A 576716-nucleotide genomic window follows, 5' to 3' on the forward strand; every position below is an offset into this window, starting at 1 on the left:
ATATACAATAAAAGGGGAGTTTAGGGCTTTGCAAGGGGTATGTATTGTGAAGTTGAGTGGCATTTTAAAACTGCATTCAGGCTGCAGTGGCCGGCCAGGGACATGTTTTAAGGGACTACTTTGGGCGTGGCACAATAAGTGCTGCAGGCCCACTAATAGCATTTACTTTACAGGCCCTGTGTATATGGTATACAACATTACTAGGGACTTGTTTGTAAATTAGGTATGTCAATCAGGTGTAAGTCAACTTTTCCATGTTTTAGGAAGTGAGCACACGCACTTTAGTACTGGTTAGCAGTGGTGAAGTGCAGAGTCACAAAGCCATCTAAAATGAATTCAGCAAAATAGGGTGAAGGCAAAATGTCTGGTGGAGGCGACCCTAAAGCTGACAGGTCTAAACATGCCCCCCCAGCTGAAAGTGGGGAATGCTACCCAACCTCCTTGGAGTTCTCGTCACTAAGGCAGAAGAACCTGGACAGACCATCAGCACTGAAGTGGACTGACCAGGTGATGTACCACAGTAAAGTCCAATTCCTGTACAGATATGCATTACCTTATCTTACATCTCATCTGTATGTACCATCAGAAGGGCATGTGGTCTGCCTGAACCTGGAAGTGAGTCTCAAACAGGTATGGTCTCAGCTTCTTCAGTGCCCAGGCCACAGCAATGTCTTCCCTTTCAATAGCATTTTATCTCTGTTCCACTGATGGCTGCATCCTAGAGATTAAAGTTACATGTTGGTCTAAGCCCTCCTCATTTAGCTGTGATGAGACTACCTTTATACCATATCTTGAGGCATCCGTCTGCACAATGGATTCCTGGGAAAAGTCAGGGGACTTGAGTGGAGGGGCTGTACACATTGCCTGTTTAAGGATGTAAAAGGCTTTCTGACATTCCTCTGTCCAGAAAACCTTTTGAGTTGCTTCTTTTAAGCTAGCTCAGTTAAGGGGGCAACAGTGGTGCAATATCCCTTAAGACATTTTCTGTAGCAAACTGTGAGGCCCAGGAAGACCCTCACTTCTGTCTGGGTTTTGGGGTGCTCCCAGGCCAGTAGAGTTTCTATTTTGGCCTGGCATGGCTGCACCTTACCCCCACACCAAGGTATCCCAAGTAGAGCATTGAGCCCTACCCTATCTGGCACTATATAGCCTTGGTAGTCAAGCCTGCCTGCTGCAGGGCCAGAAATACCTCCTGCAGGTGGAACAGGTGCTCTTCCCTGCTGATACTTAAGACAGCTGTGTAAACAAGATGAGCAGTGATGAAGGCCTCCAGCCCAGTTAAGACCTAGTTCACCAACCTCTAGATGGTAGCAGAGACATTCTTCAAAAGAGCATCACTCTAAATCGAAAGTGGCCCTCTGGGGTGGAGAATGCTGACCTCTCTTTAGCCATCTCAGTTAGGGCAATCTGACAGTCCCCTGAAGTAAGGTCTAATATACTCAGGAACTTGGCAGCCCCTAACCGGTCAATGAGCTCATCAGCCCAGGGGATGGGTGAACATCAGTCTTGGTGACTGAGTTGAGCTCTCTATAGTCCACACAGAAAATTAGTTCTGGGGCGCCCCATGAGTTAGCTTTGGGTACCAGCACCACAGAGCTGGGCCAGAGGATACTCGATTCCTCAATCACTGCCAATTGCAGCATCTTGGAGACTTCCTTCTTGACGCAGGTCCTCTATTTTTCCATATATTTTGTTTTTGACAGGCAGGCTATCCCCATTATCAATATAATGGGGGCACAATTTGCTAAGCTCAGGAGTGAGGGAAAACAGTGAGGCAAACTGAACCCACATGCAGCTTGCAACAGTGCCTCTGCTGTTCAGTGGTCAGGGTAGGAGAAAAGATGACACCTTCCAAAGACCAGTCTTTTTCGTTGGATGACAGGAGGACAGGCAGAAGTTTGTTCTCCTCTGCCTCTCCATCATTTGTCACCAACAGCATGGTGAGCTCAGACATCTCAAGGTGGGGTTTGAGGCGATTGATGTGGAGTAAACCTAAGAGGCTTCTGGGAGTCTTGAGGTCTACCAAGTGGGTAGCCTCCACCTTCCTTTCAGTCACGTCATATGTCCCAGTCCAACAGTCTTGTAGGGCCCTGGGCCTCACTGGCTCCACCATGCACACTTTCTGGCCAGATTGAAACTCCCCCAAGTGGCCTTCTGGTTATACCAGAGTTTCATGATTTCCTGGCTAGCCTCCAAGTTATCAGAAGCTTTGGTCCAAAACATGGCTATCTGGTTTCTGTGGGCTAGCATGTAGCTAACCACATCCTGGGGGTTTTCTTGCACACCGACTTCACCAGACTGAAAGGTCTCCTAACAAGATGGCCATATGGAAGTTCAAATGGGCTAAAACCAGCTCTCTTCTGTGGCACCTCCTAATAGGAAAAAAATTAGGCATTTAATTACAGTGCATCATGCTCTGTGCCTGGGCCTACCTTAGGGGTGACTTCTACACAATAAAAGGGGACTTGAGAGGGACACATATAACTAGTGGAAATGTGGTTTCAAAGGGAGATTTTCAATACTTTTGCATGTGACTCGAGAGGGACTCCTACTAACAACTTCTGGGATTGCACCCTCATGAAACAATTTCAATGGTTTTGCATTTGAATTTTGAGGAACACCTAGTAACGACTAGTGGAACGGAAGCTCCATGTAAGAATTACAGTGCTTTTGCATCTGACTAGATGGGGGCACCTAATAATGCGTAGTGGGAATACGGCTTCATGTAAGAATTGCGTAACTGCACTTTGGATAAAAGGAATAAAGTGCTTTTCCATCTGACTTGAGAGGAACTGCAAGCACGTTTTCAACCTTCACAGGAATCAAACGCATCACTAAGGTCAACATACCTTTCGACCCAGAAAGAAGTGTGGTGAACCTTAAACCAAATTTAATACTGCAAACATCTAGACACCATGACCACTGTGGCCATGAAAAGAAATCTCCAAACTGAATAAAGTTTCAAACCTTTATTACAATCACAAAATTGGTGTCATAAAGACAGTGTGCAAAACCATATCGTAAGATATATGATCACCATAGATTGCCCAAAGTGGTGAAATAAATTCAATCGAATTAGCATTAACACAATTAGGCATTGAAGAAGAATCATACATATCATTAATGATATTATTGGGGAGACAGAAACAAATCTATGCCAGATTTTGTCAACTTGATCAAATTCAATTAGGCAGACTATACAAATTTAGTCTGGGCACAGGTTGTCTCTACAGCTTCTCAGGGACGGTGAGGCAGGATGAGGGGGGAGGGATGGGGGTGGAGGTTGAGGGAGTGGTTGTTGGAGGAGTACGTCTGCTGGACTTGGGTGCAAGTGCATGGGTAGTGTGCTGATGTGAGGTGGATGGCTGTTGGGTGTCTGAGTGCCTGCATTTGTGTCCTTTAGGAGGGGGGGGCAGACAGGGTGGGAGAGGACACAGGGGACATGTGGATGGATGTTGTTGAGGTGTCTGCTAGTGAGGTGTGTGTGCTGCTTGGTGTGGCTATGCTGGTGGTGAATGTTGAAGGAGTGAATGCAGGTGTGAGTGTAGACGTGACTGTGAGGGAGGTGAAGGAGGAGGTGGAGACAGTGGAAGCAGTGGATGTGGTTGTGCCTGCAACTGTCTGGTGTTTGTGTGAGTGCTTGTGGGCTGAAGTGTGGTGCCTGTGTTTGACTGTGCCACTCTTGTGTGATGTCTTGTGTACATGCTCATCTGTATGTGTGCATGGGATGGGTTGGTGTTGAGGAGACTGGGACTGGGAAGTGGTAGTTGGAGGGGGGACGGTAGGAACAGGGACAATGGCTGCCATCAGAGAGGAGGCCAGAGCCTGAACCGATCTCTGTTGGGCTGCCAATCCACAGTGGATGCCCTCCAGGAATGCATTGCATTGCTGCATCTGGGATACCAGCCCCTGGATGGCATTCACAATGGTTGACTACCCTACAGCGATGGATTGCAGGTGGTCAATAGCCTTCTCACTCAGGACAGCAGGGCTCACTGGGGCAGGGCCTGAGGTGCCTGGGGCAAAGGAGATGCCCACCCTCCTGGGTGAGCGGGCACAGGCAACACGCTGAAGGGCTACTGGGAGAGGGGTGCTGGTACGGAGGGTGGCGACTGTACCTGCAGCTGGGGTAGTCACAGAGGTGTCCGCCACCACCAGGGAGCTTCCATCGGAGGAGGTATCTGAGTCAGTGTTGTCACCTCCTGTCTCAGCCGTGGTGCTCCCCTCGCCCTCTGTCCCACTGGTTCCCTCAGCATCGGTGGATTCAGCCTCCTGGGTCCTGTGGGATGCAGCTCCATCTGTCGCTGGTGCCCCTGCTCCTCTGCCAGATGATGCTAATGCACACATTGACAGGATGACAGAAGAAAAAAGGGGGAGAGAAAGGGAACACTGGGTCAATTACAGCACCAACACCACAGTTGGCATACACAGCACCGTCACACACAGGGATGAGGATTGAGCACTACGCATTGAACTGGTATTCATTTGGCTAGATGCCACAGCAAGATGAGGGCCAAACACTGCCATCTTCACACCTCCTGGGACCCACATATCCCTGACTGACATGGAATACAAACGAGCTAGGTTACCTGCATTTGCTATACACCCATTACTCTTGAGCTGGATCACGCTGCAATGTCTGGCCTGGCATTAAGGGGCACCCCCTAACTCACACGCACCACCCGTATCCCATGCCACCTACCAATTATTATAGTAATGCCCACTATACTCAACCCCTTGTGGCTGCTGTGATGCCCTCAAGCGCCCATCCAGCTCTGGGTAGGCCACTACCAGTATGCGGGCAATCAGGGGGTTCAGGTTCCGACGGGCACCCCTTCCTCACTGGGAGGCCATCCCCAGCTGGGCCTCCGCGGTCTTCCGTGCCCAGCATCTCAGGTCCTCCCACTGTATCATACAGTGGGTGCTCCACCTGCTGTAGACCCCCAGGGTCTGCACGTCCTCGGCGATTGCATCCACAATCCCTTCTTTTGATGGCCACTGACCTGCAGAGGGAATACAGACAGGAGGACACCATTACGCATACAACCCAGCCTGTCACACATATGGCCCACCAATCCTGTTTCCATCAGCATTGGCACACACATCGTCCGGCGCCCATTATGTACACTACCACCAAACATCCCCCCATGACACGATGCTTGCAAACACATCTCCAGGCATCCTTCCCACATGCATCGTGCCCGAGGTGTACTCACCTGTTGGTCTGGAGCCCCATAAAGAAGTCCATACTGGGGTAGGACCCCATCCACCAGTCGCTCCAACTCCTCCGAAGTGAAGGCAGGGGCCCTTTCCCCGGTCACACAGGGCATGAAAGGTTCCAGACACACGTCAAAGCAGCAGACGCAGTGTAGGTGTCCTGTGAAAAGTCAGGAAACAAGTCAGGATTTAGATAGAAAATGGCGGTCACATCCGCGGCGGTGTACACTTTCACCGCCTGCACTGATCCCCATTGGCCCCTGTACTCCATAGAGCCCCATATTAGCCAATGAGGAATTGCACGGCTGTGACATGAAAAGTCACCTTCTGCTGACATCAGGGGCACTAAAAGCTTTGCTAAAATTTACACTCCAACAGCAACCCCTTTTAAGGACTAGTGGAATTGTGGATTCATGTAAAAATGTCAATGCTTTTGAATTAGACATGAGAAGGACACCTAATAACGACTTGTGAAACTTCCTTCATGAAGGAATATCCATAGTTTTGAAATTGACTTGACAGGGATACCTAGTAATGACTACTAGAACCGTGTTTTCCCTTTAAACATTAAGAGTGAAAGATGCAGATATTTCATAATGATGCAAGTCAATTATAGCTTCACATAAGAATTTCATTGCTTTTGCATCTGACTCGAGAGGGACATTTATTAATGGCACCAGGCTAATACCAATCCTGGAATACTGCATGGGTATTCGTTGCCAAGTAATGCTTTGGCTATCCTTTTTCTCTGACCAATCAATATCAATTGGTGACGACTAGAAGGCACATCTTGGCTAGAGCGTGGGGGGCATTTACCAGTATGCCATGGTTAAATGATTTAGTCCTTTTTACACCTTTGAACATGAATAGAGTAAGATGAAGAATTGCTTAATAATACATCGCAATACCCTTTGGAGCACACCTCTGATCCAGACATTCCCAGACATAAACACACTGGTCCTCATTAACGAAAGTAAATATATATGCTTATATTTACTCACATGTATGTTTACTACTAAACCTACTTGCTACCTACACATACAAACACACTTCCAATACCCAATGATGCCATTAAAGTGTCATTTCTGATGTCATCAGTGATGTTATGAAAGATATCAACATGTCATGAGTGATATAATATATGATGTTGTGATGTTATAAGCAGTGCATGGCAAATGGGAAAGTTATATTTGCTTTTCAAAAACATAACTGCTGAATTTCAAAAAAGAATTCTGAGTTTTAAATGGTATTTTTAGCTGACATTTTCACTTAACTATAATGTCACTTTAACCTTATTTTTTCAGTGAATTTATAAGTTGTCTTTGAATGTAAAGAAAAGTATTGAGATGTTTAACTATAATGTCACTTTAACCTTTGTTAATAGGTTTTTTCGAATGTGGAGTAAGATTTTATTACTGTATCTAACTATTCTAACCCCGTAGTGCATGGCCTACAGCTGTGCACAGGTGAGGGGCTGGGTGCCCAGCCTCCACTCAACCTCCACAGATTCCTAACTTCCTGTATGTCTACGGACAGGCTTGGCATACAATACCCAGTTGGTGGACCAATACCCCATGGGTGACCAACCTCTGCCTCACATATCCTTCAGACCTGTGCAGAGTGTGTTTGGGCACAAGGCCTGGCCTGTGGCCAACCACCTACATGTGGCACACACCCTCCCCACCATAGATGGCCAAATTTCCCTGATCGCTCATCACCCCATGGACCCACCTCACTTTGTTTTTTGGCCCCCAGTAATCTTGCTGTATTTTTGAAAAGTACTGTGAAATTACGTGAAATTACCACAGGTCAACAGCAATTTAAAAAAACATTCTTTGCACTTTGATCCTGGGAGGTGGAAGTCCAACTAGCCCTCTTTGAGCCACAAAGATCAAGGGTTAAAAGTATTCCTACCTGCCCCCTTATATTTTATTTAATTTTCATTTTTACAATACGGGGACCAAGTCCCTGAGCTCTAAAATGCTGGAGCCAACATTTCTCTTCATGTTGTGGCCATCCAATCACAGCGCTATGTCTTGTGGGACTAGCCAATCAGAATGCTTCATTTGTCAGTTTTCACTTTTTACTCCCTGGTAGTTCTGAGTGACTAAATGATTATATATTTTGAACCATGGTTTCTCTCAAATGGCTAAGCAAATTTTCACCAATACACAAAAAGAACACTTTCTGGGTTAAAATCTAGCTTTCTGCCATAATTTGGTGTAATTCTATTCAGCCATTTTGGGTGTAGCATTGTCTAAATTTCCTGTGGACAACTGGACTGGGATTTTTTTTTTAGGGTCCTCCCATTTTCTCTGTTTCAAATTTACAGATCACTCCGAAACTTTCCAGGAAGGAGTTGAGGTGGATGAACCATATTTTGGAATGGTTTTTGAAGATTCATCAAACACCTAAAAAGTTATTAGCAAATCAAAAAAAAAAAATCATGGAAACTCAGCCTTAACTATAAATACACAGTGGCGATTGACACTGTATAATATTTAACATGTATCCACTGAAAAAACAAAGGTTAAAGGGATGTTATATATTAGGTGAAAATGTCAGTTAAAACAAACCGTGTTAAACGAACAACTGAAATTCACTAGTTATAGTTATCTAAATAACTTTAAATCGTTCCCTAACGTAACTATAACCCATGCCCTCAGCATACACTGCTAAGTATCTCCCATATCACATTACTCATGACATGTTCTGTGACATCATTGATAACATAACTGCAACATCTGAAATGGCTTCATAGATGACAACACTGTGCATGGGGTGTCGCATGTTATAGTTACTTTAGGCCACGAGTTATAGTTTCTTGAGATAACTGGTGAATTTCAGTGATTTTGCTTGATTAAAATGGTATGAACCTTTGCCTTTTTACAGTGAATTTCTAAGGTTTTTTAATGGAAATTAAGATATTATTTCAGTACTTAACTATAAAGTCACTTTAACCTTTGTTTTTTTCAGTGGATTTCTAATTTTTTTTTAACATAAAGTAATATTTCATTACAATACATAACGCCAACCCCATGGCCAAAGGCCAAGCGCAGCATGGTGTCTGCTGCTGGGCCTTTTCAATGGCCATTTCCTACTTCCAACACCTCGCGGGCATACAAACCCGCAACGAGCAGGGCCTTCATCCATTAGCGCCATTGAGTTGGTCACAGGGCCTTAGCCAATCCCCTATGGGCACCCTTAACCCTGCTGAATGTGGCATTTGGCTGTACATAGCATAGGGTTAGGTGCTGGGCCTGACATATGGCCAGATGTTGTGCCTAAAAACCTGCAAGGGCCCTACCTCCCACAGTGCACACTCTTTTGGCATGCAAAGCTTGCGGTTGGTCTCGCAGAGCCTAGCCACACTCAGGCAGACTTACTTGACTTTCTTAAAGGGTCACAACACCAAAATATAAAAAGTGAGTCCATTGGCTTTATCAAGGGGTGAGCAAATCAATGTGTATATATACATAAAGCAGATCGCTTATCTTTCTCCAAAAGTCAGCAATATTTTTAAACAAAAGTATATTTCAGTAATTCAAACAATATAATTACTTAAGCTTTTGTTTTATCATAACATTACTGTAACCTTTGTTATATATATATATATACATATATTTATATATACATATATATATGTGTATGTGTGTGTATAAATGTGTATATCACATTAAAAAAACCTCTAAGTAATATGTTACCATTCTCTTCCCCACTGTGGGCAGCTCACAACCATCATGCTCCAATAGGAACTGTCCAGCTGAAATTGCCAGGCCAGGTCCTCCTTGAACCAGTACAAGAAACCCAAGACAGTTTTCATCGTGATTGGGGCCCATCAATTGGACTTTCCTTGCTTCCAGTGGCATAGTGGCCTAGCAGTTCAGGCTGGACTGTTCCTATTGGAGCAGGGTAAAGACTAATTTGTACATGGCTCGCTCCAAATTGAGGTGGCATGGTGGGCAAAGGAACAATGGGATGAAATTCCACCCTGAGTGATTGCCAATGGTTAGACTTTTGAAAATAATCCTCCCATCCACTTTTGTGTGTTTGATGTATCGCCTTAAGTAGCAAGGGTATGCACAGCCGTGGGTTCAGCGCTCACTGTGCCACTAGACCCAAGATATACCCGACTGACAGGCCCCAATCAGGGCAAAACTGGTCCTTGATCCCTTGTGGTCCTGTTCTGGCCAGACCAGGCCTTCCAGTTCATGCTGGACTATTCCACTGGAGCAGGGTTAGGACTGATTTGCATATGCCTGGGTCTAAAATGAGGCGGCATGTTAGGCAAAAGAACGATGGGTTGGAATGCTGCCTTAGCAACTTTCAGTGGTTAGACTTATTGCGAGCATACCTCCCATCACTTTTTGTGTGTTTGGTATTGTGTGTGCAGTCAGCAGATAGCCCCACAGACACCCTAATTTACAAAGTTTTTTTTTTCAATGCAGCAACGCTTGGGTACCTCTGAGAAAATATATAGGGGCTCCACAGAGTGCTGCGATAGTACCATGGTAGCACAGCACCACAAACAAATCTTCTTCATTTGACCCCGGTAGGAAGGTGGTCCCTCTGGGACTGGCTAACAATGGCCACAGGGTCAAGGTACACCTACCCTGTTTTCTTATTCATTATTTTTCCTTATTTTGTATGACACGGGGAACGAGTCCCCGATTTCTATAATCACGGCTGCAACATTCTCTTCATGTTGCAGCCAACAAATGAGATGGAGTGCTTTGAGCTAGAAGTTCTCTGTGGAAGTACCAAATGTAGGGCAATGTAAAATATCTATAAATGTCCAGCCTTAATTTCTCAAACACAAGTGAATAGATTTACACCAAATCACAAAAAGCACGCTTTCTGGATCAAAAGCTAGTTTGCTGCCAGATTTGGTGTAATTCCTTTCAGCTGTTTTGGATGTAGCCCTATACAAAATTCCTATAGTAAATTTCATGTGAAAAACGTGTTTTGAGATCCCCATTTTTTCCCAGGCCCCACTTACTGGATCACTAGGAAGGAGCTGAGGTGGATGAAACTTGTTTTCTGAATGTTTTGCTAAGATTCTTCGAACAGTGCTAAAGTTATTAGGAAACAAAAAATCAATTTCCTATTGAAACCCAGTCCTAACTATAACTACAGAGTGGTGAATGTTGAACTAATTCAATTATTTTAGTATTAGTTCCTATGAGGTGTATTGTGGGTGCTCCACTTACTCCAAGGCTGGCTTTCAGTTTATAGGTTGTACTAACTTTAGAAGTGCATTTTTCATTTTGTGAATTCCAGTTGTCTTACTGTTTTGTGGCTGTGTGTTTTGTATGAGCCTCCTTTCCTCTATAAATTTTGCTGAATGGCTTCCAGTTAATTGCATGCATTCCCCATTTTATAGCCACTTCACCTTGTCGTTCCCACTCCACTACCAAAACGTATACCTATGTGTGCGGAGATCTCCAACCCTATGGAGGAGATCTCCGCAAGAAAAAGATGGGAGGGGCCAAGTCAGGCACAAACTGCTCTTAATTTGAGGCAAGAAGAATGTTCATAAAAAGTGTACAATTTGCTAAGGTAAATTCAGACACATCATTTCTAGTATGTAAAATAGTTCTATGGATGTATACTCCTTTGCTGGTTGTTTTAAAATGGTATAGGGGCAACTAGAATAAAATAATTATGTTGAACCTGCCATTTCATTTGCACACACATTAGAGAGGGTATGGGGATTTGGATAGGTAATAATGCATTTAACAACGAGAAAGCTTTCTGATAATATTCATTGTAGCTGTACGCCATTTGTTGTAGGTTCTATTGACTTAGCAAGATAATTTGGTTTCTCACCTAGGCACTCTAATGATGCATCAAATTTGGTCTTCACATAAAGTATAATGAGTCTATGCATCGATGAGACTTGATTATAGTGAAATTACAGTGGTTACATATGTGATGTGAGCTAGTATATGAGGGTGTAACCAAGGACGTAGCTTGCTCAGTTTGATTGGGAGGTGTGAGCTTCAGATGCCCTAACAATCACGGTGACACATAATGTTAAAATATATTCTGGGCCTGATTATGAGGCTGATGGTCCACATTACAACCCTGGTGGGTGGGCCCGCCTAAAGACTGTCATTCCCGCAAAGAACATGGTTCCCAAAGTGGTGACGGCAGCCTGACTTGTACTCAGCACCGCCTGGCTGATTACAACTCAGCTTTCCGCCAGCCTTTCCATGGTGGGGACCCTGCCATGGAAAGGCTGGCAGAAAGCCAGTGCCATGGTCCATGTGGTGGCCCCTGCACTGCCCATGCCTAGGTCATGGGCAGTGCAGGCCCCCCCCGCCCAGCCCCATCAGAATGCGCAATGTCTCCTTTGCAGACAGTGCACAATTTTAGGGTGCTGAAGTGCTATGATATTGACCTAGCACAGTCCCTGCCAGGCAGCTCAGCGGGAACCACGTGCTACAATGTTTCCGGCAGTCAGCAAAATGCGAACACTATAATACGCTCGGGTGGCACTGCCATGGTGGTGGTGTCCTTTCTGTGAGGTTGGCGGTCCCACGGTGGGACTGCCAAACTCTTAATGAGACCCTGCAGGGGTAAGGGAGAGGACTGCTGATTGGTAGGGGTACCAAGTAAGAGAAAACACATTATTTTGTGAAATAACCAACATTTATTAAGTCTTTCCAAAAGTTGAAAGAGTGTGCTTGCGTTTTTGCCTGTGTGTAAAAGTTCCTGGTGAAATCTGACGGACACCTCAACATACACGATTGAAAGCACTTATACCAAACTTTATCAGTAAATACATTTATTAGGAGGGTGTAACACCCCCAAACACCCTCCTAAAGCTACACCCCTGGGTGTAACCATTATTTGACCTAATGCCTCTTTTATTCTCCACTCTACACTTTCTGTCTTGTCCTCTGTTTTGCGGGTTATTTTTCATACTTGTTTTCTCTATTACTTTTCCTATATTTTTCTTCCTCATTCTCTTCTTCATTGTTTCTCTCTTCTCTGTCTTTTTCTTACTCTGGATTAAAGCTTGAAAAACAAGATTTGGTCCCCAAAAATGAGTCGGTGATGTCCACCACTTGTGCCCACGCGCTGCTGGGCTGATCCATGCAGGCACCGTTCTAAACTATTGGAAAGTGGCAAGAGGGCGGTGGCTTGTTTACAGGCTATTGGAATGTGTCACGTTCCCGGGGCATAACTCTTGAGTATCAGAATGTATCAAGCGCCTGCAGGTATAATACTGGACTCTTGAAGTGTATAAAGTTGACAATTAAAGGTGTTATGAACCAGAAGCATGACTGAACTCTTGAAATGCACCCTTTTTGGGGAGTCTCCTGAAAAAGTGCAGTGCCATAAATCTATCTAAGAAGCAACAGCGTCCTGGGCAGATGGGATGGTGCCCATGCAAAAACAATATTAGTTACATTTTTAGAACAATTAGAGGAACGTCAATAGAGAGCCAGAAAAGGATGGGTACCTCATGGGGTAAAGTCCCGCAATTTTCCACGCGACCACTTTAAGGTCTAAGCATTTTATGGAAATGCCGACAAGAATGGGGTCCCGGGGGGGACCTGCCGAAGAATGAGGTCTCCCCCCCCGGGGTCTTTGGGGTGGGTGGTGCGGTCCGAGGCACCGTGGGCTCTTTTTGGGCTTCTTTTGGGCTTAATAGAAAGGGGATATATATGTGCCCATTTTGTCGCCGGCCACCATTTTGTCATAAGGTGACACAGTGGCCGGCTCGTTTTGGGCAGGGACATTTTTGCCCCTCCCTCCCTCCCTTTCTTTCTTGGCTATTTCCTGGGCTTTTCCTTGGGTTTCCTTTTTCTTCATTTATACCGGGCTTGGTATATGATTTTCAGGTCGTTAGATTCTGAACAGGTGCATAGTGGTGGGTTGCTATGTTATTGGTTCGGCGTCGCTGAGGAACAGGTGCGGGTGGCGGCGAGGAGGGCTTGCAGCCAACGAAACACGTGCGGTTGGGCAGGATGGCAGGGAAATTTTGGATAGTAGGGGGGGTACAGCAGCAGGTAGCGACGGGCAGGAAGGAAGATTGGAAGTGTTCAGGAGGAGAACAAACTAGTAGGATTGGGAAGTAGTTAAACAGGAGTTGAGAGGGGTGGAAGGAGAACTTGACAGGGAGGGGGGAGGTCGGGGTAGGGGAGGGGGAGGATTGTGTGGTTAGGTGGACTTGATGTCTAGTGAGGATTTAGTTTTTTAAGGCAAGAGGTTAAAATGTTGTAAGTGCACCTGTTCCAATAAAGCGGCCTTTTACACACAACATTGGTGTCGAGTTTCCGTGCCTCTGCTCCCCAAAGGGGTTATGTGCAAATGTGAATCTCTTTCCTTAGTTGGCGCTGTCACAGCTCTCTCTGTTTTTTTCTGTCTTTCACCACACCCCCTCTTTGCCGCTCCTTCTTATTACCAACCACTTTCTTATGAGGTGTTCGAACAAACTCATGATGAAAGGCAGTGACCCCCTCAGGTAAACTGGGTCCCTGCAAAAAATGCCCACATTCTCTCAAGTGCATTAGTTCAGAGGGCGAGTACTCTTACAGCGTCAGTCTGGCGAGGTGTGCGGTTTTCAGCGTTAAACAACTGTGTCTACTGAAGCTGTGAGGTGGCTGCTTCAACATGTGGTGAAATTGTGCGTTCTCGAAGAGATAAGTGGGAAGCAGCGCGCACAGGAAGTTATAAATAAGGAAGTTTGGGGGCAAGCGCTTTTTGCAATCGTGCAGGCAGGTCTGTGGTAGTTTGCGGCCTCTCCCCGGCGTGTGTTTTATGAGGTTGCATCAGTCTGCAGCCTCACGCGCACGGCAGTTGTTGCATCTTCGCCTCTCGTTGGTACCTGGCGAGCCTGCCTGCTTTACAATGCAGATTCTGAAGGCGCGTTTGCATTGAGGCGCTTTTTTACGGCAGTGGCTGCCTTTAAATAAGAGCGTTTGCTTCCTGGAACCGAGGGCTGTGTAGACCGGAGTGCAATAGATGGCACCATGTGACAAGCAGAGGAAGGAAAGGCCTGGAGACAGTGAGAGGAGAGTCCGCGTGCCCCTTCGACGCCTTGCGCGCCCCCTGGCACAGCCCGCAGGTACCACTGAAAGGACGGGTGCTCTGGCAGCATGTCTATGCTCACTCCGGTCCTCACTCCCCCTGAGGTGAAGGAGTACCTTTCCAAGGGGGAGCGCTTCATCAAATGGGACGACGTGAGTACACACCTGCAGTTTGGTTGATTGAACACAAACTTCATATGTCTGCTGTTATTCTGCAATATTTTTTGCTTGTGATCATTTGTTAGGAAACGTTCTGCTAAAATGCGTACACTTAGTGTTTCTCGAGCTACATCAATATGTTGTATGAATTAATGATCTGTCCCAGCAAGGACGATACTGAGGGATGTAAGCCCCTGTCTTGTCCAAGGGCTTTGGAAAACACTGGACGAAATGTGTACCTTTCCAGGGTTCAACTAACATGTTTGTGTCAGTTATCAGCGAAAACCTCACACAGACCTGGAAAACATTTCAGTAGTTTTCACCCATCAAGCAAGCATATGGAGCAAGTCAAGTAAGCTCTTGCATGGTCTGAAGCATCTCCCACCCATTCCCTAGGTAGAGTTTTTAAAAACTGGGACCAGACACTTCATTTAACAGCATACTTTCCCAAATATGTTGACTAAACAGACATGTTTTACAGACACTCTTGAGCAGAAACTCATGAAATATTATACTATTTCGCGGACTGGCCCAGTATTAAGGAACATTACTGCTCTGCAGCAGCAAATAATTAATATCCCTGTGAGCAAAATGTATATAATAGTGAATGCTACGTTCAAACCCAGTCCTGAAGACAGACCCCTGTCACAAGCCTACCAATGAATGTCCCAGGTGGCCTGCCATGTTCTACAAAGCACTGACGTTGTACAGTGCAGCCAATAATACACTAAAGGCTTGGCTCCTAACTAGATGCAGGTTGAGCGACATGTTCTCCCAGCCTCCGCCTTCACTCCACAGCTGCAAAATGAGATCATGTCCAGATTGACACGAGGCTCTGGTAAGAGGGATGATGACTGACCGGTGCTCGGCCACGCCACATGTGTCTGTGATCCACCCGTGTTCTTGTGTAATCGGACATATATTAAATTGGACACAGAATTTTATTTGTTTACTAGTTTATCTAACAAAAAGTAACATTTATAAAATAAACGCTGTAAATGATTCCATGAGTGTTTTATGAACAGTCCAGGTAAACATGATAAAAGGTTGTATAAATAGTCTTTGGTGTTTGAGGGCACAGTAATCTGATGTAATACCTAGAGTATATTATTTGTTGTAAAACCTGTCTTCCATCCAGTCCAGAGTTTGTAATGATCTGACTGGGTAGTGGAAATGAGGGACATGGGATCATACAATTAAGTTATAGGGCAACAGGGGTCATTTGCCTATTTTATGGGTAAATTGCCCTCTTTCCCCCTACCTTAATGTTCTCCATGTGTGGGGTAATATTTGACAGAAGTCTTGAAAAGTAGATATTTGCCCCCTCCCCGGGTCCTGGGTGGAAGGGAGCCAAAGGTGTATTGGTATAGGCCACTCTAGTGATTGTTGCTAAAATCAATCTTGCTCATTTGATATATTTTCCTCATTGCTGGGGCATTGGTAGAGCCATTGGACAAGTGGAAAAAGAGTGGGGGTAAATCTTTAGAATGGTTGTGGTGGATAAAGATTACCAGGCACATGCTGGGGTTTAATTGTGTGCCAAGACTTCTAGCTGAAGGTGGTGGAAAGTAGGGGTCAGGGAGGTGCTGGTGCTTTGGGTAAAGGCAAATGGAACATCTAGAGCATGGCAGAGTTCAATATACATGGACAGAAAGCTATGCGTGGTGGCTTGCAGTTAGTAAAACCAAGCCACAAGTCTTGCGGTGGGGGAGAAATAGAGGAAAGAGACAACGATTTGAGAGGCATCAGCATAGAGATGATCTGAGAAGCCAAACAAAGAAATTCATATTTCTTAAGGAGACAGAAAACAGGGCGAAGCAGAAGGGGCACAAGATTAAGTACTTGCAAGTAGGTAAGATGCTGAGAATGCGAGAAACACTAGGAAACAGAGAACTATCTGTCAGAGAGGTAGGAAGGCAGCTTGCTGAGCATCATATCAGTGAAGACAAAGGTAGCACTAACTAGCAGTGTTATATGCTGATGTAAAGTCCAGAAGAATCAAAACAGAGGTTTGGAGTGGCTGCAAGAAAGGGCATGGAAGTGTAGCCATAGTGAAGTCATTAGGAGGATTGTAGACGAGAGAGTGGATGGCATGACAGCATGAATGAGATGAGAAAGTTGATGGCACAAGATAGTGGATTGGGGAGAACAGACATGGGGTGAATATGTAGCTAGGACTAGCATTGAGGATGGGAATGGGGGCTTGTGGATAGATGAAGGCCAGAAAGTCGAAGGAGCAAGAGAGTTGATTCAGCAAGAGGGGTGCATTGGCGAGAGGGTGTGCTGAAAGTATGAGATGATCAGTGAGTTAATAGTTGAAATTCAGTTGAGAAGAGTAGAAATGAACAGAAAAATGAACAAAGGTGTTTTTGTTTTTTATGGCATATAAAATATTTTGCTTATATTATATTCTAATTGCTACTCATCTTATACTAATTACTACTCATCCTAACCTGATCATTTGTAATAAATTTAATTGACTCCTCCTTTATTTTTCTTGGGACATATTGGCTCCTAAAGGAAAAAGTTAGTCTGAAGCCCTTGGACGCGTAGGCTATTATGTATTAAATTCTAGAGATGATTTTGGCAGAAGAGTGTTCAAGAATCAGATGTGTGGGCTGGAGAGAAGTCCATGACATGAGTGTCCAAGATCATTTTCAAAATGTCTACTTTGTCTAAAATAAGGAAAGACTTCTCATCCTGGGGATGTATGTTCCTTGATCATTGGCTTGGAAAAGATTTCTGCTCCAAAAACGAATTCATACAGATTATATCATGTTTCTATGTGCCTGCTCCTGTGGCCCTCAAGCAATCAGTGCCTAGCGGACAGTATCTCTGCTCTTTACTACTGATATAACAAGTTACACCCTTTGAGCACTAAATAAATTAAATTCCTGAAGGAGATTCTCTACGTCTTGATCCAATGGAAGATAATCAATTGGTTAACTATTTGTTTGCTGTCATACATACAGAAGGGGATGAGAGGATTGCCTGCAATTTGTCTAACCACTGGCTATCGCTCCGGATAGCATTCCAACCCATCATTATTTTGCCAACCACGCCACCTCAGTTTTGACCCAGCCATATGCAAATCAGTGTTGACTCTCTTCCAGTAGGACCAAGTCCATCCCAACTGCCAGGCCAGGTTCTTTCTGAACCCTAACAGGCAACCCAAAGCAACCCAAGACAGTTTTTTCCCAGGTTGGGGCTCTTCAGTTGCATGTGGCTTCTGTGGCACAATGAGCACGGAACCCATGTGTGGACATCTGTGCAAAATTTTGTCACTTGGGGTGGTGCATCAAACACACAAAAGATGATGGAAGGAATGCCTGCAATTTGTCTAACCACTCACAGATGCTTGGGGTGGCGTTCCAATATATTGTTTTGTGCCCACCATGACACCCCACTTTTGACCCAGCCATGTGTAAATCAGTCTTTACCCTTCTCCAATAGGAACAGTTCATCCCAACTACTGGGGGAGGTCCTCCCTGAACCAAAACAGTCAATCAAAGCCTGGTTTTATCAGATGGAGCTCTTCAGTCACATTGGCTCTTTTGAGGTTATTGACTGATCAACATAAGAGCGTAGGCCTCAAAATGAAATGTTTTCTGTACACCGTGAGAAAATGAGATTTAAGTAGTAGATGCTTCTAAAACACTAAGCAAATTAAATTTGCAACACATAGTTGCAAGTAGAGGAAAATCACGCTTTCACTTAAGTCTACCAATCTTCATAATCACGTACAACCTTTCACATAACACATCCCATTCCAGCACCTGTCATGTTGCATTCTCCAGCCTATGTCACTTCCCATTTCATCATTAGATTTGAATTATAAAATGGTATAATGGTCCTTTTCTGTTGATGGCTAATGTACTACCCAGCCATGGTTAGGTGCAGCAGCGTCGGAAAAATCGCACCATTACAAGTTGGAAAGTGTGAGTCCTCTACAAAATGGTGAATTAAAAGGAGGCTTGGATTTAATACATCAGATTTCCCCAGTTCTTTCTCATTCTTGGCAGTGTTTTTAACCCACAGGTCGTGGCCTCTTTGAACAACAGAAGTTCCAAGGAGAAACTCTTCTGACTTGTTTGTGTCAGTCTTTCAAAAATAATTTTAATTCAACTCTTAAAGGGAGCCTCATTTTGTTACTATCATAGGTTGAAACCAAAGCAGTGTGCTTCCTCCTCGCTTATTTCATAAGAATTGTACAAAGTGTTAACATTTCCATTATTATATATAAATGAAGCACTCAAAAGCACACGATTTCAACGTCGTTGTATTATTTGTATTATATACTAAGGAGTATGTTCATGAAAATCTCATTCGACGTTAATTTTTGATAACCAGCAATGCATTGAGTTCCGTATTTGGACATGAAAAAGGAGACCGAATATGTCCATGAAAAGGTGAGCTAGTGTCCATCACCTTGTGAGTGATCAGTGTAAATGTAGTAACAAAGCTATTTAAATAAAAGAAAATGATATTTTCTAGTGTGTCCCCTTGTTAGAGGTGTACACACTGAGTTGTGGCAATATGTGTTTGCGCGTGTGTGATTTCACAGATGTACAACTTATGCTTTTGACAATGTCTGCAGATGCATGTGTGTCTGCTGTCCTAACTCTCCAAGCTGTGTTTGCCAACTTAAGTCTCACCATTGGTGCCAACGATGATTTGCATGCTGGGCTCAGCCATTGCACTGTGATGCTGAGCATTTTTAAGCAATGTGAAAGAAAGAAGGTGTTGACACGGATGGCTTTATGTGCTTTGTAAATATACAATACAATACAGGTGCCTCACATGGCCTGGAGTCACTTGACAAATGTGTACATTTATGTCACCACCCGGTGCTCCGCTTATTTCTCATGGGTCTTTGAACACAGCCTTTGACTTGGTAGATATCTTAGGGTGACATGGTAGTGTGCATGATTGCAGCAACTTTGAAAGTTTCTAAGTGAGCCTAGTCCTCCATTTCAGACTAGACCACATGTGATTTCGATGATTATCTTGCAACCTCCTCTCAAATCTTTACTGCTTCATCCTCTGAGTGTGTGAAAATGTCGCTATGTGCGTGTAGGTGAAGCCAGAAGGTGCTGTGTTGTGCTTCCTGCAGCTGGGCCCGTTGCATTGATGATTGACAATAAAAACGGTGACGTTGATGAACTGGCCAGGAGCACGACATGTAAAGGATCATACGAGTTAAAATGGCTAGCCCAGTAATAGATAAGATTTGTAAAGGTGATGAAACATGCTTCTCTCTCTATGTGTATCCTTAGTTAGATGTTGTACAGAGGGAGAACGGAACCTGTTGACTAACTTTGCCATACAAAGAATCTGATTATATTATTAGTGATTCGTTAGCCTTATCGTGTGTGACAACTGCACACACTGCTTCGTAGCGCTTGCAAGATGGCTGGCCAGTTACAGTGGAGGAAAGAAGAGGGAGGCGAGGTAGAAGCACAGAGTAAAACAGAAGTGACAACAAACAGTGAAAGCAGAACTTAGAAGCAGAAAAGTAATTCTAAAACTAGATAGTTTTCAGGCTCTTTTAATTGTAGGAAGTTGGTGGTGGGAGGGTGTCTCACTGTGAAGCTCATTGTCTGGAACCACTGTACACTGGTCTACCTCCATTTTCAATGCCGCTTCCCATTTCTGCTCCTGAAACCACCTCTTTGCCAAGCACATCCATCTTAGCCCAAACTACAAATCATGCCTTTTGCTCTCGCCTACCATCATTGATATAATTATAAAATGATGACAGCATTCTGAAGGAGCCTTAAGAGGACTAATCATTTCACAAATAAATGAGAGCACCTTAACTGTGACATCTGTGTGACTGTTGCAGGTATTGAATCTTTCTACAGCCTAGTGAGTCACCTTGCAAATACACCGAGGGTCTGATGTACCACAGGGGTTTCCATTCTTTTCCCATGGACAGTACACCAGTAAAAATGGGCCTTAAGCCCTTTTTAAGGCTTTCTTAAGGGAGGTTACTTTGCACAAACTGCTCAAATGGGCGACATTAGGCCCGCCCAGGAATGAACTGTACTTCTCCTTATTACGATGACTATCCTCCCCCAAAAGCCAACAGAGAGTTTCCTCCCTGCACTGGAGACTGCACAGGTTCAGCGCCACGAGTCACCGTCAACTGCCTACATCCCTGTTGCAATTTGATTTGAAAATACTTATTCGAGTATATGTTTCCAGAGCAAAATGGTTGCATTTGTTTATGTTGCCTTCTACTTTCACCACACAATTAGAACCGTATTTCATTTCGCAGAAGTCACATCTGATAAACTGTGTATTCGAAAAGAAACTGTAATAAATAATTTCACAGTGACTTAAAAGTGAAATCCGCAGGGGCCCTGTTCACTGACCACGTAAATTGCCCCTGTTCTTTAATTGCCCCATATGCATGAGCCATTTACTTATTTAAATGCGTGTGTGCACGTTTTGGTCAGAGCTTCACACAGTTAAACTCAGAATGAAACTGTGACACCATATCGGGGAAAATCCAGTCCCCACAACGTCGGTTTGCACTGGTTAGTATCATCCAACATATTTATTTATTGAATTATTTTATGCAGCACTGTTTTTCCAAAGCACTTAACAATATTGTAATTGTAATTATATTTATATAGCGCTTCCTACCCCTGACAGGGTGTTTTTCTTGGAGCACACTTATTCCGAACCCAAAAAGGATTTGTGGTGGATTAGGAAATATGAGTTAATTTGAACGGTGTGTGTTAGTTGGATTGTATAGGATAATGGAGGGATAGAAGAAGGAGAAGACTAGAAAGTGTTATTTGAGACATGGTCGGAAGCTGAGTTTTAGGATGAATAAAAGGTGAGATGGAGGAGGGAAGAGTCTCTAGAAATGGATTAGGGAGATCATACCTGTAAAATGAGGTTTGGGATGAGTCAAACGAGGGATACATGAGGGAAGAACTTAGAAAGGGTAGTTTGGGAGATCATAGTAGTTAAATGAGGTTTGGGTGATCCGAGAAGGGCCAAAGGAGGGAAGAGTCTAGAAAGGATTATTTTGGAGCTCGTAGTAGAAAATACCAACACGCAAGAAAACCAGTGAACACCTCAAGTACCACTGGATGAAAAAATACAGTTTTATAGCCGGCACCCAATGAGGAGACTGATTTGATATACACTGATAATTAATTCCATTGCTGGTATGGACAAAGAGAAGGAGGTACACTGAGAAGATACAGTGAAACAGAGAGTAAGGAAAGGAACTGAGTGTTTAGAGAAACAAAAGAACATTAATAAGGCAGATCCAAGAAACTAAGACATTTATAGACAGTAAAAAAGCAACAATTTAGATTGTAGATAGAAGAATAGCCAGTTTAGCTGAATATGGTAAGTACAGCTATGAGCCTGAGGTGGAAGAGAAAAGAGATAATGAATGCAGGCATTTTAGATGGCTTGGAGTGAGTGTAAAGGTAGTTAGAGAAACCCATATTAAATAGTAAAAAGGGTTGTTTTTTTCAAATATTGTTCAGCTTTTTTAGTTTGATTGTAGTTTTGATTTATAAAGCACAAGACTAGAAGCTTTCATTCCTAGATTCAATCAACAGCGTTTAGCTGCTGCAAAAATCTGTGGCTTGAAGCCAAGAGATGAATGAAAGAGAAATCCAAGGTTACGAGCAGAAAAACAGAAGGAAAACTAGGTTGGTGGAAAAAGAAAATATGGAGGCGAGTTATTGAGAAATTAGTAGAGAATAAAAGAATGTCTTCATTTTTTGGGTGGTGTTTGAGGAACTGGAGGTCATCCACCTCTTGAATGCAGAAAGACAGAAGGAGACACACTAATGTATAGATGTGGCAAATGAGAAGAAAGTGAAAAATGTTTGTGAATCATCGGCATGACAGTGAACATCAAATCCAAAGGAGGAAACTACAAAAATGGGAAAATAGTATACAGTGAAAAATGTAAAGGACCTAGGGCAAGACCTTGGGTGACCCTAAAATAAACAGTAAAAGATGCAGAGTAGGTATCCTTCCCATAGACAGGGAAAGTATGCCCAGTGAGATATGGAGAAAGTCAGGTATGAGCAGAACCAAAGATCCCCTGAGTAGAGATAGAAATTAAAAGTATCCCCCTGTGTTGACGCTGCAGTAAGGTCCAATTAAATTTAACCAGAAATATCACATTGTGACAATAATGATGCAGAAAGTTGGCAACATAGAGCAGAGACATTTCAAAGAAATATCATAGCAAAAAACAGATTGAGTGGAATAAAAAAGAATATTCATGTAAAGTATTACAGCAGTCTGTTCAAGAGTTTTAGAAAGAAAAGGGAATACAAAGAAGTTGGAAAGATGATCAGATTTCGGAGAAGGTTTTTTGAGCAAATGATTCACTGAGGCTGATTTCAAGAAGATGGAAAAATTCCAGAAGATAAAGACTGATTAAAAAGAGTGGCTGGAAAGGGGAGAAGGAAAGGAAAGATTGGTTTAACAAGAGATGAGGCAATAGTGTCAGAAGGCTGTGTTCAAGCCCTCTGAACTAGAACTATAAACTCAGCCACAAAGACAGATTGAATGGAAGAAAACGCTAGTGTAAGAAGCTTGGCCACTGGTTGAGGGTGGTGTAACCCTACTCAAGCAGCAACCACAATTCTTGTCAGAGTGGAGACACAAGCAAACCTTAAATCAACCTGTGCTTAACCTTCAGGTAGCTTGGCACAGTGCAATCAGGATTAACTCAGAAATAATCTGCAGCAGTGGCTCGTCCATATTGACTGAGGGGTCACACCCCCACCAGTTTCACAATAAGAAGAGTGTCTGTCATGCTGAACAAAGGTCAGCCTGACAGACACTCTTCTTGTTCAGGTCAGGCAGCCAGGAGCTAGACATGTGCTAAGTAAGCAGACTCCTGGCTGCCTGAACTGAACTTTGCCGGGTTGAGGATTTCACAGCCAGTGAGTTTGACCTCTTCAGCCTGGCAAAAGTGCCTCCAGGCACTTCCCCTTATGACAAAGGGGATGGTCACTGATTGCCTCGGACCTGGGTGCTTCAGTTTTAAGCCCTGAAGTGCCTAGGGCTGAGTGTCAATCAGTGAACCAGTCACTATGTTACATTTGAGGGACTGCTGCCTCCCCTTCAGTCAGCCAGTGAGAGAAGGTAGTGCTCCCAACTCTCCTGGTAGCTCTGAAGCTTTCCTCCTGGAGAGCTGCAGTGTAGGTAAGTTTTGTTTTTTAGTGTTTGGTGTGTGTGTGCATGTATGTATGTATGTGTATTTGAGTGAGTGAGTGTTATGAATAGGCATGTGTATGTGTGTGAATGCATGGGTGTGAGTGAGTGTATATGTGTATATGTGTGCCCCCGCACCCCTTCTTCCTAAAATTACTGGCCATCACTGGCAATGTGTAAAGTATTAATGCTGCACTTTAAACAGTAATACCTTGACAACACAACACCAGAAAGATGACACTCCAACTTAGAAAAATTGAGTATTATTTAATAAATAAAACAACACAAATCCACTCAGTAGAACTAGAGATATGCAGGTTTAAATATTCCATTAAAATACTGCCAAAAAGCACAAAGCGTCAACTGTGGATATGTGGTTGTGCCAGACTGGGGCAAAGTCACAAGTTCAGGCCGACCAGGATGGAGCACAGCCCGACTACCGGGACCCAATTAGGCCCACTGAACCACAGTACCTTAAATCCTGGATAAACATTTTTGCGATGTCCCCTGTCAAGGCTGCACCATGATGGGAGGTCGGGGTCAGAGCACACATCATCGGTTCTGGGGAGCTGTGAGGCTGCGATGCATGGTCTTGCATAATCGTCAAAGAGCTGTCGACAAGGGGGCTTGCGGTGCGCAGTCCTGCACCGAGGATGCGTCACACAACAGCTTGTTCTGAAGCAACAGCAGGGCTTGAGATGCAAAGTTGTGCGTTGTCATCAAGGATGCCATTGATGAAGGGCTTGTGAAGCAAGGATCTGCATTGAGGATGCATCATGCAGCCACCACTTCTATATGGCTGCGATTGGCAATGTGAAGTCTTTGAGATTGGGAAAGTGTGGCAGAAACAGCTAGAGGATTCCCTTTGAAGTGCTCAGGATCTCTGCCCTGTAATTCAAAACCCACCTTTACCATAAAAGAGAATTTTTCTTTACAATTCCAAGGACACCAAACATGAACTGGTTACCTGTTCCCATCTCAAAGAGATCCTTAATAAACGTAATAAGGTAACTCCAATTTTATCCTATGGGAGAGACAGGCCTTGCAGTACTGAAAATGGATTTAGGAATGTTTTTCACTATCAGAACATGTAAAACTTAAATGTACATGTCTTACATTTCAAATACACTGCACCCTGCCCTCTGATCTGTTCAGGGCCTACTCTAGGGGTGACTTATATGTAATAAGAAAGGAAGGTTTAAGCCAGGTAAAAGGTTGATTTTGCAAGGTCAAAATGGCAGCTTAAAACTGCACACACAGGCTGCAGTGACACAACATCTGCTGCGTGCCCACTACTAGAATTTAATTTTCTGGCCCCGGTAATGTGTAGTACAATTTTACTAGGGAAACATAAGTAAAGCAAATATACCTTTTGGGATTAAGCCAATGTTACCATGTGTATAAGGAGTGAGCACATTCACTTTAGCACTGGCTAGCAATGGTAAAGTGTATAGAGTCCTGAAGCCAGCAAAAATGAGATAAAAAAAATATGGCGGAGTAAGGCAAAAAGTCTGGGGGAAGACCACCCTAAGGCTGACAGGTCTAACAGCTAGGCAGGAAGGAAGTCATGATAGTTACTGAGACAGTAACAGTAAAAGGTATTACAGAAGACCACAGATGGTAGAGGATAATTACGATCAAGCACAAATATGGAAGAACTTAGTCATTAAGTATATGGCTAGGTCAATAATCAAATGAGAAGAACATTAACCCCTTAACAGCCAAGGACGTAACTGTTATGTCCTGGTACCAGCTCATAGGGGGAACGCTAGCGCTCCCCCTATGAGCCTCGCCTCAGTGCCTCCACTGCAGGGATGGAAGGTGAATCACTTGCCCTTCCACCCCTGCCCCCTGTGGCATCAGAGGCCTGCCCCTCGGATTGGAAGAGAAATGCTCTTGCATTTCTCCTCCGATCACTGGAGGGGCCGAGAAAGGCACGAAAGGAGAGGAAAGGCCTTTCCTCTCCTTTGATGTCTCTGTCAGCCTTTGTGCTGCCTGATCGCGATGTGATCGGGCAGTAGAAATGCCCACTAGACTCCAGGGAATTTTTGTTGTTGTTGCAGCTGACATGAGGGGAGTGTCCTCTTGGGCAAGGGCCGCTTCCCAGAGGGCCAAATTATTTTTAGGCCATTTCTGCCTGGGGGCAGAAACACCCTAGACACCAGGGGTAATTATTTTTTTATTTTGTTAATTTTTTTTAGGCCAATCTGCCCCCAAGGGGGGCAGAAATTACTAGACACCGGGGAGTTTTATTTTTTTTGCATCAACTTCACGCATGGGGAGCGCCCCCTTAGGCAAGGGTCACTCCCTTAGGGGAGCAAATTTATTTTAGGCCATTTCTGCTCCCCTTGGGAGCAGATCGGCCTTTTTCTATTAGGCCGATCTGCCCCCCGGGGGAGGGGAGAAACCACTTAGGCACCAGGGATTGGTGTGTGTGTATGTGTGTGTTTTGTTTGGGGGGCAGCCCCTTGGGCAAGGGTCGCTCCCTATGGGGGCACATTGATGTTGGCCATATCTGCCGCCCCTTGGGGGCAGATCAGCCTATTTTCTAAAGGCCCATCTGCTCCCAAAGGGGGCAGAAAGCTCGCCAGAGACCAGTGAAGATTTGTTTTTCAAAATAAGAGGGTGGGGGTATGGCCATACCCCCGCCCCAAACAAATGGGGCCAATGTTGTTCTGCCCACCAGTGGGCATATGGGGCAATTACCCCTGTTCCACACTCCGGGGGTGGGGGACAGAAAGTCTACTAGATACCAGGGAATTGAAAAAAACATAAAATACTGGGGTGGTGGCTACCAACCAGTATGGGCCTGGATATGCCCCTACCCCAACTGAAGGGGGTGACAGTCTTTCAGCTCTCCGCCCGCACACTAAAACATCTTATTCCACGGCAAGCAAGAGGGCATTTGATTTTTTGGGGTTTTGGTTTTACATTTGGGCCATCAGAGCTTGGCTAACTCTCAAAATCATACTTGGAATGGTGAGGGCTGCACTTTTTGGACGTTGGGTCCTTGCCATGTAGAAAAATCTACAAGACCCAGACACATCTGAAAACTAAACATCTGGGTGAGTCCAGGGTGGTGTGCTTCACATGCACCCTGCACCATTTTCTTACCCACACTGCCCTGAAAACCTCCAACTTTGCTGGAAATCACACATTATTCCCACATTTTTGTGATGGAACTTTCCGGAATCTGCAGGAATCCACAAAATTCTTACCACCCAGCATTGTCTCATCTATACCAATAATAATTCTGCTGCACTTGTCAGGCTAATATGTGTTTTAGGCTGCCCTTTTGGACCCGCTTTAGTTCACCCTCAATTTTGACATGTTTTTGGCTCTTCATTGTCACAGGTACTTGGCCCACCTACACATGTGAGGTCTAATCTTTACCGAGAGACTGGGAGGAACGTTGGGTGGTAGGAAATTTGTCCTGGTGCGGTGATCCCACACAGAAATGTGGGAAAAATGTGATTTTTTTAGCTAAATTTGAGGTTTGCTGAGGCTTCTGGGTACGAAAACATTGGGGATCCATGCAAGTCACACCTCTCTGGATTCCATCGGGTGTCTAGTTTTCAGAAATGTCTGGGTTTGGTAGGTTTCCATAGATGGCTGCTGAGCCCAGGACCAAAAACGCAGGTGCCCCCTGCAAAAACAGGTAGTTTTGTATTTGATACTTTTGATGTGCCCAGATAGTGTTATGGGGCATATCGGGAGACTTGGGGGAATGCTTGGTGGAAGGAAATTTGTGGCTCCTCTCAGATTCCAGAACTTTCTGTCACCGAAATGTGAGGAAAAAGTGTTTTTTTGGCCAAATTTTGAGGTTTGCAAAGGATTCTGGGTAACAGAACCTGGTGAGAGCCCCACAAATGGCCCCATCTTGAATTCCCCTAGGTGTCCAGTTTTCACAAATGTGTAGGTTTGGTAGGTTAGCCGCTAGGTGCCGGTTGAGCTAGAGGCCAAAATCTACAGCTAGGCACTTTGCAAAAAAACACGTCAGATTTCAATGTAAAAATGTGATGTGTCCATGTTGCGTTTCCTGTCGCGAGCATTAGCCCTATCCACACAAGTGAGGTACCATTTTTATCTGGAGATTTGGGGGAACACAGAATAGCAAAACAAATGTTATTGCCCCTTGTCTTTCTCTACATTTTTTCCTTCCAAATGTAAGACATTGTGTAAAAAAGACGTCTATTTGAGAAATGCCCTGTTATTCACATTCTAGTATGGGCGCCCCGGAATTCAGAGATGTGCAAATAACCACTGCTTCTCAACACCTTATCTTGTGCCCATTTTGGAAATACAAAGGTTTTCTTGATACCTGTTTTTCTCTCTTTATATTTCAGCAAACTATTTGCTGTATACCCAGTATAGAATGAAAACCCATTGCAAGGTGCAGCTCATTTATTGGCTCTGGGTACCTAGGGTTCTTGGTGAACCTACTTATATCCCCACAGAGTCCAGCAGATGTAATGGTATATTGCTTTCAAAAATCTGACATCGCAGGAAAAAGTTACAGAGTAAAACTTTTCAGAAATGTTTAGCTGTCTGGGATCCAGCATTGGTTTTACACCCATTTCTGTCACTAACTGGAAGGAGACTGAAAGCACAAAAATAATAAAAATGGGATATGTCCCAATAAAATGCAAAAATTGTGTTGAAAAATTGGGTTTTCTGATTCAAGTGTGCCTGTTCCTGAAAGGTGGGAAGATGGTGATTTTAGCACCGCACACCCTTTGTTGATGGGATTTTCAGGGAAAAAAACCACAAGCCTTCTTCTTCAGCCCTTTTTTCCAATTTTCCGCTGTATTTTGGCTAATTTCTTGGTCTCCTTCAGGGGAACCCACAAAGTCTAGAATCCCTAGGATGTTGTAAAAAAGGATGCAAATTTGGTGTGGGTAGCTTATGTGGACAAAAGGTTATGAGGGCCTAAGCGCGAACTGCCTCAAACAGCCAAAAAAAGGCTTGGCAACTGAGGGGGAAATGGACTGGCAGCGAAGGGGTTAAGGAAGATCAGGGAGATGGACAGATTAAATGATTGAAAGTCTGGACATGTTGACAAGGCTGTTGGGCCTAATCTAGAACAATATGTTGGAAGAAGGCCTCTTTAATACGTTTAAGTTGAGAGCTATAGATCTTGTGACATAGGTGTGAAATTTGCATGATTTTGCCTAATTATGAGCAATGTCTGGATAATTATGTGTAAATACGCAAGATGTAAATCCATCAATTTACACCAATAGTTTAGTCTGAAATGTGTCCTCGTGTCAATTTCTGAGGTAAGTATGTATTTAGCATTAACAAATAGTATGAAAAACACAAGTACAATGAACAACAGCCTCATGCATTCTCGTTGATTGCGTTGTTTATGCACTCCGGTGATATAATTTTACAGTGAAATGTAGCGTAAGTGAGCAACGTGGTATAACACCACAATTTCGGGAATTTTGCATAAAAAGCTTATTGTGAAATTCCCAAAATTATGTGAGTTATGCTTGTGTAATTTAAATTTCATACCGGCCTGTTACATAAAACAGAACTCTTCTTTCACCAGATATATTTGAACCGATGCTTAGACGTATGAAGACAGACCAGCTTGGTGTTAATCCAAAGTTGAGGGGGTCTGCCAGTAGGTTTGAAACATTTCAGTGGAGCAACAGAGTTAGGAAAAGCAGATAATATATTAGGAAAAAAGTTCAGAGTTCAGATCTGGATGAAGATATGAAAAAAGTCCTGACCTGATAAGCAGTACAAGATTGGTGATACAAGAAAGACAGAAGAAAACATTCTCAAATTACATTTATAGAAAATTATATGAGAAGGGGGACACAGAATGTATGGGAATGCAATTGACTCCTAAAATAAGTGTAGGTTTGTTTTCAAACAATGAGGCCCAAGTATGCTTGTTTTTTCCTCCTGTCATAGGAGATTCCATGAACATGCATTTCTTTATAGATTTGCATTTTCCTGAGATGTGTGAGAGATTTCAAATATATTTTTAATGAAGTTGGACTGTTTTTGCAATGTTGTTCCATCTTTACTTCATAGAACAATACAGGCTTAGAAAAAGTACAGTCTCCTCTAGAAAATACCAATAGGTGATTTTTTAGAAAAAAAGATTTGTTAAACTTTTGGTAGATATAGTAAAGGTAAATGTGATCATTTTTATGTCGTATATTTTACAATTGTGTGATTTCAGAGAAACATTTCAATAAATGAAGAATGACATGGTTTTAATATGTGACTGGTAGAATAATAGATCTTGATAGTACATGTTCTAAGGGCTATGCACCATGAACAATGACCCCAGAATATCGAAGGGGAACAATATTGAGGACAACATATAAAACACCTAACTCCACATATATGTACCTAAAAGATACATTTACCTTCAAGCATGGTCAGACTGGCCTATAGGGCAATCAGGCAGTGCCCAATGAGCTGGTCTAAGACCAGTGTGTGGGCTGATATTATAACAGTTGTGTGCCAGTTTTATGACCAAGTGGACCGGTTTGTATAGGTAATGTCCCCCATATTACCATCTTTTACTGTATGCTTCACTAAAAGGGGGTCACTTTTATTTTGGTGCCAAGTCCTATTTTTTGTCCCAATCTGACGTCTTCAACGTACATAGGTGTGAGATAAGAGTAGCAAATTTATAATTCTCTATATGCACTTACCTTTCAATATTTTGTCCCTCAATATTCTGTCCTCAATATTTTTGTACCACAATATTCTGGGTGTTGATACTCAGTAGTACGATCATTCTAAGGCTCTAAGAGTGGAGAAACATTTAGTGGTGTGATTTTTTACTGCAAGTATTCAGATATCTTATCAAGCACCATCTTGTATTTATTAGATGGTGCCTTGCATATAATTTGAGGACCAGTTAGCTGATGCTATTTTGTTCAGTCTGGAGTTGTGCATACTTCCTTTTTAAAATGCTTGCTGTGCTACTATGACACTTTCAAAGTCAATCCGATTTTTTACCCATCTGGGTAGTAAGGGGTCAAGGATGCATGAATCTCAATCCTAAAAAAAGAATTAGCTACTTAATCATCGTGATCCTCCCCAAAAAACAAGGAGTCCTGTTTGATCACTAAGGTTTTATCTTTTTCAGTGAACGGACATTATAGGCCTCGATGGACAGTTTGTCCAAACTATGAAAACAAGTTGCGACCTTTTCTTTGAATTTGATGATCTCTTTAGAAGCTATGATGTGTTCCTTTTTTGTTGTTTGAAAATTTTCAACCGACTTAAAAGGTTAGAACATCTTTAACAATAGCATAATATTGTGTCTGCCAGTTCAGCATGCTCTCATTCTGCATTAGGTAGCAAGTCACACATCGAGAAAGAACAGACCATATATGCAGGACAGCGAAGTCCAGTCAATTTGGAAGCAACCAGAAACATCCATGTGAAACATTTGAGACAAGATTGTCTGGATAATATTTTACTAAAATCAAGAGAATTCTTGGAGCCATCTGGGTATGAACCATCAACATGCATGTCAATAAAATTATTTTGCTTGTTCTTTCTCTTTCATTATTTTATTTCCCCCTCCTTCTATATTTATCCTTTCTCTATTTATTTTTCCCTTTTCTCCTCTTTCTTCATTTTTCTTTTGTCTCTACTTCCTTTCTTTTGTCCTATTCATTTTCCTGTTCCTTTATATGTTTTTCCCTTTGTCTTTGGTTCCTTTCTTTCAGTCTTACCATCTTTCTGTCATCATCTTCATTAGCATGCCATAAAGCTAAAAGACCTATCATCTAGGATCGTGAGTAAGTATCATCTGAGTCAGCAGTTTAAACTCTAATTGTTTAGAGTTTAATTGTTAGACCAGATATAACGAATAGCATGACCTCAAGGTTTGTCTCATTCTAAAATATGCAAATTATTCAAGTGGCGTAGCGACTGCACCCTCTCTATATTTCCCCACAACCAGGAAGATTTTCACTCTACAGAACTGTCACACTTAAGTCAATTCTTTCCTGACCAGTTTATCCCTAATATAATTTATCAGTTGTGAATGATGAGGGAGAATAGAAGATTGTACCAGAGGATAACGCATCAAAGTTCTGTGTCCAGCAAGTTTGCTCACCTCACACCAGACCCAATTGGTGCATTGAACCTTTTGTATAAGTGAAGTCAATTTATGCAATTAGGCGGGCCAGAGTGATCAGCATTACACCTATCTTGGCCTACTTTTTCCTAACTAGGACCAAATATAGCATTTAAGGCAGAGGTTGAAACCAAACTAGAGCAAAACAGGGATAAGCTCCGATATACCATTTCTCAAATTCTAGAACTGTGTACTGTCCTTTATCATAAAACACTATAGACTTTTCTAAGGTGGTGTCCTGGTCCAAATCTGTGTAGATAAAACAGAGCCTGATTGGATAAAAAGACAATATATAGACGTTTAATAGGAACAACCATTTTAATTATAGCCACTCAGCCTGTCAAGGACAATGGGTGTTAATCATTTTTCTGCTTGAGGAATCAGGCTTTCCATTGCAAACCCTATAATTACCTTCAATTAGATTTTCTTGATTCCTATAAATCGTAATGCTCAGAAAATATTCTGAGTCTGTGTGTCATTATAAGGGATATTATGTATCGACTCACTTCCTGACCAAAGTAAGTAGGCATATCTCAGATTCCTCTCAGGTGATGATGGTGTCAGATAAATGCCCAACTCTGATAATTTCTCAAATGATAGGTGAGAAATTAACCTCAAAGTGTTTACCAAATTGAAGAATCTCATTTGAATCCAGTGAAATAAGACGTCCTATAGCAGTGAAGGCAATCTCCCTCTGAGCATGATATTTGTTAGATTCACCATCGCAGGTGCTCGGGGTAAGCCCTCTTGCCACTTGTTTACACAATGTTAGGACAGCCACGCTGTGTCTTCTATCTCCCAAGAAGTGACCACAAGCGGATTGCTTCTCCCTTTATTTAGGCCCTCAGGCAGCGCCCGGCCTTAGGAATGAAAGGTGGAACATAAAGTAGAGGCCAAATGGCATTCTACATCCCTTCCATCATTTATGAGCTGAAAATACCCCAGCTGTTACTCAGTGCACATGTAATCTCTAATCTCTAAGTCTCTGACTTGGCGGCGGTTTAGGGCTATGATCTTCTTCCTCTCGCCTTCCAGCCAATGGGGTGACAAAACAGAATTGTCCTTTGCACCCCTCTGACAGGTACAATAACCCACCAGGCATGGGAGTGACCTCCCTGTGACTTCCGGGTGGTGGCAAAGCACTGTTGCATCATGGGTGAGCACTTCATCGACTTTTTCCTGGTCCTCTCCCAGCTTCCCATCCAGGGACTTCACTCATTTGAACAAGGACACGTTGTGGGAAGTGGTTTGTTGGCCCCATGGACAGTGACAATAGTCCCCTGAACTCTCCAAACCTCTTTCTCAAACAGTGTGCGGAATTTCCATCCAGGGTGGCAGCCCTGCATTAAGACTAGGTCCCTCAGTGACAGATCAGGGACTGTTGCTTGTGGAGCTATTCAACTTTGTTGTTTGTACTCTTTCTTTTCTCCTCAGTGGCCTGTACATCCAACATTGCAGGTTGCCACTGAGTCCCTGCCGGTATACTGTCTCTGGTGGCCCTTCGCATCGACAAGTCCATTGGTGCACAGCTTGTATTACTATGCAGAATTTGCTGGTAGGCTCACAGGAATCTATCGAGGCAACACTCCATATCTTCACCGTTGTTCACACCTGTGCAGAACACTCTATTGAGTTTACACATGACATGAAGCACTCCACCTCCCCTTTGAACTAGGGCCACTGAGGGGTCACCTTCTGGTGTCTGATGTTTAGTGATCACAAATACTCTTTGACCTCCTGCCCCTGGAATAGGAGTCAGTTGTCTGTCTTCACTTCATCCGGGAGCCCCAACATGGCAAACACCTCTAAAGCAGGCTTTACCTTGAAAAAAGCAGTAGACTGTACTATTTTGACCACCAGATACTTGGTATGGCTGTTTATGATTACTGTTGTGAGCCAGCATCAAGTAAGCTCCCAAAGTTCATGCTGATGTGGGACCAGGGTCTCAAACGTGGTTCTTGCGTGATTATTGGTTCTGGGTTTAGGCCCCCGCTACTGATTGCACATGAATAGCAACCCCGCACCTTTTCATCCATCAAAGTGTCCATGCTGGAGAACCAAACCTCTCTCAATCCTGCCTTAGTTTTTACCACACCTTGGTGGCCCTGATGAGCCAGATTGACAACCCTGGCCCGGCGACTCTGGGGAATGAAAATTTGTCTTCCCCTGAAGCCTTCACTGCTGGTGCTGGTTCATCTCTGACTCTCCAGCGCTGGCTCATTATCCTTTGCTCTGTAGCTTCCTGCAATGTGGAACAGTCCAAGAAGCTGCAGCATTATTTCCTCAGTAGTGCTTCCTTGGCTTTTGACAGGCTTGCTTTGGAAAGGGTCGCTTGCATGACTTCCATAATTGACAACGCCCTTGGACACTCATCTTGCACCACCATCTTCACAGAGTCTTCAGCCCCTTCATCTTCATCTGCCACTTCTGGTCCTGGTTCTACTTGTGAATGTCAAGACCTGTAATCAGCCAGGCTGTTGACCTCCTACCCACCGATCAATGCGAGGTGGGCATGTAAAGACATTCCTGCAAATAGTGCGACTAATGGTTTGTGGTCATGATAACTCAGAACTATTGCCAACAGAGGTAGAAGTGAACATGACAGCTGACACATCTAATGGCCAACGTCTCACGCTCGATTTGCTCATACCTTGTCTCCATATCTGATAATGTTCTGCTGCTGTACACAATAGGAGCCCAGGACACCTTGCTCTTCTCCTGTAACAGAATTGCTCCTAAACATACTGGGTTTGCTTCGGCCACAGTTCTGTCCAGTGCTTTGAGTTGAAGTAGGCCATGGTGAATTCCACCACAAGCACCTCTTTCACCTTCACAGTGCATCAGTTTCTTGCTAAGATCTTCAGCGGCTCAGACGTAGTAGCTAGGTTCAGAATGAATCTGCTACAGTTTGTGGCCATGCCAAGGAAAATGTTCGTATTACTTCCACTTTCTGTGGGTCAACCCACAGCCCTTCTCTTGAGAAGATATACCCAAAGAACTCTATCGGGTTTTCATAGAATGAACACTTTTGGCAATAGAGCATCAACCCACAGTCCGCCAGTCGCTGAAGTGTGGCTCTGCGACTCACATGGTGTTCCTCTAGGGTGTCAGAGAATAACAAAATATCACTGCTAATATTCAGGACACCAACCAAACCAAAGAGGATTTCGAGGATGTTGTTCTAAAAAAACCTCTGCTGCTGATGATATCTCAAAGTTCAACCTCCGATACCTACGGGCACCTATGTGGGTTGAAAAGGTTGTGATGTATTGACTAGCCAGTTCTAGTTCTAGCTGATGGTGGCCAGTGTTTAGGTCCAATTCGTGAACCACTGGGCTTCGCTCAGGCCTGCCACGATGTTGTCCACCATGAGGGTGATGTATTGCGAATGGCTTTATTTGGGAGACGCATGTCCACGCACAGTTGGATTCCCCCTAGGCCCCCCCCCCCCTGTGCTTGGGTTTTGCAGCAATCACAAGGGAATAGACCTAAGGGTTTTGGCCAGTGACTTTCTCAATTTCTCGTTGTTGTTCTAGGTTATACAGTTCTTTTTCAACCAGCAGCTGCAGGTGGAACAGGAGCTTCGGAGCTGAAGTACTTTGGGTATCACTATCTCATCAACATGTTGTCGAAACTTGGTGCCTTTCAGCAACCCGAGTCCTTCGAACATCTGAGGAAACTCAAATATGATTGTGGCGACATGGGACTCGTAAACCTGCCTTGCAAAGAAGACGAGCACCAGGTCTTCCGCTATGTGGCACCTGTCGGGTTTGAGTTGGTCTTCCTTCGTTTATCAAAACAACCTCCATGGCTCCCATCAGAGACAATGGCTCTGTGCCACCATATGTCTATATTCTCGCTATTGTCTGTGCCAGCCTGGGGGAGGTGGTAGTCTGTTCAATTGAGTTGAGTCCATTACAATGATAGAGACCCTGGTGTCAATCAGCGCCCTCATGAATGTGTGTTGGTGGTAGTCTTTTTCGGTTGGTCTCTTTCCCGGCAAACAAGATGGTGAATGCCTCATTGTCGTCTTTGTCGTCACCTGGGTAGGTCTTCTGACTGCCTATTGTTGGTGGCCCCTCAGCTTCATCCCCCTTGATCGATAGCTGCCATAACGCAGCTCTCACCTTGCATTTGCACCCTGATCGTGGGCCTTGTCCCTTGCTCTGACATACTTTAGAGAAGTGGTTCATGCATCTGCACTTGGAGATTGACTGGCCTCAGGCAGGGAATGTATTCATGTTCAATGCTCTAGGCCGCAGTTGACACAATGTCCCTCTTGCAGCTTCTCTCCACTGGTGACATGGGGTAGAGCATGTGATCTCTGCATGCCATCCACTTGTTCCTCCTTCACCTTAACAGTGCAGGCTGCCCCAGCATGGACTGCCCAATTCACCAGGGCCATCTCCATGTCATTGGCCCGGCTGTCTCCTAATTCATGCGATTGCACCAAGACCAGAATGGGCTTCCAAAGTGATTCCAGGTTGACACAGTATGAGCCGCTGGAGGACTTCTGATCTGCGGCCTTGTATCATCTGGGCCCTAATTTCATCCGGCTGGTTGATGTTGACGCACGTGCTCACCAGCTTCCATAGCCTTGCATTGCATATATCTGATTCATACTCCTGCTGCCTGGCCTGTTCAGCTTGGACCTCGCATAATCGGGGTTGAGCTCAGGGTTAAAGTGTCTGTTCAGGGCTTCCACCCCAACGTCAAAATCATTGTCATCTCCTGTGTTGCTCAGAATCTCAAACAGGCTGAATAGCTCTACCATCCGAAATGAAGCAACAGCGACCTCCTGACGATGCCATCTGTTTCTTGGAAGTAGTGCTGTAGGCATCTGACCCATGATCATCAGCACAGCGGCGCAGTTGCTGGATCAGCCAACTGGCTGAATGGCAGCGGCACCATGACTGACGAGTGAGTGTGGGTGGCTGGCGGAGGAGGTGCCTGGCATTGCTGTTGTATGGATCTAGTGGAGGTGGTGTCCAGGTCAAGGTATGCTTTGGTGGCACGCTAGTCAAAGGGGGTACAGACTTGCCTATGCTGGACACCCCCATTTCAGTTCATCCCATTATGCTCCTCTTTTACAGTGCCCCTGACTTCTCCCCTTCTCTCTTACTTTTTTTTCCTTATTTGATTTACCTTTGTGTTGTATGTCCCAGTAGCAGACCTCACCTGCAGTTCTCCTTGGATAGGCCCATGCCCAGCCCCTCCTGCAACTGGCACAGCGGCCTGTTCTGGTCAGCGCTGGTGCTCTCAGGGCAAGGTGCCCATGTGGGGAGAGATTATCAGGGCCAGGATGCTCTCTCTCCTCCCACTGAGGAAAACGCTTCTGGTCATGTCGTGTGGTGCTCTGTGTCTGCCAGAAGGTGGTGATGCACTCATACATATGCTTTTGCAGGGAGGCTGCTGGTCCGCTACTTAGTGCCACGACCTTGCACCAAGCTGGCTCCCCCTCACCTGCAAGAGACTCCGGGGGGTCTCTTCGACCGGCCGGAGTGGCGCATGTGTCATAGGGCCCGGGACCTGCTACCACAAGATGCTGTGCACAGCAAGTTGAGCCTCTGGCCCCAATGTAAGTGCTGCGGGCAGGGCCGCTCTCCAACAGCCGCAGGGATCACAACCATCCTTGTCTCTAGTGTTAGATGGGTGGTTGCAGGTGATTGTGATAGGCCACACATGCGCATTGCTTGCGTACTAACAGGACAGCCACACTGAGTCTATTATCTTCCAGGAAATGACCATGAGTGGTCACTCCTCCTTTTATTTAATCCCTCAGGCCTCGCCCGGCCATCGCCCAGCCATCAGGATGAAAGATCCAAACTTTTATAGTAAAGGCTAGGTGGCACGCTACAAAATTCTCTCAGCAAATAGGCCAACAATTTCATTGCAATAGTGAAGAGCAATGGGGGATGCGGCAGCCCTGCAGCGTACACTTGCTTGTCAAAAAAGGCCTGTACTGACAACTGTTGAGTGGGAATGAAGAAACTGTACTAGACCAGGCAACTAGTTGCGCAAGCCCAGCCTTTGAAGCACCATCCCCAAGAAGGGCCATTCTAACTAATTAAAAGGTTTTATATTGTTGAAAAACACAGAGTCTGCCTTCAACTGTGGTCTAAGATGATGTGCCATGGCACATAATGTGTGCAACCTATGTGACGTTGATTGTACTGGGATGAAGCCCATTTTGTCCAGAAAGACCAGTTTATACATCAAAGGATGAAGGAGCTGATTTAATCTTTGGTGGTCTTCACTTTGTCCGTCAGGGTGGCAGAGGACATTATGCCGACCATCCTGAAGGACAGAAGACTAATATATTTTGAGTTTGTTAAGCAGCTTGATATTTGCCCTGGAAGGTTTTCTGAAATCAAATGCAATTCTTTGCACATGACAATGCAGTCTGCAAGCAGAGGTAGCCTCTATGAATAATTGAGGCTGGCCAGCCAGCAGGGTCAAGGTGCATGTGACAGATCTCAGTAACATATTGACATCAGAGCCACATCCCTCTCGGGCTGACTATCAGTGGTATTACAGTGGCATAACAAGTAGAGTAGAACAGCATGGTACAATACAGGCTCCCTGGATCAGGCCCATTTGTAGTAAGTACACTTAGCACCTAACTACAGGAGAAAGTCCAGAAGGACGACAACAGTGTTAAGCAGTATAATGTGACCCATCATTCAGTCTCAACTAATATGAAAAGGAGACAACCCTGGAATACTGGATTTATAGATACCCAGAAATACATCCGAAAAAACCTGTTGTCACTATGGAGCATGTAGCATCTTGCCCATTGATCATGCTGCTAAAAGAGTCATTCAATATTTAGAAGTTCACAAGCTGTGGTAGTGGGTCCATTAACAATGGAGCAGTCACAGAATCTAAGTAAAGGGCAAGGCAACAGAAAATGCCCCATCTGAGTAGGATGCAAAGCAGATTTCATAAGATCCACAATGCCACAGCATCGCCATTAATGGGGCCTGCTGAGGCACTAAGATATTTCATCTAGATGGCTGGTAGGACTAAAACAGCATGGCTTTAGCCACCCAACTCCACCACCCTGCATCCATGAACTGAGTGGTTGTTGTAAAATTGCAGTGATCACTGCTTAGCAAGGGTCCATTGTCAGCCCATCTTACGTGGCAAATAGTGCATAGATATGACTTCAGATTCTCTAGCGGACCCTGACACCACTGCAGGCCACACAAGCAGCGATCACCTACAGGAAGCCTCTGAGCAAGTAAAAGCTGCAGAACAGGGCACTCAGCACCCCAGGACGCGGAATGAACCCATTTGCCCCACCTCAGTCACAAATGCACTAGGCAAGTAAGATTCAGAGTGGAAATGTGGCTGCAGGCATGGGCCACTGTGCTCAGGTAGCCATACTGGATCACAGTGGACTATGCCCCTCGGCCCTGCCTTTCAGGAGGGGAAGGAGCAACGTTATATTTTCAAAGTTCTGCAGGTAGGCACGGGCACTTGCTGGTTAGAGTATCTTTTAGGTCTGTGCAGTGACCATCTCCCACAACTTACATCAACATATATACAGCAGCTATAGACCACTCCTTCTTAGCCACTGGGTGATCAGCCCACATTACAGCTATTGGTTGTTTAAACTGTCATGTATGACGTGGAGCATTTCCTGCACACTGCCATATGTCTGTTCCATTTATACATGAGGGATATGAGTGAACATAGGATCGGACAGGTATACTTTCATTTATCTTTGAGGATTGTCACTTTTCTTGTGAGGCTCCATGGTTTGGGACTGGGGTCTATACTGCCGAGGTCCATATTTTTCTCTGGGCTCTCGGAGGAAACGGATGTATGCCCCAGGTCACTGAGGGTCGGCGAAGTGAGCCACCTGCATCTGAGCCGTTCCTGCAACCTCTGCTCTGCTGAGTACTTTCAAAAGGAAAGGGATTCCGCAGGTGGCAGGCCCGTGAGTCTTGTCTCGTGCATCAGCGAGTTCCGGTGCAGACAGTAGTGAACCAAAGCATAGATGTGTTGCGCATGTTGCATTGGGTAGCCATCCCAACATGTCAAACACACTTCATGGGAGATCCTCACGAGATTATGGAGAGCAGGGTCAGAGCTCAAGCGCTCAGATGCTGGTAACAAAACACAATGGAGAGGTAATAATAATATAGTACTGGGTGATAATCATTTCTACCCAGCCTGCACTGCAGCACGAGGAAACGGCCCCAATCTTCCCTTGTCGGTAGGAGGGTTAGCTCATGTTTACTGCTAGGGCCACTTTTGGGTGCCAAGACGCAGGGCTTCTGTGCACCTTTTACTGTGTACGCACACTCGAAGTATGACCTAGTGCACCAATGGCAACACAGCTCCATGGAAATAATGTGCAGGCTAATGCATGTTGCATCCTCCAAGCCTGACTGCGCTGACAGTGGCCACCATCGTTGACGCCCTGACACAAGCAGTGAAAGTTTTCAGTGGAAGCTGTTTGCCTTGTGTGACAGGCTGGTGTGGTTGCCAGTAAGCCTGCTTTTCTGAAAAGTGAGGTAGGCAAGATTCCTAATAAGTGAAGCCCCCTACTGTCAATAAAAGAAAAGTAGTTGTTGCGTGGAGGAGCAGAGGCGCATGCGTTGTTGCATATGCTTTGTGTGTGTGTGTGTGTGTGTGTGTGTGTGTGTATGGTATGTGTGTTTGGTTGTGTGTGTGTGCAAATGTGAAAAAGTTACACACACACAGAGGGAGAAGGTATGAGTGTGACTTCTGTCTATAACAGCCAGCCTGACAGTGTCTCCCTCTGGTGCCACTGATCAGATCCCTCCCTATATTGGTCACTTCTGTCATCTGGCTACTCAATCAGCAAAGAAAGCAAGGAAAGCACGAGTCACTAGCATGGCGGGTGGCTCACTGTATGGAATGATGTAAACAGAATCATATTGGTGGCCCGGGGTGACAAAGTTGGACATTTGTCAAGGACGCCTCGGTTAAATGATTATGGTGGTTATATCTCAAAACCACAAGTGCTTCAAGCACCCTTGTCTCAACAACGAGTTCGGAACAACAAACTCGTTGGTATCACTAATGCCTTTACCACGAATGCCTTTACAACGATTTTTTGTTGTAAAGGCATTCCTGGTAAAGGCATTAGTGATCAGCATGCACGGTTCCAGCATGCTTCCCCCCTAGCCCCCCACCCCTAATACCTAAACCCTGACGCCCTTTCCCCCCCAAACCCTAATCACCCCTAGCCCCCCACCCCCAAAAAAACACCCCCAGTCCCAGCCCAACTTACCTCCTCCTTCACCGCGTCGACTCCCTTCTTCTGTGCCTTAACCATGCATGTACGTGGTTCACACATGCATGGTTAAGGCATGAAAATCAGGAAGTCGTGGAAAACGAAACAGTTGTTTTGCTTTCGTTTTACACGACTTCGTGGTTAAGGAGTCATTGTTCCGGGTGTTTCCCGATTATGGTGGAATATGATTGTGGAGAATGTAATAGTTTGTGTCAAAGGGGAAAGGATGAGACAATTTAACAAAGGTGCCATATTGAAGAAAGGACCGCTTTGGCGCAGCTGACGTTTGTGCCTGTTTTTCATCATGTGGACTTTGGGTTTAAAGAAAAGGCCCAAAACATTTGCAGCCTCTTCTGTAACAAGAATCACTTAGTACAGTTCCAAGAGGATCCCCTTCAAATGACTGAACACCTTTGTCTCCTGCATCCATGCAGTATTGCAGACACAGGTGCAGGGATAAGCATGCTATTGACAGGCACACTGATTGTGCGCTACATATGAAGTGGGGAACAATCAGTGTGCCCCAAAATGCTGAATCTTGGGTGGAACCCTTCATGCAGGCTTGGGCAGTCAGACATAATGGTGGATCCTCTCCCACCCATCAACATGCTGCAGGTCCTGCTACATTGAAAGTAGGACCATCAATTCCAATCATGTGGTGTTTGTTTCACTTCTATGCTGTCTCCAGCTCATCTGTAAGTTCCCCACGTTTCGAGAACAGCTCGTTGCAAAATCATATTTTTTTATGTAATATGATGTACTATTCTTGTCTGCCCGGGTGCACCCTATTGAGACCCCGCCTGGCGCAGCGAAGGGGTAGGTTGCAGTTTTACATATTACAGCCCCTTGCGTTCAACTATCTTGTCGAAAAGGGGAGATGGCAAAAGGGACAGTAGTTTTACTAAGAAGAGGAATAAGTAGTTAAATTCTTAAAAGAGAGAGTAGTGGAAGTGTATAAAGAAGAAAAGAGAGAGTAGTGGAAGAGAATACAGAAGAAAATAGAGAGTAGCCGAAGAGTATAAAGAAGAAAAGAGAGTAGTGGATGAGTATAAAGAACGAAAGAGAGAGTCGCGCAGTATTATGAAGAAGAAAAGAGAGAGTAGCGGAGGATTATGAAGAAGAAAAGAGAGAGTAGTGGAAGAGTATAAAGAAGAAAAGAGAGAGTAGTGGAAGAGTATAAAGAAGGAAAGAGAGAGTAGCGCAGGATTATGAAGAAGAAAAGAGAGAGTAGCGGAGGATTATGAAGAAGAAAAGAGAGAGTAGTGGAAGAGTATAAAGAAGAAAAGAGAGTAGTGGAAGAGTATAAAGAAGAAAAGAGAGAGTAATGGAAGAGAATAAAGAAGAAAAGAGAGAGTAGCGGAGGAGTATAAAGAAGAAAAGAGAGAGTAGTGGAAGAGAATAAAGAAGAAAAGAGAGAGTAGCGGAGGAGTATAAAGAAGGAAAGAGAGTAGCAGAGGAGTATAAAGAAGGAAAGAGAGAGTAGTGGAAGAGTACATAGTTGAAAAGACGGAGCAGTGGAATAGTACATAGATGAAAGGAGGGAGTATTGAAAGTATATTCATGAAAGGAGGGAGCAACGGAGGAGTATATATATGAAAACGTTGAGTAGTGTAAGAGCATCTAGATGAAGAGAGGGATTAGTGAAAGTGTACAGACATGAAATGAGAGAGTAGTGGAAGAGTATATTGAGAAACAATGGAGTAGTGGAAGAGTATATTGAGAAACGATGGAGTAGTGGAAGAGTATGTGGGTGAAAAGAGGCAGTAGTTGGAGAGCATATAGATGAAAAGAGAGAGTAGTGGTAGAGCATATAAATGAAAGGAGGGTACTGGAAGAGTATATAGAAGAAAAGAGTGAATACTGGAAGAATATATTGATGAAAGAGGGAGTAGTAAAAGAGTATATAGCTTAAAAGAAGGAGTACTGAAGAGTATATAGATAAAAGAGAGAGCAGTGGAAGTGCATATAGAGTACTGATAGTATTCTGGAAGAGAGTCCATGACTTGATGATTTGTGTCTGATGGGAGAAAGTTTTTTTTTGTTCCAAACAGAGTCTGAGAGTGCACTCAGCAGGGGATATGGAGCAGAACGAGTCGTGATAAATAGGCAATATAGATGACTCCTCCATATGCATAACATAGACATAGCATAAACTTCAGTTATGACATTTTACAATTGTTAGTATCGCAAAAGGAAAGCATTTTATTTAATCGGGCCAGTAATATACAATATGGTCACCTAACATGCGTTATTTTTTGACCTATGTAATTGTCTAACTTAATAATGCTTGCTCTATATGTAGTATATGTTTGAGATTACGTTCACTTGGGAAATCACATGCAGATACCAGTATTCACTTTAATTCTGGTAAAGGGCAAAGCGTCCTGCCCGTTGTGGACAATATAAGTATGAATTTGCATAGGCAAATGCCAATGTCTCAGGTGACTTTGGATTGTTCTCCTTAAAAGAAAAAAGCATCTGCCTTTCTTTGCACCCAGTGCAAATGGGTTTGTTCGTACACTTACCAAAAGAGGAGCAGATACCTTAATGTCATCCAGTGGCATGGCAAAAGATACATTCATTGCTGATCAGCTTCTGGCAGCTCATCAAGATCCCATCAGAGCAGCCAATCCATATTAGGTCTTCCGTCCACCTTCCGGATGTTCTCTTTTATGTTTTTATGTAGCGCCCAATACCAGTGATAACTCGATTTTGTAGCGCTTGAGGCTAAAGCACTAGTTTCACACAAAGGGGGTTGCTTATGATGTTTACTTCACGAATAGGGTGCTCCTAACTCTACAATTATTTTACATGTGTGTGTAATGTTTGCTTTGCTTGTTACATATGAGTTAGCTTTGCTTTTTGACTGCAAATAGCCTCCTAGGTTGGGTTTTTTTTCTTAAACTTTAATGATAAACAAGGCATTAGCTGCCAGCTGGTTGCCTTTGTCGATGTTTGATTTGTCATGGTTTTTGCAAACCTTGATTGTTAGGGAAGATGGGGGGCCCTCCTAAATCCCCCTTACAAAATTGGATGAAAACAAAAATACATTTTTGGTCTCAAAATTGTACATTGCCTTGGTAGTCCCTGGCACTGAATGGAACTACTTTGTGTGTAGCAGTGCTCCTTGTAAAAGGCTGATTGCTGTCAGCCATTCACAGCTAATTTAGCCAATGGATGGCATGGGCTGACCCACTGCCCAATCTGTATGCTGCAGTGGGTGGAAGAAAAATGTGAACGACACAATGACTGACCAGTGGATGAAGAGGGATGTTTAGAAGCACCTATAAGTAGGTACATTATACAAATAATTTTAGTAAAATTAAAGGTTTTAGCTACTGCCAAACCAAACAAGCTTTTATGTTCCAAGGGCATAATCTGGGGGTGTCAGGGTGGGACTAGTCAATCTTTAATTCTGGCCTGATCCATTAGGCTGGAGGTGAGAAGGGACCTCAAAGTGCAATGTTCTTTTATATCTTAACCATGAAAGACACCATGACCCATTCTGGGTGCAGATTCCTGCAGCGTGGAGCTTGCTGTACATTTTTGCTGGTTTTCGGTTCCAGTTCAGTTGTATCTAAAGTTGTGTACATACTGCATAGAACTATGTTGAAAAATAATTGGGAGCCGGTCGAGATTTGCTATGATTTAAGTAATTTAAGTAGTCATCCATTTTCTGTCTTCCCGTGTCAAACGTGCTTTTGCGTTTTTTAGCGCCTAAAACCAGCACATTTCTAGGAAAAACAAATTTTCATTGTTCTTCTTTATTGCTTGATACAAGCACTTAGCCCACTTCCTCGTGCTCTCAATTGTATCAGATAAGTCACACGAGGCCATGGAGATACAGTGTTTTTGGCACGTCTGAGAAGTTCCCCCACCCCTGAGACTTTCTGACTTTGCTCGTTTTCAGGAAGGTTTTAATCAGAATAAGGACAATCCACCCTTTGTGAGAGAAGAGTACAGGTTTCCTTCAGATTTGTAGATTAGAACCTATGAGCCTGTACAGATACTGACCAGTAAAATCGTATTACTTTTGCTTTTGTCAAATTTTGTAATGACTGTGTTAAGACTGAGTTATTCTCTTTCTGTTTAGACCCCAGCGTATGTGCATGTCTGGATATGTGATTGTGTGTGTGTCTTTCTGCACACATAGATGCAGAGCTTCTCTATCCGCGCTTTTCCCATTTCCTCTTTCTTGCACTGTGCTATGGTAAACACATGGAGGCAATAACTTGCAGTCATCTTCCTGTCTCTGTTTAGCTAAAGTGGTCACAGATCCTTCCTCCTTCCCCTTTCACTATTTCTTTTCTATAAGTCATTCAGAAACTTTGAATTGGAAGAAACAAGATGAGAATACCCTGATGTTTCATAATGCACCATTTTACAATAGCCTAGATCTAAGAAAACAAAGTAAATCAGCTGGGAAGTTACACTGGAAAATTATATTCTGCAAAGTAAGGCCGGGATCATGGAACCCCAAAATCATAACATACAAACAGATTAATGCAGTTTCCCAATGCATGTGAATCCTAAGCAAAATAAGTGCACATTTTTGGTCTTTCCTCGCGGGTCACTCTTAGGATGATAGAGTATTTCGAGGCACCTCTGCCAAAGTTCAGCTTGCAGAAGGAGATTTTTACCTGGCCTACACCTGTGCCGTGGTATGTTTTGTCATTTATGTTATAGATGTTGTTATGTCACGTTATGTCATGTCACGTCATGTCATGTTGTGTTAAATTATAATGAAAACACTATGGGGTAACTAAAGCAGATGTGCCTGGTGCTATGGAGCTTTCTTATTACACCATAAGCATTCTGTGGTGCTATTACTATAACATTACATCACAAACTTGTGGAGGCATCACTAAGAAAAATCAATAATTGTCCTTGAACTGTTTTTATTGTTGATTTATATTTTTCAAGAAAACGGGTTCATAGACTCTTCACAATCAATATTCTTTCAACAGAGGAAATATAGATTCCTCATACTCACAATATTTCATGGCATCAACACATTCCAAACTTAAATATGGACATCCCAATCAGATTTTGCAAAATCATAGATAATAGCCCTGTGAAGGTACACATTGCATGAGGAATTGTCAAATCAGTAAGAGTTTACTAGATTGTCACTTAATTTTGACTAAGATTTCATTATCATTGTCCTGATACTTGTTACAGTACAATTTTAAGATCTAGCCACCTAAGAATCAGAGTTATAAAAAAACAGAAACATCATTGATACTCAGAATGTCATTGAGGCTATTAGACTCCAGAATCTTTGAATTCTCGCTTTAAAAACTATTGATTATGAAGAGACAATGAACCTTTTTCTATGAAGAAAATAAAGTAACAAATAAGAAACCTGAATAATTTTTCCAAAGTGATTTCTGAGTGATGCCTCAAAAACCTTGTGAATTTAAATTACATTATGTGATGTTAGCAACATTGGGCATTTATAATTTGAGAGCAGTTTTTGAAAAAAAAAATCTTTGAGGACCATGTTGTAATAAAATAAACCTATCAAAATGAACACAGAAATCAACTGGTGAACACCGCCACCCACATCGCCGGATACACGCTTGACCCCATCTTCTCCGCCAGCAAACACGTCTTCTTCAGCCACGCCTCCGCCCTACACTGGACCGACCACAGCTGCGTCCACTTCACATTCCGACGCGAGACCCGCCACCTCCGCACCCAACCCATCCCTCGTCGACAGTGGAACAATATCCCCGAAGAGCAACTCTTCTCCGCACTCGCCGCCAACCAACCCACCCTCACCACCGACCCCAACAACGCAGCCCTCAACCTCACAAACTGGATCTCCAACTGCGCAGACATCCTTGCTCCCCTCAAACGCACACATCGACAGACCAACACCAAAAAACCTCTCTGGTTCTCTGACACCCTCAAAGAATCAAAGAAAACTTGTCGCGCCCTTGAGAAGGCCTGGCGCAAGGACCACACCGCTGACAACATGACCGCCCTCAAGAACGCTACCCGCGAACACCACCACCTGATCCGCGCCGCCAAAAGGAACTTTTTCACCGACAGACTGGACAAAAACAGACACAACAGCAGAGAACTCTTCAGCATCGTCAAGGAGTTCTCCAACCCCAGCGCCAACGCCAACGCCGTCACACCCTCACAGGATCTGTGCGAATCCCTCGCCACTTTCTTCCATCGCAAGATTAGCGACCTCCACGACAGCTTCGGACACCAGACCCAACCAAACACCACCGAACCGGCATCCATGGCCATCACCCTCAACAACTGGTCCCACATCAACACGGAAGAAACCAAATCCATCATGAACTCTATCCACTCCGGTGCCCCTTCGGACCCCTGCCCGCACTTCATCTTTAACAAAGCCGACGACATCATCGCCCGCACCTCCAGACCGTCATCAACTCTTCTTTTTCTTCTGCTACCTTCCTCGAATGCTGGAAACATGCCGAAGTCAACGCCCTACTAAAGAAACCTACGGCTGACCCGAGCGACCTGAAAAACTTCCGCCCCATCTCTCTTCTGCCTTTCCCAGCCAAAGTAATAGAGAAGACCGTCAACAAACAGCTGACCACCTTCCTGGAAGACAACAACCTGCTCGACCCCTCACAAACCGGATTCCGAACCAACCACAGCACTGAAACCGCCCTAATCGCAGTCACTGATGACATCAGAACCCTGATGGACAACGGTGAAACAGTCGCCCTCATTCTGCTCGACCTCTCGGCTGCCTTTGACACCGTCTGTCACGGAACCCTAATCACCCGCCTCCGCTCCACTGGAATCCAAGGCCAGGCCCTGGACTGGATCGCCTCCTTCCTCTCAAACCGTTCCCAAAGAGTTTACCTCCCTCTGTTTCGCTCAGAACCCACCGAGATCATCTGTGGCGTACCCCAAGGCTCATCACTCAGCCCGACACTCTTCAATGTCTACATGAGCCCCCTCGCCAACATCGTACGCAAGCACGACATCATCATCACCTCCTACGCCGACGACACGCAACTTATACTCTCCCTCACCAAGGACCCCGCCAGCGCCAAGACCAACCTACAAGAGGGTATGAAGGACGTCGCAGATTGGATGAGGCTCAGCCGCCTAAAGCTGAACTCTGAAAAAACGGAAGTCCTCATCCTCGGCAACACCCCGTCCGCCTGGGACGACTCCTGGTGGCCCACAGCCCTCGGCACCGCACCGACCCCCACAGACCACGCCCGCAACCTCGGCTTCATCTTGGACCCTCTTCTCACCATGACCAAGCAAGTCAACGCCGTGTCCTCCGCCTGCTTCCTCACCCTCCGCATGCTCCGCAAGATCTTCCGCTGGATCCCCGCCGACACCAGAAAAACCGTGACCCACGCCCTCGTCACGAGCCGCCTGGACTACGGCAACACCCTCTACGCCGGGACCACAGCCAAACTCCAAAATCGCCTGCAACGCATTCAAAACGCCTCGGCCCGCCTCATCCTCGACATACCCCGCAGCAGCCACATCTCCGCACACCTGAGACACCTGCACTGGCTCCCAGTCAGCAAAAGGATCACCTTCCGACTTCTCACCCACGCACACTAAGCCCTCCACGACAAGGGACCGGAATACCTCAACAGACGCCTCAGCTTCTACGTCCCCACCCGCCTCCTCCGCTCCTCTGGCCTCGCACTCGCTGCTGTCCCTCGCATCCGCCGCTCCACGGCGGGTGGGAGATCTTTCTCCTTCCTGGCGGCCAAGACCTGGAACTCCCTCCCCACCAGCCTCAGGACCACCCAGGACCACTCCGCTTTCCGGAGACTCCTAAAGACCTGGCTGTTCGAGCAGCGATAACCCCCCCTATTTTCCCCTAGCGCCTTGAGACCCGCACGGGTGAGTAGCGCGCTTTATAAATGTTAATGATTTGATTTGATTTGATTTGAATACATAGAGTTACAAAAACAAATTTCCCTCTTTAAATTATCTGCTTTAGTTAATCTAAAATGTCAGATGGTAAAGACCTGCATTTCATACATTAAACAAACAGCTAAGGACAGATGTCAAACTCCTACATGTGCTTGATTTAAGGTCTAATTCATAGTCTATAATCTCAATAAAAATAGAAGGCCTGAAGTCAAATAACATTCTCAATAGTAATGCTTCCAAGACATAAAAACATGATGAGTATTGCGAAACACAACTCCACTTATGGATTTCATTCTGCCAAATTGCTGATGCTAATTTTTAGCCAAATCCCTGGTACTAATTTGTGAACTTCGGGAGAATGAAAGGCTGAGTGAAATTGCCTAGATTTGACCCTATACACATGAGGTCAAACACCCATTACCGGGAGTGGATGTGTCACTCTACAGAGCAATTCACCCACCCACCTTCAATGGTGGAGTTTACAAATTATTTCAAATTAGTTCGGTAAAAAACAAGAGAGTTACAACTTTCACCTCAAATCCTGTCTTCACGGAAACGTTTGGTAGCCCTGAAGAAGTATGATTCAGACTCTGGAAGGCATCTCTTGAAAAATGCACCCATTTGCTCTTATTTATGAGGAGAAACGCCCACATTGTGTCATCTCCAATATGTGATGCAAATATTTATACTCCATTACTTCATTTTTTGCAGTGTTTCTCAAACACCAATCTTTATGGTGTTTAGATTTGGCAGAAATGGCTCCTTCAGGTTCGAATAAATTAAATGTAAGATCTTTGATGATTGCAAATGAGATATAGCATTTAGACCTGAAGAATGCATTGAAATAATGTACTTCAATACCTAAATCACTCAAAAAACGACTGAATAATGCAGGAGATAATGCACACCCTTATTTCACTTCTATCTCACACTTCGTCCTTAAGGTGTATCCACCACCTTAACAGAAACTCACTCATTCAGGTCAGTTTACACAATTCACTAATAATAACTGCAATGCACCAAATGAAAAGGGTCTTCAGTAATGTATGTTACAATAAAATGTAATATGTTTATGGGATGCAGTGGTGAGGTTATGGGGGACACAGTACAACGATCGATACTCCCCCGTAGAGAGATAGATCTGCTTTAAAGAAGGCTGTTACCTTCAACACTGTAATTCAAGACTGCCTTTTGCCAAACGCTGATTGTTCCTGTCTTATACTGTGACAATATTATTCTTAAACAAAGCATTTGCAATGCCAGTAGGTTAGCTCATGAATAAAAGTTTCTCTTATGCTACTGATGTGTTTAGGCACTCAACTGGTAACCATACATGTATTTTGTCAATCATTTTTGCACTTATACATCCATTCATCCATCCACTGACTCATTCTTGCATTCACCCTCTGACACAATGTCATTAAAGCACACCACACAAGTTCAACAGCATAACAACATATGCTCAATAAATTAAAAGAATATAAGTAGAAAAAAGAAAACTGCTGTCTAAACATGATGAGCATACACTTGCAATAACGAAACTAAAAATAGCAGTTGGTGGCCCTCTGTTGGAGGTATTGTAAACAGTCTATGCTTGCTTACAAATTCCAGCATAGCTGCAACATTTAGAATCAAGGTCTTGAGCATCTTGGAATGGAAAACCATGATGCACTGTGGACAATAGCATTCCATAACAATCTCCTGGTTCAGAGGAAGTGGCCACATGGGCTGCAGTGCACCGCAGATTCAATGAGAGGCAAGCAAGTGACCCCTTAGCACTGTCCGGAGGGCTGTAATATTGTCTTAAGAAATATTAAAAGAGAAAGAGAAGAAGCAATGAAATGAAAGGGCAACTATAAAGGGAAAATAACTGAATACTGAAGGAAAGGCCAACCAGTCCTGATAATGAAGCCCACGCATTGTCAGGTGGACGTACACATGATCAGAAAATGGTGTCATTCACAGTGCAGGGAAGCCAGTTATTTATGTGAGCTGAACCACTACCTCATGAATGGAAGCAGAGTTTAAATGACACTCAGATAAAACAGATCATTGGCAGAACAGAGCTGATCCAAATGACTTCTAAGTATCTATATGGTTATATATGTGTGTATATATATATACTGATTTATGTTTCATTTAATGATTTTCTTTGCTACAAGATCCTGTCAGACTGCTAACATACTTGTCATAACCTTTTATAATAAGCATATCAGATCTATGGCATCAGAGCAATTTTTTTCCTAGTGAACCAGTCAGGTATCCAGCTGTTGTCACTGGCTTGTCGTCGTAGCCTACTCAGACCTACTATGGCAACCATCAAGTATATTCCAGTAAAATTAGAAAAATGTACAAAACACAGTTGTCAAAACAATACATAATCTCTACAATAGAGCCTAATAAGGATTAGCATAGTGCAAATAGTCTGTCACCATGGTTTGTTCGGGTGGGTCACATACGCCAAAAACCCTTGCCTAATAAGCCCTTGCATACTAAGTTAATCTGCGAACAGAGTATCGGCCTCCAGGCTTTAGCACAGTGTAATATGAATTCACTGTTAAAGGCATGTTGCCTTTAACACATGCGCTTCACAATAAGTATGTACGCCATAATTCCTTTGTTATAACGTTTCCTCATAAACAGATCACACCTAAGGAATCCAACCAATATTTTCCCTTTGAACCATAAGGCTTCTAGCTTTACCAGTGGCTTGATACTACATACAACACAGGCCTACTGAAGTGTGAATAAGCTTGCAACCATCATGTATACAGTTGCAAAATTAGAAATACGAGCAAAACAATATACAACCCCACTCAATAGGGCTAAGAAGTATCAGCACAGTTTAATGCTGTTCCCTCGGTTTTTCAGAGTGGGTGATCAATACCAAAACCCTTGCCTACTATGGTAAGGGTATGGTATGTGTGATTACCTGTAACCAAATATCTTTCTATGGACTGTAACATATTGTTACAAAAATCTATTGTTAGATGTCAATTGGATTTAGCATATGTTTTTCAGTATAAAAACCCAGGCCTACTGCCTTTGTAATATATTTTCACAATACACAGGCCAGACCAATGGCATCTAGCATAACATTTCCCTACATACCAATTAAGCCTATTTCTGTTATCATTGTCTTGTCACCATAACCAAGCCAGTCCTGCAGTACTAAGTGTAAGCATTCCCAAAAAGCAACCATAAAGCATGCAGTCATAAAATTTAAAATGTTTACAAAATCACAGCAAAATACTATCTTTGCCAATAGGGCTAAACGAGGATTCTCGCAGTGCAAATTTTTTATACCCATAGTTTTTCAGAGGGGGTAACCAACACCAAACCCATTGCCTACCATGGTAATCTGTGAGATTCCATGTAACAAAAACCTATCTATAGGCTTTAATTCAGAGTAACAATTATCCACATTTACATACCTATCAACTATAACATATGCTTTTTACAGTCAGTACACCAACCCTTTACTCCAGGCGGTCCGACCACCAAGTTATGACTCTCACGGTTGGACTGCCAGAGGACCGCTGCCACCGCCAGGAACATGGTTCCAGGCAGGGTGGCGGCAATTGGAGTTGTGGTCAGCCACGGCGGCACTGAGTTCAGTACTGTGCTGTGCTGATCAGGAGGCCAGTTTTCACCAGCCTTTTGTTGATGGACAGTGTGTATTCCAAGGGTGCTGGGAGCACCCTCTGTGCCACGGCATTAGCCTTGGCTCCATGAGGAGACAAGGTCAATGCTGCCATATTGTTTCTACTAGGCTGAGCGGTGGAAACCTCTGGTTTCAGAGGTTTCTGCCGGTCATCCCAGTGGAAACCTTGTAATCGACCTGGGGGGTAAGACCACCAGCTCTGCGGTGGTCTCCCCTCCACGGGGCTGGTGGGCTGACGGTCGTCCCACCAACCTTGTACTGAGGCTCAAAGTTAGCGTGCATCCTGTACCCCCGGGCACTTTCCCAACCCATATTCACTCTTCATTTGTGCATATATCTTTTACAACAACTGGACCACTACCTGCCAATCCTGTGAATCTGAGAACAGCTCCACCCTAATCGTGCAGCTGCAGTTGCTACCCCAATCTGGAAAGAATGAGTCCCAAAACAAGCAGGGTTCCATCCCAACTTCTGTAAGGCCATACGAAGCACTGCCAACAGCTGGAAAGCCATAACTCACCCCCCCCCTTTGTGCCAAACAAATTGCATCCTGTCTATGACCTGGCCATTTTTTAAAGCTGCGCCATTCCCTCACTGAGCATGCCTCATCACTCCCTCCTTCCCTTAACCATACCTATATGCCCCTCCCTGTCCGGTCTGTCTTGGACTTCTGCAACCAGATACTCAGCTGTCCCCTTTCCAAACATATCTTCTTAGTAACACCCCTGATTCACATCCTGGCACCAAAAGCTCAGACATCTAAAGGCTCCAAAGGACATCCATCTCAAGCATAACTAAAACAGAGCCACCTTAAACTTATCATAACAACACTAGGACAAAACTCACAGAATTTCTAGTAGCAATTAAAATGTGATAGCTTTATGCAATTCTTTACCCCTTACCATTCTTTCCTTACTCCCCCTTTCAAATTCTCTCCAAACATGTCTGCGCTGCCTCAAAACTCTAATACAATTTTCCGTAAAAGGATAGACCTGCCAACTTACCCGCTATTGTTGTGGGTTGCAAATCTTTCTCAATTAAAAACATAACAAAACATATGACCCTTTTTTCCTGTTCAGCATGATCCTGACTCACAGGCCTCCCCGTGTGCCTCTTAAAGGTCTCAAATTCACTCCACGCCAGCCGATAGCTCCTCTTGGTAGATTTAGCTAAAGACTTCTCAACCAGCCTAATCACTTTCATGCCCCCACTCCCAAATCTCTGCAGGAACGGCATCTTTATTTCTTCTGCTCCTGGTGCCAGGTTGAGAAATCATTGCCCTGTGAACTAGATGATCAATCTGCTATAGAGTTGTTGGCACCAGGTACATGTTTAGACTTGAAAACTATATTGTACTTCAAACATAATAGCAAGAAGTGTTGATATAGTGGCAAAATCCTTAAATCCTGAGCCTTCTGCTTATTAACCAACTCCACCACTTTCATATTGTCACATTAAACATCACTGTCCTGTTTCCCAAATCACTGCCCCACCCAGCTAATGCCACCAGAAATGGGAAGAATTTAAAAAATGATAATGCTTCACCTTTGTTTCAACCGTTGCTGCGGACACCCTTCCACACACCACCATCTGCATAGAGTGTAAGTAAGCTTTACCATAAGCCAAAAAGTGTAATTCAAGCAGTCTTTCAGTGAAGCACAGACATTTGACCAAATCAAAACCTGTACTCAGGGGCACCAAAGTGTGGATGGAGCCAAAGCCCCTCTAGTACTCTGAAAGTTATTTTCTGTTGACCACATACGTTCAGCTGACAGTTGCACTGTCAAGCCAGGCCTAAAAATCCATATACATTATTGTAGCCCTGGTTATGCCATACTGCTCTCGAACACAAACCTGACCTCTGAAGTCTAAAGTTAATAATGAAAGAGGAATGTGCTACGACTGAATTAAATTCTTCTTGGCTGCCCTTTTCCCATCTGTTCTGCATCAGAGAAAGACAAACACCATAACTTATCAAGTTATCCAAGACACTTTTGCAGCATTGCTATGTAGTGTGTGCCTTGGAATGTTCAAGCTCAGGTAACAGGATAAATAAACAAAAAGATCACAGCTGCTGTAGGGCAAACACCTTTTGTGGAAGCTCACTACTTACACTCAATCAAAATGTGCGTTTGCCTCCCAACATTTTGGGTCAAAGCCCCTCCCTAGTGATCCTCACATAATTGTCTGGTGACAGCTATGCTGTCAGGCCAGACCCTAACGAGTGGTACTTTTAGCAAAACATCAAAGTTGTCTTTGCTATATCTGTTCCACTACTGTATCAGAAGCAAAAGATTTATGTTCATTATTTGTTATTTTGTGAATCAGAAACTGCAGCGGTTTATCTGACCATCGCTGGGTGCATTTTCAATATACAATTGCGCTCTGGAGATACCTAAATACTGTATATTTTGTGTAGCACAAACATAGCTCAAAAGCAATAGAGTCATGCACACAATGGGTGGCTGGAGCTACAATTTTCATTTGAGTGGAGGTATAGGGGAACTCTCAAGTAACGTCAAATGATGTGTATGTAGGAGCTTTTATTTCCAACAACCCTCATCCATGTCATGCCCAAAGGACAGTCTCATATACTCCTGAGGGTGTGTTGAGTGGGCCCCAGGAAAACTGTTCACTGATTTCATATAAGGATGTTTCTCCAGTTTGGTCTGGAGTCCTCAAGTTTGGCTTTTGCTGTCTCAGCCAATGAAATGAGAATAACACTAAGGTAATATTTTCACTCCTTGGATCTGAGAAGTTTCCTACGGGTATCCACCTACTGTCTGAGGTTTGTCCACATACTTTAATTTAGTCCTCTTTTGACTACAGTCACACTTTCCGTACTTCTCTAAGGAGCTCCAAAGAGAGCCTGCAATGAGTAACTGGTTGTCACCACAGTGAGGAGGAGCCCGATGATAAAGCATGTTACCTCAATAAGTGAGGGACTTCATCTATTTTCTTGAAGACTCTTAAACATTGAAGCTTTTTTACAGGTTCAGAACCCCTAAATAATAAATGTGCCAGTATCCATCATTCTGTGACAGGTATTGTGGAGCTATGAAGTGTTAAGGGAGGTATGTTGTGCCACACTGTCGCAGTTTCCTTTCCTTTCTTCTTGTTTTTTTAACTGATGTAGTTCACTGTAATTATTTTTGTTCTTGGTCAACCTCTGTAAAAGCTTGCCTTCTTTAACATACTGTAAATGTCCCTTCTGCTGGTATTCTTTTTAACCATGCTTCATTGAACACTGTTTTCCAGGTCTCACCAATACAAAGCTTTATCTGCCTGTTGTGGAAGACCTGTTGAAACAAATAGAATACACAGAGTGGGCTTTAAGTCATCCCCTTGCTTATGTGTGGATGGATTTATAGCCTGCCTCAGATCTATGATATTGATTTGATGGCTTACTGTTAGAAATTGGGTTTTTGGTTGGCAGTCAGGTTACCCTCTGTCCAAGCAAGAACCCTCACTCTAGTCAGGGTAAGTCACACACAATCCAAAATTAGCCTGTGCCCACCCTCTGGTAGCTTGGCGCGAGCAGTCAGGCTTAACTTAGAAGGCAATGTGTAAAGCATTTGTGCAATAAATCATACAATACCATAATATAACACCACAAAAATACACCACACAGTGTTTAGAAAAATATATAATATTTATCTGGGTATTTGCAGGTCAAAACGATCAAAGATGCAATATGAATTTGTAAAGATATCACTGAAAAGTGGTATAAAGTGTCTTAAGTCTTTAAAAAGCAAACAAAGTCTCTTTCAAGCACAAAGTACCTGGTTTCTGGTGGAAAACCTCCGCAAAGGGTCGCAGAAGAAGTGATATGTGGAAAAATGGTGTGTGCGTCGATTTCTCCCCAGCACACACGGACTTGCCGCGTTATTTTTCACGCGGGGAAGTCGTGCGTCGTTTTCCGGCACGCTGACAGTCTCTTGCTGTGGATCGCGGGGATTACCAGATGTCCAGGGTCTGTGCGTGGATTCTCCTGCTTGTTTTCCAGGTGGGCGTCATTCCACGGGGCTGTGCGTCGAAATTTCGCTCTCACGGCAGGCGTTGCGTATATTTCTCCTTGGAAGTCGGGCGGCGTTGTCCCTGCGAGGCCGTGCATCAAAGTTTCGGTCGTCCCGAAGGCGTTGCGTCGATCAGCATCGGTGTGCGGCGTTTTTCTCGCCGCGGAACAAGCTGTGCGTCGAAAATTTCGGCGCACGAAGCGTCCAAGTGAAAAAGAGAAGTCGTTTTGGTCCTGAGACTTCAGGGAACAGGAGGCAAGCTCTATCCAAGCCCTTGGAGAGCACTTTTACAGCCAGACAAGAGTTCAGCAAGGCAGTAGGCCAACAGCAAGGCAGCAGTCCTTCGTAGAAAAGCAGACAGGTGAGTCCTTTAAGCAGCCAGGCAGTTCAGCAAGGCAGCAGGACAACAGCAAGGCAGCAGTCCTTTGTAGAAAAGCAGACAGGTGAGTCCTTTGAGCAGCCAGGCAGTTCTTCTTGGCAGGATGTAGTTTCTGGTTCAGGTTTCTTCACAGCAAGTGTCTGATGAGGTAGGGCAGAGGCCCTGTTTTATACTAAGTTGTGCCTTTGAAGTGGGGGTGACTTCAAAGAGTGTCTAAGAAATGCACCAAGCCCCCTTTCAGTTCAATCCTGTCTGCCAGAGTCCCAGTATGGGGTGTGGCAGTCCTTTGTGTGAGGGCAGGCCCTCCACCCTCCCAGCCCAGGAAGACCCATTCAAAATGCAGATGTATGCAAGTGAGGCTGAGTACCCTGTGTTTGGGGTGTGTCTGAGTGAATGCACAAGGAGCTGTCAACTAAACCTAGCCAGACGTGGATTGAAGGGCACAACAAGATTTTAGTGCAAAGAAATGCTCACTTTCTAAAAGTGGCATTTCTAGAATAGTAATATTAAATCCGACTTCACCAGTCAGCAGGACTTTATATTACCATTCTGGCCATACTAAATATGACCTTCCTGCTCCTTTCAGATTCGCAGCTGCCACTTCAACAGTGTATGAGGGCAGCCCCAATGTTAGCCAATGAAGGGAGCAGGCCTCACAGTTGTGTAAAAACGAATTTAGGAGTTTTACACTACCAGGACATATACCTGCCTTTTCCCCACACAGCACCCTGCTCTAGGGGTTACCTAGGGCACACATTAGGGATGACTTATATGTAGAAAAAGGGGAGTTCTAGGCTTGGCAAGTACTTTTAAATGCCAAGTCGAAGTGGCAGTGAAACTGCACACACAGGCCTTGCAATGGCAGGCCTGAGACAAGGTTAAGGGGCTACTGAAGTGGGTGGCACAACCAGTGCTGCAGGCCCACTAGTAGCATTTAATCTACAGGCCCTAGGCACATATAGTGCACTCTACTAGGGACTTATAAGTAAATTAAATAGCCAATCATGGATAAACCAATCAATAGTACAATTTACACAGAGAGCATATGCACTTTAGCAATGGTTAGCAGTGGTAAAGTGCCCAGAGGTCAAAAGCCAACAACAACAGGTCAGAAAAAATAGGAGGAAGGAGGCAAAATGTTTGGGGATGACCCTGTCAAAAACCAGGTACAACATGACCCCCTACCAGCCTAAAGCCAGGGGAGAACAATCACGATCCTGATGTACTTCCCTGTTTGAGGCGACAGAACAAAGACCCAGGCCCACAACAGCAGGGGCATGCTCCAGTTCTTCGCCTTCCTGACTCCAATTGGATCCCTCTGTCCATACTCTCAGGGCCCACTAAGCCAACCCATGGTGAACCTTTCTCCTTACCTGCGGATCCCATCAGTGCAGCACCTAACCTTACTTTGCTCACAGATGTATCCCAGGAGCAGGATAGTACCACCAGGACCAACACAGTGGTGTTGCCCACTCTACCCCCGGGGTGTGACACTTGACCCCTCCCCAGGGATAACTCTGTCCACCCGGACAGCAAGCCACAGTGGTTACTGACAGCTGCCAGGGATGAGAGCCAGGCCCCAGGCCTCTCAACGCTCTCCCACCGCTGTGGCTGTGGAGAGTGGGGGGCGGTAGCCCCAGGTGCTGGGCACCCTTTAACCACTCTCCCTTCCACCAGGTCAGGGCTGACAGCCTTAACCTGGTCCTCCCCTCTGGGGCTCTGTACCCTCCCTCCTGGAGCGGTACCCCCAGAGTCCAATATGGTCAGGGTGCTTATAGAAGTCACCCTGTACCATGCCTCCACCAGTGCAGGCCTGTTAACCTGCAACTGGCCCTCCAACCTGGGGTCTGTACCTTCAGGTTGGACTAGGGCCCGGAGTGAGGCTTCCCTCCCCTTGCCCTCCCTTCTGGGGTCCAGCACCCTCCAACTAGAAGTGGCTTCCTCAGAAGACAACATGGTAGGGGCACTGTTATCAGTAGCCCCTCCCTCCTGGTCCGGGGGGACACCCTGAACCTGGCCTTCCAGCCCAGGGTCTGTACCCTCAGACTGGATCACTGCCTGGCAAACCAGGACTTTCTGGGTGGCACTCCTACCCCCCACCAGGTCTGAGTTTAACCTCTGCACTTGACCATCCAACCCAGAGTCACCACCCTGAGGTTGAACAATTGCCTGGCACACCAGGACTTCCTGGGGGGCACACCTACCCCCCACCGGGTCAGAGTTTAACCTCTGAACCTGGTTCTCCAACCCAGGGTCACCACCCTGAGGTTGGGCAATTGCCTGGCACACCAGGGCTTTCTGGGGGGCACACCTACCCCCCACCAGGTCAGAGTTTAACCTCTGAACCTGGCCATCCAACCCAGAGTCAACACCCTGAGATTGGACAATTGCCTGGCACAGCAGGACTTCCTGGGAGGCACACCTACCTCCCACCAGGTCAGAGTTTAACCTCTGAACCTGGGTATCCAACCCAGAGTCACCACCCTGAGGTTGAACCATTGCCTGGCAGGCCAGGACTTCCTGGGAGGCACACCTACCTCCCACCAGGTCAGAGTTTAACCTCTGAACCTGGTTATCCAACCCAGAGTCACCAACCTGAGTTCGAATCTTTGCCTGGCATGCCAGGACTTCCTGGGGGGCACTCTCACCCCCCACAAGGGACACACCGTCCCCAAGGGCCACACAAGAGTCTGGTTGGCGCAGGTCTCCTGACCTCTGCCCATCCGGCAGAGTCTGGGTCTCCCCCAAACCAGAAACGGTTTCACCTGGGTCATTCCTGGGGGCTCTGCTCTCAGAGCTGACCCCTGACTCTCCAGGTCCTCCACTGGGGTCCGCAACCCCCTCTCAACCCTATGTCTGGACTTCTGCACCCCCTCACTAGGAGTGGTACTGCCAGACACCAGAACTGTTGGGATGCTGGCTACAGTCACCCCACAAGTTCTTCTGACACTGCGGGGCTTCCCTCAACAGGTGGCCCTACAGTACAGGCTAGGCTTCCCTCCTGGTGTTCCCTCATGGAACCCTCTAGGACCTGGGACCTACCTGGGACACTACAATCCTCTCCCACCTCACTTGGTTGTGAACCACCTAGACCACTCCCTTCAGGAGCACCCCCAAATGCCTCTTCAGACTCTCTGGTACTCACCCAGAAGTCTGCCTACATTGTAAGTTCCCTGGGGTCAGAGAACTCACACTCCACCTGGTGTTGGCGTAGCTCTGGAAAATAAGGACCAGACATATGCTCTCCAGCAATTACATCACTCTGCCCTTCACATGTATTAACCACAGTACCCTTCACCCAACCATCCAGTAACTCAGCCTTGGAAAAGCACTCTACGTCACCCTCTTGAGACTGGTGAGACAGTATCTGACTGTCCCTGACACTCAACCCATACTCTTCTGGGATGTCGCTACACTCTATATCCAGGACGTCCACCAGGAGGGAACCCTTTTCTCTGTCACTCTCAGCTAGAGCCTGTAAAGTGTCCCTCCCCCCAGTAGGAATATGACTCCCTGTGCCAGTTCCCCCATCCTTCTCAGGGACCCTGTGCATAACAGGAACTACCTCATACCCTTGAACCACCTGGGGTGTGTCAACCCCCTTCTTCAAGTTGGGCACCACATCTCTGGGCTTGTGCCCTTCTTCAGCAGTACTGGATGCAAGATTTTTGCTGCCACCATCTGAACTGGATTCAGCCCTTCCGGCCTCCAGTTTCAGCTCTTCACAGCTCAGCTCTTGAGCTGCAGTCCTTTCTTCTTCTAGGGCTAAGAGTCTTGCTGCCTCAGCCCTTTCAAGAAACTCATCTAGCTCTTCCATCCACCGCTCTCGAGCTAGGAGCCATTCATCTCTAACTGGTTCTCTTTCCTCATCTGAGTAGTCTTCCTCCTCATTTGAGCAGTCCTCCTCCTCATCTGAGGGGTACTTAGTCATTTGGTTTTTTGCTGCCTCTCTCTCTGCCCATCTTTCTTCCCCCCAGACTATGTAGGCATGTAGCATTTCCATCTTAGTAGATCTCCTTGATACAGGAAGGCCCCATTTTCTACAAAGCCTCCTTAGGTCAGCCTTAGTGAGGTGGTCAGTAGGTACAAAGAATGAGTAGGTACACAATCTCATTCTGATAAGATCTTACCGGCAAAAACCAAAATCCCAAGTCCAAAATATCAATAGTATATCCAGGAGGACATCAGAGAACCAAAAGCAAAAAGATGAAAAAATCAAGTTGACCTTCAACTGTGGGTAGGTAGTGAAATACTTAGCTACTGTATGTCACTGCACAAACACAAGTCCTATCCTCACCGCTGATCACCAATGTTAGAAATGGGGTTTTTGGTTGGCAGTCAGGTTACCCTCTGTCCAAGCAAGAACCCTCACTCTAGTCAGGGTAAGTCACACACAATCCAAAATTAGCCTGTGCCCACCCTCTGGTAGCTTGGCACGAGCAGTCAGGCTTAACTTAGAATGCAATGTGTAAAGCATTTGTGCAATAAATCATACAATACTATAATATAACACCACAAAAATACACCATACAGTGTTTAGAAAAATATCTAATATTTATCTGGGTATTTGCAGGTCAAAACGATCAAAGATGCAATATGAATTTGTAAAGATATCACTGAAAAGTGATATAAAGTGTCTTAAGTCTTTAAAAAGCAAACAAAGTCTCTTTCAAGCACAAAGTACCTGGTTTCTGGTGGAAAACCTCCGCAAAGGGTCGCGGAAGAAGTGATACGTGGAAAAATGGTGTGTGCGTTGATTTCTCCCCAGCACACACGGACTTGCGTCGTTATTTTTCACGTGGGGAAGTCGTGCGTCGTTTTCCGGCGCGCGGACAGTCTCTTTCTGTGGATCGCGGGGATTACCAGATGTCCCGGGTCTGTGCGTGGATTCTCCTGCTTGTTTTCCGGCTGCGCGTCGTTCCGCTGGACTGTGCGTCTAAATTTCGCTCTCACGGCAGGCGTCGCGCCGATTTCTCCTTGGAAGTCGGGCGGCGCTGTCCCTGCGAGGCCGTGCGTCAAAGTTTCGGTCGTCCCGAAGGCGTCGCGTCGATCAGCGTCGGTGTGCAGTGTTTTTCTCGCCGCGGAACAAGCTGTGTGTCGAAAATGTTGGCGCACGAAGCGTCCAAGTGAAAAAGAGAAGTCTTTTTGGTCCTGAGACTTCAGGGAACAGGAGGCAAGCTCTATCCAAGCCCTTGGACAGCACTTTTACAGCCAGACAAGAGTTCAGCAAGGCAGCAGGCCAACAGCAAGGCAGCAGTCCTTCGTAGAAAAGCAGACAGGTGAGTCCTTTAGGCAGCCAGGCAGTTCAGCAAGGCAGCAGGCCAACAGCAAGGCAGCAGTTCTTTGTAGAAAAGCAGACAGGTGAGTCCTTTGAGCAGCCAGGCAGTTCTTCTTGGCAGGATGTAGTTTCTGGTTCAGGTTTCTTCTCCAGCAAGTGTCTGATGAGGTAGGGCAGAGGCCCTGTTTTATACTAAGTTGTGCCTTTGAAGTGGGGGTGACTTCAAAGAGTGTCTAAGAAATGCACCAGGCCCCCTTTCAGTTCAATCCTGTCTGCCAGAGTCCCAGTAGGGGATGGGGCAGTCCTTTGTGTGCGGGCAGGCCCTCCACCCTCCCAGCCCAGGAAGACCCATTCAAAATGCAGATGTATGCAAGTGAGGCTGAGTACCCTGTGTTTGGGGTGTGTCTGAGTGAATGCACAAGGAGCTGTCAACTAAACCTAGCCAGACGTGGATTGAAGGGCACAACAAGATTTAAGTGCAAAGAAATGCTCACTTTGTAAAAGTGGCATTTCTAGAATAGTAATATTAAATCTGACTTCACCAGTCAGCAGGACTTTATATAACCATTCTGGCCATACTAAATATGACCTTCCTGCTCCTTTCAGATCTGCAGCTACCACTTCAACAGTGTATGAGGGCAGCCCCAATGTTAGCCTACGAAGGGAGCAGGCCTCACAGTAGTGTAAAAACGAATTTAGGAGTTTTACACTACCAGGACATATAACTACACAAGTACATGTCCTGCCTTTTACCCACACAGCACCCTGCTCTAGGGGTTACTTAGGGCACACATTAGGGATGACTTATATGTAGAAAAAGGGGAGTTCTAGGCTTGGCAAGTACTTTTAAATGCCAAGTCGAAGTGGCAGTGAAACTGCACACACAGGCCTTGCAATGGCAGGCCTGAGACAAGGTTAAGGGGCTACTGAAGTGGGTGGCACAACCAGTGCTGCAGGCCCACTAGTAGCATTTAATCTACAGGCCCTAGGCACATATAGTGCACTCTACTAGGGACTTATAAGTAAATTAAATAGCCAATTATGGATAAACCAATCAATAGTACAATTTACACAGAGAGCATATGCACTTTAGCACTGGTTAGCAGTGGTAAAGTGCCCAGAGGTCAAAAGCCAACAACAACAGGTCAGAAAAAATAGGAGAAAGGAGGCAAAAAGTTTGGGGATGACCCTGTCAAAAAGCCAAGTACAACACTTACCTTCCTATTCTGCTTTTTGTCCTGCCTGAAGCATTTCCTCCGTACCATCCTTTTGATTGGATGACTTGAAAAGTTTCCACTGCTAACATCAGGGAATTACTTTTTTATTCTCAATTTACCACTCCAGGAGACCACAAGTCTTGTCTTTGCTTGCTCTCTACCCTTTCCACTCAGTCCCTCTATGACATTTTTCCTCCTCAGCCCTTCCTGTTAATTCTAAATGTTTTGGATTATTTTCCAGCTTTGCTTTTTTTTTATTCGGGGGAAGGCCAGAAGCTGCATGCTGCAACCTCACTGTTGCTCCCCCGCTGCAACTCTCACCGTCCGCCTACCTTTACTTTTCTTTGCAAGGGACCAGCAGTAGCACACAGACGCCAGGCTGTTCACTCATTATTGTTGCTTCCCTGCTTCTCCGCTCCATGGTAATATTATTCTTTTAAATGCCCGCAGCGTCACGCTGCTGTCGAGCTGCTCTCTTTTGTGCTGTCCCGCTCAACTTCCTAAGTAGTTAGTTAGTTAGTTAGTTAGTTAGTAGTTAGTTATTTTTCACGGGCCTAGCCCTTGTGCTCTTTTCTTTGACCATTGGCTCTTTTATTTTGCACTCTCACTCTACACTTTTGGCAATTCAATTTACCAATTAAAAATGAGTGTAAGCCATCTTCAAGTGATAAATTAAAGTTAAAATAAACAGCAAACTAAGTGCTAGTGTATCGCAGCACATGCACCATATGCCTTTTTTTTTATTTATTTTTGGGGAGAAAACAACTATCCAAGATGGCCACAGTATCATGTGCATGTGTCACGCACCGACATTACAGCGTCCATTTTGGAATTATGTTTTCTGAAAGAAGATGTATTCCAAGAAGTCACCATGGCCTCTGCATGTGTTGTGATACCTACAAACACACTGGCAACTAGTTTTAGATTTGTCATTTATGGATTGATTTAAGCACCCCAGAACTCTTGGAGATCAATATACCATGTATGTTGGCCTCAAGGGCCTCCCAGTGTGTGGCATTATCTTGGACAGTCTTATCATTCAGCTCACAATATTCAGCAATGGCCGACATCGAAGACTGCATCCTACAGTTCTTGGCCATAAAGCCTCCGTGTGTAAAACTGCAGTTCAGGGTGGCTCGGCATGGAGACAAGTCAACTGGTGAGTGGTCTGACACAATGCAAGGTAGGATTTCTATACTTCTCACACTATACATGGAGGTACTCAAGAGTACATGTCTAGCCGAGATAGCGTTTCATGTAGCGGTGAGTCGAAAGTGTGTTTGGCTGTACCGGGATGAAACACCCTCCATGCGTCTGCCAGGTTATAGAACTGAATATTATTGGGTGAGGGCTATACTGGCTTGCGAAGGTGGGCGGAGAACCTCTGACAATCAATCACATACTTTAGGAAAGGTTAAAGTGCTCCTCCAAACTGTAGATCAATCATAATACTTAGAGCAAAAAAGCATAACCTCATAAAAAAAACCAGTAACATCGACTTTTGGGCCGCAGACATTAATTATTAGTAAACAATTCCAATATAACCTACCTGCGATAGCAACCAGCCTGCTTACTGGGTCGGTGATATGTTCCATTACAGAGAAATATACTGACTTTCTAATCCAGGAGGCCACCCCTCAAGTAAATGGAATAGGAAGAGAAGTATTGATGCATGCCCTATGAAGAGGCAAACACAGGTGTGCCAAGAGGGGAGCATTGGGTCTCCTGTACCAAAGCATCAAAGCAATATCAATATGGTGCTGATCCAGGTAAGCCAGTACCTGCCTGGCTGTGCGAGGACTGTTAATACCCCTCACATTCCATGTCAAAAAGTCAACCACTGGGAAGCATGATGCACAAAGTCTCATTGTGCGGCGCTTGTGTCGTGCCCCGTGAAAGCCCATGTATCATGTGAGTCATAGATTATGCAGATAAATGTGCAAGCTTAACTGCAAAAATACAAAAACAAAACAAACGCAACCCAGAGCAAGCAACATTCCATGCCCCCAACCCCTGCCAACGCCAGTTATCCAGCCAGATTACTCGGCAGCCATCAACAAGGCCCCACGTTAGCTATATCTAACTACATGTGTAATTATGCTAATAAACTGGGAGAAGGGGGGGCAACATAGAACCTAAAGTTGTCACAATGGGTAAGCACTAGGATTCAGTTTGGGACAGGTTGCCGAGCTCTGGCTTAGGAACAGTGGAAGATCACAGGTACAGAGAAATAGGGCAGTTAACAGAGGCCAGCCATTATGTGACCAGAGGCCGGTTGAAAGCTACCCCAGACCGGGGTCAGCATAAAGTTTGATGAGGAGCCTTACATGCACAACATAGAAGAAATCTGCAGGCCAGGAGGATATGTGATGTCGGGACTCAGAAGGGCCCCAAATGTTGTCCTCCAAGGGTGGGGGCAGACAATGTGGAATCCCACCACAGACACTGAGGGAGAGGCAGGGCAGCTGGCTGCTCCAGGTTTAGCAGGTCATGTGTGAAGCGGAAGAGGGCTGTCCCAATATGTCTCAGGCTGCGCAGGGGGGAAGCAAGCCACGAATCTATAGGCCCCCTGGGCCTCCAGCATGGAACAGATGACCAGGCGCACGACAACAGTGTATGGCCCCGATGGGCCTTGGCTCCAGACTCAAGTCGATGACCTCAGCAAACCCCTGAGGTAAACTACAGTTTGGACTAAGGAGAGGTGTAGGGGGCAGGGAGTCACAGTGCGCCAATCGATCAGTCACACAGCATCGGTCCCCGGCAGGCCCTGGTCAGATCCGGAGCTACCAGATTGGATGAGCCACGGGGCGGTGGCCCAGGCCTCATGGGATCAGCAGTTGCCAGTGAGCTGTGAGTAGTTCACTTGGCGGCCATCGGCAAGGCCCCCCATGATAGTTGTATCTGACTCTATGTGTAATCACGCAAATAAACACTTGCAAACATCACTAAAAGTGTTTATTGCTAACCAAAGGAACAGATATTAACAACCTTAGAATATCAAAATATTGTGTAAAAACTTGCCAGGTTCTAAACGTGCGCTAGTTGGTTGCATGCAGCTCTAATTTTTTTTTTTTTTAATATCTTTATTTAGAATTATGTCAATCCGCATTATACAAATCCTTTCACAGTGATAAGCCTCTATGGCAGACAGTGAAGATATGAAATTGCTTCCTAATTCTTAATTACAGTACACAATTATGCATCACATAACAAACAATGGATACATCAACATGGAGTCGTCCCAGAAGGAAGCATTAACACGCACTGAAAAGTGAATGGTGGAAATGGTTTATCCCAGTCTGTAGTTGTGCATATCTATCCTGGGGAAAAGCAAGAGTGCATAAATCCTAAACTAAAATGAGAACTATGACAACAGTTCGGCTGGCTAAATAGAGGTAGGAGTTCGTCTATGGTGGGGGGGGGGGATGAGCATTCTGAGCAGTTATTGTCCTTCTTGTGATTGCCATGTGGTAATAGGGGCAGGGAACAACCCGGCCCGGATGCACCCCACCAAGGAGGGGTGGAGAGGCGGATGCTCTGGGGAGGTGCGAAGTAAGTAGAGGGTAAGTCAGAATGCCCACCCACAGCCCCCAGGACGTCGCCGGCACGCGGCGTGGGTGGTTGTAGTCTGTCATATAATCTAAGGGTGTAGGTGTACCATATAGTAGTGTTGACAGTGCCTCTCTAGGTCCTGCAGTCTTTGGCTAATGCACCCGCTTCCGCAAGAGCCCACTTATACGTCACTTTCAGCCAACTATCTATTGACGGAGGCTGAGAGGCCTTCCAGACCATATGTATACGTCTCTTGAACAGGGTCTGAGCTAGAGCCACAAATCTTAAATAGTGCTTTGTGCGTTTAGTACGTTTTGGATTCCCACTAAACGGTAGAGCGGATCGCAGGCTAAGGGAGCATCAGTAATGACTGAGCGATGTTCCTACACCTGTTCCCAGGTACACTGCAGAGGCAGGCACTCCCATACCATGTGGAGAAATGTGCCATCTACATAGCCACAGCAGGGGCACATTGGCGAGGATGTCGGCAACATCATATGTAGTCCATGAGGTTTAAGGTAAGTTTGATGTAGAAAGTTAAATTGGGTGAACTTTAGGCGAGCATTTCCCGAGATCTTTTGCACGCGCTCCAGTGCCATGGACCATTGTTTGCTGGTCAATTCTATGTTTAGACCTACATCCCACTTCTTGTTGCAGGGGTCTGAATAATGTCGGGCATTTTCCTGCAACACCTCATGCAGGACTAAGACCGCATGGTGGCCCGTCCCGTGGGACAGGAAGCACTGCAATCCCAGGTGTATTTGCGGCTCGCACTGTCCCAAGGCCCACAGCTCCCCTGTCACAGTTTTAAGCACCATATATGTCAAAAAGGGGCCAGCCCCGACCCCATATGTCTCTCGCAGGCCCTGGAAAGACGTCAATGTCCCTTCATTATATAAGGCTCCCCAATACTCAAGCCCAGCATCTCGCAATGGGAATGGGACATTAGCCGCCTGAAGATTTTGTAGGGCTGTTAAGCACCATATTGGTAGCTGCAGGGCATAAGGTACCAGTGTGCATGGGTGTTGAACATAGCGATTCCAGACCATCTGGTAATCCTTCCCAGAGTCTCGGCTGGCCGGACGGATGAGAGCAGCCAATCCGGGATATTAATATCACGTAAGTCTGTATTAATCATGTCACCCTCCATTGTCCCATCATCCAAAAGCCGCCCGGTAGGATCTGCAACTGAGCCGCCACGAGGTACAATCCTGGGTCAGGGATTGCTAAACCTCTCTCCAAAGTAGATCGACATAGTAGATCGAGTGCCACTCACTTTCTAGCGGGACCCAGATTAGGTCCAATTCCAGGCATCTCAGGCTTCGATAAAAGGATCTAAGAGGGATCACCAGCAGGGCAGTGATGCAACTCTAAGATGTGGGTGCAACACCCATTGAGCTATATTAATAGGATTGCAACTTGTGACTTGGGGGTAAAATAAGTATTTCAGTGAGAAAATTATTAAGCCGCTGAGCAACTTTATTAAAAATGCAAAGCTGTGACTTCCACATTAGACACTGTGCTTGGCTGCATGCACATTACCTCGATGTTACTTTATGAAGAGTCAAATTTGTGACCAGATTGCACACTGATCTCTCCAGACCACTGTCATTCTATGAAATTTGCATGATTTTTAACACTGCAAGAGACCTTAAAAATACAGACTGTGAGCAGTGTAGTGGGCTAAGGCAGGTTTAAATCTGTCCGAGGTGACCAATGTATTTAGGGGTATAGTTTTTTCAAACAAATCTATGTGACTGTTATCAAGCCAGCTACCCATAATGCAGTTGTTCAGGTCCAGCTGCTTATGACCCCGCCCCCTCCCGGCGCCACCACTTGACCCCCAAATTATGGAATCTGAGAATAATCTTATTCTGTGTCCAGCACACATATCTGATGCTCTTTCAGCTCAGGTTTTTGCCTTCAATGTACAGTGACTTGTTTAAGACATTCTTGAATTTCGGCCCCGCCTCAGCACCCTGTGCTTAAGGGCAGTGCTTTATTGGTCAATAAAAAGGTGCCGGTGCCCAAAGCCCCCCTCAAACACGCGGTTGCTGCAATTAAATGTGTGAACACTGAATACTCAGGAAGCGTAATCCTGAAGCCATCTGGGGCCTCTTCAATCCATATAAAGCCACACCCTGCCCCTTCAGATCACTCTTGCAGCTTTCTGCTTTCTCTCTTTGTGAGGTTTTTTCCTTCATTCCTTCATCCGTCTTTCCCATATGTGTCTTTTACCCGCAGCAAATGCTTGAGGCAGAAGAATAAGCGCCGGCCCTCAAAAATAAGTGCCTGTGCTCAGCACCGGAAACAACAAGCACAGATTAAGCACTGTTTAAGGGTAAATCACTTCATCTCGGTTGCCTTAAAATAAATCAATAACGTCTGGGTGTGTTATAAAGCGCTGTAATGCCATTGAGCTAAGTTTGCGCTTTACAAAAAAGCGTAAAGGCAAAATTCATGTTTCAATTGTATCCCCTGCAAGTAAATTTGGAAGCACTCGAGCCACCCCGTGTGTCTCCAGTCTCTCAAGTCCTTTGACAAAAGTCAGAAGGAGACTTTAACAATATAAGGCCAAGGAGGGGGTCCTTTCTTATTGAGATCTAATCGAATAAAAGGCAGAGATTCGTGTAAATGACCTGATTGAACGCTACACCTGGACTCGGAAGATCAGAGGACTTTTGGTTCTAGTGTCATTTTATATTAAATTATCACATCCAAATGAAAAGTTTCGAAGGGGTCTTGTAAAAGGCAAGCTCGTAGGTGTTGATATCTGGAAGGAGAAACAGACATACTGCAGTTTAAGACCAGGATATCCACTTCGGATAAATGTACGTGCAATAAATAAAACAGGTATCATCGACATGAAAGTAATCCTGAAAATCTAGCATGGATCAGTCCTTGCGGATGGCCACCCTTGCTTTAGACGGCAGCAGATGTGGCTACAGTGAATGCACAAGTGGACGAATGGCAGTCCTTGTTTTCCTAGCACCAAGAAAGACTTTTTAAAAAGTAATAGCCCAATTTTGAAGGCCAGGAATCTTAGGCCTAGCTATGAACCTGTTCTCATTTTGCAATGTTTATTGCCAGGATACTAGTGAGAATCTAAGGCGCATTGGCAGAAATAGAAACCTCAAATATATGCAAGTAAATATTACTTACAAGTACAAATGTTATCATATAAATCCCAGGCAAAACAGTAGAAGTAATAACATGTCGAGTTTAATAGGTTTACTCTCTGTATCGTTTGTGAAGCAGCAGCGTTATTTCGCAATATCATAGCGATAAAGGGGTTGAGTGTACATCCTTTTATTCCAGATGACGTAACAGGAAGTGGTATCACATGACACAGCTAGTGTGTCATTGGCCCTAGTCACAGAAGGAAATGACTCCCGTGGCAGCCGTTTGAACTGAGAAACACTGTAATAACAATCAGGGTTCAATGGGCCACGTGGGGCTCTGGGCCCAGTGTCACTGCACCTGATGCACCAGCTCCACCCCTGTCACGTGATCTCCTGCTAACCCATTGGCACTGATCCACTGTACCTTCTTTTTAAGAAACCTTATACGGAACCGGAGGTTCTTTCACGATTGTAAACAAGCACAGCCAGTGCTTTAATTTAGCAAAAACCAATGATGCACCTATGTTCAACGTATCAATTGGTCAAATGACACGTTGTAAGAATACAACGAATGCAAACAGCGCCATAATAACAGGAAGTGCGGCAAGTAATCTCGGATTGCATTTAAAGGACGTATTTAAACAAGCTCTTGAAAATCCAATAGGTCTCTGCTTTTAAGAATGCGTGGTGAACTATTTGCCAATGCTTGTCCACTACAAAGCCCCTGAGAGGTGTGTGCGGGTACGATTATGTCTTCTAGCCATTTCAACCATAGGGCAGATCTGCAACAATGGCAATATGGAGACTCACAGCTCTCTTTATTAAGATATGGGCTGGAATGAAAATGTCTGATGACAGTGAACTTTAACTGTCACGCATTATTCTGCCAAAGGTTCTTTCAGGGAACGATTTCGTTGCCTCAGTATAGGTACAGTTTAAATGGTGTGCTTATTGATACACATGGCACCGCATTTTAATGTAGTTATTTTTAGTCATCTACATCTGCATTTATTCTTCCTACTTCTGTGTTATGTTTGCAGCATTTATTCACTTTTATGTTTTTTGGTACATAAAAAATATATATTTTCGGCATTGTTGATGTGAAACTCTGTATATTTTTGCACTGTAATGCGTAACTATGCAGAGTACAACTCTATGGCAGAGGACGTCAGTAACCCGGAATTGCAAATCACAAATTGAAATTCTAGTAGGGACAGCTTATCCTTTCATTCCTCTTAGGTCGATACAGTGAGTACCACTGAAGTGAGGATTTGTAGCACCTATTATTATTATTTAGGCATACATAAACAATTCAAACTGCAGTATACAATGTAGAAATAATCATTATAGATTTTTTTTTGCTCCTATCAGCAGGCAGGATTCAACTTTTTCTACAAATTGCCTAATATTTATAAGTGACAATTTAGTTATATTCACTTATATTTTGCTTAATGCTTGTGTGTAGCCAATATACTTAAGCAACCATATGGCATGAAATTAACCAATATGCTGGAAAGTGGATTTGTTTGCTGAGGATCACACAACTTGTGCAAGCTGAGCAGCCAAGAAACATTTGTTTTGATTTGCTATGTGCAAAAATGAAGCTGCCTGCCTCAAAACTAGTGTTTTTAAATTGATGATATCATGTTTTTGCACAAATCACGTATGGCTCTTCCTGATAGCACATTAAAATTATATGCGCTATTCACGCAACCACTGGATCACATCACCTTACTCTTTGGTTAATTCTGTTCTGTGATCTCTGCATATCCAGAGGCAATGGGTCCTTGGGTGACTGCTATACTCACTCACATTGGCCAACCAAGAACAATGTGAAGCCTTCTGCAAGATGGAAAGTACAAATGGTGAAAGCACCATTGTTCATCGTATGCCCTTTTTGAGTAGGTAAGATGATGTTAACGACGGTAGTGCTATGAAGTACTCCAAAGTAGTGTAACATGGCGCCTTGACTAGCAGGAGGTGTGCTTCTTTGCCGGAGGGGTGCACCCAACCAATCCCAGACATTGTGGTAAAAAAGCCTGCAACACCATGGTCATGAGCCCGCTCAAGCAAAGATCCCATGTGAACACGAGGGAAGCGCTCACTTGTAACCTGGGTCAAGTCAATGAGTGCCACCTTGTGCAACATAAAATAGCTTGTGAATTGGTTTAATTCACAAGTAAGGGCTCTGTGGCCCATCAGCACATTACTCAATACTGACACTCGGTTTAGATGCCACTGCAAAACGAGAAAACCACAGACCAACTGTTTATTGTGCCACTAACATGGTTTATAGAGAATACCTACTTAAAAGTGTCTTATCAAGTAGTGCATTCCAAGTAATGAGGATTCAAGGACAGTGCAAGTGCAATGCCGTTAAGAATCCTGTTTTACAGAAAGCGACAGTAAAGGCACTGTGCTCCCTTGCCCCATCACATACCTGTGCGAAGCGCAATTCACTTTACCCTGTAGAAAGAAACGGGACATCAGTCAGAGTAGCCACAAGGGGTGCAATGTAAGAGCTTTTAGACAACCTGTGACAGTGTGTAGCCAGGGTCAGGTCATGGCTAGAGTTGCCACCTGCTCGGTTTTCAACCTGCACCACTGGTATTATGTTATCCCAGCGGGTACAAAGATAAGCAAAGTCAACTAAAGCCGGTATTTTTATCCCTAATCTGTACATGCTTGAAACAGCAAATATGAACAGAAAGCACTTTTAAATGTGTTAATGATCTATGGCTAATGATTAAAGTAAACAAAGGCTGAAATCGTCATTTACCAATCCATACATATATTCAATCAATACATACAACCCCGGCCGGGCCTTCGTAGCCGGTATTTTTCACTTAGAAATGTGGCAACCCCAGTGGTGAAGTGCACTGATGGGTCTTTTTTATTTACTATATGAAATTGTGTAACAAAACGTGTGCCGTGCGTCATGCAATGTAAATTAAAGGGGCCCAGCTAGTATGTGTTCTGAACTAGTGCACAAATAAACATGGTTTCGCCCATTTATTGTATAGTACAGAAGTTAAATCCCATGTTTTCGCCATAGGACATTCAAAGCAATGCAATAAATAAAACGATGCAGAGAGCGGCAAGTTTTAACACACTTTGCAGTACAAGAGATGCGGAGTGACTTAGTACGGATTATTGGAATAATATCTGCCACGTTTTCCAAGAGAGAAGAGGCACAGGCCCCATACTTGGTAATCATTATCTCAAGAAACAAATGGAAAAAGTCACCATGGCATAGAGGTGGTGAGACAAACTGGCAAGGGGAAAGCCCATCGTGAGGTGTACAGAACGGGGCCGTCGCCTCTCAGAGCCTGCAGATATCTATTGTGAGCAGTGTGTCATCTGCTCACGCGGTGTTGCAGGTTGTGAGGTCTCAAGCTGAAACTTTTTTTCTAACAACTCTTGACTGAGGAGGACAGTAGGAAGTGGCAAGCAACAGAGTGCTGAAACGGCAAGCAAAAAGGACGAGGGCGGACAGGTAGGAGCAAGCACATGGGGAGGGAGGGTGGCATGAAGACGAAGGGGGGAGGAGTACACGAGGTAGCCAGCTGAGAAAACAAGCCGTGGTCAGGCACCAAGACAAGCTTTCTTTGCAGTAGTGAAAAAGCAACCAAATCTCAAAGCACAATTGCGGTGCACTAGGAAACATTCTAAAAAATACACAGTTACGCTGCAGGATGTATTAGAGCTTTAATAAAAGAAAAATCAACCTGTCTCACACTGCCTGTATAAGAAACGTGAGTAAGATGCGCTCACGAACACTTCCTCAAACACAAGAAAAAAGTAGTGCCCATAAAAAAAGTGGAAGGTCACAGTAATCGTGCCATGTTACATGGGAGGGAACAACACAAGAAAAGGAGGGCTATCTAATAGACGATTACCACATAAAAGCTAGCATTTCAAACTGGCATTCAGCACAATACATAAGAAGCAATGGGAGGCTGTAAGCCCACTAACTGTATATAAAATGTCTCAATAGAGACAGCACATGCGCTGTCTACGTGAGACCTAACAAAGGACATCACACCATCCACCCTTAACAGGGTTTAGCTGCTGCTCTGTAAGAACTACTTTTGTGCTATGCTGACCTGTTACCTGCTGTCCTCCTTGCCTGGGTGAGAAAGACTGGACATACATCACTTGAACCCAGAACCAGAGTGACTCAAAGGACTTGCTGGCTTGCCTTCTGTTTTCCGAAGTCTCAGGGGCACAAAAGACTTCCAACTCATCACCTACAGAATGGTGAGTCTTGCCCTGCCAGGTGGTGCCAGTTCAGTCTGAGCCCTTGGAAGTGAGTATAAAGGGCTGCTACAGTCCGAATCGCGTGATTGTTCCGCTTAGAACCAGTGCATCTCCATTGACTCTGACGTATTACAACTACCGGGAGGGAGGATCAGGAACATTGCATTGCCGACTGCACAGCATATCGTCTCCATTTCTGACTCATCTCCTTCTTTGTGTGGCTCGGTGCCGACGTATCACCTCCATACCAAGGATCGACAACGCATTGCTTCCTCTGGTTTTTACATCCTCCGTGACGTTGACGCAAACAAGGTACTGTTTCAGTAGGCTAAGTCTGGTCCCTGTATCTGACCCACGCTCCCAGCCCGACTTTTCAGATGTGACCTGATCATGTGCAACCAATTAGCCCAGGTTGGTGTTCATGCTTTGAAGCACTATATTTCAGTTTATTATTTAAAAAATAATATTAAATTACTCTCAATTTTCATTTTCTAAACAGGAGTGGTATGGTTTTGTGTGGTGTTTTCACTGCTTCACTGTTTGAGGTGTTGCAGAAATACTTACAACATTGTTTCATAAATTAAGCCTTGCTGCTCTGTGCTAGGCTATCAGGGGGTGAATACACGTTAATTGAGGGTGTGTGGGTAACTAAGATTGTGGGTCCTGCTTGGACAGGTTGCATATCTCTGCCAATCAGAACCCCACTTTCGAACACAACCCATATGCTTACCCCCAGCTTTGGAAAAAAGACCATTGTAATGTTTATTGAATTTATGAGGTGCTTAAAAACATCTTAAAGTGATTGCTCCTGTGAAAGTTGTCACCTTATGAGCACAGGAATTTCACGCACTGCCACCAGTAAACAGAGTACCTACTTATTGAGGTTAAATGGTTAAGCTGATCATGTTCAGAACCCATTGAGCAGTTCAGTCACCAACAATATAACAAACAAAACAATCATGGAGATTAAATGTTTTTGTTTGACAAACAGTACTCAATAGACCCCATTTACATGCACACATATAAGCAATTGCTGGTCAGGCAATGTCTAGGTTAACTTTTCTGCTCACCCGTAGGGTGAATGTAGTGAAGCATGGAATGGCTGCCCAGCCGGGCTACATGCGAGGGCATTCACTCATTTGTACATTTCTTATTTTGTGAATCTGCAGAACCACTGAAGCTGAAGGCTTAGTGCTACTCAGGGTAACTAATCTGTTGTGACAAAGAAAGTATTGTTTGGCACATGTATAAGGTTAGGGGATGATCTAGCAACGTAATGTGCTGTGTATGCATAGGCTGAGTGAACATGCTGTAGAAATTTTAGTGGTTCGAGAGTCTTGTGTGAAGACCCTGCCCTCCATCTACATCACTGTAATCGGAGGACAGAGTCTTCATAAAAGAATGTGGGCCCACAGACTACTTCATGATCACAGAGCCTCTCTCCATTACTAGACAGGCCTCCTCCTCTGTCAGGACCAGCTGCCAACTCCGGCTAGCTGGGCCGGATTTCCAACAGGCACATTAACTCTCTGACTGCTATGATGAATCAAAACTGCAACTAGACAAAATTCCAATCTTTCACCAGCAGGAACATTAATCACCCGAGTTATTTTGACATTTTTATTGTTGCCTGAACACAGCTGGACGCTCAAGGAAGTTCACTTGCTTTTAAACCCGTAAGTTATTTTTAAACACATCGCTCCCCTCCAAAGTCAGTGCCAGGTGTGGTTGCACAAGTCACACCACCCTATAGCTGGTCCTGGCGGTAGAGCGCTGCTGCATGTCCATGCAGGGTCTTTTAACATCTTGTAACCAAAATATTGCAGGAAATCGGACTCTTTTTTGTAACAAACCTTTACCATATATTTACAGTGGGCTTTGGTTTGTCCCTTGCTCATGCTTGGGTGACATTTTGATCTATTTCATTTCTTGTTTCCTGATTTGATGATTTTCCTACTATTCTTTTCTTGTCCCAGCTTGTAGTATTTTGTTCTTAAAATGTTTTTTCATTGGATGAGTTGTATTCTTCCACTTCGGAGAAAAGGGAACTATTTTTCTGTTGCTTATTTCCGTAGCATTAGACTCCCAGCACTTATTGACAGCGCATGCCCTTCCTCGCCCTGATCGCTTGCTACTCTGCCCAAGTATCATTCGGGATTCGTCCCTGCCCAGTTTCTCTCTCCAAGGTCATCGCGCATCCTGTTCTCTGCCCATGCTCTCCCACCCCATCATCATCCCACAAATCACACTGCCTCAAGCTTGGTGTCTCTCTCACTCCCCCACGCTGCCTTGTGCATGATGTCTCTCTATTTCCCTCCACTTTACACACTTCCAGGAGGCGCTGCATGCCGCAGAGCCCCTCCTCCCCTTCCAATACCTTCTCTCAGCTTCATTTCATTGCCTCACACTGTTCTCACTACAGTGTTAATTTAGCACATACCACTGTTTTCAGTATCCAATGCTGAGCCTAGACGGGGAGATCGAGGCCACAGACCAGCGCGTTCACAGGCAATTTAGGAAACAGACAGGCGCGGCCTGTCCTTTAGGGTGGAGGGGCCAACCCCCCCCCACCTTTTGCCCCTCATGAAGAGTGCCGGTCAGGCTGAACAAAGGTCAGCCTGACAGACACTCTTCAAGTTCAGGTCAGGCAGACAGGAGCGAGACATGCACGATTTGCGCAAACTCCTGACTGCCTAAGCTGAACTTTGCTGGGGTGAAGAGGTCACAGCTCCTGTGGCCGTGACCTCCTCGGCTCAGCAAAGGTGCCTCGAGGCCCTCCCACGGGTGACGAGGGATGCGCCACCCATTGACTTCGACCTGGGTGCTTCAGGATTAAGCCCTGAAGTGCCCAGGGCGAGTGTCAATCAGTGACACCTCGTCACAGAGTGGGATGGGGTCAGCAGTCTCACTGACCCCATCCCACTCTGTGATGAAGTTGGGACTGCTGCCTTTCCTCCCTGGCTGACCTATGGTCAGCCAGGGAGGAAAGGCAGCAGTCCCAGCCCTCCTGGGACCTCCCAGGGTCAAGGTAAGTGTGATTAAATAAATTTGTGTGTGTATATTTGAATGTTGATGAGTGTTGTTGATAGATGTGCGTGCGTGCGTGTGTGTGAAACAATGAGTGTGACTGTTCTCCCACCCGCCCCCCTCCCTCCTAAAACTGCCGCCCGCCACTGGAAACAGCTGAACAACTGTTCCTAAAAATAATTCAGTTTGTCTTCGCTTGTGCATATAAGTAACTGGTATCATCAAGCTGATGCTCCCTGGACTATGGGCACTTCCGTTGTCTGGCACAGGTTTGTTATATCCAGCAGGCAGCACAGACTGTTGTGCTCCAGTTCCAGCTCAGGTCACTCCTAGCTACATAAGAATGTAAGTGAAATAAGTGACCACTTGGTGCTCAAGTCCCTTCTCACTGAGTTATTGTACCGCATTCCTAATGCATTTTTGTAGCACATGTTGCTTCACAGAGCTATAGCTGACAACTGATAGGGCAAGTCAATCCATCTGAGTGTATTGATCCCAGATAGATAAAAGAGTGAGCTTTTATTTGTTGTGTCAAATTTGCCTCATGCGGCTTTCACATGCATCATGTGCATGCACCTAACCACATCCTCTAATAGACATTGAGTGATGACCGTGAATGGCTAAATTTTTTGGCAGAGATAGGTTGACTTTAGAAGACTGTGAGAAATTATGTTTATGGCTGTGGGGAGTCTAAGCCTTTGTCAAGCAACAGCCACAATCCTTGTCAGGGTGAACTACAAATGTCACTTAATTAAGATATGCTTAACCATCTGGTAGCTTGGCACAAAAGCAGTCAGGCTTAACTTAGAGGCAATGTGAAAATAATTTATGCAGTGTTCAAAAGGTAATAAAGTGAAAACACAACACGAAAAATTTTAGAAAAAAGTGTAAAATGTAATAAATTACTTGACACCAAAACAACAAAAATCCACAATTTCAATGATGTGGGGTAAGTTTTGTGCCTAAAAGCAAAAGAGTTCCATTCACAGTGGAGGAGGCCACAAAGAGGATTGAGAGTCTTGTGGATGATTGTCACTGTAGTGTAAAGAACAGGCTGGGCGTCGCAGACGGTCATCGCTATAGCGTGAAGATCCTATTAGGCTTTGCGGAAGGTCGTTGTCGGATATTCATGTTACATTACAGGGTCATACACACTCACCCACATGTCTTTTAATTATTATTTTTTATCTTTTGATATGAAGATTAATGTAAAACATACCCTGCATATCTTACACTACACAATTTAATGTCAACTGACACCCCCCCGGTGAAGCATGATCTTTCCTTTAATATGTACCTTCCTATCATGTGTTGGACTACATAATACACGTTTTCTAATTGGTAGAGGCTCCCTTTGGACCATAGTCCACCGTTAGGAGTGGAATCGAGGATAAAGCATGCCAGCTAATGTGGGTGAGAGCCCAGCATCCATGGAAAGGGTTTTAACTGCCTCATGAGGCAGAGGGTGCAACTCCCAAGCAGATACATCCTAAACAAGGTGAACTGTATTTGAGCAAGAATTGTTGGCCCTCTAATGGCTGCGACACTCTAGGTGTAAGTGTCTTCAGAATCAGGAAGATGCACCCCTGGCGTCATTCCCTCTTTTCGGCATTGACCCTTCTCTTAGACTTTCAATGATAACCCAAGCTTGGGAATAATGTAAACCATCAACCACACTACTACTTCCACTTGCATAGGCAGCAGAACATGACTGCACTTTAAAGGATAAAAAATAAACTAACATTATTGTGGTATATTTCAAAAGAAGTGGCACTCAATTCCAAGTGCATTTAAAGTAAAATGGAGCCTCTTTTCAGATAGTTTGTGTTTGTAAGTCCAAGTGCTGTGCCCAGCCCCCCTTCCTCTCATCCTGCTCTTTCTTGCTCTCAACTTCTCACAATGCATTTTGTCCTCATGGGTCATATAAATATATTGCCATGGGCATCAATTGTGTCCTGGACATGATTAATCTAAATGGAAAGCAATGCCATCACACATCCTTTGGCCTCAGATAAAATAACAGTCCTGATCCTGAATCTCACCCTTTTCTTTTCAGCAGATTCATATTTGTTGTTGAGATGCTTGGCACGTGCACAGAGCAAAAACTGGAAAGCAAACCGGGTTTCCGAGACCGCTTTTATTTGTTTGTCTGTGGCTACCTTTATGATACCTGAGAATGGAAGCAAGAGCAGTGCCATGAGTAACAAGGAGTAAGCCTGGGAATTGACTGCTATGGATGCTGTATGAATGTGAGAATGGTAGGCATGGCCTGTAGGGCATTGTGTTTAGTATAGGGAGGCAGCAGCTGGTAAGCATACTTACTTTGGTCTAATGTGCTATTATTACTGTGCCCCAGGAATTTGTGCTCAATTCCCGCATTAATTGAAAACTTCATATGTGCAGGAAAACCTACTAGTTGATTTACCAAACTATTTGTGTTTGACCCAAAGCAGATGTAGCCTGTTACCACCAAGCAGTACAACATCAATACTCTGTATAGTGGGCCAGAGGGGAATCTGGCAAGCAGTGGTGCTCTGTAGACCACACAATTACAGGCAGCCTGCTTGTGATCGTCTTGTGGTTACTGAAAGCGGTCTATGCCATTACCTGGCCCGATAGCTAGGATAATGATGGCTGTTCGGCACTATGTCAATAGTGTCAGGGACTTCCATTCATTTATTCCTTGTTTCCGATAATTGGGAGTAACCTGGATTTCATCCCTGCCAGAGCAAAAAGGGTTCTGAAAATGTAGGCGAAGTAGACACAAAAGGAAGGGATTTGTTTAAAGATGGAGTTATTAAATACTTTGATCAGATCAAAAAGTATTTTGGCCTCTCCAAATCACTCGATTTTGATATCCACAGGGGTAAGTCTTGTAGTCAGGCAGTACCTAATTTGAGCGGGGTTTTGCTGGTGGAAGGCACCGGCACTGATTTTTGGGGACCAGCACACATTTTTCCACATCAGATATTTACCGAGCATTTAAGGAATGGAAGAGTAGGAAAATACACAGATCTGAAAGATGGAGGAAGAAAAAGATATGAAAACCGTCACAGAGGTAGAAAGCAGGAGCCTGCAACAGTGAGACAAAGGGGCAGGGAGAGTCTGGTAGCTAATTAAGGAAGCACAAGGTAGTTTTAAGATTACCAGCCTTGGTATTTAGCGTGCCAAGGGCTTCTGAGTAGAGCTTTGGGAATCGGCACACTTTCTTTATTAAATTATGCACTGTAGTCAGGTAACCCAGCAGGCCCTTAGGCCTCTTACGGATGGATAGGTTGCGATGGGAACTCCAAGCAGAACTGACTGACAAGCAGTGAAGTACCATGCTGGTCACCGTGATGAAAATGTCGAGAAGTGTTGTACGTAAGGAAGTGCAGTATAAACTTCTTTATTGTTGGGCTGATGTCTTAGTTAGACTGCAAAAATGGCAAGTAGACTTATCTGAATGATGTTGGTGCTGGTGTGGTGGGGACAGCCTTTCCTGTACATCTTTTGGAGCAGCCCCGAGTTGACCAGGTGTTGGTAATGCATTGCATTACTCCAGATTTTTGAAAGCTATTCAAAGTCTTGCAAAGTGGCTTTGTATGGCTTTAAAAATCTGCTTAGAGGCTTGCATCACGCATGCAAAACGTTGCATCATGCTCTCGTAAGTATGCCCCTGCATCATTGACATAATGACTTGCCTGCAAAAAAAAGAGACCTTGCAAAACCCAGTAAGGGATTTGTTGGACTTCTAGCACCACCAATGGTGGGAAGTGAGTGAGAAAGAATGCAGGAGGGTCACTAAGCTTTCCTTAGACTGAAGATGAGTTGAACTGTCAGACATGGTGCGGGGGGGATTTAAGGTTTATAGATTTACATGGTTATACGTTACTTCCTGTGGAATTTCCAATAAACAACTTTAAACTCAAAAGTAAAATTGAAGAATGGGCAAGCCATCTAAAGATGTTCTGATGCTGCTCGGTGTGCAGAACAGGAGACCCACTCCTCATTCAGGTGTACTTTTATTAAATAAGGCTGACACAGATCTGATGCCTTCTTTTTTTTTAGTTTTAGCAAATGAAAGAGGGGCTTTGCAGTGACCACCGCCATACTCCTCTACCACTTAAGTCTGTCTTAATCTTTGGACTACCATGGTAAAAGATACTTTTTATAGTCTGAATGTCCACCCCTCTGGGGAGGCTGGTTACCCTGAGCAGGAAAGAGGAGGTGCCCACATTTCCCTTCTCATAGCAAAGCCATTAAAGCAGTCTAACCTACTAATTTGTTTAGCAGAGACCAGCCCATCCGAACATGAGGGTAATAAGTCAGAGATCCATTTTAGACATAGTTCTCCACATGCTATTATTATTAATATAAAAACCAAATGAGCTTGGGTACTTCCCCATTTTTGCATGGACCCTCCACCCTCTGAGATCACAAAGATAACCAAGGGGAGTCTTACCTCTATTTCTAGCCCTGGTATTTCTGTGATCGCCTTACCCACTTCCTGCCAGAAGAGGTGGATACCTGGACACTGCTGCAGAAGATGTACTTCATCTGTGTTTTCCAGGGCACATTTTGGGCAGCATCTCTCCTTCATGTACCTAACTTCGCAAGCTTCTTAGGCGACCAATATGCTCTGTACATAGTAAAAAGGTGGTTTCTCCTTAAAGTTGCAGATCTCACCGTACTCCATAATGTAGCCATAGACACTTGCAACAAATTAAGAATCTCTGACGTTGGCAGGTCCATCTTCCATACCTCCTCTGGAAATGTGAAAGGGCCATCTTCACTTTGAACCAAAGCCCAGTACCACTTGGACACTTGCTTCCTGTATGTTTGACCATTCTGTAGTTCTTCCTTCCTTTCTGTTCTACTCCCAATATTTAGTTGACCTTGAGACCAACTTACAAGTTGGTAGTATTTGAATCTAGAGAGTTTGTTATTTGTACCTTCTGATACACAATCCCAAGAGATCAGCGATCCCTCTTGAAATTGCTGACCCCATCTTACTATGCCAGCAGACTGCAATGGAATGTCTTGGGCATCTTGTAAGTATTGGGGGGGGGGTTGTCCCTGGAGACTGCCATATCGGAGTCAGACTGCTATAATATGGGATTCCCAACACTCTACGAACTTGAGTCCATACTTTACATGCTGTCATTAATTAAAACTCTAAATGTAATTTTCTTAAAGTATTTAGGATGTCCGAACCTGAACAGAAACTGACTACCTTCTTCTGGAAGATCCTTCATTGATGCCATATATCTCAGAGATGACTGTGACTGTTGGAAACTATTAGTTAATAGGAGTTTTATATTCTTCAGGAAGAAGGCCCAATAGTACAGTTGAAAATCTGGGAATGGTATCCCTTCCTTTATCTTCTTTTTGGAAAGTTTTTTTCCAGGGTATATTTTCCCTTTTATACATCCACATAAAACTGCTTAGTTGTCAATATAATTTTTTAAACCACTCTGTTTTAAAATGTAAGAGACGTGCATTAAAAAGGAAAGTACATTTTGGAAGAATCATCATAGATATAAATGGGACGATATGCCCACAATTGCAACAACTTCTTAGTTTCCAGCATGAGTCTGCTAAAATTAACGTGTGCCACTCTCTCTAAGACTCTTACCACATGTACTCCTAAGTATCTAATTCCTGGCTTTTCTAATGGGCTATTCAATGACCCATTTCAAGACCTGACCTCTGTTTTCTCCTTATTCACCAGGTAGCCTGAAACTTTCCTGAAATCATTTAAAAGGTCGATTATTATGGGATAAGAGAAATCGAAGTCTTGAGTGTACATTACTAAGTCATCTACATAAAGAGCTACTTTTTTAATCCAGTAGAGATACTGAAAGGAGATAATCGTGTGTTCACCCCTAATTCTTCTGGCCGGTGGCTCTATATAGACGTTAAATAATACCAGGGACAATGGGCACCCTTGTTGGGTGCCTCTTCCTATTTGAAATTTTGGCATGAGAAGACCGTTGACCAATATCCTGGCTGTTGGAGTGTGATAAATAAATCTTATTGCTTTCAAGAAATTTTACCCTAGACCGTAATGAGAAATCACTTCATATAGGAAGGGCCAACTACCTCTATCAAAGGCCTTGGCCGTGTCTACCATTATAACAGACAAAGGGGCTTTACTCATAGTGGCTACATAAGTTGCAGTCACCAAATCATTCGTCAACTCATAGAGCTGTCTATTTTTAATAAAGCCCGTTTGGTTTTTGTGCACAATGTCTCCTAAAACGTTGTCTAATCTGTTGGCTAGTATATGGATGTATACCTTGTAATCGTTATGAAGCAAGGATGTTGGTCTGTACAATTCACACTTCTTAGGGTCTTTATTGGATTTTAAGATCAATGTAATTAATGCTTCATTCCATGACTTTGGAAGTGGCAGATGACTTATGTAAATAGTATTCATAAAGCAGGATAGAACATGCGTAAATTCTTCCCTTAAGATCTTATACAACTCATTTGGAATGCCATCAGGAGCTGGCACCTTCCCCTTACGTAACCCTCCTAATACTCTGTCTACTTCATATACAGTAATTTCTTGATTAACTGAGAGTTGTTTATCCTGACTGATCCTAGGGAGGCTATCGTGCTTTAACCAGTCCTCGCCCTCTGCCTAGACTGCATTTGTGTCATCAGTATACAGGTCATGAAAGAAACCCCTTAAGACCCTCCCAAAGTCATGGTCCTCAACACAGGGTTCTTTAATGGAGTCAGCCTCTATTTCCTTAATGATATTCCGAACACCACCCTGCCTTGTTTACCAGGCCAGAAGTATCCCTCACCCTTCGCCATACTCATAATGTGCCCACTTGCTGGCCATCCACCTACTCTGCACCCTTCCCTCCAAGTAGTCTGCTAACTGTCCCTTGGTCTCCTTTAATTTGCTTTGAAGCCCTGACTGTACAGAGAGATGAGCACAGTCTGCCAGCCCTCTCTAACTTGCCTCTATTCTCCGTTCATAATCATTAAGCTTGCTCGTATTTTCTCTCTTTTTGTGTGCAGTGTAGTTAATCAATCTGCCCCTAAAAAAAACTTTAAATGCATCCCATATAATATACCAGGGAGCAGAGTCCTTATATAAATCAACTCTACCATGTCTTTTTTTCAATGCGCTTATGATTTCTTGCTCCATTAATAGACTTCTGCCTAAAGTCCATCTAAATAGTAGTTGGGAGCACTTCAGCAAGAGCTCCAGTTTTACAGCAGCATTATCCGAAAGGTGCTCTAGTTGATGTACTATCCTGCTTATGCTATTCCCTAACTTTGCGTCTATTAAAAAAAAGTATATTCTATAGGCATTAGCGTATTTGTTGTTATGGTACGTATACACTTTCCTCAAGCCTGGCATTTGTCTTCAAATGTCAGTCAGCCCCAGATTCCCCATCAGCCGGTGTATACCCTCTCTCATTCTTGTTGCATTCACCATTGGTCTAATAGAGGATTTATCTTGAACTGGGTCTAATAACACATTGAAATCTCCACCCATAATTATGTGACCCCTGGTATCAAGCAAATGCTTATGTCGTTGCCTAAGTGGAGGCGGGTCATCTGTGTTGGGGCCATAATATCCTACAACTGAGAAGGCAATATTAAGTATTTTAACATTGACAATAAGCCACCCACCACCTGGATCTGCCACAAAGCTCTCTATCTTTGCTTGTATGGAGTTTTTAAAAAGGGTCAATACCCCCTTTATATTATAGGGTTGATTCGTAAAAGTTACTTGGCTTATTTATTTATGCTTTTTTAAAACCTCCCTCCGTTCTTCTAGTCTGAGATGTGTCTCCTGCAATATTAGAATGTTAGTATCGGAGAGTTTCAGCAATTACAAAATCTTTGCTGTTCTTTTATTTACTCTCAGACCATTAATGTTCCAGGTTAACACCCTTTTATTGTTGATCTTCTTTACCTCATCCTCCATTTTTTTTGCTGTCTCAAGACTAACCACCCCCGTCCAAGCAAAACTTCTCGTAAGAAAAGAGAACCATTATTATTTTTTTCATTTTCTCCCTCATGTTCCCCACCCTGTGCTCAATATATCTGAAAACAAAAGTAAACGTATCTGAACCCCCCCAAACTTCCCTCCCTCACCCTCCCTAAGGAATCCTCCCTGGATCTGCTTGGAGTAGAACATTATACCCCTTGAGCTCCTGCTCCCTGGTTAAATTCCTAAAAACATTTCTGTGCCTTTATCTGATTGATCAAGCCACAACCTCAGTTACTTCTTTCATATTATACATTTTATTGTTCCACGTAACTCGTAATGTTGCTGGAAATTTTAATTGAGCAGGGGCCTCCAAAGATTTAAGTTCTTGAATATGTCTGCCCAGCTCCCATTGCTGATTTTGAGTTGTTTTTGCAATATCTGACCTTATTGTAAAGGACCAATCATTTTTCCTGAAGTACTTTACCTTCAGAGTCTCTGTGAGAATTACTTTTTTTATGGTATAAGTATGGAAATATATTAACACTTTCCTGGGTTTCTCTTTTTTTGGGGCTCTTTTTAAATGGGTCTCGATGCACCCTTTGTATGTCCTGTACAAGGTCAAACCAAATGGTTGCCAGGATGTACTATTTAATCAGATCAACAATAAACCCTTTCAAATTTTCACATTCTGCTCCATCCGGTACGTTAAGAACCCTTAGGTTATTTATCCTGGAGTTATTTTGAAGCATTTCTAATTTACCTCTAAGGTCTTTCTCTGCAGCTTTTAGCCTTTGAATCTCTTTGTGATTTGTCTTAACTTCCTACCTTTGTCCTCCAAGGGAAGCTGCCATGTTATATAGTATCTGTGTGATATCTAACATTTTGGCCTCAAGGTTTCCGCAGGCCTCCTGTATTTTGGCTTGATTACTACCTGAGATGGCAAACTTTGCTTTATTCTCTTTCGATAAAGTAAGTAGTAGTGAGCTAGTATCTAGTGACTATCTGCGCATTGAATTTATCGCGTCGTCTTCACAAGCTGGTTGTGTTTCCTGCTCCAGATTCCCCCATAGATGATCGTGTGGTAAAGTTGAGAACCGATTTGTAAGAGAGAGACTGGGCTCTCCTGCCCTTGCTGACTGAATAGTAGGGACTGAATTACCTCAATCCATGCTCACAATGAGCTCAGAGAAAGTCAGCCTGGAAGTTGTTGCTTGATATGTTCAAAATGTTTATTTATTTGATTTTTTTTTTAAATGTTCTTTAATTTTGGAATTTTTTATTCTTACACTCACTCAGAATCAATGTGCAAAGAGTTTATTCAGTATAACATCAATAATTTTACTGCAAATGTTACAGTGATATTATCAATGATGTCATAGAAGATGTCATGAGTGATGTAATATCTGGGGTAATTAGCAGTGCATGGTGAGGGTGCAAGTTATAGTTACCTTAGGGCAGGAGTTATAGTTACTTGAAATACCTCTAACTAAACCTGAATTTCTATGGTTTTGTGCGTGTAAAATCTGAACCTAACTATAATGTCCATGTAACCATTGTTTTTTAGTAAATTTCTATGTTTTTTAATTCTAATTCCAGACTATAACATCCCTATAACCTTTGTTTTTTTCAGTGAGTTTCTAGTTTTTTTTATTGTTAAGTAAGATGGCCATCACAATGCATGGTCGGGGGGGGTCTGGGTGCAGGGCCTGGCCTGTCATTGTGCTGCTTCTCCCCCAAGCTTGCTGCTTCTGCCTCTTCCTCCTACTTGCTATCCATTGTCCAGGTCCATGCCCTTGTTCCCTCATTACAGCCCTGTATGGTTGTTGTTCTGCCACTGCCCTTCCCGTCTGCCCTGAACAGTTAGCTTCCTGCTCCATCCACCTCCTCCCTATCATCTGTCTATGCACCAGCCCCCTCCCTCCTGCCCTGCATGGTCTGATGTGCTGCTACTGCCCTTCATTCAGCTTTAAGTCCCTGCCCACTCATCTTGCCCTCCATTGCCCAGTTATGTGGCCCATCATTGCACTCCTGCTTAGCTCTGTGCCTAGCTTGCTTAAACTACCCTCCTTCCCCCAGCCCTCCGATGTTTGTGTGCATGCGCCTGCTCCCTCCTTTTTGCCTGCCACTGCCCACCCTTTCTACTCTGAGTGTTCTGTTGAACTGCCACTGCCCTCCCGCCTGTTTAGCATTATCAGATGGCTGCAACCTGTCCCTGCCACCTCCACGCTGCCTGCCCGAGTTCCATGCCCTAACTCCTCCCTCCTGTCCTCCATGGTCCATTTTGCTACCACTCCCTTTTGGCCTCCATGCTCTGTTGTGCTACAACTGCTCCTCCTGCCTACCCTGAGTTGGCTATTGTGCAGCCCCTTCCCCTTCTCTCTCTTGTCTGTGTCAAGCCCCTACCCCTCCCTTCTGTCCTCCATGGTCTTTTATGCATGCCCCTGCTCCCTCTCTCTTGCCCACCATGGCCGTTGTGCTGCCACTAACTCTGCCGCTTGCCACACATAGTCTTTTGTGCTGCCACAGCCCCCCCACCTGCCTGGTGTGCTCAGCTTGCCGCCCATGACCCCCTCCCACCTTCCCTCCGTTCTCAATGTGTATGCCATTATAGTCTCACTCCTGCCCTCCATGGTGTGTTGTGCTTCCAATACTCATCCTGCCTGCTCCCCCCATGATCAGCTTGCTTCTCCTGACCTGCCCTGTTGCCCCTGCCCTCCATTTTCCATGTGAAGGTCCCTATCCCCTCCCTCCTGCCTTGTCTGGTCTGTTGTCATGCCCCTGCCACCTCCCTCCCGCCCTTCATGGTCTGCTCTGCTGCAGCTGTCCCTCCTGTCTGTCCAATATGGTCAGCTTGCTGCCCTTGCCTCTTCCCCTCTGCTCTCTGTTGTCCATGTTCATGGCCCTGTCCCCTCCCTATTACTCCGTTGTGCTGCACTGTCTGCCCGCTTCCTTTGTGTAGTGATTGTGCTGCTGCAAACCCTGATGCCTGCCCTGTAAGGTCAGTTTGGTGCACCAGCCCTTCTCCTTCCTGCCCTCTGTTTCCAAGTCCATGCCCCTAACCCATTCCTCCTGCCCTCCGTGATCCAATGTACCATATTTGCCAACATTTTGAACTTGTAAGAGGAGATTAAAAAAAAAAACCTAGGTATTGATTTTCCGTATTGACTTACAATACAAAAGAGGAGATTTTAGGCAGGAGATAGAAAAAGGCCTTTTGGGCTTACAACATCGGTAGTCTGCCTGAGCAGGTTCTGTAGGTATGTGTGGTTGTACTGTCACTGCCTCTTCCTTCTGCTCTCAATGGTCTGTTATATTGCCACAGCCTCTCTTGTCTGTCCTGCATGTTTGGTTTGTTGTCCCTGCCCCCTTTCCCTTGCCTCCCATAGTTCATTGTGCTACCACTGCCCCTCCCATCTGGCAAGCGTGGTAAACTTGTTCCCTCTGCACCCTCCTCCCTGCCCTCAATTATTCGAGTCCTTGCTCCTGACATCTGCCTCCCCACAGTATTCTGGTGAACAACTAGATTACTAACATGCTGCATTTATTACAAAACTGCGGATTGCCTGATGTCATCTTGATATATTCAAAACTGTAATACCTAAAGTATTTCCTTTTGAAATTATAACAATGAGATTGTCGTACTTCCATAGAAATTATGGTTAGTGCTAAAAAACTAAAATAAGAACATATTTTCTGAGTTGTCCACTAGGGACAAAGCACTTTTAAATTATTTGGTATCTTTATATTTTTTTATCCAGTTGATCACTTCAAGATAAGTTATACTTCGGAAGAGAATGTGGTGTTTGGGCTAGAGCTGCAGACTTTGCAACTGGGGAACCAGGTTCGAGTTTTGGTGTCAGCTTGATCCTGTGATTCTGGGAAAATCACTGAGGGCCTGATTTAGAGTTTGGCGTAGGGATATGAATCCCATATTATATAATGGGATTTAGATTGTGGAGGACGGAATGTTCATCACCTTTGTGATGGAGTAACCCCTCCACCAAACTCTAAATCAGGCCCTAAATTTTACCATGCCTAAAACCAAAATGAATGTGTCATTATGTAATGTCACTGATGCTCATGTAAAACACTCCAATACCTTTGTGTCAAGTCTGTGCTATATAAAACTGAAAAAAACAACAACAAAAAAAGTGTTTTCCACACTTCTTTCATTGGGCTATACTTGGGCTACATTTGGGTGATAATTGTGTCACATTTGTTTTCTCTGGTGGCCATCTTGGGAGACTCATTTGTCACGAAGCTTTCTAATTTTCTCTTTTGCTACAGTATCCTTATTAGAAAATGCTTTCAGTTTTCCACTTCGATTCCATCAAGATGGCAATCAGATGAGCATTTGGCATATTCACAATGTTAGCACTCTAGTTGCTCAATTAGAACACTGTGGTAAATTGATTACCAGGGATTTAACTGGCAGTCTGCCGCTATTTTTGAAAATGCATGTTTCAGTCTGCATGTCAGAATGATATTTGAGAACTCACTTAAAAGGTGCCCTATTTTTTCTTTCTACAGCACTAACGATAATTTCTATGACAAAATGAACCCCCTCATTTTGTTCCTTTCTTAATTTTATTTTTTTCGGTTTTACCAGTTTGATTCAATCATGATGGCTTCAGGAGTGCCATACTTTTTTCATAAGTAAGGCTGTTAGCACTCTAGTTGCTCTTTAGAACACCCTAGGAGGCTGCGGTAGAACACATGGGAATCAACAGACAAGCTGCTCCTGTTGGAAGTACATTTATACTGAGAATGTCAGACTTCAGTCTCATATGGCTGAGAACGATAGTGTGAATTAAAAGAAAATATGCTCTCATTTTAGCTTCTGGAACACCTTCCATAATCCTATGGGAAAATCATGAGAAAACAGCTATCTCTCAAGCATGATTCATGAAATCCCAGCAGAAGGCTTTTTCACAGGGTAAAATTGCCTTACAACACACCACAATTCCTAAAATTAGTATGGTATCATCAAAAAATGATTTATATTGTAACTAAAACCTGTTATCACCCTTTATATGTTCTCCTTTTTGTGACCCTCAAAACCTGCCATTCACTACAATGCATTTTTAATGGGCACCATGCCTCAGAGTTGTGTAAGTGTTTCCACAGCATGTAGTCCATGTCGTAGCCGGACAATAAGGGGGGGGCATTTGGGGCCCCCATATATGCCCTTTGTGATCTGGGTGTGCTCATCCTGCCTTTTCATCAACATACCTTTAGGGTAAACAGACAGCTACGGCTACTACAGCGCTCCCAGGCCTCACAGTACTCCACAGGCATGGTGGGAGCAGGCAATACAGAATGCTTTCTTTATGGGGCTATAAAATTAAAGAGAGTCAGCTAAGGGAATATTCTCTTAGGCTAGCCAAGTCCTAACATTCCATTCTAATACATGTTATAGGTGACCTCTAGTTCCTCTGTTTAGGTAAAGAGTGATCAAAGCTGGATACATTAAGGATAAAAAGATACATAGATTAATGAGTGAAAAGAAAACCTTTCACCCACTATCCCATGCTCAAGCTGTACACGACTAAATGAGAGAGACCCAGTGAAAGACATTTTAGTGAACTTTATTCTTCCATAGTCTTTGCGCCTACCTGCTAACTTTTACACAATTGAGAAACACTTTGTCCAAGGAGAACTTGACCCTATATACCTGACATTCCCACCCCTATACCTAGGCTAGCATCACTTGCTTACAGATGTTAAGCTATACTGTACCATTAACACTTCCTGGATCATCATGTTGCACTAATTTGTGCCCATTTAATGTTTTAAGGATGCCCCCTAACCCCTAAATCAGTGGTTCTCAACCTTTTAACATCTGTGGACCCCTACTTTATCATTAAGGGAACCTGAGGACCCCCACTGAATCATTATTGGAATCCAGGGACTCCCCACTGAGTCATTACTAAAAGCTGGGTACCCCTGCCTACACATTTGAACAGCAAAACAGTACACCAAAAATACAGAACCACGTATTCCTTCAAACACAAATGGTAACACATTTTATTTAATTTGCAAACAAATCTAAAAAAAAATAATAATACACAGGTTGGAGCTTTTCTAAATTCAGTTGAAGACACACATTGTCCATACTATATTCTGTTTGATGCACCTGCACTGCTCCCACAAATCAATCTGAGGATACTCAATTGTACATTTATCCACCTTATTTATATACACTTTATTAATATCTTAGTAATACATTTTCTGAGCAGTCACGGACCCCCGAGGAGGCTTTGTGGACCCCCAGGGGTCCCCGGTACAAAGATTAGGAACCACTGCCCTAAATGGGATGTTTACTTGTTGGTCTGGATAACAAATCTCCTTTATTGTGTCACAACTTCATGACTCACAGCGCCACAGATTGCAGCAATCCCCTGTCAGGTTTTGAATGTCTTGCAAACGGAGGGAAGCATGCAAATGCCCTCTCTAGAAGGATCCAGTGACAAAGTACTCTGTAAGGTGCATCTCAAAACTACACACAATCTTCGAATAAAGCTGAGGCAAGCTGCGTCAAGTTCACCATTACTTTGAACCATACCTGGAACCATTTAGTGACTGGAACCACTTCGGATAGGAATAACAAAGACTGCACTGACAGGAAAGTAAACACAAAACAGAAGAGCAGCAAAGAGACAGCAAAAGACACATTATTAAAATGTGATAGTCATGCTGGGGAGCTCTTACTAAGTGAACGTTTACACTGTAGTAGGCAGACTGGGAGAGATTAAAATTCCTTAAGTTTCCTAAAGTTTGGATGAGTGCCAGGATTACTTGAACCTCTTCGAGGTAGCATTTGAATGTCAGCTATCTGTCAGCTGTACTAGCTGGATCATGTAAACTGTTCTGTGTTGTTCACATTAGAAGTTGGCAATGGCTATTGGCAGATCACATAGGCAATTCTGCAACGATGGAATGTGAATTTGTTGGCAGTATAAATTGTCAGACTTTTGAATCTGTCCGATGGAAATTGTTGATTGTTGATTGTTTCACGCTAGCACATATTATGTATGGTTCTATAATGCCATGTACGACAATTGTAAGCTGCTGCTAATCTTCTGGAGTGAATTAATTGTCTCTTCTGATACTTATGTGTATGTTGTGTTGTTTAGGTGTGTATACTGCCTCTGGATATTATTTGAATGAGAGTGTTTCATTTATAAAATGGGTGCAGGAGTTGTGCATGTAATGTGTTTTTATTTTATTAAACTGTTCATGGGTGTTCAGTAGGATGGCAGGGCATTAGAACAAGCAAAGAAGCCTAGAGCATAGATTCATGTTCAGTGTCAAATCATAGACATTCTACATTCCATTTAGGAAAACAACAACGCAGCCATGCAATAAACACCATTTTAAAACAACGAACTCTTTGAAATGCATTTATGTTTTTGAAAGCACATTCAACATATACAATTTAAAATCATGTTGCCACTTGACATGGTGATTTGTCCTCACAATTAAAAATAAGCAAAGGAAAGCATTGCAGTGAGTGGACAAATTCTGGATCATTCCAAAATGGATGGCAAATTGCTTCTAAATATAGTGGTCTTCCTGGAATTATGAAGTTTGCATAATCGAAAAAAAAGATGGCTGACCCATTTTGAATCAGTGGTTGTGTGTGAGTGGCGCCCTGCACATGATATGAGGCAGAGCCCAGCAAGCACGTGTCTCAGTTCTTCTGACTTTGGAGCTGGTCGACTCTCTTAAAAAATAAAGAAAATATGAAAGAAAGGGAACTGCCAAAAGATAATTGATTGTCCCTTCAGCCCTAGAACTTATATACACTCATATTTTACATAGGATGTGCACCTGAAACATGAAAAAGCTGATACTCAGCGTGCAAAGATCCAGTGGATGAAGTGGGCTACACATTGCCCATTACTCTATACTGTTATGGGTGGAAGTAAAACGTGAATGACACTGTTGACAGAAACAAAGGATGAAGGGTGAAAAATGCTGTCTTAAAGTCCTAAAAACTATGTAGATATATGTCTGAACCCAATATGTTTGGAACGTAGGGGAACATTAGGGGAACAGCTATAGGAAAAGCCATTGGACAAGTACACAGGGGAGAATTGAAGGCTTCCAGCATTGAAGTTTAGTATCTCTCCGGTCAGCTGCAGTGGCTCATGAGGTGGATGGAACATTGCTGGTGTCCGGGAAGAGCAGTTGTAAGACCCTGTGTATGTGGTGTCAGTATACCAGAGGCAATAGTAGGAGTCATGAGACTGACAAAATCTCACTCTAGAGTGTTGCACACGTCTAAATACTACTGGCCATTGTTAGCACGCCTGGTCCTTAGTAAGTAAACTTACAAGGGGACGCGTATAGGTTGATGAACCTTTTGATTCGCATGGAGTATCCTAGTTACACGGTAACTAATGTATATCAATAATCAATACCTCAATCAATAACCATTTAGGGAAAATCATTAACTATTAGGAAAGCATGCCAACATTTCATGAATAACCGCAACCCAATATGAGTTTTAGTAATTTTTATTTCCCCATTGGTTACAATCTAAGTCATAGGATTAATTTAAACTGTATTCAAATCAACTCTTAATCAATTCTTTAGTAACCACCAATAACATAATCTAATCAATAATTGAGAAAAACTTAGATTCTAAAGCTTCAGCATAACCAAATTGCTAATCAAAGATGAATACATCAACTATTAATAGCAGAGTTCAGCAAATCAGTCCGTCAATCATTTGTCACGGTATACGTCAATGCCTCTGTATAGGAAACCCTCACCTCACCCAGATTAGCATTAGCATGTGGGTCTTTATGCAAAAAAACACTTTAGAACATGAATTTTGGAAAACATCTAAGAGAAAAACTATAAAAACGTATCAGCGCAGTTGGTACCTAGAAAGGAAAGGCACAAAAGTTACTCAGTCACATCGTCATAGCTACCTATCCACTATATGAATCAGCAACAAAGTCTTCATCTTCAGGTCATCAATCGATCAGCATAGCATCACACTCTCAAGGCTTGAGCCCATTGACAGAATAGTCTCCTGACATCATCAATTCTCCTCTCGCATCTGTTCCCCCTGACATCAGAAGTTTTAGCCCCTTGTCATGACTTTTTATTGGCTTTTTCCCCAGTCCATCCCCTAGTTGCTAAATGGTTCACTGTATACGTCAATGTCTCTGTAGAGGAAACCCTCACCTAACCCAGATTAGCATTAACATGTGGGTTTTCATGCAAAAAAGCACTTTAGAACATGAATTTTGGAAAACATCTAACTAAGAGAAAAACTATAAAAACGTATCAGCGCAGTTGGTACCTAGAAAGGAAAGGCACAAAAGTTACTCAGTCACATTGTCATAGCTACGTATCCACTACATGGATCAGCAACAAAGTCAGTCTTCATCTTCAGGTCATCAATCGATCAGCATAGCATCAGGCTGTCAAGGCTTGAGCCCAATGACCGAATAGTCTCCTGACATCATCAATTCTCCTCTCGCATCTGCATCTGTTCCCCCTGACATCTGAAGTTTTAGCCTCTTTTCATGACTTTTTATTGGCTTTTTCCCCAGTCCATCCCCTAGTTCCTAATTGATTCACTAATCAGCAGTTTGACCCCTCACCAATAATGTTTTTTTTACAAATCTATAAGTTCTAATTTTCCTCTTTTCCCATCGTCTCGATTGGTTCACTGTACGATGTCTTCATCATCTGGCTCGTCAGGTATAGAAAATGTTGCATCTTCCCCTTCAATCGGAGCTCTCATTGTTCATGTCCCGGGAAAGTACACTTAGCCTACTCTAAACATAATTGTATCAAATTGACTTCATCCTCTCTTGTCCATCGGTACACTGCAGAAAATTCTAGCTAAGCACACAGTTCACGGTCAGGGTAGAAGCTTCTAACAACTCTGACATCGTGCGTTTTTTAATCCTGCTTCTGCATGAGGCCTGGCGAAACTAGGCCATAACTTTAGCTAAATTAATTCTAAAAAGATAATGCAAAACATAGGTTATACATTCAAATATGACATATTATTACATTTTTATACTTAATTTTCATCATTTCATACATTTGAGTCCTTTTTTTAGTATAATTTGTGAACTTTGGCGGCCACTCTCTGTGGTCACGTTTTCAAACGTGCACATTAATTTTCTCTACGTTATATTTCCTAATATTCAAAACTATATAAACATTTGTTAATATTTCGAATTAACACATCTGCGTCAGCACCATGATATCTGAAATGAACGCGTACAGCAGTAAAACAATACAATCCCTTTTTGGTGTCTACCATGATTTCATAAAGTGGAAAAAACGCTAGCCTTGATTCAAAGCAGGAACTGACAAGGAAGGAGGTTTGTACACAAATGGATTGCTCCACATGTTGCAATCAACCAGAGGAATGTACCGAGGGTGTTGGTCAGTTCACAACTTATAATGCGCTGAGAAGAGCGGCAAAACTAATGTGAGGAGGACAAGGAAACACCCAATTCAGAGACAATGTCAAAGGTACCACATGGAATAAATACAAATGCAGGGACTGCATCACACAATGCATTTGTACCCATATTCTAAGCTGCTGCCACACTGAAGGTAAAGTAGATAGGAAACTAAGCGAGAAATAATGGCATTACAGGCTGGAAAACAAAATGAAGGTAACAATAAATTCAAGATTTAAGTCCACTCATTTCAACTACCTACTCCAGACGTATCTTTCCCCACCTACCCCGGTGCACTGGATGTTCGCCCTGGATGGCACAAAGTGAAAGCAGATTTCTTTCACGTGGCAGGAGTGTGTCCTAAGCAGACAATTCTCGTCTGACATGCTTGAGAACATCACAGAATTAGCATGCAAAAGGGTTGATCCCAACACAGGTTTGTTGGGACAGATGCCCAGGTCAAAGAAGACAAAAACAAACACACTGATTTGTGGATATGCTTTACTGTTAATGCAAAGAAGATAGCCATGAAGTGGAAAGACAGTATAACTACAAGGGTTAAAATGTGGTTATTTGATGTAAACAAGCATTTGCAATGCAATGTGTCTCGCATTTGCTCGAGTTAGAGCTATTAGCATTGTAAATTCTTAACAGGACTTTTCTTGCCACATATATTGAAAATGAAAAGTAAAATAGTTGACATAAGTGAGCGGATTCAAAGCCCCATAGTGCAAAGGAGAGACACAAAAAGGAAAAGACGTTTGCGCGCGGTCAAACGTATCGGCAATCGTGCAATTATCCATGTAACAAGGGCAGTCTGCAAGGTGGTAACAAAACTGCCCCAAGGAGGGACAAACGTAAAGCATTTACTAATGATGATAACGGATTTTTGAAAGGCAAGCCTGCGAACGAGTGAAAGTGATTGGCATGTGGTGGGCGTGGTTAAAAGCCCACAATACTTACAACAGGTCAAAGCGCTTCGGCGCTCGACCTAAAAATGGATCACAACTGAAGTCGCAGCTGTTGCAGTGTAACAAAGAATACATGTTGGGGGACCTAGACACAATGAGTGGTCCATCATTTTGTTAGCCACAGAGTACAAAAGGGATGACCCTATGGGTGTTGATTTCACCATGATAAGACATTCTAGGCGTCTGAAAAACTCAACTCAGCACACCAAACCATTGCACTCTCCCCTTTAGGACAAGTCATGCCAGTGCTGAAGCGCCAAGAAATCCTAGCTATTACTTCAAACGAAACAGTGGATTTCGCGCTTTAGGGCCAATGGATCGACACAAAATAGATTTGAGGGGATGTCAATGATGAATGTCATAATAAACACCAACAAATACGTAATCAATATTCTGATCACCACACAATACCCACACCAGTTTATTAAGAATGATTATACATTTATTTCTCTATATTAACAATGCTTTAGTCACAAAAATAACTCTTAAACATAAATGATAAGCATATAGAATCAATAGTGGCTGATTAGAACGTCTTATATATATCTGAGTTTCATCAAAGTAAGTAAGCAAATTATCTCAAGTATCACAACACTAATTAATAACATCAATATTTCCAACAGAGAAAATATATACATTTGAGCAAAAGATCAAAGATTGCCAATATAAATCATAAGCATGTAAAGTCATATTCCCTCACTAACCACTAATTAGCATTAACATGTTTGGCTTTATGTAAAAACAATTTAGAAAACACAAATTTAGAAAACCATACTAGCTCGGGTTATTGTAAAATTTACTATCATTATGCAGCAATTAATTTATAAGTTGCAGCTGGTACCTGTAAAACAAGAGACACATAGAACATTGCAATTTCATAAATTACCCATAGAACAACAACATGCAGTCTACTTCAGCAAGGGGGCACCATCTGGAAAGTTTCATAGGGCCTGGTCTACATCGGCAGCCACTTCGCTAATATTTTTCGAACCTCCACTAAGAACTCCCTCAATCCGAAACTCCGACAGAAGTACCCAGAATAGGAACATGGGAAGATTGCAATATTCAAGAATAGGTGACAGAACATTATATTAATTCTTGAAAAGCTCGCGATTGGTCAGTACATAGGGTGTTGTATGATTCAGCCAATAAAATTACTGTTAGATAACTAAAAGTTCACGGACGACATTATTAACTAAACACCATAATAACAATTTCTTCTTCTCTTCCGTCTCGTCTGTGGATCCATTGTTCCATCTCATTAAAACTTCACTTCTCAGGAAGAAACGTCTCACTATGTAACTTCTACTTCCATCCTCGAGGAAGAAGCCACATGTTAGTGACCATTTTAAGCAATGGAACAGTCAAACTCGAGCAATGACCCAATAAATCTGACCCTGTAAGACATAACGCAAAGACACACTAGCGGTAGCTGTCTACACATCTATAAGCTATTAATCACACTCTTTTAAGGTAAGCATTGAGCAATGGAAAATAACTGCGATTTTAGCTGAAGTTTGAACAAAAATGAAGTTTGATGACCATTTACAAAAGCCACCCGTTTTTCACCATATTAGTTCATCAATGGTCAGTACATTATTGATTAATAAAAATCATTGTCAAAAAATGTCCACTACTTCACCAGCCCCATGCTGAGAGGGAAAGGGATGTGAAATAAACATGAATCTTTGAGGACTGCATGAGAGGCGTTTCTAAGCATGAAAACATGGCTGAATGGGTTATAGTTATGTTAATGAAAACAACGATATAGCGTGAAATTACATGTGCAATAAAAAGCTGTTTATCCTGTTAAAAATATTCTCACAACAAACGTGGAGTACATCACGATGTGGTTTCAATAGTATTACAGGTCAGGCCAGTGTGCTAAATTTCCCTGGTGTAGATTCACTTCTGAAGAATAAAAGGAGCAGAAAAATAATAGGTTGTTGTTTGAAAGTCCAAACATGATTTAAATGATATGTAATTATCGGAAAAATACTCTAAGCACAGACTGTTTTAAGGACAAAAAAATATAAGCTTCTGTTCCAAATACCACCACTGCATTGCTTGGCACAAACCTAAATACACCAACGAGGTAAAAACCAACACAGAATGAAAAGGTGAAGCCAGTAACGCTAAAGAAAGAGTCCTTAAAACCATATTTATTGCCTGTGCTCAAATAACACTCACCCAGCGCTTGTTAGCCAGTAAGGACCATGACCCCACGAAACAGTTTACAACTGACCATATTTTTATTAGATATTGTACCCATGGCAGCAAGAAAATATACATTATCGGACTTAATGTATGCTAGCAAATAACTTCGCATCTCACAATAAATCGCTGACACCGAACCTGGACGTGTGTTTCTAAAAATAACCTACCGCGTAAGAAAAAAGAAACTAAAAACATAAAAAACATCCTTTTGACTTATTCTGTACTCATCAAGAATTCTCACTGTACATGTTTAATTGTACTGCTTCAGTGCATTTATATCAAGAAATCTTTATTCTCAAATGTGATAATACTTTTCTCTGGAGAAAATACACTTCCTTAACCACCTTCACTTTCCCGCCTATGCATTTATTTATGCCTTTGGCACAAGTTAATTTAGTAGCGTTTTCTGGTAGGAAACTACTGGCACAATTTTGTGAATACCAACTAACGTGAGATTGTGGATCATTATCTGCTTCTGTTGTTGTTTCCTCCCAAACACGCTCATTACATATGATTAAATCACATTATAGAAGTATTGCTTTTTTGTGTGCTTAATTTGTAAATAAAACGTGCTGGTGCCCAAAGCTCTCCTCTGAAACACGCGGCTGCTGCGAGCACCGAATACTAAAGCAGGGTTATCTTAAAGCTGTCTACAGCCTCTTTAATCCATGTATAGCCACTCCCTGCCCCTTCAGCTCACTCTTGCACCTTTCGGCTTTCTCCCTTTTTGACGTTTTTTCGTTTTTCTCTTTCTCTGTCTTTCCCATTAGTGTATTTTGCTCACTGAAAATGCCTGATATATAAAACAAAATGCCGGCCCTCAAAACTAGATGCCGGTGCCCCGCACTGGAAACCATAGGCTCAAATTAAGCACTGGTTTTTATGTTGCTTCCTGCATCTCACGCAGTAACACATTAGTTGGGTCAGGGCTGGCTTTAGCACTGATGGCGCCCGGTGCAGCCATCATTTTTGAGTGCCCCCCATCCCATGACCACCTCCTCAAATTCCCTCACTACCACCTGGCCTCATCTCTCCATTGCCTCTCTCATACATGTTATTTGTTTTAAAGCACTTGTAAAGGCTAGCTTTACTAATCCACTTGGCTATCCTCTTAAAACATAGTTCTCTTCTTTGCAGCAGACATATTAACCAGGGCCGGCTTTAGGATTGGTGGCATCCTGTGCGACAGTTTATTGTGGCGCCCCCATCCCATGACCTCCTCGGTTTCACTCATTACAACCCGGCAAATGTGCCACTCATCTCTCCATCGCTCCCCTTTCACATACAATCATGTGTTTTAAAGCACTAGTAAGGGCTGGCTTTACTAATCCACTCAGCTAGCCACATAAAATATAGGGGCATATTTAAGAGCCCCTAGCGCCATTCTAACACCACATTAGCACAATTTGTTTAATGCTAATGTGGCATTAGAAAGCCAAAAACGCTGTGCCATATTTACAAAGTGTTGCAATGCAGGCATTGCACCACTTTGTATCTCTTTGCACCACTTCATGCCTGCGACAGGCATAACGTATGCAAAAATGGCATTCCCCCGTTAGGAGGTGGCTAAAAAAATGGCGCAAGAAATCTGACAGATTTCTTTGCAGCATTTTGTTCCGGCACTTTTAACGCCTGCTCAGAGCAGGCGTTAAAATTAAGCTTCTGTTGGTTACAATGAGCCTCAGGGTGCTTTGCAGGATTAGCATCAACATTTTTTGCACTAATCCTGCAAAGTGCCAGACTAGCGTCAACATTTCTAACACTAGTCCCCTAACTACCGCCATGTTGTGCCATATTTTAAATACAGCGCACACATGGTGGCGTTAGGGGAGCGCTAAGGGGCACAAGAAAAGTGGTGCAGCACTGTGTGCAACGCCACTTTTTTCAAATATGCCCCACAGGGCAGTGCTTAATTTGTAAATAAAAAGGTGCCAGTGCCCAAAGCCCTCCTCTCAAACACGTGGCTGCTGCAATTAAATGTGTGAACAAGGAATACAGAGGCAGCGTAATCCTGAAGCCTTCTCGTGCCTCTGCAATCCATTTACAGCCACTCCCCGACCCTTCAGCTCACTCTTGCGGATTTCATCTTTTTCCCATTGTGACGCTTTTTCGTTTTTTTCTTCCTCCGTTTTTCCCATATGTGTCTTTTTCTCGCAGTAAGTGCTTGAGGCAGAAAAATAAGCGCCGGCCCTCAAAAATAGGTGCCAGTGCTCTGCACCGGAAACAACAACCACAAATGAAGCACTGCCATAGGGGCATATTTATCTAGGTCGCATTCTAGCGCCATATTAGTGTCATTTTTTTACACGAATGTGGCGTTAGAAGGCCAAAAACACTGCGCCATATTTACAAAGAGCATGCAGTGCGCCACTTTGTAACCCTTTGTAACCCTTTGTGCTACATTATGCCTGCACCCGGCATAATGTATGCAAAGGGGGCATCCCCCTTTAGGGGGGCCCAAAAAATGACGCAAAGACATCTGTCAGATTTCTTTGTATCATTTTTTTCCGGCACTTTTAACGCCTGCTTAAAGCAGGCATTAAAAGGATGCTTCGATTGGTTACTGTTTTTGCAGCAGACATTTTAACCCTCTATGCTATTTTATGTTGAGTCAAAGCTGCCACTAGACAAAACTCCCATCTCTCTCTCTAGCAGGAACATTGATCACAAGAGTTATCTTGACATTTTAATTGTTTCTTGAAGGCTAAACGCACAAAGAACTTTTCAGCAGGTGCTTTTAAATCACAAGTTTCAGACGTTATTGCTAAACACAGCACCCCCCCTGATGCCAGCGCCTGGTGCGGTCGCACCGCTCGCACCGCCCAAAAGCCGGCCCTAATATTAACCCTCTGCGCTACTTTATGCGGAGTCAAAACTGCCAATGGACAAAACGCAGATCTCTCCCTCTAGCAAGAACATGAATCACAAGAGTTATCTTGACATTTTCATTGCTTCCCGAAGGCTGGACGCACAAGGAACTTTTCAGCAGGTACTTCTAAAGCTCAAGTTTTGTACGTTATTGCTAAACACAGTGCCCCCCCCTTAGGTCAACCCCCCCCCCACCCAGGTCTGCACCTGGTGCTGCCGCACCTGTCGCACCACCCTAAAGCCAGCCCTGGGTGAGGTGTGGAGGCTTAGTGATCTAATGCAGCAGCCCAGCACATCCCTGCCTCTCCAGGGGTGGAATTGGAAAAGGCCGTAGCAAACTGAAAATTACACTCATTGCCAACTCACCTCTATCAGGTCACTTCCAGGGTGGAGCAAGTTGTTTAACCTCCAGCTTAGACCTCGCTTCATCCTCTTTTGATATATTTAATTACAGCAATAGTGCCAAGAAGTAATGCCATCCTACATATATATATATGTTCAATGGCATGTGTAGCTGCAGATACACATGCTGTGCATTATCCTGCCATCTAGTGTTGGGCTCGGAGTGTTACAAGTTGTTTTTCTTCTAAGAAGTCTTTTCGAGTCACGAGACCGAGGGACTCCTCCCTTTCGGCTCCATTGCGCATGGGCGTCGACTCCATCTTAGATTGTTTTCTTTCCGCCATCGGGTTCGGACGTGTTCCTCTTCCCTCAGGATTTCGAATCGGGAAAGTTAGCTAGTTATCGGAAAATTCGACGGTATTGTTCGCGCTTGGTACCGGGTTAGTGTTAGCACATCGACACTGAAAAAAAGAAGTGCTCCGGCAGCCCTTCGGGGCTTCCACTCTTCAGCGGGGCCTGGTCGGCCCGACCGCGTCCATCTCCAAACCTCATGGACCGGACCCCCTTCCGTTTCTGCCCGAATTGCCACGCAAAATATCCTTATACAGACTAACACTTGGTCTGTAATCTGTGTCTATCACCGGAACACAGGGAGGATACCTGCGAGGCCTGTCGGGCATTTCGATCGAAGAAGACACTACGCAATCGAAGAGCTAGAACACTCCAGATGGCGTCGACACCGGCCGAACAGATCGACGTCGAGGAAGAGGAGAGATTCTCCATTCAAGATGCCGAGTAGGACGGGTCCGAAAGTGAGCAGCCGAAGGTGCAGCAACAAACTGTGAGTAAATCAGCCCCGGCGAAGACTCACTCGAAAATTATAAGGGCCAAGGGGATGCCATTGCAAACATGCCATGGCTTAACCCGAAAACACGGTGACCAAACATCGGCACCAAAAAAGGCCTCCCAGCAGCCGAAGACATCCGACTCCGGTCGAGATACCGGTTCCGAACCATCTCGGCACCGAGAGTTCGAAACCCCCAAAGTCAAAAAGGTTTCCTCGGAGCCGAAAAAGACCGTACCGAAACCTTCTGTGCCAAAACATGCAGCCTCGGAGCCGAAAACAGGCTCCTATATAAAAGAGCACGGCCTTTCCAGCCAAATGCAAGGACACAGATTTGAGCAGGAACTAGGCATGGGAGAGCCAGACCATACCCAAAGGAGGCTGCACATACAGAAAGAGACGGGGAAAATTCAAACTCTTTCTCCAATAAAAATGAAGCGAAAGCTAGCATTCCAGGAAGCGGAAATGTAGCCAAGGGCAAAGGTGGCAAGAGACAAGACACCACCAAGGGTTTCGCCACAGCCTTCACCATTGCATTCACCACACCTGACCCCGGTAGCAACACCCCCAATGCAGTCGCCAACACACATGGGGATGACACAAGATGACCCGGATGCATGGGACTTATATGATGCACCGGTCTCAGACAATAGTCCCGATTGCTACCCAGCAAGGCCGTCTCCACCTGAGGACAGCACTGCATATATGCAGGTGGTATCAAGGGCAACTACTTTCCATAATGTAGCAATGCATGCGGAGCCCATAGAAGACGACTTTTTATTTAACACCTTGGCATCCACTCACAGCTCTTACCAAAGTTTGCCAATGCTTCCAGGCATGTTAAAACACGCCAAACAAGTGTTCCAGGACCCAGTAAAAGGCAGAGCCATCACGCCTAGGGTGTAGAAGAAATATAAACCTCCCCCAACGGATCCTGTGTTTATAACACAGCAACTAACACCAGATTCGGTGGTAGTGGGAGCAGCCAGAAAGAGGGCAAACTCCCAATCCTCAGGAGACGCACCACCGCCCGACAAGGAAAGTCGGAAATTCGATGCAGCTGGCAAAAGGGTAGCAGCACAGGCAGCCAATCAATGGCGGATTGCCAATTCTCAGGCTCTACTGGCTCACTACGACAGGGCACACTGGGACGAGATGCAACATATCATTCAGCACTTGCCCAAGGAATACCAAAAACATGCCCAACAGGTTGTTGAGGAAGGACAAACGATTTCAAACAACCAAATAAGGTCTGCGATGGACTCGGCAGACACAGCAGCAAGGACAGTGAAAACTGTGGTAACCATTCGTAGGCACGCATGGTTACGGAGCTCGGGTTTTAAACCAGAAATCCAGCAAGCTGTGCTAAATATGCTGTTCAACCAAGAACAGTTGTTTGGGCCGGAGGTGGATACGGCAATTGAAAAGGTCAAAAAGGACACTGACACGGCCAAAGCCATGGGCGCGCTGTACTCCCCACAGAACAGAGGCACTTTTAGAAAGCTGCAATTTAGAGGGGGGTTTCGTTCCCAAACCACAGAGCCTTCCACCTCACAAGTCAAACCCACATATCAGGGCCAGCACCAAAGAGGAAGTTTTCGAGGAACATACAGGGGTGGACAATCCCAAAGGCAAGAGGGAAATTCCAGAGCCCAAAATCCCCTCAAACCAAACAGTGACTTCAATGTCACAAACCCCCACCACTCAACACCAGTGGGGGGTAGACTTACCGCATACTACCACAACTGGGAAAACATAACTACGGGCGCATGGGTCCTAGCCATTATCCAACATGGTTATTGCATAGAATTCCTACAATAGCCACCAGATGTGCCCCCAAGAGCACACAATGGCCCTCATTCCGACCCTGGCGGTTTCAAATCGCCAGGGTGGAGGACCGCGGGAGCACCGCCGACAGGCCGGCGCTGCTCTAATGGGCATTCCGACCGTGGCGGTAAAACGGCGGTCGGACCGGCAACACTGGCGGTCTCCCGCCAGTGTACCGCCGCCCATTGGAATCCTCCAAGGCGGCGCAGCTAGCTGCGCCGCCGAGGGGATTCCGACCCCCCCTACCGCCATCCAGTTCCCGGCGGTTCTCCCGCCGGGAACCGGATGGCGGTAGGGGGGGTCGCGGGGCCCCTGGGGGCCCCTGCAGTGCCCATGCCACTGGCATGGGCACTGCAGGGCCCCCGTAAGAGGGCCCCTAAATGTATTTCACTGTCTGCTTTGCAGACAGTGAAATACGCGACGGGTGCAACTGCACCCGTCGCACAGCTTCCACTCCGCCGGCTCGATTCCGAGCCAGCTTCATCGTGGAAGCCTCTTTCCCGCTGGGCTGGCGGGCGGCCTGAAGGCGGCCACCCGCCAGCCCAGCGGGAAAGTCAGAATCACCGCCGCGGTCTTTCGACCGCGGAACGGTATTCTGGCGGCCCCCGACAGGCCGGCGGCGACCGCCGCCGGCCAATGTCGGAATGAGGGCCAATATGTCCAAACAACACTTAGACCTGTTACAACTAGAAGTCCAAGCATTGTTACAAAAACAAGCAATAGAACTAGTACCCAACCATCAAAAAGGAACAGGTGTCTACTCCCTGTATTTCCTAATTCCAAAGAAGGACAAAACGCTGAGACCCATATTAGACCTCAGAACACTGAATCTTTACATCAAATCAGATCACTTTCACATGTTAACACTTCAAGACGTGATTCCCTTGCTCAAAAAACAAGACTACATGTCAACATTAGATCTCAAAGATGCATATTTCCACATACCCATACATCCTTCCCACAGGAAATACTTAAGGTTTGTAATTCAAGGCGTGCATTACCAATTCAAGGTGTTACCATTTGGGATAACAACAGCCCCAAGAGTATTCACAAAATGCCTTGCAGTAGTAGCCGCTAACATCAGGAGACAGCACATGCACGTATTCCCTTACTTGGACGATTGGTTAATAAAAACCAGCACTCAGCAACAGTGTCTTCTACACACACAATACATGATAGAAACTCTACTCAAACTAGGGTTCTCTATAAATTACCAAAAATCACATCTACAACCATCACAAATACAACAATACTTGGGAGCAACACTCAATACACAAAAGGCAATTGCCACTCCAAGTCCACAAAGGGTACAGGCGTTCCGCAATACAATATTAAACATACAGCCAAACCAACACTACCAAGTGAGGTTTGTAATGAAACTTCTAGGCATGATGTCTTCATGCATAGCCATCGTCCCAAACGCAAGACTACACATGCAGCCCTTACAACAGTGTCTAGCAACACAATGGACACAGGCACAGGGTCAACTCCAAGATCTAGTGTTGATAGACCGCCAAACACACCTCTCGCTTCAATGGTGGAACCCTATAAATTTAAACCAAGGGCGGCCATTCCAAGACCCAGTGCCTCAATACGTGATCACAACAGATGCCTCCATGATGGGGTGGGGAGCACACCTCAACCAGCACAATATACAGGGACAATGGAACATTCAACAAAAACAACTGCACATAAATCACTTAGAACTGTTGGCAGTGTTTCTAGCATTGAAAGCATTTCAACCACTGGTAGCCCACAAACAGATTCTTGTCAAAACAGACAACATGACAACAATGTATTACCTCAACAAACAGGGAGGGACACACTCCGCACAACTGTGTCTCTTAGCACAACAAATTTGGCATTGGGCAATTCACAATCACATTTGCCTAATAGCACAATACATCCCAGGTATTCAAAACCAGTTGGCTGACAATCTCAGTCGAGCTAACCAACAAACACACGAATGGGAAATTCATCCCCAGGTCCTACAAACTTACTTTCTACGCTGGGGAACACCACATATAGACCTATTCGCAACAAAAGAAAACGCAAAATGCCAAAACTTTGCATCCAGGTATCCACACCCTCTGTCCAAGGGCAATGCGTTATGGATGAGTTGGTCAGGGATATTTGCTTACGCTTTTCCCCCTCTCCCACTCCTTCCTTATCTGGTAAACAAATTGAGTCAAAACAGACTCAAACTAATACTCATAGCACCAACCTGGGCTCGCCAACCGTGGTACACAACACTGCTGGACCTGTCAGTAGTACCTCATATCAAACTACCAAACAGACCAGATCTGTTAACTCAACACAAACAACAGACAAACAACCCGAATCCAGCATCGCTCAATCTAGCAATCTGGCTCCTGAAGTCTTAGAATTTGGACATTTAGACCTTACACAAGAATGTATGGAGGTCATTAAACAAGCTAGAAAACCTACTACAAGACATTGTTATGCAAACAAATGGAAAAGATTTGTTTATTATTGCCATAATAATCAAATCCAACCACTACATGCTTCTGCAAAGAACATTGTAAGCTACTTATTACACTTACAAAAATCTAAACTAGCATTCTCTTCTATTAAAATACATCTCACAGCAATATCTGCCTAGCTGCAGATTACACATTCAACATCACTTTTTAGAATCCCAGTCATCAAAGCATTTATGGAGGGATTAAAAAGAATCATACCCCGAGAACCCCACCAGTCCCCTCATGGAATCTCAATATTGTGTTAACACGGCTCATGGGACCACCATTTGAACCCATGCACTCTTGTGAGATGCAATACTTAACTTGGAAAGTAGCCTTCCTGATAGCTATCACATCTCTTAAAAGAGTAAGTGAAATACAAGCATTTACTATACAAGAACCCTTTATACAGATACATAAACATAAAGTAGTTCTCCGTACAAATCCCAAATTCTTACCAAAAGTTATATCACCATTCCACCTAAACCAAACAGTCGAACTCCCAGTCTTTTTTCCACAACCAGACTCAGTAGCCGAAAGAGCCTTACATATGTTAGACATTAAAAGAGCACTAATGTATTACATTGATAGAACAAAACAGTTTCGCAAAACAAAACAATTGTTTGTAGCCTTCCAAAAACCTCATGCAGGAAATCCAATATCCACACAAGGCATTGCCAGATGGATAGTGAAATGTATTCAGACCTGCTATGTCAAAGCAAAAAGAGATCTACCTATTACACCAAAGGCGCACTCCACTAGGAAAAAAGGCGCCACAATGGCTTTTCTAGGGAATATACCCATGACAGAAATCTGTAAGGCAGCCACATGGTCTACCCCTCATACATTCACAAAACATTACTGTGTAGATGTGTTAACAACACAACAAGCCACAGTTGGACAGGCTGTATTACGAACATTATTTCAAACAACTTCAACTCCTACAGGCTAAGCCACCGCTTTTTGGGGAGATTACTGCTTACTAGTCTATGCACAGCATGTGTATCTGCAGCTACACATGCCATTGAACGGAAAATGTCACTTACCCAGTGTACATCTGTTCGTGGCATGAGGCGCTGCAGATTCACATGCGCCCTCCCACCTCCCCGGGAGCCTGTAGCCATTATAAGTTGGATGAAAACTGTAAAACTTGTAAATTTGTAAATAAATACTTTTTAAAACACATTATGTACATACATACTTACTCCATTGCATGGGCACAATTACTATATTCACAACTCCTACCTCACCCTCTGCGGGGAAAACAATCTAAGATGGAGTCGATACCCATGCGCAATGGAGCCGAAAGGGAGGTGTCCCTCGGTCTCGTGACTCGAAAAGACTTCTTCGAAGAAAAACAACTTGTAACACTCCGAGCCCAACACTAGATGGCAGGATAATGCACAGCATGTGAATCTGCAGCGCCTCATGCCACGAACAGATGTACACTGGGTAAGTGACATTTTCCATATATATGCGCTCCTGTTAATAAAGTTTAACTCTCATGTGAAGTTTGGTGTAATTACATTCAGTGGTTTTTGCAACGTAAGAGAGCAAAGTTTCCTAACGGAGTTGAAATGGAAAATATTTCCTAGCTTAAACTGATCAATATGTACTGGCTGGAAAAGAGCTGCACAGTGACGCATAATGTGTCTTTCATTTAATGTGCTGAAAATGTATGATTCTCCACAGCAGCAGAAGACTAGTGATTTGGTTGCTGGCATTATAATGATGAAACTCCCATATTTCGAATGGTAACCCAAAATATTTTCAATTTTTGATATAAAAACTATTAGGATATATTTACTTAAGTGGTGGCATATGGCAACGCAGAAAGTAACCTTGCTGCACTGCCCTGTGCCATAGGGAAAGGGCAAAATGCCCCAAATTCACAAAATACGGTGCATTTCTGTGCTTTCTCCCTGTGCTGGTACCCTTTTGGCTGGCTAGCACCAACGTAGGTACCCTTGCACCATGGTATCTGTGTTGCTGCTTTGCATGCAGGATTGGTTTTTGTGCAGAAAGGTGCACCTTCCTGCACAAAAATAACCCATAGAGGTGTTTCCCCTTTCTGTGTGTGCTGCTGAATTTACCACACATAGAAAGAGGAAAAACATGTAGAAATAAGGATATTTCTCCTCGTTATGCCTCCTCCGGGGAGACATAAGGTTTTGACGCATTCCCAGGTCTACACGTCCTTGTAAATCTGGGAATGCATTAACACCCATGGGTGTTATGTGGAAAACCCACGGCAACACCCATGGAATACCCCGCTGACACAGATCAAACCATCGCAGCGACCTGCGCTGCTGTTAGCTCGTCTGACCTCATTTGGTTTCTTCTTCTTTACTTTATAAAGGGGCACATTAGAGGTCCGATTGACCTTTTGACTGTGCTTAAAGAAATTCCCACCATAAGACTCAATTTCAATACTAATCAACAACAATACCAATCAATAGGATCAATAATCTTGGGAGTCAGTAATTCCCACGCACCATGACCCCTTTGGCCTTGAGTAACCATGCCTTTATGTAAAAGTTTGAATGTTTATTTCCCTATGTTAACAATGCTAATATCATGTAACTTAGCCTCAGAATCAAATGATAAACATCCAGAAACATCACTGGTTGACCGAATCTTCTAAGGATTCTCAATTTAATCAAAGCTTGGATCACTACACATTCTAGAGTTACAGTACAAATCAATAGGAAGAATAAATGCGCAATAGAAATAGCGTACATTTAAATTCAGCAAAGAAAAGACGTTGACTGTCGTTAATATTTAGCAAGCATCTTCAGTGAGTCTCCTAGCTAACCTTCTGATTAGAATGGCATGTTTGGGCTTCAAGCAAAACAATTTAGTCAACACAAATTTGGAAAAACATCTAGCTATGGCTCTATCAAAATTAGCGGTTGGTACCTAAGGACAAAAGCAAATAGACAATGGCAATCAGTAAAGTTATCTTAAAACTTGCCTCAGTATGGTTCAGCAAGCTGCAATAGTCTTCGTCAATTGGGCATCTGTTTGGTCAGCATGGGCATCGAGACTCAGCAATAAAGTTCAAGATAGAAATGTCTCAGGAATGGACAAAATACAGAATGACGCTTCTTGGCAACAAAGTTAGGTAAAAGTGAGAATGTCTCTGTGCAGTTTGGAAAGAATGTGGCCTAACTCCTCTGCGTACAGTCTGGCTAAGTTAGATGTCCTAGGACATCTTCCCACATTGCTATCGGTCAAAGAATCGTACGTGTACATTTAGTCCAATGAAAGTAGAACCTCAAATCTAAGATATAACTAAACTTTCGCATGCCAATGATTGGCTCCTCTTCTCCTGTTCCCGTTGTTGGGCTCGTCAGGTAACAACTTTGTATCGACTTATACTCCAGTCAGTGCATCCATTGTTAGTTCCTGGGAACATCGCCTTTATACCTTTACACACACTAAATTCTACAAAGTATCAATAGCTAGCACAACATATTCTAGCAAGCAGTTCTCATGGGAAAGAAAATTAGCTACTAGCATCTGGTGCACGCGATGGAAAAATACAAATCTAATTCTCTAAGCAGCCATTTTATGTGAATCGTTTAAGCAATGCATCTTAACATGAGGCCGTGCAACTAGCCCAAGACCGCGCTAATTTAACGCCTCTGATTAATACAAAATAATTACATAATACAAGACCATTTATATAACAAACTACTACATTAATCTAAACATGAGCACACCATAATACATTAATAAGCAGTTAATAAAGACACTTCGTGATTACTGAGGGTCACTGAAGTAGTCACATTTTTGTGTATTATTTATCTATATTAAGTCAGTTTCTATGCAGATTTAACATTCAGAATACATGAATATTTATTAGTAAAATTTCAGAGTTAACACTGCCTTGATTTACTCCACATCTATGAGGCCATGAAAAGCCGCGCAAAGTGGCTTTGCGGGACCTTGTAGATATGGTTCTGTCAGTTTGTGCAATCAGAGCTTCAAAAAAGCTGACACTCCACCATCACACGGGGCTGGTAAATATGTCCCTATATCTATAAGGCTTCCTTGACTAATCACAAGTGGCAATTACATTTTTTTTTGAAAAAATGTTTTGCTATTGCTTGACTCCTGCAGGACTCCTTAGGGCACGAGGTATAGTTACTTGAGATAACTCTAACTATAACAGGTGAATTTCTATGGCTTAATATGTTTAAAATGTGAGCCTAAGTATAACGTCCCTGGATCATTTGTTTTTAATTGAATTTCCATGTTTTTTCTAATTCTGTTTCCTAACTATAACATCCCTGCAACCTTTGTTTTTTTAGTGATAAATATATGTGTGTGTGTGTGTATATTTTTTCACTGAAAACACCAAACCAAGCAATGTTATAGTTAGGTGATCCTTCAGTAACAATGTAACATTTTAAACTGTAAAAATAGAGAAATTCACCACTTATAGTTATCTCAAGTAACTATTACTGAAGCCCTAAGGTAACTATAAATCGCACCCCCACCATGACAGTTTGCTCATTAATAATTTCATAGCAAATGTTGCAGTGATAATATCAATGATGTCATAGAAAATGTCATGAGTGATGTGATATAAGGGGTAATTAGCAATACAAGGCATAAGTTATAGTTCCCATATCTGTACTTCAACATAAAAGGTGTACATAAATTAAACCTACAATGGCTTATTTGAAATATTATTAAAAAATAATAAAACAGAACATAGAAATCACAATTGGTAGGATTTTGCAATTCTGGAGTAATTTTGCATTGATAAGTGCACCAATCATTAGACCAGGCATGTCTCCTCCGCTAGGGTGGAGGAGCGTTGCCACTCCGGCAGCAGCAGCAGCTGCAAACCTTTTACTGTAACCAAGACTAAAACATGTTTGTTTTCGTTTTGTAATAAAAGGGGCGGGGTCACGGGCTATGACTGGGACCGAGGGGGAGTGCAAGCACTCCCTCTGAGTGTGCATGTGTTTGGCTGGCGTCTCGGGCTGGTCAAACACACATGTGCACTGTGCTCTCTCGAGCCATGCACTGGGTTGCCGAGCTGGAGAGAGCAGGCACAGGCTCCCAGTTGCACACTCTAAGATGGCGGCCGCGGGTAGTCCTATTTCAGTTTCTAACTACTACAGAAAGACGCCGTCAGGAGACATTCCGGTTCGCGTTGCGTACACGGAAGGACTTTCGACACAGTCCGAACGGACTACAAACTAGGTAGGAGACGGCATTAAGGGTTCTGTGTGTGAGGACTTATTGCGTGTATGCACTGTATAGCAATTAGCATACACATGTACTTAACAATCTTAAATTGTTTGGATGCCGAGAATTACTTGGGCAGTAGGGTTTTCTGGCTCTTTTCTATTACTTGCTACAAGATTTTGCATGATGAACATCCGTTAAGTTTTCTGTTTGTACAACTTATTACAGGTTACGCAGTGTATAAATCACCCATACCTGTGAACTGCACATTCGGATTTTATTGTATAAACAATTACAGGTTAGTGATACTCTTGGGCTTATTGACTTCGGGACACCTTTGTTGCTATTTTCATTTGACATGGTTTACTGACCTTGTCTTTTTGTAGCTCTACAGTGCTGCTGCATCTACATTGATTCACCCAATCTGAAACAGGACATTCTATTTACAAAGAATACAGAAAAGCAAGGTACAGGATATAAATATCTAAATTTTCATTTTACACCACTCAGCTCTTTATTAGAGCCGTTTACTCATGGTCAGAATAGATATTTCCTTTCACTTGAACATATGGTGACAGGATATCGTGTTGCTGATTTACTTGGTGCAACAACTAACATTAACTTGCATGAACATAGCATGCACTTCTCTCTTCCCTCTTTCTACCTGATAATTATTGTCTTCTTTCTGGCATTTCAATTAATACAAAAGCTACTGTTTTAGATATATTGTGTAAGTCTAATACTACTTTGAATACATAGAATTTTGTTGGCATGTTGACTGGTGTTTTGATGTAGAGGTCCTTTTCTTATCACACTTTTAGGTGCTTAGATGTGTTCACACGTAGTTGGTGTGTGGTATCACGTTGGATTTTAAAATTCACTTTTTGGTGCAAGATGGTAGATTGGTCAAAGTATTTATGGAAAAACAAGTGATATTAAGAAATTATATGATTTGTTTTATCAGCCTTGATAAAGTCCCACTTGGGACGAAACACGTGTCGGCTGAATTGGATTATGGCTGAATTGGATTGTTGATCTACAAATTTATTTTCTACATCGGTCTGAAATGGATTATTAAATTACATGTTGATCTTCCATATTGGATGACAAGAACTTTCAGTGCAACGAACCAATGAATTGGACATTATTCGGCTACTGATGAACTTATTGCAGCATGAGGCTTGGACATTGCCAAAACACTAAATACGAGGCTGTGACTAAGTCATAGGTCTTGGGACAAATGTGTGGTGTTTTTGTTTATATTTGACTTGGCTTTATTATATATTTCTTGTTGGTCTTTCACAAATCTTTTGTTGTACACATGCACATTTTATAGATATGCTTGGTATTAAAAGTATTGTAACAGTACAGTCTCGGATACATCATACACCATTGTCTTACAGCGTAGGTCTATTTTTCTCTTAAATTACAGTACGTCTATTTATCACATTTCTCAACAGTATTATGGATTCCATGTATTGAACTAGAAATTGTAATCCCTTTCACTTGTTTAGGTGTGCTCCATTCCTAATTTGAGCTACAGGCTCCCAGTTTGCCTGGGAACGCCCTGCCTGGGCGCTCCCAGCCAATCCTTATGTTGCTCTGAGCAGCATCAGGATTGGCCACAGGGCAGGCCGGGAGCCTGTGCCTGCAGCCTGCAGCCTGCAGGAGAGAAGCGGTGTGGTGGTGGCTGTGACTTCCCCCCTCTCCCACCCCTGCACGCATAGCGCTGCCCCGCCCCTTCAAAGCTCTGCGGGCCTCTCCTGCTCTGTGAAAACTGTCATTGCTTCACTGTCTGCCAGTGTAGTACCAATGGTATTTGCCCCCCTGCACCGTAATCTTACAATTTCAGTTCATACAAAATTGTGTTGGCAATGTTATATTTCATGGAACTAACCACCAAAGCATAACAGAGACATTGTTGTGGAATTCTGGGATATCTATCATAAAATGTGTATTGGTAACTTTATACAAAAACATCTCCTTATTCACTGCTTTATGGGACAGAGCCTTCATCTCATAAACCATTTGTACCCATTAATTTACATATTTCCTTGAACACAGTTTGTTAGCATGGTTTGTGACCATGATTAATCATGATAAAAAGGGCTGTGAGAAAAATTTAACACCATCCTGAAATCACTGCTGAAAACAAATGAAGCCTAAACAATCATTACTCCCATCAAACATGCATCTCCAGGTTCCCAACACCACAACGAGGGAGTACTGAAGGATTGCTTTTCTTTCCATGAGATTCCTTAACAGAATGCCAATCAGAATATCACAAGCTTCCCGACTGCAAACTCAGAATTCACAATTTAATGTAGAAACTTTGCAAGATGTGAATGTCTAATAAAGTGGAAGTTAACAGCGTCAGAATGGGCAAAAGAGGGCATGGTGGACAGAAACAACCCTGTTACTTTTAACATTTTCCACCACAGATCTTGAAGACCCAGTCAATTTTGGCTTTCAAACCCCTACCCCAACCACAAAGCATACTCAAGAAAATGGAAATGAATGGAGAAAATCGAAAGAGTCCCAGCTACTATCCATACTAAGGAAAAGATACGCATTCACTACATCCTCTGCTAAATATGCCTACATCCAGGAATAAATAATGCTCTCTCCCCAAAACCACGCATTGTATGTTTTGGCACGTCACAAAAATCTCAACTCCATATCCATTAAACTCTTTCCCTCGAGTGAGGCAACATGCAAAGAGTTTCTTACATATTTCACAGAGAAAATGAAACTGACAAGAAACAACTTTGACTTGACTACCCCATTCGTAGCTCTAAAATCCTGTAATACTTGGCACTTCTTCCTTTCGATCCCTGGAGAGGAACTAGCATTTTCCATAAAAGACCTTTCCTGATTCATACCAGCTAAAACAAGTAAGGCCAAGTTCCATGTCTTTCAGCATAGATGGTGCAATTTGATCAATGGCTCCTTTTAATACTGACTTGGCCAGAAAACGTGTTGTAAAAATGCAATGAATTATGTTTGTATTCAGAATTGTAGCCTGCATATTTAAGCTGTTGGTTGGAAATGCTACTCATATAAACAATGTAGCCTTTTACATCTAGTTTCCCAATTTGCTTTATTTTCCAATAACATTTGGAATGTATGCGTCTTACTTTTTTGCTCATATTTGCAAACATTTTCCATGCTTTGTTAGAAATATTAACAAATGGTAATCTGCAAATTTTACTTTTCCACTTCATAGCTTTTATGTGATAAAACCTAGCTCAGTCTGTTAAAGTGAATCTCTACAGTTTATGGAAAGCCCATGTCTGAAGGTGGGAGTCAATTTTAAGATTTCACAGTCTTAAATACTATAATTGAATATCTACTTTTTGCATGATAAAGTTATACTCTGGGAAAAAACACAACTCCAGACATTATACCTGTTACAATTACTGACAAGCATTAACGAGCAACACAACAGAACTCACTTTGCCCTCTTTAGGCTGATATAGTCAAAAGAATCCCAGCAGTTCTTGTGTGTACTAGAATTCCCTTTCTCTAAGTTCCTTATCAATAACAACAAAGGCTTTCAATAAAATATTGACACCTGTCTCATTCTGAAACACCATCTGCTTATACCTTTTGACACCTGTCTCTTTCCAAATCACTCCTAAATGAGTTCGAACTTTCAAATGACTTCATCATGCTGTATGCATGGCTATAGATGTATAAATGGATACATGGATGTATGGATAAAATTGTATTCCCCCTAAACGAAAACATGTCCTAGAGTGATCCCATAGAAAACATTTTGATTTAATTGTATGAAAGCCATTAAAACTTCAAATAAGGGATTTTACATAAACAAATGAAGTATATACTGTTTCAAAAAAATAAGTGCATGGTCTGTGTGTTGGATATGTAATGCTTGATGAAGAGTATGCAAAGAGGGAAGACATTAGGTAAAACAGAAAGTTAAAAGAGAGCTAGGAAACCAGTATATTAGAAATCAAAAGTGAACCAAATAAGTAGCTGACAATTTTGTGTTTTTGTTTTTATTTCAGGAAACATCTATTGCATCTCCAGTGGTTTTGCGGGTGGATCCAAAGGGCTATTATTTGTACTGGACATATCAGAGCAAGGTAAGATACAGACATACATGTTTAGAAGGGAGAATGCTTTGTTTACTTATTGTTTATACTTTATATATTTTATTTTACAAAATGCAAAGAAATATGCTTAAACATACATTGCACAAGAGCATAAGCAATACACTTCCAAATTCTAATTGTAAATTTGCAAGGTATGTGAAGGATATCTTTTAGAAGACTCCAGAGTGATATGAAATTGGGCCTTTGAGAAAAAGACGTGTTGAAGTTTTTTGATGAAAATATCTGGAAGTTATAATGTTTGATTTTGTAGTGTTTCAATGTATTTCTACAAAGTAAAATCATAGAGAATAATTTATTACATTTCACTCCTGCAAAGTCTAAGTAATCTCCAGAACTTAATCACAGAAAAAATAGCTAGAGAGAACAAGTGCCAAAGAGAGAAATGGAAGGATAGAGAAAGAGAGGTGTAAAGCAAGAGAAAAAGAGACAAAGGGAGAGATAATTTTCTCAAACATCTGGCACATTTCATAGGAAATTAACAGACTACAAAACCTGCTGAAGAAAACGCAAATATGACAGCAGCATAAGCTGCAACTTAACAGGCTTTTGGTTTGTACAGATACCATTATACAAACAAGGACAATGTTCACACCTCTTCTGAGGATACCTTCACTGGGACAAGAAGTGCAGTATAAAAAGTAACAAATTGTGGAAGTCACGCTGGCACAAATTCACCAAACTGGCCCTTTTTCTTTAGTTGATGTGTCTTGAAGTGAGATGGCTTTACTGGAAGTGATATCTCATTACCTTTGTTCATTTAATTAATTGATCTATTAGTGGAATTATAGCCCAATTGTGATCCTTTCTGCATTTGTAAAATAATACATAATGAATATTTGAGATCACAGCTCTGTAATAAACAACACTATATTAAAGGCACTAACAAAAACCCAAGCTGCACTTTCAAAGACTATGCACATGTTGTTAAGAACGTCATCATTAATATTAGTTACAACGGAGAGGTTTCAAGTTAGTTGACGGGGGTTGCAAGTAGAATCTTGAAGATAGCAATTGTTACTTTAGCCTTTGCTGAACCTACTATAGTGCCATCAAGAGAGAGCTCAAATTCGTACTCTTCCAAAGCTGCTTAGATCTCTGAATATCGTCTCGCTGGTCACTGTACTAAGTATTTTCATACCGACTTTAGATTCCTCTACTGCTCTTGACGTGGCTTTCCTAGACACCTTTTGAAGAGGTGTTCTGAAGTAACATGTAACACTATCTGTTGTTCTATTAATCAGCAACTTAATTAACAACCATGTGAATGAATCTCATTGACTCTAAGAATTGTCACCTTTTGTAGGTTACCCCTTATGAATAAAGCTGTATTGAAACAACAAACAGGCTGCTTTATTCCCACCCATAGACAATGCATTGTTAATCCAATCACATATTTCAAATATACAAAGCACAAAATACTAAAAGTTATTGTCACTTGGCATGAAGGGCTATTATCACTCAAAGAGTCAGTTACAGATGAAGGGCCAAGCCACTTCTTCCAGGATCTAGTCCCTTCAAATGCAGGGTAGACATGCATCTCTGCAAAGTGGGGCTGTTCCTGTAAACTTCCATTCCGCTGAACACGTCATAGTGCTTGAACTTTTTGAGTTGTGATAACTTTGCTTTCTTAACTATTATAAGTCCTGGAGACTTCGACTTCAGAACATGTGGGATTCCTTTTTCTTCCTATCAAAGCAGGGCTTATTTTTCTGTGATGAGCGCAAAAGATATTGTCTTGGTAACAGGCAGGCATACCTCAGAAACAATGTTTTATGTGTCACCAAAAATTATTTTTGCATCTAACTGGTGAACAGAAGCACTTTGAACTAAATTATTGAAAATAGATAATATTGTTTTAAATTATAGAATTTATCAATTACACTCTACAGTGAAATCTCCAGGTGAGGTAATTAAAGAATGATCCCAGAGAATAAAAACAGCTTCTATATTCTTCTATTCCTCGTATTACGTACCGAAAGTTGTATGATGAATTCTTCCCATCAAACGCTTCTAGAATGTCGGGTTGTGAAGATTTGAGAGAAACTGACAGTTGCTGAGCTGTGGTACTAGAATAAATTCCATCTTTTCTCCTCAACATGTGCCACTGTTGCTGTTGAGGCCACAACTTCTCAATAAGGAAAGTAATTTTATTAGAAATTAGGAATAGACATAATGTAACATTTTCAATTCCTGTGAAAAATCAATGTTACTGAATGGTCTTTCATCGGAAAAGGCAGAGAAAAAAAGATAGATTACTGGTTTTAAAAAATTTAGTAGGAGAAGACAACTGATGTCTAGATTATTTGCAAATAATTTATTTTCTGATTCTTTTACCCTTGACACATTACTTTGCTCATCTAAAGAGGGCCTTTCTGACAAAATAGGCACTAAACTGGTACTAATATTTCATACCTAACCCTTTCCTGTCTGACAGACCCCATGAAGGAACCCAACCCTCCTCCTGTTTTTGGTCGATTGTAGGCCTATCTTTTGGTAAACATTGAAGTTGCCCATCACACCCCCTTCCACAATTCTCATCTCTCCTCGTATCCTGCTCCTCCGCGTATCCCACATTACAATTAACTGTCTAGAAGCTCCTTGTCTTATATGGTGAATTCAATAAATTCTGCCTTGATAGCCAACAGTACTTTGCACGGCACACAGTGGACCATTCTCACAATGGTAAAAGTGGAATTGCAAATACCACAACACAATATATAATACAAAGCCCAGGCTGGCTGAAGTCACTGTACTGGTTGATGTTCAAAGTTGTCAGAGGGGTTATTCTGGAGCTCATGCTCATAGACAGTTGGCAACTTTTTCATATGAATAAAGGCATTGAACATTCTTCTCTGACTTCCGCATTACTTTGTCAATGGTCTAGTATCTATTCACTAGAACATCCTTAGTAGGAGAGATCACTGAAGCCAATGTAGGTAATATGACGTTTTTGAATCAGGCACAAGTTATATCTCCTGTGGTGGCACATTGAGAAGGACCTCTTTTAATATGGGCTTAATGAGTGGATGTTCAAAGACCAGACAGATTAAGTAATAATACTATAACTTTAACAGAAGGAAAGAAATATCAGAACAAGGACGTGTGGGGTCATAACGTTTGTACTCAGGGGTAAGCTTGCCCATGGCCTCGTATTTAAGACCACTACAGATATTGTAGGTAGAAATTGTACTCATGAAACTAGCAGTTACAAGTGTAGCAACATAGTATACCCGCGATAACTCCCTAGAACTTGATGAATAGGTAAATAAAGTAGGACAACAGAGCAGTGTAATCAATTGCAATAAAGTCCCAAAGCAAGACATAATCATGCAGGTCTTCTATAAAAAGGGAATAGGATTTCTAAGAAATGTGATTAGAAACCTCACTGTCTTGGAGCAGTTTGTCAAATCCTCTAGGGCATCAAACAACCTCATCTCATGTCTCTATACACTTCCAGATAAAGGTCAAGGCGTTACATAGATACTGGAAGTGTTGGATAAGAGGGTTTATCATGAGAAGCTTGAGATGTAGCATAATACACAGAAAAACCTAATACAAACCTATGTTTAACTGGTGCTATACCATGCATAGTCTCATAAAATGCCCTCAAACAAACCATTTGTCAAATGCTGGAGAGGATGTTTGGAAATAGAAGATCATTTACCTAACTAATGGGGTTAAGGGGTTGTATTGTTCCTGTACTGGGCAATCCAGAGATGATGTTAGGCTTCCGAGATTATGGATTTACATGCACAATAAGGAATGCCGGGATAATATCATCTCACCTTCTTCTAATGGCATATGTAGTAGACCAGGTTAAACCTAGGGCACCGGACTTTCTACAGTGATGGACATAAAAAAAGTGACTTTTGATTCGCAATTTTATCTTCATCACTCTCTTCTCCTGGAAGCCCTCGATAATTGACTCAGACAAATGTGTTGCTATCTTGCCCTTCAGGATTGAGAGTCTTAAACCATTCATTTCCACTTTCTGGAGGAGACAAGTCTCAGATTCAGGGCTCAAGGCACAATCACATCAAACAATTTACTCATATAGTCCCAACATACTCCAAGAGAATGGAGGGGAAGGTGCAAACCTTAGATGGTGCACTCTAGTGCTCTTGGGCTACATTTGAGAAATTCCTTTTTAGTCATACACAAGTGCATTTATGCATGTGTAAGTGCAAAACTGTTGTGCATTACGCATATCCTTTTTTCTATCCCTCCTGAGGGAGCCATGCCAAAACTGCTTACTCTACAGCAATACCAATTTGACAGCTTTCTCCTTCCATTACAAGCCTGACGGAGGATTTCTAACCTTGATACAAGTAAATATTTTTCTCTGTCCTAGGTGGGAATTGGTCTTAGAACTTTGGAAAAGTTTGTGAATAACCACAAATGTACGTTTCTGGTTGTTCTCTATCCCTCCACCTATGAAAGATTACTGACCCAACAATGTAGGGGTGAATATATTTTTTATGATTGTAAATCCATGTTTTCCGACTTCTAAAGATAAATGTGCACTTGTTAACCAAGCCAGTTTCACATCCATGTTGAATTTAGTTTTGCGAATAGCTTTGTGACAATGGCCCTCAGAAATATATTGAAATGTAAAAAAAGGTACATTAAAGTGGGAGAACAAGGAAATAACTCTCTTCACTTTGTTCGAGAAGCAGAGTGGAACAGGTGGAAACAGGGGAGGAGAGAAGGGGAGAGTGCAGGGTAGAAAATCACAGTTGATAGGGTGGAGCAATTTAAGGGCTATTTGACCCTGTTTAGGCTGGGGCTTTTAAAGCCATGTCCGCGGTGTCATTTCTAGTGTCTCCCATGCACCCAGAAAAAAACTTCATTTGCGTCAAAACATGCCAGTTTCTCATTCATTCCACTATGACATGGTGGGTGGCAAGCTAATGTGTCTTTTTGCTAAAACTGCTCCCACCTTGTTAGCTACAGTACTATCTGCAAAAAAGGACCAACACACCAACAGCAAATTATCAATTTGTAAGAATGGGACTCAGCAACCATAGATGATGCCCAGACCTCCAAAGCAGTTTTGTCTACCATCCACCAAACTCCAAATGAGGCCCTAAATGTCATGAAATCTTACTCTAACATAGACTCCTAGATATTCACATATATACTTATTACATTTAACATGTATCTGAGACCCTTGCTCATCCTTAATACTGGATTTAGGTTTCAAACCAGATTATAAAAATAAACTGATTGGGACAGGGAACAGCCTCGCCCCTCCCATCCTGGCAGAATGGCCCATCCTGCCAGCACCTAGTACCTCTTTGTCTCACTGTCTGGGAGAATACACAAAGGGCAGCTACAATCTACACCCAGTTGTGACCAAGGGCACAGGCTACAGGCATAAAATGGTTGGACAAGCAAAAATGCCAACTTTCTAAACATGGCATTTTCAGAATTGTGACTTCAAATCCAACATTACCTTTAAGGAAGATTTTAACTTACCATTCTTACCATTCTTTTGAGACCAAATTGACTTTCTACATATTTCCAATCAAACCCTAGTACCTATTAAATGTAATAAGATAACTAAATGTTATCCTATGGGGGAGGTGGGGCTTACAGTAGCGAAAAATAACTTTATTATGAGTTTTTCACTACTAGAACATGTACAACTTGGAAACACTTGCCCTACCTTTTAAATACACCATACCTTTCCATATGGGCTGTTTAGGGCCTACATTAGGGGTGACTTACATGCATTAGAAAAATGGGATTTACACCTGGCAGAAGGTTTATTTTGCCAGGTTGAATTGGCAGTTTAAAACTGCCCACAGACTGCAATGGCAGGACTGAGACATATTTTAAAAGGCTACTTAGGTGAGTGGCACTATAGGTACTGCAGGCCCACTAGTAGTGTTTAATTTACAGGCCCTGGGTAAATGTTGTACCAATTTACTAAGGACTTATATGTATGGCCTGCACTGGGCAGAACTCTGTGGCTATAAAAACATAAAAGGGTTAGCCAAGGCTGAGAACCTTTTCCTGCACCGCCTCTTTTTGCTTGGTCCTGGGACTCCAATCGATGCACTAAGGCCTGAGCTGCAAACTACAGGATGTCCTGACTGCTGGGCTAAACCAGAAGAAATGACAAAAGGCACTGGACAGTACATGAAGGAAATGTTCAGGCAATAAATGTCCATTAATCTGTCAGGACTGAAGCTAAAGCAGCTTTAGACACTCAAGCCCCTTTCTATCTTTGAACCATATTTGGACAAAAAAACATTTTAAAAGATGATTGTATGTCAATTTTAGAGTAGGTGCTTTGCCAGTGAAGCAGTACACTAGGTTGTGGCATACAGGTGGGAGTAGCTCCCCGCATTGTGGATGTGGTTTTTACACAAATCCATTTCTACAAAGAATTGTAGTCATGGATTTGCACCAATGTCTATGTCTCAATAACAAACACCCAAACATTTGGCTTCTTCTAATGCCACCTTGCTTAGTGCACATACCTTTGCTTCTCCCCTCTTCCCTTATCTACTCTCTGAATTCTCGTTGCAAACTACTAGCGATTTAATGTGATGTAAAGTGTTTACAGCTTATGCATCCCGTGCTCCATGTCCTAGTACCTACTTATGCCATTCGTATTGTTTTTTGGCAGCACAATATGGCTGTCCACTTTCATCATATCAGCCAACACTTCTGTATACTACTTGCTGCTCTTTTCCAGAATCCATTTCAGTGTTTTAGGAATTGTCAAACTGGATGACTGCAACAGCATTCTTCTAGTTTTCATTCCTGTTTCCTCCAGCTTTCCACCACCATGTGTAGCTAATCCCTTGCTATATACACCTGCTCTTCAATTCTGATTGCCAGCCAATTACAGCCTTTCCAATCCAATGGTCCTTGCCTTAGCTTGCAATCCAGTTCTTTTTTCACCCTGCCACCCATTCACTGGAACAGCTGGTGCCTTGGCTTAAGACAGTGTCACCAATTAACACCTTCAAGCTAAGAACGATAGACTACCCAACACTTTTCTTCACTGCTTTCCTGTCTGCTGATGCCAGTGGATAAACGATCACTCAAAGGAGAGACACCGTCTTTCAATACAACCCATCAAGACATATAGGGCCTGATTACAACTTTGGAGGACGGTGTTAATCCGTCCCAAATGTGACGGATATACCACCTACCGTATTACGAGTCCATTATATCCTATGAAACTCGTAATATGGTAGGTGGTATATCCGTCACATTTGGGACGGATTAACACCGTCCTCCAAAGTTGTAATCAGGCCCATAATCTTTAGTCTTTATTGTAAAGAAATTGGATTATCTCAGAGAACCAGGCAGTTTAGAGCCAGTGCAGCATGTGTCGAAGTTGTCTCAAGATTTGAGTTTCAGAAATGCAGTGAAGAACAAGCATTGGCAAAGTCAATATGTATATTGTTCGTCACTAGCCTTTTCTGTTTGTCAGTGCTTGTTTTTTTGTGTTTTTTTCATGGTTTCAACAGACCCTTATGTTTGGCAAAGCTGCTGGGCCCTCAACAATCTAAAAATACATTGTATAAAGACAAAAATATTTTTTGGTTTAAAAAATCACACGGTACTGTAGTAGTTTCTGGTACTTAAGAAAAGTACTTAGTTTGAGACAGTGTGATTGGGTTTCGTGTGAAAAGACAGAATTCTATCAGGCATAGTGAAGTTAGCCAATGGCTGAAGTGGGCTGACCCACTGCCACATAGTATATGATGTATTGTACAGAAGAAAGATGTGAATGAAACAATAGGATACCAACATATGTTGCAGACTGGCTGATAGTCGCTATACATAAAGTTTTAATAAAATCAGAATGTCTTGGCTGACAACAGTGAATAATAGTGAGTATTGTTTTGTTTTTTTTACTCTAATTTAAGGGCCTCAGGCCACTAGTGAATGTAAGAAGATGGTATGATCTGTGCCCGAAGGCTGACACAAGCTACTTTACTGTTCCAGTTATGAATAGGTTTCATTGTCTTTCTGATCTTGAGAGTCAAGGCTGATGGTTTGGGAGCTACTGCAGTTGCTCTGACCTAGTCCCCGCTGGATGTATGTGGAAGCTTCAAGACAGGTCGATTGATGGGACTAGTGGGGATTGTAGTAGGTGAGGAAGGTTGTAAGAAAGTTGGTTGTAAACAAACTTACCTCCCCCAAGGTCTGGATACTGCTGTTGTTTATTCTCCCTATCCTCCTGTCCAACAAGTTTGGTTCCATCCTGACACTAGTAGTAGTATTGTACAGCCACAGCCTCAATTGCACAAAATTGTGCAGAAATGGGAGGGGTCCATTTTGTTACTGTCCTGAAATATAGCAGGCCTAAAGGAGAAAATCACTGACCCAGAGTGGGGAACATTTATTGATAAGTATGATCTAATTGTTCTTCAAGAAACTTGGGCCCTGGAAAAACACGATAGACCTGGATATTCGAATTACAGTATCAAGGCAGTTCCTTCTAAGAGAGGGTACCTGTCCGGAGAATTATTAATCTGGGTTAGGTACATGCTGGACCTAGAGATTAAAACATTGGACTTGAAGAGTAAAGACATCTTGGAATTGTCCCTGAGAGGCAGAATGCGCCCCCGGGTGCACATTAAAGTATACAATTGCATTGAACAACGTAATAGGGAAGCTTCAACACTTGTGATGCCGGACCATTATTTTTGTAACAGGATGGAAAATCACCATCTTATAATAATGGGTGATTTTAATACTACTTTTGAACCACTAGAGGGTCTAGCGACAATTTTTGGCATTAAGGACGAGGCCAGAGGAATTCCCGCATTAGGGACAGAACCTTTTTTGATCTAGCCAGCTTTAGCTGTCCAGGTACTCACCCAAACTCTGAATTACGGTATACGTGCTTGTAATGGAAGGTTTTCTTCAGAGATGAAGTGTGTCCCCACTTTTGAGCGTGGATCCATGACCAGTAATATTGATTATTTCTTTTTTGAGCTTCACCTCTGGCATTTTGCTCAGGATTGTGTGATCACTAGATGAACAGGTTGTGATCATAATGGGTTGCAACTTGAGACAAGAAGCTTTTTTTTGGAGAATCCTGTAACTGTGGGTCCGAAATCTGAAACTAGCTTATCCTTAAGGAATGATAGGAATTTGATTAAATGGGCAAAACTGAGTTTAAATAGGGACATTTTAACTGGTATTTATAATGCCTTTAACATCCTTTGGACCCCACCCAGTGATGATGTTTGTGATAATCCATCAGTAATTGATCAGCACACAACCCTATTTGTGCCTTTAATACAGTATTGTATGAAGGACTGTGGGGGGAAAATCCCCTCATCGCATTCACACAAGTGGTACAGCCAGGAGTGTCGAGAGGCCAAGGGGCAACTGATTAAGGCAATTAAAAATGGGACGCTGCTCGTACAAAATACGGACAATTGCCTTACATAAATAGCTTTGGGTGGATGAAAGCAGAATGGACCTTGTTGTGGCCACTCGTTGTAATGACTCTAAGACCTTCTGGCACATTTTTGCTCATAGTTGCCCCAGACCCAACAGTCCTTTAGAGCTTGTAGTCCAACCTTGTCAGTGGGTTGAACATTTTTCTAAGATTTACGCCCCTCTCAGTTAAGGGCTAAAAGAGGTCGGATCAGTAGTTCTTGAGCATGATTCAGACCTTAATGTTGGGGCTAATTCACTCCACTTTTTTGCTTCAGGAAACCCTTTGAGCTATACGGGCTATGCCGTTGGGTAAAGCCCGAGGGCTCGATGGAATCCCTGGGGATTTGTACAGGTCAGACCCACTTGTTTGGGTCCCCTATATAAACTGTCTTACCAGTGAAATAGTTGCAGGAGGGAAATACCAGAAACACAGAATAATGAAGAAATTATGGGCCTGATTCCGGGCCGGGGTCGGCGGGAGCACCGCCAACAGGCTGGCGGTGCTCCACAGGGTATTCTGACCGCGGCTGTTCAGCCGTGGCCAGAAAGGGAAAACCGGCGGTCTCCCGACGGTTTTCCGCTGCCCTGTAGAATCCTCCATGGCGGCACAGCTTGCTGCGCTGCCACGGGGATTCTGACCCCCATACCGCTATCCTGTTCCTGGCGGCTTCGGCCGCCAGGAACAGGATGGCGGTATGGGGTGTCGTGGGGCCCCTGGGGGCCCCTGCAGTGCCCATGCCAATGGCATGGGCACTGCAGGGGCCCCCTTAAGAGGGCCCCACCCTGAATTTCAGTGTCTGCTTAGCAGACACTGAAATTCGCGACAGGTGCTACTGCACCCGTCGCACATCCTCCACTCCGCCGGCTCCATTCGGAGCCGGCATCCTCATGGAGGGGTGTTTCCCACTGGGCTGGCGGGCGGCCTGTTGGCGGTCGCCCGCCAGCCCAGTGGGAAACCCAGAATACCCGTGGCGGTCTTTCGACCGCGCAGCGGTATTCTGGCGGTTCCCTCCAGGCGGGCGGCTCCCGCCACCCGCCGGGGTCAGAATGACCCCCTATATCTGTTTATAAAAAAGAAGACAGAAATATCCCAAATAACTATCACCCAATTAGTTTAAATGACTACTTTCACAAGATCTTCTGCCGTCAGTTGCTAGAAAAGTTACAGCACTGGATGAATTACACTTTTATTCTTTCGCCATTGCAGGTGGGGTCCATCCAAGGATGAGTACAAACTATAAAATTTTCCGGTTCGATCTCATTCTGTCTAAGTACCTGAGGTGGGTGGGGATCATCTTTACTTGGCCTTAGTAGAGCTAAGGCTGGCCTTTGACTTAGTTCCAAGGCAGCTCCTGTGTTCTACTCTGGCCAAGATGGGCATTGGCCCGAATTTGCTAGATGTCCTCATAAGACTCCTTAGTAACACCACTGCCCAAGTCAGGTGGGGGATGAGTGGCAACTTGACCAAACGCATTCCAGTGCGGCGAGGGTGCGTTCCTGCGCCATCACTCTTTTCTCTATATATAAATGATGTTGTTAAAATGCTGTGTGAGTGTGTTCATGATTCTCCAAATCTAGCTGTTTCTTCTATTCCAGCGATGCTCTTTGCTGATGATACCTTACTGTTGTGACGAACGGCAACTGGCTTTCAGAATCTCTTAAATAAACTTATTGAGTTCTGTGATGCTCATGGATTAGAGGTTAATAAAAGTTTTGTGATTGAGCAAAGCACACTCATTGCCATGGTTTAAGTTTGTTAAGCATCATCTTACCGACTTGGGTTCGGGAGAGTACTGGATAAACCCCTCCTCAATGCACCCTAATGCAAAGTGCAGAGTAATTACGGCCTTTTGGCAGAGGAATGCTCTCTAATTTCATCACAAGGCTAAACCAGGGAGTAAGATGGAGGACTTCCTAGATCGTAAGCAATCCCTAGGGAAAGAACTTTATATGGATGACATCCAACCATCACTAGCACACACATTGTATGTCATATTTAGACTGGCAACTCTCTTAGTATACACATTTATTTGTTAGTGGAAGTCCCTCTCGCCCACTTTGTCAACGTGCCAGCTTTACGGCTATGCAAATGATGTTATAAAACATGTTTTAGTTTTGGCCCCAGGTATAAAAAGCTGCGACAAACCTGGATTAAACCCCTATGTAATAACATAAGAGTGGGATATTACTGAGAGGCCTATAGGATTTAGCGATCAGATCTGGGGCATGGTATTGTTTGGGGTGTTAGCCAATATTTATGTGCCATATGGTTAATTAGGAAAAAGTTTGGATTGTCATTTTAAATAAATTGCTATTTATATTGTCTAAACTGTTTTATCACAATCCTAATTTTATAAATAATAATGACGGAGTGAACTAATGTTTTTTGACCGAATGTTTTATTAGAATTTGGATTATAAACTTAGTCATATTTTGTATTTTATAATACTTATTTTTTGCTTGTTTTAAAGTCAAATGTATTTATTTTGTCGGGTGTGACCAGAATAAACTTGAATTCAAGTAATATATAATAAAAAATACAACTTTTTTCAATTTTGCATTAGGTTCGCCATAATAAAAATCAATAATATAGACTGCGATAATTACTAAAACATTGTATCAACTCATCCTTAGCCATGGGGCTAATACTCACGCTAAATCTAACAATTACCTTGTCCTAGTTCAATTACTGCAGCCCTAATCCTATCACTAATTCTAATGTGAACCTTAAAACCAGTCACACTGACCCTTACCCGAAAACACGCCTGTATCTACATAAGAATGTAAGAGTTATATTTTTATTTTTTAAAATTCAGCGTGGCCACCTAAAATTACTTTTATTGTAAATGTGTGAATATTGTATTTCTATACTATAATTTCTTAATGTTCACATAAGGCTGATTTCTCCCACTCCAAATAAGTTAGCAAAATGTGAACCAAAGAGTTCAAGTGGTGCTTCAATGAACCAAAAACGTATAAATCCTTTCTCATCGATGTATCAGCCCCTTCTGCACTTTCCAGTCCAGCACAGTACAAAACCATGATGTTTTATTGGTGTAGCATATAGTTTAACAGTTTCACACTGTTTTTACAGATTTGGGGATTTTGGTGTCTCTGGCATCAAGCTGCCAAGTACTCAATGCATTTTTTGCCAGTTCTGGGATGTCCCCTGCAGAATGCAGATCCTGTACCCGTTCATGTTTGAAGCCAGATTCACTCTGTTGATAACATTTTCCCGGATCTGCTTTCCACCTATTTCTGTATTTTCTCTTTCAGCCTCTAGTCTGGGTCGTCTCTGACCCTTAACTAAGAGTTCTTGACAGTTACTGGATGCATATTTCTCAACGGTTCTGCGGAACTCTAGTGCCACGCAAGGGGACAAAGGGTGACGCAAAATCTAGAATTAGAATTACCAGGCCATGTGAGGCCACCTTGCATAGCCCCGTGTGGCATGATAAATCAGGAGTAATTCTGCCTTGTGTTACTTTGACCCATCTAGGCATTCCATGGATGGATTGTGGATGTATCTACACACCCACCAATGGATTTGGCACATTCCCAGATTTTCCATGAGTGGTAGACCTGGGAATGTGTCAAAATGCTAAGACTTCCTAGGGAAAGCATAATGATGAGAAATTTCTTTATTTCACTTCGTTTTTAACTCTTTCTACATGTGCAGCAGAACGCAGCACGCGTAGAAAGAGGAATAAGCCTGAAAGGATTGTTTTTGTCCAGGAAGGAATGCCTCCCTGCACAAAAGCAATCCTCTTTGCAAAGCAGGTACACTTGCACTATGACGCAAGAGTGCCTGCATTGAAGCTAGGCTGCACATGGAGGACCAGTGCAAGGATAGGGCAGAAGTTACCCATATAACGTTAAATATGGAGCATTCCTGCCCTCTGCCTGTCACGCACCGCAGCTCAGCACGGTGACTTGCTGCACTGCGTTGTGTGACATTTTTCATACATCTGGGCCTTGCTTTCCTAATGGTGCAGTTAACCAGTGCTCATTGCCATTGGATCTGTACCTGGCAGTTTCAGACACAAATTCCAGCAACTCCATCCACTGGGGGGAGGTTTTAGGAATATTTAATTTTTCCGGCCTCTCGTGAATGTGTATTTTGTACAATGATTTAACTTGACAAATTATTTTATTGCTTTCAGTGTCCTGGTACCGGTAGATTTAACACATTTTTTAGAGAAGGTTTGTGTTCCAACTAGCGCTGTTGAAAAATGGTAAATACTGATTTGATGCACTTGATCTCGTTTCTAGCCAGGTGCTTTTGTTTGGATGCGGCATAATGTGAGCTGCTTGCTCAGTAGGTAAATCATGTTTTCAAGGGAACCTCATTTTCAATTTGCATTTCAAATTACGATTTACACATTGCATGCCTGAATTTTCAAATGAGTAGCACGGCCACTTAAAATGTCCCTTGCTCAAACACAAGGCTGTAAACCAGATGAATCTCGTGCCTAATTTACCTTTTTAGTATATTTGTAGGTCTGTCTAGAGAAGCTTTAGTGGTTCAGCAGAGGTTATACAATAAATACATGATAGAGAAAGAAAGAGAGGGGCAAGGAGGCCGCCCCACTCTCCTGTTGTTTTTGGGTGTGTAATACAGATGTTAGAGCACCCTCATTACCGTCGTTGATTTTTGGAACTGTCAGTCATGACGCATGGAGAATGTCCTCTTTCAAGGATATCTGACTGCCTGTGAGTGGCCAATGACAAAGAAGCACATCTCTCAAGATACCAACCCTCAGCATGGAGTTGCAGTGCCCCGTGGGGCATAAGCAGTGCTTAATTTGAGCCAGTGGTTACTGATGGTAGCAACCAGCACTTACTTTTAAGGACACAACACTTATTTTCCATCAGATATTTACCAAGTGCACAAGAGGGTAAAACACACAAATCATAAATAAGGAGGAAGAGAAAGACAGAAAAACTGTCTGAAAGGTAGAAAGCAGGAACCAGCAAGAGTGAGTAAGAGGAGCAGGGAGCGTCTGGCAGTTGACTAAAGGTGAGTCAGATACACCACTATGCCCCCTTTCTCATTTGTCTTTCATTTAGGATCCGCATCCTCTGTACAGATCTCCCCGGCCAGTTCCATCCTGCCTGAACTTATGTCACCCAAGGCATGATGTCACCTATTTCTGGCTCAGGTTGGACGTTGCATAAGTGCGAATTCCTCACATATTTTGGGCATCTTTGGTGCTATAGTGTCCTCCTCTTTCATACTTCTGGGTCTGGCATCTTTCTGGCAATTCGAGAACATTTGTGGGAATCTATACGCACACACTATAAGTCACAAGCAGGCAACCCTGTTGATGTAGCAGTAGTAAATGGCTAGAGGACTATAAGTCCCTATATTTTCTTTTGTTAGCAAGTCACACTCCTATGCTATTTAGACATTTACAATTAATTCCATACATCTCTCCATTCACATAGTCATGTATTTATACCCCCGTGCACTTAATCAGTGATCCGACTACTATGTCATTCTTACATCCGATTACTCACCCCTCAACAGAACCATACCCACAAGCTGACCAGTCAGTTGTTACACTGATGCAGGTAGCTTGCTTGAGGCGCCATGGGTTAAGAAGAAGACGATGTGCTTATATCAAAGTCAGAAAGCATATCTCTGTACTCTGTGGTCAGTGCAGGTCTCAACATCCTCCCACTCCATACAGTGTGAGTATACATGGCTGCGGACACACAGAGTGGTGTCCTGTCACTTTTGTGGAGCCTTGGCAGGGCGGGGTGAACACTGGACTACATGCATTGAAGGAAAGATGTCAACATTTTGTTTCTTCTTCATGTGCCTTGTTGCTGCCATGTGTTGAAACAAAAAGGCACAATCAAGCCATATGAAGTAAAGTGGCCAGTCCACGAATTGCTGCCCAAAATTCCCATATTAATTGTAATTGTAATTGTATTTATATAGCGCTTAATACCCCTGACGAGGCATCGAAAAGCTTTTCGGCAAGTAGCACACTACTCCAGAACCCAAAAGGATCAGTGGTGGATTAGTATAGAGAAATATGAGTATAGTATTAGAATAGGGAGGTGTGAGTTAATTTGAGCAGAGGACATGTGGGTCAGTAAGTTGGTTTGAATAGAATAATAGAGTGAGGGAGGAGGGAAGAATCCAGAAGTGTTAATTTGCAAATCATAGTCGTAAGATGAGGTTTGGGATAAGTAAAGGAGAGGTGGACGATGAAAGAGTCTGTAGAAATGGATTATGGAGTCATAGTAGGTATATGGGGTTTGGGATGAGTCAAAGGAGAGATAAATGATGGAGAATTTAGGGCCAGATGTAGCAAAATTTTGTGAGTCGCAAATGGCCCGATTCGCAATTTGCGACCCCGCAAAATCGGAAATGGGATGCAAAAACCCAATTTCCGAATCGCAAATAGTGACGTGAGCCATTACCGACTCGCAAAAGTTGCGACCCCATAGTGTGACCCGCAAATAGGAAGTCGCAATTTGCGAGTCGCAAACCATATGAAAAAGCCACTCGCAAATTGCGACTAGTCGCAAAAAGCCCATTTTTCACACTCAATTTACCACTAAGTCAGAGCAGGTGGTAACCAGAACCAAACTATAAAAGGAGACCCAGAAGGCACCTGGGTTACTCAAGATGGCGGAGATATATGTGATAGCAAGGAGGAGGAGAGTCCACGCCGCAGAGCAGAGGAGGAGGAGGAGCCCGAGACAGGAGAGGATATACAGAACCAGGCAGACACTTTTCCAACAAACAGAGGAGGAGATATATGACAAATACAGACTCAGCAGTGCAGCAATATTGAAATTAATAGATCTACTCAATCCGCAGCTGCAACGCCAGACTGTGCGCGGCAGCGCCATCCCCACACATGTGCAAGTGCTATGCTCACTGCACCTCTTGGCCTCGGGTAGCTATCAGGGGGTCATTGCTGTGGCAGTGGGGTATCCCAAAGTGCACTCTCACGGTTCTTCAGTTGTTTCTTAGATGCCATACTCATACACGTGTCCAGATACATATACCTACCCAGGAATGAGGCAGAACTCAACAGCACCAAGTTGGAATTCTACAGGATTGCCAACTTCCCTCATGTAATAGGGTGTGTAGACGGGACACATATACAAATCTGCCCTCCTGCAAATCTTGAATATCTGTTCTGCAACCGGAAGTGCACCCACTCACTGAACATCCAGGTGGTATGTGACGCCCATTATGTCATCACTATCATGGTAGCCAAATTTCCTGGGAGTACACATGACTCCTACATTTTCAGGCACAGTGGGATACACCAACGCCTGGAACGTGGGGAGTTTGGAGACGGATATCTCTTAGGTATTGCTGAATACACCCTGCAGCCATACACACAGGTCACTGTAGAAACCATCCATGCCCTGCTAACATTGTCCATTTATGCTAAACAGGTGACAGTGCATATGCGCTACGACCATGGATACTTACCCCGTACTGAACACCCAGTAATGAGAATGAGAGGCGATACAACAGTGCACATAGGAGGACCCAAAATGTCATAGAGAAGACCTTTGGTCTGTTGAAGGCAAGATTCCAATGCCTCCACAGAAGTGGAGGTGCGCTCCAGTATGCCCCAATAACAGCATTCAAGATCGTTGGCGCATGCGCTATACTGCACAACATTGCCACCAGACGTGGGCTACATCTCACCCCTGAAGACCCAGATTCTGAGGATGACGAGCAAGAGCTACCACATCGCCATCATGGGGATAGAAGCATTGCAAATCAAGGAAGACAGAGACGGGACCTCATTGCAAACCAATACTTTGGAAGGTATGTGCTAACTGTCACCACACACACTAATGTCACACACAAAGAGCCCAGTTGTGAAGTGGAACAAACAAGAACTTTTATTAAGTGAACCTAAGTATTTATGAACTGAACTTTTGGGAAGGGGCTGTAAATGTCCACCTGAAATGAGGACACATTCACCTCATGTGCCTCAAGTGTCCGCAAGTGCATAGGCTCAACTCCTCCGCCTGGGACGCCCAGCATGGCTAGTGCTTGGAGGGTCAGCAGATCCCTGACGTGCACTGCCACTCCTCAATACCCTTGTGTCCGTGGCAGATGCACTACTAACGGTGGAGCTCTCCTCACTATCTTGAGGTGTGTCTGCCGTGCCCCTAGCCACCTGTCTTGCCTCGATCATGTCCACAGCGTGGCTAATCCGACCTAGTCCCCGAGCCACATCCCCTGCAAAGTGGCCTAAGTCAACCTGCGAACTGACTGTACGGCGTGACAGCCCTGTGGTGTTGACTGCCAGGCGGACGATTGATGCAGCCATGCGGTCCAACAGGTGTATGAGTTGCCGCTCACGGTGCCTTGCACTCTCTCTCTCTGACACTAGTTCAGTTACAAGTTGACGGATGGAGAGTGCAAGGTCACTGACATGATTGGTCAGGCTTTGGAAGTCTGTGTGCACCTGTGCCAGCCCTGTGGTGAAATTCCGCTCCATACGTTGCATGGCCACTGATATAACTCTCATCTGCCTTGTTTGCAGGCGCTGACCACTGATGAGGGCTACCTCCGCGGCGGACATGGAAGAGTCACCTACATCCTCCTGGTACACTGCAGGGACATGGTCTCGGCGTCTGCGACGCTGTGGAGCATCAGGGTCCTGCTGTATGGCACTGTGGCTGGGACCGGGTGCTGTGTCGGTCTCCCCAATGTCCATTGGTGCAGCTGGAGGGGACTGTGGTTGGGTGGTGCTGGGCCCTGTAGTGGCTGCTCCTGACTCCTGTGCTGCCTGTTGGCTGCTCTCTGCACCCTGGACGGACTGGCTGGTGGGGATGTCTTGTGGGAGACCTGTGGGAGACCTGTGTGACATAGGGAACACACGGTCAGTATCTAACATCTGTTGTATGCTTCCTAATAAACTGTTGCCTATCAGCTGACTACTGAACTACATTGCCCATAATGCACCATTCTGGTGGTTGCAAGTCTGCAATGGAGCTAATTTGGTTGTGCATGCTGCTGTGTACTGGGTGGGTGGGGGTATGGCAGATATGGGTGTACATGCATGTTTCATGGTACTCACTTGTTGATGTTCCTGGCGCTGACGTGTCCAGCTCTCCCATTCCAGCCACTGCCTCAGGCTCAAGGGTCTGTTCCACACGTTCCTCCATGGGTGTGGGTGGTGGGACGGTGGATGGGCCTCCTCCTGTGCCCCTCATATCCCGGAGGCGCTCTGCCACCCTCTCCTTGGTCCTGGAGCGTAGGTCATACCATCTCTTTTTGAGGTCCACAATACTCCTGTGGCTCACCTCTATGGCGTTGACCTTCTCCTGGATGTCATTCCAAATCTTCCTTTTTTCAGTCTCTGGCACACTCAGGGCAGCCCTTCCAAATAGCTGGTCATGGTGCTGGCAGCATTCATCTGTCAGCACCTCCAGTTCCTTTTCTGAAAACTTCAGTTTTCTCTTCCTGCCAGAGTCCTCCATTCTTGCTGCTGTTCCTCCAGGTGGTTGCTCAGCAGTTGGAAAAGGTTGTGGTCCTCCCTCCTCCCAGGTGTATTTGTAAACTTCCTGGCTGTGATGTCATCAGCAAGAGCCAGGAAGTGTTTTCCAGACTGTTCTGCTGCACCTGCATGCAATTTGCACCACATTCGCAATTTGCGACACCCACTCGCAATTTGCGTGTTCGTTTTTAGCGAGGTCGCAAAAAGCGACCTCGCAATCAGCGGACTCTCAATCTGCGGTGCGACTTCATTTGCGAGTCGCAAAATGAAGTCGCTTTTTCTTGTTGGATACCAGTTTTCGAGTCGGAAATTGCAAGTCGCAACGACTCGCTATTTTTGAGCTACCTACATCTGGCCCCAAGTAGGGTTGATTGGGAGACCATAGTCATAAACCGAGGTTTGGGTAAGCCAGGAGGGGTAGAGGACGTAGGAGTCTGGGAAGGGCTATTGTGAGATCATAGTAGTAGAATGAGTTTGGGATGAGGAAGAGAGTTGAGATAGATGATAGATTGATAGAGGTATAGGGTGATGGTCAGCCAGAGAAAAGCTTTTGAGAGCAATTTGTTTTCCTCTTGTACAGTAGGATTAGAGTAGTAAATTTATAGCTACATGAATACATAATTAAGGGAATACATGTGTAAGGAATTTAGGGGGTCATTACGACCCTGGCGGCCGGCGGTATGTTGGCGGTAACACCGCCAACAGGCTGGCGGTGTTCCGCCAGCAATTATAACCGTGGCGAATTGCCACGGCCATACCGCCGGCCCCTCCATATTCCCTCCAGGATTCCGCCTGGAGGTCATAATCCCCAAGCACCGCTGCCCTGGGGATTATGAGTCCCCGACCGCTGGCCTGTCCATGGCGGTACACACCGCCATGGAAAGGCCGGCGGTAAGCGGACTTGGGGTGCCCCTGGGGGCCCCTGCACTGCCCATGCACTTGGCATGGGCAGTGCAGGGGCCCCCATGCATAGCCCCGTCCCGCATTTCACTGCCCGAATTTCGGGCAGTGAAATGCGCGACGGGTGCTACTGCACCCGCTGCACATCAGCATTGCCGCCGGCTCTATTACGAGCCGGCTGCAATGTTGATGTGACATTTCCGCTGGGCCAGCGGACGGTATCACTGTTACCGTCCGCTGGCCCAGCGGAAATGTCATAATAGGGAGACAGAAATACCGCCAACAATGGCGGTATTCTGTCTCCCGCGGCCTCGGCGGTCTTTTGAAAAGACCGCCGAGGTCGTAATGACCCCCATAATATATTGAGATTTAAAGTTGTATTGTATAAAAACAGCCTTTCAAGAGCTACACCATTTGAAGCTAATTTATTTGTGTACTTTTATAGCATTATTTTATCTTTTTTCAATATTTTGTTAGTGAAATGCTTGTACATAAATAGTTTAGATAATATTTACCTATAGAATAATATACACACACATATATATACCTACAGACATACACATATACATAATATATATACACACACACACACACACACACACACATACACATACACATACATATATATATACATTTAGCTGAAGTAAAATACACATTTGTTAAAGAGGCCTAAAGAGTATGTATATATTTTAAGATAAAAAAGTTATCATACACATTTGTACAAAGAAATACATATATCTAGATACATACACACAATCAAATTATAACATGTTTACTTACACAGGGATATGTAGTTCACTGCTGTTTGAGTATTTTTGTTATGTAGGAAAGTGCCAACTCTTTAGTAGTCTTCTGAAGATATGATAGTTATCCATGGGTCTTATATTTGGGGGTAATTAATTCCATAGTTTGGCTGCTTGAACAGAGAAAGATGTGCCACCTATTGTCTTTTTCTTGCATGGTGGTGTTTTGAGGCGGGATGCCAATATTGAGCAGAGGTTTCTTTGTTGAATGTATTTGGTGATTTTATTCCTGATGAAAAGCGGTCCTGTTCCATGTATTGCTTTGTAGGTGATACAAAGCAGCTTGAAAGTGGATCTTCTGACAACCGGTAACCAATGTAGGGCTCTCAAGGCAGGGAAGATGTGGACTAGTGGCTTTACATGTAGGAGTAGTCTGGCAGCTGAGTTCTGAATACGTTGTAGTTTTTTCACAAGAGAGATAGTAGCATGCACCTTGTGTGGAAATCCGAGGTGGGGAAAGATGCATTGCCGAGTTTTCGTGGTGATGAAGCTTGATCTTGCTAAATTGTCCACTTGAGCATTTATTGTTAACTTGGAGTCCATAGTAATTCCAAGGTTTCTAACTTCCTTGGATACTTTAGGAGATTGTCCCAGATCACCAGGCCAGGCACAGACTGGATCCTAATTTTTAAAATCGCCACATGTGAGTATTTTTGTTTAGAAAACATTCAGTTTGAGATGGCTCTATGTCATGCACTGATCAACTGCTCTAATGCAATTGAGGATTTGTGAGTTTGAAATGTCTTTGGGGCGTTCTAGTTTAAGGAGTATTTGTGTGTCATCTGTATAGTTGTAGCATGTGAGTTGAAATCAATTGATCATTGTCGGTAATGACATGTAGATGTTGAAAAGCATGGGTGAGATGATTGAGCCTTGAGGGACCCCTGCTTTTGTGAAGTAGGGTTTGGACGAGAAAGGGGGAGTATGGATGACATTAGTTCTGTTTTGAAAGTAGGATGTAATACAGTCAAGAACAGTCCCCTCTATGCCAGCTTCGTAGAGTCTTTGTATTAGAGTGTCATGGTCAACTGTGCCAAAGGCAGCTGAGAGGCGCAGGAGAAGTAGTGTGGCAACTCCATTGCGGTCTATTGTGGTTTTAAGATCATCCCAGATGATGATGAGGGCAGATTCAGTCAATCTTCCTCGTTGGAATCCAGTTTGCTAGTCTGAAAGTATGGAGGTATCTTCAATGAACTGTGACATCTGGGCAAAAGCTGGTCTATCTATCAGTTTGCCCAGGAAAGGACCATTTGTGATTGGTCTGTAGGTGTTGGGTTTATGCAGGTCCAGGTATGCCTTTTTGAGATCTTCAGGAATGATTCCTGTAATTGTAGAATTATCGACGATTCTTCTGTGTGGCAGCAGAGGTAGATAAAATAATATTCTTGAAGATGTGTAGTGGACGAAGGTCAGAAGGACGAAGGGAAGCCTGCTTCATATGACCAGATCCATAAAATCACTTTGTGATATTTGTTTGAAGGACGGCAGAGGTTGGGTTTCCTTACTATTGGAGGGGATTTTTGGAAACGGGTTGGTGCTGGTGGTTTTCCTTTGTTTTAAATAGGAGTCTAATGTGTCTGCCTTGAATGTGTAGTGATTTGCAATTTTGTCTGTGAACTCTTAAGTAATGGGATTAGATCCTTCCATGCATTTAGGCTTTTGAAATTTATTGAGAATTTTATAAAATTCTTCAATTGCAGATATAGCATTTTTAATTCTGTCTGAGTAGTACATTTTGAAGCTTTTTTGATTGTTGATTTGGATATTCTGTCACGTTTACATAGCTAAAGTTTGTCTTGAATGTTGTTTGATTTAAGCCAAGTTTGTTACAGCCTTCTGATTCGGTGTTTTATCTTTTTTACTTCTGTATTTCTCCAAGGTGCTTATTTTCTTTTGTCGTGTTTTGTTTTTCTTAGTGGTATTAGGGTATTGAAAGCTTCCTGTAGCCACCTGTAAACGTTTTAAACAGAATTTATTGTTTTCTAGATCTGTTTTGGCTGTTAGTTGTGTTTCTAAGTGTTAAAAATTGAGTTTGTTCCATGGTCGATATGTGGATGTATGTAAGATGGTTTTGGGTGTGTTGATGTGTGGTGTTTTATTTTGGAAAGTTACCAAATGGTGGCCTGACCACGTGACTGGTGTGATGCTTTGAACAGTAACTAGTTCTGGGATTGCAAAAATGACATCTAGAATGTGTCCAGCGTTGTGCGTGGGATTATGTACAATATGATGTAGGTTCAATGTGACTAGGCCAGTGATTACAGCTTTTGGATGGGGCATATTGGGTTTATCAAACCAAATTTTTAGGTCTCCAAAAATGTATGGGTTGGAGTATAGTGTTATAAGGTTTGAAACTGTGTCTAGAAATATGTCTGGGAATGTAGAATTGGTAGGTGCTGGTCTGTAAAGGAGGAGGAAGTTGCTGTAGGGTTGCATTTGTTGAGGAGGGTCTCACAACCTTGCATGGAGATGTTGTCTGTTTTGCTGAGATTTGTTGCTTGTTTGAATATAACAGCTAGTCCATATCCTCTTTTACTTATATGGTTTTGTGCAATGGTTTGATAGCCTGGAGGAATGGCTTCTTGCAACACTGGGGCCATGTCATCTCCTAACCATGATTCAGATTTGAACAGTAGGTCAGGTTGTATCAGTGAGTAGATGTGGTTCTTGTTTTCAGAGAGTGGTCGAACATTTATGAGTAGGCAGTTTAGAGATTGTGTTTTGGTGGTGGTGTGATTTTGTTTTGTAGAGGAGTTATCAGTATATTTTGAAATTGTAACAGGTGTGGGAGTGGGTGCGATGGAACGTTTTTTGAAAGTGTGTTTGATTTTGATGTACTGATGTACGTGTGTTGTTTGGAGTAGCAATAGGAGATATAGATGTAGTGTTTTGGTGAAGGATTGGTGTGTGAGTTACTTCTGGTGAGTGGTATTTGAAAGTACAGGGGTTGGTGATGTGTTTTGGAGAAGAGTATATGATGTGAGTAAGAGGGGATAGACAAGATTGTGGTAGATTTGATCACTGGAATAGGTAATATGTGTGGTAGATTAGAATGTAAGGAATATCTATATTTGTGTGTAATTTGTTTAATAAGGAGGAGGGTGTTTGTGGATGGTGTGGTGGAAGGCTGAGTATAGTTTTTGTCATGATACAAAGGGGTCTGTTAAGCGTAAGTAGAGGATGGAGCTGGTGTTTTGTATGAACATGTACGAACATGTGTCTGGATGCATTAAAGTTTTGTATAATGTGGCTTTGTGTTGTGTCTGTAATGTGTGGATGGGTTAGTGGTATAGGGCAGAGTTGTATATTGTGTATGAATGAAAGTGCCATAGTGTTGTAGTTGGGGTAGAATGGTGTAAGGTATGGTTTGTGTGGTTTTGTAGTAGTTGTTGAGACATCGAAATCTGTTTGAGGTTTGTTTGTGGTGTATTAGTAGAATACCTTTGCTGATCTTGTGTTTGGATTTTGTATGATGTTGAGGGATTGAGGTGGCAATTGGCAAAGGAGAAATCAGGCAGTATCTCTGGCCCTAGGCCCGACCAGTCCCAAACAGGCAGCTGCCCGTGTTCTCTCCACCCTTAGCCTTGACACCCGGGTTGAGGCGTCCTGAGCCCTGGGGTTATATAGCCCTATTGACCAATAGAACCCTAGCCCTAACCAATCAGAATCCTAATCCTAAACCCTAGAGCCATTGGGAGACCTGGCCCTATTAACCAATAACAGCCCTACCCTAACAGCCAAACTAAACTAAAGCCCTAACCCTAGGTCCAATAGGACCCCTAGTACCAATTAGAATGCAAACCCTAGACTCTTACTCCAGTAGGAAACCCTACCCCTGGAGCCAATCAGAAGGCAAACCCTAAGCCCTTAAGCCAATAGAAATACTAGCCCTAGCAACCTATCAGAGCAACAGATGCAACAACCAATAGAAACCTATATAAGGGGCAAGTTACCATAAGCCCAGGCTCCTCTATTCCAAATATCATTGGATACATACAGGCACTTTCCACACTTCCAAGCTAGCAGATTCTACTTTTCAGGTAAGGGACAATTTTGAAACCACTAAAGTACTGCTTGTCGAGCACTCAAATTTATCACTTTTTCAAACAAAAACAAATGGTGCATACACTTTGATAACACTGTTTAAACAACAGAGCAGATTAAGCAGTCTCCTAAACACACTCTGGTTAGCCACTGAGGTGAATGTAGCCTCTTCTACTAATTGGGTGGAGGGGGAGGCTAACTTAATGCAGTCTTTGTGAAAAACTAGGAGGGACAATTCAAACAGTCATGAGTAGAAAAAACAGCAGTTTAAGGGCACCAATTTTGCAGAAAAACAGGGAGCCAAATGTCAATCAATAGTTTATTCGGTCCAAATTTGGGCCATTTAAAAGGTTTAAAAATATATACATACATACAGAAAGATAAAAACCATAAACCAATACACAGTAAAAGGAACAATAGTAAAAAAAGTAGGGGTCCAGTAGCTGCCTGAGAAAGATTTCATAAATAGGTGGGGTGAAGGAGGTGCTCGGAATAGTCTCTGGATCTTACCCTGTACATAACCCTGAACAGTAAAATAACAATAACGTAAAAACTGTTGTGTAGCACATCTCTATATAAAATCAGGCATTGAAACTCCAGACAGTAAAACCGATTAAAAATTTAAGAAGTCAGACAGTGGTAGATGATGCTCTAGGTTAATTAGTTCTTTTGGGATAATTAATCCAATAAATTGCATCTTGACAATTATAAAATTAAGTATAATTTTAAATTTATAAAACACTTTAGTTAAAATAACTCAATGTAGCACTTATTCAGAGATACGGTCTTTTGGGCTCAATAAGTCGCGGTTTACAATTAGAGCCCAAGGCTAATATAACAGGATGCTGATTTACTATTTTCTAGACAGCTCTTCAAACAGTGAGTTAAAATCTAAAATAGTCCTATTACGAATTTTCCATGCTGCTGCCAGATATTTAGAAACAGCGCTGATTATTAGTATGGAAGTGTCGTATTTACATATTCTGAATAGACTGTTGCGGGATAGTGGTTGGAGTGTTCTGCACAAGGGAATAATCCACTTCCCTCGGGGACCTTTGTACAGAGGGCAAAAAAATAGGACGTGTTCAGCAGTTTCCTTGCATAAGTGACAATTTATGCATTTGTCCGATGGGGAACTGTTAGTCGACCAACCAGCCGTGTAGCTATTGACCGCCAATGTCCCGTACCTGAGCTGGAGTAATAGAGAGCGAGCACGGGCTGGTATGGGTAGATCCAGGGAGCTTTCAGGGAAGGGAACGTGTTTGACCAGCAGGAATTCTGCTGTCAGCCGACCTGACCCATTTGGACCGAGAGATTCCTCGTTGATTTTTGCCCAATAATGTTCTTTGCCAAATGTAAACAGACACGGGTAAAGAAAATAAACCCTTTCTTTTACAAATAACAAGAATACACAGAAAGTCTGTGATTTTACCACCTTCTTTGACTTTTGCTCAGTGGGCTGTTTAGGGTACAGAGAAGCTGGGCTCACAAAATGGAGGTGGATGTCTTGGGGGTCCCTCCACAAACTTAAAGGACCAGTGCAGGTGTGAGAGGAGAGCTCAGGATGCCTGGGAGCTAGAGAGCTAATCACCAAGTCCAGGCTCCTGTGGCAGAGAGGAGGGAGATGCTCTTCTATGCAGAATATCCTTATATACCAACAGGCACAATCCACACCTCCAAGCTAGCAGATTCTACTTTTCAGAAAAGGGACACAGGGCTCAAAAAATCTACTGGGCCACTTGCATTGGCTTGGCAAGTCTTATCTGATCAGGTCCAGCTATTTTTAGGAATTACTCTCCCCTTCTGGTGTGTTGACACTGAACAGGTGTTCTATTGAAAAGTGGAGGGGCAATATAAAATGCCTTTAAATCTTGTTCTTATGTCACATTTGCTCTGTGTTCACAGACAGAGGTCGAAAGTCAGTTTTTCTTACATTTAATTTTCCTTCTAACTGCAGAGTTCCAGGACTTTGTAAGGTGAACTGTGATCTGCTGCTTAGAAGGTAAAATAAAAGGATATGGGGTGTCAGGTTTTTCCTAAAACACAACATTTAAATGACTAAGTCAACTGTGCAAACATTTCAAAATATATTTCAGTAGTTGTGAAAGACCTTTTTTATATTTCTGTGTGATTAAAAAAATATTTTAATAGGATGAAAACAAACCAAAATACTTTACGTGTTGATGTGCAAAGGATATGTTTTCTGGAACCCAATTTTCACAGATTGTTAATACACTATATAGTTTTATCAGTAAAGCTGCAAGTTAGTGGAGAGGTTTTTGGACATTTCTTGGAAAGTTACTGAGTGTAGATGACAATATGTTACCACACCATGGTTTAGTAATATATTTATTAAAATTTAGTGTTTAAACAAACTGAGAAACACTCCTGCCTTAATGGCAATGTTGTTAGTAAACTAAAAGAAGTCCTGGGTTATGTGGGCTAGATGTCCTGGGTATGTGGGCTAGATTCTTGTGATTCATGCAGCAAACGTTAGTCTACTTAATCAAACAAAAGAGTTTTTTTGTACTGCAGAAATGCTGAGCTGACATATTTGAAGGTGCAATCATAAGTGAGAATGAAGAAAAAGGCGACTGTAAACTATTTGCCTAGGAACACACAATTTGAGACCCGTTTACGGGTCAAGTACATTTCCAGTTAGGTCGAGTAGATTATTTGAGTTACTCGACCTGCAGGTCTAGTAACATTTTTATGATTTTTCGTGGCCTGGGAGAATTTTTAAACTACTGATATACTGCTTGTCACAGACTCAAATATATCACTTTTTCAAACCAAAAACAAGTGGTGCATAGACTTCTCAAACACAGTTTAAACCACAGAACAGTTTAAGCAGTCTCCCAAACACACTCTGGTTAGTCATTGAGGTGAAAAAAGATAAAGATAAGATAAAGTTAAGCCTGTTCCTTTGGTGTCATTTCATCTTTGAATCATTTATAAAGGAGGCATTAATGAGTGACAGGTGTTTCAACGCATTTATTTGTTTCCTTGATATTGGCCATGTTTATCATTAATTTCCTTCTATTTGTGTCTTAGATTTTTGACCTTTACAGGCAGATTTCCTCCTGTATTTTCTTCTGGGAGACTGTACTTTGCTTTTGACTTTCCCCATGTGAAGTAGGGATGGATATCTTGCTTGTCCTCTTCAGTAGAAATCTTCAATCAAAAGCTACAAGATTGCCAAGGGGGGGTTTTACTCAGTTTGCCGTTTTTTTCTCCAAACTGGTATCCTCTTAAGGAGACACAATACCTTTCATTTGTGCTTTTCAGTGCAAGTGACACCGTGCCAAAAGGATAAGTCACCTTTTTTCAGGCAGTCAAGAAGGAAATTTGTACCTGTTACTTGTTATTCTAGTCATTCAGGTGTTTTGCGACGGTGCATGGCTGCAGTTCTTGCATGCAACCAATTTTGGCAAAAGTGTCTGCTGCACAGAATTCTAGTGTCTCACTTGTACTCCAGACTTCATCTACATCACTCTTGCATGGCGCTTCGTGCCTGTTTGTATTGTATAGTTTTTTAAAAACAACAAATATCGTAATAGAAATGAAGGAAATTAACAGACCTTCACAGCATCCGGCCTTTGACATTGATGAAGAATCGCTTTTTTAATAAAAGAAAGTCAGACGTACTGGATTTGTCAGTGCTTGTTTGAAAGCAATGTGCAAATTAAAAAACAAGCACACGTAATGAAGACAGCCAGTATGTCTTGGACTCTCATTCTACACCATTTGGACCCTCATTTAGAGGAATTCAGAGCGCTAAATCCGTTGCTAATATTTTTGTATTGGTTTACAGCATCTTGTGAATGGATTTGTTCTTATTTTTTGTGCTGGTGTGCAAATTGGCCATAATGACCTGAAAAGGTTTTGCGCCTGGTTTTGGCATCAGGCTCCAAATGAGCAGCCTGGTTTTAGGAATTCATCTTCTTTTGATTGTATTTGTATGTCTGTCAATGATCTCATTTCTTGAACAGTGAAATGCAAAGAAGCTCCATATTTATCCTGGAAACTAGTTTACTGTGAGAAATATGGACCAGAGAGACCTTCAATGTCCCAGTTGTAACAACTGGGGTGTTCTGTCTCTGGTATCATACTGTGGACCCCCAAACTGGGAACAAACCTCCCTTTCAAGCACTTTACTCTCAGTGTAGCTAGGTAGAGCAGCCCAAAGACTTACTCCTGCTTACTCGAAGGGAGGGGGTGGCTACTGTGGGATAGAGGCACAGAATTCAAGAACGTAACAAAAAATAGAAGAAAAAATAATGTTTAGCCAGTGGTTTTACTTTCAAAAAGGAAAAATACTTTATTACACCTGAAATAAATTTCCATGCACAAGGAAGCAAATAAATACAGATTGGGAAGTGGAAATGTGTATGGGGACACCCTCTAAAAGGCCTCGCCAATAACAGGCCTGCATGTAGCGTATACCCTCTGTGCTGAAGGCATGTTCACCAGTTTGCAGACCAGCAGACCATAACTCCTACAAATACCATATACTTATGTGCTGTATAAGATGCGGTGTGTGGTAATAAAAAGTCAGGCCTATTGGCTCTTGTAGATTATCGCCATATGGATCATAGTAGAACGTAAGTCCTTCAATCAAAAATACATTAAAGCTGTGTAAATAAAAACATTTCAAATGACACCACAAAATCCACAAAAGTGGATTTTAACTTTCAGTATTCACCCAATGTTCCTACAAAGAAAACCCCTAAACACAACTAACATTTTATTCTAGAATCGTATTTCTGCAATAACAAGATTGCCCAACAACCAGAGGACCCAACCAGGCAAGCAGGAACCTACAAGCAAAAGCCCTCACTCGATGAATGTTTAAAAAACGGATAACTTTATATCTATACAGTGACCTCTGAAACTTCAAAATTCCTAATGGGACGTATGGGGTCTGGTGGATACCGCTTCTCCTTGGTATCCCACACACACAATGTTATTTCTTCTGGTGTGCCCCTGTCACCATGGAGGACAACACATCAATATGCACATTTATGTACACCACAGTGATATTGGAGCATTCCTTTCCGACTGAAGGCATGGGTTTTGAAAACCTTCTGGATGTTACTGTGCTTTCCACTGTGCCCACCGGCCATTAAGTTCTTTTTTTTAAAGAGAGAGAGCTCTTGATCATCTTCTGGGACACTCACATACTGACTCCCATGTCCTAATGTCTATGTGGTCTTTCTTGTCTTCTCACCAGTGCCACTGTTCTCCTTGAGATGGGTGGGCAAGACCACAGCTTCTTGCTTCCTCAGCTCTTCTCCCTCAGCACGAGGAGCAGGGTTGAGTGCAAATGAGTGCGCCCAGTTCCTACTGCCACCTTCACACGAAAGGCCTTTGTTAGACCTGACATCCTTGGCATGGCATTCCCCCAAACATCTTGTATTCAGTCCTTCTGTTAGCTGAATTTATTTTTGTTGGCATTAGCACTATTTACACTTTATCTTTATCTTTGCTAGCTATTGCTAATGTGCGTGATGCTTTCTCCTTTAAACATGGTAGAATTGGCCTCCGCTTATGTAAGTCCCCAGTAAATTGTACTACTTCTGCCCAGGATATGTCAATTAAATGCTATTAGTTGGTATGCAACACTCATTTGTCACCCACTAAAGTAGTCTTCTAAAACATGACTCAGGCCTACAAGTGCTAACTTCAGATTGGGCCTAGATAGAGATATGATGTGTATGTCCAAATTTATTGCAATTTAAAGTCCTCTTTAATGGTATAGTCAGATTTTAAGTCACAATTCTGAAAATGTCACTTTAGAACACTGGAATTTTCTTCTCCGAACCATTTGTGCTTTCTGCCAGTGTCTTGGGTCACATGACTGTGAATAGCTCTCCTGTTGGGGTTTGTGTATAGCTTCCAGACAGTGACACAAAGGGGATTTAGGTGTGGACAAGATGCACCATATTGACACAATGAATAGGGAGGGGCTGAATCCAACCCCACTTGCACTTCAAAGGCCTTTCCATCCTGACATCATCCCTGCGCTGCCTTTTATCATCCACAGACAGCTTGCATCCTTGATAGGGAAAGGGGAAGAACTTTCTAGAACCAGATAGGGAGTCCCCTTACACAAAGGCTGGCACCAGGTATAAATATTGGACCTCTAGAGTCACAAGTCACACCACTCCTAGACAGGTGGAAATTACAGAAGTACTGCCCTGATGCCAGACGACTGCCCTGCTGCTGGACTGCATTGCTGTCTGAGAAGGAAGACTGAACCTGCTTGCCTTTATCCCAGACTAACCAAAATGTCACCAAGGGTCCATTGGCTGACCTCCTGTGTGAGTTACAGGGACACAACAAGCTTCAAAGTCCTCCCTGCAACTGCCCAGCTGATGAGCTGCAACTGTACCTGCCTGGGCCCTGTTGGCCTCTGCTGGAGTAAGTACCTGATTCCCAGGAATTGCCTCCCCAGGGCCTGGACCCTTGGCTGGCATCAGAGTGTACTGCTCTTATAAGAAAAGGTGAAAACCCTGAAGTTTTGGGCTTCTCATGAACACAACTGAGCCTGTTTGCACCAAGACTCTGCCGTCTATGATGACCACTAAGAAAACTCAGGTGAACCTCTTCTTCATGCCAGCAACAACAGTCCGCGGTGACCGGCAACATGAGATCTGCAAATTGGCCTACAGCAATGACAGCCCGTGACCACCACCACCACAAAGCTTCAGCAACAACCATCCGCGATGCTTGAGCAGCTCTTCATGCTACAGTGACAACCATCAGCAACATTCAACCTGCTCTTTTCACTACAGCGATGACCATCTGCGACTCTCATCCTGCTCCTTGCAGCCTGGCCTCCTCCAGTGCGAATGGGGCAGACTTAGAAGGTAACTTTTTAGTGGATCTAACCTAGTTCCTGTATCCTAGCCATGCTTCATTGAATTTGTCTTGAATGTGTGACTTTTTCAAGGTCAAATGTGATTAGATGCCCATAAGTGGCACTTTGTGCTTTTAAGTGCTATTTACACTAAAAACGTCACTGATCAGATTTTTGTTTTTCTGGTACAATTGTATTTATTAAAATGTGCTCTCTTTTTCTAAAGTAGCTTGGGATTCTTCTTCTGCTGTATTTTCATAGTATTACTGTTTGTCTGTTGCATAAATACTTAACACATTGCCTCTAAGTTAATCCATAATGCTTTTGTGGCAAGCGACGAGAGAGTTTAGCTCGGGTTAAGTTAGTGACTTTTATGGTTCACCCTTACAAGAATTGAAGTTTTTGCCTGAGTGGGGCTTCCACCCCATCAACCAATAACCAGTTACTTACTGCCACAATTAGAGGCCAAAGGGTTCCCTGATGAGAAAATTTAAGTTGTCACCAACCTGTAAATGGACAACATTAAGATGTTGGTGATCTCTCCTTTTGTGAACTTTAAGAAGAGCTGTGGGAACCTGCCCTCCTGTGTCCAGCTCTCGGCAGTCTCCTATCCTGGGGTCTTCCTTCAGCAGCTCTCTGGAGCCCTCAAGGTAGACTGCACTCTATGGCTGCACTCCACATGTCCAAAGACCTCCTGACAACTTGCACATTGGTTTTGTGTCTCGCAGGGATCTGAGGCACCCATTCTTCAACCTTCCTCAATAGTATTTATGAGGCACACTTCCTTCTTCAAATCCTTATGAACAACTGTGAATTTAGGGATGGAGACCTGAAAGAGACAGGACACTTTGAGCTCTACATTTTCAAACTGCACAATCAATTGCATCACTTCCTTCGCTCTCCTGATGCTTGCAGTTATCATCTGCACAATGGTAGCATTTCTATGAGATACTTGTGCAGTTCCTGCCTTCATAACCACAAACAGAAAGGCTGGCATGGTCAATGATGGGGTACTAAAGAGCAAGGATGTTTTTATAGGTGATACGTCTGCCTCTTCTTAGTTGATAACCATGCATACTTCAACTCTCTCTGTTCTCAAGTCACAGTCTAACATACTTTCTTCTTCATTTAAAGACATGCTGTGCTTTTATTGCTAACAAATCTTCTTTGAATCTATCTATCCTACCCTTGTGACAATAGTTCACACTCACTCATCCTTCTGATTGTTTGTTTCACCATGTTGGAATGCTTGTTTCAATGCTAGATTTCTTCTTAGGGTTATGCTATGTCATGTCAAGTTATGTCATAACATGTTATGCACAAACATACTATATACCAAAAAGGAGAGAAGTGAAAAGTAATGTCAAGGGCCGGTCGCCTTCCAAAAGCTTATAAAAAAACAAGAGGGAACCCCTCATTTGATTCTTCTACCCCTCTTTTTTACCTCTCTTATGGGGACCCCCATGGTGTTTAAATTATCTCTCATCCACTGCTTCATAATTTAGTCCTCATCCAGGTACCTAATATATCTGGGAAGGCTCAACCTTGTAAACCAAGGGAGATTTTGATTATAAAGGAGATCCTAAAGTTAAAATTGTCTAAGGTGTCCCTAAGGTTTTTTTTACCCCAAGGTTTTTTTAATGTTAGTGGCCTACAGACAGGATTAAAAATAGGTGGGGACACTCAATGAGGAGACTACTATCCTACATCTCCCTTGGTCAACATGTTTCAGCCATCATACCTATGCCTTACCGGGCTAGTTGGGTTTCTTCAGGACCCCACAAAGATACCAACCATGTGTTCACCACTATTCATGCACAACAAAATGTGAACTATTCATTTACCAGAGTCATGCAGTTCATACATACTGATCTACTTGGTCAAATTTGTTTGTTCATTTGGTTAAAGGTGTGTGTGGGTTATGAGAAGGAGGAGGTTAGGGAGTATAGAAGTAGAAGATACAAATGTTGTCATTAGCACATTTCATGTAAGTGTTGGTGGTGTATTATTTATCTTTGAGGGCAGTGATTTGAAGCTATATGTGAATGGCCTGTGGATCACATGGTATTGGTCTGTGTGCGCACTATCTGTAGAAAGATGGCTCTGCCAAGTGGAGATATGGGTGAGTTGGAGTGTATTCTACTCTCGTATTTGTTGAACGCCAGGATACTCAAAATATTTTGTGCGGCTGTGAACATCAACTTCTTGCAGGTTCTTTCTTCGATTATCTGGCAATACAACCATCGTGACCAGAAGAGAAGCAATTGTACCATTGGACTCATTGAAATATATAATTTAATTAGTCAATGCCCCCTTCTGTGATATATAAATGTAATTTTCAGCAATGGGGCTAGTGCAAACAGCCCACCCTTTGGGACAGTCCTGTGGGAGGTGATACTGTCCAAGAACATACCAAGGGGCACTGGAAAGAGATTCAGTGTCACTCCTTGCATGTAAGATCTCTGTACAAGATTCTTTCAAAGTGACTATATTGCTTGGATATATTGAGGAGGCAGATGGAGTGGAGAGAAGATGCTCAAAAGAGTCAATGCTGCCATCTGAGACTAGAAGCAATCAGGACATACACACTTAAATAATGGTGCTGTAGGATAATATTCAGATGTTATTGATTTGTCTCAGGAGCATGGACTTTTGGAATATCAGGGATATGGGCTACATATAATAGTCATGTCATGGTTGATCAAGGAGGGTGCTTTTCCTTCCACTGCAAGTTGCACTAGAAAGACATCTGTCTTGCACTGCTGCCGTTCGAAGGGTGAGTCAGTGTTATCAGTGATTGTCAGGGATTATTTGGTTGCTAATTACGCTTGCATCTGTTAAAAAAGGAACTTATTTCATGTTTTTCCAAATATTATGAGAGGTGCTGGACTTCAAACCTTAGTGGAATATAATCCCATATGCTTTCGTGCAGCCTAAGAAAGATGGGAAAAGTTCATTCTAAAATTGTGAGTTTGTCTGTGTAGTATTGTGGAGGTTTATGGGCACCCACGGTGATTTGAACGCACTGTGCTTTAACTGGTAGCCAGTGTAGCAAAATAAAGGATCTGATTTAGGCTTTGGCAGATGGTACTCTCTCCATCAGGGTGGTGAAGGACATTATCTCCACCATGTTGATGGACCACTGTCTGCCAAATTTAAAGATGACCACCGACCCAGCAGTCATTTCTATTCCTTGAAAGCAATCACTGTCACACTCGACTATAAAATGCACCTGCTTTTAAGAAGCCAACTCCCACAACCGAAACGTGTTTCTGAAAAACAAAAAAGTAATGACTCCACACCCTGGGTGCGGGGGTCGTCATTTGTTTTTTTTGTGGTTTTTCCTGGCATGACAGACAAAAGAGAACCACCATAAATAGAGGTGGGCGGCAAATTGGCACCAAACACCAAATTAGACCGAAGTACTGCACTGATGTGCATGGTCATCTAAGTACAACCTATTCATTGCTTTTCAACGAACACCTTCCATGTTGTTCAACTGAAATCACCCTCCTTATCCTAATAATCAAATTGCTCTCCAACACAATGCACTGTACCCGATGGTCTGCGTGAGTTAGCATCTATCATAGCATTAACATTTGTAAAACACACAGCTTTACTAAAACAGTTAGTGGCCTGAACATAGAAATGTTTGAGAGGTGATAATCTTTTTTAGGAAAAGACATGGAACAGGCAGAGAATTGAAAACGAAATAAATGATGAATACTTAGGGTATGCAAACAGGGTCAGAATGAGGACCACTTTAGACAACATGCACTCCAATGCAGGCACCAATGAACTGGCAGAGAGTATTGGAAGGGAAGCATTTAGGTGCAGTGTGATGAGGAATGGCCACTCTAATCCCTTATTCTCTTACTCTATCTTACTGTGGACGGATCAATGGATGGATTGATGGGAGCTCATGTTAGTGCGTCAGACCTTATTAAGTAAACTTACAAGGAGACACATATAGGCTAATGGACCTATCAACTGTGCTTCGAGTAGTTCCCACCTTGTAACCCTCTACCAATACAAATCAACAACAACAACACTCAATAACACCAATAATCATTAGGAGTCAGTAATTTCCACACACCATGACCTCGCGGCCATGAATAACCACACCTTTATGTAAAAGGTAGATTTTTATTTCCCTATATTAACCCCTTAGCTGCTGGGCCTCCCCCCCCCCAACCAGTGCTGAGCCCTTTTTGGCTATTTGGGGAAGTTCGCACTTAGGCCTTCATAACTTTTTGTCCACATAAGCTATCCACGCCAAAATTGCGTCCAAACCCAGAGTTTGTGGGTTCCCCTGGAGGAGATCAAGAAATTTGCCAAAATACAGCGAAAAATATATATATTTTTTTTTTTAAATGGGAAAAAGGGCTGCCAAAGAAGGCTTGTGTTTTTTCCCCTGAAAATGGCATCAACAAAGGGTTTGTGTTGCTAAAATCACCATCTTCCTAGCTTTCAGGAACAGGCAGACTAGAATCAGAAAACCACATTTTTCAACACAATGTTGTCCTTTTACTGGGACATACTCCATTTTTACTATTTTGTGTGCTTTCAGCCTCCTTCCAGTTAGTGACAGGAATTGGTGTGAAACCAATGCTGGATCCCAGAAAGCTAAACATTTCTGAAAAGTAGACAAAAGTCTGAATTCAGCAAGGGGTCATTTGTGTAGATCATACAAGATTTTCCTACATAAAATAGCAGCTGAAATAAAAAGCAAATGAAATTGAGCTGGAAAAAACAGCAATTTTTCTCAATATTTTACTCTGTAACTTTTTATTGGGATGTCAGATTTTTGAAAGCAATATACCATTACAGCTGCTGGACTCTTCCGGTTGCGGGGGTATATAGGGCTTGTAGGTTCATCAAGATCAATAGGTCCCCAGAGCCAATAAATGAGCTGCACCTTGCAATGGGTTTTCAGCAAACCGGGTACACAGCAATTCATTTGCTGAAATATAAAGAGTGAAAAATAGATATCGAGAATGCCTTTGCATTTCCAAAATGGGCACAAGATAAAGTGTTGAGAAGCAGTGGTTATTTGTACATCTCTGAATTTCGGGGTGGACGTACTAGCATGTGAATTACAGGGCATTTCTCAAATAGGCGTCTTTTTTACACACTGACTTACATTTGGAAGGTAAAAATGTGTAGAAAGACAAGGGGCAATAACCACTTGTTCTGCTATTCAGTGTTCCCCCAAGTCTCCCGATAAAAATGGTACCTCACTTGCGTGGGTAGGCCTAAAGCCCGCTAAAGGAAACACAACATTGACACATCACATTTTTACATTGAAAACTGATGTGTATTTTGGAAAGTGCCTAGCTGTGGATTTTGGCCTCTAGCTCAGCCGGCACCTAAGGAAACCTACCAAACCTGTGCATTTTGGAAAACTAGACACCTAGGGGAATCCAAGATCGGGTGACTTGTGGGGCTCTCGCCAGGTTCTGTTACCAAGAATCCTTTGAAAACCTCAATATTTGGCAAAAAAAAACACTTTTCCGTCACATTTCGGTGACAGAAAGTTCTGGAATCTGAGAGGAGCCACAAATTTCCTTCAACCAAGCATTCCCCGAAGTCTCTCTATAAAAATGGTACTTCACTTGTGTGGGTAGGCCTAGTGCCCGCGTCAGGAAATGCCCCAAAACAGAACATTGACACATTACATTTTCCCAAAGAAAACAGAACTGTTTTTTTCAAAGTGCCTCGCTGTGGATTTTGGCCTCTAGCTCAGCCGGCACCTAAGGAAACCTATCAAACCTGTGCATTTTCTAAAACTAGACACCTAGGGGATTCAAAGATGGGGGGACTTGTGGGGCTCTCATCAGGCTCTGTTACCCAGAATCCTTTGCAAATGTCAAAATTTGGCCAAAATTTTTCCTCACAGAAAGTTCTGGAATCTGAGAGGAGCCACAAATTTCCTTCCACCCAGCGTTCCCCCATGTCTCACGATACAAATGGTACCTCACTTGTGTGGGTAGGCCTAGGGCCCACAACAGGAAATGCCCCAAAACACAACATGGACACATCACATTTTCCCAAAGAAAACAAAGTTGTTTTTTCCAAAGTGCCTAGCTGTGGATTTTGGCCTCTAGCTCAGCCGGCACCTAGGGAAACCTACCAAACCTGTGCATTTTTGAAAACTATACACCTAGGGGAATCCAAGATGAGGTGACTTGTGGTGTTCTCACCAGGTCTGTTACCCAGAATCCTTTGCAAACCTCAATATTTGGCAAAAAAACACTTTTTCCTCACATTTCGGTGATAGAAATTCCTGGAATCTGAGAGGAGCCACAAATTTCCTTCCACCCAGCATTCCCCCGAGTCTCCCGATAAAAATGTTACCCCACTTGTGTGGGTAGGCCAAGTGCCAGCGATAGGAATAGATCACACAGCGGTCAATGTTGGTCCTTACATGGGGGCAATTGTTGGAGGTGATCCATTCCTGATGCAGGCACTCGGTACAGGTACTCAAGTGGGGTAGTGTTTTTATCAGGACAGGTGCGGAAACACTGGGTGGTAGGACTTTTGTGGATCCCAGCATATTCCTGTAGTTTGTGTGACAGAAATGCAAGAAAAAATTGAGTTTTTATTTCACATTTCAGCTTTGCAGGGTATTCTGGGTAAGAAAACTTTGGGGAATCCACAAATATTACACCTCTGTGGACTCCCCCGATGTCTAGTTTCAAGAAATGTCTGGGTTTGGTATGTTTCCCTATATGGCCGCCGAGCCCTGGACCAAAAATGCAGGTGCCTGCCTTACAAAACCAGTTTGTTTTGTGATAGATAATTTTGATGTCTCCACAATACGATTTGGGCGGTGGAATTTGGGGCTGAACTAAATTGGGGAGCTCCCAAGAGAGCACTCTCTCTGTGCTTGCCGCCGCATGCATCTGCTATCTGGGTTGGCCTAACCCGCTATTGTCCTGTTGCACAGAATGTGCTTGCAAAGGGACAGCAGGACTGTCCTCATCACCTCCCTCATAATCACTGGAAGAGGAGTTATCGAATGGGACTCCTCTGACTGAAAAATCACTCCCAGAATCTGCACCATTGTCCTATCCCTCAGATGCTATCTCAGTACCTGCTGTCTCAGTCTCTGATCCTACGTCAGAGCTGTCCTCTATAACCAGAGTGAGGGCTTGAGCAGCAGTCATCCAACGAGATGCCATTTCTGCTGCTGACTAAACTGTTGCTCTAAAACACTAGCCTACGTAGACAGTAACAAAATTGCTGGTGGGTGTGTGTGTGTGATACTTGCAACAGTAGAGGTCACATTACCTTCGTTTCTTCCCTCAATCAGTATGTTCTTTCAAGATACTCAAAAAAAGACACACTATTACTTCATTCTGTCACATACCAATCGTCACAGTCTTTAGCGTCTTTAGCACCCAGTCCAACAATCATTATTGGTGCTCCCACTCCCATGACCTCCTCCTCGAATTCCCTCACTACCACCCAGCAGAAGAGCCCTTCATCTCTCCATAGCCCCCGCACATACATTTCATTTGTATTATAGTGCAGGCAATGGCTGACTTTACTAATGTACTCAGCTATTTACATAAAATACAGATTTGGCCTTTGCAGTAGGCATATAAACATTCTGTGCTACTTTATGGAATCAAAACTGCCACTAGAAAAAAGTCTGATCCTTTTCTAGCAGAAACATAATCACAAGACGTACTTGACTTTTTATTGCTGCCTAAAAGCTACAGTTGAAATGCATCAGTTGAAGTACGTGCATTGCTTTGAAGACGCAAGCTGCAAGTGCAAGACAACTGGTGGTGAAAATATATATATATATATATAGATAGAGATCACTTTTATATGTAGGTGTGGTTTTCCTGGGGGCTGATCGCAGCCCCCAGGGAAACCACACACGCGTTGACAAAAGTCTATATATATACATATACATATCTATATAGATAGCTATATCTATATATGTATCTACATTTTTTAACCCCCACCCTGGTGTCGGCCACTGGTCATGACCCGCTCCAGGGAGGTAGTGTGGGCGTCGGCACTAAAGCGTTTAACAATGCTAATGTCACGTAACTTAGTCTCAAAATCAAATGATAAACATACAGAAACAACACTGGCTGACCAAAGCGCTGAAAGAATCGCAATCGAATAAAGCTTGAGCCACTACACATTCTAAGGTTACAGTACAAATCAATAGCAAGAATAACTGGGCAAACGAAATGACGTTCATTTAGATTCAGCAAAGAAAATACATCAACTAGTATTACATGTAGTGAGTATCATTCGTGAATGCCCTAACTAAACTTCAGATTAGAATAGAATGTTTGGACTTCATGCAAAACAATTTAGTCACACAAATTTGGAAAACATCTAACTATGGCTCTATCAAAAGTAGCGGTTGGTACCTAGAAACAAAAGCAAATAGACATAATAATCAGTAACATTGTCTTATACCTGTTCTCAATATGGTTAAACCAGCTGTGACAGTCTTCGTCAATAGGACATCGGTTCGGTCAGTAAGGCGTCAGAATTCAGCATTAAAGTTCAGAAAAAGCAACGTCTCTTCATGCAGTTTGGAAAGGAAAAATTGGAAAGTGGGCTAAACATTCTAGAAGAACAGGAGAATGGAGCATCTCCTCTCAGTGCAGTCCGGCTAAGTTAGATTTCCTACAACTACTTCCCATGTCCTTATTGGTCAAAGAATCGCATGTTTGCAGTTAGTCCAATGGAAATAAAACCCCAAATCTACAAGTTTCACTAGTACACGGTTCACATGTCGATGATTGGTTCCTCTTCTCCTGTTACCATCGTTTGGCTTGTCAGATAACAATAGTGTTGCAGCTCATACTCCAGTCAGTGCATCCGTTGTCGTCTTCTGGGAAGGTCAGTCTTACACGTACTACTCTATACATTGTATCCTAGCTAGTACTCCATCTTCTAGCAAGTAGTTCTCATGAGAACGGATTTCAGCTATGAGCACTCGGTCAGCACAGTGGAAAATCACAATTTAATTCTCTAAGCAGCCATTTTATAAGTCGTTTAAGAAAGGCAGCTTGACTTGAGGCCGTGCAACTAGGCCCAAGACCTTGCTAAGTTAAGGCCTACAATTAATAAAATTAGTACATAATACATTACCCTTAATATGACATATTACTACATCAATCAAAACATAAGCTCAACATTTCATAATAATAAACTATTAATAAGTACACTTCATGAACATTGGCAGCCACTCAGGTGGGCACGACTTTCAAATGTGTGCATTATTTTTCTCTACGTTAATTCATCTTCTATGCAAATTCAACACTCAGAATACATGAATATTCATTAGTAAAATTCAGCGTTAAAACCCACTACCTTGGAATTAACCCTGCTCAGAATTATATACATTTCTTCCTGGCACCCATATGCTCATGTAAGTTTGGTGTACAGTATCATTAGAAAGTACTACCAGTTCATCACTCCTCCTGGAGTTTGCGGAATTCTTCCCACTCCGCGCTCCGTGAAGAGTGCGGAGTTCTGAAAAACTCTCCGTAATGGAGCAGAGCTTTTTCCTCGCTCGCACTCGTCAATGGTGAGTTTGTGAGCGTGAACAAGGAAAATCTTACTTAAGACCACCTCCCGGCGAGATCTCTCAAAGCAAGCGGTCGCTGTATGGTTGCGACCGGTCGCCTTGAGAAACCTTCTGTTCGCATTGATGTAGCTGTGGCTCGAGTAGAAAATCAGCACGAGCGTCAGAAAAGAAGAAGAGCCCTCTTGCGCTGCGCAGGGAGCCATTTGCACAGATTATTCATCATGGGACAAACACCTGGTGCTAAAAACCAGTGCTACCGGTGGGATGTAACTCAACATATCGCAGTGGAGTTTTTGGGGCACTTCGCTGAGCTTCCCGTAGCGCAACTCCATGAACTTTACCCAGGCCTAACTGTTTCAACCCTACAACGGTGCTTCTGTCCAATCACTGAATGCACAACACCATCACACCACTTAAGAAGCTGTGGAGCCGAAGAGGTCAGTGTGTAGTGTGGGAAGAGGTTTCATCCTTCCCTAAGTGCATTAAAATAGCACATTCTGCTTACAATGCTGCATGCATGCTCTTATTCTGCACCTTCACACTGTCACTCAGACCAGTGGTTCCCAACCTTTTGACTCCTGAGTACCCCCATTAAATACTTACTGGAAGCCTGGGACTCCTAAGCAATTTGTCGGATTTAAATTTCAAGCATGACTAATGTGTACAAAATACACAAACAAGTACACATCAACCAAATACTCAAATTACTAAAGATTGTATTATTTTCTATTGAAAAGATATGCAAACATCAAAACATAATTTATGAGAATATTGGTGTTGCATCTTGGCGACTAACTTTTCAAAGTTTGGTTTTATTTTGGGAAGTTCAGTCCTTTGGTCAGATTCTACATTTCCCATGCGATTTCTGTATTTTTAAAGTACGGAAGATCTGAGAAAGCTTTTTCACATAAATATGTGGTGGGGATAGGAAGTACAACCTTAAGTGCCTCTCATCTATCCACAGCCCCTCTGTTACATGTATTTCATTTGTTTTATAGCACCTCTCATACAAGTGTAGGGGTGTTAGAGCACTTTACATCACACACATACAGAGACAGTGAATCAAATATGTGTAAATCAGTGTATAGAAAATGTTACATAAGGCAAAAGGACTCTAAGGTGTAGAATTCATATGTCATCCATACTGGTTGGCATTTTTTAAGAGTGCTTGGTCTGGAGACGCACAAACTCAAGATTCAGTACATAACAGAGTGGTTAGCATTGAATTTAATAATAAGAATTTATTTCTATCCAAACAAACCTTTTTTAGCAGTATCAGGATAATGAAAAACTGGGGAAAAACATAACTTTCTAACTTGTGCCCTGCAGTTTGCATGCAGCTCTTTGATGGCAGTTCCTAGCTCACTAGATTACTTATGAACTGCACAGTAACAAAATAATCTCTTTGACAAACTAGTAACTCACTTAACTATGCACATAAAATACTGTTCTTCGATATGCATGGTACTGTTTTTCCATATGCAAGACAAATCGTCTATCTCTCCAGCAGATAGATTGATCACCAAAGTTATCTTGACACTTGTATTGGGCCCGAAAACTGCCTGATATATAGAAGGAACTTTGCAGTGCTTTTAAAACTGCTGCACAAATGAAGTAACAAATATAGAAATACTTACGTGTTTTTGTGGAGAGGCCCCAGCTGGAGAAGTTCCTTCCCACTGGCCCAGGCCTTGAGCTGCCTGAATGCTGTTCAGCCTCAAATCAACAAGAGGCACAGCTTTTTTGCACATGGGCAAGGTGAGGCCAGAAGTGTAGAGGAAACAGGGGCATCAAAATGCTCTGGGACCAAACACACACACACACTTATACACAAGGGGACACCAGCATTGCCATGCACGCGTGACTTGGAAACAGATAATAAAATAAGGCTGACCACCCATCAGCTTGCACCTAAGGCTGAATAGTGATTGGCCTGATTTTGTTTTAGTCCCACTACCCCTGCACTGTCATTCACAGCTCTTGTGTGCTGTGAGGGTGCACAGGCCTTTTCTTATCCAGCAGCCGATCTCAATGCCTTCAATTATGAGAGAAGGCTTGGGTGGGTGCTCGATACCTGCAGACCACTTGGGGGTCCACGGATCACAGGTTGGGAACCATTGACTCAGACCATAATTAACCAGTCAGTAGGGGCATAACTCTTCAAAAGAGCACTGCATGGCAGGCCGCTCATTCTGAGTCAACCCAAAAAACACATCATTTTGTGTTAGTCAACGAACTAGAATGAAACGCTATTGCCGGGTAGGACGCATCCACTCACTCAAAGCACTCAGTTAGGTTTCTACAGTCTCATTCTGAAACCAGGCAGATGTGTAACTTACTTCTTCAAAGTTAATAGAGTGTTTTTCTGAATTTAAGTGCTGTGATTTTATATCTCACCATTTATATCCAACTGAAAGGTGTGCTCTGAAGTGGGATTACAACCTGCCCTTTGCAGTACTCTGAAACGTCCACTGCCAGGATACAGGGCAGGGCTGTTAATAGCTGTCTCCATCAAAACTCCTTCAATATCCTAGAATCAGTTATGGAACAGAGCTGGAGCTCCCCAGATGACATGGTGGCAATTCATTTGGAGCATAGGTATTAATAACGAGTCCTTTTGAAGTGTTTTCTTCTCAGCCAATCCTGACGCTGCTCTGAGCAGTGTCAGGATTGGCCACAGGACAGGCTGGGAGCCTGTGCTAGAGGAGACCGAAGAGCAGAGGAACCTTAAGTTGCAGGAGTGGAGGTAAGTGTTTTTTTTAATATTTTTTTTAATGCTATGTTTGGTGCCCCCCCCCCCCCAGTGTGCCGCCCGCTGACCTGCAAGCAATGACTGCATTGCATGACTTTGTTTCCCACAATGTCTTGTCCAGGATAGATTTATTTTTTATTGTTATTTGACATTCGTAAAATGCACAGCTTCAATAAAACAGTGTTAGCAGCCTGAACATAGAAACTTTGAGATGTTCTAATCTCTTTTCAGAAAGGACATGGAACAGATAGAGAACTGGAAAGGAAAGAACTGATGAATATTCAGTGCATGCAAGGGGGTCAGAATGAAGCATACTCTAAGCAAAGTGCAGGTGCCAATGAACTGGCAGTGAGGATAGAAAGGGAAGAAATGGAAGGATTAAGGCACAGTGTGATGTGGAATGCCCACTCTAATCACTTATCCTCTTACTTACTCCGTCTTACTTTTAAAGGATGGATGGATGGATGAGAACTCACTACCTTGGAATTAACACTGCTAAGAAGGATACCCATTTCTTCCTGGTAACCAAATGCCCATATACTGTATTACTAGAAAATACTACTGGTTCGCCTCTTCTTCAGTAATATTCTTTTATAGATTTTTAATTGCTTGCAAGCCTCTATCCTCATTATTGATGAAGCAGCTTCAGTAGCCAGTACATTAACCCACAGGACAGGGATTTATTGACTGGAGTTTTGGCATTTTCAAGTGACTACATTTTTCCCTATTACCTGTTTGTTCACGAAAAAGACAAAGGTGGTCATTCTGACCCTGGCGGTCTTTGACCGCCAGGGCGGAGGACCGCGGGAGCACCGCCGACAGGCCGGCGGTGCTCCAATGGGGATTCCGACCGCGGCGGTAAAGCCGCGGTCGGACCGGCACCACTGGCGGGGTCCCGCCAGTGTACCGCCGCCCCATTGAATCCTCCGCGGCGGCGCAGCTTGCTGCACCGCCGTGGGGATTCCGACCCCCCCTACCGCCATCCAGATCCCGGCGGTCGGACCGCCGAGATCCGGATGGCGGTAGGGGGGGTCGCGGGGCCCCTGGGGGCCCCTGCAGTGCCCATGCCACTGGCATGGGCATTGCAGGGGCCCCCGTAAGAGGGCCCCTACATGTATTTCACTGTCTGCTGCGCAGACAGTGAAATACGCGACGGGTGCAACTGCACCCGTCGCACAGCTTCCACTCCGCCGGCTCGATTCCGAGCCGGCTTCATCGTGGAAGCCTCTTTCCCGCTGGGCTGGCTGGCGGTCTGAAGGCGACCGCCCGCCAGCCCAGCGGGAAAGTCAGAATTACCGCCGCGGTCTTTCGACCGCGGAACGGTAACCTGACGGCGGGACTTTGGCGGGCGGCCTCCGCCGCCCGCCAAGGTCAGAATGAGGGCCAGAGTAGTCTCACTTCCTACTGCAGCTTCTCCTTATAGTTTTACTCTCTGCACATTTATTGTTATTACAGATTAGTGGACACATTTTCTTAACTTTCACGCAACACAGGGCAGCAAGCAAGGTTGCTGCACTATGTTGCATGTAAGGGAGAGGGCAGAAGTTTTCCATATTTACAAAGATATGGAGCACTTCTAATCTCTTCTTGTGCTGGTGCACCTTGTGCAGGCACCCTTGCATCATACTGCATGGGTGCCTGCAGTGCAGGCAGGATTGTTTTTGTGCAGGAAGGGACACCTTCCTGTACAAAAACAATCCTCAGAGGCCTTTCCTCTTTCTGCAGCACATGTGGAAAGAGTAAATAACACGCAGAAATAAAGAGATTTCTTGAGAAAAAAACGAGGAGAAATAAAGATATTTCTCTGTGGTACACCACAATTGGGAAAGCATTTCATTTTGATGCATTCCTAGGTTTATAAGTCTTTGTAAATCTGGTAGTGCGCCAAAATCCATAGATCGATGCATGGGAACGTCCATGCTCCACCCTTGGAACGCCTCCCAAGTAGATACTCAACCTAGCTTAGTGCAAGCATCTGCCTTGCGTTACATTTCTTCACAAAGCCACACAGCGCAGATCAAGCCTTGCGTGGCTTTGTAAATATTACTGAACCCTTTGCATTGTCTATGCCTCGCCTTGCGTTATACAAGAACAATGCAAAGGCATCATAAATATGGGTCTTGGTCTGCAGTGGTAATGGTACTGTGTCCCTGCCTGCTGCGAGTACCGTCCACTCAGCTGCATTCACAGTGCTACGGGCTTGAGCAGCATCTTATTCGCTCTTCAGAAGGAACATCATCCAGCCTATACTGCAAAGGGAGGTTCTTCAGCACCGTCACCATCCTTCTTGTGGTCACTGCTTCTTTCCATACGCCACTCATTTGCTACAAGACCATGGTTAACACTGAAACAAACCTCCTATTTTCTCTTCCCTATTTAACAATGACTGTTCTCTACTGAAAATAATGTCACAAGATACATGAGATCAAAAGATAGCGAGTTAGTTGCATGAAAATCACTGAAGGGGAAAGTGTGCCTCTAAGCACTGCGGGGTGAGACAGCACAGGGCAGACTCTGCTGCCCTCTTTCTTAACTCGCAAACCCACCTACAGGCATAATCAAGCCTCCTAAAAGGACCACCCTGATCTGTAACTCACTGAATGTTTCCACCAGCTACTAATTCAGAGGGTTTGATTGTTCAAGTTGATGCAGAGCCTCCTGCTAACTAAGAGTGTACAGTACTGTACAGTTTTGGTACTTTAAAAGTGCTTGGGTCTCGTGTTTACAAGCACCTATTACCTTGCCTATTTTGGGGCAAGAAGCTGTTGGTCGGTGTTAGTTTTCTTTGTGTCCTCTCAGAACGTGTTGTGGCTAAAGGGGAGAGAGGGACTCACCAAGAAGGCCTCTGGCACATCAGCAGGTGTTATTAGTTGAACAGGAGATGGGTAAGTGATCTTCCATCAGTGATAGTGAACTGGATGTTTTCTTAGTGGCCTTGGCAACTCCACCAATGTCATCTATAACAAAGTGCAGGGATTCTGAGAATTTACATTTTGATAGGCAAGTGACTAGCAGCTGATTTCTCTGTGAACTCCCTGGATATTTTCTGCAGTCCAAACCATTCTCTTCTGCATTTTGAAGCATGCAGTAGAACTTCCGTTAAGCAAGTAAATTAACTTGTTTTCTTGATGCAACATTATGACGCTGCACCACAAGAAAGAGAATGGTGTTTTTACTCCAGCAAACTTATGTTTTTAGAAAAAACATCTTACATTTTTAACTTTCATGGTGAAGACTGCCTTTAAAAAGCATTTATATCTTAAAGGGGTCTAAATTTTTTCAGTGTTCTTCCATCATATAAAGGATTGCTCCTGTATCTTTCAGATTGCATTGAAAGAAAAAAGTGTAGCAAATCTGCAGGGCTTTCTAGTGATTTAAAATAATTGTGTACAGTTTGTAATTCCGTGATACTACATCCGCTAAGACCCTTGTGTTTTTAGGGAGACTCAATAGAGGAATTACTTAACTTGCTGGGAGATGTTAAGGTGTGTTTATTTATGGTTACGCTGTAATCACAGTGCATTGTGTGAATGTATGCTGAGGAATAAAGACATTTGTTACAGAGCTCCATGTGTGGAGTGCTCCTTTTGCGTGCCCCTGGGCTGGGAGAGACGCTACAACTGGCAGCGAGTAAGGGATCTGTACTCCAAAGAAGCAAGACTCCCTGAGAGTTTGCAGTGATACAGCAAACTGATTGTGCATGCCATATGCTCCCAAATCGATAAGAAGCAATTAGAAGTTGGCGTGTGCTGAGTCAAAGCCCTGCTCCAGCCCATATACAGCTCTCAAAGAAGTGGAAGGCCCTGTGGAGGAGCACATTTGAAAAGCCCACCAGAATCCATTGGTAAAGCTTAAAGAAGAAATACTGTATCATGCCATAACACAGAGCCTTCATCGATACAAAGCAAAATGCTAAAGGCAGTGACAATCAGGTACGGTGCAAAAAGCTAAACATAACAATGATCAAGTGCGAGAAAAATAATTGTTACTCACCATCAAGAAAGAAGACGATGATCTACAATCTACCATCAAGCATGGTGACCCAAGTGCTAGCACACAGCCGGTGCTTGCAGAGGTCACCAGTCCAGGTGAACAGCAGCAGTCATCTGAACAGCATATGCTGTCAGCAGTACTAGAAAATGACACGAAGTATGATGCAGCTGTGTTTCTGAACCTACCACTGCCATTCGACACCGCCAAAAAAGCTAAATATTGGCGTAATTTGGACCACGTGGATCGAGATGTTTGATGATTTCATAGATGCCCTAGAAGAAGTAGATGACAAGATAATCATTAAGTATTTATTGAACCTTGCTGGTGATAGAGCAGAAGTGCTGAAGAAAATCTCACAGACATATGCAATAACGTAGCATCAGATCAAAGAAGCATTGGCTTCCAAGTTCAGTCCGATGCTGAATGTCGACTATGAAAGGTACATTTTAAATCAAGCGAGACAGCATGCTGGTGAATTGATGGATGAGTTTGTTGAAAGACTCGATGTTCTTATCAAACACTGCAAGTTTAGTGAATTTAGAGATGAAGAAGTCACCTCAGAGACATTGATGGCTATCTTTCAGACTGTTTCAGAAGATGCACGTTGAGAGAGACGCTCAGTCTAAAGAAAATATTATTGGCTTCAAGAGCTGATGAAACAGCAGATTGACAAGCTTCTGACATGGAAGCTGGAAATGCGAAAAATTTATTATCGTTGGTCATGAAAAGCCAGCACAAGGTAGATGCATGCTAGTCTACATCTTCAAAGAAGAAAAAGTTGTGTTTCCGAGGTGGATTTTCGATTCCCCATGAAGGTAAATGTCCAGTCATAGGACAGACGTGCAAAGTTTGTGGGAAAGAAAACCACTACAGTTTGCAAAGTGAAGGAGAAACCAAATACATTACAGCGAGAAGAGAAAATTGACGCCAGAAGGTTTCAGAAGCATTCTCACCACGCCCACAAGGCCAAAAAGCAGCACCAGTTACAAGTAGAAAGCAGACAAAGTTGATCGTTGTCAAGCTCATCCTATAAAGGCTCTTCACCATCATTATCAAGATGTCGACCAAGGAACGACAGGTGCATGTCAGTCTGGCTGCTTGCAAGGAAGAACAAATGACAAAGACACCCATGAAACAAAACAACTGGATTTATTTAGACACTGACCCCAAGATTACAATAAAAGTCAACGGTTGCCCCATAACCTTTATCATAGACAGTGGTGCATCAATGAACATCATGCCAGTTGAGAAGTTCAATACCCTGTCTCCTGTGCCACGCCTCATCCTGTCAAACACAAAGGTATACATGTGGACTGGTCCTAAACGCTTGCAGAGTCAAGGGTCATTCATACCAATAATGTGACATAAAGCAGAGTCTGTATAAGTGCCATTTCAAGTTCTTCAAGGATCTACATCCAGTGTATGCCTACTCAGTTTTGCCACTGCTGCTTACATGGGACCGATATCTCTCAATTATAACCTCCACACTCAAAATGAAATTGTGAGTTTGTTTCTGTTGTTGTTTCATGGCTTAGGAAGGCTCAAGACAATGAAAGTGTGACTTCTTATTAATGAGGACATTCGCCTTGTTGCCCAGCGGCACCACAGAGTCACTTTTCACTTTCAAGAAGTCATTGAGAAATCACAGTTGAAGCATGACATCATTGAGTGCTACACTGGTCCTATGCCATGGTTTCGACCATAGTGGTGTTGCCAAAAAAGGACAGTGGAGGTGCAGTGAGCATCTGTATTGATAGGTGGCAGACCAACAAAGCAGCCAAGAGAGAAAGACGTCCTGGTCCACACATTGCAGACATGATCATGCAACTGAACAGTGCCAGTCTTCTCCTGTCTTGTCCTGAACAAGAACTAAAGTTGGAAAATAACTGCGGGTACTTTTCCATTTTTTCAACTCATTATTGCTTGTTCACATGCAAAAAGTTGAGTTTTGGATCGTCAGCTGCAGAAATATTTCAGCATGTTAAACATTAAATACTTTAACCTGTCATGCATGCTTTTAATTATAGTAATGACATACTGGTATTTGGAGCAATGTAAGAGGAGCACGACAAGGCTCTTACACGAGCGTGACAGTTACTTGCTGATGCAGGTCTCCCTCTGAATGCAGCAAAGTGTGATTTTTACAAGACTAACATTAAGTTCTTTGGGCACATATTCTCTAAAGGGGGTATGATGCCTGATCCAAATAAAATGTAAGCACAAAACAAAATGTTCTTTTCCAGTGGTCTGCTGAACGTGATCAAAGCTTCAAAAGAACACACAATTGAGAATGCAAACAAGGTGACGTATTTTGACCCCAAGTTACATACTGAAATCACTGTAGATGCGAGCCCGGTAGAACTGGGGGCAATCCTTGCTCAACACAATGGTTATCCGAATATTCAGAGACACATTGTGGCCTATGCGAGTCGAAGCCTGTCTGACTCAGAACTTGCCTATTTTCACCCAGAGAAAGACAGTCTTGCTGTAGTGTGGGCTACAAACATTTTCATGTGTTTTTATACAGAAAACGTTTCACTATCATTACAGACACCCAAGTGCTGCTCACTTTTTTTGGGAACCCGTAAGCCAAGATGCCCCCACGCATTGAGAGGTGGGGGTTGTGACTTTAAGAGTATGACTGTGCAATTGTGTACAAGCCTAAAGATAGAACGCTGCTGATTACTTTTCACAAGTACCACTAGATTGTCACAGCGCAACATCCAAAAAAACTGAGGAGTACATTAACTTCATTGTGAGGTCCAGCACACCAGCAGCCCTGTCCATTGAACAAATTATTGCTGCTACTAACGCCAATAAGAACATGCTTATCCTCAAAGACATCATTTCGACTCAGTCGTGGAAGAGGAGCACCAGACCTATTGCTGACAATGTTGATTTTTTAAAAATTAGAAAATGTACAGGATGAACTGTCTGTGACCAAGGAAAGTTTAGTAGGGAGAAGCTCAAGAATTGTAATACCTCAGAGCCAAAGACATGCAGTCATTCTACTAGCCCATGAAGGATATTGTGGCATTGTAGTCACCAAAAGAGCCCTAAGTGACCGAGTGTGGTTCCTGCGCTTAGATGAGCAAGTTGAGAAGTAGCTAAAAGAGTGCCATCTTTGCAACTGCCTTTCCACAAAAGTGATGCAGCATCCATTGACAATGTCTAACCTTCCTGCACAGGCTTGGGGAAGAGTTGCAGTTGATTTCTTTGGGACCTAAGGAAACGGACGTCATCTCATGGTAGTCGTTGATGAGTATTCATACTTTCCTTTAGCAGAGGAGCTATCATCAACAAACCATGAAAAGGTCGAGCGGCTGGACGACATCTTTGCAGGGTGGGGTATCCCACCCATTCTCAAATCTGACAATGGTCCGCTGTTCAATACCAAAAAAATTCAAGGAATTTCTGGTCAGACTAAGGGCCTCATTATGACCTGGGAAGAGGGGATTACTCTGTCCCAAATGTGACGGATATCCCGTGTGCCGTATTACAAGTTCCATTATATCCCATGGAACTTGTAACATAGCGGACGGGATATCTGTCCCATTTGGGCCTGAGTAATCCCTTCCCTGAGGTCGTAATCAGGCCCAAAATGTCAAGCATCAAAAGAGTACACCTCTGTGGCTCCAGGTCAATGGTCTTGTGGAACGATTCATGGGTACCCTCAAAGGGGTCACTCAGCGAGCATTGATGGAGGAAATCAAGTTAAACCAGGTCCAGTGTCAAGCCCTCTGTACGTATTGATCAACTTCTCACTCCAAAACTAGCAAGAGTCCTGCCACCTTGCCATTTGGGTTAGCCATTGGAACAAAACTGTCACAGTGGACAGTGGACTGACCTTTAAGTGCTGATAAGGTTCGTGTCACAGACACTTCTCAAAAGTGCGAAATGAACACATTTGCCGGCCGAACTCGTGAGCTCAGGAAACTGTCTTCGATGAAGGTGACTGAGTCGTGGTCAAATGGAAACAAAAGCGGAAAACAGACACTCCGTTTGCTGTTAATCTTCTGAAGGTGGTGACTTGCAAAGGACACATGGCGACGGCTCATCATCCCGGACAGACCATCACATAGGACTCGTCACATTTCAAGCACCTACTTCAATGTTCAACTGCTCCTGCAATTATGAATGAGGTGATCCTGCCTAAGAGTCCAGATCAAGCATTTGAACCAGCACCATTGGTGCACAACCAGAGTGCATCTCAACTATCTTATACCCCTCAAACTGGCTGACTAGTGCAAGCATGTTTGATGACTTATTGAAGAAATATAGGCCCATATTTATACTTTTGTACGCAAAACTGCGCCAACGCAGTTTTGCGTCAAAAAAAATTGCGCCGTCTAACGCCATTTGGAAGCGCCATGCGGGCGTCAAATTTATACTTTGACGTATGGCAGCGCAACCAACAGGTGGGAGTCATTATTTCGTGACGCACACAGCGTCGGTCTGTCGTAAAGGAAACCAACGTAAATGCGACGCACATCACTGTGGGTCGATTCACGACAGCGCAAACGTGAAAACGCCGTTTTTTTTCACGCTATTGCGTTACATTTTTCCGCGAAAACTGCCCTTTCAGGAGAGGAGACCCAAAATGGATCCTAGATGCCCCAACAGACCCCAGGAGGATGAGAGCAGACCAGGAACCAGCCAGGAGGAAGCATACAGGAACCAGGACATTTAAAAAAAAAAAAGAAAGTGTCGCTTCAGTGCAGAGGAGCAGGAAATCCTGGTGAAAGAGGTGACGGAACACCAGCACCAACTTTTCATCTCCTCAAAATTACCACTCAGTAGGAGAGAGGCCATCTGGAAACAAATTGTGGACAAGATTAACAGTGTGGCTGAAGAACGCCGGACAGTCACCGAGTGTAAGAAACGCTGGCATGACTGCAAACGAAGGACCAAAGAGAAAATGGCCAGGAACAGGAAGGCAGCAATGCAGACTGGAGGGGGGAGTCCAGCACAACAGGAGGCCCTGGACCACATGGAGGAGATGGTCGCAGCCGTCATCCCGGAGGAGATCGTCACAGGGATTCAAGGACTGGACAGCGCAGACTACCACGACACAACGCACATGCAGGGTAAGTCGCATGGGGAATTCAAATGCAATAATGAGGATTGTAAACAGGGGGGGGATACCTACTACACAATGCATGTAAGTCAGCACATATATGAAGTGGCATGGGGAAAGGGGCACAGCAGGGGGGCATGCCCAGTACTGACCGAAGCTGGGGCACGACAAAATACAGCAACCACAACAGTCCCACGGGGACATCCTGTAATTACAACAAGAGAGCCAAGGGAAAGCAGTGACAGGTGGGAAGGACACTACCTCAAATCCACATCCAGGCACTTGTCTTGCAAAATCTATTCCCCATCAACTAGGTCCCTACCTGTAATGCTGTAGCAAATACAACAACTGCAACTTAACTGCCACCACAGTTGACAATAACACCTCTCATCTCTGTGCAGCTATAGCACCAAATGGCAGGAACCCCACCCTGGAACATACATACCTAAAATAGGGGGTGAGGATGACATCTGCAATTACTCCTAGAAATAAGACAAAGGTACCGGTACACTCAAATGCCGAATGTCCATAACTGACACATACATAACCCTAAGTAAACAGCAATAGGAGCCACACAGCACTAACGACACACACATGCTGCATACGTCAGGGTCCCTCACATGCCTGGCTAACAAGGCTACATCACTAATGTCATACTGCTCAGACAACAACATTGAGGAGGGGACACAGGCAACTGGTCACTGAAACACATCTGCACAGTCTTACAAAAAAATAAGACATTCATACGATAAACAGGCCAATCCAGTAAGACACACATTATACCCCATCATATACAAACATCAACAATGTTTACATCCATACCACATCCTAACATTGACATGCATAGGTAATGCCACGTAACATGTACAGTTCATGCAATGTGAATAAAAAGTGTATGGGGAAGGGCCTGAGAGGCAAGTGTGCTGGCAGGGCAGTCACAACACCCACAGTCAGTCAAAGTGTAGTGTGGCAAGTGAAACGTATACTTTGCGCATTAGCCTCAGGCTGGAGGCCTTTGTGCATCTTACCCTGAATGTACTAATACTCATTTGCTCACATCTAAGAGCCTCAGAGCACTTTGCAGTAAATGATTCTCATTGCCCTTCCTATCAGTTAATGTATCAAATAGTCAGTCCTAGGGTGTTGTTAATTAGTCAAATCACCCTGTTTTGCCTACTTCTGCACTGGAGTTTGCCAGAACATATTCACTCTGTGCCCCAGTCAAGGATACCGTCTGGTACGTTGCTGATAGATGTGGTAGGGTTGAATGTCTGGCATTCCTGCGTAGGGAAACCTTGTCATCACCATGACATATGTCTTTTAAATTCACTTCCTCGTCCCAAGACACGCATGGGGGAGTTTCAAAACATAAATTCACAACTAGATGCTGCCTGCCTTGCTGCTGATGCACAACCAGATCCCAGCCCATTCCTCTGATATGAGGGATGATGTCTCCCCTGTGATTCAGACAGGCAAGCTCCAAACTTAACATGCTGTGCTATACATAGAACAAGCAGAGGGAGAGTAGAAACTGTTAGGCACCATGATAGTTGTGTACTAATGTATTAGTCTCCTGCGGACTATTTCAATTCTAACAGTGTGTATTGTTTGGGTTATTGGGGCTCACACCTAAATTCCTACAAGTCAGTTGTACAATGAAACTTCATATCAAACAAATACTGTCTTTGTCATTTGTGTATGGGAACATACCGGAAAAGATAGAAATGTGTAGGACCTGAGTGACCACCACTTCCCTGAGAAGTTCCAAAGATGTCATGCGCTCGGATGTCTAAACATTCCTTTCATGTGGGAGACCAGAGGCACTGGTAGTTAGTCTGAGCTAAATTGAATATCTGGGTGACAGAGTTATATACAAGTGGGTCAAACTTAGTCCCCCACACCATTAGCTATCCTGCTGCCTAGAAAGCCAAGAATCACATGTAGGATAATGAGAGCCCACCCAACAAAATGTCCCTCCATAACAATAGTGAAACACCGAGTGAGGAGTAGGACAAAAAAATGCCTATTTCTAAATAATTACAAAGCAACACCTAGAGGCGACCTGGCAGACATGTCTGAAAGATCCATATCATACATGTGACACACAGGTGGGCCATAGGCCTACAACAATGCCCTATGACGGACAGCAGATACCAAGACAAACACAGAGTACAAAGTTAAGGCATCCAAAGGCTTGTATCTTCAAGCAAAATTAGCACAACACAGACACACTAATTGTACCCTGTTTCATTGCAGAGGAACACGGATCTCCTGCCGATATGCCTGTCCATGAGTTCCCTGATGACATGGATGACGAGACCATCAACCTCCCACAAGAGACCCTTGACATGGTCCTTGAAAGCCTCCAAACCCCACCTTCAGTCACAAGGAGGAGCACAGAAGAAGCAGCCACCACAGTAGAACCACCCGCCACCCCAATTGTAAGACCTGCCAGCTCCAACACAGCTGAGGACTCTGACGACACTGGCACCAGCTTCGAAAGAACTGTCATTGGGGTCCAGCGGGAGCTGGCCAAGGAGGTGCGGGTGGGGATGCAAACTATGGCAGCCAGCCTTGAGGGGGTGCGTTCGTGCATGTTGTCAACTGCTGATCAGGCAGCTGCAATGCAAGCCAGAACATCGCTCTTGGAGGAACTTTTAAAAACACAGAAGGAAATCTGCACAGCTGTCATCCAGTTGACACAACAACTCCAACTGCAAGCCAGTCAACGTGTGCACGAATGCAACATAGAACCCCTCAGGGCCGACCTGGCTGCCTACCATCGGGATGTGGCTGCCATTCTGAAAAACCAGCAGGCCCTCCTTGCTGCAGTACTGCCCTTCATTACTCTACAGGGATCAGCCCCCGGGATGTCTGCCTCCATGTCTTCTAACACTGAGGTGTGTGTTGCCCCTTCACAACCAACAACAACAAGGATACACCAGGCAACACACACATCAGAAGAAGAAGACATGGAACAGATAACATTCACACGCAAGAGTACCCGGAAGCCCTAGTCCCTGCACCATGGCCTACTCTGACCAAGGTCCTACGTTTGGACACATGCCAGTCTCACTACAACTACCCTCAATGACTGTTCGGCAATCCACTGTATGACTTGTCCCCATTGCCAGTGAATGTCTCTCTCCTACCATTTGGCAATTCATGTTCCTCTGCACCGTCTGTGACCTCACCCCAGCATGTCAGGAGCATCATCCACACCCCGTCTGTAGGATCACCATGTAAGAATGCACCAGAACGGACTCAGCTAACATTGTGAATGGACATTTTGCATTACACCACCTACAAATAAATATCACTTGCACACCTATTGTGTCTCTGTGTCATTTCACACTTCAACTGTGCAGTAGATAACTCCAAAGTGGCTGTGTGGCAACCATGTAGATTCTCTATACTACTGTCCTGATTTCATGTATACTGAAACATCTGTGCAGTGGCCAGGATTGCATCATAGCTTTACTATACTGAGGAAAATAACTGATGAAGGGACTAAGCACACACAATCATGCTGTGTTGGACAGAATGATACACCATCTACAGCTATTCTAGACAACTAATGGTGGCTGAGAAATGTAGGCACCATGTGATACTAAAATTGGAAATTATGCTGTAAAATGAAAGGAATGATAAACAAATTACACTGCATCAATCACCCTTACGGCGTATACTTCCATGAAGGAAAGTCATGCTGAATCAGTACACACATGATGTAGGTCAGCAATGACAGCAACAAGACAAGAGTGTGAACAAATCCTCATCTACAAAGCTCTCCCAGAACTTCACAATGCTGTCCGACCTATCTATTTACCTACAATAACAAGTCGGGAAGCACTCTTTGTGAAGTAGGATACATACCAACCACAAACCTTGATGATCAATGCACACTACCAATGTTGGCTCTCCCACATGGTGGATACTTACCAAGTTAGCACACGGGTAGCTGGCATGTTAAACCTCATTAGCCTGAGGAAAGCGAGCAAGGAACACAAATGTCATACTAAAACTTTCTGCTACACTGATGTCAAGGCTATGAAAAGGTAGCAACTAACGCATCAGGTAAAGGGTTAACAATTTTTTTATTTCAAAGTAGTAATAAAAGAGGCAACTAAGGGAAAGGTAAACCTACACTGATCGAACCTGACTACTACTAACCCACAACTGTCCCTAACTAACCTAAGCTAAACTTACTCTACACATGTAACGAAACGATCTAAACATCAACCCCCCACCCACCATTAAGAGACAAGACACATGCAGGACAACACTTACTAACCTACACACATACTATACTATCCTAAACAAACAAATATTTTTTTGTGATATTTTTTTTTTTTTTTTTTTTTAATTAAACAGGAATCAAAACATTGCCCCCCACCCACACAAAAATATTAGATAGAAAGAATAAGGACCCCCCACCCTCTTACCTAACACTAACTAAGCTAATTTCCTATACTTATCCTATAACTAACCCCCCAAGCCCAACTAACAGTATGAAAAAGGAAAGAGGTGAGAGGGGAGGGGTAAAAGTTCAGGAGGGCAAAATGACTACTGATTTGCCCTCCGTAGTGTGCGCCGGATGGAGCGCACCTTCTTCTTCACCTCATTCATGTCCTCCGCAAGGTTGTCAACCTTGCGGATCAACCTGTCCAATTTTCCGGACAATGCCTGGAAGGCTGCAGGGTCAATAGGAGGGTCAGTGCTGGTCTGGGTGCCGGTGGAGGTGGAGGTTGTTGCTGGAGTGGAGTGGCCACGGGACAGCCCTGCTCCCAACACACGGCTGGGTCCAGGTCTGGATGAAGATGCCTGGTCCGTTGCTGTGTCCCCTTGGGCAGACCTGGTGGATGTAGTGGCGGTGGTTGTTGGTGGCACCGTTGGGGGAGCCTGTGGTGTGGCATACCACGCCCCGGAGGCCCGATCCGAATTATATCTGCGGGCCATCCTCCGATACCCACACTGCACCTGCAGGATGTGGCTGTACCTCATTGCACGGCGCTCGAAATGGTTGCGCTCTGCGGCACTCAGGTTTACAGCTGTGAAGAGAAAAGGGAAATATTGAGCATTGAATTTACAGTGGGTTGAATACCACCATGGGTCATTTGTCCATTACTAGAAATGTATTTTTTGCAGCAATTGTTACAACATAGTTCACGGAAAGGCTCAGAGGAAGTACATGTGAATCCTGCATACCTAAGGGCATATCACACCTAGCATATACATGTCTCTACATGATGGATGACATCACCCTAAACTACTCAACCAAATCATACCTAAGGCATGAGACATTATGGCACCAGCTCTTCCGCATACTGACTTCACTACATATGTCATTCTATGTGATAACAATCACACTCCTCACTCAATGGCATTTGGAATTAGTTGTGTGCTAAGATTGAACCCCTGGCCCAGAATCATATGTCCACACTAGGGGTCAGATGTAGGAATCTTGAAATAACAACTAGCAATTATGCAAAGCAGAACGGTGTCTCTGCCACCGTCTGCGAGTCGCTATGGGGTCCCGAAAACCCACCTCATGAACATCAATGATGTGGGTTCCAAGTTGCCCCACCGTAGCGACTATGGGCACTCACGGGGATGGAGGCCTGCTGGTACCAGCAGAAATCCATAGACGTGACTGCTTTTAAATGAAGCAAGTAATTTTTCCCCAAGTGTAGGCCGTTTACCTGAAAGGAAAATGAGCTGCAATTAGTTTAAAAACACAACAATTCAACTAGGAAATTTTCACGGTAATTATTGGTCCCTTAGACCATTGGCTGTTTTGTGCAGGATTATTTTGGTACACTCACAAAGGTGAAGGTTTACAATGAGGACCCCTTCCAGTCAGCAAGTTGGTTACCATCCACTTCAAGTGGATGATAACAGCTACTCACTTTGCAACCACGTACTCGGTTGCAAATGGGATTGCCTACCACTGTGATTTGCAAGTAGGTCTGGTAAACCCCTTTATCATTTCCATTTTGAAAAGCATTTTCCTAATATGTACATGACCACCAAATACATTTTGGAATAGGAAACAGACGTTTGCAAATCACAAACATATATTTATGCCATTTGCAACGTGTAGACATTTTTCTCACTCTGGCCCTAGGTACTAACTCAAGTCACAAAAGGTGCTAAGTACGTGTAACATACTGGTTGCTACAGTCCTAGGTACCCTGTTTCACAGTAACATCCCAGTCTTTGTGGGTGGTGTGGGAAGAACAACCAACAATCCCATGTTCAATGCACACCCAGGAGTGTACAGAAAGTTCAACAAGTATGTGCCTTCACACACAACAACTATGAAGGGCTAGCAACACGTTGTAGTCAGCCCAACCTTGTCACATCCCAGGTCCACACATGTCAAAATGATATGACTTAGCCCAACATAACATACTATTAGTGAGGCATGTTTAACAGCACACACAGAGGAGGTAGAACACCCATTCACATGATTCAACTGAACACCTAGGCCATTGCACTCAAGTCGCATACACTTTGAGTTCACCTTGTGGAAGTACATGGCCCTGGAAGATCCGACCTACAGTGTACACAGTCCATCCTCAACTAGGAAGAAACACTTGTCATCAAAGCCATGTGCCTAAGCTATCTGGGAGACTGTCAGTCTGATATGCAGACTCAGTTGATGGCAAGTCCCTGACCAAGTCTAACATTGACCAGTGTATTCCAAATGAGTCATACCATTCCCAATTGCCGCCCTAATTGAATGGGCTACAACCCCTCAATCTGAGAGATGACTAGGTATTGCTTTACAGAAACATTATTCAAATTTGATATCACACTAAAACAACAAAGCCAATGAACGGCCAGCATACAAATCATGAATTCTCTTGAACACACAGTAATCCATCATGCTTCATTACCAAACAATGTAAATAGCACTCAGGCGACACTCACTGTAGGTATCGGGGTCGTCAAAATGGGCCACCTCTCCCACGGTGTACGGGGCTGGTCCACCTGTAAAGCATGAAACAAAGATTATACTCAGACTGGGTGAACGGACAAATAATTTCTGTTACAATGACACTGTGTGAATATGACATGGTAATGATAGACTTTCACACATGCTCATCCTGCATGGATGACTTTGTATTCAACATTATCATTGGATGAGTCTCCTGCTCCAGTGTCACACCCTACTACACTCATGCAGTGGCCAGGACAGTCATGTGTCGTCCAAGTTAATCCTCCATTAGTATGCCCCAACAATAATGTTAACCATACATCTCAGCATGTGCATCCCAGAGAGACATTCCAAAACTGGTTCCATGAGGACTGCATGACCACTCACAATCAAACAGGCTATGTGGACAGGTTCAACACACAGCAACCAGACACACATGTGACATATGTGTGAACAACATGACTAACTTCATGTGACGTGAAGGCAACACACATGTATAGCATCATCATGTGTTTCCAATTTTCTGTCTAGCTATGGCGTCTGCATATATAGGTATGTTGTTTCTACATGACGTACTCACTGGCCATTATGACCAGTGGAGTACAAATAGAGCAGTTCACGTGTTGCTTTTCTGACACAAATGCAACACTACATTACATGCAGCTACAGGCATCTGGTATGTGTTGCAAAAATGAGCCATCGGACTGGTAGCATAGGTCTTCATACACATTCTGCAACAAATACATATTAGGACACATATGTATACCTTTGTAGCGCAGCATTTGCAACATTTTGTGACGCAGAGAGGGGGCGACTTAGCAAAATACAAATAGATGTTGGATTTTAATGCTGTTATTGCGTGTACATGTGTTGCAAAATATGGGGATTTATGTGTATAACCATGGGCCTAGGTTTCCCTAGCATTACACACAGTCAGCTACTTATTTTGCAGATTGGCTAACAATCATCACATGTTCACACACAGATTTCTATCATTCCCATTTAATAGATTTTTACTCACCAACATGGCCACCAATCCGGAGTCCCAGGTGGTCCAGCAGGTCCTGTTCCCTGGTGATCAGATCTGCCCAGCGGTGCTTGAGTTGGTGTACATTTCTCAGACTCCCGTAGACCCGGACCAGGTGATGGCGCACCTTCTCCCACCGGATTTTCCTCGCCTCCGTGTGATACCCCTGCATCACACGGCCCCCAGCTTCCAGCATTAGTGGGAGGAAATGGCTTACTAGCCATATGAACCCCCCCAATTCGTCTTCACCCATCCTGGACAGGCGAGGCCTACCTGACATATTGAGAGGACTAATGCTGGACAAAATAAATATGAAAGTAAAAGTGGGAAATGGGGAAAGGTAGAGGTGTGAAAGAAAAAGAAGAAGGAGAAAAATAGCCCAACTAACCCCCCAAACTATGCAACCCACAACAGACTCCCACTGACAATACAAACTATCACAGGTATAGACAAAATAACACTAAACAGACTGAGACAATGTTATATAACAATGATAGATTGACACTAAGACAAAATACAAGGCACACAGGACACAAAAGCAGTAAAACACAGGACAACACCTTTCACACAACCACACAGTCTAGATAAATCTGAGACTGCAAAGTGAAAGTGAAAGTTAACTCCCAGTACAGATTTTGTAAACAGGATATCCTATTACATCACTTCCTGCAGAAAATGGCCGCCGTTTTTATTTTCCCGTTTTGCGTCATATTTTCACGCATACACAGTTGTGCGTCATTTTTTTTTGACGCATTACAGTGCACATGATGCGGAGTGAAAAAATATGATATGAATATTAATATTTCATAATGTACATGAGATGACCAACATATTGTCCATGTAGCGTCAATTTTACCACGTATACAGCATGGGCGTCATTTTTTTTACACGTACAGTAGTGCACATGATGCGGAGTGAAAAAATATGATATGAATATTAATATTTTATAATGTACATGAGATGACCAACATATTGTCCATGTAGCGTCAATTTTACCACGCATACAGCATGGGCGTCATTTTTTTTACACGTACAGTAGTGCACATGATGCGGAGTGAAAAAATATGATATGAATATTAATATTTTATAATGTACATGAGATGTCCAACATATTGTCCAAGTAGCGTCAATTTTACCACGCATACAGCATTGGCGTCATTTTTTTTACACGTACAGTAGTGCACATGATGCGGAGTGAAAAAATATGATATGAATATTAATATTTTATAATGTACATGAGATGACCAACATATTGTCCATGTAGCGTCAATCTTACCACGCATACAGCATGGGCGTCATTTTTTTTACACGTACAGTAGTGCACATGATGCAGAGTCAAAAATATTGTGGATGTAAATTATACTTTGAAGGCGAAATATTAAGACACTTTTGGATACATTTGTATTTGACTCTGCATTGTGTGCACACATGTACGTGAACAAATTATGACGGCCATGCTGTATGCGTAGAATATGGAGCAAATTTATCCTTATGTCTTCATGTTTTTAGCTTTGGAAAGGTGATTTGTCATGGTCAAACGGTGCGATGTGATACACATATGTGTTTGTATATGACACATGTCCGTTGTTTTATGTATAGAAGGCATTCACACTGTAATGTTTGGGATACGTTAACTAATGTATTGACCATATTTGACGACATATTTGGTGTAATTGCTGATGGCTATTTTGAAATGATGGATGGGATACCATTATGTATTCCGTCTCCAAAATGTGTCCACATTTATGATGGTGATGCTTTTATCTGTAGTCCTAACAGGGAGTGGGAGAGTCACTTTCAGTTTTTATGAGGCTGAGCATGTCCCATTATGATTTTGTGTTTCAGATTTGTGTTGGACTTGTGACATGGAGGCCACACATGTGCCTTATGCATGTGTTTAGTTCACAAGTACATGATTCTTGTATGTTTTGGGGGCGGTAGAGGTGGACTTAGGCCCCCAGCACCCTAGGATTTGACCATCCAGAATAGCTACTGTATCCATGGAGTATATTTATTATATCATGGCAAACCTGCAGCAGCGGGCTAATGTAAGGCCATATGGTATGAATGACTGTTGACCATTCATTGATCTCATTAGCCCATTTGACGTTTGCAGTAATGATGAATTGGAGCAAACTTGCATACCATTTTCCTATGACTATGTTTGCAAGACTCTCAGCGTTCCCGATGTGATAATGAGAAGAATATTTTGGTTGTCTGTGTCCCTTTCTGCATAAACTGGTTTAGTGTCATGTTACAATCTTCCTGCTAGGTTCAGACTGGGACACAACTGTGATGGTCTACTGTCAAATATTAGATTGATTGTATTACATATGTGTACATGTGTGTGGGAATGTGGATCCACTATCACCTGTCTGGGTGTATGTTGTCACTGTAACTTCAAGGTCTCCTCCTGAGTTAGTGGCAGCTGATGTTGTAGCTATTGTGTATTGCTCATATCACACACTTGAGAGAAGCCATTGATGACATGGTCACGTACACATGGATGGTCCCACCCAGTCTCTGAACACGTGTAATGTGACTTTCAAATGATCTCCAATTTTGGGCTGAATGAGAGACTGTTTCAGTTGTTTGGATCCGGCATGTGTAATTGTCACATCTGTACTCTTGTTGGGCTCTGTGTATGGTAATGTATCATGTCACATCCTACCCTCTGTGCATACAGTTGTGATGTTTATTTTTGGTGTGATGAATTTTAATGGCATTCTTGATCAATGAGACGACATTCATCTTCAGCTATTTCAAACTAAAGGTGGTCAGAAATGAATAGGCCAAAGCATGATGTGGTGTTTGTTATCTGTGTTTATTTACAAGTGTGGAATACAAGTGATTATAATAACTTAAGTAAAAAAATTGTTCACAAGCTGTTGGCTCCTATGCACTCCTGCTGCCGTGTTAGGTTGTTCCCCCTCCTGTTGCAGGCCAGCATCCTCCTCATCATCATCCTCAGGCATGTCTGGGTCCGGTTCAAGGAGGGGAATGTTCCTTTTTACACAAATATTGTGTAATATGGCACAAGTGAGTATGATCTTACAGACCATCTCTGGGGAGTATAGTAGGCTTCCGCCAGTGATGTCAAGGCAGCGGAACCTTGACTTTAGGATCCCAAAGGTCCGCTCCACAATGCTGCGTGTCCTCTTGTGGGCGTCATTGTATGCCCGCTCAGCAGCAGTATTTGGGTTCCCATATGGTGTCATTATCCAAGGCTGGATGCCATACCCCTGATCAGCTGAAAGAGAAACACAGAATGGTATCAATTAGATGTAGGAGGCACTGTTGTACGTATCTTTGATGGAAGTAGTTGTGTTGTGTTGTCTGTGACTATTTTGTGTACTAATGTGACAACCTATGGTTGTTGGTGGAAACTTTGCCATTGTTTTTTTTCCTTGGCTGAGCAAGTGTTTGTTGGCTAACTGTTTGTCAGCAGGATGTATCGGTTTCTCAAGTACAGTGTGCCCTCCCTTGCATTGTGACTTGTGACACAGGTGTCCGTGTGTCCTCACTGGGGGTGTGATGATAGTTCCATGCAGAGTTGAAACATGAAAGTGTATTAGAAACGTTCAATTGAACATACCCAGGCCATCCCATCCCTTAAAACGTATGCATTGTATTAGTGTACAGGTTATTGTGAGACTTCCAATTTGCAAGGTGACATTTAGGCAACCACTGTCATGAATGTCTTCACACTAAGCTGTAGAGTAAATTCCAATGTGTGAGAGGTTCAATGGTGACTTGTGAAACATGGCTAGTGATGTGAGTACCTCAGTGTGTTCCTGTCTAGGTGTTGCTATTGTGGTGTATGGGTTGTTTATCCTAGAGGGTTTCTGTGCAGTGAGTATATGAGTAGATTTTTGTCCTTACCAACAAGTAGTCCATTGCCATACCGTCCATCCTGGAAGTGTTGGTTGATGGTGCTGTGACGGAAGATGAATGCGTCATGTACACTCCCAGGATATTTAGCCACAATGTTGCTGATCAGTCCTTGGTGATCGACTATGGCCTGCACGTTGATGGAATGTGTGTGCTTCCTGTTGCGGTAGAGGTGTTCACTCGCAGCAGGTGGCACAAGGCGTACGTGTGTGCAGTCGATTGCACCAAGGACGTGCGGAAAGCCACTGATGGCGTAGAACCCCTGTTTAGTTTCCTGCTGCTTCTGCACTGTGTTAGGGAAGTAGATGTGGTGGGGTGTCAGTCCAATGATGGCATCCAGTACTTTAGGCAGGAATGTGGAGAAAGATGGTTGTGAGATTCCACCAACCAGGGCACCAGTTGTCTGAAAGGAGCCACTTGCCAGCATGTGAAGTACGGCAAGCAGCTTTGTTTCTGTTGGGATAGTGCGTGGAGTCACTAAAGTGGGGGCCAATTGCTGTTCAATATTTGTCAGCAGCTGCTGAATGGCCTGCCAGTTCAACCAGTTCCTCTGGATGATGTCTCGTTCCCTGAGGCCATGCAGGGTTGTTCTTGGGCGGAATATCCTCTCCTGCCTTCTGCGCTGTCTTTGGGGTCCCTGCTGTTGTTGTTGTGGCTGCTGTTGTTGCTGCAGGGCTCTGCGTCTACGTGCACGCTGAAGAAAAAGCACCTCCATGTCTCCCTGTTGCTGCTCTGCTGCTCTGTTGTTTGTTCTGTGTGTTCTGATTAAGTACAGATGTGTTTGCCCCATTTTAACGCCTGCCCTGACCCAGGCGTTAAAATTTCACGATATTCGTGCTTTGTGTGATTTTTTTGCGCCGCCTGCCGCGGGGGAGTGATTTTTGCCCGGAAGCATAAATACGACGCACCGCTATGTGCGTCTGTTTTTGGACGGGAACGCCTACCCTGCATGTCATTAACGCAGTGCGGGGTGCCGCTTCCAAAAACTGGCGCACATAGCGCCATTTTCCTTGTGCGCCGGATCGGGCGTCAGGGTTTAAATATGGGGCAACGTTTGCACTGAAAGTGCGTCAAAATATTTGACGCACATTCGGCGCAAACGGAGTATAAAAATGCCCCATAATGTAACTGTTTTTTAACCTTTTTATTTAACATTGGGGGAGATGTACTGTTGTGATACTATCTCAGTTAGGACCCTTGTGGTTCCAGGCAGACTCAATAGAGGAATTACATAACTTGCTGGGAGGTGTTAAAGGGTGGTTATTAACGGTTATGATGTAATCAGAGTGCATTGTGTGATCGTATACCGAGCAATAAAGACCCCTGTTAAAGAGCTCCATGGGTGGCGTGGTCCTTTGCTCGATCCTGGGCTGGGGAGGACGCCACACTATTCATGCTAAAACACTAGTTGGATGTTTAACTTCGGTGAATGCACTAGCAATGTTTTGTGAATTGAAAGGGATAGGTGTGTATGTAGAAAACCTTAAATGATCACCATAGTGCTTTGAATTCAAATGTGGGCACCAATGGTATGGTACTAAGTAGCTCTTCAAGTGTTAGTATGTGAGTCTGACGTGTAGTTGAAGGCAGCCAAAGGTACAAAAGCAATGTATCTTGCCTCCATTGATCACCCCGGCAAAATAACACAAATAGCATGCAGGTGGTATTATGTTGTCACTTACAAGATTAGTATGCATAGTCTTTTCCTCTTTAGGAAGTAGTAATCTGTATTTACCATGTCTGTACTTGTTGCCTTCAATGGGACCACTAACCTCAACTTCTGGTGTTTTGCCTCGACTTGCTATATATCTTATCGTGAGTTGACAGAATACCATGTTAGAGCCTCTCATTACCAAGCACCAGTAAAGGCAGGAAATGGCCCCAAATTACATCAAACTGAGAACAGAATGGCATTATTTATCAGTTTGGGGATTTCCCCATCAGAGAACTACACTGTTTACATACATCAACCTTTTATTTATTTGTTTTTAGTTCTTCATAAAAAATAGTAAATGGGAGTGAAAAACAGAAACAGAAGACATGACTCCCGGCTCAACAAAGTGTTTGGCATACAGACTAAAGTAACCTCACTATGAAGCATCTCTTGAAAATCACTATACTGACAAAACTTTATTACACATATTTCCCTCCCAGTAAAGTGTTCTGAAATGGCTTTAGGATCTGTAGATGGCTTACAAATAATCATATAAGTAAATACACTAATAATACAATGCTATGAATAAAAACCTTTTAAAGTGGATCTTCTTCCAGTCTTTTCAGCAAAACATTCTAAATGGCAAAAGCAACTTGCCAGAATGGTATGTATGCTCTGGATAGCAATAATTCAGCCAAGGCAGGCATGTAGGCTCCATCCTCCAACCAAGCGTTAAAAGGAGGGTGTGCTGTGGGACAACACTAGTGACAGGAATTGATTTTTTAAATGACAGGTTACTTAACTAAAATAAGCAACAAACTGTAAAATTCTCCACATCGTTCATTGTTCAGACCTCAAAATATACAAAAACAGTAAATGATTGACATAACTAAACACAAACGTCTTCCTAATATATGGCACCACCCTGCAGCTCTGTGGGATAAGGCTTTACCTAACATAAAGCCACTACAACAAGTGCACCTGAAATAGCCCAGACTGATTGGATTTGCCAATGCTTGTTTAGGTTGAAGCTAACATGACTGCTGGCCCACAAGTCAATGTAGTTTATTACACCCTAGGCAGGTCTATTGTCCTACGGAATTAAATAGTTTTCACCTATACAGTATTTATTTAACATTTCAACCTTGGACCATCCACATTACTTTCAGTGTCTCCCACTGAGAAAGATTATGGTATGCTGTGCTTTCTATTGATCTTTCCTTTAGGTGAGGTATTGCCATACCATATTGTAAGAAATTTTTGGTTGACTGGGGTGTGAGCTCTGGTCAAGCAGCGGCCACAATCCTAGTCTGGGTAAGGCACAAGCAAACCCCAAATTAACCTGTGCGCACCCTTTGGCAGCTTGGCACAGAGCAGTCAGGATTAACTTGAAGGCAATGTGTAAAGTATTTGTACAGCACTTCAAACGGTACAATAGTGAAAACACCATACATGAGGATCCCACACCAGGTTAGGAAAATAGAGCTTAATTTAATAAATAAAAGATGAAAAAAACGGCAAAAATCAGTGGAACCGGTGTTATGAATTTTCATTATGAATGTTTTAAAGATTAAAGTGAAAATACCACACAGAAGCAAAAAGTGCCAACTAAGGTTATCTAGTTGTGCCTGACCGAGACAAAGTCAGTAGTTCAGAATGACCGTGATGGAGTGCGGGCTGGCTACAGGGACCCACCTAAGTCCCCTGAACACAGTACCTTAAATCCTGGTCTACAGTCTCCAGGGTGTTGCTTTGTGAGACCATATGCTGTTCAGCATCAGTGAGGATTTTCTGGGTTTCGTGTCCCTTTGCATCGGCTTCAAGGAGGTGTGCAGTGAGGCTTTGTAAGGCTTCCCATAGCTTTGTGTCGGTTCCGATGAGAACCACAGCTGGACTTGACAGAAGCACCCTGAAGCCAACTTTCAAGGGTTCAAGACTGTGATGGCACCACTTGTGAGGGCTGGACTCATAGATATCAGAGTTCAGGCACTGGGTTCAAGGTTGTTGGAAGCCTGTTATGTCCCTAAGGCTTCTGAACATGAGGCCAGCCAACTAGCCATGGAGCCACTCTGGGTTCTGGGTTCAAGACATGCAAGTCCAGTCCTTCTTACCCATGCAAGAGGGCAGAAGTCAGCAGATCAGCACAGCAGGACAGCAGTCCTTCAGAGCAGCAGTCCAGTAGAGTGGCAGTCCTTGTAACAGCAAAACAGTCCTTCTTCCTGGCAGAGTATCCACATATCCAGAAGTGTACTGAAGTAGTGGTGTCTGAGGTCTGGTATTTATACCTTGGTGCCCTGGTCCTGAAGGGGGGAGAATATTCTAGTCAGTGGCTTTGAAGTGCAAGAAATTCCCTACCTCCCCTGACTCCCATCCAGGTGAAGTGACAATACAGGGTTGTTAAGCCCTTTGTGTGTGGACTGGACACAGCCTATTCAGGTGTAAGTGAGGCTGTATCCAACTCCTCCCTCACATCTTGCATTTTATGGCCCAACAAGTCACACTTAAGCTTCCCTTGTATGTGGCTTTCTAGGAGGAATACACAAAGTCCAACTGCCAACTACACCCAGTCATGTGACCAGAGACAGGCTGCAGACACCAAACGGCTAAGGCAAGAAAATGCCAACTTTCTTAAAGTGGCATTTTGAGAATTGCAATTTGAAATTCAACTTCACCATAAATTAGGTTTTTAAATTGTGAATAACAAGGCACCAATCCTTAAGGAATTATCTGTTCCCAATTGGATGTTACACTTATAAAATGAAATAAGGAAATTCCACTGTTATTCTATGGGAGTGATAGGCCTTGCAGTAGTGAAAAGGGCTACTTATGTGGGTGGCACAATCAATGCCGCTGGCCCACTAGTAGCATTTAATTTACATGCCCTGGATACATATAGTGTACTTTACTAGGGACTGAAAAGTAAATTAATTATGCCAGTTGGAGATAAGACAATACAACCATGTATAGAGGAGAGAGCACATGCTGTTTAGCACTGGTTAGCAGAGGTAAAGTGAAGGAAGGCAAACATTTTTGGGATGGCCCTGCAGAAAGGGCCAGGTCCAACACATATAATTAATCATTATATAGTATTGTCAAACCATTACATTAAATTCAATACAGCTACCAATTAGACATTTGCTGTTGGTCCTCCGAGTCTGAATGACCATGGACTATATGGCATAGAATAGCTAAGCAAGCACTAACAGAGCCAATATGTCTGGCTTTAAAGTGCTAACACAGTATGTTGTGCATATCTGCGTTTGAATTTGTTACCACACCAAAGCCAGGCCTTGTCGTTATAGTGCCAGCAATTGGACCTGGGAGAAGGTGATGAGTTTGCAAGAACACCACACAAATTGTACACACTTATGAGTACTTCTGTGAAAGCTTAATTAATTACTAATAGATTTACATTGATTAATGGATAAGGATTTACATGAATTAGGCTAACATAGAGAAAATAGCGTGCCTTAGAAAATGTGCCCAATTGATTGGCCACGATTACGTGCACAACAATTAATAAATAATTCACATTTATAGTTTAAATAATGTGCACGTGTAGAAATAATGTAGAATAAAATGCATTAGTGGATCATACTGATGTATCAATTTTATGTATTTGCTTAACAGTATTGGGCATGGGTTAGCTTCAAGATTTAGGCCTAGTAGACAGAGCCTCATGTTAAGCTTCATGGCATAAAATAAATGTCCGTAAATGTTTTGTGAAAGCACAGAATTAATATCATTCACACGGTGCTGACATAGCGATTTGTAAATATCTTAAACTTTCTTGTGACAACTTTCTGTTGAAATGTACTGTACTACTAATTGATACTAAAGTTACCTTGATGCATGAGAAGTTAAGGCCTGGACAATGACTGCACTGACTGGAGTTATGATTGCAGCTTAAAAGTTACTTTACGAAGCTGATGATGGGAACAGGAAAAGAGGAGCTAATCATCAATGTGTGAAAGACTGTCTAGTTATATCATAGATTTAGAAATGTGTGTTTATTGGTTCTGCTGTGAACACATGATATCCTGACCAATGGTGATGTGAGGAAGTATTTTATGGATTTTAGTTATCCTGACTACACTTGGAAGACAGGAGTTAGTCCTTTTTTGCTGTGCAGTTGCTTTTCTATTCTGTTCTTGTTCCAGTTTCATGCGAGGAGCACAGCAGTTCCTGATGTCCCTTTTTCTTAACTTTAGCTTTGTAGCTTAACTGTAAATGCTATAAATGCAGTTTCTTAGCTTGAAGCCCTTTAAGTGGTTCAGTTAACTTAGAGCCCAGCCGTGACTAAGCCATTCCCTTTCACTGTCCTTTGCTGAAGCTGACCAGGTGGATGTCCAACTGATGAAGAAATCACAGCTTGCTGATCTATTCAGGAGAGGTATACGAAATGCTAATGTTTCTGTTGTAGATTTTTGTTCTTTTTTTTTAAGTACCAACCTCTATTTTGATAGATCCATAGGTAGATGTTTTCCAGATTTACTTTTGATTAAATTGCATTTTGCATGAAGTCCAAACATGCTATTCGGATTAGAAGGTTAGTTAGTATGCCCAATGTGTTGAGAAATGTGATTAACAAAGAATTGATTTTGTTCACATGTCAAATCTAGCTGTATGCTATCTCTAAGTATTGATGTTATTAAATTGTACTGTAACTCTCGAATGTCTGATGAAAAATGCTTTAGTTAATTGAGATTACTTTGCCGCTTTGGTCAGTCTTTGTTGTTTGTATAGACTTATCATTTGGTTTTTAGATTAATTTACGTGACATTAGCATTGTTAATACAGGGAAATACACTTTCTAAATTTTATTAAAAGGTGTGGGTATTCATGGACACATGGGTCATGGTGAATAAAGGTTACTGACTCAAAGTTTCTAATAATTGATATGTAGAACATGTCATATCGTTGCTGGTTAGTGTGTGTGTAAAGATTGTGTACATGGTGGAATCACTCTAGGCGTAGTCAAAATGTCCATCGAACTTCTGACGCATCCCCTTATAAATAAATTACCAAAGATCAAATAAGGTCGGATGCGCTCACACTTCTGAGCAGGAAGATTCAGTGCCTTTAGAAAAGGTTGATATAGGTAACTCAAGCACTCTTATGTTCTCTCTAAATGAAACAATAGCTGCGATAAACTCATTCATTTCTGACCGAGCTCCGGGTTCGCATAGGATTGCAAACGATACATACAAGACGAACCCAGAAGAATGGGGCCCTTATATAAATCTACTATCAAATACCATTCTTTCTGGCATGGATATTCCCACCTCATGGAAATTGTGGAGATTTTTCCACTTTACAAGGAGGGGGATCGGTCAAACTCAGGGAAGTATAGGCCTATAGGCCTGATTGACTCCATAAAAAAATCTTTTGCAAACAGGTGCTGATACACCTACAGAACTGGATTAATTAAGAGAATGCTTTGTCGAATTTGCATGCGGGCATCAGAGCCAAAGTCAATACCATAGACCAGGTCTTCTGTTTTACTTGTATTTACTGGAAAGAGGTAATAATCAACAGTGGCAAACCTTTTGTTGCTTTTGTAGATTTATGCACTGACTTTGATCTGGTCCCCAGGGGTAACCTCTGGAGGGTGTTGAAAGCAATAGCCATCCCTACTCCCCTACTGAACATCTTGGTGAGTTTACATGATGATAACCTTGCCCAAGTACGATGGGGGGAGGATGGGCAAGTGAGCAAACCCATTAAGATAGATAGTGGGGTCAGGCAGAGATACGTTGTTGCCCCCACCCTGTTCACTTTATACATTAGTTTTGAACAGGGATGGGTGTGATGCACCAAAACGTGAGGGGCGGAGGGTGCCGGCTATCCTCTTCACAGATGACACCCTCTTGATATGTAAGTCAACACAGGGCATCCAGCAGTTACTAAGCACCTTTACTTCATTCTGTGACAAGTGGGGCCTGGGGTTTAAAAGCTCCTAGACTAAGTGCATGTTTTTCTCCAATCAGCAGATGACTCGCCGCACGAGACACATGTTAGTGGGTGAGGCACCTATAGATCTGGTGGCCGGCTTTGACTATCTAGGTATAAGAGTCACACCCAACATGAACTGGGAACCTCACCTTAAAAAGGCACATATGTCGCTATTCCAGTAGACAGCAAGTATAGCAAAGATCCATGGAAGGACAGCATCCAGAAGGGTGGCTCTAGCCCTTGCGATCTATTATACCAAGGCTATGGGGGTCGGTCATATATAGGGCTGAACTGTGGGGTTGTACAAATACATTCAATCTAGCTATAGTGGAGCATAGCGTTTTAAGATCCAGAGTAAACATTCCTTTGAGTACTCCACTAACCCGTTTACCTAGACGTGACACAAAGAAGGATTTCCCATAAAATAGAATGTAGACTACTTACCTTTTGACATCAGCTGTGGTCCGCCCCTGCGATTGAATCTTACTAGTTGGGCCTAAGAGGCCTTATGGTTTTCCAGTGTGCATAAACAATCCTCTGGTTCGGAGCCATCAAGGAACTATTGCAGAAATTGGGGTTAGAAAAAAATTGGTCTTCTCCCAGGAAAAAGTGCATGATCCCTAGAGATAGGATCGAAGAACGCTAATGGGAGATTGTAGCCATTGAAATTGTGATAAAGTATAAAGGAACGCTATCATTAGCTTTTATAGACATAAAGGCCCTCATTCTGACCCTGGCGGTCTTTGACCGCCAGGGCGGAGGACCGCGGGAGCACCGCCGACAAGCCGGCGGTGCTCCAATGGGGATTCCGACCGCGGCGGTAAAGCCGCGGTCGGACCGGCACCACTGGCGGGGTCCCGCCAGTGTACCGCGGCCCCATTGAATCCTCCGCGGCGGCGCAGCTTGCTGCACCGCCGCGGGGATTCTGACCCCCCCTACCGCCATCCAGATCCCGGCGGTCGGACCGCCGAGATCCGGATGGCGGTAGGGGGGGTCGCGGGGCCCCTGGGGGCCCCTGCAGTGCCCATGCCACTGGCATGGGCATTGCAGGGGCCCCCGTAAGAGGGGCCCTACATGTATTTCACTGTCTGCTGCGCAGACAGTGAAATACGCGACGGGTGCAACTGCACCCGTCGCACAGCTTCCACTCCGCCGGCTCGATTCCGAGCCGGCTTCATCGTGGAAGCCTCTTTCCCGCTGGGCTGGCTGGCGGTCTGAAGGAGACCGCCCGCCAGCCCAGCGGGAAAGTCAGAATTACCGCCGCGGTCTTTCGACCGCGGAACGGTAACCTGACGGCGGGACTTTGGCGGGCGGCCTCCGCCGCCCGCCAAGGTCAGAATGAGGGCCAAAATCTTGTGTGTGGTATGAGCCAACTATTGATGAAGTCTTACCCGCCCTAGCACGAAAGCGGTGCCTCCAATTTAGATACATAACTTTACCCATCAAAGCATTTAGCAGTAAATGGCAAGAGAAGGGCAAACTTGATGGTCTCAGTATCACTGGCACACATTCTGTGCTTTTGTCTATGCTACCACACCCTTGTGGTAAAGTGGATTGCTTCACTCTGCAGAAATCTGGGTGCTAGGAGGTATTTAGAGGCAAACTGAATTTTGAGCACCGACACAAGCTGAGGAGTGGTTTTTGGCATGGCTAAATACCTACTGGCATTATGGAAAAGGTGATCCAAGAGTAAAAAGGGAAGTAATTAAATTCTAGTGGGATAACGTGTATTTAAACTGCATACGTCTCTTTAATCTAATGTTAACTCAGAGTGAACAGTGGGAGGGGATGTTTGTAGCAAGCCACAAATGCACAGGTCACTTTTTTAGCTGGGATTGTAGTCTTTATAATATTGTAGTAAGAATGCCTAGTGGCATTGCTGGTATAACACAGCATTGTGTTGGAAATTCCAGTAGAGATATTATATTTCATGCTGCCATCAAGGCTAGCCTGTTGCATTGTTGTCATGAATTATCTAATGAACATTTTGCAAAAGACTCTTTTAAAATCACATGGTGCTGCTAATTGAAACCTACACTTTATTTCTGCTACGGCAGGTGGTGATTTTATTATACTGTATTCTTAACCCCAGATGATTATGTGAATCTGAATATGCTTTATTTATTTATCTGTGATGTATTTTTATGATCCTAGTGATCGAAAATAAAGTTTCAGAATGAAAACATATGTTTTTATAACATTGACACTACTACTGAGGCTTCAACATGCAAGACTGGTGTGACCTGTATCCATCTATCCTTGTTTTCACACACCCATTCATGCATTCACATCTTCATTCAACCATTGACTCACCATACATCTATTAACCCATCAATTAACCATGTATTCAAACATTCATTCATTGATGCACTTACTCATCCATTCAACATCCACTGCTTTCTCAAATCACCAGGTTACCCTTCTACAGTGACATACACATAAACGCACCAATAAATGAAAACACTCTTTCACACATCAAATAGCCAAATCTGTTAAATTTGCCAATGATAATTTACAATTATGATTATGCTTCTGGGATGTGCCCTATATTACTATTTTGTCTAGTTCTCCTTTTCTTCAAGATTGTTTCAAGATATTTTGGTGCCATATATGCTGCACATTTTTACCTACCCTGCTTTTGGCACACACAAAATGTATAGTGCTACGAGCTCAATTAGTTGAACTTCTTTAACAACCGCCCACATTTTCATGTTCATGTTAAAAACATGTAACATGAAACTGTGGACGGCTGTGTATGAAATTACCATCTTTTGCATGAGGTCCCCCTTAGAGTTTTGCTCAATCTGTTTTGCTGGCTTTTTACCCTGCTAGCCAATATTAAAGGTCTGTGCTATGTATTTGAACATGGTCAAATTGGCATTCTTTCAATTGGTATAATAAACTTGCGCCTACATCTACCTAGTAGATCGTACAAAATGTACCCAGGGTCTGGAAGTTAAATCCTAATAGTGGCTTTCAGCCTTTATTGTACCACCTACTGTAGTGCCACAGCAAACATGGCTTCCGGCCTGCCATTGTAGCCTGAATGTAAAGGTGCAACACGTGCACTGCAGCTTGTCAAAATAAATCCATTTTGACAGGTAAAAGCTTTCTTTTTAAAAGTTAATACGTCATCCCTATGTAGGCCTTGTAGCCCACAGGGCAGTGTGCATGGTACTTAAAAGTAGGTCATGTAAAACCTAAAGCTAACATGTCCTTACTGTGAATTTCACCCAAAAGCTATTTTCACTGTAAGAAGGCTGGCTGGTGCAGAAACAGCCTCTGTATTTTTAAGTTACTATACAAGCTGCTGCCGTCACTTCTGACCTGCTCACAGCCCGGTACAGGGAAGGGGCGTCCTTTCACCTATTTCACCATCAGGTTGATATTTTTACCTTCAAAGTGTTTTGGGTGTTATTTAGTCCAACCCTCAACCCTGAGCATTATTTATTACTATGAAGTCTCTGGGTCACCTCACTCATAGTTGTCGTCCTATTATCACTATAGTTTTACTGGTACTGATACCGGCTGCATGCTTTTTTACCATCTAGCATTAGCTTATTGGCGCTAGCTATGGTCCACTACCACTACAAAGTTACTTGTAGTGTCACCAGTGGCACATTTTCAATATCTAGTGGCAGCCATAAGTCATGGTCCTCTTATCAGTATGATTCACGGCCTCTTTACTATCTAGCGGTAGCATTTGGTTGCCACTCACTGTTTCATTTTTGGTTCCAAGAATGGGGTGTACTGTCTCCTGTTGTTCACCTGGCTACAATCATGGATAGACTGATGCATAAATGATCCCCTAGGCACATTCTTTTGCTAGTACCAGTAGATCACTTTGGGCACTACTCGCAGAAGAGTATCTTTAGGCATACATTTCTATATCCACCTTTTTTTTTTAGATTCATCTACTCCACTTCCTTGTCATAGAGTTTCTGATAATAACTGCAAAATGCCTCCCTAATAAGGGCTGGATCAAGGTATATCACCTTGAGAGTTCCTAATCCTAGTGATTACAAATGAATTGGCTCTAATACGGAAATGAAAAGAGAGTACTTGGCCCATTTCCAACCTATTTTGGAGGGAAATCAATTGCTTGGCCAGAGCCTTCTTCATAATATTGCTTAATATACGTTCCTGAAGGGAAGATTGATCTATTACAAACTGATCCATCAAGGACGCAAAGGATCTCCAGTCTTGAGCAATTGCAGCTCTAACCATAAGGGAGTCCGGATGGGTAAGAGTAAGCCCAGTGTTAGCCTCAGCCTGAGTAACCTGCTTCTGGCGGTATGAAGCATAGTTTATAGTATGGCCCCTACAAAAGGCTTTAAAAGCATCCCAAACCATAAGACTATGCGTCATACCCAGAGCACACTTCAAGAAAAAGATGACTTCCTTAACCATGGAATAAATAAACGCTTCCTCTAAAGCAGTTTCCTATCAAACATCCAAGGACGTGATTTTAAATTTAGTAGTGAACCCTCAGTCCGAATAAAATGAGACAATGAATTATGATCCAATATAACCCTAGGGTTTAGGGCAATACTAAGATGGGACACAAGAGAGTAGCTAGCAAGGAACATATTAATCCGGGATAAGACTTGTGAGATGGAGAAAAATATGTAAACCCATGTTTTCTCATCCAAGAGTGTTGCCAGGCATCTACCAGATCATAGGATTCCATCACTTGCAACAAGGCAACCTTGGCCAGTTTCTTTGAGCAGTAGATAGTCACCCCAAGGGAGTTAACCCGCCGACCATAATAGGAAGAGTCCACGCATAGGTCAAGAGTGATGTTAAAGTTGCCACAAATTATCAGTGGTTCTGGCCATTGATGTAACTCAGACGGCAAACTATTAAAAACCACATGGTCGTCAGTGGTGGCCCCATAGAGTACACCTAACGTCAAGCGACGTTGGGCCCTCTTGACCGTTGCAAATGGCCATTGTCTGTCCACATCTTCAGTTGTCTGTGAGCACCCAGCTCTTATCTTGAGCCAATAGGGCGATCCCTCTCTGGGAAGAAGTAAAGCCAGCCAAGACCAAGACCTGGTATCCCCAAGTTGTCCAAAAAAGAAACCTGTGTATGCAGGAGATGAGTTTCCTCTAGACCAACTGTAGATGAAGATAGTGTACCTCCTCTTTTATTAGTTTTCGCTTATGAGATACCTTCAAACCATTGATATTCCTAGAAAGAATGTTAATCTGCTGGTGAAGGCCACCTCCCTGGCTAAACCTTGACATACTCAAATGGACATCCAGCACATCCCATTAGATAATGGAAACTCATTCTTCAACCCAGCTTCTCCGATCACCAATGATAACATAGGTGCTCCCTCCCCAGATTCCCATAGAGGGCACCCAATACCCTCCCCAAATTATGCCCCATTGAAAAAAGGGCGCTGACCTCCACCCGTTAGGATTGATAATCATCACAGCTCATGGCTCGTGGCAGCACTGGAGGGCCGGCCCACCCCAGTCTGCACATAATCAATAGCACAGAAAAGAAAATGTAATCAGTAATACCCACCAAATAATAATATTATGTGCAGTTGTATACTTACTATCATATACTGAGTACATATTAGACAAGCTAATAAAAATAGTGCTGCCCAATTCAACCCAATTCCATAGCAATGAAAATAGAAGAGTAAAGGGTGAAGCCAATACCGAGGAGGAACAGGGAATAGAGAGGGCAAATAGAGGAGACTATAGAAAGAAGAGAACCCAGCCCACTAAGCCCCACCAGACCTCCCCACCTAGAGCTAAAAACAAGCACGAGCTGATTAGAAAAATATGAGAATAGGATTCACCCAACACCAAATTCCTCTTGACAGAGCCCAGCCCATGAACCCCTCCTCTCCACATACACCAGGTAGTAGTAGTAAACAACTCTTCAAGCCAGGTTAGAACAAGCCAAGCATGAGGGAGCCCCTCTCATTCTCAGGACAGCCATTCCAATAACAGTTCTTGGACTTTTGGTCACTCGTAGCAGAAAAAAGTCTCACCCTCCATACAAATATGCAGGGTTGCCAGTTCCTTTAGCGAGACCACTGCACCAAGCTTTTGGAGTGCTGGGATACACTCCCAAAGCTGCCATTGTCTCACCAGCGTTTAGTGGCAAAAATCATAGCGAACAAAAAATTCCACCTCACAGGCTTAAACCAGGCGTTTAAGAGTAGCTACTCGATATATCTCTTGTCACAGGATGAAATTCCCTATATAAATCAGGATTGCCCACAGATAACAAGAGTTATTACTGGGTGGTTTAAAGGGAAAGCAATGAGCCCTGTAAATCATGCAGTCCATGTCCCAGTCGCTCAAAGCCTGATGCCTCTCAAAACATGTGCGCCACAAAGCCCCTAGGGCCGTCTCCTCCTGTGCCATCTGGAATACCTAGGACCCGCAGATTGTTCCTACGTGACCTGTTTTCTAGGTATTCTACCCTGGATGAAAGAGTACTAAACTGTGAGTCCTGCTACACAACCTTCAAGCTATTTTCTTCCACCACAGCTTGGAGGAACAATTGAGATGATTCCGCTATGACTACTTGAGACTGTAAAATGTGCATAGTTTTTTAGAGCTTATGAAGGACCACTAGGTTTTTCAGATGAGCAGCCTTCAATGCTAGTAAGTCCTTCCTGTATTCTTCCCAGTGTTGCAGCCGAAGATGATAAATAGCGGCAGAGTTGGCTCATCCTGACTGCTGATATCCTGGTGGAAAGGTTTGATTGCTAGATGAAGTATCAGCACCAGGGGTGAACTGTCAGTAGGGGTCAGCTCAGTACCATCAGTGTCCCACAGTAGCTCTTCTGCCTCCTCCTCCACAGCAGGGGTAGGATCTGTTAAACCCTGATTGAAGGCTGCTGACACAAGGTCCTCCAGCTTTCCTGCAGGGCCATCCTAACGTCCAGTCACTTTCTTAGCCAGAGGTAATATACTTTGAGAGAGACCCGCATTCAGAGAGGATTTCTCAAGAAGTATGGAACACTTTGCAACCATCGATGTTTGCGGCGCTTGGTCCATCTCCTCATCCCCCCAACACTGTCTGATAGATCCAAAAATGAAAAGAATACCTCCTGTGTGTCACCTGGCCCTGCCATGGGTGCCAGTCTTTTGGAATCCACAGGCCTTGAGGGTGAATGAGATGGTTGAAGAGGTGGTTGGAGAGCTGGAGCCTTTGGCACCAATAATTCCTGCTGGTTAGCTACTGCAGCCTGAGGAGCAGCCATCTCAAAGGTATTTGACATCTCCTTCATTCAATATCCCCATTGCCGGTAAAGGAGGGAGATTACTTGATAGAGAAATACACTCTTTATTGTCTGTAGGGGGAGCCACCAGGCAGGGAAGGGAAGAAGCTTGTGTTATCACCTGGGCGTGTTCAAGGGCTTGGGCAGCCATCCCTTTGATCCCTGGGCCAATATTTCTGATCAAGTTGGCAGCCCCAGAAGACAAGAGAGGAGCTCCAAAGCAATCCAGTGTCTGCTGTGATATAGGGGTAACCCTGCTTTCCTTAGACTGCTGACTCTAGCTGGTGTGGTATCCTCAGTCAGACTCTCCCTCATTTCTCCCTTCTCTTCTGGCACCAAGTCTGTATTTGCATCCTTCTTTTGGGCATCTTCTGCGGTAGCTAGAGGCTGAATAGCCCCCTTGCTCTCCCGAGGCCCTCTGTGGTTACTGTAGGCACCCTCACTCTGACTGCCAGACAGCAGACTGTTCTTCTCTGCCCTTGAAACCATCTGGGACCTGGTAGTGTCCAGCCACCCTCCTCTCTTTGCCCCCACCCTTTGCAGGCATCTTGTCCCACAACCAATTTGCTACAAAAACAACTATAACAAGTAAGAAAAGTTTAAAGGCTGGGATGACCTCTCCCTGACACAAATTCGGAAATGAGTCAACCAGCAGTAAAAGTAGTGAGAAAAGTAAAAATAATATGGGTCCAGAATACGACAGTATCTACCAGCAGCCAGAATCTGTGTCTATGCAAACAGTCACCAGCCACCCAGGGAGGGCCTGAAACAGCAACAGAATAGCAGCTACAGCAGAGAATAATCAGCTTCTTCCCTCCCCTATACAATTGCCTGCAGCTGAGCTGGAGCCTGGAATCACTGGCCCGATGCTCTTCCAAATGAGCGTCGGCTCCAAAGCAGAACTATAGCAGGGCACTAGGGAGCAGCATAAGACAAAAACAAAGCTGTGTACCCACATCCGCAGTCAGCTGCCTACCACACTAATAATGGTTGACCCGAGCTTCTGCAATGTCTGAGTCTGTGACGTTACCGAGTCTGAGGTCAGTAACAACCACATCGTCTCTCTTCCTCCCAGCTCTCTCCTTGCTGGTGTCCTTGCTGGCATGTCTGACATCACAAATATGGGGGGAGGGCATCGTCAGAATATCATTGTGCTCTACAGTTCTTGCAGCAGATGAGTGTGAGTGCACCCGTAGGGCCGGCCCACCATCCTCTAGCGACCTAGCCCTGCTCTGCCATATTCCCCATAAAATTATGGTTTCAAAGATTGATCTCATACTCCATATAGATCACGTCCCAAGAAATTCTAAGCAAGTACCGCATACTTTTGAACCCAAGGAAGCAGAGTTACACATTGAATAATATCCAGCAATTCCTTGGGTGAGTTTTTATTGCCAGCACCAACTTCTGCTGCCCTAGGCTTTTTGCTTTGGTCCTACTTTTATACTGTGCTTATTTATATTTTCAGACACCCTTCTGAATTCATAATTCCAGAAGCTTGGCCTTGCATCCTATTTTGGGCCCTAGGCCCTCCAAAGATATAGACCATTATATACAACTTTTTTTTCATAATTTCCTACATCCACTGTAAAGCAATTGTTACTAATTTCCTCCTATTTCTTCAGTTCTCCAGGTAATTCCCAGTGCTGATGAGACTCCAATTTCTGACACAGGGTCAAAACGTTGTTGACAATTACCAAAGGCAGACCTAAGTCCTTATAAACATACCAGACAATTCTCTGGTTCCTTGAACTGTTCGTATTTTGATTGGGCTCTTCTTTGTATTATCCCAATATACCATTGGTTTCACATGGTGTCACTTCTTATTTCTTTTGGTTATGGTTTCTTTCACTTGGGGTTCTGTTAAACAACTATTTCACAATTATTTTGGGTGTATTTGTTTAATGGTTCAATACACTTTGATTTCATGTTAAAAATAAATTAGGTTCAGATGAGAAACTATACATTCTGGTTGACCTTTGAATTTACGGGTTTGTGTGTAACAGAAATATTCTGTTTAACTAAAGATTGTTACTTGATTTACTCAATACATGATTTCCCTGGGTCATTCCTAATATATGTTTAAATGAGTTCCATGTGAATGTATGTCCCAAGTTTTAGCTTCATACCCATGTTCACATGGACATTTCGGATGCCCTTGTTTGATATTATTGCTTATAGATTTCACACAGTTTTTAATTAATCTGCATGAAACATATAAAAAAAATAAGTTCTCCACCTCAGTTCCTTCATTGAACGTTCTGCACTCATCCAGTAAGGAAGGTTCCATGAAACACAGGGGGGAGCAGGGTCTTTATATTTTATAAAGGAAAGTTTGCTCTGCAAAACAGGAAAAATAGCTGAACGATGGGGTGCAAGTTATAGTTAGAGCTGCTAACTATAACTGCTGAATTTCTGTGTTTTTCTAGTTCAAAACGTTAATGTTGGCACTGAGAAATTCACCTAATTATAACCTTTTTACATTGAATTTCTAAGATTTTTTCAAAATGAAAACAGATCTTTTTATTCCTCCTAACTATAACGCTACTTTAAAATTTGTTTTTTTCAGTAAGATTCTAGGGTTTTTTATCAAGTAGATTAATTTATTTTGTAAGTGTATGTATGGCAGGATAACCGTATAATAAATTCTCTATGCACAGATTATTTTGAATAAGAATGTTTTTTTTTTAATTGTAACATAACAGGAAACAGTTTATGGTTTGTAAAATGAGTATTAAATAGAATAATATAGCAAAATTTCAGATGAGCTTGCGTATTTCCTCAGTTCCTGTAATTGTCGTATTGAGACTTGTTAGCAGCAATCTATTTTTAAGGTGTCATAACGCTTGCAAGAGGCTTGCTATCTGCTCGAGGGAGACTTGTGAGATCGTAGAGGTCTACATTTCATTGTAATGTACTGTATGTAGTTCTTTACCATATTTTCAGTTATTATTCAATGTTAATCTATAACAGAATAGTCATTAAAATATGGTGTGTTATTATTATTATTATTATTATTTTTTAAGTGATGGCTCTTGTGAGATGCTCACAGGAGATGGATGCACAATCCCCTGCATGGACTCCGAAGATGCTGTACTTCCTGTTTGGCTCTTGTGAAACTCTTGTGAGATCGTATATTTAGAATTAAGTTAATTACAGTATTTTCTTGTAATTTTAAAGAAAGTAGAACATTAGAGATGTTGATTAAGTTAGAAAAATTGATCATGTATTCTAATGAAGCTATAAAGCATGTATTATTTTAAGGGATCGTAGAGCTCCTTGTGGCAGGTCCAGCATAACACTTGTGGATGGATGGTAGTGTAGATGGACTCAACTTTTAGATCTGTCTATCAGATGTCGGGTATGCATAGTAGTGTGCAGAGAGGGAATGGCCTCTCCTGTCAGACCTCTCTCCCATAGTCATAGTCAAACAACTGTATTTCCGCCAAGGCCATAAAAGTTTCTAACATAAAAACAATAAATATAGCAGCATAGATCTGTTCAAAACATGAGTAATAGAAAATGTATCACAGACAATTAGAAATCAAGTGTAAATCACACATTAATAAAAGACCAGACTTCACTATATTCCAATAATAAACGTGACTAAAATCAAGTTAATTAATGACCGGTCTTCTTTTTGCCCACATCAAACCAAAAAATGTTCCTACCCCACATGCAAACAAAGTGCAAGAGTCTGTTTTTTTAAGTAGCATCAATGTGACAGAATGACTAGCTGTGCCCAGTAGTCTACATATAGGTGACAGCCAAGCAGGACAAAACAGGGCATATGCCAGACACACAAACAACACATAAGGAACCGACCCAAGTTGATCAGTGCAAAAAGGGCAAACTGCCGAAACAGATCCAGACCAGTTTACAATAAATGACCTAAGAAGAAGTGTCCACCCAACTGATGATATAGTTTTATATCTATTGGAACTGTGATCAAATCCCAGTATTTCTCTAGCCTATGCACAGATTTAAAATTGAAGACGTCCTCTCTCTCAAATGACAGGTGTGCATACCTAGGGTGTGTAAATGGACTGGCCTCCCCTGTCAGACCTCTCTCACAGATGACGGGTTAGCGTAGTAGGGTGTGGGGAGTGGCAGGCCTCTCCTTCCGAACCTCTTTCTCAGATGACGGGTGTTAGAAATGGGGTCTCCAAGCAAGGACCCTCACTCTAGTCGGGGTAAGTCACACACAATCCAAATGATCCTGTGCCCACCTTCTGGTAGCTTGGCACTGAGCAGTCAGGCTTAACTTAGAAGGCAATATGTAAAGTATATGTGCAATAAATCATGCAATAACACAGTATAGCACCACACAGTGTTTAGAAAAATATATAATATTTATCTGGTAAGATGCAGGTCAAAACGATCAAGATTCAATAAGTATACGTTGACATATCACTGTAAAAATGATATAAAGTGTCTTTAGTCTTTAAAAAGCAACAAATGTCTCTTGCAAGCACAAAGTACCTGGTTTGCATTCAAATTCTCCACAAGGGACTGCAGAGGAGGAGTTGTGTGGAAAACCGGGAGGTGTGCGTCGATTTTTCCGGCACACACAGACGATGCGTCGTTGAGTTTTCACGCAGGGCAGGTTTTGCGTCGATTTCTGGCATGTAGACTGGGATCCTATTCGGGTTGCGGGGTTTTCAGACACCCCGGCGAGGATGCGTTGAAATCCTGGGCATGCAGGACGAAGTCACAGGAGCTGAGTTGATCTGGTGGGCATTGCGTGGAAAGTTCTGCCGCACGGCAGGTGCCGAGTTGATTCCTCTCAGGAAGTCGGGCTTTGTCGTTCCGGCTCAGCTTTGCGTCAATCCAGTGGGTCGTTCGCAACACTGGTGCTACATTGTTTTCCTCTTCAGGAGTCAGGCTGCATTGATCCAGTTCAGCGTGCGGTAATTTTCTCACCGCAATGCAGGCTGTGCGTCATTTCTTGCAGGCTGTGTGTCGATGTTCACCGCACAAGGAGTTCTTTTGCAGGAATGAAGTCTTTTTGGTCCTGAGACTTCAGGGAACAGGAGGCAAGCTCTATCCAAGCACTTGGAGAGCACTTCTCAGCACAACCAGAGAGCAGCAACGCAGCAGTCCTTCTCAGAAAAGCAGTCCAGGCGAGTCCTTTGGGCAGCCAGGCAGTTCTTCTTGGCAGGTTGCAGGTTCTGGTTCAGGGATTCTTCACCAGTGGTATCTTGTCCAGAAGTGTCTGAGTTGGTAGGGTCAAAGACCCTGCTTAAATACCCACATGTGCCTTTGAAGTGGGGGAGACTTCAAAGAGTGGCTTAGAAGTGCACAAGGTCCCTTATCAGTTCCATCCTGTCTGCCAGGGTCCCATTAGGGGGTGTGGCAGTCCTTTGTGTGAGGGCAGGCTACTGTCCTTTGACATGCAAGTGCCAGGCCCTCCACCCTGCCAGCCCAGGAAGACCCATTAAATATGCAGATGTGTGCAAGTGTGACTGAGCATACTGTGTTTGGGGTTGTCTGAGTGAATGCACAAGGGAGCTGTCAACTAAACCTAGCCAGACATGGATTGTAAGGCACAGAAGGATATAAGTGAAGAGAAATGCTCACTTTCTAAAAGTGGCATTTCTAGAATGGCAATATTAAATCCAACTTCACCAATAAGCAGGATTTTCTACTACCATTCCGGCCATACTAAATATGACCTGGCTACTCCTTTCAGATCAGAATCTACCACTCAAATAGTGTATGAGTGTAGCCCTAATGCTATCCTATGAAAGGACCAGACCTCACAGCAGTGTAAAACAAATTTAGGAGTTTTACACTACCAGGACATATAGAACACACGTTCATGTCCTGCCTTTTATCTACATAGCACCCTGCGATATGGGCTACCTAGGGCCTACCTTAGGAGTGACTTATATGTAGAAAAAGGGGTGTTTAAGGCTTGACAATTACTTTTAAATGCCAAGTCGAAGGGGCAGTGAACCTACATACACAGGCCCTGCAATGGCAGGCATGAGACATGGTTAGGGGGCTACCTATGTGGGAGGCACAACCAGTGCTGCAGCCCACTAGTAGCATTTAATTGAAAGGCCCTGTGCACATGTAGTGCACTTGAATAGGGACTTACAAGTAAATTAAATAAGCCAATTGGGTATGAGCCAATGTCACCATTTTTTAAGGAGAGAGAATATGCACTTTAGCACTGATTAGCAGTGGTAAAGTGTGCAGAGTCCTATAGCCAGCAGAAATGAGGTCAGAAAAAGTGAAGGAGGAAGGCAAAAGTTTTGTGGGTGACCCTGCAGAAAGTCCATTCACAACAATGGGTGTGCATAGTAGGCTCTGTAGATGGCATGGCCTCTCCAATCAGACCTCTCGCTCCGATAACGGGTGTGTGTAGTAGGGTGTAGTAGGGTGTGTGGATGGACTTGTCTTTACTTTCAAACCTCTCTGTCAGACAAGACGTGTGCATAATAGTGGGGAGGAAATGTCCCTTCATTTCAGACCTCTCTCTCAGATGACTGGTGTGCGTAGAGGGTGTGTAGATGGACAGGCCTCTCCTGTCAGACCTCTCTCTCAGATGACGAGTGAGTGTAGCAGGCTGTGTGGATGGACTGGCCTCTCCTTTCAGATCTCTCTCTCAGATGACAGGTGTGCATATTAGTGTGTGGGGGCACTGTCATTTCCTCCCAGACCTTTCTCTGAGATGACAGGAGTGCATAGTAGTGAGTGGAGAGGGACTACCCTTTCCTCTCAGACTTCTCTCTGAGATGACGGGTGTGCGTAGTAGTTAGTGGAGAGGGAATGCCCTTTCCTTTCAGACTTCTCTCTGAGATGATGGGTGTGCGTAGTAGTGAGTGAGAGGAACTGCCCTTTCCTCTCAGATCTCTCTGAGATGACATATTAGAGTATGTACATGGAATGGCCTCTCCTGTCAGACCTGTCTCTCAGATGACGGTATGCATAGTAGAGATTGCGGAGAGAGACTGGTCTCTTCACTGAGACCTCTGTCTCAGATGATGGGTGTGCATCGAAGGGACTGGCCTCTCCTTTCATACCGCTTTCTCAGATGACAGGTGCATAGTAGGGTGTGTGGAGACAGAATGGCCTCTCTGTTGAGATCTCACTCTCACATGACAGGTGGGTGTAGAAGTGTGTATGGTGAGGGACTAGCCTCTCCTTTCAGACTTTTCTCTCTCAGGTGACTGGTGTATATAGTAGGGGGACTGGCCTCTACTCTAAGACACCTCTCTTTTATGATGGGTGTGCATAGAAGGGCATGGGAAGAGGCTTAACTCTACTCACAACTCCTCCAAAGTCAATGAGTGTAAATAGTAGACTCCGATAAACACCATCTCATTATTTAGTAATTGGGTGTAAATACGTTTAGCAGTTTTTGAAAGATTAAGGTAAAGAACTTGGTGATATCTGGGTGGTTGGCCTACAGGAGTTCTACAAATTCAAACAGTAGAGTGATATGGTTGGTCGAGAGGGCTATTTTTCCTTTTTGTTGCTTTTGTCCCATGGGACTGAGTGGTCTGATTGGCTGGGGAACCGTCAGTAGAAATATTTAGGCCCCCATTACATGACATGAGGAATCGTGTCCAGAAAATAAAAGGTAAGTGTTTTGGTACCTTGACTCCCGCCCATACCCTAATGGAGGTCACCAGTCCCCCAGGTCTAATTAGAAATAAAATGCTATGCTCATTGGGGGTTGGCTGCTCTCAGGGAGTTGGGTTAAACCCTACTTCCAGGTCCTGTGTCAAACCCTCAACTGTGCATATTCAAAAGGTATGCTCAGTGAAAGAACTGGGTAAATATGATAAAAAGAACCTGGAATTCACAAAAACACCAAAGGTTTATGTTATTAACAAAAAACTAATTCTCTGAAAGAAACCCAAAGTTTAAAGTCACATTATAGTGCAATAAGTTAGTAACATAAAAATAGTGAGATTCTAGTTATAAATCACTGACAACTATAACTTACGTGGCACAATGCACTGCTTAGGACCTCACATATGATATCACTCATGACATATTCAATTACATAATTAATAACATCACAGATGGCATAACAGATGAGATCATGCAATGCATTTGAAAATTTGGCATTTGGATATGTATTAGGACCCTGAAATAGTAATGCAGGACCATATTACACTTGTTACCCATTATTTTATTATTCGATAATTCTTTTTGCGAAGTTGTCTTGAAAAAGCTATTTTCAAATTTCAGCTAACAATGAGCACTGATTGTAATTATGATATTTAGGTTTACCTTTCATGAATAAGTTGTTCATAAAACAGTGGGCAAGGGTGGAGGCCAGAGGATTTATGCTATTGTTAGGCTGCAATTTTTACAACTCAAATATGGATTTACTACATTTGCCACCTAATTTGCTCAATAATTTTCAAAATTTGCATATTTCTCAAACTTTTTTTTATTTCTAGTTCAAATGGATCAAAATAATTATGCCACAGAATGTGCTGCATGAGTTGTGTCTTGTGCCATATAATTTATATGCCTTTGCTGCATGAATTCTATGGCTGTATTATGTGCAAGATAAATACCCAAATATGTAATATAATTAATCTATCTGTTTTCATTAAGAGGTCCCATATAGCTCTAAGGGAACTAAGGGAGCAATTATTTTAGCTTTTTCACTTTGCTTTTCTTCAAGCAGGTAAAACTATTTAAATGCAGTCGAATTGTGGATCCCACTGTAATGCAGAGAAAAATAGAAAAAAGCAATACTTCCTTAGTTTTGCTCAACATAGTTTTCGAAAATGAACAATTCACTTGTTCTAAAATACATGTTCTGTATAAGCAACATTGTATATCATTTTCTATCAACAATAATACAACTTTAGTTCACTATCATAGAAGCATATGAGAAAGACACCAATGTTAAAAAATTAGAGACCATTACCAGTGAAAAGCAGAACACAAGTGGCTGTGAGAAATATTGTAGAGTACAGCGATGAACTCTATTTAAATACCTCTGAACTGTGTTAAATGAAAATAAGCAAATATGACTTTGTCTATGATGACAGCTCCAACCTTCCCCAGTTCCAAGGACTCGACCCTGAATGTAATTTACCCTCTGCACTGCAGTCCTCTAAGTCACAATTTTAAGCAGTATAGCAGCACAAGTATACTAGTATACAAATAAACCCTATAAAATGGGTTCACTGTGCGTCACCACCAATGAACCATTTATCAGGAAAGTCCCTACTATGAATTCATAAGGGATACCAGCTGTGTGTAAAAGTAAGTTGTACTTTGGTCATACAATTATGTTTCAATGGTCTGGCTTGACAGTGCAGCTGTTGCGAGACAATTATGTAAACATCTCTACAAAAGGGTTTTTTACCCTCATGTTGGGAGCCAAGAGTACATGTTTTGATTGGGCAGAATTTGTGTGCTTCAACAAAAAAGTGCTTGCTCCGCGGGTCCAGGCAGCTGTGATAATTTTGTATATTTATCCAGCTGCCTAGGGTTGAACTTTCAGATACACACACATGGCAATGGCAGAAAGGTATTGGGTTTGGCACATGAGGGACATGTGGGGATGAGTGCAATGAAAAGGAGAATAAGGGAAACATTTTGGTGGCCTGGTGTAGACAGACAGGTAGATCAGTGGGTAAGGGAGTGTGTGGCATGCGCTTTAAGTGACAAGTCACAAGTGACAAAACGTAGCCCAGTTGAGGCAGTAATATTTCCATAGAAACCCTGGCATAAATTGGGAATGGATATAATTGGTCCCCTTAATATGTTGGGGGATAATGACAGATTTGGCATAGTATTGATAGATTACCATTCATGTTGGCCAGAGGTTAAATTGATTAGGATGCCTAGTACTAAAGAAGTGACAAATTTTTTGAGGGAGTTGTTCATGAGGGAAGGTGTTCTGTCTGAAATAGTTACCGACAATGGTGTGCAGTTCGTATCTCATGAATTTAAGGAATTCATGAAACCCTGGGGTGTGAAGCACATTACGAGGTCTTTATATCATCTTAGGAGTAATGGTTTAGTGGAAAGATGTAATCGTGTTGTGAAGGATAACATACAATTGTCTGTTGTGAATGGTTTAGAATGGAATTTGAGGATTTAATATGGGCTTTGTGTACAACGCCCAATGCTGTTAAAGGGGTGTCACAGTTTGCTTTACTCAAGGGTAGGGAAGCAGCAAACAAACTAGTGCAACCATGGATGGACAATTTGGAGTCATTGGAAAACAAAAAAAGAATGTGGCAAGGAGGCCTGAATGTGCACAAAGTAAATATGTGAATGTAAAGAGGAGAGTGGGAAAAGAGGTACAGGTGGGAGATTGAGTTTGTATTAAATTGCCAGGCATAATTGTCAAAGGGAGTTCCAAATTTTCTGTTCCAAAAAGGGTTATATGTGTGAAGAGGTGGGTGGTCAAATTGGAGGATGGCAAATGGTGGAATAAAGAAAGCCTATCTATTCAAAAGAATGGGGCTATTATAGCAGTAACAGATAAAGGGGATTGTGGAGAGTGTGGAGTAGGAGTGGATGGTTTGGTATGCAGGAAGTCAAAAAGGGAGAAGAGAAACCTGCATGGTTACAGGAGTACGTTTAGTAGCCTACAAGGTATAAATGTTTTAAAATGCATTATTTCTGGTTATGTTTATTTATGCACAAAGTTACTTTGGTTGGTGGTTATGTTTTTTCATTTTCATTTAAGCAAAGTCTTTTTTTGGTATAAAAATGTAGTTTTATGTTCTATCTTTTTCTAGTCATAACACATGTAGTGTGATTAAAGAGTTTATGTTAGCTATTGTGTCATTAATTTTCTGAAGGGGAAAGATGTGTTGTATCTGGGTTGTTTATGTAACTATGGTGATGGAACTTGGAAGGTTGGGGAATAGAATATTAGGATTTGAAGGAGGGCAGTTGCTGTTCCAGTGGCTACCATGCTGGATGTATGTGCTGTACCTGAAATAAAACTACTAAGGAACTTACTAGGAGTTGAGACTCTTCGTATCACCTTTGTAGATGGTATGGTGTCCCTGGGATATTAGGTGAATCCGAGGTAGATTACATCATTTGAGGTTATCAGCTGTGAGTAAATACAGTGGAGTTTCCATGGAGTGAAAGGAGCAGCCTGGTAACCGTTCAGCAAAAGTGGGTCAGCCAGGGTGAGCATGGAGGCTAAAGATGTAGCTAATGGGAGGTGAGACCAACTGAAGGAGTGAGCAATGATATGGGGTGTGGGTCCTGGCAGTTGATGTGGACATATTTGTTACATCTTTGCATGATAACAACATTTTGTTTATTCTTTTTTTGCAAAACAAACCATTTTTAGAAGTGTGCTGCACAGTCTAATAAATTTACATTTTTCACTTCGAGTGGAGCAGCAGAAAGTTAACGGAGCTCATTAGACCCCATTTGCTTTCTGTTCCTTTGTGCTGCTTTTTGCATTTTATAGGCTCACAAGGGGATTGACACGGGTCGCAAGAAGGAATATGAATATGATAGGAAGGGTCTATTATTTTATGTGCAGAGTTCTCAGCACAACTGCGGACACTCCTCAGTCATAAACTTACTATTAAATTGTTTGTTTGTGAATAGTGATAAAGAGTAATCTTACACAAAAGTATACATTTACCCATGTGAATTGGGCCCTATGGTCTTAGATGAGGACATTGTTTTTAAAGTGCCCCAAAGCAAGAAATCATGGGCACCAATCATCTCATATACAGGCATGCCGGCAAATCAGGATTTGACTTTTTCGGCCACATTGGCAGTTTGCAACTTTGGAATATCAATGAAAATATATCCAACATGACCATGTGATTCGCGAGGACTAAAGAAAAATTATAATTCCTTACAAGTCAATAATGCCACAAATGCCAAGTTTGCATCATAATGGCAGTTGTGGTGGTTCATGGAATAATCATGGCTGTAATTACCTAAAAAATCAAACATTCACAGCTAGACACTTTTCTTCTTAAAACCTGTAAAAACAGCTCAGCAGTTAATGTCTAGTAGATAACATTTATTAAAACAGCTGTTCATAAACCATCTAGTTGGAATTACAAGGATGAAAGTTGGTGGATCTGGTGATTCCAGAAAGGAATAGTGGAACCCTGAAAGTAACCAATAGGGCATAACTTGATCAATCTCCCTCAGGGACAGGAACAAACAAAAATGACTTTCCATTACTCTTCCATATATGTTGCATAGTACTGAAACAAAAACCAGCTGACAGCCCAATATAAAAGGACATCAGTCCTGTATTAGGGAACAGCAAAGTAGGTTGAAGACAGTTGCTCTGAATGATAGTCCTGTACTCATAAATGTCTGCCCACTCTTTTTCTTATCACGAAGTTGAGTCGACCTTGGCAATAAAACTGTGAATTTGGGACATTGTATATCAACTCTTGCATTTTTTTCCTTTTCAGGAAGTTGAGTTTTTGGATATAACAAGTATTCGCGATACTAGATTTGGAAAGTTTGCCAAGAGCCCTAAGGTAAGTCTTAAGAGAAAATGAAAAATACTACTGTGGCAAACCACGAATACAAGGGAATATACAGAATTCAAGTGATTGAGTTAATGAATATACCACTGTTTTTTTTATAGCTTATTTTTCCAAATTGCTTTTGTGTTTGCTGTTCCTTATTGACTGCTCGTCTTCTCCTTTATTTACTACTCTTCCTTGTTGATCTCTAATTCAAACCTTCCTAAGATCCATGCCATATAACAAGTGACTTCTTTCAACTGACTTTCCACAGTATGCAATCTTGAATTACTCAGTGATAGGGAAACATCAACCATGCTCATCTCCGGACATATTTCCACAAATAGAGATTGCAATGCCAGAGTTCCACACAATTTAATCTCTAGCAATGGTTCACAGATTCAAAGGATGGACAGTTTAAAGAGCTATAGGGACATTTGGCAGATCTTAAAGAGAAACATGATCAGTATCACAAAACAAAAGTAGTCCAACAAAATGAATGTCACTGCCACCTTAAAAGAAAGGTGTATTATTATTTAAGGTATTAGGGAAAGAAGATAATACATTGTGCCCAAGTAGAACGGTCTGCTGTACCATTTTCTTTGACATTTTATGGAACTTGCTCTTAATTACATTTATATCTGAGATACCCACCCTTACTTGACCTGTTCATCTACTAAGAGCCAGTGAAAGGTACTTAGAGCAAGTTTGAGACTCCAAGATGTTTTTGTAACTGCCTGTTTCTGTAACCTGTGTGATTTTTAAATCACTATTGGTGTCCAGTTAATGCATAACAAATTACTAATAAAATATTAATGATAACTTCACTTACTCTTGTTTCAGGTCTACACAGAGCAAAACATATGAGTGTATTGTTGATGTTAAAGTGGGTGTTGAAAGCTATTGCTAATTCATTAATTTATTTTTTGTCTGAGGGACCCACAAAAAAAGAAAGTCATAATTTTTGGTTACAAATTATGTTGAAAACTAATGTTTTTTATGATAGATTTTAAACACAAATGTTGGATTACTGATAGTAGTTGAAAGGAGTTTAATGGATTGTGCAGAAGAGTGTGTATTAATGGGGTTTAGTTGTACCTCATTTTCATAAATCCACTACAGTAGTTAACTTGGATGCTGCTTTAATGCTGCTCATTGCACTTCCGCTCTTCGTCCTCTCATCCATTCCCCTGCAATTCCTTCTCTCCCGACAGGCTCCAGGAAAAAAGAGGCAGGCTGATGTAGTTGTATTTTTCTAATGCGCATGTATTGTGATTGAACTTTCTAGCTAACCTGTGCAACTCCCTGAATTTCTTCCGTTCTTTGGCTGTACTGTTGCTGGGCCTAACACTCTTCAGCTGGTATATGGCCTATCATTCAGAAATGTTGCATATTATTTGTACTTCATACGATAATGTGATGCTGTGGATGCTCAACTATGTGGATTTCCCATATTTGGCAAAAGAAATATATGGAATCCTACTGCATAAGTCTCCAATTAATAACTACACAAGGCCGTAAGACTCAAATGTACCATTATCTTTCAATAGCTGTGTGGAGCCAAGTGCCAGGGTGGACTTGCTCCAATTGTGGAATTCTGCCTGTGATTTATTCACATCAAAGCAGTGTTGCACAAATAATACACAGCCATCCGGGCAGTCCCCTACGTACGTACTTTCCCAACATCTATCCAGTCATTAATTAGAATACAATTACCCATCCCTTTTTTTTAATCTAAGCAATCTTGAGTGAAGCATAGCTACAGCTTGTCACCTTAATAAAATGTACTAAAGCAAAATAAAATATCAAAAAATGTCAGTAAGGGGCGATTTGTTTTTTTTATGCAATATATTTTATTTGTTTAATTTAATGAATATTTAATTTAATGTCTTGTTATGTTGTAACATTTTATTTCTTCAATTCTAGATCAAAAAATTATTTTAGGTTACTTTACAATTTGTTTTACATTTATATATTATACTTTATTATTTTTTGTACACTTTTACATATACTTTATTATTTTTAGCAAATTTTGCCCAAGAGATGTCTCTTCCTCAGAGTCCGAGACCTCTGCTTACTTCTGAAAAGTTAATATTAGTAATTTTACACTCATAACTCTTTTTCGAGCTGGCTCCTTCCCCAGTTTTGAGGGTGTGATGACATGTAAGTATGCATCAAGGAGTACATTTACACTCCGAAATAGTGTAAAGTTACTTCTGGGCACAGTAGTAAGTTTACACAAGAGTACATCTACATATGTAAATAAACATTTTTGAAAAGGTCATTCTCTCTTACCAGAAAATATGTTCCCTTGCTTGAACTATCTGATAATCAAGAATTCAGCTCCTCTGTAGGAAATTGATAAATTGGAACAAACTTGAATGGCAACCTCTCCTGAATCGCCACTTACTTTTAATATAGGAGCATGTCATTTGATTAGCTTGACACAATTATCAATTCAGTTGCCTAAGCACACAAATCAATAATTATTTTAACTTAATAGTTTTCTTGCTCTGCACAATCATGGTGCTTGAGAATGCCAGTGGACATTGATCTATCAGCAGCTGACCCCGGCACGTTTTGAAACTGTGACAATGATTAACTCTAATCAAGCAATGTACAGGGAGTGCAGAATTATTAGGCAAGTTGTATTTTTGAGGATTAATTTTATCATTGAACAACAACCATGTTCTCAATGAACCCAAACAACTCATTAATATCAAAGCTGAATATTTTTGGAAGTAGTTTTTAGTTTGTTTTTAGTTTTAGCTATGTTAGGGGGATATCTGTGTGTGCAGGTGACTATTACTGTGCATAATTATTAGGCAACTTAACAAAAAAAAATATATACCCATTTCAATTATTAATTATTACCAGTGAAACCAATATAACATCTCAACATTCACAAATATACATTTCTGACATTCAAAAACAAAACAAAAACAAATCAGTGACCAATATAGCCACCTTTCTTTGCAAGGACACTCAAAAGCCTGCCATCCATGGATTCTGTCAGTGTTTTGATCTGTTCACCATCAACATTGCGTGCAGCAGCAACCACAGCCTCCCAGACACTGTTCAGAGAGGTGTACTGTTTTCCCTCCTTGTAAATCTCACATTTGATGATGGACCACAGGTTCTCAATGGGGTTCAGATCAGGTGAACAAGGAGGCCATGTCATTAGATTTCCTTCTTTTATACCCTTTCTTGCCAGCCACGCTGTGGAGTACTTGGACGCGTGTGATGGAGCATTGTCCTGCATGAAAATCATGTTTTTCTTGAAGGATGCAGACTTCTTCCTGTACCACTGCTTGAAGAAGGTGTCTTCCAGGAACTGGCAGTAGGACTGGGAGTTGAGCTTGACTCCATCCTCAACCCGAAAAGGCCCCACAAGCTCATCTTTGATGATACCAGCCCAAACCAGTACTCCACCTCCACCTTGCTGGCGTCTGAGTCGGACTGGAGCTCTCTGCCCTTTACCAATCCAGCCACGGGCCCATCCATCTGGCCCATCAAGACTCACTCTCATTTCATCAGTCCATAAAACCTTAGAAAAATCAGTCTTGAGATATTTCTTGGCCCAGTCTTGACGTTTCAGCTTGTGTGTCTTGTTCAGTGGTGGTCGTCTTTCAGCCTTTCTTACCTTGGCCATGTCTCTGAGTATTGCACACCTTGTGCTTTTGGGCACTCCAGTGATGTTGCAGCTCTGAAATATGGCCAAACTGGTGGCAAGTGGCATTGTGGCAGCTGCACGCTTGACTTATCTCAGTTCATGGGCAGTTATTTTGCGCCTTGGTTTTTCCACACGCTTCTTGCGACCCTGTTGACTATTTTGAATGAAACGCTTGATTGTTCGATGATCACGCTTCAGAAGCTTTGCAATTTTAAGAGTGCTGCATCCCTCTGCAAGATATCTCACTATTTTTGACTTTTCTGAGCCTGTCAACCTGATATAGGGTGTTGATGTCATTAGACCACACCCCTTCTCATTACAGAGATGCACATCACCTAATATGCTTAATTGGTAGTAGGCTTTCGAGCCTATACAGCTTGGAGTAAGACAACATGCATAAAGAGGATGATGTGGTCAAAATACTCATTTGCCTAATAATTCTGCACTCCCTGTATAGTGAAGCAACAAATCTTACTTCTCTTGTCAGATACTGGATCCTTTTGGGGCAAAGAGGAACAATGGACTCTTAATTATACACACAAGGCACAGGTGTGCCATACTCATTATTTCTAGGAGTCATACTAGTTACTTGCAAAAAAAGGCTTTTGTTGGTTTAAGAAGCTATTTTTTTGAGTAAGCTGTTCTCTTGAGCATTACATCCTCACCTAAAACAAAGAGCAATTCATCTCCAGTAATACACAAACTTGTATAAGAATTCCAAGAAGTGGCAGGTTATGCAATATTTATTGCTGATCACCCTAATCTCTCACCTATTCTGCTACTGGACAAAAACAATGCCCTCCAAGGGCAAGAAATCAATGTTATTGACTTCCTTTGGAACAACTGTACAACGATTGAGTTTATCAAAATAAAGACTAAAGATTTTACTTCCTTCCCCATCACATGATTATTTGTGTTTAATCATAAAAAATCTGGTTATTAACAGTAACGACTTACATGATAGTAAATCATGAATGCTCTATCTGATCATGTGCATATTGAGATGATTATAAACAGACATCAAATTGCAGTAATATTACATAGGGAACAATTGTGCCACTTTTTCTGAATGATGCTTATGTGGTTCAAGAGATAAAACAGATCTCTGGCATGTTGCTGACCTATAGAAACATCAGACTCATTTCAAAGATAGTTTGGATAAATAACATAAGAAGTACAGTATACCATCAACATTACCAGAGATGGTGATAAACTGAGTTACTGTAGAGGAGAAAGAGTATAATGTTTTTAAAAGGCTGTACTTTTGGTTGACTGAAAAGCAAATGAACATTTGTGGACTCTTTAGAAGTGGCTTGAAGGCATTTTATAGTTACGAGTCAGCAGACAGGGTTTCCTTCATTATTGCCTTGGGATTATAACTATTAGCAATTGTCATTAGAGAGACAAAGATTTCTAGTAATGAAACCTAATATGAAACCTATAGACTGAATATCGAGGGACAAAATATGGAAAGGTAAGTACATATAGGAAAGTACAGATTTATTATTATTATTATTATTATTTTGCATACTTTATGTGACGGTACCTTTCAATATTTTGTCCTCAATATTTGCATGCCTCAATATTCTGGATTCGATATTCAGGTTGCACACCACATGGAATACATTTGAATACATTTAAAAGTCAATTCATGCACACCAATCTTTTATGGAGAGGTGGGTTTGTGAAATATTTAGGGCCTTATTACAACTTTGGAGGAGGTGTTAATCCGTCCCAAAAGTGACGGTAAAGTGACGGATATACCACCAGCGGTATTACGAGTCCATTATATCCTATGGAACTCGTAATACGGCTGGTGGTATATCCGTCACTTTACCGTCACTTTTGGGACGGATTAACACCTCCTCCAAAGTTGTAATAAGGCCCTTAGTATTTTTATTCTACTGGATCCACAAAGGTGTACCTTTTTATTTGTATTGAGCAGCATGTAATAATGGTTAAAACAAGACAAAGTATAGAAAAGCAACCATCCTGGTTTATACAGATATACAGAGATAGGGCCTCATTAGGAGTTCGGTGGACGGTTTGAACCATCCACCGAACTTGCAATGGGGAGGTTGCTGCCACACTGGCTACCTCCCACCGGGCCCATTAGGAGTTTCCTACTGGGCTGGTAGGTGGAAACCAGGGTTTCCCCCGCCAGCCTAGTAGGAAACATGGCAGCAGCATTGTCGCCGGCTCATGATTAAGCCAGCTGCAATGCTGCCGCCGCAGATTGCACCAGCACCTTCACAATTGCGATGGTGCTGGGCAGGGGGACCCCTGTGCCTCAAGTGCATGGGCAGTGCAAGATCCCCCCTGTGGCCCCCTCCACCTGTTCTCCGCCAGGCTTTTCATGGCAGTTAAACCGCTGTGAAAAGGCTGGGGGAGAACAAGGTCATAATCCACAGGGCAGCACTGCATGCAGCGCTGCCCTGGCAGATTAAGAGCTCCACCTGCTGCCGACCCAAGTGCATGGTCACTGCAGGATCCCCCCTGTGGCGCCCTGCACCTGTTCTCCGCCAGTCTTTTCATGGCGGTAAAATCGCCTTGAAAAGGCTGGCATTGAACAAAGTCATAATCAACAGGGAGGCGCTGCCTGCAGCACCGCTCTGGCTGATTGCAATCTCCATCACCACCAGCCCATCGGGATCATGGATCCCGGTTGTGGTAGCGGTACCCTGGCGGTTAACCCTCCAAGGTCTTAATGTGGCGGTCGGACCACCACAGCAGTGGTGGTCCTGACCGCCACTGCGAGGCTGGCCATCTCAAGACCCCAGCCTCGTAATGAGGCCCATAGTGTCACATACATGTTCATAAAAATTGTAGATATCACTTGGAACTTCACATTTGCATTATGAAGTGCTATCCAGAAGGTGCTAAGTGTAAATGAAAGTGCTAACTTTTGAGTACTGTATAACAAAAGCGCTAAAGTGCTTCAATAGTTTTATATGGGGCACATCTTCGAGTCTCCTCATTACCTGGAAGTATAGCTGTCTGACTAGTTTTGAGAATGGAAATATATTGCTAGATAGCATATGCCATGTGGCTCAGACCAGCTGGATTACCTGGATCGACATCTAATAATCCCCATTCTTTCAAAAATGTGGATAGTTGTCCCACTTGTTTGGCATACGCCTTGTCAACCATTTTAGTTCTAAGCATCTTTACCAACAAATGCCTCAAAGAGGGAGCCTTCTCCATTCGCCACCTCTGAAGTATTAAGCTAAGTGCAATAGTGGTGCTAATATACAGTAAACATTGTAAAAAAAAATCTGTCCCACAAAAAACATTAGAATAGTTAAACAAAGCAAACATAGGTTCCAGTGGTAAATGTATTAGGTTATTCATGTGAGCTTCTGGATAACATTTTGCCAGAATTCTTGGGGCACTTGGCATGTAAAAAAAGTATGGCACCAGTCTCTTGCACTGTCTTGTTTACAGCGAAAACACTGATCAGGGACTGCTACATTCACCCGATGCAATCTGTGGGGGGTATAAAGGCCATCCACCTTGACAGAAATCTCATTCTTTTAAAATTGGCAGCCCTCAAGGACTTATATCGCAATTCTGTAATATATTTTCAATCATCTTCAGTGATGGGGCAGCCAGTAGCACGATCAATTTGAATAAGTTGTTCCTCTACTAAAGTACTCTGAATATTAACCAGTATGGCCCTATACTAGTTGCCAACACCTGTTAGATGGCTTTTATATAACAGACACATCAATACATGCTTTTCAGGGCCTAATACCATATAAGAAGAGGAAAGGTGGCTTATTATCTGTGGCCCACTAAAAGTCAGGTTCCCAGCATGCACCTGTAGGTGTTGGCTAATTTCATGCCATGTTATGCATCTTTCATTATTCTAAAAATCCCCAAGTCTGGTGAAGCCTTTTTGTTTCCATCAATCCAACACAACTTTAGGGATAGTGATACCACACGCCTGACAGTCTTCTAATAAAATTAAGGCATGACAACTCGAGATATCCCAAATCCGGAACAGCTCTTTAATACAAAACGTAGATGTAAAGACTTATACCTTGTTTGCGTAGGTAATTTGGGTATTTTTAGAGAGGAAAACAATTCAATGGAAGATTCATTTGCCATCTGCATCAACATAGAATTAACTATTACTGTAGTATTTGACGTGATTAGGGCTATGGAGTTCATGTGTGCAGCAGGTGCATAGGTTCGACAGTGAGGTCGAGCTAGTACTCCTTCTACTATATCTAGCTGTAAAACAGCAATCTTTCTTCTGGGCCGCTTATTATGCCAAATAAATTCTGGAAATAGTTGATCAAGTTCTCTAAAGTATGATTCACTGTTAATAATAGGAAGTATGGAAAAAAGAAAAAGAAACAGTGGAAGAATAGACATTTTTATTGCCGCCACCCTGCCGATGATGAATAGAGAAAGACAACTCCACATGTCCAACAATGTCTTGATTTTGTGCAGCCCTGTGGTTTAAGTCAAATAGTTGAGGTGATCATGAGCGACATAGATGCCTAAATATCTAATTGTACATTGAGATGCATATAGGGAGTGGAGATTATCAGGGAGTTCATTTGGAGAGGCATTAAACAACTACAAAGGTATACTCATTTAATTTTGATTTTCTAATGGCAGAGATTGCATGACTCTGTTAACACAGGTATCTGGAATAAAGTGAATGCATTAAAAATGAAGATTTACCTTACATTGCTCCAACTGCTTCAAAATATAGCACTATGCTCTCCTATTTCCATATTTCAAGAAATAAAGTTAGCCATTTCACTCTTATGTCAAATTGCACATTTTATAACAAACATTGGCTTTCAGGTTACTAACAACTATCTAAGTGCTTTTACACTCAACATATCATAAGTACTTTGCGTGTGCTGGAAAAAGGAGCAACCCAGTTGGTCTATCTGGAAAGTCAAGATCTGTGTGGCAAAACTACAAATGTAACATTTGTGCCAAAGTTTCAATGTAAGGTTTTCAATTTTAACACTGAAATCTATAGACTTGCTTTACAATAAAATTAAATAACAATAGGCATGTTGTATTAAGCTTTCAAACTGATGGCTCAAATAGTGCTGATTCCCCCTACTTTGAGGTTACTGTTGTCTCTCAGAAACAATGTAAATTGGAATAGAAATTTGATTGAACATCTACAGCACCTTTGAGTAATCAAAACAAAATATGGCGCTCACATACAGTATGTACCACAAAAGACACAAGTCAAGAGTCCCATATTCTTTTGTGAAAGTTTTTCTTTCATCTTGTTAATACGTTTCATTATTTATCTATAATGGAACTTCTGTAGGGCTGGGAACAACATGGACATGCAAAACTAACATTGATAAACATTTAATGGTCTATTCACAAAGGTAAATCTCTGTTTGTAGATGTACTATTAGTAAATTTACTCTTACACTTTTCAAATTTCAAATGACCAAAAAGAAGCAGTACAAGGTCCAGCACCATACATGACCAACCACTGATACTCCAACATGCTCCCATAGAAATATTCAATATAGGGGCTAAAAATAAAACTCTTTAGGAATAATTGTTAAATTAAATTGAATTATTTAAAATAGGTTAAAGGATAAATGCATTTATTTTAATATTAAAATAATTATCTACAATTATTTTGTTAGGGCATTTAACATACTCTAATAATTAAATTACTTTCAATTAATTCTAGTCATCACTTGCAATAGTTATTATTACATGATATTTTCTTTTTAATTAAGTGGATTTTTTTGTTAATAAACCTTTAGTATATAATGTACATTTAATTCAACGTATTTAAATTAATTAAATATTTATTTCAAAATTAAATAATATTTCTGTAGCATTTTTCATTTTGTTCTACATTTGAAATACATTTATAAAATGAATTTACATTATTATTTAACATAAAATATTTTTTATATTTGATTTTACATTTAATAAACTTTATATTTTCCCTACACTTTACTATGGGAAAATCCTCACCCCCAATCCTGCCGGAGGCAGGTTCATGTCCGTCCCTAAACACCTCGCTAGCACTCCCTTAAGTACTCTTTACTCCTCCCTGAACCTCATTTATGTTTTAATAAGTATGCCCCATTTTTCAACCACTCCCCATGGTCCCTACCACATTTAGTACATGGGTGAGGATCTTCACATAGAAAAGAAAAGCAAAATGGAGGTGGAGGTGTGATTTGAATTCTTTACATTCATATACTTGTGATTAGCATGTTGTAGTATATTAGTAGTATTTTTACAGTACTACTAAACATGCTACAAATGCAGTTTGAGAATAGGCCCATCATTATATAATTTGTGTTTTCAGTTTTCTACTAAACATACTACAAATATAGTTTGAGAATAGGTCTGTCATTATATAATTTGTGTGTACAATTTTCTCTTTTTTATAATTTTATAGGCTGTTTTCTGAAACATGTTTTACAAAACTAGTTGCATCAAGCAGCAACCAAAACATGGTATGCACACTATGAAAATGAAACAACATTCTTCTTGCCAATATAAGCTATCAAGAATAGAATAAGATTGGTCCTGTTGAAGATATTTTATTTTTTTATGCATATTGTTGTTAACCATCTTATCACGAGCAATATAAATATTAACTACAGATTTACTCCACACACCTAGATTTTAATACTAGAGAAAGTCTCTCCAGTATGGTAGTATGTGATCCACAATTGAAACAAAACATGTATTTCAATCTATGTTGTGTAAAAGCACACAGTAAGTGGTGTATTGAAACACTTGAAGCACTACAAAATATAAAAATCTATATGAGAGAAAAGTCAATCAAAAACAAAACCAATGAGGACAGCCCTACCCTCATTCTTCCTATTGTGTCATCTACGCTGTATTCTGGAGATAGCTGTTATTCTAAACCATAATAGGTATATGTCACTTGAATCACAGAAAAGTGTTGTTTATAAATAATACCTTTACAAGGTATCATCTGGGGTACCAAAATTAAATCCTGCACTCATCACTGGGGTAATCATTTTCCAGAGTAAATGCTCAACATTACCCCAGGCCAGTGTTAGATAGATTTTAGTGTGTTTTGACCACTGTACAAATACAGGCATACTTTAATAATTGTCCACATGTGTTGGAGTTGATAAAAATCCAGTTTATTTGCGAAGTCAAACAATGGAGCACTTCACAGATTTGGGAACCATAGTTCAAGTATAAATGACATAATGAAACCCTGATTGGGGGTGTGGCCAAGATGACGATGCAAGCGGTTGCCTGCCTGTGAGGTTCTGCTTAAATTCTGAGCCCATCCATCAGTATCCTGCATGTCCTTGTCCCGGTGTGGCCCCCCCAGCTTGTGACTGCAGACCCCTACTTTTATTGACTAAGTCGTGGGCTGGAGCTGCCCTCTGCTACAGCTGTGGGCCCGCAGCCGTCCAAGGGAACGTGCCCGCCATCGTGGCCTACCCTGTGGTGCACCAGAGCCAGTGCCTGGGTCAGGGCTGTTTGATAATAGCTTACCTTCTCTGCCCCGGTGTCAGATGAGCATCGCCGCACGAACGCCTCATGGAGTGCAAGGAAGCTGGCTGTGACAGGCAGTGCGAGGGGACTGCGGTGCAACTGGATTGGAGTTCTGCTGGATCTGCTATTCACGTCATCGCGTTGCAGTCAACTGAGCCAGGAGCCTACAGATCACCATGCGTCTCACAAGGAGAGGCGGGATGCCATCTGCTTTGGCCAGAAATGACCCTGAGACACCTGTCTGCCAGAGCTCTCCTTACCAGGCATGCAAACGCACGTGCAGATGCCTGCGTCCTTGAAAGGGCTGTGGTACTTGCAGCCTGGGGCAACCACTGAGGGAAGAGAGGGCATGGTCACAGCTTTGTCGCTTTCTCCTTGAAGGTTTGGTCGATGTCATGGACGTCCAAATGCCTGAGCCCCTATTGACTTTTTGAGTGATTACTTCAGTGGATGGCCCTCATTGGAAACGGGAGAAAATGCACTGGACATGGGAGGGGCATCCTGGTGCCTAGGGGGAGCTCGTGTGTGCCTGGGAATGACGGAAGGTGGTGCAGCTGAGTAACTGGCTGACCACAATAATATACCATTGATACCCTCAGGTCACCCTGCCCCACAGTTATATACTGATCTCCCCCACACATAAGAAGATTCTGACTTTGACCACATGCTTTGCATTCCTGTTCCCCCTCCTCCAGAGAGCCACTCTTGGAGATACTACTGTATGTGAATTGGCAGCCTCGCGGCCTGGGCAAATTCTGGAAAGGACTGAAGATAGGAGATTTGAGGCTGGCATCACCTGCAGAGTGAGGAGTGTGCCTGGTTTCCTCTTGGACTACTAGAGGCCTGCACTTGCATCCATGGTGTAGGGGTGGCTGTGGGGTCACAACTTGCAGACTAGGACCCGGAGAGACTATGGTGGTCCCCCTTGAGCCCCCCAGAGACAGTGTTACCACTGCTGTTGGAGCAGCTTGGTGGGAAATCTTACGCCCCTGCTATCTGAAGGTGCTGTTTGGACACTGGCCTGCCTTCCCCCCTGTCTGTTAGCCCATTGTTACCTTTTTGAGTATTCCTTACTCAAGGCCCGGAGACTGAATCTCCTTGTTCTGGATCCCCTGTCGCTGAGGATGGTAGCCATTAAGGGCATGGTTAGGCCGAAAACCTCCAAACCTCTGCTCCCTCAAAAGCCGATCATGGCTATGTTGGCAGCCTCCCCTGTACCAGTGGACTTGATTTGTCACCTAGAGAGTACTCTCGAGAAACACACTGGGATGTTTGACAAGGTGTTATAGGCTGTCCAGGATTCTAAAACGGCCATGGAGATGCAGCTGGGGAACATCCAGGTGGAACCCAGGCTCCTAAGGGTGGATCATGCTAAACAGACAGAGAGCGTGAATGAGGTGGAGTCCTCTCTGACTTCCATACAACCTTCCTTGATGGTGGTCCAAGACAAGCGGAACATCCTACAAGTGGAAGTGTGTGGCCTAAAGGCACAGGCAGAGGATGCGGAGGGGCACGCCAGACGTTATAACATTTGTTTGCTGGGCTTTCCAAGAGGGTGGAAGGTACCAATGTGGAACTTTTTCTTGAAGACTGGTTGAATCAAATGGTGTTAGCCGGCCGTGTTCCTAAATTCTTCTCAGTAGAGAGAGCGCACTTCGTCCTGCGTTGTCCCCCTGCCCCAGGGGCCTCTCCACACCCGATGAATGCCCATCTCCTTAATCACAGGGACAGAAATCTCCTCCTACAGTTGTTCTGTGCCAGCAGCATCACAGCATACCTTGATTACACGGCAGAGGTCCAGAGGCGATGTAATACATTTGGGGCAGTAAAAATGCAGCTGTGGCCACTGAGACCCTCACATTCTCTGCTGTTTCCTGTGAAATTGAGGGTGGTGGATGCAGACGTGACTCATTTCTTCACTACCCCAGATGAGGCCTGGTCATGGCTTTGTACTAAGGGAGTGCCGGACCGGTCGGGGCGATGGGGGGAGACTTGGGAGGCTGGTCGGATGGGAGACCCAAGCGCTGTCGCAGCCCACACAGGCCCGATCACATCCATCTGATAAACGAGCAGTGAAAGAATGAGCACAGTGGGTGGTGGAAACCTCGCTACACAGTTCAAATCGTTTCAAGATGCTGGCTCCTGATACAGACTGGGACTCTGCGCTGGCTGCTCCCGGCTCAGTGTCCACAGATAGGGATGCCACTATTGCGTCAGTGAGGTCCCAGCGGAGAGAGATGCTGGAACAGTGACCGTTACTGGGCTGTTAAATGAACTGCAATGTGCCCGGAGGGGGGTGGGACCTGGGGTGTTTTTCCACTAGGCACACAGAGGTCATGGTTGCCTGCAGGACTACTCTGTGGCATTTATTCTACAAGCCGGGCCCGTGGTGTTCAGGCCAACGCTGGACTTATCTTCATCAACTTCTTGGTCAGGCCCTCAAAGACTTCCGCAAGGGCTGTTCAACATTAAAGTTACACATTAGTTCCTGAATGTTCTGCTGGGGATTTGTAACATGATGCCCATTGGTGCCCAAGCCAAGGAAGTGGATGTTATTGTTTTGTTTTGGTTATCATCATTCGCAGGGACAGGATGGAGTGACAGAGGGGTGGGAGGTGATGTGCTTTCAAGTGTTGTGCAAATGTTGGCAGGCCCCTGGATTAGGGTACAGTGCACTGACTATGGCTGCCACGTACAACACATTAACATGGAACATTAGGGGGTCATGATATGGTTTGTCCCATGAGTCTCGTTTGTGCAGCATAGAACAGCGGTTGATCTGGACTGTGGTTATGTGCTGCTAGAAGAGGCACTTGATGGGTGCTCATTGTTGATTATTTCACTCTGTGCCCCTAACACGCTCCAGGGTGACTTCCTGCATACTCTATCCCCGGATGTACTTTCAGAACCCCAAGCTCCTAGCCTATGGGGAGATTTTAGTTGCAGACATCACACAGAACAGGATCGATCTGTGACCCTTCCCCCCTTTCGGTCTGGGATACAGAGCATGCAGGTGACTAGACATTTCAGACACTGGACATCCACGACACAACTCTACGATATCTGGCAAATGGGCCACCCCCAGGTTGCAGAATATTCTTATTACGCCCCAGGGCAGCAGATACACACCAGACTGGACTATGGGCCTGATTACAACTTTGACGGAGAGGGTAAATCCGGCCCAAATGTGACTGATATCCCGCCCGCTGTATTACAAGTCCATTATATCCTATGGAACTCGTAATATGGTCGGTGGGATATCCGTCACATTTGGGACTGATTAACCCCCTCCGCCAAAGTTGTAATCAGGCCCTGTATGTTCTGTAATGCGGAGCTTTGGCCCGGTGCTCAGAGTTCAGAATATTTAGGCCACACGACCTCAGATCATAGCCCCCTGAAGGCAACTTTCCACTGGGGGGATACCAGGGCTCTGATATCAACTTGGGGCTCGATTCACAAAGGTAAACTTAGACCAAAGGTCTAGGTTTAGACGAAAAGTCTAAGTTTAGACCTAAAGCCTAAACTTTACTCTTAGTAAAGTTGGACTTTTGGTCTAAATGTAGACTTTTGATTTAAGTTTAGAGCAAAAGTCTAAACTTAGACCAAAAGTCCAACTTTATTCATAGTAAAGTTAGACTTTTGGTCTATGTTTTGACTAAAAGTCTAAACATAGACCAAAAGTCCAACTTCACTATTAGTAAAGTTAGACTTAAGGTCTAAACTTAGGGCCTGAATATGACCTTGGCGCATGATATAATCCATCACAAACATGACAGCTATCACATCCGCTGTATTATAAGTTCCATTATATCCACCAAGGACGTGTGGAGGACCAAGTAGGGGAATGAATAGACTGGCATGCATTGCGAAGTTCTGCTAGAGTAGATCTATCCAGCCATGACGAGGGATCCCGCCTTATGCCCCGCAGCTACCGCTTTGGAGCATACCTATGATGAGGGTGTTGTTGGAGGCGTATGACCCGGGGCCTTGGCGGGAGGTGGGTGTGTCTGACTTGGGTGACTTTTATAATCATGGTGACCTGCGCTCCTTTCAGGATTTGCATGCTGTCAGTGGTCTTTGAGGTGGACAAGTTTTGGTGGGCAATGCTATCGTACTAGAGATTAGGAATACCTGGCTGATTGGTCAGAAGGACCAGACCCTGCATCATGGGCTACAGTGCGTATTTACACATGGGTTGGGATGCAAGGCTGTTATGGTGTTTTATGCAGCGCTACAGTCTGCGTATACAGGGCTTGCACCATGAAGTAAGCCCTGATGGAATGCATGCCTGGGGACAGACCTGACCACAAAGCAATGGGAAATGGCACTTGAGCAGGTTAAACGGGTATCTCGCAATGCCGGACTGAAGTTCCCCCAATTCAGTTATCTCCACTGCACATATCTTCTACTGCACCATCTGCATAAGATGCTCCCAGAGGTGGCCCCAGTGTGCCCTTGCTGTGGTCACCAGGACATGACTTTCCTTCCATGGTATGGGACTGGCCTCCACTGGTTTGGGTGTGGGTGCAGGTTATGGAGCATGTATCTGAGTTGACTGAGGTGCAACTGACACCTGACCTCATATTGTGCCTTCTATGGGAAACAAAACGCATGAAGCGCACTAATCACTACATCAAGCTTGCAGGCTTGGCTGTGGCCCTTTTTAAGCGACTGATCGCAATGTCCTGGAATACAACACAGCCACCCACAATTGACTGCTGGCTTTGGGCAGTGATTAAATGGGCGATGGCCAAGGCTGACACAAAGGCACGCAACATCTGGTTGCTAGGGGAGAGGGGGCCATCACCCTATTGGACACCTCTATACTCAGGCTGCACGACAAACTGGACAGCCCCTCCTGAGCCTTGCCTACCTGTCAGGTCCCAGGATGTTCTGCCTCCCCTCTTTCCCCCACCCGTACCCAGGGGAGCTGACTTCTAGGGCGTCACTCCCAGGGGCAGCCTGACACCGCAGAATTCTGTCACCCCCTGCACAGGTAATGCTCAGCCTCGCCCCTGAAGATAGGCGAGGTGGACAACACAACTTTATACAAGATGATACATTGATAACCCCTTTACACCTTACCCCTTTCTTGTTAGTACAAGATGCACCACATTCAGATCATGTATCTGCCTCCCTCCAGAGTCCCGATTGGTTTTACATTTCTAGGCAAACTGTATAGTTTTGTTCATCATTTGTTCATCATTTTAAAATAGGTATATTTGGATGGCATCACTCTAGAAAATGTATTGACCTAACTCATCCCGCAACACCGATCCCAGGATATGTGGTGTATACCCACTCCATACGTCTTTCCATTTTGCTTTGTAACCTGTTATATATATATGTGATTGACTGCTAACTTGTACGTTGATGCAGATGTAATCCCATGCAAAACTCCTTGACCACTGTTGTAACAATTTGACAAAACAACAATAAAGACATGTTTAAAAAAATAATGAAACCCTGATGACCATCTTGCTTTGGAATCTGGGTGCTTTCACTCAACTACAGCTGTTGCATCCTCAATAACGCAACAAAGATAGCAAAAGGGGGAAAGGTGGCACATTTGTATGCATCTCTGTCCCAAATTAGTTTAATGCAGCTGTCTATAGGTTATAGCCACGCAAAGAAGCAATGACATGGTTCAAAATCCAATATGGCATGTTACCCACTGCCAAATGTAAACAGACTCACAAACCATTTTAATCTGGCTATTTATTTAAAGAAGCAAACACATAGTCTAAGTGATGGCACAATTTGAATACTCTAATGTACCAGCTTCACATTCAAATGATATACCATCAGCTACTGAATGTAAACAATCTCCCAAATAATATATATTGCACTCCCCCACTCTGTATTACAAAGGCACATTGTCAGCTATCAACTGTCCCAACTAGACTCTGAACAATATCTCACTCACCCTGATTGATGTTTCTCGTGTGCATGTACAATGGCGTTTCTAAAGTTGCATCATCTTCATACACTTAAAAAACAAAGGGACGCGTGACGTAACACGAAACAGATGCATGGTTGCGGCCTATCTTGCCTTCTTACAATACTTTTGTTCCTGAATAAAGCACAGAGTTCAACAAAACACAGAGTCAAAATTATTATATATATATATAAATATATATGTATATAGAGCCCATACTGCACATTGGCAGAGTTTCCTTAAAATCTTTGTTAATCAATTATGAAAGCTCCCTTGTGCAACGGAATATAGACATATAAATGTTTTTTTTTGCACAGTCCGGATGCGTTCACACAGAAGATCATGTTATATCATGCAAATATGTTATATGAGCTTAGCTTGTACCACCATCTTAGAAGGGTTGCAACTTGCAATCCTAGATAAAACAAGGAGTCACATTCCCCACAATAGAAATAACTGGGTGAGATATGAAACTGCTCAAATAAAGACACTGGACCCGATTCACAGAGGTAAACTTATATGCTTGGTCTAACCATAGACCATACGTCTAAGCTTACGACTTTGGGAATTCACAAACGGCATTTGCAAGTACAGTGTAGGTTTAGACCAAACGTTGACGTTTTGCCTTTGTCAATCGGACCCACAAACTTTAACTCTTAGAAGACTTGCCATCTTGATTTTCTAAAATATATATCTTAAGAAATATGTTCACATAACAACTGTAAGAAACTGGGTTGTTGGATGGCTGGACAATGAGCCTTGGTCAAGCAGCAACCACAATCCCCTTCAGGATACGACACAAGCAAACCCCAAATTAACCTGTACTCAACCCCTGGGTAGCTAGGCACAGAGCAGTCAGGATTAACTTTTATATTTTTTAAACACATTTTATTGTTTTGGGGGAAAAAGGACACATAGCACATGAATCAACATTCACCATAGTTGTTGCAAATCTCAGGACATACATACCCCACCGCCTCATTGTTCAGTTGGTAAAATAATATGACACAAGGATACATAAACATGTATTCAAAGGCCGAGTTTAAATTGTATGATACATCTGTATCCAGGATATGCAGATCCTTTAAGAATCCTAAAAGACAACAAAGGGAGAAAAGAAAAGGGAAAAAAACAAAAACATCCCCCCCACCATAACCCCAACTTGTCTTGTGTGTGATGGAAGTGGGCAGTTATCAATATGTAGGAGGACCGTGAGGAGGGAGGAGGGGAAGAAAACCCAATGAGGAGGGCCATATAGATATGCAATCCCATTAAGTGGGAAAATCGTATTGTCAATGCACTGCGATCCAAGTGGGGTGCCGGTGGTTGGGGGGGTGGGAAATGAACCAGGAGACTCTGTCTCATTTCTGAAGAGTGTGAGCGTGCCCTTAGCTTATCTATTTTATCATAGTAAGTGCAGCTTTAAGGTCGATGAATCTTTTGATTCGTTTAAATTATATTATTAGGTGTCATATACCATAGCATTAAATAATAACGATCACCAAAGAGTCAGTAAAAGAACACACCATGACCCATTTGGCCGCAAATAACCACACCTTTATTATCAATTAAAACGTTTATTTTCCTATACTAACAATGCTAAGGCCACGAAAATTAGTCTCAACACCAAATGGTACAAATAAAGAAACATCATAGGCTGTCAGATTGGCCTGAAGAATCTTAGTTTAAGCAAAGCAATATGAATGATAATCTCAATAGTTAGAGCACAAATCAACAACATCAATATTTTAGCAAGAGATTTGATTTAGAAATAAAACGATGTCAAGTCATGGGTATAGAGATAACACCTCACCAACTTCAAATTTGCATTAGTATGTTGGGCTCCATGCAAAAATGTTAGCAACATTAATTCAGAAAACATCTAGCTATGGCACTATCAAAAATAGCAGCAGGATTAAAACAGTAGCAGCTGGTACCTGAAAAACAAAAGGCAAATAACAATACAAAGATAATACATTTACCTATCCTTAAGCTATTCAGCAACCATGTTATAACTTCATCAGGGGGACAACAGCCTCAGCATCAGGACAGAAACAGGAAAGGGGAAGGTTTAGAATTTGGACTATAAGATTACTAGTATTTGAACAGGCATAGTAAACTCTGTGTGACCGGGCTCACCCGTTCACAAGCCGCGCTGCACCCAGAATTGACGTGTCGGACCTTTCCGACACGTCACTTCCGCGTTCCCACGTTGCCGTGGGAACGCCATCGAAGGACGGGTGGCGTCCTCCCGTTGCCACGGGAACCCAGGAGGGGTTCCGGGCCGCGGCCGCAACAAGGCGGGGAGTTCCCTATGAAAAGGGACTTCCGGACGCCGATAAAGAAAAGGAGGAGGAGAACGGAGAGGAAAAGGACGACGGAGGACAGAAGGAGGAGGAGGACGGAGAGCAGGAAGACGACAGAGGACAGAAGGAGGAGGGAAACAGAGAGCAGGAGGAGGAGAACAAGCAGGAGAAACGAGCAGAAGGAACAGAAGAAACGCGAAGAACACGGAGAGAAAAGGAGGAGAGGATTGTGCAGGACAACAACCCAAAGGAACACCCCAGCTCCAGCCACGACCTAGGAGGGTCGTGGCTTACCAAGGCTGCCACCAGACGAGAAGAACACTCCCCTGGAAGAAGCAGAGACAAGACAATAAATAAAAAGAAGGAACAAGAGACAGTACTGAACCCTAAGAAGAAGGAAAGAGACAATTAGAGACATTTCTACAAAAACTCCAATAAACCTTTTTCCCTGAACCTATACTTACTCTCTGTGGATTTTAGTATACCGTTCGACCTACTACAGTGGTGTCAGAAGTGGGATCATAATAAAGAAGTATCCCACGGGTAACCGAACGGTATAACATAATGAGTGACAATCCGTCCCTAGAAGATATGATTAAACTAGCAGAAGGCCAACGCCATCTGCAGTTAGTTTGGGAAGCCCACCAACGAGAGGCGAAAGAGGACACGGAAGCTTTACAGTCAGCCTTGAAGAGCCAAGCAACGATATTAGCAAACAACCAATTGGTCCATGAAACGGCAATGAAAAAGCTAACGGAAATAATCGCCGCTAGCAAAGTACATCCCAATGTACCCAGTTCCGTTTTGCAAAAATATCAGGAGGGAGAAGACCCGGAATCTTTTTTCACTAACTTTGAAAGGGTTGCTTCTTCAGCCCAATGGCCGGAGGATAGGTGGGGTCAATATGTGGCACCTTTACTTACAGGTCTCCTACAAGCTGCTTATCAGGCCGCTAATCCCGGGGGAACAACACCATAGAAAGATATTAAGACCATCATCCTAAAACGAGTAGGCCACGACAGCGAATATTATCGAGTTAAATTCCGGAAAGTAAAGTGGGGACCAAATGAGGACCCTCGGACTTTCTACTTCCGCGTGAAAGATCTAGCTTTGAAATGGCTGGGTCCAATTGGGAATAGCAGAGAGGAGGTCATACAGACTATTGTCCTCGAACAGTACCTAGACTCTTTACCCCCGTCAACGAAAAATTGGATTCGACAACATCCAAAGGTGGATACCGAGATGGCCATTGAACTAGCCTGTGCATACCACCAATCCACAGATGTGAGAAGTATGCCACCACGACCTCACAGCAAACCGGTTATAGCCCCTCCAAAACCTTTATCAAGATTTCCCCTGGAAGACCCGGGTCCTCCCCGAGTACCAGAAGGTCCTCCTTTACAGGGACCACAGTGCTATAATTGTGGGGAGTGGGGGCACATAGCTCGTATGTGTCCGCGGAAATTAGAGGGAGGTGAACCTATGGAGATAGGAGTAACCAGGAGACGCGTACTTTGTACAGGACAGGGAGACCTTAAATTTAAACAAACCCTTAGACTAAATGGCCGGTCTGTCTGTGCACTAATTGACTCGGGTTGCAGCCAATCCGTAGTTCGTGAAGATTTAATAAGACCAATCGATAAGGAATCCAGTAGCTGGGTCACGATTTGTTGTATTCACGGTGATAAGGAACAATACCCCGTGACAAGAGTAAACATAGAGTGGGAAGACTACAAGGACTCACATCCAATGGGGGTAATGTCCCAACTGATTGAGGAATGTATCATTGTTACTGACTATAGACATTTCCCAGAACTTCTGGATCATGTTCGTAAACCGAAAATCCACCAGGATTGGTGGTTTGAGGCTCCTTTCTCAGACAGTAATATTGAAGGCCCTTTACCCCGAAGGAAACTGTCACGTAAAGAAAAGCGAGAGATAAAAGTTCAATACAGGTCTCAGGATAAGCAGGATCAAACTCAGAGACTTATAGCAGAAGTACATGATGCACCCCTAAGTTTTCACCAACAACAGAGAGAGGATCCCTCACTCGCTCAAGCATGGAAATCGGCAAAAACCGAAGAAACAGAGGAGGTGGGTCCTTACTTCCTGGTTAAACGAAATTTACTATATAGGGTGACCTCTACCAGGGACGGGGATCATAAACATCAGCTAATAGTTCCCGAAAATTTTAGGAATCAAGTCCTAACCCTAGCTCACAGTCAACCAGGGGTAGGTCATTTCGGGAGAGAAAAAACGGAAGAATATCTCCTCAGACGATTTTACTGGCCAGGGGTTTTCGCCCATATCAGGAGGTACTGGTCCCAGTGTCCCAGGTGTCAACTGACAGACCCTAGTAAGCCCAGGAAAGCACCACTTTTGCCTCTCCCCATCATAGATATACCATTTAGTAGGGTAGGAATGGATTTAATTGGACCATTAGTGCCGTCTTCTAAAGGGCACGCATACATATTGGTGATCGTTGACTATGCCACCCGATATCCAGAGGCCATTCCCCTGACCAGCATGACCACAAAATCAGTTGCCCAAGCAATGATAACAGTTTTCACCCGAATAGGATTTCCCCACGAAATACTCACAGATCAAGGGACCCCATTCATGTCTAATCTCATGAAACAAGTGTGTAAGACTTTAGGAATTTCCCAAATTAGAACATCCGTCTACCATCCACAAACGGATGGACTGGTGGAACGATACAATCGGACCATAAAAACTTTACTAAAGAAAGTAGTTACTGATTCAGGGAGAGACTGGGATCAAAAATTACCATTAGTTTTGTATGCTGTTAGAACTCATGATCCACAGGACATAGCCCATTTGAATTAGTGTTTGGTCGACAACCCCGCTCTCTTTTGGATATGGCCATAGAAACTTGGGAAGAAGAAGCTGAGGAGGGGGGTAGACCCTTGCTGGAATACATACACAACTTAAAATCCCATTTACAAGGGCTATGGGAGGAGGTACGAGAAAATATGGAACAGGCACAAATAACCCAAAAACACTATTATGACAAAGGGAGTAAGTTGAGAGTTCTACAGACAGGAGATCAAGTTCTCATTATGCGTCCCACATCAGAACAAAAACTACTTGCCAGATGGCATGGTCCTTATCGAGTGATCCGAGCAGTCTCTCCAGTTACTTACTTGATTGAGTTATCGGCTAACCCTAAAAAGACACAAATTTATCATATAAATCTGTTGAAGAAATGGGAATCATCAGAGAACACCGATAATGTAGTAGAAATGGGACAGTTTCTATATCCAAGCAAGGAATCACACATTGAGTGTTACCCTCAATGTCAGCCTGGAAATAATAACATACCTGTTATCAATGAGTCCTTAACAAGGTATGAGAAAGAGCAGTTACTTTCCCTATTGAATCATTTCCAAAAGTTCTTTTCAGAAAACCCCGGTAAAACCTCTTTGATTTATCATCAAATACGAACCTCTCCGGGTAAAATAGTTCATTTACGACCTTATCGTATTCCAGAGGCAAGAAAGCACATCATAGAGGATGAGGTTCAGAAAATGTTATCTCTTGGAGTGGTGGAACACTCCCATAGTCCTTGGTGCTCCCCGGTAGTCCTAGTACCAAAACCCGATGGGGCTGTAAGATTTTGCATAGATTTTAGGAAACTTAATGAAATCTCTATGTTTGACACCTATCCCATTCCTAGAGTAGACGACGTCCTTGAGAAATTAGGGAGAGCGAGATATATGTCCACAATCGACTTGACTAAAGGGTACTGGCAGATTCATCTGGCTCCAGAGGATAAAGAAAAAAATGCTTTTTCCACCCAATCTGGGCTTTATCATTTCACCGTGTTACCTTTTGGCCTACATGGAGCCCCAGCTACCTTCCAAAGGTTAATAGATAGATTACTTAAACCCTTCCAAACATTCTCAGCAGCTTATTTGGATGATGTAGTCATTTTTAGCGAGTCATGGGAGGAACATCTAAAACATCTAGAAAAAAATTTCTATACCCTGGCAATAGCAGGATTAACAGCCAATCCCAAGAAATGTGTCCTAGGAAACACTGACATATCGTACCTCGGGTATAATATTAGTCAAGGCACCCTCCAGCCCCAAATAAAAAAAGTAGAAGCCATAAAAAATGCCCCTACCCCTAAAGCAAAGAAAGACCTTCGTTCTTTTCTGGGTCTAGTAGGATATTATCACAGGTTTATTCCAGGATATTCCACTCTTGCTGCGCCACTCACGGATATTTTGTCTAAATCCAACCCCAACCAGTTTTTACCCTTTTCTACGCTACAGAAGAACAGTTTTGAGGGACTAAAATCCTGTCTCACTAAAGAACCGATATTACAATGTCCAGACTTTACTAAACCATTCCATCTGTGTACAGATGCTTCCGATGTGGGTTTAGGAGCAGTTTTGAGTCAACCAGACGAGGAGGGACGAGATCTCCCTATCCTATTTCTTAGCAGAAAGCTATTCCCTCGGGAGCGTCATTATCCTATCATTGAACGAGAATGTCTCGCCATTAAATGGGCAGTGGACAGTTTACAGTATTATCTGTTGGGCCGGTCTTTTGTTCTATATACGGATCACGCTCCCCTCACCTGGATGGCTGCCCATAAAGACTCCAATTCACGAATTTTACGATGGTTCCTTTAACTGCAGCCTTTTTCCTTTCAGGTTCGACATGTTCCTGGATCTCAACAAGGTCCTGCTGACTATTTGTCTCGCTACCCTTGCGCCTCTTCGGTCCCCGAACAGGACCCATCTTGGGAAGGGGTGTGTGAACGGGCTCACCCGTTCACAAGCCGCGCTGCACCCGGAATTGACGTGTCGGACCTTTCCGACACGTCACTTCCGCGTTCCCACATTGCCGTGGGAACGCCATCGAAGGACGGGTGGCGCCCTCCCGTTGCCACGGGAACCCAGGAGGGGTTCCGGGCCGCGGCCGCATCAAGGCGTGGAGTTCCCTATGAAAAGGGACTTCCGGACGCCGATAAAGAAAAGGAGGAGGAGAGGAAAAGGACGACGGAGGACAGAAGGAGGAGGGGGACGGAGAGCAGGAAGACGACAGAGGACAGAAGGAGGAAGGAAACGGAGAGCAGGAGGAGGAGAACAAGCAGGAGAAACGAGCAGAAGGAACAGAAGAAACGCGAAGAACACGGAGAGAAAAGGAGGAGAGGATTGTGCAGGACAACAACCCAAAGGAACACCCCAGCTCCAGCCACGACCCAGGAGGGTCGTGGCTTACCAAGGCTGCCACCAGACGAGAAGAACACTCCCCTGGAAGAAGCAGAGACAAGACAATAAAGAAAAAGAAGGAACAAGAGACAGTACTAAGAAGAAGGAAAGAGACAATTAGAGACATTTCTACAAAAACTCCAATAAACCTTTTTCCCTGAACCTATACTTACTCTCTGTGGATTTTATTATACCTTTCGACCTACTACAGTGGTGTCAGAAGTGGGATCATAATAAAGAAGTATCCCACGGGTAACCGAACGGTATAACATAATGAGTGACAATCCGTCCCTAGAAGATATGATTAAACAACTAGCAGAAGGCCAACGCCATCTGCAGTTAGTTTGGGAAGCCCACCAACGAGAGGCGAAAGAGGACACGGAAGCTTTACAGTCAGCCTTGAAGAGCCAAGCAACGATATTAGCAAACAACCAATTGGTCCATGAAACGGCAATGAAAAAGCTAACGGAAACAATCGCCGCTAGCAAAGTACATCCCAATGTACCCAGTTCCGTTTTGCAAAAATATCAGGAGGGAGAAGACCCGGAATCTTTTTTCACTAACTTTGAAAGGGTTGCTTCTTCAGCCCAATGGCCGGAGGATAGGTGGGGTCAATATGTGGCACCTTTACTTACAGGTCTCCTACAAGCTGCTTATCAGGCCGCTAATCCCGGGGGAACAACACCATAGAAAGATATTAAGACCAGCATCCTAGAACGAGTAGGCCACGACAGCGAATATTATCGAGTTAAATTCCGGAAAGTAAAGTGGGGACCAAATGAGGACCCTCGGACTTTCTACTTCCACGTGAAAGATCTAGCTTTGAAATGGCTGGGTCCAATTGGGAATAGCAGAGAGGAGGTCATACAGACTATTGTCCTCGAACAGTACCTAGACTCTTTACCCCCGTCAACGAAAAATTGGATTCAACAACATCCAAAGGTGGATTCCGAGATGGCCATTGAACTAGCCTGTGCATACCACCGATCCACAGATGTGAGAAGTATGCCACCACGACCTCACAGCAAACCGGTTATAGCCCCTCCAAAACCTTTATCAAGATTTCCCCTGGAAGACCCGGGTCCTCGCCGAGTACCAGAAGGTCCTCCTTTACAGGGACCACAGTGCTATAATTGTGGGGAGTGGGGGCACATAGCTCGTATGTGTCCGCGGAAATTAGAGGGAGGTGAACCTATGGAGATAGGAGTAACCAGGAGACGCGTACTTTGTACAGGGCAGGGAGACCTTAAATTTAAACAAACCCTTAGACTAAATGGCCGGTCTGTCTATGCACTAATTGACTCGGGTTGCAGCCAATCCGTAGTTCGTGAAGATTTAATAAGACCAATCGATAAGGAATCCAGTAGCTGGGTCACGATTTGTTGTATTCACGGTGATAAGGAACAATACCCCGTGACAAGAGTAAACATAGAGTGGGAAGACTACAAGGACTCACATCCAATGGGGGTAATGTCCCAACTGATTGAGGAATGTATCATTGTTACTGACTATAGACATTTCCCAGAACTTCTGGATCATGTTCGTAAACCGAAAATCCACCAGGATTGGTGGTTTGAGGCTCCTTTCTCAGACAGTAATATTGAAGGCCCTTTACCCCGAAGGAAACTGTCACGTAAAGAAAAGCGAGAGATAAAAGTTCAATACAGGTCTCAGGATAAGCAGGATCAAACTCAGAGACTTATAGCAGAAGTACATGATGCACCCCTAAGTTTTCACCAACAACAGAGAGAGGATCCCTCACTCGCTCAAGCATGGAAATCGTCAAAAACCGAAGAAACAGAGGAGGTGGGTCCTTACTTCCTGGTTAAACGAAATTTACTATATAGGGTGACCTCTACCAGGGACGGGGATCATAAACATCAGCTAATAGTTCCCGAAAATTTTAGGAATCAAGTCCTAACCCTAGCTCACAGTCAACCAGGGGGAGGTCATTTCGGGAGAGAAAAAACTGAAGAATATCTCCTCAGACGATTTTACTGGCCAGGGGTTTTCGCCCATATCAGGAGGTACTGGTCCCAGTGTCCCAGGTGTCAACTGACAGACCCTAGTAAGCCCAGGAAAGCACCACTTTTGCCTCTCCCCATCATAGATATACCATTTAGTAGGGTAGGAATGGATTTACTTGGACCATTAGTGCCGTCTTCTAAAGGGCACGCATACATATTGGTGATCGTTGACTATGCCACCCGATATCCAGAGGCCATTCCCCTGACCAGCATGACCACAAAATCAGTTGCCCAAGCAATGATAACAGTTTTCACCCGAATAGGATTTCCCCACGAAATACTCGCAGATCAAGGGACCCCATTCATGTCTAATCTCATGAAACAAGTGTGTAAGACTTTAGCAATTTCCCAAATAAGAACATCCGTCTCCCATCCACAAATGGATGGACTGGTGGAACAATACAATCGGACCATAAAAACTTTACTAAAGAAAGTAGTTACTGATTCAGGGAGAGACTGGGATCAAAAATTACCATTAGTTTTGTATGCTATTAGAACTCATGAACAGGCATCCACAGGACATAGCCCATTTGAATTAGTGTTTGGTCGACAACCCCGCTCTCTTTTGGATATGGCCATAGAAACTTGGGAAGAAGAAGCTGAGGAGGGGGGTAGACCCTTGCTGGAATACATGCACAACTTAAAATCCCATTTACAAGGGCTATGGGAGGAGGTACGAGAAAATATGGAACAGGCACAAATAACCCAAAAACACTATTATGACAAAGGGAGTAAGTTGAGAGTTCTACAGACAGGAGATCAAGTTCTCATTATGCGTCCCACATCAGAACAAAAACTACTTGCCAGATGGCAAGGTCCTTATCGAGTGATCCGAGCAGTCTCTCCAGTTACTTACTTGATTGAGTTATCGGCTAACCCTAAAAAGACACAAATTTATCATATAAATCTGTTGAAGAAATGGGAATCATCAGAGAACACCGATAATGTAGTAGAAATGGGACAGTTTCTATATCCAAGCAAGGAATCACACATTGAGTGTTACCCTCAATGTCAGCCTGGAAATAATAACATACCTGTTATCAATGAGTCCTTAACAAGGTATGAGAAAGAGCAGTTACTTTCCCTATTGAATCATTTCCAAAAGTTCTTTTCAGAAAACCCCGGTAAAACCTCTTTGATTTATCATCAAATACGAACCTCTCCGGGTAAAATAGTTTGTTTACGACCTTATCGTATTCCAGAGGCAAGAAAGCACATCATAGAGGATGAGGTTCAGAAAATGTTATCTCTTGGAGTGGTGGAACACTCCCATAGTCCTTGGTGCTCCCCGGTAGTCCTAGTACCAAAACCCAATGGGGCTGTAAGATTTTGCATAGATTTTAGGAAACTTAATGAAATCTCTATGTTTGACACCTATCCCATTCCTAGAGTAGACGACGTCCTTGAGAAATTAGGGAGAGCGAGATATATGTCCACAATCGACTTGACTAAAGGGTACTGGCAGATTCCTCTGGCTCCAGAGAATAAAGAAAAAACCGCTTTATCCACCCAATCTGGGCTTTATCATTTCACCGTGTTACCTTTTGGCCTACATGGAGCCCCAGCTACCTTCCAAAGGTTAATGGATAGATTACTTAAACCCTTCCAAACATTCTCAGCAGCTTATTTGGATGATGTAGTCATTTTTAGCGAGTCATGGGAGGAACATCTAAAACATCTAGAAAAAAAATTCTATACCCTGGCAACAGCAGGATTAACAGCCAATCCCAAGAAATGTGTCCTAGGAAACACTGACATATCGTACCTCGGGTATAATATTAGTCAAGGCACCCTCCAGCCCCAAATAAAAAAAGTAGAAGCCATAAAAAATGCCCCTACCCCTAAAACAAAGAAAGACCTTCGTTCTTTTCTGGGTCTAGTAGGATATTATCGCAGGTTTATTCCGGGATATTCCACTCTTGCTGCGCCACTCACGGATCTTTTGTCTAAATCCAACCCCAACCAGTTGTTACCCTTTTCTACGCTACAGAAGAACAGTTTTGAGGGACTAAAATCCTGTCTCACTAAAGAACCGATATTACAATGTCCAGACTTTACTAAACCATTCCATCTGTATACAGATGCTTCCGATGTGGGTTTAGGAGCAGTTTTGAGTCAACCAGACGAGGAGGGACGACATCTCCCTATCCTATTTCTTAGCAGAAAGCTATTCCCTCGGGAGCGTCATTATCCTATCATTGAACGAGAATGTCTCGCCATTAAATGGGCAGTGGACAGTTTACAGTATTATCTGTTGGGCCGGTCTTTTGTTCTATATACGGCTCACGCTCCCCTCACCTGGATGGCTGCCCATAAAGACTCCAATTCACGAATTTTACGATGGTTCCTTGAACTGCAGCCTTTTTCCTTTCAGGTTCGACATGTTCCTGGATCTCAACAAGGTCCTGCTGACTATTTGTCTCGCTACCCTTGCGCCTCTTCGGTCCCCGAACAGGACCCATCTTGGGAAGGGGTGTGTGAACGGGCTCACCCGTTCACAAGCCGCGCTGCACCCGGAATTGACGTGTCGGACCTTTCCGACACGTCACTTCCGCGTTCCCACGTTGCCGTGGGAACGCCATCGAAGGACGGGTGGCGTCCTCCCGTTGCCACGGGAACCCAGGATGGGTTCCGGGCCGCGGCCGCAACAAGGCAGGGAGTTCCCTATGAAAAGGGACTTCCGGACGCCGATAAAGAAAAGGAGGAGGAGAACGGAGAGGAAAAGAACGACAGAGGACAGAAGGAGGAGGAGGACGGAGAGCAAGAAGACGACAGAGGACAGAAGGAGGAGGGAAACGGAGAGCAGGAGGAGGAGAACAAGCAGGAGAAACGAGCAGAAGGAACAGAAGAAACGCGAAGAACACGGAGAGAAAAGGAGGAGAGGATTGTGCAGGACAACAACCCAAAGGAACACCCCAGCTCCAGCCACGACCCAGGAGGGTCGTGGCTTACCAAGGCTGCCACCAGACGAGAAGAACACTCCCCTGGAAGAAGCAGAGACAAGACATTAAAGGAAAAGAAGGAACAAGAGACAGTACTGAACCCTAAGAAGAAGGAAAGAGACAATTAGAGACATTTCTACAAAAACTCCAATAAACCTTTTTCCCTGAACCTATACTTACTCTCTGTGGATTTTATTATACCGTTCGACCTACTACACTCTGTAAACAATAAAGCACCAGAATGTCAGTAGACCAGCAAAGCATGAAGTGTCAAATGGACAGATTACACCAAGAATACGAAGTGAAGTCTCTGGAAACCAAAAAAGTAAAAAACTAATGACAAATGGTTCTCAAACATTAAATTAAACTTGCTAAACATCAGGCGAAGAAAGAACATCCAATTACAAAAAACATTAGATATCAAAATTGCATAAAATGTTAGCTTTGAGAGCGTTGATTTGCTTTTGTTTCCTTTGCGTAATTCAAACTTATACTAAATGTATCTTGTGCACATACTGCAATCTGTGGAACCATTGTTTTGGAAAATTCCAAAAACGCTTTTGCTGGACAGTAGTTACAAATGGAAACATTTTCTTCGCACCATTTCCTCGAGAGAAACTCAAAAGAAGTTTGTTATAGAACGGACATGAGCACATACAAATGTATCAACAGAAAGAACACAGAGACTTAGATAACTTCTCACTGTGGCCTTGCCTGCTTGAGACCCAACAGAAAACAAAAAAGATTCATATTATTTCAGCATTTATTTTAGCAGAGAACATGCTCTTAAAGAGACATGTTTTTCATTACAGTGTTAGTACATTAATATAACATGTGCAGGCCTTGCATTCTATGGCGGCCACTAAGTAAGGCACATTCTGTGTCATCATTCATTTTTAACAATAGATCATTTTACACATTAGTACATAAATATGATTATGTAAAAGATAATTATTAGTAATGATTTTCTGCGCTCACAATAGCATTTAACCCTTGTCCATCTGGGCCCTAAAGGATTCTAACGAGGTATCTCACACCACAGCTATAGGCTGCTTCTTAAGCCTGCGGTGTTTTTCCCTATGCAAGGGCTGTCCTTCAGGTGTGCCCCAGTGTATAACTTCCGCGTGCCAGCTGATCGCTGAGGGGACCTCTGGAGATTTCCATCTCATGGAGATCTGTCATTTGTCTAGCAGAAATGCAAGATCTAAGAAGCGCACAGGTTTTTGGAAGTTGTCAGACGTGGGAACAAACCCAGCAGACAGTGTTCCATGGAGTTGTTGTGGGGGATCCCAGCCACATCAGCCAGTGCAGTGTGTACTTGTGCCCAATAGGCTTGCAGAGAAGGCCACAACCAAAGCATATGTACTAGATCCTCAGGGTCGTTATGGCACCTGGGGCAACCCAAGGATGCCATGGGGAATATCTTGTGTATCTTGAGTGGCGTAAAATATGCTCTGCGCAACAATGAAAATTGGATGAATTTGAACCGAGAATTATGGAGAATTTTGGTGGGTATTTGAGGAGAAAGAACCATTGTAGAAGCATTGTAGAGCACAACCTAGGTCTTTGTCCCACTGAGCCCAGAGTGGATTTAAGGAAATGTGCAAATATGTGTGCAAGCCTTTGTAAAGCCACTTCACTAGATGATGAACAGTGCCAATTTCCTACACCCCTTTCATGTAAGAATGTGTCTCTGGTTCACCCCTGTTGGAACCCAGTGTCTACAAATGTAACAAGATACGTTGGCATGGGTGAGGAAGAGAGAGTTTGGCAAGCCTTCTGCTTGACTAAAGTCTTGGTGCGCTGCAAGCCCTCCAATCGTTTGGATACTCACTGATTCCCTGGGCTCTAACCCTGCAGCCGTGAGTGAACCTAGGGGTGTTGTCAGACCCCTCAGCAGTATATTTGGTGCCCTGGATATGCTGTGTATTTCAAGGCCTGTTTCCAATACATTTGCACATTATTTAGGAGCAATGGCAGTCGGGCCATACAGCACCTGGTAGCAGCAGTGTGTGTGTTAGAAATGGGGTATCTGGTTGGCAGTCAGTTTACACCCTGTCAAAAAAGGGACCCTCACTCTAGTCAGGGTAAGGGAGATACACAGCTCAGATAACCCCTGCTCACCCCCTTGGGAGCTTCGCACAAGCAGTCAGGCTCATCTCAGAGGCAATGTGTAAAGTATTTACACAGACACGAACAGTAACACAGTGAAAACACCACAAAAGTAATCCACTTCAGTGTAGAGAAATAGCCAATAATTATCTTAATTAAACAAGACCAAAATTATATAAATCCAAAATACACACGCAAAGATGCTAATTTTTAAAGTAAAAAGAGTCTTAATCCATAGAAATCAATGGATGCGTTGTTTAAGAACAAAGTACCGGTAATGTGTGAAGAATAAAGCCTCACAGGCGAGCATGCATCGGAAAAGCAAGCGATGCGTTGATTCCTTACTTGCAAGTGAGGCCTTGCGTCACTTCTTTCTCTGCCGGGTGAGCGATGCGTTGGTTTCTGGACCAGCAGCTTCAAGTCTGTGCAGTGATGTTGAAGATTGTTACGCCCAGGGATGATACGTTGAAAATCCAGATGCACAGCAGTGATGAATCCGCGCTGAACTGGCGATGCGTCGATTTCACCAGCGCTGCATCAATTTTTCAGCCACTGTGCAGGCGCTGCATTGATTTTTCTGCCGCTCGGCTCCAGTGCATGGATTTTTACTCTTGTTCTGCCAGCTCCTCCTTCCAAGGGCCAAGGGACTGGGTGTGGCACTACTTGGCAAGTCAGGGGTGTCTCAGCAAGAGAGCCCAGATGCTGGCAGACGATGTCTTCGATGTCCCTGAGACTTCTTAACAGGAGGCAAGCTCAGTCCAAGCCCTTGGAGAAACTTCACAAGCAGGATACACAGCAAAGTCCAGTCTTTGTCCTCTTAAAGGCAGAAGCAGCAACTGCAGGCCAACCCAGCAAGTCTTTCTGAGGTTTTGGGTCCACTACTTATACTAATTTCCGCCTTTGAAGTGGGCAAACTTCAAAGGAAAGTATCTGTTGTTTACAAGATCCTGCCTTGCCCAGGCCTGGCCCCAGCCACATTCGGGGGGGGGGAGGAGGTTTGAGCCTGCATTGTATGAGGACAGGCACAGCCCTTTCAGGTGCAGGTGCAGGTGCAAGCTCCTCTCTCCTCACTCTAGCCCAAGAGAGTCATCAGAGTATATGCAGGACACACCTCAGCTCCGTTTGTGTCACTGTTTAAAGGGAATTCACAAACAGCCCAACTGTCAGCCTGACCAAGACGTGGATTCTATAGGCAGGCAGAGGTACTGAATGGTTAGGCAAAAAAATGCCCACTTTCTAAAAGTGGCATTTTCAAACAGACAGTCTAAAAACCAACTCTACCAAAAGATGTGTTTTTAAATTGTGAGTTCAGAGATCCCAAACTCCATGTCTCTCTCTGCTTCCAATGGGAAACTGTACTTAAAAGATATTTAAAGGCAGTCCCCATGTTAACCTATAGGAGGGATAGGCCATGCAAAAGTGAAAACCGAATTTGGCTGTATTTCACTATCAGGATATGTAAAACACACCAGGGCATGTCCTACCTCTTAAATACACTGCACCCTGCCAATGGTGCTACCCAGGGCCTACCTTAGGTGTGACTTACATGTAGTAAAAGGGAAGGTTTGGACCTGGCAGGGGACCATCCCAGAAGGTGAAAGCATGGGATTTGGTGTGGTTTACACGTAGGCAAGAGAGATCCCCAAACAAATGTAGCAGGGAGGCTAAGGGTGTAAGGTCCATGTTAAGGTCACATATATGATCATGCGGTAAGCATATATAGATACAGCGTGTTGACGGGGCCTTGTAAAATACACCAGTCAGGTGCCAACTGTCTGATGCTCTGAGCTAAGGGCTTTATCGCCAATTAAAAGAGAAAAAGGGACAATGGACAACCTTGTCTAGTGTCTCGGTAGACAGATAACTGGAGGATATGTGGGGACCAATGCATGCTCTCACCATGGGATTGGTGTAAAGCAGTTTGAGCCATGTAATATAGGTCGAAGGGATGCCAAATTTAGTGAGGATGGCAAACATGTAGTCCCAGCCTAAGGTGTCAAACGCCTGCTCCTGGTCAAGAGAGCTCGCAGAAGGGAAGGTGTCCCTGGCCACCTCCATCACCTGGTATAAACATCTAACGTTTAATTAGGTTTTACGGCATAGGAAAAACCCATTTTGATCTGTTTGTATCAGGTCTTGCAACAGGGGAAGCAGTCAAGTTGCTAGCACTTTACTGAGTATCTCGTATTCGGTCATCAGTGGTGACAGTGGCCTGTAAGAGGAGATGTCTTCTGTGTTGTGACCAGGTTTAAGCAGGGAAGAAACTAAGGGTTGGCATGTGGTAGGAGGAAGGGAGCCGGAGATCAGGGATGTCCTATACAGCCTACCCAGATGAGGAAGCAGGCAGTCATTGTAGGTGGCGTAAAATTTGATGGGCAGTCCGTCCAGTCCAGGAGTTTTATTGCAAGGTAGTTAATTTATTGTATCACGGCTTTCATTCTGAGGCAAGGGAGCACTGACTTCTGCCTGTGATGACGGGGGGTCCAGGGCAGTTGCAAATCATCCAAAAAGGTGGCAATGGCAGTAGCGGAAGGAGTGAGATGAGGCCAATAAGGTTGCATAATTTCTGTTGATGTCTGTCTGCCTCGTATGCCGTGATCCTGTAGGACTGCACACAGAGGGAATTGGAGTGGGGGACAGAAGTGGATGAATCATATGTGCCAGCACCACTCCTGCTTTGTCACCCTCAGTGTGTATTTTCTGTGCGTATGTGTTGTTGTGCTCTAGAACCCTCAGGTGCTGTAAGAGTTCCGAGTGTTGAAATTAACAGTCGTGTAGGCCATTCGAACAGGGAAAGATCATGGGCCTCTTAATGTTCCAACCCCCTCAGCCGTCTTTCGGTATGCGTAATGTCACGCAGGACCATGTGTTGTGCTCCTGAGATTGACGCAATGGACGCCCCCGTCTTGTCACCTTGAATGCCTCCCACTAAATTTGGGGAGAGGAGTCAATGCCAGTGTTTTTGGAAAAGTAATTGGTGATGGAAGTACCCAGTGTGTACTTAAAGACAGTGTCTTCCAATTGGAGGGGCTGTAGGCACCATATGGGAACCGGGGAAGGAGTCCGACCCCAGGACAGAGTAAGCTCCAGAGGGTTTTTCCTAAGTATGCAGTGTCAGTGATGCTTGCCAAAAAATTCCTATCAAGATGGGAGTGTAGTTTGTGTGGTGGGGATTAAAAAGAGTATTCTCTCAGTCCCATATTATGTTCCCTCCACACATCCATCAAGGACCACCCGATGACCAGGATCTCAATGCTCTGGCTTGTTTAAAGGATGGAGCTCTAGGGAGGGGAGGATGGGAACGATTCACTTGTGTGTCCATAACTGCATTAAAGTCTCCACCAACCAGCCAGGGGAAGTAGGACCAGTCCACTAGTATGATCAAGAGATGGGAAAGGAAAACATAATTTTCAGAATTCAGGGCATAGATGCTATCTAGCATCACCAGCCTACCATCTAAGTTTCCGTGTATAAACACTTAACGACACCGCCTCGTATGGGGTATCCACCCACACCCAACGACCACCCCACCCCGTGCATAGGTAGAAAAGGTTGTTGCAAACATATTCTGTGCATTCCCTACTGAAGCTCTACAGGAATGAGAATGAAAGAAAGATCTGACAATCATGCAATGAAATAACATAACAATATATGTAATGCGATACATGTGTTCAGAATAACAGTGTAGTCCCCATTTGCCAGCAGGGCCCCTTGGCGGACGGGAAATAGCAAGGTCCAATGTAGACATAGAAGGGGGTGTCTGATGTTTGAGGAGTCACACTGGGGAAGAGGGCCACAAAGCCATTAGAGTCTGAGTCTGATGCTGCATCGCTAGAGGAGCTGGTTGACTGTTGATGGTTGTTTGAGTTCGCTATTGCATTGACTGCAAAGCTTTCCTCCAACACCTGCTGTGGGGAAGGACCCACGTTACAAGGTGGTGATAGGTGAGGAGTTCCATACCGGTGGCAGCGAGGAGAGCCTCGGATTGAGTCACGCGGACTCTCACACAGCAGAAGCCGATGAGCATTGGGGTAGTGCGTTTCCAGCCAGACCTATACTGTTCAGAAGTATCGAAAAACAAGGTACGCTAGTCGTGCACGGCCCTCAGATGCATATGGCAGGCCTTCCACACTGAGTTTTTTCTCAGCAGCAAGAAACAAGGATCACTTACGTTGGACAGCAAGTGTATAATCCGGGAAGAGGGCCTTGTCCATAACTATGGAGCCATTCCCACTGGCTTTCTGCAGTACACTGTCACCGTCCCTCTAGTTCAGTATCCAGGTATCAAAATGTCACAGAGGCACTCCTGGTGGGTGGCATCCTGTGGGCACCCTAAGTGTACGTTCCACTGTAAATGTGTTTGAGAGACCCTAAGGGGCAACTCTAGTTTTTAATCAATCCTCAATGAACAGCATGGCGTTAGGGTGCTCTGCTCCTTCAGGCATGCCAATAATGCATACATTATTTTGACATGCCCTACCATCAGCATCTTTGGCCCTGTGGTTTATTAGACAGATTTGACAACATAGGTCTTCCAGCTCTGCAGTATGTGCTTTCAGCTGCGAAGTCAAGGTTGCCATGATAGCTTCCATAGTCTTGACTCTATCAGACAACTTGCGATGCCTGTTGCAGAGCAGATTTAAGTCGGACGCCAGAGCCCCAGTGCAATGTTCTATGGCAGCTCTTGAGTCCCTTATTTCCTGAAGGATCAAATCTGTTTTTCCTGACACTGAGAGTGGGATACAGTCCACCCCAGTACAGGCAGGCGATCTATCGGACTCCACACTCCTGGGCTGAGAGCTGTCACCGCCCGGCACCTAGGCCATCCTGGTGCTTTTAAGTTGACCCTTGGTGTCCCTTTTTTTAGTGTGGGAGATCAGTCAAAGGAGGGCCCTTGGTGACACAGCACCCCGTGTCAAGGCGCTCACTGCAGAGATATGGCACTGTCATGGGACCCCAGGCAAAAGCTGCAACCCCTGTTAGTGCCCTACGTGGTTACCGCCCACCAGGCCACAGTCCACTTCACTGAGAGATGCATCACCTACCTGGGAGCACAAGAAGAGGAGCAGGTACTGGGTGGTCCAGGGCTCGGTCCGAGGCAAAACCTGTGAGTTGCAAACAGTGCATAGAGTCAGGGTGGATCCATCGGAGAGGGACAAGTACCATACATTCCGTTAGGCCAGAAGAATCTGACAGCGTGATAGCCTTACTGTGCAAGGCAGGGGCCCGAAAGGAGAACTATAGGGTGGGTCAAGGCAACATGCAGTGTGGCCCCATATGTAGGCCCCGAAACACCAGTAGCACTGTATCTTGGGGTCCAGAACAGACAGCTAAGAGCAGTGTGGAGGAGGCCCACAGGGTTAACCAGTCAGGACTGCACCAGCTGTCCAGCAGGGAGTAAAGCTGGTAGGTCGCAAGGACATACAAAATATAGGCACCACAACCCACCCAGAATTTCAGGTTCCAGCTGGACACCAGGGCAGGAGTAGATCAAAAGGCACGTGTGGCCACTGTCATTATACAGCCTGCACTCAGTCAGTGTAGTGCCTTTTGGGGGTACTCTCCGCTCTCCCCACATGAGCAGGAGAGCACGGGGACCCGGCATCATGGCCCAGGAGTAGGGATTGAGGGAGGGGAAGGCAGAATCCAGTCATGCGGCTTCACTTGTGCAGTGCGAGCACTTCATTCATCCCAGAGCTTTAGCTCGGGCCAGACGCCAGGCCAGTCTCCTGTCGGCCGCGCAGAGCCACAGCGCTTCAGTTCTTAGGCCTCTACATGGCTGTCGCACAGCTCCGTAGCCAAGAGTACTCCTCTACTCCAGCAGCCTTTTGATTCCTAGGGCCCTGCCAAGCAGCTCAGTCAGAATGTACAAGGAGGAGAAGGAGGAGTCAGAGGGCCAGCTCACTGGGCTGGGAGCCCGGCTCTGATAGTGGAAGAGAGCGGGAAACAACAGGACACATAGTGTGGGCTTTGCCACTCACCCACCTTCATCACAACAGCAATGGCAGGTCCCGCCACACAGCAGTTCCGTTCATTTCATAACCCTCATGCTGGGCAGCTTGGGCATTGGGCAACACACCAGTAGCATGTGGGTGCCGTTCTTGACCAGGATGATGGCAGATGAGGGAGATTCCAGAGTGCCCCTCAGGAGCTCTAGAATTGTCTGATCATCATCATAGATAGCTAGCCATGCCTCTAACAGTCGAGTTTAGCTTAGAGACAATGTGTTAAGTATTTGTGCAACACATCAAACAGTAACACAGTGAAAACACACTACAAAAGGAACCCACAACAGAGTTGGAAAATAGAGTTGGCCTTAATAATTAAACCAAGACCAGAACAGCAAAAATCCAATTAATAGAACCAGAAATATTGAATTTTAAAGTTTGAAGTATAAATAGTGCCAAAAAGCACAAAGCGCTATTAAAAATATCTGATTGCACTAGACCAAGACAATGTCACAAGATCAGGCAGACCACAATGGAGTGCTGGCTGGCTACAGGGACCCAGTTAGGCCCGCTGAACAAAGTACCTTATATCCTTGTTGCATCGATCTGCGGTCCAGGTTGCGGTGTGAAGTCCTGTTGCGTCAACATCGAGGATCCAGTCAATGGGGCTTGCGATGTGAAGGCCAGTGTCAGGGTTGTGATGCGCAGACTAGGTGATGTGTCGATTTTGAAGAGCGGTGACACTGCGATGAGCAGGGTGGTCGTAGTCGAGGCTGCCATCGACAAGAGATGCGAGTTTCTGCTCTGGAACCACCTAATGCTGCCACAGTCAGTTTTGCTTAAGTCAGTGGAATAATATTAATAAAAAAACGTTGGTCATGAAATCTGGGGGCAAAACTCACTCACAGCAAAGAGATTTAAAAGGACAACAATTTATGTGCCAAACACTGAGCGTCAGTGTACAAGAGCACTGGGAACTTCTTATCCAATATTAAATTTGAATCAAGATGGCAAGATGACAAAGGCTCAGTGACTCCATTTGTGATACTATATTTGGCAACAGCATCCCCAGTCACCCTATACAGAGCCAAAGTTTTGAGGGGCAACATAGGAAGAGGTCTTTCTAGTCATAGGTAAAAGACAGACAGGTTTGTGGGAAGGTTTTGGTACTTGGTTCTGAATTTAAGAATGTATCCATTAGCCCGAATTTGCTGTGTGCTTGGTCTTCACAGGCTTAAAAGTAGGACCGAACATGCACCAATAACGTTGAAACCCTATTTCTTGAAAAATACCTATCTGCTCTTCCAAGCATTCTTGACAAATTCTAGCTCCAGGGAAGGTACCTTCACTTCTTGAAATGATTGGTTGAACATCGAACTTGAGTGGGAGTGTACAAGCGAAAAGGAGTTTAATGCAACCAAGCAATAGAGAGCTGGACATGCAAGAATCTTGTCTTGAAAGAGCTACCAGAGATAAAATGTGAACTAAGAAGGTGGAAATGAGAATAGATCTTGAGACTTTTTATAAACGTTACACATACTGTGACTAACTCTAGGCCCACTGTGCCCTAAAATTACCTGTATTTTAGTTATAGGGAGTTGTTTGGCAATTTATTGAAATTTTGTTCAGTAAGAGCAAGGGCTGTGATAGGTTATGTAATAACGAAGGAAAGACTTCCTCGAGTGAGAATCCTGTGGAGGAAAGTGGCTACCATGTCATATTGGCTTGTTGATTGAAAAATTAAGTATGCACGTGTTTTTTTGTATGGGAACCATCTTCAAATGCATAGTTGTACCATGGTAACTTGGCGTTTAAATATGATTGTAAGAATATTTGCCAAATTTGTATATTTTTATATGTAAAAATATATATGCAGTTTTTATGAAAATTAATGCTCTACATAACTAACTAATTAAATACATTAATAGAGATATATTTTAAAACATATCTGACAGTTTTGCCTTATTTGGGAAAAAGTTATATAAAAGAGTTACAGTGCACTCATTAAAGAGTTACGCCATTAACTGCAAGATTTGATCTATTTTTTCTGCATATGGAACATCTAATTTCTCCCTTTTCAGAGTCAGAAGCTTCGAGAAGTGTTTAACCTGGATTTTCCTGAAAACAATTTTCTGGCCAAAACGCTGTGCATCGTCTCTGGTCCTGATATGGTGGATCTCACTTTTCATAACTTTGTCTCCTATAAGGAGAATGTTGGCAAGGTAAGTTGCGCTGATAGGTAAAATGTGTCCGAAATCCAATCGTTTTACGACTGGGATACTCAGGGACATTGTTTTGATCAGCATTGAGGCGCTCTACTACATTCTCTTTAAGTTCATCCTTGTTCTAGGGGCATATGCACATGCTCAAAGGCATTTACAAAAATACACATGCGCTCATACACACAAGCACAAATTATGTTGTTCCTTCTGCTGAAGGCTGTTCTTTCTGCCTCACTAAAGCTAAACATTTTAGTAATTTTTTTGTGGATACTTTCAACGATATTTTCTATATCTGTTGTTAGCAATGCATATTTTCACAAACTTTAAATGTCAAATAGGATGCTTGCTGTTCAGCATTACTTTATGTACAGACCAACGTCTTTTGGAGATTATCCAAAAAGATGATAGCAACAGTTAGTCATTTTTGCCTGTGTCCAAATATTTCTGAATTTGAATGATGCCCTTGCTATGAATGATCTTGTATAAGTTTATGCTTTTTATTGATTAATAGTGTAACACAGTATCCTCTATTTTGTTGCTGTCAAAGTCTGTCACATGAGCTTAGGGGTAATGTGGACAACCTTGCAGTGCTAAACAAGGATTGTTGTAGTGTGCCACTCTTCATAGTTTTTGTCCTCCTGACACAGTTTAAAGATGGCACAGGAGTTTTCTTTCTGTTATTATTAGGGAATAATGATTGCCTGACTTCAGGAGGTGATTTATACTGTGATAGGTGGGTTTCCATTGAAAGACATACCCCGTGATTATGAGTTGCCTGGTTTTGCTGGGATGCAAGTTCCACATGGGGATTTAATATTACCATACTTAACACCGTGACACTAGTGTCCTAGTTGAACCCTGTGAAATGAGGAATAACTCTATGAGGTATTTTACAAGCAATAAAGCTCACAGAATCCCCAATACTGTGGGGTTTAATGCATATAGTTACCAACTATTGTGAATAGATGGTAAATGCACACTGAAGGCCTCCGTGTGGCGCGAGGACAGAGCGAGGTGACGTGGAAAAAGAGGAACGAATGAGAAGTGAGGTTTGGATGCTGTTGAAGCCAAAACATTAGGTGATTTTACTGGGTGTTGGAACATCGACCCAATCAAAAGCAGGCAGAAAGGAATTCCATAAGTTGATTCAACACCAGCTGGCATATATTCATGCCTATAGTGTCTGATACACAACTTTTACTCCTTGAGGAGCTATGTCCCACCCTAGTCTTAGGCCTTGATCACGTGGGCCGTGGTAAATACATTTGTGCTTTCACATAATGGAATTATGCATTTTTCGGCAAACACAGCAGTGCAATTTTCCCCAGGTAAATTTTAGAAGGTCAAACCTACAGGTATTTACCATGGGAAGTATCCAGTAAATAAAAGAATATGCAGAATAGTGTGGTAATGATCAAAATCAGTAAATTATTCCCATTTTTGTATGCTAAACATGGAATAGGTGATAATTATCTCACCCGATAAATTCAACACAAATCAGTGTTGAGTTTTATTAGATTTGATAAATATTAAATCTGATGTTGTGGAACTTTTAATCGAGGCATTAGACATAAATAATACCAGGCCTAATTCATAAAGCACGTTCTGCAGCAGCGGCTTCTCCGCTATGGCGGAGGACCATCACCCTCCTGCGAGCAGCAGCAGCTGCAAGCTTTTAACTAAGGAACAATAATAAACTGTGTTGATTATCCTTTCATTGTTAAAGGTGCGGGCCATAGGGGATGATGGAGATGAGGGGAGTGAACTCTGCACTCCCCTCAGTCCGCATGTATGTTTGGCCGGCCGTCTCGGTGTGTTGCCATGCTGGAGAGAGCAGGCACAGGCTCCCAGTCTGCCTGGGAGCGCCCTGGCTGGGCCCTCCCAGCTAATCCTAACGCTGCTCTGAGCAGAGTCAGGATTGGCCTGCAGGGCAGGCTGGAAGCCTGTGACTGCAGTGAAAAGGGAAAGAGGAGCGGCGCGGCATGGCAGCGGAGCAAGTAAGTTTTTTTTATTTTTTTTTATTTATTAAATGTTTTTGTCCCTCCATCCTTGGCGCGCCACCCGCCTCTTTAGAGTGCAGCGGGCCGCGACTGATGTCCTGTGAATATGAACCATTTGCTCCAGACTTATGTGTGAGCTAATTGCGTTTCTCCAGGAGTAAGATGAGCTTACTAACAGATAAAAAGTTTTGTGATTCAAACAGTATTTTCCTCGGGTAATCCTGATGAATACAATAATGGCAGGTCCAGTAACAAGCAAACTCAAAAAGACACATTAGTGAACTTGAGTGTGCAAATGGCTAGCAGGGTTGGCAGGTACATTCTCGTCATGGAAAAGGTCATAGATGACAAACGTTTGAGAAGATGCTCTCCAGTGAGATTTCCCGATAAATTAAAAAAAGTTTGAAAAAAAACTTTAAGCAGGTGTAGCTGTGCTCAAACATACAATTGCTACACTTCTAAAATAAAACTGCTACACTAAAGTATGCATTAGAGAAACTTGGAATTCACAAAAAAATCCAGAAGTACTCCTCGGAATCTGGGAATGTGCAGAGCCCAGGAATAATTTGCGAATTCCATATTGGCCATACATTTACTCCACAAATAGATGTAATCCTATCAGAGTGGATTTTGGACTGGGGTTGGTGACTCAGACCCAAAGTGGGATACAATCTGGAGGCCTTCGCAATGTTATAGTGATTGTGAGAGTCAGACTTAAAAAAATTAGTGATTTAACTCTGAAGCTGATGTAGTGACTTGTGCCGGGAAATAGATTGGTCTAGATGAATGAGCTTGTTTTAGAGCAAATAGTTAAGTAAACAATTGATAGTATTCTTCAGGGCGAATTCACAACATATGTATCTCTATATTCTAAGGGAACTCTAAGCACACCCTTTAAGTCAAATTCTAATCTAACTGTCAAGTCACCGTTTTTGTTGATGTTCTGGTCACTCACATATTGATGTTTTAAATACTGTAATTGAAAGAATAGAAAATGACATTTCTGACTTTTCATACACAAATATAATATTTATTTTCAGAACTGGGCTGCTGATATCCTATCCATTGTCTTAAATCCGCTAACAACCAATGCATCTCGGTACACATTCCTGGAAAAAATGTAAGTCATTGTATTACATTCGAGTTGATCAAATGTAAGAATTTGATAGTGCTTTCATAGTATTGTGATTTCAAAGATAAAAGCTGGTTATGTTAACTTTGAGAAAATACAATGTCAATTAGAATGCTGCTATTGTCAGGCATGTTCCTCAATGCAAACAAAGCAAATGATACTGTTATGATATAGGGAATGAAGGAATTGTAAAATTCGACTTATTGACAATGCAGTATTTAAGAAATTTAAGTAACCATAGAGTTGAGTATTTGTCAAAACAATCTTTATATATAGCTTATAAAACATTAAAAACACATTAGAACAAGAAATGCAAGCAATTGTTTCAGTTTTTATTTATTCTTCATTTATTAAAGAATGGTGACTTGATGACCAGTTGGGAGTTTATTCCATGTTATCATTCCAGGAATGGTTATGTTGCTCGCTTTGTTTTGTTTTTTTAAATATTAGCAAAACCAAAATATGTTTCCCTTAATCCAGGGAGATCTTAGTCTTCCAAATAAGTATACCATCTCCCTTAGTTAAAGAATGGGTTCCACTTCATTGATTTACAAGTGATTAAAAGCAGCTTAAACAATAACCTTGCATTCAAAGTAAACCCACCCAGCCCTCTCAGGAACAGCATGATGAAGTCAGACTAACGAGCACCAAATACTAATCCTACTCCAGGATGGAACATAGTCCTCTGGAACACAAAGGAGAATTAGGGGTGTGCAATTGCCTGGGTCCACAACAGAATAGCTTTTCTGCTTGCCTTGTTGTTGCTCTGTTTTCTCAAGAAGATAGCAGAAGCGAACTAGTATAGAGGATCTGCTCCAATGTATGTGGGGTGAAAGAGAGGGATATAAAGAGTAGTTCTGGAGACCTTTGGGTGCACATTTATATGCCCATTGTAAATAGATGGCCATCTATCCATTGCCAACTAATCATTAAGTGAGTGACTAAAGGAGTGATGGAGCCGCAACAAATATACAATGAATGCAGAACACTTTGAATGGATTGATTTTCAAACTGTTTAATCCTATGTTACTACAAGCTAAAGTCGCCTAATGGAAATGATGGACTGAGGATTGTGTGCATCCATGTGGCATATGTTACACTAATGACAGTAACAACATCAGCAGCAACTACTAGAACAACAATTGGTTTTATAGGCTTCAAAAATGCTGAATCCAAAGGTTGGCAATACTCATTTGAATTCAGTGGCATTGTTTTTTTAGAAATCTAGGAAGGTTGAAAAGTTACATCAGCCAATCTGTGACTCTGAGGCCTACATTATACACACTAATCACTTCAATGAACACATTATCTCACTGAAATTCTTGAAATGGTTTCCAATATTCCAATATTCTCCCTGGTCTAGCAGCTTTGTTTTCATGTAAATAGACACTGTTACCTGGGGGGGCTTTTTGTCCTTCAGCCATGAATAAAAAGTGGCTGTGTTTCTGATCATTCATTGTGATGTGGAATCATTCTGGGTACTCCTGGCAAGGTTGAACCATGGACATCCCATAGGGCAAACTTAAAGACAGAGGAGGCAGAGTATTTTGCAGTACTGCCCCTTGCTCTCCTCTTTAGGAATTCCCTGCACAAGGTAATTAGAAACCTAACCTGCTTAGAAAGGATTTTTTTTTATTCTCAAGATCCACTGATTTTATGTAAATTGTTGACTGGGCCAAAATACCTTTATGTAGCAGAATAAATGTAATTCATGCATAATCAAACTAACCACAGAACAGTGATGCAAAGGATGAGTGTTTGTCTCTCCAGCACCTCCACTCCACTTTTGGTAGAGTGGTACCTGTGGATTATTGATAGAGGCAACCAAGACAACCATGTTTGCAATCCTCAAATGTCATGTAGTTGCATGGGATAACAACAACCAATTTTATGGTCCTTTGTGCAAGATCTGTGCAGCATGATGTCTTTGGGACACAGTGGCAAGGGGCTTTGCCCATAGATGCATCATCTGAAATGGTGGCACTTGCAGGCTCAAGTCTGACATTAAGCCTTGATTCACAAATTACACCAGACCGCCACTATTATGCAACAAAAATAACTTAAAACTTGGTATTAATAAAGAGTGTTTTTCTCCAGAACAAATTAAAAATTTCAACTTTCAATGTGAAATGGATCAGTCGAGTGTCTGTTTGCTAATCACATTTCCCCATCCTTGCCCTATTTAACTTTCGGCGCAAGCTGTTTGGTACAGCGCCTACCTTCAATATTTTAGCAGTTTCTTTTATACATCTCACCAAAAAATGCTGTATTTTCTGAAACAGGAGTTACTTCAATTTCTTTAAAATATTTTTCTTGTTGTAAAATTGGATTCTCAAGTAAAGCTATGCATGTTTACACCTTATACTTAGAAATAATTACCTCTGGACGTGACTGTGAGGCTGTAGTACAACCTGTTGTCTGTCTGTGAACGTGATCCTGTCACAACAGATTTGATTTCTTCTTCCTTTTTACAATGTTTTGTTGTCCACCTATGTTTTCTGTCGATACACCTGTTTAGTCTGACTTTTATTTCTATTGGTGTAGAAAATCCATGGGAGAAAGATGTACAGTGTACATCACCACTCTTACCCGATCTCCCCAAAGATGTCACTATCTCCATGATGACCTACATTCACATTTTGTAACATGTCTCTTCTTATTTCATTGTTATACTATGCCATATAGGAGCGCGTTCCACTGGTCTGTGCCCTTGGTCTTCACACATTATATCAAGAACTAAGGCAAATAAATAAAGTAAATGTCCTATGACTAGTTCATGACAGTGTACTCTAGTGAACTGAGTTCTAATCCTTACTTTTGCTTGACTGGTGCTGAGATACCCATGTCACTGATGCCGTAAATTATTGGCCAAAACTGATTTTCAAAAAATTTGATGCTCTACTTTTTTCACAGATTGGTAAAGTTAAAATTGCAGCTGAACGCAGAGGGAAAAATCCCAGTCCGAAAGTGAGTAGAAGCAATGTTTCCAATTTAACAACATCTGTTGATGTTATTTTGGTGCTAGTATTGTATGGTATTTTGCTTAAGTTTATTTAGCACTTAATCAGATTTATTGGTACACCGTGGTTGAGTGCTTATTTGGAAGAGTGTTGTACTTGCCGTGAAGCTATATGAGAAATGTTTTGGTGGTGTATGTGAGTGGCCAGAAAGGTGCTCTTATCTTTTCTTAGGGTACAGACCTTAGCAGTGCAAGGAAGGATCAATCAATCAGTCAGTCAGTCAAAGAACCTTATTCGGCAATTGCCATAAAAGTACAAATTAAGATCAGATTTCCGGAAGAACAAGCAGGCAGAAAAAAAAGTAAAACACATCTTACATATGTTACCAAAAAAAGATGGCATGAATGATCTTATCCAAGTTCCTCTTTCACAGATATTCCAATGTTCTTATCAAATCGTTTACTAGTTTCGTGCAATATAATACTAAAAACTGTTTAAATACCCTAAAGTATGATAAAAACCTTTCTTCCTCTGGAATAAAAACTATACTAAACCACATATATAAGGTATAAAATTTTGAACATAAAAATAGGATTTAAAAGTCAACATGAAATTAGATTAATAAGTTACAGGGTATTAATACCGGTTCCTAATAGCAATAGATGATCTAATAAAATTGAAAAACTGAAAACAAATTTTATCATTTAGTAATTTCTGAAAATATATCAAAGCTTCCTTATAATGAATTGGTCTTAATGTGCGGAAAATAGGTAAAATGAAAGTATTTCTAGGGGAGGCATAAAGAGAGCAAAAGAGATAAAAATGAGAAGTGCTTTGCTATGAGCTGGCATCGCAAGGGCAGGGTGGTAAATCTTTTTGCCAAATACACTGCTTGGGAAAGGCCACCTTAAAATGAATCAGATTTAGTCTAAAAAAAGTTACAAAAGAATATATTTTTGGGCATGAAAACCAAGTCAAATAAGGTTCAATATGTAAGGCTGTAGCAATTTGGGTATAAGAATCTAAAGATTTCAAGTTAAAACAGTTATGAAGTCTTATGTGCAAGGTATGCTCAGAGTGACATGCTTTCAACAGGGGCCTTGCAGTTGTAGTTAGCAGTTGCGGTTCTTCATACATATACCTAAGCCCCAGCTTATCAAAAGATGTTTGCAAGTACGAGAGCCAGGGGATCCTGTTCGAGTTAGCCAACTGTGTGCATTCAGTAATACATTCCTGCACAAAACTTGCCGCTGGGTTCGTCCAACATCTAATCCACAACAAAAGGGGGGCAATAGAGACCATGTCCTCTAAAAAGCATTGGCCCACCTCCTCGTGGATAATGATGTTTGCTATACACTTAGGTACCATCAATAATCTGCGCTTAAATGTATTCTCGGTACGTTGGAGAGTGGGTATTTTAATGTAGCCCCAGACTCCGGCCCCATGTAGGGCTGCTGAGACACACTTGGAGTTATATAGCGTCATTATCTGAGAAGACGGTCTATGGCCCAGTTTTCAGGGAAAACGAAAGATCGCTTCAGTATTCCTTGACATTTGCTGAGTCTTAAATTTAAGGTGAGTATTCCAAAGCTTATATGCATACCTAGATAACAGAAATCCCTCACCTTATTAATGATATTGCCCCCATAGTAAATGTTTTAGGTTTCGTATTTCGGGGGCCACATATCATAACAAATGTTTTAGAATAATTAACTTTTAAATCTAAGTCCAACATGAAGTCCAAAAAAAGATCCAACAGGCCTTGTAAACCATTTGCAGTGTGTGCAATAAGTACAGCATCATCTGCATATAGTAAAACTGGGAGCAATCTCTGACCAATCTTTGGCACATCCATCCCATTTTTTATCAAAAATCATAAAGCCCATTAATATATATCAAAAAAAGAAAGGGGGCCAAAATACATCCCGGTCACACTCCCCTAAAAGAGGAAATGGGGACGGTTCTCTGTCCCGATAGGCCAAACTTAACTGACACTTTTAAATCCATTTGAAGGCACTTTATGAGATCCAGTAGAGTCACATCACATCCCAGAGTTTCCGCAATTTGCCACAACTTCTCTCTATTTACCAAGTCAAAGGTGCTGAATAAATCAATAAAAGCCATATGAACTGGCTCCCTTTTGGCAATTACATATTTGTTAAGAATGAGATGCAAGTTTAATACTTGCTCAACTGTACCCAAACCAGGTCGAAAACCAAATTGAATTGGAGATAAAATCTGTGTCTGTAGCACCCAATCCTCCAGGCAAGATAAAATCACACTACCCAGAATCTTAGCTGTGGAGTCAATCAGAGATATTGGTCTGTAACAGGAAGGGTCTTGCCTATTGCCCTTTTTAAAAATAGGGATAATAATTGCCAGTTTCCAAGAAGGGAGTATATTAGTTTTAACAGCACTTCTTAAAACGTTTGTTACTAGAGGGCCCCAAAGATTAGGCATAGATTTAAAAATATCAATGGGGACACCATCAGGGCCGGGGGCCTTCCCTTGTTTTGAGCGATTTATGGCTCCAAGGATCCGTTGTAGATCAAATGAAATATCTAAGGCATTTATATTGGGGTCTATATTAGTCCGATTGTTGATGTTTCCTCCCTGATCTGGAGATCATTATCTGGATCAAATACTTTCCTAAAGTGGTTCAACCACACTTCTACAATAAGACAATCATCAACCTTAGTATTACTATCCGTAAAATAGGAATGATTGACCACTTTCCAGAATTTTGAGGAATCCTTCAGATCGGACGCGGCCTGAAGCTCTTCCCATGCCTTATACCTTATCCTTTTTTCCATGGTGGCCTTATACTCGGCCCTTACTGATTTAATGAAGTGACGGGAGGAAGAAACTGATTTAAGGGTATCTTTTAGTTTTTTGTGAGCAATAGAACATGCAGAGTCAAACCATTTATGACCGGGCAAACCCATAGTAGGCCTGTCCACCACGAGGGCATGTGAAATGGCATTACTTAGTATTTCAAATTCTTGAACGATATTGTCATGTTCAAGCTGCTGAGATAAACATATATTAATGGAGTCGAACCTAGATTTTATGATTTCTTGATTAAAAATTGTTTGGGTTTATTTTATCCCACTTCAAACGTAAGGCAGAGTTTATGTGAAAAGTAGTATTTCTTCTCAATCCCTTATCCCTAGGTACCTGATCTACAATTAAGTCTAGGTTGATACACAGAGGATTGTGGTGACTGGCGCAGTGAGGGATTGTCTTGAAATCACAGATTAATTGATAATCTGGGGAGCCAATAAGAATAAAATCGATGGTACTCCCCTTCACATTCCCTGTAAACGTTGGAACATTTATAGAATCTAGTGCCATTTTCTCCCTGACATGAACCAGATCAAAATAACATAAGAAGGAGTTCAGAGCTTCTCCTTCAGGTGAATGAGTAAAATGAATTAACGATTCTCTGCCTTCAGTAGGAATAGCGCACAATTCAAAATTTTCCTGACAACATAAGGAGGTATTGAAATTGCCGACCCATAAGACTACTAAGGGGGTCATTCCGACCCTGGCGGTCATGGACCGCCAGGGCCGGGGACCGCGGATGCACCGCCAACAGGCTGGCGGTGCATCCAGACCAATTCTGACCGCGGCGGTAAAGCCGCGGTCAGAAAAGGGAAACCGGCGGTTTCCCGCCGGTTTTCCCCTGGCCTGAGGAATCCTCCATGGCAGCGCTGCAGGCAGCGCCGCCATGGGGATTCCGACCCCCTTACCGCCAGCCTGGTTCTGGCGGTTTTGACCGCCAGAACCTGGCTGGCGGTAACGGGTGTCGTGGGGCCCCTGGGGGCCCCTGCAGTGCCCATGCCAATGGCATGGGCACTGCAGGGGCCCCCTAACAGGGCCCCACCAAGATTTTCAGTGTCTGCATAGCAGACACTGAAAATCGCGACGGGTGCAACTGCACCCGTCGCACCCTTTCCACTCCGCCGGCTCCATTCGGAGCCGCCATCCTCGTGGAAGGGGGTTTCCCGCTGGGCGGGCGGGCGGCCTTCTGGCGGTCGCCCGCCCGCCCAGCAGGAAACTCAGAATTACTGCGGCGGTCTTTTGACCGCGCAGCGGTATTCTGACGGCGGGACTTAAAGTCAGAATGACCCCCTAAATCTTCATCCTGCAATTCAATAGAGGAATCAATAAAATCCACAGTGTCGTCTAACGTTCTTTTAAGAAGACCGCGTGGGACATTATTATAAAAATTTAAGATCAAAATACCTTTACCCCCCCTGATAGATAATAAAACAATCATAAAATAAGGAGAGGACCAAATTAAGGAAGCCTTCAGTGATGGTAATCGTAAAGATATGAACATTAAAAGACCTCAACGTGCTCTTCCCATTGTAGAAGTTTCTGCCGGCTGATAAAGAGTTGTATACCCATCCAGAAAAAACGTATCTTGGGACCAAGTTTCCAGTAAGAAGATTATGTCAAAGGATGATATAAAACTCACCCAGTCCGGGTTATTTATTTTAGATCAAAGCCCCGCAATATTCCAACTAATCAAGGATAGAGGCTTTGATCCCAAGTGTGGCACCAATCTATCAGTATTGTTTAAATGGGATCTGTCAGGAATCTTCACTCTATCGTCCTGTACAAGTTCGTCATGGTCATCATCAGTCGTTAATCTCGGCAGGTTTTTGTAACCCGGACTAGCGATAACCTTAAGTCAATCATTCTCGTCAAGAGAGTTAAAGGGCAGAAGACAATTACTAGTGGGAACATTTACCAGCGCGTATGGCCTAACAGGAGCTAAACTATGATAGCTAGAGACAACACTGGTACATTGAGGAAAAAGGGAATGGTCGTAAAAATGATATAACGTATGTATTTGTATCCCTTTGTCTGGGAAATAGAACAATCTGAATTTGCCAAAAGGTGATCAACTGAACACGGGTGAGCAAAATTAATTACGACACAGCCTCCGTAGACCCTATGTCTTCGATGGCCCACCTGCTTCACTCTACGTGCCATAAGGATCTTGTTATTCAGATGATATTTAGCCTTAAATTTAGATTTCAGCCATTGAGCAGAATTCCTAATCAAGGCTTGGGTGTCTTCTTTTTTGTTGCTGTCTAGAGAAGGTACATTTGATAACACCAAAACGTATGGAATACAATCAGGAGGTAAATGCAAGACATCTGCTTGATTAATAGAATTATTAGATAATGGACAATTTGGGCCAGGAGGGGTGGCTTATTTAGGAGTTGCTTGCGGCAAACTAGTCACAGCATTACCTAGGCCAGGTATAGCCGAAGGTCTGGCCACAAGTGTACCGGCATCGTAGGATATCAATATGGGTAGTTGGTTTACCTTTGTTGGCACATCCCGGCTCTGTGCCGTTCCCTTGGTTAGTACTCCTGAATTTGGTAACTGAGCAAAAGTACTAAGCACGTTATCACAAAAACAATCTAGTTTTTTAGTAATCATGATAGTAAGTTTCTCCTCTAGAGTAGTGCAAAAAGATGGAAGTAAAGAGTCTATTACATCAAAAGGGTCGCTATAAGCATCATTGCTTTTAGGATGTTCATTTGTTGAAACCAAAACAAGTGATTCATTGGGACTAATTGCCGTTGAAATGTGTGTTCTCTTTTTCGAGCCTAGCGTCTTTTTTATATTCCTGGTCTTTTTACCCGCCCTCCTCTTCTTCAATGGTGGGGAAAGCGCCGGGGAGCGTTCCAAGGACGAATTAACACTTCGGGCCAAATGTTTGGGTAAAACTGGTGGGGGCATATTACATTGAGCAGATTGTATTATGTTAATAGGCGAAGCCAATGAAGGTGACCCATCCTTTGAATTAGTAGTTATATGGACAATAGGTTCCAATAGGGGCTGCTGAGCAGTATTTCGAACAGCCCCAATCCTTTCTTCAACTTGCTCTAGTCCAGATTCAATGGCCCCATTCACAGAGGATAAATAGCTGGTAATAGAAGACTGACATAAGGAGCTGGGCCACCTTCCCTTTTTGCAGATTAATCTTTCTCTTCCCCATTTTGGATGTCGATCTCCCACGCCTCCTTTGACAACTTCCAAGAGAATTTACCACCAAATGGAAAAAAGAAATGTTAGAGGGGGGGCCCAGCCCAGCCTATTCCAGTCGATGACGGGCAAAGGACGGCCCGCCCTTGGCCCGGGCGCCGCCCGCGCGCCCCGCGAGGCAGGAGTGCGGTAATGAATTTAAAGGGCTCCTGCCCTCACCGTCAACCGCCGCCTCCACCAGCAACCAGCAAGCGCGTCCCGCGAGGCGGGAGCACGGTAATGAATTTAAATGGCTCCTGCCCTCACAGCCAGCCGCGCCTCCACCAGCAACCAGCAAGCGCGTCCCCCCATCAATCAATTAATCAAAAAATTTATTACGCACGCTACTCACCTGATAGGGTCTCAATATTACTGCTCAAAAAGCCATGTCTTTAGGTGCTTTCTGAAAGTCAGGATGTCCTGGGTCTTGCGTAGGCTGGTGGAGAGGGAGTTCCAGGTCTTGGAGGCGAGGTAGGAGAAGGATCTGCCTCCGGAGGTGGTGTGTTGGATGTGGGGGAGTGTGACGAGGGCGAGGTCAGCAGAGCGGAGGAGTCAAATGGGTGCGTGGAAGTTTACTTGTTCGTTGAGGTAGGCTGGTCCAGTGTTGTGGAGGGATTTGTGAGCGTGGATGAGGACTTTAAAGATGATCCTCTTGCTGATGGGCAGCCACTGAAGGGATCTGAGATGAGCGGAGATGTGTTTGTGGCGTGGCAGGTTGGGGATGAGACGTGCAGCTGCGTTCTAGATACGCTGGAGTTTCTGCTGAAACGTGGCTGTAGTACCAGCGTAGATGGTGTTTCCGTAGTCTAATCTGCTGCTGATGAGTGCATGGGTGACGGTTTTCTGTTTTCTATGGGAATCCATTTGAATGTCTTCCGTAGCATGTGAAGGGTGTTGAAACAGGAGGATGATATGGTGTTGATTTGCTGGGCCATGGAGAGAGATGAGTTTAGGATGATGCTGAGGTTGCGTGCGTGGGTGGAGGGTGTTGGGGGTGGTCCGAGGGCAGTGGGCCACCATGAGTCATCCCATACTGTCTTGTTGGGGCCGAAGATGATGATTTCTGTTTTGTTGGAGTTGAGTTTGAGGTGGCTTGCTGTCATCCATTTGGTGGTGTTGAGGAGTCCGGCGTGGAGGTTTGTCTTGGCGGTGGAGGGGTTCCTGGTGAGGGAGATGATGAGCTGGGTGTCGTCTGCGTATGAGATGATGGTGATTCTGTGGGGGCGGAGGATGTTGGCGAGCGGGGCCATGCAAATGCTGAAGAGGGTAGGGCTGAGGGAGGACCCTTGGGGGACCCCGCAGATGATCTTGGTTGCTGGGGACTGGAAGGGAGGGAGGCGGACCTTCTGGGTTCTTTCGGCGAGGAAGGAGGTGAGCCAGTCTAGGGCCTTGTGCCGGATTCCTGCGTCGAAAAAGCGTGCGTGGAAGATTTGGTGGCAAACAGTGTTGAGGGCTGCGGAGAGGTCCAGGAGGATGAGTGCGACGGTCTTGCCCTTGTTGACTCTGGTTCTGATGTCATCAGTGCAGGCGATGAGGGCGGTCTCAGTGCTGTGGTGCTAACGAAATCCAGACTGGGAGGCATTGAATGCATTGTTTTCCTCTAGAAAGTGAGACAGTTGGGCGTTCACTAGCTTCTCAGCGACCTTGGCGGGGAAGGGGAGAAGAGAGATGGGGCGGTCGTTGGTGAGGTCTTCCGAGTCTGCTTTGGGCTTTTTGAGTAGTGCAGTGACTTTGGCGTGCTTCCAGGTGTCCGGGAAGGTTGCGGAGTCGAAGGAGCTGTTGATTACGGCGCGGAGCTGGCGAGCGATGATTGGGCTGGCCTTGTTGAAGATGTGGTGGGGGCAGGGGTCTGTGGGGGAACCTGAGTTGATGGAGGTTATGTTTTTTTCGGTATCTTCGTCGTTGGTGGGGGTCCAGTTGTGGAGTTGGTTGGGGTAGGAGGGTGTTGTGTTGTTGGTCATGTCGGTGGTGGTGGTGGTGGGTGTTGATGGTGTGAAACTCTTAAGATTTTGAGGTGGAAGTAGTTGGAGAGGGAGTTGCAAAGGTTTTGTGTGTGACGGGGGTCGATGGTGCGGGATTTGGGTTTGGTGAGCTCTTTGATTATGGTAAAGAGTTCCTTGCTTGTGAGTTACTAACCATGCGTTCTTTGTAATAGGCCCTTTTGGTGGTCCGGATGAGTTGGTGGTGTTTGCGTATAGTAATTTTGAGGGTGGAGAAGTTGTTCAAGGAGGGCTCTTGGCGCCATGCTTTCTCAGTTTTGCGGCATTCACGCTTGGAGGCTTGGAGTTCAGTGGTGAACCAGGGGGCAGTCTTGATGTTGCGGGTGTTGCTGTTACTTTTCAGTGGGGCGAGGGAGTCTGCGCAGGTTGTTAGCCAGTGTGTGAGGTTCTGAGCAGCGATGTTGGAGTCGTTGGTGAAGGGGGGTGGAGTTTGTGTGAGCTTGGCGTTCAGGTGTTCTATGGGGATCGTGTCCCACATTCGGTAGGGTGTGGTGTGTTGTCAGTAGTGGGTGGGGGGTTTCGTGAAGGAGAAGTGGACGCAGTGGTGGTCGGTCCAGTGGAGTTCAGTGGTGTGTCTGAATGTGATGTGATTGCTGGAGGTGAAGATTGGGTCAAAAGTGTGTCCTGCTGAGTGAGTGGGTGAGGTGACCAGTTGTTTGAGCCCTAGGTTCGTGAGGTTGTCTAGCAGGGTTGTGGACTTGTGGTCGTGGGTGTTTTCCAGGTCAAAGTTGAGTTCACCAAGGAGAATATAGTCTGTGGAGATGAGGGCGTGGGAGCTGATGGTATCAGCAATGGCGTCACAGAAAGGTGGTCTGTAAATGAGGGTTCCGCTGAGGGTGATGTTGGCGTTTATGTGAATTAAGAAGTGTAGGTGTTCTGCGCTGTCTAGGGTGTCGAGGGTGTTGGTGGTGATGTTGATGGTGCTTTTGTGTATGATGGCGATGCCTCCTCCTGGCTTGTTTGTGCGGTCTCTGCAAGAGATTTTGTAGCCTTCTGGGACGGCTATGGCTATGTCGGGTTCTGATGAGGGGTGCATCCAAGTTTCCGTGAGGAAGGTGATGTCAGTGGAGTGTGTAGTGATCAAGTCCCAGAGCTCGATGGCGTGCCTGTGGACGGAGCGGGTGTTTAGGAGTATGCAGTTAAAGTGGTTGCGGGGGCTGTTGTGGTTATGGTGCGTGCTGGTGTGGTGTGTGTTAGTGTTGTTGGTGTTTGTGGGAGTGCAGGAGAAGCGGCATGCGTGACATGTGAACGATCTGTGTGTGTGCTTGGGGTTGGCCTGAGTGCAGGTGGGGTGTTGTCCAGGGTTGAGGGCGTGAAGTATGGTGGAGGAGTAATGCTGCCTCAGGGGGTCAGGCAGCAAGGGCCAGGGGGACGGGCGCAGACTGGCGCGCCAGCGTCGCGGCCGCACAGCGGCCACCATTAAGAAGGTGAGGTGGGAGGCGGGAGGGAGGAGCAGCTGGGAGGCGGGAGTGAATGGGGGTTTGAGGGGCCGCAGGGACGCAGCAGCAGAGAAGAACGGCTCGGGGGAGCCGCAAAACGGGTGGGAGGGGAGCTCACAACAGGGCAGGCACAAAAAGTGCTAAGAAGCACTCAATCAGTACAGGGCACAAAAAGGCACAATTTAAAACCGAAATACAATGCAAGTACAGGAGACACAGTTACAGACCTTACAGTGAGCAGCAGCGAGGGCAGAGGGCAGCCAGAAGGCAGGGTGGAAGGCACGGGCACAGTCTGGAGGGGCTGCGCGGCGTGAGGCGCGAGCCCAGGACCTAAAGGATGGATTTGAAAGAGACAGAAATAGACGTGCTCAGATTATGACCATACTTTGCAGTAATTTTTCTTTTGTATGGTCCACAGGTCCTGTGTTAGGTTTGTGATGCTTCTGCCCAATCCAGTCCCTGTGCTGATACAGGAACTGGGCCACCTACTCTGTAAGTCTTTTTTGTGTTGAAAAGAGGAGAAGCAAGTCAGGAGGAAGGAAAATTAGAGGGCAGAGTTCTGCCTGGACAGACTCACTTTAAGCCATCCCGATATGAGCCTTACTAAAGGATGTTAAACTTTGAATAGGAAGGTTGTTGATTAGGAGACCAGCTGGGATGGTCTATGCTAAAGCCCTCCAGGATGCCAGTTTTATGCAGAATATATCTTCTCAATCTGGTTGTTTGTTCTCTTAGGTAGAAGGCCCATGTTCCCTTTTTGTGATGCACCGGTGATGCCGGCAGCACACCAATATCTACAGCGCCACTCAAAGCCACTTTTTGCGTGGCTTTACATGGCCTTGTAGATATGGAGTAAGGCACCCCAGCACAAGTTGCTGAGTTACCTTACTTTGCGTCAGGGAGCAGGGGTGGCTGGTAACCTTAAAAAGCAGTGTGGCAAGCGAAGTGCCCCACTACTTCCCAAAAAAGATTCCCACTCCCTCCAAAAGCTCAAGATAAAATAACCCCCCTCCAAAAGCCCATAATAAAACAATCCCTCCCTCCAAAATGCCATGTTAACTGAAAATAAAAGGGTACTTACTGATTGCAACACATCCCACTAGGTGCTCTGCAAACTGCAGTCTGCTGTGGAGATCCCTTGACCAAGCCAGACACTGCTCTCATGCTGTTAAACAGCATGAGAAAAGTGCCTGGATTGGGTGCAGCAGGCTGGCCAGATGCTCCTTCAGGCCCTGGAGGCTTGTGCTTGGCCTCCACCCAGCTGTCTTAAGACAGTTGAGTGGAGAGCTGCAAAGTGTGCATGTCACTTTGGCCGGCAGAAAACAGCCGGCCAAAGTGACGTGCACTTTGGAGCATCTAGCCAGCCACTGCTCCAGTCTTCAGCAGAGTATATACCCCATGTCTTTTAGCTCGGGGCACTGCAGCGCAAACATCGGGTGAAAAGATAAAATGGCAATGAAATAATTCCACTGCCATTTAATGTTTTTCACCCGTAGTGCACAGTGGGCGACGCTTCCCCTCCCTCATGGAGAAACCGCCGATGTCAGGGAGGCGTTTCCATGGGTGTTGCATGGGTGTTCCTGCGCAACATCCATGGATTCTGACACTTAATCTGGGAATGTGTCAAAAGCTTGTGCCACCCCAGGGGTGGTGTAAGAGTGATGTAACGGGTATAAATATCTTTATTTCTCCTCCTTTTTTTCTCTTTTTATGGGTGCTGCATTCTGTAGCACACAAAGAAGAAGGAAATTGCCTCCATTGATTGTTTTTGTGCAGTAAATGGTCCCTTACTGCACAAAAACAATCATCCCCACAACGCAGGCACCATTGCACCATGGTGCCTGCATTGGCACAGGCATCAATTTGTGCACCAGGGCAGGGGGAGAGGACAGAAACATGTGGTATCTTGTAGATATGGTGCATTTCTTGCCTTTTCTGATGGTGCAGGGTGGTGCAGCAAGGCTATTAGGTGTGTAGCTATCTATTGTTCTGTATCAGGGACCAGAGAGATGGTGACACTGCCTGTCCTATAACAGCTGTAGTTTACTTACCAAGCCACAAGGATAGAATTTTTTTTCCACATACCTACCTATATTTTTCTTTTCTTTAAGAGTATGAAGATCACAGAGATATGGGGAAGAAAAGGGAGACAGAGGAGAAGAACAAATTAAATGATAGAGGGATAGGTGGTAAGGAATAGAGGAGGGTTTAGGGAACGGAAAGGTACAGGGAGAGAGAAGAGAAGAGAAAGTGGAGATAGAGTGAGACATGCATGAGAGAAGGAGGTGGGAAGAGATGAAAGAGAAACAGACTAAAAGAAGGAGAGAATGGAAAGCGGAAGACGAAAGGAGAGAGGGTAAAAGGTAGAAACTAGAAAGATACAGAAGTGTGGGAAGAGGAGAGAGTAGCTATACAAGAAAGGATGTGGAGATCACGTTGTGACTTGGGGTAGACTGAAAAGAAAAAAGGGAGAGAGAAGAGACAAGAGAAAAGGGACGGGGGAAGTTTGAGGAAATTATGTGGATTGTGCCGAGGTAATTTTAATTTCCGTCAGGCCTAGTATAAAGGACAGTCCTAAACTTTACACAAATCCACAAAAAATGCAGATTTGGGAAGTGATAGAAGACCCACAAGAGCATCAAAAGTGACCCGTCAACAAAAATTGTACTTGCTATTTATACTCAGAAGACAGAAACTTAAGAATGCTGTGCATAAGGCCCTTGTGTATCAACACTTTTTCCCATAGTTGCATGATGAGTAAAACCATTTGACAGATACATCATGCTCTTAGAAATATCTTTACCTGACTAAAACGCATTTCATTTTTTCAAGCAAAATGCTTGCAGTCTATGGTTGTGGTACATGCAAATTGGCGTCTTTCTAATATTTCAAGTCAAGAAGTCTCCGTTGATGTCAGTTGGTTGAAGTGGTCAATTAGGTACAGCAAAATTTTGCATAAAAGCAAACAACAAAACCGATCTCGTCATATCACTTGAATATTTGCATTTCACCTGTTTGTTTATCATTGCACGGATTTACATTTTCAAAGAAGTATGCAAAAATACTCCTGTACAGATTTGCTGATGAATATTTAGAACAGCGTTCCAATTTTGATGGAGGGTATACTTGTGACGAATGAGCATTAAAACAAAGTTACTCTTTTTAAAGTCACCATTCATGAGGTTTGCATGTCTTTTTAAAGATTGATTGCAATGTTTCACTGCTTTCTGTAGTCATTTGGTTTATTCACTGACCTAAAATTCAGTTAACCCGTGCTGTTTTCCAGCCGTGTTTTGCTATTTCCAAATTCGCAATTTGAGTACTTGAGAATACCATCAGTATAGTTATTTACACAAAGGCAAGTCATCAGCAAGAAGGCACATATGGGCACATATTATTACTGAGACCTAGTTGCCTGAAAATCATAAAACGTGGACTTTCTATCTCGACTACATCTTTTCTGAAGTGAAAGAGACATTGTTCCTGAAGTTTAGAACGAAAACGCTCCTGGTAGCTTTATGTACTATCAAGCAGGTGCAATGACAATAGGTCTGTCTTTAAAGGAATATTGTATGAAGATGTGAAGCATTACAGAAAGCAAAGAACTGTACAATAATATTGGTGTATGCTAAAATGTCAGGTGATAGTTGCACGTTCAAGCAGAATAAACATCCATGTAGGTTAATGACTGTCCTCTTCCCATCTGAGCTGCTGGCAGAGAAAAACACCATATATCATCTAGTTATCTAACACACTGTAATAGCATTACTATGCCCTGTGGGTGCCCCTGAAATTCCAAGCTTAGGCAGCTGGATAAATAAATAAAATGATCACAGCGGTCTGGTGGACAATCGCTTTTTTGTAGAAGGTCACAACTTCTGCACAAATAAAACATCTACTTAGGTGGGTGAAGCCACGATCCCTCTCCAGTGATGCTTTTATAATTGCCTGACAGCATCTGCTCTGTCAGGTCAGCCCACAGAAACTGGCATAAAGACCCAGTTTCTTATGATCTATGCCACTGCTCTGTCCAAGGACCTGAAACTGTCACACATTTTACGCTTGTAAAAATCGCTATACACTAGGAGATGATTTTGGCATCTGTTCATAAATCAGAATTTCAGAAGCTGTAGAGAGGCATTGCTATTCTTCTACCAAACAGACTCAAAGCCTTGTTTTCGCTTGCACACAAGCAACAAGGAAAGCTATCAGACCGACAAGCCTTTGACCATAGGAAAAATGACTAAAGACAAATGAAATTGTTATTTGCACTATTGACTAGAGATCTGCGACAGTAATCGCACTTTAAACAATACTTTTAGTTGTAGTATTTGAATGGTAGTCTAAATGTTTCATTTTATGTTTTTTACGTAACGTTTGATTTTTATGGCTTTTTAAAGTTGAAAAAATATACTATTAAGTTTATGTATGTCTTTTATTAAAGTATGCATAGAATTAACTTAAATGCATTTAATTACTTACAAAAATAATGTTACATTTATTTTCAATTTTAAAAAGGCTAATACATATTTTACAATAGCATACTATTTATTTATATATAATTTTTTAACATTTAATTGCATTTATATATTTTTTTAAAAAGGCAAAATAAATTAATTCCTTTTAACGTTATTTCATATGGAGTTGTATTTTAGGCCTCTGTCTCCAATATTTTCTATCGGGGTGTGGTAGTACAAGTGGTTGGGCATTTGTAGTGGTGGATATGCTCCAGGCCTGAGTTGGAGCACATTTAATACTGTTTTGGGTCCTTTTTGGCTGTACTCACTTTAGAAGTGCAGTTGTTAATAGGAATGGACTTACTCGTTTCTGGGTGGATGAATGTGCATTCCTAAATCCTTCTGAGCTCTCCCAAACCCATTCCATACTCCTCACTAAACCATTGCCATGTAGTTAAAGTATTCTCTATTTTTCAGCCACTCTCCATAACTCCTACATTTACTACTAAAACACATACATGTGCAGAGATAGGTATTGACTTCCACACGTAGGTTAGTAAATAGCAGTTTGTGGAATCTGAGTGATACCATTGCAGCACTACCAAACATACTACAAAATGCAGGTTTTGAATTGATCCTACCACCCGTTTTAATCTTAATGCTCTCTCCCTTAAACATGGTAACTTTCGTATATTTCCAATTGCCATTGTTGATTTGCTTGTAAGTCCCTAGTAAAGTGCACTACATGTGCCCAGGGCCTGTAAATTGAATGCTACTAGTGGGCCTGCAGCCGTGGTTGTGGCACCTTAAGTAGCCCCTTTACCATGTCTCAGGCCTGCCATTGCCTGTGTGTGCAGTTTCATTGCCACTTCAACTTGGCATTTAAAAGTACTTGCCAAGCCTTAAACTCCTCTTGTTCTACATATAAGTCACCCCTAAGGTAGGCCCTAGGTAACCCATAGGGCAGAGTGCTATGTAGGTATAAAGCAGGACATGTACATGTGTGTTTTATATGTCCTGGTGGTGGAAAACTCCTAAATTCGTTTTCCACTAGCATGAGGCCTGCTCCTTTCATAGGATAGCATTAGGGCTACCCTCATATACTGTTTGAGTGGTAGATTCTGATCAGAAAGGGGTAACCAGGTCATATTTAGTATGGCCAGAATTGTAATAGAAAATTCTACTTATTGGTGAGGTTGGATTTTATATTACTATTTTAGAAATGCCACTTTTAGAAAGTGAGAATTTCTCTGCACTTAAAATCCATCTGTGCCTTACAGCCTGTCGCCAGTCAACGTCTTGGCTGGGCTGGTTGACAGCATCCTTCTGCATTTCACCCAGACAACCACAAACACAGGATATTCAGTCTCACCTGCACTCAACTGCATATTGAATGGGTCTTCCTATGTTGGAAGGGTGGAGATGCATGATACATACATTTCAAAGACTAGGGGCCCACCCTCACTCGATGGACTGTCAAATCTACTGGGAGCCTGGCAGACAGACCTGTACTGAAAGGGGACCTTGTGTACTTCTAAACCACTTTGAAGTCTCCCCCACTTCGAAGGCATTTTTGGGTATATTAACTGGGTCCCTGACCCCACCAGATCAGACACTTCTGGACCTGAACCTGCAACCTGTCAAGAGGAATTGCCTGGCTGCCCAAATGACTCATCTGGACTGCTTTGCTGAGAAGAACTGCTGCCTTGCTGTTGCCCTGCTGCATTGCTGCCCTCTGACTTTGCTGAGAAGTGCTTTCCAAGGGCTTGGATTGAGCTTGCCTCCTGTTTTCTGAAGTCTCAGGGAAAAAATACTTCACCTCTTCAGGAAACTTCTGTGCACTGAAAATAGACCCACAGCCTGCCAGAAATGACACACAGCCTGCCTTGCGACGAAGAAATCGCCCGACTTCGTGAGTGAAGATTCAACTGCGGTGCAACAGAAAGTTGGATGCATTTCCTACTGGATCGAAGCAACTCTAGTGACTTCTTCCTGCACACCCAGGATTTTCCCTGTATTGTCCCAGGGCGTCAAAACGATCCCCGCATCGCAGTGAGGAACCAAGTCTGAGCGTGGAAAGAAACAACGCATCGTCTGTGCCACGTCAGAAAATCCGACCCACACCCTATTTTTCCACGCATCTCCTCCTCTGCGGTCTCCGTGTGTGTTATTTTTTACGCAAACCAGGTACTGTGTGCAAACAAGAGACAACTGTTGATTTCTAAGATTTAAGACTCTTTTTAATCTTTCAAAAGTGATATCTCAACTTGTGCTTATTGAATCTTTATTGTTTTGACCCTAATTTAACCAGATAAATATCATATATTTTTCTAAACCTGCGTGGTGTATTTTTGTGGTGTTTTCACTGTGTAGTTCATGAAGTGCACCAGAAGTGGGAGCAATTCTGGGAAGTTGACAAAGAAGCCTGGCCGCAGAATTCTGAACAACTTGAAGTTTGTGTAATACTTCTTTATTTGCACCCAAATAGAGCACGTTACCGTAGTCCAGTCTAGAAATAACCAGCGCTTGGACCACGGTTCTTTGAGCAGCCACAGGAAGCATCCAGAGAATTTTACGAAGCCACTTCAGGATAGCAAAGCAGGTAGAAGCCACTTTGGTGACCTGCTGTTTCATAGTCAACTGGTCATCAATAATGATGCCCAGGTTACATGCAGAAAGAGAAGGGATTGGGGGGGCACCCATCTCAGAGGGCCAATGTTGGGGGCCCCAGAGTGATTTTTTGTTTCCAAAAATGAGGAGTTCTGTCTTTCCTCCATTAAGTTTGAGTTTATTAAAATGCATCCAATTGGCTATCTTAGATAGTCCTATTTGCAAAGAGGAAGAGTTAGAGGTTTCTTTGGGAGAAAGTGAAAAAATAAGTTGAGTATCATCAGCATAAGAATAGATAGTTAGACCAGCTTGTTCTGCTATGCTTGCCAAAGGACTGACATATATATTAAAAAGTAGTGGACTAAGAATGGAGCCCTGAGGGACTCCGTAAGGAGATGCATGAATCAGAGAGGAAGCTGTGTGAGAAAAAACCTGAAAAGTCCTATTGGATAAAAAGCTGGACAGCCACAAGAGGGCTTTGCCGCCAATACCCTTGATATTAAGAGTTTTTAAAAGAGAAGAGTGAGATACAGTATCAAAAGCTGCGCTTAAATCCAATAGGATGAGAGCTACTGTTTCACCTTTATCAATTTGTTGACGGATATTTTCAGTCACACCCAGTAAAGTTGCCTCCGTTGAATAGCCGGCACGAAAACCAGATTGAGAAGGATGGAGGATATTACTGGTTTCTACAAACTGGGTCAATTGAAAATTAACATGTTTTTCCAGAATTTTGGAAAAAAGAGGAAGGAGAGAAATTGGGCGAAAATTGGAGAAAATTTCCGGATCAGAGTTATTTTTCTTTAATAAAGGAAGGACCATTGCGTGCTTCCACAAAGCAGGAACATAAGTTTCCATAAGTGACATGTTAAGAAACTGCATAATGGAAGTAAGTATGGAAGGGTCTAGCTTTTGAAGAACCGTAATGGGGATAGGATCATGCGGGGAGCCAGACTTGATGCTTGTAAGAATCTTAGAAAAGGAGGCAGTATCCATGGGGAGCCAATCATTAAGTAAATTAATATTATTAACTTGAGTCATTTCTTGAGTGATAGAAGAAAGAAAAAGGTGGTTGGATTGAGGTTTAGTGCTAGTGCTGGGATTGTTAGAGTCGTTGTGGAATTCAGAATAAATTTTGTCAATTTTATCCGCAAAGAAATTTGCCAGATCGTTGCATTTTTTAGGGTCAAGATCAGGGGGCTTAGATAAACGGGAGTCACCAGAAAGTTCCTTAACTACTTCAAACAGCACTTTGGGGCAATTCTGAGATTGTAAAATAATCTCGGTGGCATGTTCGGCATGCGCGATGTTACGTAGTCGGTGATAGTTAAGAAGGGCTAGTTTGTAAGTGGATTTCCGGTCAGGATCATAGTTTTTACGCCATTTCCTTTCCAAGTTCTTGCACTTAGTTTTTTCTGTTTTGAGTATTTCTGAGAACCAGGGGGCGGGGGGATGCTGGTAGCCCTGTTTATTCTTTTTATTAGATAGAGGAAGACATTCATCAATTGCAGAGGTTAGCCAATCACGGATAACCCCGTCATCTCTTATACTCGTAATCGATGGTAGGGTTTTTTCCAACATTAAATTCAGGGTCTTAATATCTACATTTTTCCAGTTTCTATAGGTACTGGATTTGGCAAGGGATACGGAGGGAGTAGGACCCCGTGATTGTGCAATCGTAAATTCCACCAAAAAATGATCCGACCATGGAATAGGAGTGGCTTGTTTACATGAAATGGTATCAAGATTGGAAAAAATGGGGTCTAATAAGTGTCCTGCCTTATGCGTGGGGCCTGAGTTATGTAAGAGAACATTTAATGTCGCTAAGTTAGCTATAAGAGTAGAGCTCGTAGTGCAAAATGTGTCATTGAGATGTAAGTTCAGGTCACCTAAAAACAAAAAAATAGTGGTTTCTAATAGAAGAGGAGCAATCAGGTCAGGAAGGGTCGATGCCCAAAGACCCGCAGGGCCAGGAGGACGGTAAATAAGGGCCCCGGAAAGAGTAAAATTAGGTGATAAGTGAAGTTTAAAAAACCCGGCTTCACAATTTATAAAATCCAGGTCTACCCATTTACATACATAGTCAGTTTTGAAGATTAAAGCTATACCCCCACCAGTACGGTCAGTACGATTTCTTCCATGATAGGTATAGTTGGGAGGAAGCGCATACGCCATATCGGGTCCGGAACTCTCATTAAGCCACGTTTCAGTTAGAAAGAGGGCATCAGGTTGTAGCTCCATAAGAATATTCAGAATGTCGCCCTTATGTTTAGGTAGTGAGCGGCAATTAAGACTGAAAAAGGTAAAAGGAGTAAGGGAAGGGTTAGTCTTGATGATCAAAGGAGGAGTTCGACTAGACTCATGGCGAATGGAGCCCCAGTGAAGGGGGGGAGGGAGGGTAAAGCTACAACACAAACAGCTGTGTAAGGCTGTATCAGGAATAAGGAGTGAGCAAAAAGGGTTAGGGGCGGGTCGTAGGGTCAGAAGATTATTACGAGTGTATGCAACAAATTTTTGGGCAATGGTAGGCCATAACGCTGCAATATCAACATTATATAAGCGCATAAGTGCAATATTGATTAAGCACAAAATATTGTAAGCAAATGAAAATGTAGAAAATAATGAATAAGGTCAGCAACAGAAGTTCACATGGAGGAATATTTAAATTGAGGCACCCTGACAATGAGGGTATCACAGGACCAGTGAGCCTTATGAGGAGAAAACTTGTGTCCACATTCAGAGTGGGTTGTCTGGGCAAAAGAAGTCGAATAAATGATTTTGAGTTAAGAAATACTGTTCTTACATCATTTTGTACTTCCAGTTTCTATTCTCAATCAATGTGCGATTTTTGTACTCAACAATTTAGACCCATACACAAGGATAGATGTTACTGTAAAGAACTGTTAATGGTTAAATACGCATTGACTCCACAATAAATAAAGCTCCATGGGTGTATCTAGAAGCTGATAGAAACCTAAACTTAGAGATCTTGTAAATTAACTTTAATGTGCATGCTTATGAGTTTCCTGAGTTGTGGGAGGGTTTCAGTGGTAGACGATATCCTGTTACCTTACCTCTTATTAGAACACAGGAATGCTGAATCACCATTCAAGAAAATGTGGCAGGAGTGGGCTATAAACACTGGAATAGGCCTGCTCCTGTCAACTTTCCAATGTCCTAATTCACACCCTCTGACTCTCCCCTGCCTATCCACAGGCTATGTAGATTGTGCAGGAGAATGAGCAAGCTAGTGGCAGTACTGTAGGGCATAGAGCAAGCTTTACTTTTCCCTCCTCCCATTGTCATTGTCAGTAGAGCCTTGGGAGGAGGGACATGGTAAGTGTTCTTAGCTCTTGTCTCCCTCTGGGTGGCCAGACTCAAAAAAGCACTTTGGCAGAGTCTGGGGAGAATCAGACACTGAACCTCTGCCCACTGTCACAGCTCCTGAATGTGATTGCACCTGCCATCCATAGACACAGAAGCCATGAAAGGCAGTTAAGCTTTGTAGACATGAAGGGCTCTATATTACACATAAATATAAACACATTCATATTTAACTTGCTTGGCTTGTTACTGTTTACCATATGTGAACTTTTTAGTCCTACTAACACCTGTGTTTCAGACACAGTTTCTTACATCACTCAAAGGTGCTTGAAACTCAAACAAATCCAAAAAACAGATAACACAATGGATTTGGGTTGTGTCTGTGTCTTTGTCCCTGATTGAGGTAAAAGGTGTTTTGCCTGCAGCAAACACATACTTCACACACACATATCTAGCTAATGTCTCCAAGCACATGACCTCCTGTTCTCTAATCTCAATAAATACATAGGTCAGCCTGCACAAACTAAAACCTTTTCTCCTAACAACCTATCTTTCATATTAATACAAAAACATTTTCTTTAAGTTTTTTGAGACTTTAATTAGGATCCAGAACAGTAATTCTTCACAAGTGAATTATCCCAAACACTTAAATCCAACGTAATCTGTACAATAATTAGTAACAACACCAGTGGAGATATCATGAAAATAACCCCCAAACAAAACAAGACATTATCATAAATTGTCCAAGGAGTCTATAATTCATTTAAAAACGTTCCAGATCAGTAAAGCACGGCCTCACCTTATCTAGGGGGCAATCAAAGTTTCTTACTTTCACAGACTGCCAACAGTGGATATCTAAAAACATCGATACACCTTTCGGTGGGAATTACCAACTTTCTATTTCACCTTCTTTAGGACTGGCTAATATATTCGATCAGTTTAATCATATGTAATCTTGCATTTCATCACAAAACATGGGGGTCTAATACAAAAACATATATAATAAACACGAGTCAACATAATGCTTCTAAAGTAAATTCAATATACATCCATAATCCCTCGTGAGTCACTGTCATCACAATCTTACCACCCCTATTCCTAGTAGTTACAGACTACTGGAGCTGTTAAACCAAAACAATTGTCAGATTATATATCCAATTTCTTCCATTTCATATAATTTTAGTTTTATAATTGAAGTTGCTCATCTTCTCTCGCAATTAATATAGAGGGAGAGGTAGCATATATTGCAAAACAGGAACATGCTTGTGAATTCATCAATTTTCATTATCAATCAATGTTTACAAAATGCCACCTCATCACACTAATTAAACTATACTTGTTCCAACTTCAGAGCTTCCTAAGGTTACTGACAAATATTTGCAGAACTAAAGAAAATTATCTTAGTTAATGAAATAAAATTCCCTAGGCAAGGTAACTAACGTGAAAGGATACTTTGATACACCCACAAAAATCTTTTTCATCAGAAAAGAAAAATCCATCCAGTATTTACAAACAGTCAAACATTACACATGATTCTTCAGAACATATATGCTATAATACTCTTTATATTATCGGTAAAGCATTACATCACATGTATATGTTTCAATGCTTTGACAGTCTCCGTAATTCAAGAATACTGTTAAAACGATACGGCTTCTTGGTGCCATTCTATACAGGGAGCATGGAGGAGTAACCATCAATACTTTTGCATCCTTTCTACATTAAATCATAATAAAATTGAGAATCAGTTTAATATATTGCTCATATGTAACCACAGTAGCTGTCACAAGTGCAATCAATTAACTGTGCATTTCATGGTAAAGACAGACCTCTAGAAAACCCAGTTGTAAACCAAACTCGTATCTCCAGCATTTTTAAATGCAGTCAAAGTGAATAGCAAGCGCCTGAGTATGTGGTGTCCTCTATCATGTGACTGCTGCTTAGGCCCTAACCAGTGCATCAACTTTTAGTTCAAAATCTCGCCAACTAAAAGGATACCTGTAAACCATACCTCTACGCATGACATAAGAAGAGCTGAAAAACTGAGATGCTAACCTGAGCCTCATATTTCAGGCAAGTTATGCAAAGCCTATGGTATACACATACATATCTCATAGTACAACATACCGAGTCCTGGTTGACCACATCACAAAGATAACAAGAACATTTCAGTTTCTGATCGCTTACAAGACTCCTGCCCCATAATGACCATGGTGGTGTTCCCAACAGGACACAACCAAAACACCGCCAGTACCACCAGAGTGGGCGGACTGCCGCGGGCGTCGGTAGGCATCTCTAGGCCACCGGGGACCAAGTTACCGGTGACCATATTACGACTCAGCACACGCCAGGATTTCTGGGGCGGTCACGTCGCCACAAAAATGCTGGCGGAAACGAGCAACATAAAAGGAGACACTCACCTTCCCGAACACAGGCATGTCCGCAGCCGTCATGGAACCCGAACTGGAAGTCTTCCCACTGCTCCTGCTGGTCATACTACTCCAGAACCAATGACTGCGACAAAGACAACACCCGTAAATTCACCCACCTAGCACACACTGGAGGGAAGGCCATTAGTACACACCCACACACAACACACAACCTCACAGCGGCTAGCCACGCCCAGACACACACGCAAAAATACCCCCGTACCAACACACAAACACATCTACATACACACACAAACAACACACACCACGTCCAACATACACCACACTGCACACACACACCACCGCCACTGACAGACACATCCACAGACAACACCACCAGTCACACAACCACAACACCATCATAATCACACCAATACATTGGCAGAGAGGCACAACTCACTCCTCCACAGGACAACACATACTGCCAGCAACACGTAACAACAGCACACAACCTATACAAACAATAACACTGCCAAACAACATGTCACATCATAAGCCACATCCACCCAACACACAAAGTACATCACAGATGCATCACAGCACACACACCACCACCACACAATGCCACACAACACCAACACAACACAACACAAGCCCATAGAACAACTCACCCACACAACTCATTCTGTTACACAGACACATCACATACACTGAAGACACACACCAAATCGCACATTTCCAAGACATACAGCTGGAAGGAAAAGCAGGACAAGTATGTAAACCTCGACACTAACAGGTGACTGGTGCAGATACATTAAAATCATGCCCTCATTAAATAAATAACTATATACAACAGAGGCCTAATGGCCAGCCTAGAATTGTCCATTGGCCCAGACACTATGGGCAGAGTTCCTGGCTCCAACTTGACTCTTGACTGCAAAGTGGCCTCTACATGGCAGGGGCATCAATGGGGCATGCTGGCCCTGAGGCGGAGAAGGGGGGGGGGGCTGAGGTAGGGGTTTGGGTTTGGGAGGGGGTTCTTAGGTTTGGGTGGGGGGTCTTTAGGGTCGGGTTTGGGAGGGGGCCTTTTAGACTTAGATTTTTAGGAGGAGGATTTTCCCCTTCGTATGGCCCTTAGGAGGAGGCTCCTTGCATTTTGGTGTGGTGGTAGTCCCCGTAGGGGGAGGGGGAGGGACATAGGCACTAGCAGGGGGGCCAAGGGAGGACTGGGAGGTGGAAGGATTGGGAATATGAAGGGCATGAGGGTGCTTGGGGGAAACTGGGACAGGGTCAGTGGGAGGGAACAGGGCAAACTCGTAGAGGGATCGTTTTTTAGGAACACAAGGGTGGTCCTGGGAAAAACAGGTGGGAGGGGATGGAAAGGGAGTGGTTATGAGGTGTGTCTTGATAGGTGGCTTGGTTGCAGGTGCATGGGTGGAAGCCATGTGTGTGCTGGGTATCTGGTGGGTGGGTGAGTGTGGACATTTAGGTGTATTGGGAGGAGGGGTGAGGAGATGCAGGAAGATGACAGGGTGGATGTGAAAGTGTCTGTTGGGGTGGTGCCTGTAGGTAAGGTGGGTGTGCTGCATATGGGAGTGCTGGTAGCTGTGGTGACTGCGCATGTGGTGCATGGCGTGGATGTATGGGGCTCTGCTATTGTGGTGATGGTGGACATGATGGGACTTGTGGATGGATCTGGGAGTGTTGATGTGGTGAAAGCAGGTGTGAGTGGTGTTTTGTATGTGAGGGAGGAGGTGGAGGGAGCCTGTGCAGGGAGTGGATGTTGTTGTGTCTGCATGTGAATGTTGGCTGTGTGCATGGCGGTGGTGGGACTTGTGGTGCCTGTGTTTGTCTTTGCAAACCGTGTCTGTTGAGGTGGATGAATGCTGGTCAGACTGTGTGCTCTGAATGGGTGTGGGGAGAGGGGTGTGGGATTGGGCACAGGTAGCTGGAGGGGGGGACAGATGATGAAGGGACACTGGTTGCCATCAATGAGGAGGCCAGGGATTGAAAGGATCTCTGCAGGCCAGTCAGGGCACCGTGAATGCCCTCCAGGAAGGCTTTGGTCTGCTGCATCTGGGATGCCAGACCATGGATGACATTCACAATGGTCGACTATCCCACAGAGATGCACCTCAGGAGGTCAATAGCCTAGGATGTTGTTGATCCAGTCTCCCCCGAGACACTCCCCTCACCCTCCATCCCACTGGTCCCCTCGGCTCCGCTGGTATCAGCCTTTTGGTTCCAGTGGGCTGCAGCTTCCCCACTCGCCGGTGCCCCTTCTCCTTCGCTTGATGATTCTGATGCACACAAAGAGAGAGGAGGAGAGGGATGGTGGGTGGGAGAGAAAGAAAGGGTCCAGTGGGTCAATACCTACACATCATTCACACTGATAACCTATTTAATTGCTGGGATGCCATGCCATTGAATACCTTTACATGGTAAGGCTCAACTTTGGTAATCAGAGGGGAAACAGAAGCTATGCACTCTAATCCAACTAATGTGGGAACATGGGCACTTTTGACTACATGAAGGGTCATGCAATGCTAAGTAGCACAGCACAGTACAACGATGTGGCCAGCTACATTTTGTCTCCTGCAGTCATCTACACCTACAGTTTGAGGCAGCTGATTTGGATCACAGCAGTTGCCTCTGTCATAGTGGCAGACCATTAGTGATGGCAATGCACTGACAACTCAGGTATCCTGAGGTTGATGGAAGGAGCTGGTCAGCCAAAATATGACAAATGTCAGGAGACAATATCCAATATTTAAATTCCTACCCACCTGAGTCACCGTCTGCATGGTTCTGGCACACATAACTAATACAATTCCTGCCAGGAGGGCTCATACCCATAGCCGATGTGCAAATACCAATGGTCTACACAACATCTACCCATCTACACACTAGTAGGCTACCCAAACTCATACATCCCCATTAGGGAGGTGGGAGTGTGTACCCCCTTGTGGCTGCAGTGCTGACCTCAAGTGCTCATCTACCTCAGGGTAGGCCACCACCAAAATGCGGGCCATTAGTGGGGTCAGGGTCTGATGGGCACCCCTCCCTCATTGGGAGGATGTCCTCAGCAGGGCCTCAGCAGTCTTCCAGGCCTAGTGTCTCAGGTCCTCCCACCGCTTTCTGCAGTGGGTGCTCCGCCGGGCATGGGCCCCTGGGGTCCCCACTTGCTTGACGATGGCACGCCAAATCACCTTCTTCTGATGGGCGCTGACCTGCATGGGTGACGCAGACAGAAGGAAAGGAGAAAGTCATGTAGAGTGGCATAACACCAACCGCAGTGGACTTCACACATCAGACATATCTCATGACCACACACACGTGTCTTAATGGCACTTTCGCACCTACTCCTTTGCCTTCTGTATGCATCCACTCCGTGTGCGTCGTCTCCATGCCTTTCAACCGCACACACATCACCATCAGATAGGACACGAACATTGGACTCACCTGCTGCTCTGGTGCCCCATACAACTGTCCATTCAAGGCTAAGACCCCGTCCAGGAGCTTCTCCAGTTTATCCTGGGTGAATGCAGGGGCCCTATCTCTTGCAGGACGTGGCATAATGGCTCCCAGAGACAGAATACAGCAGCACACGCAGTGGAGGTCTTGCTTGCCCGAGTGTCAAGGGTCAAGTGAACTATGCAAAACAAAATGGCGGTCACTGCTGCAGCGTACATGACCGTGACCGCCGGTGGTAATCATCAGTGGCCACAGTCTCCTATATGCATCAATGTTAGCCAATGAGGAGTTGCACAGCTGTTGCGACCGCCTACTGCCATGACGACTAACGCCAGCGGAATTAAGTCACTTCCATCTGTCCTGTGCTTGCAGGTCAGGCGGATGCCATTTTACATTTAGCTAGTGTATTGTAGGGGATTTATAAGTGTGTCATCTATGAATTCTAGTGTGCATACATAATCCATGTTCAAACATCAGTGCAAGGTTCACACATGTGACATTCAAGGATAGTCAAGTGTGTTTACTGAAAACTATGACACGACATGTGCAGTCACTTGCTACATCGTACACGGCCTAACCAAATGTGTGTGTTACAAGGTCACATGTATAGTGTTAGGTAGCATGTGACCTGTCCACATCAACGTGTTACTTTTCCTCTCTCTTATTTCTAGAAACCGTGCAATGGTGAGAATGAGACATACACTGGTGTACCGGCCCCTAGTCGACCTTGCTACACTGGAAGAGAGACACATCATTCAGACCTATCGTCTGAACCGTCAGACCATCATGGACCTGTGTAGCAGTTGGAACCGGATCTCTTGCCAGCCATCCGTAATCCCTATGCCATCACTCCCACAGCACAGGTCTTTTCTGTTCTACACTTCCTTGCCTTAGGCTCGTTCCAGTTGACAGTGGGCTTAGCTGCAGTGATATACCAGCCCATGTCCAGTATAGTATTGAACGATGTACTGTGTGCTTTACTCCAACACCTGGAAAGCATCAGATTCCCCCAACGTGAGGATTTGACCACTGTTAAATCTGACTTCTATGCTATGGCACATGTCCCTTATGTGATAGTGGCCATAGATGACTCCCACATTGCTTTTGTATCTCTCAGGGTGAATGAACAAGTCTACAGGAACAAGAAAAGCTTTTACTGCATCAATGTCCAGGTCATGTGTCTCGCTGACCAGTACATCTCACAAGTGACGGCCAAGTTTCCTGGATCTGTGCATGACTCCTCATCCTGAGAAAACAGCAATGTGCCACACCTGATGGCACAACTACAGAGGGAGAGGGTCTGGCTCATTGGTATGAATACATTAGTATGTGTGAAACTGTTATGTCACCTCTCTTCACATTATACCCTGTGTCACCACCGGTATTGTGATAGGTCCATCCTTTGTGCACACAGGTGACTCTGGCTATCCTAACCTTCCATGGATGCTGACACCAGTGAGATATCCAACAACAGATGTTGTAAAACCGTTTCAATGAGACCCACAACAGGACGAGGCGTGTGATCAAGAGGACCTTTTGGCTGCTAAAGGACAGATTTCGGTGTCTACACGTCTCAGGAGGTGCCCTGCTCTACAGACCACTGAAGGTCTGCCAGATCATAGGTGGCTGCTGCATGCTACACAACCTGGCTCTGAGACATCATATGCCATTGCTGGATGTTGAGGGGGTGGCAGCTGGACTTGTGGCTTATGATGGTAACATAGATACTGACTCTAGGACAGAGTTGATCCAACAATACGTCCAATGAACTACAGGTATGTGTCAAGTGTCTTGTATGTGAACTGTACTCCTGCCTTCCTTATGACATAGCTCATCCTGGAGTGTGCCATCAGAGGAGGTGTGAAGTGCAGCTATTCTTCTCTGCGTGTATGTGACATTGACATATTGCCCATCAAGGAAGGTGTCCCTGTTCATATTTCAGTTCTATGTATACTGTGCTGTTGGCTGCCATCACATCTGCAAGGGAATGGCCATGATGTATGGTCCCAGTAATGCAGTGTAAACTGCTAAAGGGCTGGCAACCAAGGTTGTGTCAAAAGTATTGCAACTTGTCCTCACTGTACACAATGGATGTATATGGGAGGTAACTAATATTGACAGTGGAACTCAACTTTAGTTGGGTACTGTGAGCTGTGAGGGATGGACCATTGGGAATGGATGACTTGAAAATGTGGATCTGCTGCGGTCATTTATGTTCACATGCCACTTGTATACTCGCACTAGGGAGGACGACAATGAACTGCATGTGTGTTGGCTGGGTATTGTGATTGTTGTTCCTGTCTTGGTGTATTTGCAGGTAATTTGGGTGGTGCTACTCTGGTTCCTGCCTTGATTGGAGGCTCCGTTGACATAGGATTTGAGAATGAGTCTGTTCTAACATCAAACTTGCTGCACATGCCTCCCCCTTCTGTCCATCTTACAAACTTTTGCTGGTCAAAGGTTTAAGCAAGCTAACACATTGTACAACAGTTAATTCATACATGTTACCATAAAGACAGGTAAGCAATAGCTGTGCTCTATGGTGTTTATTGTTATTTACAAATGCAATGGGTGATGAGTGGGGTCATAGTGGTTGAAATCATCAGAGCAGTTTGCCCAGTTTTTGGCAGTACCAGTCCAGTATCCAAGGGCCATGGGAATTTGGAGAGATGACAGTGGACAGTCAACAGGGTGTGTCAGTGGCACACAAGGGCAAATGTTCAGAAGAGTCTCACTTCCTGCCAGTGGTCTTGGTCTTGGCATCAGCTCCTGCAGGATGTCTGGACGGACAACCTCATTTGCGGGGAGGTTCCTCAGCTACAGCGGGAGGGGTGCTAGTGGTCTGTGGGTCCTCTGGCAGGGCCTCCATTCCACTAGCTGAGGTAGAAGTGGATGGCACAGATGGTATATGGCTAGTGGAAGAGGCCTGCTGGTGGGAGGACACACACTGGTTGGATGTGAGTTCCTTTAGCACCCCTGCAATGGTGGCCATGGTGGCATTGAGAGCTTTCCACTGGTGCATGGCCTCCTGGTGGTATTACCTCTGCAGCCTCTGGTTTCCTGCAAGTTGGAGAGTATCTGGCCCATCTTGTCTTAGGATTGCTGGTATGCTCCCAGGACTTGAGAGATGGCCTCTTGGCCAGTCCTTCCCTTGAGGACCCCATCCCTTGGCCCACAGGTGCCCTCCCACTGGCCCTGGCCCCCTGTGCCTGTGCCCCTGGCGCAGTGTGTCCACTCCCAGCTACACCAGGACCATCATCATTTTGGGTGTGAAGGGTAGACTCAGGTCCCTGTACTGTGGGGCACACTGCTGCTTGAACAGTACTTGGGACACAGGTTTGGGGATGAGGGGTTGCCTGTGTAGTTTGTTGTTACCACAGGGGTGTGGGGTTCAGATGTGGGTAGGATAAGGCTGGTGGTGGTGGACTGACCAGAAGTCCCAGATGGGCCAGATAAGTTGTCAATATCCAGACTTCGAGAGCTGTAGTCCTCACTGGGGCCTTCATCCTAGGGAGGGCTGTCTGTCTCTGGGATCCTCTGCATGGTGGCAGTGACAGGTACCTGTGGATGGAGAGGGGGAGAGTTGCATTGTGGAGGTGTACTTGTTCGTATTATTGTATAATGCATACAGTGGCTTGACTTGCTTCCCCATGATGGCAATGACAGATGCAACACTACAGTCATTGTTAGTGGGTGGTGGATTGTGGAATTGGTACCATGCTCCATGGAGGGTTGCGGATAGCATAGCTTTCATTGTCATGTAGTGGTACGCAGTCGAAGCATCCATTAGCTGTTGCGATGGTTTTAGGTGCAGGTGTTCCACTTTGAAGTGGGACTGGCAGCTTTTCATGTGTGGGGAGTCATGCATTGTGGGAGTTGTAGTGATTGCCATTGTGAGTGCTATCCGTGCAATCGGGGTGTACTGTGTTGGGTTGGTGGCAGGGAGGTGGTGTGGCATGGAGGGGAGGGGCATTGGGTGATTGGGTGGGGTGAGGAAGTGTGAGGTGAGTTGCGTTAGGGAGTGATAGAGTGGTGGGGGTGCATGCTGTACGGGAGTCATTGGTGGCAGAGGAGTGTTAGTAACTTACCGGACTCCAGTCCTCCGATTATTCCAGTCAGGCCTTCTGGATGTCCAAGACCTTCTCCTCTCACGATGTAAACCCTGGGAGAGGAGGTGGGAGTCCACCTCCAGTCTTGTTGATGGCAACGTGGTGTGTGATGCCATGGAAAGCACCTTCCCCTGTAGGTCGTTCCACCTCTTCCTGATATCCTCCCTTGTGCATGGATGGTTACCCACTGAATTGGCCCTGTTAAATCCTCCGCCATAACTCCATTTTCCTTGCAAAGGATGTATGCTGGACCTGTGCTCTTAACAGTTGTGGCTTTACCTTGACAATTTCATCGACCATTACCCTCAACTCTTTGTCTGTGAATCGTGAGTGCTTTTGAGGAGACACGGTGGTAGTGAAGTGGATTGTGGAGGTAGAGGGTTTTGTGCGCAAGGGTGATGTGTTTATTGCTTGATGAGGTGTGTGGGGTGTTTCGGTTGGTGTGGTGGTGGGTTGTAGAGTTTGTGTGCAGTTGTGCTGTGTGTAACGTGTCTGTGTGTGCCAGTGGGGTATATGTGCTATGTACTGGTTATGGCACTATCTCCGGGTCTGTGTGTATCGTTCCTTTTGTAAAGGATTGTGGGATGTGTGGAGGTGTGTTTTATAGTGGTGTGTGTCTGATATCTGTATGTGTCTCAGGTGTAGGGTGTTCGTACTGTCCAATGTGGCTTTGGGATCTTCTGGAGGTGTATTTTTGAGCGCAGCAGGTCGCATCGCCAATGGTTTACCACCATGTAAGGACCACTGTGCTGATTTGTGGGTCATTATTTGGAGGGCAGTATGTTGTCAGCGTGGCTGGTGGTGGGACCACCTCTCTCCCGCCCTCGGGGGGCTGCTGGTGTCAGAGTTTTGACTGTTTTTGGGTGATCTTCTGTCTGTGACTCACTATACGGCGGTTTTGAGACCACCAACACTGGGGCCCCCACCACAGCGGTCTTCAGATAATACCGCCAAACTCATAATAAGGGCCTTAGCAATCTGAATAATACTGCACTCTCACCAGACAAGCTTTGCTCTAAATTCAGGACTGGTCATCTCATTGTCTAATGTATATCAAATAAGGACAGTGTGCATTCACAGATTTTTTTGTTATTTCGTATGCATAATAAAATGTCTATGTATATACATGAATGCAAATTACATGTTCTGATTTAAAGGTGTGCTTAGTTGTCCCAGGAACCTGGAAGGGAGGTATCATTATGGCAGCACTTTCAACATTGTATTGAAAGCAATTGCATAATGTCCAATAATAACTGATACATTATTGTTGACCAAATAACTTAGGTGGCTCTATCCTACCTATCCTACCTACTAACGTTTTTTTCTGTGTTTGAACTTTTAAAATAAAACAATCTTACTACTGTCCAGAAGGCCAAATTTTCTTTTCAGCTGACATATTGTTCTGTGAAAGGAAATTGAGGATTATGGCATGACCTTGCTGTAAACCCAACAGACCTCCAGACAATATGAAAATGCAAGTAGTGTATTGTGATGCAAGCTTACAAAATTCAGTCCCGGGGTTAAGCCAGGTTTCCTTTTCTATTGTACTATGTCAGTAAATTTGGACCTATAACCTATGTGTTGTAATTGTAATTGTATTTATATAGCGCTTACTACGTCAAAATGCTTTTTGGCGAGTAGCATGCTACTCCTGAACCCAAAAGGATTAGTGGTGGATTAGTATAGGGAAATATGAGTACAGTATTAGTATTAGAATAGGGAGATATGAGTTAATTTTAGCAGAGGACATGTGCGTCTGTTAATTGATTTGAATCTAAAAATTGAGGGATAGAGGAGGGAGGAATCCAGAAGTGTTAATTGGGAGATCATAATAATAAGATGAGGTTTGGGATGAGTAAAGGAGAGGTGGAGGGTGTAGGAGTCGGTAGAAAGATATTAGGGAGATCATAGAAGTTAAATTGGGTTTGGGATGAGCTGAATGAGAGATAAATGAAGGAGAGTTTAGTAGGTTTATTTGGGAGCTCACAGGGTAGAGGAGGGAAGAGTCTGTGATGGGTGATTAGGGAAATCATAGTAGTAGAATGGGTTTGGAATGAGTCAGATAGTGAAGATAAAGAATAGATTGATAGAGGTATAGGGTGATGGTCAGACAGAGTAAAGCTTTCAAAAGAGTAAAAAAAAATTTTGTTTTTTTCTATTGTACAGTCAGATTAGAGTAGTAAATATATAGATACATAATTTCATAATCAAGTCAATAAATGTGTAAGGAATATAATATATTAAGATTTAAAGTCGTATCATATAATCACAGTCTTCCAAGAGTTATAGTATTTGAAGTTAAATTATTTGTGTAATTTTTATAACAGTATGTTATCTTTCCTCAATACTTCAATAGTGAAATGATTGTACATAAATAGTTAAGATAATATTTGCATATTGTGATAGATAAAATAAAAACAGACTCGTAAGCATTTAATCAAGCAACTTATATAGAAACTGTGCAATGACCGATGAACATGTCAAGTGTAGAATAATTTACATACACATATCCATCATATATATATATATATATATAAACACATACATACACCTACACATACAAATACATACATATATACATGTAATTGAAGTAAAATATACATTTGTTAAACAGGTCTAAAGAGCACGCATATATCTTAAGATAAAATAGGTATTATACGTATTTGTACAGAGAAATACACATATCTAGATATATACACATATGCAGTCCACTGTATATCATTATAAAATAATGCAGATAATCTAAGCAATGCAGCTGGATAATTTAGTCATTGCAATTTTGAAAGTAGAAGGTTTGTAGACTGTTTTCATGTTTTGCTCACTTGTAAAGGCAACCCATGCAGTAAACATAGTACAGTATTTCTTTGGGGTTATTGCTCAAGATTAAAGCACTAAGCATAAATGACTTTTAAAGTCCTCACTGTCTTTACTCTTCATAGATAGACAGTTTGCATAATTTTCTTCATGGTCCATTGCCAACATCTTTTAAGCAGTTGTTATAGATATATTAGTTGCTTTGCATAATGGGCTCACCCATGCAATTCATGGTTTGTAAACAACACTGCAGTGAAGTACTGTGTGTGGAGGCTCACTCTACCTTTCTTCTCAGCATTTTTCAGATGTTTCCAGCTGACAGGAAGAGAGTAGAATCTGCACTGGCCAGCTGCCACCTTCCTAAGGGTAAGGTGAGTATCTCTGCTCAGATGCACGTGAGTAGTCATGTCGTTCATGAAGGATTCCACTTTTATCATAAGCAGAAGGAGTTTCTATCTCCTACTCCTCTTTGATTCACACATTGTTTAGTCACAGCTTCAAGTTAGCACCAACATAATTAAGGCATCACTGAGACCCCTCATCCACAATACCAAAACTCTTCCAGCACAGGCCACATTAAATCTCACACTCTAGCAGTGAAGCACAAGGAATGGAGTAGCCTCTTCCTGGGACTCCCCAGTGATATGAGATGGTATTCAAGAGCCACAATATGAAAATTGTTAAACCAAATGATAAATTACTGAATCATGAGCATATGGAAAATATGCTGTAGAATTTCGTTCCACACAGCCATGGCATTCATCTCCTACTTGACTAATGTAACTCCCTTCTAGTTGGTTTCACAGTATCTATTTACCTCACTAGATTATGTTCTACATTATGATACAAGAACTCTCCTTATTCTCCTTCAACACACATCTTTTGCACTGCACCACCACCAGGTCAGCCAAAAATGTAGCTCTATGCAAACCACTAATCCTGGTCTTCAAAGCTGTAAATGACCAATGAAACAGGGATGTTAACTATGCCATATTTCCTGTTAAAGTGCCCTTACTACATACAATGGTGTTCCTGGGGCTTACAGGGCAATTCCCATCAACTAGAAAATCTGTTTCTGCTTGCCCAACATGCAACATTAAAGTATCAAACAGGAAAAAACTATTTTCTCCACTGCCCTAGTCACCATCCCTGTCAGTTTCAGCTTCGCTTTGGCATGTCATGTATGACACAATGGCAGGTAGAGAAGTAGCTGTTAGAGTTTTCATCCTTGGCGTTGTCTCCCTTAATTTTTTGCCTCTGTTTCCCAGGTTGTTGATGTGTGCTGGGCTCTTTTTTTTGCTGTTTTTGTTACTCTGGGCACTTTACCACTGCTAACCAGTACTGAAGTGCAATGTGTATGTAATTGGTTCATCTTTGATTGGCATTTTTGGTTTACTGGTAAGTCCCTAGTACAGTGCACTAGAGATGCCCAGGGCCTGTAAATCAAGCGCTACTAGTGGGCCTGCAGCACTGGTTGTGCCACCCACAATAGTAGCTCTGTAAACATGTCTTAGACCTGCCACTACAGTGCCTGTGTGGGCAGTTTTAAACTGCCAATTCGACCTGACAAGTGTACCCACTTGCCAGGTCTAAACCTTCCCTTTTCTTACATGTAAGACACCCCTAAGGTAGGTCCTAGGTAGCCCCATGGACAGGGTGCAGTGTATGTTGAAGGTAGGACATATACTAATGTGTTCTATATGTCCTAACAGTGAAATACTGCTAACTTCGGTTTGCACTGTTGCAAGGCCTATCCCTCTCATAAGTTAACATGGGGAGGCTGCCTTTAAATATGATTAAAGTGTAGATTCCCTTTGGGTGCGGATAGACATGTGGAGTTTCAGGTCTCTGAGCGCACAATTTAAATATACATCTTTTAGTAAAGTTGATTTTAAGATTGTGTGTTTGAAAATGCCACTTTTAGAAAGTGAGCATTTTCTTGCTTAAACCATTCTGTGACTCTGCCTGTTTGTGGATTCCCTGTCTGGGTCAGTTTGACAGTTGGGCTGTTTGCACCTCTCTCTCGACAGTGACACAAAAGGAGCTGGGCTGTAGCCTGCATATCCTGATAAGCCATCTGTGCCCAGAGGTAGGGGAGGAGTGGTCACTCACACCTCAAAGGGCTGTGCCTGCCCTCACACAATGCAGTCTCCAACCCCCTTGTGTGTGTTTGGGGCCTGGCCTGGGCAAGGCAGGATTTCACAAACAAGAGAGACTTTTCTTTGAAGTAAGCCTACTTCAAAGGACAATATGGGTATACGAAGGGCACCCAAAACCACAGACGATAGATCACTTCTGGAAACCAAGAGGAACCTCTGCTTAGAGAAGAGCTGAAGAGCTGAGGAAGAAGAGCTGCCCTGCCTGTGACTGTGCTTGGTGCAGCTATCCTGCAGTTGCTGCTTCTGCCTGTGCAAGAGGACAAAGACTGGACTTTGTGTGCCTTCCTGCTTGTGAAGAACTCTCCAAGGGCTTGAAACCAAGCTTGCCTCCTGTTGTTGAAGTCTCAGGGACAGCAAAGACATCTCTCTACCAGCACCTGGAGCCTCTGCTGAGACTCCTGCCCTGCAAAATGTGCCCTATCCAGTTCCTGGGGCCTTGACAGGTGAAGCTGGTGGACCAAGGTTGGAAAACTACGCACAGATCGCCGTGCGGGGACATTTCTGACACAACCTCCGAGAGCGGCTAAAGAAACGACACGCCACCGGCTCCGCGGCTGAAATCGACGCAGCACTTGCAGTGCGGCTGGGAAGTCGAAACACGCAGCTGGAGAAATGATGCTCGGCATCGCTGAAGGAGGCTGCAATGACGCAACGTCGCTGGGTGTGGAAAAACAACGCAAGCCTGCCCGGACCCGAGGTGTTTTGTCCAGATCAAAGCATCTCTCTCCTGCGGGGAAAGAAACTACGCACACCGATCGGACGGCACGGCCTCGGTTGCGGGTGAGAAATCGGCGCACCGCTTACCTTTTTCAACGCACACTCGCCCGTGCGGGTTATTTTGATGCGACCCAGGTACATTTTCACGCTAACAGCATTAGCTTTGTATTTAAAAGAACATGAAGGCTCTTTTTGCATTTTAATTAATAACTTGACTTGTGTATGGTGGTTTTTTGTCATTTTGATCTTGTCTTGTTTAGATGAATATTTTCTATTTTTCTAAACCTGTGTTGTGTCATTTTGTAGTGTTCTCATTAAGTTACTGTGTGTGTTGGTACAAATACTTTACACCTAGCACTATGAAGTTAAGCCTGCCTGCTCGTGCCAAGCTACCAAGGGGGTGAGCGGGGGTGATTCTCTTTTACCCTGACTAGAGTGAGGGTCCTTGCTTCGACAGGGGGTAACCTGACTGCCAAACAAAGACCCCATTTCTAACAGGAGCCTAAAAGAAGAAAGCGCTAGCACAATTCATACACTTACACGATACAGTATTATCAGCAGTTCATCTTAAGAGGACAGCAGACATAGTCAGCTGTAATCTAATTACATGATCTGATAACATCCTGGTTTATCAGATCACTAAGGGTAAACAAAAAATGTGGTTTTCCTTCTAAAGATCTCTAGCATGGTTTTGTGTTTAAAATCCTGGTGTTGTATTTTCAGAATGAAGCCATCAATCCTGAGGATTTTCCAGAATCTGTATATAAAACCTTCCTAATGAACCTGTGTCCACGGCCTGAAATTGATGAGATATTCACATCACAGTAAGTGTTCTTTGAAATTCAGACCTCCATGTTCTTTCTGTGTGATGAGAACTCATAGAGACCAGATTGTGAACAGCACTGCAATAATGAGGTGGAGCAAAAGGTGGGATCACTAAGGCCCTCATTCTGACTTTGGCGGGCGGCGGAGGCCGCCCGCCAAAGTACCGCCGTCAGAATACCGCTGCACGGTCAAAAGACCGCCGCAGTTATTCTGAGTTTCCCGCTGGGCTGGCGGGCGACCGCCAGAAGGCCGCCCGCCAGCCCAGCGGGAAACCCCCTTCCATGAGGATGCCGGCTCCGAATGGAGCCGGCAGAGTGGAAGGGGTGCGACGGGTGCAGTTGCACCCGTTGCGATTTTCAGTATCTGCTTGGCAGACACTGAAAATCATAGTGGGGCCCTGTTAGGGGGCCCCTGCAGTGCCCATGCCAGGGGCCCCACGTCACCCGTTACCGCCATCCGGTTCCTGGCGGCGAACACCGCCAGGAACAGGATGGCGGTAAGGGGGTCGGAATCCCCATGGTAGAGGATTCCCCAGGGCAGCGGGAAACCGGCGGGACACCGCCGGTTTCCCGTTTCTGACCGCGGCTGTACCGCCGCGGTCAGAATGCCACGGAAGCACCGCCAGCTCTCTGCCCTGGCGGTGAGACACCGCCAGGGTCAGAATGAGGGCCTAAGTGTAATGCACAAAGACAGATTCTGTGTGACTGCATTTTGGTTTGTGCCATTCCTGAAATCTTTACAGACAGTCAAGGAAGGAAAGGACTAGACCAGTGTTTTCATGGAAGGTCATACATCTATTGTGAATTGTGTACATGTCTGCAACTCATGCATGCATTCTTGTTTCGCTTCCCAACTTATGGGAGATATTTGTCTATGATTCTGTGAAATGAGTACCTCTTGTGCTATGTAAACTACACATCTGCCCATCAGGTCCAGATATAGACTAGTGTGGCGGTCCGAGCGCTAAATTTTAACACTGGTGGTCACGCAGCGGTGGGACCGCCAGCACCGCCAGCACCGCCAGCACCGCCAGGATCAGAGATCCTGGCGGTCTGGCAGTTGCGGTGGTCCTTATCGCCAGGGCAGCGCTGCCCTGGGGATTTCAGCCTCTTTCTTCACCAGCCTTGAAAAGGCTGACGGAGAATGGGTGACGGAGACCCCAGGGGGGCCCTGCACTGCCCATGCACATGGCATGGGCAGTGCAGGGGTCCCACTGGCCAGCAAAGCAGACAGTGAACATTGCAAGGATGCTGGAGCACCCTGCATCCTTCAGCATTGCCGCTGGCTCGATTACGAGCCGGAGACATTGCTGTAGGCTGTTTCCCACTAGGCCAGCGGGTGGAAAGTCAGGTTTCCACCCGCTGACCTAGCGGGAAACTCTTAATGGGCCTGGCTGGGAGGTAGCCATCATGGCAGCAACCTCCCTGCCCGAAGACATTTTCATAATCAGGCCCTTTGTTTCAGAATTTTTAAATGTGTGAATTATTTTGCTTTGTCCACATAATTCCTAACACATTTTAATCAGAATTCTGCTAAACCACCAAAGGCCCCAAAATGATCTTGATCAGTTGGAAACGGAGCAATAAATGTGGCTTCCAGGTGATGTTTTTAGGGTTTAATACACTGCAAGGATTAAGTGGATCCTTGATGCATATGTTTGCTCTTACTGCATTCACATATATTTTCCTTCAATGTTTACACATTCTTACTTAAAATATCTAGAACAATTCCAAAACCATGTGTAGCACAGACTCGTGCCCTGTGCCCAGACTGTGCTTCACAAGGCCAAAAGCTGTGTGTTGTGGGCTTTGGAAGGATATGGGGAGGTTTAAGGTCACGTCCAAAGCTCTCTACATGGCGAAATACTGTATAGAAGTTTTTGTGCCAAAAATGTTTAAATGCATTTAATATCATGTTATTAAATTTGAGCTCTCAGTGGTGATTTAACTGCATTTAAAATAAATATAATACTGTAGACCTACACAGACGCAAATTTACAAGTGTCTAAAATGGAGGCCTATTTTGAGATGGACACCCAGGCCAAAAATCCCTCCTTGTTCATTGTTAATAAATCGCTTTTCACTTCAAAGGTTGTTCATAAGCCTTTATTAGGTTTGTAGCATGTTTATCCATCCTCCTCAGGCAGCAAACCGATCGTAACTGACCGCATTCAAATCTCCCCCAGAAGCTTGACACTGCCTGGAATGCTGTGACCTCAAAGTGATTGTCACCGCATTCCAGTCAAGTGATCTAGTGCAAACCACAACACATCTCCCTCTCTTATAATATCATATCAGAATACAACAGTTAAAAAATCAGTATTAAAAAATAAGCTTCTAATGAAACAAATCACATGATGGAAATCAGATGTGTACAAAAAGAAAATGAAACATATTATATACATATACATACATTCACTTTATGTGCAACATTAGAAGGTTCCCTTATTTAATAAAAAGCTTCCATTCATGACTTAATTAAGCCTGTAGTTTGTAACTTTCCCCATATGTATGTCTTGTGCCAAGTAGCTTTATATCTCTCTCTTCTTAACAAAAGCTCTTTATCATCATTCAAATCCTCAACCCTATGGCTCTGTTTCAGCAAAGTTCCGGAACCAATCTCACTTAGTTTTGATAATCTAGATATATACCAGACATTTCCTGAGTCTAAAATTGGGACAGTCCTTTTAAGAGAAGTTATCGCAAAAATTTTAACGCCCCTGTAGCCGGGTGTAGGAATCCCCGGCTACCTCACACATTAAACAGGGAGCAGAACGCCGCTTCCCCGACCCCGGCAGACATGACTACGAGAATATTGGGAATCCGGATGGTCGGATTCCCAACAAAATACCTGAGGGACTTGAGGACGGAACAACGATCTCCATGATTGGGAACCTGGATATCCGGGTTCCCGACTTTATAGAAACCGAGGACGGACTACGCGCGGCGCGCGCGTTTACAAACAGAGACGCCGAGGAAGGAGACGCGGAGAGCGGTGGAAGAGAGGAGACGTCCAGCACACGGAAAAGGGAGGAAGAACCCACGAACGCCAGTCCAGGAGATACCATTACGGGACAGGGAGGTCCCGAGGAGCTCGAGTGCCGCCACGTCCCCGGAGGGACGTGGCTCAGCCAGGTACGATCCTGTTTAAAGGACAGCCTACGTTTCATGGTAGGGAGGGAGGGAGCTGCAGGAGGCGAGGGGAGGAGAGGAGGGGGTGGAGGAAGGGAACCAGAAGGGAGAGAGGGAAGGGTTTGAGAAGGGCACTTATATACCCACAGAGAGCACAGAAATCGAGAACATTTAATAAATAACTGAACACTCACAGAGGTCCCTTCACTGGATTCCTGAGCCTGTTATCATCGCGAGATTCTATCTGTGGGGAAGGGGACCCTTATTTACTACTCTCTCTCTCTCTCTCTCTCTCTCTCTCTCCCTCTTTTCTCTTTTCACGAAACACACGCCAGTATAACAACCCTAGACTTACCGACCTTTTCGTTCCTCTTGTTTTCCCGGTCCACTTGGAACACCGTCGGGGAATATCCTCTCGAGACATCAGGAACCCTGAGGGAACAGAGGACAACGGAGAATTACCAACCAACCGCCCTCATAACAGTGGACATTTCAAAGTTAAAACTTGCTATAATAAATCTACATTTACTCACCCTTCCAATTGAGTACCTTAGTCCTTCTTGTCACTACACCCACTGCCTCAGTGGTGTAAGAAGTAGGATTTTATTGAGCGATAGAGGACAGATCAAAAGGAAAAAATGGAAGGAAAACCCACCTTGGAAGATATGATTCAGCAGTTAGCGGAAGGTCAACGTCATCTCCAGTTAGTATGGGAGGCCCAACAAAGAGAAGCTAAAGAAGACAGAGAGGCCCTCCAGAGTGCGTTAAAGAGCCAGGCCACCATCATGGCAAACAACCAGTTAGTACACGAAACGGCCCTCCAAAAACTTAGAGACACTATTGCAGCTAGCAAGGTTCATCCTAATGTGCCTAGCTCGGTCCTCCAGAAATATCAGGACGGGGAGGACCCCAACGCCTTTTTTACAAACTTTGAAAGAGTAGCTTCCTCCGCCCAATGGCCTGAAGAACGCTGGGGTCAATACGTAGCCCCATTATTAACAGGCATACTTCAAACCGCCTATCAAGCTGCAAATCCGGATGGTACAACCCCCTATAAAGACATCAAAAAGAGTATCCTGGAGAGGGTAGGCCACGACGCAGAGTACTACCGCCTGCGGTTTCGGAAAATAAAATGGGGCCCTACTGAAGATCCCAGAACACTATATTATAAAGTAAAGGATCTAGGACTTAAGTGGCTCGGCCCTTTAGGAACCGAAAGGGAAGACGTTATCAAAGCTGTAATTTTGGAACAATATTTAGAATCCCTCCCTTCCCACACCCATAGTTGGATACGTCAACACCCCAACGTAGATACAACTATGGCGGTAGATTTGGCCTGTGCCTACCATAGGTCGACGGAATTTAGGAGCGGAATACCTAAAACAACAACCAGATTGTCACCCATCCCTGCTCAATCTTTTCCCCGGAAAACCACAGAGGACATAGGACTACCCAAAGTAAGGGAAAACCCACCTATGCAACAACCACAATGCTACAGTTGTGGCAAGTGGGGTCACATAGCCCGGGTATGCTCTCGAAAGGGGGACAAACCAGAGCCAATGGAGATTGGGATTACGAGGGGAAGAGTCCTATGTACAGGAGGGGGTGACTCATGATACAGACAGGAAATAAAAGTGAATGGAAAATCTATTGTAGCCTTGATCGATTCGGGATGTAGCCAATCCGTCAAAAGAGCCAACATAATAAACCTGTCAGGACAACAGACACCACAGTGGGTCTCTATATGTTGCATCCATAGGTATAAAAGAAACTACCCCCTAACCTCCGTGCTGATAGAGTGGGAAGGAAACCAAGACCTGTTACATATGGGTGTCATGGACCGCTTGGTCGAAGAATGTATCCTAGGGACCGATTATATCCAGAATCATGTCAGAATCCTGGTGGGCTGAGGCCCCCCTTTTCTGACTCCCATATAGAGAGTAAACCTCACCGACATAAGCCCACCAGACGGGAGAAGAGACACGCAAAACAACTCTATTGGACCACAGAGAAGGAAAAGAACTCAGAGAAGGTTATGGCCACTATTCCACCTCCCTCCCCTTCCTTCCGAGCCAGTCAACGGGAGGACCTGTCTCTCCATAACGCTTGGAAAACGGCTAAAACAGAAAGCACCAACGAGGTGGGTCCGTATTTCCTTATACAAAAAAACCTCCTTTACCGAGTCATCAAACGGGACGATGGGGTGAAACGACAATTAGTGGTACCCGAACCCTACCGTACACAAGTGCTCTTCCTGGCTCACAACCAACCAGGAGGGGGGCATTATGGGAGGGAAAAAACGGAGGAATACTTGTTACGAAGGTTTTATTGGCCAGGTGTGTATGCCCACCTCCGGCGGTATTGTGCCCAATGTCCCCGAAGTCAACTCGTAGACCCAGGACCCCAAAGGAAAGCACCCCTACAACCATTACCTATAATTGACGTCCCATTTTCTAGAATTGGAATGGACTTAGTAGGCCCCCTTCTCCCATCCACAAAAGGATACACTTATATTTTAGTTCTCGTTGACTATGCCACTAGGTATCCCAAGGCTATACCTCTCACTAGCATGATAACTAAAAATGTAGCCCAAGCCATGATTGCCTTCTTTGCCAGGGTCGGGTTTCCTAATGAAATCCTGACGGATCAAGGTACGCCTTTCATGTCTTCCTTAATGGCCGATATTTGTAAGACTTTACGGGTCAAACAAATTAAAACCTCAGTATATCATCCACAAACGGATGGTTTGGTTGAAAGATACAACCGCACCATAAAAACACTATTGAGAAAAACTGTCTCAGAATCAGGGCGAGATTGGGACCGAAAGCTTCCCTTGGTTCTTTACGCCATAAGATCGCATGAACAAGCCTCTACCGGGCATAGTCCCTTCGAACTCGTCTTTGGACGACAACCCCGTAGCCTCCTAGATATGGCGGCTGAGATGTGGGAAGAAGAGGGAGAAAGTGAGAAACCCCTATTAGACTATGTACACGAACTTAAAAACCAACTATAGACAATGTGGGAAGACGTACGTAGTCATATGGAAAAAGCCTAAAATACACAAAAAAGATACTATGACCGAGGTACAAAAACAAGATACCTACAACCCAATGATAAAGTTCTTATATTACGCCCCTGCTCCGATAATAAACTATTAGCCAAGTGGCAAGGCCCATATACCGTATTAAAATCAGTCTCCCCTGTTACTTACCTCGTGGAACTATCCAGGACTCCAAAAAGAGTACAAATTTACCATATCAACTTATTAAAAAAATGGGAAGAGCCCACTGTCTCCCTAACTTGTACAGCTACAGGGTTTTTGATAACACCAGGGAAACCATTAGACATTGAACTGTGACCCATCAATCCAGAGATAACCATGGAACAACTCCAAATTAATCCAGACATCACAGAACAACAGCTACAACAATTAGAGAGCCTGTTAAAGCTACATAACAGGTTTTTTTCGGGAAAACTCGGTAAAACACATCTGATACAACATCATATTAGAACCCCAGAGGGTCAAGTAATACGACTTCGACCCCATCGTATTCCCGAGGCCCGCAGACATTTAATCGAACAAGAAGTACAGGCCATGTTACAAATGAAAGTAATAGAACCATCTATCAGCCCTTGGTGTTCCCCCGTCGTGCTGGTCCCGAAACCGGATGGTTCTATCTGTTTCTGTATTGACTTTCGCCATTTAAATGACATTTCCCTATTTGATACCTATCCTATTCCCAGAGTTGACGATCTACTCGAACGATTAGGAAAAGCCCAGTACATGTCAACACTTGATTTAACAAAAGGATACTGGCAAATACCCCTGGTTCCCGCAGATAAAAAAAAAACGCTTTCTCCACTCCATCGGGGCTCTGTCAATTTACAGTACTCCCGTTTGGCCTCCACGGAGCTATGGCTACTTTTCAAAGGCTAATGGACCATCTCTTATGACCTTTCCAAAAGTATGCTGCCGCCTATCTAGATGATATAGTGGTCTTCAGCGAAACCTGGGAAGATCATCTTGACCATCTCAATAACATTTTCCATGTTTTGCACACAGCCGGTCTCACGGCTTATCCAAAAATATGCCATCTGGCATATGGTCACATCGCATATTTAGGGTACTTTATAGGGAAGGGACAACTCCGACCTCAGAAAAGTAAAATAGAGGCTATCCAACAAGTTCCTGTCCCCACAACAAAGAAAGAACTCCGCTCCATTTTAGGATTGATAGGTTATTACCGACGATTTATACCCAGATATTCCACCTTAGCAGCCCCCCTTACAGACCTCCTTAAAAAAAACCTACCGTCCAAAATACCAACCCTAACAGCAGACCAACACTCTAGTTTTCAACACCTAAAATCCTGTCTTACTACGGAACCTTTCCTACGATGCCCTGATTTTGCCAAGACCTTTCATCTTCATACTGATGCCTCTGACGTGGGGTTAGGGGCGGTACTATCCCAGACCGACGAAGATGGCCATAATCACCCCATCGTGTTCATTAGTAGGAAACTTTTACCCAGAGAATGTCATTATCCGCTAATCGAGCGGGAATGTCTCGCTATCAAATGGGCCATTGAGAACCTACAATACTATCTCTTGGGACACCCTTTCATTTTATACACTGACCATACTCCCCTAACTTGGTTGGCTTCCAATAAAAACACCAATTCCCCCATCCTCAGGTGGTTTATGGAACTCCAACCCTTTTCTTTTCAGGTTCGTTACATTCCGGGCAATCTCCAATGTACTGTGGACTATTTGTCCAGGTTCCCTGAACCATCGGAACTATATCAGTCCCGATCTTGGGATGGGGTGTGTAGCCGGGTGTTGGAATCCCCTGCTACCTCACACATTAAACAGGGAGCGGAACGCCGCTTCCCCGACCCCGGCAGACATGACTACGAGAATATCGGGAATCCGGATGGCCGGATTCCCGACAAAATACATGAGGGACTCGAGGACTGAACAACGATCTCCATGATTGGGAACCCGGACATCCGGGTTCCCGACGTTATAGAAACCGAGGACGGACTACGTGCGGCGCGCTCGTTTACAAACAGAGACGCCGAGGAAGGAGACGCGGAGAGCGGTGGAAGAGAGGAGACATCCAGCACACGGAAAAGGGAGGAAGAACCCACGAACACCGGTCCAGGAGATACCATTACGGCACAGGGAGGTCCCGAGGAGCTCGAGCGCCGCCACATCCCCGGAGGGACGTGGCTCAGCCAGGTACGGTCATGTTTAAAGGACAGCCTACGTTTCATGGTAGGGAGGGAGGGAGCTGCAGGAGGCGTGGGGAGGAGAGGAGGGGGTGGAGGAAGGGAACCAGAAGGGAGAGAGGGAAGGGTTTGAGAAGGGCACTTAAATACCCACAAAGAGCACAGAAATCGAGAACATTTAATAAATAACTGAACACTCACAGAGGTGCCTTCACTGGATTCCTGAGCCTATTATCATCACGAGATTCTATCTGTGGGGAAGGGGACCCTTATTTACTACTACTCTCTCTCTCTCTCTCTCTCTTCTCTCTCTCTCTCTCTCTCTCTCTCTCTCTCTCTCTCTCCCTCTTTTCTCTTTTCACGAAACACACGCCAGTATAACAACCCTAGACTTACCGACCTTTTCGTTCCTCTTGTTTGCCCGGTCCACCTGGAACACCATCGGGGAACATCCTCTTGAAACATCAGGAACCCTGAGGGAACAGAGGACAACGGAGAATTACCAACCAACCGCCCTCATAACAGTGGACATTTCAAAGTTAAAATTTGCTATAATAAATCCACGTTTACTCACCCTTCCAATTGAGTACCTTAGTCCTTCTTGTCGCTACACCCACTGCCACAGCCCCTTTCTTATTATGTTAGGTCTTTTCGCTAAAACTCTGTCACCGACCTGAAACTGTGATTCATGTGCACAATTCATAGCATCATAGTGAGTTTTATATTTTTTTATGTTCCCTTCTAGGCAGAACAAGCTTATCATTTGGAAAGTCCATATTTTGTTCCCCAATTCTTTTTAGCCACACGGAATTGAGTTTACAATGTGGTTTCCTGCCCTTAAGTGAAACAAATGGAGACATAGATGTTACACTATTAGGAGCGACACAGTCACTGCCCACCAGTCACTGTCCACCAGGTTTCTCTCAACATTTCTTTCAGGGATGTCTTATTCAAGAGCGCACGCTGTGCACAATTCTTTATTATATTATTCATACTCTCTGCTAAACTATAGGCTTGAGGTAAATAGAGGGCTGTCTTGAAATGAGTTATTGACAATTGTTAGAAATGGGGTATTTGGTTGACAGTCAGGTTACCCCTTGTTCAAGCAAGGACCCTCAATCTAGTCAGGGTAAAAGAGAATCACCCTCAGCTAACCCCTGCTTACCCCCTTGGTAGCTTGGCAGAGCAGTAGGCTTAACTTCAGAGTGCTAGGTGTATTTGTACCAACACACACAGTAACTTAATGAAAACACTGGCCTTCCTGCTGCGACTGCGACAGCTCAGGGACCTCCCCCGGTTCAGCCACCTGTTCCCCTGTCCCCCTGGAGGCTCCAGGGCGTCACCCTCAGGCTCCGCCTCCTCCCGAACCGTGGGAACTTCTGGGGCTGGTTTCCCACGCCCCCTGCCTTTCTTCTTCTTGGCGGTCCCCTGGGCCACTGTTTCAGGCTCCAGGGGCTCATATTACTCTGACGGGCTGCCATTGACCGGATGGATACGCATACCCACCCAGGCAGACCCAACATCTCCAAGTGAGACCTGTGTTCCACCTCCTTCCAAGGAGAATCCTCCAGGTCATTGCCTAGCAAACAATCAACAGGCATGGTTGGACTCACAGCTACCTTCAAGGAACCTGAGACCCCCCCATTTAAAGGGAACCTGCGCCACTCTGCACAGGCGCTCTGAGTTGTCCACTGCAACTACTTGGTGAAGTACCCGGGGATCAATCTGCTCTTCAGACACCAGCTGACTCCTCACCGTAGTCACACTGGCTCCTGTGTCTCTCAGAGCCTCCACCCTCTGTCCATTAATGGTCACCCACTGCCTGTACTTCTTAGTGTTTTCAGGCACTAGGGTTATCTGGACCATCTCACTGTCCCCTAGTGAGACAAGGGTCATCTCAGCTGGTTCCCACCCACCTCAAACTCCTCCCCAAACGCTACACTGGCCAAACCCTGGGATTGCGCACCAGTGGGTGCTGGTGTACTTTTGGGGCATTTGGGGTCCCCCCTCACATGACCCACCTGGTCACATGCATAACACTTACGTGGGGGACCACCTGCCACTGGCTTCCCTTTGGAGAACCATGGCTTCTTTTCGCTGGGGGGTTGGGAATCCTTACCCTGGGAATCAGTTTGGGGCCCTTTAGAGAACTCCCCCTGTTTGCCCTTACCCCCCCCTTTCTTCTGAGAGGGACCCTGCCCACCCTTGGCGTGGTCTCCCCCATACCTCTTTTGGACCCTGGTGCTCTCCCAGCGGTCCGCTTCCTGCGCAAGCTTCCTGGGGTCAGTCAGCTTGCTGTCAATCAGGTGTTGGCACAGCTCTGGAAAACATAAACTGTACAAGTGCTCCCAAGCAATCAGATTGTAAAGCCCCTCATACGTAGTTACCTTACTGCCCTTCACCCAACCATCCAGTGACCTGCAATAAAAATCAACACATTCCAACCATGTTTGGGATTCCTTCTTCTTGTAGGACCTAAACTTATCCTTGTACTGCTCAGGGGTAAGACCATACCTTGTAAGCAAGGCATCCTTCATGTTAGAGTAGGTGAAATTCTGAGCATCCCCTAAGGCTGTCAGTGTATCCCTCCCCTCTACCTCAAAGTGCTCCACAGACCCGCCCCCCAGTGAGCTTCAGGGACCAGATTCATGTGGAGAGCAGACTCATACCCCTTGAACCACAAGTATATGTCATCCTCCCTCTTGTAATCTTTCACAAGGTCTTTAGGAATGTGCACCCTCCTCTCAGGCTGCACTGTAGGGTTGCTGCCACCATCTCTACTGGACTGGCTTCTATGATCCATCTCTTTCAAGCTAAGCTCATGAGCCATCGCTAACTTCCTCTCCTCAAGGGCTAGACTCCTCTGCTCCAATTGGTACTCCCTTTCTGCCTGTCTGTCCTGTAACTCCTCAGGTGTCAGATCCTTGGATGAGACACTGCTACCTGCCCTGGAGACCTTCTCCCTGGACATAACAGGCCCACCCACAATACCATTGTGTACTGAACACTCTTCCTCATCCTCCTCATCCTCTCCTCTGTGTGCCCTTCAGTGCTCTTGGCTGTCACCCAGGCCCTCAGCGCCTTTTGTAGCTCCTCCTTCCTGGATGAGCTCTTAATGGGACTGTCAAAACTTTTACAGAACTGCTTCAACTGAGCTTTGGTATAACTCTCCAATTTCTCAAGGTCAAAGTCAGCTCCAACTGATGCATCTCCAGCATGGGACATGATGAAGATTCGAAAACAAGTGCAAAGTTCCAAGGCAGAAAAACAAGTTCCCAAATGAAGTTCCAAAGAAAGTAAATCAAGGAATCAGCGAAAAAAAAATGGAAGTAGAACAAAAACAGTCCCAAAGAGAAAAAATCAAAAGATCACCAAACAAATAGTATGTGGTCACGTAGTGGCCTGAACTCAAACAGTAGTGTAGACTTAATCACTGTATGTCAAGTACAAATACAAGTCCAAATCCCAACCGCTGATCACCAAACAAGTAGTATGTGGCCATGTAGTGGTCTGAACTCAAACAATAGTTTACACTTAATCACTGTATGTCAAGTACAAATACAAGTCCAAAAACAACCGCTGATCACCAATGTTAGAAATGGGGTCTTTGGTTGATAGTCAGGGTAAAAGAGAATCACCCTCAGCTAACCCCTGCTTACCCCCTTGGTAGCTTAGCAGAGCAGTAGGCTTAACTTCAGAGTGCTAGGTGTAAAGTATTTGTACCAACACACACAGTAACTTAATGCAAACACTACAAAATGACACAACACAGGGTTAGAAAAATAGGAAATATTTATCTAAACAACACAAGACCAAAACGACAAAAATCCAACATACACAAGTCAAGTTATGAATTTTTAAAGATTAAACTAAAAAATAGCGCTTAGAAACAAAAATGCTTCGATGAGATGTTAACACGGCGTCATGACGGAGTCGTTCCCAACAAACCGACACCAGCGGCGCTGGACACGGAGTCGCGTAGACCCCAAAGAACAGTACCTTTGGTGAAGAGTGAAAACAAGCCGATGCGCGAAGTCGGGGATCGCGGCGTCTGTGCGAAATGTTGAATTCGCGCACTTCGAGCGGTGTCGGTCACGACGTGGTGCAGCGACTTCCACGGAGTCGCAGACCTCAGCGGGGCTGCAGCGGCGTCGGGCCTGCGAAAAGCGTCGCGTTCCAGCAAAGGTCACGGCGTCGGGTGCAGGCGGCGTCCCCGGATTCAGCAGCGGCGTCGGTCCGGAGACGTCTGAGGTCGATTTCCTTGGATTTCCACCAGCTTTCCTTTCAAGGGCCCAGGAACTGGATAGGGCACCACTTGTCAGAGCAGGAGTCTCTCCAGAGACTCCAGGTGCTGGCAGAGAGAAGTCTTTGCTGTCCCTGAGACTTCAAACAACAGGAGGCAAGCTCTAAATCAAGCCCTTGGAGATTTCTTCACAAGATGGAATGCACACAAAGTCCTGTCTTTGCCCTCTTACTGTGGCAGAAGCAGCAACTGCAGGATAGCTCCACAAAGCACAGTCACAGGCAGGGCAGCACTTCTCCTCAGCTCTTCTCCAGGCAGAGGTTCCTTCTTGTTTCCAGAAGTGTTCTAAAGTCTGTGGTTTTGGGTGCCTTCTTATACCCAGTTTCTCCTTTGAAGTAGGCCTACTTCAAAGTAAAGTCTCTTTGGAATGTGAAATCCTGCCGTGCCCAGGCCAGGACCCAGACACTCACCAGGGGGTTGGAGACTGCATTGTGTGAGGGCAGGCACTGCCCTTTCAGGTGCGAGTGACCACTCCTCCCCTCCCTCCTAGCACAGATGGCTCATCAGGATATGCAGGCTACACCCCAGCTCCCTTTGTGTCACTGTCTAGTGTGAGGGGCAACCAGCCCAACTGTCAAACTGACCCAGACAGGGAATCGCAAACAGGCAGAGTCACAGAAATGGTATAATCAAGAAAATGCTCTTTTTCTAAAAGTGGCATTTTTAAGCGCAAATTTTTAAATCAACTTTACTAAAAGATGTATTTTTAAATTGTGAGCTCAGAGACCCCAAACTCCACCTGTCCATCCGCTCCCAAGGGGAATCTACACTTTAATCAGATTTAAAGGTAGCCCCCATGTTAACCCATGAGAGGGACAGGCCTTGCACCAGTGAAAAACTAATTTAGCAATATTTCACTGTCAGGACATATAAAACACATTACTATATGTCCTACCTTAACCATACACTGCACCCTGCCCTTGGGGCTACCTAGGGCCGACCTTAGGGGTGTCTGACATGTAAGAAAAGGGAAGGTTTAGGCCTGGCAAGTGGGTACAGTTGCCAAGTCTAATTTACAGGTAAAACTGTACATACAGACACTGCAATGGCAGGTCTGAGTCATGATTACAGAGCTACTTATGTGGGTGGCACAACCAGTGCTGCAGGCCCACTAGTAGCATTTGATTTACAAGCCCTGGTACCTCTAGTGCACTTTAATAGGGACTTACTAGTAAATCAAATATGCCAATCATGGATAAACCAATCACATACACATATTGTAAAGGAGCACTTGCACTTTAGCACTGGTTAGCAGTGGTAAAGTGCCCAGAATAAAACAAATAGCAAAATGAGAGTCCAGCACACATCAACAACCTGGGGAACAGAGGCAAAAAGTTAAGGGAGACCACGCCAAGGATGAAAAGTCTAACAACAATACTTTAAGAAAATATTTCATTTTCTGGGATACAAACTGTGCCTCATTATCAGTTATAAGATTTTTGAGAGCACCCTCCCTAGAAAATTCTTCTTTTGAAAATTAGATTACCATTTTCGTGTTTACCGTAGCCACATACTTCATGACCATCCACTTACATGTATAGTCTCCCAGCAGCATAACATATTGTTCATCATTGGCTAGAAGATCAAATGGCCCTGCTATATCTAGACCTGGCTTAGTCCATGGCTCCACTGGAACCTCAACAAGTGACAGAGGAACTGTGTGAGTTTTCTTTGTTTTGTCATAATTCGCACAATGCCAACAATCCTTTACCACCACTTCAACTTCTTGATCCATTTTTGGCCACCAGTATCGTTCACGCAAATGAGCCTTGGTCAAATTGCTCTAAAAATGTCCTTCATGAGCCAAGTTAATTAACTTCTGTCTCACAACATCAGGGGGTACCACCTGTTCCCCCCTTAATACTTTCCTATCACTAATGCTAAGTTCATCTTTTACACAAAGAAATCCTTCCATGTTAGTTGGTATAACTTTCTTGTTTGGCCAACCATTTACAATGAGTTCCTTTAATGTAGATAATTCTAAGTTGTTTGAAATAGCATTATCCCACTCACTTTCCTCCAGGGCTGATTCACATACCCAATCTACAGCTACTTCTTCACACACATCTACACTCTGGTTGACCTGCAGTCTAGAGAGACACTCTGCTATTGCATTCCCTGCTCCAGGTATATACTCAACTGTAAAATTATAACTGGTCAATCCATCTGACCACGTCCTGATCCTACGGAATACATTCTCTATCTCCATACAAAAGAACATACGAGTAAGTGGTCGATGATTGGATCTGACCACAAATGGTATTCCCCATAAAAGAAACTGAAAGTGGATAATTGCCCAAAATACAGCTAAGGCCTCTCATTCAATAACTGAAAAACGCTCTTCAGCACCTTTTAATGAGCCAGAAGCAAAAGCTTTCACCTTAATTTCACCATTCACCATTTGGGCTAAAACTGCACCCAAACCTTTCAGACTGGCATCGGCCAATAAAATTGTTTTCCTGTGAGCATCAAAATGTCCCAACGTTGGTAATTATCAAATGCTGCATTTAATACTGTTGAAAGACATTCTTCAGTGCAGTTAAACTGGGAACACTTTTTTTGCAGCAACCTCAATGGTTGAGAAACACTAGCAAACTTTTGGATACATTTCGAACAAAATTCTGCCAAACCAAGAAATGCTCATACTTGATCTTTGTTTTCCAGTTTGGGACCTTCCACAATACTGTTTGCCAATATATTTTTGGGCTTATACCTTCGCCTGAGATAGTGTGCCCCAGATAAGTCACAGTGGATACTCTGAACTTACACTTTTCCTTTTTTATCACCAAGCCTGCATTCTGTAATCGCTCCAACACCTCCAACAATATTTCATCTTGTTCACATTGGTTTCGTCCATAGACCAAAATATACTCCTGGTAAAACAAAACTTTGTCCATCTCTTCTAACACTTTCTTCATGACCCTCTGAAAGCATGCCCCTGCACAAACCAGTCCAAAAGGCATCTGGATTAATCGAAATGCTCCCAAAGGGGTTACAAATGATGTTCATGGCATAGAATCAGGATGGAGCATATCCTGGTGGTAAGCAGAGGACAAACCCATCACATTGGATAACTTAGCATCTTTTTTTTTCGTCCTCATTCACCATGGCCCCTGAACCAACTCTCTTCCAAAACACCGTTCTCACCCTCTCAACAAGAGAATGGTCCGTGCCAGGGGACTCCATTTAACTCTCATACAATCTTCCGCCGAAGGGGGAGAGACCACTGTCGGACAGGAGATCCTAGAGAGAGGTGTATAATCATTGGACAACCGAAAGAAAAATTGTCATTAAATACCTACTAAATACTTACTACCCACCCATTCAAACAAACTTCAAATAGATTCTCTCCAATCTAGTAAAGAGGCCCAAAAGTTCACCCTTGTCCTCCTAGTATTTCGTAAATTCAAGTCCAGTTCCGAAGTATGAAACACAGCACTAAGCCACTCCGAGTGTGTCGGAGGTGAAACAGACATCCATTTCTTACATATTTCTCTTCTGCCCAACAGAATCACATAAAACAAAAGTTTAAGCCTTTCATTACTTCCCCTTCTGCTCCATAATTCCTGTTCCTGTGGTTGCCCAAATATTATCAAAGGGAGAGATGCTATAATATCCCAACCTAATATGCTTGAGGCCGTCCTACATACTTTCTCCCAAAATAAACAAATGTCCGGGCATTGCCAGAACATATGAACATCTGTTGCCCCTTCAAGACCGCATTTTAAACATTTAACCACTCTCCTTTTTTAATTTTAGACATCTTATCCGGCAAAATATAGGCTCTATGTATAGTGTAAAGGTGATTCTTCCTTAATGAGGCTGGTTTTACTACCTCAAACAAAAGTGCCAAAGACTTCTTCCACAACCCATGAACCCTCTCCTTAGGAATAAAACCACCCCAAAGATCTATAGGCAATTTAAAATCTGCATCTAATCCTTCTAAAATTTCCCAATACCAAGCCGGAACCTTTCTTGAAGCTGGGGAGAATAACGGTAGAGAGTCTTCCAAAGCGTTACAACACCTACACCCCCTTTAGCCCTCTGTGACCATTCCTTTCTCTGCAAAAACTTCAGTCTTGACATGGATCCTCTAGTTTCCTTCGTCAACTCTTCCCATGAAAGCAAAATACCCTCATGAAAGAGATCTCCCCAAACTTACATCCCCGCCTTTTTAATTGGTAAAGCCATAACATCTTTAAAACAATCTGGTGTGCCCGGAGAGTCCCAAATGGGCGCATTATAACTATAATAGGTTGCCTTTGCTGCTGATCTTAACTGATACCAACACTTCGCAAGACCCTGCAATGTTTTCAACTTAACCTTTTTGAAAAACTTAGGGTCTCCAAATTTAAACAAAAAGTGTCTTGAAGCCCCCTTAATAGTTGAAACCATGGCCTTAAACATAAGACCCGTTGCTGTAGTGTCTGGACAAAAAAAATAACATCTTTGAATTCTTAAGTAAAAAAGACCAAGAATAATACCTCAAATCTGGTAATGCCAGGCCGCCCTTTTCCCTCCTTCTACGCAATTTTTTCCAAGATATTCTTGGCCCCTTTGACCGCCATATGAAATTGTTTATAACCTGTTGCATCTTATCCAAATATCCTTTATGCATAAGAAGAAGAATAGCTGAGGATGGACATTTTAACCAAATTGACAATTGTCAATGGAAGGTGTGCCCATCTTTGCATTATACCTTTACATTCTGCTAACAATTTTTGTTGATTCTTTTCTACTAGCTGCTTATGATCATGAGTCACCAATATACGTAGATACCTTACTTCCTTCTTACAATATATTGAGCCTTCCTCCATATTCCAAGGCATAGTATCTGTTTTTTCAACATTCACCCTATACCCTGATATACTACCAAATCCATCAGCCAATTTTAGAACTGCGGGGAGAGCTGTTGATAAATTATCAGTGTACACAAGGAGATCATCCGCATATAGAGCTACTTTTTTTCCCAACCTTTACAGCTAAAAGGAGAGATTGACAAACTCTGCCTGATCTTCCTAGCTAATGGCTCAATATACAAATTATACAATACAGGAGACAGTGGACATCCCTGTCTAGTGCCTCTTGAAATTGCAATAGATCCTGTAAGGTTCCCATTAACCAAAACTTTAGCCGAAGGGGCCCTATAAATCTGATCAATAATCCCACACAACTTGTCCCCCAAATTAACCCGTCTTAGAATCGATTTTAAATAACTCCAATTCACCTGATCAAAATCTTTCATCGCATCGATAATAATAATCGCCAGGGGTGTCTCAAGGGAAGTGACCAAATTTATAGCTCCAATCAAATTGAAAGTCAACTCATGCAAATATCTTCCCCTAGAAAACCCTTTCTGATCAGGGTGTATCAAATTATTTACTACACTATTCAGCCTATCAGCTAATATTTTAGCAAATAATTTATAATCACTGTTCAACAACGATATAGGCCTATATGATGCACATTTTGTTTTTATATGGTTTCAAAATTAGTGTAATAATCACCTCATTCCACGAACTTGGAATACCAATTCCATTTTCAAAAATCTCGCCAAATAATTCAGTTAAAGCTGGAATAATAGCGTTCCCTAATGCCTTATATAATTCCACTGGGATACCATCCGACCCTGGGGCCTTCCCACCCTTACTCTCAATCAAAACCCTCCTTATTTCGTCTGCTGTTATTGTACCATTAAGTAATTCCTGCTCCTGTAGTGAAATACCAGGAAGTATAGCAGGACCCAACCAACCATCAACCATATCCTCTCCCACCTCTAACTCTTCTGTATAAAGTTTAGCAAAAAAATTCTGGAAGACGAACTCGATATCCTTACTATTTGTCACTCTCTCCCCTAACTGATCTACTTCAATTTCCGTAATGTAATTTCTTACTTGATCTAATATGCTCTTCCAAGCTAGTAACTTCCCTGCGTTTTCACCATACTCGAAGTGCGCCAGTTTACTTGCCTCCCATCTTTTTTATAATTCTCCCTTGTAATACATTTTCCAACTGTTGTCTCAATTCATCTATTTTTTTCCTCAAAGCCTCTATCTCGCCCGTTTCCCCCATCCCCACCAGCTTGTCCCTTTTCCTTAACATTTCCTGTTCCAGAGATTTTATTTCATTCCTAAACAACTTACGTTTGTAACTCGAAATACTCATAATCCTCCCTCTTATAACTGCCTTAAAGGTGTCCCACACAACTGATGGTGAAGCAGACCCTACGTTGATACTAAAAAAAAACTGTTTCCTTACGTAATTGAAATACATCCTCATCATCTAATATTAATGAGCAGTCTAATGTCCATTTATTACTAGTTGTCCTCTGAGACAGAACAATATCCAACAACACCACTGCATGATCGGATAGATGAGATGGCAGGTATACTACATCCTCCACCCCCTCTCTCAACCGTATATCTAGCAAGAAATAATTTATACGGAAGGCATGCTTATATTTCTTGTTAAAAAAAAGAAAAACCCTTTTGTTCTCAACTCTCTGTCTCCATATGTCGCACAAGCCCAGTTCCCTTCTCATCCTCCCCAAATATTTCTGAGATTTTGGAGTTCATAAAGACTTGCAGCTGTCCGTCCTATCCAGTTTATTGTCTAACACAACATTAAAATCAAGCTGGGAAAACAACCGATTAAGTAGTTCTATATCATCACAATTAGGGCCGTAGTACCCAACCAAAACAATATTTCTCCCACCCACCTGTGCTCTAACTATAACCCAGCGCCCTGCTGGGTCTGATCTTACATCCAATACTACTATGTTAGCTTTTTGTTGTTGTTTAAAAAGAATAACCACACCTTTTGTATGAAAGTTATGCTCAATACAGATACACGTTTGGACCCACCTCTGTGTCCTAAATAACTCCATACACTCATTTTTTGCCAAGTGGGTCTTTTGCAAAACCAAAATTTGTGCTGTTGAATCTCTTAAAATAACTTAGCATCTTTGATTAAAGCCAGAGTTTCTGAAATATTCGGTAACGGTTGACGATCAACCCAGATGTGCTTATTTAATCCTCTCAAGTCAACAAACATACACATCTGTTTACCCCCATCCTTTGGTGCTAGAACTATGGGAGCCAACAACTCTGAGCGCTGAATTTCTTCAATTACTCTTCTTTCTTTTATTTTTTTTTATTCTTGTTCAAGTGGTGCTAACATCATATGAGGACTTTTCCTTAATTTAGACACACTTCTATGTTCAACATTCTTTAATGACCCTAAATCATCGCCATAACTATAGGCAACCTACAAACTATCCCATCTGAGAATCTTTCATTCGCCATTTTTAAGACTTTCTGTTTGGAATTTGGATTTAATATTATCTCCATGTCCCTTTGGCTTCATCCTAAAAGGTTATCACCCCTTGTTGCTACACACACTTTCCCATTTGTTTCAAGCTCATCAAATACATTTTCATCACTGAATAACCCATAGCTATTGTCTCTATCAAAGTGGGATTTTTTGCTAGTAATGTTTTTTGTACTTTTACATTGTTCGTGCACCTGACAATCTGGTCTCTGACAAGAGAATCAGTTGTGAAAGTTTGCACGTACGAGCCAATGTTTTCAAGGCTGCAACATACGTGCCAATTTTCACCTGTTTCCCATGCACTCTTGTGAAAAATGTGTACCTTTCCAGTACCACATTAATCAGTGCATCAAAATGTTTCTCCAACATCATTACAGACATGTCAAAAACATTGTCTGGTTCACACTTCCCATGACTAATGATGATTTCCTCTAAACTCTCATACACATTTCTCCCTTGTATTCGTACATTTTGTAATAATACAGCTTGTTTGCGAACTGCCAAAACATTTTCTCCCCCAATAGCAAGTAGGTATGAATCAAATATCTGCTTCCATGTTTTCCATGGCAAATGAGGAGGTTCAGACATATGAGTGCCTGACATAATGTCTGAATATTTGAATTGTCAGTAACACTAGTACTTTGGGCTAACAACCTACTTCTCCGCTGTTCAAAAGGACTAAAGTGTGCTGTTCACTGAAACGAAGACTAGCAAATATCTAATATATATATATATATATATATATATATATATACGTATATATATATATATATATATATATATATATATACATATATATAGAGAGAGAGATAGTGAGAGAGAGAGATAGAAATATATATATATACATATATTTATGTGTGTAGAAAAAACAAATCTGCCTCATTTATTGTCAGCAATTAATTAATATCAATGGTGTGCTGGTCACCGATTAATCTCAAAGGTGTGCGGATCACCACTTGTTGCCGAGTGATCCATATGTCAATAAATAATTAAATATTAACCCCTTCGCGCTGCCAGGCCTTTTCCCCCTCAGGTGCCAAGCCTTTTTTTGGCTGTTTAGGGCAGTTCGTGCATAGGCCCTCATAACTTTTTGTCCAAATAAGCTACCCACGCCAAATTTGCGTCCTTTTTTTCCGACATCCTAGGGATTCTAGCGGTACCCAGACTTTGTGGGTTTCCATGAAGGAGACCAAGAAATTAGCTAAAATACTGCTAAAATTTTGTTTTTTTTTTAAATAGGAAAAAAAGGCTGCAGAAGGAGGCTTGTGGTTTTTCCCCTGAAAATGGGGTTAACAAAGGGTTTGTGGTGCTAAAATCACCATCCTCCCTGCTTTCGGGAACAGACAGACTTGAATCATAAAACCCCATTTTTCAACACAATTTTGGCATTTTACTGGGCCATACCCCGTTTTTACTATTTTTTGTGCTTTCATTCTCCTTCCAGTTAGTGACAGAAATGGGTGTGAAACCAATGCTGGATCCCAGAAAGCTAAACATTTCTGAAAAGTAGACAAAATACTGAATTCCGCAAGGGGTAATTTGTGTAGATCCTACAATGGTTTTCTACAGAAAATAACAGCTGGAAAAAAAAAATATTGAAATTGAGGTGAGAAAAACAGCCATTTTTCTCCACGTTTTACTCTGTAACTTTTTCCTGCGATGTTAGATTTTTTAAAGCAATATACTGTTACGTCTGCTGGACTCTTCTGGTTGTGAGGATATATAGGGCTTGTAGGTTCATCAAGATACCTAGGTACCCAGAGCCAATAAATGAGCTGCACCTTGCAATGGGTTCTCATTCTATTCCGGGTTTACAGCAATTAATTTCCTGAAATATAAAGAGTGAAAAATAGGTATCAAGAAAATCTTTGTATTACCAAAATGGGCACAAGATAAGGTGTTGAGAAGCAGTGGTTATTTGCACATCTCTGAATTCCAGGGTGCCCATACTAGCATGTGAATGACAGGGCATTTCTCAAATAGATGTCTTTTTTACACACTGTCTTACATTTGGAAGGAAAAATTTAGAGAAAGACAAGGGGCAATAACACTTGTTTTGCTATTCTGTGTTCCCCCAAGTCTCCCGATAAAAATGGTACCTCACTTGTGTGGGTAGGCCTAATGCTCGCGACAGGAAATGCAACATGGACACATCACATTTTTACATTGAATTCTGACGTGTTTTTTGCAAAGTGCCTACCTGTAGATTTTGGCCTGTAACCCAGCCGGGCACCTAGGGAAACCTACCAAACCTGCACATTTTTGAAAACTAGACACTTAGGGGAATCCAAGATGGGGTGACTTGTGGGGCTGTCACCAGGTTCTGTTACCCAGAATCCTTTGCAAACCTTAAAATTTGGCCCCAAATCACTTTTTCCTCACATTTCGGTAACAGAAAGTTCTGGAATCTTTAAGGAGCCATAAATGTCCTTCCACCCAGCGTTCCCCCAAGTCTCCTGATAAAAATGGTACCTCACTTGTGTGGATAGGCCTAGCGCCCGTGACAGGAAATGCCCCAAAACACTATGTGGGCACATCACATTTTCCCAAAGAAAACAGAGCTGTTTTTTGCAAAGTGCCAAGGTGTGAATTTTGACCTCTAGCTCAGCTGGCACCTAAGGAAACCTACCAAGCCTGTGCATTTTTGAAAACTAGACGACTAGGGTAATCCAAGATGGGGTGATTTGTGGGGATCTCACCACCAGGTTCTGTTACCCAGAATCCTTTGCAAACCTCAAAATTTGGCTAAAAAAAACACTTTTTCCTCACATTTTGGTGACAAAGTTCTGGAATCTGAAAGGAGCCACAAATGTCCTTCCACCCAGCGTTCCCCCAGGTCTCCCAACAAAAATGGTACCTCACTTGTGTGGGTAGGCCTAGCGCCCGTGACAGGAAATGCCCCAAAACACAACATGGACACATCACATTTTCCCAAAGAAAACAGACCTGCTATTTGCAAAGTGCCTAGGGGAATCCAAGATGGGGTGACTTGTGGGGCTCTCACCAGGTTCTGTTACCCAGAATCCTTTGCAAAACTCAAAATATGGCCCAAAAAAATGTCCTTCCACCCAGCGTTCCCCCAAGTCTCCCGATAAAAATGGTACCTCACTTGTGTGGGTAGGCCTAGTGCCCGTGAAAGGATATGCCCCAAAACACTATGTGGACACATCAAAATTATCAAATACTAAACTACCTGCTTTTGTGGGATGACCTGCGTTTTTGGTCCTGGGCTCAGCAGTCCTATAGGGAAACCTACCAAACTAAAACATTTCTGAAAACTAGACACCAGAGGGAATCCAGGGAGTTGTGACTTGCGTGGATCCCGCCAATGTTATTTTACCCAGAATCCACAGCAAACCTCAAATTTAGCTAAAGAAATCACATTTTTCCCACATTTCTGTGTGGGATCACCGCACCGGGACAAATGTCCTAACACCCAACATACCCCTCAGACTCCAGGTAAAAAATGATACCTCACTTGTGTAGGTGGGCCAAGTGCCCGTGACAGGGGTAGAGCCAAAAACATGACAAAATTGAGCGGGAACTGAAGCGGGTCAAAAAGGGCAGTTTGAAAAAAAAGCATTTTTAGGCTGACAAGTGGGGCAAAATGTTTACCAGTATAGATGAGACAATGCTGGGTGGTAGGAATTGTGTGGATTCCTGCAGATTCTGGAACGTTCCATCACAAAAATGTGGACAAAATGTGTTTCCAGCAAAGTTGGAGGTTTGCAGGGCATTGTGGGTAAGAAAATGGTGCAGGGTGCATGTGAAGCACACCACACTGGACTCTCCCAGTTGTTTAGTTTTCAGATGTGTCTAGGTCTTGTGGATTGTTTCTACATGGCAGCGTCCCATAGACCAAAAAGGGCAGCCCTCACCATTCCAAGTGGGACGATTTTGAGAGTTCGCCAAACTCTCATGGCCCAAATGTAAAACCAAAACCCAAAATAATCAAATGTCCTCTTGCTTGCTGTGGAATACAATGTTTTTGTGTGTAGGGGGAGAGCTGAAAGACTGTTACCCCCTTCAGTTGGGGTGGGGGCATAACCATGCCCATACTGGTTGGTAGCCACCACCACACTATATATTTTTTTTTTTTATTCCCTGGAATCTAGTAGACTTTCTGCCCCCCCCTGGGGTATGGATCAGGGGTAATTGCCCCATCTGCCCACTGGTAGGCAGAACAACTTTGGTCCCATTTATTTGAGGTAGGGGGTATGGCCATGCCCCCACTCTATTATTTTGAAAAAAAAAATCTTCCCTGGTCTCTGGTGGGCTTTCTGCCCCCCCTTGGGGGCAGATGGGCCTTCCAAAAATAAGCCGATCTACCCCCATGGGGAGCGACCCTTGCCCAAGGGGCTGCCCCCTAAACAAAACACACACACCTATACCCAGTGCCTAAGTGGTTTCTGCCCCCCGGGGGCAGATCAGCCTAATAGAAATAGGCCGACCTGCCCCCAAGGGGAGCAGAAATGGCCTAAAATAAACCAGGGGAGCAATCCTTGCCCGTCACTAGGGGGGTCAAGGGTGGAAGGGGAAGTCCTGCCCTGGCTCGGTGGGGGGAGGCCCTGGGGGGGCGTGCCAGTGCTTCCCCGAGGGCCTATACCAGGACGTAGTGTTTACGTCCTTGGCGCCTCAGGGCAGCGTCACCGGACGTAACCACTGAGTCCTTGGCATCGAAGGGGGTAATGGTGTGCAGATCACCACTTGGTGCCGGGTGGGAAGGATTCATCAAAAAAGGACATAGGCATTTACGATCATGTTTTCCCTTGCCTTCAACCAGTCGCACACACGCCAAGGTTCCACTCACACCTCAGCTGGGTTCACTGCCTTCAACCGGTCACAAAACGCGTCAGAGTTCCGCCCACACCTTGAGTTAGCAAAAACATACACAGCGGTTCCACTCTCTCTTGGTGGCTCCCCTCTCACCTCAGTGTCCACAATATCACTTCAAAAGACGCTTTATATGTGTTGCATGGGTTCTGATTCATCTAGGAAGTTGACGACATTTTCACCCTCGTCGCCAGTGTTAAGAATATGCTTTTCACTTCAAAGGTTCTTCATAAACCTTTATTAGATGTGTGGTATGTTTATCCAACCTCCTCAGGCAGCGAACCGATCGTAACTGACCACATTCAAATCTTCCCTAGAAGCTTGACACTGCCTGGAATGCTGTGACCTCAAAGTGATTGTCACTCCATTCCAGCCAAGTGATGTAGTGCAAACCACATCATTCATCCTCTTGGGTCCATGGTTCTGAAGGGTATCAAAAGTGCTGTTGTGAGGGACCATCTTTTACATGCACACAGATCCCTAAAAGAAGTGTATGTGGTGTTTGTCAAAATGTGTATTGAGTTGAGAGTGGATAAATAGTTCTAAAATAGTAGAGCCCAAATATGTACACATTACAGGTCATTGGAAACAGTTATTTTAGCAAGAAACTGCATTTCATTGTCATGTGAACATATGACTTGCTTCTTCTTTCCATAGTCAAACAAAAGCAAAACCCTACATGGCCAAGGACCACTTAACAAAGTTTATTAATAAGAAACAACGGGATCCGCGTCTCAACGAAGTCCTCTTTCCTCATGCAAAGACTGAGCAGGTCCAAGGGCTTATAGAGAAGTATGAACCCAGTGTGATTAACATCCAGAGAGGTGAGTGCCCCTTACCATTAGTGGCAAGTGTACTCCCCCTTGTCTATATCCTTGGCAGGACCTAATCTACTCACAGTTGTATTGTTGCTACTTGGGCTGCATTGCCTTGTTTGCATGGAATTGGGGTGTGGGTGAAAAGGGAGGGTGAATGTTTATTTGTTTGAATGTTTTTATTTAATGGGATTAGGGTGGTTTAAGACATGGCAGACTTTTAAAAATGAGGTATTGAGGTTATCAGACTTTTTTTAGGTGTTTGCTAGAAACACCTTTAACTCTCTGTTGGTAAGGCCTGTTATCCAGTATTGGATATTTCATAAATTCACATGCTTGAATCATCCCCGTCGTCAAAGTGGGAGTCCCTCGGCACATAAAAAGCAATAATTAACAAATAAAATCTTTTTTCTATAGGCTATAATGGCAACACCAGTCACTCATATAGCCTAACCAAGCCCTTTTGTGAAAAGGACCCAAACCTGGCTGCCGGCCAATCAGGTACCAGCACCCTCTAGAACACTCTCCAGAGAAGCTCCTTCCCTCAGATTTTCTACTGCACGTCGTGTGAAGGGAGTCTCCCTGAGCTCTGCTCAGTTTTCTGCTTCTTCAGAAATATTTTTCTCTCAAGAAAACTCTAAGGATGTCAGATTCTTCAAGAAAAGGCCTTTTCCGCCCTTGCAAGACCTGTGGCAAGAAAAAGCTCCATATGGATGATCCACATAAAGACTGTTTATACTGCCTCTACCCACAACACCAGGTGAAGGACTGCAAGATATGCCGTACTTTCTCCACAAAGACCCTCAGAGACCGTGAGGGTAGACTTCTGACATGGATACAGGCAAAATCCTGTACTTCAGGTGAGGAGAGTTTGTCAGAAAGGACACATAAAAGGTCCAAATCTGAGGTCCTGGGCCAGGTGGAAAGATCCAGAAAGCGGCAGAAATTGCATCATAGAGAAGGTGCAAAAGGCTTACAAGGCTCAATTTCTTCTGAGCCATCCTCTCCTTGTCAAAAGAAGGAGTCATCCCGCCGTTCTCCTTCCTCTGAGCCTTCTACCTCTAGAAAGGTATCCATAAAAATTACGACGACGACGGTGTTCACATCTACTGTCTCCACCACCTCGTCAACGAGACCATCGTCGGCGACGACTCCCTTGACGTCAGCGGTAAAGGCTCCTATTTCTTCTATTAAGCCTCCATCGACGAAGATTCCAGAAAAGATTGCGTCGCTGACAACGTCGAAGCCTTCGTCGACGACAACATCGTCGTTGATGACATCGTCTACGAAAGCCCCGGCGACTGCAATACCACCGACGAGAGCTTCGTCGGCTGTATCACCGCCGACGAGGACACCGTCGACGAGGCCGTCGTCGATGAGACCACCGTCGTCGACACCATCGTCGATGAGACCATCGTTAATGGAAGGATCATCTGTTATAACAGTGCCTTCGACGATGCCAATGGTGCCTGTGAGCCAGATAGAGGCCATTCCTACCTCTTCCAGGTCTCCTGATCTTCGAGCCATGGTTAAGATCACATCTTTGCCCAGATCGGCGATCTATCCTACAGACACTTCACCAAGTAAGGTGTCAACCCTATTACCTAGCCATTTGCTGGACTGGGAGGAATCTGATGAGGGTCCATTTGGAGATGCACACAGCCCATCCTAGTTGCATGTTAAATACCAGGAAGAGGATGACGATGATGAGTATGATCAATATCAACCGTATTACCCTCATCAATAGCGCTATTATCAATCGCCTCAACCAAGAGACTCTGTCCAGATGCCTGCCTCCTTGATCCAGGACTTACAGTCAATGTTGCAGGATTATAGGAGGAGGTTCCCAACTACAGCAGAAGATCAGCCACCACCACCAACTTCTCCTGTTACACCAAGGAGCGTACCTCCACCCCCAGCTACTCCCAGGATGACGCCTCATTCCGTGTTAGCTGCTCCCCCTGGAGAGGAAGTTTCAACATCAGGGGAAGAAGAGGAAGAAGGGGAGATATCGACGCCACAACATCCTACTGAGCAATGGGATGACTACTTAGCCCCCACTCCTCCACCGCCTCCTCGCCCTTCAGATTCTCCACCGGAGGATATAGGTAGCTTTCACAATTTAATGACTAGGGCGGCTGCACGCTTCCACCTGCCAACATCCGTCTCGCAGTCTGAATGCTTCCTCCATGATTTTAAAGAACAAGCAAGGAAGTCTGTAAGGGCCTTTTCTTTTATTGTCTTTATATAGAGCGAGGGGATCAAGATCATGTGCAACCCGGCAATAGTTCCACCAGTGCCACAAAAGCTTGACAAAAAATACAATGCAACTCAGGACTCTCCGGCATGTCTAACTGGTCACCCAAAGCCGGACTCAGTTATTTATCAAGCAGCTCAAAGGCATTCTAAGAACCCGTCAGCGCCTATCTCTACTCCTCCAGATAGAGAAGGAAGGAGATTAGATAACTTGGGCAAAAGGTTCTCCTCCATGTCAGCAATTACTGTTAGAGCAGCAAATTCCTTAGCGATCTTGGGTCGTTATGATCGACAAATGTGGTCTGATATGCAGGCTTTTATGGACCTCATCCCTGAAAGCAAACAAGCAGAGGCACGGAAGATCCTCCAAGAAGGTGAGCGTACGTCTGAAGAGATAATTGACTGCGCTCTAGATATAGCCTCCACTGGTTTTCGTCAGCTGGCTGGTGCTGCAGTATTGCGCCGACAGGGTTGGCTCAAGGCCACATCTTTCAGACCGGAAGTGCAGTCCAGAATTCTTGACATGCCTTACGACGGAGAATCTCTCTTCGGCAAGCATGTAGACGACGCACTGCAGGCCATCAAGACCGACACAGATACTGCTAAGTCCCTCGGTACCTTGCAGTACCGGAAACAGCCCTTTCGGGGTGCAGGAGGAAGATGATTTACCTCATTTCGAGGTTCCTTTCACAGGCAGTATCAGCAGACCCAATATAGACCATCCTATCAGCAGCAGTATAGTCAACCATCCACTGCCTCATACGCCAGACAGGGAGGAAAGAGAAGACAGGATTCCCAAAACCGGGGTCAACCCAGAAAACAATGATCATCACCAGGCACCGGCTATTCTTCCCCAATATTTACAGACTCAACAAGTAGGAGTGAACATCTCCAATTACATCCAGGAGTGGGACAACATAACATCAGACAAACGGGTGCTGGATATAGTGATAAGAGGTTATAACTTGGAATTCATACAAAAACCACCGCATCATCCACCAGGAGCATCCAGACCGTTCCATCTTCACCTGCTTCAGCAGGAAGTATTCCTGATGCTTGCCAAGGGGCGATAGAAAAGGTTTTGGTTCAGTAAAAAGGTCTTGGGTTCTATTCCCGGTTCTTTTTGATAAAGAAGAAGTCAGGGGAATGGAGACCGATACTAGATCTCAGGAAGCTCAACAAGTTCCTTTGGAAACAATCCTTTCGGATGATCACGCTGTCGGATATCCTACACCTTCTCAATCCTGGAGATTTTATGACAACAATGGATCTCCAGGATGCTTATTTCCACATACCAATACATCAAGAACATCGCAAGTATCTCCACTTTACTGTGTCCGGTGCCCATTATCAATTCAAAGTTCTCCCATTCAGTCTGAAGTCAGCTCCACGAATTTTCACGAAATGTCTTGCCCCAGTCGCAGGTTTTCTCCGCAACAGGGGTTTTCAGGTGGTTCCATACCTGGACGACTGGCTCATAAAAGCTCCTTCTTCACTACTAGCGTCCAGGACTACAAACGCTTGCCTGAAATTATTTTGCAGTTTGGGGCTAACAGTAAATCTACAGAAGTCAGTCATCCTTCCCTCACGCAGGAGAGTCTTCTTGGGTGGAGAACTAGACACCATCAAAAACAAGGCATACCTCACCCTGGCACGGCAGCAGAAACTAGCCAACTTGGCTGTCAGTATTATCAGAAAAAAGTTTGTTTCAGTACGACTGTTCAAGTCGCTTCTAGGCATGATTTCCTCAGCCATCGTCCAAGTCCGTCTAGCAAGATTGAGAATGAGACCTTTACAAGAGGAGTTACAGCTCCAATGGACCCAGTCGCAAGGATCCTTTGACGACTTAATGAGTGTTACACCAAGAATTCGACAGGCTTTGCACTGGTGGTCTCAGACCAACCATCTCTCCCAAGGACTTACTTTTCTAACGCCAATAACAGACTTTATCATCACCACAGACGATTCCTTGGAAGGCTGGGGAGGCCATTTACAAGACATGCGCATTCAGGGAAGATGGTCGGAAGTTCAGAAAGGAATGCACATAAATCTGTTGGAATTAAAGGCGATCCACCTCACACTCAAGGCTTTTCTTCCACGCATTGCAGGGTCATCAGTGTTGGTCCGGACGGACATCACAACAAGTATGTTTTATATCAACAAGCAGGGAGGAACAAGATCCCTCTCCCTGTCAAGGAAGCTCAATCTCTTTGGGACTGGCTCACACTGCACAATATTTGCCTCAGGGTGGAGCACCTGCCAGGGGTCAACAACGCCCTAGCGGATTCTCTCAGCAGGACAGACGACAACTGCCACGAGTGGGAACTCAACCAGAAGGTACTCGACGGCGTCTTCCAACGCTGGGGACAACCGATCCTAGACTTGTTTGCCACCAATCAGAACTCCAAATGTCAATTCTACGCCAGTCGATACCCACTCCCGGGGTCGTGGGGAAATGCTCTTTCGATGAGATGGTCCGGGATCTTTGCCTATACTTTTCCCCCCATCTCGTTGATCCCCAGGCTCCTCAGGAAGATGAAGTCGGAGTGCTGCAGGATCATTCTCATAGCTCCCAGATGGCCTAGGCAGTACTGGTACACGGAGCTTCTACTCCGGTCCGTGGCCAATCCCATGCGCCTTCCCTGCAACCACGACCTTCTCACAAAGAATCAGGGCCAGATTCTTCATCCCGATCCAACATCTCTTCAATTGCATGCTTTGCTCCTGAGTTCCGAGAGTTCCAGGGTATGAACATTGATCAGGAATGCAGACGGATTTTATCTAGGGCACGAGCGGACAGTACAAATAAGACCTACAAGCTCAAATGGAAGAGATTTTGTGTTTGGTGTTTTCAGAACAAGTTCCATCCTTTACAGATTAAGCTGGAACAAATTCTCTCGTACCTTCTCACCCTCTCGAAGGCCGGACTATGCCATGCATCGGTTAAGATTCATTTGGCGGCTATAGCCTCCTATAGACGCTCTGCTGATATGCCCTCACTCGGCTCATCCAGGATTATTAGGCAGTTCATGAAAGGCCTCTTCCGTACTTTCCCTTCGGTGCGTCCACCTCCGCCAGAGTGGCATTTGAATGTAGTCCTGTCTCAGCTAATGAAAGCTCCGTTCGAACCTATTCACAGAGCTGAACTCAAGTACATCACATGGAATGTGGCAACTCTGCTTGCTCTACTTCCACCTGGAGAATCAGCGATATACAGGCTTTTACCACTAAAGAACCTTTTCTGTTTTTTTGTGGATGACTTTGTTCTGCTCAGGACCAACCCCAGGTACATTCCTAAAGTGCCATCATCATTTCACCAAAATGAGCCCGTGATACTACGAACTTTTTTCCCAAATCCATCTACAATCACAGAAAAGGCTCTGCATTCTTTGGACATCAAGAGATGCCTCAAATTCTACCTCCAGAGTACCAGACAAATAAGGAAATCAGATCAGCTGTATCTTATTGTCATGGACTGCAAGGAGCAGGGGTCACTAAGGCCACCATAGCCCGGTGGATTGCTTCTACAATTCAGTTTTGCCACACCAAAGCAGGAAAACTGTTGACTAAGCGCCCGGGGGCCCACTCCACCAGAGCAGTCTCCACAACGGCAGCTCTGTTTCAGGGCATTGCTCTAGATAAAATATATCAGGCTGCGACATGGAATACTACGCACTACTTTACGCAGCACTACTGTTTGGAGTCGTCGCAGAGAACTGGCTCTCTAGTTGGACAAGCTGTCTTATGTCATCTGTTTCATTAAGGTGAGACCTTTCCTTTATTGTGTAGAAACTATTTTAAATGCAATAGTCTACAATTGCTATGCAATATAGTTTGAGATACTGTTATATCTATATATATATATTTAAGGTATATATGTGTGTGTGTATATATATATATATATATATATATATATATATATATATATGCATATATATATATATATGTATATTTGTTTTGGGCTCATAATACAAGATTTATGAGCTGGTTATTTGATAATGTGTTTTAGAGGATTTCCATGCTCTCACCCTCCATCCACTGCGGGCATGAGGTTTATCAAGAGTACTGCTGGCTATTCAGATTCAAGCATGTGAATTTATGAAAGATCCAATACTGGATAAGAAAACAAGTTACTTACCTGTAACTACAGTTATCCAGTATTGGTATCTTTCATAAATTCACAATGCGACCCACCCTCCTCCCCTTAGACACTCGCATTTCCTCTCAGGTCATAATCTTTTTCACTCTCGTGCTAGAAAATGTGAGGGAAGGAGCTTCTCTGGAGAGTGTTCTAGAGGGTGCTGGTACCTGATTGGCCGGCAGCCAGGTTTGGGTTCTTTTCACAAAAGGACTTGTATAGGCTATATGAGTGACTGGTGTTGCCATTATAGCCTATAGAAAAATATTTGTTAATTATTGCTTTTTATGTACCATGGGACTCCCACTTCGATGACGGGGATGATTCAAGCATGTGAATTTATGAAAGATACCAATACTGGATAACTGTAGTTACAGGTAAGTAACTTGTTTTCTTATCTGCAATATAGAACATATGTATATACTGAGGAAGAGGTTTTAGTTCAGCCTCTTGCTCATGAATGGATGGCTTTGTTGTCTATCACAGGTGTCTGATTTTGCTCCCATGAGTTTCATCTTGATTCTCATGTTTATCTTAACCAGAAGCATTTCGATGTCACAGTGTTTTGATTGAATCAGATGGTGCCCAAGATGTACTACATAAAAAAGTCAACCATAGTGGTTTGGGGGAATAGACAATTTGGAAAATATTGTATACACGTTACATTATTAACCATGGAACTCAAAAAGGAAATTGAGCAATACATTGATTTTTACTCTCCAGCATTGACAATATTTTTTAAAGCTCTTTTTGAAAAACAATAATAATTGTTTAAACTTTTTTTAGTAATCAATAGCCCCCTTAAGGAGCAGAGGCCAATTCCGTCACACACAAACACCCTCGGAATAGACAGTGCACATTCCAAGGGTGCTGCCAGGGGGACCCCTGCAACTCCCAAAACATGGCTGTGGGCAGTGCAGGGGCCCCCCTGTGGTCCCAAGCATGTGCTTTCCACCAGCCTTGCCATGTCGGTGCAACCGCCATCAAAAGGCTGGTGGAAAGCAAAGTCATGATCAGCCCAGCAATGCTGTCATGGACCTCGCTGTGGCTGACCACGACTTTGACCACCACCAACCCGTCCAGATCTATGATCCTGGTGGTAGGGGTGGTCTCTTGGCGGTCTGATGGCCAGGATCATAATCTGCCTGTCAGACTGCCAGGAGTGCCGCAGTCTGACCACTACTCTGAGTTTGGTGGTCCTAGGACTGCCAAACTCTTAATCAGGCCCTATATTTTAAAAGATTAATACTGCAGTATTAAACTGTCAAAAACTTTTACTGTTAAAAAATACAGCCAAATACTAATGCACCCTAAACCTTTAACCCTGATTTCTCCTACATCTTGCTTATAATTTGTTTTTAGGATTGCATTTGATAAAATATTAGATTATGAATAGTTACAATTAATACTTGAGCATTAAGGATTTTTGTAAAATTACTCTGAAAAGAAAATCACTCTCATCCTCATCCTCATTTACTCTAGCATCCCGTTTCTAAGTTTTTTTATTAAAAAAGTTTTACACATTAGTTTTTATTAAATATCTTTGAATATATGTCATTACTGCTTATAAATATGTGAGTATTAAATTATCTAATTACGCTTTAAAAAGAGCCCATATAAAAATAGTACACTCCCACCCATATTCCCATTAATGCTTACTTTGTGCTTCAAACAAATTGTAACAGGTTTTTAATAGCCATTTAATAAATTCATACAAAATAATACTTAAAATTAATTCTTGAGTATTAAGAGTTAAAATAAAACACCACACCCATGCACACATTCACTCCCTCTTCCCCCAGCGCATACATACAAACATTCACTCCCCCTTCCCGCACATACATACATTCACTCCCCCTCCACCTCTCCCCAGCGCATACATACATTCACACCCCCTCCCCCTGCACCACACGCGCTCACCCCTTCCATTCGCTCAATCGCACTCACACACTCAGTCGATCACACCCTCACATATGCACTCACGCACTCAGCCCATCCACAAACACTCACACACCCCCACACCACCCACACTCACACCCCCCACCCTATCCACAATCACTCACATAGGCAGACACGCACCCAAAAATACTCCCACTGCATTCACGACATTCACACATGCACTCACACACGCACAAACACACACACACCCCTCCCCTGTTGGACAATCCACTTACCTCATCCATCAAGGAGGTCGCCCGGGAGGGAACGGGTCCTAGCGCTTCCACCGCTGGCAACACCCCTCCATCAGGACACCGCCACGCCGTATTACGTGTCATAATACAGCATGCGGCATCCTTTTGGTGTGGCGGTGCCGGTGGTAGAACCGTCTCTTCACCGCCGACCGCCAGCATGACTGGTGTCAGAATTCCACCCGATTTTGGGCAGAATTCCGAAATCAGTCGTAATAGGGCGGTCGTAAGACCTCCAGCACTAGCGGTCTTTCAGTGGCTGTGGCTGCGGCAGTCTTACGAAAAGACCGCCAAAGTCGTAATGAGGGCCAAAGATTGCAATTTAGCCCTGAACTCGTAATGAAAGCCTAAATATAAATAAAAACTAAAAGAATAATAAGAAACTTCCAAAACTAATTTAAAACCTACTTGTTTTGGGGGGGTTAAACCCCCTCAAGCACTGATTAAGAAAAGTTATGATCTCTTTTCAACATAACCGCACACATTTAAAAAAAAATCTTTTACTTCTTAATTTTGGGGGGTAAACCCCCCAAACCCTTGAGTGATAGTAAATGTGACTCCAACCCTACTCGTCACAATTACACAATACAGATGTGCACTTAGCACAATATACTCTTTCTGTTCTAATGTTATTAATGTAAAGTGTTGCACTTGAACACAATACTGGATTGTATTAACTGTAGAACTAGAAAATCATATAATCTGTTTGCCTTAACCATATTAAATAAAACATAGGCCCTCATTACAACTTTGGCGGGCGGCGGAGGCCGCCCGCCAAAGTTGCGCGTCGTGAATACCGCACCGCGGTCGGAAGACCGCGGCGGGTATTCAGAGTTTTCCCCTGGGCTGGCGGGCGGCCGCCGAAAGGCCGCCCGCCAGCCCAGGGGAAAACGACCTTCCCACCATGAAGCCGGCTCGTAATCGAGCCGGCGGAGTGGGAAGGTGCGACGGGTGCTACTGCACCCGTCGCGTATTTCACTGTCTGCTATGCAGACAGTGAAATACATTTTGGGGCCCTCTTGCGGGGGCCCCTGCAGTGCCCATGCCGTTGGCATGGGCACTGCGGGAGAACCGCCAGGAACTGGATGGCGGGAGGGGGAGTCGGAATCCCCAAGCCGGCGAAGCAAGCTGTGCCGGCTTGGAGGATTCCTTGGGGGCAGCGGGAAACCGGCGGGAGACCGCCGGTTTCCCTTCTCTGACCGCGGCTAAGCCGCCGCGGTCAGAATGCCCCGCGGGGCACCGCCGGCCTGTCGGCGGTGCTCCCGCGTGCCGCGGCCCTGGCGGTTCTATACCGCCAGGGTCGTAATGAGGGCCATAGTCATTTAAAGTGATTTAGAAACCATCCTCATATTATTTAAATGTATTAACAACAAGAACAATACGAATTCATGGAAATGTGTGCACTTAAGTTTTCATATTGCAAATGAATGTGACTCACACTTACATTTAAGCTTGTGTATTTAAGAGTTGCATTGCTTTTATCTAAGCTGTAGAGTGAGTTTAATTTGAACTTTTTTACTGACATTCTCATTTATTTGTGGTTATATGAGCACAGTTTTCTTTGTACTAATGTACACATGAAATGTTAGCTTAGGAATGGATGTTACATTATCTTAGCCATAGGGATCCTGAGAAGAGCACCTTGATGGAAAAACATGGACAACCAATTGTGAGCTGACAGTCTCTATTCAGTAATGTTGCAAGTGTTCAAGGACCTCTCTGGGAGAAACTGTAGATGTTGCAGCTAACAGCGTGAGAATGGAAAAGACGATGGAGTCCATGGTGGAGTGAACAAGGGTTGTTGCTTAGAAGGATTTTTGTGATATTAGCTCTCTCATCGTTTGTTAGGCAGATCTCCTTTAAGCTTTGAGAGGTGCAGACCTCTATTTTTCCCCACTCATTCTGTCCCTTCTTTTTCATAAGCGTGGCTTTGGCTAATATGTAATCTTCTGACTTCTAAGAAGACTCTTGTATGAGATACTGAATTGCAGACACCTTCCATGATATTCAAGCTCATATAGATTTTTCCCCTTTTTCAACATTTTCTGACTTTTTTAGCTTTTTCCCTTTTAGATCCCAGCATAAATTATTTATATTAATTTAGGTCCTAAACTAGATGACCTTAAACCTTATTCATGTTTAAGAGAGAGAATCGAAGATTGTTCTCTGAACACCAAATCTTATTGCTAATTTTCTGTATTACTGTAACTGAACTTCTTGTATGCCTTATGTGGATTTGCCTAAATTTCTTCAGGAGATTTGGTTATCTTGTTATGATCCAGTATCTTTATAGCATGTTTTGAGACTGATCTACATGAACCTGACTGTTAACTTGTAATAACATTTCCTATCACCCTGATTCTTTGTCCTCATTGTTTAGCCAAATGTATTACACTGTTAATTGGAAAATATTTTGATTGATGCTAACTCCCAATATCTTTTGAGAAGACCTAAAAAGGTTGAGCAGATGACCAAATTAAGGAGAGTGGTCCAAACGTGCCATCCCATCACCCTCACTAAAATTACCTACAATAACTTTAAGACATTTTTTGCAAATTCTTTGAATCTTTTACTCCTTACTTTTGAAAATTAGCTATAATAACTTTATCCAATACCTTTTAGGGGAGATAAATCCCCAACCACTATTTGTAAAAAAAATAAGTCATGTGTTTCTTACCTTTAAGGAGTAAACCTCTCCAACTCCCCATTAAATAATAACTATAATCACTTGACCCAATATCTTTTGGAGTTAAACCCTCCCAATCCCCCATTTACGTGTTTCTTTTGGGGGTATCCTCCCAGCAACCCTTTAAAAAATAGCTATATTATTGTACATACATGACTACACTTACCTCCGGTTACCTGGCATAGCAAAGGCATGTGAGTTAAAGGCATGCATTGTAAAGGGATCTGTGAGGAAAAGAATGCAGAGTAATGTCAATTCATGGTAAAGACTGAATTGTAAAAGCAAAATACTTCAGCACCTACTTCCTGTCATGCTTTGCATTTTTGAATATATAAAAAACACACTCTTAAAGTTCCAAGAGAGCCAGGACACCTCCGTACAAAATGTCTCTAATTTATTGAACAGCAAAACAAAACCACTCCAACGCGTTTCGGCATTACGCCTTGTTCACGGATATATATATATAACTCTATACATATATGTGTGTGGTTGTATGTTTTGCAGCGTGTGTTGACATGCACCAGGACACTGCTGATGCTCGTTGAAGCATGACAACCCACATGCTTTAATGATACACAGCAACTCTCTTCAATACAAAAAGGAATGGCACTCCCATCACTCTACATGAAAATATTTATTGCGGCTGACACATCAACATGTTTTGGCCTCTGCTGGGCCTTGGTCATGATACTGGGTACCATTTTGTTTGCAATTTTTTATCTAAAAAAACCCTCAAAATACAACAATAGACAAAGGACTACTTGTCAAATCCAAAATGACACAAAACAGCGGCAGCCAACTTGTAATGAAGTTTGCGCTCACAGTAGTATATCTTGAAACAATTGGACTCAGCCCAAACTATACAGCTCAAATTATACTGTGGTGCATGATATAATTTAACATAATATATTGTATTACATTAATTTCAAATCAAACAATATTGCACATTACAGATTTGCGAATTATAGACACCCGCCTCATGCAAAAAACTAAGCTTATGTGGGCAAACATCCATATTGTCCTATTGGACCAAATAACATAATGATCGAAAACAAAGTATAAATATGTCTGTTCAATGCCCAAAGCTACAGTAATTTCGCGTAATAAAAAAAAAACACATAAATATTTGTCTGAAAAAGCTAAATTATCTCAACATTCCACAAATAGACCATTCTATCATGCGCACACATAAACTCAAATGTTAAATGATAATACATCAAAGCAATAACCTGATAAAGCCTAAGTGGGCAATAATCTAACTATATTTGCTTCTGACTACCTGTTTCTATATTCTGCAATACAGTCACGAAAACACAAAAATATCACAAAAAGCATTTATACATAAAAGGTAATTACTTAAAGCGCCTTAAATCAGCAACAGCGAGGCTGGCTAAACATATACATGCTGATCATCATCCACATTAGGGCCCCTTGGTTCAAGTGAATCTAAGCTCAAAATGTATCTTGCTTTTAATCTGTGAAGGTCCTTTTCTCTATTTTTACCCCTTGGGTTTTTGGGGACCTCAATTATGATTGAATATCTCAATGGATCACTATTGCCCTGGTGTACTTTCCAAAAGTGTCTTGCTATAGGGTAGCTTTAATCTATATTTTTATTGCTCTGAGATGTTGCAAAATTATTTTTTGTACCTGTGATATAGTACACCCCATATATATTCTGTCACAGACAATTCAGCATGTACGTAGCAAATTCACTTTTACACTTTAGATTTTGGTGACCTTAATCTTCTTACCCAATGGTGTATTCTCCCCATGTTTGCACGCCTTACACTTATTGCACTTTTGAAACACCTTTCTGGGTTGTAACTATGAGGTAACTCCACTCCTGACATCATTTTTGACTAGTCTGCCTCTGAAAGATCTCACCTTCCTACATGCAATAAAGAGTTTATTAGAAATGTTGTTTCCAAACTTGGGATCACTTTTGAGTAGATGCCCGTGTTTATTCATAATCTTCCTAATTGATAGGTTCTTCAAGATACACGCCCTGAGGCCATAAGTCTATAGTGCCTCCTTTGTCAGCATTTCTTACAACGCAATCCCTGTTGTTAGACAGTTGCAAAATAAGCTTGTTTATTTCTCCTTCTCTCTTCTTATTCCCATAATACACTCTGTCGTGTTCCTGAAGGTGCCTTAGAGCACAAATAGCCTCAGAGAATAGAGGTTTGGTATCTCTGAGTGTGTGTGGGGTAAAGGAGGACTTGGGCCTAAAGTGTGAGTCACCACCTGCAGATATATCCATACTTTTCTGCTCTTGTCCAAAGCCACATTTGCAGATTAGATTCCCTGCATTTCTTTTCCAAGGCAAGTAACTCCTGCATAAAATCATCTTCCACAAGTAAATTACTATGTGGGAGCACATTACTTAAAAATTTAACTTTACATTGAATGCATTTTCTTTCTTGTTCCTCAAACAATTATATATATATATATATATATATATATATATATATATATATATATATATATATATATATACTCACTGAAAAAAGCAAAGGTTACAGGGATGGTATAGTTAGGTTCTGAATTTACTCTTACAAAACTACAGAAATTCAGCAGTTAGAGTTCTTTCAAGTAACTAAAACTAGCACCCTAATGTAACTATAACTCGCGCCCTCGCCATGCACAGTTGTCTCATTAATAATTTTCTTGCAAATGTTGCAGTAAGATTATGAAAGATAGCATAGAATATGTCATCAATGATATAATATGTGGCGTAATTAGCAGTGCATGGCGAAGGCACGAGTTATATTTACCTTAGGGCGCATGTTAACTGCTGAATTTCTGTGGTTTTGTTCGAGTAAATTTAGAACCTAGCGATAACGTCCCTGTAACCTTTGTTTTTTTCAGTGAATTTCTATGTTTTTTTTAACTTATAGTATTTTTCATTACTATATGTGAATCGAACCACCGCCTTCGGATGTGCACGGCAGCAGCTGGTCACAGGGCTGGCCAATTCCCTATAAGCACCCAACCTTGCACCGTGCATGGCCTTCTGTGCGCAGTAGGGGTTGCTCGCAAAGGCTGGCCTGCAGCCAAACCCCCTAACCACCCAACCCGCTACTGTGCACGGTCCTTTGCACATGCACGGCAGAAGTTGGTAGTGGCCTCTCTGTGAGAATACATGTGAGAGGCTGTTTCTGAGTGTAAGAGTGGCTGTCAGAGTGGCTGTCAGAGTGGCTGTCTGGGTGTGAGAGTGCATACATGAGTGTTTTAGTGGGTGCGTCAGTATGTGCGCAGGGTCTGTGACTGGTTTCATCAGGGTCTGAGTGGGTGTGTGGGTGGATGCGTAACTGTCTGAGTGGGTCTAAGTGGGTGCATGAGTATCTGAGTGGGTCTGTGAGTGGGAGAATTGATTGAAAGAGAGACAAAGAGAGTGAAAGAAAGTGAGAGGGAGAAATATAGACTTTTTTAGGCTTTGATGTCAGATATACTTAGAATGACTTATTTGTCTCCAATTTAAAATAAAAAACGTGTATTTGTTTTTTTTAAATATAGTAATAATTAAAAAAATTAATTGAGTTGAGCTGGACCCGAACCCCCAAAGCTCAGTGTGAAGGTCTGCAAACCTTCACACTGAGCTATAAGGGATTTTTTGAATTATTTTTTTTCCAGCCCTTTATGGGCTATCTTGGACCACGAGGGTGTCCTCGTGGGCTCCCCTGCAGTTCCTCCTTATTGATTAATTTTATCATTTTTAAAAATAAAAAGCCCTTATGGGCTACCTGGAAGTGTGGGGGAAGGCTTAAGGCGCGGGGACCCCCCCCATATTTTTAAAAACGAAAGCCCTGGGGAGGTGGCGGTCCCCAAGGCAGCGATGAGGCATGAATAACCACACAGAATTTAGTAAGATTTATAATATTTATTCCCTATTGATTACACTTCTACGAGTAAGTTTATTATTCTCAATACCAGAAAACCCATCAACAATGTCACAATATGGCAACTTGAATAAGATTTCATCAAAGCAGTGATCATAAACATTAGAACAAAGCACAATGTCAACATGGATTAATCTTAGCAGAGTATCATTAGCACTTTATTCAACAAAGCAGAGATTCAGTCATTTGTCTATTTGCGTCCGTTCAGTGAACTCCTTAACTAACCTCAAATTAGCATTAGCATGTTGGGCTTCATGCAAAAGAATTTAGTAACACAAATTTAGAAAACATCTAACTATGGTCTCTATCAAAAGAAGCAGTTGGTACCTAGAAAGGAAAGGCAAACAGACAATTACAATTTCATCATTATATAGTTACCCTTCGTAATGAGTCAGCATACAGAGTCAGCCTTCGACCTCAGGACATCAGTTGATTCGCCATCAGCCAGGAAACACAGCAAAGTTCAGCAAGACGGGGCAATAAGGGACACTTCCCTCATAAGGAGGAAAGCATGAATTGGGCAGGCAAAGTAAGGTGAGGATGGGTTGCGAAGTCAATCAGCAAAGTCAGAGTGACAAAGTGGCTAGGTGACAGCAAAGGGCCCGTAACGGCTGATTTCTCCTTGTGTTCAAGAATTATATCGATCTTGTTGTACAGTCCCCTAATTTCCAATTGGGCAAGTTTTGGCGCACCATTATCTCCATCCAATAATCAGGTAATCACTTTATTAGAATTGTCACTTTAGAACAGTTCTCACGTAGTTTATTGGCTCCTGTAATTGATGTCTCCAACGGGTAGAATGTCAGGTACAATTTCATGTTCTTGCGGTCCTCTCACAGTCCCAGTCAGTAGTTCTATTGTCTATACCAGTTCAGGCGACCTTGTACCTGTTGCAAGTTTACACTGTTGCATTCGGCAAGAATGTCTCCTTGAGCAAGTCGAGTCCCATGAGAAGAATTTACTATGGTTACACACATCTTCTAGCTTCTGGAAATGTACGGCTACATGTCCTTCAGCAAGTCAGCACATTGCACGTTAGGAATAACACATTTAATATGAAACCGGGCAGCTAGGCCCCGACTCATGCTAACTAAGGCCTAGTGATTAATTAGCAAAAACATTAACATATACTCTTAATACTAATACAAAATCACACATTAGTACATTAATAATTCATTATTAGTCCATTTCGTTAATCATCGTATACATTGGTGGCCACTCCCCGTGGGCACATTTCAAACACACGTTTAGTAAAAGCACATTAATACAATTTCTAGGCGGCATCATTATACATTAATTTGTCAACATTTCATGTTAATTTTGATTATAAAAGCTACACTCCAACACCACCCCTTTAACACACCGACCGCCATGGTGGTAACAGCTGCTGGGCTGGAGACTTCGGTCTCCAGACCGGCGGCCGTCACATTCCCACCCTCGGCATTACGATCCGGCCTACTGCCATGGTTTTCGTGGTTTCTGTACCGCCACGAAAACATGGCGTTAGGCACTATCAGTGCCAGGGGACCCTTCCCTGGCACTGATAGAGGTCTCCCCCGCACCCCCACCCCAGAGTACACCCCCACACTCCCCTACCCGCACCTGCCCCTGCACATATACACACCCACACACACACACACCCATATAGACACATGCACACACGCATACCCACCTCCACCCACGCATGCACACATACATACCCACACACCACAACACACACCAACATACCTTGTCACACACATGCATCCACAACACACAAGACTCACAATCACTCATTCACACAAGCATCCAACGCGACTCACACCCGCATGCATGCATCCCAAAACATACACAACTCCCCCCCCACACACATACACACAACACTCCCCACCCCCCTCTCCGGTCGGAGAACCCGACTTACCTGCTTGCAGGGGGTCCTCCGGCTGGAGACGGTCCGCGGCGCTGCTGTCAGCAGCAGCGCCCGCCAGCAAAACACCGCCAGGTCATATCATTGCTCATGATACGGCCGGCGGTGTTTTACAGGCGTCGTGGTGCTATTGTCATCAGTGCCGCCTTACCACTGTCTGCCGCCATGACAGTCGGCGGTGTTCCACCAGATTTCTGGCGGAATACCGTCAGCGGTCATAATACGCGTTGCCAGCTTGTACCCCATGTGGCGGTATGTTGGCGGCCGTTGCCGTGGCGGTAGGCGGTCATTACCGCCAATGTTTTAATGAGGGCCAAAATGCCTTTTCTGTCATGCATTAACAAGTCAGTATTGGTAAAAATAACCCAATTTACAAATCATTTTTACGCTGGAATATTACCCCTACAATATAAATTCTGTTTGCGGAATAAAAAGCAGGTTTTGTAATCATCCATAACTAACTTTGAATTTGTGGAAGCTTGTTATGGGTTTACCTATTGTAAGACCAGCTCAGATCTAATCATATTGTGAGAGACAAATTCTGTCTTTTTGGGATAGGTTATTTGTGATCAAAGATTATAATGCAATTACAGCTTGTTGTAATTCAATTACTTACCACATGCTATGATTATACCATTGGCATGAACTCTGTACACTATATTGTACTACAGGGGATATTTTTTCACCGGGTAGTGAGCAATAATTACCTCTCAGTGGTACCTCCAATCAGCATCAGCAGAATGACTAATACTTGCTTCTACTGAGTTTAAATTTAGAAACAATGTCTAGACACCATTATATTTTCAATAACAATTTTTTTTTGTGCAGGTCAATTATCCCCAGAAGGTATGGTCTGGTTCCTGTGTGGTCCTGAGAACAGTGTAGTGTCCTTAGACCAGCTGACACTAAATCAAGACATGACCCAACCCCTCTCGCATTATTTGATCAATTCATCTCACAATACCTACCTCACAGGTAAGAACTAGATTTAAGAGCCGTGAAACTTTTTCTGTCATGTGAAATATTTTTATGAGTCACTACACTAGGTAATTGAATGAGGCCTGCAAAATTTCCTTACTCCTTGGCAATCTTATATTGACTAACTGAACTTTAGTGCAGAACGGTGGGTCAGGGTGATGCTGGAGACAAAAGTGCCTCATAAATTAATTTAAACTGGTCGAGATTTTTGCACTTCACTACTCAACAATGACAGATTAGTACAAAATATATTTATATGAAATCAAAGATATTTCAAAGACACTTTATGAGCAGTCATATTGGAATCAAGGGCTTGCATGTAAATGAAAAATGATGACTTGAGAAGTGCCTGTCTGATTCCATTGTCACACCTGAGATTTTTCCTTTGCTGGTTCCCATGTGTTTCAAATCCTGTCTACTAATGGTGCTACTAGATTAGCATTCTTTGTGGGACAGTATAACTTATGGGACAGTGCAGGTATGACTAGGGCCAGATAGGGAAACCAAATTGGCCTTGGCAAAACATCACACGAAGTGAGCCAAAGTGGGCAGGGATCTGGCGATGTTCCTTCTTTCGTTCAAGGACATTTTCTGGAAAGTAGTGACTGACTGATGGTGCTGAAGGTAAACAAACGAATTAATCCAGTTATGTACAGCGTGTCAAAATACAAAGAAGCAATAACGCACACGTGCATATAAGAGCACTGAGTGCCTATTACCAGAACTGGATACAGAACATGCGTATGTTAGTGCCACATGACAGGTAGCTTGTTACATGAAAAGATGTCCATCAAAAATGACATGTCAGGAAAAAGAAATAGTGAGCCAGGACATAACGCCTATCACTCTTACTGTGCCGTTCAGTAAGCCCTGGAATAGCTATGAAGGAAAGCCAGATACCATCAGAATTTATGATTTTATTATTAATATTGCAACAGAGTCATATGCAATGGTTCTTATAATGTATATATGAGTATTGCTCAAGTACTTTAGGATGCATCCATTGTTAGCAGAGTACTGCTGAAGAATTCTAGGATGTCACTAATAAGACGATGGTTAATATGCAAACCTACACAAGGTGCTGCTTAAATTTGCAAAAGTATTGCCCTGCCAGCCTTTAAGGGGCAAATACATATGTTGAAGTAGGCCAGGGCTGCTTATTGTACTGCTTAGTTGCCTCTTCACTGTGCCAGGCGTACTTTACTGTACCAGATGGCAGAGCAAGATACCAGAGATGTTGCTGAAAGTGTTAGGATTAGTGCTTGTTACCTTTTACTCTCAGATTACTGAACTATCTTGCTTACTCCTCTGACAGAAGAGTCATGCCTTAGCTTACAGATAAAGTGATGATGCCGGTGCCATTGTACACACTGCCCCAGAATGAAAAAAAAACTCATAATATATGCCACATTGCCAGACATACACTAGACCGCAGCTTCACCACCTTAAACCACAACAAATTCAACTCAAGTTCACCCCTCAAGCACACCCCTCACATGGACCAACCACTCTATAATCCACTTCCAAATAAGCACACCGCAGACTAACACACCCACCAACGTCATCCTACCCAGCAACAGCTGGAGCAAAATCTTAGACTCAAAATAGCTCAAAGCCCTCCACACGGACCAATCCAATGGTGCGGACAACATCAACAAAGACATCGACAACTTTAACAAATGGATCAAGAACTGCACAGACTCCCTCACAGCCACCAAACTCAACAGAGAAAATCCAACGAGCAAGCCAATTGGTACACAAAGGACCTCCAGGACATAAAAAGAAATTGCAAACAGCTAGAAAGAAATTGAAGAGCCAGCCACAAAGACACCAATTAAACCACCTTCAAAGCTGCATTCAGAGGATACCAGCAACTAAGAGAAACCAAGAAAAGAGTGCTAGCTGAACGCATCGAAGGAAGCTCCAACAGTAGCCAAGAAAGCTTCTTGATATTCAAAGATTTCACCACACCTACGGCTTCCAAAAACAGCATCACCTCGTCTCAAAAACTCTGCGACCCCACCAGACCCTTGCTCCCACAACATCTATAATCTCTGCACATCATTAATCTGCACAACACTCATGTTCATCCTGAACACCTTCATCGCCTCTGCCTCCTTCCGGGAAGCCTGAAATCATGCAATAGTCAATGCTTTTCTCAAGAAGCCTCTTCAGACCAATGCCAACTGTCTAACTACTTCCCTACCTAGTGAAAGTAAATGAAAAGGCCATCAACAAACAACTCACAAGCCACATCAAACATCACAACCTAATGAACAACACACAATCAGGTTTCAGAAAGAACCACAGCACAGAAGCCATACTTATCACAGCCACTCGTGATATCAGGACCGACCTTGACCAAAGAGAAGCTAAAACATATCAGAAGATATCTCAAGTGCAGTATTGGTATCCAATGACCACGCTCAACTGGATCTTCTTCTTCCTCACAGGAAAAACTCATTGCCACCTTTCACATCCAAGGTCTAGAAAATTGTAAGCGCAATCCCTCAGCCCCACTCTGTTCAGCCTCTGTATGGCACCACTCACCAGCATCACCAGATACTAAGGCATTACCATCATCTCCTAGGCAGATGCCACTCAACTTATCCTCTCTTCCTGATAGACAAGACACCCACCACCAGGATCAACTTCACCAACTGCATGGCCCTGGTAGTGGAATGGATGAGAACCAACTGCTTTAAACTGATTAATGACCAGACTGAAATACTGGTATTTGGAAAGAAGAACTCCCCATGTGAACCCACCTGGCGGTCTACAGAACTGGGACTCACACCAACCCCCACTAACCACGCCAGAAATATGGGGATCGTCCTGGACAAGCTGAACATGATGGTACAAGTCAACGCAGTGAGCTCTGCTTGCTTTCACATCCTACAAATTATATGAAAAATCTTCAAGTGGCTTCCACAGAACACCAGATGAACCGTCACACTCACCTCAAGCTGACTTGACTAAGGGAATGCAATGTACAACAGAATTTCAAAGCAACTCCTGAACATACTTCAAACCAAACAGAATGCGACCTCAAGACTTATACTCAACCTGCCTCCCTGCACCCACATCTTACCTCAGGGAGCTCCACTGGCTCCCCATTCACAAAAGCCTCCAATTTAAACTCCTCACTCACACTTACAAAGCCCTACACAACACGGGACCCACATATTGCCATAGATGCATACACTTCCACAACTCATCAAGAACCCTACACTCAGCCTCACTCTCACTCTCATATACCCCCTGTATTCACAAAAGCAGAGTAGGATGTCGCTCATTTTCTTACATCGCACCCAAAGCATGGAGCGACCTCCCGCAACACATCAGAGCCTGCTCCTCTGTACTTGAGTTTTGCAAAAAGCTGAAGACCTGGCTCTTTGAATAATTCTGCGGGGATCACATGCCTACACAACTGCTCAAGTGCCTGGATAACCTAGTGGTTCAACATAGCATAACACTTTAAACATTACTGTAGCTTTATGCTAGCTTACACATTGCACTAGGCCGTAATGCAGTTTTTATACAGTTTTTATTCCACTTGAATACCTTGCTTGTTTAATTCCCACAGTATACCTAGCACCACTGCCCTGGCTTCTCAGAGACTAAGGGGGTGATTCTGAGACTGGCGGGCGGCAGAGGCCGCCCGCCAGTCTTCCCTCGACAAAATACCGCACCGCGGTCGCAAGACCGCTGAGGGTATTTTGAGATTTGCCCTGGGCTGGCGGGCGGCCGCCAAAAGGCCGCCCGCCAGCCCAGGGCAAATCTACCTTCCCACGAGGACGCCGGCTCCGAATGGAGCCGGCGTAGTGGGAAGGTGCGACGGGTGCAGTTGCACCAGTCGCGTATTTCAGTGTCTGCTTTGCAGACACTGAAATACTTTGTGGGGCCCTCTTACGGGGGCCCCTGCAGTGCCCATGCCATTGGCATGGGCACTGCAGGGGCCCCCAGGGGCCCCGCGGCACCCCCTACCGCCATCCTGTTCCTGGCGGGAGACCCGCCAGGAACAGGATGGCGGTAGGGGGTGTCAGAATCCCCATGGCGGCGGAGCGCGCTCCGCCGCCATGGAGGATTCTCCCGAGCAGCGGAAAGTCGGCGGGGGACCGCCGACTTTCCGTTTCTGACCGCGGCTGAACCGCCGCGGTCAGAATGCTCGACGGAGCACCGCCAGCCTGTTGGCGGTGCTCCCGTGGTCGACCGCCAGGGTCAGAATGACCCCCTAAGTACTACCTGTATCATGCATGATGGTCCATACCATGATACTTTCTAAAACCCCGGAGATGTTATTCTCTCCCAAAGCTACCATGTTAGCATTACTTAATATTTGAAAAAAATGTATTGCTGTCTGACTAACACACCCTATTTGAGATGTGCGTGTCAACTATATTAAAAGTAATTCAGTGCATTCAGTGCTGTAACATGGCTCAAAGACCTAGGTAAAACAAAAGAATGTTAACTAGAATTCTTTTTCAAATACAGTACATTTGCATAGTCCTAGAAGGTCTATCTGGTTGTCAAGTTGTGATGTATTTATTTGTTCAAATGTTTGAAGCTTCTAAGCACAGATAATAACTATACATGGTCATATTTAGTAACATGGTTCTTTCTTACTCTGCCTCCTGCCCACCCTATCCAGCTGGCCAATTTTCAGGAATTTCCTCTCCCGAAATGTACAGACAGACACTCCTTTCTGGATGTCGTTGCGTGGAACTGGACTGCTGGAAGGGAAAACCACCTGAAGAAGAACCCATTATAACCCATGGCTTCACCATGACTACTGAAATTCTATTCAAGGTAAGGTGATTTACTCTAATATCATTTAAATGAACAACAGTATTTTACTTTCAGGCCTCTTGCACTCTGTCTGTTTCCCACCTTCAAGGCTTCCGCCATGCGGCTGCGTGCCTGATAGGAAAATGCTGGTGTGACAATATTAACCTCGCCCCAAGGAGATCTGTCCTGGCTCTCTTTCCCATCATGTATTAAGTTCACAGTTTTTGCGTCTTTCAGATGATAAAAAATGTGTTACATTAAAGCTGAAAAAAATCTGATGTCCTCCTTAGAATATGAAATGATTAAGACTTAGGTGGAGATAGCAGAAAAGCAAGAGTTAGATTTTGGTACACCAAGTGCCCACAAATTTACCTTCTTTCTCAGTGTTTTTCATTTTCAGTCTTGAGTCCTGATTAAATGCACAAAGCGGCTGTTAAGCTGAAAGCCTTGGATATCCCAGTTGAATCCTTTATAGCTAACATGATAAAATCACAAAAAACAATGGTTTGAGATGTGACCCAAGAATTACAAGCCACTGCGATTAATTCACGCATTCCGAAAATCACATTCCTTATTTTCCTAAGCAAGATGGCCTAATTGTGATTGTGCCTCCCAGATGCACATACTGCACCGTTGAACTAAAGCTGCACCTCAGTGATGAAACCTAACAAGACAAAGCCAGTCTGAGCTTGCTTGTGATCCTGTCTAGAGGAAACCTGGTAAATCGGGTGAACTTTTTCTACAGGATTTTGGGCCTAATTATGAGTGTGGCAGTCACCTACTGCCATCTCCGGTGGGATCAGAGATCCGGACGGGCTGACAGCAGTGCAGGTTGGACTCAGCCAGGGCGGTGCTGAGCTCAGCACCACCCTGCTGATAACAACCCAGTTCTCTACCAGCCTTTTCTTGGTGGTTCACTGCCATGAAAAGGCTGGCGGAGGACAGGTGCAGGGGTCCCCCTGCCCAGCACCCTCATAGCAGTGCACATTATGAGGGTGCCCCATGCGAGCAGCAGCATTGACGTTGGCTCGATAACGAGCAAGTGACAATGCTGCCGCCACTTTCTTGCTGGGCTGACCAGTGAAGACCTTGGTTTGCGCCGGTCAGCACAGCAGAAAAGTCTTAATGGGGCCGGCGACGAGGTAGCCGGCACAGTGGCAACCACCCCGTCAGACGTTTGGCACACAGGTGATCCCGTCTTCCAAACTCGTATTTGGGCCCCAAGACTGATTTTCATAAAGCTGGATTGTCATAGTGGGCATAAAATAAGGGATTGAAATATAACTGTTGTGTATGCTTCATGTAGGGGCAACACGAACAAAAAGAACAGATGATGGACGGAATGTGGAACAAATCAAACATTCACCCCCAGTCACAGATCTGGGTTTAATCCATCATTTTTTCTTCTCAACAAGCCAACCTAGTTTGGACCCAGCCATATGCAAATCAGTCTTGACCCTGCTCCCACATGGAAACAGTGCTGCCCGAACTGCCAGGCCAGGTCCTCCCGGTCCAAAAACAATCATTCTGGGACCGGTTTCGAGGTAGCACAGTGAGCCCAGGTCTGGGCATACCCTTTCCACTTAGGGTGACAAAAGTAAAAAGAACAGTTGATGGACGGAGTGCGGACAAATCAAACATTCACCCCTATTCACAGATTTGAGTTTAATCCATCATTTGACTTGGGGCTTTTTGTAACGATTCTCATCAAATTTATCCTGTGCCTCTTTGAACTGTTGCAAAGATTTCCCATGCACTTTCCCTGTATGATAAAAGATAAGAGATCTCATTGTGAAATCTAGAGAAAATGAAGGTCCTTGGGTGTGGCCTCTACACTGTGGCCCCAAACTCATTCTCTTTCACATTACAGACAAACTAAAATGCAAAAAGAGCTCTTCTATGGCTAGTTGTGGTAGCAAAACGTGATCTAGCTAGACTCTGGAGACTGCAGAAGCACCATCCATGACAGAACAGAAGCCAGGATTAGATAAATACATGGACTTAAAGAAACAGATCTATGCAGCTAGAGGCTGCCAGAAAAAACACAATAAAATCTGGTGAGACGGGGCCCACTGTAGGGGGATACCACTCAATCCAAACACTACCACACCCCGGCCCTTGACAGACAGAGTGTTTTTGACAAAATTAGTTGTCTTCTAAATAGTTGACCAAATATTGATCAAATATACATCCAACGATAAAATTAACCAGATTTTACAACAAGGCTGAGGCATTACATGGGCCAAAAGGCATGACCAACTACTTGAAATGGCCATATCGGTTGATAAGTTTTGTTTCCCATTTGTTTCCTTCTCGGATCAGAGGCAAATTGTATGCCCCTTGAAGATCCAACATGGAAAATACTTTATCCGTCCTGATCTGATCCATCAATACCAAGATTAGGGGAAAAGTATACTGGCCATGAATAGTGATGTTATTTGGTTCATGGTAGTCAGCACATGGTCTATAGGTCCCATTGTAATATGTGATGAAAAATATCATAGTCCCAGCAAGAGATGTTAAATGCCTGATAAACCTTGTTCTTCACATCCTCATCTACTTGTAACGGCAACAACTGAGCTTCCTTAACAATTTAGGGAATACATTTGCCATGAAAAACAACTGCTCCCAAAACAAGATCAATGGGACAATCATAATTCCTATAGAGCAGGAGTAAGTCTGCTGGTTTATTGTGATCTTCACTTGATCCACAAGTAAAAGGTGTAGTTGATTTAAAAAACACAACCTGCACTGAACCAGAAAAGATTGGAATTTCCCTCGGTCATCCAAAACTTTGAGGTAACGCCAAATTCACATAACCTAGGTGTCAGAAAATGGGTGTACTATATGATGGGGCTGGGGCTTTATCGTGCAGTACACTCACATTTATCTTCTTGGGTCCAGTCAGAGTTATTCCCTTAACCTTCAGCTCAACCCTTGGGTAGCTATTGCACAGAGCAGCACAGCGTAGAAAAGGAGCAATGTGTAAAGAATTTAACAGCACCAAACAGCTTAATAACAAAGTCACCAAACATAAAAGAAACACAAGACATAAAAATAGAGCATGTTGTTATGAATTTTTAGAGTCCTTGATGATTAAAATCCACCAGAGGTTTCTGGGATATGAATGTTTAGAGCATCTTTTGAAAGGTTTCTATAAGTTTGTAACACTGAGTTTGGCAACTTTGACCTGTCTTAAACGGAATCACTGGACCGTTACCTGGCCACTAGAGTGCTTTTAGAGTGCGTCCCAAACTTTACAGGACCACCACCAATGACTCCTATGAAGTGGTCCTGATGATGAGGGATGCAGGCTTAAAGGTGCTCAATGGGTGCTTCAGATGCTGTTCGTCCACGAGGGTGAAGTCCGGTCGAGTGCTCGATCCACAGGTGAGTGAGAGTGACTCCAGCCATGGATCTCAGGGTCCCCCAAAGTCTTTTGTGCAGGGGTCAAAGGGCTGCTGATGCAGACCTTTCATTATTGCAAAACAGCAGTCCCTGTGCAAAACTTTGGTGGGGGCTAGTGTTCCTTGGGGTGGACAAATCCAGTTACAACCAACACCCACAGGTCCCGCAGACCTGGGTGAAACTTCTGGCTATTTTCAATTTGTCCGTCGAACTGCTGGGCGTTGGTAGTGGCAAAACAACTGCAGTGGTTACCTGAGATGCGGTTTGGGCTCTTCCCACTTTGATGGCCCCAGTGCCATTCTGGGGGCCAACCAACTGATCCTTGGAGTCTCTGCTTCCGACTGGGGGTCAGATTTTCACCAAGCCAGGTACGCAGAACAGGGTCCAAAATCTCCTAGCCCAAAGTGCAGCAGGTGCAATCACTCTGACGTCACAGTCTCTCATTTTCAATGGGTGCAAAGTGGTTTTCTTCTCTTCCTTGGTCCAAATCCAGCGAGTACTGAAGTCTCAGGTGCCAGGGGTGCCCATTATATCCCAGTAAAGTGCCCCGAGGAGACAACACGGTCACTAGCCAATGGGCTAGTAGGTCACCTCCTATCTGGTGACCGTTCTAGTTTTGTGTGGCATCTAGCTATCCCAGAGTTCATCTTACATGCTACAAACAACATAGATGAAGTCTACCTCAAGTGTAAAGACCTTGGTACCCTACTCCCGGGGAGGTGGCTCCCATGGGCTGCACACGCACAGAAAACTGGTTCTGGGACCGTTTTTCCTTTCCTTGGTCCTGGCTCTACCCTGTCTAGGGGAAAGAAAAGTTTTCCCGCACAGAAGTGTTATCACAGGGGCCCTTCAAAGATGGCTTCAACTTTTTGCCTGCGTTTTGGGCTAACACCTTTTGCAGCCCATCCTATTGGAGGGGTTCGCACACAGAGTGGCACATCCAATGCTGCAGCTCTCATGTCACAACCAGCCTTATATGCCCTGGTTACCTGGGTACCATATACGAGGGACTTATAAGACTTATAAGTATGTCAGCACATGCCAATTGGGGGCACCCAATTAACCATACCATTTTGAAAGGGAAAGAACACTGTCACTAAGGTCTGGAAAGCAGGCCTCAGTATACTCTCAAAGTCACAAACCACCAGTTAATAGTCCAAAATAGGCCAAATGTCTGGGGGAAACCTGAAAAAGGTATATTTTCTCCCACTAGGAGAGGATAGGATTTGGGGAAACTGTGACCCATTAGCTGCCCTCTTGAATTACCCACTCTGATCAAGGGAGTAGTTTTGAGGACACATTAGATGTTGATGATAAAGGTTGATTGAGGGTATTTAGAAAAGATTTTGCTCCTGTTGTACCACCGCCAATTTCCTTTGAATTGTAATATCTACATGTCCCTCATAGATCCAACAAAGAGAAGGCTTTATCCATCTTAATCTGATCCATCAATGTAAAAATTAGGGGCAAAGGATACTGGTCACAGATACTGATATTATTTGGTTCATGGTAGTCAACGCATGGCCTATGAACCCAATTGGATTTTGGGATTGAAAATATCGGAGCCCAAGCAGAAGTCTGAATGCCTGATAAATCACCTTTTTCAAATTCTCATCTAGTTCTTGTGCCAACTGAGCTTCCTGAACAGGTTAAGAAATATATTCTTCCATGAAGAACACCTGCTCCAGAAATTAGATCAATAGAACAATCATATGCCCCATGTAGCAGGATCTGCTTGCATATTGTGATCCTTGCTTGATCCACGGGGAAAAGCGCAGATGATTTAAAAAATGACATCTGCACTGAGCCGGGAAAGATTGGAATTTCCTTGGGTCACCCAAAATGTTTCAGTTAACTCCAAATTCACAGAACATAGGATGGGATAGGATATTGGGGAAACTGAGCTGTTGGATGCTCATTCAAATTTCCTGCTCCAATGAAGGAAGTAGTTTCGGGTACACATTAGATTTTGATGATAAAAGTTGATTGAGAGATTTATCAAAAATGTTTTGCTGTACCACCTCCAATTTACTTTGAATTATATTGTTTCAGCCATAACCTGAAGTAGAGCAACATCCAAAGACATGCTCATATGGCGACCTGAAAACTGTCAGGGTACAGGACACACGAGTCACATGATAATAATGGTCCAGTTTCCCTTAAGGATGTCTCCAGTGGCTCTATAGTGGACACGCCTCCAGAACCAATCCGAAATGGAGGGAAAGGAGTTTCAGTTTATAGTAAGTGAAAGAGAGAGAACCACCTTGTCTGCTGGAGGACACCACAGGAGAACCCTCAAAGGCTTGCACTTGCACAGTGGATAACATAGGAGAGTGACTTCTGAAATTGGGCACAGCTGAGAGATTATCACATGCGACTCACGCTATCAGTTTTAGAATAACCAAATAGATGGTTGAGCGGACTTACTGTGTACTTCTGAAAATCTTCCTGTGACGAATAACATAGAGTCCAGGAAACTCTAGGGACTGTGTGGTAGACATGGCACGTCCTTGTCAACTATGCTGTCCGAGATTTATTTAGCCCTAGAACCATTTTGAACTTGTAGACTAACAATGAAACATATTAGAATAATCACCTGTTTAGTTGTGGGCCTTTTCAACCTTTTTTTCCACATACTGGGTCTTCTGCTGGCTCCAGGCTCAGAAGGTACAACCTCTTCTTGGAAACTCGACAGCAAGAATATGTGACTTTCCAGAAGGTGTTGATCTACATTTGAAAGCTTTAGAGGCCAGTTAAGGGCACTTCCATATTAAAATTCAGTTCACAATTTTTCATGGAACAGAAGTGGAGGCTAATCACATGACTTACACATGAGTAAATCAACATGTGCAAGTTTACTCTTAAACTTTGTAGTAAATGTACTACTTTTGGCATTTCACCATTTACAATTGTAAATGTACTACAAAGTGTAGACTTACATGTCTACACTCCCTAAAACCAGGGGATAGAGACTAATTTGCAGTTGTACATTTACTACTAGTAACTTTTCACGTCTAGGCAGGGTCTCTGCCGCTGGGGTGGAGCTCTTTCTATGGTAAAGGATAGGGAAAATTTAAAAAGATAACTAAACGTTAAAAATTGTAAAAATATGTTATGTTAAATGTTAGTGTAAAATAATATTTAAAATGTAGAACAAACAAAAAACTACAACACTATTATGTTAATTTTAAAACAAATAATTAATTTAAATATTTTAATTTAAACTAAAACTCTTTTTAAAGATTTGTTCAAACTAAATATCTGAAGTAAAATGCTAACACTTTTCATCATGTAGTACAAAATTATTAGAAGTTATATATAGAATGAATTTAAATAAGCTATGTTTATTGTTAAAATTAACATGATAAATAAAATATTCAAAGATAATGTGTGTATTTACATTTTTCTTAACACTTAAATAAATGTATATGTGTTTATAAGAAGTGTAAATAAGTAAATTTATTTCAACATTATTTCCTCTAGGGTTGTATTTTTTGTCCTAACTCCACTTTTGTCTATGGGAGGGTGTTGCACTGGTAGTGATTGCCCATGTGAGGTGCTGGACTTACCTCAGGTCTGAGCAGAAGTACATTTATAATTGTTTGGGGCGTGTTTTAAGTCAAAGCCTACTAGAAAGCTTTGCTAAATACATCTTGGGGACATTCAGAAAGCTTCCCCGGCAATTTATACCCCCATTGCTTGCCATTGGCTTTGTGGTTTGTAACTCACATTTGCTGGCTTTATTTGCTTTAGGCTGTTTTCGTCCCACCGTAGAGCATACCCTGTTTACTGTATCCTTCCTCCAGTGTTCGATTTCTGTAAACAGGCCTTTAATTGTTCTTATCTTGTCACATTTGCTGTTCATTCGAAGACAGAGGACAAATGTCAGGGTCTGTCTTCTGAGAGAGCTTGGTGTTTACTTTCTTTGTCTGATTTCAAAGTGTAAGGATTTATGTAGTAATCAGGCTGGCTAACGGGGGGTGCTGGAAGAAGGCTATACGATGATATTTCTTCTAGCACACCACAAAGTTTAAATGTTTAAATGTCTGTAAATTAACTCTGCCAAAATTAAGGAATATATCAGAAGTAGGAAAGCAGAAATGAAGCACATTTTTGGTAATTCTGAAGTGTGGTGGAAACAAATATTAAAATATGATCAACACAAATCAATATACTAGGTAATATTTCCATAAATTATTGTTTGTGCTGTGTATACTTTTATCATTAAAAATATATGTTTGTGCAATTGTAATGATCACTTCAATTGAAGATGTGTTGTCTCTAATGGCAGTGCCCTACCACACCATGCATACTCTACGTTACACCACTCCACTCTACTCTGCACCATTCCATGCCACTGTACTCTACTCTGCACCACTCTACTCTATTCCAGTGAACTCTATGCCACTCTACTCTGCTCTGCACCTTTGCACTCTTCCCCACTGCACTCTACACTACTCCAGTGTGGGCCACTCCACTCTACTCTGGACCACTCCATTCTACACCACTCCATTCTGCATGACTGCACTCTATGCCACTGCACTCTACACCAATCCCCTCTACTCTGGACCACTTAACTCTATGCCAGTGCCCTCTATACCAATTCACTGTATTCTGCTTTGCACCACTGAACTCTGCACCACTACACTCTATGCCACTTTACTCTACACCACTGCACTCTGTGTCCACTTCACTCTACCCTTCACCACTCCAGTATGCAACTTCACTCTACTCTGAAACAATCTACTCTTCGCCACAGCACTCAATGCCACTGTACTCCATCCTGCACTACTCCACTCTATGGCACTCTACTCTATGACACTGTACTCTATGTCATTGTACTCTACACTGTACCACTCCACTCTACCCTGCTCTACTTTACACTATGCCACTGCGCTCTACACCACACTACTCTAACCTCTGCACTCTACACCATGGTACTCTATGCCAAAGCACACTACACCACTTTATTCAAAACCAATGCACTCTGTGCCACTGCACTCTCTGCCAATCTACTCTGCAACACTGCACTCTATAGAACTCTATTCTACTCCGCACCACTGCACTCTACAACACTACTTTTTATGCCGCACTCCTCTGCACCACTCTACTCTGCACAACTGCACTCTCCGCAATTCACTCTATGCCAATGCACTCTACACCACTGCATTCTATGACACTCTACTCTGCAACACTGCACTTTCCACTACTTAACTATGTGCCACTCTACTCTGCACCACTGCACTCTATGCCATTGTATTTTATGTCACTGTACACTACTCTGTATGACTCTACTCTATGACACTCTACTGCACTCTACACCAATGCTTGTATGCTACTACACTCATTGACACTCTACTTTGCAGCGCTGCAGGCTATGCCACTCTAACCTCCTCTGCACCACTGCACTGAATGACACTGCACTCTACGCCACTCTACACCACTGCACTCTATGCCACTCTACTCTCTGCCACTGCACTCTAGCCTTCACCACCCCACTCTATCCTACACCACTCTACTATATGCCACTTCACTCTTCTCTGAAACAATCTACCCTACGCCACTGTAAGCAACTCCTCTCAACTCTATGCCACTTCAATCTACATCACTTAACACTACGCTGCACCATTCTACTCTGCCCGGTGCCACTCCAATTTACTCTACACCTCTCTACTCAACTCTGCACCACTATACTCTATGCCACTGCACTCTACGCCAAAGCACTCTATGCCACTTAACTCAAAACTAATGCACTCTATGCCACTGCATGCTACGCTAAACTTCTCTGCACCACTGCACTCTGTGCCACAATACTCTAATGTGCAACACTGTACTCTGCTCTACTCTGTGCCACTGCAATCTGACATTGCATCTTACATCACTCTACTCTATGCCATTGCACTCCACCCAGCACCACTCTACCTAGCACCACGCCACAACATTTCACTCTACTCTCAAACAATCTACTCTACGCCACTGCACTCTATGCAACTGAACTCTACGCCATCTTCTCCACTCTGCACCTCTCCACTCTGTGCCACACCACTCCATGCGGCACCAATCCACCCTGTGCCATTTTACTCTCCTCTGCATCAAGATATTCTATGCCACTGCACTCTGCACCACTTTACTCAAAATTAACACACTATTTGCCACTGCAAACTACTCTGCTCCACTGCACTCAATGCCACTGTACTCTACAACACTCTACACCACTGCACTCTATTTCAACATTGTTTCCTCTAGGGTTGTATTTTTTGTCCTAACGCCACCTTTTTCTATGGGAGGGTGTTGCACTGGCAGTGATTGCCCATGTGAGGTGCTGGACTTACCTCAGGTCTGAGCAGAAGCACATTTATAATTGTTTGGGGCGTGTTTTAAGTCAAAGCCTACTAGAAAGCTTTGCTAAATACATCTTGGGGACATTCGGAAAGCTTCCCCCGCAATTTATACCCCCATTGCTTGCCATTGGCTTTGTGGTTTGTAACTCACATTTGCTGGCTTTATTTGCTTTAGGCTGTTTTCGTCCCACCGTAGAGCATACCCTGTTTACTGTATCCTTCCTCCAGTGTTCGATTTCTGTAAACAGGCCTTTAATTGTTCTTATCTTGTCACATTTGCTGTTCATTCGAAGACAGAGGACAAATGTCAGGGTCTGTCTTCTGAGAGAGCTTGGTGTTTACTTTCTTTGTCTGATTTCAAAGTGTAAGGATTTATGTAGTAGTCAGGCTGGCTAACAGGGGGGTGCTGGAAGAAGGCTATACGATGATATTTTTTCTAGCAAACCACAAAGTTTAAATGTTTAAATGTCTGTAAATTAACTCTGCCAAAATTAAGGAATATATCAGAAGTAGGAAAGCAGAAATGAAGCACATTTTTGGTAATTCTGAAGTGTGGTGGAAACAAGTATTAAAATATAATCAACACAAATCAATATACTAGGTAATATTTCCATAAATTATTGTTTGTGCTGTGTATACTTTTATCATTAAAAATATATGTTTGTGCAATTGTAATGGTCACTTCAATTGAAGATGTGTTGTCTCTAATGGCAGTGCCCAACCACACCATGCATACTCTACGTTGCACCCCTCCACTCTACTCTGCACAATTCCATGCCACTGTACTCTACTCTGCACCACTCTACTCTATGCCAGTGAACTCTACGCCACTCTACTCTGCCCTGCACCTTTGCACTCTTCCCCACTGCACTCTACACTACTCCAGTGTGGGCCACTCCACTCTACTCTGCACCACTCCATTCTACACCACTCCATTCTGCATGACTGCACTCTATGCCACTGCACTCTACACCAATCCACTCTACTCTGGACCACTTCACTCTATGCCAGTGCCCTCTATACCAATTCACTGTATTCCGCTTTGCATCACTGAACTCTGCACCACTACACTCTATGCCGCTTTACTCTATACCACTGCACTCTGTGTCCACTTCACTCTACCCTTCACCACTCCAGTATGCAACTTCACTCTACTCTGAAACAATCTACTCTTCGCCACAGCACTCAATGCCACTCTACTCCATCCTGCACTACTCCACTCTATGGCACTCTACTCTATGACACTGTACTCTATGTCATTGCACTCTACACTGTACCACTCCACTCTACCCTGCTCTACTTTACACTATGCCACTGCGCTCTACACCACACTACTCTAACCTCTGCACTCTACACCGTGGTACTCTATGCCAAAGCACACTACACCACTTTACTCAAAACCAATGCACTCTGTGCCACTGCACTCTGTGCCAATCTACTCTGCAACACTGCACTCTATAGAACTCTATTCTACTCCGCACCACTGCACTCTACAACACTGCTTTTTATGCCACACTCCTCTGCACCACTCTACTCTGCACAACTGCACTCTCCGCATTTCACTCTATGCCAATGCACTCTACACCACTGCATTCTATGACACTCTACTCTGCAACACTGCACTTTCCACTACTTAACTATGTGCCACTCTACTCTACACCACTGCACTCTATGCCATTGTTTTATGTCACTGTACACTACTCTGTATGACTCTACTCTATGACACTCTACTGCACTCTACACCAATGCTTGTATGCTACTACACTCAATGACACTCTACTTTGCAGCGCTGCAGGCTTTGCCACTCTAACTCCTCTGCACCACTGCACTGAATGACACTGCACTCTACGCCACTCTACACCACTGCACTCTATGCCACTCTACTCTCTGCCACTGCACTCTACCCTTCACCACCCCACTCTATCCTACACCACTCTACTATATGCCACTTCACTCTTCTCTGAAACAATCTACCCTACGCCACTGCACTGTAAGCAACTCCCCTCAACTCTATGCCACTTCACTCTACATCACTTAACACTACGCTGCACCATTCTACTCTGCCCGGTGCCACTCCAATTTACTCTACACCTCTCTACTCAACTCTGCACCACTATACTCTATGCCACTGCACTCTACGCCAAAGCACTATATGCCACTTTACTCAAAACTAATGCACTCTATGCCACTGCATGCTACGCCAAACTTCTCTGCACCACTGCACTCTGTGCCACAATACTCTACTGTGCAACACTGTACTCTGCTCTACTCTGCACCACTGCAATCTGACATTGCATCTTACATCACTCTACTCTATGCACTGCATTCCACCCAGCACCACTCTACCCAGCACCACGCCACAACATTTCACTCTACTCTCAAACAATCTACTCTACGCCACTGCACCCTATGCAACTGAACTCTACGCCATCTTCTCCACTCTGCACCTCTCCACTCTGTGCCACACCACTCCATGCGGCACACCTCCACCCTGTGCCATTTTACTCTCCTCTGCATCAAGATATTCTATGCCACTGCACTCTGCACCACTTTACTCAAAATTAACACACTATTTGCCACTGCAAACTACTCTGCTCCACTGCACTCTATGCCACTGTACTCTACAACACTCTACACCACTGCACTCTATCACATGCACTCTTCACCACTCTAATTTGCTCTGCACCACTGTACTCTATGCCAGTGCTCTCTACGCCACTGTACTCTACACCACTGCACTCCATGACACCCTACTCTGCAACAGTTCACTCTTTGTCACTGAACTCTACGCCACTCTACTCTGCCTCACTGCACTCTATGCCACTGAACTCTACCCTGCACCACTCAACTCTATGCCACTCTACTGCACACCACACCAGTGCATTCTACACCACTACACTCCACATCACTCTGCTCTGCATCACTCCTCTCTACGCCACTGCACTCTAAGCCACTGGCCTCTATGTCACTCTAATCTAATGTTCACCACTACAATCTGTGCCACTGCACTCTTTGCCACTCTCACCACTCCACTCTATGCCACTCTACACCACTCTGTGCCACTCCACTCTGCACCACTGCACTGTTTGTCACTGCAATCTATGCCGCACCACTCCAGTCTGCTCCAATGTACTATACACCTCATCAATCTACTCTACGCCACTGCTCTCTACTCTAAAGCACTGCATTATGTGCAGTGCACTCTACACCACATTACTCAAAACCAATGCACTCTAGACCACTCTACTTGACGCCATGACACTCCACTCTACGACAGTACACTCCATGATACTCTACTCCGGGCCACTCAACTCCACTCAATGGCTCTGTGCTCCGCTCTATGCCACTCCACTGTGCAACACTCTGCTGCACTTTGAGAGACTCCACTGAGCAATGTTCTATGCTACTCCCTCTATGTCACTTCATACCACTTTTCTCCACTCTATTCTATGAATACTACTCCGCTCCACAACTCCACTCTAGGCCACTCCACAACAATCTATACCATTCCATTCTACAATGCTCTAATCCACTCTACACTTCTCCAATCTACGGCACCCTATGCCACTACACTCTACGACACTCCACTCCACTGTACACCTGTCCACTGTATGACTCTCTATTCCCTTCACAACACTCCACACTATGCCACACCACTCTATGCCACTCTACACCACTCTATGTCAACCCACTCTATGCCACACTACTCTATGACACTCTACGCCATGCCACTCTATGACACTCCTCTCCTTTACACCATTAACCTTTAACCATGCTGAACAGTACCAAGGCTGGTGTAAACCATAACTAAAACCCCTGGCATTGGCAATAGCTCTGTCATAGGCAAGACACACTGGCTTTGCCAATGCTTGTCAGCTGTAGTGAATATAAAACCTTGTCAATTTTTCAGTAAGCATCCCCATTTTCCAGGAACTCCCCCGTCCCTCCCACTTTTTTTACTTAAAGGTAGGCCTACATACATAGAGATCTCCATGGAAAAGATAGTGTGTGAATAGCATTTGTAGTGCGTATTATTATTGAAGTTCTACCAAACATACTACAAAATGCAGTTTGTGAATAGGCTCCAAAATGTTACATTTCAAAATAAATATAACATGTAAAAGAGATATAAAAATCAGAGCTTAAAGACCCCTTCAACTTGCATTGAGGGGTGTTTAAGTGATGGGGATGTGACAGTCTGGTCAATCTGATGGCTAATTAGGAACCTACAATGCTGTAGATGGTAAGGAAGCTAACAGAATAAACTGAACCGTTCGGTTTTTCTGACACCTCTGCCTGTTAATCTATACCTCTTAATATACAGTGATCATGCAAACTTGCAATTTTCACTTCAGTTGATTGTTGTTAGTAATTCATAAAAGGTATATGAATATTGGGAAACGTAAAGCGATTTAATGAGACGGAAGCAAAGTAATTTGGTTCATGATCATATAATATTACCAATTATATTTTTTCAATTTCCAAAGCTAGGTTCATAAAATCCATTATAAACGATCTTATACTTTATAAAATGTACCTAAAAATGTATGTGAGAATTATAAAATAATAATCTTTGGACAACAAAAGCCACCACTAATGGAATCCATTGCTCTGTCACAGGATGTCATTGAGGCCATTGCAGAAACTGCTTTCAAAACAAGCCCCTACCCTGTGGTCTTGTCTTTCGAGAACCACGTTGACACGTGAGTATCTATTCTATGTTTCACATGGAACTATGTATTACTCGACTGGAATTTTGAAATCACTTCCTGTGCCATCAGGAAACAATGCAAAATGGCGGATGAATAAGATTGTGATGACTGGCATTCTTAGGCACTATATGAATGATAAAAACTGTGAGTTAACCTTCCTTGTGTATTTAGGGCGAGGTGGTTATTTTATGCATGAAAAGGGGTCCAGTAGCGAAGTTTAGGAATCTGTTGCTGGGATCGAAGTTCAATGGAGGGAAGGTAGGGATATTCCGGGAGGCGGGGCTATCAATAGTCTCACTTGCTGGAACTGGCGTGTTAGAGTCTTAACAGAGTTCAGTGCAGTGAAGTAGGTTTCGATTATTGTGAGCAGGTGATAGCGGGAAGGGCTGATGGGGGTTGAGGATTCATAAAGCTCTGAAAAGTGTTCTCACAACATGAAACTCAAAAGTGTGTTCTTCTCCGGCTAACATTTAGAGCTGCTCCTCAAACTCAGCAGTTTATTCCACCACTTCTGAAGTTCCTTGTCCCTAACTACGATACTGCCTGTTCATAGTAGACAAGAGCTCTGTGACTCTTAGGGCCAGATGTAGCAAGCCGTTTGCATGTCGCAAACTGCGAAAATCGCAGTTTGCGCCATGCAAACCGCCTCCCGCGATGCACATTCACAAATTGCGAGTCGGTACCGACTCGCAATTTGTGAATGCGACTCGCAAATAGGAAGGGGTGTTCAGGGGCAATTCAGACTTGCTTTGTGACCGCGAATGCGGTCGCAAAGCAACTCGCAGTTACCACCAGTGTCAAACTGGTGGTAACTCATTCGCAAAAGGGAAGGGGTCCCCATGGGACCCCTTCCCCTTTGTGAATGTCGACAAAAATATTTTTTCAGAGCAGGCAGTGGTCCTATGGACCACTGCCTACTCTGAAAAAAACTAAACCAAATGGTTTCGGTATTTTTTTCATTTTGCAACTCGTTTTCCTTTAAGGAAAACGGGCTGCAAAATGAAAAAAAAAAAACTGCTTTATTTAAAAAGCAGTCACAGACATGGAGGTCTGCTGACTTCAGCAGGCCACCATCCCTGTGAGTGCAGGGACTCGCTATGGGGTCGCAAAATGCGACCCACCTCATGAATATTGATGAGGTGGGTCTTTGCGACCCCATAGCGAGTCGTAGAAGGTGTCTGAGACACCATTCTGCATATGCTTTTGCGATTGTGAAATTGCGAGTCGCACCGACGCACAATTTCAGAATCGCAAAAGCATATCTTGCTACATCTGGCCCATAATCCTTATCACATAGCGCAATTATCTCAATTCCATGTAATTACTGGATCTTTGTGTATCATGGATGTATTACTGAATCACTTATGCAGTTTTCATTCCCCTGCAGTCTCATGGTCAAGTACTTTTTTGTCTATTCTCAGTTGTTTTCCTCATTAAGCATTTTATCTTTCGTAATCATCTTAATCTTTCTGGTGATAATTTTGTGGCTTAGCCTCCATATGTGAGGCATCTCCATTTCTTTTTAGGGTATCTTATAGCATGGGAGAATTATCCCTCCTTTGTAATGTCAGAGAACTTAGATTGAGTAATAAAATCATCCCTTACTTGCTACAGTCTCAATCATATATTCTGGCAGTTAAATTATTAAACACCAAAATTGTTAAACATAGCTGGTAGGAAAAACATGGCCACTATGTTTGATTCAAGAATAGGAGTAATAGTTCAAGGTTACCCCTGTCGAACTAGGAAAACAAATATATAGGTTTCCCAAAGATCTCTAAGAGAGCCGCTGTTATCAAATATAAGTCCTTAAAGAGCTCCTTAGATAATCCTGCTAAAACAGTGTGCATAGGAGGCACATGGACACAATTGCAATTCTTTAACCCTAGAGTAAGATGGTTTTTGGAATACTTCTGTTGTTTTACTATACCATTTAGTAGTGTGCTTCTGATTAGCATCTAAAAGTTAAACAGTAGTCTCACTAGTTTGGTGCTCAGTTAAATGTGACAACCTAATTTGGCAATAACATTCTCCATTTTGATGTGTTATATGTATTTGTTTAGTGCAAAGCAGCAAGCTAAGATGGCAGATTACTGCAGAAATATATTTGGAGACATGCTGTTGACAGACACCTTGGAAAAATATCCAGTGAGTAGTTTTTAACTGTATACATTCTACAGTTGTATATTTGCTGTTATCTGCTTTGTGGCAAGGGATCATGAATTGCTAATACAGGCTTCTTCCATCCCGTGAATCCTGTGAATCAATAAAGATATGGAAATGTGTATAAATGGAAGAATGTGTACAGAACAAGTAAGTGAATTTGACAAAAAGCTGATAAAACAAGCATTTGCAATGCAATGGGTCTGGCGTTTGTTCGAGTTGAAGCTATTAGCGTTGTAAACTCCTAACCGTACTTTTCTTGCCACATAAACTGAAAATTAAATGTAAAACAGTTTCACATAACTAACCGTACTTTTCTTGCCACATAAAGTGAAAATGAAAAGTAAAACAGTTTCACATAAGTGAGCCGACAGCCGCCATGAGCGCAAAGCAGACACACACAAAAGGAAACAGAAGTTTGCTTGCAGTGAAACGTATCGGCAAAAGTGCAATTATCCATGTAACCTGCAAGAGTGCAAATATCCATGTAACCTGCAAAGTGCAAATATCCATGTATTGAGGACGATGTCATGCAAAGCACTTGAATACTGCCCAGCGAGATCGCGCTGCCTACGAAATAAAGAGAAAAAGTAGTCTAGAAACCATACTGAAAACATGGAGCCTCGTATGTTTTCAGTAGTTGCCCATTGCACTCGAGGCGGGCGAAACACCAGAAAAGGCATAACGTATGCATGCCTTTCACTAATTAAATCAAGCGAATTTTAAAAGGCAGGACCACAAACCAACCAAACTGATGGGCGTGAATGGACGTGGTTAAGAGCCCACAGAGAGATTACACCAGGGAGAGAGCCATTTGTACTCAACCCTAAAAAGCCTGGATTTAGTTCTGTCTCATGAAGCAGCAGAAAGGTTAAAGCAGTGCAGGCAAGGCTCTCTTTGTGAGGGGGGAGGGTTACTCATTGGTATAGGGTTGGTCCCATTACCTAATGGCACTGAGAACCTTAAAAGTATGGAACATGCTGCCCTGAGCTGAAAAGTGCTGTGCAGAAGAACTTTCAGTACTTTGAAAGTGATAGGCGTTTTCACAGAAGGCTTTGGGCCTCATTTAGAGTTAGTCAGAGGGGTTACTCCGTCACAACAGTGACGGGTATCCTCATCCGCCAAAATATAAATCCTATAGGATATAATGGAATTTATATTTTGGCAGACGGGATATCCGTCACCGTTGTGACTGCGTAACCCCTCTGCCAAACTCTAAATCAGGCCCTTTGTCTCTAAGCCGATTGGGCATGTCCAGGCTGCGACTAGTGGTTCGAGCTACGCATTTATAAATATTATAATATTTTTTAGGAGTGTGGAATGTTGTTGTTGTTAAGGGTTCCCAATTTACGTAAATGTGTTAGATATGTACTCTATAACTGGTCAGTTTAAACATTCTTGAATAGAATTATATTAAGGGTGAGCATTTAATGAAGTTTTAGTGGTAATGGGAGATTTTCAGTATTAAGCAGGAACTATTGACTAGATGTGCAAACATATTTTGCAATTGCAAACGCTGCAGTTAGCAAATAGCCGCAACAGCATTATAAGCATTTTATATGTAAACTCTTACCAACTCCTAAAATGGGACTGCGAATCAGTATGAGATGTACAAATATTGCTCAACCATAGTCCGCTGGGAAAACATTGAAAAAGTTCTGACTTAAATTTGAATTGTTAACCCATTTACCCACTGGTACCCTTTCACCTTTATGAATTTGAAAAAAAAGCTTGCTGGGGAATAGGCAGTGGTCCGGGGTACCACTACCAACCCTCAAATAAACCTTTTTTTTTTAAACTACACTTTTTCTAAACGTAGTCTCATTTCCTTTAATGAAAAAAAGCTGCATTTAAAAAAAAGAGTTTACCTTATTGAAAGATGATCATAGACTGATGGTCTGCTGACCCTAACAGGCCATCGACCTTTGATGGGCACCAATTGGATTGACTAACAAATTGCAGTCTCCCTAGTAAATATTTATTAGTAGTTCTGATTATGAGCCACTTGGAATGGGGAATTTGCAAACTTACCTATTAGTACTTAGGCCAGTTCACAAAATTAGACTGGATTGACAAACGTCTGTACGTGACTTGCAAATGCTTTTGAGAATCCAATTTTAGTATATCTCACCATAGCCATGTGTGTGATTTTGGGGTAGAAATCATGATGGAATGAAAGATAGTTGATGGCTGTGCAATTGTTCTGATTCAAGATAAAAGTAATTAGTTCTTGCATACTTAATTGCATATTTAATTGTTCTTCTTTACAGTTAGAACCAGGAGTTACCTTACCAAGCCCCGAGGAGCTTATGGGAAAAATCCTAATTAAAAACAAAAAGAACCTGAGCCCCTCACAGAAAAACACAGATTCCCAGAAGAAGGGGAGGAGCACTGAGCCTGGTGCACCAGAGCAGGACGAGTCTCTGAATGGTGAGAAAACAGGTTGCATAAGCAATAAGAAAACTTATAATGCAGCCTTTGCACCATACATCCTAAGTGGTGTGAAGTGACTGACGTCTAGTGCTATTTAGAAGAGCAGTTAATTGTTCATTGTCACTTTGGATAACTAAAGAATATTAGTCAAATATGTTTCTCTTACTGCAATGAGTGATATTTATGATTATTAGTTTGTAAACTTTCCATTTGTTCCCCTTGAAAACATTGAAATGTTCTCCATCATTTAATATAGCCTTATAGCCAACCGTAGTGGGCTATCCTATTGATTTAAGACCTGCACCAGAGTTAGAGGACTGAGCAGGGCCTCTTCCTTCAAGTTGAGTCTTCCCAAGTTCAGAATGTTCTGAGGAGATGGTGGCTGAGGTGCCTGCGTTATACTTTGCAACAGAGTGAGATTGGAAATATTTTGCTACTCAATCCGAGCTATTTTCTCACAGTCCTCCCACATCCTTTTGCTGCACGTCCTGTTTGCCCCACTATGAAATTACTTGAGAGACCCTGTTTCAATATGGCAGAACCCTTCTGCCACCAGGTAGGCCTGCCTTCAGATCCTTACCCATGCTCTCATTTTGACAAGTCCTCATTACACCTGACTTGGTCCAAATTATGAGTCAGCATCATTCACATAATTGAATGTAGCATGATCTAATGGAATTTTCCCACAATTCAGCAAGATACTCAAAATGATGCAAGAAAAATAATCCTGCATTCAGCGCTATTCTCTTAGCACAAAAATGCCCCCACGTGTACAAAATGGATGTGAGGAAGCATTTTGCATTAGGAAATTGCTCTAAATGCAACAGAGGGTGAATAGAGAGTGTAAGCAGCTGCTCGCACTCACTAAACATGCAATTGGTGTAGGATTTCCTCCCTACTTATTCTCAGCATTTATCACTAGTTACTTAGCACAAAATGCACCCAAGTGCCCAAACTAGATGCAAGAATACATTTTGTGCTAACAAAATAATGCTAAATGCAACAGAACATAAAGCAAATCAAACGGCTACTCTCACTTGCTTAATGTGCTTTTGCAGTAGGATTTTTCCCCCTAAATTACTCTTAATTCCACAAGTGGGCGTAATTGCTTTATCATCAGTAATTCCACATCAGACAGTAACACAAAACTGCCAAAATTACTCCAGTTACTCTGATGTAATTGAACTTCCACCCAGGCTTAATCCAAACTAGTTCTCTTCCCCACTGTGAGTGGAGTCTGACTGGCTAAGATAGCCTGATAGGATCAAAACTGGTCATTCTAAGGCTATCATTGATTCTACTAGCTGCTCCTATCCACTCCCACATAGCTATCCCCTGCTAAGTGTGCAGCAGTTAATACCACTCCGATCTTCCTGGGCTCAGAGTCATGCCATTCTCTTCTGAGCCACGGTTATTAACTCTGGAGGTATGATGAGCAGCAGAACCAGCTTTACACCAGTTCTGGCGTATGTAGCTAAAAGTACATTTTTATAAACATACAATTCCTCAGTAAATCAGATTTTGAAAATTAGGTAGCGAATCACTTTGAATGACTTTGCTAGGATTTTCCCGGGTGGAGAAATACAAATAAACAGTTTAGTCACACCCAGGCCTCTCTTATTGAAAGCGTGGCTAGACATATACAGTGAAACAACTTTTAAGCATTCAGGCATTGTGAGAGCATACTTTTTAAATATACAGCAACTTTTCTTGACCTGTTCTTTAGTAGGCATCGCATAAGGGTATGATACAGTCCCTACTGGAATATCTACACACCATGAATGCATCTTGCCTACTGCCATTCACCTTCTCTACACTATCTGTAGCAGGGCCTGTGGGACCCATCATGGAAGCACCTTTGCGTGTGTGTGCCTTTGTGGGCTCTTAATGTTGCACTTATATTCGTAACACCTCACCTAGTATTCATGAAGAGATAGATCATTTTTAAGATCCAGTCAGAAAACTAAACAAATTCCTTGACTGATTTCATTGAGATAGAAGCAGCACTCAGTTCCGGATACATGGTATTTTCTGTGAAAGGAGAATTAAGCTTTTTTTTTTTATTTTAGGCAGTATTCGTTTTTGTAGTGATTGTTTATATCCTCATACAATTATGCATGGGCACTATTCATTGTCCTTCAAACAATAAAGGCACTGCTCATTCATTTCGATTGTTTATTAATGAAGACAATAAAGCAATAATGATACTTGTGGATATGTATCTGAGAAATGCAGTGAAAATGATATTGAACTAGAAATAAGTAGACCAATGGCAATAGATCTGCTTTAGGCTTTGCACCTAGAGGTGTAAAAGGGAGGAGCTAATTAGTGAACTAGTGTTACAGTCTTATAATAATTTAATATCCTATTTATGTCTTATAATAATTTAATATCCTATTTATAACATTTTGTATACCTATGTAGTAAATTTCTAGCTGTTCAGGCATTCTTACTTTCAATGTGCCCATGCCTCGCTTTCATGGGTGGGACTCTGAAGCAAGAATATGGAATCTAGTTAAGTCAGCAGTGAAACACTATACTTGTATCTTACTTTCAAGGTATTTTGACTTCTCATGGCAAAGATGAGCACTTGGTTCCTCCCTCTGTCTACATTTTGGTTCTTATTTCATGAACCGTCCAAGTGTTGTTTATGTGAGGACAATGTACTTCAGGAGGCTGAAATGTTTCTTGCTGTGCCGCAATAGCACTATTTTTCCTTGTTTAGCATTATAAACATGGTGTAGATTTCACGTAGGTTCAGACCTATTGTTTTTCTTTCACACTATTTTGAAACCACACATGTCCTCTTCAGGTGGTTGCAACCTTTGTTTTACCTAGAAAAAAGAGTCCTTTGTGACCTGATAGCTAATACTCTGATTCCTCTTTGAATTATTGGTCAGTGTGTAATTTCCCGTTTTACAACACTCCAGTGACAAAGCTCTTTTTTGTCTGTATCGTTGGATAATCTGTATGCACACAACTCATTACGATCCAAGGTATTGACTGCCTTTATCTTCCTGAATTTATTTGTAAAGCCTCACACACTTGCGGACCTTGACTAATCAATATAATTATCTTAGATTGTTTTATTGTGTTATGTTACTTGTTTTATAAGGCATTGCATATTCAACTCAGACAACCTCTAATCACTGTTGGTATCGCACTATTTTCCCCCCAATGTAGAGTACATCTGGGAGATCATGTCTTCAATATTCCACTGAATACAAGTCTTGAAATCCTCATTAGGAGTCTTCTAGGTCTTACGTTATATGTTCCTAAGTTCGTTTCTCCAGTTTAACTGATAATGTATGTAGGTAAAGTCTATTCATATATTCACTAGACCAGTGCCCGTTGTGGTCTGTTATTGTGTGGGTTTTACAAGCGGCTATCTGTTGTGGTCTGTGTGTATGGGTGTAGATGTCACTAAATGAGTGAGTTGTATTAATTCAGTTGTCTCTACGATTATTCTCCTCAGCAGACCACATGCAATGACCTACCAATATCTGGTCCAACCTACTTCGGAGAACTATATGGAGTGAACATACTCTATTTGTCAGTGGAATAACTAGGGAGGTAGATAGAGGAACATTAAGTGTTGCATTCCATGGTCTATGGAACCCATGAGTGTGGAGATTTGCTTCCTGGCTCTAGGACGCTTTTATGTGGAGCTCTACAGTTCTTACTAGGAATGTGGTTTCTGGAGCCTCCTTGAACTTTTTGTAGCATCTCATTGATTTCTTCCTCATATCTGTCTGCCCCCCACATTTATACATGACTATTTCATCTCATTTTCGAACTTCGGTCTCTCTTGTGTTTTCCTGAGTCTTTTGTAAAGGAACAGAGTCACACATTTGGTGTGGTACATTGTGGGGATACAATTTGTTATGTTGTGATGACTGTGGTTTGGTAAAATAGGAGATATCCTATGTTAATTATGAAAGTGAGAATAATTGGAGTGCAAAAGTGGTTGTTATATTGTGTGGTATGGTGTGGTGTTGGATGAGTTGATAAGCTGTTGTTCGGTATAATGCTGTGGATGTGGTGTGTTACTGTGTGAAAAGATGTAGTACGGTACCTAGTGGTGGTGTATTGGGCGGTGTGAATGTAACAATCTTTTTTTGGCGCTCCCCCATGACCTCCTCCTCAGATTCCCTCACTACCACCAGTCAAAAGTCCTGGTCATTTCTCCATAGCCCCTTCTCACATACAGTTAACTTGTTTTAGAGTGCCTTTAAAGGCAGACTTTACTAATCCACTTAGCTATCCCCATAAAATACAGATCTATTCTTTGCAACAGGCAAATTAACCCTCAGCGCTACTTTATGGTGACTCAAAATTGCCACTAGACAAAACTTGGATCTCTCTCTCTAGCAGGAACATTATTCACAACAGTTAGCTTTACATTTTTATTGCTGCCTGAAAGCTGGACACAGAAAGATCTCTGCAGCTCGTGCTTAAACAGAGCCCTCCTCCCCCTAGGTCAGCGCCTCCTTTCCAGGTCAGGGCCCAGTGCGGCCGCACCAGTTGCCCCGCCCTAAAGCCGGCCCTGAATGTAATAGTAATACCATATGATGCAGCGTTGAAAGGTGCAGTGCTGTGCTGGGTTGTGCTTCATGGTGTGATTTTGTAAGAGTTGCATCCAGTAGTTTTTGTAGGATCTGCTATGTGGTGGTGCTGTTGTGATGTTGATTGAGATAGTAAAGTTGGCATGGTGTGGTGAGGGCTGATAATGTTGTATGTAGTGGATGAGGATGAAGTAGTATGTTTTGAAGTTGTTCTAGGTGTCAAGGTGTGGTGTGGTTAAAGTGGTACCGAGATGTTATTTGTTGATGTGTGGTGAGGTTGTTGCCAAATGAGAGCTGGTGTGACCTGCTCTTATCAGATGCTGAAAGAACTGTTTTCAAGCACGGATGCTCTTCTGCTCCGCGATATAACTTGTATTCACAATGAGTGAATAGAAAGCCTCCAAGAACCGCTGGAACTTGAATGTTCAAAGACAAGTGTCAAGACTTTTGTAATCTCCACTTACTTTAGAATAATTACATTTTATAAACCTATTCAAACTCCACTATATCAGCGAATGCTACTTTTTGTACATAAACTCATCTCGATTGAAGTGTAATAATGTACTCTGTTGGTGATGTTTGGCACAGGCGATGTCTTGGAAGACGAGCCAGAGAATGAAGAGGATTTAGAAAACTTGGATGAAGAAGAGTTAAAGAAGATGCAGTCTGAGTCAGACGAAGGCACTGCAGGGTTGGAAGCAGCAGCCTATGAGGAAATGTCCTGCCTCGTCAACTACGTGCAGCCAGTCAAATTCGATACTTTTGAAGACTCAGCACGTAAGTAGCCACTGCGAAAAGTAAACAAATGGTACCTGGTCCCAAGTGCAGTGTTAGAAATTGTAGTTGCAGGTCCTGATCTTTAAATATTTATAACCATGACTCCCTCCTTCATTACAAGCAGCGTGATCTGTGTTTCGAGCAATAGTGACAAAGGGCCCAATTCACACAGGTAAACTTAGACCAAAAGTCGAAACTTAGAACAAAAGTCTAACTTTACCTGTAGTAAAGTTAGACTTTTGTTCTGAGTTTCGACTTTTGGTCTAAACCTAGACTTTTGTTTTAAGTTTAACTTTGTGAATCGGGCCCAATGTGTTAGGTCTTTACATAGGTGCCCTATTTTGTGTAAAAACGAATATCTTTTCAGAGCTTAGCTCTCTTTTGTTCATTTTCAAATCTCCTATGATAAGTTAGTGGTTTTGAGTTGTCTCTTTATGTTAGCTGTAGTGAAAGGTCTATGCGGCATCTTGCTGGGGACTGGAGAAGTTAGTGAGGAACTTGGGCCTACACTATGGAGCGGGGAAGCTGAACAGGGGGTGTCTCTGTGTTGTTCATTAAAGAGCAGTGCAAAGGGGCAACATTTTACAAATCTAAATTTATCTGAACATTGAGACCACACAGACTAGGGAAGAGTGAAGACGTGACACTCTGGTAAGGGATCGAATTATATCCATGTGCATAAACTCCCAACTATTTGAGACTTCGATGTCTTTCTGTTTAGTACCTCATGTTGGGTGATACTTGTTCAGGCTAATTGCGCTCTAGCAAACCATGTATTGTTATTCACGATTAATGTATGTGTATTGAGTGGAGTGCATGTGTGCTTTTGTGTATGTGTGTGCACACGCCCACATGTACATAAGTGTATGCATATGTGGATGTGTGTCTTTGTGTGTGTTCCTCCCTGCTTAATGAATGATTGACGCGTCCGGGAGCGGGGGGGTGTTTCAATATGTCAGTTAACAGAAAACAGAGTGTCTTTCAGTCCTCAGGTTGTGTGTTTTGTACACGTGACGCGCAGTGCATTATTACCTTTATAAGAGAGAGGCAGGGAATTCTAATTTATCCTCTGCGTTGTGATCTGGGGTGCAGCAATGTGGTGGCAGATACAAACAGAGAAAAACAGTTATTTTTGTTTATAATTTTCGTGGAAAATATTTGTATGTCTAGCAACGGTTATTTTAAGGCACGTCCTCCATCACATAACTGGTCCAATAATGGTTAAGGTACATGAATCAAAATTATTTTTGCTTTACATCAGACTTCTCAATGGAAGAAGTATTCAAAAATGTTGACGTGGAGTTCTAAAAAGTATTATTCTGTGCATCTACACAATTAATAGGCATTATACTTATCGGGGTATTTTTGGAAAACATTTGCTGTTGAGGAATTCGCTGAAGAATTTAACATTGCCACTATGTAACATTGCACTTTAGATGGAGAATGCCACCGCAATATTAAAGAGAGAGTTGATATTGGCCTTTATAGGAAAATACACTTCCAACAAATAATGTATATTACCGTAATGTTTAGCTTTTTCATTTTTCTTGATCTTTTTATCAATCTTTTTTCACCTCTGCATTTTCCATAAAGCTTACTACGTTGGCCTTTCATGCTACTAATAAGAATTTGTAGTAAACAGAATGATACCTTTACAGTTGAACACATAGCGCAACAGTTACATTCTATGTCTGTCACTCATCTTTGTCACAATGGTTTTCTTTGAAAAAATTGTTCTTTTTACTTTGTTTCCCTTTCCCTTCCTACGTGTGCTTCCTTCTCCTGGCTCGTAGAGAAGAATCGGAGTTTTGTCATCTCATCTTTTGTTGAAACGAAGGCGTGCGATCTGCTCACCAAGTTCCCGGTGCAGTTTGTCGAGTATCCTTTTCCATTAGGGATGATGTTTGCATTCATCGTTTTCTGTAGCTATGAATGTATTGGAGCTTCAATGAAGACTGTACGCGTGCACGATACACTGTGGTTTGTTTATAGTTTTCCTTAGTAAAACCAAAAGTGAAGTTTGGAATGTTTAATTAATCTCATCCACTGGTTATTCCTCAGCTCACATTTCAGTTGATCATTTTTCTGCACACCATGCCACTCTAGACAGGGACAAGCCATATGTAATTCAGTCTTGGTCCTGCTCCAGTCAGAACATCCATCCCGAACTGCCAGCCCAGATTACCTCTGAGCAGGTGCACAATAATCCCTCACTGGTTTTCGACTTTTGTGCTTCCTCAGAGTGTTGTTGTTTGATTGTGGGGTTGTGGGGGCACAGTGATCAGAGGACACAAGTCTGGGTACTCCTGTTGCATTTAGGATGTCTCAGAAAAACAAAAAGGTGATTAGTGCTGTTAGAAATTGGGTTGTTGGTTGGCTAGGGTGTGAACCTTAGTCGAGCAGCAACCACACTCCTAGTCAGGATAAGTGTCAGGCAACCCCTAAATTAACCTGTATCACCCTCTGGTAGCTTGGCACAGAGCAGTCAAGTGTAACTTGGAGGCAGTGGGTAAAGTACTTGTGCAACACTTTAACCAGGGAAAACAGCACACAAAATTAATCCATACCAGTTTAGATATAGTAGACTTAAATAAAACAAGACCAAAACGACAAATATCCAATAAGCAGAACTTGAATCATGTAATTTTAAAGAATAGACTGTAAAATAACGCTTTGAAGCAAGAAGGGACATCTGGTCGTGCTATACTGGGATAAAGTCAAAAGTTTAGGACGACTGCAATGGCACACAGACCGGCTACAGGGACCCAGTTAGGTCAGTGAACCAAAATACCTTAAGTCTGGGTTGTAGAGCATTGCATTGGTTCCAAACCATGCAGTTGTGGTGATGCGTTGATTTTCTCCACACAGTAGAGCACCAATTTTCCCCACGCAGCACAGCACTGCGCTGGTTCCGAGATGTGGCAGAGTTAGGGTGTGAGGTCTAACTGTGTCCACTTTGAGGTTCCAGGCATCGGGGCTTGTGATGTGAAGTCTGTGGCCAAGGATGCATTTTGAAGTTGAGGTGATGCATCGGTTCTAATGAGTGTGGGGGCTGTATTGCAGAGATTTGGATTTGTTCTTAAGGCTGTTGTCATCAGGGATGCAAGGACCTTGTGCCAGGAAAATCATTGCAGCGTTGGGTGTAAAAGCTATGCGCTGATTCTGTTTCAAGCAATAGCTGTGATGCATTGATTCTGCTCCCTCAGCAGAAGATGCATTGGTTCTGCTGGATCAAACACTTTAGGTCCCCCTGAAGGACACATTGACAGTTGGTAGAGTCCAGGAGCAGGGTGGTTGGAAGACTTTTATCTCCTTGAGACTTCAGATGAGGAGGCCAGCCAGCTAACCCTTGGAGTCACTCTGGGTTCAAGTGATGCAGCTCAAGTCCTTCTCACGCAGGCAGGAGAACAGGATGCAGCAAACAGCACAGCAAGGCAAGAGTCCAGCAAAGCAACAGTCCAGCAGAGTAGAAGTTCTTCAGCAGCACAGCAGACCTTCTTCCTGGCAGAGTAGTCACAGGTCCAGAAGTGTACTGAGTTGGTGGGGTCAGAGGTCCAGTACTAATGCCCAGTTGGGCATTTAAAGTGGGAGATACTTCAAAGACAGGCCTTTTAAGTACACCAAGATCCTGCCCTTCCTGCCCTGGCTCCAAACTCACAACAGGGGGTAATGCTCCTCTCTCCCAGCCTTCCAGATTGGCCCATCAAGTCACACCTAAGCTCCTATTGTGTGGGCTGTCTAGGGGAATACACAAAACTCAGCTGTCACCGACCCCAGACAAGTGACCAGGAACAAGCAGCAGGCACTAAATGACTAAAGAATGAAAATGGCAACTTTCCCGAGACACCAAACTCGAAGGGTTTATCTCTTCCAGATTGTGAATTACACGTATAAGAGGTAATTAGGTAATCCCAATGTTGACCTATGGAAGATATAGGCCTTGCTGTAGTGAAAAACTATTTGGAGAGTTTTTTACTACCAGGACATGTTCAACTTAAATGTACATGGCCTACCTTTTAAATACATTGCACCCTTCCCTCTGGGTTGCCCAGGCCCTACCTTAGGGGTAACATGTATGACTGAAAAGGGACGTTTTGGGCCTGGCAAAAGGGTTAATTAAGCAGGTTGATATGGCAGGGTAAAACTGAACACACAGGCTCTTATGTGGCTAGTTGCTGGGCGAGTTCCCACTGAACCTCCTGGTTTGGCAGGAAAAGTAGGAAAATTCCAATTTCGCAGCTGCTGAAATCTTCTCATTGGCCAGGTACCTGCCTTTGCTAGGTTAAGAGTTCTACCTTAGTCTTTGTTGTTTGGATCTCAAAATCTTCCAGCAGGGAAAGCCTGAAGTGGTATCTGATGAACTGATGTCATCAATTTATATCCTTGCCGAGAGGTTGGGTTGAACTTTTTAGGCTTTCTGGAGCATTTCCTCTTGGCCAACTGTTTAAGACTCACAGGACCACAAGGACAGCACTTAAAGGGCCAGTACAAACTCCATCACAGGCCACCAACCAAGTGCAGTCCAACTCCAGTTGTTACTGGTCAACTAGTCCCACCACTAAGAAGGCCTATTAATGTTATTGTAGCCACACAGGAGGTTAGACAACTTACCCTTCGAGTAGACTGCTAAGTATTGGGTATAAGTCCAGTCCCTTAGGGCCCTTATGTCTCCACAAAGGACAGGTCCAGTCCTCTATTGTTATGCTATAGGTCCTGAAAGTTTTCTGAGGAGCTGGGGGTGAAGTACTACTTTTCTGCAATGCATTAGCTAATGTATAAGGGTGAATCCTGGACACTCCCTGAGCATTAGGCAAAAACATCCTTTTTTTGTAATTTATTTTATTCAAATTTTGCAATAAGCATATAATCAACCAACATAAGATGTCACGTATCACAGCACAAGGCGTTTACTGAACCATATAGTATCTACACAACACATTGTCACATTCAAATGTAGAACAGTGAGTGTATACATATCCAGATCGTGAATACAGGATATACATGCGTTAGCCCAATGACATGAGACAGAGTAGAGAAGGCAAATAAATCTGAAGAGTCATCTTCAATTCTATTGAGAGTGCAACAATTTATGTCTGTGATTATTCAATATGCGCTGTATCTGGGTACAACAGTATTTCAAAATTTTATCTGTGATAGGGAAGTCTAGTTCTTGCGCCCAAGTCTCTCATACTCAAAAAGTGGTGTCGGGCTTCATGACTATACATAAACGGTATAATTTGGAAACCAATCGATCACCTTCTGCATCCTTGATCATATGTGTTTGGGGTGGAAATTCCTCAGGTGCCAGAGGGTATGTAGGGAAGATGGAGCGAAGGATGTTATGTATTCTCCGGAAAACAAACATGTCCATACTGGAGATGCCCTCTCATCCCGGTTTACTGGCTTTTGAATGACATGCCCATCAGGGGAAAGGTCACCTTCCATAGCCAGATTATGCTGTTGAAGCACGCGTTGCACCAGCACTTCACGAATAAGAGGGAGCCATGGATTCTTATGGAGGGAAATGGTGGGGGAGTAAAGGGGCCTACTACCTAGCATTGGTCGCAGCCTATGCCAGGCCCGGTACGTCATCAAGACAGTCTGGATATCTCGCAGGTCTAGTGGTATACCTTTAGACACAATTTGAGAATGTAGGAGTATGTTTAGCTGGTCCCGCTCAGGTTTAAGATACAGGACATGGGCATCAGGATGATACAATCCGTATTAATAGTGGCATTGAGCTGCCAAATAGTAAAGGTAAAATTCAGGCACCCTGAATCCCCTTTGATCGGACTGAAGCATGAGAGTGTCTCAAGGAACCAGGGGCCGACCCTCGGGCCATATCAAATGCAGAAGTTGACTTTGTAATTTGCGGAAGAAGGTGAGCAGGAGAGGGACATGAATGTTTAAGAAAAGGTCAAGCAGGAAAGGACCACCATCTTGATAATGGCAATTTAACCCGCTATAGATAATGGTAATTTAATCAATTGAGTTACTTGCGTTTCAAGGTCCGCCATTGTCTGTCCATAATTAAATTACGAGTATTTTGTCTCTATCCCTATACAAACGAATGCCGAGATACTTGAAGTTGTCAGTGACCCAACTGAGAGGGAATTCAGCCAGTACCGGTTGAGTGGAGTCAATCAATGGAAAGAGCTCAGATTTAGACCAATTTATTTGTAGTCTGGACATTTCCCCAGATAGGGCGATTTCTTGCATAATTGGAGCAAGGTTGGTCAAAGGATAATGGAGGAAGAGCAGGTATCGTCTGCATAAAGAAAAAAGTAGAATAGGGCCATGCATGAGTCGTAGTACTCTTTGGGAGTGGGAGTCCCGCAAGATATGACCAAAGGGTCCATTGCGATTATAAATAAGAGAGGAGAGAGAGGGCAACTCTGCCTAGTTCCTCACAGTATTTGGAAGCTGTCCATGAGTGATCCATTGATCCATTATGAGCCACTGGACCAGCGCATAATAGAATTATTAATGATATGTATGAGGGAGGAAAGCCCAGCCTGCTCAGAACAGCTTTCAGAAACGGCCACTCCAAGGAGTTGAACGCCTGCTCGATATCTAACAGTGCTACAGCAGCCAGGTTCTCGGGGGATATCTGGTGCAGAACGGCAAAGATAGTGCAGAGATTTAGGGAAGTTGAACAGTGAGGGACGAAGCAGGACTGTGTTGGTTCAATAATTTGCTCCATTAGGAGTGATAGCCTTTGAGCAAGAATTTTAGCCAGTACCTTATTGTCACGGTTCAAAAGAGAGAGAGGATATAAAGTATTCTTACCAGGCTCTAACAGCAAGGTTATGACTGCTTCACGGAGTGAAGAATGCCATTATATAAGGATTCATTATATAATGCCAATAAGTGTGGGGCCAGTTGATGTTTGAAAGCCTTGTAAAAGGCTCCTGTCAGGCCATCCAGTCCACGTGCCTTTGAACTGTTAATAGTGTTACCTCCTCAAGGGAGATTGGCTCTCTGAGCAATGCCCGCTGTCCCTCCAGGAGCCAAACCAAAGCTGCTCCATCTAGATAAGTATTGATCGCAGACAGAACGTCTGGTGTACATGATGTTTAGAGGTGTGAATAATATTGTAGGAATTCCGCCATAACGCCCTCTCTACGAATTATCTGCCTCCCGTCCCCTGTCTCCAGTTCCGTGATGTAGCTATTAAGGGGATTAGAGCGCAGTTGTTGTGCAAGGGTACGGCCTGGGCGCTCTCCCTCCCCATATCGACTAGCCCAGGCATTCTTCCCAAGGTATGCCGGCTCCCTGTCCGCAAGGTCACAGTATTCTGTGAGCAATTCAGAATGACAATGTAAGTGGGGGTCCTGGTCCAAGAGGGCTGCAGCATCTATATCATATAGTTATTTTTTAATGTGTTATAGCTGTGCCCTACTGTCTCAGAGGATGCCCACATGTTTAGGGATGATATCTCATCATATGAAAGCCTTATAGGCTTCCCACAGTGTGGCCTGTGTATCTATTGTTCCAGAGTTCAACCCAAAATATTCTGTCACTGAATTGATAATTTCTCTGCTTAACAATGGCTCATGCAAGGCTCCACCATGTAACCTCCAGGTGCCTGTACCATCGGTGTAAAGTCAGAGTATATCGAGATACGGGTTCCCTGGTAGCAGAGGAGGCCCTTTTCTCAAGCAAGATGGTGTGCGGTGTCCTTGTCCTTGTAGTTGAGAAGACGGGCTATAAGAAAGTGTGGATAGGTGCCCTCGGTGGGGGCGTCTCAGGCCCAGCAAACGGTGGGCTTATATAATAGCAAATGCGGTGGAAAAGCTTGAGTGACCAAAAGATCAGTGAGGATTGTTCCCACAAAAGTGTCCTCTCTACCCATGTTGGTGGTCTCAGCAATGCCTAATGTACGGATATTGTTTCTCTAAGAACGGGCCTACAATTTCTTGCTCTTAATTTTCGCTTGTTTGAGCACAGATTCCAACTTCTCCATGCGTTTATTCACTATTGTAGCACCACCTTCCAAACTCGAGATTCTTTCCTCCGCAGTGTTGATTCTTACCCCCTGGTGGTCTAGGCGTTCCCCCAGTTTATCATTGCGGCCGGCGATGTTGTCAAAACGCTCTTACATTGCGCGAAAGCCTGACTTAAATTCCACCATTCTGGCGGCCATGTCCTAAGACGAGGACACAGATTGGTCAGAATCTGTGGATTCTTCTGCATCTGATGAGTGGCCTCTTTCCCCCACAAGTCGAGTTTCATCAAAGGTGAGTCTCCTCTGCTTAGGGTCTGATTTGCCCATCTTTGTATGTCTAGGTAACGTTGTGGAGAGCACTCGTGTGGGGTTGCCCAGCAGGGGATACAGGGTGCAGGTTAATTTCTCCCAACAGTAAGAAGTCTACTGGATTCTCCTTGGTCTGGAAGGCGTCAGAGACTAAAGCGATGCAAAAGTACAGAGCCGAAGACATCAGTCAGGTGGGATCTGATATGGCTGCCTGCGCACCAAGGAGATTAGAGTTTTTCACAAGGAGACTCCTGCTGTGGGATACTCAGCGATAATAAAGATCTAGTGATGCACGTTGTGCAGATTAGGTACCCATCTATAGGCTCCTATAAGATGAGTCATGGGAATGTCTATATGTACGGATATTGCACAGGTGAGAAGGCAAACCATCTGTGCTAGGTTCAACAGGTAGTTATGGTGGTCCGCTGAGGCCACTTTATGACTAATGAATATTCACTATATGGTCCAGGGAAGGCAAGCGTTTAAAGCACATGTAAGTGTCCCAGTACATAAGCAAGCTTATTTAGGCCAGGAGGGGTGTCTTCAAATAGTGTACTTCGCCTACTATATATTCCTGTAGCTTCTACGAAACTTTCATCCTCATAGGTGTTCTGCCCGCCTTTTCCTATTCACAACACTAGGGCCCACCTCATGTTCTCTCTCTGGGAGCCGTGGCCTCCACATATCTATGTGTGCACGGGCCACCAACTCCAACTCCAGCCGCCCGCCGTTATTGAGGATGAGCCAAGTCTTCTGGCAAGTGGGATCGTGCAGGGGAAGCACAGTGCTGCGTGCTCTACCCCCTCTACCCTAGGTCCAGACTGCTCCAACCCCGGCATCAGGTCCGGCAGGATAGGAGGGTCTGTCCGCTTACACTGGGGGGACATGGACGGCTATTTGCGGCCCATGGCAGTGGCAGGATCACGCAATCCTGGCCTTAGGCTCTCCCACAGCCCCTGTCGCCACGGGCCTCCTAGGCAGGCCAGGCCGCACAGCTGTCAGCCGCCAGTGAAACTGCAGTTTGCTATGTTCGAAGCCAACAAGCAGCCTCCTGGGTCTCTCAGAGTCCCAGGAATGTCGATGTGCCTTCCAGTCAGGTTGGAAAGCAGTGCTGGCAGCAATATGAGACAATAGTAGGGCCGTCTCCTCTGGAGCCTCACAAGATGGCGACTGTTTTGGCAGCAGTTGCAGCCACGGCCCCAGGCAAAAACCTCCTAAGGACAAACTTTCCTACTTTTGCAACACATCCTGTTTACCTCACTGCAAACTACCCCATAATGCACTATTTTCAGTCAAATACAACATGGAAGAACCCTTCAGCCCCTGGAGGGGGCTACGCCACACCTAGAGGTGTATCAGTGGTAATGAGAAATCCCCTCCCACTCAGCCACACATATCTAGTTCTGGATCAGCTCCCTCCTCTATGTAAACTAGAGCCAGTACTCTAATGTGTATCTTAGGATCAAAAGACCCCTCTTCACCAGGCTTCCACATGTCACTAAACTATAAAAGTGTAGATCTGCCCCAGTTCCTTTCAAGTTAGTGCAGTTCCTGGACACTACTTAAGTGCACTGCTTGGGTGAAGCTTGGTCATATTCCTCACCCAAGCCTCTCCATGCCTGGCTCAAGTCATTGTCTCTCCTCTGAAAGCAGTATTCCACATCATCACAGTAGCACTGCCAGACCAGCTACAGACAGGCTAATGCTAAATGACCTGCTGAGGCTTTAAAATATCTTTATGTGAGATACAACCTCACCATTATATTGGATTTTCATAAACATTAAAAACAGTTGTTGAAATATTTACGTAGCTTATCTCAAACCTAAGTTACCAAAATTTTTAATTTATTTACACTTTAGTTTTCCTCACAGCCTTTTACAGTGCAAATGGTACTTAGGGAACTAGTCCCCATAGTAACATGCCTACTATCCTCCCTACCCGGTACACTATAAGGTCTAGTCAGGGGAGACATTTAATATTTAAAAGTAGGATTCCTTCCTGACAAGAAGGGTTATTTTGACAATTTTGCATGCAGTTTTAAAAACTGTAGCAGTCAGCCTATACATGTAGGCCCCACACCATGTATTCCTTGTCAGTCTAGTGAATGGCACAATAGGTACTGTAGTCCACAGGCAAATATTCACTTTCTACACCATTGGTGCCTTAATGCACCATCCTGCATCATTTACAATGGCCCTACTGGAATGTTAAATATCCTAAATGGGAATTACCCAATGTTACCATGTTTTAGGTGTCAGAGAACATACATTAGGGACCAAACAGCAGTACACCAGTGAACAAACAAGCAGCATTAGTCCACAAAAATGGGGGATGAATACACAAACAGATGAACTTTCTCTTATTAGCAATGACCCATAATGAACCAGAGTGAGTTTTTGGAAGAAAATACATATGCATCCAGTCATTGTCCATCCTGATCACTAATGCGATTATCCTATATCGGCCTTCCTTGGCAATGCCCGGGACATGCCTAACTGTGCTAGTGTCTTGCAGTGGACATAAATAACATAACATAATAGCATAGGTGCCAATGCTCATATATTTGCCATGATGGCTTGTGTTACAATGTATGAGTGCCCTTTACTGTTACCCAATTATAATAGCAAGTGAGAGGGCTCCTTACTTATCATAGGTGCTAGCGAAAAATAGCAGCAACCTGTGTCAGTGCTGCGTAGTGGCCATTGATCTCAGAGGTTAGAAATGGTACAACATTGACTGCAAAAATTTGCTATAGACGTCACCTTGGAAATGTTTCATGCCTGCTTTTAGTAAATTGTGATTTTGAATATTTTTTGCGCTTTTAATATTTTTTAATCAGAATATTTTTTATGAGAAATGAAACGGGGAATGAAATGGGGAATGGTATAAAGGGAATTTTAGTGTGAATGGCTTAGATCTTTTAAAAATGTGGTGTTAATATCTTATGTTTTAAAGAGTTGGTTTGAAAATTAGACGGGGAACGCCAACAAGGGGAACGTAAGGGCTACAAAGGACAGCTCAATGTTTACTAGTTGGATAGAGCAGTTAGCACTCTAGCCTCCCGCCCGTGTTCTTTTACCTCTGCCTGCCTACTTAATGGCAGCCGCAGCTGGATGCTTAAGAAACAGTACAAAATTGATAGCATAAATTAGCTGTAAACGTCACTTTAGAAATGTATCTTGCTTGTTTTTAGTAAAAAGATGGGGATCGACAACAAGGGTATAGCTCCATTTTTACTTGTTGGATAGAGCGGTTAGCGCTCCAGCCTCCCGCCTGTATTCTTTGGCCTCGGCCTGCCTATTTAATGGCGGCTACAGCCCAGCCGCACACAGCGGGCACACCTAAGGCAAGCCTGTCTGCACCCGTCCTCGCCCGAACGGGCCCATGGGCCAGGAATGCTGCACCTTTGACCTCAGGTACTTTCACTTTCTCCTCCTCCGCCTTGTTAGGGTTATGTCCTTAGGAACAGAAGGAGTGTAGGTACTCGATACATATTCAGGGAGGGGTAAGGAGCTATGGCCATTGTTAATTTTATCTTTCCAATATGGAACTACCTCCCTCCTCTCCAATTACAGTAACTGGGGGCTCAGGGGATATGTCTTCGAACACTGCCTTCGGAAAAGAGAGCATCTTACAAGGAATACCAGGTAGAGCTTTTAAGTTCTTTAGTTCAAATTGTCGATCCCTGGTAAAACACCAACAAGATCTATTTGATTTTTAATAGATCCCATCCCTGACGCTATCTTCCTTATGGAGACTTGGCTAAATGAAGCCTACTTTCCTGGATATTGTAGCAGCCCTGCCCTCCGGATATTATATTTCACATCTTGACCGGAAGGTCAAAAAAGGGGGTGGGATTGTGATCCTAATGAGGGATACGTTCCGTTGCACAACTCAGAAGCTTGAGATCTCAGACTGCGAGGCTTTGCTATTTTCTATATCATTGACTAAGAAGTTTACCATGTCAGATGCTCTTATTTACCGCCCCCCAGGTGCAATTAGAAATTGGGTCTCTGAGTTACTAGAGTAACTGTCCTCTGTTATACTTAAATGTGCCAGTTTTAGGGTGCTGGGAGACCTAAACCTCAATTTGGAGGACAAAATAGATAAGGTCGGGCTGTCCCTAATTGAAGGCTTTTCAGCTCTAGAGTTAGATTTGCTTAATCATCTTCCCACTCATGCAGCGGAACATTTATTAGATCCCATTTTATTTAATTTGAATACTTTTCAAGTAGATATGCCTTTACCTTTAACATGGTCCAATCACTTAGCCACCCCTGTTCTTTTTAAACTGATGCCCAACCGTTCGAGAAAAGTAAATGGCCCATGGCTCAGGGGAGAGGTTGGGCCAAGCTGGACACCAAAAGTGGAATGCGCTGCTAGAAAGAAACAATGCTTGTTTTACCTAAGTCAGTAGACAGCGCAGCACTACAAATAGACAACTGGCTTAGAGCCTCAGCAGATATGCTGGCATCTATGAACCGTAAGAATTATGCCAGAACCTTACCCCTGGCACCATGGTTTACAGATTCCTTATATAAGATGAAGAAAGTCTGCAAGCAGTTAGAGAGATTGTGCCATAAAACATATCTTCAAAATGATAAGGTAATTTATAAAAATGTTTTAAGAACATATCAGAAAAATTGTAGACAAGCTAAGGCCGCTCACTTTGTTGAGAAAATTACTGAAACTAAAAACGATCCTAAGACACTCTATAAGGTAGTGAAGTTGCTTGCGGATTCATCCAAATGTACCCCCAGTATTTCCCTCTCCCAACTACAATGTGATGAGATATCTGACTTTTTTATCAATAAAGTCAAGGACATTAGGAAGACTTTTCAATCCTCAGGAAACACCCATGAATTTATGGATACCCTTAGTACCAGAACTCTAATTACCCACTTTGAGCCTATGGATCTATCTTTTGCATGGCTCACATTATTGACCGTAAAATCTGGTTCCCCTTTAGATTTGTGCTCCCCTGATATTTTAGGCAAGCTCTCTCAACAAAATCTAGAGCTAATAGTCCATCTTCTAAATCAATCTCTATTGAATGGGGTAGTTCCTAGTTGCTGGAAAACAGCCTTAGTTACCCCTCTGCTGAAAAAGCCTAATGCCGATTCATGGATATAGTCCAATTATAGGCTCATATCCCTTTTATCCATATTTTCGAAACTGCTAGAAAAATATGTGAATCTGCAACTAACACAACTTATAGAACAGAATGACTTACTCCATCCTTCTCAGTGGGGCTTCCATGCAGGTTATAGTACCGAATCAGCACTGCTTGGGGTCAGCAGATTCCTGAGACCTAAACTGGATGAGGGAGGAGCATCTGCACTCCTGCTTTTAGACCTGAGTCCAGCCTTCGGTCATGAAATACTACTTAAGAGACTTGACGGAGCGAGTGTACGAGGCAAAGCGCTCGCTTGAATAGAATACTTTCTGACAGGATGCTTCTTTCAGGTTCACTCAAACCAATGCAGATCTCAGCCATGTGCGCTTATGTCAGGAGTGACTCAGGTTTCAATTCTGAGCATGTTATTATTTAATCTCTATATGAGGCCACTGGCGAATGCTGTTGAGAGTTTCGGCCTTACTCTTTTTTCTTATGCGGATGATCCCCAAATTGTGGTATCTCTGTAGTCTAACAACCAGTCTACTGTGGCTGCACTTCTCCTCTGTGTTCCGCAACTGGCAGATTGAATGTCCGCAAATTGTTTGAAGCTGAATGAGGATAAAACTGAAGTACTACTGGTTGGTAAATTCCCTACATTATGGGGCCCCCACCTCTGGCCGACATCTTTGGGTGCTCCTCCACTCCCTGATAAGTAGGGAGTGTGGTTGGATCAGGAGCTGTCAATGAGGCAACAGATAACTGAGGTGGCTGCCACTTGTTTTGGCATCTTGAAATGGCTGAAACAATACTATACTGTATTCCATTTAGAGCTCAGCGCACTGTTGTCTGAGCATTAGTTATTTCAATGCTGGACTAAGGGAATGTTTTCTATCTTGGAGTAACAAATACCTTGTTAAAACGCCTGCAGATAGTACAGATTGCTGCGGCGCGTCTCTTTCTTCGCCCAGCGCAGTTCAGTAATTCTGCCACCTTTCTCAGTTCTCTCCACTGGTTGCCCGTGGACAAACGGGTGCATTTTAAAGCACTCAGCTTTATATACAAATGTCTCCACAATACTGCCCCCTCCTATTTAAGCTCCAACGTCACCCATTATGTGCTGCAGCATATGATTAGGTTGAGCCATCGGAACTTAGCTGTTGTCCCTAGAGACAGACGGGCCCGACTAGGTGTTGTTCCTTCCGTGTTCTTGGACCTAAACTGTGGAACAACCTCCCTCCACATCTGAAAGAATGCAAGTCCCACCTGGAATTCCGTAAGATGTTGAAAACGTGGCTATTCCTGTCGATTTAGTCCTGGGAGATTTGGTCATTGGTTACCATAGCTTGGTAAGCGCTGGGAAAGCTATTGGGTAACCATGTGCTTTATAAATTGCGTAATCAATCAATCATCCCTCCTCACCACCATAAACCTCCCGAAGAAGGCTGAAGAATGTTCTTCTAGTAATGTAATAAAGACATCTGTGCCCAAACAGCAGTGACTTTTCCAGCTTTGCAGCTACTCTTTCTGTGTTGGTGGTGGTAGTCATATGGGGTAACACTGAGGGAGTTTCCATTTAAGCTCGGGTCCTGCATATGATGTGAAGTAACTCAGTGGGAGTTCTTTTGTCAGGCAAGTAGCTTGAGGTGTGTGTAAGGACTCGAGGCAGGGCGAGTGGGAATTACACTGCTGCACACTGGTTGTACGGGGTGCTGTTTAGCTAAACTTTACGGAGGCACTCGGCTGTGGGTGTTAAATCAGAAAGGTTTTTTTTTTTAATTGCGGATTGATATAGCGCGAACTCGACCCGAAGGTATTGGAGAGCTATGTTACACGAAGACACATTCATTTTTGGGAGGCAGGGGGAGATTAAGTGATAGGCCCAGAATCTCAGGATGTTGAGACGATGCCGCGACCTGGTTCCCCAGCTATCCAGTCGGCATCTTTGGCTGCTATGCCACATCCTCTCCCCTATTTAGCTGTGGGCACAAAGTTGCTTTGTTGGTAAAAGTGCTGCCGGGCCCATCGCACATAAATAGGTGCCAGCCAGACCGTCACAAAAGGGGTTTGCCAGTGATGGACATAACTTGAGAACCCCATTCGTGCATTTTATTTTTACGTGAGTAGACGCCACATCAAGCCAGCACTCACTTTCACACGGTTTAACATTTAACAAAATACTTCTCCGTGATCAAATATCATTTACCGTGCATCAAGTGTTCTTTTTATTGGCAGTCAGATTAACAAGCACATAAGGCCATCCATCCACTTCACTTAAATGTGGCCAGTTTGTTCATATACAGAGCACTCATTATTTTAGCCAAAATAGGACTTAAATACCGACTATACTAAGAAGGACGTCAAAGAGAACAGTATCAGATTATCTCAAGAAAACACATTTGATGAGCTGTAATGGTTGAAAGCCACAGGGAGAATTTCAGTTTCTGGCGGCTGCTTTGGAAAAGTAATTACCTCTCGTAATATTTAAGAGTGGCCTCTTGAGATTTCACAGAGACGTGGGGATTATCAAAAGGGTATTCATAACAGTGGGATTGCTTCCAACAAGGTTATCATTGCCTCAGACAGTTCTATTACGGAATTTGAGTCCTTCTTTCTCTTTCTAAATCAGTCTCACCTTCGGTCTCTCTTCGTAGCTGGGGTCGAGCTGCTGCCTTGTGATTTTTACATCCTCGAAAATCACAACTATGGCATTTGCTTCAAGTTTCTCTAGTTTTTAAATCTAGATTCGTGCGCAAACGGGAGCCTCAACATGAATCGGGATTAGGGGGTTTGAGCAAATCCCATGTTTCTGAGTTGAATTACCCACAAACATTTTGTCAGAAACCCCCTGGCGAGACCAGCAAGTGCCGTACCATGTAGGTATGGATGTGCACACTGATTCGCGCCGTTATTCCCCATTTCCCAGGCTGGACTATGAAAGTCCCCTTTGAGCACAGTGGGCATTCACACCCATTTGCAGTGCCCCTGATCAAAACACCAATCCCAGCAGCTATTCCCCATTTCTTGGGGTAAAACTTGTAATTCGGTGGTATTATTGTGTCCATTCATTACCATAACTCGTGGTCTGGGTGTGGTATTACTGATTTAGTATAACCGAAATACTTATAATAGGCACCTGAAACTTGCTATTTGATCCCTCCATGTTTTGTTCCAGTCTGTCTAGGATCACCAAGAACTGAATTACATAGTCGTGCGCTTTGAGCACAGTGGTATTTGCATCCGCTTTTGGCACTTCTGGCACGCTTCCTTAACATAAAAGATCCACGGACGCTGGCCTCTTCTCTGATACATGGGGGCAGATTTACTAACATTTCATGCAATGAAGCGCAGCAAGGAAACTTCTTGCGTTGCGTGAAGGTGAGATATCAGAAATGTGCCATATTCACAAAAATATGGTGCATATCTGTTGCTACCTAGTGTGAGGAAGTGGCCTCTTTCTAGCATTGTTACATCCATTTTTGGCCTAGGCAGGACCCCAGTGCTCATGGTTCTTGGCCTGTTTGTCAGTATGCTTGACTGTGGCACTGAGGATCCTGCTAACCAGCACCCCAGTGCTTATGCTCTCTCTTTTCCCAAATGTGTCACTACATACTGACAACCCAGCATTTCATCCCAAATTGGCATACTGGTACCCCCTTATAAGTCCCTACTATATGGTACTTAGGTACCGAGGGCTTTGGGGTTCCTTGGGATCCCTATGGGCTGCAGCATTACTTTTGCCACCCATAGGGAGCCCATCCAAAGGCTTCTACAGGACTGCCATTGCAGCCTGTGTGAAATGGTCAAATACCTATGTCCATCTTCACAATGGCAACTCCGAATATGGCCATGTAAGGTGTCTAACACCTGGGAAGAGTACCCCAATACTGATTCTAGTATTGGTTTTACAATTCCATGCACTCTGGGGGCTCCACAGTGGACTCCCAGTACTGCCATACCAGCCTTCTGAGGTTTTCCAGGCAGCCCCAGCTGCTGCCACCTCACAGACAGGTTTCTGCCCTCCTGTTGCTTGGGCAGCTCAAGCCCAGGAAGCAGGCACAAAGCATTTCCTTTGGGAGAGGGGTGTTACACCCTCTCCTTAGGAAATAGGTGTCACAGGCGTGGGAGGGGTAGCCTCCCAGAGCCTCTGGAAATGCTTTGAAGGGCACAGATGGTGTCCTCCTTGCATAATCCAGTCTGCATCAGTTCAGGGACCCCAGTCCCTGCTCTGGCGCAAAACTGGACAAAGGAAAGGGGAATGACCACTCTCTTGTCCATCACGACCACAGGGGTGGTGCCCAGAGCTTCTCCAGAGTGTCCCTGGGTTTTGCCATCTTGGATTCTTGGTGGGGAACTCTGGGAGCATCTGAGGGGCCAGTGCCAGCAGGTGATGTCAGAGCCCTCCCCTGATAGGTGCGGGGATTACCCCAAAATCCATGGGTGGATGCACAGGAACACCCATGCTCCACCGTTGGAACGCCTCCCTGGGGCAGAGTAACTCAAGACAGTGATTTGCGCTGCCTTGCATTATTTCAGATTTATCTAGCCATGCAAGGCGGCCTTGCATGGCTTGATAAATCTGACTTTAGTGTTGTGCATGGCACAAGGGCGAAGCAACACTATGATAAATATGAGCCACATTGTCTCTGTTCTGGTCAGTCAGCTGACAGAACAATCCTTGAACATAACTTACAAGCTGTGACTGATCAGCAAAGACTAACAGTCCTTTTTTTGGGTAGTCACTGGACCAAAGTACCTTCCCTCAGCCACCTTATATATGAGCAAGCACTACCAATCATCGATGGCTTCCACAATGCTTCTTTTTTTGGCTTTTGGGTAGCATATTGTTGTGGCGGAAAATGGGGAGAACTTGCATTCCTGGTGGGGTAGAGGAGAGGAAAGTCTGTAGCATGTCAGTTTCTTCTAACACATAGCGCAGTTTTTCTAACAAATTATATCAGCACTAAAACCCGATTTCCATACATATTTGTTTTTGTGCTACTTATTCTTATCAGTAAAACTGAATGTCTATGCAAATTTTATGACCATTGCAACAGAAAATTTACTGTCTGTAAATGACAGTGCTCTACCACACCGCTGCTCCCAAATGCACCTCCAGCTTCATACCACTCCCTTATCACTCTCCTGCTGAATGGGTATAGCGCACCTGCTACAGTTGTTTTTTTTTCTACAACATTTGGATCTTTCACAATCCCTATGACTTCAGTGATAAAACATTAATGGCAACACCCCCAAATGTTCCAGCACCACTGCTATAATACCTTGCTTACTTTCTGATAGATGCATGGTGAACTAAGATGACAAGGTGAAAGGATGTTTCTCTTACGATTGCCCACAGCTTAATTTGTGCCAGTTGTTCCAAGTGGTGGGCACCAGCACTGTCTTTTGAGGGCTGGCCCTTATCTTTCATCATCAGACTTTGACTCAGAACAAGAAAGAGAAAGGCTGACAGTGGAGCGAAGAGGAGGAATAGAAAGCCAGGATAACAGTGCTTAAAGGAGAAAGCAGGGATCAAAAACAACTGGCAACATTCAGATAAGGGAAAGCAAGCCGCCATTTGGCAGCATCGTAGGTGGGATTCTCAGAGAAACTTTGGGCCTCTGAAGTTATTTATTTTTTAAATGAACCACTCCAGTTACCTATATTATTTGAGCAAAAAACTTGCAAACCGATATCTTTATAGAATGTGGCAAGAGTACGAGGGTGTATTTGATTTGCATCGAGAGAAGTGTGTGCAACACTGGAAGTGAAGTACATTGAGAGTGTGGATTTCCCTTTACAGAAGTGTTGCCTGCTGTGTACTGTACTCACCAAAAGTCAGCTGGGAGTTTAAAAATTGTTTTTGTTCCTTTTACCGTTCTGACTAATAGTTTGATTTGAGAGGCAGAAATACAGTCCAGTGGTTTGGAAATAGACTTAAAACATGGTGCTCACATATCATAGTATACAAATAGGTCACAAGAGCCATAAAGTTATGGTTGGTAGAGTTGTAACATCTCTAGCATGGACATCATGACATACTTTGATGGAAGTGTGATCTGTATAAGTGTATCATTTCTATGCTTCCTTTTTAATTTAATTATGCAAGAGTTTATTATGGTCAGTTCCCCTCTTTAATATATGGGCATGTGTGTTGCATGCCTCTATGTGGTCTGTTCAGACAGGCCAAATTGTCTTCCAAGTGTGTGTGATGCCTACTTAAGATGCAGACGCTTTCCTATGGAGTTGATTCAGATACAATAAGCGACAGATGAGCCGTATCTACCCCAAGGGGACAAGGATGGACTCCTCAAACTACCTGCCCCAGATGTTCTGGAACGTCGGCTGCCAGTTTGTGGCCCTGAACTTCCAAACCATGGGTAAGTACAGAACAGCAGCTGCACCCGTTTTCTGCCTCAAGTCTCCCAGGTGTGTCCCTTCTGTCTTCTTACCACACTGTTTATATCATCCCACTCTCCGTGGAGGCTTTGCATAACGATTTTAAAGTTGGTATGATGGCCTTCGATCTCCCAATGTTAAACTTGCAGATATTTAACAAGGTCTATGTAAATTGTTCCCATAAATGATGAAGTGTTCCAATTTGTCCACGCCTCCCTGTGCAAACATTTTATCCTGTATTTATGTATATGTATAAATGCAAACTTAGCTGTACAAGTAAATAAAAGAATGCAATAAGGGTGAAAGCATCTTAAGTACAACATCCATCGCAACAGTAGTGTCAACTTTTTTATTAACGGATGAGATCTTCCTTGGAGAGATGAGTTTTTATGTCCATTCATGAGTCGAGGAGGGAACCCACTTGTGGGATCTGTGCTAGGATGGATTCCAGGCCCTGGGTGTGAAGAAGGAGAGGATTTGACTTCCATCCTATCCTTTTACGTGTGTCTTTGTCTGGCGCCCGGTGATGCTCCTGCAGCGGGTGCTACCACAGTCCTGGGAGATCTTGCCCATTTGGTTTAAAGGTCTGTTGAATCTTAAAGCCTTTTCAAGTGAGGCAGCAGATCTCCAAAGTAATGATCCCCTTTGACTTCTTTTAGTTTCATGTTCTTAATTCCCCAGACTTTTCACTGACAGCAACGCATCCCATCGCTGCTTTTTCCTGAGTGAATTTGGGTCCTGTTGCTCTTAGATCTAAGAGGGAGAGCACAAGTCCTTTGAAATGAAAGAACGTCCATCAACCCTGTATAATAAAATATATTTTTTAATTTCACTTCTGCCAACACATTTTGAAGTTGCGAGAAGATACTAGCCCACAATACGTACAGATTGGTACATGACTGCTGATTTGTTCTCTCGATTACCACCGTATGGGACATACTGCCTTTCACATAAGAGCACGTAGCTGTGTACTTAGCAGGCAGTAACATTCCTCAGAAGTAAAATTGCTGTTGGTTTGCATTTGCTCCAGTTGGTTTGCCCCCCATTCACCACCAGTGGTGCAATATATTTTGTTGTTGCTATGTCAGCAGTTTGTGGCCACCACGTTTCCATTAACACTTCCCTAAATAAGACAAGACTTTTGCTGGTCTTTTACTCTGTGATGTTTTGAGGTGCTGAAGGATTCTTATGTTTTTTTCTAACATATGGGCAGGGTGCCTTGCAGGATCCCTCCCCAGGATCTGGCAAGTACACTGAGTCCCCTTTGCCAAGTGGAAACATGCTAAATGGTCAGTATTGCAGCGTGTATTTTTGGAGGGGTTTGCCTAATTTATTTTCTTCTGGTGTAAGGGTCATGTTGCTGAACTAATCTAAAGGATCATGTCATGGGGCACACCGATTTCTTTACTTTTACTTTAGAGTTCCTGCTTATGAATTTTACATTCTTCATAATCTGTCAAGCGAATGGAACATAAATAAATGATGTCCATGTCCATGTAAAAGGTTGTGATTCGAACAAGAACTGTCCACAGAAGAGGAGGCACCAGGAGGAAAGGGAAACATGGTGACCTCTTTTCCAAAATCACTTGCCGTCCACCCGGCTAATTGGGGAAAGCTGTGAGGATGCAATCAATAGAAGCCATCCTGCTAGCTCTGCAAAACAGCTTCATGTCACACACTAGCACTGTGCTAAACAATTAGATAATGAAATAAATAAATCAATATCTTAAATATCAAATAGTGACAAAACGACCACATCCAATACAGAATTGTTCTCAAAATGTCACTCTTCTACCCAACCGTTCAGAACGTGTGAAGGAGGAATGATTAAGGGATGAGCTATCTGTTATGTGCAACCACCTACGTTCTACTACTTTATGTTCTCCCTTCATTTCAGTCCCTACTCACTTGTTATTGCCCTAAAGAAACCTGTGTAGGACATGCGATACTCTGAGATACAATAACTTAACTTCGATTAGTTTATATGCAATTTATACTATGATATATCCATTGTTTCATCTTTCTCGCTCTTCCTTTACCAATTGTCAATGTCAACAGACCTTTCCATGCAGCACAACATGGCTCTCTTTGAGTTCAATGGCCGCAGTGGTTATATCCTCAAGCACGAGTTCATGCGGCAAGCTGAAAAGCAGTTCGATCCATTTGCTGTGGACAGAATTGATGGGGTTGTGGCAAACACCCTCACCATTAAGGCAAGTATAAGCACTGCATCACACTGACTACCCAAAGGGTCCAATATTGGCTTCAAAACATTCAGGGGATTTAAAAAATGGGATGGGCTTGCAGAATACTGTTCTATTAAGCAATGCAAAGACCGAAGCTCAGACAGTTACACAATGTAACGAATAGCTTTATTTCTATTTCTGAGAGATACTTATACCAAGATTTAGTTATTTTTATTTTATGGCGATGTCCTTATCATTCATTGTAGGGGAGGTGTATTTTAATGAACCTCCGCTCCATAACATGCTCATTCATTATCAGTTCTGTGGATTAGCTGAATGTAAAAATGTAGGTTTTTGTATCGTCAATGATGAGTGGAATTATCATGTACACTAGGAAATTATTTTGTGAAAAGAAAATCCAGTGCCATTAACATTACTTTCTTATGGTTATGCTGTAAATAGATCCTCTCTGGACAGTTCCTTTCTGACCGTAGCGTGAAGACCTATGTGGAGGTTGAAGTATTTGGGCTGCCAGGAGACCCGAAACGTAAATACAAGACTAAGTTAACATCATCCCCAAATTCTATCAACCCGGTGTGGAAAGAAGAGCCCTTTGTTTTTGAAAAGGTAACTATGAAAATGTTAAATAGTGCTGTTAATTTCCAAAGAGTAGAGAGGCAAATGAGAACACGCCTGGCTACCTAAGAGAGAAGGTTGCATGGAAATTTAAAGGTCTTTTCTAATAATTAAAGCTAGGTTGAGGCCACAAAGAAGAGTAGGTTCATTGATGCACCCGGCCTGTTCAATCAGTGGCACATGATTTATAATCACACTTTCACTTGTATGCTCTTTAAGATGATTCACAATGTAAGTGCACTGATGGAAATAATGTTCTAATAGAGAGATTCTATGAAGGTACTGAGTCAAAGAGCCATTTATGCAATCTTATAACCTGGTGGGCAACAGTACAGGAGGATTTTGATGCATATTGAGGAGTGAATGAAGAAATTTAATGAAAGGCATTCTCTTCTGAGAAATACGAGGGATCAGTTTAAGGCAAGCTGTATCAGGCCACAGATTGGGGGGTGAGCTGGCGATCCCCAACTCCAAACATTATTATTTGGCATCCCAACTTCAGTGGGTTGCGAGATGGCTTGCACTTGGTCCTCACAACCACAACCAGCCCTGTTACTGGTAGCATATCGATGTTTCAGACGTAGCCTTTTCCTCTCAAAATCAATCATACCCTTTGCTCCAGCCTTAGCACTCCAGGGTACGCCACGTGGGAGCTGTTGAACCACTGCATCGGAAGTATCCACATGGGTGGCAACGAGAATACAAACGATGGGCGACCTTTGTAGGGATGGAGCACTTCTGCCATACAAAACACTGGCGTGGGAAACAGGTCTTCCCCCAGGGCAATTCTTACTGCATGCATCTCTCATCACAGCACTAAGACAAAAATGGGGAGAGATATCAAATGAACCTCCTACAAACCTAACTATACAGTACCTCCACAGCATGGGCTCATGACACCATTTCGTGCGCTGGCTGGATCTCTGATCACATTCAGCACCAACATTCACATCCTTACGTGATCAGTCGGAGACGAATCTAAATCATCCTTGCTCTGACAAGGAATGGTCTGCTATACTGGAGGGTCCTGTTCATATACCTCAGAATGCACAGTTCTGATTAATTCAGTTAGACATTGTGCACAGGGCCTACCTTACCTCCTCTAACGTAAACAGATATTTCCACTGCACAAATGCCACCTGCCTGTGCTGCAAGCTGACCAACGCCGATATAGTACATATGTTCTGGTCCTGCCCCGTCTACTAGGCTACTGGAACAGGGCAATGCTTCGCCTAACACACTGTACTGACAGGGTAATATCGCAGTCATGGGAGGTGTGTATATTGGAGCTCTACAGCAGAGGTAAAAAATACAAAGCCACATCCCTTTTTATTGATATGGGAATCATATTAGCCAAGGGTCTGATCACACACAGATGGAGATCACCTCACCCTCCTTAACTTAAGTCCTGGACTCAATCATTCACAAATTGGGCACCGGCTCAAAGTGTGGCATTACGCTGGGATGATGCCATGGGTTTACGTAGGCCTCTCCAATAGCTAGCATTTGGGATGCTATACTAGCAGACCTCCACACAGGCATACCTGATACATCCCTGCTACGAGACTCCCAGCTGCCCCGCACTGTCTAAATCAGTGAGGAGTCCTAGGCTGTGCGGTTTCTGCCTTGACATTTTTTTATCCTGTCCACAGAGGACACCACATGCCTCAAACCTGATTCGGTCTCTGCTATGGGGTTGGGGGGCTGATACAAACATATCATTAATTTAACGATGATCAGTGATTTGCAGCGAAGTTAGGGTTAGCATGTCAGTTAATAATGTTATTCCCCCCTCCGGTTTCTAGTTAGCCCATTTGAAACCTTTCAGTTACATACACTGTATATTGTGCATTCTTGGCATGTATGGATGTTATATATGTCAACTTACACTGGCTTCTATGATAAGTATTACTAAACCTCCGATTGTGTATCACAAACATACTCTTTTACACCTAACAGTTGTTATCAAGATTGTGTAAGCGCTATGTGTGAATCATCTTGCCTCTATATGCTGCTGTGGTTCCCATAGTTGGACTCAGCTTTTATATGCTTTTTTACTGTTTGATACACTTCTGAGATGGTAAACGGTTCTACTGCGTGCCCTATCTGACATATCTATGTTTGTTTACAATATTAAAAAGAACAACAATAAACTGATGTAAACAAATATGAGGGATCACTTTAAGAACCAAGAAATATTTGAAGGTAATTATTAAATCTCCTCCTAAGGTGGAATTTATGATTGTGCATCAAATAGAGTGCTTCTATATTCCAGAAGGGGTGTTTTGGAGTTATCCTTAAACGTGACAGAGAGCAAATCGTTGATTTCATGACTACATTTAGCATCACAGAACTCCTAAACTTTCTATCACACTCCCTTAATTGTTCAAACTAAGGAACCACAGGCCTTTCCCAAGGATTTGTATTTCTCTTGAACCATTGGTGGTAACATGCACAGTACTATCAAACATGGATGGCCTGGTTTATCCTGCACCCACTCACTTAGCATCTAGGACCCATGTTAGAGAGCTCAACACTTGAATTTTCGTCTATGATCTTTCATTATCAGTTGTTTTCATTGGTGGCTCGCTAGCGCGGGTAGAAACAAAGTGTACATGATTTTTTGTGATAGCTTTATGAATCATATCAATGCCTGCCTGGTCAATGGTCACTAGTCCTTCTTTTCAAAGGTAGGTTCATTTTTGGCCCTAACCTATATTAATTTGTAAAAGAGATTGCTAGCAAGTAAAATAAACTAATGCATCTTGCACGTCATGAAAGTAACACTATTTAACCCAGGTGAAAGGAGGAACACAAACACCGAATAATATCGTTTAAATCAGCATTTTCTTGAATTTTGTCTTCTTGCGAGATGCCAGGTACATCAATTTGCCCTTAGAAGTAGAAGAATAAGTAGATTTTTAAGTAAATTGTTCCATATATATTGTCCATTATATCCAATTTAAAAAAATGTATATTCTGGGAGTTATAGGTATTAAAAAATAAGCTTAGTTAACCTTCATGTCCCTATGAACAATACATTTAAACAACACATGTTGATCACATTATTGAGGCAAAGTTTATATTCACTAAAGTAGCGCAGTAAAAGCTCACAGTAAGATCATGTTTTAAAGTTTGAAAAATTAAACATTATTTATTTGTCATTACATTTCTCAGACAAAGTGAACTTCAAAAAACACCTTTGCCGATATACACAAATGCAAACGCCTCAGACACTGTCCGTAGGTCAGAGCTTTCCCAAATATTCTTCATATATTATTTCTACTCTTTTAGAATGCCCAAGAGAGCAATAAAAGGGTGTAATTTCGTTTTTTTTAATCATACACTTACACACCAGCACTTTTAATGTGTAAATTGATCACATCTTAATAAATTGACAATGCGAAACAACATTATATTTCTTTGAACAAATTATTTGGGGACCCTCAGTAAATGCTCAACTGTCTCTTTATACTCTTTACTACAGTAAACGCAGGGTAAAGGTTGCGTATTATTAATAAAATCAGTATCGAATTTAAACACTAATTTCAAGGCTTTTTCACCAAGGGCCATTTTATGGACAGTTTATGGCTCATCTTTAATAACCTTGTACCTGCTCAAGCAGAGCCCATAGGTAGAAAAAACATTACTCGATTTTTCCTATATATTCCTTGCAAAATGTTGCTCACTTTTGCATAATTGTTTAAGGCTATTTGCTGCCATTGAATTAGCGTTTTGCTCAATAACTGCAGCTAAAAATGTAACATAATCTTCCATATTCGAAGCTAATAAAACATAAGCCCCGCTCTATATCTAAGCCTTTATCCCCGAATACTGCTGACATAATAAACACACCTTCCCCCTAAAACCCTTCCTTTCCAATGTTTAAAACAGGGGTAGGTTATCTGTAAGTAGAAAAGTGTTAGACATGTTAGCCTTACAGTGGACTTCCCCCAAATGTGTTGCCTTCACCACTGAATGCTGAATTCATTTTTGTTGGCCTTAGGATTCTGTGCACTTTAACACTGCTAATCAGTGGTAAAGTTCCCACTCCCTTAAACTTGTCCCTCGTAAAGTTGTATACTATATATCTAGGGCTGTTAACTTAAATGCTCCTAGTAGGCCTGCATACCTATTGTGCACCCACTTAACTAGTCCCTTAAAACATGTCTGATGCCTGCCACTGCTGCCTGCTAGCAGTTTTAAACTGCAAATTCGGCTTGGCAAAATAACTCCCTTGCTTAAAGCCATACTCTCTATTTATTACATATTAGTCACCCCTGACTTAGTCGCCCTAAACAGCCAAAAGGGTAGGGAGCATTGTAATTAAACATTTGGACATACATCTTTAAGTTTTATATGTCTTGGTAGTGAAAAATTCACACATTCGTTTTTCACTACTGTGAGGCCTACCCCTCCCATATGATAACATTGGGTTACCTTATTACGTTTAATAAGTGCCAGCCTTGTTTTGGAACATGTAGGAAAGTCATGTTTGATATTCGAGAAATTGTAATGTAAAATCCTCTTTAATGGTAAAGTTGGATTTTAAGTCACAATTTTGAAAATGCTTCTTTTAGAAAGTTGACATTTTCCTATTCTATTTAGTGCCTGCAGCCTGTTTCTGGGTCACATGACTGACTGTAGTTGGCAGTTAGCCTCCCAGACATTACACAATAGAGGGATTAGGTGTGCCTGGATGGACCATCTAAGGCAGGTTGGAGGGGTGGAGCTGGCCCCAGTCCCTCTTGCAAGTCAGTAATGTGTGCCCTGCCTTCACACAAAGAACTTCACACTAGGCTTTTGAGCCTGCAGACAGACTGGAACCAGGGCAGGGAGGCTGGAATGTCCAAGCACTTTTGAGAGGGGAATATCTGGAAACTTCTCTATTTCTTCCTCCTCCACTTCTGGATCTGTGGAAGATTCAGAAGAAGGACTCCTCTTGTGCTCTGCTTCAAGAAGGATTGCTCCACTGCCAGGAAGTTCTGCTGCCTGCTGCTCTGCATCTGGGCTACATGAGTAAGAAGGACTGGACCTACACCATATTTTGTGAGCCCTCTTCTTGTTTTTCCCTTGTTCTCATTGCTTCTTCCTTGCCTTTTCACCCTTTTTGTTGTGTGCCCTCCCCTTGCTTTTCCTTCTTTTCAGACCAAAGGGAGAAGCTCAACCTTCCCGGCGGCCCATGCCAGTTCCTTGCCATCTGCGGAAGCCAGAATTGCTCCTGCATGCAGAGAGCTGCAAGAAAACGCAGCACCCTGTGTGTGGAAGCAATCCTTTAATCTGTTTCCCTGCCTGCATGACAGAGGGCAGGGAAAAAGGTGGAAACTCCACTCCAAGCAATCAGGAGCAGCTTTGCAGCTCCCCCTTGCTGTGAGCTGAGTTAGTGTTTGCTCTTGCTTGGTGGGAGTTGTCACAGCTCCCATCCAAGTGAAAGCAAACTGCTGTCTCTTAGGGATGGGCACCTTGGGGAGGTAGCAGGAGCCGGCCATGGGGTGTGGTGGTCCCCAGGGCGACCACCAGTAGTAAATTATTATTATTATATATATAGATAGATAGAGAGATAGAGCGATAGATAGATTAGACAGAAAGATAGACAGATAGATAGATAGATAGATAGATAGATAGATAGATAGATAGATAGATAGATAGATAGATAAAAAGATAGATAGATAGATAGATAGATAGATAGATAGATAGATAGATAGATAGATAGATAGATAGATAGATAGATAGATAGATAGATAGATAGATAGATAGATAGATAGATAGATAGATAGATAGATAGATAGATAGATAGATAGATAGATAGATAGAGGCTCCTCACGATTCGGAGGTTGCAGAAAAAACAGCTGTGGTCCAACTTCTATTGCCACCAGTGATTCATTAATGAATATTGCAAAAGTTCAACCTGATGGGTTTCGAAAACCAAGACTCCTTGATCACAGGTCAGGAGATACATACACTGTATGTGTTTTAAACCCACTTAGGTATTAATACAATATACAACAAAGGTGAAAATGTACTGCAAACAATATTCAAAATAAAGGGAAATGATCCACCATCTTGTTACAGAGTCCTGGGCCACCAACCAGACAGTGACCAGAGTGGAATACATCTATCACACGTCATAGGGTAATGTGTGCATTACCATAATAATAATAATAGAAATAGTAATTTAACTTTGAATCAAATGACCCATCACATAATTGTCATCAGCCAAAAATGTTACAATTGAATGGTCTACTCTTCCTCTTTGATCCTAAAGATATACACCCCTTATAATTTAGAATCCATCACAGGGATATCATAGGCAGAAAATGCAATACAAATGTGTGTTGAGAAGGCACCAAGCGCATGTCTGGACCCTGAGAGGGGCACCATGGGGCACCAAAGGGCTCACAAAAATGTGACCCTGGAGTGAGACTCTGTGGTTGTACTAGACAAAATGTCTCTAAGTTTTAATGTAAAAAGCAATCAAGCCCTAGTGGGCGAGCGCTCTATGCCCCATCACGGAGACCCAATAGTGCACACCTCTTGAATTTAGGACGCAATTGTCCAGAAAGCATTAACTAAGGCATCACAAATTGTATGGATTCATATGAAATCAATAATAAACAATAAACAAAATTTATCTCGCCACAATGGGCAATTACAGTTTGCATATGAAATAAAACCTGTACAACAAAGACACCCCCAAAAATCACCCTGAAAAGATACAATAGATCTTTTGCTCAGCTCCATTATAACGTTGACCCTCCCGAGGTCCAATCAATAAATCAACCTCTTGTACAGTTCAACTCAAAACGTTGTCCACACTGTGTGAGTCTCTATGAAAAAATACAACAAAAGCAGTGTTAAAACATTTAAAACACAGGTAACATTAACTTATCTCTGGGAGGATATCCACAGACAGTTCACAATTATGATTCAACATTGGCAGCTTAGTAAAAATGATCAGTTGATCTTACTACTACAAACCCCCACAGTAATTCAACCTCCCAGGTCTAACAACCTAAGGGCCAGATTTACAAGGCCCTCGCACCACCGAAGCATCACTTTTTGTGACACTCTAGTGGTGCTGTACAATGTGCCACATTTAAAAGGCGGCGCTATACCACTTTTTGTGGCTTAATGCCACAGTGTAAATATGGGCCCCTCCGGCGCAGTTTTCTGCGGCAGAGGGACATGCAATGGGTGTTGCAGTGGGAGTTCCACTGCAACACCCATTGCTTTTGATGCTGCCCCATATTTACAAGAAGGCGTGAATCTATGGCAGCATTAAATACGAATGCCACCCCAGGGTTGGTGTTAGCATGGCACAATGAGGGGGAATACTTTTATTCCTCCTCGTTTTTTCTTTTTCCTTATGTGTTGCATTCTGCAGCACACATAGAAAGATCAAAAGGCCATGAATGAATGTTTATGTGTAGGAAGGTGTCCCTTCCTGCACATAAACAATCATTAAAAAATGACAATTTGCAGCATCAATGTGTTCTGCATTCTGCAGCACCCATAGAAGTGCAAAATCACCATTGTAGATTGTTTATGTGCAGGAAGGGACACCTTCCTACACAAAAACAATCAATCCCCTCCACGCAGACACCCTTGCACTATGGCTCAAGGGTGTCTGTGTTGGTGCTGGCAGCTAAATTTAGCACCAGCACAGGGGGAAACAGATGGTGGCACTGTATTTTAGTAAATATGGTGCATCCCTGCGTTTCTAAAGTGACGCAGCACAGTGGTGCAAATTTTGGCACAGCATCGCACTGCTCCACTTTTTAGTAAATCTGGTCCTAATTGTATTGCTAGCTCTTCATCCAGATTAAGGCCAATCAGGTGTAAGGTACCACAGCCAATGATGAATCTGGAATCGAGCCTCCTGAGTTCCAGTTTCCTATTGCCTCCTCTCTTTCTAAATGGTGTTCTGTCAAGTACAGCTAATTTAAGGAAATTCACTTTCTTGTCATGCTCCTGTTTGAAATGACGGGCACCAAGAAAGTCAAGGTGCCCTGGGAGATGTGTTCCATGGCTCTTTTCTTTGCCTTATGTACTGTGTTGCACATTTAAAATTTACTTTAGGGGGCAGCACAGTGCATACATGCAGATGCCAGAATTACACATGAGATATTTCCTGATCTGAAAAGGTTTAGGGGATGATGGGAAATTGATTGATTTCTTGTTGTCACTGTGCCTACAAATATTGCAATTGCCACATGTGAAGAAGCCCTCGATATTAGAAATGACTTTAGACTTTGTGCCCAAACTATGGCTGAGTGAATCCTGTAAAGAGGTGCTTCTTCTAAATGTGAACTTAAGGTGATCTCCAAGCTGAAGTGCCAAGCTATCATCTGTCCGCATGTGTGATAGGTGCATTCCACTCTGGTCACAGCTTGTTTGATGGACCAGGACTCTGTTAGAAGATAGCGGTTCATTTTCCTTTATTTTGAATATTGTTCACAGTCCATTTTCACTGTTGTTATATCTTGTCCTACACTGATGAAGGTTTAAAACATGTACTGTGTACGCATCTTCTGACCTGTGATCAAGGAGACTTGGAGCCTGATTATGAGTCTGGTGGAAGGTTTGCACTGTCCGATGAACTTCCGACAGAGAGGTTGCTGTCATACTGGCTACCTCCCTGCCAGGCCTAACAGGAAACACCCTACACCATTGTCTCTGGCTTGTAATCGAGTCAGCGTCAATGCTGTAGGATGCAGGGTGCACCAGCACACTCACAATGTTCACTGTCTGCAAAGTGAGGGTGCTGGCTCCAAGCACCCATTCTCTGCTAGCCTTGATACAGTAGTGCTACCACCATGAAATGGCTGGCAGAGAACAAGGTCGTAATCCACAGGGCAGGATTAGAACGGCCACCTACTGCCAGATTACCGGAATCCCTGATCCTGGCGGAGCTGGCGGTTCCACCGCTGCCCAACCACCAGAGTTGAAATATGGCGTTCGTACTGTCACATTGGCAGCGGACGGACTGGTCTAGTGACCACCAGACTTGGAATGAGGGGCTTGGTCTCAGAACCACGTTGGGCTTGGACTTTCACCATATTCTTTAATAATTTACTGCTGGCAATAAAAGTTCGACCATGGTTGTTCTTTTCTACAAACCCCGAACCATGGGGTGCATGCTGAGGAGCCTGTGTTTTGGATAATTAATCATGCTAACTTTTTGTTTTACATATACATATGTAGATATATATATATATAGCATATACCATAGCAATTTAGTCGTTATAGTTATCTTAAGAAACTATAACTAGTACCGTGAGGTAACTATAACTTGTTTTCTCATCAATAACTTTATTGCAATTGTTGCAGTGATATTATCCATGATGTCATGGAAGATTTCATGACTGATGTACTATGTGGGGTAATTAGCTGTGCATTGCAAGGGTGTGAGTTATAGTTACCTAGTGCATGGGGTTGGCTGCATTCAGCGGGTTGTCCTGCAGGGGGTTGGCCACAGGGCCAGGCCTGGTAGTCTGCCCCCAGTATGTAGCCAAACCCAAGTTGTGCACGGCCTCTGACTGTGCTCAGCGTGGGGTTGGCCACAAGATCCGCTCCCTGGGCCCCTTTTTTCCATGGGAACCACATCCTTCAGGGCCCAGTTCATTTTTTACAGGGAGGTGGCCAAGGAGCTTCTCTCCCAGGGCCTATTCGCCCCCCAGGACCCTATCAACTGGGGCCCAGCACATTTTATGGGTCAGGGAGGGGCAAATGTCTCCCTCCATGGGCCAATGTTATCCCTGGGGACCCCATCCTCCAGGGCCCAACCCATTTTTTTTAGGCAGAGGGGGCAAGGGCCCACTCCCAGGGCTGCTTTTGGCCCATAGGACCCCACCCTCCAGGGACGGCAACATGTTTCAGGGGGAGTAGGCCATGCAGCCACCCTTCCCAGGCCCGTATCAGCCTCACAACCCCATCCCTAGGAGCCTGATGCATATTTTATGGGTGGGGGGACATGGGGTCGACCATCGGGGCTGCTTTTGGCCCAGGGGACCCCCATCCACCAGGGCCCAGCAATGTATTTCAGGGGAGAGGGGCATGCAGCACCTCTCTCCAGGTCGATTTCAGCACCAGTCCTCATCCTCCAGGGCCCGGCACATTGTGTGAGGGAGTGTGTTTCTTATCCCCCTCCCTCGGCCAATTTTAGCCTCGCGGACCCCATCCCCTGGCTCATTTTTTTAGTACATGAGTACGTGGACCCCTACTTGAGCTGTTTTTGGCCCCAGGTACCCCACCCCCCCCCAGGGCCCCACACTATATTTGAGGGAGAGGAGACATTCAGACCCCTCCACTGGTCAATTTCAACCCTGGGGACCCCATCCCCTGGGGCCCAGCCATATTTCAAAGGAGGCACACAGCCCCTCTCCCCAGGATGATTTTGGCCCCTGGACCTGGCCAACAAAGTGTGGGTGGCCACCAGGTCACCAACCACCCTTTTTAGTGGCTATGGGGGGAACCCCAAGGCCCCTGCAGCCCAGCCGGGTCCCTGCCTCTAGCCAAAGCTGGCATTGCTCCTGCCCGGAGGTATAAATACTGCTCCCTACAGACGGGAACAATCTTTTAATCTATTTTCCTGCCTGCTTCAGTGCTGGCAGCAAAATAGATGATAAGTCTGCTCCCAGCAGGCAGGGGCATTTCTCATGCTCCCCCCTGTTAGGAGCGGAGTTAGGGCCTGATTTAGATATTGATGGGCGAGTTAGTCCGTCACCACAGTGATGGATATCCCGTCCACTGAAATCTAAATCCCATTGTTTTGTTTTGGATTTAGATTTTGACAGACAATATATATCCGTCACTACTGTGACGGAGTAACTCGTCCTCTAATATCTAAATCAGGCCCTTAGTGTGTGCTTCCTCTTGGGGGGAGATTTGAAATTGCTCCCACCAAGCAAGAGCAAACACAGAGCAAACACAGGTTTCCCTGCCTGTGCCAGTGTGGACAAAGAAACTGGGCTCCCCAAGACATAGCCTGAGATGGCCCTGGGGATTGAACCCTCCCTCTTTCATGCTATGGCCCTCCCACCTTTATTTAGTGTCCGGACACCAGGGAATGGGTCCCCCGGGACCGAAATCGGCCCAGAGAGGGAGACAACGTGCTCCTCCTCCCTCTTTTTTAATACGACTGGGTTCCAGAGTATGGGGCCCCTGGGGCTGCACTTGACCTGGGAGGGGGGCTGTTCTAGCCCCCTCCCCCAAATCAAAATCGGTTGGGCCATGAGGATGGGGTCCTTGGGACTGAAGTTGGCCTCAGGAAAGGGGGCACACATGCCCCTCCTCCCAAATAAATCTATTCCTCCCCCCAGGACTTGGCCCACTCCAGGATGCTCTGTGAAGTTGCTGCAAATTGTTTAAAAAACAAAACAATTTTGGTCCCAGACGGGGCTCTGTGGGACTCCACTACCAGGTCTAGGGTGTCTGGATATTTCTACCCTTTTGGGGATTTTTTGTATTTTTTCTTGGGACTCTGCTGAGACCGAGTCACAAGGTGGCTGCCACCACTTCCCGGCTGAAGTGGTGACAGCCAATCACACCACTGCTCTTGGCACGTGGATCTTTGGATCCACAGAGGTGGATCCCTATCTCTAGATATACATAAATCTGTTTTTCTTTAATAACTCCAATACTTCTGAACAGATTTACACCATATTACAAAAAGAGATGTTTCTGGACCAAGGTCTAATTTTCTGCCAAATTTCATGTAATTCCGTTTAGCGGTTAGGGCTGTAGTCATGTCTAAAATCTCTAGGTAAAATTGCATGGGGAAAATGCATTTTGGGACCCTCCCTTTTTCTCTGGTCCCGCTTAACGAATCACCTCAAAACTTTCCAGACAGCAACTAAAGGGACTGTCAAACTAGTTTTGAAATTGTTGTCAATGGCACCAAAGTTAATAACTAAACAAATAATGTGCTTCCTATGGAAACTAGGGGCTTAATGCTGCAGTGGTGGTTGGACCGCCACACTCCAGGTAGTTTGACTGCCACAATGCGACCCTGGCAGTTGGACCACCAGGGTACCGCCGTGTCCGCCAGGAACATGGTTCTTAATGGGCTGACAGTGATTGGAGTCATGGTCAGCCATGGAGGCGATGAGATCTGTGCAGCCGCACTTATCACAAATCCAGTTTATACCAGCCTTTTCATGGTGGGGTCCCCACCATGAAAAGGATGGTGGAAACACAGTGCAGGGGACCACAGGGTGGCCCTCTGCAGGGGCCCTCTACCCAGCACCCTTGGAAATCACATTGTCTGCTACAACAGACAGTGTGCATTACAAGGGTGCTGGGGGCACTCTCTGTGTGACAACATTGGCCTCGGCTCCATGAGGAGCCTGAGGCCAATGCCGCAGCATGGTTTCCACTGGGCTGACTGGTGGAAACCTCTGATCTCAGAGGTTTCCGTTGGTCAGCCCAGTGGAAACCTCATAATGTACCTAGGGGGGAGGCCGCCAGCTCCGCTGCAGTCTCCTGTCCAGAGGGCTGGCAGGCTGATAGTCAGCCCGTCAGCCTCGTAATGAGGCCCTAGGTCCTAACTATAAACTATTTACTGGCAACCAGTAGGTAATATATATGTATATAAATATACATACAATATTTAAATACATTGTGTTTTAACAATCACATTTGTTTTTATGTTTTGTATCATAAATTGTTCTTGTTTAATTGATTTTTTTTATCATTAAATTTTAATGTTTTTTAAAACTTTTTACATTGTAATTACATTGATACATGTTTATTTGAATTATGTTATGTATTGTGTTTTTTCATGTTATAATACATGTTTCCCACCTTCATGAAAATACCTGTTTGCCTATGACACAGGGAAAAAAGGTATCTAGCAAGAATAAAACATTGTAGGCAATGAAAGGTATGCCATGCGTTGTGTGCTTTGCAAAATATAACTGGTAAATTTAGAGGTCTAATCTGGTCAGATTGGATTTGGAACAGGAAGTTTGGCCTCTGCAAAGTCCAGCACTTTCTTACTGTTGTTTAGTTTGAGTTGGAATAGTAAAGCTAACCCCTCCAAAGTCTAATGCTTTCGCCAATGTTGCTTATTTGGGAGTGAGAATAGAAAATTCATCCCTTCCAAAGACCAACACATTCCTTAGTGCTGCTCAGTTTGGAGTAGAGATAAATCTGACTCCACCAAAGTCTACATTTTTTTCTACTGTTGCTCAAGTTGGATTGTGAATATTAAATATGACACCTCAAAAGTCCAACACTTTCCCCACTGCTATTTATGTTGGAGTAGGAACAGTAAATTGGACCTCCCTGAAGTGAAATATGTTCCCACTGTTGCATATGTTGGAGTTTGAGCATTACATTTTTTTAATGTTTTATTTATGTGTTTATGAACCTTTTGCATGGGGGATGTAATTGCATGCCTGTGTTTTAATTGTGCATGAAAATGGAATAAGAATTTTAACTACTTAATTTTATTTATGCTTTTGGGACTTCAGTTACTCTAGAATTTCTGTGATTATTTCTTAAATATTTTATTCATTCGAATGTTTTTAAAAAACTGTTGTGTTTGTTTTTAGTATTTTTAGATGTAGTTTTGATATTTATTTTAAGGTATTCTTTTAAATTTGACCTTATTAGTGTATGTTTTCCTTAACACTTTTTGGAGAACGTCACTTTTTTGTAATAAATGTTTATGATGTAATAAAAAAAATATATTTTAATTTTGTTTATTTTATTAATTGTATAAATGTACATAGGGTAGTAAAAGTATATGTTTTAATTCTAACATTTTTATTTGAATAAATTATTTATGTTATACTTTTCATAAAGACTTATTTGATTGTGATAACCGGGCGCATGGCAGAGAGGACTCCTCAGGGGAATCATGGCCAATCAGATCTCATCCCTTTCTCTCAGTTACATTAGTCTCACACAAAAAGGCATACAGAAGTAAAGTATAGCTCAATAAGGTTTATTGAAGTAACTGCATCTTAGATAAAATGTTATGTATTGCAATAGGTAGGATGATAAAGCACACTAGAAGCAAAATTGTGATAAGGAGAGTGAAACACAAAATCTGTCCCACCATACTGTCAAAAGGAATTAAATAGTTGTTTCCTACCTAGCTGTATTTGAGAACAGCGTGATAAGCCCTATTCCACCCTTCAGGTTTCCCCCCTGGGAAGACATCATCCCCCATACCTGAGCAAGGAGGCCTGTTCTCTAAAAATACACCGTTCCCATGTAGGCAGGGATTTGGCAGTCTAAGCAAGCAGCTATAGCGAAGGCATTCAGCAATCAGCTTGCAGTCGTGGTCATCTGGCTGGAATCTCCCTCTAACCTGTATGGGACAGAGAAGTGTTTTTATAATAAAACAATGGATGTTCTAGGAAAAATGTCCCCACGTAAGGATGTGTATGTTTCTGTTAATGTTGGAGACAAAGCATACCACTTTTGCAGGCAACCCTATCTGACTGCAGCCTTGAGGAAAGCACAAAGTGAAATGAATGCAGTATTAAGAACGTAATGCTTTCCTAAGCGAAAGAACAATTAGATAGAGAAAATCAAACAAGACCGCAAATGTGGTGAATGCTAGAAAAATAAATAAAGCAATGCTGAATAAAATGTTACTGGGCTAGGGTGCACAACAGCAGGCCTAGTTTTCTAAAGAAAACGTGTCTAAAACATGGCTAAAATAGCTGTACAACATCTGTATACATATATATACACACACACATATATGTAGACAGTTGTCATGGAGATATTAGTATATGTATATTTTTTAATTCTAACACTTTTATTTGGCTAAATTATGTATGTAATAATTTTTATATATAATTATTTTTGTTTACATTTTATTAGAACTTGTTTTTTTTATTTTAAAGTATTACATTTATGTTTACTAATTTGTTATTAAATATATTATTTTAACTTTTGATATTTTATCCATAATATTCTACTAGTTGATAATATTCTACTTTATTCCATAGGCATGTTTGGTCAATACTTGTTAATTTTGCTGCAATATGGATGTGATGCCGTATTTCTTTCCTAGCTATTATGTCATAGAAGCTTCAGTGCTTTGTGACCACAGGAAGGGTGGCAAGCTATTCGTGCATTCTGTTTCATTCCATTATGACATACTACTTTTCGCTCGTGTTCCCTTTGGTACTAGTTAGGGTTGGCAATATGTGCACCATGATTATCAATGGCAATGCGAGTTTTAATGCACAAAATGCGTTACTGACCGGTACTTTGCATTCGAAAAGTCAGCTGTTGAACATACTTGCCACATCAAATTGCGTCTTCGGACTATGGGGGTCATTACGACCCTGGCGGAAGGCGGAGAACCGGCGGTAAGACCGCCAACAGGCTGCCGGTCTTTTTTTTTTGTATTATGACCATGGCGGTTACCGCCATGGTCATCCGCCGGTTCTCCGTTCCGCCCGCCGGGCTGGAGACCTGGGTCTCCAGCCCAGCGTCCGTCACTATACCGCCGGTGGTATTTTGACCCGGCTTACCGCCGCGGTTTTCCAGCGGTCTGAACCGCCATGAAAACCATGGCGGTAAGCACTATCAGTGCCAGGGAATTCCTTTCCTGGCACTGATAGGGGTCTCTCCCACCCCCCAAAGGTGGCAGAGCCCCCCTCCCCACCCCGACCCCCAGCATCACTTCATACCCACACGACACGCACGCAGGCACCACCTACATGCTTACATACTTACACGCACACACGCCGACATACATGCCTACATCCACACACAGTCATACACGCGCACCCGCAATCAAACATACACGCACACATCCATACAGACATACCCACAGACATACACGCACTCATTCCCATACACACAACACCCCCGCAGGCATACACGCACTCACACACCCCCTCTACATACACAGATGCACACCCCCATGCACCCACACAACACACAATACCCCCTTACCCCCCTCCCCTCACGGACGATCGACTTACCTGGTCCGACTATCCTCCGGGAGGGGACGGGAGGCATGGGGGCAGCTCCGCTGACACCACACTGCCAACAGAACACCGCCACCGTGAATCACAGGACGTGATTCGCTGGCCGGTGTTCTGTTGGCATGGCGGTGGAGCAACCTCCACTTCCCCGCCTCCCGTCAGTATGGCTGTTGGCGGCTCTCCGTCGGAACAAGGACGGAGAGCAGCCAACGGTCATAATACGCCGAGCGGAAGACTGCCACCACTGGCGGTCTTCAGCACGGCGGTACCTCGGCGGTCTTGCGAAAAGACCGCCGAGGTCGTAATGACCCCCTATATGAAGGAACTGCACCTGCAGTGATTAGGTATAATGTACATTTAATGATTTAAACATTTTTAGGTAATGGGCAACAATGAATTTAACTCATCTATAATTTAACATCTATAATTTAATTTCCAGCTAGGTTGCATGAACATGTGGCCTCACAAATTCATTGTCTTTGCAGATTCTCATGCCAGAGCTGGCTGCACTGAGGGTGGCAGCATTTGAGGAAGGAGGAAAATTCATTGGCCATCGAATTATCCCCATGAACGCAGTTCGGTCAGGTAAGCACAACATCTTAATTTATCTTATCCACTTCCCCGCATATGTGCTTATTAGCACAAATACACTGTAAGCAACACATTACTGGATATTTCTTGTAACTGCAGCATCAGTTTTTGAGCCCACTTACTTTGCACAAATACCTATTAGAAAGCAAAGGGCCTTGTTCTGAAGCCAGTGGTAACACGGATTCAGGCATGAACTGGATTTGCACAAGAATCCATACTGTAATGTGTGCAGCACATTTTTTTGGCAGCTAAAAGTGGTTAACTTTGTGTGGTGGAAGAACTGCAGTATTTCTAGACTTACCTATTTCATAAATTTCTGTTGTATGTGGCACTGCAAACTAAAATTTAACTTAATTTTTGCAGAGGGTAAAATCCAAAGTAGCGCCATGCAAAAATGGTGGATTTCCCACAAAGGAGAGATTGAGATCATCTGTAAGGTGGCCTTAAACGAAGGTGCCTCCACGAATTCCGCCTGTGGCACTGATCTATTAATATCATGGAGTAGGTGAGCAGGAATGTGTTTGCTAGTAAAGTTAACATACCATCCAGTAGTATTGCTTCCACCAGAGGTCATCTTGGACATCTCTGTGGATGTTTAGGCATCCCCCGCAGCAGACCAAGGCAAGGCCGGATCTGTGCTCCTGAAGCTGCCCACAGCCAAGAACAAACATCCTTTAGGCTGCTTGGGGGCCACTGACTCCCATAGTTCAGGGACATCACACCGCTCATCGAATTTTTTTCATCCACTAATCATTGCCCTGAAAAAAGTGCCTTCCAACAAGACCACATGCCCTGACGAGCCACTTGACGGGTTTCCACGGAGTATGAGGAAAGCTTACAGCCGTTGCTCATATGTTGCTATAGGCTTAATTATAAAAACATTATTGATAATACTGATGTTGAGGATGATAATATTAACAATAATAATATTAATAAATATGTGAATTATATGGGCAATTATGCAAATTAATAGACATTTTCTCTGTGGTCATGCCAAGGTCAGAAAAGGACAAGTGTTTCTTGATGTGAAGTGGTTTTATGGATGTAAAATCATGTTGGCTACACATCACATCTAAACACCTTAATAATTGGGGATTGTGGCTACTGTCTAAGGAATGAGAGAGGTAACAGAGGAACATACAATAATAAATACACTGATGCTCAGCTGAATGTACACCACTGAGTGCTCCCTAATTCTAGGTCAGAGCTGTCATCCTACCAAAGATCTAATATAGACACGGCTACTTCCTAGCTTTTATCTCAGTGAGATGTCATATGGAAACTCACAGGCAGATCACCATGCCCAAACACACACACAAACACACAGGTGCACATTTGCACACACAAACACAAGGATGGGAATGCACATCAAGAAACCACTCAGATAGCAAGCAGAGTAACAAGAACTTGACAAAAGTGCCCATGTTTATTTTGAGCATAAAACTGACCATGAGAGCTATAGCCCTGAAGCCATAACTCCTTACCTTCACACCATACACAGTGATGTGCAAGGAGAGAATAAACAGAACATATGGGGTGCCATCCACTTCCCCGATCATCCACACGCATGTGTGTGTGTGTATATGGGTAATAGGCAGATCATTTGTGATGCATGTTTAATTATTACTCACACAGTGGCCACCTACCTAGGCAGCAGCCATGAGACATACAAAAGTCCAACTCAGCACATTTCACCAGTAACTCCACAATGGCGGCCATGGAGACATGCTGCTCCTTGGTAAGGCTACATCAGTTCCAGGACATTCTGCCTGATCGCTGTCACACACGTCATGGCTGCAGAACAGTGAAATGCGAGAGAGAACTGAGGAGGAGGATGTGACGATTCCAAGATAGCAGAGGTGCAGGAAAATACTGGATACCTAGTGTAATAGGCCAGGAGAAAAGAAGCCGCCCACAACTACTGTGACATACGGGAACCACAGTGTAATGACAAATGACTCTGATACTCTTGACATATGCCTTAACTTTGCTCAGCTTACTGCAACAGATGCATGGACAGACAATCACACAACATTCTAACTGGATATGCACTGACCAAATCTTTACAATATCTGCCACGAACATCAGCAAGGTAAACTCAATCAATCAATCATTAATTTGTAGAGCGTGGCTAATCACCCATAGGGTCTCAAGGCGCTGTTTATGGGTGTGCTGCTCCGTCGAAGAGCCAGGTCTAAGTGTAAATTGTCAATAATCATTTCTACTATGGGCATTTGGACTGGAAACTATCCTTACTGCCACTAGAGTGGACTTCACATAAGGCAAATATCACTCCCGGGATTTTCCCCTGTACTCTACTGTGGGCACGGGTGGTTGCTTGTTTTGAAGAGAGTACTTTGCGCTTGCTTGACTCGATGCAGGTAGGAGTGGTAGAAGGGTCCTCTGTGCCAATTGTGACTACAGTAAATTGCCAAATGGCATTTGCAAACTGGAATAAACCCCTTGGTATGTCTTTGTGAAACATTTCCAAGTAATCTGACTGTGCATATGTTATAGAGGTGAGTGGCACTGGCCAAGTAACACACAGTACAAGAATCTAAAGGGTGAGGGGTGCTGTTAAGAAAATATAGACATGCGGGACATACAAATCTATTGATGGAGGTCTACTGTCCCATTCGGCCACCATTCATGCAGTAGCAGTCACTCACAAGAGGTTGAAAAACGCCTGTTGTCTCGATCACATTAATGAGGTAAGACGATTTGTGGCTACTGTGAATGTTGCATTTTGTAATGCAACTCAGTTACATCTGAAAATGAAGGTGCAGTTGCAAACCAGTCATGGTGCATAAAGAGTGATTATGTTCCAACCAAACCTTCGTATATCAGCCCCTCCTCTTGTAGTAGATGTATCTCCTATTTCTCAACCATCTTTGGCTAACTCCTGTTTATACTAATCCCATTATTTTTTTCAATTTTAGGCTTTCATCATATTTGTCTTCGTAGTGAGAGTAACATGCCTCTCACCTTGCCATCTCTATTTGTTGATGTGGAGGTGAAAGATTACATTCCGGATACATGGGCTGGTAAACAAACATAATGATTGCTTTATAGGTGGTAAAATGTGGGGTGGTTTTGAAACAACTAACAAGGAAAGTCAATTACAGTCTTGGTACAAGGAAATTACTCTTTTAACTAGCTGCACCGCAGACTCGACACCGTGGAACTCTCTTCCTAAAGAAGTGAGGTGGTCAAAAAGTGTTCTTTGAATTAAAGATAATCCTAAAAATTCTCCAGTCCACAATTATTTCCCAAAGTGGCCGCCTGTCCTGGATCAAATGTAATGCTCTGGTATCCATGTATCTCTAATGGAATATGTTATCATCATCAGTTCTCAGTGGTATACTGCTTCAGCCCTTCTCCCACAAATCCATTTCATGCTTATCCCTCCCAATCCCCTCTGTGCAAATTGTGCTCTGTGTTACACTCACTGGAAATAGAAGTAGCTTCTCTACAGTTCTTACTTTTTAAAACACACCAACACCCATGCAACACCCTTGCCTGGGTACTGCAATGTTACATAAAAATAAATATATAAAGGAAGTGTGTTTTTATGTACTTTATAGCTGATAGTGTCCAGAAAGTCATTTTGGTTACCATGTCTAACATTTAGGCACATTTTTATCTTCTATCTATGTATATTATAGTCTGCATTAGGAGTAGGCAACTCTAGAACCCCGAGCCTCCTGAAAGTACTGTCAAATTGTTAGTCTGAGTAGCACAAAAGAGACAGCACTGGTGACACCAGATATGTCCCTTCCACACTGCTCTTCTCAAGTCTTTGATGTTGAAAAGCAAAGGAGAGAGACACATGCTCACATCTCAGACAGTGATTAACTAAACTCTTAAGTGAGAAAAGCAATGAACATACTCTAACTTGCACCAGAATCCGAGGAGGCGCCACCATATGCCAGTACTGGGCGTGAGTGATGAGAATCTACCCTCTCCACAAGTATTTAGCTAAAATTTCAAAACAAACTGTATATAACATATCATATGGACATGATTCAGAAATTAATTTTTAAGACCACCGATTTGAGCTCATTTCAACACAGTGACCTAAAAGGGTAAATTCTGAAATACAGAGCCAAGCATTTAGTCCGCAGCACATCTAACACTTATTTATGTATACCTTTCCTTTTAGATCTTACCCATGCTCTCTCCAACCCCATTAAATTTTTAACAACTCATGAAAAAAAGTCAGTGAATGCCGCAGAATGCTCAGTGGTCACAGAGGAGGTAAGAAGCAGTCTGCTGTTTTAATGGCATGTTAGCATCAATTTAGTGTGTTGTATTACTACTGTCTGACTGTTTTCATTAAAAAAATAGTTAAAGGAGAGGGGCGAGAGAATAAAAGTATTTTGTGGGAATAAACTGGTTTTCTATTTATAAGGGCAGAAAAGATATACTTGCAGCAGGCATAAGTTTAAACAAATAATCAATCAAATCTGAAATGTGTGTGTACTTAGCCTTGGTGGTCACTCTAGACTGGGAGAAAATCACAAGCTCAGGCCAACCACGATACAGTGTGGGCTGGCTACACCCACTTAGGTCACCAAACAAGAGTACATTAAATCCTGGTTGCGAAGAGTTGCAGCGTGCCATGTGAAGATGCATCATACAGGTGAGGTGAATTGAGGTCCTGGTCTGTGGTGCCTTATGGTGTGTCAGTTATGAGGAGCTATGAAGCTGCGATGTAAAGTCCTGCATCATCATCGAGGAGGTTGTCGATGAGGAGGGTTGCAATGCGAAGTACTACTTCACGGATGCATCCCATACTGGCTGGTTCCAAAGAAGCTGTGGGCTTGCATTGTCATCGAGATTGCTGTTGACGAGAGGCTTGCAATGCGAGGGCCTGTCTCTGGGATTAGTCATGCAGCAGTTGTTCTGATGGGGCTACGTGCTGCAAGGGAGATGCAGAGTCTTCACGCAGGCAAAGTCTGCTCAGCAGAGGCGATGTGTCAGTTCTGCTCGGGGTTGCATTGCGTAGTAGAGGAGAGGCATTGGTTTTGCTTGGTCCACAGAAGGGTAGGTAAAGCACCTTCAGGCCCACTTCCAAACAGTCCAGGACTAGGGTGGCACCATTTGGCAGGATACGACTCACAGATGGCAGTGTCCTTGGGGCTTCTGATCAGAAGGCCAGGCAACTATCTCTTGAAGTCACTCTGGGGTCCTGGGTTTAGAGATGCAGGTCCAGTTCCTTTCACCCAGGCAGGAGGCCAGCAAGACAGCAGGAGCATAGCAGGGCAGCTGTCCTTCTGAGCAGCAGTCCAGCAATCCTTTCAGCAGCACAATAGTTCTTATTCCTGCCAGAGTTCACAGCTCTAGAAATGTTCTGAAGCTTTGAGTCCAGGGCTTGTCTGGGGTTACAGTGGACCAGTGTTAAACCCTTTTGTGAGAGTGCTCAGGCAGATCATTTGTAATGTTTAAAGTCCGATAGGTGAAAGGACCTCCCTCTCGTTATCTCAGAGTGACCCATCCTCCCTTTGTCTCACTGTCTGGGAGCAATACACAAAGACCACCTGTCCGCAACTAGTCATGTGACCCAGGACCAGGCTGCAGGCACCAAATGGTTAGAAGAAGAAAATGCCAACTTTCTAAAATCTGATTTTACCATTAAAGAGGGCTTTTAATTAAGATCATTTAGATACCAAACTCATACTGTCTACCTGCTCCCAAATGGACATTACAGCTTATTAAACGTACTAAAGTAACTCCAATGTTATCCTGTGGGAGAGGTAGGCCTTAAAGTAGTGAAAAACACATTTAGGAGTTTGTTTTCCCTTCTAGGATATGTAAGACTTGAAAGTACATGTTCTACTTTTTAGATACATTGCACCCTGCCCACTAAGCTGTTTGGGGCCTATCATAGGGATGACTTATATGTATTAAAAAGGAAGGTTTTGGGCCTGGCAAAATGTTTATTTTGCCAGGTCAAAATGCCAGTTTAAAAACTGCACTTGCAGCCTGCAATAGAAGGCCTGAGACATGATTGGAGGACTACTTAAGTGGGTGGCACGATCAGTACTGCTTGAGGTATGTTTCCCTAGGACGAGGTATTTAGACGTATTCAAATGGTGTGTACTCATTCACTGGCATTTTGTATCTTAATTGTGTGTTTGGTTGAGATGTAATTTGCTTCTCATACTTCTTTCTGGCAGCTTAGTACACGAAAGAGCCAGAAATCCTCTCATGCTAATGGCATTGTGAGCTCCGCCAGTACTCCATCCAGCCAAAACAAAGTTGAAGGTGATGTTGTCAATCAATGTACAAACTTTGGAGGCATGTTATTTAGGATAGAGTGATTTATATATGAATTGAAGACTATAGGCACATACTGCACTGTTGATTTTTATCTAGAGAATAATTATAATCAAAGACAAGTCTAATGGTGGTGCTGTCTGCTTTAACTTGCAAAAGTGTGTTTTCTAGTTGGAACCTTTTTCCAACTATTTGCACTCTTACGTTACTGAGTTTCCCCTATTTGTTTCATACTCCCATGATTCTCAGTTCCTGCAGTCATAGTCCATTTCGCTTTTTCAACTATGCCTCTGTGTATTGTAGTTCCTTCTATACTTAAATGTCTCTTGGAGATAGAAATAGTTCTCCAAATGATAAGAACATCCGAAGTTAATAGAAGGAAATCTACTAGCCAGAACCACAAAAGAACAAATTGGAAAGATGCTAGTTCAAGCAGCTAAAGATGTAAATGTGAGTTTGGTGTGTGATTAAGAAGTGCTAAAATACTATCTCACATCTCCTACAGCACAACAGAAACTTTACAAGGGTTTTTCACCCCAGGATTAGGGCACATGATTTTCACTAGTTTTACAGTACTGGTAGTGACTGGTGGTCTCCATCATTGTCTTTAGGGCCATCTGGACAATCTACTCTTGGACCAAAAGAAGATATGAAGGAAACTTCAGGTAATGCATAATATTGTTTTCAAATGTGGCAAACTGTAGAATCCCTGTAAAAATTTACATTTATTAGAAAAGTTTAAAAACAAATCCTCAGTCATTCTACATATTTGTATTTAGCAATTTGTTGGTTCATTGTTTGATATGCTCAAAAGGGGATCACATGCATCCAGGGAACACGTTATAGTACTGGCTCCATAATAATGAGAGAAACAAAGCTTAACAATTGAGCCCAGACCCACTCAATTCATCTTTTAATGGAATCAAATAGTTAATTTTGTCAGAAGGGAAATGGGGGGCTAATTCACAGCATAAATCAGATGGACTGCTTTGCTCTAGTTCATGTTATAATTGTGGAAATTAGTCACAATGCCTATTGATAGTTCAATAAATAGGTCTTCATATATTCAGGTCAGTCATCAATGGTTGTGTTATAACCATTGTACTCACTCGCTGGCTTGTCCTGGGGATCGCAGTGCACACTGAAACGGCAATGCCAGACAGCATCCTACAGTGCGTAAATGTTCTTCTTTTGGCTTTCATTGACTGTCAGATGTACTGTGAGCCCCTCCACTTGATGATCATTGATAATTGTGATGTTTCGAATGAGAGAACACCCAATAGTGTCCATTCTTTCTGATACTTTTTATAGTAAATGTAATTAATGAACTTCATTGGTGTTTTGAGAGTGATTGTTCACTTGTAGATGTGAACCCACAGCAGTGTTGAATGCTATGATGGTTTATAAAAGGATTATAGTTCTTGCATGTCACACCCATTTACCAGAGAACTGTGTATTATGTCAAATGGTTGCATATTTATTCTAAGGGTTTGCTCATTAAATATGTGGCGGTCCATTAAACTTCAGGATTGTCCTTTATGACGTGTTTATCATTATACTTTGCCCAGGCAATTATGACAGTGCGGCATCTCATCTATTTTCAGGGTTACTATGTTAGAGATGCCGCTCAATTCTGTTAAATGCCTGCAACAATGCAGAGGTGCTGTTTAAGTAATATAAGGGACTTCCCGTTCCAATCATGCTCTTCTACCCAGTGGCCACCAGAGTAGGAACTAAAAGGGTGATTTAAATCCTGACGGACGGAGTTTACTCCATCAGTGTGTCCTAGTAAAATACTCTGTTTCCCTGACGTAATCCATGTCCACCAAATTTAGAAATGACCATTAGTCCGGCAGTCATTTATAAAACATTGTCAGGAACTGCCATCACAGCAGTTCCTGTCATTGTTTTTTAAACGTTTGGTGCATAGCTCCATTATCATAACAGAGCCATCTATCAAACCTATTTTTTTCATTTTCAAAAAGAAAATCCCAAAGGAGGGTTTTGTTTTTTAAAATACAAAAAAACCCTGTCGCAACTGGCATTATCTCCCATGGCGAGAGGGACATTAGAGAGTTCTCACTGCCCCTTACGATCAGGGCTGTTCTGCTGGTGACAGGCTGTGAAAACTGACCAGTATGTTCACCCATCTGAATTAGGTGGGCGTACTTTGACGTCAGCTTCTGATGGTCCTTACTTTGTTGGGCTGTTGGAGGGGTGCAACCACTGTGGGGACAGCATAGTAGATGCCCTGGTTACACCAAGGGTCTCCCGCATTTAAATTGGGTGAGTTGAGCATTACCTTGGTGGTAAGGTATAAATTAGGCCTTAATTCTGCTGTTGCTATTGATTACTGCTTCTTCTGGAGGTCACAGGGACATGGTCTTGCAGTCTATTAGACCTGTCAACCTTAAAGTGGTCTTCCCCAAACGTTTTGCCTGCTTGCCTCCAATTTTGCTGAATTTGTTTATGTTGGTCTTAGGACTCTGTGCACTTTACCACTGCTAACCAGAGCTAAAACGCTTGTGCTCGCTCCCCTAAACATGGTTTAATTGGTATATACCTAATTGGCATATTTAATTTACTTATAAGTCCCTAGTAAAGTGCACTACATGTGCTCAGAGCCTGTAAATTAAATACTACTAGTGGGCCTGCAACACTGATTGTGCCACCCACTTAAATAGCCCTGTAAACCAGTCCCAGGCCTGTCATTGCAGCCTGAATGCATTTTCACACTGCCATGTTGACTTGCCATTTAAACCCCTTTTCCTTAAACACCCCTTTAATTACATATGTCACCCCCCAAGGAAGAGCTTAGGTAGCCCAGAGGCCAGGGTGCTATGTAATTAAAAGGAAGGACATGTCCTGGTAGTGAACAACTCCGAAAATTGTTTTTCACTTCTCTGGGGCCTACCCCTCTCATAAGATAGCACTGAAAATTCTGTATTCAATTTAATAAGCTGTAACTCCTAATTGAGAGGAGGTAGATCTGCCATGTTTAGTACCTGTGTAATTATAATGATAAATCTTCTTCAGTGGTAAAGTAGATATACTTTACACACCACCTCTTAAGTTAAGCCAAGCGACCACAGGGTGAGCACAGGTTAATTTAGGGTATGTTTGTGACTTACCCTGACTATGATTGTGGTTCCTACTTTGAGAGAGTGAGTACCTCTGACAACCAGAAACCCCATTGCTAACACAGTCCCATTAATTGTACTGATCCCAGATCTTAAGGCAGTCAAACAGAGGATACTCAAGTTAGTGAGTGTGGGGGCAGAGGCAGACTGCCTCTAGTTTTGCTGCCCCTTTATTTTCGGATCTGTGTAAGCCTACAGTTATATCTAAGGAATGGACACAGAAATAGAGAAATGACTTGGATCTTTGACTTGCATTAATATTTGAAGGATGAAACTGCTACTGGTGGACTTAAGTGATAGTAAGATTTTGTCAAAGATTAAGGATTAAGTGAAGAAAGGGTATTTAGTTTGGGTAGCTGTAAAGTGAACAAAACAGAGAGGGACAGAAAATTCTAATGCTCACTTTGTTTCAGAACCTCAGACTGCTACCCTGGAGGAATTACAGAAGCATAAAAGTTTTGTAAAATTGCTGAGGAAACAAGAGAAGGAACTCAAGGAATTGGAACGGAAGAGCAGCAAATGCAAAGAATTAATTTTGCAGAAATATTCTGCACTATTATTGGAGCTCAGCAGTCAGAAAAACAAGAAGAAAGCTGGTTCCCTAAAGTGCAAGAAAAACAAAAGGTAATATGGATATTAAGGTGTTACACAAGTACCATTTGCAGTACCAGAGATTGTAATATGGACGTACTATAGGTAAGAGGCCGGTAGAACTACTCTTGCAACCAGAGGCATCTTCATAGCAAGAAGTAGAAAAAGCTAACAATTTAACAAAGGATCACTTCATAGAGAAAAAACATTTATTTTTGTACTTTTGGTCTCTCTCTCTCTCTCTCTCTCTCTCTCTCACCATCTTGAGATATTTTGATTTACTTTTACTTACTGAAACTTTTTCTGTAAGGAGAATGGAAGTTCAATGTGATTAGGCTCCTCATCTACTTCTGGAGCAGGAGCGATTTGCATGTTGACTAATTTCTGCCCATGTGGTTTGATATGTCCAGGTGAAATAAAAAGAAGGGCTCAAAACCAGGGAACGTATGCTATTTATGCTGCAACAATGCTAATGTACACAGTTGAGACAATTATTGCCAGATATTTTTGAATGAAACTGAAAGTGTTTAAAACTAAACTTGTTCCAGTTCGACTAAATATTTCCTCATTGTTAGGAGTCCAGTGATATTCATGCATGCTTCAATACCTAGCCCGCATGGAAGTTTGGACAAGAGAATTTTCTCAGTTTTCTCACAGCATCTGTCACATTTTGGTCTCTTGCTTTTTACTGATAATTAGAAGATGTGCATAAGACCCACATAAGCTGTATATAAAGTTCAGTAATAAAGGCCAAAGTGTACTGTGATTCTATATTTCTCTCTTCAAACCAGTTTCAAATAAATCTCATGGCCTTAACCAACACATGTTTCGTCATTACGGTAAGTACACTTTTGACTTCGACTTTGCAGAAAGATCTGAGGAAAGATGGACTCAATCTTCTAAATCCCATAGTGAAAACATAAGCAGGTGGCTAGGCTCAATGAGGGCGCAATCCTGTGTGTGCCTCTAGTAACTAAAATTGCCACTATCAATAGGTGCTCAAAGGAGGAAACCGGAAGTACAATGCCTTCAACGATGTGCATAAACCCCACCGAGCACACAAATTGTATATAAAGTTCAGTAATAAAGTCCAAAGTGTTCTTTGATTCTTTATTGCATTCTTCAAACCAGTTCCAAAGAAATCTTGTGGTCATACCCTGCACCTGTTTCGTCATCACAGTAAGTACACCGCTGACTTCATTAGGGGTACAAACAAATAAAATACACTCAAACAAAACTCTATTAAGATAACTGCAAACATAATGGTAATCCCAAATTGTAGGAGCATTATAATGCCAAATTCTCAATGTGCCAGATCATTAGTTCTCCTCAGTGTCACCCAAGCTAAGAGAAGTTAAAAAACATAAAAGTAATCATTGCGTTCAATTACCATAAGTGCTCTATGCAAGTCAGTAAATCCCAAAACAGTGTCTCCCTCCACCTGTACCAAAATGTCAATATGTACAGTGTAAACCCATGTGCACAGAGAAGATAATGAAAAAAGATATCTATTTCTATATTAATTATTCACATGTTCTTTCAAATCAAAAGGATAGAAAATTATGAACGAGCTCAACTAGAGTGTCCAAAAGGAGCCTCAACCAAGTGCAATAGATATCCCTATATCTTACTGGGAATTTAGAGAAAATTCATACATAATATGAAATGTCAAGTGAAGAAGGAAGTCCTAGGGTCCTGTAATTAGGTAGTATAACAATTTCAGAATCCTCCTATTCTCCATATAATTATAACTCATTATCGTAAACAGCCAAACATCTGACAGCCCGAGAACTGTGCAGTCAAAGACAATATGGGGGTTATTCCAACTTTGGAGGAAGTGGTAATCCGTCCCAAAAGTGACGGTAAAGTGACGGATATACCACCAGCCGTATTACGAGTCCATTATATCCTATGGAACTCGTAATACGGCTGGTGGTAAATCCGTCACATTTGGAACGGATTACCACCTCCTCCAAAGTTGGAATAACCCCCTATATGCTCCAGGCACACTAACATATTACACCCAAAGGGTGAGAGATAAAAAATATAAAAACTATCAAATCATAGTAGAACCAATCAAAATAGGAAACAGATAATCCATCAATAGCACTAGTAAATTCTCAAATCCCTGCTTCAGTTATCTGAATGTGATGTACATTCAGAAATCCTTATCACCCTATCCGCCCATGTGATCAAGTGCCCAAATCTTACCTTTTATTATGAGCAATCTTTCAAGGCTCAGTAAAGTAAATAAGCATACATTTTAGCCCTCTGGTCCTGTAAGAAACAGTGTGAAAGTGTTATGTATGCCGCAAAATGCTACCTAAATTAGTATGTATACAGCTAATTGTGTGGTAATCCATCTGTAAAAATATGCTGTTCCAACAACATATGTTGCTATGCCCACATTTATGCGATAATAATATATTGTGAGCAATCCTGCTAGAGCTACCCAAATATATATAATTAATCAATAATCCATTAGTCCCAGATCTGAATATCCGTGGACAATGTATACATTTAAATATGTAAAAGTGGCATTCTGACATGCGTACGAGCAAGTAATTAAACTGGTCATACATCCAAAGCAACAAATATTTGAAGGGCCAAACATCAGAACGTCAAATAGCATATAAAAGCACCCAACTTAAACAACAATCATAATATCTAAACAAATCCGGATTTAAGTAAAATATACTAGTAAGTCACAATCCTCGTGCACATATAACTGTTATCTTGAATCACCAAGAACGAAAAAACGGAGAGTACTCTAAGAATTTCCATGTGTACGAATCAGCGTGTGAGCAGTGTGCCATGTTGGCCTCACATATTATACCTGCTGTGTTGAAAACATAAAAGGACACCTGTTGCCCGGAACACCCAAACATAAAAGAAGGACCCAAATTACGGTCCAGGACTCAAACGTCTAAACGCAGTTTCATGTCCATAGTCCACAAACCATGTGTATCATATTATCTGTAAAAAGATTATGGAAGACTGTAAGAATCCCATGACACCTACAAAAGTAGTAAATACATCACAGCTATAATCAGAACATCATGGTAAAGCTAACAGCCAATATTAGCAACTTCTCAAGTCAATGTGAAAGTATGCATCTCAGAAGAAATTTATATGCAGCATATATACAAAAACCCTGGGTAGATCTCCACATAGAGCCTTATTATGTGAAAATAACTGTAATTAGACAATACGTAATATCAACTAAATAAAGCAGGTAAGTTCTCAAATGTAAGAGTCCCTAATAGTTTTTTGTAAACTATTCACTAACATGATGTAATTCACTATATATGATATCCAAAGAAAATTCTTACAGTAAGGGGATACTGCTTCCATCACAGCCACAGCTTATGAACATATGATCCAATTTAAGTTTTCCCCATCAGCGTCTGTGACTAGCATTACCAAATACAGGTAGAAAAATAAAGGAATAATGACCAGGAATATCATCTCCAGATAAACCAGCATGGCAGCCATTACCACCATTACACCTCACTATGTACCAACACTAACCTGATATTATCAGTAAGTTATTAGTACCAAATGTGCCAACGCCAACCTGATATCATCAATAAGTTATTATTACCTATAATTAGTACTAGTCTATTGTGTTTATATTGGTACAGAGCGTAATTATTATTCAGCATATATTTCCTTCAACAGAAAGTACCAAAAGAAACCAATAGGCAATGCAACCGAGTTCTACATCCCATGTCTAAGAAGGACCTCATCTCACAAACACATCTTCAAAAGAAAATAGAAATTAATGTGCCCACCAAATGCAAGTTTTCATCTGGGAAAGATTTGAAATGTAAAATGCTATGCCAGTTGGATGAAACACAGCCTCGAGAGATATCCAATTGCAACATCTTTATGTACCCAAAAAGTTTTGCATCTCATGATCAATATTCAGTCTTTTTTCTGCAGAGTGTAAATGCATAATCCACAGAGCCTCATGTTGTCTCAGATTTAGTTCACAGTTGCCACCTCTGACATCACTCTTTACATAGTCAATAACATGAAATTTAAAACTTAAATGTATATTCTGACCCTTACATTCCATAGCGTGTACTGCTATGGGTTATTTAGTGTCCTGCTGTTTTAGTGCTCTGGAATGTTCAGTAATCCGTTCTCTTCCTGGTCGGATTTGTACTTCCCACATAAACCTTCTCGCATTTACAGATAATTGCATATATCACATAGGACGTACAAACATCTATGTGTGTTAATGAGGTTGTTCAGCTTGCAAGGACCATCCCAGGTACCCATTTCCATAGACATGTAATTGTTTGATCATTTCTTCTTATTATAAGTGCTGTAATCATCAACACCAATGTTCTCAAACCCTCTGCCAACAAAACTTCAGCAAACTGTGCTACTGTGTTACGACATTCCCCCTCACATTAGTCACTATTTTGGTTATAATATATAGGTAGGACAATTGTTTCAGTATTCTGACAGGTAACCATCACCCAGGAAGTCCTAATATGTACATCATATCTAGTTTAGTCAAGCACAACATGGTTAGAATGTGTAATGGACTCAGTAAATTCAACATGCTCATTTCCTTATGGGTGTCTCTTGTCACATACAAAGGCTGACCAGTAATCATCTTAGGACCTTTGCAGAAAGATCTAACCCAGGATGTCCTAGTATCATCTAAATCCCATAGTCAAAGCCCCAGCAGGTGGCCTGGCTTTATGAGGGTATAATCTGGTGTGTGCCTCAATATAGCGTCCTAAATAGTTGATGTTGTTGCTCCATGTCTCACCACATTGACCCCGAATTTGGCCCCCTCAGATCAACCCATGGCTGGTGAAAGAATGTGCAAATCTCGAGCCCATCGCTGTACTACGAAGTCCTTTATACCACTCACCATTAAAGAGAAAATCATTGTTTTCAAGTAACAATCTAGACATTGCAAGCAACATCTCTATATGTTCTAACAAATCAATAGGTCTCTTATTCAGTAATTTTGCAATGCAGTAATTCCATTCTCCTGCATGGTATTTGTATACAGAGATACAACATCCATAGCTTCTAGCATCATACCCGACTCCCAGGTTATATCATTTAGTAAATTCAAAATGTGTGTTGGTATCTTGTATGTATGTATGATGGAAGACTGAAAACATAAGGTCATAAGGTCATAAGGAAATACCCAAAAATTCTGATATTCTTTTGTTGGACCCCCCAATACCTGCAGTAATGGGTCTTTCCAGGGTGGGAATGCTTGCTCCTTGTGTATCTTTGGTAAGCTGTACCTAGGACGATTGGTAAGCATATAGCAATATTCGTCATCACTTATTAATTCCTGCCCATGCTAGTGTTTAAAATAGCTGTTTATCTGTTTGCAACATCATGAATAGGGTTGCAACTCAATTTGCAGTATCAGGCTATATTACTACGTTTGCTGTACATTTCATTGACATAATCAAGCTTGTCTATTACTGCTATATAACCTCTGCCGTCTGCTTCTCTAATAATGAGGTCTATGTCCTGTAATAATTGCCTCATATCTGCATGTGCTTCACTGGACAAATTATCCTTAAATCGCCTATGATGGTTAAGTTGTGAGCTAGTTTCTCATTTGTCTTTCTCAGTTGTGATGGCCTTATGAAAAAGATCAATGTTATTACCACTGGTGAACTGTAGTGTCCATCTCAAGTTTTGTTTCAAACCATTGTCTACACTCTGGTTAGTACATAGCTCAAGACCTGCCAATATCCTGCTAGTAGTTACAGGATTCTGGTCACATTCTATAATGGAAAATAACGTATTCATATCATGAACATGTTGAATAGTCAAGCCATTAAAGGAGTACTCCGAAATATTTGTTTGTGTCTTCATGGGATTCAATATTTTGTTTTTAATTTCAATTGCTGTATAAACCTATACCGAACTATGTGGAGGGTGTATGTTTTGCAACCCACAGTTGGACAGACACTGGTGCCTTTTTAAGTAAAGAGCACATTTCTCTAGTCAAACGTTTATTTGAGAGATTCACGACCTTAACATCAGAATACATGTGTTGAGTCACTGTTTGTTCCTGCTCCAAGATCTCATCTGCACACCCTTCTTTTCATTTTGTGGTACCCTTTCCTCTTTTTCCCTTTGTGGTTTTTCTGTATTGGTTGTTCTGGATCTGGAGTTCATTTCCCGCTTCCCCATCCTTACTCATATAACTTCCTTTTAAAAGTATTCTCCCGATTGTTGGAAATGGCCCTTTCTGCAGCGTCATACCCAGACTTTTTGCCTTCCTTCTCTTTATTTTTCAGACTTGTTTTTGCCGCGTTTTAGGATTCTGGGCACTTTACCACTGCTGACCGGTGCTAAAGTGCAGGTGCTCTGTGCTCTAGACATGGTACCATTGGCTTCTGCTCAGTTGGCATATTTAATTTACCTGTAAGGCCCTAGTAAAGTGCACTATATGTGCCAAGGGCCTGTAAATTAAATGCTACTAGTAGGTCTGTAGCACTGTTTGGTCCCCCCACTAAGGTAGCCCTTCAAACATGTCCCAGGCCTGCCACTACAGAGTCTGTGTTTGCAGTTTTAAAATGCCATTTTGCTGTGGCAAGTGTACCCGCTTGCCAGGCCCAAACCTTACTTTTTCGTAAGGTAGGCCCTAGTTAGCTCCAAGGGTAGGATGCAGTGTATTTAAAAGGTTGGACATGTACTTTTAGGTTTAACATTTCCAGATAGTGAAAAACTAAATTTGTTTTTCACTACGGCAAGGCCTATCCCTCCCATAGGATAACATTGGGATTTCCTTAAATATCTTATAAGTGTAACTCCCAAATGGGAAAAGTTTGAAATGTAGAGTTTGGTGTCTCTGGACTCACAATGTAAAATCACAACTTATGGTGAAGTCGGATTTTAAATTGTAAGTCTGAAAATGTCACTTTTAGAAAGTTGGCATTTTCTTACTTTAACCATTCTGTGCCTCTGTCTGCCTCTGAATACACATCTGTTTTGGGTGACAGCTGGGCTCTGTGCGTTCCTTCTAGACAGCCACACACAATGGGAGATTAGTTGTGACTTGATGGGCCTTAATGGACCATAAACTGGCTTGATGGTGGGGCGGAGCTTAGTACCGCCTCACTCACACCTGAATAGAAATGTCCTGTCCACTCACAATAGGGCTTAAGAGCCCTATATTATCACTCCAGCCAGCTTGGAGCCAGGACAGGGGAGGCAGGGCATCTGTGCATTTCAAAGGCCTGCCTCTGGAAGCTTCTCCCACTTTCCAGAACTAGGGCACCAAACTATACATACTGGACCCCAAACCCACCAAATGAGATAGCTACTGGAACCATGGACACTCTGCCAGGAAGAAGGACTGTTGTGCTGCCAGGAGGGACTGCCACTCTGCAACTGTATTGCTGTGTTGGCCTACTGCTGCTGTGTGCTGTGCTGTAGGAGGGACTGGGACTTTGCTGTTTGCTCTGCTGTGTTGGCCTACTGCCTGCTGCTTCTACCCTGCAGTGAGAGGGACTGGACTTTCTTTCTACATCCTTGAATCCAAGAGTCTCTAAGGGCTTGCTGGCTTGCCCCCTGTTCTTCTGCAGCTTCAGGGACATCAAAGACTGCTTTCAACTCTCCTGATACTGCTGGCTATCTGTGAGTCATACCCTTGCTTGCGGTGCCCACTCCAGTCCTGGACCTCAGAAGTGGGTTCTGCAGCTGCAAACCTCAAAAAGTGACGCATCAGCCCGAGTGTGGTAGAAATACTGGTGCATTGTCGACACAATGCTCCAACAAAGGTACTGTTCAGCTAGCCCTGTGTGGGTTCAGTAGCCGGCGTAACCACCAACACTGCTGGCTTGGATTTGGGATTTTCACCAGTCCCTCGCAACCTCAAATGATTGGAGTTTTGTTGTTGTGGTCTTGTTTTACTCAGATAAATATTCTTAATTTTTCTAATCTGGTGTGGAGTCTTTTTGTGGCATCTTTTACTGTGTTACTGTAAATAAATGCTGCACAAATACTTTACACATTGCCTCTTGAGTTAAGCCTCACTGCACTGTGCCAAGCTACCAGTGGGTGAGCACGGGTTAATTTAGGGTATGTATCTAACTTACCATGACTAGGATCGTGGTTCCTGCTTGAATAAGGTGCATACCTCTGCCAACTAAAGACCTAGTTTCTAACATCTACACTGCTCAGAGGTTCCTTCCCCAGGATCCTCACTTTCGCTGCTTGAAATATTATTTGACAGAGTAGTGCTTCTACTCCCCATCGAGGGTGATTTATCTCTCACTCGCAAGGTATCTTTTTCAGCCAGATGGTTAAACTGTTTAGCAAACCTGAACCCTCTTCTATATACATAATCAAGCTCATCTCTCTTCATTATCCTGACCTTTCTCTGTTTCATCTGTTCTTGGTGTTTATTAAGAATACTATCCAGTATCTCATAATTATTCTTGGTAGGTTCTGGTAAGTTTAAATCTAAAATGTCTTTCTCCACCTCTAATATATCTTGAAATAGTTTGGCAAAACTTCCTGTCTGCATTCTCAATCAGTATATTCATTACATTCATGGAGCTGCCAGTCAGCTCCTTCTCCCACCACAATAGTAGATCATTATCCAAACCATCATATGTGGGAATAGTTTGGGAACCGAGACCCCTCGGAATTCTATTTAATTGAATAGATTGTTTTTACATACCACCATTTCGACTTGTTTGATATTTCGAGCTTCTCTAGTCATATGAATTTAATTTTCACTTAGCTTTAGGATTGCTCTTCTGGATACTCTAGTTGAGCTCCAGATGGGCTTTTATGTAATTTACCATCCTTCTGATTTGTAGAAGCATATGAAAAATATGGAAATAGATATCTTTTTTATTATTTTTTCTTTGCATGTGGGTTTACACTATATGTATGGACACTGGTACAAGTGAATGGAGACACGGTTTTAGGATTTATCTTGCTCGTGTGACACACTTATGGTAATTAAATGGTAATTACTTTTATGTATTTGAACTTCTCTTAGGTTAGATTGCACTAAGGAAACATAATGATCTGGCACATTGAACATTTGACATTATACTGCACCTACAATTTTGGTGGTGGGCTTACCATTATGTTTTCAGTTATCTGAATAGAGCTTTGTTTGAATGTATTTTATTTGTTTGTAGCCCTGATGAAGCCGAAGGTGTACACACAGTAATGATGAAACTCTTGCTGACTACGGCCATGAGATATATTTGGAACTGGTTTGAAGAGTGAAATAAAGAATCACAGAACACTTAGGATCTCGTTACTGAACTTTATATACAATTTGTGTGCTCAGCGAGATTTTGCACATCATCACAGGCGTTGTGTTTGCGGTTAAAGAGTTTGGTGACTCATTTTCTCCTTTGAGCACCTCTTGATATTGGTAATTTTAGTTACTAGATGCACAAATGGGATTGCACCCTCATTGAGACCAGCCACCTGTTTGTGTTTCAACTCTGGAGTTTAGAAGATACTGGGTCCATCTTGCCTCAGATCTTTCCACAAAGTTTCTAAGATGGGTACCGGTCGGCCTCAGCATGTGACAAGAGACACCCATAAGGTAACTGATGTACGTTGAATTTACTTTCTGACCACACTGCGCTCTACTAAACCAGATATGATGTACAGCTTGGGACTTCCGTGTGATGGTTACATTTCAGAGTATTGGAAACAAATCATCCTATAAATATATTAAAACCAAAAAACGTGATTAACATGATGGAGAATATACTAACACAGTAGCACAGTTTCTTGAAAATGTGTTGGCGGGGGGTTTCAGTACTTTGGAGTTGATGACAGCCACTGACGAGCAGAAGAAAGGATCACCCAATTACATGTCTATGGCTATGGAAATGGGTATCTGGAATGGTCCTGGCAAGCTGAGCAGCCTCGTGTTATCTGATTATGTTATGCAGGTTTTAGGATCAGGGAATGTCAGCTTAGATGCTGGTAAAGCCTAATAAAAGTCAGTGTTCAGGGTATGTATGATCTGGGGTAGTGTCTGTGTAAAAGATAAGGGAAATTAGCTGCATGATTGAATGTAGCAACCACATTCAGTTTGATGCTGGATTTGGACAGTAAGGAGTAAGTGCCTTGTGTAACTGGTGATAATATTTATGAGCTGCTTCTATTGCCAGATGTACTTAAGGAACATTATACCTGAATGGTTTTCACCATTGGGTAATGTTAGGAAAAGGTGTTCAGCTCATTGTTAGAAAAAAATACAAGTGCTTTGATTTCCTTGAGAGGAGCAGTTGTAGAGAGCTGCAGGAATTGTGGATGAAGTAAATCATTGGACTAGCCAGGGCAACAAGGCTGTTTTCTTTCAATCAACATAGTATAAAATAACTTGTATTTTTGGGTCTGTGTATCTGGTGAACCTCAATAGGAATGTAGTGTGTGTTTGTTTCTCTTTCTCTCACATAAGTGAAACGACAGTATCCTACATTATGTTTGTATGTATAGAGGCATGAGGGTATATATGTATGTATTGATGGATTTATGCATGTATGTTTGTATGTAGGTATGTCTGTATGATGCATGTATGTCTGAAAGGCAGTCCGGACTGTACTGGGTCAAAGGAACTGATACATTCAAAGCACATTTGAAGGAGTAGTTGGTTTCTTGTTACTGCATCATGATGTAGTGCTCTTTACAGAGACGTGCCATTGTCTCTTTCCTAAATTGGAGCAGAGCTGGGGCAGCCCTGAAGGATTTGAGGATATCATTCAGATCCTTGATGCATAAATTGAGACTACCTGCTGCTTTGCTTCTTTGTTTCTTTCACTTCTTCATCTCCATTGGATGCTATCTTTGCTGAGGTGTGTTGAGAGCTAGCATAGTTGCATGTTTGTCACCCTCATGAGTAGGGTTCCCTGTTGTGATGGCTTTGTAGATAATGCAGTTGGTTATAAAGATGGCACAGGACAACAGGATACCTGTAAAGGGGCTGTGTGGAGTATGGAACACCCTGGAGTAAGGTGTTGCCACTATCTTGTGACAAGAGTTTGAGGGCTTGAACAGTAGTTCTAAAGTCACTTTCTGGGAGAATTGGTTTTACTTTTTTTTGCTGAGGTTTTTTTCTTGAGGATGAGGTTGGTGTCCAAGGTGAATATGAGTGTTTTGGCTTTAATCTGTCTATGTTCATGTTCTTGAGCCCTTTTGGACTAGATGCTACTTTTTGTTCTTGATCCATAGAAGTAAATTCTGTTTTGTGGGGTTAAGCTTCATGCTGGTGTTGCACAACCAGGTCTCTATGAGGTGCAGGCAACGTCGAGGAGTTGTATATGTGGAGCAGATGAGCTTTTCAAATATGGTTATATATAGTCAGTGTATTGGTGAATTGTAATGTTCTTGTCATTGGGTAGAGAGCCTGTAGTAAAGTCCCACAGAGCTCCATGTAGAGCCTGAGATGATGGGCAACATGATGGAACCCTGGGACCTGTAGGTGATAGAGATCTTCTGGGACCTGGAGGAACCCATGTCAGTTAGTGATGCTGGATGGATAGGCAGGAGAACCAAAGAAGGATGTTCCTAGTGGTTCCCCTTAAAGACTTCCTGGTGTGGATGGGGTATGATAGTCTAGGGTATTGCATGCAGCTGAGAAATCCAGCAATGTCATAAGAGATGGATCATCTTTGTCTGTAGTTTGGAGGGCATCATCTATGATTTGGAAGACAGCTGAATGATTATGTGGCATAAGTACAAGACATTCATGATCCTGGACTCAGCTTGTCACCAGGCCAATTTGATTCCCTGCTTTTTTGGGTTCCTCTTCTGGTCACCCCATCTGAAGAAGAGATGTTGCAACTTGTTTCACTAGCTGGGGTCTTTCAATGCACAATACTGGAGCTGTTGCAAGACAGGTAGTGTTGACTGTTTCAAAGGTCAGCTTTGATATAGAATGTGAGTTAACTCAACAGGAAATTATGCAATATTTTGAGATTGTATCTTCCATATGATGTTGGTCTAGTGGTGTCAGGGAGAATTATTGTGTAGTTTTGGACTAGGAAGCCAGATGCCTACAAAACCTGATATGTGCTATTCAAACATGGACATGTATATGACAGCTGAAAGGGCAAAACATGAGGGTTGAGGATACACAATAAATGTATTATGATATGAGGGTGCTATAGAGAACACCATGGTCAAAATTGTTCCAAATAGGTAGAATGGCTCATAGCTCTAATGATTTTACCCAAACTGTCACTTGACGAAAACGTTTTGTCATTTTCAAGGGAATCATAAGGCTTATATATTTATCTCAAATTATGAGTTGTCCGGTTCCAGCTTTGGGTTGATACTTCATATGTGTCTATCTAATGCTTGTATGAGTGCTTTTTTGTGGTCTTACTGTAGGCAGCTCCAGGTGTCTGTCACCATAATGATTGTGTACAATGCTACATAGAGTAAGTCCTTGCTTTTTATTAGATGGTTATCTTGTCATCCTCAGTTCCCTGTTTTTTTTTTGTGGAGATTTTGCTCCCTATTTTGTGTTTGGCCCTCCCTGGAATAGCTTTTTTACTCTTGCTTTTGAGTAGATAGGGTCATGGAGCCTTTTTTCTGCTTTCTTTATTTCCTTACTTGTTTAGCTCGTCATTGGCACTCACTCTCTTTATTTGATCCCTCCTGACTCACCCTATTATCACCATTTCCCCTCCTCATGCTCCTCAGTGGTGCCCCAGGCACTGGATGGCAGCCTTGGTGATGCCCTAGATGTTCTCCTTACCCTGGTTCTCATCCTAGTATTCCTACATGGCGCGCCAGGAGCCATGTGGTGCCCCTGATATTGTTCCATTGCACTGTCCTGTGCCTGGCCTTTCAATGTTGGTGGCTGCTGTTGAACTTGCTAGTGCCAGCAGTGTTTAAACTCCACCACCATTAGCAAAGTCAATAGTAGTGAATTACCACATTAAAAGTATGAAAAGCAATGAAAACATTGTTTTGTATACTTTCAAAATGGTTGACTTTCATGACACAACGTGTCTTGCATCGTCACAGAAGCACATGTGACGACATAACACACATTGCATCTCACAATGCGGTGGCCATCTTGAAAGCATAAAAAGCATTGTTTTAACTGCTTTCTATATTTTGAAATGGCTAGTGGGCAATGGCAAAGCTGATTCCACTGAATGCATTGATGCATATTACTGTGATTATGTTGTAATGGTGACCCATTAGTTGAAATATAATTTGAAAAATCACAAAAACAATTGAGGATTTTGCATGCAAGTAAGGGGTTTGACCATTCAGGTAGGAGGTGTAAACTGAGAATCCAATCTATACCATATTTTGGGTACAAGATTGACAGTGAGTGGTGAAGCCCAAGGAGGCTCAAGAGGAGGAGATACAAGGAACAATTCCAAACAACACTATGGAAAGCTTGGTTTAATTTATTGGAATTACAGAGTCAGCTAATTTTCTCTAGAACCCTGCCGATAAGATCATATAGATTTACTGTTTGGCTTTGAGAAGACTGAAGAAAAGGGTCAGATGAAGTCAACAATGGATTGTTTTTTGTGTTCATGTTCACTTGGTTTGTGATAGATAGTAAGACTATAGTGACTATGTATACAAATGACTACAGGTTAGAGGACTTTGTCCTAATTGTGTGATGGGAGACATCATAATTAGTCTTTAACCTATGAACACAATGGTGCTGATTTCAGAGTATTGATTATTTTAATAGGTGAATAGTAAACATGTTTCATTCTTTCCTTTGGAAAATCCACTTTGTGGTACAGGCGGTTTGCAGGAGCCTCAAAGCCATATTTGCAAGCCATGTTTTGGATGCATTTTAACATGGCTAGCTAATATAGAAGACATTTTGTATCAACAGTCATCAGGAATTGACCATCTGGCTGTTTGTCCTATTGGTTGTAGAGGTGGGTGAGTTTGAAGGGAAGCAAGACGGTTAAGAGCAGGAGTTTGAAAGTCAGTTACAGGAGTCAGTGGTGAGCAAGGAACAGTGGAGCAAGGAAAGAGAGAGAGAGAGAGAGAGAGAGAGAGAGTCAATGTGTGGTAATGTGTTCATGTTTGCACTTGGTTTCTGGCCCAGAAAGGTGTTGTTGTTAAAAGGGTAGCAGAGATTCTACTTTGTGGTTATTGTGTTTCTTGCCAGTGGATGAGCAACTCTGCAGAAATGATCACTTAGTACCAGCTTTGTTAGAGAGATGTTGATTTATCTCTTTCACAAAGAACATTTATGAATCACAAGAACTAACAATAGGTTTTAAAAGGACCATTTGTAGAAAGGTGTGGACATGTCAGTGGCTGTTTTCAGCATGCCCAAAGAAAGGTTAGAAAATGGCTGCCACTTCATTAATTCCCAGTGGCCTCTTTGAATTGCTGTGTAAATGGGAGTAACTAGATGCTCAGGGATGCATGTGTATCAAAGGCATATCCCCAAAATTTCATATTGTGTTTGTTGATCACTTCTCACACTGGCTAAAAATCTTTGCCATGTTCAGTGTTCTACCTTAATAATGTTGAAAAATTATTGTTGAACACTAATATCCTTTCAAAGTATTATGATGACAAGAATATGATGGGGCATATTATCTCAGACAAGAAAATCTATATGAAGTGTTTTAATGGATTACTAATGTTATAATTGGTTCATGTGTTTATTGATGTGTTTATTAACCACTAGACTACTAGCCCTTCTTTTTAGCTATTTGGGGTAGTTGGTGCATAGATCTCCATAACGTTTTGTCCACATAATGTATCCATGCCAAATTTGCAACCCTTTTTCCCAACATCTTGGGAATGCCAAAGGTACCCAAGGTGATTTCCCCTCGAGGGGACTGAGAAAGTAGCCAAAATATAGATCAATTTTTGGGGTAGGGAAAAATAGGAAAAAAGTACTTCTCAAAAAAGTGGCTATTTTTTCCTAAAAAATTGCATCAATTAAAGCTTTACTGTGCTAAAGCCACAATATTCCTGGCTTTCAGGAACATGCAGAACTAAATAAAATAAAAAATAAAAAAATGTATCTTTTCAAAGAGGTAGCCCAATTTTCCTAATTTTTGTTCTTTTAACCTTGTCCCATTTCGTGGTGGAGACAGGGTTGAAACCAATGGGTGATTCCGGAAAGCTTTACATTTCTGACGGGCAGACCCATTTCTGAGTTCAGCAAGGGGTCATTTGTGTAGATCTCTCAAGGGTTTCTCAAAGAAACTAACTATTGAAATAAAACAATATTGAAAACGATTAGAACAAAAACGGCCATTTGTGACAAAGTTTTCATTTGTAACCTCCTTTCACAATGGCTGATTTAAAAAAGCAATAAACCATTATGTCTGCTAGACTCGTCTGGTTGCGGGGATATATCAGGTTTGTAGCTTTTCCAAGATCCAGAGGTACACAGAGCCAACAACTGAACTGCAACTTACAATGGTTTTTCATTGTGTTCCGGTTATAGAGCAATTGGTAAAATATAAAGATTGCAAAATGGGTATCAAGGAAACCTATGTATTTCTGAAATAGATACCTCATACAGAATTTACAGAATAAAGGAGCAGTGCTTATTTGTACATCTCTGAATTTGTGGGTACTCTTATTAGCATATGATTCACAGTGCGTTTTTCAAGATGTCTTCTTTTTACACACTGGTTTTCATTTGGAAGGATTAAATGCAGAGAAATAAAATGGATAATAACATATTCTCTACTATTATGTATTCCCACATGTCTGCCAATACAAATGGTACCTCACTTGTGTGGGTAGGCCTAAAACACAACATGGACACAGCACATTTTTCCACTGTAAAATGCCCATTTCTTTTACAGTGTAGCTAGCTGTGGATTTTGACCCTAGCTCAGCCGGCACCTATGGAAACCCAGCAAACCTGTACTTCTTTTAAACTAGACACCTCAGTAAATCCAGGTTGAGAAGACTTCATGACTCTCACAAGGTTTTCCGACCAAGAAGTCCTTGCAAACCTCAAACGTTCACTAAACAACACGTTTCCTCACATTTCTGTGATGTAAAGTTCTGCAGTGAGCAATAATTTTCCTACCACCTACCATTTCCCCAAGGTTTCCCAATAGAAATGATACCTCTTTTGTGTGGGTAAGGTTAGGGCCGCAACAGGAAACTACTGACCCATTTTAAGGTCAAACCTGCGAGGGCATTCACTAGTGCATGCTCTCTCTTGCAAGACTTTGTTTTGTACAGTAAAGGGCTTGGAGCATGCCTGTTGATCACCATTTGTTGGTGCACGTGGCACTCTTCTTTACAGGCTTGTAATTCGTCAAGGCATCATTTCCGTTACGCTGTGTGGAGCAGGGAAGAAGCACTGATTGAGTCAACTTAATTAGTGCCGTCCCCTGCTCCCAACATGATTGAGGTACTATTTTGTTCTTTTTAGCATCTGGTGTCGTGCAAACAGAAGGCTTGTGACTGGCAAAAGCGTGCCCAGCAGGACAAACAAAATTGTAAAGTTTTATTTTTTTAAAGGTAACTTTCTTTTATTTTACCAAGTCGTCTTTTCTCACTTTTCATTCATTTTTTCTTTTGTTTTTGCTCGTGGGCGCTCTTCTCGAAAGCTGACAATTAACTTGTTAGAAATATTGCAAAGCAACAGTGTTTCTTTATTATGTGTAATCTCCGAAATTATGCTTTAACACATAATCGTGCAGTACACCCCAATCCAATCCACTCCAACCCACCCCACATCAATCCTCCCTACCCACCCCAGTCTAATCTGCCCCACTCCAATTCTCCACACTCTAATCAAAAACAATCTGTACCACTTCAAAACAATCTGCCCCCAATCCAAAACAATATTCCCCACTCCAATCTGCCCCACTCAAATCCAAAACAATATGCCCCACTCCAATCCAAAACAATCTGTCCCACGCCAATCCAAAGCAATCTCCCTCACTCCAATCTGTCCCAAATTCAAAACAATCTGCCCCACTGCAATCTGCTTCACTACAATCCAAAACAATCTGCCCTTCTACAGTCCAAAACAATCTGCCCCACTAAACTCTGCCCCACTGCAATCCAAAACAATCTGACCCACTTCAATCCAAAACAACCTGCCTTACTCCAATTTGACCCACTTTATTCCAAAACAACCTTCTGCACTCCAACCTGCCCCACTAGAATCCCAAACAACCCACTTGAATACAAAACAATCTGCCCCACTCCAATCCAATCCCCATCCCACACCCCAATCAAACCCACTCCATCCACATTGACCCCACTCCAATCCACCACAATCTACCCTTACTACAACCCAGTCAAACCCACAGAAATCCAAACCACCCCTCTCCAGTCTACCCCAATCCAGCCCAGTCCAACCTACCCCACTCTAATCCAATACACCTCACCTCAATCCACCACACCCCATTCCACTCCAGTCCAATCTACCCCATTCCAGTCCAATCCACCCTCCTCCAATCCAACCCACTATGCGCCAATCCATCCCACACCACTTAAATAATCCCATCCACTCATCACCCCACACCAATCCAACCACCCCTACTCCAATCCAAAGCAACCCACTCCAATCCAACCCACCCCACTCCAAATCCAATCCACCCCACTCTAATCAAGTCCACAGCTACCCAATCCACCTGCCTCCAATCTAATCCACCTCACTCTAATACAATCCACTTTAATCCACCCACTCAGTCCAATCAATTCCACATTAATCCACCCTACTCCAGTGAAATCCACCCCACTCCAAACCACCTTAATCTATCCCACTTCAATCCAGTACACCCCCTCTCCAATCAATCCACCCCGTACCAATCCAATCCACCCCACCCCACCCCAATCCAATCCATCCCACTCCAATCCAATGCAAATCACCCACTCCAGTCCAATCCACCCAAACCCACCCCACCCCAATCCAGCCAATTCCAGTCCACCCCACTGCAGTCCAATTCACCCCACACCAATCCAGTCCACCTCACCTCGATGCAATCCACCCCACTACAATCCACCCCATCCCAATCCAATCCACCCTACCCCATCCCAGTTCAGCCCCCCACTCCAATCCAACCCATCCACCCCACCACACTCCAATCCACCCCACCTCCATGCAATCCACCCCACTCCAATCCACTCCTATCCACCCCACTGCAATCCAATCCAACACACCTCACTCCAATCCAATCCACCCACCCCAATCCAATCCACCCAAGACAACCTCACTCCAATCCAATCCACCCCTCTCCAATCCACCCCACCCATCCCACTCCAATACACCCACTCACTCCAATCCATCACAGTCTAGGCCAGTCTGCTCACTCTATCCCAATCCAATCCACCCCATCCCAGTTCTGTCCGCCCCACTGCAATCCATCCTGCCCACCCCAATCTAATCCAATCCAGCCCACCCCACTCCAATCTAATCCACCCCAATCCAGTTCACTCTAATTCACCACACTCAAATCCAATCTATTCCACCCCACTTCAGTCCAATCTAATCCACCCCAGCCCACTTCATTCCAGTCAACCCCACCCGAATCCAATCCAGCCCCCTAACACTCCAATCCAAAACACCCACCCAATCCATTCTAATCCACCCCACTCAAATCCATCCCAGTCACATCTATCTCACCCCATTCCAATCCGCCCCACTCCAATCCAATCCACCCCACACCAATCCACCCCACTCCACTCAATCCACCCCACTCTGCCCTAATCCAGTTTACTCCAATCGAATCCCATCCACTACCTCAATCCAATACAAATCCACTCCACCCTATTCCACCCCACTCCACTCTGCGATATTCTCTGCCACTGAACCCTACTCCCCTCAACTGTATGACACTCTGATCCTACTCCACTCTACACCATTCAAACAAATCCAGTCTACAACACTATACTCCCCCACTCTACTCTGACACTCCACACCACTAACTTTTAGCCATGCTGAACAGGAACCACATTTGTGTACAACATGGCAAAACACAATGCAAAAGTCAATAGCTCTTCTTGGCGAGACCTATTAGCTTTGCCAATGCTTGTTTTGAAATGTAGCTAGCTGTGGAGTTTGGGCCCTACCTCAGCCACCAACTAGGGAAACCTAGCAAACCTCTACATTTTTGAAAACTAGATACCTGGGGGAATTTAGGATGGGTGACTTGTGTGAATACCACTAAGTTTACCTACCCAGAAGCCGTTGCAAGCCTCAATGTGTGACTAAAAACACACATTTTCCTCATATTTCTGTGAGGAAAACCTCTGTAATCTGGGGGAGCCACAAATTTACTGCCACCCAGCACTACCCCAAGTCTCCCAATAAATATAGTACCGCAGTTTTGTGACTAGGCTAGTGCCGGCAACAGAACACGCCCCCAAACACAACATGGACACATCACATTTTCCCACTGAAAACTGGGTGGTAGGAAATTAGCTACTCCCTGCAGATTCCAGTACTTCCAGTCACTGAACTATGAAGCAAAGATGTCTATTTAGCCTATGTTTAAGGGATTGCAAGGGGTTCTGAGAATGAAAACCTTGTGGAACCCATGAAAGACACACCACCCTGAAGCCCCCACTGGTTATCTTGTTTATTAAAATTCAGGGGTTGGTAGATTTTCCCTAGATACAATGTACACCCTTTCAGAGAAAGGCAGAAGAGACAAATAGTACTGCACCACTATCTACTAGTCATGTGAACACACATACTGGTTAGATATGGCAGGAGGATGAGTGAAAAGATCAAAATGTAAATTTTGATAACTGAATATTTCATGAAAATTAAAATGTAGAAATCATTGTTAATAAGGAAATTTAAATGTAGTACTACTAAACCAGTGACGCACAGCTTGTAGGCTGCAAAGCCATGACAGACACCAACCGCTTTACAGGCCGTTCACATACATTTCATGCATCACAAACAAAAAACCATTCACCATGCCAGCTTGAAGCCTTGCATATTACAACACTTACATCAACCAACTGCGCCATTTAAGAGCCCATCACTTTTAAACACCCACAGGACTGACACAGCAATCCACCACCTAGCAGAGTGTTTGGACTGGTGTTTGGCTGCCAATGTGGTGCAGTGAATAGCAGCAAGTCAACACACACACACACCACCAGCCCAACGCCTGTTTACACACACCACCAGCTAGGCATCAGGCACACACACTGCCAGCCGGATGCAAGTTCAGACACAGCAATCACACAGCCTGGCAGAATGAGTGGACTGGCATTTCAGTGAAGGTGTGTGGGTAGTGACTTGCTGCTGGTTACTACACACACACTGGCAACCAAATGCCAGTCTACACACACCACCAGCCAGATGCCAGCAGCACACACCGCCAGCCAAACACCACTCATACTTCACCATGAAGCTCCACACCACTTTCATTTCTAAAACACGCAATGAACAGATTACACACACTGCACAGACAGTAAAACATCCAACTAAGACAGCACATTTGTTTTCAAATATAAAGAACCAGTAATGTGTGATAATGTCATCTGATCTCAGGGGAGGGGTCAGCTGTGGCAGCAGTAGCACTTCCATTACATTCTGGTGGGGGCATGAGACGGGGGTCCTACAGGGGATGTGCTAACACTTTCTCCGTCTGTGGGTGAGTGCTAGTGCACTGGTGCTGAGGATGTGTCCAACAAGTCATTAGCACCAAAGCAGTTAAACAGATCATTATTAGTAGTTCAGTAGACGTTTATTAATATTTGATTGTACAGCAGCAAATTTGAAATATACAAACTATATTGATTTCGTTAATTAACATTTTTTATTAGTTTTTGTTCATTCTGTTTGATAAATTGCATACATTATTTTGATATCGTTTTTTGGGTGATTTGTTTTAATAGGGAAGTAGGCTGGGAAGTTTTTTTCCGATACATTTTTATTGATTTAAAAATGTAGTTATTAATTAGTATTTGTAAATATGTTTATCACTTTTGTACATTAATTTTTTAAATATTTTATATTTAGTTTACATATTTTGTTTTATATTATTATGTGGCTCGGTTTGCAGTGATAATAGTTCATTACTGCATATTTACAATTATTTTTTCAAAATAAAGTTATCAGTTTGTATAGTAAACAGTGTTGTTTTACTACTTTAATATATGTATAGATTAAGACCTATAAGTAAAGGACACACACAACCTGGATAATTATGAGAAAGAACAGTGTCACTGGACCCGTGTTGTGTGTAAATGGTATCACTGAAGAGGGCATACTTTGACTCTTTCTATAATATGAAAGTACCCTAGGAACACTAAAGGAGCCCTTTCATAATCCAGCAGTGTGTAGATAGAGCACAGAAATGTGTGTCTCTTTAGCAATATTTTAGAAATTTTGTGGACTATGTGATGATCCCAAATGTATTTGGAGCACAAGATCACTATAAGATGGAGGATCCACAATAATGGTATGATGTTCATTTCTCTGTCTCAATTTACCTTCCTCTAAAAACTAAACATTCAGAACTGCACTCACATCTGGGTTTACTTTTTAACAGTCTCCCCGAAGATGACCTTTGCACAGAGGTATACATGGGAGAGCCTAAAGAAACAGGTGACCCTACAGTCTTGGATCTAAAGGAGAAAATGAAGGTCGAACTTCTTCTTTTGGGAGAGGAACAACATGAGGGTATTCTGAAGAAGCGGGAGCAGCATGTTATCGAGGTAAGCACTGCACCAATGTTTATTGCCATTTCAATAGTTAGATAGGCAAATTGTGCCTTCAGAAAATCAAATGTCATATAAATTTTCCCTTGCTTAATAGCTTTTTCTTTGTTATGTAAGTCCTGTCATGCTAGTCACACAGCCTGACATATGTCATGGCGTTGGGTCTGTGTGTGTGTGTTCCCTATTAAAAATTCTGTGGAAAGTGCATTATGTTTCCAATTTAAAAACTGAAATTAACTGAAGCACAACCACACCTCACCACCAGTGCACTGTTCCTGACTTTGTTAATGACAACACAGATACCATCTTAAATCGCCAATGGCAGCACTGGTGACATCACATAAGACAACAACGACACTCAGCAAAGAGATATTATCAAATACATTATATTGAGATGGGAAGTTGTGACTTCACTGAGCAGATGACCCGCTGGAGAATTATTGCATAATTAAGCCTGCAGTACCACAAAGATCACAAAGAGAATAAGGGCTGCTGGAGTTCCATTCACAAGCAGTAGATATCTTCACAACATTAAATCTGAAACTCAGGACTCAGTACTTTTCCCAATGGACTCTCAATGGCAGTGCGACCTCTCAAATGTAGATAGTTCAGCTCTGATGTCAAAACGCACCTTTCATGACAACTGGTGTCTTCAGAAGATTGTAGAAATACCTTCAGGTCTCCTCACTGGTCCCTCTTTCCAGTTTGACAGTTGCCACAGTCATAGTTCATTGAAACCAAGCATGAGCATCCCACCAGCCATTCATGATCCTAGAATCTGCAAAGACACACGGTTTACAGACTCTGCATGGATTTGCCTCAGAGAGACATTTTATCCTGCTTGTATTGCAGTCTTTGGGAAGGTATGCATGTGTCCATCAATACTCAAGGCATCAGGCATCACTCTCATAAGGGTGGCAAAGTTGCTGAGAACCATGAATTTTCAAATTCCTCTGATCCCTCCATTGTGGAAAAATTATGCAAGTAGGGTGTCTGGCATGGATCTTCATGTATCTCTAAGATCTGGTAGTTGATTTCAAGAGCCTGCTTATGCTTCTATTAATATAGCATCATTTACTGCCCAGGGTGACAGATTGATTACCTCCAGTTCTGGGTTGAGCACATCACACACCACTTCAATTTGCATTACATCAATTGGCACTTTCCAGAATTTGAATGCACTTTACCATCATTTCTTGTTCATTGGACTGCCCATTGATTCTATCCTCCTCTAAAGGTTTTAGTTGGCACTCCAAAGTCCTGGAAGCCACATTTCCACTTTGGTATAAACACGCTTCTGTGCTTCTACTGCTCTAACAGGTTTCTCTAAGGTTGGTTTGGTTCCAGACTCCTCTTCTGTCACCTGCTTCTCCCACTCAGGTATTTCCCATGCTTGGTTCTTCAGAAATTACTTTGATAGAGTCTTCTGTGGTCCTCTGTGCGTTCATTTGTGGGCTCTTGTGTCCATTTATTCTTTCATTCTCCCTTAAACCTCTCTGCCATGCAAGGAACGGGTCAAGCCTGCCACCTGGATGCACTATCTGCTGCTGACGAACAAAAGCTCAAAAGCAGTACAGGAGGCTTATGCATGCATGGAGCTGCCATAGTCAATCAATCAATCATGTATTTTAGAGTGCACCACTCACCCATAGAGTCTCAAGGCGCTGAGTGGTGTCCCCTCAGAGATCAGTTGAAGGGCCAGGTCTTACAGTCCTTCCTGAACTTAGGCAGCAGTGACGACTGTCTGAGGTGAGTAGGTAAGGTGTTCCTAGCTTTTGCTGCCAGGTATGAAAAATATCTTCCTCCAGCGGAGGACTTCTTTGTATGGGGTACATTGGTGAGCGACTGATGGGATGAGCGGAGAGGTCTGGAAGGGGTGCACCAGGTGATGCAGTGGTTGAGGTAGCTTGTTCCGCTGTTGGGGAGGGCTCTGTAGGCCTGTACGGGGAGTTTGAAGTTGATCCTCTTCTCAACAGTGAGTCAGTGGAGGTTTTTCAGGTGTTCTGTGATGTTTTTCTCAGTGGGAAATGTCTTGGACGAGTCTGGTAGCGGCGTTCTGAATTAGTTGCAGCTTGTTCAGGTTTTTCTTGGAAGTTCCTGCATAGAGGGCGTTGCCATAGTCTAGACTGCTTGTGATTAGTGCGTGTGTCACGGTTTTCCAGCAGTCGGTTGGTATCCATCTGAAGATCTTCTGTTGGGACCAGAGGGTGTGGAAGCAGGTGGAGGCGACGGAGTTGATCTGTCTGGTCATGGTGAGCGTTGAGTCTAGGAGGACGCCGAGGTTTCATGCTTGGTCAGTAGGGGGGGGGGTGCCTGCCGAGGGTTGAGGGCCACCAGGAGTCATCCCAGTATGATGGGGAGGGTCCCTGGATGAGAATCTCGGTTTTGTGGGAGTTCGCCTTGAGGCAGCTCTCTCTCATCCAGGTGGTGACTCCTTCCATCCTGTCTCTGAAATTCTTCTTGGCTGTTGAAGGGTTCTCGGTCAAGGAGATGAGGGGTTCTCAGTCAGGGAGATGATCAGGTGGGTGTCATAGTAGAGGTCTCTTAGTCTTCCTTCATCATCAGTTCAAATCCATGCCACACATAAGACTGAAGATCAATGCCTCCATCCAGACAGTTTAGGACTAGGTACTTCTAGCCATAAGATGCACACTTCTGTCTGAGAAGTGATGTTTGGACCCACCAGCCAACGTTATGAATGCAAAGGCAATACAAGATTGTGTGAAGCCAATGTTCCTCCTGGGATCCACCAGCAATTAAAAAGACAGTAATAATTATTCTTCTCTTAAACTGTTTGATTCGCTGATTACACATTTTCTGAATGCTGCATTTATCTAACCAGTGCTCCATTTCACTGTTGCAGGCATGTTCTGGATTGAGATAATAATAGATCCAGGTTCCATTGCCTTCCCACCTACCTTTAGCACTAGCCTTTGCTCTAGAGATGGTCTGTGAAGAAGGTGGTACCATAGAACCTGTGCGTTGGTGGCTCAGGTCCAGGCTAGCACTAAAATGGCCAGCTGCCCAATTGCACTGTGAAGGTCCAACCCAGGCTGGGACCTCCTTAGGGTCCACATTCAGTATCAATGGCATACTTGGTTAATTACATAACTCATTACCACCTGGCCCATTGATATTCATTGCTGCTGAGTCAATTCATGTTCATAACTGCCTGGGGACATTGATAATCATTAATGTTAGGGGCCATTGATGTTTATTACTGTCTAGTACCATGCTGGTCCATTACTGGCTTGGTCTGCTGAGGTTAATTTTGACCATAGACCACTCATAAACATTACTTCATGCACCATTTGAACTAATTACTCCCTGTGGTGATTGACGTACAGTAACATTGGGGCCAATTAAGCTTGTTAATGTCTGCGACCATTGGAGTTTAATTAATTCCTCGGGCCGTTGTGACTCAATAATACGCTGAGGTATATGTGTATGTTTGATGCAAGACTGGGTTCAAGGTCTTCTTTATTTGCTAATTTGTGTCCTTGGGCTTTTGTCTCTATGTTAGTATGTGTGTGAATAGCTCTCTGTGAGTATACTATTCTGTCTAAGTGCATGATTTAAATGAGTGTGTGCAGGTATACTGTGTGTTTGCATGCACGTTTCTATATACAGTTCAAATACATTTGCTTTGTTAATGCCTTTGTGGTTTTTGAACCTCACTGTAAAGACGTCTACCACATTTGCTTTAGTTGGAAGTCTACACATATGTATCACAATAACAAAGGATATTTACACATAGATCAGATTCATGCTTTGTCAAGGTGAACTTATGTGTTGACCCAAATACTTTGTGCAATGTGCTACACCTAGTCATCTGTTGGTCAACATGTATACTTTTGGGATGCTATATTAAAAGTCATAATTCTTTTTTTGTTTGGGCAGCAAATAACTAAATTAACAGAGCTGGCACAAGAAAAGCAGGCGGTGGAGCTGAAAACCCTTAAAGAGATGGCAGAAAGGTGACAATTCTTATCTTATTGGATGTTTATAGTTCTGCATGTGATTTAGGGTCTGATGTGCAACTCCCGTTTGCAGGCACAAACCAGCAACTCGCAAAATGACAGATGTTGCTACATCATAATGACATTTTGAAATGTACAAAAACCCTTGTATGCATCTTTTGTGACCTTTCAGGAACGTAATTAGGAGGGAGTGCTCCCAGAAGCTACTCTATCTCTAGACCTTGCTGTGTATGACTGCTTTGAACAATATCCTGGACTTAAAAGGTCCATGGGTGGGAGGGAACGGATGAACATCATGGGTTCTACTTTTGCATTTAAATCACAATAATTAAAAAAAAGAAAAAAATAAGAAGGGAGTGTGAAAGAGGGGTGCCCCCCCTATATACAACTTGGAACGGGATGTATACATTATTTGAGACCACAAATGTGGTTGTAAACCATCTGGTCTGTTACTGAGCCCTGGGGAGATAACTAATTTGCAAAGGGGAACTCCCAAAACCTTTGTACCTCACAGACTGAGTGCTCCTCTCAACCTGCTTCAGGACACTGTGTGGAAACAAGTTGGGGGTGGCTGTGGAGCCCCAACACAGAGAACTATAGGTCATTGCCCTTGAGAACTGTTTATAAAAACAACCAAAAGAGTGAAATTGAAATTGGCTGACAAGACTGTGCCAGTACTCCCCAATGCATATTAGTACACCTAGGGCCATATGTGCGAACACTTTTTCCCATAGACACAGAATGGGTAAAAACCTTTGCTACATCTGGCCCCTAGTCACAAAAAGTCTACTTATTGAGGACAGCGGCTTGTTTGCATATTCAAGTGCAGCCCTATACTTGATAACCCTTTACACAAGTTTCATACTTCTACATTCATCTGAAGGATCAGTCTCGGTGGGGGATGCCATACCTGGATAAGATATTATTCCTGGAAGAGTACCAGAAAAGCTCCCAGGTGCTAACCATGGTCTCCAGCAAGACAATTATGTACAAGTTCCGGTGGCCCATAGAAATGGCGTAATTGCAGTGCTTAATTTGTGCCAGAGGTTTCCAGTGCTTGCCACTAGCACTTAATTGTCAACACAGCCATTTATGGCAGTCTGTCACATGATGGCGCTGTTTGTGTAATTTAAGGATGAGCACAGCAACAGCTTGTTATGAATTCAGTATGCATTAAAATGATTAATACTTGCTGCCTAAGCAATTCTTTAAGCTTTGGGGGTCTGGAATAACCGGAATTGTCACTCTACTCTTGTAGGATTGTGATAATTAGTAGTTGTGTTGGTACTTTCATTGGAAGTGATGGCTGGGGCAATGGTTGGTGAAAGCTGCAGTGGCCTCCTGATATGAGCCCTGCCACTTATGTTTTTTACAAATTAAGCACTGCATAATTGTTTAGTAACAAAAAGGAGGCCAAGTTAGATTACCATGGTTATGACTCGCCTACCCCTTGCCATGGTTAGCCATGTCACCTCCCTTAGAAACAACTACCCTACTCTGGCTCAACCTTATTCCACTAATGGGCTCTGTCAGAAACTAAGATGTGCATGCAAGTTTATCATGTCTGCGGCATAGGGCATGACCACACACAAGCCTAAGGGTATGCATTTAAAGTATTAACTGTGTGCAGTTTAATTTTAACTGCTCAACTAGCAGCTTGTCCTCTTGTCCCCTGTAGGCAGCAATTTTACAGGCTTGCTTATAATTACAGACTTTAGAATTACAGGAGTTAAATTAAATCTAACTTTGTCGATTTAGTTCTTAGGATGTTTTAAACCTTTTTGCAATTTAGATGACCTTGCTCTTTGAATGAAGGAATGTATTGGATTCATCTTAAAACAACATAAAAACCCCACATTTCGATTATTTCTCATTTTTATTTATATTTAAGGTATTTTTAAAGCATGCGGTAACCGAGGGTGTCATGGCGCCATAAAGGAACTTGTTAAAGAGACAGTTAATTCATAAATAGGCACATTTTTAATACCTTTCTAAAATGCAATCAATTCGTCGGAGATCTCAAATGCAGAAGGAAAGAATTCCAAAGTAAAGTGACCTAGAAGGAAAAGGATCATATTTTTAAAAACTGGCAAGCCATGAAAATGTAAAGTTTACCTGTTTGGTAGTTGGAAAAAGGAAGAGGGAGGCCTAAACCTGTGAAGTTAAATAAAGTTTTATATATCTTTCCTCAGTGACACTAAACAGATGAAGAAGAGGCTGGATCTAAAGAGACAAGAAAGGATCGAAACTGTGAGCAAGAACACAATGGAGAAGGCATCTCAAGACAGGTATATAGGTATATGCTCAAATATATACCAAGGTAGAGCATGAAAGACCCCAGTGTAGCATCCCATGCCCAGATACATGCATAGGTAGGGCATTAAAGTCCCCAGATTAGCCTCTCATGCCCAGAAACATGCCTAGGTAGGGCATGGACGTCCCCAGTGTAGCCTCTCGTGCTCAGGTGCATGCCTAGGTAGGGCATCAAAGTCCCCAGTGTAGCCTTTCATGCTTAGATACAAGTCAGTGCAGGGCTTCAAATTCCGCATTGTAGCCTCTCTTGCCCAGATACATGCCTAGGTAGAGCACCAACTTCCCCAATGTAGCCTTTCATGCTCAGATACATGCCTAAGTAGGTCATCAACGTCCTCATTGCAACCTGTCATACCTGCCACACTGCAATAACACTACATAAAATATAAATTATTTGCTAAATACTTAGTACCAGACGTTGCCAAATCAAGGGATCCTTTATATGTCACTTTTTGCTAGTTTGAACTCTGCAATTTGTATGAATTTAAGAAACTTCCCAGTAAACATCACAGCATTTCCTTGTAGGCAGGCTGTAACAGTCTGCCTATAAGTACATTTGCTGTTCTTAATGAAGTACGGCTTTAGTAGACCTTTTTGTTTGGTCATAAGGGCAGGGCAAGTACATACAATATTGCATATGTTCTCTTTGGGATATTTACAGAGCCGACATGTGATCTCCATGGAGCATCGGTTCCAAGCTGGGGAATTAAAACGGGTTAGAAAGGCCCCCCATCCGCAGAGCTAACAGTTTAAGCTTAGGTTTTAGTCCAAACAGATCCCCTAAATATGACTGAGGCCGCAGGAATCCATATGAGCCAATTACCACCAAGGCGTGTGATCTTTTGGACAGTACTGATTTATCTTCAAGTAGAGGGATCTTTTTCTCCATGGAATTGATAACTCTATTCAAAGCAAGGGGTGAAAGGGTTATGGTCCAAAGCCCCTCTACCTTAAAAGTAGAGAGCGCCTGATTCAAGTAGTGGTGGGCCTCGATATTGGTTGGATCATCTATTGCTTTCCACACAATATTACTTAAGTTGGGTCTGGTGTCATTTTTTAGCTTGTAGCAAAATTTCAAGAACGCACCCAGACTACTCACACTCTGTCTCCGAAGTCCAAACGCCAGGTGAATTTGCGCTGGATTAAACACACGATGCTGGATTAGACACACAACGATATGTCCTTACAACAGCTTCTGCTATTATTTTATCAGCTCCACCTCTTAGCACCTCAATCCCATATGTAAGAAAGGGAATATATTTTGCCATCATAACCGTCAAATGAGGCTGAAGACATTTCTTTTAAGGTGTTCCTCAAGGAGCAAAAAGCAGAGGTTAAAGTTTTATTTCTTCTTTGTATAGCACTGCATTGTTTGACATAGGATCCCTTGGATTAAAAAATGACTCCCAAATATTTATATTCCTGCACAGGGCCCAACGCCGAGCCATCCAGACAGTAGATCAGAGATGGACATCTTCTCGTGGTTAATAAAATTGTTTTTGTTTTAGATAAATTTACTTTAAGCTCATGTCTTGCAACATACTGAGTTGTTTTAGTGATTAAATTCTGAAGGCCAACCTTAGTGTAACTCATCAATACAATGTAATTGGCATATATCATATGAGATGCGCTAAATCCAGACACTAGCAATGTAGACAACTCCGCCAGGCAAAATTGAAAAGATTTGGGGTCAAACACAACCTTGGCCATTATTTATAGGTATTTTTTTCAACTTTGCTGAACCTTTTCTCAACCTGATCCTTGTCATGTGTCAGTGTACAGTAATTGTATAGCTCTTAGTTAGGGAGAGGGTAATTTCCCAGCTTTGCAGTTTAGTCCATAAAAATGTAACACTATACTGAATCAAAAGAAGAGCTAAAGTCAACGAAGCATGGATGTATATTGAATGAGCGATGCCTAGCTTGTTCCATTAGCAGAGCAAGCATAGAGATGTTTGTAGAAGTGCCTGTTTTCTTTATGAACCCGGTATGATTAATTGGCACTAGAGAGACTACTTCGCCCCAAGCTCTCAAATCAGCAAGTAAGCATTTTGCAAACTATTTTGCTTCCCCATCCATTAGAGCAATCAGCCGGTAACTTGCAGGTGATGTCACCTTTTCTTGTTTGTAAAATGGGGTCAAATAGAACCATGCCAACAATCCGGTATTACTTGGTTTTAAAGGACATGATTACATAAGATGGTCAGTTGTTTTGCCCAGTACTGGGAGTTCTGTTTGTGAATTGCTTGTGGTATACCTTTAGGGCCTAGGGCACCATCCCGGCAACTAGTTGTAATGATTTTCTCCACGACCCTCGTGGACAAAGGTCTTGAAAGGCTAATTGTCTCCGTGATTATAGACTGTTTTTCTTGATTCCCCTGTGGCACTCTCAGACCCCCATACATTTCCTGGAGATATGTGGACCAGGTAGCTTCCAAGATGTTTAAAGAATGGGCAGGCATCCTCATGCACTTGGAGTGGCTCGCCATTTGCTAGAATCCTCTGGCATCATTATTGCGAGAAGCTGCAAGTAGTTTACACCAGTACAAATCCTTCTCTGCATTTACCGACTCCCAGGTGGGTTTCTTGTAGAGCGATCTCAACTTTGTGAGAGTCAGAGACCACAGAGACTGATTAGTGCCATTCCTCAGTAGCCTGCGAGCTCGATTCAGTTTCTTTTTGCTGTTATTAGTAGGGCTGATGCTTTTTCAGGCTGTGCTACTGCTGAAACGGAGACATTAGAGGCACCTCAGAGCAATTCTTGATCCTCCAATAGCATTGTCAAAAATTGTACCCAAAGCTCCAGCGGATCATTGATCTCTTCACAGACCCACTCCCATATACACCTAGCTGTTTGTTCCACTCATGCGATGGATCCTATTGACAAGAAAAGCCTTCTGTAAATTGATCATGGAGAATGAACCTCCGGTTAAACTTTATCTTGAATTGGTGAACTTTGTGAGAGTCAAAGACCGCGGGGGCTGATTAGTGCCATTCCACAGTAGCCTGAGAGATCGATTCAGTTTCTTTTTAGTGTTATTAGTTGGGCTGATGCTTTTTCACGCCGTGCTACTGCTGAAACAGAGACATTAGAAACACCTCAGAGCACTTCCTGATCTTCTAATGGCATACCCAAAAATTGTACCCACTGCTCCAACTGATCGTTGATCTCTTCACTGACCCACTCCCATATACACCTAGCTATTTGTTCCACTCGTTGGATGGATCCTATTGACAAGAAAAGCCTTCTGTAATTGATCATGGAGAATGAACATCCGGTTCAACTTGATCTTGAATTGGACAATCTGCACATAACAGTATCCTTTGCTGTAGATGATCACTTTCCATTCAGGATACCTGTTCAAAGTATTTAACCATATGAAACCGGGCTAAGAACACAAAGGTGTAGTCGGGTTTTTAGCTAGAGATTGCTGAATGGTAGGTAAGCTGTGCTGCAATATCTGGACTAATGTGACCGCTACTAGCTCTCAAGTCAAGGTGCTCTGCTTCAGTTACAGATTGTCACCCCCTGTGATCCTTTCTCTGTATAGATGGCTGAAGTGTGGGAATTTGCCAGGTCTGATCAATTATGTCCAAAATGTGATCCCTAGTTGTGTTCTGCATTAAATTCATATTGAAATCTCCTGTCATCCATATAAACGGAGCTGGATTTAGCCATCTTGGCAGTAATAAAGGCCAGTAAAACGTTGATTGTTTCTTGCTTTTTCCCAGTCGAGTGGTGGATATAAATGTTAATAATCAATAGAGGTAAAACACTGTATGTCAGGAGTTCCGAGCAGAGGTAGAGCAGTGATGTCCCCAGTGTAGGCGCTCATGCTCAGATTCATGCCTAGGTAGGGCATAGAAGTCCCACGTGTAGCCTCTCATGCTCAGATACATGCCTAGGTAGAGCATAGAAGACCGCAGTGTAGCCCCTTAATCTCAGATACATGCCTAGGTAGGCCATTGACTTTCCCAATGTAGCCTCTCATGTGCAGATACATGCTTAAGTAGGGAATTGGTGTCCCCAGTGTAGCCTCTCATGCTCAGGTACATGCCGAGGTAGAGCATAGAAGACCTCAGTGTAGCCTCTCATGCTCGAATTCATGTCTACGTAGGGCATCAACATCCCCAATGTAGTCTTTCATGCTCAGATATATGCCTAGATGGGGCGTCAAAGACCCAAGTATAGCCTCTAATGCCCAGCTATATGCCTAGGTAAGGCATCCATGTCCCCAGTATAGCCTCTCATGCCCAGGTACATGCCTAGGTAGGCCATCAATGTTCCCACTGTAGCCTCTCATGGTCAGATAAATGCCTAGGTAGGGCATCAACGTTCTCAGTGTAGCCTCTCATGCCCAGATACATGCCTAGGTAGGGCACTGAAGTAACAGTGTAGCCTGTCATGCCTAGACACATGCCTAGATAGAGCATGAATGATCCAAGTGTAGCCTTTCGTGCTCTGATACATGCATATGGATAGAATTTCTGAATGCAGCCTCCCATGCTCAGTTACGTGCCTAGGTAAGGCATTGATCTCCCTAGTTTAGCCTCTGGTACCCAGATACGTGCCTAGGTAGAGTATGAAAGACCCCAGTATAGCCTCTCATACCCAGATGCATGTCTAGGTAGAACATGAAACACCCCAGTGTAGTCTCTCATGCCCAGATGCATGCCTAGGTAGGGCATTGAAGACCCCAGGGTAGCCTCACATGCCTAGGTAGGGCATCAAATTCCCCATTGTAGGCTCTCATGCTCAGCTACATAACTAGGTAGAGTATCAACGCCCCCAGTGTAGCCTCTCATGCTCAGATACATGCCTAGGTTGGGCATAGAAGTCCTCAGTGTAGCCTATCATTCTCAAATACATGCCTAGGTAGAGCACGGATGTCCCCACTGTAGCCTCTCATGCTCAAATACATGCCTAGGAAGGGCATCTCATTTCCCAATGTAGCCTCTCATGCTCAGATACATGCCTAGAGAGGGCAATGACATCCCCAGTGGAGCCTCTCATGCTCAGATACAAGCCTATGTACGGCTTGGCATCCCCAGTGTAGCCTCTCATGCTCAGACAAATGCCTGGGTAGGCCATAGAAGACATAAGTGTAACCTCTCATGCTCAGATACATGCCTACATAAGGCATCAACACCCCCAGTGTAGCCTCTTATGTTCAGCATCATGCCTAGGTATGGCATGAAAAACCCCAATGTAGCCTCTCATGCTCAGATATATGCCTAGAACGGGCATCAAAGTCCCAGCTTTAGCTTTTCATGCTCAGATACATGCCTTGATAGGGCATACAAGACCCCAGTATAACCTCTCATGCTTAGGAACACGCCTAATTAGGGCATCACAGTCACGAGTGTAGCTTATTGTTTTCTGGTTCATGCCTAGATAGACCATTGAAGACCCGAGTGTAGCATCCCAGGCCCAGATACATGCATAGGTAGGGCATTGATGTCCCCGGTATAGCCTCCCATGCCCAGGCACACGCTAAAATTCAAAGTTTCAGTAATTATGTGCCAGGTGCCACCATCTATGTACTGGCAAAGTGCAGCTTTATGAATACAACCTACAGGCACATTGTACCCTTTTGTTGAAAATAGAGAGAATTTACTGTATTATTCCTTCTTCAATTCCTTGGCAGTGCACAGTAAAACATCTTTACTCACTGCTCCATAATATTCACACAGTTTACTTTAGAAGGCTGCCTCCACCTCTACCAGCCACACATAGACGTGAAATAAGTGCTGGCTGGGAACCTGAGGGCCCCCCAACTCAAAACACTGGTTGGCTGAAAGCACAACACTGGCCTGCACCCAGCATGCTCACAGAGGTGGGGCGGAGTGCGTGGTAGCACACAGGATATAAGATTGTCGTGGCCCTTTGGGGCACAAGGTACATATGCACAAAAAGCAATAATTTATGCAGGCCGTGCTAAATACTAGAGGACAACACAAACCTGTGGTGATGATGGCCACGACTGTCCTGGTAGCTGACTTGAGCCGTGGGAACTATAAGCACCTAGGGTTACGTGGGGAGGTACAAGTACTGTTCCCTCAAGCACAGCCTCAGTGTCACTGCATAAACACCAGTCTCAGGCAATGACCATTCTCAGGCGGAAGGGGCTTTAGCGGTACTCCTACATCAACATTACTGAAAATACTGTCACATACACACATGTATGAAGAAGTCCAGATCACTCCACCTCTTCCCTCATTCTGCACCAATTGTTTCCGGCTAGAGGAAATGCTACCTCCAAAAACGACTCAAGTTTGTTTATGGGAGATACTTGCCAATGTTATATTTCATCACAATGGTATAGACGAAATAGTTAACATATGTCAGGTTAACATCTTCGCTAGTTTAACAGAATGAAAATCAAGGTTCATTTTAGCACTTTCAAGGCACTTTCAAAGTGGGTAAGAAGTGTTCAAAAAGTGGATACTACACATGGGGACTCCCTGTGAGTAGCTCATGCGTGTAGTTAAGCAGGGTGTGGTATCAGAGCTGTCCTGATGCCATGGGAACAGTCACCAAGATGAGTGTTCTGGTATTGTGAGAGATTGTGAGTTGGAGATATGCCTGGTGAGGAGTAGACGTTGCTGCCTGCTCTCCTATAATAAACATCTATAAATTACCTGAGATTTGGAAGGTCACCCTTGAGGGGTGAAGTCCAGTTGCAGGATGAATGGGATGAATACTGTGTGGCTGTGGCTGGAGATGAAGGTAAGGCCATTCTGGAGAGTGAGTGGGTGGAACACAATAAGAAGGATGATGGTATAGTGGACATTAAGAGATTTGTGTAGGAAGGGTGCCCTGTCAAAAGTGAACTAAGTGAAGAAACTAAGAACTTTTGGGAACTTGGAGAGGAGCTATCTGTCTCTGACAAAGGATTTTTGTTGTGAGGGCATAAAGTGGTCTCCTAATGTAGGTATGGAGAACCTGACATTGGCACAGACGACACACTAAGACTACTGTGATAAAAAGAAAAGTACAAAGGAGGTCAAGTTGCGAAAAAATGAATGGGTGCATGTTAAATTGGATCTCATGGTAAGAAAGGGTAGTAGCAAATATTTTCAACCTCTCCATGTTCTAGGTGTATTTGCTTGTTCTGACAAATTGTCAGATGGTCAAATCTGCTATTTTAACAAATTGGATAGATGTAATAGAGCATAATTGAAAAATAAAAGAGAGGAAAAGGGTACCAGTGAAAATAGAAATACGAACTGGTTCTGGCAGGATTCCGACGTAAGGGGGACAACCTGTCAAAGGGGTGTGGACAATAGAGATGGAAGTGTTGAGAGGGGAGTGAATGGACATTGTTTAGCAGGAATGAACAGAATTGTAGAGAAGAGGACAGAGTAAATTATCAAGGTTCTAGGAAAATGCGGTATGGGACTACTTATCATAAGGAATGGTCCAAGATAACTCAAAGGGGGATTGTCTCCTCTCCCAAAAAGTTTTAAGATTTTTTTTTTGTCTGGTAATTACTGTATCTTGTTATGCTTCTAATTTGTAAATTGTGATTATACCAATATATACCATTTTGTAAAATGTGATGGTCCCAATATATATTACTTTGTAGAGTTTGAATTGTGTCTTGTGTGTAGCACATGGGGCAAGATTGTATTAATTTATTTTATATGTTATACTCCTGTTATTTGTAAAGTTAAAGGATGTATATGGTATGAGTTGTCCTGGTGCTATGGGAACAGTCACCATGAGGAGTGTTCTGGAATTGTGAGGGATTTTGTCAGTTGGAGATAAACCTGGTAAGGAGTAGACGTTGCTACCTGCTCTCCTATATTAAAGATCTAGAACTTACCTGACACTCCTGTCGTTGGTGGAGGAAACAGTACACAAGCAAGCCCTGTGCTGATGCACTCACAGGGTCAAGAGCAACTTGATGCCAGAAGACTGAAAAGCCAGGTGAGGGATGCAAGTGCGCTGTGTGTGGAAAGAGAGATGGTGTGTTTGTGGCAGAAGGGGTTCTAAGAAATTCAGCTACAAAATGGCAGACTTGTGAAACGCGGGTTCCTATCACATAGCACAGACTCTATGTCTCACCTGATAGCCTTACTATCTCTAAAAAGGTGTGAATTGCGATGGTTCATACCCATCCTTGTTATCATTTCAGGTTAAAAAGAGAAATCAATAACTCACATATTCAGGAGGTGGTGCAGATCCTTGGAATGGTATGTGACCTACTGTTGTTATATCAGATTTCATTTAATAAATTAGCGCATGCGTGCTGCCGCCTGCCTGAGGTGTGCTTTCTCTTGCAAACAGAAGTATATTAAAACATGTGTTGCTTTGCATGGTGTAGACCCCTGGTTCTGCATATTATTCGGTATTTGTTATATGCCTCTGCCATTGTGGCTCCAGTGAATGGTTTCCCTTTCTGTAATTACATACCAAACTTATATCATAATCCATGAGCCCATGAGATATGCAGATAAGCAGGAGGCACTGAACACTATATGCAGATGTGCAGGACCGGAAGCTACATTTGAAAATATTAGCTAATAGAAATGTTACTGTTGTATTGGTAGAAGAAAAACTGCTCAAACAGCTTGGCTTGAACTCCAAGAAAGATTTATTCTCGGAGGTACGACTGCGTGCGGCTCCCTTCACCAGCCAGTCCGAGTAACTGTCAGTAAAGGGAACTCCGCGCACACCGACGCTCCAAGTTCCACATTCGCCAGATCAAAACAATACAACACATTTTTCCCCTTTACAGTAATCAACAAAAGACCACGTCCCCCCAAACATGGTAAAAAAACAAAGAGAAACTAAAATAAAAAACAAATGATAAACCCATGTGTCAAGGATATAAAGGTACAATAACACCAAGCAATTTGTTCATTATGACAACAGCCTATATATATGGAAACATCATCTTACATAATCCCCCAAGTAGACCGGAGCTCTGTGATTCCTTTGAGTCCTTCGTAAAGATGTATAATTTCCATCACATCTCACTACTAACTGACTAGCATGTCCTCCTTCAACACCACCATCCACTTTGCTGTGAATCAACGCACCATCATCCATAAGCATATAACTACTACAGCCATACTCACTACTACTTTGAACATTTGCAAAACAATTTTCCTCACCCACCAGTTCGGAATTAGCATCACAGTATTTTGCCACTTTCCTCAAGTTCCACTTTTCACCATTCTCCAACACTACAAAGAAACGATGCACCTCCTTTACCTTGAATGGGCCACAAAACTTCTGCCACATACCAACTTTGGCTCTGATTTTCACCCAATCACCTTTCTGGATTCTGCCAAGATTTCCCACCCTCGCACCACCATTGTTGTTTTTATCACACTTCCTTCTCACATTTCCATTCTCAACACTCTCCTTTCCAGCAAGTACGCAACTGTCCAACACAGTCCTCATCCACGCTGGAAATTCTCTTGTCCCAGCCTTTCTTCCTCTCATTAGTTCAAAAGGGACCTCGCCTGTCACATTGTTTCTCGTGGTACGATAAGCCCAAACCATGTCCAATACCATTGATTCAACATTACTACCACTAGCAAAAGCCATTTGAATCACCCCTTTTACCAAACGGTTCGCCCTCTCCACAATGCCATTGGCACAAGGATTGTACAAACTTGTGCGAGAGTGTTTGATTCCTGTCTTCAACAAAAAGTCTTTCATCTCTGTTGAAACCAATTGGGTACCATTATCCGTGATGATCTTGTAAGGATAGCCCTCATCCCTAAAAACTGTTTCCAAGACATTGATAGTAGATCTTGTGGTGATTTCTCTCATAAATTTTACAACCAACCACTTGGAATAGATATCCACCAACCCCATTGCAAACCTCAACGGACCACCCATTTGTGCTAAGGTTCCTATGAAATCAACGCACACGCTATGCCATGCCATACCAGGATTCTCTATAGCACCAACAAATGATTGACCAGCAAGCTTCAACCTTTTCTCACTGTCCTTGCACACCCTGCACTTCTCAACCCAGGTCTCAACGTCATCATCCATGCCTGGCCACCAAAAATGTTCCCTCAACCTTTTCTTTGTTAACGTCTGACCCAAATGTCCTTCATGAGTTAACTTGAATATGTCCAAACGCAAACACAACGGGGGAATAAATTTCTCGCCCCTCATTAATACCTCATCATATAGAGTTAGTTCATCTAACACCTTCAAGTAAGGTCGTGCAGACGTGCTTACACAACTCTCCCTTTTTACCCCGTACTTCACCAAATCTATTACTTCACCCAAAATTACATCATCTTTCAAACTTGTCACCCACTTATCCTTTGAAAGCGACCCACGCATACTCACAAAAACATCTTCAACACTCGCGACCACGACATCTACTCCGACGCTCTCTACATCAGAACCACCTAAATCCTGAACCGGCAACCGAGACAAACAATCAGCTTGCACATTGCACCATCCAGAAATGTGCTCCACCACGTACATGTATTCTTGCAATCTTGAAGCTAATCTAGTTAACCTAGCAGATCCCTTTCCCGCACCACCAGGTGCTAACACTTTCACTAATGGTTTATGATCTGTGCGTAGAATAACTGTTGTGCCCCAAATAAAGGTACGGAAGAGATCCAGCGCCCAAGCAGCAGCCAAAGCCTCTCTCTCAATGACCGAATAATTTATTTCACTCGGGATAGAGTTCTGGAAGCAAACGCTACTGCCTTTTCACCTCCAGCATGATGTTGGGATAGTACAGCACCCACACCAACAGCACTAGCATCCACTGTGATGATAGGACTTCGAGTCACATCAAAAGGCGCTAGGACACCAGCATTGCACAATTCACTCTTGATAGAACTAAAACAACTAGCTTGCTCATCACCCCAACAAAAACTTATGTTTTTCTTCAGTCATTTTCTTAAAACTTCAGTTTTGTCTGCAAAGTTCTGAATGAACTTCGAATAATATTTTATAGGGCCCATGAACGATCTTAACTTATCCTTGTTGTTTGGTGGAGGAGCATCCCTGATGGACCTTAACAAGTCTTTCTTTGGTTTCACACCCTCCTTTGAGAGAGTATGTCCCAAATATTCACCCTCGTCCACCAAAAACTTATATTTTTCTTTTTTGAGAATGAGTCCCGCAGATTTAAGTTTATCTAATACACATTTCAATGCAACATTATGGTCATGTATAGTGTTACCAAAAACCAGAATGTCATCTTGAAAGAATACTAAATTTTTTACTCCTTTGAAGACAACCGACATCATCCTCTGGAACACACTTGCAGCCGAGGACAATCCAAAAGGCAACCTGTTAAATTGGAAAGTCCCTTCAGGAGCTATGAAGGCCGTGAGTTTCTTTGACTCCGGATGTAATTTGATCTGATGATATGCACTCTTGAGGTCAAGTTTGCTAAAAAAACATCCCCCCTTCAACAACAACAACATCTCATTGATGTTCGGCAGAGGAAAAGTATCCGTTACGATGTTGTGGTTGACACTGCGTAAATCCACGCAAAATCTCAAACTTCCATCTGGTTTCCTAGTAATGACCACCAGAGAGATCCACTCAGAGCTTTCTGTCGGCTCCATAATACCCTTAGACATCATATCCTCTATTAACTGCTTCACTTCGCCTCTAATCGTTATGGGGATCTTCCTTAATGCGTGTTGCACCGGGACTGCATTCTCTTTCAACACTATTTTATGCATGTATCCTTTCAAGGTTCCAATGATCTCAGCAAACACTTCACTTGCCCCCTCAATGATATCCTGAATGGACATGTCCTCAACCACCATAACTTGAGATGGGGTTCTCAGTTTGATCACTATATGCAGGTCATACTGGTGTTGCCACCCCAAGATGGGTGGCCCGACTCAGCCACATAGACTTTGCCTTCAATCTATCTGTTTTGAAACTTTATGTCTGCTAGCATATAACCTATGATATCAATTTGCTCTCCTTGGTATCCCCCAGGGTTTATGTCCTTAGGCTGCAGTGTCACAACAGGCCATTCCTGATCCACCATGCTTCTGGGTACAATGGTATACAAAGATCCTGAATCCACCATAAGCTCAACCTTCTTGCCCTTAATCAAAAACTTTGCCTTGGGTCGAGAATATCTCCCTACACCGGTGCTCTGTACCCACAAAATTCTGTCTTCCTCATAGTCTTCATGGGTATCCTGATTGCACTGATCCTGCACCATTGCCACTTTGCTCGGAGAAGCTCTACATACTTTAGCAAAATGTCCTTTTTTTGCCACACTTCCTGCACTCCCTTCCCCAAGCAGCACAACCCCTGAAGTCTGCATTGTGCGCAGTGCTCCCGCACCTGAAGCACATCTTATAATTGGATTTGTTAGTGCGCACTAATTTGTCACAGCTCCTTGGGTATCCTCCCTCCAATGATTTTTTTTCATTTTTGATAACGGTGACCTCACTGTTACTCATGTCCTTCTTCGCCATCTCTTTCATATAATACTCCGATTGTTCAATCACCTTAGCTATTTCAATTGCATCTCTGAGGGAAGAATTTTTCGTTGCCCATAAGCGTTCCTGTATTTTCTTACTTTTACACTGGACTATTAGTTGGTCCCTAATCATCTCGTCAGTCATACTTCCAAACTGACATTTAGTGGAGAGTTGCCTTAAACGTGAGACAAAATCATCAATAGACTCATCTGTTCTTTGAGGTTGAGTATAAAATTTATACCTACACATCACCATACTGGTTTCTTTTGAAAACCTTTTCTTTAACCTAAGTTTGGCTTCCAGAAACACATCCTCGATGTGTGTTCCATCTTCATTAAGGAATTCGGGTAAGTACTTAAACACACGTTGGCCTTCCTTACCCAATACACTCATTAGAATAGCCTTCTTTCTTGTAGGTCTAAATCCTTGGCCATCCAAAGCCTCCAAGTAATTCTCAAACATATCAACCAACTCTTCCCACTCAATGTCAGGTGAGCCCACCTCTTGTAAGAACATTGGTGGCGCAATAATGGCTGAATTGTTCATGGATGAATTGTAAACTGTAAATTATATATGGATATAATTTGTAATGGTAGGGGAAGAAACACAAATAATAATGATAAGTTTCTCCAGTAGCCACCAAGACACAATAGTCCACTTTCTATATCGCTGGCACAAGAAACCTACAGAGTAATAGTCCTTCTTCACTTTTGGTGCACTACAGCAAGTAGTCCTACTTCTATTTCCTTGTCCCTTCACCAACCGCTGGCCGCTGAGTAAACAGGAGCAAGATAGCAGGGGAGAGTCCTTGCCGATCACCTCTAGTCCTGAGTAGTTGGGAGCAAGAAGTATTCCCACTAGCAGGTGAGAGTCCTTGCCGATTGCCAGCACTAGGAAACTGCGTGCATCTCTTTAATCCTCTGTGCCACAATAGAGCCTGTGTTGCCTGGGACTAAGGTACTGGCACAAAAAACGCTCCGGGCTCTCAATGGAGGGAACGCATCGGCAACAGCGCTCAGGATGCGTAACGGAGGAAACTCCTAACATGCGGTCCAAGATTAATTGAAACGCGCACCGCCAGCCTCACAAACCATGGGTTTTCCGAAGAGACATGAAATTAGGCTTGTAAACGCTAAAATGCTCTGCACACGCGTAGGTTGATGGCACGAGCCGTACCTCAAAGCTGGGCCCTCGTCGCCAAATGGATGTTGTATCTGTAGAAGAAAAACTGCTCAAACAGCTTGGCTTGAACTCCAAGAAAGATTTATTCTCGGAGGTACCACTGCGTGCGGCTCCCTTCACCAGCCAGTCCGAGTAACTGTCAGTAAAGGGAACCCCGCACACACCGACGCTCCAAGTTCCACATTCGCCAGATCAAAACAATACAACAGTTACTCTAGAATATTTAAAAAGAAAATATGAAGGACAGACAAACTGAAAACATATCATAGGATAAGACTGCACTAGAGCTGAAAGACATAAAGAGCAACTGTGGAGTCATGTTGGGGAGGTGAGGCCATGGCAGTGGAGGCAGGACAAACTGGCCATTGGTCTAATCTGTCTAAAGCTGTAAATGCCAGCTGAATTTAAGGCTTCAAGGGTGTCCCCCAGCTGGTTTAGGGCTGTTTCATTGCAAGGGTTCATATTTTCCCTCAAAAGGCATCGCTGAAAGGTACAGAGGTTTCTAATGTTGCATTAAGCCAGGACCTTCTAATTTCTATTGCCCCAAGAGCTTCTGTACGTCCAACATTCAGATTGCGCAACTTGCACAAGGAACGTCCTGTCTGGCCTTGTTGAGGTTGGTGAGTACAAACGAACCTATAGGTTTATGAGGGTTCACTTACTTAGGGAGATATCCCAGCCCTCCAATGCCCATAATGCGCTTGTGAGAGCATATCGCCTAACGCGTAATATTACACTATAGATGTGTTACATTCTTTGGGAGTAAATCCATTTGCAGGTGTATATTCACATTTTGTGACTACAGAATATGACCTTGCTCTTGTAAATTGAGGTATTTGTGCACCAAATAAAAATTCGGCATTTCTGGTTAGGGCCTTGTCTTCCTCCTCTTCTATAATAGTATCTACTGGTATCAAACTTTTCTCTAACCCTGTATATAGTCTTCAGCATTATACAAGGGGGAAGATCAATTTTACATTTGCTAGGAAGAATGTGATAATGAGTTTTTTTCACACCCAGTGGTTAAAGATGTGGTATTCAAATTTGTTTCATATTGAAATGAGAAAGAAGGTACCTATATAGTTTCTGCTGAATGGAGAAATTATCAGTGTGTTATGTATGGTACAGATGATGCCACATTATGGCTGCCACTGTTTTGTTCAAGAAGGCCACCATCCTCTACAGTGTGCTTCCTTGAAGGTTAAAACTTGGGCTTCTTTATTTAAGATGGCTGACAAATGGAACGACCAACAGAAGAAGCTGGAGCAAAAGCAAGAACAAAGCTTACAGATGATAAAGGACAAAGGCGCCCAGGTAGCGTATTTGTGAAGATTATGATAGACACGAATGACAATGGGAAAGACAATGCCAGAGAACAGATGAGTTGTTGTTTCTAAAACAGTTTGCTCTGACTACTAAACTATTTTGCTTGTGATGATGGGTTCCTAAGTTTATTGTAGGGTAGCAGCATACTGCTAGTAGACATAAAATAGAGCTAACAATGATGTTGGCTTCGTTGACACAAAAACACAAGATTACTTATGCTCATTCAGTTATGCCAATGTATGCAATCATGTTTCATGTCAATGGGAGAATTTAGGTAAGATACAGTGAGTGAAACCATCAGTCCAGCTGTGAGAAACTGGGGCTGATTGCAGAGGCCCCATAACTTTTTGCCCCCATTTTCCACTTTATGCTGGTGTTTTCCTGACTCTGATGGTGCCCTGGGTACTGCTAACCAGTCCCAGGGCCTGTGCTCTGTGTAAAATGGATATGCAAATTAGGCTAATTATAATTGGCTAAGTTAACCTACCTATAAGTCCCTAGTATATGGTAGGGCATGTAGGTTTAGGGACCACAGCATAGGTGGTGCACACCTAGGTGCATTGCTGAGGTGCCCAGTGTCATTTTAAAAGCAAGCCTGCCTTGCTGGCTGCTTTTAAATTAAAGTTATATGCAAATTCGACTTTGGAATTAAAGGTACTTCCAAAGTCTTAAACTACCTTATTTTTACATATAAGTCACCCCTAAGGTGTGCCCTATGTGCCCCTAGGGCTGGGTGCCATGTAACTATAAGCAGGGACTTTATAAAAATAGATTTATAAGCCCTGGTGAGGTAAAAACAGCCAAATTCGTTTTTCCCTCATTGAAGTAAATGGCCTTCATAGGCTAGAATGGGCAGACTTTATTTTAAATTTTAAAGTCTCCTTAAATGTTACATACCAAGAATTTGGTATCAAATTGATTGTTATAATAAATCCCACAACTTCCAGTTGTTGGATTTAATATAACTAGTGCAGGTAAAAAGTTTAGACTTTACCTAAAAAGTTGCCAATTTCAGCTCTGCATTGTTTTTGCTGCTGTGCTCTGATTGGCCAGCCTGCAGCAGCTTCTGCCAGGCTACTTTAATGAGGTGTGAAGTGGCCTGACTTCACACAAAGGAATGTGCTTGGGGGAGAGAATCTCCCCTCAGCAGATGGGGAAGCAGGAAGGGGGAGGGCTGCCAAACTGGTCTTCAAAGGCAGAGAAGGACATCTGGAGCACCCAGCAACACCCCCACATCCTGCAACCCCAGACAGCTAGGTGCCCCCTTGATTAGATTAGGAGAGGGCAGGAGAGGGGTGTGTTTATGATTTTTAGCCACACCAGTGGGTGGGTTCAGCCAGATCTCTCCTCCAAAAATCAGATTCATCCATTTTGGATTTTTAGAGACTATTGCCTTCTGGGATGGATTTTTGCCACACTTCCCAGGAAGTGGTCATCACAGGGGGACGACCCTGTCCCTGATTGGAGGACCAGGGCCCCCCTGCTTTTCACCCAGGAGCAAGGATAAAACTGGCAGACCTGCACCCACGCCTCAGATCCCCTCCAGAATTCAACAAGAAAGGAACTAAAGAAGAAGAAGGACTGCCCTGCTGGACCCCTGGCCTGCACCTGGACCCTGCACTCAGAAGGACTGCACCAGCTGCACACTTGGGCTTCACCACAAGAAGGACTTTGCCTGGCTTCAACTGGTTCAAGGAGGGACTCCCTGTTTGCTACAGGTGAAAAATTGCTAACCAGAGTCCTCTGCACCAACTCCTGAAAAAGTGACCAGCTGACCACTGCCCAGTGGCCAAAAAGGAGTTTGCGCCAGGTGCACTCTGGGAGTTGAAGTCCGCACTTCCCAAGGACCATCACAGAACTTCTGGACCCTTGGGGTGAGCTGTGGACCCCAAAAGAACCTTAAAAGAACATCTGGGTGAAGCCCCAGAAGTTTGGAAAAGATTGGAGAAATTTTAGAAAAAAGCTCCATAAAGTGACCGACTCGACGCGGAAATTCTAGCCGGCTTGCCTCAACCGCGACCCGGCCTGACTTCGTGGTTCGTCCCGGTCAAGAAAAACATCAGAAAAAAAGACTAAGTCCGAACGTAAAAAGTTGACCGGGACCTTCCAGTCATCGTATCCGAGAAGGGCTCCACGGACGTCGGATCAAGATCCAGGTTTACCCCGGTCGAAGGATTTTCATCTCGAAAAAACGACTAAGTCCGAAGGTAGAAATCACCACCGAGGAAACCGACTTCGCGTATCCGGACAAGGGCTCCAGGAGGTCGGATCCAACTGGCAGGTTCGTCCCGGTGAAGAAAAACTTCAAAATAAAGACTAAGTCAGAAGGTAACTTTTTAACCGAGGCTTCCCGCGACCTGTATCCGAGCAGGGCTCCATCGCGGTCGGCCTGAAAGTTTGACCTTGTCCCGGTCCTGGTGCAACCAGATGACCCGATTGGCGCTTTTTGTTTCTATGCGCTAGAAAATAATAATACTTTAAAAATTCATATCTCCGGTTCCCCTGAACCGATTTTAATCGTTTTTGTGTCATTTTAAAGATAAAAATATAAGCTATTTTTATAAATTGGTTTTGGATTTTTAAACTGTTTCCTGTGTTTTATTTAATTACTGTTTTGTGATATTTGAATGCTTTACACTTTGTCTCCTAAGTTAAGCCTTGACGCTCGATGCCAAGCTACCAAGGGTAGAGCTGGGATTAATTTACTGAGACCTAACTGTACTTTTGTGGAGGTTTGTGGCTTGTTGCTAGGTGTAGGTACCTACCTGCCCTACCAATAACCCATTTTCCAACATAATTGGAAGCAGCGACGGGATCCTGTACTTGTGTTCAATATCACGTTACAGTTTTAGATAAAACAAATTAAAAATCCTTTAAATTGTCCTAGTGCAAAAATTGTTTTTAATTTTTAATTTTAATTTTTTTATTAAATTAATTTGGATTAATTTCAATTATTGAATTTTTGTAATTTTTCTAAATTCTTGTTTCCAATTTTTGCAAAAAGTTTTTGTTGACACAAAACTAGGGAACCATGGAGCTTGATCTGGCTAGCCTACCCACACTGACAGTAGTCCAGCTTAGGGGGTTGTGTATTGAGAGGGGGTTGCCTGCAACCACTAATCTCAGGAAGGAAATCCTGATTAAATCCCTGACAGCATGGGCTGAGGCCCAAGAGGTAGAGACAGAGGAAGCTCCAGAGGAGGAACCAAAAGAGGATGATGCTAACTCTAACCACTCAGGGGAGGAAAGGCATCAGACCCCAAGTGAGGAAGAGGAGGAACGGTCCTCACTGGACACAGTCACTAGGGGCAGACCCAAAGCTAGTGGTAGGAAGAGGGTCCTTTCAGGAGGAGAGAACCCATCCATCAGGGAAAGAGAGCTGGAAGCCCAGCTAGCCTACATAGCTTTGGAAGCAGAGAAGCTGGCCCTAGAGAAGAAAAAGTGGGCATACAAAGAAAAAAGAGATGGAAGCAGCGATAAAGAAGCTGAGGTGTCCATGGGTGGGGGAGTTTGCCCCAGATTACCCAAGGGGGTAGTTCCTGCTTATATAGAGGGGGATGACATAGATAAGTGGCTAGGGGCCTTTGAGAGGGCACTCCAAATGAGAAGGGTTAAGCCTCAATACTGGGGTTCCCTTTTGTGGGAGTTGGTCCCCAACTCAGGGAGGGATAGGCTTCTGACCTTAAGGGGGGAGGAGGCAGATTCATACCCTAGTATGAAGAGGTGCTTAGTCAAGAAGTTTGGTCTGACCCCAGAGCAATATAGAATGAAGTTCAGGGACACCCAGAAGGTCAGTACCCAGTCTTGGGTTGACTTTGTGGACACCTCACTAAAGGCACTAGAGGGCTGGATTATTGGCAACAAAGTAAATACTTATGAGGGGTTATACAATCTGATCATGAGAGAGCACATCTTGACCAATTGTATCCAAGAAAGGTTACGCCAGCATCTAGTGGACTCTAAGCTGACCAACCCTAGAGAGCTAGGGGAGGCAGCTGATGAGTGGTTGAGAACCAGGGTGGTTGTCAAGTCCCAGGGGGGAGACTCCAAGAAGGGGGGGACAGGTCCCCAAAAACCTAAGGAGGGAGGTGGTAAGCCCACCACAGAGACTCCCTCTGTACCCCAGAACCCTAAGAAGGAGGAGAGTAAATCCCACTCCCACTCTGACATGCAGAGACAGGGAGACCCAGGGTTAAAAAAGCTCTTGGACAGTAGGGCTTGCTTTGACTGTCAGCAGACAGGTCACTTCAGAGGAGATGCAGCCTGTCCAAAGAAGGTGGTTAGCACTGGGCTGTCCAGTGTAGCCATAGAGGAGGATTCCTCAGATGATGAAGTCCTCCTAGCATTGTGCTGGGAGACAGGACCAGATGGTAAGCTGGTGATCCCTGAGGGTGGGAGTAGGCACTTCCACCACATTCAAGTGAATGGGATCCCTACCACTGGCCTGAGAGACACCTGTGCCAGTCACACTGTAGTGAGTGACCGGTTAGTGACCCCAGACATGTATGTCCCAGGAAAGACAAAGAAAGTCAGGATAGCCACAGGGGAGGTCACCTCCAAACCTGTAGCCATAGTGCCCCTAGAGAGGGAGGGTATCCTTGACTGGATTAGGGTGGTAGTCAGTGCTGACCTTCCCCTAGATTGTATCCTGGGCAATGACCTCCCAGAGGTGAGTCTGGTCACAGATGGGGTGGTCGCCCAGGGCGCCCCCCCTACCCAAAGTCCTGGGGAGTCAGTCCCTACAGTTAGGAGACAGGGGTCCCCAAGAAAAGGAAAGAAGAAAAGGAATGGTAGGCCACTCTTAAAGAGAGTTCCAAGGAGCCAAAGGCCTTCTGCCCCAGTAGGGGGGGAGCCCAGAGTTGGCACTGGTGAGGCCTCACCTGACCCCAAGGAAGTCCTGAGTAGTCAGGCAGCTGTCCAGATGCAAGGTGTTGCCCCTGCACTGACAGAAGGGAGAGTGGAAGGAGGGTGTCTGCCACAGGAGGTGGTAGCCCCCCACTCTAGACAGCAAGAGGGGTACCAGGACCCCAAAGATACCCCTAAAGCAGCTCAGCCACCTGTCAGTGGAGAGCTTAGGGTGTGGTTCTGGGTACTGACAGCTGTCAGTAGCCTCTGCTGGGTGCTAGCCTTCCTGGCAGCACTGTACTTGGCCTGGGAGGCAGACCCCAGGGCCAATAGCAAAGTAGGCCCCCTGACCCTATTGGTCATGGTGGGGTTGCTCAAGTGTTGGGTGACCTCTTTGGGTAAGCTAGGTGTTGCCCTAGCAAAGTTAGGAGTAGGGGAGGTGGGCACCTCACTACCCAAGTTGGCAGAGAGAGAGGAGGAAGACCCCCCTAGAGGAAAGTTTCAGTTTGAAATGGGTCCTTTCATTGTTGGGGTGGGTTCACTACCCAGAGGGAGAGACCCTGACAGGAGGATGTAAGGCAGAGTAGGCCCTGCAAAGGGACAGCCAGTTTTCTTCACTGTCTTCCTCGCCTAACAAGCCAGGAAGACTCTCCCAGGGTTGGGCTGAGTCTCCTGGGCGTGTGGGCTGGGGGGGGGTTGTGTGAGAAACTGGGGCTGATTGCAGAGGCCCCATAACTTTTTGCCCCCATTTTCCACTTTATGCTGGTGTTTTCCTGACTCTGATGGGGCCCTGGGTACTGCTAACCAGTCAGAGGGCCTGTGCTCTGTGTAAAATGGATATGCAAATTAGGCTAATTATAATTGGCTAAGTTAACCTACCTATAAGTCCCTAGTATATGGTAGGGCATGTAGGTTTAGGGACCACAGCATAGGTGGTGCACACCTAGGTGCATTGCTGAGGTGCCCAGTGTCATTTTATTAAAAGCAAGCCTGCCTTGCTGGCTGCTTTTAAATTAAAGTTATATGCAAATTCGACTTTGGAATTAAAGGTACTTCCAAAGTCTTAAACTACCTTATTTTTACATATAAGTCACCCCTAAGGTGTGCCCTATGTGCCCCTAGGGCTGGGTGCCATGTAACTATAAGCAGGGACTTTATAAAAATAGATTTATAAGCCCTGGTGAGGTAAAAACAGCCAAATTCGTTTTTCCCTCATTGAAGTAAATGGCCTTCATAGGCTAGAATGGGCAGACTTTATTTTAAATTTTAAAGTCTCCTTAAATGTTACATACCAAGAATTTGGTATCAAATTGATTGTTATAATAAATCCCACAACTTCCAGTTGTTGGATTTAATATAACTAGTGCAGGTAAAAAGTTTAGACTTTACCTAAAAAGTTGCCAATTTCAGCTCTGCATTGTTTTTGCTGCTGTGCTCTGATTGGCCAGCCTGCAGCAGCTTCTGCCAGGCTACTTTAATGAGGTGTGAAGTGGCCTGACTTCACACAAAGGAATGTGCTTGGGGGAGAGAATCTCCCCTCAGCAGATGGGGAAGCAGGAAGGGGGAGGGCTGCCAAACTGGTCTTCAAAGGCAGAGAAGGACATCTGGAGCACCCAGCAACACCCCCACATCCTGCAACCCCAGACAGCTAGGTGCCCCCTTGATTAGATTAGGAGAGGGCAGGAGAGGGGTGTGTTTATGATTTTTAGCCACACCAGTGGGTGGGTTCAGCCAGATCTCTCCTCCAAAAATCAGATTCATCCATTTTGGATTTTTAGAGACTATTGCCTTCTGGGATGGATTTTTGCCACACTTCCCAGGAAGTGGTCATCACAGGGGGACGACCCTGTCCCTGATTGGAGGACCAGGGCCCCCCTGCTTTTCACCCAGGAGCAAGGATAAAACTGGCAGACCTGCACCCACGCCTCAGATCCCCTCCAGAATTCAACAAGAAAGGAACTAAAGAAGAAGAAGGACTGCCCTGCTGGACCCCTGGCCTGCACCTGGACCCTGCACTCAGAAGGACTGCACCAGCTGCACACTTGGGCTTCACCACAAGAAGGACTTTGCCTGGCTTCAACTGGTTCAAGGAGGGACTCCCTGTTTGCTACAGGTGAAAAATTGCTAACCAGAGTCCTCTGCACCAACTCCTGAAAAAGTGACCAGCTGACCACTGCCCAGTGGCCAAAAAGGAGTTTGCGCCAGGTGCACTCTGGGAGTTGAAGTCCGCACTTCCCAAGGACCATCACAGAACTTCTGGACCCTTGGGGTGAGCTGTGGACCCCAAAAGAACCTTAAAAGAACATCTGGGTGAAGCCCCAGAAGTTTGGAAAAGATTGGAGAAATTTTAGAAAAAAGCTCCATAAAGTGACCGACTCGACGCGGAAATTCTAGCCGGCTTGCCTCAACCGCGACCCGGCCTGACTTCGTGGTTCGTCCCGGTCAAGAAAAACATCAGAAAAAAAGACTAAGTCCGAACGTAAAAAGTTGACCGGGACCTTCCAGTCATCGTATCCGAGAAGGGCTCCACGGACGTCGGATCAAGATCCAGGTTTACCCCGGTCGAAGGATTTTCATCTCGAAAAAACGACTAAGTCCGAAGGTAGAAATCACCACCGAGGAAACCGACTTCGCGTATCCGGACAAGGGCTCCAGGAGGTCGGATCCAACTGGCAGGTTCGTCCCGGTGAAGAAAAACTTCAAAATAAAGACTAAGTCAGAAGGTAACTTTTTAACCGAGGCTTCCCGCGACCTGTATCCGAGCAGGGCTCCATCGCGGTCGGCCTGAAAGTTTGACCTTGTCCCGGTCCTGGTGCAACCAGATGACCCGATTGGCGCTTTTTGTTTCTATGCGCTAGAAAATAATAATACTTTAAAAATTCATATCTCCGGTTCCCCTGAACCGATTTTAATCGTTTTTGTGTCATTTTAAAGATAAAAATATAAGCTATTTTTATAAATTGGTTTTGGATTTTTAAACTGTTTCCTGTGTTTTATTTAATTACTGTTTTGTGATATTTGAATGCTTTACACTTTGTCTCCTAAGTTAAGCCTTGACGCTCGATGCCAAGCTACCAAGGGTAGAGCTGGGATTAATTTACTGAGACCTAACTGTACTTTTGTGGAGGTTTGTGGCTTGTTGCTAGGTGTAGGTACCTACCTGCCCTACCAATAACCCATTTTCCAACACCAGCCTTCTATGAAAGCTGCATTACATGTGGATATGTTGAAGACCAAATGGCTGGTCTTTATTTAAGAACAAGTAGATTGTTAGTTGGCACTATTGGTAGCCATATGAATTTCTACGGGTGAGGATGTAACAGGGTGTACGATATAGAAGGGCAAGGTTCAGGTAGTTTGCATTAGAAGGACAACATGGACTTGCCTTCCAGGTACTGGCGGTAGTCAGTGAGATATTCCTTAACAAAAATACCTACTTAACCTTTTATGCACTGTCTGTTAGATGGTGCACAGCTGTTTGACATGCACATCTGTAAAATCATCACCATGGTTCAGACGGGGGGATGTCACATGTGCAATATGGGGAAGCCCTGACCTTACTGTCTCTTCGAGCCACTCATGGTGAGGATTGTCCATGTATTGTGTGTTTGTGGACTTCTCCACGTCCTTTGATATTGTGGATAGAGGTAGTCTCTGGTCTTTAATGCTGATCTAGCGAATCCCAAGGAGGATGGGCCACGTTATCAGCAATTGTTTTAGGGGTACATGGGCTACCTTGAGGATTGTTGGACAGAGGTACAAGTTCTCTCAACCCATGTTTAGTCGGTCTGGTGTCAGATAGGGTTGTGTGCTCACCCTCTATAAATGATGTTGAAAAAGGGGAGGGGTGTATGAAAGTTCCCCCAAAGTCAGTTAAAACTACGTAAAATTGGGACTTGTGCGTGGTTCAACTGTCAGAAGAATGGGTCTCTTTTAATTCTTGGGGTTTTACTTGTATTTCGAGTGTACTGCTGTTCGTTTATCACTCAGTAGCAGTAAAATCACATGCAATTTTACCATTACCACAGTTTAATGGAACTTGTAATCAGATCTTTAGCGGGTTGATTAAGGTTACAGATTGCTGACCTGGCCCAAAATAATCACTCTCCCTCACTAACCTATGCATATGGCCTTGACATCTAGAACCTTATTTGATGAACAGGCTCGTAGTACCTCCGTCCTCAAGGATTTCCAATGCCTTGTCTGACTGTATAAGGGGATGAGGTTGTGCTGACTTTGTGGAACTAAGCTAGATACATTGCATATTTGTGTCAACTACCCTTCCCTGCAGAAACTGTGGCATGATCTTACTTTGCCTATGTTATCTTATTGAGGATTGTCACTAGGTGATAGCTGACATGTTGTATGTGAAGCATTATGCAATTTGGAACTTACAGATGCAACAAACTTGCCATGTACTGGACTGTTGCTGTGCAGTTATGCAACTATGTGACTGTGCTGCTTTATGCAAAGATGGAGCTACGAAGTGCTTGGGTGATGTTAACTTTGGGTTACGTTCTCTGAACCAAGGAACAGTTTTCATCCAAAATGTAACTTATATTTTTTTTAATGTAATTGTTGATTTTGGATTTATCATCGTTATATTGTTTTTAAACTGATGTCAAACCTTTGTTAAAAATATAAGTAAATAAATGGATTAGAAATATTTATATAATCACTGGTTATCTTCAAAGAACTGGCAAGACTCCATCCTTGTAGTCAATGTTGGACAGCCGTGCTCTTTAAATGGCAGCTCTAAAAACATGTATTAATGGTTCTATTTTCTTGAATATAGTTGCAGGAAGAGACACTGGCAGAGCATCAGCAGAAAGTGAAGTCACATGCATTGGAGGTCCTGGAAACTGTGCAGAATTGTGTGAAAGTCCATTTTCCACTCGAAGTGACCAGCAGGAAAAAGGGGGCCCTAGACTTCGACAAAACTGAGAGTGGCGTGTACCTCGGAGAAACTAGAGGGTACCGTGGTGATAGTGGAGTGTACCACGAAGATAGTGGAGTGTACCTTGGGCAGAGTGGAGTGTACCATGGAGATAGTGGGGTTTACCTCGGAGAGACTGTGGCTTCTGACACATCATTACAGGAAAATGAGGATAAGCTGAAGCTACCAGAAGACATCACTACCTCCAAAACCACCCTCAAATGTAAGGCAGTGGAATGGACAAAGGAGTCTGAGTGATACAGCAGGATTTCTGCAGGATCTCAAATATACACGGAAACAGGTTTTGAAACCAGCTCAGACAAGACTCATGACGTTCTTCTACAAAACAGTTTGGCAGGGGTTACGAATGGTGAACACCATTTTAATTCATATGCCCACAGAGAATCTATTTACAGGTTGCAGCACAGATGGGGATAAAACCAACACTTATTTATAGTCAGAAACACATGGGAGGAGTTTCCTGCGAGATGGCACACTGGTGTAGTAGATCTTACTCCATGTGAATCCCATTATTATTTAAGTGTAACTTAGATTAGAAATGTGAGCAGAAGGTACAGGTCAAAACTGACAGCAACCATCCAATATCTTGCTTAGTTTATTTCAGCTCCAGCGCACCCAATCACAACATCATCCAAAAAAGCTGTGCAGACTGCATACTATGGGGCATATTTATACTCCATTTGCGCCGAATTTGCGTAATTTCTTTTACGCACATTTAGCGCAAAACTAACTCCATATTTATATTTTGACCTTAGACATGTCTAACGTCAAAATATTGGAGTTTGCACTATTTTTTAGATGTGTGAACCTAACTTGCGTCAATGAGATGCAAGGTAGGCGTTTCCATCTAAAAAATTGTGCTAACCCCATAGCCCCATATTTATCCCCCGTGCTATAATGAAGCACAGGTGGGAGGAGGGGCTAAATAATGGTGCAAAGCTAGCTTTGCACCATTATTTAACGCCTGGGTCAGAACAGGCATTAGGGGACCAGTGGACCCATTTCCATGGTTAAACACCATGGAATGGGTCCACAGGTGCCCTCCTCAAGCCCCAGGAACACCCCCACCCACACAAGAGGGACACCAGAGGATGGGTGACCTCATCCCAGGTAAGTAGAGGTAAGTATTTTTTTGTTTTTAATTAAAGTGCCATCGGGGCCCAACCTGGGGGCCCCTGCATGGCACAGGGTGTAATGGCCATGCACAGGGTACACTGGTCCCCTGTGCAGGCCATTTAGGTAGTGGGCATGACTCCTGTCTTTTCTAAGACAGGAGTTATGTGGTATGGATGGTTTTGCAGCAGAAAATGACGCTAGGCTGGTTAGAGGCATTTTTTTGCCTCTAACCAGCCTAACATCATTTTTTGGTGCAAAACCCCTTTCTCCCATACCGCCACCCCCACCTGGCTAACGTAATTTTTTTTTTTTTTACCCTAGCCCACCCTTTGCACCGGCTTGCGCCATTCCATAAATATGGCGCCCAGCTGACGCTCAGGAATGGCGCAAGCTGGTGCTAAACTTTTTGATGCAAAACTGCATTACTGCAGTTTTGCATCAAAAAGTATAAATATGCCCGTGTTTCCAAACTGAAAACTGTCGGCAATCCCCAAGTCTGTCAGAGTAGGAGGTTCACTGAGCCGTTCCAGACCTTCAACAGTGAAACCGACTTTACTTCTATTGGCCTGCCCAAGTGAATGCGTTTGAAATAAATCTGAGAGTAGTTTATTTGGAGCAGACTGCAGAGACAAACTGAACAGAAAAGTTGAAAAGATATCTTCATTAAAAAGGGCAATAAAGTTAAGAGTTGTGTAGAGTTAAGTAGATGTCAAGTTATGTGAACGTCAAGAATACACAGATGACAAACGGTGGTCAACCAGTGCTCAACGTACTACAGAATTAGGCCATTGAATATAAGTACCTCTCTTCCGTCTGTGCATCGAGGATCGGTATTTTGATTGTACTACTGAATATTGAGGCTATGTACATCGAGACACAAGAATATCATGGACAAAATATTGAAGACCAAAATATTGAAAGTTAAGCACATATAAGAAAGTATAGATTTACTATTCCTAATGCCACAATCACATACCTTGCAGATAACTTGATATATATCAAGATACATATATGTGAAACTAATTTATAAAATCAATACTTACTTAAATCCCAGTATTTTATTCTTAATATTTATATATCTCGATATTCCAGCTCCGCTATTGAGGGAGCATACCATTTTAGCTGTGCCTGTCGGAAGAATAAGGATGAGGTCACATAATACTGTAGAGTGGGAGGGCATTACGTTTCTGCATTGGGTAAATATCAAAGTCCTAAATTTACAAAGCTTTCTCTATGAGTAGTTGAGTGTTTCTTGTATGGTAAATATTAATTAGACATAAATATCCAGGTCTGATTCACAAACCATTTTCAAGTGTTACTCCTGGCTTAAATGTAACTTACTCATGGATTTCCAGAAGTAGGTCAGAAGCATTTGTGACTCAACTCAAGCAGTAAGCTTGTCTTACTCCTGGAGATCGATGTGTAAGTCACACTTATTATTTCAGTTAGACATGACGCCTCTCAGTAAATGTTTTATGACTGAATAATCAAATGTCATTTACATCTAAGACAGGAGTAACTCATAGCTACTCATAAAATCATGAAAAGTACTGCTTGAATTGGACCCCTAATACAGAATTTCTACTAAGTTAATGGTGTGCAGTGCAGACACACCAAAGTAAATGAATGAGATAAAGGTGCAAAAAGGTTTGGGTTCATGGCACTCTGCTAATAATGTTAACGCCCGCAAACATGTACGCTCGCGTACCTCAGGTTAGAGGTTTTACACCCTTGGAACACAGAAGTATGTAATTTCTTTTCATGATGGCATAAAGGAAGAGCACTCCTTATTTGATGGAAGGTTAAAGAAAGGTGTTTGTACCCCATGGAGAAAGCAATTTATATGTGTTTATGCATACATGCATCATTTAAGCATTCAGATTTTTTCACATGATGGAAATTCTGCAGGTGTACGTGCCACACAGTGGAAATGTTGTAGATTTATTGTAGTACTCCTGTGATTCTTTGTGACTCACTACAAAGTCGGAAATATGTTTTCAATGTAGGAGAAACCCTACAGGAGTAGATTTACAATGTTTTCAAGTTGAGGGCTCTTTATGAAATGGGATATCGAGACTTTTTCGCATATTCATCTAACAAAATGAAGCTGTGCATAAAGGTCTAAGATCCTAAAAGATCCCTAATAGTGTGTGAGGTTGAATTGAAAAAGGCAATGAAAAGTGGGACTGGCACTTTCCAAGCAACACAAAAGCTTAGGTGAGGTATGGGATAAATGCTGTCTAAATATTTGGCACCACATTCGCAAGGTGACAACGTCTAGTGTAATTCATACTATTAAAAATGAATGGTGCATTAACAATGATCAAGGGGAACTCAAATAATTTCACTCTTGTTTATCAAAATTACTGAAAGAATGAAACTTGTAACGTGGATGAGGCCAGCATTTTCCCCGCTTGTGTATAATTGCCTGTGATGTAGCCAGAAAGCAGTGGTAGATTAAAACTCCACATTGAATTAATATTGAAAACTCGCCTCTGTCTTGCATTGAACAAAAATAAATCACCTTACACACATTTAAACACTGAAAGAAAGCATCTGACCACATTGCCTAGGCAGAGTGGAAGCACATGAGCTTTGGCAGGAGTGTTTCCTATAGCCCATGATGCATTGTATATAGATTGCAAACCAAGGTGATAGCAAACAAGGAAGTGTCTGAACTCAAGCAGACAGGAAAACCTACCAAACAAAGTCACCAGTTATCTAAGAGGTGGGCTGTTGTCTGGAGTGGCATGATGGATGAAAAAGGATAGACTGGAATGTGGCTCGAGTGATTGCCATTGGCTGAGATTAATTCAAGCATTTTATCACCAATCATCTTGCTGTTTGTAGTGTTGCCACACTCTTACAAGGGGTAGTAGGTTGGATGATAATAAAGGTTAGTCCTCTTGAATAACTACATAGGCTGATATTCTGATTCTATTTGTAACAAAGTCAAATTATACAATTGTTTCCTTGCTGAATTAATGAACTAGGAGTGTTGTCATATTACAGAATATCTAAAAAGCTCAAGAGTTAGTAGCATCTCAAAAACTACAGTTAAGATCTATTTTGAGGTGTATGACAATGGTTGATTTAAAGCATCCCAACAAAGGAAAAACCCAACCCTTTGATGATCAGATTAGAAGAGTAGAGTAAGATGGACCTGGGGGTAAGATCAACTCTTTAAATCCTGCTACGATTTGCATATATGTTTATTTAACCTGATACTAAGAATAAATTCAAGACTGTGGGCCCAGTTATGAGTACGGCGGTCCTAAGACTGCCATATTCGTAACTAAGAGGGTCCTAAGACCGCCATACTCATGGTGGCAGTTTGACCGCCACAATCTTGGCAGTCTGACAAAACAGATTATGATCCTGGCAGTCTGACCTCCAGGAGACAGCCGCCACAGACAGGATCATGGATCCCGATGGGTTGGGGGCAGTGCAAGTAGTGGTCAAGCATGGCGACTCCGATGTTGGCACCGCCATGCTGATCATGACTTGCCTTTCTGCCAGCCTTTTCATGGTGGGGTCACTGCCATGAAAAGGCTGGGGGAAAGGCAGAAACAATGCCACAAGGGGGGCCCTGCACTGCCCATGGCCATGCCTTGGGCAGTGCAGGGGCCCCCCCTTTCAGCACACTCGGAAAGCACACTGTCTACCATGGCAGACAGTGCATATCCTAAGTGTGCTGCTGGCACTAACTGTGCGGCGGTATTGGCCTCTGCTCTCCCTCACAGATGAAGCCAATGCGGCCGCACCGTCAGTGCTGACCGGCCCGGTGGGAACATCCTGATATGGCAGTCCAGAGGCCACCGGCTTGGTGGCAGCCTCTCGACCGTTGTAATGGTGGTCCAACAGTCAGACTAGCACAGTCATAATTGGGCCCTATTTCCCTGCTTAATGTGTGAGGTTTCTGGGTGGATCTGTACTGGCAAGCACCATGAACATTTTTGACATTACAGAATGTTACAACATATGACCTGTCTTATGCCTTGCAACAGTTAAGGGAGTTACTACATTGGTTCATGGGAAATTCCCCAGGATAGCTGGAAGTTTGAGAGTCAAATCTCAAAACAGAGGTCACAATAAAAGCATTAATCTGAACTTTTGACCTCATTATGGGTTGTACCTTGAGAGTATTTAGAAAAGAAGTTGCATGATGAATCATAAAGAGATTTCAGTCAGGTGTTATTTCTAGGAGCTCTTTTGTAAAACAATTCTAGTTTATAATATGCAGGTAGCTGTTTGTAATGGAGCCTTGGGAAGAGAAAGGAATTTGATCAGTTGATTAGGTCCACAAGATTGAAAGAATTGTCTTATATGTCTTGCAGGAGTCCTATATATTGCAACGGGACATTTGTTATATATTTAGAAGAATATTTATACAATAAAGTACTAAGATAGGTAAAATGGTTTAACCTCGATTGAGGCTCCCATTGAGAAAATGTAGCAATGTGATTGTATGTCTAAACGTCATGTGGTTGACAAATGCTGGAAATGTAATGGTGAGATTTTACACTTGTGAAAAGATACAACAAAAAACAAAAAACACCTCCAAAACAAGGTTCTACATACAGGATCCCTTAGAATAAAGTGTATATCTGATACATCAATTGAAAAAATATTTCCAATTGATGCGTCAACTATATACTTTATTGTAAGGGACTCTTTAGAGTCTTGTTTTGGAGTTGGGTTTTTGTTTTTTGTTGAACTTTTTTATTTTTCCTGTCCTGCTCTAATATTAGTGTGTAGTTTTCATGGAACCCTTTGTCTTATTTACCTGTGAAAAGATATACTGAAGTAATATGAACCTAATATGGTGTAAAAGTACCTGAGAGTAAATTGTCTAACAGGACAGGGGCGTTGCAGTGTGGGAATGCCCTGAATGTTTGCCAATACAAACAAAATGTCTTTGTGGGAGTTTGCAAGTTTTCCAATTACCCATTCCAATCCTGGAAGCAGTCTGAGGTGTTCTACTGACAGGGAAGAGTAATGCTGCTCCCAGAGTTGGACTGGATAAGGATCATCTCAATAATTGGTGGAGAAATAAAGGAAAATTGTGCAATAGCACGCAAACCTTTTGCATGCCTAGTTGTACAAATGTCCCTGATTAATTCCTGTTATTTCTCTGCCACCAAAATTACCATTAATAGGGGTCTTGGTAAACCCAGGGATAGGGCAATAATGGGGATTACAAGTTTTCGAGCTATAAAATACAGAAATTATTGTTTGCTCCAATCCTGCACATTTCCCCCTAAAATTTCAAGATTTGAAATTTGGCAGCATCAGTAGTCAAAATCTGCGTGTGAAACACCACAATTTATAATCCTAATGGGCCACTCATAATGAGCTTTCATGAAGGTAAGAGAGACTTCACATAGGTTTTACAGGAGTACTCCTAGAACGCTAAGAGAGCTGAAGCTTTCTTGGAACAGTCACCAAACTTTGAGACTTACGAAAATGTGTAAATCTACATCCAAACGTAGGAATAACAACTAAACAATTATTAGGAAGTGAAAGATCATGATGACATTGGATGTTTAGCTATGAACCCAGGAGATGTTGATTGTACCAGGTTTGGCATAAATAGAGATAATGTTTATTAATTTGAGTAGATTTATAATCAGCCAGACCTAGTTTAGCTGCCTTTGAAATGGGTATCTGTACTTCTGCCAACTATGCACACTACAAGTTTCATTTTTGTTAAATACTAATGTTTACAATTTGTGTACTTTACTTTTTAGATGTGACAAATGTTTTAGTTTGCCATTTTGTGGTTTTCATGTAATTCAAGACTTTGATGTGTTTCAATGTATTGTTACTTTTAATTTCAATAAAATTGTTATTGTTATACCCTATAAAAATGGCCCTTTCTTATTATGGCTGGATAATAGTAGCCAAGACCACTATTGCAACGATGATTAAAGATAAGGCAATTCAGCAAGACAAATTATTCAAGCAAAGCCAAATGATCCTCTGTGTTCAATCTTCATAGAAATCATTATAAAGAGTCAGTCCTAATCATGCCTTCTAATGAGATCTCTTTATCTTTTCAGTCTCATATTCCAACAATTGCATGATTATCTCTACATTATCTATATAAAGTACTCAGATTGGATTAATAAAGCTATTTGCACATGAGCTTAGCTTCCATGCATAATAGCCCTTTTATAAAATTGTTAAACCATGTTTGAATACACAAGCATTAATTCTGCACTTGTATAAGGATTTACTTACTCAAAGATTTCCATATGATTAAATGCAGGATGTTCTGTAGCTTTGGGAACAACTACAGTTCTGCACATTACTAGGTATTCAAAATCTATCTTCTGTCTGACCTATCCCATCCTGAAAAATGTCAGAGAAATTTACAGCTGGGAATGGCAGAAGTAAATGCCTTTGCATCCTATGAATGGGAAGTTAACATCCTCAAAAACTGTGGGCTTGTGGGGGAGGATTTTGACAAGACAAAATTGTTTCCGGTGGATGAAAGAAATTAAACAAAAAAGAAGTGTTTTCGGTCGCACGACAGGCAGTCCCCACATGAAATACTATACTAAATACAACTGAACTCAGAAATGCTTACATATGTGAGCAACTGGGAATTCTCAAACATTGCCTAGCAGTATGCCTACAGGAACCTAGAAAAGTTTCGTTAATTTAAAAGAAATTGGAAATCGTCTGCACTCATGAGAGACTGAAAACCTGGGGATGCAGTTTTCTGTCTTCCTCTGTACATTAAGCCCATCATTTACAAATGGTGCCAGTGATCCTATGTGGCTAAAGCGTCCTCAGTGTTATATTTAATCAAAGATCCCTTCATGTTTTCCTGAAAGAAACTCATGGAAGCATTTAAGTGAAGCTAATTCTGATGCACAGTGATATTAGAGGGAAGATTGAGTAGCACTATACTGTGGGAACCATTTAAAGCAATGATTTCTGTGTTCTGTTTTAATAAACCAACTTAAGGTGATTCATGGTCTTGTTGTTTTTAATTTCACCAAGTGCGGCTCCCAGAGTGGATATTTAAACCATGAAGATGTGTTTTTATTCATTAGCAATATTGACCCGATACTGGCTTAGTTATTGTGACATTTTTTATCTTTTTATTTTAAGTTTCACTTCCTTTATTACTGGCTTTTTGTTTGCTGTGGCGGACATTTTGTTTTATACTGTCTTTCTTCTGTTTGTAATATGTTCTAAGGACTGTGGAAAATATTTTTAAACATTTGAACCTTACTCTGTAATCCTGCTCTGTCCCAAAGTAGGAATAGAGAAGGTGTTTGAATAGCCCTCGCTCAACTTTTGGTGACGTTGATCTCTGGTCCATTTAATCAACCATCCCAAGACGATTGACGGTCTACTTATTTTTCGTTTACCTCCTGTGAGGCACCTTGTATGGATATTTTAACCAGGATGCTGAGCTGCCTCTGCTCTGATACAGCAATATTGGTCTGATATCCTATTGCTAACTACAACCCTTTTACTCACTCTTGTTGTTGCTGGTGAGTTATTTGCTGTAGTGAGTCTTTTGTTTTTTAACCTGTTTCTCTTCTAGATTTTTATGTGGTAGAGTCAGTGCAGATATTTAAATGTTTAAACCTCAATTTGTAATCCTATTCTGACCACTAATTAGCTATAGAGGTTGCAGCTGGTTAGCTCTTGGTCATCTTTGGGTGCCATTTTGAGGAAACTTGGACCCATATTTATACTTTTTTAGCAGCGCATTTGCGTCATTTTTTTACGCAAAAGTGGCGCAAACTTACAATATATAATTGTAGTTTGTAAGTTTGCACCACTTTTGTATCAAAAAATTAAGCAAAGGCAGCGCTAAAAAAGTATAAATATGGGCATTGGTCTCTGTTTCATTTAAGTCTGTCATCGTAAATCGATTGATTGTCTAGTTGTTTTTAATTTTCTCCACTTACCAGGCCCTGGGCAAATATTTAAACCACCATGCTACTTAATCCCTTGCCGAGACCTCTCAGAGAACTGATAAGTCTAATACAGCAGAATTGATGTGATACTGAAGAATCAAGTCTCAAAACTGAGGTCAAGGTTAAAGCTTTTCTCTGAACTATTGACCTCATTGGGGGTTGTACCTAGAGAGAGCATTTAAAAATAAAAACCAAGCTGCAAGATGCTTACTGCAAATCCTTTTAGTCTTTAGTTTCACTTTTGTTATTACTAGAGTTTTGTTTTCTGTGGCTTGCATTTTGATTTTATAATGTCCCTCTTCTCTGTTTTATCTGATCTAAGGACTGTGAAAATATTTGTAATCTTTTAAAACTGATTTTGTCACCTCTTTTGACCTCAAAGTAGTAATACAGCTTGCGCTTTATTAGCATTTGCTCAACTTTTGCCACCATTTTGAGGGTTTGTTTCCATTTGAATTGACCATCCTAAGACAATTGGCGGACTATTTGCTTTTAGGGCTCAGCCTAACAGACAGCACAGCTGTCTAATTTGCCAAAGACATATTGGGGACTTTCAGAAAGTTGACCTAGGAATGGATTTCGCCCATTGATTACCATTGGCTTTGTGTTTTGTAACTCACATTTCCTGGTTTAGTATTTGCTGTCTTTATTTGCTTTAGCCTCTCCAGGTTCAGTTTGTCCTCCTGTTGTCTGAACCGTGTTTACTATATTCTTCCAAGAATTCCCTTTCTATAAACAGGCCTTTAAATCTTGTTTTGATCTTGTCACATTTGATGTGCATTCGAAGACCGAGGTCAAATGTCAGGCACTGTCTTCCGAGGGCGCTTGTTTACTTTTCTTTCTTTGTCGTCAAAGTGAGAGGATAAATGTGACAATCTTGCTCAATACTGGGGTAGGAAAAAGGTTTCTTCTAGCATACAATAACAGAGTTGTAAGTATTTCAGAATGTAGCAGAATAAGGAACACGAATACAGCACAGTTTTTGTTATTTCTGAAGTGTGTTGGAAACAAATACTTTAATTTGATCAAAACAAATCATTACACTAGGTGATGCAGTTTCCACATAATTTTGTTTGTGCACTGTATAGTTTTATTAATAACACTGTATGTCTGTGCAAATGTAATCGCCATTTCAATTGAAAATGTGTTGCTGTAAAGGCAGTGCTCTTCCATACAAAGGCATACAACACTCTACGCCACGCCACTCTAATCTGCACCACTCCACACCACTGCACTCTACTCTGCACCACTTCACGCTCCTTGGGGGTGGAAAGCCCATTAGACACTGAGGATTACTTTTTGGGTTTTTTGTGGCTCCCTGCAGATTCCAGAACTTTCCATCACAGAAATGTGAGGAAAATGTGTTTTTAGGCAAAGGTTGAGGTTTGCAAGGGATTCTGGGTAAAACAACCTGGTGAGAGCCACGTTAGTCACCCCATCCTGGATTCCCGTAGGTGTCTAGTTTTTAAAAATGTACAGGTTTGTAAAGTCTTCCTATGTGTCAGCTGAGCTTGGGTTAAAAAAAACACAGCTACCCACTTTGCAAAAAATGAGTCCGTATTGAGTGGAAAAATGTGGTGTGTTCAAGTTGTGTTTTTGGCCATTTCCTGCCACGGTAACTTAGCCTACCCACACAATTGAGGCACCAACATTATCAGAAGACTTAAGGGAATGCTGAGTGGAAGGAAGTTTGTAGCTCCTTTCAGGTTCCAGAACTTTCCATAATAGAAATGTGAGGAAAATGTATTTTTGTAGTTAAAGTTTGAGGTTTGCAAAGGATTCTGGGTAAACCAACCTGGTTAGATCTACGCAAGTCACCCCATCCTGGATTCCCGTAGGTATCTAGTTTTCAAAAAGGTACAGGTTTGCTAGGTTTCTCTAGGTGCCAGATGAGATACGGCCCAAAAACCAGAGCTACCCATCTTGAAAAAATGGTTAGTTTTGAATGGAAAAAATGTGATGTGTTCATGTTGAGTTTTGGAGTGCTTCCTGCTGTGGGCACTATTCCCACCCACACAAGTGAGGTACCATTTTTATTGGGCAAGTTAGTGGAACACAATAGTAGAACTAGTGTTATTATGAACTGTATTTCTCTGCATTTGCACCTTTCAAATGTAAGACAATGTGAAAGAGAGAAGTAATTTTGAGAAATACCCTCCAATTCACATGCTAGTATGGGTACCCACAAATTCAGACATGTGCAGATAACCACTGCTTCTAAACGCCCTATGTTGTACCCATTTCGGAAATACATAGGTTTCCTTGACACATGTTTTTCACTATTTATATTTTCCCACATGAATTGCTCTATACCCGATACATAATGAACAGGGCCTGTATTGCTTTGGGTGTGTGAGCTTAAGATTTCCCAACAATTACGCTGGGAACTATTGTTAAAACACATTATATGAGAAACAGGGTATGAATGGGGTTTAAGGGGTAGTGGAAAAAAGAGAGGTATGCTAATTTGTTGGAGTACTTAAAACATAATAATTTTCAAACTAATAAATATTTTTAAGGCCTTCAAAGCATAGAGGAGGGCAACTGTGTGTACTTTTGGTCAGTGAAAGCATGTAAAAAAAAATCACAGTTGAAATCCGACAGTCACTTCACATTACCTGACTGAAATCACTTGTACGCAACTATTTAGCACAGAATTAATTTTGTAAGGTGGTATAACACCTAAAACACCCACCCCTAGAAGTATGGCACTGACAAGGAAAAACCATTGCAAGGTGCAGCTCAGGTATGGGCTCTGGGTACCTCCAGTTCTTGGAAAACCCACAAATAATATATATCGTCACAACCAGAAATCATCCCCAAATAGCCCAAAAAGGCTTAGCACGGAGGGAGGGGCGTTGTTGGTAGGCCTGCGGAGGGGTTAATGGGCTTTCGTTATCTCTGCAGCATTATATTTTGAGCAAATTCCAAACCTTGACTTCAAACTTTGCCTCCCAAGCTGAAATTAGGATCCTGCAACAAAAGTAAAGCGAGAGTGCCCTCTTGTGGTCTTTAAGGGATATATATTGTGTTATTTAAAGTCCAGCTTTCAGAGACGATTGTGTTTTACAATTTTGTTATAGCGTAAATTTGGTCTAAATGCACTAGAGTGTTTTTATAAGAACACCAGCTTACATTACACATTTTTAGGCACTTGGAGAGTCACAGAGTCACAGTAACACAGACTCACAGGGAAGAGGACCGGCTCTACATGGTTCCCCAGATCCAAGGTCGTACGTTCTGGCCTTTAGGTTCTCAGCTCCTCCTTCCTCATGAAGTACATGGGGGGCTGGTAAGGGTCTGAGGCGCGTGTGTTGGCGTGGGGGTAGTATGAAAAATACGCCCTCCCTCTATCCCTATTGTTATTGTTTTTTCTCCTAAAAAAAAAAATACAGTGAGGACTATTTTAATATAAACGTGAAGACTAACTTGACCAAAATACCACCAATTCCATCTAGCTATTTCGTGAATTATTATGTTACTATGGTTAATGGGAGGGTCGCCAAAGCATGTGCGTGCTCCTGGTCTGTCCGCTCATTCATTAGATTGAGCCTCCTGTGACCTTGGGATCAGGGCCCGACGGACGGGCCTTTAATTCCACCAGGCGTTTCCCAGGGGCTGGAGCACCCGGAATCCGGTTTGCATCGGCCAGTGAGTCCCTTCTGTGTCTCTCTCACTTTCCCCAGCTCCCAGAGGTCAACCTAAGCACAGCTTCAAGAGAGAAAGGGGAGGAGGGGGGAGGTAGCGAGAAAGTGATCATAGCGGGAGTAGAGCCAGAGGAGAGAGAGGGTGGATGAATGGAAAGAGAGAGATTGCGTGAGGGTATGAAAGGAGGGGGGTTTGAGCATTTTTGCAAGGTCTGCTTTTGACTGCTTTTGGCTCTTCTCTCTGCCCCTGCTTGACATAGCTTCAGGGAAGAGAGAAGTTAATGTGCTGCAGTTTATACTGTCTCTGTGTAGGTCACAACGATTACCAGACCTACAAGAAAGTTAAGTGCACAGCGATTGTAAAGGAGAGAGATAAAGTCTGGTGACTGGCGCTTGTTCATAGGGGAATGCTTGTCAGAGAGTGAGTGAGTGTGACTGACCCCCAAGAACCCACTTATCAGTTCTCTGAGAGGTCTCGGCAAGGGATTGACAGGTGGAATTAGACTGCTGTAAGCTGCTAGAAAGCTGGGGTGTTCAGTGTAGGTTCAGGAAGGGCAGGCCTTCTCACATTTTGAGGATGTCCACACAATACAAATGTACACTCACTGGGCCTGAATGAAAGTTATTTACATTCCACATGTTTATCCTCAAAATGTGCTATGGATGGGACATGACATTGTCTGAGAAGCAATGAAGGAGGACATTTTTCAGGACTGCCTCTGAAGCCCTGTTTGCTGCAGCTGCCCATACATTGCACTTAATCAATGTAAAGTTTTTATGCAGTTTTGACCAATGCTATTGGCCTAAAGTCTTCAATGATGCAACCACCGGCTTCAACAGACTTTGATTGACGAATAACTCTGCTCTTGTTTATTGACGAGCGATACAAGGTTAAAAACATCTGGAAGACACATTGAAATCCCTTCTCTAGACCTAGAGCAAATCCCCTTCTACAGTCCTCTTGGAATCCATGGTTACAGACAAACTGGACCGGCATTTGCTTTCTACCTCCAGAGGACAGTATCTTCTGCCAAATCTCAAAGGCAGACTAAATAAGCATGGCAAGGAGGATTTATGGCTGCGCAGCTAACACAGAAGGAAGCGATGAAGGCCATTCAGGAACTAAAGGATGTACATGATTGATTACTTGCTCCCCCATCTGATACTTCCAGAGAATCTACTGTTTTTTGGGGGCATTTCGTAGCACCACCATCACCACACCCAGATTTGCAGTACAAGAGTTTGTTTTCGGTATTACATTTTCGACAGGCCTAGGTCCTAAAAGCAGGGCATATGTAGAGAAAGTCAAAATTTTGGAAGCAGTTAAATAGATGTACACTGGTAAGGAGCTAATGGAAGGTGGCTTACTATAGAATTTTAGAAAATAAACTTGCTAAAAATGTCTACAATCCTATGCAAGGTGTTTAGAGAAGTAGATAAAGTTGAGACACCATGCCCCGAACTTAACACTCATCATTTTGCCAGGCGAAGACTCTCAGTTGTATTATAGTTATGGGCCCATATCACTGATAAATTCTAATGTCAAGACGCTAAGGTTGGATTTGTGCCAAGCAGATCTCTGAGAAACCATCATAGACTATAGTTCACCATAATCACCATGATAGCAAGCTAGTGCACCATCTTGAGGCCAGGAAGGCACTTGATTGGGTGGAGTAAGGGTCCCAATTCAGGACACTAGAAAGAGCAGGCATAGGGAACAATTTCATTAGCAAAGTGAAATTGTTTATTAGGACGCAAGAGCACAAGTAACCTCTGATATCTGTCAGGGTAGTTCGAAGTCCAGCGAGGTACATTTCAAGGCTACCGACTGTCACCACTGCTTTCCACTGCATTTTTTGCAGTGGCCATAAGTAAGTCCAAGGAAATAAGTTATCGGCAAGGGAACAGAAGCTATTGCTCTATGCATTTGACATCTTATTGATGCTTTGTAGCCCTTCCTTGAATAAGTCTGATTTCTTGTTTTTCTTACATCTCTGGCTACAAAGACAATTGGGCTGAAAGTGAAACCTTGACAATATTGAAATAAACCAGTGGCTTAACAAAGGCCCCCGCAGCTCCAGGGTGCGGGGTGCGGGGTGCGGGGAAGCTCCAGCCCTCTCAGCACAGTACACTGGCCTGAGAGCTCCCGAGTGCATCCGTAGTGGGTGGTGGCCCGCGATGTACTTTGCGGGGGAGGGGGCTCAAGTTTCTTTACGCTGCTGAATAATTTACTAAATCCTAATTAGTTAAACTGTCCTTTTACGTGGGAAGCCCACAAACTCCGATTTATGGGGGCTTTGATCAATTAAGGCCTCTCCTACGTGGTTAGGAATGTGTGCACTCTCCTCAATAAAACTGTCCCCGACTTTGCCAGCTGTAGTAAGCTCCGACTCTCTCTGTGGTTCAGAGTAAGAAGAATAAAAAATGATGATGGTTCTGAGATTCAATTACCTCCTTGGAAAGCTCCATCTACAGGACCCTAGATCCTCACTGACTAGAACTGATAAGTATAAAGGGGCATATTTATACTCCGTTTGCGCCGGAATTGCGTTGTTTTTTTTTACGCAATTTCGACGCAAAACTAACTCCATATTTATACTTTGGCGTTAGACGCGTCTAGCGCCAAAGTCCATGGAGTTAGCGTCATTTTTTAGCATGGACACCTACTTTGCGTTAATTATATGCAAGGTAGGCGTTCCCGTCTAAAAAATCGACTCCGAGGCATGTGCGTCGGATTTATACTCCCGGGCAAAATTCACGCCCGGGAGTGGGCGGGTCAAAAAAAATGACGTACGGCCGCTTTTGCGCCGTTTTTTAGCGCCTGCAAAAGGCAGGCGTTAAGGGACCTGTGGGCTCTGAAGGAGCCCAGAGGTGCCCTCCCATGCCCCCAGGGAAACCCCCTGTCACCCTTGCCCACCCCAGGAGGACACCCAAGGCTGGAGGGACCCATCCCAGGGACATTAAGGTAAGTTCAGGTAAGTGTTTTTTTATATTTTTTTTGTGGCATAGGGGGGCCTGATTTGTGCCCCCCTACATGCCACTATGCCCAATGACCATGCCCAGGGGACAGAAGTCCCCTGGGCATGGCCATTGGGCAAGGGGGCATGACTCCTGTCTTTGCTAAGACAGGAGTCATTTCTATGGGGGTTGGGAGTGAAAAAAAATGGCGCAAATCGGGTTGAGGTGAAAAAATTGCCTCAACCTGACTTGCCCCATTTCTTGACGCCCAAGCCCCATATCCCCCTACGCCGGCGCTGCCTGGTGTACGTCATTTTTTTTAACGCACACCAGACGGCGCCGGCGGCTAACGCCGGCTAACGTCATTCAATAAATACGGCGCCCGCATGGCGCTTCAGAATGGCGTTAGCCGGCGCTAATTTTTTTTACGCAAAACTGCGTTAGCGCAGTTTTGCGTCAAAAAGTATAAATATGGGCCCAAATGTATAAAAATGTCAGTGCAGGAGCACCCCAAACACAGAGTAAGGAATAGCAAAAACTTGTTTAGGATTAGCGGAATACAGTTCGAAGTGTGTGTACATCTTCTCTGACGGTTTAGAGCCCATCATGAATGTAACAAAGAAGTATGTACTGTAACAAAAGTAGGCCTGGGTTGAACTCATGGCGTTTCAATCCACAGAATCATGTGGCGTTACATAAGGAGATTCCTTTGAGTTCGGCGAGTAAGCGGAGTTCAGGCACGTTGTGCTGCTCGTGCTGATTTTTTGCACTCGGCGCTTGTTCCGTGTTGTAAAATCAGCATGAATGGCACCAAGTGGTACGCCAGAGGGCGCTGCTTCTTTCTGACGCTCAAGTAGGTTTTCTACTCGAAGGGCAGTTTTCTCAACGCGAACAGTCATGACATACCGTGACTGCCCATGTTGAGAAAACTCACTGGGAGACACTCTAGTGCCTGTAAATTGTGCAGGGGAAGCAAATTTGCACTCGCACTCACCAACTTAACGTTGGAGAGCCGCACATGAGAAAATACTCTGCAAAGCAACTGTTGGAGGTGATTTGCCAGAACTCTGCACTTCAAGCAGAATGGGTAAAACTCAGCGAACTCCGCTGGTGGGGCAGAATTTTTCACCCACCCTTACACAAAAGATAGCAGGGCATGAAAGAATGGTTGGGTTTGCATTGAGATGATTGAGAGAAGAATCATTGTGTCAGCCCTAGAAAGGGAGGTCTTGGCCTGTTTTGGGTTGAAACACCACAGGCATTTCATATTCAGTGGGCCTTTCATCATCAGGAATGATCATAAGCCTCCAGTACAATTTTTTTTAAATAATTCTTTTCATTAGTAACTGGGGAAGAATACATCAAACATTTCAAATTCAGCATAACATTGAATACCACAGATAAGACCAAGGCACAAGTCATGTTTTCCAGCGCCCAACAGATGCCCCTCCCCCCACACCCAACCCAAGGAGACAATGCTTGTGGACAGTCTGCTATAGGATGTGGACAAGTGTCAGGATCCCGGGGGTGAGCATAGCATTGCCCGCCTCTGTATTCATCCCATTTCCCCCAGATTTTCCCCCACTTCTGCGGGCATTCCATTCCATTGTAGGTTACCTTCTCAGCCAGCAGGCACCAGTCCATATCTTGCTTCAAGTTTTGCAGTTCTGGCGCCTGGGGGTGCACCCCACAGCCTGGAAATATTTATTATTTGGCAATCATCATGCCAAGAGTCATCAGAAGGATCCCCGCTCTTCTGAGATCCGAGCCATCCCAGATGTTTAACAGGCACCACTTGATCAAGGGTGACCTTGCACTATTACAGATCCCGTTTAGACATGTAATCACAGGGACCAATAGTTCCCTATTACCGGGCATTCCCAAATAATATGCAAAAATGTCCCTTCCGGTCCACACCCCCTGAGGCAAAGAGTGTCAGGCGCCTTGCCCATCTTGGCTCTGACACAGCACATTAATTATGCTCTGCAGAGGATTTTCAACTGTACCAGCCGAAATCGTGAACGGATTCCCGCCTCCCTCAGGGAGGCTAGTGCCTCACCCCTTTCCTCATCTTCAAGGCTACACACATTGTGTTCCCATTGCTGTTTGAGGTGCATTAGTGGGTCTGGCGAATTGTTTATCAGTGTTCTGTACGTGAGGGAGATGGCTTTGTTCTGTGGGTGTTCCTCCAGCAATCTCCTGTCCAATGGGGAGGTCTTTGGCAGCTCCGTCTCTCATGGGAGGACTGAGTGCAGTGCATGCCATATTTGAAGGTAGTGATACTATTCAGTGGGCACCAATTTGTACTCCTGTAGGTCGTAGAATGCGAGAACGTCAGTTTGAGGCCAAAGGCCCCCCCCACCTTAGAGATACCAATAAGGTCCCCTTTATCGAAGCTGGGAGGTTGTTTAGTGTGCCCAGCGCCTTAGAATCCCAGAGAGGAGGGGGTTGCGTTATTCTATCCTCCCACCCCAAGGAACTGAGTGGGGTGTGCCAATAACCAACTGTAACCAGTGTTGGTCCAAGGGTTTTGCCTGCTTAGGGAAGGCGTAGATGGCTCTAAGGTATCCTTCCGGGTGCATCAGTTTTCTGTCCATGCAGTATACTGGATCGTCATGTAGTGCATGCATTCAGTAATTTATGGTCGTCAGCTCTGCCACCCGGTTATATTTCCTAATGTCAGGCAGGGCGCTTCTTCCGTCATACCACCGCCTTATTAACTTGGTGAGGGCTATCCTTGCCTTGCCGCCATCCCATAGGAGGGCTCTCAGTTCACTATCTAGTGCTCGGTAGTAATGTTGAGGAGCCAGGGAATTCCACCTCAAAGGACAAAGGTGATTGATTTTGCCCAATTTATTGTGTAGCCAGAGTATTGCCCAAACGGTCGTGATGTACATTATCTGGTCAAGGGACAAGTGTGGCTCCATCACGTATAGGAGGACATCATCAGCATAAAGTGATATTCTGTCCCACAGCTCTGTCCATGGCAGTACCCTGATCAGGGGATCCAACATCACCCACGCCACAAGTGGCTCGAGGGCCAAGGCAAGTTGCAAGGGGAAAAGGGGGCATCCCTGCCTCATGCCGCATCGAAGGGCAAATGTCCTGGATATGGTTCAGTTCACTGCCAACTCTGCGAGAGGTGCAAAGTAGCGAAGTCGTACCCATGCTCAAATTGGGGGCCAAAACCCAGCCTCACCAGCACAGCGAATAGATATGGCCATTCCACCTTGTCAATGGCCATCCGCATCCTCTCATAGCTCACCAGCCTGACCAAGTATACCATGCAGTCTGTGGAGTCTCAGTGCCGTGTTGCGGCCGGGCACAAAGCCGGACTGGACGGGGAGGACCAGCATGTGTATCATCTGAGTAAGTCAGGAGGCCATATTTTTGCTAGGATTTTGACCTCTGCATTGAGTAGGGAGATCAGCCGATAGGAGCCACATTGTTCCTCTAGTTTCCCTTCCTTACAGATTACCACTATGGAGGCTCGCGTTGACTCAGGGGGAGGACTTCCCATTTTAGGCTCTCATCTTACATCTTTTTTAAGTGTGGGGTGAGTTTAGCGGCTGAGTTTATATAGCTCAATTTGGACCCCGTTGGGGCCCACTGCTTTGCCTGACTTTAAATCCCTAATAGCCCCTACTGTTTCTTCTGGTTTGAGCTCCTTCTCACGTACCTCCCTGTCATCTGTGGACAAGGTTGAAAACTGAATATCTGCCAGGAGTTCGCATGAGTCTTCTCTTGTGGTTGTAACTATCGGAGAGTACAGATTTGTGTAGTAGGATGCAAAGGTCTCTGAAATATTCTCTCCATGGCTGACCGGAGTGCCAGACACAGTCTGGATCGCCCTCACCCATCTGTTTGCTGCTTCTCATCTATTGAGCAAGGCCAGGAGTTTCCCAACCTTGTCATCGGTCTCGTAGAGACATTGTTGTATTGCTCTGTGGTGGGTCTTGGCTGCCTCTTGTGCTACATATCGGTATTCGAGCTGTTTAAGGGTCAGGTTATGGGTTGCGTCCACATCCTCCGATATCGAGAGGCTCTTTTCAAGAGCCATGATTTCTCATTCAAGAGACTCAATTTTTGCCCATTTTTGTTTTTTCTGCCCTATGATTGCAGAGAGCCCAACTCCCCTGATCACCACCTTATATGCCTCCCATACCGTCTGAGCTGAGTCTACCGAGGAAGCATTAGCCTCAAAGTAGCGCTCCATCCTTTCTGTCAATGTTGCCTTGACCTTCAGCACCTTGAGGCACCATGGGTTCAGTACAATGTGTCTGAGGTTGCCACTGTCCCTCAATCCGTGATCATCCACAAGTGGAAAAGATCGGATATACCCCACACAAGGTGGTAGACCTCGTACTTTCCTCAGCTGACAGGCTGACGTAATGAAGTAGTCGATTCTGGAGAAACTATTGTGGGCTGTGGAGTGAAATGTAAAGTGCTGCTCGGTGGGGTGGAAGGTATGCCATACATCCATTAGTCCCTGGGAAATCAGTTAGGGGTTGTTGTGTTGAGTTTGTTTGTCGAGGGGGTTGTTGGTCCCTAAAGTCACACATTCTTGCATTAAGATCCCTCTTATTATTAATTCCCCTTCAGGGAGGTGAAGTAGGAATGCTAAGCTGGAAGTGTGGTTTCATGGAGTCATGGGGGGAGACACTGATAGTATGTTTGTTGTGGTTCCTTCCCAGCTCTCCGATACAGCCACATAGCATCCCTTTACAACGGACTAGATGAGTTGGATGGTGAGGGGAAGTGATTTTTTCACCATAATACCTACTCCCCTAGAGGCAATGGTGTAGCCTGTGTGTGCAACCATTTTGAACCCCACCGGTCGAATGCTCAACATTTCTTTCCCAGTAGGTGGGTCTCTTGTAGGAGGACCACATTGGGGGCATGTCTTTTAAGATACTGCAGGACTATTCCTGTTTCATCATGTCTCCAAGCCTTTTTGTATTCCACAATAGTATATGTAGTGATGGCGTGTTCATTATTGTGCATGTGGAATAGGGTGTGTGGCTGGGTGTGGGTTTGTACGTTTGGCTGTAAGACAGCCATGGGGTAGCACCCATCTGTTGGCGAGGGTGTAACAGCATCTGTCTGTGGTAATTGGGTTATAGGTGTGTCTTGCCTCTACTTAAATAACATCAACATACATACAAAGTTCCAAAGTAACCCTCTCCCCCTTCCCTGCCTCTCTACTGTGCAGGCCCTGAACTACACACTACGCCAACCATGAAGAATGCCTTTTGCCCCAAAAGAACATTAAACTAATGAGGGGTTGTGGCTAGTGCTCCATATTGCACCCCTCCCACTCCCCAGACCCATAATAGGTCTGCAGCATTCCATGGGCATCTGTCATTGGACTGAGTCCCTGTTTCTACCACGGCTGGTGCCTGGTAATCTGTTTGTGCTGTGGATAGTTGTTTCAATATGCTAGTCTCAGTCTGAGGAATCAAACCAATCCTTTTGTTTTCCCTGGTGCTGCTCCTGCTGAGGTGCACATTTGTTCATGGTTGGCGGCATGGGGCTCTTGCGCAGCCCTTTTTCCAGATGTCGCTGGTGTCTTGAGGGGGGTGGCCTCCCTTCGATATTGCCTTCCATTGTCCACTGCGGTCTGCCAACCCTCAAGCAAATCCCAAGTTACTTCTGGGGAGGAAAAGAAGTGAGTTTTGCCATTGGCAATTACACAGAGTTGCACTGGGAATAACATTGAGTATTTGAGTTCTCGCTCTCTGAGGTCTTTCTTGACTTCATGGAATCCGATGTGCAGACTCTGTACACAGAGTGTGAAATTGGGGAAAAAGTGATGTTGGCATTTTCAACTCGCAAAGGTGGGGTGCCACACACCATCTGGAGTATCATGTCTCGGTCTCAGAAGATAAGTATCCGCACTATGATGGGACGAGGCAGTGCACCAGGTTTGGGTGGTGTGCCTGGGACCCAGGGCGCTCTTTCTATTAGAAACTACCTGGAGAGCCCCAGAGGTTGCATTTGTTTAAGGAGAAGTTCACCCACGAATAGGTCTACTGCTGGTCTCTCATTTTATTCAAGTACGTCTATTATTCCAATATAGTTTCAGCGGGAGCACCCCTCGAAGACTTCAAGTGTTGCCTCAAGTGCTACGGCAGTAGTCTTGAGCATCGTGACTTCCTCTTTGAGAGGTGTAGTGTGACTAAGAGTCTTTAGGGAGTCTTCAGTCTCTTTCACTCTGGCACTCAGGTTACGATACTCTGCTCTCATGAGGGTAACTTCTGTCGAGACTGTGCAGATTTCTGTTTCAAGGGCGCCTCGGACACTCTGGATTGCCACCAGTATGTCATTCTAAGTTCATTTATCTCCCTCTGCGGTAGTAGGGTCTGCCTCAGATGGAGGATCTGCCACTCCCAAAGTCCCTGTGGTGTCACTTGACTGGGTGAATTTGTCCAGTTTAGTTTGTTGTCAGCTTTTGGTGCCTTTGTCCCCAGTCATGTCTGCTGTGGAATCCCTGAGAGGCAGCAGGCCAAAGCAAGTGCGCGCAGAGGCTACCGGTAATATTCAGTGCCGCGACAGGGCACCAAGTGCTTTTCTGGAAGGGGGAGGATAACTTCACTTTGTGGAGAGCTGCTTTGGTGACAATCGACGGCAATCGGTTAATGTGACAATAGTGCAACTCTAGCAGTGAAAGCCTGCGCCAATTGCGTGTGTGCTAGTTGCTTGTAGTGGGTTGGGGGACCACACTGGAGTGGCACAGTGCACTTCACGTTTGCTGGAACACTAAATAGGTGAATATTGTGGAGTGACTGCCCCTTGCCAGACCATTGGTTATAGGGATGATGGTTCCTTCGCCATCCCCGGCACAGTCTGCAGGTCCAGCTGGCCTCCTCAGTGGCGCAGTATGCAGGTGAAAAGGTGAATGGTTCAACTTGTCCATCCTTTGGTCACTCTGGCCGCTGGAAGCGTGTACAGTAGGTGAATAAGCTTTAAAAATTGTTCCCCAAACCTGTAGTGAGGCAGAATAGTGAACAAGTACACCCACTCCAAGGAATTTAATGCCTGCTTCAAAGCAAGGACTAGACAATCTGCCCTAAGCCACGCTGACAGGGCGTATTCCATTTTGCGAAAAAATAGTCACAGATTTAGTGGTGTGTTTCTGGCTGGTACAAACCCGTTTTGGTAGGAATACTCTAAACTCTGCACCAGGGAGGATAGGCGATCAGCTAATATTTTCACCAGGATTTTGTTATCTGTGTTTAGTAGTGCCAGAGGGCAGTATGAGCTCAAGGCCATGGAATCTTTGTTAGGCTTCAGTAGGGAGATGAGGAGAGCCTCACAGAGGGAGGCTGGAAGCCTAGATGTTTCCAAGGCTTCAGCATAAAGGGAGTGCAATCAAGGCGTAAGTAACATGGGGTAGGTGTTATAAACTTCTGCAGGGAGGCCATCAGGGCCTGGAGTCTTACTAGTCGCTAACATTCATATCACCTCTCGTATTTCAAGGGGCATGATAGGACTGTCCAGTTCCTCTCTCTGGTCATGGGTGAGGGAGGGAAGGGGCATTGTAGTTAGAAAAAAGGCAATGGCCTCCAGTGTGGACGTTGTAGTTGAGCAGTATAGGGCGGTATAACCGCTTGTCAATTCCTGATGTATCTCATGCTGTGGGTATAGCATACATAGGGCCTGTATTAGAGCGGAGTGCCACAATGGGCCACCTGAGCGATCCCGCCGTATCAAAGTTGCCAGGAGTGAGACTGCCTTATCCGCAGTAGCATGTGTTTTGGCTGAATGGGCAGCGCAGTTATAGCAACACAAGCGTTCAAGCAGGGGGAGGCTTTCTCCCAGCACTTTAGTCAGCTTTTGATGCCAGAAGGGATTAGTTATGGTCTCGTTCTCCAACTGCATCAACTTCCGTTCAATGCTCAGAATTTCCATTTCTAGTTGCTGCTTTTTGTTCCCGTGAACCCCCATGCAGTGTTCCCTCCGTGTGACCTTAAATGCATCCCATTCCGTACAGCGTGCTGTGGTAGTGTCAGTGTTAAAGTCAAATTATTCAGTAATCTCTGTGGGTGGGTCTTCTAAACTTACTGGCTACAAACACCAGGCTAGGATGAGGGGAGGGCGCATTTCCCAGGCAAATTGTAAGTGTTGGGGATTATGGTCAGAGTGAAAGCATCCTAGTTAGTCTATTTGGGTAATACTGGGGAGGGTATCTTGTATGCACAACGGACTGTCAATCCGCACATGCAGGGAATGTGGCGCCGAGTAGTAGGGGTAGACTCCGGGAGTCTCGTTGCAGTGATGCCAGATGTCCACTAAGTCCCAGTTGTGGAGCCAAGTGTCTAGTGCTTTGGCATTAGAGGAGGCGATGGTGTGAGGTAATGGAGGAAACAAACGATCTAGTGTTTTATCGAATACACTGTTGAAATCGCCTCCAACAATCCATGGAATATCGCTCCAGCGTGATTGAACTTGAGAAAGCAAATGCAAGAATGTCACTTGCTCCACGTTGGTGACGTAGACTCTACCCACTAGGTCATGACAGACATCTAAACTGCCCCTAACAAACACGTATCAGCCCTCTGGATCAATGACCACTTCACCTCAGGCAAACGGAGCTCATGATTTAATCCAGAGCAAAGCCCCACGGGAATACGAGGAAAAATCTACACCTGGCTACGCCAACGCCTCTGCAACCTAGCGGCGCAACAGGGCGACATTTATGGCAGGCCTTTGGCGGTAGGAATAATTAGCGTGTCTATGTTTGGGGGTATGGATCCAGTGGCGTAGGAGACAATAAATTTCTGGGGGGGACAGGGACAGCCTTGGGGACTTTCAATCAACTCTATACAAATTGCTCGTTGTTTACGAACTGCAGGCTCCGATAAATATACACAATCATATATATTGGAAGTGAAATAGGGAAAAAGGAAGGAATGTTTACACAGTCTGAAAGTATCTTTTATTGTTATTTATATTCACAAAGTAATTAGCTCAAATGTGAAAATAACATGTTGATTAACCTTGCATCTTCATGCACCAAGCAAATCAAGGTAGGAGGGTAAAAAGGAAGAACATACCCTTTGCGCCCCACACCCATCATGCCCTTCGCCTCATGCCAATTGGAACCGCACTGGAGAGATCAAAAGCGATTAGGTACAATAGTTGTAAACTGTGCTCGGAAACCATATTTCTAATAACACTTCTACTCCTGTGTGTGATCTTGGGAAGCTCAGCTCCACATCAGTCATAACTAGAAGCATTTCAACTGAAGAAACTCATGGAGCTACAGTCTATATAAACATGGATTCTCTAATCTCTGTATAAACTGTAGTCACTAATTTCTTTAGAAACGGCTGTTTGTGATGCACCAAGTCACAGCGTGTAAAGAAAAGACATTCACTGATTATAAAGAAAAGACATCAGAAGATGACTATGATAGGGTTATTACAGTCGAGTTCTGACATTACAATGCCTTCTGCCAGAGCTAGCAGCCAAGGTAAAAGGCAGATCAGGTCAAGGAGCATAATTAATAAAGCTGTTTAAAGCAAAAAAAATAATGTTGCTTTTCTTTCTTCTGCTCTACTTTAATAGTTTGGAATGACAGAACCTATGCACTAAGGTTTTAAGTGGTTTGTGGGAAAGTTGGTGGTGTGACCATGTATTATATGGGGTAAAATACCCCTTGTGTACATAAGGATATTGCAAGTCACCTTAAAGTTCATACCTTATAAACAAGCAGTGGCAAAGCCAATAGGTCTCGCCTATGTAAGTTCTATTGCCTTTGCCAATGTGTTTTAGACATGCTGTACACTAGTGACACTACTATTCAGCATGGCTCAAAGTTAATGGCATAAAGGAGAATGATGTGTCATCGACTGGTGTGGCATAGTATCATGGAGTAAGTAGAGTGTCCTAGAATGGAGCAGTAAACTTAACTTTGAAGGAACAGGGGTCCCTGGAAAAAAATGCAACACCACTCCCATAAACAATGATATTAAAGTAGTATGCAAAAGGAATGTTTTATGCGTTTATTCAATCAAAATATAATAGATCAAAGGTAGTGGGAAAACATCTACAAGTTATCTGGATGACCCAATGTCGCCAATTACAAGAAAAATTAAAAAAGTAACCTATATAGTGCAGTGGTTTGGAGGAGGCTGGCCTGGTTTGTAGTGGGTACCTATGGTACTTACACCTTATACCACATCCAGTTATCCCTTATTAGTGAAATGTAGGCAGTGCCTAGACGCCAGGCTCTCTAGGGGTGGCTGTAGCCAAGGCTCATCTAGGAGACATGCAAAGCTCATGCAATACCACTGTAGTCACACAGTACTCACACACATGAAAGAAAATACTCAGTGTTACAATAATAAAGGTACTTTATTTTAGTGACACAAATGCCCAAAATACCATAGAGACTATACTCCCTTAGGAGGCAAGTAATACACCAATTATATACACTAGTATGCAGCAATAGCAATAAAAACAGAAAACAGTGCAAGTAGTGAAAATCACAATGGTTAGAAATGGGCCTAGGGGCAACACAAACTATGTACTAAGAAAGTGGAATGCGAATGTCGGTTTCCCACCTAGGCAAGTGTGGTGTGTAGAGGGGCACCAGGAGTATTAGAAAATACCAAAGGTAAGTAATAGAACCCACCTCAGAGCCCAGGAAAGCAGGAGTAAATCACAGTAACTTTCCCAGAACACACAAGAACACGAGAAAGAAGATAATGGAAGAACCAGAAGATACTTCAAGACACAAAGGGTGGATTCCTGGACCTAAAGACCTGTGGAAGAATGGGACTAAGTCCAAGAAGCACAGAAGAGTCCAGGGAGGACAGGAGCCCCCGCTAACCCGAATCAAGGTGCAAAAGAAGAACCACTGGTGAAGAACAACAGTCAGTACTGCACTCAAGAAGATGGATGCGGGTTGGTGCAGATGATATCCCACACCGGATGGATGATTGCAGTCTTGTTTGCATCGCTGGATTCCACCAACAAGCCTTGGCACACGCAAAGCTCTCACGGTTAGCGGAAAATGGCACTGTCTGGGACCAGGAGGGACCTGGTGGGCTCTACCCAGGAGGAGGAGTCAAAGGGGGCTCTCAGCAACTCAGAGAGCCCACAGAATACCAGCCAGCACACACAGGAGTCCCCCAGCACGGGGACAAAGGAGTTGCAAAAGGAGGCCCACGCAGCACAAAAACAAAGGATCCCACGCCACCAGAGAACCACTCAGGAAGCTGTGCATCTCAGGATGGAGTGCTGGGGGCCGGAGCTACATTGTGCACAAAGAATTTCATAGAAGGATGCCACACGCCTTGGCAACTGAAAAACACGTGGTGCACGGGGTACTGTCTTGCGTGAGAAGGCAAGCTCTTACCTCCACCAAAGTTGGACAGTAGGACGTCAGGACCATCGGGACCACTTCAGTCTACCACCCGTGATGCAGGATCCATGCAACTCGTCAGGAGAAGGGACCCATAGAGATGGTCATCATTGCAGAGAGGTGCCTGCTGAAGCAGGGGAGTGACTCCTTCACTCCAAGGGAGATTCGTTCATTCTTCTGGTGCAGACTGAAGACAGGCTGTCTTCTGAGGATGCACGACCGTGAAGCAGCTGCAGTTGCTGGCAGGAGCTGAAGTTACAATGTTGCAGAAGTCGTCTTTGCTTCGTTGTTGCAGTTGAGTTCCTGGAGGGTCCAGATGCAGTTTCTTCGGTGAGAAGGTGAAGTAAAGGATGAAGAGGATTCCTGCTGGAGTCTTGCAATCTGAATATGAAGATCCTCCCAAAGGAGAGACCCTAAATAGCCCTGAAAGGGGGATTGGTCAGCTAAACAGGTAAGCACCTATCAGGGGACGGGTCTGACACCACCTGTTGGCACTGGCCACTCAGATGCTCCCAGAGTTCGCTGCCAACTTGGAATCCAAGATGGCAAAACCCAGGTACCCTCTGGAGGAGCTCTGAGCACCATACCTGGGGTGGTGATGGACAGGGGAGTGGCCACTCCCCTTTCCTTTGTCCAGTTTCGTGCCAGAGCAGGGGCTGGGGGTACCTGAACTGATGTAGACTGGATTATGTAAGTAGGGCACCAAATGTGCCCTTCAAAGCATTTCCAGTGGCCTGGGGAAGGAAACTACCCCTTCCAAACCTATTTCCAAAGGGAGAGGGTGTAACACCCCTCCCCCAAAGGAAATCCTTTGTTCTACCTTTCTGGGCTTGAGCTTCTCAAGCAACAGGAGGGAAGAAACCTGTCTGAGAGGTGGCAGCAGCTGGGGCTGCCTGGAAAACCTCACAAGGCTGGAATGGCAATACTGGGGGTCCTCTAAGGAGCCACCAAGAGTGCATGAAATCATACGACCAATGCTTGCAAAAGCCTTGGGGTATGATTCCAACATGTTTGATACCAAACATACCTATGTTCGGAGTTACCATTATGTAGCTGGGAATAGGGAGTGACCTATTTCCAGTACACATGTAAAATGGCATCCCCGCACTCCTGAAGTCTGGGGAAATGGTCCTGGAGGTCGTGGGGGCACCTCTGCTAGTGCAGGGTTGCCCTCACACACAGGTACTCTGCACCCTGCCCTCAGGGCTGGAGGGCCTGCTATAGGGGTGACTTATAAGTGACCTGGTGCAGTGTAACTGGCAGTGAAAGGGCGCATGCACCTTTTCACGCAGGCTGCAATGGCAGTCCTGCAGAAGCCTTTGCATGGGCACCCTATGGCAAAACAAATGCTGCAGCTCATAGGGATCTCCTGGAACCCCAATGCTCTGGGTACCCAAGTACCATATAATAGGGACTTATAAGGGGGCACCAGTATGCCAATCTTGGGTGAAATACTGAGTTACCAGTATGCAACAACCATAATTTAAGGGAGAGAGCATAACTGTTGGGGTCCTGATTAGCAGGATCCCAGTAGACACACTCAAACACACTGGCAAACAGGCCAAATGTGGGGGTAACCAATCTAGAAAGAGGCTACTTTCCTACAAGGTAAGCATCCACAATAATGATTTACAAGCTTTTATACACCCACTTTTACATGAATGACTCAAATAGTGAATCAAGAAGTCATTAGCTCATAGTACCTATGCTTATGCCAACTTATGTACAATATCACAAATTCAAGTCAAGGTACTTTGGCCGACGATATTTTGATCCCCTAGACAAGTATCAGGATCATCCTAAGCCTTCGTTAAGCTTGAGTTAAAAGGGTTACAGAGTGCTTGTAACCAAAACGGCCAAGATAAATCTGACTCACGTCTCATATGAGTGACAAGGCAATCAATGGAGATCTGAATCTCTAATCAAGCGCCAATGCCATAAAGTAGTAGTAGAGTGGAGTAGTGTCACAGTGTAATAGAGTGTCATAGAGTGGAGTGGCAGAGTGTCGTAGAGTGGAAAGGCATAAATATGAGTGAACTGGGGTAGAGTGAAGTAAAGTAACATGAACTTGCACAGAGAAAGTTGGGTAGAGTGCTGTTGAGCATAGTACATTGTTGTATAGTGGAGTGGCATAGAGGGTTGTGCAGTGGCGTTGAGTAGAGTATCGTAGATTGAAGTGGCATAGAGTGGTGTGGAGTGGCACAGAGTGGAGTAAAGTGGAATGGAGTGGCGTATAGGGAGTTGTGTAGGGAGTTACAGAGTGGAGAAAGTGTTAGAGTTTAATGGAATAGAGTGTCACAGTCTAGTATCATGGAGTGTAATGTCAGAGTGAAGTGGCATAGAGTGGAGTTGGGTGGTCTAGAGTGAAGTGGCATAGAATACAGTGGTGCAAAGTAGATTGGTGTAGAGTGTGGTGGTATAGAGGGCGTTGGTTTTGAGTAAAGTGGTGTAGAGTGCATTGACGAAGACTGCACTGGTTTAGCGTACAGTGCAGTAGCGTAGAGAGGTGAAGAGTAGAGGGGAGCAGAGTGGAGTGGCACAGCATAGATTGCAGTGGTTCAGAGTGATGTGTCATAGAGTGATGCAGTGCATGGTAGAGTGGAGTGGTGCAAGGTAGAGTAGACTGGTGCAGAGTGCAGTGATGCATGGTAGAGTGGCATAGAGTGTAGTGGCATATAGTACATTGGTGTAGAGTGCAGTAGAGTGGCAAATAGTTGAGCGGTGCAGAGTAGAGTGCCGTGGTGCAGAGTAGAGAGGAGTATAGTTCAGTGGCAGAGTGCAGTGTTGCAGAGCAGAGTGTCATAAAGGGCAGTGGTGTAGAGTAGAGTGGCATAGAATGCATTGGTGTAGAGTGCAGTGATACAGAGTAATGCAGAGTAGAGAAGAGTGGCTTAGAGTACAGTGGTGCAGAGTAGAATAGAGTTGCATAGAGTGCCGTGGCATAGAGTAGATTGCTGCAGAGTACAGTATAGTGAAGAGTAGATTGTTGCAGAGTGGAGCACAGTGATGTAGAGTGCAGTAGCATAGAGCAGTGCAGAGCAGATTGAAGTGGCGCAGGGTACATTGGAGTGGTGCAGGGTAGATTAGACTGGCATAGCAAAGAGTGGAATTGTGTAGATTGCAGTGGCATAGAGGAGATGATTTCAAAGTAGAGTGAAGTGCCTACAGTGGAGTGGTGTAGAGTAGAGTAGATTAGAGTGCCGTGGTGCAGAAAAGAGTGCATTGGGACAGAGTACAGTGGCATTGAATCCAGTGGTGCAGAGTAGAGTTGCGTGGAGTTCAGTGGCAGAGTGTAATGTTGCAGATTAGAGGGTCGCAGAGTACAGTGGTGTATTGTAGAGTGGCATAGAGTGCAGTCGCCTAGAGTGCAGTGGGGCAGAGTACAGTGGCATTGAGTGCAGTGGCGCAGAGTAGAGTGGTGTGGAGTTCAGTGGCGGAGAGTGCAGTGTTGCAGATTAGAGGTTTGTAGAGTACAGTGGTGTATTGTAGAGTGACATAGAGTGCTGTGGCGCAGAGCACAGTGGCATTGAAAGCAGTGGAATAGAGTGCTGTGGTGCAGAGTAGATTGGCATAGAGTGCAGTGGCATAGAGTGCATTGGTTTTGAGTAAAGTGGTGAAGAGTGCACTGGCAGAGTGCAGGGGTGTAGTGTACAGTGGTTAGAGTAGAATAGCATAGATTGCAGTGGCGTAGAGTAGAGTGCTGCAGAGTAGAGTGATGTAGAGTGGAGTGGTACAGCATAGATTGCAGTGGCGTAGAGTAGCACTGAGTGGAGAAAAGAGGTATAGGGTGCAGTGGCATAGGGTAGATTGTTTCAGAGTAGAGTGAAGAAAAGATAAAGAAAAGATAATATACTTCAATATGCTTAAGTATGTAACGATAACAACAACATAAATAATAGCGCTAGGCATAAGGGCCCAAAATGAAATATGGCTTCTCCCTGTTAGCCACGCTATAATCAAGCCCTTCATTACCTAGATAAAAAAGCATTAAGCATAAATCTTAGAAAAATATACCTTTCTAAAACCTAAATTGGTGTGGGAAAGGGTAAAATCTGGGCCCAATTTCGACTTCACTGTTTCACCAACTGGTGTGATCTTAGGCAAATACAAATACTGTGTTTCACAGTCTCCTTTCTAGCCAGCCGGCACCAGGCTGAGTGGGACTCTGTTTCCTCTTTAGATCTTCCTCATTGTTCTGCAGCTCCTCTTAAAGGCCTCCTGCAGTGCTCCTCTTCAAGGCGGCAGCAGGTGATGCAGACAATAATCATCCAAAACTCTTCTCCTCCTGTGCCCTTTGTTCTTATGAGCACCCTTAATGCCCACAGCTGTGAACAGGACAAACAAAATGGCAGAGGGCGCAGGGGGCCTTCGGACTCACCTTCATTCTGTTACCATCAGATTGGAGGATGGTCCCTACAGGCCTATTATAAGTAGCGCTTTTGTGCGCTAATGGCCCTCTGAATAATAGATGTAAAAGGGGAAATTATTTTGTCCCCTTGTCCCCCCCACCTTCGTCCCCCGTGTCCCCCACCCTCCAAAATCTGGGGGGGATACGTCCCCCGCGTCCCCCACACTTCCTACGCCCATGTATGGATCCCGTGGATATTCCATGTCAATACTTTAATAGATGCCATGATAGTGACAACAGGTATAGAAGGAGTGCACCACAAGATGTAGTGGTAGCCTTGCACTGGTGTGTGCCGACAGGGTTGCGGGGGCGGTGAGAGGGGGATCGGAGGATATGTTTAGCATGTGTAGAATAGAAACATGTAACAGATAGCAGAAAGGTCAAAACAATTAAAACATTATAGGCAGTACACCAACTGATTGCCATCCCAAACCATGAATATTAGATGCTCAACAGTTCCACTCAAAAGCTATGTATAAGGAGGGGGGCCGACTCTAGTGCTATATGACCCCTAGGCACAAACGGGTAAGAGCATCAGCAGTTCAATGCAGTTCAATGCAGTTCTGAAAGCAGGCAGCACTGGGCGTGCGTTCAGATCTGTAGACACCTGTTCATTCAGGAGGAAGCAGTGTACATACAATTATCCTGCACACCCTTATGCTGACATTCGGCTGGCTCAGAACCTCCCTGTTAATTGAACCTTATCTAACGTCGGCGAGAAACATAAACCATTATATTTTATTGATCAGATTGAGGATAAATGTGATACATTCCCTTCTTTTAGCCCCAGGGGTTGGCATTTGGCAAAAATTTGGGACCAATGCAAATGTTATTCATTTTCCTATCAGGACACCATACATTTTATTACGCTTTGTTCGTTTTAAATACATTTGCCTAATATGTATTATTTTACCAATGTTATGTGGCATGAATTTTACTCAGACCGCTACTGACCTATATACAAATGCTACTTAATGAGCACATATGTTTAATGTTGCTTGTTTTTAATTGATGCTTTCAAGAGGAGGTCTACGTTGTTTTTTAACTGGAGGGTGACTTTATATTGTTAATATTTTTTTGAGTAGTTTTGTATAAAATGAAAATAAAGATTATTGATTAATTGATAGTACCGTCCAAAATACTTCATATAGTTTGGGGTACGACCGTGAGTATTTTTATTTTTATATTTACATATGATATTCTAATTCCTTAATTTGACGGTAATTTAACACCCAAAGCATTCTTATACGGTTGATGCAAAGCTTCTCCAATTCTTTATTTCCTTTTGAAGGTACAGACCATCCAATTTTAATATTTGAATCATGACACAGATCGGTATATTGATGACGTTGTTTACGGGCCCAAGATTCAAACTCGCATTTAATTTCTCTTGCATGATAGTCATTTCATAGAGCAGTCCTTAGGTACCGAGGACAAGGTTTTGCCATATTGACAGTAATGTTTGTAGTCCCACAGGTTTCAGAACGTGCAGCATGCAATTACAGAATACGAAACTGCATCGTGGATTTGTACATTTGGGTGGCTTTTACATTTGATTAAACACTCTATAATTTGTCAGGTGTTAGGGAGGCAACTACTAACTAAGAGAACACATGTGTGCTGGACACAATAACTGGACAATTTCCCCCACCTGTGATCTTCAACCCCAGCTTTGCAAAGAAGGTCCCTTTGGGCTGGCTGTTCAATGTTGACCGGCAGTGTGGTCATGTACTTCTTTGTGTCCAACATCTACTATACAACCTTAGCAGTAACATTTCATATCACATTTAGGGTTAGATTATCCATTTAATGACTGGAACATCTTAATTTTTTATGGCATCATTTGTGATTTTTTTAATTTTTCTGGTGATCACTTAGATTCATGTAGCTACTTACCAAACCTTTCAGCAGTAACCAATTAGACCCAGTGCCACGAAAGGAACCTCCAGCTGAACTCTGAAGCGATGAAACACTAGGCAGAGAAAGTTCTTAATTTCGAGAAGAAAGGAAGATGAGCTCAGATCACTCAGTCGAGAAAGATGAAGAAAAGCAAGGGGACCTACGAGAATGAAAACTTGCACCATAAATGCTGCACCAATTCTCTACTCCTGTGCCTTTCCTGAAAGAAGCAGCATTTCTGGATGCGGTGTATCTCTTATTGAGGTGAAAGACACCTACCTAATGCACTGGGTTCACCTGCAGGTGAATGGATGGTGGCTGGTCCCATAAACTGGCATCTGCCAAAATAGCCAGCTACAAGTTGTACATTAGATCAGCAGCAGCTGCCCCTAGTGGGTGCCAGGGCTTCAACCAACTGCCTCCGTCTGCCACTCCTGCTTGGCATATAACAGCTCTTACATGAAAACAATCTCACAGATCTTTTGTGTGCATGTAAAAGTTGTAATATCACCTTGCCAGCAGAAGAGGGCTCCACTAGATGTATTGCGCATGTGTCAGGCGGGGGCTGTTACAGCCCGACCTCACACATACACAATACATATCTGACATGCTGCACAAGCATCAAACAGTAGAGCATGTCAGATAATGGAGCTTCAGGGATTGTCAATTACACACCTTCTTGCCCAATCAGAAGCTGTAAAAGAGAAAAAGGCTTACCTCGGCACCTTCAACGGTATTCCAGATTCTGATTGGGTGGAAGTTTGTGGAAGTGCGTCTGGCTGCTGCAGACAGACAGGATTCAGAAATCGTGGGCCTGTTTAGGTAAGTTGTTTTTGTTTAAAAGTATGAGTGTGTGTGCAAGTGTATGTATGTGTGAATGCCTTTGCATGTGTGCCTGCAGCTGTGTGTGTATGCATGTTGGCTTGTGTGCAAGGACTGGCTGGGTTTGGCAAGCTAGGCCTGAGGCAGAGTCCTGAAATGTGCCTTCAGGCCCACTACTTTAAAACTCCAAAAGCCACCACTGCATTGGATCCCTTTTGCAGAAGCTATAGCTCTTTTCATCCACGGGGCGTCTCCACCCGCCATATACAGAGGGTACATTCCCAATGGGCTGGCTGTACGAAATATCCAAGTGACAATGGTCTACCGGTTCCCTTGCATTCAAACAAAGCTCATTTGGTTTTGTGGACCTTCTGCAACCCTCCCAGATCAGTTCGGAAGTTCAACAAGCAGGAGGCTCCTCTGGCCAGTACCTGAACCCTTTTGTACTTGTGTTTAGCAAATGGCTATCTTTCTTCACTCTTGGAGCAGTCTGTCAGTTCTAGAGTTCCATGATACGACTTAAGACAATTCTTTTCAAAGTCTTCTATTGGGCAGATTGGAATTCTTCCCGAAAAAAGCAGAAAGTCATATTTTTTCTGGTCTAGTCTTTTTTCTGTATAACAGTTTGTCGAGCAGAACATAGTTGTGATTGGTAACAATGCCTAACCAATCAAACTAAAGTACAGTTTCTCCATCTATGTCTTAACGCAAGGTGAACCTGGTCCTATCTCAGAAAGAGCTGAAGAGCTGGAGGTGGAGTACTGCCCCTTTCCTTGTGACTGTGCTTTGCTGGGTTGGCCTTTAGTTGCTGCTTCTGCCTCAAAGAGGACAAAGACTGGACATTTTGGTATATTCCTGCATGTGAAGAATCTCCAAGAGCTTTGATTGGGCTCACCTGCTGTTTTGAGGTCTCAGGGCCATCAAAGACTTCCTCTGACAGCACCTAGACTCTCTGATGACACACCTGTTGTGCCAAGTGGTGCCCTGCCCAGTCTCTGGGCCCTTGAGAGGTGAAGTTGACAGAACAAGGACTGAAATCCACGCACAGGACACCAAGCAGGGAAAATTTTGATGCACCACCTGCAAAGCGGCTGAAAAACGAAGCGCCACCGGCTTTGCGATTAAAATAGTCACACCACCTGCATTGCAACTGTGAAATCGACGCATCGCGGCTGGAGAAATGAGGCAACACCCACTTGGGGCTGCTGTTAAAAATGCAAACTCCATGCAGAGCAGTTTTCTAACACCATGCGACTGGATTTCTAACGCATCGTCGCCGGGTATCAAAGTCATCGAGAACCTGTGCGCATCGAGGGGCCCTGTCTGGAAATTGATGGTCGCTCTCTTGCGGGGGAGAAAAACAATGTATCGCCTACCTAACCGGAGAAGAAATGATGCACGGCCTCACTTGTGAGTAAGGAATTGATGCATCGCTGAGTTTTCCCACGCAAGCTCACCCATGCGGCCTTATTTTTGACTCCATCCAGGTACTTTGTGTAAAATCAACATTTCTATTGTTTTCTATGGAGTAAGATTCTTTTTACATTGAAAAATTCATATCTTGATTTGTGAATGTTGGATTTTTGTTGTTTTGGTCTTGTTTGATTTAGATACGTTTTACCTATTTTTCTAAACTCGTGTGGGGTCCATTTTGTAGTGTTTTCCTGTATTACTGTGTGTGTTGGTACAAATAGTTTACTCATTGCCTTTGAGATAAGCCTGACTGTTTGTGCCAAGCTACCAAAGGGGGGGAGCACGGGTTATCTAAGTGTGTATCTCCATTGCCCTGACTAGAGTGAGGGTCCCTGCTTAGACAGAGTGCAAACTGACTGCCAACCAGAGACCCAATTTCTAACACAAACTATCCTTTTTGTACTGGTTTTTAACCTAAATGGTGCCAACTTGAAATTTTTGGCATTTTCCTATGGAACTTAAGACGTTTTCCTATAAGTTAAAAAAGTTATACTTTGTACTCTAAATACAGGCTTTAAAAAAAAAAAGGGTCACTCAAGAACATGTAATTTTTTTAAGTAACTGTTAAACCACCCTATGTTCTATACTTAAATGCTATGCAGCTGTGACAATCTTTTTAGGAATATTTAAAGCTGGCCTACTAAAGTGTGAAAATTTGGCTTTTTAATTATAATGAGGCCTTCCTTTTCTAATAAACTTAGGAGTTCAGCTAGTTGCAGCAACATGTGGATGTAGTTGTGGAAGTTTTTTAGTTCAACATACTCTTGATATTTGTTGTCTCCAGCTTCTCTTTCCATGTGCTTGCTGAGGAAATGTCGTGGGATATTTAATGTATGGCATTACGATATATGTGAGGTGAATTTTGTGGGCTGAAGTTGGAAGTCAGAACTTTAATAGATGAAATCGTGTATGTAGGTGTTGTGTATGTTGGAGTAAGTTACAGGGAGCCTTGAGGAAGTGCTGAGACTATGGCTGCACGTGTTGCCTTTTTTAAGATCTTTATCATCTTCTTGAATACACTTTACTTCCACAACAAAGAACCGCTGGCACAATGTTCTTTGTTACAGGAGGGTTGAAAGTTGGCTGTTTGCTAACAAGCCTTTTAGAGTCAGGAGGTGCATTTTTCTTTCTAAGGAACAGGAACACTTCATGAAAGTAGGAAGTGATTCATCATTCCAGTTACATTCATTGCAGAAGGGTTGTTTGAGGCATTTGTCTGGTCAGCTGAAGGAGGACTGTAGTTTAGGAGATGACAGGAGGGTAATGAGTCAAAGATTTGGCAATGTTGCTTAGACTGCAAGGACTGCTTTTCAAGGAGTCTGGGCGGGACAGCTCCAGATAGATGTTGAGTATTTCCTTGGTTTCATTTGGTGACTCCTGAATGCAATCATCTATTAAAAACCAGAGAGGTGAACCGAACACAAGAGAGTTTTGTGAATCAAATAATCAGAAATCTAAAAGGCGTAATGAACCATTTAATGTGCATGCATTGAATAATGATGAGGACGCGTATATGCATTAAAGCGTGACTGAGTGATACGTGAAAAGGATTTAGACATTTGTGAGAAAATATATTTTGAAAAGTCAGAAAATCTCAAGTGTTTAATGGTTAAATTTGTAATAAGCACTCACATTTGTAAAAGCTAGAAGGTCGAGATCGTTCAACCAAATGTAATTATGCAGCGTTCACTAGCGTAATAACTCTGTGCATCCCTGCCTCCCGGTGGCTGTAATCTGTCTCGGAGGACATTGGTATAATTAAAAAGTACCAGACTAGCCGACGTCACAATCCCCTGGACTGTATTTCAGATGTTTTCATTCTGCCACACCGCTGCTGTGTTACCGCTGCCGAAAAATTCTCTCCGCGGACCTATATTCAGTACACGCATCTAATCCACAATATTCCATCTTCATATGCATCTGAGTGTCAGGCGTTCTACTTCTTCAGCTCAGATATTTTTTAGACTCGGCAAGTAACAAGCCTAGATTCACAATTAGCAACATGAATCTGCAAAATCCCTAAAATATCCTCATGCCCACAATAGCCTGTCAAAACGTTTATCAAATGTGGGTTTTTGAAAGAATGAAGCCTGCATTGCAACTGTAGATAAAAAAAGAACTGAGACCAATTTGATTGAAATAACTTATGCCACTAACCACCAAGAATAAAAGGTATTGGCTCCTTTTTATTTTTTCTCCCCCTTCATTATTTTTTCCTTGTTCTTTTTAAGGAAGACCCCAGTTGCTCAAGAGATTGACCTCATCACCTGGAGACGCCTTGCACAACCCAAGCCTAACCACCAGCTCCCTTCCACCTTCCCGAATCTGCAGCCTTGGTGCCTGCTATTCTTCTAGGTGTGTGAGGGGGCACACACAAGCCATGGTAGGCAGAAACAGCAGGAGCACCAACAATCCACAGAGAATCCGCCAATCCAAGCATGCCCGGGAGCAGCAAGCCACCTTTCTCACTGGGGTGACACACCCCCCAAGCCACACAGCAAGGAAGTAGGAAGCCACTGCAAAGGCCCTGAATGATCAACAGAGGCAAAGAGAAGGAAAGGTGGAGCGCCATAGGTACACTGGAATGCTCAGCTGCCTCAGACGACTCTAGCCCAGGCCACAAGTATTTCTAGATGGCTACTGTGGCATAATATCAGGAGCAAGAATATTACCATACACAATTATCACAACAAAAATATTGTGGTACTAAATATCAAGTACATATACTGGCATTGTAACAAAAATATTGTTTAGGAAATATGTGGTACAAAATATGAAGCTTATATAGGTAGGTATGTGTGTATATATCAATATATGTGTGACGGGGGTGTGTGTGTGTATTTACATCTGAACAAATAAATAAATATAGTATCTAAATGTAATAAATTATATACAGCTAAACATTACTTTTATAAAAAATTAAAAAGAATACTGATATTACCTAAAACAGTGGTCTTCAAACTTGTTAATGCCGCGCCCCCCTCAGTGGAAAAAAAAACATCAGGCCCCCTCCAGATTTGTTACAATTATTTGATTAAATTGGCAATGTTTAAATATGTCTAGACTTATTTAAACATTGTAGTTAAGTTCTGTTACTGTTTTAAAAATGCATTCAAATATATGATGCCAAACATACTATTATGGTCAGGCAGGCCTTATTAACCTGTGAAAGTATCCACAGTGTGATTATTGGAGGTGTGGGTTTTGAAGAGTATTTGGAATCCCTTCCCTTTTGAGACACACTCCTAGCTTGAATATAAATGATAAAACATGTTAATGATGGCTCATTACATAGCGTTTTACTGCTGCTCTTTTCATTCAACTTAAAGAAAAGACCTGTTATCAGCATAATGGTTCTTTTGGCCAGAGACCTGCGGCCCCCTGGGATCATTCGGTGCCACCCTAGGGGGACCCGCCCCCAGTTTGAAGACCTAAAGAATTGTAAAACACAAAAAATTTATAACATACATTTCTAATACCAAATTGAAAAAAATAAGAGTAAACAATATCATTATTAAAGAATTAAAATTACATCTATCAAACAAAATTAACATTTCTTAAAAAGGATACTAAACAAAGATTTTTTTTTTAAATTAAACTAAAAATAAATTGCAAAATAAAATCACAAAAATGTTTAAAAACCCATCAAATAGCAAAACAACTAAAATATAAACATGCGCAAAAAATTAAAAAATACAAATATAATAAACTACAATTATTACAAACACATATATCTCCAACAAAAAGGCAACAATATTTTAAATGTGACAACTAAAGTAATAAACATAAAAAATATAAAATAAATATCAAACAACTATATGGAATAAATCAAGGAAATCATCAATGATGCTTTAACTCTTGCATCATGAGATCTATTTCGCTATCAAATCTAATATGCTATGGTTCCATTTGGGGCCAGATGCAGCAAACATTTAGTGACTCGCAAACGGCAAAAATTGCGGTCCCAAATGGTGTCGCAGTTACCATCCACTTCAAGTGGATGGTAACCCACACGCAAATTGGAAGGGGACCCCATGGGACCCCTTCCACTTTTGTGAATGGACCCACAAATATTTTTTCAGGGTAGGTAGTGGTCCAAGGGACCACTACCTGCCCTGAAAAAAAACCGAAACTAAAGGTTTCGGATTTTTTTTAAGTGCAGCTCGTTTTCCTTTAAGGAAAACGGGCTACACTTAAAAATAAAATAAAACTGCTTTATTTAAAGCAGTCACGAACATGGAGGTCTGCTGACTACAGCAGGCCTCCATGTTTGCGAGTGCCTAGACTCGCTATGGGGCCGCAATTTGCGACCCACCTCATGAATATTCATGAGGTGGGTCATTGCGACCCCATAGCGAGTCGCAGACGGTGTCTGAGACACCGTACTGCATACCAATTTGCGACTTGCAAATTGCGAGTCGCAGGGACTCGCAAATTGGTTATTTGCTACATCTGGCCCTTGATTTCTTCTGATTACAAAATCCATGCATATATAATTGTTAAATGCCTCACTAAAATTATATCATCTTTGGTTTCAGTATATCAAAGTGACTTAATTCCAGGAGAGACACCATTGGTCACACCAACTTTGTTTCTCCACTAGTAGTCAAGGTGGAACAAAAATTGTTCTTTTTGACTCAGAACATCAAAGAGGCATTTAATCTAGTGCTGTGGCCTTTCTTCAGATAGCTAGGCAACAATTGAGTTTCCCTGGGCAAAATGTGGTTTGCATTCAAGCGGTTGGGATTTTTATGGCTTGGTGTTTTGATTTTAATACTGTACTGCATAAATAATTTAGAGACTTAGAGTAATTGTTTTTACCCTGTGCTCTGAGGATGCCTGGGGGTCCACAAGTCCTACTCAGGGAGTCTGCGACTGCTTAGAAAATTAAGTGCAAATAAAGAGACAAATGTTATGTTGAATATTTTAAAACAGTTTCTAGATATGAAGGAATTTGAAATTAGTGGCTAACAATTAAATTAGTGTTGGACTTAACATCCCTGGTTTGGTTTTCACGCAATCTTTTGACTTCAAACCTCCTGTCGCTACTGACTTCATTTTTACTGGCCTTAGGACTCTGCACACTTTACCACTGCAAACCAGAGCTGAAGTGCCTGTGCTCTCTCCCCAAAACATAGTATCATTGCCTTCCACACAATTTGCATCTTTAGTCTACTTGTAAGTCTCTAGTAATTATGTACTACATGTACCCAGGGCCTGAAAATTAAATGCTACTAGTGGACCTGTAGCACAGATTGTGCCACCCACTTAAGTAGTCCTTTTAAACATGTCTCAGGCCTGCCATTGCAGCCTGTGTGTGCAATTTTAAACTGCCTATTTGACCTGGCAAAATATACGCTTTGCCAGGCCTAAACTTCCTTTGTAATTGATAGCAGTCACCTCTAGGGTAGGTCAAAACAGCCCAAAAGTAGGGGTGCAGTGTATTTAAAAGGTTGGTAATGTACTCTTATCCTTTATATGTCCTGGTAGGAAAAAGCTTTCAAATTTGTCTCTCACTACTGTAAGACCTACCTTTCTTTTAGGATAACATAGGGTTGCCTTATTATATTTAATAAGTGATAACTTTCAATTGAGAGCAAGAAGGGAAGTCATGTTTGGTCTCCAAAGACTTGTAATTTAAAGCATTCTTTATTGATAAAGTTGGATTTTAAGTCACAATTTTGATAATGCCACATTTAGGCAGTTGACATCTACTTGTCCCAACCATCCGGTGCCTGTAGCCTGTATCCTGGGTCACAAGAGTAGGTGTAGCTGGTAGTGGGTCTTTGTGTATTACTCCCACACATTAGGACAAAGGGGGGATAGGTGTTTCAGGATAGGCTATCTGTCAGGATGAGGGGAGGAGCCGTCACTTACCACACTGGCACATCACAAAGACTTTGACTCAGCACACTCACTAAGGGTTTCACATTAGTTGTTTGTGTCCCCAGACAAGCGGGGGCCAACCCAAGGAGGAAGTAAATTCCAGAGACCTCTGGTTCTGTTAATTGTATGTTTGTCATTTTAGTGTCAAATAATTTATTAAATTTAATTAAATTTTTCCAGATTGGTCTGTGATTTTTCTAGTGTTGTGTTTCCCTTTATTACTGTTTGTTTATAGCATAAATACTTTACATACTGATTATAAGTTAAACCTGACAGATTTAGGCCCTCATTCTGACCTTGGCGGTCGGCGGAGAGGCGGCGGTAGGACCGCGAACAGACCGGCGGTATTAAAAATGGCATTCTGACCGCGGCGGTCACCGCCGCGACCGACCGCCACTTCCCCACTCCGACAGCCACGGCGGTCATGACCGACGGGCTGGAGTCTGCGCACTCCGGTCCGGCGGTCGACCCAAGACCGCCAACGGTATCATGACCCTGCTCACCGCCGCGGTTTCTGGTGTTCGGGAACCGCCATGCGAACCATGGCGGTAGGCACTATCGGGGCCAGGGAATTCCTTCCCTGGCACTGATAGGGGTCTCCCCCACCCCCCACTGCCCCCCCGAGTCCTCCCCCCACACCCTCCACCCCCCTGCCACCCCCCAGAGGTGGTACGAACCCCCTCCCCACCCCCACCCCGACATGCACATACACGCCCCCCGACATGCACACACCCCCAACATGCACATATACACACCCCCTACACACACACATACACAACGGGGACACATACCCGCACACATACATGCCGACATGCGCACCCGCCGAACTACACACATTGCCCATAGGCACAGCAGCACTCCCCGCTCGCATGCACGCACTCACACACCCCCTCTACACACTCACACGCACACCCCCATGCACGCACACATCACACAACACCCCCCCCACCCCCTCCCCTCACGGACGATCAACTTACCTTGTGCGTTGGTCCTCCGGGAGGTGACAGGAGCCATGGGGAGGTGACCGCCAACAGAAGACCGCCACACAAAAATGTGGGTCGTAATTCTGTGGGCGGTGTTCTGCTGGCGTGGCGGTGGAGGTTGACCAGTCTCCACTTTCCCGCCGACCGCCAGTGTGGCTGCTGGCGGTTTTCCGGCGGAACGCTCCCAGCGGTCAGAATGCGCACAGCGGCATACCGCCGCGGTCGGCGGTCTTCACCGCGGCGGTAACTCGGCGGTCTTGCGAAAAGACCGCCAAGGTCAGAATGACCCCCTTAGTGTCAAGCTACTATAGTGTTATGCAGAGGTTAATTTGGGGTTTGCTTGTGTTTCACCTTGACAAGAATCGTTGATGCTGGTTGATTAGGGTTTCACCCCTTCAATCAGTAACCCAGTTTCCTACAGTTAGTATCCTCAGACTGATTTGTGGAACCAGTGCAAACAGAATATAGTGTGGACACTGTGTGAACAATGAGTGGTCTAAATTGAATTTAGAAAAGTTCCAACCTTCCTGTTAAAATTATTGTTAGACCTGACAGCCTTAGGGTAGTCACCCCTAACTTTTTGCCTGCCTCCCTCCACTTTTTGGACACTGTTTTTGCTGGCTTTTAGACTCTGCGCACTTTACCACTGCTAACCAGTGCTAAAGTGCATATGCTCTCTCCCCTAAAACATGGTAACCTTGAATCATACCTGATTGGACCATTAATTTACTTATAAATCCCTAGTAATGTGCACTTTATGTGCATAGGGCCGGTAGATTAAATGCTACTAGTGGGCCTGCAGCACTGGTTGTGCCACCCACTTAAGTAGCCCCTTTTCCTTGTCTCAGGCCTGCCATTGGAGGGCCTGTGTGTGCAGTTTCACTGCCACCTCGCCTTGGCATTTAAAAGTACTTGCCAAGCCTAAACCTCCCCTTTCTCCACATATAAGTCACCTTTAATGTGTGCCCTAGGTAACCCCTAGAGCAGGGTGCTGTGTGGGTGAAAGGCAGGACATGTACCTGTGTAGTTTACATGTCCTGGTAGTGTAAAACTCCTAAATTCGTTTTGCACTACTGTGAGGCCTGCTCCCTTCATAGGCTAACATTGGGGCTACCCTCATACAGTATTGAAGTGGTAGCTGCTGATCTGAAAGGAGGAGGAAGGTCATATTTAGTATGGCCAGAATGGTAATAAAAAATCCTGCTGACTGGTGATGTTGGATTTGATATTACTATTCTAGAAATGCCACTTTTAGAAAGTGAGCATTTCTTTGCACTTAAATCTTTCTGTGCCTTACAATCCACGTCTGGCTGGGCTTAGTTGACAGCTCCTTGTGCATTCACTCAGACACACCCCAAACACAGGGTACTCAGCCTCACTTGCATACATCTGCATTTTGAATGGGTCTTCCTGGGCTGGGAGGGTGGAGGGCCTGCTCTCACACAAAGGACTGCCACACCCCCTACTGGGACCCTGGCAGACAGGATTGAACTGAAAGGGGACCTGGTGCACTTCTTAGCCACTCTTTGAAGTCTCCCCCACTTCAAAGGCACATTTGGGTATAAAACAAGCGCCTCTGGCCTACCTCATCAGACACTTGCTGGAGAAGAAACCTGAACCAGAAACTACATCCTGCCAAGAAGAACTGCCTGGCTGCTCAAAGGACTCACCTGTCTGCTTTCTACAAAGGACTGCTGCCTTGCTGTTGGCCTGCTGCCTTGCTGAACTCTTGTCTGGCTGTGAAAGTGCTCTCCAAGGGCTTGGATAGAGCTTGCCTCCTGTTCCCTGTAGTCTCAGGACCAAAAAGACTTCTCTTTTTCACTTGGACGCTCTGTGCGCCGAAAATTTCGACGCACAGCTTGTTCCGCGGCGAGAAAAACGCCGCACACCGACGCTGATCGACGCAACGCCTTCGGGGCGACTGGAACTTCGACGCACGGCTTCGCAAGGACAACGCCGCCCGACCTCTCGAGGAGAAATCGACGCAACGCCTGCCGTGAGATCGTAATTTGGACGCGCAGCCCCGCAGAACGACACGCTGCCGGAAAACAAGCAGGAAAATCCACGCACAGACCCGGGACATCTGGTAATCCCCGCGATCCACAGAAAGAGACTCTCCGCGCACCAGAAAACGACGCACGACTTCCCCGCGTGAAAAATAACGACGCAAGTCTGTGTGTGCTGGGGAGAAATCGACGCACACACCCTTTTTCCACGTATCTCTTCTTCTGTGGCCCTCTGAGGAGATTTTCCACTTCAAACCAGGTACTTTGTGCTTGAAAGAGACTTTGGCCCTCATTCTGACCTTGGCGGGCGGTGGAGGCCGCCCGCCAAAGTCCCGCCGTCAGGTTACCGTTCCGCGGTCGAAAGACCGCGGCGGTAATTCTGACTTTCCCGCTGGGCTGGCGGGCGGTCGCCTTCAGACCGCCCGCCAGCCCAGCGGGAAAGAGGCTTCCACGATGAAGCCGGCTCGGAATCGAGCCGGCGGAGTGGAAGCTGTGCGACGGGTGCAGTTGCACCCGTCGCGTATTTCACTGTCTGCGCAGCAGACAGTGAAATACATGTAGGGGCCCTCTTACGGGGGCCCCTGCAATGCCCATGCCAGTGGCATGGGCACTGCAGGGGCCCCCAGGGGCCCCGCGACCCCCCCTACAGCCATCCGGATCCCGGCGGTCGGACCGCCGGGATCTGGATGGCGGTAGGGGGGGTCGGAATTCCCTCGGCGGCGCAGCAAGCTGCGCCGCCTTGGAGGATTCAATGGGGCGGCGGTACACTGGCGGGAGCCCGCCAGTGGTGCCGGTCCGACCGCGGCTTTACCGCCGCGGTCGGAATCCCCATTGGAGCACCGCCGGCCTGTCGGCGGTGCTCCCGCGGTCCTCCGCCCTGGCGGTCTTTGACCGCAAGGGTCAGAATGACCGCCTTTGTTTGCTTTTTAAAGACTTAACATATTCTTATATCACTTTCCAGTGATATCTCTACAAATTCACATTGCAACTTTATTCTTTTTGACCCACAATTATCCTGATAAATATTATATATTTTTCTAAACACTGTGTGGTGTATTTTTGTGGTGTTATATGGTGGTATTGTATGATTTATTGCACAAATACTTTACACATTGCCTTCTAAGTTAAGCCTGACTGCTCGTGCCAAGCTACCAGAGGGTGGGCACAGGATAATCTTGGATTGTGTGTGACTTACCCTGACTAGAGTGAGGGCTTTTGCTTCGACAGGGGGTAACCTGACTGCCAACCAAAAACCCCATTTCTAACATTGGTGATCAGCGGTGAGGATAGGACTTGTATTTGTGCAGTGACATACAGTTGCTAAGTATTTCACTACCTACCCACAGTTGAAGGTCAACTTGATTTTTATCTCTTTTTGCAAATTCGTTTTTTCCTGACAATTTTCAAAAACTAAATCCTCACTCAATATGTCTCTGACTGGGTCTCAGATAGGAGACTTGGACCTAGTCCGGTTGGATACATATACGGTCAAACAACTAAGAGGATTCTGCAAGGCAATGAGGGTACCCACCCAAGGGGCCTCCAAAAAGGAGGACTTTCAAGTGGCGCTGAGGGCCTGGGCAGAAGCCCATTTAGAAGAGGATGATGAGGAAGAGGAGCCAGAAAATGGCCCCTCAGAGGGTTTTTCACTATCTGTGAATGGTATTACCACTGCAATTGTGCCCCCTTCCAGACCAGGGAGCAGTGTCTCTGTGCAAAGCCTGACCGCAGAGGAAAGGAGAGAGGAAAGGGAGTTCCAATTGCAAATGGCAAAACTGAAAATTGAGGCTCAACAGGAGGAAAGAAGGACAGAAAGAGAAGCCAAGCAAGCTGAGGCTGAAAGAGAACCCCAACAGATTGCAGCTGAGAGAGCCTTGACTGAAAAGAAACTGTTATTGGCTCATGAACTGAGTCTCAAGGAGCTGGATCTCAAGGCAAAGCAGTCTGAATCCAGCAACAATGGTGGCAGCATACTGACAGGACCTGCTGGAGAAAAGAAGGTTTGTATACCCAAAAATGTGGTGCCCAGTTTTGTGGTGGGAGATGACATAGATAAATGGTTAGCTGCTTATGAAGTTGCACTAAGGGCTCATGAGGTTCCTGAAGGGCAATGGGGGGTAGCTATGTGGGGTTATGTACCGCCATTGGGGAGGGACACACTCCTTACATTGGATCAACCTGATCAAAACACATACCCAATTCAGAAAGCCACTTTACTTGCCAAGTTTGGGTTGACCCCTGAGGGATACCGTCAGAGGTTCAGGGACAGCACCAAACAAACCACACAAACATGGGTAGATTTCTTTGACTTCTCCAGTAAGGCACTGAATGGATGGGTGCGGGGCAACAAAGTAGATGATTATAAAGGTTTATATGACTTGATTCTGAGAGAGCATATGCTTAATACTACTTATACAGAGTTGCGCCAGCACCTAGTGGATAGTAAGCTGACTTATCCCAGGAAGCTTGCTGAGGAGGCGACCCTCTGGGTTAGCACCAGAGTGTCCAAGAAGGTACCTGGGGGGGACACCCACAAAGGTGGTCAGGGTTCCCAACAGAAGAAAGAGGGGGGAGATAAACTTACAGATAAGGAACTCTCCAAAGGCCCCCAAAAGAAATCCCAGGGAGGGGGTGGCAACCCTTCCTTTTCCAGATTTGGGAAAAAGCCAGGGACATATGACAGGTCAGGAAAATCCAACCCCAAATGCTTGGAGTGTTACCAGTATGGTCACTATAAAGGCGACCCCCAGTGCTCCAGGAGAGCACCGTCCACTACCGGACAAACACCTGGGTTGACTAGTGTAGCACTCGGGGGGAGATGGACCCAGATAGCTTTGGGGAACAGGTAGAGATTTCCCTAGTGTCCCTGGGAGAAGGAGAAATGGTGCCCAAAGCCCACATGCCCCAAAATACTTCCAAGTACAGGCAGTGGGTCACCATTGATGGGCAGAAGGTGGAGGCTCTGCGTGACACAGGAGCCAGTATGACTACTATCAAGAGTCAGCTGGTGTCAACAGAGCAGATAGTCCCTAATACATTCCACCAGGTCATAGTCGCTGACAATCGTGAGAGTCACCTACCGGTGGCTCTGGTTCCCTTTAAGTGGGGGGGGGGGTCTCTGGTACTCTGAAAGTAGCTGTGAGTCCTGCCATGCTTGTAGATAGTCTGTTAGGCAATGATCTTCAGCATACTGCTTGGAAAGAAGTGGAGCTCAGGTCTCACCTGGAGATGTTAGGGTTACCTGAGTGGGTCTGCATGACCACACGGTCCATGGCTGACCGAGAGGGAAGTCAAGGGCGTCTGGAGCCTGGAACAATGGCCCAGAGAGCTGCCAAGAGGAGGGGCAAGGGGCGCTGGAAACCGGCCCCAGAAGTTCCCGCAGTGGCTGACGGGGTTCCTGAGGAGGAGGCTCCCGAGCCAACTGGGGAAGACATTGCCTCCCTGGGTGACTTACCTGAGCTTGCTGGCTGGCAAGTTGAGGGTGGACCCACCAGGGAGGAATTCTGCAAGGCGCAGCAAGAATGTCCCACTCTGGAAGGTCTGAGGAAACAAGCCTCAAACCAGGCGGCAGGTGAAGCCTCTGGCGATCACCATATATATTGGGAGAATGATCTCCTCTACAGTGAGCCTAAGGTTCCGGCCTTTGGGGCAGCACGTACGCTGGTGGTCCCCCAGTGTTACCGAACCTTCCTACTGGGTCTGGCTCACGACATTCCCCTGGCAGGACATTTGGGGCAAGGCAAGACCTTTAACAGGCTTGTCACCCACTTTTATTGGCCCAGAATGAGGACAAACTCAGATAAGTTCTGCAGATCTTGTCCTACCTGCCAGGCCAGTAGTAAAGCAGTAAAAAGGGTTAAAACCCCCCTGATTCCACTTCCTGTCGTTGGCACCCCCTTTGAAAGGGTGGGCATCGACATTGTTGGTCCATTGGACCCCAAGACTGCCTTAGGCAACAGGTTCATCCTGGTTTTGGTGGACCATGCCACCCGTTACCCAGAGGCAATCCCTCTGAGGACTGTAACTGCACCGGTGGTGACCAGAACTCTGATGGGGATATTTACCCGTGTGGGGTTCCCCAAGTAGATAGTGTCTGACAGAGGCACTAACTTCATGTCTGCATACATGAAGTCCCTGTGGGATGCGTGTGGTGTAACCTACAAGTTCACCACACCCTATCACCCCCAGTCTAATGGTCTTGTGGAGAGATTCAACAAGACCTTGAAAGGCATGATTGGTGGCCTCCCTGAGGCCATGAGGCGTAAGTGGGACGTCCTCTTACCATGCCTTCTCTTTGCTTACAGAGAGGTCCCCCAGAGGGGGGTAGGGTTCAGTCCCTTTGAGCTTCTCTATGGGTACCCTGTCAGGGGACCCTTAAGCATTGTCAAGGAGGGATTGGAGAAAGCTCCAAAGGCACCCCCTCAGGATGTGGTCAGCTACATGTTGGCCCTCCGCAACCAGATGACCCGCTTCTGGAAAGAGGCCCAAAGTAACCTTGAGGCCAGTCAAGAGGTAATGAAACGCTGGTATGACCAGAAGGCCACCCTGGTAGAGTTTCAACCTGGAGACAAAGTGTGGGTAATGGAGCCAGTAGAGCCCAGAGCTCTCCAGGACCGCTGGTCTGGCCCATTTGAAGTAAAGGAGTGGAAAGGGGAGGCCACTTACCTAGTGGACCTCCAATCCCCTAGGAACCCCCTAAGGGTGCTCCATGTTAACCGACTAAAGGCTCATTTTGAGAGGTTGGAGATCAACATGCTTCTGGTCACAGATGAAGGAATGGAAGAAGAGAGTGAACCTCTCCCCGACCTCCTCTCTGCCCAAGAAGGTGATGGGTCAGTGAACGGGGTCATTCTTTCTGACTCCCTGACTCTAAACCAGAAAGGAGACTGCTATGAGCTGTTGGAGCAGTTCTCCCCCCTGTTCTCCCTTACTCCTGGACTGACCCACCTCTGTGTTCATGACATTGATACCGGTGACAGTCTCCCTGTGAAGAACAAAATTTACAGGTTATCGGATAAGGTGAAGGCCAGCATCAAGGAGGAGGTCTCCAAGATGTTAGCTCTAAGGGTTATCGAGAAACCCAGTAGTCCCTGGGCCAGCCCAGTGGTGTTGGTCCCTAAGGCTACTGCCCCAGGTGCGAATCCAGAACTCGGGGTCTCAACTCAGTCACACGGACTGATGCTCACCCCATCCCCCGAGCTGATGAGCTCGTTGACAGGCTAGGCGCTGCCAAGTTCCTGAGTACGTTTGATCTTACTTCAGGGTACTGGCAGATCGCCCTGACTGAGGGGGCTAAAGAAAGATCCGCATTTTCAACCCCTGATGGCCATTACCAGTTCCGGGTGATGCCGTTTGGATTGAAAAATGCCCCCGCTACCTTCCAACGGTTGGTTAACGGGGTCCTAGCTGGCAAGGATGCCTTCTGTGCAGCCTACCTGGATGACATAGCTGTCTACAGTTCCAGCTGGGAGGAACACCTGCTTCACCTCCAGGAGGTGCTTCAGGCCCTGCAACAGGCAGGCCTGACCATCAAGGCTAGTAAGTGCCAGATTGGGCAGGGTTCCGTGGTGTACTTGGGACACCTAGTGGGTGGTGGCAAGGTGCAGCCACTCCAGGCCAAGATTGAAACTATCAAGGCCTAGCAACCACCTAGAATTCAGACTGAGGTGAGAGCCTTTTTAGGCCTCACAGGATACTACCGCAGATTTGTCAAGGGCTATGGTACCATTGTGTCACCCTTGACAGAACTCACTTCCAAGAAACAACCTAGGTTGGTGAATTGGACAGAGGCTTGTCAGAAAGCCTTTGACGCCCTGAAGGAAGCCATGTGCACGGCCCGTGCTCAAGGCCCCTGACTACTCCCAGGAATTTATCGTGCAGACAGACGCTTCAGAGCATGGCATAGGGGCAGTCCTAGCACAGCTAAATGAGGAGGGCCTAGACCAACCAGTAGTCTTTATTAGCAGAAGGCTATTACCACGGGAACAGAGGTGGAGTGCTATTGAGAGAGAAGCTTTTGCTGTGGTCTGGGCACTGAAGAAGCTAAGACCCTACCTGTTTGGGACTCACTTTCGGGTTCAGACGGACCACAGGCCCCTCAGATGGCTCATGCAGATGAGGGGTGAGAATCATCCAAAACTCTTGAGGTGGTCCATTTCCCTACAGGGGATGGACTTTACGGTGGAACATCGCCCAGGGGTTGACCACGCCAATGCTGATGGTCTCTCCAGATACTTCCGCCTTAGCGATGAGAGCTCCCAGGAGGTCGGGTAGCTCTCCCCACTTTCAGCTGGGGGGGACACATGTTAGACCTGACAGCCTTAGGGTAGTCACCCCTAACTTTTTGCCTGCCTCCTTCCACTTTTTGGACACTGTTTTTGCTGGCTTTTAGACTCTGCGCACTTTACCACTGCTAACCAGTGCTAAAGTGCATATGCTCTCTCCCCTAAAACATGGTAACCTTGAATCATACCTGATTGGACCATTAATTTACTTATAAGTCCCTAGTAATGTGCACTTTATGTGCATAGGGCCGGTAGATTAAATGCTACTAGTGGGCCTGCAGCACTGGTTGTGCCACCCACTTAAGTAGCCCCTTTTCCTTGTCTCAGGCCTGCCATTGCAGGGCCTGTGTGTGCAGTTTTCACTGCCACCTCGCCTTGGCATTTAAAAGTACTTGCCAAGCCTAAACCTCCCCTTTCTCCACATATAAGTCACCTCTAATGTGTGCCCTAGGTAACCCCTAGAGCAGGGTGCTGTGTGGGTGAAATGCAGGACATGTACCTGTGTAGTTTACATGTCCTGGTAGTGTAAAACTCCTAAATTCGTTTTGCACTACTGTGAGGCCTGCTCCCTTCATAGGCTAACATTGGGGCTGCCCTCATACAGAATTGAAGTGGTAGCTGCTGATCTGAAAGGAGTAGGAAGGTCATATTTAGTATGGCCAGAATGGTAATATAAAATCCTGCTGACTGGTGAAGTTGGATTTGATATTACTATTCTAGAAATGCCACTTTTAGAAAGTGAGCATTTCTTTGCACTTAAATCTTTCTGTGCCTTACAATCCACGTCTGGCTGGGCTTAGTTGACAGCTCCTTGTGCATTCACTCAGACACACCCCAAACACAGGGTACTCAGCCTCACTTGCATACATCTGCATTTTGAATGGGTCTTCCTGGGCTGGGAGGGTGGAGGGCCTGCTCTCACACAAAGGACTGCCACACCCCCTACTGGGACCCTGGCAGACAGGATTGAACTGAAAGGGGACCTGGTCCACTTCTTAGCCACTCTTTGAAGTCTCCCCCACTTCAAAGGCACATTTGGGTATAAAACAGGGCCTCTGCCCTACCTCATCAGACACTTGCTGGAGAAAAAACCTGAACCAGAAACTACATCCTGCCAAGAAGAACTGCCTGGCTGCTCAAAGGACTCACCTGTCTGCTTTCTACAAAGGACTGCTGCCTTGCTGTTGGCCTGCTGCCTTGCTGAACTCTTGTCTGGCTGTGAAAGTGCTCTCCAAGGGCTTGGATAGAGCTTGCCTCCTGTTCCCTGAAGTCTCAGGACCAAAAAGACTTCTCTTTTTCACTTGGACGCTCCGTGCGGCGAAAATTTCGACGCACAGCTTGTTCCGCGGCGAGAAAAACGCCGCACACCGACGCTGATCAACGCGACGCCTTCGGGGCAACCAGAACTTCGATGCACGGCTTCGCAAGGACAACGCCGCCCGACCTCTCGAGGAGAAATCGAGGCAACGCCTGCTGTGAGATCGTAATTTCGACGCGCAGCCCCGCAGAACGACGCGCAGCCGGAAAACAAGCAGGAAAATCCACGCACAGACCCGGGACATCTGGTAATCCCCGCGATCCACAGAAAGAGACTCTCCGCGCGCCGGAAAATGGCGCACGACTTCCCCGCGTGAAAAATAACTACGCAAGTCCGTGTGTGCTGGGGAGAAATCGACGCACACACCCTTTTTCCACGTATCTCTTCTTCTGTGGCCCTCTGAGGAGATTTTCCACTTCAAACCAGAGACTTTGTTTGCTTTTTAAAGACTTAAGACATTCTTATATCACTTTCCAGTGATATCTCTACAAATTCACATTGCAACTTTATTCTTTTTGACCTACAATTATCCTGATAAATATTATATATTTTTCTAAACACTGTGTGGTGTATTTTTGTGGTGTTATATGGTGGTATTGTATGATTTATTGCACAAATACTTTACACATTGCCTTCTAAGTTAAGCCTGACTGCTCGTGCCAAGCTACCAGAGGGTGGGCACAGGATAATCTTGGATTGTGTGTGACTTACCATGACTAGAGTGAGGGCTTTTGCTTGGACAGGGGGTAACCTGACTGCCAACCAAAAACCCCATTTCTAACAATTATTATTATTATTTTTTTCTATTTCTGTATCAGCTAAATGAAAGATGTCATCATTTGTATCTTTAAGGAATGTTTTTATTTTTATTTTTGTGTATTGTGCGGTTCAAATCATAAGACGTTTTTAGGTTGCGGATCCCTGGCTTCCAGTGATAACTCAGTGAGGGTCCCTAGACTCCAGTAATTTTTTAGTGGCAGTCCCTGTCTTCTAGTAATGAGTAAGTGAAGGTCAACAGAAGTCAGAAAGTTAAGAATCACTAATGTAGAGGGCTCACCCTGATCAATCAATCAATAGGTATTTGTATAGCACTGCTAATCACCTGTGAGGGTATCCAGGCACTGGGTGGCAAGGCTCAGTGGGAAAGCCATGTCTTGAGTCTCTTCCTAAAGTCAGTCTGTGAGGGTGATGTCCAGAGGTGGAGGGGAAGGCCATTCCAGGACTTGGAGGAGCGGTAGGAGAAGGAGCAGCCTCCGCTGTCGCTTCAGTTGATGCCCGGTGTCTGTGCAAGGGCGATGTATTGAAAGTTTCTGGGTGGTTGGTGGAAGTTCCATCGGTGGTCGATGTATACTGGTCCTAGGTAATGGAGGGCTTTGTAGGCATGTCAATAACGTGAATTGGCATCTTTTCTGGATGTGGAGCCCGTGGAGGTTCCTAAGTTGTGGGGTGATGTGGTTCCGTTTGGGCAGGTTGAAGATGAGTCTGGCTGCTGGTAGTCTCTTCATGAGTTTGGTGGTGGTTCCTGTATACAGTATGTTGCCATAGTCCAGCCAGATGGTGACTAGGGCTTGAGTGAAGGTTTTCCTCATGCTGATGGGGAGCCATTTGAATATTTTTCAGAGCATGCAGAGAGTGGGTAAGCAGGCAGAAGAGATTGCATTGATCTGGTGCTTCATGGTGAGCTTGCTGTCCAGGGCGATGCCTAGGTTGCAGGCATGGTCTGTTAGCGTCGGGGTGGGCCAGAGTTCAGTGGGCCACAAGGTGTCGTTTCAAGAAGAAGTGTTGTTGTCAAAGATCAGCACTTCAGTAATGTCAGTGTTGAGCTTTAGACAGTTGATCTTTATCAAGTCGGTGACATTCTTCATGCAGTTGTGGAAGTTGATCTTCATGGCGGTGGGGTCTCCTGAGAGTATGAGCTGTGTGTCGTCGGCATAAAATATGATGTTGAGGTCGTGGGTCCGGGCCATGTCGGCTGGAGGTATCATGTAGTTGTTGAAGAGGGTGGGGCTGATGGATGAACCTTGAGGGATGCTGCAGATGGTGTGCTTGGGTTCTGAGGCGAAGGCAGATAGGTGGATTCTCTTTGTCTGTCCTGCGAGGAATTAAGTGATCCATTCAATGTCATCTCCCTGGATCCCAATGTGGTGCAGTCTTTTGTTTGGTGGGACACAGGGGGTCATTATGACCCTGGAGGAAGGCGGAGAAGCGGCGTTAAGACCGCCAACAGGCTGGCGGTCTTTTTTTTTAATTATGACCATGGCGGTTACCGCCATGGCGGATATGACCACCGGGCTGGAGACCAGGGTCTCCAGCCCGGTGGCCGTCACTATACCGCCGGCGGTATTTGGACCCCGCTGCCCGCCATGGATTTCATGCGGTTTGAAACCACCATGAAATCCATGGTGGTAAGCACTATCAGTGCCAGGGAATTCCTTCCCTGGCACTGATAGGGGTCTCCCCCACCCCCCCACCCGATTCCTTCCCCTACACCCCCACCACCTCTGCCACCCCCCAAAGGTGGCAGGACACCCCTCCCCACCCCGACCCCCAACATCACAGCACTCATGCACACACAACACGCATGCAGGCACCACCAACACACATACACGCACACACACCGACATACATGCCAACATCCACACACACAGTCAGACACGCACACCCACATTCAAACATACACACACCTACAAACGACAGACATACCTACAGACATACACGCACTCATTTCCAAACACTTGACACCCCCGCAAGCATACACGCACTCACACACCCCCTCTACATACACACACGCACACTCCCATGCATGCACACAACACACAACCCCCCCACCCCCCTCCCCTCACGGACAATCGACTTACCTGGTCCAACGATCCTCCGGGAGGGGACGGGAGCCATGGGGGCTGCTCCGCCGACACCACATGTCAACAGAACACCGCCACGCCGAATCACAAGACGTGATTCGCTGGGCGGTGTTCTGTTGGCGTATCGGTGGAGCAACCTCCACTTCCCCGCCGCCCACCAGTATGGCTGTTGGCGGCTCGCTGTCCGAAAAAGGATGGAGAGCTGCCAACGGTCATAAGAGGCCGAGTGGCAAACCGCCAACACTGGCGGTCTTCCGCACGGCGGTCCCTCGGCGGTCTTGGCAAAAGACCACCGAGGTCAAAATGACCCCCACAGTGTTGAATACTGCGGAGAGGTTGAGGGGGATCAGGGCCGCTGATTCTCCTCTACCAACAAGGGTGCAGATATCTTCTGTAGAGGTGATCATGGTGGTTCAGTGCTGTGGTTGGTGCAGAAACCGGATTGGGAGGTGACTATTAGGTTGTTTCTCTCCAGGTGTTCTGCGAGCTGCTGGTTGATGGCCTTCTTGAGGACTTTGGCGGGGAAAGGGAGCAGAAAGATGGGGAGGTAATTCTGGAGTTCGTTGGGGTGGGCAGATGGTTTCTAGAGGAGAGATCTGACTTCTGTGTGCTTCCAAGCTTCGAGAAAAGTGGCTGTGGTGATGGATGCATTGAGGGTGGTGGTAAGTTGGTGGCTGATGTCTTTGCATCCGAGGTTAAAGAGGTGGTGAGGGCAAGGGTCGGTAGGTGCTCCGGAGTGGATGGAGTTTATGATGGCTGTGGTGTTCTAAGTGGTGAGCTGTTCCCATGCACTGAGTGGCTGATCATAGGAGGCTTCCTCTGGGGAGACAAGAAACTGGAGGTCAGTGAGTTGGGACTCAAAGTTCTTGTAGATGGTGGATATCTTGTTGTGGAAATGGTCAGCTAGAGTGTTGTAGAGTTCCTGTGTGGGAGGGATTATGTTCTCAGTGGCCGTGTGTCAGGAAAACTCACTGATGATGCTGAAGAGTTCCTTGGTGTGGTTGGTACTTGATTCCATGCGGTTTGCTAGGACTTCTTTTTTCCCATCTTTGAGTCATTGGTGATATTTGTTGAGGGCTGACTTGAAGGTGGCTCGATCTGTGGTGTCTCTGCTGGTGTGCCATCTTCTCTCCAGTTTTTTGCAGTCATGTTTCATTGCTTTGAGTTCTGGTGTAAACCAGCTGGCTTGTTTGGTGGTTCTCTGGATCCTGGCTTGTTTGATGGGGGGTGACTTGGTCAATGGTGTTGGTCATGCAAGTGGTGAAGTTCTGCATGGCTTGAAGGTGGGGGCTTTTGAGGAGCAGGTTGTGGTGTATGATGGTCCTGCAATGGCGAAATGGATGATGGTGTGGTCGGTCCAAGTGAGTTCTGTGGCGTGGCTGTATTTGACTCTGTCGCTGGCCATGAAAATCAGGCCCAGAGTGTGGCCTCCTCTGTGTGTGGGGTTGGTGACCAGTTGGGTGAGGCTGATGTTGCACAAGCATTTCAGGAGGTTGGCAGAGTTAGTGTCTGTAGGGTCGTCCAGGTGGAAGTTAAGGTCTCAGAGGAAGATGTAGTGGTTGGACTTGATGGCTAGTGGGGCGATGAAGTTGGTGATAGTGTTGCAGAAGTCAGTGCATGGCCTTGGGGGTCTGTAGTCACGGGTGCCTCTGATAGTAATTTTGTCATCAGTGTGGAATTGGAAATTGAGGTGCTCCATGATCGGTGTGGCGTAGTCTTCGGTGGTGGTCAGCAGATTGGTTCATTGTGGATGATGGCGATGCCTCCTCCGTGTTTGTTGGTGCAATCCCTGTGTGTCATCTTGTGGCCGTTGGGGTTTTTAGAGGTGATATCATCGGCAGCTAAGGGGTTGAGCCAGGTCTCGGTGATGAAAATCACATCTGGGCGAGGGTGGAGATGGCGTCCCAGTCTTCGGTGGCATGTTTACACAGAAATCGGTCATTGAGCAATACTCATCAGCGTGCTTCCTGGTGGGTCTTGGTCAGCGGAGAGGGGGAGATGTAGGCTTCTGTGAGGGCAGGAGGTCCTAAGTTGCAACTGAGGAGACATCCGTATATTGTCTGTTTTTCAAAACTGCTTGCACTATTATCACCTCAGCACTACAATTGCATTTTGTAAATTGTTTTACAAGTACTGTAACTCTGCCCCTGAGTTTCTGTGTATGCCAAAAGCCAGCAGGGGGTTTGTACGTGGAATTACATTGTGTTATGCGGATTGTCTTTTTACAACCGATTTTGTAGGTAATTCGTATAGGACGATGATTATATTTCTCAAACTGTTTCACATTGTAAGACTACATATGTATGTGTGCTTATCTTGTCTAGATCAGTTTTTTAAGGAAATTCCTATTACATTATGTTGATATTTTCCATACTGCTTTACATTGTATGACTATATATCTGTCTTTGTGCTTGGGTTCTACGTTTCAGTGACCTGTGCCGCAGGTTTCTGGTCATCATATATGTGAGAGAACAGAGCTGATTGCAGAGGCCCCCTAACTTTTTGCCCCCATTTTCCACTTTTTGCTGATGTTTTCCTGACTCTGATGGTGCCCTGGGTACTGCTAACCAGTCCCAGGGCCTGTGCTCTGTGTAAAATCAGTATGCAAATTAGGCTAATTATAATTGGCTAAGTCAAACTACCTATAAGTCCCTAGTGTATGGTAGGGCATGTAGGTTTAGGGACCACAGCATAGGTAGTGCACTGTTGAGGTGCCCACTGTCATTTTAAAGGCAGGCCTGCCTTGCTGGCTGCTTTTAAACTAAAGTTATATGCAAATTCGACTTTGGAATTAAAAGTAGTTCCAAAGTCTTAAACTACCTTATTTTTACATATGTCACCTCTAAGGTGTGCCCTATGTGCCCCTAGGGCTGGGTGCCATGTAACTATAAACAGGGAGCTTATAAAAATAGTTTTATAAGCCCTGGTGAGGTAAAAGCCAAATTCGTTTTTCCCTCATTGTAGTGAATGGCCTCCATAGGCTAGAATGGGGAGACTTTATTGTAATTTTTAAAGTCCCCTTAAGTAACAGATTCCAGAAGTTTGGTATCAAATTCATTGTTATAATAAATCCCACAACTTCCAGTTGTTGGATTTAATATAACTTGTTCAGGTAAACAGTTTTAAACTTTACCTGAAAAGTTGCCAACTTCAGCCCAGCAGTGTTTTTGCTGCGGTGCTCTGTTTGGCCAGCATCTGGCAGCCTGGCCAGGCTGCCTGATGAGGTGTGAAGTGGCCTGGCTCCACACAAAGAGATGTGCCTGGGGGAGGAGGTCTCCCCTCAGCAGATGGTAAAGCAGGAAGGGGGGCTGCCAAACTGGTCTTAAAAGGCAGAGAAGGACATTTGGAGCAACCCAGCAACACCCTCACATCCTGCAAACCCAGACAATTAGGTGCCCCCTTGATTAGATTAGGAGAGGGCAGGAGAGGGGTGTGCTTAGGATTTTTAGCCACACCAGTGGGTGGGCTCAGCCAGATGTAACCTCCAAAAATCACTTTCCGCCATGATGGATTTTTGAGGAATGTTGCTCCCTGCAATTGATTTTTTCCACACTTCCCAGGAAGTGGTCATCACAGGGGGGAGGACCCTGCACCTGATTGGAGAACCAGGACCCCCCTGTTTTTCACCCAGGAGCAGGGATAAACTGGCAGACCTGCACCCACACCTCAGTTCCCTACCAGATCCCTACCAGGAAGAACTACAGAAGAAGAAGGACTGCCCTGCTGGACCCCTGGCCTGCACCTGGACCCTGCACTCTGAAGGACTGCACCAGCTGCACACTTGGGCTTCACCAGATGAAGGACTTTGCCTGGTTTCAACTGGTTCAAGGAGGGACTCCCTGTTTGCTACAGGTGAAGAATTGCTAACCAGAGTCCCCTGCACCAATGCCTGAAGAAACCAACCAGCTGACCACTGTCCAGTGGCCAAAAAGGAGTTTGCGCCAGGTGCATTCTGGGAGTTGTAGTCCACACCCCCAAGGAGCATCTTAGATCTTCTTGAACCTTGGGGTGAGCTGTGGACCCCAAAGGAACCTTAAAGGAACATCTGGAAGAAGATCCCGAAGTGTGGAGAACTTTGGAGAACTTTTGGAAAAAAGCTCCATAGAGGGACTGACCCACCATTGCAACTCTAGGCGGCTTGCCTCAACCGTGACCCGGCCTGACTTGCAGGTTCGTCCCGGTGAAGAAAATCTCAAAAAAAGAGACTAAGTACAAACGTAGGAAGTTGACCGGGACCTCCCAGCCAGCGTATCCGAGGAGGGCTCCAAGGACGTCGGATCAAGATCCAGGTTTGCCCCGGTCGACAGATTTTCACCTCGAAAAAACGACTAAGTCCAAAGGTAAAAATCTCCACCGAGGGCTCCTGTGACGCGTATTCGAGGAAGAGTTCCAGGAGGTCAGATTGGACTGGCAGGTTCGTCCCGCTGAAGAAAATCTTCAGAAAAAACAACTAAGTCCTAAGGTACACTTTTGACCAAGGCCTCCCGTGGCCTGTAGCCGAGCCGGGCTCTACCGCGGTCGTCCTTAAACTTTGACTTTGCCCCGGTTGAGGTGCAACCCGATGACCAGTTTGGCGCTTTTTGTTTCTATGCGCTAGAAAGTAATAATTCTTTAAAAATTCACATCTCAGGTTCCCCTTATTCGATTGTATTCATTTTGGTGTCATTTTAAAGCTAAAAATATTTCCTATTTTTATGAATTGATTTGGGATTTTTAAACTGTTTCCTGTGTTTTATTTAATTACTGTTTTGTGATATTTGAATGCTTTACACTCTGTCTCCTAAATTAAGCCTTGATTCCATGGTGAGGGACATATTTTACGGTATTCAGAAGGTTAGTACACAGTTTAGTTAGTTTGTGGGTCTGCATGTTGTCCATCATTTATTTCTCTGGATTTTACGAAAGACACATAAGGTGGTCATAGCAATGGGTGGTTACTGTTTCTGGAGCGTGACAGGAACTATCCGGAGATCGTTTGTTGTATAGATCACGGCTGGTGGCCGAGACTGTCGTAATAAGTGAGCAATTATTTATACTATAAGTTGAGCAGAATGTACAGAGTTGTGGTTATGAGGAATGTGGTTCATGGGGTTACACAAAGCAGCCATATCGCATTGAGGCATAAGGTATGTTTTTGTCATTAAGCATTGTGTTTTCATTGCGCTAGGTCGTGTGATGTTCCTATATCGCTGCAGCACAGCAGGTAAGCTGCTTATACGCAGGCATGGCACTTGAGTGCTAGTTGTGTATTCTGCACACTATTGGTGAGCACTAAAGGTACGGCATTCTTTGATGCATAGTGTTAAGTCACTCATGTATCGGTTAAGCATTCGTAACCGGCACTTATGTAGTGAGCATTTAGGGGGCTGCACTGCGCATGGTTCAGCGAGGTGTTGGGATTTGGGAGTTCACTGAGGTTTCACATATTCTATCCATGAAAAGTCCTCGAAGTAATATGATGGTCGTCGTGTTGTGGAGTGTATACACTATTTAGCATGCTGAATTACTCATGAGCACTGCTTTTGTATTGAATTCTTTGATTTGTTTGTTGTGCACTCCTACTTCTTTTGTTTGTTTTCCTCCTTGTCCTCCTATTATGTTGCGTCTGCTTTATATTTTGTGCACTACGCAGCTTTTTACCCCTGAAGAAAGGACACAATCCCGAAATGCAATGGGTTGCTTGTACTTTATATGATTGAGCTGATCAGTGGAACTACAGACTCTGTACATCACAATAGATTTTTTTGTTGAATCACACTAGAAAATGTGGTCACTATTTAAGTGATGCAACTGATATCATCATTAAACAATTGTTATAAAGTGTTTACTGTGAGATACTCTGTTCAACTTGTATATAACTTATCATTTTACGCGGTGCATAGAGGTTTCTCACCACTCAGGTGGCTGGGCTGTACATTATCATTAGATAAATGGTCCTGTCATTGAGCGAGGAGATACCAGACAGCAGTTGTTGAGGTGTCCGGGGTCCAGGGCTCGGAGTCTCGGAGAAGTAGTTTTGGATGCCTGGAGGGCCTGGGGTCCTGACACTGACGCGGTCCAGGCACGGACAGGAGCAGACAGGCTTGCCTTTGGGGTGCCTTCAGCATGTTGCCGGTGCATCTGCATTGCAGCCTCCATTAAGTAGGTTCTGGTAGGGGCGGTGGGGTGCTAGGTGGCAGGAAGTGGGAGGCAGAAGCAGGGCAACCATCAACAGGAAGTGAGAGGTGAGGCTTAAGAGTTGTGGTTTTCCTTGAGGTGTGCCAATAAATAATCCGATTCCTCATACGGGGTGACCTCTGGCCAAAAAATCTATGCATCTATAAATAGGTTTTGACAATTGTTATCATCTGATTATTCTGTCTTTTCTTTATCTATTAGTATGTTGTGAATTAACATATATTTTTGCTTTGCATGTTCTGGTGTTGCTCCAAACAAGAGAAAATATATACATGACACATGGCAAATGCACACAGATCGGCACACTATTCTAAAATGCAAGCTCACATAAAGCATGATGAGTGCTTACATTATTTAGATCTCGCATTAGCCAAGACCTTTTGATTTTACTAAAATTAAATGTATAAAATACTTACTTAGAGGGCCTTTCAGCAACCTCTCTTCATCTGTTGGTCTGTGGTGTCATTAACATTTTGCTTCTGCTCACCACAATCTACAGCAAGGGTCAATTGGTCAGTCTACGTAAGCCACTGATCAACTTCACTTTGGGGGACTGCATTTTGCTCTTTCACAAGGAGCACAGGCAAGGTAGTTCCCTTCATTGCCAGTGTTTTGGGGCCATATGTACGAACACTTTTTCCCATAGACACAGAATGGGTAAAAACCTTTGCTACATCTGGCCCTTGGTTTTTACATTAGAATTACTTTAATGTTGTCTTTGTGTTTAGAGCATGATGGGATAGCAGGGTGCTTTTTATGTGAGCACAGGGCACCTTTCAGCTTTTTCAGATCCAATCTACTGATGATGATGTTGTAAAGTATTTTTGGAGTTTCCTTGTTCATATGACTGCTATTATTTCACATCGGCTAACAAGAACTCTGCCTATAGGGTAATCAGTTTGCTCTATCATTCTTGCTAACCCTGTCTTTCTTTCTTTCTTACTTTTTTCTTTCTTGTGTTTTCCATTCATTATTTCTTTCTTTCTGGTCTTTTTTCTGTTTTTCCCTCTGATTTTCCTTCATTCTTTCTTTCCTTCTTTCTTTTTCCGTTCTTCCTTTCCTCCTTGCCTTCTTTCTTCCCTTCATTCTTGATTTCTTTCTTTTCCTTATTATGTTTTCATTCTTTCCTTGATTCCTTTTTATTTTTCTTCTTTCTTTATTTCTTTGTTTCCTGCCTTCTTTCCTTCATTCCTTCGTTCTCACTGTCTTTCTATCTTTCTTGCTTTATCTCTTTCTTGCTTGCCTTCCTTTTTAATTTCTTGCCTTCATTTCTTCTTTCCTGAATACTGTGGGCATATCAGATGAGTACTCCCAGACTCATTAAAAGCAAAGTAAACAAACTAAGGAGACACTCAAATACTACACTAATTTGTGTGTGACAGACACATATTGCAAATATCTGCATATCTTCTGAAGTTAACCGCATCAGCAAAGTTAAACAGGAGATGTTGTGGCCATGGTTCCAAGAGCATACCTGCCACAGTAGGATCAACAAAATCCACTGGGATAACATGCATGCACACATCAGTGCAACTTCCTGTGTGCATTTCTCCAACTTAACCTCCTCAAGAAGATGAGACCATTCATCCCCTCACCAGGTTCCAGTACCCAAGTTCAAACCCTAGTAATATCCATACTAGACTACAGGAGTGTGACGTTGACAGGTTCACTGAAATAAAGTGCTTGAGGCATGAGTTGGATGAGGGTGGAGCTGCTGCACTGATTCTGTTAGGTCTCAGTGCAGCATTCAACAATGTTGATCAAACACGGTGCAACACAGATTAGAGGGAATGGGAACACAGGTATTGCTTTAGCCTGGCTTACATTTTTTGGGCATGATGGCATCTTTGAGGTGCACACTAGCCAACATAGCTTAAACCCCCATTGTTTAGCCTCTGATGTGCCTCAAGAGACCACTTTGAGTCCCCTGCTTTTTAACCTATATGTCTGACCATTGGCAGATATAGTGGAAAATTGTGGCCTCACACTCTTTTCCTATGCAGACAATCCACACATTGTGGTATCTGTGTCATCTAAGGACAACCATAATACGATGGCCTTGCATTCCTGTCTCACCCAAGTTTCTGCATGGATGTGTGTGAACTTCCTAAAGCTAAACTGTGACAAGATAGAGGTCTTGTTGGTGGGTAATCCCCCTACCTCTTGGGGTGAACACTTGTGGCCGGGGACTATGGGCAATTGTCCTAACCCAGTGCCAGCTGTAAAGAACTTGGGAATGTGGCTGAATCATAAACTCACTATGAGTCAGGAGATTAGCAAGGCAGCAGCTACTTGCTTTGGCATGCTGAATGGCTCAAGAAGATTCTCTACTGTCTCCCCCCCTCTGCTCAGAGAACCGTAGTCCAAGCCCTAGCTATTTCTAGACTGGGCTATGGGAATGTCTTATATCCGGGGGTGGCAAAATCCCTACTCAAACGCCTCCAAATTGTGTAAAATGCTGCTGCACGTCTCTTGCTTCACCACCTCAAGGTTTCCTCTACAGCCAGTCTGCTAAAGACCCTCCGCTGGCTACCCACTGAGCAGTGTGTGCAATTTAAGGCATTGTGCTATATGCACAAATGCCTATCAAATACCGGACCCCAAAATCTTAGATCACTGGTGTCCTAATATTCCCCTGCGTGCCCATTGTGCTCTAGCCATTTGAGGCTAGCCATAACTCCTAGAATTAGGAAATCCCACCAAGGAGTTCGAGCATTCTGTTATCTCGGACCAAGACTCTGGATCGACCTGCCTGCAACACAAAGAGAATGTGATTCACTCCTTGTGTTTCTGAAACTTTTAAACACTTGGTCGCCGGATTCTTTCAAATAGGCACGCTTCTTGTCTGGCAATTTGGAATGACCCTTCCCTCAATTGAGCTAGTGCTGGGAAACCTTTTTTAGGGAGCCATGTGCTTTACAAAATATGCATCATAATAATAGGCACTGCACTACTCAAGGCTACTATGAATGCCACAGCGAGACTCACAACAGTAAAGAGATGTCTTGATCACATCACACCTCTATAAAGTCCCTCAACCGCCTTCATTTCAAGCTATGATTCAGGTGACGATGGCGTGTGGATGCACCAAGTCCTGCACCATGATGCTCCCAGATACCTTACAAATAAGATCAACATCTCGGGGGCATGCACTCCCTACGACGTGCCAGCTCTCTCTTGTTGGAACTGCCCAGATTCAAGAAAAAGAAAATCTATACCAAAACTTTCCACTCCGAGATTATGGAGCTGTCCCCTGAAGGAGATTCAACCTAACCCATCAACAGCTGTTGTCAAGCAGATTCTTAACATAATACTCAGATCTAACCAGTCTCAGAGTCCCCTGCACCAGGGGCATCATCTTGCCTAGATACATCTAGCTTCAGGCACAATGTCACAGCGCCAAGTGGGCGCTTCTTGGATAGTGAATGTTGGACTTTGTTGCTTATGCAGGGTCATCCCCAATCTTTTTGCCTCCTGCCTCCTATTTTTTGTGACCTGTTGCTGTTGGCTTTTGAACTCCGAGCACTTTACCACTGCTAACCAGTGCTAAAGTGCATATGCTCTCTGTGTAAATTGTATTGTTGATTGGTTTATCCATGATTGGCATATTTGATTTACTAGTAAGTCCCTAGTAAAGTGCACTAGAGGTGCCAAGGCCTGTAAATCAAATGATACTAGTGAGCCTGCAGCACTGGTCATGCCACCCTCATAAGTAGCTCTGTAATCATGTCTCAGACCTGCCACTGCAGTATCTGTGTGTGCAGTTTTTAAATGTAAATTCGACTTGGCAAGTGTACCCACTTGCCAGGCCTAAACCTTCCCTTTTATTACATGTCAGACACCCCTAAGGTATGCCCTAGGTAGCCCCAAGGGCAGGGTGCAGTGTATGGTTAAGGTAGGATATATAGTGATGTTTTTTATATGTCCTGACAGTGAAATATTGGTATATTCGTATTTCACTGTTGCAAGGCCTGTCCCTCTCATAGGTTAATATGGGGGCTACCTTTAAATATGATTAAAGTTTAGATTCGCTTTGGGAGCGGATGGACATGTGGAGTTTGGGGTCTCTGAGCTCACAATTTAAAAATACATCTTTTAGTAAAGTTGATTTTAAGATTGTGTGTTTGAAAATGCCACTTTTAGAAAGTGAGCATTTTCTTGCTTATACCATTTCTGTGACTCTGCCTGTTTGTGGATTCCCTGTCTGGGTCAGTTTGACAGTTGGGCTGGTTGCACCTCATACTAGATAGACAGTGACACAAAGGGAGCTGGGGTGTAGTCTGCATTTCCTGATGAGCCATCTGTGCTAGGAGGGAGGGGAGGAGTGGTCACTTACACCCGAAAGGGCTGTGCCTGTCCTCACACAATGCAGTCTCTGACCCCCTGGTGAGTGTCTGGGGCCTGGCCTGGGCAAGGCAGGATTTCACATTCAAAAGAGACATTACTTTGAAGTAGGCCTACTTAAAAGGAGAAATTGTGTGTAAGAAGGGCACCCAAAACCACAGACTTTAGAACACTTCTGGAAACAAGAGGAATCTCTGCCTGGAGAAGAGCTGAGGAAGAAGAGCTGCCTTGCCTGTGACTGTGCTTTGTGGAGCTATCCTGCAGTTGCTGCTTCTGCCAGAGTAAGAGGGCAAAGACTGGACTTTGTGTGCCTTCCATCTTGTGAAGAAATCTCCAAGGGCTTGATTTAGAGCTTGCCTCCTGTTGTATGAAGTCTCAGGGACAGCAAAGACTTCTCTCTGCCAGCACCTGGAGTCTCTGGAGAGACTCCTGCTCTGACAAGTGGTGCCCTATCCCTGGGCCCTTGGAAGGAAAGCTGGTGGAAATTCAAGGAAATTGACTTTGGATGACTTCGGAACGACGCTGCTGCTGAATCCGGTGATGCCGCCTGCAACCGACTCTGTGATCTTCGCTGGAACGCGGCGACCTTTACAGGCCCGATACCGCTGCAGCCCCGCAGAAGTCCGCGACTCTGTGGAAGTCACCACACCACGTTGTGACCGACGCCGCTCGAAGTGCGTGGATTCAACGTTTCGCACAGACGCCGCGATCCCCGACTTCGCACATCGGCTTGTTTTCATTTCTTCACCAAGGTACTGTACCTGGGGGTCTTCCCGACTCCGTGTCCGCCGCCGTGGGTGTCAGATTGTTGGGAACGACTCCGTTACGACACTGTGTTAACACCTCATCAAAGCATTTTTTGTTTTTAAGAACAATTTTTTTGTTTAATCTTTAAAAATTCATAACTTGACTTGTGTATGTCGGATTTTTTCATTTTGGTCTTGTTTTGTTTAGATAAATATTTCCTATTTTTCTAAACTAGTGTTGTGTCATTTTGTAGTGTTTTCATTACGTTACTGTGTGTGATGGTACAAATACTTTACACCTAGCACTCTGAAGTTAAGCCTACTGCTTTGCCAAGCTACCAAGGGGGGGTAAGCAGGGGTTAGCTGAGGGTGATTTTTTTACCCTGACTAAAGTGAGGGTCCTTGCTTAAACAGGGGGGAACCTTACTGTCAACCAAAGACCCCATTTCTAACAGTGAACATTTGGCTTTTGTGTTTTAATGCTGTTCGTTCTGGGAGATTTTATATTATATAACGAGAAATTGTATTTTAGGTTACTGTGTACACTGTACAGGTTAATGTGTTGCTGTGTACAATGACGTTTGTGCTCTATAAAACTCTCTATATAAATGAATTCATTAATAACTAGACAATTGCAGTACAGTCACATTGGCTGCATGCACCGCCTTCAATATATAGTTTGTTTCCCTCATATTACCGATCAAAAACAAAACTCATGCGTTAGATCCAGAACAAATGCAATCTTCTTCCAAAATTACGTCTGCCTATTTTTTTGGTGTGTGTATGTGCTTGCATGAGGCCATATCAGTTTGTTATTCATGTGTGATTTCGGATGCAATTAGTAGTAGTAAACAACTTTATTTGATTATATAGTATAATCATAAAAGTACAAACTGTAAAAACGTAAAACGAATCAATAAAAATTGTCAAAATCATCAATTTGCAACATTTTATGGCATATTTTATACCGCAGCCAAGTGAACTTGTTTTTATTACGTGCATTGCCTTTATTTTATATTTTTCTAGCAAGCTTCTCGTTCCTAAATTCATGGATTTCTTTGAATAGATGGTCCTTAGGAGAAAGTATTTCTAGTGTTAAGCTTTTGCATGGTGTCCAAGGGAAATCCACATATTTCTCTCATCCTGCACCACAAACACTATTTTCCTTCTCAAAGTAAATGGTTTAGAAAGTACATAATGGCTGTTCACAGGCCCCTCCATGAGAGAGATCGTGACTTTGATAACATTCCTGACATTAGAGCAGAGCAGCACCAAGTCAAGCTATCCCAGACCATCTGGGCTGTTGTCCCAGAACACTTTGTTCTCATAGAATCACAACTCAGCCTTGTCTTGCAAACAGGCCTGAAATCCGGACAACTATACATTAGGGGCAGGCAAAATGTGTTTTAATTATTTTGACATACTGACCCTCATTATGGAAAACCGTTCGAGTATTGAATATTAGGCCTGTGGTAATTATTAAAATTCACTGTGTATAAACACGTCGCTAATTCTCATAATATTTTCATGTTTCGCTTACTTTCTAGCTATGATTTGACTGATTTCTGCGATTATTTTGTTCAATTTAATTCCGCCCTAAAACTGGCTTAAAATAAAGCCTTTAAAAATAACAGTGTGTATTTTTCGAGTGTGTGTATTTGCAATGAAACTCATATCAACAATAAATAAATATTACTTGATTGTTTCTGGCATTGTTAAGGGCCCAAAACGCATTAATTCCAGGTGAATTGCGGCAGAAGCGTGAGTTATAACTTGCTGGGCCCTTCTGCAAGGTTTGGTGAACTGGGCCGTACCTGCGCCTTCTTAGAAGGCCACGAAGGGGCTGCCAGGTCGTGTCTGCATACTGCTTGTAAATTGTGGCACATTCACTAGTGTTAGATCTGATCCATCAGGTGACTTTTTCCCTCTACTAATACGTCCTTGCAATCAAAGTCCTAATCGTGAGTTACTTGTTGTTAAGAAATGCTGGGCCGAAGATTTGATTTTCGTGCTCCATCATATAGGATGTAAGTCGTACAGAAGTGAATTACTCCGGAAATTCATGCATGCTTTCCATAGGCAGTAAATACTTATGTTTATTTGAGCCTGGGCATGCTTTTACGTATTCTAGGAGAACATGGAACGAGAAAATGTTTGCAGCTGAGGACTTGATAATACCACCAATGCTAGCCTAGCACCAAAATCATTTCTTGGATTCACCAAGGCCCATATTTATAGAAGCTTAGCATTGCCTTAGCGCCATCTATTTTGGTGCTAAAGCACGCTGACTTTACTGCATATTTAGATTTTGGCGTTAGACCCGTCTAGCATCAAAATATTGGAGTTGGTGCCATTTTTAGGATGCGCGAACCCACCTTGCGTCAATGAGATATAAGGTAGGCGCTCCTGTCCTAAAAATGACTCTAGCATTACAGCACCATATTTAAATCCCAGTGCAGAAACAACATGCGGGTGGGAGGCAGACCAAAATAATGGCGTTAAGCCTTCTTAGCGCCATTATTTAACACCTGGTCAGACCAGCTTTAAAGTGCAGATAGGCCCATTTCCATGGGTAAACACCATTGGATGGGCACAAAGATGCCCACCCCCAGCAACAACACTATCCACACCACAGGGACACTACAGGCGGAGGGAGCCCATCCCAGGTAAGTTGCAGGTAAGTGTTTGTTTATGTGTGTGGTGTGCCATTGGGAGCCCCTTACATGGAGCCCCCTGCCTGGCACTGGGTATGTAGGGCTTGCCCAGGGGACACTGGTCCCCTGTGGTGGGCATCGGGCTAGGGGAAATGAGATAAAGTCCCTCCCAACCATGTGTTATGAAGAATGCTGCTTTATGCCTCTCTGTGTATGGGACACTTGGGCAACACCTTATGTAGTGGGGGTATTACGATCACCCTGCTTTATCCTATTAGATATTACCCTTTTTTAATTATATATGTTGGTTATGAGATATAAATGTTGAAGTACCAAATGTACATTTATTCACGTTATTAAAATGAGCAATGTGATAACCAGCTCTGCTTGGAAATATTCATGTTATGCTATTTCGTATGAATCAAAAACTCTGTTCTCGTGTTTGTTTTGACTAATGAATAATGTTTTACGGAAGATGATAATTTCACTTGCTGTTTATTGTTTTTAAACAAAAAGCAGGTTTCACACTATGTAAGTAAGTGAAATTGGGCCATCGCCTTTTCTACTAATAGTTTCTTCTGAAAAATTCAACAAGGAACAGACACATTATATAAACCAAGAACAGTGTATGAACAGATAGAGGGAAACTTTGTGCCAGAGACTTGATACAGAGACCATGCAGAACTGTATCACCTTCCTTTGCTGAAGGCTTCCCCAAGGCACATTTAGCCTCCACTCTGGGTTCAAGGGCCTTACAGCAGACCCTGCTATCTTATTGGAAACTGGTTTAATTATTCAGAATATGCAAGTGTAGACCATCTTTGAAACTCAGAATTAGGCTCCTTCTTTGGTGCTAAGGGTAGTTTAGCTAGCTAAAGAGATAAGGGGGGGCTGGAGATTTTAATATTAAAAAAATATGATCTCGGCAATATGTTGTAATATTGTTTCTTGTTTACCACACTGGTAAATGTGCTGCCACTTTTGTGTTGATCTTTATAATAGTTACTATTCATATTATATGCACTGGGAAAAGGTTTACATTTTAAACTAAATATATCCACGATTTCCCAGTGTTCATGAGTGTGCAAGTCCTCCATGAAAGAGGGTTTGAGCTCTCCTAATTGTGCCTGTGGTATGTGGTGTGGTTGCAGTCCAATTGGCTTTCGGTCTCGGGTTGGCACACTGATGAAAACCTTATTGGCAGGGGATCTAGAAAGATTATTCCTAGGTCATGATCTGGAGAATAATCCCTAAAAAGTATTGGGTGGCGGGTAACATGTTTTTTTCCCTTCTGCAGTTTTCCTCCTGTCTTTTTTTTTGTCTGTGACATGTTATGCTACTTTGAAAACAACATTAAAGTGTAAACGCCATCCACATAGAGGCAATTTTGTATCCTTTTTTAGTTAAAAAAACATGCCAAATTTACTGTGGTGATTCCACAAACTGTTCACCCATGCCAGACCCTTACATCAAAAAAATATTACAGTGATAGGTGTGAACACAAAATTCTTATCCTATGTGGAGTTAAAACGATGGATTGCCTGCTTTTTCTCACAGGTTGTAAGGGAACATGATGTGCTGATACTCCTGGTGGATGCATTGCCATAGGGCTCACTCTCACCTTTTTCCCTCACAAACAGGAATCGTGCAGAGATTTTTGGAGCTTTGAGCAAAATAGAATGTCACCATTGGGACTGTCCATATGCACTAAAGAAATAAAAAAAAAATTGGACATTTCCTTATTATTTGGTGCTATTTAGAATAGGTATCTATAGGCTGCTTCCTTACTTCAGCTTACAGGAATGCTGACTCTCCACAAACTGCAAGGAGAAGGAGGTTGCATATAGTCACTTTACCCATAGTGCACAATCTAGTTGGAGTCACTCACTGTGTACCAATCCAACTATGTTTGAGAAGGGAAGTGGGGTGATCCTTAATAACAGATCATACGAAAGGTGATAACAGATGTCCTAATGATTATATTTGATAAGGGAGGAGGAAGGGTCTGATTCCCCTAGAAGGTTTTTAAGAAAAAAAAGGGAGGAAGAGCAATGAGAACATTTTTGTAGAAAAAGGGGCATCAAATGTGGAGGAAATATAGATAAGAGATAAAGGAAGAGGTGATCATGGGATAGGACAAGTGAAAGGTAGACTCATACATTAAGCTCCAAATGTAAATAAAAAGAATATCGAAAATACTATGGTGTTCCTGGTCCTTCAAAAGCACTTGGTATATACAGTATTCTGTGTGTATGTGGTCCTAGAACTCCTCTATGACTTGACTTACATTATGATTAAGATGTGAAGTGGAGGGCACATTTTCAACTATAGGTTTTTCTGACCTCATGTATAGTGCGTAACATTTTGTGGTTGATTCTTTTCAAGAGCCAGGCATCTATTGCACTCTGATTGTCATGAATTTCAAAATATCTTAATTTGGATGGTCAGACATTTAAATAACTCCCATTTTCAGTTGGAAAAGCACACTTTTTGACAGCAATCCTGAAAAATATTCACATCACCAAGTGCATTTCAGTTGACCATTAAAAGTGCCAATGCCAAAGACCTGTCACAACTCTGTCAAATTGAGAGCTCTATATCAATATCAAATTGAAAAAAGGATGAATGTGGGGTAGAGGTCCATGGACAGTTGCCGACTATTGGGGGTACTCAATCACGTGTGGGGAGTCGGGAGCACACCGTGTGGCAGGCCAGGACTTGCTGCCAATATCCTACCACACATGGCCAGAGTCTATTTGCAGTGCGAGGTTGACACCCGCAGGCGTTGGGCACAGGGCCTTGCCTCCACCAACACGGCCTTGGCTGCAAACATAAAAATATATTATTTTACATTGAAAAAACATAGAAATGCACTGAAAAAAAACAAAGGTTAAAGTTGGCTTATATGTTGGAAAGATAATGGGAAGTTAACTTACATTTAAAAAAACTTAGAAATTTACTGAAAAAGCACTACCATTTAAAAACAAAAAAAAACTAAAGTCGCCGTTATACATATAACTTGCACCACTGTGGTTTATTGCTTAGGATCTCAAATATTACATCACTGAGGACATCTGAAATATACAGCAGTAGAAGTTTTACTTATGCCATTTAATTATAACTGGCAAATTTCAGGGTTTTTTAGGTTTCTAAACAGCATTGTTTTTTTCCAGTGAATTTCTAAGGTGTATTTTATCATGAGTCAAAATCTTACCACATTCTTCACATATAACCCCTCTTTAACCTTTGTTTTTCTCAGTGAACATTATAAGTGTGTGTGTGTGCAGTTGCAGCACCCTTCTCCCTCTCAAAGACCAATCCAGAAAAACAGACAAAGCAACACACTCCCGGTAGTGCAGTAAGTGGAAAGTTTATTAGCAGCAGGGACATGTAGCACCCTACGTGTTTCGGAATTGATGATTGCACCATGCCGAAACGCACCTGCTGTTGGAATAAAAACTGTGTTCTATAACCCGCGAGTGCTCCATGCAGTTATTTTATGCAGTTTAAAAAAATAGTTTACGTGAGTTCCACTCTCACAAGTTACGGTGAAACCACCGGTTTTGAGTTCAGCAGTTCTGGGTGGCAGTGTATGAAACACTGCAAATAGTACACTGTCTGATCTGCCACACTGAAACTATCCCATCGACCTTGGTCGTGAATGATGACGCAGAAATGAAGGTTTTACATTTATTAGCGCTTAAACGTAGTGCTGAAATAATCAAGAGTGACTTTAACCGAACTAATAAAGATTGTACGGGGACAAAATGTGCCCTCAGAGTAGTTTGCCAACATTTATAAGCGGGCTTTATATAACGTGATGTATTAGAATTGCACTAATCCGACATAATCGTAAACGTGTGCTATGATTCGCTTGTTTGAAATGCTTTAGCTTAGCCTAACTTTAGTGGAGGCTTCGGCCTAGTTGCCTGGTCTCACGGTTTAGATGCTCGTATTTTTCCAATGTGCTAATAAACGTGTATTTCTGCTTGAAGCTGTACTTTTCCACTGAGATCGTTCACATGCTTATCTTAAGGTTTCGTGCCAGCCTGGCATTTTTCTCTTTGCTCCAAGGTCAATCTGCAGGTGCGGACAATGGAAGCTCTGAAAGTGAGTTAATTGGTATAAAATGTTGCAACTTGCGTACCCGTCTCCAAGGATAATGTATGCTTAAGTAAAAGCTTGAGGACTGTTGTTTTTGATTGGACAATTTGAAGCCAACCTATGAACCCTCCATTGGAAGACCCTACTGGATTTGAACTGCTGTCTATTTAAACCAGGTGCACAAGAAGAAAGTAGCCATTACAGCCAGTGCAGCCATTATTGCCGTTACCCGCCATTTTGCAGCTATTATGGCCCACCTTGCTGCAACGCCATTTTGAAAGAGACTCTGATGCTTTCTCTAATCGAGAGAAAGAGACTTAAATGATTCTTACCCTAGAGACTTTAACTTTGATTTGTCCCTTTGCATGAAGTAGTAGTTTATCTTGCCGCCATGAGGCAACTGCCCCGTCCACCCCTGCCCCTTTGCCCCGTCCCATGCTGATCGAGAAGCGGTACCTGTGAGACGAAGACTTCCTTGAATGCTGATTGTAATTGGTAAATATGAAAGGAAATTGTACAATTGCATTGTGTTTCTTTTAGGTAACCAACTGCTGATTTTTGATAAGAGCCCTAGCTAGGAGTTTTCCAAATTAATGTTGCTAAATTGTTTTTGCATGAAGTCCCACATGCCGATGCTAATTTGAGGTTAGATGAGGATTCCTTTTGTTGCACGATGCAATTTGAGACCTTGTTATGCTGACCAATGTATGCAATTAGCTCATTACAGATTATAGTTTTAGTGATTTGCATTGCTATTATCGAATGCCTTGTTATTCAAATGCTGCATAGATTGCACCTGTTTCGTCGTTATGGACAGCTATTAATGTTCATTTACGTTTATCATTTGGTGTTGAGACACATCTATATTGTGCTAGCTTTGTTAATATAGGGAAATAAATTCACTAACTTTGAATAAACTGGTGTGGTTATTCCTGACTGAAAGGTCAGGGTTCGCCGAAATGTATTCTGGATTAATTGTTAAGTGTTATGTTGATCAGGGTATTGCTTATGTTCGTTATTGATTATTGATTTGATTAAATTGACTGATCTCGGGTGAAGAGAGTCCCACTTAGCCAAAAGATTCATCGGCCGAAAGAGCGTCCAAGTACAGGCAAATTATTAGTACGGAACGCTCTACCAGTAGATGGTAGCAGAGGACGGTTTAGACTTTTGGGACCCCACTCGAAACATACATGGTGTTGAATTAACGGTTTCGACTTTTGAGATCCCACTCGAGAAGTTGAATTAGATTTTTCTTGGGTAAAACAGATTGACAGAATGATGATGGGCTAAGTCCACCGCGACTTTCCCGGGATCTCGGTGCTTGCTAATGGAGAGAACGGAGGTGTGAGATCAGCGTTGGTGGTACTAGTGACGGTATGAGTGAAGTTAGGATTTTGCGCTTGCACAGCTTATTGCCGCAGATTGTGTGAAAAGATTGCGAGGATTTTAGAGAATAGCGGAGGTGCGACTCCGAGTGTAGAAGTAGGGAAGTCGTCGAACTTCATAGAAATAGCGGAGGTGCGACTCCGAGTGTGAAAGTAGGGAAGTCGTCGAACTTCATGTGCATGTGGCTCTTCGTGCATAAAAAGGTCCACGTGGTTGTTGTTGTTGAGACGGGCCCTGCGAGGTCAAGAGACTCCGGAGTATGTTGAAAAGTGTATGAGACACTTGTTTTATGTTGTGGTCTGGTCGGTTTAGTAGGTTGATCGGGCGTGGTCAACGAGTCGGTACATGTGTTAAGGGAGTGAAAGAAAACTTCGACTTCGGGCTTTGACAAAATTCTAAAGTGCACTAGAATAGATCACTGACAAGTTGAGAGCAGTCTGCGGGTCAGATTTGCTTGCGAACGTGGGGACCGAGAAAGATGGAATAACTGCCGAGGCTAGTGAAAAATCCCTAAGGTCCTGAAGCGATTGTGTTACCCTTCCTGTAGTAAACCGACAGATCTGTTTTATTATTATTTTTTTTAGTAGCTCGCGATACATGCCAGAAGTTGTTACGAGAGGAGCTGAGTGAAGGAGGACAAGCCGCGAGGCTTTGTCAGCCGCAGAGTGTGTGAGTGTGACGTCACTAGGAGCCGCGCTGGGATAGGTTGATTGTAGAGAAGGGTCGCGCACGGATTGGACGCAGTCCGTGGGGCTCGATTGGAAGGGGAAAGGCAAGCGAAGAGTATTCCGGGAATTAAAGTCACCCTATTGATTACAAACTTTGTGAAATAAAAGACGAGAAAATGAAATTTTTTAAAGCATTAAAAAGTGCGATGAAGGGGGAGTCTTACATTAAAGCGAGCGTAGGAGAGGAGACGCCGCCCGAAGGTACACCAGCTTACATTGTAATGGAGGAAAAAGGGGTAGCTCCGTGCCTTTGGCTAAAGCAATGGCACAAGCTGACAGAGAAACATGGGAGCGTAGCGTTCCCGGTCCATGGGACATTCAATATAAGGATCTTAGAGAATTTGAGATTCGCGATGTACGACATGAAGGTACCTCCAAGGCCAGCACAGTTTGAGGCTCTAGCGATTTGGGAACTGATGGCTAGACAGCAACAGCAAAATAAGTTCGAGACCAGGATAAGAAAGGTAGAAAAGACACTAGCGGACGCTAGGTGGGATAATGCACAGAAGGTGTGGAGGTCAGATGTATTGCAGGGGATAAAATTGTTTCCCGCAATTACTAAGGAAGAAGAGGAGACAGGTAAGAAAGCTACCTGTAAGACAAACAGGAGGTGTTCCAAGGATAGAGAGGACGAGGAAAAGTTGACAAGAGAAGAGGAGTTAGAGGATGAGGAGTTAATCATGCAATTGCTGAACGACCGTCCACCACCTTATGCAGAGAGTGGACAAGGTCCAAGTACCAGTTCTGCCCCTCCGGCACCGGTACAGAACAGTGAAACTCAGAGTTCAGGAGCATCATCGGGATCTAAGGACCCGAGTTTACTGTTCACCCCGCAGATACCGCAGGTTAGGAGAATATATCCAGATGTGCCCATACTGAAACCAGCAGAAAATTATCAGCCGCAGGTCCCAAGGTACTACAGCAGTGACAACAGTACGGGAATGATTCTAGATCCAACCGCAATGGGAGGACAGAATGGTCACAACCCAACACTGGCACAAGCTGAATCAACCCAGTTTTTGATGTCTCAAAAGCAGATGCAGGGGGGAAACGCACATGCTCAGATGACGGGGAGTCAGATGGGCATGCCGGCAATGATGACCCATAGTTTGGGAATGAACATGTCTCAGAACATGGGGAATGGACAGAACGCAGATGCGATATCCCTACCCATTACTGTAGGTCCACCGGTACCTTTGTACTTTCAGCCTAATTCAGGTATGAGCAGTCAAGGATCAATGCTGCAGAATGGGACAGAAAGGAGGTGCATAGAAAACACTACAGGGATAACTCCGATAGCGGCTCAGCCAACTGGATCTGGGCCCTTGATGGAGTTTAGTCCCATATGTGCTCAGTCAACACTGGTGAGGTCGAGTCCCCCACTGATGATACCGCTATCATCGAACACTGAAAAGTTGCCGCAACCATCAATGGCAGTCGATGTGAATGCTACACTGATGGGGTTGAATGCGCAACAGCTGACACAGTGGTTCAACAGTCTGAATTCCACACAAAGCTCAGCCAGTGGGAAGGGAGAAGATTATCTGAATAGGGTCAGGTTGAACATGGAAGCACAAGAATTGGTGGAAGGGACTATGGGTGTGAATAGGTTAGAGTCCTACTCGGAAGAAGAGCTGAGGTATCTATGTCCCAGGATTACGAGAGAAGTGAACAAAGTACATAGAAGCTTGCAAGAAATAGCTGACAAAAACGGGGTTAATATAGACAAGACGAAACACTTGAGCAGGAGCTACAGGTTGGATTTCGGGACCACAGATTTTGAACACATGAGGTCAGCAGGTATGAAGGCACACCTTAGAGAATTGTTGCAGAGTGCACAAGTGTGGAGGTGCTTAGACAAATGGGAAAGCAGATGGGTAAGGAGAAAGGAAAAGAGGAAAGACAGTGTTCCAGAGCTCAACGAGAAAAGACCACAGAGTAGTGATGCAGTAACCATGTTACCAATGAGGGAGACAGCAGGGGGAAAATTAATACATGTACCATGGCACAGAAGCGACATTCAGTCTTTTACGGATGATTTTCCCAAACTGAGAGAGAAACCGATTGAATGGTATCAACAGACTGATAGGTTTGTGAAGCTTGCAAAATGTCTCTGGGAAGACCTGAACACTCTCTTTGAGATTGTGGTTCCGGCAGATTTGTGGGAGGATTGCAAAAGAGCTGTAGGTTGGCCGACAAGTGAACCAGAGAGAGACAGGGATACGGGTGCACCATCACCTATGGTGATGAGCTTGTACTATAAGGTGATTGAGCATTTGAAGACGAAGGTTGCCGCGAAAAACGTGGATTGGCAGAAGATCGATCGAACTGCCCAAGAGGCTAAAGAGTCGATTCATAGTTACTATGAGAGGTTGTTGAAGGCGTTCAAGAACTACAGTGGCACGGAAACAATAGAGGTGAAGGACATGCTTCATTTTGTGTTTAGATTTGTGGAAGGGCTGAGACCAGAGATAAGTCAGATGATAAAGTCGCATTTGATTTGTTGGCAGTCGAAACCTATTGATGAGATGTTGAATTATGCGAAATACTGTAGCGACGAAATTGAAGTGAAACAGAAAAAGTTGAAAGAGAAAGTGATGATGATGCAACTTAAAGCAGCTCAGACAGGTCTGCAAGGGTTGCAAGGGTTGCAAGGGTTCCAACAGCAGGTACCGCAACCGCAGCCGCAGTTGCAGGGAAATATGACGTTTCAGCCACAGGCGAGAGGCAGAGGCAGAGGAGGTTTTGTGAATAATGGTCCGGATTTGAACACTGTTGTGACTCCGAATGGTGTGCAGGCATTGAAAAAGGTGATGCCGTGTCACGTGTGCGGAATTGTGGGTCATTGGAAACGCGAGTGCCCAATGGTGGTACAGGAAGGTGCAGGTGTTGGTCAGCAAAACAATGATGTCAATGTATTCCAGACAATGAGGGGACCAAAAATGAGAGGTCCAAATGCAAATTTTTAGACCATAAATCAGCTACAGGGATTACAGCCCATGCAGCCGCAGCAGATGCAGATGCCCTGTGTGCAGATGACGCAAATGCAGCCAATGCAACAGCAGTTTCCCATGGTACCTAATCAGCAAATGCAAATACCTTTGGCACCAATGAGTCAGCAGCAAGTGATGGTTCCTCCACAGGTCTCGGGTCAGGTAATGAATACAAATGGCACCGTACAACAGTTCCCATTACACAGTGAGAGTGGAATAAACAATGCATGGGAGAGTGAAAGTTCAGGAGAGGAAGGAGATTGTGTGCTTGCAGCATCCTTGGAAGTTGATCAAAAGGGTCCGTACGTGGAGGGAAGAGTAATGGGTCATCGTGTCTCATTCTTGGTTGACACAGGAGCCACACGTTCAACTGTTAAGAGCATTAAAGTACCAAATTTGCCACTCTCAGGGAGAACAGTTCAAGTGGTGGGAGTAGCAAACAGGCACCTGACAAACCCAATTACAGATCCGGTACCAGTCAGCATTGGTAACTATCAAGGGTTACATAAATTTGTGGTATGTGACTCAAGCCCGATAGCACTGTTAGGGAGAGACCTATTGTGCAAATTGGGTTGTTCGATTATGTGTTTGAACGATGGAATAAAAATTCAGACGAGCAGTGATGGGGAAGAAGAGGACAGTGTAGAGGGGGATGAGATGGAAACTGTCGATGAAGAGTATCCTCTGATTTGTCTTTTCCCGATGATAACTGAAGAAGATATTCCAGCTGAATTACGGGAAACAGTCGGAAAGGAAGTGTGGGATATGACAGGGAAAGAGGTGGGATTGATGAAAGGAGTGGAACCAGTGAAAGTGACTGTAAAGCCCAATGCAACCTTTCCCCAGACCCCACAATACCACATGGCACAAGACACCCTCATGAAAGTTGCCCAACTCATTGACGAATTTGTAAAGCAGGGAGTACTGAAAGAAGTGTTAAGCAGTCCATGTAATTCACCAATCATGGGACTAATAAAGCCGAGTGGAAAGGTCCGAATTGTACAGGACTTGAGGAAAATAAATGACATCATAATTAAATGTTGCCCTGTCGTACCAAATCCAGCTGTGATAATGTTCCAAGTCCCTTGCGATGCCGAGTGGTTCTCAGTCATTGACTTGTCACAAGCTTTCTTTTCGGTGCCTCTTCATGAGGACAGCCAATTTCTCTTTTGTTTCAAATTCTTAGACAGAGTGTACAGTTGGTGTCGAATTCCTCAAGGGTTCTCTGAGTCACCGTCAATTTTCAATCAGATTCTAAAGAAAGACTTGGAAGCATTAGAATTGCCATTCGAGTCAACCCTAGTACAGTACATCGATGACTTACTGATTGCATCAAAGACAGAAAGTGGCTGCACAGCCGATACCATTGCTCTGTTGAACCATTTGGGAAGGAATGGACACAAGGTGTCTCCTTCCAAATTGCAGTTCTGTCAGAAGAAAGTGAAATACTTGGGTCACCAAATAGAGAAAGGGTCACGGAGAATAATGAAGGAAAGAATAACAAGTATACTTCAAATGAGTCCACCAAAGACAAGGAGGGAGGTGAGGAAGTTTTTGGGAATGGTGAGCTACTGTCGTCAGTGGATTCCCAACTTCTCAACTCTAGCAAAGCCTTTACTGAAGCTGACCCAGAAGGATGCCTTGGATCAAATTGAGCTGAAAGGAGATGAGATGGATGCTTTCATCGAATTGAAAGAATGCATGTGCAGGGCTCCAGCTTTAGGTATGCCTGATTACACAAAGCCTTTCACATTGTTTTGTCATGAACGTGATGCATGTTCTTTGTCTGTCTTGACTCAAGCCCATGGTGGCATAAACAGACCAGTAGCGTATTTTTCAGCTACTTTGGATCCGGTCGCAGCAGCACTCCCAGGGTGTTTGCGCGCCGTAGCAGCAGTTGGTATCAGCCTCACTCAGAGTGAAGGAATAGTGATGGGACCCCCATTGACAGTCATGGTCCCTCACTCAGTTGAGATACTTTTGACCCGCTCCCGAACGCAACACATGACTGGAGCAAGACTCACAAGGTATGAAACGATAATTCTGGGCTCACCGAATGTGCAGCTGAAAAGGTGCACTACGTTGAATCCAGCAACCTTGCTTCCCGGTGAAAATGCTGAAATTGAGAACGCTGAAGACGTCGAGCATGACTGCCTTCAGGTGACTGAATTTTGTACAAAACCTCGACCTGACATTAAGGATACTAAGCTTGATGAAAATGACCAAATTGTTTTCGTTGATGGTTCATGTCTAAGAGATGGGATGGGAATTTTGAAAGCAGGATATGCTGTATGTACTGTAACAGGTGTCTTGGAAGCATCCTGGCTCCAAGGAGTCTATTCTGCACAAGTAGCAGAACTTGTAGCCCTTACAAGAGCATGTCAACTGTCTGCATTGATGAAAGTCACCATTTACACTGATAGTCAGTACGGGTTTGGAATTGTGCACGACTTTGGACAACTATGGTCACAGAGAGGTTTCCTGACTTCTTCAGGATCCCCAGTGAAAAACGGGGAGAGAATAAGGGAATTGTTACACGCCATTCAAATGCCAGCCAAAGTTGCAGTGGTAAAGTGTAGTGCTCATACAAAAGGACAGGACTATGTTTCTCTGGGAAATGCATATGCGGATCAAGTCGCAAGATTTTGTGCCTTGAACTGTATATTACTCAGAGATGAATGGAATTCGATAAGTGAACCAGAACTCGAACCAGCTGAAGCATTTGCCTTGAAGGTCGTAGATACAATGGATGAACTAAAAGCGTTACAGAATAACGTCAGGGAGGATGAAAGAGATTCCTGGATTAAGTCACAATGTATAAAGAGACCAGATGAGTTATGGGTTTCAAATGAGGGTAAATTTGTTTTGCCAAATAGTCTCTTATCGCAGCTTGCGCGGTTCTATCATGGGCAGGCTCACCAAGGGAGAGATGCCATGATAAGATTGTTCAAAACTGATTGGTTTAACCCCAGATTTCGTCAAGCTGCAGAAGCAGTTTGCCATCGATGTGTCATTTGTCAGCAGATGAACCCAGGGAAAGGAACGGTTGTGAACGTGAGCCACATTGGTAGGGCAAGTGGCCCGTTTAGTAGAATGCAGATGGACTTCATTGAGATGCCTGTGCGTGGAGGTCTGAAGTATGTGTTGGTGACTGTGTGCATTTTTAGTCACTGGATTGAAGCATACCCCACACGTAGAAATGACAGCCTTACAGTTGCAAAATTATTGTTGAGGGAGTTAATACCACGTTTCGGATTCCCAATCTCTTTAGAATCAGATAGAGGAAGTCACTTCAATAACGAGGTGATAAAGTTACTTTGCGCAGCGCTGAACATTGAGCAAAAACTGCATTGTAGCTATCGCCCTGAAGCCTCAGGACTGGTGGAACAAATGAATGGTACATTGAAATCAAGAATGGCGAAAATATGTGCATCGACAAATTTGAAATGGCCTGACGCATTGCCCTTGGTGTTAATGTCAATGAGAAACACCCCTGATAGAAAGACTGGATTGTCTCCGCACAAAATTCTCATGGGCAGGGCTATGAGACTTCCTGCAGTTCCCGCAAACGCGCTTTTGAATATTACAGATGATATGGTGTTAGACTACTGCAAAGGTCTGGCTGACGTGGTTCGCTCTTTCTCTCACCAGGTGGAAGCGACCACCTTGCCACCGATCCAAGGTCCAGGACACACACTGAAAGCAGGTGACTGGGTCGTGATAAAGAAGCACGTGAGAAAGTCGTGTCTGGAACCCCGTTGGAAAGGCCCTTTCCAAGTGATCCTGACGACCACTACCGCTGTGAAGTGTGCAGGAGTTCCCAACTGGATTCACGCCAGTCACACAAAGAAAGTGTTGTGTCCCACAGATGAGGAAGTTGAAGCGCTGAAACTGCCAGTGCCTGATAAAACAGTGCTGAGCGCTGAGACAGAGCAAAACCGAACTGAAAGCGAACAGGCAGGAACAGAAGAGAGAGAAATATTCTCTGAGGACGAAACGACCGACTCACTTGGGGAAGGCCAAGGAGAAACCTCAGACAGCGATGAAGCAGCTGAAGGTGACAAAGAGCCTGAAGCAGCTGAGGGTAGCAAAGAGCCTGAAGCAGCTGAAGGTGACAAAGAGCCTGAAGCAGCTGAAAGTGATAAAGAGTCTGAAGAAAGTAACGGTGACGAAGGGCTCGAAAGAGGTGGAAAAGCAGGAGAGCCTGATCAGAGGAGGGCTTTCCCAGAAGCAGACGATACAGAAAAAGAAAAAGAGAACGCGATTGATCCCCCAGAAGGAGGGGACAAGGCAGAACAGAACGAAAAAGTTCAAGCTTCCACAGAAAAGATCGCAGGTCCATCAAATGGACACGGTGCGAAGAGGAGACTAAGTATATCACCAATAAAACAAAGGACTAAAGAAAATTTGAAGGACGGAGAAAGGCCAAAAGTGAAAGAGAAAAGAAAGGAAGTGACTGTCGTGGTACCATCCTCAAGTGAAGGAAAAGACTTGGCCAAAGAGGAAAGTACCAGTGAGGCAGAATCGAGAAGAGAAGCAAAATTGAAAAGGAAAAGGATACCAAACAGGAGATATTCCGGTCCAGAATGGGCATATGTAGTCAATGACGATTGGACTGACGAATTTGTATCTCTTAGCCTCGAGAACGAAGAAGAAGAGATACCAATAGAAAAGAAAAGTTTTATGGACTCTGTCGATTGAAAGGGTAATAAATGATATTGCTTGCTACAATCTGACGTGATACAACCAGCTGAGACATTGCTAAACCGGATAAGACACTTGCTGAACTGATAAAAGACTGAGTTATTGCCGAATTGAGACAAATGCTGCTAACCGATAAATGACTGGCCTCTTGAAGAAAACTGTGTGAACATTGCGCTCGTTCAGCTTTGTAACTGAATTGCTAAATAGTTTCTTTACAGGTGCTTCTAGCTCTCTGATTCTATACAGATCATGGCTACACAAAACAGTAGAGTGAAATATTGTAAATATGCGTGTATAGGCTTGATAATTGCATGTGTACTAATAATAATGGCAATCGTGCTTGGAATGCATGGTAAGGGTGAGAATGAGAAAATTGATGCTTCTACTTTTGCTCCTGTTACTGTCACTGAACTAACCGCATTGAAAAGACTAGAATTAGATGAGAGACACTTGCATGATAAGAAAGAACTTTTGTATAATGTTTTCTATCGCTTGCTAACAGAATATGTTGAGACTATGGATGCGAAAGATTGTTATGTGTGTACACAGATACCGACATCAGTAAAGGAAGGGGTGACTTATCACCACATGCCTCTTACATACGGGATTACATGTAGTATAGTAATGTCTAGATTTTATGGTCAAACTAACATACAGTATTTTTACTCAAATTATGATGTTACCTTTGCATATGTTCCTATAATAGCGCAGCTAAGCCAGATTGCTAAAGATTGGGATGCTAAAATAATGAGGGAATTTTTCGAGCCAATGCAACCTTTTGAAACGGCTCACGCTCATAGGGAAAACCTTACCTGCTCACTCACTGCAGTAGAAATAAGCTTTTTAGATCGCACAGATGATAGAAGGGCACAAATGAATGCGAAATTAGAAACAGAGCTAAGTAAGAGGACTTCAGTAGATCATTATGATTTTGCCGCAATAAAAACACAAGGGAGAATAGCTTTAGATGCTTGGCATGTAGGGAAATTTTGTATCTATCGAGGTGAATCTTATTATGATAACATTTTCGTAGGAGCGAGTGAGTGTAAACATACGTTTATCTTTAAGGCCAAATGGACATTCATGATGAACGGACTTGACCCTGTCATTCCAGGTGTATATTACATTTGTGGGTATAATGCCTATTATCGTCTTCCGAAGGGATGGTGGGGAAGATGTTATTTGAGTATAGTGTTCCCAAAAGTTTATCAACTAGATGACCTATCGATGATTCCAAAGACATCTGGATCCCATCGTATCCAGAAAAGAGAGACCGCAGCTGCTGTGGTAGGAGATATATTTGGAGCCATGATTCCTTCATTGGGAGTTGTGCTGAATTCCATCAAAATAAGAAAGTTGTCTACTATAGTGGATAACATGTTGACAAAGTTTTCAGGTGCTATAATCCTGATAGATGCTGAACTTGCAGCGGAAAGAGCTATGACTCTTCAAAACAGGCTTGCCTTAGACATTCTTTTAGCAAAGGATGGCGGCGTTTGCAAAATGCTTGGTGCGCGCCACTGTTGCACGTATATTCCAGACAACAGTGTGAAAATTAAAACTATGCTTGCTAATTTAACAAAAGAGAGTGCAGACTTGAAGGAATTGAAAGAACCAGGGGTGTGGGAGAAGGTTGGAAAAGGACTTGCTTCAGTGGGAAATTGGATTGGTGGAATTTGGAATGGAATATTACTAAAAATAATACAGGGAATATTAATAGTACTGATTTGTATCTTTGGAATTTGGGGAATAAAAAGGGGAATAATAATGATTATGGAAAGAATTAAAAGAAGGAAGGAAGAGAAAATGATGAAAAGAATGGCAGAAGAATACAAAGCGAAAACTAGGGGAACTAAAAGGAAAAGAGAACTGACAGAATTTTAATGGAATAAAATTTGTGGGAATAGTTTGTGTGATGACAAGTAGTCATCAGAGGAGGGATTGATGACGCAGAAATGAAGGTTTTACATTTATTATCACTTAAACGTAGTGCTGAAATAATCAAGAGTGACTTTAACCGAACTAATAAAGATTGTACGGGGACAAAATGTGCCCTCAGAGTAGTTTGCCAACATTTATAAGCGGGCTTTATATAACGTGATGTATTAGAATTGCACTAATCCGACATAATCGTAAACGTGTGCTATGATTCGCTTGTTTGAAATGCTTTAGCTTAGCCTAACTTTAGTGGAGGCTTCGGCCTAGTTGCCTGGTCTCACGGTTTAGATGCTCGTATTTTTCCAATGTGCTAATAAACGTGTATTTCTGCTTGAAGCTGTACTTTTCCACTGAGATCGTTCACAAGCTTATCTTAAGGTTTCGTGCCAGCCTGGCATTTTTCTCTTTGCTCCAAGGTCAATCTGCAGGTGCGGACAATGGAAGCTCTGAAAGTGAGTTAATTGGTATAAAATGTTGCAACTTGCGTACCCGTCTCCAAGGATAATGTATGCTTAAGTAAAAGCTTGAGAACTGTTGTTTTTGATTGGACAATTTGAAGCCAACCTATGAACCCTCCAATGGAAGACCCTACTGGATTTGAACTGTTGTCTATTTAAACCAGGTGCACAAGAAGAAAGTAGCCATTACAGCCAGTGCAGCCATTATTGCCGTTACCCGCCATTTTGCAGCTATTATGGCCCACCTTGCTGCGACGCCATTTCGAAAGAGACTCTGATGCTTTCTCTAATCGAGAGAAAGAGACTTAAATGATTCTTACCCTAGAGACTTTAACTTTGATTTGTCCCTTTGCATGAAGTAGTAGTTTATCTTGCCGCCGTGAGGCAACTGCCCCGTCCACCCCTGCCCCTTTGCCCCGTCCCATGCTGATCGAGAAACGGTACCCGTGAGACGAAGACTTCCTTGAATGCTGATTGTAATTGGTAAATATGAAAGGAAATTGTACAATTGCATTGTGTTTCTTTTAGGTAACCAACTGCTGATTTTTGATAAGAGCCCTAGCTAGGAGTTTTCCAAATTAATGTTGCTAAATTGTTTTTGCATGAAGTCCCACATGCCGATGCTAATTTGAGGTTAGATGAGGATTCCTTTTGTTGCACGATGCAATTTGAGACCTTGTTATGCTGACCAATGTATGCAATTAGCTCATTACAGATTATAGTTTTAGTGATTTGCATTGCTATTATCGAATGCCTTGTTATTCAAATGCTGCATAGATTGCACCTGTTTCGTCGTTATGGACAGCTATTAATGTTCATTTACGTTTATCATTTGGTGTTGAGACACATCTATATTGTGCTAGCTTTGTTAATATAGGGAAATAAATTCACTAACTTTGAATAAACTGGTGTGGTTATTCCTGACTGAAAGGTCAGGGTTCGCCGAAATGTATTCTGGATTAATTGTTAAGTGTTATGTTGATCAGGGTATTGCTTATGTTCGTTATTGATTATTGATTTGATTAAATTGACTGATCTCGGGTGAAGAGAGTCCCACTTAGCCAAAAGATTCATCGGCCAAAAGAGCGTCCAAGTACAGGCAAATTATTAGTACGGAACGCTCTACCATGAATTCTGTAATTTGAGGACCCTGGTCATTGGACTGATGCCGGCGAATGTGTGAAAATTATCATATTGCGGCTAAGATGACGGGTGCGGTAAATAGAGGGACAAGGTTCATGATGGAATCATGGAACCCCGTTCAGGGCAGAATTATATGAGAGGAAAGCATAACAAGGCAATTTTTCATATGGACAGTTACAGTAGTACCTGAACGTATGTGGGAATCTATTTTATGATCAAAGTTTATGGATACATTGAAGTTTTCATGAAAGGAATCATATCAAACTTTGTTATTGCCAATTGGAATAAAAGAGCTAAACGGCGGCCAGATCTATGGTATTGGAACCAGGATGGCAGCGGTCCTCTTTTGCTATCCACATGGAATCCTCCAATAAGAAGAGTTGATATGAATTTTAAATCACAGTGTCGACTTTGTTTTATTTTTATAAGCATTGATCAAGACACCTCGCTGAAACACATCTGCTGTTGGAATAAACACTCTGAGTGTGCCATGCAGTTTTCATTAATAGTTTACGTAAGTTCCACTCCAACGATTTATGGGGAAAGCACCCGTCTTAAGTTCAGCAGTTCTGGATGGAAGTGTTTGAAACATGTATATATATATATATATATGGGTGTGTGGGTGTATATATATATATATGTGTGTGTGTGTGTGTGTATACATATACACACACACACACATATATATATATATATATATATATATATATATATATATATATATATATATATATATATATATATATATTGGTTTTTTTTATTATTATTTTTTCCCAACAAGACAGTCCTTGCTTTTTGCTCCACGGAACAAGAAATGGAAATCAAATTTGCAGAGACCAAACAAAGATTCATTGAGAGAAAATACAAATATAGAGACATTCAATCAAGTGAAAAAAGCAAGGTCTCTAAATAGGACTGGAATATTGAATAGATTAACAGCAAAGGAAAAGAAAAAGAAAGAGGACTTGAATATAAGAATGGTGATAACATTTAGTAAAGAAAATCATTTCATCTTAAATATCCCTTATAAATATTGGGATATCATAAAGAAAGCTCCAGACGTGGGTAAATTACTGGAAGCAAGACCAACTATTACATATAAAAAGATTCCATCACTACAAGATCTTTTAGTAAGAAGTCATTTTCAAAATAATAGACCATTGAACTGGTTAGAAACTCAAGGAAATGTATTCATATGTTGTGGAAAATGTAAAGCATGCCGGATAGGCATTAATACAAAAGAATATCAAGATTTCAGAGGAAACACAATACCTATTAATAAGAGGATCACGTGTAATACTACGTTTGTAGTTTATATAATAGAATGTTTCTGTGGACTACGGTATGTTGGTAGCACAATATGGCCTCTGAAAAAAAAAATATTAGAGCATATTAGGGCTGTACAAAACAAAGACTCGAATTATGGCATGTCAAAACATTTATCCACACATGAAGGAAAAGACTGGACAAATATGAGCTTCTTTGGTATTTCCAGTATTGAGAAAAATGAGAGAGGTGGAGACCGTGAATTGAAACTCAGACGCCTAGAATCACGATTGATTATCAAGTTGTGGACCAAGACCCGGAGAGGTTTTAATGGGGATGAGGAACTTTATAGCCATTTATAAATACCATGAATTAAGTTTGAAAGTATTGAGAAAGAAGATGTGAAATATATAAAAAGAATCCCAATATACAGGATATTGAATTGCTAAATAATGCTATCAATATTTTTAGTAATGAGATGAACATGAGCATAATATGATTTAATTGATGGGAAAGTAAAAATGAATACATCATTTTGTAACTATTGGGATATATGAGATATATAAAAAAAATACAATCTATATTAATGAATTGTGAAATATGAAGTAGAGATACAAGAAGTAAGGATAATATGGCTTGAATTAGATTGCCTGTCCCCGTTTTTTAAAAGAATTGGTAACTTGGATTCCATGTAGAGTATTTTTGTAAATGATTGATAGTGGTTTTAATGTTGATGTACTACGTTTCCCATATTGCATTGCTAGGGTGGTGCTTATAAAAAGTATAAAAATAAGACATAGAAAGTGCACTCACATACTATGCGCAAGACCTGTTGGTTGAAAAGCGTTGGTGGCGGAATTGGTGCTGGAATATAATAATAAAAGGATTAACTCTCTTGGACTGCTATGGACTTGTAAGTATTTGGTTTGTAATATATATATATATAAATATATATTCACTGAAAAAACGAAAGGGTACAGGGACGTTATAGTTAAGAATGAAACAGAATTTAACGTTTTAGTTAGTTCAGAAACTTTGTTTTTCTCAGTTAATTTCTTTTTTTTTTTTAACGCAAAGTAATTTTCATTACTACATGTTAATCCAGCCAATGCCGTGCACCCTGAGGCCAATCCCCTAACTATCCAACCCCACGCTGCGCATAGGCCTTTGGTCATGCGCAGAGGGGTTTGGCCGTGGCCTGCCTCTCTGGGTATGAGAATAGGTGTGATAGGGTGTATCTGAGGGGGTGAGAGTGGCTGAGAGAGTGTCTGTCTGGGTGTGAGAGTGGGTGCATCAGTGTTTTAGTGGGTGTATCTGGATGTGAGAGTGGGTGCATCAGTGTCTTAGTGGGTGCGTCAGTGTCTGTGAGTGGGTGCGTGAGAGTTTTAGTTGCTCTGTGACTGGGTGTGTGAGAGTCTGAGTGGGTCTGTGAGTGGGTATGTGAGTGTTTGAGTGGGTCTGTGAGTGGGTGAGTAAGGGTCTGAGTGGGTCTGTGAGTGGGAGAAAGAGATTGAAAAGGAGAAATTGAGAGAGAGAGTGAAAGGGAGAGAGATAGAGAGTTTTTTACATTTTGGTGAATGCTATATATACAATAAGATATTTCTGGACAAATTGAAAAGTAAAATGTATTTGTCAATTAAAAAGAGTGTGATCACCTTTCCTTATAAACGTTAATTTTTTTAAGTTAAAAATAAATTACAGTAGGGAAATAACCACAGACACACCAGTACTAGAACCCTCAATTTTCATTGTGAGGGTCTGTGACCTTAAACACTATGCCACAGGTGTCTCACTCCTGTGCTGAAAGTCATTCCATGGAGGGTCAATTACAATGACAATCTCTCATTCTCTCTCTCTCTCTCTCTTCCATCCCACAATGGGATAGAAGATTGAAAGGGTGACTGGACTGCGGGGGGAGCCTCAAGGTCCCCAAGGTCCTAGCTGCCTCCCCACGTCCTGGGGGAGCTGGCACTGCTCACACAACCAGAGAGCTGCTTTAAAAAGCAGTTCCCCAGTTGTGGGAGCAATGTTTTCATCTGTTTCCATGCACGCATATTTGCGTGCAGGGAAACCAATGAAAACTTTGGTTCTGACAGTGGTAGGTGTTCGACAGCTCCTACTGTCAAAAAGAGGACTTTGTTTGTGTTTGCTCGGTGGGAGCTGTCAGCTTCCACCAAGCAAAAGCAAACACCTATGTCTTGGGGACAGGCACCCCGGGACAAAGCAGAAGCCGGCCCTAGAGGGTGGCGGTTCCCAAGGCCATCTATAGCTCCATGAGGGAGGCCCCACTCCAAAGACCTTTGCGCGGGGAGGTGTTGGTCCCCGGGACTAAGGGGCGGGCCGGCACATAGACCCCCACATTATCTTTGTTTAAAGCCCCAGGGAGGTGGCAGTCCCCAGGGCTGTGGGGGAGCCACGCTACCCCCGCATCAAATTAGTTCAAAGCCCCGGGAAGGTGGCGGACACGGGGCTGCAGGGGGGCAAGCAGCCCACCTGCACTAAATTTGATGAATGCCCTGGGGAGGTGGTGGTCCCTGGGGCTGCAGGGGGGGCGGATAGGCCCCTGTATTGAACTGATGAAAGCCCCAGGAGGTGGCAGTCCCCTGGGCAGTGAGGGCACCAGGCAGCCCCCTGCATTGAAATGCAAAAGCCCCAAGGACCTGGACCACCTGTGGGCTGTTTATAAAACAAGTGCGTAAGCCTGCACTTCTTTGTTTCATTTTACAGGATTTGTTGTGAATAGCAGCAAAACATTTTTAAATAAATGCTCTTTAGCTCTGGGGGAGGTTCCTCTTCGATCCCAGCACCAGAATTAAGGGGTCAGGGAGTCCCTACCCAGGCCTCTTTTGTTATTTTACATCTTTTGTTCTGGGAATTGACTCAAGCCAAGTCCCAAGGAGGCTGCCAACACTTCCTGGTTGAAGTGTCGGCAGCCAATAAGATCTCAGAATGAGATCAGGAGGGTTTGGGAAACCCTTGGTGTCCCTATATATCCAAATTTGGATTTTTTTTATTTCTCAAAAACTACCAAAGGGATTTACACCAAATAACAAAAAGGCCTCTTTCAGGACCAAGAGCTACCTCTCAGCCAAATTTGGTGTAATTCCGTCTAGTAATTTGGGTGCTATCGCTGTTCAAAATCCCAATAGAAAAGGGAATGGGGAACACGCGTTTTGGGACCCCCCTTTTTCTCGGCACTCGCTTGATGGATCACCCCTGAAACTTTCCAGACAGCAGCTGAAGCACCGTTTTTTGGAAAATTTTGTGAAGATTCATCAAACAGCGCCATAGTTATTAGAAAAACAAAAAATGGCTTTTCTATAGAAACTAAGGGCCTCATTATGACCCTGGCGGGCGGCGGAGGCCGCCCGCCAGGATCCCGCCCTCCAAATTACCGCGCCGCGGTCAAAAGACCGCGGCGGGTATTACGAGTTTTCCCCTGGGCTGGCGGGCGGTTCCAGTAAAACCGCCCGCCAGCCCAGGGGAAAACGACCTTCCCACGAGGATGCCGGCTCGTAATCGAGCCGGCGGAGTGGGAAGGTGCGACGGGTGCTACTGCACCCGTCGCGTATTTCACTGTCTGCAAGGCAGACAGTGAAATACATTTTGGGGCCCTCTTACGGGGGCCCCTGCCGTGCCCATGCCATTGGCATGGGCACGGCAGGGGCCCCCAGGGGCCCCGCGACCCCCCCCTACCGCCATCCTGTTCATGGCGGCTTTCCCGCCATGAACAGGATGGCGGTAGGGGGGGTCAGAATCCTCATGGCTGCGGAGCGCGCTCCGCAGCCATGGAGGATTCATATGAGCAGCGGAAAGTCAGCGGGAGACCGCTGACTTTCCGCTTCTGACCGCGGCTGAACCGCCGCGGTCAGAATGCTCATTGGAGCACCGCCAGCCTGTCGGCGGTGCTCCCGTGGTCGGTGGCGGGTCAGAATGACCCTCTAAGTCCTAAGTAAAAAAAAAAAATACATATATATAGATATATATATATATATATATATATATATATACATATATATATATATATATATATATATATATATATATATATTGTGTTTCCCTGTCTTTCTGATTTTTAAACTTGTATAGAACATTAAGGCCCTCATTACAACCCTGGCGGTCGCTGATAAAGCGGTGGTAATACCGTCAACAGGCCGGCAGAAAAAAATGGAACCACGACCATGGCGGAAAACGCCAACACAGACAGCCACTTTAACACTCCGACCGCCAAGGTGGTAGAAACAAACACTGCGGCGGTAACCGCCAACAGACAGGCAGAAGACAATGTACCGCCCAGTGTATTACAACAAGCCTATCCGCCACCTTTTCCGGGGCGGTACCAACGCCATCAAAAGCACGGCGGAAACAGTCTTTGGAATGGAAACCACTCACCTCTTGACACCCAACGAGGAACCAGGACGCCATGGAGCCCGAGTTACAGGTGCTACCAATGTTGGTTCACCTCCTCTTCTACCAGGAGCAGCAAAGACGGCGGTGACAACCACGGTGAGTACTGCACCTAGCACACGGGGGGAGGAAAAACAGAGTGACACACACATGCAAAACGCAACATCCTCACCCCTACCCTCACCCACAACAACAGACACACAAATACATGCATCAACATTACATTTACACCCTGTCACCCCCTGGAAGAACACAAGGACAGCAGGAAATGATTGTAAAGAGTGTAATCATCGAAAATTCAGGTAGGCCAAGATGACTTAAAATCATCAGTATATACAAATATGTAAAGCAACTACACAAGTCCGGATAGTGTCCAATCATTGTCCGTGGACCAGTGGTCTCAAAATGCATGGGTGAAGCCCACACATGATACCTGACTCGAAACGGAGAGAACACTGCTGGGGCATCAGCTCGAAAATAAATAGGCACCTCAGCCAGATGAAGGGACAACGCCACTGCTCCACGAGGGTACTCCATGCCCACTGATTGGTCCTGGGGAGTACAAAGCCATAGTCTCTCAAGTCTCTCAAGTGGCAGGGTTGCCCACTGCTTTATCCTGGGGAGTGCAAAGCCACAACCTCTCAAGTCTCTCAAGTGGGTGGGTTGCCCACTACTTTATCCTAGGGTGTGTAAAGCCACAGTCACTCAAGTCTCTCAAGTGAGTGGGTTGCCCACTGATTGGTCCTGGGGAGTGCAAAGCCACAGTCTCTCAAGTGTCTCAAGTGGGTGGCTTGCCCACTGATTGGTCCTGGGGAGTGAAAAGCCACAGTCTCTCAAGTCTCTCAGGTGGGTGGGTTGCCCACTGATTGGTCCTGGGGAGTACAAAGCCACAGTCTCTCAAGTCTCTCAAGTGGGTGGTTTGCCCACTGCTTTATCATGGGGAGTGCAAAGCCATAGTCTCTCAAGTCTCTCAAGTGGGTGGGTTGCCCACTGCTTTATCCTGGGGAGTGCAAAGCCACAACCTCTCAAGTCTCTCAAGTGGGTGGGTTGCCCACTACTTTATCCTAGGGTGTGTAAAGCCACAGTCACTCAAGTCTCTCAAGTGGGTGGGTTGCCCACTGATTGGTCCTGGGGAGTGCAAAGCCACAGTCTCTCAAGTGTCTCAAGTGGGTGGGTTGCCCACTGATTGGTCCTGGGGAGTGCAAAGCCACAGTCTCTCAAGTCTCTCAGGTGGGTGGGTTGCCCACTGATTGGTCTTGGGGAGTACAAAGCCACAGTCTCTCAAGTCTCTCAAGTGGGTGGTTTGCCCACTGCTTTATCATGGGGAGTGCAAAGCCACAGTCACTCAAGTCTCTCAAGTGGGTGGTTTGCCCACTGCTTTATCCTGGGGAGTGCAAAGCCACAACCTCTCAAGTGGGTGGGTTGCCCACTACTTTATCCTAGGGTGTGTAAAGCCACAGTCACTCACGTCTCTCAAGTGGGTGGTTTGCCCACTGCTTTATCATGGGGAGTGCAAAGCCACAGTCTCTCAAGTCTCTCAAGTGGGTGGGTTGCCCACTGCTTGGTCCTGGGGAGTGCAAAGCCACAGTCTCTCTAGTGGGTGCCGGTTTTCTACTGGTTCTGGAGGGGGCTTTGTGCCCAGAGTGCTTCATCCTGCCAAGAACTGGGTGAGTGGATGATTTTCTCCACTGGTTCTGGAGGGGGCTTTGTGCCTTGAGTGCTTCATCCTGCCAAGGACTGGGGTAGTGGATGCCTTTCTCCACTGGTTCTGGAGGGGGCTTGGTGCCCAGAGTGCTGCACATGCAGTGTGGCAGGTCCCATTCCCTCACCTGGGCGTGTGTGCCACGAGATTGCCTAGGAACAGGTAGCATGATACTTCATGGAATCAGAGATGCACTTCACCCTGCTGCGACTTTGCCTTCCCCCTGCTGGTACTAACAGTGCTGGGTGTGGTGCCTCATGTACGCTGTGCAGGGTCCAGGACATCTCCTGCTGCCTCGGACGGCTGTCCACTGTGAATGTTTGCCATGTCGGCTGTGGTGGCCCTGTCTGTGCACGTCGCGGGGCTGGTGGCGGTGGTTGCTGCGGTGTCTGTGGTGGAGATGCTGCCGGTGGTGCATGTGTCAGCACCTGTGGAGGGAGACCACAGGATGTCTCCTGCAGCCTCCGACGGCTGCCCACTGGGGATGATGCTGGGGACTTTTGCTGAGGCAGCAGACGTGCACGTGGCGGTGCAGCTGGCCGTGCAGGTGGCCGTGCAGGTGGTGGTGTCCACCGCCGTACAGGTTGCTGTTCTGTTTGCCAGAAGGGGTGACACTAGTCCCTCAGCTGGAGGCTCCGTGCCCTGTGCTGACTTCCCCTTAGCCTGTGTCCCTTCCCCACCTTGGATGTCGCTGCTGGGCCCTTGGCACTGTCCCCTTTTGGTTTGGAGGAGGCCTTGCTGAGTGGTTGGTGTGGCTTCTACTTACGGCAAGTGGGCCCCTTCTTCACTTTGGCAGGTGGCGGAATGGGCTGTTCCTTGGCCTCGCTCGGTGGCACACTGCCAGCCCTGGTGGGTGCCGCCCGCGATGTTACAGGACTTGCTGAGACCGGAGTGCTGGAGGATTTGGTGGCTGGGGTGCTGGGCTGGGACCTGGACATCCTGGCCCTAGGGGAAGGACAGGGGGGAGGTGTAGGGAAGAGGTCAATGTTAGCCAGGAAAAGTTTTTTAGACACACTGGGATGGGAAGATGGAGGGGGTTTGGGAGTGGAGGAAGAGGGAGTGGTTGTAGGAGGTGTACGTCTGCTGAATTTGGGTGAAGGTGCATGGGCCAGAGGCTGTTGTGAGGTGGATGGCTGTTGGGTGGGTGTGTGCCTGCGTTTGTGTAGTTTGGGAGGAGGGCTCACAGACACACTGGGAGAGGACACAGGGGACATGTGCATGTTAGTGGGGGTGGTGAGTGCAGGTGAGCGGTGTGTGGTGAAGGACGTGCTGGTGATGGAGGTAGTAGCTGAGGATGTACTGCATGCAGGTGTGAGTGGAGACGAGACAGGGAGGGAGGAGGACGACGTGGAGGAGGGGGACACAGTGGAGGCAGTGGATGTTGGTGTGTCTGCATGGGTCTGGTGCTTGTGTGAGTGCCTGTGGGATGTGTAGTGCTTATGTTTGCCATGCCCACTCTTGTGTGTTGATGAGTGTGCATGCTCATCTGATGGTGTGCTTGGGATAGGCTGAGGTACAGGGGATTGGGTCTGGGTAGTGGAAGTTGGAGGGGGAGGGGGAGACTGGACTCAGGGACAATGGCTGCCATCAGTGCTGAGGCCAGAGCCTGAAATGCTCTCTGTTGGGCTGCCACGCCAGAATGAATGCCCTCCAGGTATTCATTTGTTTGCTGCAAATGCCTCTCGACACCCTGGATGGCATTCAAAATGGTTGGCTGCCCAACAGTGAGGGATCTCAGGAGGTCAATAGCCTCCTCACTGAGGGCAGCAGGACTGACTGGAGCAGGGTCTGAGGTGCCTGGTGGCGAAGGAGATGCCCACCCTCCTGGGTGAGCAGGCATGGGAAACTCAATGAGGGGCTGCTGGGAGGGCGGTGCTGGTACGGGGGTGGCAGCTGTACCTGTTGTTGCAGTGGGCACAGAGGTGCCCGCCGCCACAAGGGAGCTCCCATCAGAGGGGGAGTCGCTGATGTCTACTCCTGTCCCCGTCGTGTAGCTCCCCTCGCCCTCCGTCCCACTGGTGCCTTCAGACTCCGTAAATTCACCCTTCTGGGCCATGTGGGTTGCAGCTCCCTCCTGCTCCAGTGCCAATGCTCCTCCGCCAGATTATGCTAATGCACTCATGGACACGGTGGCAAAACAAAAAGGGGGGAAAGACAGAAGAGACACATGGTCAATGTCTGCAACACCACTAACTTTGGCAGACACAGGGAGCAGTCCTATGCACTAGGCCATGCACTAACAGTGCAGGGGAAAGCACATGCCATGGGGGACTCTGCCTAGACCCATTTGATGCACACCTGGAGCCCACAGGAGCCTGATTAGGTGTAGAGGGCCACTACCACCTTTGGGGTTGGAGTGGCACGGAGCCTGCAAAAACAATGGATCTACCTTGGTGCGTCTGCCCTGGCCTAGGGGAACCTACAGCCCACTTCCCCCAGCCAGACACCACATAAAGCGCGCAGAGTCAGATGAATGAGACTGTACTCACCCCCTTGTGGCTGCTGTGATGCCCTCAAGTGCCCCTCCAACTCAGGATATGCCACCGCCAGGTCATGGTGCGACGGGCACCCCTTCCACGTTGTGAGGCCACCCCACGCTGGGCCTCCGCCGTCTTCTGCCTCCAGTGGCACAGGTCCCCCCATCTTTTGCGGCAGTGGGAGCTCAGTCTATGGTAGACCCCCAAGGTCCACACTTCCTTGGCAATGGCACGCCAAATACCCTTCTTCTGGTGGGTGCTGACCTAGAGGAAAAGTGAAGTAAGAATGGATGTTACTCCCCCGTCCGGTTCTTCTTACTCATTGGCCACAACCTCCCACCCTGGCCCAGAAAAACATACACTCACCATCCTCACATGCTGGCCTGTGCCCCCGCTCCCTGTCTCTTCCATCCACAACACTCCATACATTCATGTGCCATCCACCATGCACACAGTTTACTCACCTGTTTGTACTGAGGGAGAACCCCATTTACCAGTTTCTCCAACTCATCTGCAGTGAAGGCAGGGGCCCTTTCCCCAGACACTGTAGCCATTGTCGCTTCCAGACTCAGGTCACAGCAGCACTTGCAGTGTAGGTCCTCTCCTGTTGAAGGTCAGGTATCAAGTGAGTGAACAGATAGAAAATGGCAGTCAAGTCCGCGGCAGTGCAAACGTCACCGCCGGTGTACATCGTCATTGGCTCCTGGATCCCATAGGGCCCAATGATAACCAATGCTGAATTGCGCAGCGGTCTTCGACCGCCTACCGCAACACTGCACAACGCCAGCGCAGTTACCTCATTTCCCCTTGTCCCTCCTTACAGGTTAGGCAGCGCCATTTCAGGGGGCCACATGGCAGGTCAACTAACTGCGTCACAGCACTTTTGGCCAGGAATACAGACAGACAAAGACACACACCGATTATATCACGATTATGCTAAACAACATTGTGAAACCAATGTGGTGTATGACCCTCTGCTCACTCTTCTCCTCCATAGGTCGCGTCCGGTGGGGCAGATGATGAGATGGCGGCATTCTCCAGTATACAGACCCCTGGTGGACCTGTCGACAATGGAAGACAGACACATCATTATCACCTACAGACTTGATCGTGCCACAATCCATGAACTGTGTGCCCAGTTGGAGCCAGACCTGATGTCAGCTATCCGCCATCCCACAAGAATCCCCCTCTAGTGAAGGTCCTGTCAGTACTCCATTTCCTGGACAGTGGCTCCTTTCAAACAACAGGGATCATGGCATCAGGGATGTCACAGCCAATGTTCTCTAATGTGTTGTCCGGAGTGTTATTTGCCCTGCTGAAACACATGCGCAGCTACATTGTGTTCCCTCAGGTGGAGGATTTGCCCACAGTGAATGGTGACTTCTATGCCCTGGGACATATCACCAACATCATTGGTGCCATTGATGGTACACATGTGGCATTTGTCCCCCCCCCGCAGGAATGAACAGGTGTACAGAAACCGCAAAAGCTACCATTTAATGAATGTGCAGATGGTGTGTTTGGCAGGCCAGTACATCTCCCATGTCAATGCCAAGTATCCTGGCTCTGTGCATGACGCTTACATTTTGAGGAATAGCAGCATCCCTTATGTGATGGAGCAACTCCAGAGGCACCGGTTGTGGCTAATAGGTGAGCCCAAGGTCCCAATACAGGTGACATAGGTGTCTGGGTATGGGAGAGTCCCTAAGGGTTGGAGGATGTCTAACAGTTGTCCCTCGATATTTGCAGGTGACTCTGGTTACCCCAACCTGTCATGGCTACTGACCCGAGTGCCGAATCCCAGGACAAGGGCAGAGGAACGCTACAATGAGGCACATGGGCAAACTAGGAGGATAATAGAGAGCACCTTCGGCCTCCTGAAGGCCAGATTCCAGTGCCTCCATCTGACAAGTGGCTCCCTGTACTACTCACCGAAGAAGGTGTGCCAGATAATCGTGGCATGCTGTATGTTGCACAACCTGGCTTTGCGATGCCAGGTGCCTTTGCTGCAGGAGGATGGGCCTGCTGTTGGCCTTGTGGCAGCTGTGGAGCCTGTGGACAGTGAAGAACAGGAGGCAGAAGAAGAAGATATAGACAACCGAAACAACATCATCATGGAATACTTCCAGTGAGGCACAGGTAAGAGGATGGCACTGCTTCTCACATATCATACTACTGTAAGACATTGCATAAATCTGCCTTTTTACCTCTGTGTATGGACCCTGAAAGTCACTTTGCCTTTCCATTTCACAGATCTGGGTCCCACTTTGCGCCCTCTGCTATGTTTACTGCTGCCCAACAACTGTGTAACATTGGTATGTGAACATGAACATTGACTTTGCTATATTTCTGAGAGGTTGCAATTACACATTTGTGAAAGTACAGACTGACTCCAGGTTGAATTGTGATTCAAGGGTGTTTAATTCTGTGCTAATCAGAGGAGGGGTGTGTGCAATGGGCTGGGGTGATGGTGGAGGAATGTCCATGGTAGAGTTCAGTCTCTTGGTCTCACATGTGCATTGTCCAAGGAGGCATAGGAAGTGGAGTTATGGCAGTTCAAAGTTGTCGGGGTGAAAAAGTGGGACAAAAGGGTGACAATCAGGAGAGTCTTATTTCCTGGCGGGGTCTTGGCAATGTTCTCTGTCCTGTGCCTGGATCTCAGGGACCGTTTGCGGGCTGGTTCTCCTTCTGCAGGGGTGGGGTGCTGGTGGCCTGTTGTTCCTGTGGCGGGACCTCCTGTCCACTAGCACCGGCGGAGGTGGAGGGCTGTTCATCATTCAGGCTAGTGTCAGGGGCCTGTTTGTGGGCCACTGTGTCCCTCATGGTGTTGGCCAGGTCTGTCAGCACCCCTGCAATGGTGACTAGGGTGGTATTGATGGGCTTCAAGTCCTCCCTGATCCCCAAATAGTGTTCCTCCTGTAGCCGCTGGGTCTCCTGAAACTTGGCCAGTACCGTGCCCAGGGTCTCCTGGAAATTATGGTATGCTCCCATGATGTTGGTGAGTGCCTTGTGGCGAGTTGGTTCCCTGGGCCTTTCATACCCCTGTCGCACAGCAGTCCTCCCAGCTTCCCTGTTGTCCTGTGCCTCTGTCCCCTGAACCGTGTGCCGACTGCCACTGACCCCAGGTCCCTGATTGTCTTGGGTTGGTGGGTTTGCCTGGGATCCCTGTAGTGGTGGACACACTGCTGATTGACGTGTCCTGGGGACAGAGGGATGGGCCCGCTGGGTGGGTGCTGTGCTGGTGTTTCCTGGGGGGGGAGGATCAGTGGTGGTTTGTGACAGTGGCAGGGGAACCGACTGTCCAGAGGTCCCTGATGGGCCGGGCTGGTCATCTTGATCCAGACGTGCAGAGCTGCTGTTGTCACTGTGGGCCTCTTCTGTGGGGGGACTGGATATGTCTGGCGCCTCCTGTCCAGTGACACTGGGTAGGGGTCCTGTTGGGGTGTAAATGCATAGTTATTGTATCTGTGTGTGCCATCTTGTGCATTGGGTGAGTTACCCTCCACTCCTGTACTTGCATTGTTGTGTTTGCCATTGTGTGATTAGTGTTTTGGGGTATGTGTGGGTATCTGTACTGGACATGCTTGGGTAATGGGTGTCCATGCTTTGGTGTTGCATGCAGGGCTTGGTATTGGGATGGGTGGGTTGTGATAGTGGGGCATATGTGAGGTGGTGGAGTGATGGGGGTGAGGGTGGGGGTATGTGATGGCATGCAGGTGAGGTGGGGGGATATGGTAGTTAAGATATGACTAACCAGAGTCCAGTCCTCCTGCTACTCCTGAAAGGCCCTCAGGATGCGGTATTGCCAAGACTTTCTCCTCCCATGTTGTTAGTTGTGAGGGAGGAGGAGGGGTCCACCCCCAGTCTTCTGTGCTGCTACCTGGTGTCTGGATACCACAGAATGGACCTTCCCCCGTAGGTCGTTCCACCTCTTCCTGATGTCATCCTGTGTTCTTTGGTGCTGTCCCACTGCGTTGACCCTGTCGACGATTCTCCGCCATAGCTCCATCTTCCTAGCAATAGAGGTGTGCTGCACCTGTGATCCGAAAAGCTGTGACTCTACCCGGATGATTTCCTCCACCATGACCCTGAGCTCCTTCCCAGAAAACCTGGGGTGTCTTTGAGGTGCCATGATGTGTTGTGGGTAATGTGTGAGCTGATGTTTGTTGTGCTGTGTGATATGTTGTGTTGGGGTGTGTTGTTTTAGGTGCGTGGATGTTGTATGAGTGATGGTGTTGTGTGCTTGTGGATGCTGCTGTAGTGTTTGCTATTCTCTCTCTCTGTTTCTTCACAAAAATGTTGTTGTAAGGGGTTGTGGGTAATGTTGGTGTGTGTTTTATAGTGTTGTGAGTGTGTGGGTGTTGTGTGTGTATGTGTATCAGGTGTGTGTATTTCGAATTGTCCAATGTGGTTGTGTTTTGTAAGTGTGTGTGTATTTTGAGCACAGCAGTGTGTACGGGCAATGGATTACCGCAGTTGAAAGACCGCCGCGTTGATTCATGGGCGTATTCCTGTTGGCGTGACACTGTGGGTTTTGGTATCGCCAGTTTATCACTGACCTTCGGTGTGGCGGACTTGTGTGGGTGTCTGTATTGTGGCAGACTACGAGATGTGGGTCGTAATACCTGTAGCAGATTTCCGCCGCGGCCATGCTATGTTGGCGGCCTTGAGCACGGCAGCAAGCGGGATTTACCGGCAGGGTTGTAATGAGGCCCTAAGTCTGTTTTTATTTGTTTGGACCAAGAGCTACCTCTCAGCCAAATTTGGTGTAATTCCGTCTAGTAATTTGGGTGCTATCGCTGTTCAAAATCCCTATAGAAAAGGGAATGGGGAACACGCGTTTTGGGACCCCCCTTTTTCTCGGCACTCGCTTGATGGATCACCCCTGAAACTTCCAGACAGCAGCTCAAGCACCGTTTTTTGGAAAAAAATTTGAAGATTCATCAAACAGCGCCATAGTTATTAGAAAAACAAAAAATGGCTTTTCTATAGAAACTAAGTCCTAAGTAAAAAAAAAAAATACATATATATAGATATATATATATATATATATATTGTGTTTCCCTGTCTTTCTGATTTTTAAACTTGTATAGAACATTAAGGCCCTCATTACAACCCTGGCGGTCGCTGTTAAAGCGGTGGTAATACCGTCAACAGGCCGGCAGAAAAAAAATGGAATCACGACCATGGCGGAAAACGCCAACACAGACAGCCACTTTAACACTCCGACCGCCAAGGTGGTAGAAACAAACACTGCGGCGGTAACCGCCAACAGACAGGCGGAAGACAATGTACCGCCCAGTGTATTACAACAAGCCTATCCGCCACCTTTTCCGGGGCGGTACCAACGCCATCAAAAGCACGGCGGAAACAGTCTTTGGAATGGAAACCACTCACCTCTTGACACCCAACGAGGAACCAGGACGCCATGGAGCCCGAGTTACAGGTGCTACCAATGTTGGTTCACCTCCTCTTCTACCAGGAGCAGCAAAGACGGCGGTGACAACCACAGTGAGTACTGCACCTAGCACACGGGGGGAGGAAAAACAGAGTGACACACACATGCAAAACGCAACACCCTCACCCCCACCCTCACCCACAACAACAGACACACAAATACATGCATCAACATTACATTTACACCCTGTCACCCCCTGGAAGAACACAAGGACAGCAGGAAATGATTGTAAAGAGTGTAATCATCGAAAATTCAGGTAGGCCAAGATGACTTAAAATCATCAGTATATACAAATATGTAAAGCAACTACACAAGTCCAGATAGTGTCCAATCATTGTCCGTGGACCAGTGGTCTCAAAATGCATGGGTGAAGCCCACACATGATACCTGACTCGAAACGGAGAGAACACTGCTGGGGCATCAGCTCGAAAATAAATAGGCACCTCAGCCAGATGAAGGGACAACGCCACTGCTCCACGAGGGTGCTCCATGCCCACTGATTGGTCCTGGGGAGTACAAAGCCATAGTCTCTCAAGTCTCTCAAGTGGCAGGGTTGCCCACTGCTTTATCCTGGGGAGTGCAATGCCACAACCTCTCAAGTCTCTCAAGTGGGTGGGTTGTCCACTACTTTATCTTAGGGTGTGTAAAGCCACAGTCACTCAAGTCTCTCAAGTGAGTGGGTTGCCCACTGATTGGTCCTGGGGAGTGCAAAGCCACAGTCTCTCAAGTGTCTCAAGTGGGTGGCTTGCCCACTGATTGGTCCTGGGGAGTGAAAAGCCACAGTCTCTCAAGTCTCTCAGGTGGGTGGGTTGCCCACTGATTGGTCCTGGGGAGTACAAAGCCACAGTCTCTCAAGTCTCTCAAGTGGGTGGTTTGCCCACTGCTTTATCATGGGGAGTGCAAAGCCATAGTCTCTCAAGTCTCTCAAGTGGGTGGGTTGCCCACTGCTTTATCCTGGGGAGTGCAAAGCCACAACCTCTCAAGTCTCTCAAGTGGGTGGGTTGCCCACTACTTTATCCTAGGGTGTGTAAAGCCACAGTCACTCAAGTCTCTCAAGTGGGTGGGTTGCCCACTGATTGGTCCTGGGGAGTGCAAAGCCACAGTCTCTCAAGTGTCTCAAGTGGGTGGGTTGCCCACTGATTGGTCCTGGGGAGTGCAAAGCCACAGTCTCTCAAGTCTCTCAGGTGGGTGGGTTGCCCACTGATTGGTCTTGGGGAGTACAAAGCCACAGTCTCTCAAGTCTCTCAAGTGGGTGGTTTGCCCACTGCTTTATCATGGGGAGTGCAAAGCCACAGTCACTCAAGTCTCTCAAGTGGGTGGTTTGCCCACTGCTTTATCCTGGGGAGTGCAAAGCCACAACCTCTCAAGTCTCTCAAGTGGGTGGGTTGCCAACTACTTTATCCTAGGGTGTGTCAAGCCACAGTCACTCACGTCTCTCAAGTGGGTGGTTTGCCCACTGCTTTATCATGGGGAGTGCAAAGCCACAGTCTCTCAAGTCTCTCAAGTGGGTGGGTTGCCCACTGCTTGGTCCTGGGGAGTGCAAAGCCACAGTCTCTCTAGTGGGTGCCGGTTTTCTACTGGTTCTGGAGGGGGCTTTGTGCCCAGAGTGCTTCATCCTGCCAAGAACTGGGTGAGTGGATGATTTTCTCCACTGGTTCTGGAGGGGGCTTTGTGCCTTGAGTGCTTCATCCTGCCAAGGACTGGGGTAGTGGATGCCTTTCTCCACTGGTTCTGGAGGGGGCTTGGTGCCCAGAGTGCTGCACATGCAGTGTGGCAGGTCCCATTCCCTCACCTGGGCGTGTGTGCCACGAGATTGCCTAGGAACAGGTAGCATGATACTTCATGGAATCAGAGATGCACTTCACCCTGCTGCGACTTTGCCTGCCCCCTGCTGGTACTAACAGTGCTGGGTGTGGTGCCTCATGTACGCTGTGCAGGGTCCAGGACATCTCCTGCAGCCTCGGACGGCTGTCCACTGTGAATGTTTGCCATGTCGGCTGTGGTGGACCTGTCTGTGCACGTCGCGGGGCTGGTGGCGGTGGTTGCTGCGGTGTCTGTGGTGAAGATGCTGCCGGTGGTGCATGTGTCAGCACCTGTGGAGGGAGACCACAGGATGTCTCCTGCAGCCTCCGACAGCTGCCCACTGGGGATGATGCTGGGGACTTTTGCTGAGGCAGCAGATGTGCACGTGGCGGTGCAGCTGGCCGTGCAGGTGGCCGTGCAGGTGGTGGTGTCCACCGCCGTACAGGTTGCTGTTCTGTTTGCCAGAAGGGGTGACACTAGTCCCTCAGCTGGAGGCTCCGTGCCCTGTGCTGACTTCCCCTTAGCCTTGTGTCCCTTCCCCACCTTGGATGTCGCTGCTGGGCCCTTGGCACTGTCCCCTTTTGGTTTGGAGGAGGCCTTGCTGAGTGGTTGGTGTGGCTTCTACTTATGGCAAGTGGGCCCCTTCTTCACTTTGGCAGGTGGCGGAATGGGCTGTTCCTTGGCCTCGCTCGGTGGCACACTGCCAGCCCTGATGGGTGCCGCCCGCGATGTTACAGGACTTGCTGAGACCGGAGTGCTGGAGGATTTGGTGGCTGGGGTGCTGGGCTGGGACCTGGACATCCTGGCCCTAGGGGAAGGACAGGGGGGAGGTGTAGGGAAGAGGTCAATGTTAGCCAGGAAAAGTTTTTTAGACACACTGGGATGGGAAGATGGAGGGGGTTTGGGAGTGGAGGAAGAGGGAGTGGTTGTAGGAGGTGTACGTCTGCTGAATTTGGGTGAAGGTGCATGGGCCAGAGGCTGTTGTGAGGTGGATGGCTGTTGGGTGGGTGTGTGCCTGCGTTTGTGTAGTTTGGGAGGAGGGCTCACAGACACACTGGGAGAGGACACAGGGGACATGTGCATGTTAGTGGGGGTGGTGAGTGCAGGTGAGCGGTGTGTGGTGAAGGACGTGCTGGTGATGGAGGTAGTGGCTGAGGATGTACTGCATGCAGGTGTGAGTGGAGACGAGACAGGGAGGGAGGAGGACGACGTGGAGGAGGGGGACACAGTGGAGGCAGTGGATGTTGGTGTGTCTGCATGGGTCTGGTGCTTGTGTGAGTGCCTGTGGGATGTGTAGTGCTTATGTTTGCCATGCCCACTCTTGTGTGTTGATGAGTGTGCATGCTCATCTGATGGTGTGCTTGGGATAGGCTGAGGTACAGGGGATTGGGTCTGGGTAGTGGAAGTTGGAGGGGGAGGGGGAGACTGGACTCAGGGACAATGGCTGCCATCAGTGCTGAGGCCAGAGCCTGAAATGCTCTCTGTTGGGCTGCCACGCCAGAATGAATGCCCTCCAGGTATTCATTTGTTTGCTGCAAATGCCTCTCGACACCCTGGATGGCATTCAAAATGGTTGGCTGCCCAACAGTGAGGGATCTCAGGAGGTCAATAGCCTCCTCACTGAGGGCAGCAGGACTGACTGGAGCAGGGTCTGAGGTGCCTGGTGGCGAAGGAGATGCCCACCCTCCTGGGTGAGCAGGCATGGGAAACTCAATGAGGGGCTGCTGGGAGGGCGGTGCTGGTACGGGGGTGGCAGCTGTACCTGTTGTTGCAGTGGGCACAGAGGTGCCCGCCGCCACAAGGGAGCTCCCATCAGAGGGGGAGTCGCTGATGTCTACTCCTGTCCCCGTCGTGTAGCTCCCCTCGCCCTCCGTCCCACTGGTGCCTTCAGACTCCGTAAATTCACCCTTCTGGGCCATGTGGGTTGCAGCTCCCTCCTGCTCCAGTGCCAATGCTCCTCCGCCAGATTATGCTAATGCACTCATGGACACGGTGGCAAAACAAAAAGGGGGGAAAGACAGAAGAGACACATGGTCAATGTCTGCAACACCACTAACTTTGGCAGACACAGGGAGCAGTCCTATGCACTAGGCCATGCACTAACAGTGCAGGGGAAAGCACATGCCATGGGGGACTCTGCCTAGACCCATTTGATGCACACCTGGAGCCCACAGGAGCCTGATTAGGTGTAGAGGGCCACTACCACCTTTGGGGTTGGAGTGGCACTGAGCCTGCAAAAACAATGGATCTACCTTGGTGCGTCTGCCCTGGCCTAGGGGAACCTACAGCCCACTTCCCCCAGCCAGACACCACATAAAGCGCGCAGAGTCAGATGAATGAGACTGTACTCACCCCCTTGTGGCTGCTGTGATGCCCTCAAGTGCCCCTCCAACTCAGGATATGCCACCGCCAGGTCATGGTGCGACGGGCACCCCTTCCACGTTGTGAGGCCACCCCACGCTGGGCCTCCGCCGTCTTCTGCCTCCAGTGGCACAGGTCCCCCCATCTTTTGCGGCAGTGGGAGCTCAGTCTATGGTAGACCCCCAAGGTCCACACTTCCTTGGCAATGGCACGCCAAATACCCTTCTTCTGGTGGGTGCTGACCTAGAGGAAAAGTGAAGTAAGAATGGATGTTACTCCCCCGTCTGGTTCTTCTTACTCATTGGCCACAACCTCCCACCCTGGCCCAGAAAAACATACACTCACCATCCTCACATGCTGGCCTGTGCCCCCGCTCCCTGTCTCTTCCATCCACAACACTCCATACATTCATGTGCCATCCACCATGCACACAGTTTACTCACCTGTTTGTACTGAGGGAGAACCCCATTTACCAGTTTCTCCAACTCATCTGCAGTGAAGGCAGGGGCCCTTTCCCCAGACACTGTAGCCATTGTCGCTTCCAGACTCAGGTCACAGCAGCACTTGCAGTGTAGGTCCTCTCCTGTTGAAGGTCAGGTATCAAGTGAGTGAACAGATAGAAAATGGCAGTCAAGTCCGCGGCAGTGCAAACGTCACCGCCGGTGTACATCGTCATTGGCTCCTGGATCCCATAGGGCCCAATGATAACCAACGCCAGCGCAGTTACCTCATTTCCCCTTGTCCCTCCTTACAGGTTAGGCAGCGCCATTTCAGGGGGCCACATGGCAGGTCAACTAACTGCGTCACAGCACTTTTGGCCAGGAATACAGACAGACAAAGACACACACCGATTATATCACGATTATGCTAAACAACATTGTGAAACTCTGCTCACTCTTCTCCTCCATAGGTCGCGTCCGGTGGGGCAGATGATGAGATGGCGGCATTCTCCAGTATACAGACCCCTGGTGGACCTGTCGACAATGGAAGACAGACACATCATTATCACCTACAGACTTGATCGTGCCACAATCCATGAACTGTGTGCCCAGTTGGAGCCAGACCTGATGTCAGCTATCCGCCATCCCACAAGAATCCCCCTCTAGTGAAGGTCCTGTCAGTACTCCATTTCCTGGACAGTGGCTCCTTTCAAACAACAGGGATCATGGCATCAGGGATGTCACAGCCAATGTTCTCTAATGTGTTGTCCGGAGTGTTATTTGCCCTGCTGAAACACATGCGCAGCTACATTGTGTTCCCTCAGGTGGAGGATTTGCCCACAGTGAATGGTGACTTCTATGCCCTGGGACATATCACCAACATCATTGGTGCCATTGATGGTACACATGTGGCATTTGTCCCCCCCCGCAGGAATGAACAGGTGTACAGAAACCGCAAAAGCTACCATTCAATGAATGTGCAGATGGTGTGTTTGGCAGGCCAGTACATCTCCCATGTCAATGCCAAGTATCCTGGCTCTGTGCATGACGCTTACATTTTGAGGAATAGCAGCATCCCTTATGTGATGGAGCAACTCCAGAGGCACCGGTTGTGGCTAATAGGTGAGCCCAAGGTCCCAATACAGGTGACATAGGTGTCTGGGTATGGGAGAGTCCCTAAGGGTTGGAGGATGTCTAACAGTTGTCCCTCGATATTTGCAGGTGACTCTGGTTACCCCAACCTGTCATGGCTACTGAGCCGAGTGCCGAATCCCAGGACAAGGGCAGAGGAACGCTACAATGAGGCACATGGGCAAACTAGGAGGATAATAGAGAGCACCTTCGGCCTCCTGAAGGCCAGATTCTAGTGCCTCCATCTGACAAGTGGCTCCCTGTACTACTCACCGAAGAAGGTGTGCCAGATAATCGTGGCATGCTGTATGTTGCACAACCTGGCTTTGCGATGCCAGGTGCCTTTGCTGCAGGAGGATGGGCCTGCTGTTGGCCTTGTGGCAGCTGTGGAGCCTGTGGACAGTGAAGAACAGGAGGCAGAAGAAGAAGATATAGACAACCGAAACAACATCATCATGGAATACTTCCAGTGAGGCACAGGTAAGAGGATGGCACTGCTTCTCACATATCATACTACTGTAAGACATTGCATAAATCTGCCTTTTTACCTCTGTGTATGGACCCTGAAAGTCACTTTGCCTTTCCATTTCACAGATCTGGGTCCCACTTTGCGCCCTCTGCTATGTTTACTGCTGCCCAACAACTGTGTAACATTGGTATGTGAACATGAACATTGACTTTGCTATATTTCTGAGAGGTTGCAATTACACATTTGTGAAAGTACAGACTGACTCCAGATTGAATTGTGATTCAAGGGTGTTTAATTCTGTGCTAATCAGAGGAGGGGTGTGTGCAATGGGCTGGGGTGATGGTGGAGGAATGTCCATGGTAGAGTTCAGTCTCTTGGTCTCACATGTGCATTGTCCAAGGAGGCATAGGAAGTGGAGTTATGGCAGTTCAAAGTTGTCGGGGTGAAAAAGTGGGACAAAAGGGTGACAATCAGGAGAGTCTTATTTCCTGGCGGGGTCTTGGCAATGTTCTCTGTCCTGTGCCTGGATCTCAGGGACCGTTTGCGGGCTGGTTCTCCTTCTGCAGGGGTGGGGTGCTGGTGGCCTGTTGTTCCTTTGGCGGGACCTCCTGTCCACTAGCACCGGCGGAGGTGGAGGGCTGTTCATCATTCAGGCTAGTGTCAGGGGCCTGTTTGTGGGCCACTGTGTCCCTCATGGTGTTGGCCAGGTCTGCCAGCACCCCTGCAATGGTGACTAGGGTGGTATTGATGGGCTTCAAGTCCTCCCTGATCCCCAAATAGTGTTCCTCCTGTAGCCGCTGGGTCTCCTGAAACTTGGCCAGTACCGTGCCCAGGGTCTCCTGGAAATTATGGTATGCTCCCATGATGTTGGTGAGTGCCTTGTGGCGAGTTGGTTCCCTGGGCCTTTCATACCCCTGTCGCACAGCAGTCCTCCCAGCTTCCCTGTTGTCCTGTGCCTCTGTCCCCTGAACCGTGTGCCGACTGCCACTGACCCCAGGTCCCTGATTGTCTTGGGTTGGTGGGTTTGCCTGGGATCCCTGTAGTGGTGGACACACTGCTGATTGACGTGTCCTGGGGACAGAGGGATGGGCCCGCTGGGTGGGTGCTGTGCTGGTGTTTCCTGGGGGGGGAGGATCAGTGGTGGTTTGTGACAGTGGCAGGGGAACCGACTGTCCAGAGGTCCCTGATGGGCCGGGCTGGTCATCTTGATCCAGACGTGCAGAGCTGCTGTTGTCACTGTGGGCCTCTTCTGTGGGGGGACTGGATATGTCTGGCGCCTCCTGTCCAGTGACACTGGGTAGGGGTCCTGTTGGGGTGTAAATGCATAGTTATTGTATCTGTGTGTGCCATCTTGTGCATTGGGTGAGTTACCCTCCACTCCTGTACTTGCATTGTTGTGTTTGCCATTGTGTGATTAGTGTTTTGGGGTATGTGTGGGTATCTGTACTGGACATGCTTGGGTAATGGGTGTCCATGCTTTGGTGTTGCATGCAGGGCTTGGTATTGGGATGGGTGGGTTGTGATAGTGGGGCATATGTGAGGTGGTGGAGTGATGGGGGTGAGGGTGGGGGTATGTGATGGCATGCAGGTGAGGTGGGGGGATATGGTAGTTAAGATATGACTAACCAGAGTCCAGTCCTCCTGCTACTCCTGAAAGGCCCTCAGGATGCGGTATTGCCAAGACTTTCTCCTCCCATGTTGTTAGTTGTGAGGGAGGAGGAGGGGTCCACCGCCAGTCTTCTGTGCTGCTACCTGGTGTCTGGATACCACAGAATGGACCTTCCCCCGTAGGTCGTTCCACCTCTTCCTGATGTCATCCTGTGTTCTTTGGTGCTGTCCCACTGCGTTGACCCTGTCGACGATTCTCCGCCATAGCTCCATCTTCCTAGCAATAGAGGTGTGCTGCACCTGTGATCCGAAAAGCTGTGACTCTACCCGGATGATTTCCTCCACCATGACCCTGAGCTCCTTCCCAGAAAACCTGGGGTGTCTTTGAGGTGCCATGATGTGGTGTGGGTAATGTGTGAGCTGATGTTTGTTGTGCTGTGTGATATGTTGTGTTGGGGTGTGTTGTTTTAGGTGCGTGGATGTTGTATGAGTGATGGTGTTGTGTGCTTGTGGATGCTGCTGTAGTGTTTGCTATTCTCTCTCTCTGTTTCTTCACAAAAATGTTGTTGTAAGGGGTTGTGGGTAATGTTGGTGTGTGTTTTATAGTGTTGTGAGTGTGTGGGTGTTGTGTGTGTATGTGTATCAGGTGTGTGTATTTCGAATTGTCCAATGTGGTTGTGTTTTGTAAGTGTGTGTGTATTTTGAGCACAGCAGTGTGTACGGGCAATGGATTACCGCAGTTGAAAGACCGCCGCGTTGATTCATGGGCGTATTCCTGTTGGCGTGACACTGTGGGTTTTGGTATCGCCAGTTTATCACTGACCTTTGGTGTGGCGGACTTGTGTGGGTGTCTGTATTGTGGCAGACTACGAGATGTGGGTCGTAATACCTGTAGCGGATTTCCGCCGCGGCCATGCTATGTTGGCGGCCTTGAGCACGGCAGCAAGCGGGATTTACCGGCAGGGTTGTAATGAGGCCCTAAGTCTGTTTTTATTTGTTTTTAACTTACAGGTGTGGTGCACTGTTTATTTATTCTTTTCTCTCTCAGAACGGTGCTACTGAATTTAACAGGACTCACTGTGTTTTGGCCATTCAAGGCTGATGAACTATGGAAATAGCTATTGTATATTTTTTGAAGAACGTTTTAATGATAATACCCCTGCTTGGGCGTGACTGTGGGTTTTTTTCTACAGATAATATGGTGGGCTAATGTCAGAGTCACCAGATCCTCGGGGTCTGTGCACGTTCCCAACACTTCCACCACAAGACAGCTCTAATACTCTGATTAGATTTATCACAGAGTCTAAGAGAGTCCAAGTGGGGAAAAGGGGATTAGGACGG

General features: G+C 43.9%; 1 protein-coding gene across 1 annotated transcript; it reads left to right on the top strand.

Annotated features, from left to right (window-relative positions):
* The first annotated feature begins 14002 nt into the window (after nt 1-14002).
* Nucleotides 14003-467231, top strand: PLCB2 (phospholipase C beta 2). The gene is made up of 31 exons (XM_069208592.1): nt 14003-14411; nt 116604-116681; nt 208751-208819; nt 248581-248721; nt 251762-251841; nt 254767-254820; nt 287753-287828; nt 291057-291157; nt 316643-316809; nt 334706-334852; nt 339507-339664; nt 354013-354095; nt 356168-356252; nt 358538-358697; nt 363854-364042; nt 365836-365920; nt 383672-383796; nt 385874-386028; nt 386464-386628; nt 403082-403181; nt 406127-406231; nt 407350-407444; nt 409367-409454; nt 410078-410131; nt 413020-413230; nt 434680-434845; nt 438749-438825; nt 441021-441116; nt 449282-449339; nt 456000-456086; nt 465739-467231. Exons 1-31 carry the CDS (start codon nt 14328-14330, stop codon nt 466135-466137), a joined length of 3738 nt encoding a protein of 1245 aa, XP_069064693.1. The 5' UTR covers nt 14003-14327; the 3' UTR covers nt 466138-467231.
* The last annotated feature ends 109485 nt before the right edge of the window (nt 467232-576716 follow it).

This window comes from Pleurodeles waltl, chromosome 9 (assembly GCF_031143425.1).
Source record: "Pleurodeles waltl isolate 20211129_DDA chromosome 9, aPleWal1.hap1.20221129, whole genome shotgun sequence".
Lineage (NCBI taxonomy): Eukaryota > Metazoa > Chordata > Amphibia > Caudata > Salamandridae > Pleurodeles > Pleurodeles waltl.

Excerpts from the sequence above, each read along its gene's own strand:
- PLCB2 (XM_069208592.1), top strand. The coding sequence starts at position 14,328 with ATGTCTATGCTCACTCCGGTCCTCACTCCCCCTGAGGTGAAGGAGTAC. Across the intron at positions 251,842-254,766 it reads TACACATTCCTGGAAAAAAT|ATTGGTAAAGTTAAAATTGC; the intron begins GTAAGTCATTGT and ends CTTTTTTCACAG. Across the intron at positions 365,921-383,671 it reads TTCCCGGTGCAGTTTGTCGA|ATACAATAAGCGACAGATGA; the intron begins GTATCCTTTTCC and ends GAGTTGATTCAG.